Source organism: Anabrus simplex, chromosome 1 (genome assembly GCF_040414725.1).
Source record: "Anabrus simplex isolate iqAnaSimp1 chromosome 1, ASM4041472v1, whole genome shotgun sequence".
Classification (NCBI taxonomy): Eukaryota; Metazoa; Arthropoda; class Insecta; order Orthoptera; family Tettigoniidae; genus Anabrus; species Anabrus simplex.
Genome location: NC_090265.1, coordinates 559662570 through 560239285, shown reverse-complemented (window position 1 = coordinate 560239285; position 576716 = coordinate 559662570). Strand labels below are relative to the sequence as shown.

The window sequence follows — 576716 nt, the reverse complement described above, 5'->3', positions numbered from 1 at the left end:
GGTCTGCAACGGAACGGCCTGTCTATCAGCTGATACCTGGTTCGTGCGTATGCACGTACAATTTACGTGAAATAAATCATATCTCCATTTATACTTACAAGCCACCATTTGGACGGGTACAACCTCTTATTTTTAAATCGTTAGAAACTGAGTCTAATCATCATCGTCTTGGTCTCCCTCTACTTCTCTTACCCTCCATAACAGAGTCCATTATTCTCCTAGGTAACCTATCCTCCTCCATTCGCCTCACACGACCCCACCAACGAAGCGGGTTTATGCGTACAGTTTCACACATCGAGTTCATTCCTAACATTAGCCTTTCTCTCCTGATTTCGAGTACCCTCCTGCCATTGTTCCTACCTGTTTGTACCAGCAATCATTCTCGCGACTTAATAATAATAATAATAATAATAATAATAATAATAATAATAATCGTATTGCGTCAAATTAATATGCCTGCAGACAGAAGGCAGTGTCAGAGTGGATGGAAGGGATGGACATCCTGATATGAAATTGTTTTCTTGTTATTGTATTGTATTCAATTGTATATATGTATATACTGTATGTTCTACGTCTTTCCTACGCCGATACTTTCATTTTTCGAAATGTTGGACCCTTTCTAGTTTCTCCCTGTGATTAGTGTTAGTAGAAGATATTTGCCCGTTGTACTTCCTCCTAAAACAATAATTACAATAATTCCCGTATTGCTGAATTTTAATTAATTTTGTCGAGTAAACACTAAATATGAAATGATAACATTTATGTCTTATCATTGGAATCGTGAACTGCTGAGATGTGGTTCATGTCATAATGCTAACCATCATATACAGCAACTAGTTCGAACGCTGGAAAGTTACATTAGGTTTAATGATTGCGTAATAAGAGAACGTGCGATAAAACCTTCACCCTAAAATGTGAAGTTACTACCACCTAAGAGCTCTTAAACACGGGTGTTTTTCTGTCGTCGTTGTCGCCCGCATTATTATATATTTATTTAGCGTATGGCATAAAATGTACATGTATACAATTGAATATATTACAATAACAAGAAAACTATTTCATAAGCAGGATGTCCAGCACTTCCATCCACTCTGGCACTACCCGCTGTGTGCAGACATATTAATTTGACGCAATTTAGGCTAACCGCGTGTCAGTTTCACCTCCCGCAGTACTGCACCATATAACGGAGTAAAAGGAACTCTGATGGGAGACCTTTAGCCGAATCCCTCTGTGGGTGTAGTCGATAGAATAACATCCGAAGCACCTCCTGCTTTCTTAAGAGGCGACAGAAAGGGACCACTTGGGAGCGTCGATTGATTTTCACGCTCTTCGTGGTCCTTGTCTTTCTTACGCCGATACCTTCATTTTTCGAAATGTTGGACCCTTTCTAGTTTCTCCTTATGATTACACTGATTAGTGTTAGTAGAAGATGTTTGCCCGTTGTACTTCCTCCTAAAACAATAATTGCGGCCAGTATCCAGTATTCGGGAGATAGTAGGTTCGAACCCCACTGTCGACATCCCTGAAAATGTTTTTCCGTGGTTTCCTATTTTCACACCAGGCAAATGCTGGGGCTGTACCTTAATTAAGGCCACGGCCGCTTCCTTCCCACTCCTAACCCTTCCCTGTCCCATCGTCGCCATAAGACATATCTGTGTCGGTGCGACGTAAAACAACTAGCAAAAAAAAACAAAAAACAATAATTCCCATATGGCTGAATTGTAATTAATTTTGTCGAGTAAACATTAAATATGAGCCCCATATTTTTTTAATATTCCAACAGCGTGAAGTTTTAGAAATAAAAATAAAATAAAAATCATATAACAGACACTAGGTACTGAGTTGAGTGGCCGCTGGTGATAACGTGCTGCGGCTATGGTGCCAAGTTCTGCATTCGGGAGATGAGTGGGTTCGAACACCACTGTCGCTGTCCTGGCAATGGTTTTCTGTGCTTTCCCATTTTACTTCCAGACAAATGCCGGGACAGTTCCTATTCATAGGCCACAGCTGATTTCATCCTGCTCTTTACCCGGTTTTATTAACCATGTTTAATTTCATTGTCCGCCTCCGTAGTGTTATTAGCTGCTGTCCTCGGGGGCTTGGATTCGATTCCCGGTACTGTTAGAGGTTTAAGAATGGCAGGAGGGCTGGTATGTGGTTAAAATGGTAGATGCAGCTCACCTTCATTGGGGATGTGCCGGAAAAGAGCTGCACCACCTCGAGATGGCCAATGGCGGTAGCCGTGTTGAAACACCGGATCCCGTGAGATCTCCAACGTTAAGCGACATTGGGCGTGGTCAAGATTTGGATGGGTTGCCGCGCGCTGTTGGTGGGGGTAAGGGAATGGAGGAGCGGAAAGGAACTGCCCACCCTACCGTACGTAAACTCCGGCTCAGGCACACCTCTCTGGAGGTTCGGACCTGCCTTCGGGCAGAATACACCCTTACCTTACCTTACCTTACCTTACCTTACCTTACCTTACCTTACCTCGAGATGAGGACAGGAGTTTATCCGACTCCATAGCTAAATGGTTAGCATGCTGACCTTTGGTCCAGAGGGCCCCTGGTTCGATTACCGGCCGGACCGGGAATTTTATCCTTCATTGGTTAATTCCGATGGCTCGGGGTCTAGGTGTGTAGGTTGCGCCTCGTCCTCATAGACGCGCAGGTCGCCTATACGGCGTCAACTCGAAAGGCTTGCACCAGGCCTCTTCGGACGCCACACGCCATTAGTATTCTTATTCTTATTCTTATTCTTATTCTTATTCTTATTCTTATTCTTATTCTTATTCTTATTCTTATTCTTATTCTTATTCTTTTCATCTTAATTAGCTCGTCAAATGAAGATGGTGATAGAAAGTGCATCCGGCCATAAAACATATATAATTTCATCTCACCTCATCCACGACGCCGTATCAGAAACGGGACTGAAGGATAGACGTACATAAAAGACGCTGAGACTGTATGGTTCCAGTCCTTTTCAAACCGGTCTGCACGCACTACGCACTCGAATGATACGAGAACGCACTACCCCACATTTAGCAGGTGGTCTGAAGTGAATATTATTTCCTCAAGCTTTTCTCTGATAACGAAAACTTATAATGTCCTTGATCAGCCGACACACCATATGCCATCTCTGGATATTGATAGGAGACCAATTTGCCCGGTATGGCTGACATTGGCCGATAATGCATACAGAAACAGATGATAACAATTAGGTCTTATCATTGGAATCGTGAACTGCTGAGATATGGTTCATGTCATAACGCTAACAATCATATACAGCAACTAGTTCGAACGCTGGAAAGTTACATTAGGTTTATGATTGACTAGTAAGAAAGCGTGTGATGAAACTTTCACCCTAAAATGTCAAGTTACTACCACCGAAGAGCTCTTACACACGAGCGTTCTTCTGTCGCCGTTGCCTCCCTCATACAATTGAATATATTGCAATAACAAGAAAATAATTTCATATCAGGATGTCCAGCCCTTCCATCCACTCTGCCACTGCCTCTGATGGTAAAAAGAAATCAGCCCAGCTACCCGAGTAAGCACGAAGCTTGCAGCGGCCGACGATGTGAGCGATGGTTTGCCGTGGGGTACCACAGTCACATTCCAGTGACGTTATGCAGTTCCATTTGTAGAGTGAGTCCCTGCATCTTCCATGGCCTGTCCAAACTCAGATAAGAGTGACCTACTGAATTCCTCTAATAATTTACGCATCAGAAAACACGTTGTGAAGGGATAAGTCTGTTGAAGATTCCCAGCGGTCTTTTTCAATCTTTCACAGCATTAACGTTGTTGCGGGTCGTGTAAGCAGCATCACGCAAAGGTGGATGGCACACACATTCGCGCATGTGTTGTGTCAGTGCGAGGCTCTTGCAAGCACTAGACACACTTTGTGAACCTGGAAGACATCAGAGTGGCAACATCCAGACACTGGTATCCTTTATAGGAGCACTAGGGCTGAACTAGGCAAACCCGCTTAAGGGAAGCAAAGGGTCTTCATAGACCTACGTGTGGAGCCCTACGAAGGCAGGGCTCACCCATTCCTTATCTATCTATCTATCTATCTATCTATCTATCTATCTATCTATCTATCTATCTATCTATCTATCTATCTATCTATCTAAGGTGGATGGCGTGACTTCAACCTTTGAAGATTGAGCGCAGGCATATCTTCTTGTACCGGCAGTTGGGTTTTTTGCAGATGTTACGGTACTCTCTTAAGAGGGCGTTGGATCTGCGCAGATCAGGTGGCATTATTCCCGTGAGCAAAAAGTGGTTCATGTGTGGTCGGTTGTCGCCACTTTACCGTTACCAAATAATGCAATGCAGAGAATACTTCCCCTTCACAGACGAACGCTTTCTCCTCTACATGTGAACCACTGTCGCCAGTTGCAGTCGATGCTATCCGCTGACCACAGCCTGACTGCAGCGCTTACCTTTTCACACGGATGACATGTCAGCCACATCGTGACGACAAGTTCCCGCTTTCAGTTATCATGATGTTGACATGACGTTCCTCACCAAAGTATCTGTCCTTGAAATAATTGGTCCAGTTTCCTGTAGTAGCTCATTAAAACTTATCAGAGTGATTGCGAAGTTCGTGAAATAAATAATGAAACTGTCCAAACTGTAGCCGCACTTCTGCAATTGCATGTAACCACGTTCTCCGCGTTTTTGCCCTGTTTCTGCGTCGTCGCATGAACAGAAGTTATACAGCCTCCTCCTCAGAATTGATACCGTCAATGACCGAAGTTCCACTCGCGGAGCCAGATTATTCCATACTCAGTACAACTGGCCGGACCACATTTTGACACTGGTCTAGCGTATTTTTGTAGTCGACAATGACGTCAGGAAAACGCTCGTGTGTAAGGGCCCTAATATTTCCCCATTTATCGAGTTCCAGCAATCGCAGACATAGGCATTAAAGAACACGAGGACAGCACAAGTTTTTATTGAAAGGAATACTGACATTCCTTAAGTCAACCGGAAAAAAGTGCCAAATCGCCTAGATCAATGGTTTTCAAAGTGTGGCACGCGTACCACTGGGGGTACGCGGGGTCGTCTCAAGGGGTACCAAAATCTATCGTAGCTTCTGTTTCTGGCTGTCTGCTCGTCAATTTCGACGTTCCGTTTTACTCTAGGCCCACTAGATGGCAGACCGAGCAAACCGAATCTCTCTTGGGCGTCCATGGCTGAGATTTAATGAATTCTGTCGGGTAAACACCAAATGTGTCACCAGAGATCTTTTACATGCCGACATCGTACGACATGGAGTGTCGAATGGAGTTTTTTCCGCCCTTCAAAAATCCGACTACCTCTGCCTTGTTCGAACCCGCTATCTTGAGATCCGGGGCCGACACTCTACCACTGATCCACAGAGACAGCTTTTTTTTTACTGTTTCCAGTTTAATAAAATATTGTTTTGATTTAGTGTTTTTGTCTACAACTACACAGAGTCCCCTTTCCGAAGTACGAGCTTTGGAACTTAAATAGTGGCAACACTGCTGTGGAGACGCTATGCAACGGAATCTAATATTGTCGCTGATAGCACACGTTGGTGACATACCTACCTTACCTCAGAGCAAATGGACTCGCCCTTCCCACATCACCTGCGTGCGCACAAGCGAGAGAAACTCAGTCACTTGTGAGCTAGCGGTCTAACGTAACGTTGTCACTATGTTTTCCGAACAGGAACAACGGAGTTGGAACAAGATTGAATGTGCCAGAGGTCGTACAGCACGACAGTGTCATCAAGGTCTTCAAGAGGCTTGCGGGGAACCTGCATTGCCTTACAGAACAGTGGCACGTTGGGTAAACGCCTTCAACGATGCTCGGCAAACTGTGGCGTACATTCATCTTGCAGGTCGTGCTACGAGTGAAGAAGAAGTGCATGCTCTTGCCGCGTTACTGGATAGTGATCGAAACCAGACGATTCGTGAGCATTCGCTTCAGAACTGTTGCAGAGATTCGACAGGGAGTAGACTGCTCCCTTCGCACAATCAACAGAACAGGCTCTGCTAAAGGTATACTACGACTTCCACATCGCTGGCAACGGGTAATACATAACGCTGGTGACTACATTGAAGGACAGTAAAGGTGGCTAACATGTAACTCTTGTATCTGTTGTAAATAAGTAGTTGCCACTATTTAAATTCCATCCTTCGTATTCATTCTAAAATATGTGTCACTTTGTACCTCCCATTGGCTAGGTATGTAAATATCCTTACGTACACTGCATTGCTCTTTTTAAATTTTTTGTTCGGAAATCCACTCACTCATTTCCTTTTTTTTTCAGTAGCAGTGTACTGTATATGGTACAAGGGTAATTGTGGCATTAATAATTATACTCGTATTTATATCGTTGCTAGGCAATGAAAACCTCGTAATTCCACTCACGAGAAAAACACTTTTCTATATCTCTGTCTTCTGAGGGCTTGTCGCGTTGTCTGAGAAGGGAACATAAGACTCCAATGGTCGAATTATTGGGCTGTCATTTCTTTCTTTCTTACTGTTTACCCTCCAGGGTTGGTTTTCCCTCGGACTCACCGAGGGATTCTACCTCTACGGCCTCAAGGGTAGTGTCCTGGTGCGTGAGACATTGCGTCGGGGATACAACTGGGGAGAATGACTAGCATCTCGCCCAGGCGGCCTCACCTGCAACGCTGAACAGCGGCCTTGGTGGGGGATGGGAAGATTGGAAGGGGTAGGCAAGGAAGAAGGAAGGAAGTGGCCGTGGCCTAAAGTTAGGTACCGTCCCGGCATTTGCCTGGAGGAGAAGTGGGGAAACCACGAAAAACCACTTCCAGGATGGCTGAGGTGGGAATCGAACCCATCTCTACTCAGTTGACCTCCCGAGGCTGAGTGAACCTGTTCCAGCCCTCGTACCACTTTTCAATTTCCTGGCACAGCCGGGAACCGAACCCGAGCCTCCGGGGGTGGCAGCTAATCACACTAGCCACTGCACCACAGAGGCAGACTGGGCTGTCATTAAACAATGAAAATGCCAGGAATATTTCTCCGGCCTTTGCTCACCGTTCAGTTCTGGGATTCTTCTATATACTAAACTTTGCTCCGAAGCAGTTTTGATGTTTCCTTCGCCCAGCGACGATTATATACAATACATTATTGTTATCATTGGGGGACAAGGTGATGTAGCGGCTTAGCTGCTTGTCTCTTACCCCGGCGACCGGGTTTGATTCCTGGTGTTGCTGGTGTAGGATTTTCAGTTGAAAATCCCCATGGTGTCAGGAAGGGCATGCGACATAAAATCCCCGGCCACAACTCTTTCACGCTTCGGTATGTGCAGGGACCCTGAGCAAGCGGGATAAGCTGCCGAAGATGTTGATAGTTGATATTATTTGGCATCCAGCAACAATCATGTGTTACTTCTGGTATAATCGTAATATACTCGTACTTCGGGACTACGAAGGTAAAACAATTGGATTTTGGGGTACGCCAACCAAAACGTTTGAATACCACTGGTATAGATGATACGTCTCGTTCTGATTTTTTTCAACGAAACAACACGAAATGATAGTAACCTGTTATTAATCACTTCTAGACTCTAATTTACTGAAAATTGACACAAGATTTGATCAAGGAACTGAGGAGGTTATTAATTAGAGTAATGGGAAATCTATTCAGTTTGAATGGAACGAACGAACAATAGTCTTCAGAGTTTCATCGGATAAATTGACAGCTTAGGTACGGCTGCTAAGAGGTAAGCCCACAACGTCCTCGAAAACTCTACAGTGAATGGATGCAGTGGCTGATGCTGAAAATGCAAGCTACGTTCCATGGAGTTGTTAAAGGGTTGGCAACAATTCCAATGGTCAGCTACACATGTAAGAGAATATTCTCTAAACTCGCAGAGGTAAAGAAAAATTCTAGAACATCACAAACACAACACCGGCTGGAAGTTTTACTATTGTTAAATTTTGAGCAGGGAATTGTTTCTTTTTTGATTCAAATGATGTTATATACTGTTTCAAGGACATTATTCTCTTTGAGAGATGCTTGTTTTTGAAACACTAATAATTAAATTTCAACGGTACTTTAAAAAGATTTGTTAACATGGTTTGATTTTTTTTTTTTTTGCTAGGGGGCTTTACGTCGCACCGACACAGATAGGTCTTATGGCGACGATGGGATAGGAAAGGCCTAGGAGTTGGAAGGAAGCGGCCGTGGCCTTAATTAAGGTACAGCCCCAGCATTTGCCTGGTGTGAAAATGGGAAACCACGGAAAACCATACTCAGGACTGCCGACAGTGGGATTCGAACCTACTATCTCCCGGATGCAAGCTCACAGCCGTGCGCCTCTACGCGCACGGCCAACTCGCCCGGTAACATGGTTTGATTCCTCCTTCTTTTTTTCTTTTTTTCAATTGACATACATTCTACAAATTTGTTGTATGTAAATTCTAAGGTTGTAAAAATAGAATAACAAAATCGTTTAACTAACACTTTTCTGATGTTCATTATACAAGGGTACATGTCTGCGAAGACCACAATAAAGTAGTAGAAAATCACTCATTTTGCCATTTTAATTTGGTCATAAATACTTATTCCAGGTGGACTAAAATTGTCATGTGCAATATATTAATATTGTAGATTCTTATTAGCTTATTGGGGAGCAAGGGCTGATGATGCGCAATACACAGCCTCTCTCAGCCAAATGCCAAACCCAACCTTCTCGCGGTGCTCCCTGTTATCACAGATTGGGTCAATGGCGACCGAGTGCCGGCGGTATAACCGAAGTATACACTGTTAAGAAGAAGAGAGGAAATGCTCTTTCTTCAGTATATACACCAACATCTGTAGAAGGGCCAGTGCCTTGGCCTTAAGGTGACAGCCCCACCAAGTTTATGGGCCAATAACTCGTAAGCTCTTACATAAACCTATTAAAGAAACAGAGATGGGAAATAGCCGGAAGGACAAAATGCTGACGACCTTTGGCACGAAACAGGTAACACGATTTGAATGTTGGAATGTTCGTACAATGAGAGAACCTGGGAAACTGAAACAGATCATCAGAGAAATGGAGAATTACCGAATGGATTTTCATGGTTTAAGTGATGTAAGGTGGGATGACTTTGGAGAAGAGATCCGTATTGGAGGAGGCAAGTGAGGCAGGAAAGACCTGGGGAGAACTACGTCGGATGGCCCACAGCAGAGTCCGCTGGCGAAAATTCATCGAAGCCCTATGCTCATGAAGGAGCCACAGGAAATGAGTCAAGTAAGTATTAGCTTATTAGATACTGGTTATACTTCATTGTTATTTGTATGACAGTTTATTGCTTGGCGTATTTTTAAAGGCTGCAAATTCGCTCCAAGTTGTGGGAAGAGTAAAATTGGAAACTACTGATGTGACACGAATGATATTTATACAGCTACTACCCACCGCATGTAGGTACAAAGTAGACCACATTCATGACATTTGGTAAAATAGTTTTTTGTCAAGAAAAGTTCAAATATTGATATTCAAATTTTCATAAAGTTTGTTGTAAATGTTGTTCCCCTTATTTTCATAAATAAAGATTGTAGTTCATTAAGATACTTGCACACTAGAATAGTGTACCGAATTTCATTTGTCTGTGATTAATGTTCCAGAGATAGTAAGATTGATATTCTAAAAATATTTTTACAGGAGAGCAATACAAAGTAAAAAATGTATGCCCAATATCTCAATAACTATTAATGACAGACGGATGTAATTTGGCAAACTGTTTTAGTGTGTAATTGACTATATTGCGAACTATAATCATGAATGTAGCTCACTATTTATAAAAAATACCATACAATATTCGAAAAAAATTGAGTAAATTTGAATAGCAATACTTGAAAATTTCCTATAAAAAACTAGTTTACTAAATATCATGTTTGTAATATACTTTGTTCCCACATGCTGTAGGTAGTAAGCTTGGAGTGAATGTACAGCCTTAAAAACATCGCAAGGAATAAACTCTCATAAAAAATGAACCAGGAAGTATAACCGGAAACTAATAAGCTTATAACAATCTACGATGTTCATTCTTCGCACATCATAATTTTTGTCCACTTAAAATAAGTATCTCTGTCCAAATTATGATGGCAAAGGTAGTGATTTCCCACTACTTTACTGTGATCTTGACAGATATGTGCCCTTAACACACAATAAAATAAGGATTTGGGAATATTAGAGTAATATTGGGGTTGGGGAGAGGTAGATGGTAGAATTACCCTTTTGCACTCCCATATGAAAAGTCCTGGCTATGCCTATGCATGTAGATTAATTTCAAAAACCATGGCAGAGTTAGTATTTCTTATTACCCGTAATCCACTCCCAAGGGAACTGTTTGGGTTGGACCAGACAGATTTCAATGAAACTTGAGTAAATCATCAATGAACACATCCCAGATTTAACGGTGAATATCATCTTGGTGAAAAATCAACGGTAGTGTTATAATTAATTGCTAAAAACATAGCTAGGGGGCTCGGAACAGTTATATGACCTTCCGTATGATTTTTAGAACCTATGGTTCTATATCAAATTCACATAAAACTAATTATATAAAAATATGCGTGTTTTAATCTTTCTGTAAGTTTTATACTGGAAAGCAAATATAATATGAAGTATGAAATCTTCGTGTTCTATACGGGGTGTCTCAAACCTTTTGGGTCAAATTGAAACAGGTGATAGTGGGTCCACAACTGATTTTATTGAGCGTACACCGCATAACAACAATGTAGTTCCTAGTAATTGTTCAAAGTGATGACCGCCAGGCACAATTCCTTTTTTACTTGCTAGTGGCTTTACTTCGCACCGACACAGATAGGTTTATGGTGACGATGGGATAGGAAAGGCCTAGGAATTGGAAGTGGCTTAAGGTACAGCCCCAGAATTTGCCTGGTGTGAAAATGGGAAACCACGGAAAACCATTTTCAGGGCTCCCGACAGTGGGATTCGAACCCACTGTCTCCCGGATGCAAGCTCTCAGCCACGCGCCCCTAACCCCACGACAAACTCGCCCGGTGCACAATTCCTGTATGGATTATTTCTAATAGGGTATACTTTCCTCTTTATTCTGTTGAAAAGAAATTATCTCCCATACTTCAAGAGATATGTTTGTAAACGTCCAAGCATTACAAATACTACGTCTCACTGTCTAAAGTCTCCCTCTTATTTTCCGTATCTTTCATTTATACACACGGTTTTCATCATAATCTAAAAAATATTGAAAATAATTAAAAGCTGATTATTTCATGGCATTGTATATTATCTGTACAAACTTCAAGCATTAGGCTCTTCTGTTTTCCACAAGCTATTTAACATTTACAAATAATTCGTAGTGCAGACATTCTAAATAATCATATGGAAGGTAACGGTTAGAAAAAATATTTCTGAAGGACTATCTTAAAGATTATAGAGTATGTTGTTGATAACAAAAATAAACATCATGGCACTACAGTCATGATGGGCCTTGATCTACCATTGGAGCGCTGCCCAGCCCGAGTGCCTGCAGATTACGAGGTGACGCATGATAAGTATAAAGAACCAACATTCTCGGCTGTTATCCTTGGCTTCCTAGACCAAGGCCCGTCAGATAGCTCCTCAATTGTTCCTTTGTACACTGAGTGGAACTCGAACCAGCCCTCAGATCGAGATAACAATCTTTGACCTGGCCGTGAATCGAAATCGGGGCCTCTGGATAAGAGAGAGTCTCGCTAACGCTAGATTGTGGGCTTGGCGTTTGTTATTTATATATCGGGAGCTTGGAGGAGGAAGAGCAAATCTGTTTCGGGAAAACGCGTTTGAATTTGTGGAAGCCTCCCAGGATAGTAAGGGCGAATGAGTATACGAATGAAATAAAACTAATTGTATTTGTAGTATCCAGTATTCGGGAGATAGTAGGTTCCAACCCCACTGTCGACAGCCCTGAAAATGGTTTTCCGTGGTTTCCCATTTACACACCAGGCAAATGCTGGGGCTGTACCTTAATTAAGGCCACGGCCGCCTCCTTCCCACTCCTAGCCCTTCCCTGTCCCATCGTCGCCATAAGACCTATCTGTGTCGGTGCGACGTAAAGCAAGTAGCAACTAGCAAAAATTGTGTTTGCAATGCTCGAAATGAGATAAAGGCTGTTAGGAATGAACTCGACGGTTGAAACCGTACAATTGAACCGGCTTCGATGGTGCGGTCTTGAGAGACGAATGGAAAACAGGTTACTGAGAAGAAGAATAACTTTGGACATGGCGGGTAAGAGAAGTGGATGGAGACCAATACTACGATCGTTAGACTGAATTTTTAATTATTTAAAGACAGGGGTCTCTTAAACCACAGTTTCTTTTCCAGATAGTAAGCCATACTTGTATCAAATTTGGACAATTTCATTTCTAACCTTTCTCAACCCCTATGCTAAATGGGGCTGAACTTGGACTTTTAAAATATCCGGAGTGTCACTATTCATCTCAGCGGAATTTCAAATTCTCACTCATAAAGGGTGTGTTCCTACAAACAGTCGATCATTTAATAAAAATGTCCGCCAAATCAGGTGCGCAATTTTTTAATCTCCTCAAGGCGGAAAAGGAACGTTATGATGTATATACATTTAAAGATGGAAACAGTTAAAGCAAACGTAACTGCCTCTGGAATGAAATACCCTTTATGAAGTTATGAATGAATCAGATTTAATTAATAAAATATCCATATAACTCACTTGTAATTGATAATGAATTAAACAAAAGTTTCTTAGTGGGCTTCTCACCTCCTCCACCCCACCCCCACCTTCGCCCTCCGTTGGTAATGTAGGGACAAAAGTACCGTAGTATTGCCAGGGTTAAGAACTATTCTTCCGTTTATTATCACCTTTTAAAATCTTTCTTCTCCCTGTTTGTGGGGTTGCTGGGCTCCCCACATTTCTTTCTTGGAGGGGGGAAGGGAATTGCTCGAGCACTGTAGCACCTCCGAAATCAGCACCCCTGTATGTGTGGATGCCATTTTTCTTCTTCCTTCCTCAAATTTCCCGTCTTCATTCAGCCTCTGGACTAGATATGTGAAACAGTGGTCACACAGGTCGCTTGCAGCCCTCTGTGTGGTTTTTTACGGCCTATGACTTATCTTTGGCAAGATAGCCACAACTCGGTTTTGTATCTTGCCCCCCATACTTCAGTCGAACCGTTGAAGTCGTTGTTATGTCACCACTTTTACTGTTTATCGCTTCCATACACCTGCCACCTATTGGAAGACACTACTACTATAAGACAGCGTTCCGCCGTGTGAACCATCTATTTCATGCCACGTGAATTACATCAAGTTTCTGCATCACTCCAATAATATACTTTATTTTTTCAATTTGCTTGACGTGGCTCCGACACAGATAGGTCCTGTGGAGACGATGGGATTGGAAATGCCTAGGAATGGGAAGTAGTGATGGGACATTCGATTCATTTTACTGAATCGATTCATTTTTTTCCGTTCACGTTACTGAATTGATACAGTGATCCGATTCACGGCGCATTAGTCACCGCTCCTACTGCTTCTGTGTAGTGTGAACTGGTAAGACAGCAGCAACAGCATTCAGTGCTCGCAGCTGCCATCTGGTCTTCATACTATGAACTCCTTTCTTAGAAAAAAATGCTAGTCACTCTAATACATCGAAGGTTTCCGGCGACGCAGGATGGGAAAGGTCTAGGATTAGGAACGTAGCAGCCATGGCATTAATTATGGTACAGTCCCTGCATTTAATAGTGTGAAAATGGGGAAACTACGGAAAACCATCTTAACGGCTGCCGACGGTTGGATTCGAACCCACCATCCCCCCGAATGCAAGAGCATAGCTACGCGATACTAACGGCACGTCCAACTCGCTCAGTCATTTTTGAAAATATGTATTTTTCTATCAGCTGAGGATTATTTTTAAATCGTCATATTTTGTATAGGCTACCTGAGATGTACAGTAGCCCGCTGGTTTTCTGATTCAACATTCTGCTGGTTAAGTTATTGCGTCAGTCGGCTCACTTACTGCCCACATATGATTGAAGTTTTGTGCAACGATGTGGCATATGAACTGAGATAATACTGAGCCGTTCTTCCCAATATAAAACAGGTACTTTTGAGTGGTCATGAGCATGACTCATAGTCATAGGGCAGGCTGGAGTCGAGTTTAATTGTCAAATGTCAAAGAAGTTAAATACTAAGATTCATAAAACTAATAAATAGTATAACCTAATAGCCTACCTACTTACTAGCTACTTCAGAATTATATTTTGACTACCTTTTTAACACTGGAAATAAATCCATCTATTATTTAAACCTCCCTGTAAGAAGAGGACAGTGAATGCAAGTGGGTATTATTTTCAAATGAGCTGAGCTCGAGAGTCCATTATAGCATACGATTCTTTCAGTGCACCATGGCTCACTGTATGTCTCGCTGCATCGGAAGCTCGGCTCTCCGCCAGTGTCCAGTGTGCCGATAAGGAGCCGTGTGCATCTTGTGTCTCACTGAGCCGTGCTCGTTCACGATTCTTTCGGTGTGCCATGGCTCACTGTATGTCTCGCTGCAGCGGAAGCTCGGCTCTCCGCCAGTGTCCAGTGTGCCGATAAGGAGCCGTGTGCATCTTGTGTCTCACTGAGCCGTGCTCGTTCACGATTCTTTCGGTGTGCTATGGCTCACTGCATGTCTCGCTGCAGCGGAAGCTCGGCTCCCCGTCAACGTCCAGTGAGTGCGCCACTCAGCACTGCCCGCTGGGAGTAAGCTGAATCGTGTGCCGTGAGCTCGCCGTTCTTGAGAATCGATTCACTCGGACACTTGAATGAATCGATACACTGCTTCGAATCATGCATTCAGTAGCCAACACTAGTGGGAAGGAAGCGCCCGTGGCCTTAATTAAGGTACAACCCCAGCATTTGCCTGGTATGAAAACCACGGAAAACCATATTCAGGGCTGCCGACAATGGGGCTCAAACCCACTATCTCCCGGATGCAATCTCACAGCTGCGCGCCCCTAACCGCACGGCCAACTCGCCAGGTATGTGAATGATCAATACATTTTTCCTTCGTTGCAGGCCTACGTACATTTTGAATTATCACATATTTGTAGAAACAAATAATAACCAGTATCCTAATTTTGTATATATTTGTTTATTAATGGTTGCGGAACACGTCCCATAAAACTGAAAAAAAAAAGTAATTTGTCAAGTCATAGCAATTTAAAATTATACAAGAAGAATGCCGAATGCACTTATTTATACTAGCTTTTGACGCAAAATACGTCTTTCGTTTTGTCCGTGCGCTGTGCCACGCGCAGAATTTCAAGCGTCACGAGGGAGTGGAGAGTATTGCTCTACTTCACGACTTCACTACTACAAATGTTATTTAAATGATTAATATACGGGTAGAAAGATGAAGGATGGAAATATTCATTGAATATTCATGGCGAATGCTGATGGTGTCCCCCATTATGTGCTGAAATTGAGATTGTCGCGACGCAGTAAAGTTAGTAGGCTATAGCTCGCGACTCCGGTGTACTAGAGTTTTGCAAGTGAGATTGTTAAATTTGTCTCACAGAACTCTGCCATACTAGTTACTTTTGATCAGCATAACTTTCGCCGGCTCAAGGGCTATATGGTTAGCGTGCTAGCCTTTGGTCAGAGGGGTCCCGGGTTCGATTCCCGGTAGGGTCGGGAATTTTAACCATCATTGGTTAATTTCGCCGGCTCGAGGGCTGGGTGTATGTGTCGTCTTCATCATCAATTCTTCCTCATCACGACGCGCAGGTCGCCTACGGGATCAAATCAAAAGACCTGCATCTGGTGAGCCGAACATGTCCTCAGACACTCCTGGCACTAAAAGCCATATGCCAATTCCTTTTACCATAACTTCCACCAGTTTAAAAGTTAAAAATTGTGATTAATTGGCAAAATGTCTGAATGTCTTCAGTCAGAATGAATAGGAATTGCCGTAAACACATTCAGGAGTATAGAGGAAAATTTGAGGAAACGAGTAACCCTAAGAATTCTGCAGTAGAACGTGTCAAAGAGTATCGGCAGTACAAGAAATTGGGCGTGACAGATAATAATAATAATAATAATAATAATAATAATAATAATAATAATAATAATAATAATAATAATAATAATAATAATAATAATAATAATAATAATGTTGCTTTCGAGAGATAGTATAGTGGTTTCGAACCCCATTGTCGGCAGCCCTTAAGATGGTTTTCCATGGTTTCCCATTTCCACACCAGGCAAATGCTGGGGCTGTACCTTAATTAAGTCAACCCAAGGCGACTTCCTTCCCACTTCTAGGCTTTTCTTATCTCATCGCCGTCACAAGACCTATCTGTGTCGGTGCGACGTAAAGCAAATTTTAAAAAAAATTAATGTTATTGGTTTTACGTCCCACTAACTACTTCTACGGTTTTCGAAGACGCCGAGGTGTCGGAAGTTTTGCTCCACAGGAGTTCTTTTACGTGCTGATTAAATCTACCGACACGGTGATGACGTATTTGAGCACCTTCAGACACCACGGGATTCCGCCAGGCTCCAGCCTGCCAACTTAGGCTCAGAAAGCCAGAGCCGTAACCGTCTGAGCCACTCAGTCCGGTACTCGACGGGCGAAACGGATAATCTTTCTCTCCGGAAATCAACCCTCGTGCGAATTTGCAGCAAGTATTACTAAAAACGTTGAGGGTTACACCGTCTCTCAGGCCAGGGATATGTGAAGCCGTGGTTTGAGATGCGGAGAAAGTGAGGGGTGGGGGTCGTGGTGTATAAGTGAATCTGTCCCGGCATTCGCCTTAGTGCACGAGATTGGAAAACCACAGAAAACCACTCCCAGGACAGTCGACGGTGGTGATCAGCCCCTCCGCCTCCCGAATAGAGAGCTGCCAGGATAGTACAACTAGCCACTGTTGAGCCCAAGCCATAACCCTTTGTGCCCCAAGGTCAGACCTCTCACTACGCCAGTTATAAGACGGCAGTGATTGGAGGTTCACACTGCTGTTATTATTATTGTTATTATTTCCTTTTGCTATTTGCTTTATGTCGCACCGACGCAGACAAGTCTTATGGCGACGATGGGATAGAGAAGGCCTGGGAAAGGGAAGGAAGCGGCCGTGGCCTTAAGTAAGGCACAGTACCTGCATCTACCTGGTGTGAAAATGGGAAACCACGGAAAACCAGTTTCAGGGCTGCCAATAGTACGGTTAGAATCCACTATCTCCCGATGCAAGCCCACAGCTGCGCGCCCCTAACCGCACGCCCAACTCGCCCGGTATTATTATTATTATTATTATTATTATTATTATTATTATTATTATTATTATTATTATTATTATTATTATTATTATTATTATTATTATTATTATTAGGGCTCGGATGTTTAAGACCTAAAAATAGCCCAAATAAGCAAGCAAATATGACCTCAAAAGTGACGAAATATGATGTAAAAAAACAAAATATGACCCAAAATATGATCAATCTAAATATGGTCATTATAAAATAAGTTATAAATCGAAACGGCAATTACTTTGATACGTTTTTGTTAACTAAATTCTTTATTCTTACTTTCATATTAATTTTCTGAATATACATGTTTAGCAGTTATTCACAGTCGATTGTCCTCGATTCCCTTATCAAACATTTGCGAATACATACCTATAAAGTAGGCCCTACAAATTTCCCTAAGATTATCAGTTTACACAACATTTTAAAAGTCAAAACATGTTTGCACCCTTCACTGGTGATTTGAAATACGAGAAAACTAGAAATCAATCTATTTTTTAAAAATATTTTGAACCGTTTAAGTTCAGATTACATTAATATTATGCAAATGCCTTAAAGTTCAAACTGAGCACCACGAAACAAATTAAGTAGATGTCTTTCCATAGATTATGGTAGGGCGGCAGGGCAAATAGTGCCAACTCACATAACTTTATCATTCTTCTCCGCGGGTGGTATTGAAGTGTATGACAAGATTCATCTTCAAAGCATCAGGCGCGAAAACCTCCAATTATCATTTAACATATTCTTGTAAGAAGAGAAGCTCCTTTCTACGTCACAAGACGTATTTGGTGCATATTTAAATAATATTAAATCACTGCTATCGAGTATGCACTCATATTGAAATGCACTAGTACCTAATCCACTAAGAATAACAGTTCTTTAGCACACACAGCGAAAACCGTCACTTCGATTAAGCACGTTTTGAAGTTTCCTTTTTACACTGACGCCAACTATTCCATGTGATTGTTGTGCTGAAAGTTCAACACTTCTCATAATTTCAATACTTGCATTAATTTCTAAGCTAGCAGCTTCTAAACGATATAATTCCAAAGTTCGACTTAATATAGACCTATGCCAGACTTTCTGACAAACTGTTGGAAAACAATTCCTGCACAATTTTGATAGAGGAAGGAGAGTATTCCACTTGTATTAACTACAGATATGATACAGAAAAGCAGTTTTGTGAATACTAGTTCTCAATCGGAAAGTTGACGATGATTTTACACAGCTACAGCTGTCACCAAACCGCCGAAATATGACGTTTCTACGAAAATAGCTCAAAATATGACCTTATGACAAATAATAGCCAAAATATGCTTTTATATGACAAGTAAAAATCACTGAATTGTGACGATAATCACCTGATTTGCACCAAAATCCAATCAGGCAAGAAAATTGAGACAAGGGAGAAATATGACTTTTCCTAAAATTCCGAGCCCTAATTATTATTATTATTATTATTATTATTATTATTATTATTATTATTATTATTATTATTATTATTATTATTATATTTCAGTACAGCATACGTTTATACGTTTAAATATATCAAATAATAGCTTTTGTTCTTTATCCCGTTATCCTGTATGTTAAGTGGTGATGGTGATTATTGTTTTAAGGGGAAGTACTACTAGGCAACCATCCTCTATTGTTAAGACTCCAGCCAAGAAGTTGGTTGGATCTTCATAACCAGGGGTTATGCAGCGAAACCACAAAAATCGTTCACGGTTCTATAGAAGGCATGCTGAAGAGTGAGGTAGTTTGCCATTGCTTTCCTTTCGTTATCCTATGATTGCACATATTCAGTAAGAACATATGGACATAGTCGTATGGTCGTCAACATAAACCGTACCTGCTGCACTGCTTTGCTTTATCTCTACTAACTGAACCTGTTGATGTTGCGTCATCTACTCTGAACTTTCACGTTTGCACAGTATTCGTTCTAGGGGCGTTTGTGCTTGTCATAACTGGGTAAAAATACAACTTTTCCTGCTAATAGCAAGAGTCATCTACTCCAAACTACGGTTGTGTAATGAGATTTACGTAACTAGTAGAAGTACGACCTAATAAACCCTCTACAATTCATGCAGCTCTACACGACACTTGCTATTCGCCAACTAAGTTTACATCCTAACCCACTACTGCATAAAATCCACATTCCACCCCAAAACGTTTTGACTACTACTATTAAATGTTTTCATTCCTCCTCTGAGGGGGGAGGCGGGCCTCTTAAACGGTGACACCATCTCTCAGGCCAAGAGGATTGTGGCAAACGACTACAAGAGTGTTATTCCTATGCATGATGTGCCTGAGAGATAAGCGTCAACAGTGACTACTATTATCGATTTCTGGAGCGATATCAGCGTCCGTCCATGCGGCGCAAACGTCCACGTTTATTTCGAGACGATCGTCCTATCTTGTTGCATGACAACGCACATTGTCATGTTGCAAACAATGAAACAATGTCACACTCTTAATGCAACGGTGGCGTTGGGAGGTCTTGGAACACCCTCCATACTCACCGGACATGAGTCCTTGTGACTTCGACCTCTTTCCGAAGTTGAAGGAACCCCTCCGAGACCGCTGATTGCCTGATGTGGAATCTGTACACCACGCAATGAGACGCCTTTTTAACGGTCCCCAACGGCTTCCCGACATTAATGGACTTTGCGGTTGGCTGCATTGAAGGAATGGAATGCAATTGTACTTGTTAGTTAATTAAATATTGCGTTCTATCAATATTGCCAAGACTTTATTTACATCCCCCATAGGGTGGGGGCGGTAGAATAACACCCACGGTATTCCCTGCCTGTCGTAAGAGACGACTAAATGGGATCCCAGGGGCTCTCAACATGGGAGCGTGGTTTGGCGACCACGGGGTTCTTAGCTGAGTGCTCGCATTGCTTCCACTTACTTGTGGCAGGCTCTTCGCTTTCATCTATCCTATTCGACCTCCCTTGGTCAAACACTTGCTTTTTCCAACCCGGACGGTATTAGGTTTGCGAATCCTGGAGAGCATTCCATTTTCATGCCCTTCGTGGTCTTTGTCTCTCTCTGGCCGACACCTTCATTTTCCGTCGGTATATGGAGGATGGTTGCCTAATTGTCCGACTCGTTGGCTGAATGGCCAGCGTACTAGCGTTCGGTTCAGAGGGTCCCGGATTCGATTCCCGGCCGGGTCGGGGATTTTAATCGCTTCTGATTAATTCTTCTGACTCGGGGACTGGGTATATATGTCCGTCCCAACACTCTCCTCATCATATTCAGACAACATACCACACTACCAACCACCACAGAAACGCGCAATTGTGGTTACATCCCTCCATATACGGTTGGCGTCAGGAAGGGCATCCGGCCGTAACAGGGCGAAATCCACATGTGCGACCCCACAGGTGTGGGGAAAAAGCGGTAGCAAAAGAAGAAGAAGAAGAAGAAGAAGAAGATGGTTGCCTAGTTGTACTTTCTCTTAAAGCAATAATCACCGCCACCACCACTACAGCCCCGTAGTTACCGTAGAAAATGTGAAATTATAGCACAGATAAATATATTAAGTGCAATCCGAAGATCACTGTACAGTTACTCTAATGCATGAAGACTGAAGATCTGTCAATGTGGTCGCTCAATGCCTGTTGAAGCTCGCCCTCCTTATAATGCTTGGAAGCAGAAACGAGGTCGTCGGGCCTGTGAAGAAATGGATGTAGAAGAACTGGGACATATATTTGAGGACGTTAGTGTATGAAGATATGGAAATTGTCGTTATCCTTTTGTACGTTCGTTATTTGTCCTTGTTTCCTCTCTTTGTTGCTCCCTCTTTCCACACTGACTTATCATGCTATTTACCTTTCTGTGTGTCTCTATTCATTTTCCCGTCTTTTTATACCGTGTGGCCCCGAATCACCATTCGCTTCTTGAAGTTACGTATATGTAGTAGTTATGCATGGCATTGCCGGTAATGTTGGTTGCATGGTACAGGGGTTCTGGTGGTGGTAAAAATGATATTCAGTTACGAGTTGATGTGTGGTCTGTGTTCGTCAAAATAAGCTGCGATGATCCTGATTACCATTAATGAAAATGCGATAAATTTCGTAGAATTCAATGAATGAGCTGTATAGTTCAGGCAGTGCAAATGGTTTGTTAGTACAAGAACATTCATTGCAATTACTAGTGTCACATGTATAACGTTTATTTTTTTACTCTAATTCTGAATATCCGAAATATACAATCCACGTACTAGAATAAGCTCGTTCCTGCTAATGATATCATAGATTTTTCTTCTACACAGATAATTTAATTCAGATAAATGAAGTTCAACAACAATTTTAAAAACTGAATTTAGCATAAAAGGAAACTTACAGAATATTTATATTTATAAATTACTTCTCCCTCTCTTCTTGTCATCATATTTGTCTTATTTCCCTCCACACTATTGCTAACTCTCCAACCTTTGTTTTACTGCATCAGGATATTCCTGGAATTATCCAGTATCTTTTCCACAAATCATAATTTCATCAATAAACAATATTGTTAAAAAATCACAGCAACAGACAAAGGAGCTTTTGGGTTATTAGGTTGTGTGTGTGTTAAATTTGTACCTTCTTAAATTTCTTGTGTTCCCATTCATTTTATCGTACATACCAATTATAAACAATAAACGTGAAACGTAATAGCTTCAAAATAATTCCATAAACTGTAGACCATAGCTTTCAGCATTGATGTAGAGTAAGAAACCAATTTGTTTACATATTCATGCAACATTCTGTTATTTTAGTATATCTTTTACAACTGCACGCTATCTAACGACCGTATTTTTCTATTCTATTCACAAACACAGTCAATCATTTCACCTATTCCGAAAATAATATATGATGTATGTTATAGAAATTCATCTCTTCTATAACAAAGAATATTTTTATTGTTATAAACATGTGATCTTAATAATACTCGGCACAGCCTAATAAAAACTGGAAGTTTATTTCAATTCATATACATTTTATTGCATTCTTGAGATACTTTTACAACAATGTTAAGGGAAGCGGGAGGTGTTCCAAATAGAGAAATATGCATGTTGGTACTAACATTAATATTTTTCAAGTTTCTAATGGATGTTTCAATTACTTTCCAGTAACTAATTGAAGCCCGATCTTCCTTTTTCCACAGTTTGATTACACTAATTCGAAATATTAAGTAAAAATTACTTAGTAAAATACAAAAAGGTCACATTTTAAAGTCCAATTTCTGAGAAAGTGTATAAAATTATAAGCTTTATATTCTATTTATTTTTTGCTAGTGGTTTAACGTCGCACTTAACACGTCGGCTTTCGGCGGCGTAAGGATGAGAAGGGCCTAGGATTGGGAAAGTAGCGGCCGTGGCCTTCACAGAGGTACAGCCCCAGCATACGCCTAGTATGAAAATAAGAAACCACCAAAGGCCATTCTCAGCGCTGTCGTCTGCGTTATTTGAACCCACCATCTCCCGAATGCAAGTTCACAGCTACGCGACCTTAACAGCGCGCCAAGTCACCCGGTCTTGCTGCGGGAAGAAGTCCGTGACCGTCTGCTGCACATCGTCATCCGACAGGAAGCGTAAACCCTTCAAGGTCTTCCTGAGGGGACCGAAGGCTTGATGGTCGCATAGGGAGAGATCAGGAATGTAGGACGGGTGCTCATTGGCTTCTTGTTGTCCGTGATGGATGAGGATGGCCTCCCAGGTCTACCGGCATCTTGTGTCGATACGCGACCCGCACGGAACTTGGTGCTCCATTCCACAACGGTGGTTTCCGACAGAAATGCTGCTTCATCCACAGTCCTCATTCTCCGGTGGATGTCCACCGGTGTTTGTCCTGCGGCAGCCAAGAGCAGAATAACAGTACGTTGGTCCTGTTTGGACGCACCTCGGCGCGACATGACTGCCACACTAGTCCTTTGTCTACATGTCCGTGTTTATATACCCGCATTGCAGTCGCGCTACGTTGTATGTCCGCTGCAGCAACGCCCTCAAACGGAAACTTTTTTGATCATGCCTTATTGTGACCGTTCATCACCATGCCATAGGCATGTTAGGAGGTTTAGTCAATCATATATGCCGTTTTCCGCAACATTCTGCGACATATAATGTAGTAATTAGCAGTCTACATGCCGAACCGGGATGTGATTTGCGATATCCCAGCCCGAAGGGAGCTGTTTTCTGCGCTGTAACGAGAAAAGGATAGCACATTACCGCTGAACCTTGAAATCGCGCTCTCTTTCCATGCAAGTGAGGAGGAGAGATGACGCTACGCGTGGAAATGTAGGTTGCTGGAGACTGGGCTGAATTAAGGTGTGTTAACTCCTGAGAAATAAATGTCCTTTACTAATTCAACACCGCATTCATTGGTGCCACTTCACCATAATTTACTAAAAAGAGGAAGAAGAAGAAGAACAACACCTTCACCTGAAATAATTTTTGGAAATTCATGAGTCCATCTCATTCGAACCGATGCATTTAATAATGCTAATTGTTGATGCATATAAATGCAATACTTTAATAGTGGATCGGTAATGACGCCTGTCATACAGTGGTACGCAGATTAAAGATGACTGCTGAAATCTGACAATGTGTGGAAAAAAGTGGGAGGTCTTGCGTGATGAACCATGACGCGTGAATTTCTAAAAGAGCGCTTTTGAGATTGTGAATGACCCACTGATCGCTTTGGCTTTATACAGTATGTGATCAGTAGAAAGTAGGAGTCACGAGCTATAATTTGATTGTTTTCACGTCGCTGAAAGATTCCGATTACCGGACCTTCATTTTGAGCAGGAGCGTGATTTACCTCCTCCCTGACCATTTTGTCCGGATGCTGTAAGTAGAACCGGGACCTAGATACAGGATCCCATTGTCATTTGTGTAGCCGCAGTACTCACACTTTAGGAGTGAACTTGGATATCAGTGCATGAAGTGTTGTGTCATAGAAGAAAAACACATCAGTGCGATGTAAAATATCGCGAAATAAGCCGTGTGGTACAAGATAATGTACAGTATTGATGAATAGAAGTCTTAACATTTAATATTTTAAAATATCAACGACAGACAGTGCCAGCTCATGATGCAATCATTGGTGAAAGGGCAAACGCATCAGGTTATTTATGGGTAGTGAGATAGCTAATTACGTTCAGTAATTATTAGTGACCGATCTAAAGCATTTTAAGAGTGAGTGACGTTCAGTAAAATTCAAGAACCATTCCTGATAAAATTAGCGTTTGTATACTCCATAGACACTCGTGGTGATAGACTGTGTGATTAATGGGGAAATGAACAGTGATTTCTACAAACTTGCCACTATTTGCATTAATCTATTTAAAGTTATTAGTGGATCTTATCACCAGTATATTCCTTTGAAAGTACATAAACAGTGTTTACTAACTGGTTTCCCATTTTGCCTGTATGTTCATGAGTGGTCGTCGAACCCCGAGATCTGGAGCCTACAAGAATCGCGCCTAAGTGCCTGCAGTTATTTCTACAAGGGACGTCCAGAGACTCAGCTAAGAAGACCACACTTCGAGACATCGATCGTCATAGGATGAAGAGGAACTCAGGACTATCAGAGAGAAGAACACTCATCATGACGGAGTAAAATGTTAAGGTGTACCTCGAGATGACGACAAACCATACCCAGTATTTGATATGTACATATAATTTGAATACATTAAACCACGATATTTGCATGCCAGTAGCAATTTTTATTTTGTAAATATTAGAATGTTATAATTAATCATATTAAATGTAGGGAACACTATACGCGTGTGACTGGGAAAAGATTATTTATTATTTTAATTAGGGTTTTCAAGTGATTTAAGAATAATCATTGATATTTAGCAGGCTTATTTGCATGAATTATTATATAGATCCCATAAATTCTTAGTGTATATGAAGCACATATTTTGAGAAGAATAGCGATTTAGCTAAATTTATAACTTCTTCGTAATGTTACTATCTGGTAAAGATTTTCGTAGTAGTTTGAATATAAACTATATGTTTGCTTCAAGGTGATTCAGGTATTTATAAATCCCGTATGATAATAGATGATCATTGAAGATGTCCCAACCGAGGTATTATGTGAATTATTATAGATATGCGAGAAGAATTAAATAACCTGTAAGAATGGAGTCTTCTCTGTAAATTAATAGAACGGATTTGAGATGCTGTGGTATGATATGGGAAGGTGTTATAATAATTATGGCTGTTGTGATATATTGAATTAGGCTGAATATATAGCCAAATAAAGAATAATAAGAAGTAATGGCTCTGAAATGAATGCGTACTTGAGAACAAGCCGAGATGATATATAAAAGAAAGAAAGAAAGAAAGAAAGAAAGAAAGAAAGAAAGAAAGAAATGACGAGTTCAATGTGTTTTTGTAGCCAAAGAGCTGGACACACAGCCATTGTCATAATTGACAGATTTACGACGTGAGGACTTGTAGGGTCTGAGGAAGATTGTGTTGTTCCAACGAGCCTAGAGTTTCACTGCGAGATCCCTTTCATTTTGCCAATGCATTCTCAATTCCATTCTAATGATACGTTATGAATAACGCGGATAATTTCCTGATTTTGCGAAGGATAAACCCCTTCCCATTTTACGCTTAAATTAGCTCGTGATAGGAGTTTTAAATTTTTTACCTCGGAATCTGGAGTACCTGAGTTCGACTCATGTTGGAACGAAGAATTTAACCTGATACTATGGCTTGATTAAGCCATATCTTCAAGATGTATTGTGTGATATATGTTTGATATTTTTTCTATGTAATGTGTTTACGTGTTTATTATCCCCAAAGTGTTCTATGGTGATGGGTTCGATTCCAGCGTTGGCTGATTTTTCTTTGAATATAATGTGTTAGGTAAACCCAGGATACACGTATGTGTTCAGTGCAATATATAATTGTCATGCTCAAAGAGACCATAAGTTTGATATGCGGCGATGTAATCTCGTGTGTAAAGTAGATGTACTTATGATACCAATCCATTCCAAATCATGACTAATGATGATTAATGATAATTAACTAATCAACAAGATATATGCCATTTAGTATCACTGTTATAGATAAATAAATCCACGTATCAGTGTGTATTAATCAAATGATTTGAGTTATGCCAAGGACCAACTACAACTGTGAATAAACTAAAAGAACGTTAAGGCATACTATATATATAATTTTTGCATCAGTCGTGATTGTTTCTTTGTTGTAGTATGGCACCATCTCGTGTGATTTTATCAGTATAATAAACTGTTTAGCAAATAATATTTCAACGAAGATTATTCTCATTTAATAATATTAGTGTATTCCTCTCACATTATAGAGAATCCTACTTTCGTCATATTTTATGTAGTGCCTATTTTCTCTTTCGAACATTGCCCGTATGCTTTATGAGTTCAGCCGGTGACGCAATGAAAGTAGGGAGGACGAGACTTCAAGCCTGGTAAGTGACTTCTGGAGGTTCTCATCCAACAATTCCATCTATACATCTGTTTGTGAAACCGAATTATGTAATAATTGCCCTAAATTACCCAGGATGGGTACACTAGTCCGTAATGGATGAGGATGGCCTCCCAGGTCTACCGGCATCTTGAGTCGATACGCGACCCGCACAGAACTTGGTGCTCCATTCCACAACGGTGGTTTCCGACAGAAAATGCTGCCTCATCCACAGTCCTCATTCTCCGATGGATGTCCGGTGTTTCTCCTGCGGCAGCCAAGAGCAGAATAACAGTACGTTGGTCCTGTTTGGACGCACCTCGGCGCGACATGACTGCCACACTAGTCCTTTGTCTACATGTCCGTGTTCATATACCCGCATCACAGTCGCGCTACGTTGTATGTCCGCTGCAGCAACGCCCTCGAACAGAAACTTTTTTTTGATCATGCCTTATATTACTTCAGCCTGAAAGACAAAGTAAATGTGAAGTATGATTCAAATTGAGCCGCCCCCTAGTGCCGTCATCAGATGTTATTTGGTGTTTTGTCCTTGATTGTGTGCAGCCATACTTGTACTGTTCAATTCGCGCCAGTCACTTGACCTGTTCAGATGGATTCCATTGTGTTAATCGTGTTCTTCTTGGGAGTTCAATAAAACTGCACTTTAGATTAACGGATTTCGTGTTTCACTTCACAATCCACAGCCTTATTAATAGTAAACGTCTTAACTATAGCAACATTCCATAGAATCAAAGAATCCATTTCTGCGATAATTCCTGGAAAAATACTGCCTAAATCAAAAGATAGCATATTACATACCTCTTAGAATAAAATGACATGATTTTGAGTATATGTTTCTTTAATTTCGTGCCCTTTTTGAACATTTTAGTGCATATTCTCCACATTTAAATGCACATTTGCATGCCTATCTGAAAGCATTCTCACAGCATAACACAATAATTTCAGGATAATTATCTTAGAACTGAAGAATTTTAGTTTAGTGAATGACATCCTCTTAAATTTCAAACAACACTCACCTTATATTTAAAATTATTTGATGGACTGTGTAGCTCAGACGGTAGAGCTCGAGCCGGCATGTTAAATCCCTTCTCAATCCAGTGTTTTCGAAGGTGCTCAAGTACGCCAAACTCGTATCTGTTGGTTCACTGACGTGCAATGAACTCCTGAGGGACAAAATCCGGCGTCTTGACGTCTCCGATAACCGAAAAGATAGTTAGCAGCACATAAAACTATTAGTATTATTATTATTATTTAAAATGATCGTTCTACGAGTAGGTAAGTTTAATGTATGAAATATTTTCAACATAATCGGTCTTGTTAAACCTGATTAGCAGAGTTCGGATAAAAGGTATTCTAGTGTATATTTATTAATATTAATTACCGGGCTCCCTGTTTGGTAGCTTAAGATGATAAATGACAACGGAATTAGCCTTATAGAGCAGAAACCCGTTTGTATGATAAAAGTAATATTAAGCTCATGCGTATGTTGTCATTTTATCAGTTCTAACTACTGAGGAAACACTTAACAACATCCTCCGTGCGACGCCCCCGCCCAAGTTAGCGGTGCCTCTGGAAGCCACAGCGTTCACTTTGGGGACAATTGCCTCAAGCGTAATTTACACGCTGCCAGTGACTGGCATGCCAGTTGGATATATTAAGGCGCTAATTGATGCGGTCCGAGGTAATTATTTCCGACTGTTCGAGGTCTGTTCTGCGGTGTTTCAAGAGCTGCGTGGATTTGCATACCTCATTGAAATTGGTCAGCATTTTACAGAAAGTGATGAGTGAACCCTTCTCAGTATTGCAGCTGAGTATACCCGAGAAGATGACGCATTTTCATGTACATTGATCTTCAGAAATGTTATGAACAATGTATGGCTCGTGGTGTTACACATTTTGAATACATACTGTGTCGTTTGCTTTACCGCGTACGATAAAATTCTGATTTCATTGTGTTCATTTAAAATGTGGTATTGTTCACTGTTGCGGGGTTTGGTTTTCTCAACAACCGTCTGTTGAGTACCATTTCACATTGAAATGTTCTTATTAATACTCGCCTTACATACGTGATAAGTGAGCCTAATCATCTATATTTCTGTATCCCTACATCCCTCCTTGATTCGAAGAGCTCTCATCATGGCGACTTCTACCTGTGTCTAGACGCCCCGTTTCGTTCCGACCGCCACGGTATTAGGTTTGCAAGGCCTACATTTTCAGGCCGTCTTTTTCGGGTTCCATCAACATCACTGAGAGAAAATGCAATGTACTCTCAACATCCGCCCCCTCCCCCGCTGAGAGTAATGAAAGATCGAATTCTATGTTGTTCTAAGGATAGAATTCTAAGAAACGTCGTGTTTGAAAAATGAACAGTAGTCGTAAGGCTCACGGAGTCTGAACGGTCTCTGTGTACCTCTGTTTTCACATGACCTCGATAATGTTGTGAGATGGACAGTAGGCAATGGTATGATGATAAACGGGGTTAAAAGTCAGGTTGTGAGTTTCACAAATAGAAAAAGTCCTCCCAGTTATAATTACTGCGTTGATGGGGTGAACGTTCCTTACGGGGATCATTGTAAGTACCTAGATATTAATATAAAGAAAGATCTGCATTGGGATAATCACATAAGTATGATTGTAAATAAAGGGTGCAGATCTCTGCACATGGTTATGAGGGTGTTTAGGGGTTGTAGTAATGATGTAAAGGAGAGGTAAAACCCCAAATAGAGAATCGTTCCAGGATTACTAGATTCATGAAATGGAAAAAAAAAATCCAAAGAAAAGCAGCTCGATTTGTTCTGGGTGATTTCCGACAAAAGCGTAGCGCTACAAAAATGTTGCAAAGTTTGGGCTGGGAAGGCTTGGGAGAAAGTAGACGAGCTGCTCGACTGAGTGGTATGTTCCGAGCTGTCAGTGGAGAGATGGTGTGGAATGACATTAGTAGACGAATATGTTTGAGTGGCGTCTTTAAAAGTAGGAAAGATCACAAAATGAAGATAAAGTTGGAATTCAAGAGAACAAATTGGGGCAAATATTCAATTATAGGAAGGGGAGTTAGAGATCGGAATAACTTACCAAGGGAGATGTTCAATAAATTTCCTATTTCTTCGAAATCATTCAAGAAAAGTCTAGGAAAGCAACAGATAGGGAATCTGCCACCTGAGCGACTGCCCTAAATGCAGATCAGGATTGATTGATTGATTGATTGATTGATTGATTGATTGATTGATTGATTGATTGATTGATTGATTGATTGATTGATTGATTGATTGATTGATTGATTGATTGATTGATTGATTGATTGATTGATTGATTGATTGATTGATTGATTGATTGATTGATTGATTGATTGATTGATTGATTGATTGATTGATTGATTGATTGATTGATTGATTGATTGATTGATTGATTGATTGATTGATTGATTGATTGATTGATTGATTGATTGATTGATTGATTGATTGATTGATTGATTGATTGATTGATTGATTGATTGATTGATTGATTGATTGATTGATTGATTGATTGATTGATTGATTGATTGATTGACCGAGAGATTCGGTTTCCCAGTCACACAGACACTCGGTTCCCAGAGCCCAGTGTGAAAGGGGTTTTCGATTTCATCGGCCTGGACAGCTGCTGGCACTCTGGATTCGTACGTCACCAAATATTGGCGTCCAGCGACTGGCAATTTCTACTGGCACTCCAAGTAAAATCGTATAATAAAGCTTTAAAACAATAATCGCCACTACTGCCATTCATGACGGTAATTCCTCGTGTATCACACAGTAAGCTAGCATATTGTTGTACGTTATTGTTCTCATATTTACATGTTGTAACACACCATCACTTACAAGGGATTTAATAAAGTTGTGGGTGTTTTCTTATATATTTGCTCAGCAATATGTATCTAATTATTCCTGGTTTAATGCCTCATGTGATGATAATCCTCTGCCAACGTGCTGATCGGCTTCAGGTGTTCCTTCATTTAGGAATTACAACTTCTATGTTTGCTTGGAGTTTGTTTTAATCTACTTTTAAACTTCTTGAAGCAGACCAACGTTTCTGCACCACGCCTCTGGATAGGATCATGTGTTCCTCCAAATAACGACACCGGTTGGTTTCGAAAACATTCCCGCAAAGGTGCAGTTTGATGGGGAAACGAAAATCTTGTTCATATACAGGATACCTCCTCTTGGCATCTCTTCTTTTTATTCTAATTAAGGAACTTCTTTATCTGTAAGAACTTCTTTGAAGGTAACATGCTTTCTGTTATCTTTCGTAAGGTCTAGATTCTTCCGCGTACAGTCACGGAGTTTGCGCAAGTAGAGAGAACACGGCTGCCAAAAACAACACAGCTGAACAGTCAGAAGAACCTGAAACAGAAATTAACAATAAATTGTAATACATTGACAGTGGAAGGAGAAAGAAGATAATGTTGGAGTATTTAGAATATAGTATGCATGGGTATAAAAGTAGTTCTTGATCTCGCGCAAAGTAGAAGTGATGGCACTGCACGAGGTCAGTGTACATTTTTTTTTAATTCTTCCGTCACTCTTTCGTATCGTGGTGAAATAATTGCAGATGTAAAAGAAATGTAGTGAAATGTAAAAGCTTGTAATTTATTGTTTGTTTACTGCAGTCGAAAGTTCGTGTAAACCTTAATCGGCATTTGTGTAAGAATCAACAACTGTTCGTGCCTCATCTACTAGTTCAGGGATGGCGAACCTAGGTGACACGCGAACACTATTTCGGTGCCACACCTCATGCACATATTAACGGTTTTATTCATGTCTTGTACTGTAGACTATGCATATCTCGTGCATTGTATAGTCATAGTGTTTTAGGTGTAACTAATAAATACCGAAAATCTAATTTCTAGTTCCATTCGGACGTGCTTTATGGCAACACTGCAACATTGATAGGTCCGGCAGACGAGCCATTTGCTCACCTACATCAGTCAATTAGTGAAGTTTGGCTTGTGTCTGTGGCCAGCAGCGCGTAATTATTCTTAATGTGTAACTGTTTATTGAATTTTGTAAGACAAATAGTTGCCAAAAGACTATCCCAATTTCCAGATCTGAAGAAACTATCGTACTTTATTTCAAAACCTCATATTGCACAAATGAGTGATATTAAGGTCAATTATTTGAGTGGTTAGACATTGACAGTTTAGAAATGGAGTTGACTGAATTTCAAGAAAGCGGTACATGGGTGAACAAATTCGTACAACTTGGTGAAGCATTGGTGAAAATCGAATGTGCTGTTGATGATAAATACTCTCTCCGCAAGCCGGAGGACTTAATACTTGAACAGTGGAACAGCCTCCCACAAATGTTTTCGGCCATGAAGAACCTTACTATAGCGCTTCCCGGTAGTTACTTTGTTTGGGTCATCATACGCCTGCGAGTGGCTGTTTTTTACAATGAACGTCGTGAAGTCGACAGTTAGAAACCGTCTTGGTTCATATCTACCGGGCGAGTTGGCCGTGCGGGTAGGGGCGCGCAGCTATGAGCTCGCATCCGGGCGATAGTGGGTTCGAACTCCTCTATCGGCAACCCTGAAGATGGCTTTCTGTGGTTTCACATTTTTACACCAGACAAATGCTGGGGCTGTGCCAAGTAAGGCCACGGCAACTTCCTTCTCACTCCTAGGCCTTCCCTATCTGTGTCGGTTTGACGTAATCCAACTGTTTAAAAAACAAAAAAGGTTCAGATCTAAGTGTTTCTCGTGTGTTATTGAAGAAAACAAGTTATGAACCAACCATAAATGACATGGCTAGGTATTTTCTCGGTATTGGCAAAATAAGACCACGAAACATGCAATAAAATGTATTATTATTACAATGTAAAAACATATTATGAAGCATAATTTTGAATTAGGGATGAAAGTCGGTGGTGGTGTTGGTGGTGGTGGTGGTGGTGGTGGTGGTGGTGGTGGTGATGGTGATGGTGGTGGTGGTGGTGGTGGAGGAGGAGCAGGGGCGGGGGCATTGTAGCCATTACAAACGAAAGTAACGAGTGGCACAGTAGACAGTTGGGAATAATAATGCAGACTTAAAATGGCACACTAGTTGGAAAAGGTTCGCCATCCCTGCACTAGTTCGTTCCGAAATACGTGGTGCTTGCTGGTTCTTTGGGTTGCTTATGAAATAGTTTGCTATTTTCCCAAACGTAGACAATGCCTGGTACACGAAATAGGGTAAAGGGAGGTACATTCGTTATACAGGTAACCCCCCATGGCACTACAGCCCTTGAAGGGCCTTGGCCTACCAAGCAACCGCTGCTCAGCTCAAAGGCCTGCAGATTACGAGGTGTCGTGTGATCAGCACGACGAATCCTCTCGGCCGTAATTCTTGGCTTTCTAGACCGGGGCCGCTATCTCACCGTCAGACAGCTCCTCGATTCTAATCACGTAGGCTGAGTGGACCTCGAACCAGCCCTCAGGTTCAGGTAAAAATCCCTGTCCTGGCCGGGAACTGAACCCCGGTCCTCCGGATAAGAAGCAGACATGCTACCACTACACCGTGGGGTCGGCAGATAGTCAAATCAACATAATTATATTTACAAACATAGGAGAGGTGGTGGTATTCAATTTTTAATCACTAGATTGTGTGCCAGAAAACTTCATTTAGTTCCAAGCCTCTCCGCAGTGTTCATATGGAGTGACACTGTTGATTGTGATACGTTTGTCGGATGGAGACGTTAAGCCTTGAGCAGAACCCCATCAGAAGTGCCAACACCGAGTTTCACCCTCTCCCTTCCTATTATCATGTATCACGTCATTCATTTTATCTCATTAAATCCTCAGGAAAGGCATCCAGTCGCAAAAACTCACTTCGTATCCGACCCCGTAGAGAAACTTCCGATACACCTTGTATTTATACAGGGTGTCTCAAACCTTTTTTTCTTGCTGTTTGCTTTAGGTCTCACCGACACAGATAGGTCTTATGGCGACGATGCGACAGGAAAAGCCTAGGAATGGGAAGGAAGTGGCCGTGGCCTTAATTAAGGTACAGCCCCAGCATTTGCCTGGTGTGAAAAATGGGAAACGACCGAAAACCATCTTCAGGGCTACCGACTGTGGGGTTCGAACCCACTATCTCCCGGACGTGAGCTCACAGCTGCGCGCCCCTAAGCGCCCGGCCAAGTCACTCGGTCTCAAACCTTTTGGGTCTAATTGAAACATGTGATAGTGGGTCCACAACCGACTATGCTGAGATAGGGAGCCAGTGGTCGGAAATGCATATTTATTGTGTTGTGGACATACACAGCGTACACCGCGCCACAACAACGTAGCTCATAGTAATTGTGCAAAGTTACGACCGCTAGTCTCAATGCATGTATTGCAACGGCACAAGCAGTTCTCCCGCACTCTCGCAAAGTTCCCGGGTGCCTGTTGTACACTGGAACAGGCAGCGAGTGATAAACAGCGTACACCCCTGACCACCAAACGGATGTACTGCACACAACTTAGCTCATAGCACGTGTGTCATGTGACCACCGCACGCATCGCAACGGCGCATTTTAACCTGTGCCACACCACACCACTACCCCTGGTGTCGTTGTCCATTGCATCAGACTGCTTGTGATGTGTCCATGGTGAGGTGTAATACTGTGTACAGTGTATAACGCGTAGTCAAAGATGGAACGTTACTCGTCACGGTAGTTGGCAGACATGCATTAAATGTACTGGTGTGGCAGGATGCAGTGCCCGTAAAGCAGCACGTATGTACAGAGAACGCTTACCCATCGGGCGTCATCCTAATGTTTATGTCCGTGGATACCAAGTTACGGGAGACGGGGTCCTTCACGCCATAGAGAGCCGGCTAAGGGTTCAGCCATAGACACGTCCGAACACCAGACTTTGACGAGATGGTGATGGATCGTGTGGCAGACCACCCAGCAATAAGCACCCATCAACTAGCCCATGAAACGCACACTTCAAAGGATACAGTGTGGAGAGTACTGGTGGATCAAGTATTACACCCCTATCATACAAAAGGTGTGCAAGCCCTGGGCCCAAGGGATTTTGAGTCCCGCATTCACGTCTGTCAATCCACCGCCGAACTTTGCACAATTTTTATTGTTCACGGATGAGGCCTCATTCACCCGTGATGGTGTTTACAACAGCCGCAATAGCCATGCCTGGATGTGTCGACAATCCCCACGCCACCCACATCGGTGGCCGCCAGCAGCGATACGCTGTCAACGTATGGGCGGGCAATTTCCAAGATCACGTAATAGGACCTTATTTCCTGCCCCCCGTTTGACTGGTCCACGTTACCTGATATTCCTGCGAGCTGTGCTATCACAGTTCCTGGAGACTGTACCCCTTGTTGTCCACGAAAGGACGTGGTTTCAACATGACGGTGCACCATCCCACTTCGATATTAATGTCCGTGAGCACTTGAAAAACATGTACCCTCATCGTTGAATTGCAAGGGGAGGTCCTGCCCATGATCAGCGCGATCACCGGATCTCATACCTCTGGGCTTTTTCCTCGGGAGTTACGTCAAGTCGTTGGTGTATGAAACCCCCGTAGAAACGGATCTGCTTGCTAGGGTCCAAGCTGTCTGTCTCCTGACAACAAACAACGCGAATCTTTGAGAGAGTGCTGCAGAACTTCATGTGCCGGTGCCATGTATGCATTGAGACTGGCCGTCGTCACTTTGAACAATTACTATGAGCTACGTTGTTGTGGTGCGGTATACGCTGTGTATGTCCATAACACAATAAATATGCATTTCCGTCCATTGGTTCCCTATCTCAATATAATCGGTTGTGGACACACTATAACATGTTTCAGTTCGACCCAAAGGGTTTAAGACATCCTTTATCTTATTGAATGTATTTTGAACCTAAAATTTGAAAACGTTATGAACCTGATTCACCTGTTATTAATATAATTACCTATGTAGCATGTTCCATTCCGTTAATAATATGCATTCATCATTGAACTTGTTTCTTTAAAACTCACTGTTATTTGTATCAGCCAGTCATCACTGATTTGAACTTAGGGCTGTCACCAACGTGGCAGATTCCCCATCAGTTAGTTACCTACTCTTTTCTTAAATGATACCAAATAATTTCGAAATTTATCAAACATCTCACTTAGTAAATTATTCCAATCCCTATTTCATCTTCCTTTAAACGAGTATTTACTACAAACTATTCTTTTGAATTCTAACTTCGTCTTCATATTATATCTTTCCTAGTTTTGAAAACTCCACTCGAGCTTATACGTCTACTATGTAATTCCAAGCCATCTCTCAACTGACGGCTAGGAACAATTCCCTTAGTCGAGTTGCCCCTCTCCCTACTCTCAAGACTTGCAACTTTTTGTAACACTACTCTTTTGTCGGAAATCACCCAGAACATATCCTGCTGCTTTCTTTTGGATCTTTTCCTATTCTCGAATCAAGTAATCCTGGTGAGGACTCCATATACTGGAACTATACTGTAATCGGTTCTTATCAGTGAATTATACGCCCTCCCTTTACATCCTTACTATAACTCTAAATGCGGTCATAACCATGTGAAGAGGTCTGTAACCTGTATTTACAATCCCGTTTTTGTGATTTCCTCAATGAAGATATATCCTTATATTACCACTTAAGTACTTAACGTTGATGCCCGTGAGTTACTTTCACCTCATCAACACAGTAATTAAAATTGAGAGTACTTCTCCTATTGGTAAAACTTACAACCCGACTTTTCACCCTGTTGCTGTGCGACGAAAAGCGCGGATACCGCTAATATAACCTAAACACAGCATATATAATTTCTAACAGGAACATTATCACTACAGGAAGGTACAGAATGGGATATAAAATTCATCCAAACAGTTTTTTGAGGAAGCAGGATAAAGTGCCAGGATATTTTAAACCAATATAGCCCTATGTAATGTTAATGCAGTACTATTTATATTTTCGTACTTTATACATGTGACCATCCTCCTCGGATCGTCTCCGGGTCTTGCCTTTGGTGTTTATTGCAGAATGCTGACCTTGAATCAGCTATGTTTCAATGATTAAAACATGCCTAAAGCGGACACCAGTCATTCTTCCGAAATAATTGTCGTTAGAACAGGTCGCCGCTAAATTATGTTATACGAAATTTTTAAGTCGGGGAAGAGCTCTATTCACCACTTGATTAGTTACAGTAGGTCTACATTACATGAAAAGTAACATGCATATGCACTGGTTAGTTAACTCCTTATTTTTAATATATATAAATTACAGTAAAACAATAGTACGGTTATAATGAACAATGACACCACGTACTACATATACTGTAGTACATTTTCATAACACTTCTCTTTTGTCAGAAATGACACGGAACAAGTCGTGTTGCATTTCTTTGGATTTTTACCAGTTCTCGTATCAAGTAATCCTGGTGAGGGTCCTTTCACATCTCCTTTTAGAGGCGTATATTTCAATAGATTCTAAAAATGTATCCAGATGTGAGGCTATATTATCACAGTACGTCTAGTTCCAATAAGTGCAATCGTAGTACACTCTATTTAAATATCATTCCAACGAAAAATATTTAAAAATTAGTTCGTGAATAGCCGAAATGGTCAACCACGTCGTCCCATTCATTGCCGCGGATAATTTACAACTTTGTTCGCTGATATATTACGGAGAAGAGAGAATGGGGAAGATTTATGACTTTTATTGTACCGCAGAAAACAGGAAGTACAGTACTATTTTGATGGCCAGGTGTGAAAAAGGTCAACTTTCGACTTTACTACCGTTTGACTGTCTGAAGGATGAGCAAAGTATTCGGAGTTGTTATGACCGGTCGTTTCACTCAGCTCAGTTTGTGAAATGTGTCTGGCTGCTGACCACGATGTGAGGTGACCTCTTAAAGGAGGAGATATTAATACAGTCTTTATGGGAAAATTAATATGTTCCTGAGAAAAATTATCATTTATTGGGGTGACCGCTAAATGAAGGTGGCCGTTTAGCCAGGTTTGATTCAGTTGAATCAAACACAGTTTAGAGGAGGCCCAGCAATGAAAATGAAAGACTTTCTGGAGTCACGGTGAGATTCACCTGAGAAGATACACTTTCACACTTACTGGAAGAAAGCTACTGTATTCTGAGTGCGCTGAATCTTAGATATTTCCTTTGTTATTTCTGCTATGAATTTCAGATGGTCTCTGAGTGCTCCATTGGTTTCACTTTCAATGAACTGAAATCATCTTGCCTGCACGCATATTTCACCTTTCCAAAGGGCACGTAGACCGATGCAGACGCCAAGTGGAAAAATGATCTGTTTCGATTCTCACTATGTCACTATTGATAAATACAGATCAATGGTGACTTACTGAGAATCGAAACAACAAAGTCGGTATGCGATATGTCGGACGATTAAATACTTCCTACCACTTTTACTAATTTCAAAACAAACGGAAAGAAAGATACTTCAGCGCAGAAATCGCAGATATTTTTTTCATTTTATCAACTAAGAAATTACTTTTATAAATATATAATTGTTTGCCTTTCATTTCAACATAATGGTACCGAAACGCCGTTCAGGAAAATAAGCCACGCATTCAAATATTCTCCAAATTTATTATGAAGTTTACTTTCATCTCTGTTGTGAAATAATGGGATCGAATCCCACCGTCGGCAGACCTGAAGATGATTTGCCATGGTTTCCCATTTTCACACCAGGCAAATTCATTGCAGACTTGTGTGCCTTATTCTACACTTCTTATCGTTAAACCATTAAAAACTGAGTTTTGCCATCGTCGTCCGACTGATTCTCTTACCCTCCATCGCCGAGTCCTTTATTCTCCTAGATAGCCTATCCTCCTCCATTCTTCTCACATATCCCCACCACTGCAGTCAGTTTTAGCTACACCCATCGACTTCATTCCTAACTTAGCCTTTGTCTCCTAATTCTGACTACCTCCAGTCATTGTTCCCACCTGTTTGTAGCAACAATCAATCTTGCAACTTTCATAACCGTTAATTCCAACTTATGAATAATATACCCTGAATACACCCAGCTTTCACTCCCGTACAGCAAAGTCGGTTTGAAAACGAACAGATGTAAAAACTGCTTCATCCGCAAGTTCACTTCTTTCTTACAGAATACCGCTTCTGTGAGCTCACGGTGTTAGCTTTGCTACACCTTGATTTAGTTTCACTTAGCACACCGCGATCTTGAGAATACACATCCTCAATACTAGAAATTATCTCACCGAGCTCGATAGCTGCAGTCGCTTAAGAGCGGCCAGTATCCAGTATTCGGCAGATAGTGGTTTCGAACCCCACTGTCGGCAGCCCTGAAGGTGGTTTTCCGTGGTTTACCATTTTCACACCAGGCAAATGCTGGGGCTGTACCTTCATTAACGCCACGGACACTTCCTTCCGACTCATAGCTCTTTCCTATCCCATCGTCGCCATAAGACATATCTGTGTCGGTGCGACGTAAAGCAGCTTGCAAAAAAAAAAAAAAAATTATCTCGCTGTTCCCATTTTGTGTTCCCAACCTGATATCTTCAGTTCCTTCCCAACTGTTATAATGTTGTTAATAGTGTTGTAATTATCATCACGTACCAGTGATATCATTATTAAACCGGCGATGGAGGCTGTGATGCCGTGCAATTCAAGGAAGACCAAGGTGTTACTCGAGGTGTTACAGTGGCCATCAGCGCAGTCCGTCTCTTCCTGCACGTCGTTCGACACGCGAGACTGACCTAGGACAAAGCAAAACGTGAATTAATACATTTCCATGTGGCAAGGTGCAAGCATATATGCCCTAAAACCTAGCTAAATATGACCTAAAAAAGATAAATCATGCATTTTAGGGATAGGTAGCAAATAACATCAAACGTGTCAAAGGGTAATAAGCGATGATATAACAGACACATTTAATCATGCAAATTGTCAGATATACAGTAGGTAAATTAAAACTTTAGATGAAAATGAAAACCTACAACCTGTTTTCCAGTCATTGACTGGATCAGGGATGTAATGAATGAAGCGGACATAGGCTATTAGTACAATGGGGTCGCCACTCCCAAAGTGATTTATTAATGACTGATAGATGCTATGAAATGTGAATGGAGAGTGTTGCTGGATTGAAAGATGATAGGGAAAATCGGATTACCCGGAGAAAAACCGGTCCCGCCTCCGCTTTGCCCAGCACAAATTTCTCATGGAGTGACCGGGATTTGAACCACGGTATCCAGCGATGAGACGCTGACGCGCTGCCCTCTGAGCCACGGAGGCTCATAAAACTTTTGATATTCATTCAGTATCACAGGACTGAAGCACAGTTCTCATTCTGTTTTCCTAAAAAAACGAAGTATTAGCATGTTTTTTTTATATCTGTCGGCGTACGTCCATACAGCATCACGTTCTCGGAATCAAGTCTTCTAAACCTGTCATTTCCTATCAGTTCTTTACCTAGCCTTTTCTTAAATAATTTCAAGGAAATAAGGCATTTATTGAACATCTCTATTTCAAAGCAGTTGGAAATTTATCGAACATTTCTCTTGGTAAAGTATTCCAATCTCTAACTCCTTTTCCTATAAAGGAATATTTGCCCCAATTTGTCCTCTTGAATTCCAACTTTATTTTCATATTATTATCTTTCCTACTTTTAAAAACACCACCCAGCCATATTCCTCTACTAGTGACATTCCACGCCATTTCTAGACTGACAGTTCGGAACATGCTGCTTAGTCGAGCAGCTCGTCTCCTTACTCCCAAGTTCTCCCAGCCCAAAGTTTGCAACATTGTCATAATATTTTGTCGGAAATTACACGGAACAAGTCGAGCTGCAGTTTTCCCAGGTCTCGTATCAAGTATTCCTGGTGAGGGTCCCACATATATCTTTCACATCTCCTTTTAGCGGAACACATTTCAATAGATTTTAAAAACGTATACAGTTCTATCACTTTCGGGTTTTTTTTCAGCACTTCGGGGATACATCACAACGTTTTTACCATTACGAGGAGGAACAATACAGGATCCCTTCACTTTTTTGTCTGACTGGGTGCCGCATCATCTCTAACTTGCACCTCGCCAGCGCCACCAAGAACATCGGTCTGACACCACGAAGGAAGTCGGCCTTTCCCATCATGTACACCTGCATCGCCCGTGATATTCCCCCTACTGTCTCCGAATATGATATCGAAAGGGAACTCCGTCTACTGGGTGGCCATAGTGTTTCAAGACTTCTCGCTGGCCTTGAACTTTCCTCGGATGTACTGTTTATTCCTAATGCAGATGAATTCCGTTACATCATTGACAACGGAGTAGTTATCCATCGCAACTACCATCGCACCGACTCTACGCCTCCGAATGTTCTGGCCCAGCTCCCCGACAACACACAAGTTCCACCTTCAGCAGCCACGCCACCACGGGAAGCATCGCCACAACAGACTTCGTCCTCTTTTCACACCGCACCAGTGACTACTACCACAACCTCCACCTTCACCTCCACCACCCTCACTTCATCTGTTCCCATCTCTTCTTCCGTTCCCATCAGCACAACATCCATGTCTCATCCTTCCCCACTTTTGATTTCTTCCCTCCTCGTCTGTTCCATCACTGAACAACCTAGCTCCCAGCCCGCACCCCTTCTCGCTCCTGAAGTGGAAACTGCCACAGCTCCACTTGATACAGCACGTCCACCTTCGTCCCCACCGCCGTCCGACAGCACCACCATCTTCAGCTGCGTGGCCCTCTGAGTGGACCCGAGTGTTCCACCGGAAGACATCGCCCACGAACTTGGCCGGGCAGGACTACCGATCCGCAGGTCGTCCAGGATCTTCAATGCCGATGTCCCTACCTTTTTGGTTCGTCTTAATCTTCCGACCTCCGCCGACACCTAGCGCCTCATTGAACATGGACTGCATCTATATGGCCACCATCATCGTGTAGAACATTCCCTCTCAATCCCTCAATCTCCGAACCGACCTCCCACATCTCGACGACGTACCCGGCCAGCACCTCCTCCCCCGCCTCGCCCACATACCAGTTTTTCTCCACCCACTCCTGATTACTTTTCATTCCTATCGCCTAACATTGACCTCCTCCATCTCCTCCTCACATCGCTCGTGAATATTTCCTTATTCCACCTCCTAGCACTACATATTTCCCCTCCCACCCTCGTGTAAGTAACCATTTTTTCTTTCACATCCTGACACTCCACATTGCCCATCATGCCCTAGTTTAAATCTTCTCTCTTATACAAGACTGTAACTTAACCTATGAAATAAATAACGCAATTGCCCCATACTTAGGCATAGACACACATCCTCTCCCATCTCCTACTTCACATCCTCTACCCACCTCCTTCTTCCATCACCTCTACCGGACCCGCCCGCATCTCTTGGCCAGAGAGAGGGCGTAACCCTCTAGGTGGCCCGCCCCACCCCTTCAGGGTGGAGAATGAAAACATTTGAGCAGCAGCAGTATCACTTTCGGGTCGGTAGATGCAGAGTGGGTTTCGGCCCTTAAGAGGCCACGGCTTGCCCGTGGTCCAACAGCTCTGTACTCTGACCGGCCAACCGAGCAGAGGAAAGTTGGCCACGGCTCTACCGTGGCTCTACGCCTCTGCATTCGGGAGACGGGCCTGGGGTACAGTGCCGGACTACACGCCTGGCCCCACCTGTCGGCTGTCCTGAGAATGGTTTTCCGTGGTTTTCCATTCTCCTGCACTAAGGTGAATGCCGGGACAGTTCGTAGTATATGCCACGGCCGCCCACCCCCTCACCTTCTCCGCACATCTCCTTCACCGTAACAAATCTTCTGGCCTGAGAGACGGCGTCACCGTCTAAGAGGCCCGCCTCCCCCTTCAGAGGAGGAATGAAAACGTTAGTAGTAGTAGTATCACTTTCGAGAAACGAAATAAAAATACATCTACTACAGTATTTTGAAATACAAGATTCTGAAAGCGTATTTGGAAATCGGCGCACATAACAGGTAGCCTACCTTGAAAAACGACGACTCAATTTGAACAAAATATAACCAAATATGACCTTATATCACTAAAATGATCAATATATGACCAAAACAATAAAATTTGCCGAAACATAACATTGCTTTAAACGGGATCAGGGACCCATTACTCACAGTTATTAATCATATTTCCGGTAAAATGACCTCAGGAGTGAAATATGACTTTTCCTTAACATTCGAAACTTACTGATGAGTAGAGTCAGGAACTTTAGGTGCTGCACCTTAATTCCTTTTCATTATAAAAATACCCAAATTAGCTTGCCTTACAAAGAAAACACAAGATGAACACCTCTAACTGTTTGTTGCACTTTTTTGCACATTTTGTCAATGTAAGTACCTTTTTGCACCTTTCTAATCTCAGCACCTTTTTCTACTTACTTTTTATTTATTTATTCTGACACTAATAGTGTTTGCCAAAGGACACAGAATAGCTCACAAATGCTTTGAAAAAATTGAATTGTTGGTTTCATTTAAGAAGTGTAAATGTACTAAAAAATATGAACACTTATTTAAACGCTTTCGGGAGGAAATTAAATATTATATTTTCCATACAGATGGTTCCGCATTGTTTCCACCGATAATTTTACAATCGAGGTAAAAATTTTATCTTGAATATTTATATCCAGTCTGTACGATTACCGCCATTCGACAAAATTTCTGGGGATGGCCTCTCTCCAGCACCCAGAAGCAGTCCTCTTACTTGTATGTTCCTCTCTGGAAGATGGTATTGTTGGTGCATATATATATCCTGTTTCTCTTTATCTACGCACAGAGCTCGATAGCTGCAGTCGCTTAATTGCGGCCAGTATCCAGTATTCGGCAGATAGTAGGTTCGAACCCCACTGTCGGCAGCCCTGAAAATGGTTTTCCGTGGTTTCCCATTTTCACACCAGGCAAATGCTGGGGCTGTACCTTAATTAAGGCCACGGCCGCTTCCTTCCTACTCCTAGCCCTTCCCTGTCCCATCGTCGCCATAAGACCTATCTGTGTCGGTGCGACGTAAAGCAACTAGCAAAAAAAAAAAAAAAAAAAGCTTTATCTACGTCAAGTGGCTGGGAAAGAGTTTGCAAAGGAGTTAGCCAAAAATACCACTTGTGTCTGTTCACGTTGAACATTCCTTTTCTATGTATAAGTATTTACTTAGTGACTGGAGACGAAACCTCACTGAAAATAACATAGAAATGTTAAATTTTATCTGTTTTGACAGTTTTCTGGACGTGTGATTTTAATAACATTGTTTTCTGGGACTTGTTTTAGGCAGATTTTGAATACATTATAACATGAGTGAATTTTGTGTCCTTATATATGATGTAAAATTGGTGATGTTTGTATGAATATTTACATTTTAAATTTGCTCCTTTCTAGCACCTTTTGACTAAATTAAAGCACCTTTTTAACCAAAATTTTGCTCCTAAAATTCCTAGCTCTAGTGATAAGCCAAGATCAAGCAGAGCTGACGAAGATGATGGTAGTTATGATATAAGAGGTTGCAAAAGTGGGCCTACAGTTCAACGAAAATAGGACTGAAACAGTGCATGCTAATGAGAAGATTTAAGCAAGACAGCCCCGGCATCCGACAGGCGAAAATCAGCTTCCAATCAGTGGATAAATCGATATACCTAGGAGCATGATTCACCAAATGTGACGAAATTCTTTTGTAATGTCGCTAGCGGAAATAATACAGGCAATTGTCCTCGTGAGTTTAACAAACTGCCTAGATTAGGTAAATCAGTTTTATTTGTTCCCTGTAACTACCCAAGAATCAGGATCATCCATTGACAACCTGGGAAATTCTTCCTTAACTGGGTGGGATGGAATCTCTTCAAAATGTTTGAAGCAGTGTAAGAATGAGTTAATTATCCCATTTACGTGCATTGTAAACCAGGCGCTAATGAATGAAATCTTCCCAGAATGTCTGAAAACTAGCAAATTAAACCTGTCAATAAGAAAGGAGCAGTTGGTAATATAAACAACTACAGGCTAATAACTATGGATTCTGATTTAGGTAAACTCATGGAGAAAATTATTTTAAATCGCCTACTAGCATTTTTTGAGAAACAGTTTCTTCTTAGAGATGTTCAACATGGATTCAGGAAAATTTGTGTCAACTATTACTGCTCTAGTGTAGGATGTCTTGATTATAAGCATGAAAGTACGGGACACTTCCAGTGCCGTTGATTATCAGGCACTATTTCAGACTAGAATTTCTCAACATTAGCCACAGACCTCACAAACAGTACCATAATTTACAGAAAACAAGTACTGATTATTATTATTATTATTATTATTATTATTATTATTATTATTATTATTATTATTATTATTATTATTATTATTATTATTATTATTATTATTATTATTATTATTATTAAAATGGAATCGGCCCAATTCCAGTATATAAAGTGTTGCAAAAAACATTGTTCACTATGCAGGATTAAAGGTTGCCATGTTTACATTTTATATACGTCTGTCTCACTGGTTTGTTACATTTATTGCCAACCGAACAAACTGTAATTACTCTACACAATGAGAAATATACATCAGAGATTTGTGATAAATAAAGGTAAAAAGGTATTTTAAAATATACGGGTCGGTTCACGAGAAATGGGACAATATGCGTCCCATATATTTTGCCGGGACAACAGGACACTTTAGAGAAATAAGGGACAATCCCGTAAAATAAGGGACGTCTGGTCACCCTACTCTAGCAGCTTTTATTCAGAATGTTTTAAATAATCTTGATTATAATAATGTTGTTTCTTCAGTAATTTGAGACTTACCTAAAGCCTCTGATAGTATAGTCAACGACCTATTGCTAAATAAACTAGGAACTGTAGCATTTATGGAGTGATTTCACGTCTATTAACTTCTTACTTTCATAAGCGTAAGCAGTGCGTTAAATTATGAAATAGATTACGAGGTAAACAAAGTTGCATCTTCCTTTGAAATCTCATACTGTGTTATTCAACATGGTACTATTTTGAAACCTTTTCTCTATCTTGCATATGTCAGTGAAATGCCGGAACTTGTGAACTCCACCATTGTATCCTATGCAGATGGCACATCTGTTATTTACTCGGGGAAGAGAGAGGGAATCAATGGTACAAAATGTTAACGAATCCTTAAAATATATCCACAGATATTTCATTTCCAGTTTCATTGTGGTGAATCTTCACCGAAAAAGCAGATCTGATTAACTTCATAGCCGGTGATCGCAAAATGATGATGGTGATGCCAATATTGTATAAAATTCAGAAAATTTAAAGAGGTCCCTCGTGTCTTTTGCGCTTCTATCTAATTCTGCTTTGTTGATCAGGCACTTGAGAAATTTCTTCTTCCTTTTCGTAGTTCTTTGTTGACATTCCGGTATCTTTGGTAGTAATCTTCTGATTGGTTTGCCAGGAGAATTTGTTTAGTTTCCCTCCTAGATTTGATAAGAGCTTTACGTTTATCGTTAAACCATTATTTCTTTGGTCTGCACAAGTGGAAAATTTCTTGAGACACTTCGGAAACAGCAGTTTTGATAGTATCCCATTCACTTTGGACGTTAACATATGCGTTGTCTTGCAATACACTGAATCTATTGCTTGGTTTCACTTGAAGTCTTTCACATTTGTGCTGTCAATTAAGTTGCCTAACATCAAGGCGTAGGTTATTTTTGTGAGTGATTGTACTTCGGAAGCTTTTATTTTTATTTTTGTGTTATTGTTTTGTCACGACCAAATGGTCTGGGCCTCATTCTGCACCTGGATAACTCCTGGCATCATACGTATTTCTAAAGTGTATCTTTTTAATAATAATGCGGTCAGTTTGATGTTTATCTTCTTCCATCTGGGGATGCCCTTGTTACTTTGTGAATATATTTGTGTGGGAACACTGTGCCTCCAGCTTCCAGATTTTTTAATGTAGCGAAGTTCAGAAGATTATTTCCATTGTTAGATACACCGTGTAAAGTTCCGTGTCCAACAACGGATTTCCAGATGTTTTCACTGCGTACTTTGACATTAGCATCACCAAAAATAAATCACCGAGCTCGATAGCTGCAGTCGCTTAACTGCGGCCAGTATCCAGTATTCTGGAGATAGTAGTTTCGAACCCCACTGCCGGCAGCCCTGAAAATGGTTTTCCGTAATTTCCCATTTTCACACCAGGCAAATGCTCGGGCTGTACCTTAATTAAGGCCACGGTCGCTTCCTTCCTACTCCTAGCCCTTCCCTGTCCCATCGTCGCCATAAGACCTATCTGTGTCGGTGCGACGTAAAGCAACTTGCAAAAAAAAAATCTGATATCGTAACTGGGACGTTATGTCGAACGTTTGCCTTGGTAGATCATAAAAATGATCCTTTCCACCTTTCCTCAGTGGGAGCATGGAAACGTATATTCTGACATTTCCCCTTACGCCTAATAAGCTCAGAAGCTTGTTACTGACTTCAAAGCCAGTTTCAGTCATGTGCAGTTGTTTGCTGAAACACTGTAAAATATGTAACAGTTCCTAAGTCTAGGAGAACATGCGTTTGGCCATCTAATTTCTTGCAGTGCTACAATATCGGATTATACTTATACACCTCATCATTCAGAACATTTTCTGCTCCAAGCTTGAAAGGTAGGTATTATATTCCAGATTCCAAAAATCAAGTTTCTGTGGCGTAACTTGGAGTTATGACATGCCCGACTACCATCCTGTAGGCTTTTCAATAATAATTTTATTTCCCTTTAAAGCGATCCCGTGATGTTAGAAGTTCAAACATAATATACAGTATCTTTCGACCGCGATTAATACTGTGATGTTCAGTTGAATGTTACTTTGAAAGTGATTTAAAGACCATCTGTTTCGAATAGTACGACCGAAAATCAAACGTTCAATCATACGCAAGTATAATATGCACATAATTTCCATAAAAACGGAATATTAAGGAGTTTATCTCTTATAGATGCGCGTATGTTTAATTACATGTCAGAACTCAAAGAAATATATCCTTTTAATAAGTCCTGAGAGTCGAGTAACCAGTTACTATGGAATAGGACATAATTCTGGATCGAACCCAGACAGCTCAGCGTACCAAATCCACCAAAGATGCTCATAGGATTCGAGTTAAAATAGAATTGGGTCTATGTAAAAATAAGCCTAACTCCTTACTTCTCGGATATTTACTTACCACAGCCTTTTTATTGCTCCCCGCACTTCTGTGAGTAAACTCCCATCTCATTGTGACAAGTCAGAGATTACTCTGATATAACTCGACAAACGAATTAGAATTCGAAGAGAATTAATGATTTCAAGCTAAACAGTGAAGACGGAAGTGCACGTAGCGGACAAGGGGTTATAATAGAGTTTAGTTCATACACAACGGCTTGCAGACTGAACGCTAAAAGTCGTAACTACATAACAAGACACTGTACTGTGTACAGGGTGAAGCCGAATTCCACCGACAAACACTCGGAACTTGTTCAGGGATACCTTCTGAGTATATTGGTATAAGGGACCCGTGGTCTCCAGTGGCTCGTTACAGAGTAATACTGTAATTGTGCTTTATTCGGTCTGTTACCCCAATCATCCTTGTTTCTGTAAAACTCTCTTCATGTGAGTGAGAAAGCGTGTAATATGAAATAACCAAAACGTGCAACACGAAACATAGAGTAATGCGACAACCCTCAGACAAAGCACGTACACTTTTATCACACTGTGTTGAATCTGTTTTGTCACTGTAACACATGCAGAACTGTTCCCCCTTACGCGTACTGTTCAAAAGGTCGACCACCATGATCACGCCATCATTGGCTTCCGGCTCTTTAAAAAAACTCCTGTGGGACAAAATTCTGCCAACCCGGCGTTTGTCAAGAACTAGCATTTATTATTTTAAATGCAATACAGGTACAAAGCTAACTGGGGCAACAAACCAAACGAAATGCAATTACTCTCTAACGACCACCGAAGACTACGAGTCCTTTATGCCAGTGTACTCAAAAGGTATCACTGAACAACCTCCGAACGTTTTTCGGCGGAGTTCTGCTTCACTTTGTACATGTCTGTAGGTGCGCATGTTGAGTCCTCAGATATAAGGTTGTCTCGATCACCAACAGTTCCATTACCAGGTCGAACAAAAGTCTCACTAAAGAGGAGTACTAGTGATATGAAACGTCAAGCACAATGAAATGTACACACCAACTGAATGCACTAACCATACTTTCATAGCATTCCCCGTGGGTTCTTCCTGCATACAGAATGGTGTTACAAGAATCACTCATACCTCTATTACTTTCATATTGTCAACGTCGACGACCTGACTGAAACATGTAGATGAATGTAACAAACTTATTATATCCCATATCATAAGATAATGTAAATACTATATACTGCCAGAAAAGGATCTGGACTTAACATCTATGTATCAAGTTACACTCTTCAACTTTATATCACATACAGTATGATATATTTTATATAACTTCGAAATCTCAGAGAACTAGATTCTTGAAGTTCTTTAACGCTGCCACGCTATGAGCAATTGTAATTAAGTTTATTAAAAGCACATCGTTCTCAAGAATTCTTAACATGCAGGCAGGTTCAAGGAGCAGAATATGGGCTCCGACGGAAGATACAGCCTAGCAGCTGCTTGCACGACCTGCAGTTACAATTACTGAAGGAGCACAGTATCCAAACAGATTTAAAATTTTAACAGTTTCATTGTGCCTAAAATCTCGTTCTATTCATTAGACGCATTAGATTATGATGAGAAAACAAAATAAAGTATTTTGTACACAAATGCCATGTGCTAAGTAAATACGTTTAATTATATCCATTTCATTAGTTTTGCGTGGGAAACAAAACTAATTATTTTAACATGTAATAACTAAATATTCCCTTGACTGTTACCTGTACTCATATAGAAATACTGTAGGTAATACAGCATAAACAATGAACGACAAACGAACTGTACAATAGCATTGCGTAAACATAACATACTCAACCAGGTACATTGCTGTGGCTTTGCTTGCGCCTTCACTCCGCATATTCGCCATTTAGTCAAGTCTTTAGAACACAAACTATTAAAATTCAGCTGCTCTCGGCTTTACTCGCGCTCATGCCGTTAGCTCAAGGAGCGGGACTCAATCATTGCCCACCTAGACCTTAAATTTATTTGAATTAATGTCTTTTGCTATGTCGAAAACTTTTAATTTATCTAATTTACTAATTTTCAAAGTACGCTATTTTCCCATATATTAAACAATTCAAATGAAAGTCATTTTTTCTTGGAAAACCAGATAAATTCACTTATTACACTTATTGAACGTATATACTTACTCTAAGTACAACTTACTCATAATGAAGACGCATTTCTTAGTTGTTCTGTTGAAGGAGAACTCGCGCTGGCAGCCACACCTTCCATCCAGACATCGAGCGCCGTCACCAAACACGTGGGTACACTGATAATGGCCCTCACAGCGTGCTCCAAGTTCACGAGAGGCTGAAACAGACAACAGCCCAGATTTATAACGGGGTCCGTTTAGGTTGGACTAACCGATGCCAGTTAAGCTTGGTGGGATCATCAATTAAGAAGTCATTACGGCACGATAAAGAGGAATGTCACATAACAGAGTCGTGTCTACAGCGAAATAGTCACTGTAGGTACGGGGCTATATTTCTCTAGTAATAATGGTAGTTATTAATTTACCGCTAATTTTACTGTTGATTTGCCGTGAAAGCAATTATTATCCTCCATTTAGGACAAAAATTACAATGAAATTTCATGGATACGATTCGTTCACGTAACCCATAAACTTAATCGTAAACGTCATTCTGTCGTAAAATAATATTTACGTACTTACGTACTGAAAGCCTCCCATAAGTCCAACCCCTCGTCCACGTCGTGGGAGGTGGGCAACGGCATGAAGTAAGGGATTGCCTGCAGGGGTGATGTACAGCGGGGACTGTGTGTGCCCTAAAAGTGACGGCTAACGGGGCTCTGGTGAAGTCCTCAATGGCAGATGCGGCGAAAAAAGATACTTTTGGAATGTCAAAGCTGGCAGACGAGGCAACCCTCTTCCCGTGGGGTTTAAAGGGGAATCACTGTCTTGTGGTGAAGAGGGATCTTCAAAGGCTAAAGGAGACAATCCCTACAGAAAACAGCAGGCTTGGAGGCTTAGGTGGCAGTCCCACCACCACGCTCGGGTTGCTGTGGGCTAATAACTCGCACAGCCTTAAATATAAACTATTAAAGAAACCGAAGTGAAACACAACCGGATGGATAATAAGTTGACGACTTTTGGCATGCAACGGAAAACGAGAATAGGGTTTGGAATGTCAGAACCCTGAGAGAGAGCAGTAAATTGAAGCAAGCGGCTAAAGTGATGGAGGAACACAGGCTGGATATCCTTGGACTAAGTGAAGTAAGGTGGCCAAACTTCGGAGAAATACAGGCTCTTAATAGATGCACATTCCTGTATTCTGGGCAAATGGGGGAGGATGCAGAACATAGAGAAGGTGTAGGATTGCTATTGAAAGAAACTTCAAAGAGGAGCCTCCTTGATTGGAAATCCATCTCAGAAAGACTGATGACAGCTTGATTCAAGACCCGGGTTCGCATTGTGACCGTAATCCACAGAAATGTCAGAGATTGAAAAGAAGAATTCTACTACCAGCTAAATTAGACTATTAAGAGAGTGGGAAAGAGGGATATTGTTATTGTGATGGGGGATTTAAATGCAAAGGTTGGTTCTAACAATGAGGGGCTGGAACAAATTATGGGAGTGCATGGAGTTGGCGACTGTAACGAAAATGGGGAGCTTTTCATTGATTTCTGTGCTAGCCATGATTTGGTAGTGAGTGGCACTTTATTCCCTCATAAACGATGCCATAAGATTACATGGGTGTTGTCCGATCAGGTTAAAGAAAACCAGATTGACCACATCGCCATAAGTAGAAAGTTTAGAAGATCAATGACTGATGTTAGAAATAAAAGAGGGGATATTATTGGAAGTGATCATCACCTGGTAGTTGCAAAGTTTAGAATGAAAATTGTGGCAAATGGAAGGAAATTTGAAAGGCGAAACAAGAAATTTGATTTAGGTAAATTGCAAGATGAAAGTAAAAGGAAAGAATTCCAGATAGAATTAAGAAACCGCTTCGAAGCCCTTGCTGTGGAACCAGAACTTATGATGGGTGTTGAATTATAACGGAAGAAAGTCAAAGACACATATTTAGATATTAGTGAGAAGGTGCTTGGATTTCACAATTATCTCAAGAAGGAATGGATATCTGATGATACTTGGAAAAAATAGAGGCTAGCAAGCTAGTTAAGGCAAAGATTAATATGTCTAAAATGAGACAACAGAAAGCCGCAGCACAAAAGGAATATGTGGAAGCTGATAAGAGTGTGAAGAAAAGCGTAAGAAAAGATCATATACAGTGGGGAGATGAACAAGCACGACTGGCAGAAGAGGCATCAGCAAGAGGAGATGCTAAGGAATTGTATAGTATCACAAAGAAACTGTCAAGGAGAGGATCAGAAATAAACCCGTTAAAGGCAACAGAGGTGAACTACTGACCACATTTCTCAGAGTTGCTCAATAGAGATAGCCTATAGAACAGAATGGTAACCAACAAACGGCTCCAGTAGATAGTGATCCAAGAATAAATTTACATCCTCCAACCTGTTCAGAAATAGAGCAGACCTTAAAACAGATAAGAACTGGAAAAGCACTAGGTATGGATAATATCGCGCAAGAAATACTTAAAGCAGATATTGAGACCTCGGCAAAATTATTGCACCCCCTGTTGGAAAGGATTTGGAATGAAGAAAAGCTGCCAGCTGAATGGAAGAAAGGCCTGATTGTTACAATACCAAAGAAAGGGGATATTACTAAGTATGATAATTGGAAGGGAAATACATTGTTGTCGGTATCAAGTGAGGTGGTTTCAAGGATCATTTTAGAGCGGGTGAAAGATGTTGTGGAATTGCGCCTTAAAACGGAACAGGCTGGTTTTCGTAAACACCGTAGCTGTGTCGATCTCATAAACACTCCGAGAATCATCTTGGAACAAAGTGCAGAATGGCAGAACACCCTTTACTTGACTTTCATTGATTTTGAGAAGGCCTTCGACTCTGTAAATAGAAGAGTTATGTGACAAACACTTGAAGAATATGGTATACCACAAAAGATTCTGAATATTATAAAGGATATATACGAGGGTTATAAATGTCAGGTTCTGCATATGGGAGATCTGACTGAACCAATAGATGTGACCTCGGGAGTTCGACAGGGCTGTATTCTTTCTCCGACGCTTTTCCTACTTGTGTTGGATAGTGTGCTGAGGAGAGTGTATCGAGGTCGGAAAAGGGGGGTCCAGTGGAGCTTACAAGATAGGTTAGAAGACCTTGTTTTTGCAGATGACATCTGCCTACTGGCTCAACGGTTCAGAGATATGGAAGAGAAGATTAAGCGGTTGAAGGAAGAGGCAGAGGATGCTAGACTTATAATAAATATTAATAAGACCAAGGAGATGAGGTCTATAGACGATAAAGAGATAGAACAAGTAGACTCCTTCATATACCATGGGAGTATGGTTACTACGACTGGAGGAGCAGAAGAAGACATTAAGCGTCGCATCAGGAAAGCAAATGGTGCTTTTGTTCAATTGTATTCTATATGGAGAATCAAGAACATTTCTATAAAAACTAACTACGACATTTTAACACAAATGTTAAGTACGTTCTGCTTTACAGCTGTGAAACGTTAACCAGAAGACGACTAAACAACTGTAAGTCTTCGTGAATCGCTGTCTAAGACGTATCAACAACAGAAAATGGACGGATGTTATTTCAAATGAAGATCTATGGGAAGAAACTAATCAGCAGCCAATTGAAATGCAGATAAAGGAGAGAAAATGGCATTGGATAGGATATACTTTAAGGAAGCCCGCTGGAGCCATTGAAAAGACAGCGCTCGACTGGAACCCCCAAGGCGCTAGAAAGCGCGGACGTCCAAAGAAGACCTGAAAAGAGACGATCGAAGAGGAATGTCTAGGAGTGGGAGAAACTTGGAACGAAGTGAAGAGGTTAGCCAAGAATAGGAACAGATTGAAGTGTTTCACGGAAGCCCTATGCTCCAGGAGGAGCAACAGGAAATAAGTCAAGCATGTCAAGTACGTACTGAAACGTAGTATTTTTGCTGCAGTTTTAAATGAAACATGATATATCGAATGCCATGATACTTAGCAGAATGATCAATTAAGACATCAGAACATCGCTGCACGCTTGTCATTATTACATAGGCTGCCCACACATGACAAAATGAGTGGTTCTGAACAGGAAACCGGCAGTGTCCTCGTTTGCACTAATAAAAGCTTACCGTATGTTAATATCATGCACGTTTATATATAGACGATCAAGATTTCACATTATATAATATTTTAGCTACCATTATAAATAATACAGAAGTACCAAAACCCTACTATTTCGATACATTTATTTAGAGAACTGTACCTGTTAGTAGAAGAGGCCGACAGACCTTGAAATTCCGTTCGTGTTCTCTAAAATCTCATTTTCGTTATGCAGTATTTTATGTAATTTTAAAATAGAATATCGTTATATTTCTACATTGGGTCTTCAAGTAATCATCAGCTAACTGCTCCGAGACATTTTACAGGAATTAATTTAAACACTAAGTTGACTTTACAGAAAAATGATTATGTCCATTAAATTTAGGATTATCAAAAATCTACATTTAATGCACTCAGATAATCACAACATACAACAGCGTTACACATTCGAATGGTGAACTGCACCAGTACTGTGTCATTATATTCCATTTTAGTTAAAAACAGTTCTAAAAACAAATTATTGTCGGCGCACATGAATTATAATATGGTAATGTGTCAGAAATAAATTAAATTTACAAATAGTACTATTTCGTAAAAGTAACGCTTTTCCAGTAGTTCCATTACCATTTTTCTAATTGCATTAACTGGCATTACGCATTTAAAGTGTTCGGGTTTTCTCTTTGAGCTTTGAAGTACATTTAGGGACTGTACTGATTTAATCTAAGTGCAACTTACTCGTGATGAAGAAACATTTGTTAGTTGTTCGGCTGAAGGAGAACTCCCGCTGGCAGCCACATGTTCCATTCACACAGTGAGCTCCGTCCCCAAACACGTGGGTACACTGACGATGACTTTCACACTCTGCTCCAAATTCCTGAGAGGCTGAAACACACAAAAGTCCAGTTTATTTATTTATTTATTTATTTATTCATTCATTCATTCATTCATTTATTTATTTATTTATTTATTTATTTATTTATTTATTTATTTATTTATTTATTTATTTATTTATTTTGAAGACCATGGACTTCTTATGCTCAGTTCGAAGCCTTCGCGTAGAGAAACGTGTATTGAATATGAATGTATTGATCGCAGTTCACCACTGAGACTAAATTAACTCCTTTGTGTAGCATCTACATTGAAAACAATATACAGTACAGAGCAAAAATAGCCATATGATTACCAGTAGGTCCTGAACCTACGGTTTTTGGATTTCGCACTCGATGCCCTACTGATTGAACTACGATGGGCTTGTCTTTCTTGCTTTGTAGGCGCGAGTCTTGGCTATCAGCAAAACGATAGAGTGCGCTAATCGTCCGCTGTGGAATAATTCTTATATTGATTCACGAAATGTTCACGTCATAGTACTGCTATTGCAGTGCATGGCAATACCGTCTCCGCAGTGAACTCAGAGGCGTGGTGGGTGCACTTTACTTGGCAACATGGAGGCAACGGAGCATTGACATTGTACCTCGAGCTGGTACTGGACAGCATTCCAGCTTAGTATGAAAGTTGTATTTTTGAAGACGCTGTGTTAACGATCAAAATGAGAGGAATGGAGTACGTCTCCCGTGAAGGTCATAAGTATTCTGGAAATAAAACTTAAGTTTCAACAACGTTTTTCAAATTTTGTATAAGCAGAGAGATGTAATTAACGAATTTCGTGAAACTGGACTGGATGGCATGCCTAAAATGTTAACCAAGGCAAAACTGGACAATATGTATAATGTAAGATTGAGGAGCCCTACTAAATCAGTGTGAAAATTAGCACAGGGTGCCCTAAAATCCCCAGGATACAAGAATAACTCCAAAACAATTGATGAACTTATGGGAGAAATCATCAATAACATAAACTCAGTCACACGGGGAACCCTAAACAAGGTATTCGAAAACAAGTGCGAAAATGTCGAACTCTGCCTTCAGCTGTGAGGTCGACATTATATCCTGGAATAGTGATAAATAATTCCTCTCATTTTTTTACAATTGTTTTTACGTCAAACCAACACAGATAGGTTTTATGCTGCCAATGGGACAGGAAAAGGCTAGGGGTGAGAAGGAAGCGGTCGTGGCATTTGTTAAGGTACAGCCCTAGCATTTGCCTGGTGTGAAAATAGGAAACCACGGAAAACCATATTCAGGGCTGCCGACAGTGGGTTCGAACCCACATCTGCCAAATACTGGATACTGGCCGTAAGCGACTGCCGCTATCGAGCTCGGTCCAGTTTAATGTAGTACATCTTCATTCCCAATAATGTAAGTCTCTAAGTTTAGCGGGATCCGTTGTCAACGCACCTCGGTGTGACTGAGTTCGATAGCCTGTCACCTCGCTGCGGAAACAGTTTTGACATGCACAGTACTACTGCTACTACTGTTACTACTACTACTACTACTACTACTAATAATAATAATAATAATAATAATAATAATAATAATAATAATAATAATAATAATAATAACAATAATGCCTTGATGAAACACCAGTGCACAGTTGGCAGCCAGGTGCCAGCAGATCTCACCAACAAATGACATCGGTATTGTATATATCTATGTGTTTACATTCCTTTAGAGTTTCCTTTGTTTCGGTATTCTTGAGCTGTTCCTGGATATAACATTGAGGGTGTAACTTTCATTGTAAAATTCATACTTACTGTTGAGACACCTTGTGTGATCGAAGTTGATGATCATGTTAGGAGGACAGACACAGCGGTGATTCTCACAAAAGGCGTCGATGATGCGTCGGCAATAGTTCTCGAGCTGGATTCTGCAACCTTCAACGAAATGAACGAAACAGAAGTATTCGTCAGTAGTTTATACTAAGAGGAAATGGAGAGGTAGGAAAAGTAAGATTATTCATTCAGTCTGGAAAAGTGTAAGATAAACGTTTTTCTTATACTTCATCAGGTCGTAATCGAATGTGTAATTTCAGGTACACTTAAATAAAATAATAATAATAATAATAATAATAATAATAATAATAATAATAATAATAATAATAATAATAATAATAATAATAATAATAATAATAATAATTTAAATGAAAAAATGAAATTGCGTATGGCTTTTAGTGCCGGGAGTGTCCGAAGACAAGTTCGGCTCACCAGGTGCAGGTCTTTTGATTTGACTCCCATAGGCGACCTGCGCGTCATGATGAGGATGAAATGATGATGAAGATGACACATACACCCAGCCCCCATGCCAGCGAAATTAACCAATAATGGTTAAAATTCCCGACTCTGCCGGGAATCGAACCCGTGACCGTTGTGACCAAAGGCCAGCACTCTAACCATTTAGCTATGGAGCCGGGAAATAATTTAAATTACCTATAATTACTAATGTAATGCACAAATGAACATAATATTTCGGAATTTTGCCATAAAAAGGGGGTTCTGTAATGTTCCAGTAACTCCAGTTGCTCGGGTTTCTCACATTTAACAACGCTTATTTTTCAACTGATTGCATCAAGGTGGTAAGGTTCTAACTAAACACGCTATGAAGATTATTATTATTATTATTATTATTATTATTATTATTATTATTATTATTATTATTATTATTATTATTATTATTACCGAAAAAGTGGCTGCGCTGTTTGAGTCGCATAGCTATCAGCTTGCATTGGGGTGATAGTGGGTTCGAACCCCACTGTCGGCAGCCCTGGAGACGGTTTTCCGTGGTTTCCCATTTTCACATCTGGTAAATGCTGGGGCTGTAACTCTCCTAAGGCCACGCTCGCTTTCTTCCCAGACCTAACCCTTTCCTATCGCATCGTTGCCGTAAGATCTATCTGTGTCGGTGCGACGTAAAGCAAATTGTAAGAAAAGTATTACTATCATCATCGTAATATGTATGATGTTTCACGTGGAATAATTCCAAGCTGGACGAGATATTGAAGAACTGATTTCACAGGCTTATTTCCACGTAAGGCTCACAAATTGAGAGGATAAATATACTCCGGTGAACGAAACCAATACCTCATTCAACACAAAGTATTTCTCTTAAAGGAATGTATATATTTTTCTTTACGGATTACAAACTAGGTGCACAATTATGGATAGTGGAATTTGGTTAAGTTCCGTATACCAAATGTCTGTAGAGATATTACCGATTGAAGTACCGGTAGTCTGTTTCACTAGTGAGACGCACATGAACGCTGAACACCTGTCAAATAAACTGAAGACGACTTTGTATTAGATGAAAATAAGTGACGTAACAGATGTTTTATTTTATACGATTAGATGTAAAAAAAAATTAAATGCTGTGTGGAAAACTTAAGTACTACAAAAATAAGTACCTAATTCTCGCAAATTGAATCGAACGTATTGTAAAGTAAATTAACTGAAAAATTATCACTAAATAACAAAATAAAAGCCTCATCGCAATGTTCATTAAACATTACCACATCTGTTGGAACTATTAACCGTATTGTAGTAGCACAGATAACACAGACTACCACAGAAGAAACCTACAACTTTGAGCACTGCACTGCACTATGTGTTTGATAGACACGTACTGTATCTACGCTGCCTGTAGACATGTCGCAGACTGTGTCCCCACTGCCAGCATTAATATTTCCGTAAGTACTGAAACAATTTCTGCTATCCATTAACTTTGCATCAAGTTTGTGGTGAAAGGGGTATTTTCTTGCTTTACTGGAGTAAGTTTATCCTTTCCTGGTCAATGAAACTTGCTCTCGATAAAATTAAGCATCCCTATCCATCCAGGCGAGTTGGCCATGCAGTTAGGTGCGCGCAGCTGTGAGCTTGCATCCGGGAGATAGTGGTTTCGAACCCCACTGTCGGCAGCCCTGAAGAGAGTTTTCCGTGGTTTCCCATGTTCACACCAGGCAAATGCTGGGGCTGTACCTTGATTAAGGCCACGGCCGCTTTCTTCCCACTCCTAGCCCTTTTCTATCCCATTGTCGCTATAAGGCCTATCTGTGTCGGTGCGACGTGAGGCAAATAATGTATAACAGGCTTACGCCCATATTTACAGCACATTGAATAATATCCGGTATATAGGTACATCACGCCTTTTGACGGTGAGCTATAAGGAAGTAATCTATTATGTGAACCTCTTAAGCAGGCAATACGCTGTCAGTACTGTGAAAATGGTTGCACCGTTGCCACGAATTTTACTGGTTATTTTCTTCCGCAAAGCGGACAGATATTCTGACTCCTTCAGCGTGTGTAAACATAAAGTACAGAATGGGGGTAAAAAATGAAACCGATACATCGAATTGAAATGAAGTTGATATTTGGTGTCGATTTTTCACAATAAATTAATTCCTTACACGCTTACGTGTTTAGTGTTTCATGTTTGTATCGGCGGATCGACATGCAGTACACAGTAGCAAAATGGGTTTGGAGGGTGGAGTATTTATTATTTCAGAAGTTACGGTACTGGACGAAATGGTGGACAGTCCTTGGCAGCGATAAGTCGGGGGTTTGTGGAGCGTATTTAAGAAACCAGCACCTCCGAAGAAAACCATGCTGAAGTGTGTCGAAATGTTCAGGAGAACATGGTCCGTGAATAACCACAATGCAAGACGATGCTTCAGTTTCTTTTAGATTATTTCATTTCTCTGTAACTCACGATTTGAAAACCACTATTAATGACAAAACTATTTACTTAATGATTTATTATTTTTTTCTTATGTATGATTATTTTTCTTCCTTCGAATGGGTGTACTTAGGACCACGCTTGTTCAACTGTTGAGCTTTGATCTTTGCCCACTATTGGGCTTTCTTTCCTCCCGGTGTTGCTCCTCTCTTTCCTCTGACCAGGGGATGCCTTTCTCCTTCAGATGTTTTTCCTGCAAACCACAGACTTTCTTCAGGATCTGTCTCACAGTCTGACTGTTTTGTAAATATGTCAACCCCAGTTATGTCCTTCTTAGGCTCCGTAGTCAGTAGGCACGGAGTTCCCTGTTTCGCCAGAAAGTGAACAGATGGATGGTCAATCTGCTGGGGGACAATCTTGCCGCATACCCATAGAAAGATGTCCTCCTTTTCCTGACATTGTCAGAGATCCTGTCTATCTAGGAGTAGTGCTCTGAACTGTGACGTCTCTGGTATTCCCGATCTTCTAGTAACGAGCCTGGGATATTTAATATAACCCTTCTCTATCTGACTTCCAGTTTTTCAATGAAGCCTTTTCCCCTTTATTGACAGATACTCCATTGCATACACGGCTTCCAGGTGAATTATCGTTTCCGCTTCAGATTGCACTACAGGTACCCTTGTTATAGGGGTTTTGGGACAGTCGATACTCCAGTTTCAACTTGTTAAGAGCTGCTTTCTCTGATAAGTTGGGTACAATCCAATTGCCCGGGTACTGAGACAATCGACCTGGATAGCCGCTATTTCCAGAGACTCAGCGATCAGTTCAATGTCTTCTGTATAGGCCGGACAATCTACTGTCACCTCTTTTCTCTTGTAACTCAAATAGCCCCCTATCTAGATAACCATACTGACCACTTCCTTTTCACAATTGGCTTTACGTCGCACTGACACAGATAGGTCTTATGGCGATGATGGGACGGGAAAGGGCTAGGATTGGAAGGAAGCAGCCGTGGCTTGAATAAAGGTACAGCCCCAGCATTTGCCTGGTGTGAAAATGGGAAACCACGGGAAACCATCTTCAGGGCTGCCGACGGTAGGGCTCGAACCCACTAGCTCCCGAATACTGGATACTGGCCGGACTTAAGCGACTGCAACTATCGAGCTCGGTTTACTTATGCGTCTGAAGGTCCTTCTGATTCCCCAGATTATCTTGGCCGTGAGCTTCCTCTGTCCCAAAAATTTCTTCCAATTTCCCCTGGTCCTCTGGCAGTTCCATTCCAGGTTTGCTGTTTGTCTTTGGGCTTCTATGTAGTAACAGTCTTCAGACAACCACATATGCTTCCTCATTCTTGTGAGGCATGCGAATTCATTGGCATTCTTGATTAATCAGTTGGTCGCAGTTGTTCAGATCTGCGTTGTTCAAACTTTGACTTATTTCTTGGTTTCTCTTAAGTCGTTCTGTGTAAAATATGAGTCTCCTAGGGGATTTGTGCTGTCTAGGTGTCTGTCGACTTCATGACGAAGCGAATCTCGACCAATCGTTCTCGTCTGCGGTTCATTCGCTTTTGTGCCGAATAGTTACCCACTACGTTTCTGAATTTTCTCTCTCCTCCCAGCTGGGCAGTGAAGTCACTTAGCATTATGATGGTATGTATCTCGGAGATTTTTAAAAGAAATATCCTCCAGATCGTCCCAGAACTTGTCCGGTTTTCTTTTTCGGATTCCACCTGTTGTCCTGGTTGATTGGGGAGTGCACATCGACTGAAGTGTAGCCTTGTTGGTGCACTTGAGAGGGAGGATGGATACTCGACTGCTGAGGGATGAAAAGTCAATGGCAGAGTCCAATATCTTGTGGCTGACTATAAATGCCTCGCCTAAATGGGGCACGTTCTGCATTGCCCGCTGGCCACTTTTCTTTTAAGGATTCTGTAACCTTTTGTCTCGAAGACGTGATCGTCGATGAACCTGGTTTCCTGCAATGCTGTTGGTAAAGTACCATGCCTTGTTAATGTGTCGATCAGATGTTTCAGCATACTAGCGTGTGCCATGATGAAAAGAAATGGCATGTGTCGTATCTCTCTTCTCTTAAACAATTATGAAAATGAATTGTTCGTGGTGTGGGTTTCTGATGTTATATCCTGATCCATTAAACAATGAATAACAGAGCAAGCAGTGCTGTAAGTGGTCCTGAGAGGTAGGATATTTAGATACTATGGAACAGGACGTCTTCCGAGGCGCGGCTCTCTCAGTGACTTGCATTATGTTAACGAGTGATATCGATCCAAATATTGGAAATAGAGCTGAAACATATAAGATGGTAATAATATAATATAAAAGGAAGTGTTTGTATGTCTGTGTGTCTGTCAGCGCGCGATGCGCAGCAAAATCTACAGCACGCAGATATCTGAAATTTTGAACATAGGTAGATGGAAAGGGGTCCGATGCACCTCGAAGCCGGAATTTTCATTTTCACTTACGTTGGTGAGTTATGAACGAAAAACCATCGGAAAACGTGCATTGGGATATTACAATCCAACGTGCTGTCACCAAGTCGCTGTCGCTAGGCAACGTACATAAGATAGGTAGAGAACACAATATTCAAGGAGCCATTTTACATCCAGAGCGTAGGAAACCGTTTTTGGTCTTATATGGTGTGAGGGCATATGTCGCTGTTGATGCTCTGCGATGAACACGGCTCTGAAACTGATGACGAATATTATTGAAGCCACCATCATTACTGAGCATGCTGCGGGCGAAGTAGTATTCCTCGAACTGTAAGTCCATTGAGTAGGAAGCCATTTTCGGTCCGCGACACGAGGAGCCATCAGCCCATAATATTCGGAAGTGTTTGGATGTATGTGTGCGAAGCCCAGTCAAATCTACGGCACGCAGAGATCTGAAATTTTGACATAGGACAATCGCTTAAAGTGGTAGGACTCCATCTTCGAAAACGGTGCTTTTGCCATTGTCAACTGTACGTGGATTGTTCAAGAGTTCGAAAGGCAAACACAATAGAGTATAAATCTTACCTCCAAATGGAAGGACATTGATATAGTTTATTCCGAACCTCTATAAGGAAACAATATATTTTGTATTATATGACATGGTCTTTTACAAGGTTTTAATATTATTTGTACCATCCATCAACCCGGTATCTTAAGCATTGAAAGTAACAATATAATAAAAATAAAATAATGTATTTCATGCAAATTACGTCAAAACGATGTGAATTTATAAACATAATGTTTTAATTTGCTTTCAAATAGTTTAGAAACATCTAACGATTCAATTAATAAACGCGGGCAAAGCCGCGGGCACGTACTAGTGGTAAATATGGGAAAACCACAGTGCCGGAATTTTGTTCTGAATAGAGATTCGTTAATGTTCTGGTAACATACAGTCGTGGATCTCTCGCTTTTAAGCACTCTTATCGGCTGAACCAGTATTGGATCCTACAACCTAGAGCATGGAAAGTCCGACTCCTTGGCTGAATGATTAGCGTACTGATCGTCGGTTCAGAGGGTCCCGAATTCGATTCCGCACCGGGTCGAGTATTTTAGCAGCGTCCGCTTTATTAAGCTTTCTTTTTTTTTGCTAGTTGCTTCACGTCGCACCGACACAGATAGGTCTTATGGCGACGATGGGACAGGAAAGGTCTAGGAATAGGAAGGAAGCGGCCGTGGCCTTAATTAAGGTACAGCCCCAGCATTTGCCTGGTGTGAAAATGGGAAACCACGGAAAACCATCTTCAGGACTGCCGACAGTGGGGTTCGAACCGACTATCTCCCGGATGCGAGCTCACATCTGCGCGCTTCTAACCGCACGGTCAACTCGCCCGGTCTTTATAATAATAATAATAATAATAATAATAATAATAATAATAATAATAATAATAATGTTATTTGTTTTACGTCCCACTAACTACTCTTTTACGGTTTTCGGAGACGCCGAGGTGCCGGAATTTTATCCCGCAGGAGTTCTTTTACGTGCCAGTAAATCTACCGACACGAGGCTGACATATTTGAGCACCTTCAAATACCACCGGACTGAGCCAGGATCGAACCTGCCAAGTTGGGGTCAGAAGGCCAGCGCCTCAACCGTCTGAGCCACTTAGCCCGGCCTTTATTATTCTGACATATAGTCTGGGTGTTCGCGTTTGTCCTAACACACATTTACGTGCACCACATCCGACCGTAAAACTAAGCTTAATCTACAGTATATACATATAGTGCCGACCCTCAAAAAACTGGGTAAGCGCCAGGAAGACGAACCTCGAACATTGTAAGCAAACGCCTAACCGATGTTCTATTTATTATTATTATTATTATTATTATTATTATTATTATTATTATTATTATTATTATTATTATTATTATTATTATTATTATTATTATTATTTCTAGACCTTTCAAAATTATTTTATGTCGGAAATATATATATATATATATATGTGTGTGTGTGTGTGGCCCAGCTGTATGGCCCGATGTCCTTCATGACGTCAACCCTATGTGGAGGAATGTATTCACTATTTCACTACTTCTTAGAGTAATGTGCTGTGTGTTAATAAAGAAATGAATACCAATATCCAGTCCTCGAGCCGGAGAAATTAATCAGACGCAGCTAAAAATCCCCGGCTCGAACAGGAATTTACCTCGAGACCCTCTAAACCGAAGACTGCAACGCTGACACCATATGAATGTTGACGCCCATTACGAAGCGAAATAACAATTATAATGAATTATATCTATTTACTACTATTTTTCCACAGAGAGCATTTCAAGGTCCTTTGGAGGACATTCATAACGCAACTGAGGAGGCCTTAAAATGGATCAATGGACTTGATTTGGAACTATTTTTTTTTGCTAGGGGCTTTACGTCGCACCGACACAGATAGGTCTTATGGCGACGATGGGATAGGAGAGGCCTAGGAGTTGGAAGGAAGCGGCCGTGGCCTTAATTAAGGTACAGCCCCAGCATTTGCCTGGTGTGAAAATGGGAAACCACGGAAAACCATTTTCAGGGCTGCCGATAGTGGGATTCGAACCTACTATCTCCCGGATGCAAGCTTACAGCCGCGCGCCTCTACGCGCACGGCCAACTCGCCCGGTGATTTGGAACTATAGGCTTCTGTTTGTATATATTGTGTATATATTGCATACTTATTTATATAATCTTTCTGTGTACATCATACGATAAATAATAAATAACTACTATTTTGACGGTAAATGAATGGTTGTTATCATCATCTGGCTGAAGACGACCTACCCACGTCGGGTGAAAGCACTTCATTGTCAATGTCAGATTCAGTTTCATTTTGTCTCTTTGTGAAAGTGTCGCATCAAATCCACTGCACTGATTGACAAGAAAGTTGTTCTTTGAGTAGAAGGCGAAAAAGTAAAGAAAATTAAGCTACCAGTTATTAAAATATTCCTGGGTAGACTGAAGTGACGTTAGAAAACATGGAGAAAATCACTTGGTATATTTTATATTATTTTCCAGACAACAACTTATCGATAGGAATATTTCTGCAGTGTAATGCCTTTGGACACATTAGTACACCAACAATACCGAGCAGCTGGTAGGTTATATTGACAAAACATCCACGGAAAAATGTTTAATATTTGTATCATATTCAAAAGACAAAGGGAAACCGTGACTAAAATATTTTCCCTTGACAATCTCATACCGCCTCTGTGATGGAGTGGTTAGCGTGATTAGCTGCCACCCCCGGAGGTCCGGGTTCGATTCCCGGCTCTGCCACGAAATTTGAAAAGTGGTACGAGGGCTGGAACCGGGTCCACTCAGCCTTGGGAGGTCAACTGAGTAGAGGTGGGTTCGATTCCCACCTCAGCCATCCTGGAAGTGGTTTTCCGTGGTTTCCCACTTCTCCTCTAGGCAAATGCCGGGATGGTAACTAACTTAAGGCCACGGCCGCTTCCTTCTCTCTTCCTTGCCTGTCCCATCCACTCTTCCCATCCCTCCACAAGGCCCCTGTTCAGCATAGCAGGTGAGGCCGGCCGCATGGGCGAGGTACTGGTCATTCTCCCCAGTTGTATACCCCGACCCAGAGTCTGAAGCTCCAGGACACTGCCCTTGAGGCGGTAGAGGTGGGATCCCCCGCTGAGTCCGAGGGAAGAACCGACCCTAGAGGGTAAACAGATTAAACAAGAAAGAAAGACTATCCCATTATGGTTTTTCTCAATTTAAGGTGTTCCGGAATTTTGTTTTATATCCCCCGTTCGACTCTATATGGGGTGGGGGAACTGAGAGAAGTGCCTGTAACAATTATAAAATTATCCTTGCACGTCATTAGAAACATGTCAATATGGAATTTTCGTGGTCTTTTGTGATCCGATAAGTAAAGAATATTGTCGAAAAAGAAATGAATGTAGGGCCTGCATGAATTGGATCTTCTTGGACTCAGTGAGTCACATTGGAAGGAATTTGGCCATTTTATGACCCACAAGAAGATCATACTGTAGTGTTCCGGGCTGAGTAGCTCAAACGGCAGAGTGCTGGCTTTCTGACTTCAGCTTGGTAGGTTCAATACTGACTCAGTCCGGTGGTATTTGAAGGAGCGCGAATATGACAGTCCCCTGTCGGTAGATTTACTGGCACGTAAAAATAACTCCTTTGGGTCAAAATACTGGCACCTCTGCGTCTCCGAAAAAAGCAGCTACTGAAATGTAAAAATTGTATTATTATTATTATTATTATTATTATTATTATTATTATTATTATTATTATTATTATTATTATTATTATTATTATTATTATTATTATTATTATTAAGAACGCAGTGTTAATTTCAGGGTGCAAGAATCAGCAGGAATGATGTTTCTGTAGTGATCCCCAAAAGTTTAAACAATACAGGTGATTTAAAAAATCGAAAATTTCTATGAACAGCAGGAAGGTATCATCAAAATTCCAAACTGGGAGATACTAATAATTTAGAGGGATATGCAATGCTAGGACCGGGATACTACTAAGGCTACTGATTTGAGATTTTTGGTTGGATCATATGGCTTAGATGTGGGGAAATGAACCAGGAGAGCACTTACTGCAATTCTATGCTCAAATTGATATGGCTATCTACAACACCCTCTTCAAGCATCATGCAAGGCGACGCCATAGGTGGATTTCGTCTGGGGAGAGATTCAGACGCCGGATTGATTCCTTACTTGTCAGACGACATTGGAGATATTCTGTTCTAGAGTCCAAGACTTTTCCTACATCATATTGTGAAAGTGACCATAATATGTTAGTCATGAAACTGCAAACCGAACTTCAAACTATCAAAAGAATGAGTGAGAGTAAAGTAAGACTTAGTGATCAGAAATCCTTTCAAGAGTTTGAATAATGTATAAGATCAAAACTCCAGAAATTCCTTTGATTAAATCAGTATCCCACACTTGGAGTAGAATATCTTTCCCCTCATCCGCCGTAGAGTCTACAAAGTGCTAACTGTAAAACAGTCTTGGCTATCGCATACCACACTGCAGTTGATTGAAGAGAGAACCCTGAATTAAAATGGTATCCAAACCACTATGGAAGAACAAAAGCACAGACTCCTATGTTGAGAGAGACAGCGAAATTGAAGGACAGACAGGTCACTATTTCTTTTAAAAAGGTGGATCAGATGGAACAACATTAAAACTCCAACCAAACAAGTGAACTATTCAAGAAAGTTTCCAGCACACTCGTAGTTTAAACCCTATATCTAGGTGGTAAATGATGAATATGTTATCCTCCTTGGATGAAATAAAGCAGCCATTGACATCTGGAAATAATATTGTTAGAAAGTACCTATATTCAGAATGTAATAACGCCACTGTTTGAAGAGCTGTAGAGCACCTTGAAATGGAAGCTGCAATTCTGTGCAGTGAAACTGAGAATCCCATTAAACAACTAAGGAACAATAAAAGCTCCGTGCTTTGATGATATAGCAGGAGAGATGTTTACAGAGATGAAAGAGGAAGGCTTAGCCTCTGAAATCCTGGGAGCAAGTTGGTTTATCCGAGACAGATTCTCAGTTCTCAGTATGAGACAAATAGAAAAATCTCGTTCGTTTTGTGTCCCTCTCTTTGTTTGCTTCGTTGATAAAAGTTCTGGATTTGATTTTGATATCCGACTTCATCTGATATCGCTTGTGAGAGGTCTATATGACTGCAACATTGTCGCTATAAAGATAGATGGTAAGATCTCAGAATACTTCAGTGTGTCTCGTGGCGTCAGACTAGGCTGCATCTTGCTCTCTCAAGTTCACAATGTCTACAACGAGTATATCACAAGGAAGGTACTTGATGATTGGGTTGGAGGCACCTCAGTTGGTGGGATGAAAATTGGCAACTTGTTCTTTGCTAATGGCACTGTTCTACTTGCCAGCAGTGAGTAAGAACTTCCAGAAATTCTAGTAAGAGTGAAGAAAGTGAATCTTGAGTGTGGACTGGAAATCAAACCCAGTAAATTCGAACTTATGGTGAACATCGAGCTCATAGGCATTTGAAAAACCTGGAGGAAGTGCACGACTTTGGATACTTTGGTTCAACAACCAGGTATACGCGATGTTCGAGGAAAGGAGATAAGGAGACGGATTTTGCTAGGACGAGTTATTATGAAGATAATCTGGCAAAGCAGGGGAATAACCAATAATAAAATGATCTGTCTCATTGAAAACATTGTATTCTCTGTTTTCTCATTATGGCTGTGAGACTTGAACCGTAAAGGCTTATGACAAAAAATGCACCGATGCCTTTCAAATACGTCTTCATCAACATGTCGTCCTCATCATGACGTGCAGGTCGCCTAAGGGAGTCAAATCGAAAGACCTGCAACTGGCGAGCCGAACATGTCTTCGGACACTCCCGGCACTAAAAGCCATACGCCATTTCATTTCACGGTGCTGGTGTAGAATGCTACTTGTGCCTTGGACCGCAAGAACCCATGTGACCATACTTTCAGGAGTTGAAGATTTCAAAACGCCTTTCTTATCACATAAATGAATACTCCAAATCTTTGTACACATTGTGAGACTGGAGAAAACTTAGAAAAGTTCATCACGAAAGAGAAAATTAAGGACGAAGGAGGACTACAACCAGATGGAGGGGACAAGTGAAATAGCACACCTAATATACCTAAACAGCGAAATGTTCAGAGGGGGGTTCCTTTATATTTTCCACAACAGTTACATTTTTTGGAAAAAGCTACTGGAAAGAAAATTAAATGGAAAGTCCCTACGTGGTTGTTGCACATTTCCCACAACAGTTATTTTTTCAAGAAAAATACGACTGGAAAGATAGGCTAAAAATTATTACAATATTCTAAACAGAGAGAGGCTTAAAAGAGGGTTGCTGATAATTTTCTAGAACGATTAATTTTTCGAAGAAAGAACATTATAAAAACGTGGAGAGAGAGAGAGAGAGAGAGAGTGAGTGAGTGTGTGTGTGTGTGTTTTTTTTTTTTTTTGTTTTTCTGAACACTTGTTACCAAGTGGATTGTCCGGGCGTGTTAACGTGCTACGGCCATGGAGGCAAGTGAGGCAAGTTCTGTACTCGGAAGACAAGTGAGGTCGAACCCCACCGTCGGTTGTCCTGAGAATGGTTTTCTGTGGTTTCCCATTTTCACTTCCAGGCAAATCTCGGGACAGTTCCTATTCATACTCCACAGCCTATTCCTTCCACCTTCTTAACCAATTTAATTCACCATCATCCATTTCATCTTCATTAGCTCCTAAATGATGTTATTCATTTTACGTACCAAGAACTATTTTTACGGTTTTCAGAGACGCCGAGGTGCCGGGATTGTGTCCCGCAGGAGTTCTTGCACGTGCCAGTAAATCTACCAACACAGGCTGACACATTTCAGCACCTTTAAATACCACCGGACAGAGCCAGGATCGAACCAGCCCAGTTGGACCCAGAAAGCCAGCACCTTAACTATCTGTGCCGCTCAGCCTGGCATTAGCTCCTCAATTGAGGTTGGCTGCAGGAAGATTTAGCTCTTAAATGTACAACACTGCATATTTGAAAAGGAAAATGTACTTGTTTGTTATACTGAACCTGCTTTACGAATTTACAAGTATGCAGTTACTTCTACCTTGCAAACGAACTCGCTAGGGTCGCTAGTGTACAGAAAATTAACAATCTTTTATTTTATGAATTTTCTTGCTAATCAGCTGGAGTGGTGTAAAAATTAAAATAGTTTCTACCTCAGAGAATTCATGAGCAAGGACTTCTCTAAGACTGAAATGTGCCAGTAGTTACAGTAATCGTACAGCTTTGCATATACCGGTACGTAAAATATTCAAATCTCTTAACATTTTGACTGATCCAAATAAATAAATAAATAAATAAATAAATAAATAAATAAATAAATAAATAAATAAATAAATAAATAAATAAATAAATAAATAAATAAATAAAATTTATTTTGAAAAAAATATTTAAAGTATATTTCTGATAACAATATATTAGTATTGAAATGAAAAAACATAATATTTGAAAGAAATAATAAATTGCCATATAATTTTATCTCACCCCTTTCTCGACGCCGAATCAGGAAAGAACTAAGGAATAGACATGCATTTTTAACACTTGTTCTTAAATTTATTTTCTGATAGAATGAACATTGATGTATCTACGGAGCATCGTTTCTGATATTTTTTTACACTGAAGAAGAGCTAATAATTGTCCTCTCTAAAGAACCAGAGAAACAAGGAAATGCCATTTGGTCCTTGTTTCAATAACGGTGAAATCCTGACATTCACCTCCCCGCGGTAGAAAGTTATAGAGGGGGCAAGGACTGCATATAAAAATAATATTTTATATGCAGGCGACTAACGAATGAAGGGACCGATTATCTCCCGGTATAAGGAGATCCCCTATACCAAGTTCCAACAGCTTCTTTGAGAGTGGATGAGCGGGTATGGGTAAGGGCACTCTATTGTCCTGGGGATAAGAAATTGTTCCCAAAAGCGGAGGAACCAGTTTGGTCAACGGCATTAGGATGCAGAAGGCAACGGGAAACCACTGCATTAAGATCACGAAAGATATTCCAATAAATTCACATGGCACGGCTGCAACGTCAAGATCGGAGCTGGTCGTGTGGATCGTCTCCCTCCGTTTGGAGACGACGTAATGATGTGGCTATACTGAGGTTTCTTATGTGATATTCTACTCCTCTAGGAAAATTGCTATGTTAGTAACTTATTTCAAGTCAAGAGACATATCACTTACAATTAGAGACACAGTAAGCGCACTACTATAGCCATCACAATAAAATCAGTCATCCGACAAGTTCTGACACGCCGAAGTTATTATTACGTCAATAAAAAACTACACTTTATAAATAAAACCGAAACCACATGGCGCAACAGCCCCGAAGGGCTATGGCCTATCAAGCGACCGCTGCTCAGCCCGAAGGCCTGCAGATTACGAGGTAACGTGTGGTCAGCACAACGAATCCTCACGGCCGCTATTCTTGGCTTTCTAGCCCGAGGCCGCCGTCTCACCGTAAGGTAGTCCCTCAATTGCAATCACATACGCTGAGTGGACCTTGAACCACCCCTCAGATCCAGGTAAAGATTCATGACCTGGCCAGGAATCGAACCCTGTGGCCTCCGGGTAAGAGGCAGGTACGCTACCCCTACACCTGAACACTTTATAAATGCTTATTGACCTTTGGTTCGGAGAGACCCGGGTTCATTTCCCAGCCATGTAGGAAAATTAACTGCGTCTGGTTAATTTCTCTAGCTCGAGGATGTGTGTTTGTGTTCGTCGAAATACGCATCTTCATTTAAAACAATACACCACATTACGCCGAAGTGAACACATCCTTTCACATAGGTTAGGAGTCAGGAAAGGCATCCGACCGTAAAAACTGGACTAAATTAATACAAAGTCCGGACCCTGGATAATTGGAATAAGGCAAGAAAAAAGAACACAAATAATAAATATTTTCTTCTGAAGAACAGTACACTTGTTGTGTCATACCAGGAGGTCAATTTTCCAACAAGCTAAATTTTCTACATTTCGAAAATAATTCGGGTCTGATCCTAATGTTGAAAAAATAATTTTGCTTCTTATATATATACTAGCAGTTTCCCGCTGGCTCCGCCCGCAATGTACAAAGTATGGTGTTGTTCGTTACTATCCTCACGGATGTATTTGCAAAGTTTCGAGTTAATGAAATAAAGCACATGATCGTCTGTGGTAATAGAATGTAATATTATGTCAACGAAACATTTGAAAATACATCACACGAAGAAATTGAATGAAACGTTCCTTGGTTTTTTTTTTTTTTTTTTTTTTTTTTTTTACAATTGGCTTTACGTCGCACCGACACAGATAGGTCTTACGGCGACGATGGGACAGGAAAGAGCTAGGAGTGGGTAGGAAGCGGTCGTGGCCTAAAGTAAGGTACAGCCCCAGCATTTGCCTGGTGTGAAAATAGGAAACCACGCAAAACCATCTTCAGGGATGCCGACTGTGGGGTTCGAAACTGCTATCTCCCGAATACTGGATACTGGCCGCAATTAAGCGACTACAGCTATCGAGCTCGGTTTCCTTGGAACAACACTACGCGCCGAACTGTTAAAAAGTCCTTCAATGATCTTCGTCATGGAGACAAATGTACTCATAACTTTTCTCCGAATCTACAAATTTAAGTAGTTATTACCTCAAAAGAAAGCGCTTGATCCACTGAGTGTTTATAGACCAAAAGGAACTGTGTACCTCAATTAGAACGAAAGATATGATTGCTTCAATGAGAAAAAATGTTGAAGAAATGAGACGTCAAATTGAATGTGCATTCCTAACTTTTCTCAGAATCAACCAATTTGAATAGTTAACAGCTGAAATGAAAGAGCTTGATCCACTGAGTGTTCTTAGCCCAAAACGAACTCCGTACCTCAATTAGAACCAAATATATGATTGCTTCAAAGAGACAAAAAATTGAAGGAAAAAAAACAATAATTTGAGGAAGGCGGAAGTTAAGTGATTTATAGAACCTGATGACAAATCTGTGCATGAATACCTTTCAGTTAAAAAATAGAATGAAGGAAATCGACCGGATAGAATGGCTGGACTGACTGACTTTAGTTTTCATAATTTTTTTTAATATATAGGTATGTATGTTGGGTATTCAGCCCGAAGGCTGGTTGGATCCTCAACAGGTTCACCATTAGCTGTCATAGATGCCTAGATGTCACTGAAGTGGCCAATAAAATAATGTCGTGTCAGGCTGTACATTGTGCAAGTCAACTGAGGACGAAACATTTCTGCTAACATAAAACACACTCACCTCTATGTTGAGTGTTGACTGACGAATTCGTTCTGTTGTTACGACCTTCATATGTAGCGTGACAAACGGACAGAAATATAACAAAGACTGCCCACACACCCAGACCACCTCTCATCCTGCAGCCTCATTCACAAACTGCTGTATTTGATATGATAATCTCATTATCGTACTCGCTGATGACACGTATGTGGGCGAGTTCAGATTAAGACCAATGTTGTTGTGCCGCCACTCTGCGCTATGGACATGTTATTGCAAACTGAGCCACATGATCCTTAAGTACATGAAGTAATATAGCTCCAGTATAGATTAAAAACTGATATGCACTCCTCTGCAGGAAACTTCATGAACAAATGCATGTATGTTGTACAATAGGTGTTTTTGAAACTTTTCGTTATGTGTTCCACTAAATATTCGTCTAGCTCCATGACTAAATCATTAGCATGCGGGGATCCCGGATTCGATTCCCGGCCTGGTCGGGGATTTTAACTTTTCATTGGTTAATTCCTCTGACTGGAGGGGCTGGGTGTTTGTGCCATCTTCATCATTTGAAATCATAGCCTGTTAGGCAAGGCCCCAATCCTCACTGACGCACAGGTCGCCTACAGGGCGTTACTCGAAAGATCTGCACCAGGCCTCTCCGAAAGCCACTCGCCGTTATTATTGTTATTATTATTATTATTATTATTATTATTATTATTATTATTATTATTATTAGTTTACAATATGCTTCACGTCACACCGACACAGATAGGTCTTATGGCGACTGTGGGATAGGAAAGGGCTAGGAGTGGGAAGGAAGCGGTCGTGGCCTTACGAAGTAATCAAGGTACAGTCCCAGCATTTTCCTGGTGTGAAAATGGGAAACCACGGAAAACCGTCTTCAAGGCTGCCGACAGTAAGGTTCGAACCCACTATATCCCGAATGCAAGCTCACAGCTGCGCGCTGCCTGACCGCACGGCCAACTCCCTCCGTATTATTATTATTATTATTATTATTATTATTATTATTATTATTATTATTATTATTATTATTATTATTTGTCGTTTGGACCTGCTGAGGACCACGGGGCTCGTATCTTCTCGTTACGTGGGCCTTCTGTTTTCTCCCCTTCCAGTACTCCTTCACTTTCTGGCTGTGAGCCAGCCAGCTTTCTTTCCTCCGTCCACATAAGTCTGCTGGTCCCTGTATTCTTCCTCCTAGTAAGTGACATCGGAAAAATTCCCCACTGGATGGCTTGCCAAAACTGTGGGTGGTCATGTATGGACTCGTGCGGGATCCCTGTTGTTCCAGATCCGACTTACCGGAGAGATCCACTTGTTCCTGGATGCCTTTCCTCTACCTGCGACAGCGAAAGTCTTGCTGTAAGTCTGCAAGGGTTATTATTATTATTATTATTATTATTATTATTATTATTATTATTATTATTATTATTATTACGGGAATTCCGTGGATCACAGAGGTGTAAGAAGCTGCTGGGGTGAATGGGTGGATAAGGAATTAACTAGAGCATAAGTTAACACACTAAATTTTAAAATTTTATTTCTTTCCTTTTTTATTTTAAAATTTGATAAATAGAAGATCTGAATAAATAACAACAATCTTATAATGAGCTCGTCAGCCCCAATAACAATGACTTAAAGTCCAAAAATTAGGTACAAAATTTGAAAGATATACAAATAATAATTTTCTCAGAAAAGAGCTGAATTGCTCTTGGTAGGTACAAAATTTATAAGAGCTAGAAAGCTCCAGGAAAATACACTTTGTAGGAGTCTGCGCTCCAACTATATCATCGTCCAGCCTCTCAGAGGCATCAGTTTATACTCGTAATGTGCACTTCCAAGCAATCGGTTGTTCTTAATTTTTTTAAAAAAATTACACAGGGTAGCCCCAAGGTAGGCTTGTCTATTGCTCAACAGTTTATAACTTCCTATCCCTCAAGGGACTTCACACGAGGCTCAATCCTACACACCTCAATAGATTTAAAGGGCCATTTTTGCCCATACTAAATGGCCTTAATTACAAAAGGAAAGGTCATAGACAGCCCATAGACAAAATGCAAGGGAGGCGAAACACCTGCACTCCTTCTAGAAATATGTAAAACCCTAAGTGGGCTTACGGCCCAATGATACGGAGGCTAAGCCTATTCTATACCGGGCTGAGTAAATGAGAAACATTAAATACCAAAAGACTGTTAAGAATTTTAGACGTTTATACACTTTAGTCACCCCATACGTTGAATGGGAATCAACAGAGGGTAATCATTGTTCCCTTAAATTACAGATTTCTCAACAGGGAATAGAACAGAGTCCTCACACTGGCTGAAAATACTACATTTAAACCACCAGATTTAGAATTTTACATGAAATAAAAGAGGTTCAAACCTTCCCCTCAAGCTATTTGCAGGATCTATCACATCTTTATGGAAATTCTGCCATTACCTTAAGTTGCTGGGCCTTCCGAACGCCGCCCGCGGCACCTGTCCCCGTAGAAACGCCGCATTCGATTAACTGGAACAAGAAGAAAGACGATACGGCCCTTAGGCGCCCAGCTTTTATAGCATTTTTGAGGGGAAGATTCCAGAACTCTTTACTGATAGGCTGGAATCCTGTACACACTCCCGATTATAATTGGCTAGAGAAAATATTCACCAAATTCTGATCGTTTGATAGATATTGGAGAAGGAACCAGCAGAAGTGTTGACAACTTTGATACATGAACGTTTAGAAACTTTAGTCACCCCATACCAAGTTGAATGGGAATCAACAGAGGGTAATCATTCTTTGTTCCCTTAAATTACAGATTTCCCAACAGGAAACGTAAGGTTTTCCACCTGTGAAAAGTGCACATTTCTTAATAAATTAGTTAGAGTTCGACCCGCTGAGGGGAGCGATTAAACCGATGATGGAGACCTCTAACGGTAGAAAACCAAACTACCTTGTATAACATCAGTTCAAGTTTGATTACATAGATGGCCTTATAGAAGGCACGCAGTTTAACTGGCCGGAGAAGGTGTACCCCCGGTACAATATTATTATTATTATTATTATTATTATTATTATTATTATTATTATTATTATTATTAAATATTTTTCGTAACATCAAGTAATCTTACGAGATTTGCAATGTTATCATATTAAATTGCCTAATACTAAGAAACAATAACAATTTAAAAAACACAACAATTCATATCTGAGATTCACACAGTCAGCATACCATCCTCAGCCATATTGCTTAACTTTCTGACCACATACGCTGCCTCTTATATCAGACAGATCCTCATTTGTTTCCCCGAGGCTAAGTGAACCCCATTCCACCTCTCAGTCCTTATTAAAATACAGTACTTGAACTGGCCAGAAATGGAATTCGGGCCTCCGGGTAAGAGGCATGCATGCTTCCCCTACACCACAGGGGTGGTACAATTACTAAAACTGTACTTAGAAGTTTTATAACATTAAACTTGAAATAGTTGACGTACTGGATCAGAGGTATAAGTTTCCAAGTTCGCGGGTGTGATCCCGTCCAAGAAGACAAGTATTGAAGGGCGGGAGAAGATCTTGGAATCCATGCCATAACTGTTGTCATTTGAAAAATCTCTCGTACCATTTCCTGCATCCGCCTGGCAAAAGGAACTCAGCTGCACAAATTTTGTAGTGGATAATTTGATTGCTGGATGGAAACACAGTCCTTTTATCAATCATTGGTTGAGTGTCGACCTGTATATCTCAAAATCACGCGTTCAAACTCAGAAGATCAGAAAAAAGTTCATTCGGCATCTCATATTGTACGATATCGGCGTAGGCCTATAAGAAATCTCGGGTGACACTCGATGTTCCATACTTAACCCATGGCGCTACAATCTTGCTGAGCCTTGGGCTACTAAGCGACCGCTGCTCATCCCCAAGGTCTGCAGATTGCGAGATGACGTGTGGCCAGTACGACGAATCCTCTCGGCTGTTTTACTTGCCTTTCTAGATCGCGGCTGCAATCACCGTTAGCTCCTCGATTGTTCGCAAGTAGCTTGAGTGGACCTCGAACGATCCAGGTAAAAATCATTTTCAGGCCAGGAATCGACCGTAGAGCCTCCAGGTACAAGGCAGACTCGCTGCCCCTAGACCACGGGTACAGCACATTCGATGTTCATCTAGCAAAAAATTGCAAACTCAGCAATATGACACCCAAGCGAGCTCTGGTGGAGCAAAACGGAACGCTCCAGAGCAGAATCATCATTATTAAACTTTTATTACAACAGTTTCACTGGATGTAAATGATGTGCCAGTCCAACCTGCGAGTAGCACAAATCATTGTAAAGTTATTTGTTCGACCCCCACTTACTACTTGTAAAGTTTACGGAGACGTTAAAAGTTTCGAAATGTTGTCCCGCAAGAGTTATTTTTCGTACCAGTATATCTAGCGACACAAGGGTGATGTATCTGAGCACCTTCAAATACCACCGGGCTAAGCTGGGCTCGAACCTGCCAACTTGAGCTCAGAAGGCCAGCGCTCTACCGTCTGAGCTACTCAATCCGATGAGTAACAGAGTTTACAGAATGAACGATCCAGGTTTGTAAATTGAATCTCTAAGTATGAATCAATACTTGATTCAGTCCTGTATTGTCTTATTCAGTCCACAAATCAAGAAAATGTATTGCCATGCCGATAGGTTGAGAGAGCCTAAATTCAAGCAAAAATTATCGAGCCTTCACAAATCAGAGGCCATTCAATTTGAGAATCCCTATGTGGAGGAATGTCCTCGCTATTGCGTGTCTCGATGGTGCAGTGTGGTGTGTGGCGTGTTGTGTTTGTATAAAGAGAAGTGTATCGGAGAAAACACCAAAAAAAACCTACCGAGCGGTTTGGTTATGTGATTTGGGTCACGTAATTGTTAGCTTACATTCGCTAACCCTACCTCTGACAACCCAGAAAATGGTTTTCCTTGGTTTCCCACATTCACAACAGAAAAATGCTCGGGCTGTACCTTAATTAAGTAGTCGGCCGCTTCCTTCCCCAGCCCTTCGTCGCCAAAACCCTAACGGCATTGGTGCGACGCTAAAATAGCTGCAAATAAAGCACTCAGTCGCTGAGTCAGAGGAATTAACCAGGCGTGGTTACAATTCCCGACCCGGCCGACAATCGAACCCAGGACCCTCTAAACCGAAGGTGGTTTTATAAATGAATACTAAATAACCTTGCATTTAGTTTTTACCAAGTTCACGTGCGAATGAATGTCCGGCTTCTTGACTGACTGATAAGCATCAAGGCCTTCGGTTCAGAAGGTCCTAGGTTCAATTCTCGACTGGAAATGGGTGTTTGTGTTCGTCTTTAATGCACACCTCTTTATTCACACACATCATACCACATTACTAACCATCACAGAAACATGCAATAGAGAATACATCGCTCCATATACATTTGGTATCAGAAAGGGCATCTGGCCATAAAACTGAATCAGATCCATATGCGTAACACAGTTCGCACCGGCGACCTTACCAAGACGTGAGAAAGTCAGCAACAGCAGCATAAGGAGGAGAAGAAGAATAAGAAGAAGTTTCGGTGTCAGTACACCACAAGTACCATAATTTGAGAAACACCCACTGTGCTACAAAATCTTCGATTACCTTTCGATAAGATGGTGGCGATTTGAGGAGAAATTTAACATAATAGAAGACTTTTGAGCCTTCGCAGGATGAAGATACGACTGATGACTAAAGACATGATTGACTCATAAAAGGTGTGATAACAAAACTTTCTATGCCTCGCAAATCTAATTATACCGTCGAGATCGCAAGAAAACGAGAGCTGAACAATGAAAGTATATGGAAAATAGGAAAATGCCAGACTTAGTTTCAGGACCCTGTTGTTCGAACATAAGCTCCCAGGTTGAGAGTCTCTGGGAGATCACCCCGTTAACGCCTCTTATGACAGGCAGGGAATGTATTCTATCTCGCTCTACTTTCATTATTTATTTATCCATCATATACTGTGTGGAGTTGGTTGTCCTCGAAGTACTCAGTGTTTTGAATTGATATTATTGATAAATATTCTACACGGTAAGTTAAGATAAACGTGATCAATCTGGGCATTTACTGTAGGTACGTAATAGCTGTGTATTATACACGATTACCGGTACTGGTGAACATTATAAATGTGTTTGAATTAATATTTCATCACTTTTACATGATATTACAAATAATAATAATAATAATAATAATAATAATAATAATAATAATAATAATAATAATAATAATAATAATAACCATTTTTTGACTGTAAGAAATAATAAATTATCCCCAGATGACGACAACTAGCGACCATACTTCACAAAGATTTTTTCTATTTTGTTTTTCCTGTATCAGAGTAGTATCGTGGATGTCGAATCACTGTCGGGAGGTTCCACGTCCAGGATAATCTTCTTCGCCCACGTCCATGTTTAGTTTATTTATTTATTTATTTATTTATTTATTTATTTATTTATTTATTTATTTATTTATTTATTTATTTATTTATTTATTTATTTCGCTTTGCTTTGCTTTGTTTCATTACCCGTATGTTATATTTAATTTTCAAGTTTTATTTTGTTTCTTGTTTGTTTCGATATAATTCTTGTAATATTCTGTTTTCATAGATTGTTCTGTCTTTCTTATTGTTGTTGTTATGTAATTTATTTTTTTATTTTTACTTCATTGTCATACTACCGTAAGTAAGCATTGTCTCGGGGCATCTCCCAATTGCAATATATTTGTTAATAAGAATAAGAATAATGTACCGGTATTTATTTATTTATTTATTTATTTATTTATTTATTTATTTATTTATTTATTTATTTATTTATTTATTTATTTATTTATTTATTTATTTAATTGTACTAAAGAGGTACTTCACCTAGTTACAGTGTGTCACTCTTAATTATCTAAATGTAAACACATCTTCATTATAGACTGTTCCGTCTTTCAACGTTCCGTTTTCAAACCTCTGTGAATGATCTACCGTAAGTGCCTCAACTTCGCAAAAAGTGCTTTGGCCTTTTGTAGTTCCAAACCTCTTACCTAGAAATCATTAAAAACTTAGTCAAAACATCGTCGCCTTCATCCCCCTTTGCTTGTCTTACCCTCCCTGGCATAGTTCTCTCTTCCTCAAGCTAATCTATCCTCCTCCATTCATCTCACATGTTCCCACCATCGAACCCGGTACAGCTTCATCCTTCGTGTTTATTCCCAATTTAGATCCTATCTCCTCACTGCGAGCATCCTCCTCTCATTTTACCCACCTGTGTATACCAGAATCATTCTCGTTACTTTCATGTAAGAGCATACTTCTTTCTTATAGAATACCGTTGATTGCAACTGCGAGGTCACAGCAGGCTGTAAGACATTTTGACGATAATGGCGATGATGCCAGTTGTTTCACGAGGCCTAACATCGAGTTCACCATCCCAATTATACTACAATCAGAGACGTGGCGAATATGATACGGGCCCACCTGCAGGAAGCAATTTTTTTTTTTTTTTTTTTTTTTTGCTAGGGGCTTTACGTCGCACCGACACAGATAGGTCTTATGGCGACAATGGGATAGGAAAGGCCTAGGAGTTGGAAGGAAGCGGCCGTGGCCTTAATTAAGGAACAGCCCCAGCATTTGCCTGGTGTGAAAATGGGAAACCACGGAAAACCATCTTCAGGGCTGCCGATAGTGGGGCTCGAACCTACTATCTCCCGGATGCAAGCTCACAGCCGCGCGCCTCTACGCGCACGGCCAACTCGCCCGGAAGCAAAATTGGGCCCTTCAAAGAAATTGCATAAAACCTATCAATATCATATATAAATCTAACTACTCAGGATACTTTAATGTAATATATAGGCCTATCCATTTAACATATACAAACAACTTATTATAAGATTACAGAACTAATTCATTTATTAATAAATTTGATTTTGAAAGTTATATATTTTGTAGAGACAACGTAAATATATGTCTCTATATTTTATCTTTACATTTTTTAAAACTTTACTGTACTCACATTTGATTCTAAAGAATACGTTCTGGGATGCAAAGGCATTGGCGATTTCAATGATATCCATGGATGACACATTCGATGCTGAGGAAGCTGAATTCACAGAGTTTGTCTAGCGTCATAGCATTTCGTAGACAGCTCGTGATAAGTTTCGGTTTTTAAAATGATCGTTTTGCGGAAGAAAAAGCAGCAGGAACCATTATATCTAAAACTTGATATTCTGGAACCAATTTGAACTGTTTCTTTAATAAATACTTGGCGCATATTTGTGAGAAAGCGTGCCGCTCGTATTACGAGAGTGAGCTGTCTTCAACACAATAACAATGATTTGCAGAGACAGATGCAACCCCCCTTCCCCACACTCAAACCCCATGGCACTACTGCCCTTGAAGGGCCTTGGCCTACCAAGCGACCGCTGCTCAGCCCGAAGGCCTGCAGATTACGTGTGGTCAGCACGACGAATCCTCTCGGCCGTTATTCTTGGCTTTCTAGACCGGGGCCGCTATCTCACATCAGATAGCTCCTCAATTCTAATCACGTAGGCTGAGTGGACCTCGAGCCAGCCCTCAAGTCCAGGTAAAAATCCCTGACCTGGCCGGGAATCGAATCCGGGGCCTCCGGGTAAGAGGCAGGTACGCTACTCCTACACCATGGGGCCGGCTAAGAGACAGATGCAACCATCCGATAATTACTCTACATATGCACAATAAAAACACACTTTTTCGCCCCATTCTACAAACATATCATGATGACATTGCTATAAAGTTATTTATTCATTTGTTTACGTTTGAGGGGAAGTCTACGGGTCCGTTGAGACTCGGACGCGCCTGCACTGCATATCTTGCAGGCCCTGACGTTACGCCACTGACTACAATCCTGGGAGAATACACATCCTTTAATATTTGAAATGATCCACCTGTTCCAGTTTTATAATCCCTGTCTGGTATGCAGCCCTCTTTGGTTGCTTCCTCACTGACATTACCTTAGTTAAGGAACTGCTAATTTTCATACCATACTGGTTGCTTTTCTGTTATTTTAGCAGGATTTCAGCACTGCCTGCTATTACCACCACGTCGTTGGCATGGGCCAAGAGTGTTTAGTATGTTTCTACTGTCGTGTACCGACCTCCCACGGACTCGAACCGGCAGACTGCCAGGTGGAAGGCAGCCGGGGTTCGCAGCCGAGTCTTGAGCTCAAGGTGTCAGAGGAGATTAATTAGTGTTAGAATGATGATCAAAGACAGGAGACACCTTGTAGCATTAAGGTAATTGAATAATAATTATAGTCAGATTTAGTTACTGTAAGAAAAGGGAAATATTTCAAGAAGTTACATGTAGTAGAGAGAGTTTGCGAAGTGCGCTTACACAAGTGTTGACTAAGAGCGGGGACTTGTTGATCACAACAAGGTATTTACTGTGTATCGACAAACAGAGCTAGTATGCCAGCGGGCCAGGCGGCCCGCCCGATAACCGACAAAGGAACAAAGCCGAGTGCAAGGCCAGTCCGGGTCAGTACAGATGCACTTAGGAAACAAGGAAAGATGAGGACAAAGTAAGACAGAAGACAGTAGTGCCTAGGTAGCAGCACTTACTGTGACAACTTTTGAGTATAGCTGCTTGAAGGCGCCACGGACTGGATGAACAGTTTGGTAATGCCTGTAAGACCCAACCCCTTGGTAGGAGGTAGGGATAGAACTTTCAGTTCAGAAGCGGAGATATAATCCCTGGCCAAGATGGCGCGGGGCCTTCTTCCAGCCAGTAGTTCCTACTTGTCAGAACGAGATTCTTTTCGAGCCTAGCCCAAGTGCCGTAGGGCAAGATTCAGAGATACGCGTAGTAGAAAAGTAGGCGCGTGGAACAAGCTCGCTCTCTCTATAGATCATCACATTCAGACTTGTAAATATACTGTACATAGTAGTTGTAGTTGTCCTCAGTAATAAAGGACAGGGAAATAACATCATCTTTTATTTCGTGAGTTGCGGGACGAGTCATACCTACAAATTACCTCCCTACATTCCGCTCGGCAGGTCAGGTAATACTTCAACATCCTACAGCCTGGTGCCCAACCTACGAGATCGTCTCACTGGACAGGTAGGTCACGACAGGCACGTATAAAAATTTGGTGTCAGGTAGTGCAGGGTCCCGAGTTCGATCCTGGAACAGTGTCAACTCACCGAAATAACGTGAGAGAACCGCGACTTCGCAGAAGATTTCCGTGTGAGAAAATCGCGACTTCGCAGAAGATTGTCCGAACCGCGCTACCGCGTAGTTTCGTTCGTGTGCCGCGCATCGCAGAAGAGGAGCATCACTACCGCAGCCTACTAAGCCAGCCCAGCAGAGGGGTAGCAGTCCAGTAGCAGACAACGCCATCCGGTGGAGACGCAGCACTACAGCCGACTACTCATCCAGCCCAGCAGTGAAGCAGCATTGCAGATTAAGGTAAGCTGAATATTTATTTCAAATGGCACGACAGAATAGTTCAGTACCAGCAGACCAAGGCACTGAGATGCTTGACGAGGTGGAATCAGTAAGTATGAGTGGGCCTTTTGTTACATTAGTAGAAGGACATCGTCTCATTGGACGAGAGTTTGATGGCAGTCAACCAGATAGATTGCATGAGTTCATAGCTAACGTAGATGCTGCTGTTCGTATGATTAAGGATGAGGATCAAGAGTTGTTTTTCAAGTACATTTTAATTAAGGTTACGGGCAGAGCCCGAGATAAGTTGTTGTATAGACGTGATATACATAATTGGGAGAAAGCTAAGCGGGCATTAACAGAATATTATGGCCAGCAAGGCACATTAGATTTGTACATTTGTCAAATGTTCCAAACAGCGCAGGACCCGCGAGAATCAGTCGCACTTTGGGCACACAAAATAGAGACATTGTCAGCTTCTTTTAGAGAGGCAATACTTGAAGGCGAATTAGAGGAAGATCGCGATGCACAATTGCAAATAACAAGAAAAATATGTGTTGCTAGTTTCATACAAGGGTTAGCCAACCCTCGAATACAAGCTAGGGTACAGTCAGAAAAGGGCATTACTTTTGAGAGGGCAGTTGCACTTGCTCAACAGGAAGAAACCGTAATAATGTCAAAGAAGGCACAAGAGGGCCTACAACACAAACATAGTTCAGGGTTTAGCAAGCGCAGACCAGAACAGGAGCGCAGTGCAGTACCAAAGTGGCATACTAAGCCAACACATGCTAGGGAGCGCAGTGCAGCACCACAGTGGCATACTAAGCCAACACATGCTAGTGTTAGGGTGGTCTGCTACAATTGTAGCAAGGAAGGCCACATAGCAAGGAACTGTAAGAACACAGGAACGCAAGGGGCTCACACCACACAGACCGCTAGTTCCAATACAGCTACAGGGGGCACCTTCAGTAAATTAAAATGCCGCTATTGTGGGAAGACAGGGCACATTGAACGTGACTGTAGAAAGAAACAGAGGGACAAGGAAACAGAGGTACGAGAAACAGTGCGCATAGTACGCACACAACCAAACACAGTGACAGGTGAAAACAGAACTTGTTATCGTTGTGACCGAAAAGGTCACATACAGGTGAATTGTCGACAAGGTGCATGCACACAAAGTGCACACACTCAAGGTGCACACACTCAAGGTGCACGCACACAAGGGGCACGCACTCAAGGTGCACACACTCCGGTGATGCGTACGGATAACCGTAGGTGCTATTCGTGTGGCCAACAGGGCCACATTCAGAGGAATTGTCGAAAAGCCCAAGGCAAGTCCACGGGCAACAGGGCCATGAAAGGCCAAACTCAGGGTGATCGGATAGGGGGCAAGGCCGTAAGATACCGAGCCCAATGCGAACATTGTGATAGATGGTCACACCGAACCCAAGACTGTTGGTTCAAAAAGAAGGGCGGCAGTACGCACGCCACGAAAGCCTCCGTGGCTCAGGCGGCAAACTAGAACGGGCCCGTAGCAAGGGGACAGTTACGGAGGCCCGCACACCAGAAGGTCCCAAGAATTCTGACGTAGAAGGCACGGTGCTGATTCAGGTCGCAAACCAAGGAAGACCGTTGAGATTTTTGATAGATACTGGGTCCGATATCAGCCTAGTAAAGAGGCAATCGGTACCCAAGGAATGCATGATTGACGGGAGCAAATCAATTGAATTAGCGGGTGTAAGTAAGGGAATAATTTACACCCAGGGTACTGTACGTTTTGCCATTGGAAACACAAATCACACATTTCATGTGGTAGGGAGTGATTTTCAATTAACAAAGGATGGTATAATTGGACGAGACATCCTGACAGATAGTGTGATTGACTATAAGGAGGGTCATGTCACCATAAGAGGGCGACAATACCCTATGGGGGCACGAGAGACGAAGGTGATCCGTCTCGAACCAAGGACCCAGAAGGTCGTTGTTATAGAAGTAGATCGAAATCTACCTTTAGGAATTATTGAGAAGGAAGAGGTGATACCAGGGGTGTACCTCGCAGGGTGCCTAACCAAATCAGAGCGCCACGAAGCAGTGGTTAGCATGATGAATACCACTGAAAAGGCAGTGACTTTACACAGTCCACGAGTGCACGTACAGGAGGTAGATAAGACCTGCCTAGCACAAGTGCGAAAGGTAGAGCAGAACAGAAGAGTGGCAAACGGAGAACCGGCCACCCAGAAGCCCCGATCACAGCGGGTGATAGATTGTTTGCGAGTTGATCACCTCACGCAGGTAGATAAGGAAGGAATATACGCCATCTGTGCTGAGTACAATGATATCTTCCATCTTGAGGGAGACAAACTAACTCACACTGATGTACTACAGCATGAGATCCCTACACCCCAAGATCAACCTCCAATTAATGTACGACCATATAGACTTCCCGAAGCACAGAAGGGGGAGATACAAGCTCAGATAGATAAGATGCTGAATGATGAAATTATCACACCTAGCACATCAGCCTGGAATGCGCCATTACTTTTAATTCCGAAGAAATTAGACGCCTCAGGGAAACAAAAATGGAGGGTCGTGATCGATTTTAGAAAATTGAACGAGATAACGATAGGAACCAGTTATCCCCTGCCATTAATTTCAGAACTGTTAGACGCCATTGGCCAGGCGAGATACTTTTCAACTTTAGATCTCGCGAGTGGCTATCACCAGGTGTTGAAGCCTGAAGACAGGCCAAAGACAGTATTCTCTGCGCTAGGACTTAAGTACGAATTCAGGAAAATGCCCATGGGTTTGATGGCCGCGCCAGCCACGTTTACGAGGCTGATGAACAATGTGCTCACAGGGCTAACGGATATAAAATGTCTGTGTTACCTGGATGACGTCATTGTGTACGGGAGTTCAATCCAGGAGCACAACGCGAAGCTAAGAGACGTATTTCAAAGGCTGAGAGAGAACACGCTGAAATTCCAGCCAGATAAGTGTGAATACCTGGATGACGTCATTGTGTACGGGAGTTCAATCCAGGAGCACAACGCGAAGCTAAGAGACGTATTTCAAAGGCTGAGAGAGAACACGCTGAAATTCCAGCCAGATAAGTATGAATTCCTAAGAACTGAAGTAGCATTCCTAGGACATGTAATCACTGACGAAGGTGTCTTACCAGACCCACGTAAAGTACAGGCCGTTAAGGACTTTCCGAGGCCGACCACTAGCCGCCAGATCAAGCAGTTCTGCGGACTGAGTGGGTACTATAGGAAGATCATACCTAACTACAGCAAAATCGCGAAACCGCTGTATCAGTTAGTGAAGAAGGACGTTCCCTTTGTATGGGGAGACGATCAGGAACAAGCGTTCCAGACACTAAAGCAAAAGCTAATTGAGGAACCTATATTGCAGTATCCGGATTTTGAAAAACCATTCGTTGTTACCACTGATGCGAGCAACGAAGCGGTTGGGGCTGTATTGTCACAAGGACCTATCGGGAAAGACCTTCCAATAGCCTATGCAAGTAGAACGCTTAACAAAGCAGAAATGAATTACAGCGTAACTGAGAAAGAATTGTTGGCAATAGTGTGGGCAGTAAAGTATTTCAGACCATATTTGTTTGGTAGAAAATTCACTGTTGTGACAGACCATAAGCCGTTGAAGTGGGTCTTCAACGTGCAAGATCCGTCTTCACGCCTGCTAAAGTTCAGACTGAAGCTGGCGGAATACGACTTCGACGTCGTATATAAGCAGGGCAAACAGAACAGCAATGCAGATGCCCTGAGTAGGAATCCCACTGAACCCAAGTGCCAAGCGCGAGTGGTTAACTCGGCTCAGCACAGGTCTCACTCAGAGACAACAGTAGAAACTCAGGCCTCAGACGAGAATAGAGAGGAGGTACTGTCTTCAAAACCCGAGGACGCTACGGCAGAGGGAATTGAAGCGGACGGTAGCGAGGTTTCCCAGGACGCTAACGCAGAGGAGATCTCGCCCGAAGGTAGCTCATCTGAGGAAGAGGACGAATTTGGCGAAGCTGAAAAGCTAGCCATTTTGAAAGAATGTCATGATTCTTTGGTGGGAGGCCACCAAGGAATAGCGCGCACGTACGCCAGGGTACGTGAACTAATTCAGTGGAAGGGCATGAAAGGGGACATTGAGCGCTATGTACGCATATGTCCCTCCTGCCAAAAGAATAAAGGGACCAGACCAGACGTCAGGGCTCCCATGAGAATCACGGATACCCCGAACACAGTCTTTGAGAAGATATCCCTAGACGTTGTTGGACCTCTTCCGTTGACAGAGGCAGGAAACAGGTACATACTGACATGCCAAGATCAGCTGTCAAAGTACCTAGTAGCGAGTGCCATGCCTAATCAGGAGGCAGAAACCGTGGCACGGACGCTAATCAATAACGTAATAAGTATCTACGGGATACCAGAGCAGATTCTCACTGACCAGGGTAGTAATTTCATGAGTGATGTGTTTAAGACGCTGTGTAAAACGCTGCGCATTCGGAAAACACACACTACGGCCTTCAGGCCACAATCGAACGGTAGCATAGAAAGATCCCATAAGGTGCTCACGGAGTACCTAAGGCATTATGTCTGCTCAGGGGAGCAGAATGACTGGGACAAGTATTTGCCTACAGCTAGCTTTGTGTATAATACCACAAAGAGCACAAGTACAGGGTTCACACCATACGAATTAATTTTTGGAAGGAAGGCAAATATCCCAGGTGTGCTGCAAAAGCCACCTGAAATGAATTACAATGAACACCAGAACGTGGTGGAGGAACTGACGGCACAGCTTAGGCGAAATCACGAGGCCGCCAGAAAGACCTTAATAGAGCGAAAGGAATTAGAGAAAGAACACTACGACAAAAAGCAAAATGAGGTCACCTTTCAGGTAGGTGATACGGTTCTCTTGCGCAATGACGCATTGCGAAGAGGAAAATCCAGAAAGCTAAGCCCACCATTCGAAGGTCCTTACGAGATAGTAGATGTTTCAGGGGTGAATTGCACCCTACAGATGAACAAGAAAGGAAAAAGGGTTAAGGTACATAAGAATCGTTTGAAATTGTACTTGTAGATGAGTGAAGCGAGAACTGGGAAGCGAATGTATTCACAGATAAAAGGGTAACATCCGTCCTTACCTTGCAGGTAGACAGCAGATATGGCGCGAATGCTAGGATTGTTGTCCATCGTAGTAGCAATGATAGTCGTGACGTCACATCGCTACAGAATGGCCGGAGAAGTACTGGATATCAAGGTGACACCATATGAGAGTACTCCAGGGGCATACAGAATAGCCGGAGAAGTACTGGATGTCAAGATGACACCATATGAGAGTACTCCAGGGGCATACTTCGACAATCAGGGTGAGATACAGTTATACCATACGGAATGGACACTAGTTACCTATGTAAACCTGAATAAATTAAGTGATGTATTTTCATATGTCAAGAGACACATACACTGGGCTCAATTAATATGTACACAGTTAGAAAGAAGTACTAACCTAACATGTCAACAGGATGTTAAAATGCTAAGTGCACAATTAGATAGAATTAAGGAATCGAAGGAATTAATTACGAGGATTACTAAACCAATAGAGGAAACGGATAACATTAGGCGAAAACGAGGCCTAATTAACGCAATAGGTTCCATTGCAAAGGCGTTATTTGGAACATTAAGTCAAGATGATGCCGATAAATATGAGTCAAAAATTAGAGAGTTAGAGCAGGAACTGCTTTCTAGTATGAAAATTGCAAAAGACCAGATGATAGTAGTAAAATCAACATTGCAATCTATGAACAGCACCATTTACGATGTCACAGCCAATGAGCAGAGATTAACTCAAAACATTGCAGAAATTAGATCTTATCTTGCCAATAGCACGCTTCAGATTACAGAAGCACTTAAGCAAGTAGAATTAGAAAACTCAGTGAATAGGCATTTAATTGAGATTGAAGGCCTTCTCATACAACTGTATGAGCATTACAGTGTTGTATTATCAGGTATAATGAATGCTCAGGTAGGAGTCATTCAGGTGCAAATAATTTCACCAGATGATATTATTAAAGGTTATAAGAAAGCTCAGGGAGATTTCCCTAAAGGATTGTCCTTGCCATTTGATTTAAAATCAGCTTACGGCTACTTGATTTACAAAGTAGCCACAATGGAAGTGTTCGCTAACAAAAATTATCTAGTGTACGTCATCAAGACACCCCTTACAGATAGGGTAACTTATACATTGTATTACATGATTCCATTCCCCACATATATGAAGAGTAATCCACACCATTTTGTTTATATTCAAGAGACCAAGGACTATATCCTTATGGACAAGGAGAAACAAACTTATGTTCGATTAGACAAAGATCAGGTAAATCAATGTAAGGTAGTAACACCCAGTTGGAGACTATGTCATGTTAAATTCCCTATTAATACAGTGTACACTCAAAAGAGTTGCGCGATCCAGTTAATTATTGGAGTTAGTCAAATCCCAGATAATTGTGATAAAAGAGTGCTTCCCGTTCAACAGCTCACGTGGATACCTATCAGAGCTAACAGATATATATACGTATCCACAGAAGAAGTTAAAGTAACATGTATGTGTAAGGATACCACCAATGATAACAGGTTAACAGGCACTGGTATTCTTGTTTTAAGTGCAGGTTGCACAGTATATGGGCCACATAGTAAAATACAAGGTGCAGGTGAAGTGAACACTACACAAAGTAAAGACTTTGTACCAGAAGTCACACTTGATTATGACTGTTGTGAACAGATAGGTAGTGAAATCAAGTTAGAACAGATACCCGAAATGAATAAGTTGTCATTAAATAATTTGCTAAATCACATTAACGATTTACAATGGGCTACCCATAAGACACAAGAAGTGGAAGATATGGTGAGACAATAAGAAGAAGAACTACAAAGACAAATGGTCTATCAGCATATTAATGTGTACAGATATATTGTGTGGATAGTTGTTGGTATCACAAGTTTAATTTTAATTTGTTATTGTTGTAATTGTTGCTGTCCGAAACTAGGGTTTCCAGCAAAGAGATGGTTTGATGATGCACGGGCTCATTGCCCTAATATATGTATAAAACAAACGGTAATCACGAAGGGAGATAAGGTTAAGACTTCAGATGAGGATTTAACTATATTCCAACGTCCCAGGCGGATCCGGGGACGCTCGGAGATGTCTGAGGAGATCATGGAATTACACTCCAGGCCTGCTGGGGGACGCCCTAGTACGCCTGTGAGATCTATAGAAGCAATAGAAATGGATACAAGTGTTAATCAGAGTAGAGAACAACCTTCCCCTTCACCACAGGGTCGCCGATCCTTACATACCGGCAACATCAGAGTATAAATAGTGTAGGACAGAAATGGACGCAACGTATAGTTGCATCCATTTCTTCCCTAAGGGGGGAGATGTCGTGTACCGACCTCCCACGGACTCGAACCGGCGGACTGCCAGGTGGAAGGCAGCCGGGGTTCGGAGCCGAGTCTTGAGCTCAAGGTGTCAGAGGAGATTAATTAGTGTTAGAATGAAAAATGAAATGGCGTATGGCTTTTAGTGCCGGGAGTGTCCGAGGACATGTTCGGCTCGCCAGATGCAGGTCTTTTGATTTGACACCCGTAGGTGACCTGCGCGTCGTGATGAGGATGAAATGATGATGAAGACGACATATACACCCAGCCCCCGTGCCAGCGAAATTAACCAATTAAGGTTAAAATTCCCGACACTGCCGGGAATCGAACCCGGTACCCCTGTGACCAAAGGCCAGCACGCTAACCATTTAGCTATGGAGCCGGACAGTGTTAGAATGATGATCAAAGACAGGAGACACCTTGTAGCATTAAGGTAATTGAATAATAATTATAGTCAGATTTAGTTACTGTAAGAAAAGGGAAATATTTCAAGAAGTTACATGTAGTAGAGAGAGTTTGCGAAGTGCGCTTACACAAGTGTTGACTAAGAGCGGGGACTTGTTGATCACAACAAGGTATTTACTGTGTATCGACAAACAGAGCTAGTATGCCAGCGGGCCAGGCGGCCCGCCCGATAACCGACAAAGGAACAAAGCCGAGTGCAAGGCCAGTCCGGGTCAGTACAGATGCACTTAGGAAACAAGGAAAGATGAGGACAAAGTAAGACAGAAGACAGTAGTGCCTAGGTAGCAGCACTTACTGTGACAACGTTTGAGTATAGCTGCTTGAAGGCGCCACGGACTGGATGAACAGTTTGGTAATGCCTGTAAGACCCAACCCCTTGGTAGGAGGTAGGGATAGAACTTTCAGTTCAGAAGCGGAGATATAATCCCTGGCCAAGATGGCGCGGGGCCTTCTTCCAGCCAGTAGTTCCTACTTGTCAGAACGAGATTCTTTTCGAGCCTAGCCCAAGTGCCGTAGGGCAAGATTCAGAGATACGCGTAGTAGAAAAGTAGGCGCGTGGAACAAGCTCGCTCTCTCTATAGATCATCACATTCAGACTTGTAAATATACTGTACATAGTAGTTGTAGTTGTCCTCAGTAATAAAGGACAGGGAAATAACATCATCTTTTATTTCGTGAGTTGCGGGACGAGTCATACCTACAAATTACCTCCCTACATTCCGCTCGGCAGATCAGGTAATACTTCAACATCCTACAGCCTGGTGACCAACCTACGAGATCGTCTCACTGGACAGGTAGGTCACGACACTACCCAGCTGAATCCCTCCTTGGCATTTTATACCAAGTGATTCTTATAAATTATGAACAATATAGTTGAAAGATTGCAGTCTTGTTCCAGCATCTGTAACTACCCTGAACCGTGGTTTTCTGATTACAACGTAAACTTGTCATTATAAGTTAATTACTGTGTGATTTTATTTTGATTTCTAAATACTGATATTATATTTACGTACTAACTAAGTTTATGTCCGGCCCCACATTATAGGGAGCAACGCATCGGCCTGTCACCCGGCGCCCCCGGGTTCGATTCCCGGCCGGGTCAGGGGCTTTTAATTGTAAATGATTAATATCCCTGGCCTGGGACTGGGTGTTTGTGTCGTCCTTAACGTTCCTTTCCTCACATTCAACATTCTACACTTCCGCAATTCCAATTACACGCAGGTGTATATCATTAGGTGCAAGTAGGGGCAAAAGATCTCTATAGGTCGACGCCCCGAACGAATAGCATTTTTTTTAGTTTATATGAACCACATGACCTAACATCTGAAAGCACGAATATGATAATTTCGTCCTGAAATATCAGTAGCCTGTATTAGGGCTTACGGAATCAACTGCTGTGTCTACGTCCCAATAAGTACATTAGGCAAAAGGACAATAAAACGTGTTACGGCAGCTGCATTTTAGAGCGATTCCTCAGAAAGGCAGAATATCCTGGTTCGGTTCCCAGTTAGTTGTGTCATTGCCCCGTCGAAAGGTACGTCCCTGAGACGTTGTAAAGGTCGCTGAAGATAGTCTTGTTTTGAAGCAGATGAACAGAAAGTCAGAAACACGTGTATTATTTGTACCTGATAGACGTGTGTACTCTTATTCTGTCTAATACAGAGCTATCAATTCCTGAAACTCTGGCCAGTGACGAACATTTATATTTTTATTTTCTAATGGTTTAACTCCGTATCAACTCAGGAAGATTTTGGCGAAAAAAGGGATAGGAAAGACGCGACCATTGCTGAAATAGATCCAGCTTCAGCATTTACGTAGTATGAAAATGGGAAACTATCTTAAGGGATGCCGGTAGGAATTCAAACCCACTTTCTCCCTAATGCAAGCTAACAGCTCCATGGTCAAAATCACGCAGCCAAGTCACTCGCTGGTTCCAGGCTGTTTCGCACCATGTACCTGTGTACTAAGTATCTAGTGTCGTGCAAAACACTCTCTGTGCTCGGTTCATATTATTTTGTCGAATTTGCTTCTCAAGGGCGAGGCGTGCCATGTTCGCTCGAGCTTGCCCCTTGATACTCGCTCCTTCCAGGGCTATCGCATGTAGCAGTGCTCGCCTCCCGCCGTCCTTGTTTAGCCGTACTCTGTCCTTAAGTTTGTCTCGCGTTCCTTTATCTCTCGAAAAATTACGCCTTTGCGTTAATGGTGGACTCATAAATGGGCACGAAACTGTCAATAATTAAACTCATATTTTTCTACTGTGTTTCTACACTGGAAGAAATGGTTAATGGATTTCACGTGCTGCTACGTGTAATTCCTCTTGTCTAGCGTAGGGTGATAGACATAAAGACATAAAGCTGAAAATTACAGGCCAGTAAGTTTGACATGCATTGTATGTAAGCGTTGGGAAGGCATTCTTTCTGATTATATTAGACATGTTTGTGAAATTAATAACTGGTTCGATAGAAGGCAATTCGGTTTTAGGAAAGGTTATTCCACTGAAGCTCAACTTGTAGGATACTAGCATGATATAGCAGATATCTTGGATTCTGGAGGTCAAATGGACTGTATCGCGATTGACCTGTCTAAAGCATTTGATAGGGTTGGATCATGGGAGACTACTGGCAAAAATGAGTGCAATTGGACTAGACAAAAGAGTGACTGAATGGGTTGCTATATTTCTAGAAAATAGATCTCAGAGAGTTAAGAGTAGGTGAAGCTTTGTCTGACCCTGTAATATTTGAGAGGGGAGTTCCTCAGGGCAGTGTTATCGGACCTTTATGTTTTCTTATATATATAAATGATATGAGTAAAGGAGTGGAATCGGAGGTAAGGCTTTTTGCGGATGATGTTATTCTCTATAGAGTGATAAATAAGTTACAAGATTGTGAGCAACTGCAACGTGACCTCGAAAATATTGTGAGATGGACAGCAGGCAATGGTATGTTGATAAACGGGGCTAAAAGTCAGGTTGTGAGTTTCACAAATAGGAAAAGTCCTCTCAGTTTTAATTACTGCGTTGATGGGGTGAAAGTTCCTTTTGGGGATCATTGTAAGTATCTAGGTGTTAATATAAGGAAAGATCTTCACTGGGGTAATCACATAAATGGGATTGTAAATAAAGGGTACCGATCTCTGCACATGGTTATGAGGGTGTTTAGGGGTTGTAGTAAGGATGTAAAGGAGAGTGCATATAAGTCTCTGGTAAGACCCCAACTAGAGTATGGTTCCAGTGTATGGGACCTTCATCAGGATTACCTGATTCAAGAACTGGAAAAAATCCAAAGAAAAGCAGCTCGATTTGTTCTGGGTGACTTCCGACAAAAGAGTAGCGTTACAAAAATGTTGCAATGTTTGGGTTGGGAAGAATTGAGAGAAAGAAGAAGAGCTGCTCGACTAAGTGGTATGTTCCGAGCTGTCAGCGGAGAGATGGCGTGGAATGACATTAGTAGACGAATAGGTTTGAATGGCGTCTATAAAAGTAGAAAAGATCACAATATGAAGATAAAGTTGGAATTCAAGAGGACAAACTGGGGTAAATATTCATTTATAGGAAGGGGAGTTAGGGATTGGAATAACTTACCAAGGGAGATGTTCAATAAATTTCCAATTTCTTTGAAATCATTTCGGAAAAGGCTAGGAAAGCAACAGATAGGGAATCTGCCACCTGGGCGACTGCCCTAAATGCAGATCAGTATTGATTGATTGTATTGATTGATTGATTGATAGGCTACTTTACTGCTCTATAAACAGAAACAAAATACACATTATTAATGCATAAGTCATATATTTCACTACTAGCCATACCAAAGATATTGTGTATAAATTGGGCAAATTAATGCCATTATAAGATATAAAGTTAAATCTAAACCTCAATATCAATGGCAGAAGTCCTCTTCGCTCAAGGTTTTCTATCCAAGGATATATGGCTAGTGCGGAAACTCAAGCTCAAAATTGGGAATGAATTGCAAACTAATTATTTATTGTTACGATTATTATGAATTAATAACAAGTCATTTACTTGGTCTGAGTCTAGCGGACACCTACGGCTCGTAAAAAGCATTACAGCTGTACTAAAGTTTCTTTCGCTGCTTGCTGGAATGCACAACGTACGTCTAGCAATTACCGACAGAGTGAGCAGACTGATTTCAAGCTCCTTCCACCAGCGCAGTAGGTCGTCGTCATCTTCAGTATTCATATCGCAGTGCATCCCTACTTCGTCTCCAACAGCTCAGTTGTTCCTTATTCACGCACCTAATTTGTCATTTTCTTTCGGGGGCTCTTGTAGACTGCTCGATGCATGCACAGTGCTACATCAAAGATCTTCAGAGAAACCAAACACCTTGTTTAGTTACTTTGTTTCTCATTGTAACTAAACAAGGTGTTAGCAAATTATATTTTTTCTTTCCTTTTTCTTTCTTTCTTATCCCGTTTACCCTCCAGGATTGGCTTTTCCCTCGGAATCAGCGAGGGTTCACCACCTCTACCGCCTCAAGGGCAGTGTCCTGGAGCATGAGACTTTTGGGTCGAGGGTATACGACTGGAGAGAAGGACCAGTACCTCGCCCAAGCGACCTCACCTGACTATGCTCAACAGGGGCCTTGTAGGGGGATGGGAAGATTGGAAGGGATAGAAAAGGAAGAGGGAAGGAAGCGGTCGTGACCTTAAGTTAGGTACCATCCCGGCATTTGCCTAGAGGGGAAGTGGGAAACCACGAACAACCACTTCGAGGATGGCTGAGGTGGGAATCGAAGCCCCGCTACTCAGTTGACCTCCCGAAGCTGAGTAGACCCGTTCCCATCCCTCGTACCACTGCTCAAATTTCGTGGCAGAGCCGGGAATCGAACCCGGGCCTCCGGGGGTGGCAACTAATCACACTAACCACTACACCACATAGGCGGACCCTTTTTAAACCTATCGACTGAATTTCATCGAATTCGAATGGGAGGGTGATCGATATATGTTCAGCGTAGACACAATTATTGATAACTTTCAGTAACATTCTAACTTATATCATTAGATTGAAAGATTTGCTTGATTGGTGTACAAATACGTTATCTCTGTGATAGGGTTTATTAGAGCATATGCTATCACGACAGATCGTTATAATCAGTCTGATACCACACGACAATAGCCTAATCTTTCCCCTTCCTGTTCATCAAGGTGAGTGACGACATTATATTGTGCTTACTGCTCCTCCCGTGGATCAGTAGTAGAGTGCCCGCCTACAGATCTAAGATCGCGGGTTCAAACTCAGCAGAGATAGACGGAATTTTGAAGGGCATCCTATCATTACTATAAGACCTATCTCTGTCGGTGCGACGTAAAACCAAATGTAAAACATTATTATTATCATTAGTATTATTATTATTTTGAAGGGTGTGATTATTTAGTATTATTTGCTTTACGTCGCACCGACACAATTGATCTTATGGCGACGATGGGAAAGGCCTAGGAGTGGGAAGAAAACGGCCGTGGCCTTAATTAAGGTACAGCCCCAGCATTTTCGTGGTGTGAAAATGACAAACCACGGAAAACCCTCTGGAGAGGTTGTGATTAGTGTAATGACTTAGCTGCTGGCTTTCCAACCAGATGGCTGAGATTCGAATGCCGGTCGATCCCAGCTTGAAATTTTCAGCTGAAAATTCTCGAGGCATCAGGGAGGCTCCCGTCTTAAACCCCTCCACATCTCACAAGCACGAACCTATCTCTCGAAAGCAAGCGTACAGTTAACTCCTCTAGCTAGGGACCTGGGTGTTTGTGACTGTCTTAATACACATCTTAATTTTCATACAGCACATGACAATATCAACCAGTAGGGAAGCACGCAATTGTGGATACATCCCTCCACATAGGGTTGGCTTCAGAGAGGGCGTTCTACCCTAAAAGCAGACTCAATTCACGTCAGTGGTGACCACATATAACTGAGAAAAGGGCGAATTATTATTATTACTATTATCATAGCGTATCGAATATGCTATGATTATTATTATTATTATTATTATTATTATTATTATTATTATTATTATTATTATTATTATTATTATTATTATTATTATTATTTACTTGTTTAACACAATCACCGTAGTCCTGTTGTTTTTGTTTTGCTAAGTCGTATTCAACAGAGTGGTATAAATTTATTTCTCGTACTAGTGTAAACCTGTGTTACGGTGGTGTCTGTATTTGTTGCTCACAAGGCATGATTGGCATATAAGAATCCAAAACCTTTCTCGGAAGAGAATTGTTTGGCTTGGATCAGACTGATTGCAATGAAATTTAGCACGATGATCATTTAAGACTTAGGCTTAATTACTTATTAAATATCATGACAGTTTGAACCCTATTGTACAGGAGTATATTAGGATTATAGTTATGATCAGGAATTTTTAAATTATTGGTCCTTGACTCAAAATTGTCCGCTCTGCCACGAAATTTGGAAAGTGGTACGAGGGCTGGAATGGGATCCACTCAGCCTCGGGAGGTCAAATGAGTAGAGGTGGGTTCGATACGTCAGCCATCCTGGAAGTGGTTTTCCGTGGTTTCCCACTTCTCCTCCAGGCAAATCCCGGGATGGTACCTAACTTAAGGCCACGACCGTTTCCTTCCCTCTTCCTTGGCTATCCCTTCCAATCTTCCCATCCCCCCGCAAGGCCCCTGTTCAGCACAGCAGGTGAGGCCGCCAGGGTGAGGTACTGGTCATCCTCCCCAGTTGTATCCCCCGACCCAGAATCTGAAGCTCCAGGACACTGCCCTTGAGGTGGTAGAGGTGGGATCCCTCGCTGAGTCCGAGGGAAAAACCGACCCTGGAGGGTAACCAGATAAAGAAGAAGAAGAAGTACACAGCGTGGAGAAATGAGAATTCTGAACAGGAATCCGGCAGTTTGTGCTAAGAAAATGTACTAATAGCATGAATTATTGCAGGAGCTATGCAGACGCAAAATGTACCGCACAGGATCGACCCAGTTGGAGAAGACTCGTCGCAGGGGTAAACCAGTCATTAGACTGACTTACTCTAAGAAGAACGGCACGTCTGCCCGGCTCTTCGGCTGAATGGTCAGCGTTGAAGCCTTCGATTCCGGGAGTCCCAGTTCGATCCCCGGCCGGGTCGGGGATTTAAATCGCGTAAATTCCTCTGACTCGAGATCTACGTGTTTGTGTTTGTAAGCTTCCGTAAACGATACAGAGTCAGTGCGATGAAAACCAGTAGAGTAACTTTTTCCGGACAGCATAGTTGCTTTTCCTTTTCAGGTCATTTTCTTTAACCCGCGAGGAGTCGCGTCACGGTCTTTTAGATCGGGCGCATACATTTTTTTATTCTTTCGAAATAGTTTCACGATATAAATCTTCCTAGTTCCTTGTACCTTTCAATGGACTCGTCCACTACACGTGTTTACGTTCGCTGTTCGCCCTTCCATCACCAGTCAGTGAGTCGAAAGCATTTTCTATAAGTCTGGTCGTTTCCACCGTACGCGACTCCTGGCGTTGTCTTTTACACGGTCCTTTACACAGCGCGCGACTTCTGACGGTCGCCGTTCGCGGTCTTTGTTGTCGATAAAGAAGTGTTTTGTGAGCTAAATGGATATATTTTTCTTCAATAATACGATGTGTTTTCCTACAAAAAGTGGTATTTATTTTCATGGATATGCTTTTCTTTAATAATAAATGTTATGCTACAAAACTGGTATTTTGTTTCATGAATATATTTTTCTCTAATGATATGATATGTTTTGCAAGAACATTGGTATTCTCTTTCATGGATATATGTTTCTCTAATAATGTGATGTGTTTTGCAAGAAAACTGGTATTTTGTTTCAGAGATATATGTTTCATTATTAATAGACCTACAACGTGTTTTTTGTTTGTTTGTTTGTTTTTTTGCTGTAAAACCTAGTATTTTGTTTCATAGACATGTTTTTCCTTAATAATACAATGAATTTTGCTACAAAAACTAGTATTTTATACATCCCGGTTAAATCGACCGTGCGCGACCCATTACGCATCTCCTTTGACGTGACCCCTTACGGATTAATATTAGGCCTTGAAGCTGTTATCCTCCAAGAAATTGGTGCCTTCCAACTAGGTGTTCTTATTTATTCCATGACTTAATTATTTAGCCTTACGGCTATTTTTCTCATATTCCTAGGCACAATTAATTACAAATAATTTGGTAATGCACCAACTCGCGCTCCAGTTCTCGCTTCCAGATGTCGTCACTATACATGTGCCGACATTAGGTGTCGGCTGGAGACACCTGCACTAGGAGGACATTTTGAGCATGTTCTTTGAGTTGCTATGAGTTTAACACTTCCTAATGAAGTGCCAATGCCAAACAGGTTATGTGTCATTATGAAATGTTCTCTTCTAAACGAAGCATTTCCTATGGTTTGTTCAAGTATTTCAGATACAGCCTGTATAACACTTGATATAAAAACTAAATAGAAGTTAATCCCATTATATAGTCCAGTGACGTAGAGATACAAGGAGGATAGGTATGGTCGAGAACATAATGGCTCAGTTAGTTCATCTTTGGAAGGATCAATAAATATTTCTGCAAAACCGAAGGTGAGATTCATCCAGACTTTAGTATTCTCTGTCTTCCTCTACAAAGCTGTGACTTGGACCTTGAGAGCTGCAGATATGAAAAAGATCAACAAAATGAGGTGTGACGCCGAATGCATCTCATTCCTTGAACTTAAAAATCATTTCGTACCAATGACTTCACTTTCAAGAACCTGCGGCTGCTGGCAATTCCGTAGAAAGGAATCTCGGAATAAACGATGGATGTTCTCCTTGAGGTGCTGCGAAAATCATCTGCTTGTAAATACAAGTTGCTTTAGGTCCCACCGACACAGATAGGTCTTATGGCGACGATGGGATAGGAAAGGGCTAGCGATCGGAAGGAAGCGACCGTGAAAATGGAAAACCACAGAAAACCAGTTTCGTGGCTGCCGACAGTGGGGATCGAACCCGCTATCTCCCGGATGCAAGCTCACACCTGTGCGCCCCGAACCTCACGGCCAATTCGCTCGGTGTTATGAATGTAATACACTCATGTTCATAAAAAACAGAACACCTTGAAAGACTAGAGATATGAAATTCATATTCACAGAACATGTTCATTAGAATGTTCTGCAGAAACGATTAGCATTTCAGTCACCTAGGTTCAGCATGTGTCCTGGTGCCTAGTAGGCACTGGGTCCTCCATGGGCACTGATAACTTGTTCATGCGTGATGGCATCGACGCGTATAAGGCGCAAATGGCGTCCTGGCGTATAGCCATCCATGCTGCATTCACCTGGTTCCACAGTTCATCTTTGGTGCTTGGCATTGTGTCACAGCGCCGCACCCGTCGTTTCACCATATCCCACACATTTGCGATTGACGAGAAGTCCAATGATCGGGCAGGCCGGGGCAACAGTCTCCTGTGACAGCAAGAAGGCACGTGTTCGTGCAGCAACATGTGGTAGCGCATTATCCTGCTGAAATATGGCCTCTGGGGTGTCGTGCAGAAAGGGTATGGCTACGGGTCGCAGACTGCCAGACTGACGAATGCGTGGGGCAAGCGGGTGTATCATACCTCAGTGTCCATGACCTTGGCAAAAATATATATACCCCTGCTACCCTTCCTCACAGCACATGCAAAGTCTCCGAGGCTTGAACAGATTGCTTTTTTTTTTTTTTAAATTATTCTTCCGCCGGCTAAAATGGAACAAACATGTAATGTTTTCTTCACGAAGTGGTGAGGTGGAGACTGCCCCCCCCCCCCTCGCCCCTCCCCACCTAATCACCGCTACTGAGAAGAGTAGATTATGCAACAGGAGTAAGCGGATCCTGTTTCTGTATGAAAAACATTCTTCTCCTTATGTTCCCTAAATTCTGAAAAATGTGATCTCTAATGAGATTGTTCTGCAAAGTTTCCATCCTTAACCGTCTTCGTCCAGACAACCTGCTTGTGTGAAAGATGTCCTGTTTGCATATTGTATGCTTCTTATTTGAATGGTAGTGCAAACTTCCGGCACCTCGGCGTCTCCATTAACCGTGAAAGTATTTGTGGGAACTTAAAACCAATAACATTATAATTATTCATAATTGAGGCTAAGAGTTCTTAATACCTGGAAGAAAGTATCTAACCGAGCGAGTGGCTATGCGATTTGGGTTCGAACCCCAGCTGTCGGAAGCCCTAAAGCTGGTGTTTCGTAATTTCGCATTTTCACAACAGGCAAATGCAGGGGCTATACCTTAATAATACCTTTCCAGTCCTAGCCCTTTCCTATTCCATCGTCGTCATAGTAAAAAAAATAGTGTCTGTGATGTATTTATTAACCCATATGATCTCGGACAGGTAGCCCAATTCTGTGGTAGGTACTACGGCAGAACCCGGTGTCAAAAGAATCAAACTTTCGATTTTAATGCCAACTAGCTTCATTAGCAGTCGTTGAGGGGACAATCATATAGAATGTGCAAAGTTAGTTAACTCCCTAGCTACAGTATTTTCCACCAATATTCAGACAGTTGTTTTACTCGGGACGCGGCAGTAATACCATCTATCGGAGATGGGTGGCAGCAGAAGAGACAAGTCACATCACAAGAATGGTCAATATAATGTTATTATTGATCAGTTTTATAAGCTTTCCTTCCTTGTTTCATGACTCCGTCTTGTCTTATTCTTCAAGGGATCGTTCCTTTATGGCTTTTTTCTCATTTTTTATAATCGTCTTCACATTTTTCCTTGTCGATAAGAACCGATAACCACGCGGTTTTTCACTTTAAGACAATCATGACAAAAACAATCGCCAGTTAACACGATTAAACATATTTCCATGTTAACAATGCTTGGTGTTGATATGGACTAACCGAGCTCGATAGCTGCAGTCGCTTAAGTGCGGCCAGTATCCAGTATTCGGGAGATAGTAGGTTCGAACCCCACTGTCGGCAGCCCTGAAAATGGTTTTCCGTGGTTTCCCATTTTCACACCAGGCAAATGCTGGGGCTGTACCTTAATTAAGGCCACGGCCGCTTCCTTCCTACTCCTAGCCCTTCCCTGTCCCATAAGACCTATCTGTGTCGGTGCGACGTAAAACAACAAAATATGGACTAAGCAACAGGTCTAAATTAATTATTATGTTATCATAGTTGATACGGTAAAACTGTATAAACCGGGCGAGTTGGCCGTGCGCGTAGAGGCGCGTGGCTCTGAGCTTGCATCCGGGAAATAGTAGCTTCGAATCCCACTATCGGCAGCCCTGAAGATGGTTTTCCGTGGTTTCCCATTTTCACAACAGGCAAATGCTGGGGCTGTACCTTAATTAAGGCCACGGCCGCTTCCTTCCAACTCCTAGGCCTTTCCTATCCCATCGTCTGTATAAACTGTATAAATCGTCGCCATAAGATCTATCTGTGTCGGTGCGACGTAAAGCAACTAGCAAAAAAAAAAAAAAAAGTATAAGACATAAATGAATGGAACTCGTATTCTCTATAACATTTATTACGGTATGTAATACTTTTCGATAGGACCAGTGACATAGCTATTTAAAAAATAAATTTTAAGACACCTTCTCCTAAATTACCATTTCATCCAGCGTGAATAAAAATTATTTATAACCTAGACTATAGTACCTTATTCCCAGACTTTACATACCGATTTTCATTTTAAAAAATTTCACCGATTTTCTCGTGGTTCGGCGTTGATATGGACTTAGCAACAAAAATCGAAATTCACGAATATCTCTGTTATCATGGGCGGTACGATATAAATGTATAAGACATAAATGATCCGAAATTTAATTCTATGTAACTTAAGTTATGCATTATTTATCGATAGAACTATTAATAACATAAATATTTGAGAATTAAATTGTAGGCCTTCCCCTAAATTAAACTACCATTTCACTCAGCGTGAATAAGATTGTAGTACTTCATTTCCCGACTTTACATACCAATTGTCATTAAATTCTCTTTAGCCATTTTCTCGTGATTCCCATACATACATACATACATACATACATAACGGAAAATTGAAAAGTGCATTCCCTTGTTACTGTGAACATGACCGATACAGAAATACCATTATTTTTAGAATTCTGAGCAATGTACAGACACAACCCTTATTTTATATACTGTATATAGATATGGTAGATTTTGCGACGAAGAGTATGATGGCAATGCCCGGTATGACTCTGGTGGTCGTCGAATACGCTGTTCCCAAAATAAAGATTCCGATATGTTCAGTACATAGATTTCTTCCCTGAAGTTTCTGAATAAATAAGAATAGAACTTGATATTTCTTTTTATGACATTCACAAATGTATGCCACTTCAATTTAGAGGTCATTGAAATATGCAGCGATCTCGCCTGAAACATCAAGTTCTTTGATATAATGCGTTCTGCCTTAGTACCAAAGAATTATTATACGATCTGTTTAAAAGGTCGTGACAGACGTCAACATGCAAACGTGTTTTTCAGCTTCCCTCTACTTTCAGAAAAAAAAAAATTAAAAATATTATCCCATAATTCAAGCTGTCCAAAGTACAGTATAGCGATTCAAGTGTTTCAGGGAGGTTTTACACCAATAGCGTTGAAAGAAAGAATCAATATTCCTGTGTTTACGCATCGCCTGTTTGTCGACCACTTTAATAACTCCTGCGTTGATAAAAAAGACATACCGTTGACTTGATAAGGCTAATGAAATGTGTTTTTTAAGAAAAAAATGGAGTTCCCTACGGTTAAGTATCATATAACGATACTGAATCTCTTTGATTTCAAAACAACAAAAAAATGAAATTTTTCGACGCCGCTATGATCAAATAATGTCAGGAAAGGAAGTCAAAACCGGAACAGGTAGATCATTTCTAGTATTTAGAACTGAATTTTTCCAGATGGCAGTGTAGGAATAAGTGAGATTGAATCAAGGTGTAGCAAAACTAATGCAGTGAGCTCGCACTTGCGTACAACTGTACGCAGTAGCGACGATTAGGGGGGGGGGGGGGGCACTTTGTGGAGAAAAGTTGCGTTTTAATTCGATTTTAACCGTCTGAAACTAGGAATTATACTTTTAAAATGTGCAAACCATGCTGTCTTTTCAGCTAATCCTTTTCTTTAATTTATCTAATAATTATAAAAAATACTTATCGGAAATACGCGCAAAATGTCGTCCATCGTGGCTAACAGAATTGTACAGCGCCATAGCTAATAGTGGAGACCCGCGGAGCAATGTGTAGCATGTTCTGCCACGAAGGGTAGCAGGGGTATATTTCTGTCAAGGTTACTCACTTGCCGCGCGCATTGGTTAGTCTGGCAGTCTCACCCAGTCAATATGTCTGTTCAGTTCTATCTATTATCTGTTACTTTGTTACTGTGTAGTCAAACACTAAAAGACTTTGTAATTGTATAATCATGCCGTACTTCTGTTTAATTGTAATACATCTGTAATTATTGTTCCTTTGGTGAAAGTTTTATTGTATAGTACAATTATTACCGCACATATGTTGGTAGACTGTAAATCTTTGTCTCTATCGAAATTCGCTCAGAGGATCAAAAATATGTCTACCTACCTCCCCCTGCTATATGCCCCAGACCCGGGTATTTTTTGTTTGACCCCCACTTCTTATTCCCAATCGCCGCTACTGACGGTACGGTATTCTGTAAGAAAGAAGTCAGCTCCTGGATGAAACTATCTTACACCAGTCTGTTTTCAGACCGACTTTGCTTAACATGAGTGGAAGCTGGGTGGACTACGGATATATTATTCTTAAGTTAGAAGTGACAGACATAAAGTAGAGAGAAAGATCGCTGGTACAAAGAGCAAGGGCGGCGCGTGGTATTGTTGCAGTGTTGCACAACTCCCAATAATTTTGCACTTCATTTGTCGTCTTTTCTTCTAATATTGTAGTTTAATGAATCTAACCTATATTCAAAAACTTGTTAAAATCAACTATCTGTGGTTGTTCGTTGTACTAATGCTTTGTAACGGACCAATAAATGCTGCCGGCTTTGAATCAAATTCACGGGGTTTGCTTCCCTACGGCAACTCCCTAGCGGACAGCGCGGCGCAATGTACCTCAGTAGGGATGAGTCTAAGCCTGCACAGCATCAGGTAAGCATGCTCGCTATAGTATTGGTCTCAGGGAGTTGCACGAGACTAGCAAGTCCCCTGCCGAGAAACAGTTCCAAACGTCCTGGTTAGATTGCGCCAGTCTGCGGAGATTAATTCATTCCTAATTTCTCTCCTCTCTCTCTGCCCTGCTACATTTATTTTTAATTTACAATTTTTGCTTTACGTTACACCGACACAGATAGGTCTTATGATTACAATGGGATAGGAAAGGGCTAGGAGTTGGAAGGAAGTGACCGTGGCTTTAATTAAGGAACAGCCTCAGCATTTTCCTGGTGTGAAAATGGGAAACGGCGGAAAACCCTCTTCAGGGCTTTCGACAGTGGTGCTCGAACCCACTATACCCCAAATGCAAGCTCACAGCTACGCGACCCTAACCTCAAGGCCAGTTGTTGGGTCATTTCTTTTCCACGCCATACCAGACCACTCACAATATCACTAACATCTTGCTTCAGTGAAAAACAGGAGGGAAAATTTTCAATTCAATTGAGGCAAAAGTAACTGTGCCAGGCTGAATGGCTCAGGCGGTTGAGGTGCTGGCCTTCTGGCTCCAACGTGGCAGGTTCGATCCTGGCTCAGTCCGGTGGGATTTGAAGGTGATTAAATACGCCAGCCTCGTGTCAGTAGATTTACTGGCATGTAAAAGAACTGCTGCGGGACTAAATTCCGGCACCTCGGCGTATCCGAAAACTGTAAAAAAAAACGTTAGTGGCACGTAAAACCAATAACATTATTATTAAGAGTTACTGTAGTTACAGTGTATAATTAGCCTTTTATTTTCTGGGTTGTAATTACCAGATATTTTTCAGTTTTAGTAGAAATGTAGTTCATTACTTAACTATAATACAGTTTCTTGTTATTTCTGTAAGCTACAAAAAACACCCAGCTTCAGATACCACCAGCCGCCACTGACAAATAGGTGGAAACAATAGCAGGAGGGTACTCGGAGTGAGGAGATAAAGGCTAATTGAGGAATGAACTCGATGAATGAAGTGATACACATAAATGAGCTTCGGTGGTGGTGTTATATGAGGTGAACGGACTCAGTCCTAGAAGGTAAGATATTTTTTATTTTTTTAGAATTTGCTTTATGAAGCACTGACACACATAGATCTTATGGCGACGAAGGCATAGGAAAGGCCCAGGAGTGGGAAGGAAGTGGCAGTGGCCTTAATTAAGGTACAGCCCCAGCATTTGCCTGGTATGAAAATGGGAAACCATGGAAAACCATCTTCAGGGCTGCCGACAGTGGAATTCAAACCCACTATCTCCCGGATGCAACCTCACAGCTGCGCACCCCTAACCGCATGGCCAACTTGCCCGGTGATAAGAGAATTAGAGGGAGATGAAGGTGATAATGGTTAGACTCTTTTTTTAATTATTTAAATTTGCAAGGACAAAAAAAGAGGATTGTGGAGGCATTTAGTTAATTCACAGAAGCTTGCAGATTTAATGATGAAAGGCATAACCATCTTAACCAGAATACAGTATGTATGATTTTTATTATTATTCCCAAAAATATCTGGCTAAATGGTCAGCACAGAGGTCTTCAGGTCAGAGGCCCCTGGGTTCGATTCCTGGCCAGATCGGAAATTTTAATCTTCAATGGTTAATTCCCTTGGTTCAAGGACAGAGTATTTTGTATCGTCCCCAACATCCCTGTAACTCATACGCCACACACAACACTACCCTTCATCACAATAACATGCAGTTTCCCATCCACATTAGATGCTGCCCACCCTCATCAGGGGGTCTGCCTTACAAGATGTGCACCAGGCTAACAAAATATCACAGCTGCTATGAACAAATTTTAGCACTATCTTTCACAGAATCAGATTTCTGGAGGGGGCTAAAAACATCTGTAGCTTTTATTGACCTAAGTACTGCCTATGATACTGTATGGTTAGATGGATTAATGCTGAAGTTAAAATGAGCATTACCCAGTAAAAGAATCAGTGCCCTGCTATCCACCATGCTGAGAAATCAATATTTTAGAGTCTGTATGGGTGACAAATTGAGCAAGTTTTATACCATCAAGAACAGACTCCCACAAGGACCTGTCCTGGCTCCATTATTGTTCAATTTGTATATAAGTGACATTCCAGAAACTGTGTACCTGCTACTGTGCAGATGACACAGTCATAACTGTTCAAACAAAACCCCTTAAAAATGAAGAACAAACCTTGATACAGTATCCAAACAAACTTTATTATTATTTTAGACTGTGGAGGCTCTGTCCAAACCCATTAAAAACAGAGGTAACTTCTTTCCACCTTAGTAACCAGTAAGCAAGACACAAGTTAAATGTTATATTTTATGGCGAAAGATGAAAACATTATAATCCACCTCTCAAATATCCGGGAGTAACTCTTGATCACTCTCTGACATACAAAAGGCACCTGGAAAACACTGGTGGAAAACTTAAGACAAGGAACAACATGTTCCAAAAACTGGCAGGTACAACTTGGGGTGCCCAAGCCGACACCCTCCACACAGCAGGAATGGTGTAAGTGTACTCTGCTGTCAATTACTGTTTGCCAGTATGATACAGAAGTAACCATGAAAGAAAAGTCAAAGTTGCCTTCAGGAGTTTTGGCATGTCTAACATATAAAAAGATACACATGTAAATTCCTTTAGATTATACTGAACCATTAAGAGGATTTTCACAAATTCTACTTTGAAACAGTTCCTATATCATCAGTCCATTATGCTGAAATCAATGAAAATAGTCTTTTTCTACATTTGCATTGTGCTTTGGTATATCGAAAAAAGTATTCTGCAAGTTTGAATAACTTTGAACTACAATCAACTGACTTATGTGAACTGAAATACTTTGCTCATTTCTCACTACAAGGTACTGGTAATTTGTTTAATTCAGGGTCGTTACTACTCTTATTCAGGAATTTTTTGAAACTGCAGAACTGATCAAAAATATTTCACACCATCAATTTGAAAGTTTAGAAGTAGCTTGCAACATACAGAACACACTTTTTAACATCACAATAATCAATACCTATCACTTTTCAGCACTATCCATTTACAACAGGCTTCCTTCAAATCTCGGTTATCTCCTGTTGTTTGTCACGTTGTTAGCTGTCGCACATTAATATAACAGTGTTCTGACGGGGTATTCAGAGAGAGAAGGATGCAGTATACAGAGTGGTAAATAGCATCTATTATCACAATACAAAGATACATGGAATAATCACATGTACTGTTTATCTATAATCACATTTCTGTATATCGATAAGATATCAATGACGCCGTTGCATAACGAAGAACACTTGTAAAAATGTAGCAAAATAGATTACCCCAAAATAAGCAGATTCACTAAAAAGGAGGACATTTCGGGTTTTTTAAATACTCCACCTCAACCCCGGACAATGGTCTGGATAAAAGAGGATGTCTCCTCACCCTAACCATAACATCAACACCTGTGACCTGGCTGTATGTGCTGGCCATCTACCTCCACCATAGCTCAGAAAATTGCAAGCAGCTGCCGGTGAATGGAGGAAGTACAACACCATCGGCTTCAGGCACCTGCCAATTTATTCAATATTGAGTAACCCACCCAACTCGCATCTAAAATCCAGGAAGCCATTTAGGACTGATGCAGTAATAAAACAGTCAGAGCCATTTCCAATCAAGAAAATGTGAAAGGAGATGTGGAAGGCTGATTCCAGATCCTGCCATGTCCAACTAGAAGGCACCACTCAACCTCTTCCAGGAACTCAATTGCCAAGAGTTGCATGGTGCCAACTGAACAGTCCACGAACAGGCCATAGAAGTTGTAATGCATCACTCCATAAGTGAGGCATACTCGATTCTCCAAAGTGTGATTGTTGAGCCCAAGAGAATATCATTCAAGAATGCCAAAGTCAACAGTTTGAGGATAATTGGAGTGACGTAGTGAGGGCTTCTTCTCTAACTTTGTCCTGACCGAATGCCCTAGATGTTCAACTGTAACATTTTTTAAATATGTATTTTACTTGTACCATAATTGTAGACTGTGGTTTGGGTCATGTAGCTATCAGCCTGCATTTGAGAGATAATGGGTTCAAACCCCACTATCCGCAGCTCTGAAGATGGCTTTCCATGGTTTCCCATTTTCACACCAAGCAAATGTTGGGGCTGTACCTTAATTAAGGCCACAATCACTTCCCTCCCACTCCTAGCCCTTTCCTATCCCATTGTTGCCATAAGACCCATCTGTGTTGGTGCAACATAAAGCAAACTGTATAATAATTGTAGATTACAAACACCATACGATATATAAACTATTATTATTATTATTATTATTATTATTATTATTATTATTATTATTATTATTATTATTATTATTATTATTATTATTATTTTGGTGTCTGCCATTTTATTATAAGGTCTTGGGAGGAGGAAGTTAGCCTGGCCCCAGCCATGCGTAACGTCACCAATTTAGGGCCCCGCTGCTTGCCACACAACGAACCAATTAGGAATGAGCCAGGCATGCAAGTCCAGCCCTATCTGCCACCACTACTTTATCTCACTAGAGGCCTCTCAACAGTAGGAGAAAGACCTGGAAAGCGAACCCAGATCATTCGGATTCGAGAGGACTCTAGGGGCTTCTCCTTTTGCGTAGTATCTGGAAGGGCAAGCCTCATTATTTAAGACGGGCTGGACCTGCTTGAGTGGTTCACTTGGGGTTCCATTCAAGTTGAGCTTCAGTGCTGTTGATTGTGAAGTGAGTTTTTGTTCTGTTCTGTCTGTTATCGAGGAGTAGTCTCTCGTGTCCAGTCACTGTGAGTGAATGTGTGTGTCTCTAGAGCAGTGTGAGAGAAGTCAGCAAGAGACAATGAACAAAGACTGTAGTGAATGTACGGACAGTGTATGACGTATAGGGTTGTGAGAGACTATTGTGTGCGAACTGTGAACTAAGTGGATGTGATAGTGTACTGCAAGAATAACCGTGTAACTAGTAGAAGTGATAGTAGTGGAAGAGTGTGTAATGTGATTTAGTTTGTAAGCGACAGAGTAAACAACTAGTGTGACTTAGTTGTGAGAGCAGAAAGAAAGTGCTAACTGGTGTAATTGTGCATACTATGTATTGTAAGTTGAGGTCCTCATGTGCCTGTGTAATGTGTAAGCAACTAGTAGTAATTAATAAATCTAGTCATAAAATTCAATGCTGCCAGTGTTGTTTGTCTATTATCTACATGCCTTTACATCATTATTATTATTATTATTCCTTAATACGCTTATCCTCCAAGATTGGAATTTCCTTTGGACTCAGCGAGGGATCCCACCTCTACCACCTTAAGGGCAGTGTTCTGGCGTGTGAGGCTTTGGATCAGGGATACAACTAGGGGAAGGACCAGTACCTTGCCCAGCAGGCCTTAATTGCTATGCTGAACAGGGACCTTGTAGGGGATGGGAAGATTGGAGGGGATAGGCAAGGAAGAGGGAAGGAAGTGGCCGTGGCCTTAAGTTATGTAACATCCTGGCATTTGCCTGGAGGAGAAGTGGGAAACCACAGAAAACCACTTCAAGGTTGGCTGAGGTGGTAATCAAACCCTCCTCTACTTAGTTGACCTCCCAAGGCTGAGTAGACCCCGTTTCAGCCTCGTACCACTTTTCAAATTTCGTGGCAGAGCTGGGAATCGAACCTGGGCCTCAAGGGCTGGTAGCTAACTCACATTAACCATTACACCACAGAAGCAGATATTATTATTATTATTATTATTATTATTATTATTATTATTATTATTATTATTATTATTATTATTATTATTATTATTATTATCTTCAACATGTGAATAATGATAATGACAATTAGCAGTAGCAACCTAACAGCACCTAATACCACATTATGTCAGGTATCATATCCAAGAATGCTACCCTTCCATGTCATCTCAACTGACATTACAAGACTGAATGAACGGCATTCTGTGACAAAATGCCTAGGAAAAATTCACTCTGTCAGAATCAAATTCAAAATCTCTAAATATAAATGAAAGCTGATATGGTCTACTAGATTATAGTCATGATCAAACATAGCAAGTACATTTCTTCTAGTATGATTAAATAGCCGAATCATCCCTCGGACTACACAAGTCAATACACTTTCCTGCATGCATAACTCACCTATTGTTTATACACTAAATCAATTCTCTTGGCCTAGACAGCAGCAAAACTTTTTTTTTTTTTTTTTTCAGTGTCAATTTCAAATAGCATCCGTATTGACTTAAAATATAATAAGAATTTCTGTAAATAAGAAATTATATTATCATTTAGACTTTCACGGTCCGTGTAACTATTCATGAGTTCTGTTTTTGGGCTTATGCCGTGTAAATAATTATAAAACACACTCAACGTTTCAAAAGGAACCTTGCCTTTCTTCATCAGGAGACAAAAGAGAAGAGAAACGACGTATTGATGGTTGCTTGGAGAAAGCAACAAGGAAGCTACAAATGGTGCCCAAAGATGTAAAGGGGACGCCATTTTAGCCCAATGCTAGAGACAATGAATAGTGGCAGCAAAGCATTACTCTCTAATGGTTCTGATTATAGGTAGCCATGATTCACTGAGGTTGTAACCTGTATCGCGGTTGAAATTATCTGGATGTTTACGTATTTCAACCGCCTCCCTGATAATTCTTGGGCGATATTGCTTTATACGGGCAAGCACATCCACTTCTTGGAACAAGACATCATGACCAGGTGTTAGGGCATGGTCAGCAACAGCTGATTTATCAGGTTGGTTGAGTCTGATACATCTGGTATGTTCTTTGATGCGAGTACACACCGTTCTCGAAGTCTGCCCAATATAAACCTTGCCACAAGTACAGGGAACTCTGTAGATACCAGGTTGTTGTAATTTAGGCAAACTATCCTTAGTTGGTCGCAGGAGTTGCCTAATCTTAACTGATGTTCCAAAAACAGTTCGTACATGGTACCTACGTAAGATTTTAGCAATACGATCCGTCGTGTTATGTATGTAAGGTAGGTAAGCAGTTCCTTTTACATCTTTTTTCTTAACAGACGTCCGATTATGTGCCGACTTCAGAACCCTTGAGATCAAAGCTCTGCTGTAATCGTTGCTCTTAAAGGTGGTTCTCAAGGTGTTAATTTCCTCTTGTAGATCTGACGCTTCACAAATCCTCCTGGCCCTGGTAGTCAGAGTTGTAAGGATACCATGTTTTTGGGCAGGGTGATGGTGAGAATCTGCGTGGAGATATCTATTGGTGTGTGTGGGCTTACGATACACGCTGTGTCCTAGAGATCCATCCTCTTTCTTGGTGACGAGAACATCCAAAAAAGGTATCTTGCCGTCAGATTCCATTTCCAGGGTGAAACAAATGGAAGGGTGCTGGCGATTAAGGTGATCCAGAAAGTGACCAAGATTGTCTTCACCTTCCGTCCATACGATGAACGTATCATCCATAAATCGCCACCAGATCTTCGGTTTGCAAGGTGCCGACGACAAAGCTTTCTCTTCGAAGTTTTCCATGAAGAAATTGGCCACAACAGGAGAGAGAGGACTTCCCATGGCCACACCATCTGTCTGTTCATAATATTTCCCATCCCATAGAAAGTAGGAGGAGGTCATGCAGTGATAGAAAAGCCTTGCGATCTCTTCAGTAAAAATATCATTAATGAGAGACATAACACCATCAACAGGTACTCTCGTAAACAGAGACACCACGTCGAGACTCACCAAGATATCGCCTGGCTGAAGTGATATAGTCTCCTTCCAGGGGATGCTATTCCTCCGAGACTGTATGGCCTTCCCAAAATACATAAGGAGGGTGTTCCTCTTAGGCCTATTGTCAGTACGATTGGTTCCCCGACATATGCCCTTTCGAAATATTTAGGTAGTCTTCTTCAACCACACCTGGGTAACACCCCTTCATATATTAAGGATTCCACACACTTCATTGAGAAGTTAAAAACTATATCACTTCAGCCAGGCGATATCTTGGTGAGTCTCGACGTGGTGTCTCTGTTTACGAGAGTACCTGTTGATGGTGTTATGTCTCTCATTAATGATATTTTTACTGAAGAGATCGCAAGGCTTTTCTATCACTGCATGACCTCCTCCTACTTTCTATGGGATGGGAAATATTATGAACAGACAGATGGTGTGGCCATGGGAAGTCCTCTCTCTCCTGTTGTGGCCAATTTCTTCATGGAAAACTTCGAAGAGAAAGCTTTGTCGTCGGCACCTTGCAAACCGAAGATCTGGTGGCGATTTATGGATGATACGTTCATCGTATGGACGGAAGGTGAAGACAATCTTGGTCACTTTCTGGATCACCTTAATCGCCAGCACCCTTCCATTTGTTTCACCCTGGAAATGGAATCTGACGGCAAGATACCTTTTTTGGATGTTCTCGTCACCAAGAAAGAGGATGGATCTCTAGGACACAGCGTGTATCGTAAGCCCACACACACCAATAGATATCTCCACGCAGATTCTCACCATCACCCTGCCCAAAAACATGGTATCCTTACAACTCTGACTACCAGGGCCAGGAGGATTTGTGAAGCGTCAGATCTACAAGAGGAAATTAACACCTTGAGAACCACCTTTAAGAGCAACGATTACAGCAGAGCTTTGATCTCAAGGGTTCTGAAGTCGGCACATAATCGGACGTCTGTTAAGAAAAAAGATGTAAAAGGAACTGCTTACCTACCTTACATACATAACACGACGGATCGTATTGCTAAAATCTTACGTAGGTACCATGTACGAACTGTTTTTGGAACATCAGTTAAGATTAGGCAACTCCTGCGACCAACTAAGGATAGTTTGCCTAAATTACAACAACCTGGTATCTACAGAGTTCCCTGTACTTGTGGCAAGGTTTATATTGGGCAGACTTCGAGAACGGTGTGTACTCGCATCAAAGAACATACCAGATGTATCAGACTCAACCAACCTGATAAATCAGCTGTTGCTGACCATGCCCTAACACCTGGTCATGATGTCTTGTTCCAAGAAGTGGATGTGCTTGCCCGTATAAAGCAATATCGCCCAAGAATTATCAGGGAGGCGGTTGAAATACGTAAACATCCAGATAATTTCAACCGCGATACAGGTTACAACCTCAGTGAATCATGGCTACCTATAATCAGAACCATTAGAGAGTAATGCTTTGCTGCCACTATTCATTGTCTCTAGCATTGGGCTAAAATGGCGTCCCCTTTACATCTTTGGGCACCATTTGTAGCTTCCTTGTTGCTTTCTCCTAGCAACCATCAATACGTCGTTTCTCTTCTCTTTTGTCTCCTGATGAAGAAAGGCAAGGTTCCTTTTTGAAACGTTGAGTGTGTTTTATAATTATTTACACGGCATAAGCCCAAAAACAGAACTCATGAATAAGAAATTATATTGGTAAAATCCACTTTTCTATACTTTACACAATCATCCAATAGTATATTATCCTATACAAACCCATCCATAGAAACCCAAACCACATTGCACAACAGCCCCGAAGGACCATGGCCTGCAAAGTGACCACTGTTCAACCTGAAGGCCTGAAGATTACGAGGTGTTGTGTGGTCAGCATGACGAATCCTCTCAGCAGTATTCTTGACTTTCTAGACCGGGGTTGCTATCTCCTGTCAAATAGCTCCTCAATTGTAATCACAGAGGCTGAGTGGACCTTGAACCAACCCTCAGATACAGGTAAAAATCACTGACCTGGCTGGGAATTGAACCTAGGACTTCCAGGTAAGAGGCAGGCATACTACCCCTACACCACAGGGCTGGCAAACCCATCTGTTAAGTCCTGATAAAATGGATGTTGACAGAGAAGTTCTATATAGATGGTGATATTAGCAAACGCTGTGAGCCCTTCTTGCTGTATTATGTTTTATATGTACAAAACATTCACTATGCCATTAACTGAATTCATAATATTCTGTCATCGTTGCCATAAGACCTATCGGTGTCAGTGTGACGTAAAGCCCCTAGCAAAAAAAAAAAATTCTATCACATAACCACTTACGAATTATGTGCAGCATGTTTCAGTTTCTGAAGATCTCCACATTACACAGAATGTTCAATGAAACTGGCCAGTAATTGAGCCAAGAATGAAATGGAAATGCTGTGGAAGGGCGGGGTTCACCTATATCCAAGAAGGGAATGATGCAAGAAGTGGTCTCTTCAGTTGTTTGGCTTTTCAAGGAAAACATGCTTGAGGAAATATGACATCATCTTAAGGGAGAGACACTCATGGAAACCAGGCTGTTACTTTCCATCCGCAATCCAAGCAAGTCCAGGTATAATGTGAGAGAGAAAGAGGATAAGGAATCAAATAGCTCTGTTTCTTTCCACCCAAAAAGTTAGATATCTGTCTAGCTGTGACTTGAAAGGTATTGTGATCATGTATCAAAAAAAAAATGAGGATGAGTTTGCAAACTGAAATATATCATCATTCATTTTTATACTTTAGGGGAAGGCAAAGAGGTCCACTACTCCCTTCATCTGATGAACAACCCCTGTCATTTTATCATTGTATTCTGAATATCTTTACAGATGTGTGGTGACAACAGGTTTATGATGATGGTACATTGGCATGTAGTGAATACCGTCCACAGATCTACACTACCGTGCGCAGTAATGGATTTCACACTGCCCCCCTCTTGATGCAATTAAGAGATAGTCATTAGCCAGGGTCAGGAGACATAACCATAGCTTTCTTGGGAGATTAACCATCTGGGTTCCCATTGCAATCCTGATTCCTATGCCACTGATTAAAAAGCAATAATTTTTCCTCCTTCGAGGTAATTTCTCATTCTCCCTTGACTGGACAGGAGACTATCCAGTCCTTGGCAAGCAAAGTTCTTCACTTATGCCGGCAAACATTTGGCTTCACTTGTATAGCTGCCCCTACTATAGAGTATATAGGAGCTATGGTACCATGAATTTTAGTAACATTTTGTCCACTGCGAATCCACTGTCCCACTCAGGAGGAGCTCCACCTGAAGCCTTTGGCTGTTTGGCTCTTCCAAGAAGTCAAGTTATTCTCCGCGTCCCATCACGTGGCAATGGGTCATTAGCTGTATGATTTACTCCAGTTACTGTAGAAGGATTACTCCTGATCACACCACTGCCATTTTATATCTTGCAGTAAATTATTCACGTAAACTATGAACAATAAGTGTGAGACATTATTGCCTGACCTCCGTAACTACTTTGTAACTAAAGTTGGGAAGTAATAGAGTAATATTAATAAAATTACTTGTAAGGAATACTCTTTAAGTAATTTTTATTTGTAGTTGTTACATTTAACAAAATGCAACTTTTGCTCATAATTTACTTCTTCTTGAAATAAAACTGTAATTGTTACATTCTAGTAATCATTACATTCTAGTAGATGATGATGATGATGATAATAGCAAACACTTGTGATCGAATAGGTTTGTCTTCCAGACAGGATGCCTCTTTATCTATGCGTTTGGAGGTGACTATACAGTCCAATGCGGGAGTTACACAATTTTCCACAGTCCCAGGTTGAGCAGTCATGTTGTTTCTATTTCTCCTCAGCACTTCTTTCCCTTTCCTACATTCCCTCTTGTCATTTGCTGCGGTTTTCTTCAAAAGATAGTGTGCCATGATGGACTAGTGATCTCCAGGACAAATAGTCAAGGACTAAGTTCTCCCAGTTACCAACATCAATGTTACATCTCTTCAAGTTAGCCTTGATCACATCTTTAAATCGCTTCCTCTGACCGTCTACACAGCATTCACCTACTGATAGCTAAGAGTAAAATACTTGTTTGGGAATGCGATTATTGGGCATGCAAACTACGTGCCCTGTCCATCGTAGCTGGTGTCTTAAAACCATCAATTCTATACTGGTGGTGTGTGCCTCTTGAAGAATGCTGATATTTGTGGTCTGTTTTGCCAAGTTATTTGCAGTATTCTCCTTAAGCAATGCTGATGATATTGTTCCAGCTTCTTAAGGTGTCGACTGTAGCATGTCCAGGATTCAGATCTATAGAGTAAGGTTGGAACCACAACAGAATTGTACACAAGAATCTTTGTTGTGATATTGACATAATGATTGTCAAAAACTTAAGATCTTAACTTAGTAAAGGATGCTCCTGCATGGTTAATTGTTTTGGATTTCTGAATCTATATTTGCGCTTGATGAGAGAGTACTGCCAAGGTATGGGAAGGTGTTTACAACTTGAAGGCTCACTCCATCGATTGTGACATTGATATCTTTTTGACCTTCCCAGGGGCTGGTTGGTATAGGATCTGTGGTTTGCTGGTATTCAGTTTATGTCCGATCGTGTTGTACACAGTGGAAAAAGCATTCAGAATCATCACAAACTCTTCTTGTGTCTGAACTATGACAGCATTATCATCAGCACACTGTAACTCAACTAATGCTGCAGAGAATGTCTGAGTTCCAGCTTTTAAACGGCTCAAATTAAAAAGTTTACCATCCGCCCTGTAAGTTATATGGAGGGAGGTCATCTTTGACAAGTTCCATGACAGCGGCAACATACAAGGAAAGCAAATTGGGGGCTATCACACAGCCTTGCTTATCACCAGTATTGATATGGAATGGCTCTCCAATAGAGCCGTTGTCAATGAAAGCTGCCATCATATCGGCGTAGAGCAATTTGAAGATGGCAATCAATTTCTGCAAAAGACCATTCAGAGCTAAAATTTTCCACAAAGCTTCTCAGTTCACAGAGTCAAATGCCTTAGTAAGATCAATAAAGGCAATATAAAGAGGTTTGTTTTGTTCCCTACATTTTTCCTGAAGTTGACGAGCTGTGAATATCATATCTGTGGTTCCTCTAGAAGGCCTGAAGCCACACTGACTGTCTGGAAGAATTTTCTCCACCAAGAGTACAATATGATTTGCCCAGATTTGAGCAATAAGCTCTCCAAGGCATGACAGTAAGGATATTCTCCAATAGTTATTGAAGTTTGTTCGATCACCTTTCTTAAATATGGGAACTACCAGACTAATAATACCAATATAATGGTCCGTTATTGGACATTGCACTATGAGAGACTTTGTGTCATTACCAAAAATTGATGCCTGCTTGGCCATCAGATGTTACAGATGTTGATTCCCATAGGGAATCTGAATTATTTGTCCCGAATGAGTAAATTTATAATACCAATATAATGGTCCGTTATTGCACATTATAAATTTTCCAGCTAACTCATTCCTGGTGCCAGCGTTTGCGCCCGTGTGCTAGGTTGGGCTCATCAGTTGGTACCTAGCACACCTACCAAGATGCTGGCTAGTGCATACCATGGAGGCGTGCGTGTGAAAAGTTTTCAATGCCCACCCGGAAGGGGTGGGGTGGGCCACCTGAAGGGTTACACCCTTCCTCTGGCCAGGAGCTTGGGTGGGGTGGAGCAGATTTGTGTAAAGTGGGAGGTGGGAAAAGGTAATGTGAAAAAATAAGGGAGGTAGGGGCCTCATGGCTAAGTGAGGTGTAACATGTGCCTTTATTAGTAGATTATGAATGAAGTACAATACAAGTGAATCATACAGATATACAGAGAAACTAGATTTAAAGTGTTGTGCTAGGGAAAATGTGGAGGGCGAAGAGGTGATAAAAGGAGGAGAATTGTGAAAGTGACTAAGGAGAAAGCGAAGATTTTCAGAGGGCAGCAGACGTGGGAAAAAGGAACTGGATGGAGGTGGGGGAAAATGGTGATTGGAAGTAGAAGATCAGGGAGGAGGGGTAGGCCGGGGACGTCGATGAGGTGAGGGAGGTCGGTTCAAGGGTTGGGGAGGAGAGCGGGAATGTTCAACGCGGTGCTGACGGCCATAGAGATATAAGCCATGATGGACGAGGCGGTGAACGTCGTCGGGCATCGATAAATGGAGCCGCAGCAGGTATTTAGGTCCATCGGCGTTGAAGATTCAGGAGGCAGATTGTACCGGGAGTCCTGATTGGAGAAGGGTATGGGCGATGAGGTCAGAAGGGAGACCAAGGTCTACCCCGTGGATGATGCAGCTGGAAGTTGGCTGTTGTTCTGTCGGTGGTGGTGGCGATGATAGGTGACGTGCTTTAGTTTCCTCGGCCGGCGGCTGGTGCTGAGCAGGATGTTGAGCAGGGGAAGGAGAAGCAAGGGGAGGAAACATCATAAGGGGGGGAAAGATGGGACATTACGGGAGTTGTGAGGGGAAAGTTAGGGGAGGTGTGGGCAGAAGTGGTGGTGGTGGTGGTAGTAGTAGTGATGGTAATGACAGGGGAGGTGTAGTGAGAAGGTGAAGGTAGAGGTGGTGAGCGGTATGAAGGAGGTGTTGTTGCTGGAGAAGAAGTGGCTGATGCAGGCGTTTCTTGGTCGCTGTCGGGGAGCTGTGCCATGATGTTTGGGGGCGCAACTATCACACGATGAAGACGATTGTTGATCAGTGCGCCATGATGAATGATGTGGTCCAGGTTGGCTGAAGAGGCCAAATAGAGCAGTACTACGTCTGAAGGTCCTGGGCCGGCGAGGAGCCAGGAAGCACAGTGGACACCAGATGGTCAAAGGGCAGTGAGAATATCCTCTTCCAGAATGTCGAGGTGGACATCACAAACGAGGCAAGTGTAGGTTTAGGGAAGGCAGACCTCCATCTTGGTGCCAGCCTATTTGCTTTATTACAGTCAGCGAGGTGCGAAATTATTGGTGAGCTGTCACCCGGCTGACGAAAAAGAGAATTGTGAGAGACCTCCTCCTGTGGAGGCCACTGCATGGGCTACTTCAAGCCACTGGCAGTGCCAATGCATTATGAGAGACTTTGTCACATTACCAAAATTAGATGCCTGCTTGGCCATCAGATATTATAGATGCTGATTCCCATAGGGAATCTGAATTATTTGTCCCGAATGAGTAAATTTATAATACCAATATAATGGTCTGTTATTGGACGTTATAAATTTTCCAGCTAAGTCATTCCTGGTGCCAGCGTTTCGCCCCCGTGTGCTAGGTTGGGGTCATCAGTTGGTACCTAGCACACCTACCAAGACGCTGGCTAGTGCATACCATGGAGGCCACTGCATAGGCTACTTGAAGCCACCAGCAGTGCCAATGCACTATGAGAGACTTTGTCTCATTACCAAAAATTGATGCCTGCTCGGCCATCAGATGTTACAGATGTTGATTCCCATAGGGAATCTGAATTATTTGTCCCGAATGAGTAAATTTATAATACCAATATAATGGTCTGTTATTGGACGTTATAAATTTTCCAGCTAAGTCATTCCTAGTGCCAGTGTTTTGCCCCCGTGTTCTAGGTTGGGCTCATCAGTTGGTACCTAGCACACCTACCAAGATGCTGGCTAGTGCATACCGTGGAGGCATGCGTGTGTGAAAAGTTTTCATTCTCCACCCTGAAGGGGTGGGGCGGGCCACCTAAAGGGTTACGCCCTCTCTCTGGCCAAGAGTTTGGACGGGGTTAAGAAGATATAATGGATGAGGGAGATGGGTAAGGAGGTGTGTAAAGAAAAATGGGAGGACTGAGGGCCTCTTGACTAAGGGAGGTGCAGTGTGAGCTGTATTGAAATAAAGATACAGAGAGTTATATACAGTACATGGTCATGCATACAATACGTGGTACAATACGTAGAAAGGGAGGGTTAGAGAAATGTGTGAGGGGAAAGATGAGAGGCGAGGAGGTGAAAAACGGAGATGTTTACAAGGGAGGTGAGTAGGAGTTGGAGGTCAGATGGAGGCGGTGGTGGGGAAAAGTACCTAGGTAGGAGAGGATAAGAACGGGTATGTTGGTTAGATGGAGGGAGGGGAGGATCAGGGTCAGGCCGGGGACTGTGATGAGGTGTGTTAGGGTGAGTGTAAGATTGCCAATGCACTATGAGAGACTTAGTCTCAGTACCAAAAATTGATGCCTGCTTGGCCATCAGGTGTTGTAGATGTTGATTCCCATAGGGAATCTGAATTATTTGTCCCGAATAATTAAATTTATAATACCAATAAAATGGTCCATTATTGGACATTATAAATTTTCAGCTAACTCATTCCTGGTGGTGCCAGCGTTTTGCCCCCCGTGTGCTAGGTTGGGCTCATCAGTTGGTACGTAGCACATCTACTCATTCAGGACAAATAATTCAGGTTCCCTATGGGAATCAACATCTATAACATCTGATGGTCAAGCAGGCATCAATTTTTGGTAATGAGACAAAGTCTCTCATAGTACATTGGCACTGCCGGTGGCTTCAAGTAGCCTACGCAATGGCCACCACGGGGGAAGAACGCTCATCTTTCATCGACATCTCTATATAAGAGGACTTAACCCACAATATCCCCTATTTTTGATCGGCCGGGGTGACACTACAATTATAACTAGTGGTGGGCAAAACTCTCGTTCAAGATACTCGAGACTGACATCATCACTCTCGATGCATCTTCGAGGACTACGTAGGGATGGGCATAACTCTCGTATGAGATACTCGAGCCTGACGTCATTATGTCGAGGCATCTAGAGGCACGCTCCAACTGGACCTCAGCCAGGACGAATATGGTAGAAACAGAAGTGATTAGCAAACATTGAACCCGAGCTGTTAGTATGGCTCAGTTGGCTAAATAGCATCGTTGGGTATTGTCCTCTGCTACGTTTTGTGCTGGTTCGAATCTTCACTTCAAATATTTTTGTTTGTTTTTGTTTTGCAATAGGAGTTTCGGCTACCAAACACACGCCTGTTCATGCAGAAACAACCAAATCGCTAATAGAAGTAATTGTAACGTTACTGAACATACAAAATAACCAATATATAATAAAATCTCTTCCACTTGAACACATGCAATATACACCAATCATAATGTAAACAAACTTGATTACTGGTACCTCGTGGCCATGTCATCAGATCAGTTAGCTTTGTATCTGTATTGCACTGAAAATAGTACTCATAATAATGTTATTTGTTTTACGTCCATCCTAAATGCTAGTTCTTGACAGACGCCTGGGTGTGGGAATTATGTCCCGCAGGAGTTCTTTAACGTGCTGGAAACCAACGACATGGAATTGTTACCTTTAAAACAGTACACTGACAGAAAATATTGAACACACTGTGACAAAGTGTACGTGTTTCTACAGAGGGTTATCGCATTACTGTGTTTTGTGTTGTGCGTTTTGGTTATTACATATTACAGGCTTTGTTACTCTGGGTTTTGTGTTGTACCTTTTGGTTATTGAATATTGCAGGCCTTTTCTCTGTAGTGAAGATATTTCCACAGAAATAAGGTTGTTTGCGGTAATAAAACCGAATAAATCATAATTTAATTACCGGTTCTACTCTATGACGAGCCACCGGAGACCACGGATACCTTCTACCAATATACACAGAAGGTTTCCCTCAACAGTTTCCGAAAGATTGTCGACGGAGTTCGGCTTCATCCTGTGTATGTGCCTTCAGGTCGGACAATATTGTGGCTGGTCTTGAATGATCCTTTTCATGGAAACGATCAATTTGTTACCATACTTAAATAAAAGTATCGATAGTCCAGAATGAGAATTAATCCGAGAACGAGTCCCCTTGTCCGCCTCTGTGGTGTAGTGATTAGCGTGATTAGCTGCCACCCCTGGAGGCCCGGGTTCGATTCCCGGCTCTGCCACAAAATTTGAAAAGTGGTACGAGGGCTGGAACGGGGTCCACTCAGCCTCGGGAGGTCAACTGAGTAGAGGTGGGTTCGATTCCTACCTCAGCCATCCTGGAAGTGGTTTTCCGTGGTTTCCCACTTCACCTCCAGGCGAATGCCGGGATGGTACCTAACTTAAGGCCACGGCCGCTTCCTTCCCTCTTCCTTGCCTATCCCTTCCAATCTTCCCATCCCTCCACAAGGCCCCTGTTCAGCATAGCAGGTGAGGCCGCTGGGCGAGGTACTGGTCATACTCCCCAGTTGTATCCCCCGACCAAGAGTCTGAAGCTCCAGGACACTGCCCTTGAGGCAGTAGAGGTGGGATCCCTCGCTAAGTCCGAGGGAAAAACCGAACCTGGAGGGTAAACAGATGATGATGATGATGGCGAGTCCCTTTTCAGATACATGCACACATACACCAGTATCTTTATGCCATTACCGATATATTTCCCATTCTGTTCAAATTATTACACAACTCGATGCGTCGTAAAAGAAATTGTTTCAATAAAATGTTAAAAATATGTCACACTCGTCATTACTATTTATGTCACATACCCAGTCCCCGAACCATAGGAACTAATCAATGAAGAATAAAATGTTTTACCTAGCCGAGAATTGAACCCGGAAGCCCTTGGACCAAACGCGAGCACGCTATCCATTTCGCCGTGAAAGCGGACATTGCATAAATAAAATGCAGGAAGTACAGGTAGTAAGTTGACTGCGAGTAGATTAAAAAGAAGTGGGCGTATCGTCATTAATTGTTATAATGATGTTATTTGCTTTACGTCCCACTAACTACTTATTAAGATTTTCGGAGACGTCATTAGTTGATCAGCAGGCGTAGTATAGTCGAGGAATAACATGCGCATGATGTCCCGATTCAAACTTCGAGATAGGATTACCGGTACGAGTCATTGACTGCATCACTTGCTCGAAATGCATCGAGAGCTCTCGATACGTTCCCCAGCACTGCCTCGAGACAAAGGACTCATGTGCCTGACGTCACTATACGACACTGAGATAGCATCATGAGGCACGTACTGCATTGCTTGCTCAGAATGCTCTGGAGCTTTGCATCACGCGACCCATTACTAATTATAACTCCACACCTCGCCGAGCCAATTCAGCATATCAGCTGGCACCAAGTTGGAATCTGGCCTCCCAAACAACAGTGTATACCTGCCTTATTCCCGATGTGGATCCCACCCTTTCTGAAGAAGACATTCTCACCGATCTTTGCACAGCGGGCCTCCTAATACATGATGTTTTCAAGCTCTTGGATGGCTCCACTTCCTTACCATCAACACAGATTCTGGTCTATCTATGCAGCGAGGACGAAATGCTAAGCCTCCAAGCCGTCGGCGCGACTCTTAACCACAGATTCTACGAAGTGGTGCATACTCCTTCGTACATCTTCGATCAGCTTTCCGCACACCCATCTTCTCTTCCAACCGTCAGTGAATCTCAACTCTGCACACCGCTGCAACCGCCATCGCCTTCCCTCTCCACTTAACCCACAACTACTACCACCACGACTATTACCACGTCCGCCTACACCTCATCCCGTATTCCTGTCACTACTACCACAACTTGCCACCCATCATGTCATCATCTCTCATAATTTCCTCGACTTCCGCACAACTTAGTCCCCAGCAACTCCCTGCCACCTCCTTGGATTCGACCGCCGCAGCACCGCCATCGCCAACACCATCTTCACAAGAAGACACCTTCATCACCCCAGCAGCCTCCACTATCATTCCATGCCATGTCTAGCTGTGTTCTCCATGGCATCAAACCTGCCATCACCGAAAGGGACATCATACGTGAACTCCAAGCAGCAGGCATCCCCGCCCGTCGCGCGTTTCAAATTCACAACACCAACGGACCTACATATATGGTGCGGCTACACCTTCCTACTGAAGATGATGTCCAACACCTGATCAGCACCGGCACCCGTCTCTACAGTCATCACTACAGAGTGGAGCCTTCTCGTTCTCCACCCCCAACTGTTCGCTCCCAACGCAACAATTCCTACCGTCGCCCCCGGCCAACCCCTCCACCTGTTCCACCCCCTCAACCCATTCGTCCACCCCCTCCCCAAACTAGCTTCTTCCTCCCACCCCTTCTGACATTAGACCTCCTTCGCTTTCTTGCCACTTCCCTCTCTAATATAACAGCTACCCTTCATCTCCTCACATTGTGTCTCTACCCTGAAACTTTCTTCTAACGTACACCCCTAGTACACATCATCCCTTTAACCCCATCTACGTAGCCACGAGGCCCCATCCGTTTTCATTCCACACTCCTTCGTTTTCCCATCTTTCGCCTTCATCATACCTCACTCTCTCTACACACCTCCCGGCCCAAGAGAGAGCGTAACTCTCTAGGGGGCCCGCCCCGCCCTATGGACGGGGAATGAAAATTTTCTCAGACAGACAGGCCTCTACGGGGTGTGCTTTTCACATTCCTCATCCTCACTTATTTTTGCTTCGGCCGGGTGTCAGCTCAACTATATCTTTGCACCCAGCCGACCCAACAAACCACATAGGCCAGACACCACGTTGGAAGTCGGCCTCCCAACATGTACACCTGTGTTGTCCTAGAAGTCCAACAATCCATCACTGAAGAAACCATCCTCTCCGAACTCCGCAAGTCTGGAGTATATCGCGCAACAAGGCTGTATGAAGGTTCCGTACCATCAGATGACGTCCTGCTTTTCTTCAATACATCCACCGAACGTGACCATCTTCTCACCATTGGTGCACAAATCTGCCAATGTCTCCATCAAATGGAAGACACTCCCAGCAATATTTTAGAGCAACTGCCGGACTATTCTCCTGATCCACCTACTTACATACCCCCACCACAGCCCTTGTCCTTTCCTTACACCACTACAACCACCACCACTACTACCAGCCTCACAACCTCCCCAGTTCACACCTCCCTCACAAATTCGCTCACGGCTATGGTAACAACCCACCCTATCCCTATCATGACCACTACTATCACCACGAATCCCACCCCTACCTCATCAAGTCAAGAACCAGCGCCTGCAACTGACACTACCAACGACACAATGCCGCCACCATCGACCGATTGCACCTGCGTCATCCGAGGAATGGACCCGCTCTTATCCAGCGATGCCATACTTCAAGACCTCCGCCAGACAGGAACACCAGTTCGCCGAGCAACTTGGATTTTCAACGCTACAGGACCTACCCACCTCGTTCGCCTTCATCTGCCGACTCCGGACATCGCCCACCATTTCATCAACAACGGAATCCATCTTCAAGACCGCCATCATCACACTGAACCATCTCGCTCTCCTCCCCAACCTGCTAACCGATCTCATACACCCCATCGCCGTCCCCAGCCGGCTCCTCCTTTTCTTCCACCGAGTCCACAAATCCGTCTTTACCCTCCTCCACCTGGTTTTTCTCCTCCAATACCACCCCCAACAAACTGCCTCCACAACTTCACTTCCCTGCATAACTTCTCCTGTATCTTTCACATCTTAGCCCTTTCCCTTACCTCTGGCACTAACCCCTCCTTCGTCCAACAGCCATTATATCATCCTACTACATACTTCTAAATCTGTGTAATATCTTTTGTACTATTTTGTCACCACCTATGCTAATAAACTCACTCAACGAAATTCAATACTTAGATATAGGCACAATTCCTATCCCATCTCCTATATATTCACATCATTTACCCACCTCCTTCTTCCGTCACATCTTTCCAACCCGCCCGCATCTCTTGGCCAGGGAGAGGGCGTCACCCTCTACGTGGCCCACCCCACCCTTTCAGGGTGGGGAATGAAAACATTTGATAGATAGATAGCCTCCACGGTATGCACTAGCCAGCATCTTGGTAGGTGTGCTAGGTACCAACTGATGAACCCAATCTAGCACACAGGGACGAAACGCTGGCACCAAGAATGAGTTATCTGGAAAATTTCTAATGTCCAATAATGGACCCTTATATTGGTATTATAAATTTACTCATTCAGGACAAATAATTCAGATTCCCTATGGGAATCAGCATCTATAACAACTACCAGATTGTCTCTGAAATCAGGAGGCATTTCTTCAGTGCTCCAAATTTTCACAATCAGTTCATGTATGTGTCTTGTGAGTTCCTCACCTCCTTCTTTGAGAGCTTCCACTGGTATAACATTAGGACCAGAGGCTTTGTGACGCTTTGCTTGATTGACAGCATGGTTAACTTCATCTAGTGTTGGCAGGGAGCCAACTTCATTGATGGCTTGTTTTAGTATATCATACACCTGTTCATCAATAATAGATTCCTGGTTTAAGCGGTCTTCAAAATGCTCTTTCCACCTATTCATGATGGAGTATTGATCTTTTAAAAGTGTACTCTTATTGCTGGATCAAAGCGGATTCTTCCCAAAGGTGGTGGGACTATAAACTGCTTTTGTTGCTTGGAAGAACTGTCGTGAATCTTGATCTGCTAGATATTGTAACTCTTTTGCCTTTGCTGTCCACCATGCATTCTTGAGCTCATGGGTTTTTCTTTGGACATTTGCTTTGGCAATACTTACAGCTTGTTTCTTAGAGTGGGAGTTCATGTCCCTTTGCCATGCTTGCAAGGCTTTTCTCTTCTCTGAGATCAATGCTCAATTTCTTCATCATTTTCATCAAACCAGTCCTGATGTTTTCTGGTCTTATATCCTACTGTTTCTTTGCAAGCATCTTGAATAGTGGTCTTCAAACTCTCCCAGTATTGCATTACATCAAGCTGATATTCCTTCGGCAAAGTCCAATGTAGGATCTCTCTGTATTTTGAAGTAATTCCTGTATTGGCAAACTTCTCGGTGTCAAAAGTATGTCTGCTGCTCTCCTGTCATTTCCTCCCATGGACAGTGACAAAAGCATCACTGATCTAATAAGTCAGTGATCTGTCCAACAGTCATCAGCTCCCGTCATTGCTTTGGTGATGAGAACATGGCCTAGATCTTGCTTGCGGACGATTACACAGTCAATGAGGTGCCAGTGTTTCAATCTAGGACACTGCCATGATGTTTTGAAGCGATCCCTTTGGTTGAAAGATGGTGTTGGTGATTATCAATCCATGTTCAGCACATTTTGAGAGGAGTCTAATACCACTGGAGTTTTCACTGCCAACTCCTTCCTTGCCAGTGACACCATTTCATACATTGTGGTCCTTTGCTACTCTGGCATTAAAATCACCAAGCAAGATGACTTTGTCTAGACAATTGATGTTTGATAGGATGTCATCCAGATCTGAATAGAATGTTTCTTTCATGTCATCATCAGAGTCTAATTTGAGGGCATATGTGGCATGCTGGTCGCCATTTAATCAAAGTCTTAATGTTATGATGTGTTCATTATGTCCAGTTGGAAGCTCCAGCAGGTCTCTGAGAAGCTTATTCTTGATGGAAAAGCCTACTCCATGTATTCGGTGTTCATTGGTAGGTTTAACCTTCCAGAGGAAAGTGTATCCTGCACCATTTTCATTCAACTGACCTTCTTCAGCAAGACAGATCTCCTGGAGTGCTGCTATGTCGATATTATATTTCCGTAACTCTCTACCCGCAAGGGTTGTTCTCCTTTTGGGTCTCTCATTTGAAGAGTCATCATTAAGTGTTCCATGATATACTTACCTTGGTGTTAGGTTCCAAGGCCTAGGGTGTCTTTCATTTTCACACCCTTCATGGCCTTTGTCTTTCTTTGGCCGATATCTTCATTTCTGAAATGTCGGATCCCTTTCATTTTTTCTCTCTGATTAGTGTTATATAGAGGATGGTTGCCCAGTTGTACTTCATCTTAAAACAATAATCATCACCACCACCACCGAAAGCAGAAACAGGAACAAATTAAATTATGATGAAGATAACTTTTTCAGTTCTACTGTAGTACAACCAGTAGCTTCATCAGTCCTGGATGAAGTCATTTCTTATCTCTTCAGTGTCCGGCTCCGTGGCTAAATGTCTGACCTTTTTCAGCAAGACCGGTCTCCTGGAGTGCTGCTATGTCAAAATGATATCTTCGTAACTCTCTACCCACAAGGGCTGTTCTCCTTTCGGGTCTCTCATTTGAAGGGTCATCATTAAGTGTTCCATGATATACCTACCTTGGTCAACTCTTGTTCCAATGGTATTAGGTTCCCAGGCCTAGGGTGTCTTTCATTTTCACACCCTTCATGGCCTTTGTCTTTCTTTGCTAGCCTTTGGTCCAGGGAATCCCAGGTTCGATTCCCAGCCGGGTCAAAGATTTTAACCTTCATTGGTTAAGTATGATGGTTCAGGACCTGGGAGTGTGTGTGTCGTCTTCAGCATTAGAATTCATCATAGGCAGGGACCCATCCTCACAGACGCACAGATCACCTAAACAGCATCAAAACGAAAGACCTACACCAGGCTCTCCGGAGGCCACATGCCATTAACTATTATCTCTCCAGTCCTTCCAATTAAATCAAACTTATCCTACAATATCCATTACTGCCAAGGATGTTCTTAAAAAGAAGCACGAGTATTATTTCAAGTGGTTCTGTAGAGCACCTTTTCAACAAATACAATGATGTACTTGCCTTCAAGATGTCAAGGCTTAGCGGCAGGACTGTAGTCGAGGGTACACGTGGGTATAGGCCTACGCCTTATGCTCTCTCGTTAAATCCACTCATTAGGGTACGGTATGCCTTCAGATTTCTTGGGTATACCTTCTACTTTGGCTTCTTTTCTTTTTAATTTCCCCATTCTGTCATTCTTCAGCTATGGTTATAATCGTGAACATTGAATGCTCAGCTTGATGAATAACATTATCAGCCACCACTTCGCTGGTTACGTCTCCAACCTTATGTTCATAACTCAAATGCCTCACCAGTTGACTGATTAAAGCCTGAGAAATATAGGATGACATGGCTGCAAATCCACTCTACTGCAACATACACTAAGAATCTGTTCCAATGAAAAGCTTGATTAAAAATGAAAAGAGGCACCTTGAATTTTTTTTAATAAATAGCTGGAAGTAGATCCAGTAGAAAACTACTGTGTAAGCAAATGAATATTTTCAAACTAGTGCATTCAAATATGGATTTCTTTGTTGTCATCATAAAATGTCCTTTATATGTCTGATTTATGCCAAATTGAGGAAATTTGATGTATCCAGCTGTAACCCACTAATTTTAAATGTCACGGTATTGCATCCCTGTGAGAATTTGGGACTTCAGTACTGTTTAATGGTGAGAATTTTAAGAACTAATTATTTTGGTAAGTAAATGACAAATTATTTAAAATGCTAAAAATCATATTTGAAAGTACCAAGGTATCATAAGATTGCACCGCGAAGTAATTTCAACTGTAATTATAATTTTAGTGATTACTTGTTGAAAAAGTAATTTGTAATTGTAACTGAGTTACTTTCTTTCCCTTGTACTTTTTCCATCATTGTTTGTAACTACTAGAAGAACTCATTCTACTGTAGCTCTCACTCACGATTAATGCTGACATAAGTTTCTTTGATTGCCTCTAATAACCAACTTTTTATAGGTACTGTAATCCCTTGGTCTGTTGAATTTCATTTTTCTGGATGCTATACTATATACTTGACTACCAAATAAGTGTTTATAGGCACTCAGAAGGCGAACAAGGAGATAGTGTCAACTGAAATGGTGCTCTGTTTACTCAAAAGAATTACTGAGAATTTTTGAAGTAAATAAATTTTTGCATATTACATTCCAGCCGGGTCCTGGGAATTGACCTGGACAGAGTCTTTTTGACTCTGACAAATGGGAGCGAGATGCATCGTTGCAATCCATCTAGCAACACTAACGTAAGGACTCGGCAAGTTTGAGTTCTCTAGCCTCTCTCACTTCAACTCCAAGCACATAACCTACAAGAGGTGCCCCTGTTAAGCCGAGCAACCCAGTGGAAGGTTTGGGTACCCAACCCCAGCGGGAAACTGGGTCAGCGAGCCGATCAGTGTGGGAGGATCACCAATCCATCATTGAAGCAGGTGTGGTGATTAACCTTCACACCCTTTAAGTCAAATGATGAATGACATTAAGGTTAATAAATTCTCTGGAGGTAAAATATTCCCACAATCGGATCTCCAGGTGGGAGCAGCTTTGATGTCTCAAAGATCTATTACAAAGAAACCTCAAATATTCGATGTCTGTACCTGTAACTGTCGCTCATTGCTAGGTAGTGACAGACTAGAAGAGATTGAAGAAGAACTTGGGAAGATCAACTGGAGTGTTGTTGGTCTAAGTGAAATACGTCGGAAAGAAGAAGACTGTCTCAAAATCTGGAAATTTGTTTTATTTCTGTGACGATCCAGAAGGAAAACTGAATGGAGTTGGGTTTCTAGTAAACAGGAACATCACTGACAAGATATCGGTACAAGAAGGAGTATCCAGCAGAATTGCTCGACTGGTTCTGCATGTGTCAAAAAGGTACAAAGTGCAGATGGTACAAGTTTATGCTCCCACTTCAAGCCATTCAGATGAAGAAGTTGAGTCCTTTTATGACAACCTTGAAAAAAAACTGTGAAAAAGGAAGAGATTGTCATTTCCAACTGATCATTGGTGATCTTAATGCAAAAGTCAGCACCTATAAACTTGGCGACTCAGTGGTGTGCAACTACAGGATTGATGACAGGAATGACCGAGGGAAGAGACTAGTCCAATTTGTTGAATATACCAACATGCCAATAATGAACACGTTCTTCAAAAAGCATCCTAACTGAAAATGGACATGGAGAAGCCCCAACTTCAGTGTTAAAAACAAGATAGACTTTATTCTGTCAAATACGCCTCATACTGTGAAAGACGTCTCGGTTTTAAACAAACTCAATACTGGCAGTGATCACCGACTTGTAAGAGCAAGAATTGAAATCAATGTAAGAGATGAAAGAAAAAAACCTCTTAAAAAGGAAGAACATAATCAATCTCAAAAATTTAGAAGAAAACAAAGAAGAATTCCAAAAAGTCATCCAAAGAAAGTTTCAGGTAACAAACGAAGAAGACCTAGCACAAATGTTAGTTTTAAGTGCACAATAAGTAGGTGGCTTATGTAAGAATAACGACCAACCAAATAAATTCAGTGACAAAACCAAAGACCTGCTACAGAGGAGAAGAGAAGTGAAAATTCAAACTGATCGGAACACAATAGAATACTTTGAGCTATGAAATGAAATGGTGTATGGCTTTTAGTGCCGGGAGTGTCCGAGGACATGTTCGGCTCGCCAGGTGCAGGTCTTTCGATTTGACACCCGTAGGTGACCTTCGCGTCATGATGAGGATGAAATGATGATGAAGACGACACATGCACCCAGCCCCAGTGCCAGTGAAATTAACCAATGATGGTTAAAATTCCCGACCCTGCCGGGAATCGAACCCGGGACCCCTGTGACCAAAGGCCAGCACGCTAACCATTTAACTATGGAGCCGGACATTTTGAGCTATGTAAGACCTTAAGAAGAGAAATGAAAGCTGATATACAGAAGTTCAATGAAGAAACCTTAAGAACAAGTGTAGAGAACAAGACAAGTTTAAAGGCAGCTAAACATAAGCTCACAATTGGTAAAAAACAGATCATAGCAATTGATGGAGACAATGGTCAAATTACTGAAAAGGAGGAGATTTTGAATTATATTAGAGACTTTTATAGCAGTCTGTATAGTAAAACAAAGGAAATTTCTATAGCACCTGACCTAAAAGGTGTAAGTAAAGTTCCAGCTACACTTCCTTCAGAAGTCAGATATGCTATAGACAACATGAAGAAAGAAATTGTTGCCAGTGATGATGATCTTTCTGTTGATATTCTGAAGCTTACAGGTGATGAAAGAGTAAACCACTTGGCTAAAATCTTCACTTCTTGTTTACACAATGCTTCAATCCCAGCATCATGGAATAAAGCAAAGATAGTATTATTGCATAAAAAAGGAAGTATTCACAATATCCAAAACTATTGCCCTATAAGCTTGCTCTCTATTTTATACAAAATTTTTATGAAGATCTTGTTACACAGAATCAGCTATACCCTTAACTCAGCCCAGCCAGTTGAACAAGCAGAATTCCGCAGCAGCGTTGGCACAATGGACCACATTCTGGCTCTGCGTGAAGTGATTAGCAGAGCAAATGAATACCAGATACCTCTGTGCATAGCCTTTGTTGATTTTGAAAAGGCATTTGATTCAATCAGCCATTCAGCTATCTTACAAGCCTTAGATGAGCAGGGAGTTGGGGTGGCTTATATCAGAGTTCTCAACAACATCTACAAGTCCTCTTCAGCCTTTGTTAATGTCGGTGAAGCAACTCCAGAATTCCCTATCGGAAGAGGTGTTAAACAAGGTGATCCAATCTCTCCAAAACTATTCTCAGCTGTTTTGGAGATGCCAATGTCGAAGTTAAATTGGGAAGGAAAGGGTATAAGGATCAATGGCAGAAAGATTAACAACTTGAGATTTGCTGATGACATTGCATTATTGACAAACAACAATGATGAACTCCAGACATTAGTTACTGATCTTGCTATGGAATGTGAGTCAGTCAGCTTGAAGATGAACCTTTCCAAAACAAAAGTCATGTCCAACAAGTGGGTCACAGCAGGAAGTGTGAACATCAACAACATGCCGTTAGAGAAGGTCAGTGAATATATCTATCTGCGTCAGTTGATGAATATGAAAGGTGATATAAGACCAGAAATTTTTCAATACATTAAGCTAGGATGGCAGGTGTATGGAAGAAACTCAACTGTCTTCAGATCAAATATGCCAGTAAATCTGAAGAAAATAGTTTATTATCAGTGCTTTCTACCTGTGCTGACTTATGGCTGTGAGACCTGGACACTGAACAAATTTACAAAAGGGAAACTTAGGACAGCGCAGAGAGGCATGGAAAGGTCAATGCTGGGTTTTACAAGGAAAGATAAGAAGAGAGCAGATGACATCAGATCAATCACTAAAGTTAATGACATTCTTGAGAGAATAGCCACCTTAAAATGGCAATGGGCTGGACATATTGCTCGAAGGGAAGATGACAGATGGACGAAGCTAGTGTTAGAATGGAGTCCAAGAGATCATCAAAGGCCTAGAGGAAGACCGCCAGACAGATGGGACAAAGACATCAAGAGAATAGCTGGTGCTACCTGGCTGAGAACTGCTCAAGACCATTCTACCTGGAGAGTTCTACTAAAGATCTACCTGAGTTCATGACTTAAAGAGGCCACATCATGTAATAATAGAATTGGCTGATGATGATGATGATGATGATGATGATGATGATGACATTCCAGCCTTTTGAAACAAATAGCTGCATGAGGCGAGAAACAACATTATCTCCAAGAGTAGGCACGGCTTCATAATACAATCTGCAGAGCTGCAGAACCACCAGAATGAAAGATATAATACACAGCAATTAGCGATCTCATCCTTCACACTGAGTGTTGCTATCAAGCCAGAGGTCGATATCCATTCAGATACTAGTGATCTGGCAACCTTGTTAGGATCTGTGAACGACAGACCATCAGGTTGAAATTACAAGTGAGCGCACTTAACTACAGTTTTCTCCAATAGCTGGCTAAGAGTCGCCCATAAGATTCTGTATGAACTGCACGCCTTGCAGCATGGCTGGCCTATTCGCGTGTATTGAGGGAAATCATAGAGTTACTAAATAACACACTTAAGCTAGCACCGGTATCACCGTCTGTGAGAGAAACACTGCAGCAAGTAGAGCATGTTGAAATCTCAGCTGTACACAGTGTAAATAAAGAACTTTTAAAACTGTGTGGATATTGATATGGTTTAAAATTCTCAGATACTACAGTATAGTTGTGATGCTTCTGTTCAGTAGAAAGGAAGCCCAAGTAGCTTAAATACAGAGGAATACATGATAAAAGGGGACAGTGTTCAGTTGTGATTAAGTAACACAAAATCAATTTACTGTTCATGTTAAGTCTTCAAACGACATACTCTAAGATTGGGGGTACATATATTTCTCTATCATTTGTGTAAGTGGCCAGGAATTTAGCATAATTCTATCTAACGACTGAAAACATTCTCTCTCATACAAAGTGAATGAGTGAGTTCTTAGGCCTACAAGTAAACATGAATATGCTTCTCCATAATGGTAGTGAAATCTTCCGACTTAGTCATGAAAATGAAAGCAGGCACATAAGTACCATCAGATGATGTTCCCCCTCCATTAAGAAAGCCGGTTCCCAAAGATGTATGCAGGTCTCGGAACCTCTGTAAATATGAGTGTGTCGATACTAGATAAACATTTTTTCAATAACCAGAAGAAAGGCTTTTTTGAAACTTTTAATCAGTTTTTTTGTATAAGTCAGTTATTTATATCGTCGATGTACCTCGAAATTGGGGTCTTTGTTTACCAGTATTTTTTTCTGTAAATTTTTGGGAACTTCAAAGCTGATAGGACATGGAATTGGAGGACAGATGCACACGAGCTCAGTTGGCACTTCCTGTATGCAATACGAATTTAGATTAAGCTATTGCACTTATTGCAATGGACTGGACATCACAGTGCAGAACCACCAACATAATTCAGCACAAGCTGCCACAGTCCAAGAGTTATATTCAGAGGTCATAACTCATCCTTTCCCAAATATTAATATCCATTTGCAATGTATTTCTTTTTTCTTTTTTATCAGGAACAAGCCAAAATTTAATTATAAATTTACCTGGCTAATGTACCATGTGAAAGGACAAAAAGCTTCTTCTTCTTCTTCTTCTTCTTCTTCTTCTTCTTCTTCTTCTTCTTCTTCTTCTTCTTCTGCCCTTTCCCTCGGGTCGACACAGCCAGACTGACTCCCGTCCAGGGGGCGCACCCCTATTTATAGAAGATCGGGATGCGCGTATAGAGAAGCAAGCACTTCACTGGACGGGACGTCAGCCGAGTTGGCCGCCGAGGCAAAGGGTTGCCACGAGAGGGTGACACCCCTCTCCATTGCTTTATTTAGTAACATTAAATACAGAGTGAATACATAACCATGGGCATGGAGGACAGGCCCTCGCCCTGTTCGTAAGGACCATAAGGCAACTGAACTGTCTGTGTAAATATATAGAGTACGAATATGTGTTGGAATATCCGTCAAATACCATAATGCGCCAGTGATTGCGGCTGATATTTCTGCAGCATGGATGGGTGCAGATCTCTGGAATGCTTGAGCTCAGCCTTGGTGCTGGAGGGGGGCTATAGCAGCTATGGAAGCCGGTGTGGCATCCGTATACACTGGGTCAGATGGTCTCAGATGAGTCGTTCTTCTGGGGGTGGCTACATATGCTGGTGTCAAGATTTTGCAGATCCAGAATGACTCGCCTGACAGGGCGTGTTTGGAAATAAAGTATGGCCACCCCATGACGTAGCAGCACCAGGCCAGGTATCCCGCGATCTGTTGGCGTTCCTGGTCATCTGCCGTGGGGATTAGAGCAACTAGCTGTGCTACCTTCTCCTGGGTGGAATGATGGAGGGTGACCTCACCTAGGGGAATGTCCACTGTTACACCAAGGTAAGTTGTCCACCGGGATCAATTGAGATTTGCGCTTGTTCACTGTGACACCCAATATAACCTCGAGATAGAGGATGATGTCCCTGGCGGTGTCCTCCTGTAGGTCCTCACCGTGTACCAGCCAGTTGTCTAAGTATGCGATCATGCGTACGGGGAATTCCTGTTCCAGAAGCTCGGCGATGGCGAGCGCCCATCTCTGCATAATGGAGGGGGCCAGTGAGTGGCCCATCGGGAGCAGGGTCCATACAATAGCTGCGTCCCCGATAGCGAAGGCCCCAGTTGTGCCGGGTACTGGGTTGTATGCCGATCTGGAAGAAGCCACTGACCAGATCTATCTTGGTGGCTCGATGCAATGACGGTATGGATGCCAGAGCCTCTGCCGGGCCCTGTAAGGAGAAGGATGGTCTGTTGATATATGGAGTCCACTGAGACAGGTCGTATATAATCCGTGCTGAGCCATTCTCCTTCAGGACCAGGAAGACGGGGAAAGCCGCTGAAGGAGTGTCCTCTTCTATGATGCCATTGCGGTGGAGGTCCTGGATGGCCTCATCCATAAGGGCCGATGGGTGTGTGGCACGGAACACGGGAGGGGCGTCCCGTGGCCGTGGTAGGTATACCCCTTGCTGGGTGATGCACTGGGCATACTGCCCCAGGGGGGTATCCAAATATGGTACCGGATGAGCGAGCTGTACAGCTACTGACTCATACCGGTTTGGTTTTGGCCGAGGTGGCAGAACTGAGGGATGAAGAGGATCTGGATTCGGGACACGGCGGGGAAGGGTACGTATGAAGGAGCCATCCAGGGTATACTCGGAGACGCTGCTGGCATCTGGGTCAGTGTGTCCCTCATCTTCAACTGACTCCGAGGGCGTTGGGGAGCCAACGCCGGATCCTGGACCGTCCCCGTCTCCCGAAAGAATGTCCCATGGCGCTGATCGTAGCCACAGGTCCTGTGTCGATTCAGGGTAGAGATCGGGTGCTCACTGGATGGCGTCCTGGAGGTCTTGTTCGTCGTCCGGCTGGAACGTAGACCAGTATTCCTGTAAGGTCTGTGGAGGATCTGTGGCTGGGGGGAGGGCGGTCCAGGATCCATCACTGGGCGACATGTACCGCTCTGCAGTGTTGGCGCACATGAACTCCGACCTTTTTACTGCATGTCTGCTTTTGGTTAAAACATTTTTCAGATGCTTTTTCAGTTTCTTTAAATTTTCTGGTTTTTTGTTTTTTGTTTTGCAAATCATCCAGAGTTATTTGTAGCTCTTCCATACCCCTTCTAACTTCCTCATTCCATACTACTTATTGCTTCAGATTCCAGAGTTTCTCAATAATTTTTCTTGGTTATCTGGTTTCTGGTGTCCTCTACTATAATGCTTTCTGTGGATTTATAACAAAAAAATGCAGCTCTTAATAAAAGGTTTCCAGATCAGTAATGCTGCTACAAAGCAGTCTGTTTAGAGAGTTGCAAGCATGTGACATTATCATCAAAATGAATTAAGTACCGGTATTTTATTTCTATAAATTTCTTCCTGGCAAAAAATAATGGTCCCCAAGATTTTGACTACATATTCAACAAGGATCCTTCTCCTCAACCTCGACCCTTACATCAACTTCTTTCTCGACAACACAGAGGTCTAGATGTAGCAGCCACTTTTTGTGTTGTTGATGAACCTATGATAAGAACAAAATATATGTTACATCCATATTTTATCCTTGGTTGAAACAAGTCCAGGCGAAAAGATTGTTGTTGCCTATTTAGTTAAGTCATATAACCAAGCAAGGTGGCTGTGCAGTTAGAGTCACCCAGCTATGAACTTGCATTTGGGCAGTGGATTCAAACCCCACTACCGGCAGCCCTGAAGATTGTTTTCCGTGGTTTCCCATTTTCACACCAGGGAAATGCTAGGGCTGCACCTTATTTAAGGCCACGACCGCTTCCTTCCCACTCTTAGCCCTTTTCTATCCCATCGTTGCCGTAAGACCTATCTGTGTTAGTGCAACGTAAAGCAAATTCTAAATATATATATATATATATATATATATATATATATATGGAAACTGACTACTTCAAAATAAAGTTATATAGATTTATCTGCCGTAGCAACTGTGGAGACTTGCTGTTCCATCCAATTTTCTTATTCAAAAAGCTCTCGCTGTTAGATTAACTACCAACATTTATTGGAGTTATATACTTGTCATCATCTTCTCCATCATTCAAGAACTCATTTATCTCACAAAGATTTTCAGCACCTTCTCTGTCAGATTTACCTTCAGGCATACAGTATCTCATAAGTATTCCAGAAACTCTTCGTCTTTTAGAAAGTGTTGTTGTGCATAGTATATGAAATAACATAATCTGTATTTCCACTTACTGAATTCAATAATGTAGTCATCAGGAATAATCAAATTACACAATTTGTTATGCACAGCATGGCTAAATGCTTTCTTTAAAACAGTTGGCTGTAATGGATATCATTATTCATTGTCGTTACAGTTGTTATAATGAAATTTCATGTTTGATCCTACCAAGATTATCCCTTTTATTTAAGAATAGCAAGGAAATGGTATTTAAGAAGGATTAACAAATTATTTCAATACTGGTCATTTTGACAGGCCCTTCTATGTAAAGAGTTACTACCTCCACAAAAGCAATACAAATTTAAAACTTTATGGCAACTAATATTATTGAGAATGATTAAAAGTCATAAAAGTTTGACTGGATATGACATAATATGTAGGATTTATTGCAGGAAGAAGAAAGCTCACCCATCAAAATGACGGGTTTGGTCCTTCCAGTGTTAAGGCAGAAATTTAGTCAGATCCAACGACTGTGAGTTACCTAAATTTATTGCATTTATCAGAGAGGCTAAATGTTGGTTTCATATATATAGGCAGGATATTTTGAACTTGGGAGAAATTGTGTGCTAAATTTTGGAGTGAAGCTATTAAGGGAAGGGAATGAGATTGCATGTTGTTTGGTAAATATAGACCTCACAAGGATTTCTCAATGACGGAATATTTCTTGGCTCATGTGTTGATCAGTCAGAATACTGAAGCGCTAGCATCCAAGAAAGATACCTGCTATAGGAATGCAACAAGAGAGGATACTACGAGAAAGATGTTAAGGCATTTTCCTGAGAGAGTTGATTTAATTGCATACATGCAGAAAGTAGGTACTACCCAGGTATTAGAATTGTTAGAAAGGTTTGATGCTTTGGAAAGGCAGGGTGAACGTATGAATTCTGAGGAGATAGGGTAATCATATAGACAGAAACAGGAATAATCATAACTTTTATCTGTCTACACAGGGGAATTGTGGTGGTAATAACAAAAGGGAGAACAGACAGTTTAATCAGGAAGGTAAATAGTGGGAGTTTCGAGATAGAAGACTGGGTCAAAGGGAATCAGAAAATAGGGGACATACAGAACAAAGACCTCAGGACAAAATGGACAGAAATAGTCCTTCTAATAATTGAAACATGAATTGGACTTCTTAGGTAGATTAGTTAAGCAGTCTGCTAATGGGATTCCTATTCACACTATGAAGCAGGTAAGATAGATGTAAATGTGAAGGAGGACTTATAGAGTGACCAAGTATTTTGTGATCAGGAGGAGCCTGAGGTTATTTTTATTACAGCTATGATTGAAGTGGAGATTTGGGATGAGAAGATAAAGGCTTTATGAGATTTTAGTAGTGAGAAGTCTTGTGTTAATCTTAAGTATGACACTAAGAGGAGAGGGTATGTCATGGAAGAAATCTCTGTGACTAATAAACGATTATTTTGTCAGCTATGGGTAGTAATTCATTTACAAAAACTTCCCTCAGTTGAAGGTTGCCACAATGGACAAAGCATAACAAGACAATGAAATTTATAATTTTGGCTTGTAATAATAATTTTGTCCATTACATTATTCTTATAAAGTTGTTAAATTGTTTTATATGTGTGTTTTTATGCACCAAACTTGGTGTGTCCTGTAATATGTGGGGCTGATTGGTTGGGTAGTCAAGGGGTAAAGTTAAATTACAATAGTGCAACAGATTCTTTTGGGGTACCCGGTAGTTCTCATGATTTGATGAAATTAGTGTTTTAAGATTGATCATCCCTCCGTATAGGGTTGGCGTCAGGAAGGGCATCCAGCCATAAAACAAGGCAAAATCAACATACAGTATGCAGTTCACATCCATGACCCCACAGGTGTGTGAAAAAGCAGTACGAGAAGAAGATTGATGAGAGAAATTTTATTCATGAGTTGAATTGTACCCAGATTGCTTATGATGTAGAAGTTAATGCACATTGTGATGTGAGTCATGAATAAATCTACGTCACACATCTGTGGAGTCTAGTCAGTAGGACCATTTCATGGAAGCTGTGAATAGAACAATTTTAGAGGAGGAGCAGAAGGATTGTTTGTTTTTATTATTGGTAGAGAAAGGAGAAATTTTTAGTGGTAAATCTGGAAAAACTCATCTTTTTATGAACACAAGTTTGACATCATTGATCATTCTAGTTTTGTGGGACCATGGTACATGATCACACGTGTTCACACTAGAGTAGTAGATAAGGTTATTTGGAAAATGTTGGATGACAGAGTTATTGAACCTTCTTGTAGTCAATATGTGAAGCTTTTAGTTGCAGAAGCTAAGAGGAAGGTCCATGATGAGCAGTGGCGAAGCTATTAGTTAATAAATGGGCAGGCAGGAAATCTTACCTTAAAGTTTCTTGTAGAGTACTGTATTCCAAACATCAAGTTTTCTGTAGGGTATACTAAGACTGCTGAGGCTTTCATTGTTAATTGTAATACACAAGTATGTTTTTATCCTCTTCAGAGTGCTCATACTCCTTTCAGAGAAAGCCATAGTCATATGAAATGTCTATATTAAACTAATCAATTTTGACACTTCCACATACACTGGTTCGAGGTCATTGAGGACAATAAAATGTAAACGTTTTTGAGGGGACAAATGTTTTTCTATATCAGAATAAATGTGCATCAGTTCATTTTCCAATGTTGGGATAAATGTTCATCAATTCATTTTCCAATATTTCTCTATTAAAAAAGGGGATAAATGTTCATAAGACTGTTCAGTTTAATAGAAAGGGAAGCTCTCTCTTTGTAAACTATGAAGTGAGTTGGAACCAACAATTCAACAAACTGGATTCATTCAATATCACCATTCCATTTGCATAATTAAAGTGTCAAGAACTTCACATGTTAACATTTTGAGCATTTGGAATGCCCTGTCATCTACATTTATCTCACTATTTCTTTTGTGACATTTTTCAATCCAAGAGGTTACCATGTTTTCTGATTGCACGTCCTCGAATATAGCAGTGGTTTTTCTAATTTCAGTATAGCACAGAATTACACCAGATGTAGTTTTAGTTGCAGTAGAGCAAGGAGATGGTCTGTATAAAAAAAATGGCTCTATAGAGACAGAGCAAATAAATGAATTGGACCTTCTTGAGTATGTTAAGCAACCCAACAACTGAATTGTACGACTCACTGTTCCAACCCCCATCATTCTCTGCAATGTCTTCAAAAAAGTGTCTTAGACCATCATAGTGTGAAAATATTGTGTGGACTGCTCTGGAATGAAAGTTCCAATGGGTAGTGCACGCTTGTGGAAGTCTGAATCCTTTGGATTCCAGAAGATGAGCTCTTTTTGAGGATCTACTATAAACTGAATGAAACCCTGTCAGATTATGAATGAACAGCCTGACTGATTTTATTGTTTTGGAGCAATGGAGGATAACAAGGCTTAACTTGTTGGCATAACACTGTAGAAATATTGCTCTTGGACAAACTTGTTTAACGTAATGCTGCACACCCACATGCTTTCCTGCCATTGTGGAGAATATGTTTGACATAGGACTTTATCAATTACTCCCCACTTTCGTAGAATATCGACAGTTAATTCTGATAGGTCTCATGCAGTCTTATGAATTGAAACATCATAAAAGCCTATGAATCTTTCTAGAAAGCCTGTTTTGAGCAGAACCGGACTTGCGATCTATTTGATACATCTAAGGTCTCATCTGTCTAAATACCAATGAAATCACAAGAATGTGACTCTGCTTCGATTGTCTCTTGAATTGTAGCAGATACAGACTCAGACTCAATTAACTCATTCTGTATTTCACTTGATGTGCCTTTAAAGCCCAATGTGGACTGGAGATAACTCGAATATACTGTTCCTGTTTTGAAAGAAGATCTAACAACTCTAGGTAATTTCCCCCTGTTGATCAAGTCTTCCTCTTCAAAATGACCTCGAAATCCAAGCTGCCAGGCTGAGTGGCTCAGACAGTTGAGGCACTAGCCTTCTGACCCCAACTTGGCAGGTTCAATCCTAGCTCAGTCCAGTGGTATTTGAAGGTGCTCAAATACGTCAGCCTCGTGTTGCTAGATTTACTGGCACGTAAAAGAACTCCTGCGGGACTAAATTCCAGCACCTTGGCATCTCCAAAAGCCATAAAAGTAGTTAATGGGACTTAAAGCCAGTAAGATTATTATTAATTAAATCCAAGCTCTTGTTTCCCAAGAAAACACACAATGTCGACAAGTCTCTCAACAACAAGCCGATTTTGTTTCATGTCATGTTTAATGGCTTGAATTATTGCACCTTCAAATAAAGAATGTTCTATCTCCCATGCCCCAGTAAATGGAATTTATCTTAATCCAGAAAATGTTTATTTTAATTTTGATGCTTCTTTGCTTTCTGCTTTTCTAAGATTCTTTTTCTGTAACAATTACCCCATTTAAAGTCCATTCCTTTCCACCGCCAAACAAAAAACACGCAACTTGACCGTCAAAAGAGAATATCTAAATTAGGTATACATGTTTTGTTTTTGACTTCACACTTCCCTTCCGAGAATGGTTTAATTTTAAAGAGTTTAAAAGACTCGTTAAGTTTCCGAAGGGGCTTCCTTCACTCATTATTTCAGAGCGAGTTTCAATCAGATGATGTCAGCCTTGTTTTACACAACTAACAGAAATTCAGAATTTTAATTGGTTGTTTCCATGTCTGAATTGTCACAAATAATGCCAATAATGCACTGATTGCTTATAATTCAAAAAAATAGCTCACAATTAACAATATGGTACTTCATTGTTCCTGCGCGCTGGAAGCTTCTACACACTCAAAATAGCAGAGGAGGCATGCCTCACTGGGGCCTAGACCATGCTGAGAGAGGAGTGCGGGCGGTAACCTAACTTCCCTCTGCCACCCTGCTCAAAGTCCCAAATTGACAGAACGAAAATAAAACAAACAGTCCTGGATGAGTCAAGTTACGTTCTGCCTCCCTGTTAGAACAAGTAGTCTGCTGTCATCATCTAGCGGACGATCAGTGAAGGTCATCATCCGCTGTTATCATGTAGCACATATCAAATAGATATTATTGTAGTTTTAGTACAATAACAATAGCAGATAAATTTGTTACGATATATATTTAATCGTATTTCTTAGGGTAGGCATTGCCTCAAATGACTGCAAGTAGTTTTGCCACTGATGATGGCTCTTAGGTAGGGGATGAAGTGCTTCTCTGAGCGCCGCATTTGTCATGTGCAGACCAGAAAGCTATGCACAAATTCTTTCAGTTATATCAGGGTCCATATACTGGGGATGGTAGTGTACATATTGACTCCTAACCTCTGATGATAAATTGAGCTAGGATTTTTTGACCAATAAATTATGCAAAAATGCCCTGGAACCAATGCATTTATGACCTAAAAATCTTCAAAAATGACCTTAAAAATGACCTAAAAATATTTTTTCTCCATCGATCACATGACCTAAAATAATGCACTGGGCTATATGAAGCCTATGAATTAAAGGAATTTCCCTAATCAGGTTGCAGGTTAATATGCACAAAAAGCAAAAACCAGCCTGCATAAACCATACTTGGCTTTGATCTCGATTCTTATAGATAGGTCTAATGGCCCCAATAGAATAGGAAAGAGCTAGGAGTGAGAAGGAAGCGGCCATGGCCTTAATTAAGGTACAGCCCCAGCATTTGTCTGGTGTGAAAATGGGAAACTACGGAAAACCATTTTCAGGGCTGCCGACTGTGGGGCTTGAACCCACTATCTCCCGAATGCAAGCTCACAGCTGCGTGCCCCTAACCGCATGACCAACTTACTCAGTGATTCCTTTATTAGCCCTTGAAATATGATCAGTTGCAACTAAGCATATCCTCTTAGTTCATTGTTTAATTCAGAGCTGCAGTATGCAAAAAATATTTTCTGCAATTATTAAAATTATTTGAAATCAGCCAGATATTTCCACAGACCACATATACACAAAAACATATTTTATTAAATAGAATCCATGTTAGCTTGACAATTTTAAGTATTTTATCCGTAAACAAATACCCAGGATCCTGGCTATTTTGATCTTAGAGTGAAGAACAGCTGCTGATGATGCCCAAACATGTGGGCAAAACATGTACTTTTAAGACATAATAATGTAATTTTTTTTATGTAAATCAATAAAAACATATTGTATTGAAAAGGTGGATTCTCAAAAATCTTTATTTAGAAAATAATATTGATCCATCCATACTAAACACATTTGCACCATAATGACACAAGAACTCTTTTAATTTGCATATTTTATTTTGTTTAACTTGAGGCATAATGTTAACTGAAATCACTCAAAATTACAAACATTTTGCAGGTTGTTTGTGTGAAGTAAAATGAACTAACCTGCAGTCTTCTGTATACTGTATATTTAGGAAAGTCCAGATGGTCATCTGGGATCAGAAATATCTACATTCCATCTCTCACTATTTCCTAGGTAAACAAATATTTTTGACCATTTGAAGCCAGCACGATATTTTCACCATGGAGTTCTAAAAAGGTTAAGACATCCAGGGCTTGTTGGGAAACCCTCATCCACAAGGGTTAAGTTACTACTATATTATTATGCTCTGTATAACTTTAAATTTTCTAGTCTTCGCAGGTATGAATGATAAGATTCTGCACCTAAGATGTAAATAGTATTATCAATTGTGATCTAGTAACTTTAAGGGTTAAATGCTGATAAAAGTCTTCAAGCTCTTTCCAGTTCTTGTAAACAAAATAATTTTCTGGGAAATGATACTCTTTAATGAGGATAATTAATCCAATACAAGTGAGTGATAATAAACAAATCATCAGTAAGGCACAATGAACAGTGGATGTTCATTGACAGGAAAGGTTGGCCCAGTGGGCTAAATAAAGACATTTAAAAAATAAATTGTTAAATATAGTATTTAAGCTTCTGAAGTAACCAAATAATCATAAGATGACCTAAAATGCCAAAAATGCCTTACTTGTCCAGAAATAAAAAACTGCCCTATAATACCCCCCTACCACCACAAATTCATCTTAAACCACTTAAGTTGTCACAAAACATGCAAATATTAAAGCAGCAATGTATGTAACTTGTGTGTGTGTGTGTGTGTGTGTGTGTGTGTGTGTGTGTGTGTGTGTGTGTGTGTGTGTGTGTGTGTGAGAAAGAGAGAGAAAAGGGGGGGGGGGTGCTTCAGGAGACTTGGTGCAGGTTTTTCTACTTGATACCCATGCATTTTTGTCATTGCGTTGAATCCCGGATATATTGATGTATATGAACATTAAAACATCTGCTGCGGACGCGTGGAAGAGTGCCGAGGGCACAGCCAGGCCACAGGGTGAACCACTCCGACACAGACGCCGAGGGATGCCGCCAGAATCCAGCGACTCTACCGTGTGGATCGGAGGAAGGCCTTGTTTTAATGTTCATATCTGATGTCCAATACGGTCTACAATGAGATTTATTACTTGTAATGCATTGATGTATCCCTTGATGCATGTATCATTGCTAACAGAGGGCATTTTGAACATCTGATGTAAGAAAGAGTTTCATGTGATATGCTGGTACGTTCTGTTCCTGTGATTAATGTAGGCTACTATGTAGAGATGTTAAAACCGAGTTCTAACATGGAAATAAAGCATTTTAAAACCCACGTCCATATAACATATTTTCTTCTTCTACATGAGAGGAATGTGTGCTGAAAGTTTGGCTGTACCTTATTCTTACTGTTATACCCTGTACAACATTTCTAGTCTCTGCAGGTATGAACAATAGGTTTCTGCACCTAAGATGTAAATAGTATTATCAATTGTGAACTATTAACTTTATTATGATGTCAGTAGGGATTGTATTCTTGTGTGGAAGAAACAACCAGTGTAGAATGTATATTATCTATTGTTATGGATGAAATGTATTTCACCCTTGCAAATACAATGAGGTACAGTAGATTCCCTCTAGTTTGGCTTTGGTTAGTTTGGCCGCCAGGAAGTCCAGCTGGCACCTGTCCTTGAATCACTCTTCCTTTGCTTACCAGATGCCCTGCTCAGACAGACATAAGTCACCACCTGTCTTTCTAGTTTCCAGTTACATCAGTTGGTTGATAGTTACATTTTGTTTATGACAGTCTGTGATGTTTATACAAAGCGTTAATGTACCTTTACATATTACATTCTGAGTTTTTTGTAATATGTTTTTCTCATTTAATTTTCCACCACGAGTGTTTATCTCTCATCGGGAGTGAAACTTCAATGTATGGAGTCATCATAAGAAAAACATCAACTCATTTCGGGTAAGTACACTTGGTAAAGACACATTCATACCATGGGTGCCCATACGACAGTTTGTAGGGGAGGGGGCCTAGACCTGAGGGTATGTAGTATTTTTAACATTTTGGAAGATGAATGGTGACTTGTGTTCCGCGGTAGAATAACACACACGGTATTCCCTGCCTGTTGGTGGGGGCGGAACTACCATTTCTACTTTTAAATCATTTTCTTGAAAGGAAAACACCTGACTACATTAGATTTTTACCTTTCCTTGAAAGCTAGGGGGTGAGCCGCGGCCCCTCCTTGCCCCCGGGCATGGGCGCCTTTGATTCATACTACTTGCTTACAATTGGTTCTTTATTTATGAACTGTATTTCACTTAAGCTAAATATTGGTATTTATAGCATATTGTTGGTTAGTCCAGCCTTTCGTTATCTAGCTAGGGTCCAGTTCCGAGGTGGCTGAACTAGAGGGAGTCTACTATAGATACAATGTAAATATCTTTATTATATAGTCAGTTAAGCAATAAATTTGTTTCATGTTAGGATTTATTTTAGTAGAGTTCGTTGTTTGTGTTTCATCATGATACAGTCAAACCTCTCTTCTGAAGACACCATTGGTTCTGAGGAAAAATGTATTATATGAGAGGTGCCCAGTAAAACAAGGTTGTAAAAATGATCAATCATTTTAACACAAAAAGAGCATCCACCCTAAATGTAAGCATATCTTTATTTTGACTTTTCTTAATAATTTCTAATTAACATTCACATGGAAGATTATTAGAAGTCATTTTAGAGACTTTACAAACATTACAGCTTCGGGAAGTAATACTTCAGTTTTGTCTGTGTAAATTTAGCACGTTTTGTCTTTTCTGCAATATTCTTGAAAAGGGAATAAAGTATGTTAAATGGTTCCATTGTTATTAATCCTGTACTTGCTATCCAGCATGAGACACAAATTCTTCATCTGTTTAAGAATCTTTAGTCCCTTCTTCACTGACAGAACTTCCCGTAATTCTTCCGCCTCACTATCATCATCACTTTTTATTCTGTAAAACGAAAATAGTTACGGTACTCAAAATGCTTCTTTTGTTCGACTAGTGGCTGATACGTACGGTATAGTTAGAAATATTTATGAATTGCTATGAAATTGGAGTTGAAGATTTAGGTTAAAAAATTAAAAATTGTCAGTTATTGTATGTGAAGAAAACAAATGATAAGTCAAGATGCAAACAAACATACCTTATGATGCATGCAACACACGATTAATTTGATAACACAGAAACCTTATTGTAACATTCATCCTGAAGTTGTGACTGCCAGTCACCCTCTACATCATCGCAGCAAGGAATATTCTCTCCTTTGGCATCAGTATCATACATTAATCACTGTCATATCTGAAGTCTGAAGTTTATCAGATTAATTTCAAACCTCTATGTCTGTTTGTGCTTTGGCTGTAGAAATGGTGATGTAGCATTTTACAATGTATTTCCTGATTATGTTTCCACTTACTTCATTCAAAGCTATCTTTGTCTGCAGAACTGTGTCACCAAAATGATCTTCTTCATTAAATTGAAAGTTGAGTTTGTTATAGCTATGTGTGCTACTAATGTCCATAAAACCCTCTTGCGATAGCCTAATTTGAATGCTTGATTGATTTCTTGATCCAGTGCCTGAAGATGAAAGGTGGTATTGGGTGAAAGGAACAATAGTTTTACATTTGAAAGCCATATTTCTTGATGACACACAGCATTATCTAGTATCAAGATCACATTATGCTTCCTGACCTTCATTTTGGAACCGAAACCTAGGAGTCGATTATCGAAAACTGGTGATGACATCCATGCCTTTTTATATGCATGCCATTCACACCAAGAACATTTAAGTCCATGTTTTTTAAGACACCTGTTTCAAGAATTTACCAATTATTAGCGGATTCTCCTTTACGCGGAGTCTGTTACAACAAAACACGATTGTCATTCTTTCTTTTGACATTTTCCCACCATTGCAACTTTCATTTGGTAACGTTAGAGTCATCTTTGTGACCTACCTCAAGAATAGACCAGTCTCTTTCAGTTCATAACTCTTCAAGATACCTGTTAACCTATCTTTTCAGTCCACTACTTCACTCACCGACACATCACTACCTTCTCCACAGACTGTTTTGAAAGTGTCACTGTGATGTTTCCAAAAATAATCTAGCCACCCATTGCTAGCTATAAAATTCTCAACTTTCAGATCATTTGTGGTTTCTTTTGCTTTTTCTTGTAACATTGGCACTCACACACAGTTTCTTCGCTTGGGCACACTTAATCCACTCATACACCACAATGTTCACTTATGCACAAACTGACTCCCACTTTTTTCACTCCTCAATTCTTAATTTCCTCCCACTCACTTAAAATTTAGTTTTTATTCTTCACAATCATTGTGTATATTTGAATTTTCCTGCATTTTAATATTTCAGCAAGCTTTTCCCCTGAAAGTCATTTTGAAATTTCTGTAGTTACATTTCTTCTTGTCTCGAGATCTAAACACACTTGGCCCTTGTTACTCATGTTTACTGGGTGATTGAAATGCTTCAGCAGTGTTAAAATCAGTGAACAACAGAAAGTTATAGTTTTGGAGGGATTATATGGATCAGAATACATATGTAAAAGTTTCAAACCAATTTATTAAAAAACCACCATTCCAATACTTTACAATCTTTAAGTTTAAGATACAAATATTACATACGGTATATGTTAAAATGGGACATGTTCACTTAGGCTTTGTAAGAATCTTCAGCCATACATAATCTAAAGCTAAGTCAGGGCCCTGAACTGGGTTCCTCATTAAAGTATAATACATACTTTAATACAAGATAAAACAGTAATAAAAATCTAGTCGTCTAAAAAAGTACACGTTGGTTATTTGTAGAATGAGACATAGTCATAATAATCTGACATACACTTGAATTGTACAGATTATTTGCTATTAATGAAATGTGGATTAATTAAAATATCAAAAAATAAATCGAACGTTATTGATTGAGGATCAGGTAGGTAGAATTACAGCAGAGTTGCTAACTCCAAGCGGTTGCGTGATAAGGTCAAAAGGCACTTGAAGCATCAGTATAGAAGTGTTGTGTCTCCTTCTAGAATAATCTTTGTAATAGATTGTAGTCATGAGCTGCCTAGCGTAGATTCAACAAATAGGGTCTTCAATAAAGCCTTAGATGTGGGAGAATTCGCAATGTGACGCGTGTTGAAAACCCTAGTGTTGAAAGAGAGGTGACTAGCCTTGTTGGTTGTCATATGCCCTCACTCTATACAAACACTGTGGATAAGTCTGGAATTTAATCCAGACTTTTGGCATGCAATCTAGCCAGTGTTTTCCTCAGAAATTTTCATCAGCCGAGTGGCAGGAATGAATAGCTGGGCGGGGAATACTACGTAAAATATGAATATGATAAAATATTATCAGACAGGTAAACATCAACTGAAAAATTGAACCATTTTAGTGTTATTCTCACGAACAAGACATAACAGAGTATTTTGAACTTTTAGCATTCTACTGCTTGTACACAGTCATGTAACACCGGTGTTTACCACTCGTTTGCTGTAGAGTGCCATATGGGTTTGTGACGTCATGGGGAATCAAGTTCACTTGCGATTCCACCCTACTTCAGATAGTCAAGCTAAATGCATAAACTCCAATGTAATTGATACAATTATGCTGACAATAATGAAGATTTATCATTTTAATAAACAGTTCTACAGTATTTAAATATTAATTTGAAACACCCAATGACTTAAATATGTATTAATATTTTGTAACTATCATATATCCAGGTTCTGTTAACCAGGCAGTCTGTTAAAACGGCAGGGTGGTGCACCCATTAAAAAGGTCCTAGGGAGAACACTGCCAGTGATTAGAGATTATATACCAACACCGCTCCTTCCCTGTCGGCCAACATTGATGGTGAAAATATTTTCCACCAGTGAGACTCGAACTGGCTAACCACGATGTCAGACCATGGAGACTTGACACCTTAATGATCCTTGCCACCAGCCAGGCTGCATTGAGGTGTCTTACATGGGTAATTATGATGCAGTGGTGGACAGGTTATTTAGAGGTATAAGTTTTGGAGATTTGTTTACTATTAAAGACACAACAAGAACAATTCATTTTAAACAATGTAGAATAAATTACAAACCTGTGTCCTTTAATGTTTTAAAACTTTTAAGGACTCAACCACTCAAACAAAAGGAATTAACTACCATTAAATTCGTATTTCCTTTCCGAGGCTCGTTTTAGTTTTGAAAGCAATCCAAATTACTCTTCAGCTGGCTTGCTAAGCCTAACACCGGAGAGGAGTTTCTGTTAGGGTTTTCTCCTTTAGCCTTATTGACTTATGGGCTGGAAACATGCATAACTACCAAAAAAGATGACAGCAGACCTCAGGCTTCAGAAATGAAGTTTCTAAGAAGCATGCTTCAAAAGACTACGAGAGACAAAGTAAGAAATGAGAAGATTAGAGAACAAGCAGGAATAAATCAGTCCCTGAAGGAGACCATAAGTAGGGCACATTTGTGATGATTTGGTCACACCAAATGTATGACAGAAAGAAGAATTGCAAAACAATGTTTGCATACTGAGATTACTGGAAAAAGACCTGTTGGAAGATCTAGGAGGAGATGGCTGGACCAAGTGAAGGAAGATATCACATCCAAAGGAATCAACTGGGATGAAGTCTTGAAGGAGCGGTAGTACATGAGTAGACTAAAATGGAGAGTGCTCGTAAACCACACCCAGCAAACTGGAGTGGAAAGTTGATGTTGATGATGATGATGATGATGATGATGATGATGATGATGATGATGATGATGATGATGATAAATTTGTATTTTACCCAAGGAATATCACAGCTTACATAAAGTTGAGAAAATAGAATCTGAAATGTGCATACAACTTTCAAATTATTTTTTATTTATTTAAACCACCATAAAGGAAATAAGACAGTGCATTATTCAAAATATTATACATTTCAGTAAATGTTTCTAATATTGTGGCATTAGCCATGTTATATGGTAGAGACAGTTTTGGTAGACAGCACTGCACAAGTTACAATTGCTTGTTTGCAATTCAGCAGATGTTGCAGTCTGTGTTCAGCCTGGAGTTAACTATGCCATTTCAAATGAATACTCGTAGTAGTGAATACAATGCAGTAGCCTACAAGCTTCAGCTAGTGTTTACATTTCATGTACAATACATATTTCCTGGTTTGAGCCAGAACTGTGACAATGATTCAGGGTGGAGATACACAAGCAACAGAATTGTAGGGTTTTCCTAAATTGCAGTGTCAAAACATGGAAAAGAGGTACTGTGAGAACTGACAGACCGAAGGAAGGTCATCCAAGGGTGACCCTACCATGTCAAGATCAGTATATATGCATAACAGTGTAAGGGAGACTAACTTTCACTGCTTGACAATTATGAGATGCCCTCTTGAGGGCAACTGGGGTCCGTGTATCTGCACAAACTGAACACAATCAGCTGCATAGTGCCTAATTAAGGTAATTTCAACTGATTCAGCATGTTCCATGAGCAGGGGCTATTTCTCCGAGCATGCTATGCTTGCTGCGCAAGCGCAATATTTTTCTAAAGCAGCTGAGTTAAAAAAATTACAATATGTACCGTATCTGTAATAGATCTGCATTATACAAATCGCATGTTGCATATATCTTGGCGAGTCCAGCAAGGCTTGCTCGTGTCTTAGGAGCTTCAGCGGAGCTGTAGACATAGTGAGAAATGTATGCGCGCACAGGTTTCTTCTCTCCAAGGCCGGTTGCAAGCTGTCACGTTTGTAATGTGTAGTTGGAAGCTCTGGTCTGAGAGCTACAGATCTAGTGTGTTGTGTCAGTGAGTAGTGTACTGTAAGTTCCTGATCATCTATTCTGAATGATTCGACATGCTGCAATGGGTTCCGAACCGTGCATTATTGACAGCTTGTTATCAAATCCATTTTCTTGGAGGACTATCCAAGAGAAAACAGACATTATTTATTAAGAATGGCAGGCCCTGTCCGGCGCTGCCAGATTTAAAGACACAGCACAGAGAGAAAAATAGAGAATATGTACGTTCATTCTCTGTATCTCAATATAATAATACGCACTGGTTGACAGGGTCCAAGAAACTGAATAGACTGTTTTGCTGGCCATGTTTACTATTTTCTGCTGATGACGGTGTACGGTGTAAAAGTGGCTTTCACAATTTGAACACTTTGACACTGTCCATTACAAGACATGAGAAATCTGCAAACCATATGAAGTGTTTCTTGCAGTTAAATAGCTTTGGGCGTACAAGGATTGATCACCAGCTGGATGAACAGAAACACATCAGTGACCAACTTCATAATGAAAAGGTAAAGAAAAATTGTGACATACTTAAACGACTGATCGATGCAGTGTGTTTTTTAGCAAAACAGGAACTACAATTTTGCGGACATGACGAGTCTGCAACTTCCATAAACAGAGGAAATTACATCGAACTTCTACAAATTATAAGTGAATATGATCCTCTTCTGGCAGCTCATCTGAAAGACTCCACCATTTTTAGAGGGACGTTGTCTGCAATCCAAAATGATTTAATAACAGAAATAAGTTCAGTAATTGTGAGAAGAATAAAGGTGGAGCTTAAACAAGCAACTTTTGTGGCAATAATGTTGGACGAAACGTCCGATATTATTAATAAGTCACAACTCTCTACTTTACTCCGTTTTGTAGATGAAAGTGGTGAAATTCAAGAGAGGTTTCTTGGTTTTGCTGGCGTTAGTAAAGATCGCACTGCTGGAGCCCTCTTAACTCATGTTCATGCTATTTTAAAAGAGTTCAGTTGTGAGGAAAAGATTGTGGCTCAAACACATGACGGTGCTGCTGTCTTAGTCGGTCATGTGAATGGGCTTAATAAACTACTTCTAGACCAGTATCCATATGCAACATTTGTGCATTGTTATAGCCACTTATTGAATTTAACACTACAGCAGTCTGCTTCAAAAATCAAAGAATGTACAATTTTCTTCCAAACAATGTCAGGACTTGCTGCTTTTTTTTTTCCAAAGTCTACAAAGAGAACAGCTGCTCTTTGAGATTTTGTTCAGAAGAAGTTGCCAACAGTAGCACCAACGAGATGTAATTTTGCTTCACGTCTTATTAATACTGTGAAGGAATATTATGATTTTCATTCTCTGATACTGTGTTCAATATTTTACAAACAAAAAGTCTGGATATTCAGTACTGTGGCAAGAAGGTTGAGGAGCTCTTTTTAAATATTCAGTCTATGAGAGATGAAGATTTTGATAGTTTGTATGGACATGTTGATACTAAAATTGATGTTTATGGAGGAGAGCCGTGCTCTAAAAATTGAAGAATCAGTGATGAACCAGAAAAACCAAAATACAAATGTCTAGTCAGTGAAATTATTGACAATGTACTTGTCCAAATAGGAGAGCATTTTAAATGCATAAAGAAATTTGTCTTCTTCTCGCTGTTGGATTGTGATTTGTTTGAGAAGCACAGAAATAGGTTTCTCAACAATGATGTTACTGCCCTAGAAAAGACCTATGGGTCATTGTTTGACATTGTTCTTTTAAAAACCGAATTAAGTGTGATGTATTCATCTTCTGATTTTAAAGAGAAAAGGGTTTCAGACTTAATGCAGTTTATGCATACTAATAAATTATACATGGGTATGCAATAAATTTTCAAGCTCATCAAACTTGTAGCAACAATTCCTGCTGCTACATCCTCTGAAGAACGTTCTTTTTCAACACTGAGATGCATTAATACATATTGTAGATCAACTCAAGGTCAGGAGAGGCTATCATCATTAGCTATGTTGTCGATTGAAAAAGGATTGCTTGCAAAAATTAGATTACAGTCCTCTTTCTATGATGAAGTTATTGATGGTTTTGTACAGAGAAGCCGCAGAGTAGAGTTTGTTTTCAAGTAGGAAGATCTAATAAATAGTTGCAATTTTTCTGTGTACATAGTTTGACGTTTACTTGTTTAAATTATATAATCACTGGCTTGTCATGATTTGTTAATAATTATAAAAAGTGTCTGATTGTTATTCTTTTGGCCATTCTTGAAGGTGTGATGTAACCAGTTTGAATGCATGTTCATGTAACCGATGATTAAAATGTTCATGTGATTTAGCGATTATTGGGTTTATAAATTTTATTAATTCAGAACTATGCATGTCCCACCCCACCAATTTTCACGAATGGAAGAGCAAGCTTGACTTTCATGACCAGCATTCGCTCCTGTCCATGAGAGAATTATCACTGTGTTGAGAGGAGAAGATTGGCCATCCAACATGTTAATTGGGTAGTGGTGGTGATGTTTATTGTTTTAATAATAATAATAATAATAATAATAATAATAATAATAATAATAATAATAATAATAATAATAATAATAATAATAATAATAATAATAATGTTACTTTGCTTTATGCCCCACTAACTACTTCTATGGTTTTCGGAGATGCTGAGGTGCTGGAATTTTGTCCTACAGCAGTTCTTTTACGTGCCAGTAAATCTACCAACATGAGGTTGACGTATATGAGCAGCTTCAAATACCACCGGACTGAGCCGGGATAGTACCTGCCAAGTTAGGGTCAGAAGGCCAGCGCCTCAACCGTATGAGCCATTCAGCCTGGCAATTATTGTTTTAAGAGGAAGTACAACTGGACAACCATCCTCTATTAATGCTAATCAGAGAGAAAAAAATGAAGGGACCTGACACTTCGAAAATTGAAGGTACTGGCCAAAGAAAGACAAGGGCCACAAAGGGTGTGAAAATGGAAGATTCCCTAACTCCCTAGGCCTCGAATGCTCTAATTCTGTCGGGGTCAGAAAAGAACTAGAGTTGACCAAGGGAGGTCGGATAGGATAGATGTAAGTAAGAAGCCTGGCACAAGTAAGTGGAAGCAATGGCAGAACTCAGCTGAGGTCCCCTGGTCGTCAACCCACGCTCCCAAGTTGAGGGCCTCTGGAGCCCCTTTCAGTCACCTCTTACGACAGGCAGGGGATACTGTGGGTGTTATTCTACCACCCCCACCCACAGGGGGATCTTAACTGGGGATTGGATGAATGGCATATTTTCATATTTGCAGATGAAACATGGCTATCACTTAGGCCAGATACACAATGCACCAGTATGTTCAAGAGGTGCATGTATTTGGAGGTGATGGTGTAGTGTATTGGTCTGGGATTATACCTGGCTGTTGTACACCTCTGAGACCAATTCAATGGATCGTTACTGCCCAACGGCATACCGATGAAATTCTTCGATCATTTGTACAACCCTTTAGGGATGAATATGGTGCTGAATTAATTTTGTCAACGAAAATGCTCACCATCATTGAGATGCAACAGTGAGGAGTTTCATGAGGGAGGCAGGTTTTAACCATATGAATTGGCCAACTAATTGACCACAGATGAACTGCATTGAGCATGTATGGGACAGGTTAAAAACAGCTATTTTTGATTGTCCACAACCTCTATAGACATTCCTAGACGTCTTGCCTAGATGAAATGAGACCTTCTTCCTCAAGATGACATCAATGTACTGATCCTAACCATGCCACAGCATATTGAAGACCTGAGCAATGCCAGATGAGGCCATACTTGATACTGAGGCAGAGCGAAGAAAGGACAACCTTCACTTTTAAAAAATACTAAGTGTAACCTTTTTTCATTATTACTTTTTATTTGCATAAGATATTTGAACAAAAACATTTGAGTTTGTACAAATTTACATTTCCAGGTTGTGTGTGTCTGTGATACAATAAATAACATTCTGTAACTTCTGTCAGGTCAGGTACATCCTGCTACCGTATGCCACAGTAGATGGTAGTACCTGTGACTGTCTGGCAGAGGGCCATTACCAAACCTGACAAACTAAAGGAGAAACAATTACTATGTGCAGAGGAGTTTGCCCTTAGGGGCTTGTTGAAGCCTTAGTGTAGGAAAAGACACATAAATTCAACAGGAAGCTGCTGCCTTGCAGATGTGGCAGGGGACTGCTAAAGGCTAAGGGAGATAACCTGACAGAAAATCTTCTCTAACATCAGGCCTAGCAAGTCGGTTGGAGAGTAAGTGCAATTGCTTTCAACACTTATACGACCCTCGGATGTAAACAAAGAACTCGGAGTAGACAAAGCACCCACAGACCCACAACAGGTATGATGGCTTACAGCCTGATGATAGGCCAGGCCTTGCGATTGTGCAACAACCCCAGAGAAGGCAAACACTTGAATAGGAACAATCAATGTACTGAGTTTGACTGAGAAATATGAAGAGTTAGTGGACATCATGGAGAAAAGGAAAACATCAATCCTAAGATTGAGTGAAACTAAACGGAAAGGTAAATGGAAGAAAGAGCTGAGGAAGAACTATACCCTCTACTAGAATAGTAACAACAGAGAAATGAGAAATGAAGTAGGACTAATATTGTCAAAAGAGTTAGATGGTATTACAGAGATCCAGTACTTAAATGAGAGAATTATAAAGGCAACAATTCACGTAGGGAAAGAGAAGCTGACACTGGTGCAAGTGTATACCTCTCAGACGGGTAGCAATCAAGATGAAAAGAACAAGTTTCTTGAAGACCTAGAAGAGACAATCAGTGAAGAGAGGGCAATCATCATTGGAGACCTCAACGCACAGCTTGGGACAAACAGGAATGGCTATGAGAAGGTGCTGGGACCACATGGTCATGGGAGAAGGAATTCAGAAGGGGAACATCTCCTAGACTTCTGCATAAAAAATTGTTTGGTAGTAAAACACAGCTGGTTCAACAAAAGAGTCAGTCACAAGATTACCCATTACAGCTGGGATGGACAGATCAAGATGGTCATTGACTATCTCATTGGTCCGGCTCCATGGCTAAATGGTTAGTATGCTGGCCATTGGCCCATAGAGTTCCGGGTTCGATTCCCGGCCAGGTTGGAGATTTTAACCTTCATTGGTTAATTCTGATGGCTTGGGGGCTGGGTGTGTGTGTGCCGTCTTCATCATTAGAATTCATCAAAGGTAGAGCCCCATCCTCATAGACATGCAGGTCGCCTATGCGGCGTCAGCTCGAAAGACCTACACCAGGCCTCTCCCGAGGCCACATGCCATTATTACTATGTCATTACAGATAAAGAAAGAAGTAGACTTGTGACTGATGTCAAGATGATTCCAAGTGAGAACCTCAATAACAACTGGTTATTAGTAGCAGATCTGAAAGATATTAATATACCAAAGATAACACCCAGAAAATTACCTAAGATTAAGGTGTGGGAACTACAACAGATTAGAAAGAGGACCGACTGTCAAGACCATATAAGAGGACAACTGCCTACAGAAGAAGTAGAGAGTGGTGAAGTAGAGTGGACAAGATTTAAAAACTCCTTGATGAAAGAAGCAATAGAGGTTTGCGGGAAGACAAATGTGAGAGAAAGAAAAAAGGGACACCCTGGTGGAATGAAAGAGTAAGATCCTTAATAAAGGAAAGGAACATAGCACAAAAAGAATGAGATAAAGAGAAATCCAAGCCAGAACATGTAAGGGATGAGGGGAAGATCAGAGACCTCAAGCAAGTTTACCAGGACAAGAAACTCAGAATTAAAAGAATAGTACAAGAGAAGAAGATAAAGTGCTGGGAGAAATTTACGCAAAAACTGGAGGAAGACAGCAGAGGCCATATGAAACTATTGTTCAGAGTGATTAAAAACAAAAGGAATTTAGTTGAAACTATCAAAGCAATTGAGGATTCCAATGGAAACCTGGCCAGGAAAGAAGAGGACATAAGAAAGGCTCTGAGGAATCAATTTGATCACCTATTGAACAGGACAGAAGCAGACCAGAGAACAAAAGAACCAGCTATTGAAACCTACACAGAGAAACCTCCCATTACATGGGCTGAAACAACAGCAGTCCTTAAGAAGATCCCACAAGGGAAATTCCCAGGAATCAATGAAGTCAGCACAGACATGATTAAAGCAGCAGGAGACCAGGGTTTACAGAGGCTACATAAGGTGCTCAATGTACATAAGGTGCTCAATGCAGTTTGGAAAGATGACAAGACCCCCTACTGATTGGAACAAGGGTGTCATTATCCCCCTGTTTAAGAAAGGAAATCACCAAAAAATCTCCAACTACCGGAGAATAACACTCCTATCTCATGGGCTGAAGATTATTGAGAAAATCTTAGAGAGCAGATTGCGAGTCATCTTAGAGCCACAGTTAGAAGAGGAACAGTATGGTTTCAGGCCTAACACATCCACAACAGACCTAATCTTCAGTGTCCATATGTTAATGGAGAAATATTGGGAAAAAGGCAAAGATCTCTTTATGGTTTTCCTTGATAATGAGAAGGCATATGACAGCATTGCAAGAGAGAAGATATGGGAATGCCTGAGGAAAAGGAGTGTATTGGAGGACTGGTGAGGAAAGTTCAGATGCTGTATGAGCGCTGTACCAGCTGTGTGTGATTGCGTGATGGACATTTATCCTTCCAGGCCAAAAGTAGAGTCCAGAAAGGCAGTGCACTAACCCCATTATTATTTATCACCATCATGGATGACATAATGAAGACAATCAAGAAAACTTCTGGTGTACTAAATGCAATGGCTTTTGCTGATGATGTTATGATCTGGGAATAAACTGCGGAACAAGTACAGTTGAGACTCAATTAATGGAAGGTTAAGTTCCAGGAATTCAATCTCAAGATAAGCGAACCTAAAACAGTAGAGATGGCAATAAACAGAGAAGGACGACCAGCGAACATCATGCTGGGAAACCATCCTCTAGAAAGTGTGGAAAACTTTACATACCTTGGCAGTGTAATATCTTGAGTTACACTAGCCACAAAGGAGGTGGCAAATAGAGTGCAGAAGAGCTCTCACTTTTAACAACAAGTACGAACACTCCTCTGGGATCCCAAAGTACCAACAAAATTAAAGCTGGCAATGTTCAATCAGTACTTCAAATCACTCTTAACCTATGGTATCAAAACCTGCACCCTCACTAAGAAGGTCTCATGAAGGTTGCAGGCATCTGAGATGAAGTTCATTAGGTCCACAATTCAAAAACCAAAACTGGACAAGTTAAGGAATCACATGCTTAAAAAGGAAGCCGTGATTCAGACATCATTGTTTGAGCAAGTCAGCATGTCCATTTTGAGGTGGTTTGGGCATGTAATTAGGATGGAGCCAACAAGGACAGCTTATATTAACTTGGAGAGACAGGTGGCAAGAAAACACATGGTGAGAAGACCAAGAAGCCATTTGATAGACATCGTAAAGATGGAAATTGCAGATCGGAGAGCAATACTGGAGGACGTCATTAACAACAGAACTTATCACAATAAGACAGTTTGGAAGAGGATCGCCAACAGTACCCAGGAAATTGGAACTATAAAATCATCATGATGAACTGGATTATTGCATTGCATCCTTGACATCCCAAACATTAAGTTTTGTAAACATAAACAATATTTTCAGGATAAGAAAGTCCAAATTCCTCAGTCATGCTACTGACCGAATGGAAAAAAATTAATCAATCAAAATGGTTATTTCATTCCCACTCCGAGGAGCTATACGAGTAGCTCTTTGGCCGTATTTAAGGGAAAAAAGATCATAGAAGAAATCTAATAAGTGGTGGTATGTGTTGTACATACCGGGGGAGGAAAAAAGATATGGAACTGGCGCAAGGACACCGCGACAACAGGCCGGGACCCAGGGAAGACCCGCGAAGCGCCGCGCTCAAGCCGACCCCCACAAACATCAGAGGGAGAGGGACGAGAATTTTATTTACGTATCTCGGGTGCGCAAATCGGAAAAAAGATCAATTGTTACAGAGATTGCCAAGAGTATTTACATATATTGAGCTGGGACAATGGGTGGGTGCGGTGTGAAGTTGGAGTAAGGAGTAGGGTAGTGTTGTGACAGGAGGTAATAGAGGGTTGTGGTAATATTAGTGATGGAAGTGGCAAGTAGGCGTAGAAGGTCCAATATCAGAAGGGACGGTAGGAAGAAGTTGGGTTGTGGAGCGGGTTGGTAAATAGCTTGCAGTAGGGGGTGGGTGGCGGGGCAGGTGGAGGGCTATGAGAAGAGGTATTTGATGAGGAGCGGACAATACGGGGGGGGGGGGGGGGGGAGCGAGAGTGCTCCACTCAGTAAGTTCTTTTGTGGAGACGGACGCCAGTGGTGATCAGATGGTCTACGTCGGCGTCAGATGAGAGTTGGAGGCGGATCATGAATGTTGGGCCTTGATTGTTGAATATAAGGACCGCACGACGAGCTGGGACGCCTGCCAGTTGGAGTTCCTTTAGTATGTCCAGTTCGGTAATTGCTGGGTCAATGCCACGGATGACACAGCTCGGAGGAGGATGTTGTTGTTGGGCCAGTTCAGCGGCTGCTTGTCCTTGGTTAGCTGGCTGAGCTGCGAAGGTGGCATCCGTGGAGTTGGCAGAGAGTTGCTGGGGACTGGGTAGAGTGGCAGGTAAGGAGATGGTGGAGGTGGGACATGATAGGAGAAGGATGGCTAGTCATGGGAGTAAAGGTAGAAGTATATGAGGAAGTCTGGGTAGAAGTGGTGAAGGTGGTAAGAGTGGTAGTGGTGATTGTGGACGTAGTGGTGGTGGGGGGCGGTGGAGACTGTTGGGGTGTGTAAGGTGGATGGACGTTAACAGTGCAAAGGGGGTTAGTATTACGGAGCATTTGCTGGATGAGAGACTCGGGAGTAGGGACCACCTCGTGAAGTCTTTCGTTGATGGTCACGCCGCTGGTAATGAGGGCTGTCGTTGAATCGGGATCTTGGATGTAGGCCAGGGCCCCCGTTGATTTTGAGCAGCAGCAGTGGGTCCATCCTGGAGCCGGAGAATGTCGGAGAGTGGGACGCCGGACAGGCAAAATTCATGGTGAATGAAGGAATCTGAGAGAGCGGTGTCCACGTCCTTAATGAGGCATGTGTACATGGTAAAAACGGGGAGGCGACAGCCAACTAGGGGTCTGCCTATTGATTGTGCTTAGGCCGGCTGAGTTGCTGATGAGATGAGAGCCACCCAGCCGAAAAAATCGTGGGAAGTGGACGAGATGTTGTAGGATGCGTATGGAAAGGATTTTCCTTAACTGCATAAACAACAATGTTGTCTTGTTCAAGGGTGGTCTATTTTCTACCTTCCTTTATTTGCCTTTATATTGTCTCTTATTAACTGATTCAGATCTAGTTAGGTGGAGAAAAATATTACAAACATTGAAAATTACACAAGAAAATCAGGGGGGATATATATACACACCATGAAATAAAACCTGAAGCACCCAGAAGAAATGGTTGGATGTCAACTGCAATTCTCTGTGACTGGTAGAACGGCCACCAGAGTACATTAGTGTTGTTCGTGTTTAGTGTTGTTACTAGGCCTAGGAGCATGAACAGCCTCAGATGTTGAGCGATCACTGTGAAGGATTATAAGCTATAAATTTCATTGTTGTTCCGTATTGAAGTGCAGTTATAAGAAATAAATTCACGAGAGGGTCCACCTTTTCAATACAATATATCAAGTAGTGATATTACATCAGTCTTGGGACTAGTTTCAGCCACTTAGTAGCCATCTTGTTTACATTGCCTGCTTCCTCCAACAAGTCAGTGCTTGTTCCCTACCCACTCCTTTGTTACATGGCCTGCCTGCTTCCTCCAGCAAGACAGTGCTTGTTCTACATCAGACATTAGACATTTACTTCTTTGCCTCAAATCTTAAGTGAACATCATATCATGACAAGAAGACCATATCATAACCATAAATGTTGTTATTATATGTAATTTAATGTTATAAATATTCTTGCAATACTGTCTTTGTTATACATATGTTTTAGTTTTCACATAGTCTGTTTAATTTTTATTTGGCTGAACATGGCCACTAAGTGGCTGAAACTAGTCCCAAGACTGATGTAATATCACTTACTTGATATATTGTATTGAAAAGATGGATTCTCTTGTCAGTTTATTTATTACGCTGTGAAGGACATGGAGATGCCACGTTCTTGTGTGAAACAGCGTTATCAGCACCTGACAGAGTTTGAAAGGGGCCTCATTGTCGATCTTCATTTGTCTGGCTGCTTGAATGGTGCAATATCCAGATTTGTGGGGCATTTGGATGTGACAGTAGCTCAGTATTGGACTGCATGGGAACATGAGGGCATGCATACTCATCGTCAAGGTTCCAGTCGATTACCACAAGGGAGGATCGCCATATTGTGCACCAAGGACATCATAATCCCTTCACATTTGTGCCTACCATCTGAGAACTAGCAGCAGCCAGGGAATTACCGTCCCATGCGTAGGCTGCCATTAATACCACAACACAAACTGCCGCATTTGGAATGGTGCCATGAACAGGAAGCATGGACTGCTGACGAATAACATCACATTGTGTTCAGCAATGAATCGTGGTTCTCCATTACCCCGGATGACAATTGTCTGCGAGTATGGCGGCGACCTGGGGAGAGGTCCCATTCTTCCAATGTTTTGGTGAGAAGCACAGTGGTGTTACTCCAGGCATCATGATATGGGGAGCCATTGGCTATGACTTCAGGTCACGGCTCGTAGTGATTGAGGGAACTCTGATGGTATAATTGTACATCACGGACATCCTACGACTTCATGTTTTGCCTCTCATGAGACAGTATCACAGTAACTTACCATATTTCAACAGGACAATGCTTGTCCACACATAACACATTTCTCTTTGAACTGTCTGCATGATGTTCAGGTATTCCTGTGGTCAGCAAGATTCTCAGATCCATCCCTGACAGAACATGTGCGGGACCAGCTCGGATGCCAATTCCGTCCCAGTGACAGTATCCAGGATCTCAAGGACCAGTTATAACAGCTGTGGGCCAGCTTGTCTCCGAAGAGATACAATGGCTTTATGGCACCCTTCCCAACCAAAGCAGTGCATGCATCCAGGCCAGAGGAGGTGCAATGTCATACTGATAAGTGGGCTCGTACTACCAAGTTCTTTGTAAATTTGACTCAATTTTATAATCTCTGAAATAACATCATATACCCTCTAAACATGTGAAGTTTCATGTTGTTTCTTCCTCTACTTTTGGGTGCTTCAATTCTTTTAACAGGCAGTGATTTTGTTCTTATTTTTTTTATCGACAAGGCCATGTGTTATAATGATACATCACTCTCACTAATTGCATAGGTAAATTGCTCTGCAATAATAATATTTGTAACATTTAAAATACAGACATTTCTCATAAATACAATGGAAACTTGATCTTCAGTAAAACAGTAATTTTGATTTTACAAAATAATCACCTAAAACCCTCTTAATTTGTAGTCTACTTTTTCGCAGCAGTCTGGCAAATGAGAGACTCAGAGTCAATGCCTTTAACAATATCATGCTCCATGAATAACACCAGCTTAGATGGTCCACTGCTGAATTTCTGATGACAGTTTTTTTTCTCTCTCTAGAACAATGAATGACTGCTCTCCACTGGCTTTTAATGAGAGAATACTCATAAAATTTCTCAGAGCAATTTCAAAATTTGGGAAAAGAATTGTTAAATATTTATCATGAATAAATTTTAAATAATCACTAGCAGAATTTACTTCATAATAATAATAATAATAATAATAATAATAATAATAATAATAATAATAATAATAATAATAATAATAATAATAATAATAATAATAATAATCATAATAATAATCATAATAATAATAATAATAATAATAATAATAATAATAATAATAATAATAATAATAATAATAATAATACATGGAAACGGGAAATCACCGGGTTGGCTCTGGATTCATGAGCCCAAATACTGTAAGTTGACTTTGTTGTAAATGGGAGAATGCAAACCATTTCTTTCACAAAATCTGTCATTCCCAACTGAAAATCTTCACTTATTTACAAACAAAAGCTTAATTAACAATTTACCCATGAAATTTTTGTAATTAAGCTATATAAATGTTGTGTCTAAATTATACCGACAAAAATATCAGGGATGCTCTTTATGTTATATAAAGAACCATGACGCAAACGGATTGGTGGAGAAAATTGTTCTTTTCGATAAAATGAGGTTACTTTGATACTTCCGGGAGCGCGATTTAAATTCACGAATTCGCCGTATTTGCTGTGTCAGAGCGCAATCGCCGCTCGCTGCTGTGCTTCAGGGAAGGGTGAAGAAGTGGCATGTATAATAGACGTAAACAGAGATAGCCTAATCCTCTGCGCGAATGCACAAGTTTCTTTGTTCGATTCGCGTCCTTGTCTCTTACAGGCAATATCCACAGTTCCGTAATTGCACACTCTGCCTGCTGTCATCTCTTGATGGATACAGTACTTTTGCATCCATCTCTTAGCACAGGCCAGAGTAAATTCTAGCTTCCACCAAAGTCCCAGTCAATATCCATGGCTGTGACAATATGGAAGTTGCTGGGGTATGGGTAGTGCTGAGTAATGACATTCAGAGCATGACTAGTGCATCTGAGTGTTATGAAAGGTTCTGCTCATAGGGTCAGTCGTGCTGCAATAGTACTTTCTGATCCAGTGAGGAAAGCAATGGCAAACTACCTCACTCCTCATCTTGCCTAGTACGCCTCATTTTGGTGCTGCCATTGGTTTTTGGGGTTTCCTTATAACCGCATAACCTTAGGTAATGCTATTTGAGGATCCAACCAGCCTCTGGGCTGATGACCTAATGGATAGAATTGCACACATAATACAAGAACACGCAGTAACTTGTCAGTCACAAAATGCATCCGATTTTTCCTCCCTCGTCTGTTGGTCTCAATAACGTTTACTCGAAGATGCATCGCTGCCGCCGCACAATCGTGCATTCTTTTACTCACAACATTGTAAAAGGAATGACGAACTGAACGAAAGAAACAATACCCCCAATAGTTTGTTTACAGTAAATGTTCAATATCCCCCCTTCTACTTCGATTTTCACTAATAAAATAAAAAGAAAGTCCATGGGAGTTATGGCCAAGCTCGGAGGCAATTTGGCCCACCACAGCCTACCCATCTCCCTGGATAATGATCGTTTAAGTGCTGCGTGACAAGGCGAGTGAAATACGGTGGAGGGTCATTAAGACACAGTCACATTCGCTGCCGAATACCCAGAGGAACGTCTTCCAGTAATCTAGGCAGTGATTCTACAGAGAAACGGTAGCATTCCTCGCCTGAACGGTGAGGAGAAAGGGCATAAGGCCCAAGTAAATAGTCACCAACAATGCCGTTCAAATGCGGTATTGACAGTAAACCTACCATATGCTGAAATGTACGCACCCCTGTCACATGAGAGGTTTCTTCCGCCTTCCTTGCTTTACGCAGTCAACTGCCAATGATGAGGTTGGCGGCGATTACGGCCCCGGACGCCATACAACAGTGCGGCTTCCCTCCCGTTGCCATTTGCTGCGCCATAAGCTTTATTACCAATTTATTCCGAAATGTTAGTAGCTAGTATGGACAAAAAAAAAGTGTTTACTTCCTACTGGGGATGGGAAGTGACTGCGCTAAACGCATGAGAAACTTGAGCATTCGCACCGAGCATGATCTCTTTCTCCGTATATCATGTACCCCATTTGCCCTCCCTTCCCTCCTCTGAAGCACAGTAGAGGGCAGCGATTTGTGCTCTGGCAGAGCAAATATGGCAAGTTCGACAATTTGAATCGCACGCCCGGAAGTAACAAAGTACCGGTAACCCAATTTTTTCGAAAAGAAAAATTATCTCCGCCAATCTGAATACACCATCGTTCTTTATGTAACACGGAGAGCATTCCTGATTTGTTGTCGGCATAATTAAGATACACACTATATGTGCCAGGCCTAGCAAAACAATATAAAGTTAGAAGAAAACGAGAGTTGACTGAGGGAGGTCTATCAAAAAAAGATGTAAAAGGACCTAGCAGAATCGAATACAACGGATTTTTAGTTCTAAATTTAGTTGTTGCCAGTCCTGTTTTACTAGTCGAGAACCCAATTAATCCCTGTTTGGGGTAGAACTTACAGAAAGTTTGGAAATAGGCACTGATTTGCACAACACCATAAGAAAACAACAATAAAGTAACGGCACTTTAAATTCGATAGGAAGGATGATATAGGATGTAATAGATCGATTACATTGAGCGAGTTTACTAGCTACTATCCGGCGAATTCACTCGCTGCTAGTAAACACGCCCAGTGAAATCATGTTCACTAGCTAATTAGCTGTTGTAAGAAAATATATTGAAAGCCGGGCTACTTTACTCGCCACTCGTTGGCGTGTGGGCTTGTTAGCTAGTAAACTAGCAATGTGTCGTCATAGTTGCTAGTGAACTAGCTGCGAATATCCTGGTGGTTTCTAGTTTCAGTGTCCATAAAAAGTCGACAGAATGAGTTCGCGTGGGAGTCGTTATTTTAGCTCATGCTATCAAAAAGGAGTTAAAAGGAAAAGAAAAACAGGAAACTGAGGCATAGAAAAGTGTGGGTAAAACCAAGGATAGAAAGATGTGAGAAATATGGTGCAATAAGCAGGTTACTAAAAGAGTTGAAGGACGAAAATCCTTTGGCTTATCGAAATACTTCGAGATTAGACTGTACCCATTTTGATGTATTACAGCAGATGATAGATGGAATGCTAAAAAAAAAAAAAAATTAAAAAAAAAAAAAAGATACGAATATGAGAATGGAAATCCCAGTAGCCACAAAACTGAAAGTATACTACGCAGTAGCGTATACTGAGGGCTACCAAGGCTATCGGTGAACCCAAACCTCAAATGAGAACGATGGAAATCTAAAGCACATGATAATGTTAGCATCTGCCAGGTTGTTCCATTTACAAAACTTCAAAGCAATTTTTAAAAAAACGTCGACGTATTTCTGAGATCAAGGCATCGGAGACATAATTATCTCGCAGCCCAGGCTATGCGTCCCTCACCCCTCGACCCACCTTGCGCGGCTTGCTGATGTAAGCCCAATAGGCTGTAGGGACCAGGGAGATATGTGTGCTAGGCTTCGGTCCATCAGATCGCCACGGCTAGCTATCAACCATGCGTTCCTCATCGTATATACTTCCTCACCTAGTAGATAACAGAGTGCTGATATTTCACTCCCATTACTTCTACATCTTTGTAGGAAGACACTGCAGGGCTGCTGTTATAGGAGTAATATAGTTTTCTTTTTATAGGTAGGTAGATCTGCTAAAATGAAATGCTATATTTCAGGTTTAGTGTTCTCTTTTGTTGGTTGGAATCGAACCCGTGATCATGGGTAGGACACTGCCACCGATCTCCCGAGGAAGGTAAGAAACCAGTGAATGATGCGTATGACCTCTGGTAACGCTGTAAAATTCAACATTTGTATTTCATAATAATAATAATAATAATAATAATAATAATAATAATAATAATAATAATAATAATAATAATAATACCGGTAATAATAATAATAATAATAATAATAATAATAATAATAATAATAATAATAATAATAATAATAATAATAATAATAATAATGGTACATAGTATCTGTATAGGATTGGTGGTGAACTAATGTGGATGAAATTAATGGCAAAGACGTCATAAATACCCAGTCCCCAAGCCAGGGGAATTAACAGTACGAGGGTTTTGATTCTGAGAACTGAACCGGGGCCATCGGACCAATGGCAAGCATTCTGTCCATTTAACCATAAAGCCGGACTTTAATTTGCTAAACCTTAGGCTACCATTTCCACTGATCAGGTGTTGAGTATTGGCAGTAGCAGCGGCAGTAGCTTGGGAAGCAGCCTAGACAACACAGCAGGCTACTCCGTTGGCTATTGGCTGCAGCTCAAAACTCTTAAAAGGCTTGACATTCCACTAAACCAACCATTGAAAAGGGCCACGTCTTGGACTCAGCATACGCCACTGATACTACGTTATCTAGCAACTGGTGATATCGAAGTTTTTGCCTGAAGGGTTCTCGGCGATTTCTTGCGCCCTTCAACCATTCATTGAGGTGAGTGAAAACTAATTTACTTTAAATTAATAAGAGCCTTTTTGTAAGAATGCATTTCGTGAAAGTATTGTTCCAGTAGGCCTATACTTGGTCCAAACGTACCTACTAATCATACGCCTAACCTGTTTTAAAAAGTCATCTTCGTCGTTTGAAGAGACAGAATGCGAAGCAAGTGAATAATCAGAAGATGTTGAAAATGCAACATCGACAACTTGTTGTGGATTTGAATAAACCACATGCTCCAACGAGGGCAGCTTGGAGCGAATGATACAGTTTTCAATTTCCTGCTGTAGCAAGACGGCTTGTCGCTGTGGAAGCTAACGAAGCTCAGCTACAACAAACTTTCCGAACTGGTCATACGGTTTCTCCTCAGCTTTATTCTGTGCATTTTGCCCAATTAGTGAATCGTGGCTGATACTTCAGAAGGTTTTGTTTTTCGGATGCTCCTCGTTTTTTTAAACCCTTTTCAAAGGCGTCGCTGATGGTCTCAATTTTGCGGGCGACTTGTTCTTGTTCCTCATCTGGCTCTGTCTCTTGACTGTTTTGTGACAAATTCTAGAAATAATCCAAAAACTGTTATTTAAATATTACCGTTCGTAATCTGTTTATCCTCCAGGGTCGGTTTTTCCCTCTGACTCAGCGAGGGATCCCACCTCTACCGCCTCAAGGGGAGGATGACCAGTACCTCGCCCAGGCGGCCTCACCTGCTATGCTGAACAGGGGCCTTGTGGGGAATGGGAAGTTTGGAAGACAAGGAAGAGGGAAGGAAGCGGCCGTGGCCTTAAGTTAGGTACTTCTCAGAAGTGGGAAACCACGGAAAACCACTTCCAGGATGGCTGAGGTGGGAATCGAACCTACCTCTACTCAGTTGACCTCCCGAGGCTGAGTGGACCCCGTTCCAGCCCTCGTACCATTTTTCAAATTTCGTGGCAGAGCCGGGAATCGAACCCGGGCCTTTGGGGGTGGCAGCTAATCACACTAACCACTACACCACAGAGTCGGACATATTACTGTTTACTAAATTTCATTTGAATGTTACTGATTTAATTTATTACTCTTATTGTTTGGAGGTGCCAGTACCTAAAACAGTTGATGAATGGAGATAAATCGAAAAGAAATTCATCCAGCGTTGGAATTTTCCAATACTGTACGTTTAGGGGCCATTGACGGGAAACACGCCATCATTAAAAGACCTCCGTGTCCCAGTTCACTCTACTTCAGTTACAAAAAAGCTATAGTATAATTATTTGCTATGGTTGATGCCGATTACTGTTATACTTACATACATTCAAGAGTACAAATTGGGGCAAATAATCGTTTATAGGAAGAGGAGTTAGGGATTGGAATAAATTACCAAGGGAGATGTTCAATAAATTTCCAATTTCTTTGCAATCATTTAAGAAAAGGCTAGAACTGCCCTAAATGCAGATCAGTATTTTTTTATTGATTGATTGATTGATTGATTGATTGATTGCAAGCGAAGTAATCTCCGTACAGGCCATGAAGGCCCTTGGAGGGGTGGAAGGTAAAGGCTTCCACTAGCTCTACGCCCGGCCACCTTTGCCCCAAGGAATTAACCTGGTACTCATTTTTGGTAAAGGCTGGATGAACCTAAGAGCCATATGCACCTCCGGCCCTCCTGTTGGGATTTTCCGAAAACAAAAAATACCTCCGGAAGTGGAAATCTCGTTTCTTAAATTTTACGACTTCCTGACGTGGAATCGAACCCACGTCCTTCCGGGCGAACCAAGTACGCCTTTACCGCCTCGGCCAGACAGCCCCTGATTGATCGATTGATGTAGGTGGAAATGGCCGAGCAAGTGACAGTGCAGCGCAGTATTTAGAGATAATTTAGTACGGTACTCTGAACATTGCAATGGAAAGCAATACTTCTGGGATGCGTGAATACACCGTTATTGGGTATTGGAGATGATGCTTTTCCTTTAAGAATAGGTCTTCTGAAACCTTACAAAACTGCTCTCAGTGATGTGGAAAAACTAATTACCGTATCGTCTTTCCCGTGCCAGAAGAGTTATCGAGCATGGTTTTGGCATACTTGTATGGCGATTCAGAGTAATTTAAAGACAGCTGAATTGAAACCCGAAATTACCGATAAAGTAATTTGAGCCGCTTGCAGTACCGTATTCATATCAGACTACGAAAGAACGTTCCAGGCAACTACTTACCCAGTGGCGTATACTGAGGACTACCAAGGCTATCGGTGAAGCCCAAACCTCAATTGAGAACGATGGAGGTCTAAAGTACATTATAATGTAAGCATCTGACACAACGTTCCATTTTCAAAACTTGAAAGCAGTGAGAAAAAACGTCGCACTTATTTCTGAGAGCTAAGCATCGAAGACTGATATCGCAGCCCAGACTCCCGTCCCTCTCCCCTCTGCTCACTCAATAGCGGCTTGCTGCTATATCGGATAGGAGCGGGGACCGGGGGAGATTGGTGTGCTAGTCTTCAGTCTGTCAGATCGCCACTACTATCAACAATGCGTTACTCATCCTATATTACTTCCTCATCTCATACTTCTGACTTAATGTCCGGCTACATGGCTAAATGGTTAGCGTGCTGGCCTTTGGCCACAGGGGTCCCGGGTTCGATTCCCGGTAGGGTCGGGAATTTTAACCATAATTGGTTAATTTCGCTGGCACAAGGGCTGGGTGTCGTCTTCATCATCATTTCACCTTCATCACGACGCGCAGGTCGCCACGGGAGTCAAATAAAAAAAGACCTGCATCTGGCGAGCCGAACATGTCCTCGGACACTCCCGGCACTAAAAGCCATACGCCATTTCATTTCTGACTTAATCATATAGATAACAGAGTGCTGGTATTTCACTCCCGTTTCCTTCTACATCCTTGTAGGAAGACATTGCAGGGCTGCTGTTATAGGAGCAATAGAGTTTTATTTTTATAGATACAACTGCTAAAATGAAATGCAATCTTTTAAGCTCTCTTTGTTGGTTGGAATCGAACCCGTGATCATGGGTCAGACACTACCACTGATCTCCCGAGGAAGCTAATAAACCAGTGAACGATAGGTACGACCGCTGTAAAAATCAGCATTTGTATTTAATAATAATACTAATAATAATAATAATAATAATAATAATAATAATAATAATAATAATAATAATAATGGTGCATGGCATCTGTGTAGGATTGGTGGGGTCCTAATGAGGATAAAATGAATGGCGAAGACGTCATAAACACCCAGTCCCCAAACCAGGGGATTTAACAGTATGAGGGGGTTGATTCTGAAAATTGATCCGGGGCCATCGGACCAAAGGCAAGCATTCTATCCATTTAGCCACAAAGCCGGACTTTATTTTCTTCAACCTTCGGCTACCATCTCAACTGATCAGGGGTTGAGTATTGGCAGCAGCAGAGGCCAGAGCAGTAGCTTGTGAAGCAGATTTCACAACACAACAGGCTTGGCTATTGGCTGCAGCTCAAAACGCTGAAGGCTCGAAGTTCAGTAAACCTACCAACGAAAAGGGGGTAACCCAAGTCTGCTGGTAGCCCACGTATTGATCCCAGCATAAGCCACTGATCAATCAATCAATCAATCAATCAATCAATCAATCAATCAATCAATCAATCAATCAATCAATCAATCAATCAATCAATCAATCAATCAATCACCACTGATCTGCATTTAGGGTAGTCGTCCAGGAGGCATATTCCTTTGTCTTTTCTTCAATAATTGCAAAGAATTTGGAAATATATTGAACTTCTCCCCTGGTAAATTATTCCAATCCCTAACTCCTCTTCCTATATACAAATATTTGTCCCAATTTCCCCTTGAATTCCAACTTTATCTTCATACTTCTTTCCTACTTTCAAAACACCACTCAAGCTTATTCGTCTACTTATATCATTCCACGTGAACTCACCACTGACAGCTCGAAACATACCATGTAGTCGAGCATCTCGTCTCCTTACTCCCAAGTCTTCCCTGCCCAAAGTTTGTACATTTTCGTAACATTACACCTTTGTCGGAAAACACCCAGAACAAATCGTGCTGCTTTCCTTTGAATAATTTCCAGTTCGTATCAAGTAGGGGCTGCCTGGCCGAGGCGGTAAAGGCGTGCTCGGTTCGCCCGGAAGGACGTGGGTTCGAATCCCCGTCAAGAAGTCGTAAAATTTAAGAAACGAGATTTCCACTTCCGGAGGGGTCCATACACTGGGGTCTTACCAGAGACTTACCAGAGACTTATACGTCCTCTCCTTTTCATCCTTACTACACCCCCTAAATACCCTCAAAACCGTGTGAAGCAATCTGTAACCTTTCTTGACAACCACCTTAATATGATTTCGGCAATATACCTTGCCTTGTACTATTCCTCAGCCTACACCAAAAATGAGTACCAGGTTAATTCCTGGGGGCAAAGGCGGCCGGGCGTAGAGCTAACCACTCTATCCCATCACGTGCGGAGGTTAACAATGGTGGAAGCCTTTACCTTCCACTCCTCCAAGGGCCTTCATGGCCTGTATGGAGGTGACTTTGCTTTTTCTCGTATCAAGTAGTCCTGGGGAGGATCCCATACACTGGGACCCATACACTGGGGTCTTACCAGAGACTTATACGTCCTCTTTTTTTCATCCTTACTACACCCCCTAAATACCCTCAAAACCGTGTGAAGAAATCTGTAACCTTTCTTGACAACCTCCTTAATATGATTTCCGCAATATACCTTGCCTTGTACTATTCCTTAGTATCTAGTCAAACAATCAACTGTAACAACGTTAATAATACGGGAATTACCTCTAGAAGACCAGAGATGAATGCTAGTCGAGATGTGATGCTCGTCATGTCAGTTATTTCTCCTCTACCAGACGTAAATTTTGTGGGAGAGCTTTAATATACTTTAAATTGCCTTGTGGGTGGGGATAGTACAACAACACCCACGATATCTTCTGCCTGTCGTAAGAGGCGACTGAAAAGGGCTCCAGGGACTCTTAACTTGGGAGCGTGGGTTGGCAACCACGGTGTCTTTAGCTGAGCCCTGGTATTGCTTGTGCCAGGCTCCTCACTTTTATCCGTCCTACCCGACCTCAGTTGATCAACTCTTGTTCATTTCAGACCCCGACGGTAGTAGGCCACGAGGCCTAGGGAGTCTTTCATTTTCATGCCCGTAGTGGCTTTGTCTTTTTTGGCCGATATCTTCATTTTTCTAATTGTCGGATCCCCTCTACTCCACCCCCACCCCCCTCCTCTGATTAATGATATCGAAGGATGATTGCCCATTTGTACGTCCTCTTAAAACAATATTCAGCACCACTACCAGCGCTGTGACAACAATGGTGCGGCATCTCATTCACTATGCGGTGGTCATCCTTAATGTTATAAATGGTGGCTGCAATAATATCCTAATTTGAAGGGGGTATGCGAAGTAGCTCCTTTGGGAAGAGCTTTCTCATTACTGGCCATCCGCATGGTCGTTTGCAAGACTACTTTTTATTTATTTCTTTATTTATTCTCTCTTGACCGCGCGTCAAAATGTCTTTTTTATTTTATATTCTCCGTTTTCTACCTTGAAAGCCTTGCAGGCGGCCATGGATCGGGGGTGACAGTTGCTCTTGAGCGGCATTGGTCTAGCGCCGGGGATGTCTTGGTATGACCGCGACAGGGTAACCAGTGCCGAAAGGAGATATGGGATTGCCTGGTGGGTTCAGGGAGGTTTCTCATAACTTCTCCTTTACGGAGGGGTGGAAGTAGCTGGCAGACGACTAGCCTTTGCACCTCAAGTTATTCTGTACTCTTGTACTAGGCTATGTTCTTGCGTTAGTTCTCGCTTGTCGGTCATTTGTCCAAACAGGTAGGTCACCACGGGCTGTGAGGCGGGGCGGGGCGGAGCCTCACGCCCCACCCCGCTGAAAAAAGACACATATTAACACAGCTCTATTCTCTTTATCTCACCTAGAAAAAGGCAAATTGTCGAGCTGGACTGAGCGATGACCGTCCGACCACGCCTCCAGTGATTTCTATCTCTTCGGATCGTTGATGAAGCACGAGGATGAATGTCATAACGTGGCTTCAGAAACTGGAAGCAGCAGTGGCGTATCCTGGAATCTCCACCGAGGCATGCAACTAGTAACCATGCAGTAACACAATGTATTAAGTACATTTCAATTCTACTCAGCCTAATTACATGTAGGTGAACTCGAGTCAAACAGTTTAACTGTAAGTTTCTGGATTGAACGTGCGTACACAATTCTTGTTTTCTGTTTTTAAATTTGCGAGGGAAGAGAGAGGTCTCCCGGCTTTAACTATTTGAAACTTTTCATCAAACGAACGGCCAGTAAATGGCTTTTCAAACTGATTTACAATTGTATCCGTTTTAGACTCATCCATCGTTAATACCACATATGCGCAAAATATAATAAAACACCGAAAACGACGAATAGCACAGGAACAGCACACACTGAATGAACTCACTAAGCAGTAAAGAATGAACTCACTAGTTAGCCACAACTCAAGCACTGGAGGTAAGTCACCCCAGTGGCACTGGTCAGTTTCGTCACATTGAGTTCTCGCTGGGGGCAAATCTGTGGGTCCCGTTCGCTGTAAACCTGGACATACCGACTTTCTCCAAGTTGCTAACAGATGGCAGATGGTAGCACGTATATGGGGTGACAAAGTCTGACCAAGTATCAATTGCATTGACATCATTCGGAGGGTTTCAGAACTTTGTCTGCCACCGAATGCAACTTTAAGATTGAATGCCTTACATCCTTAACTCCTTCATTTGCTATCTCTTTCTATCTTGAGTGGAATAGATGGCGAGACTACATCAGCACCACACGTAGTCAAGCAACGGAACTAGTACAGCTGCGCGGAACTTTTGAACTTCTGAGAGATGAAATCGTTAATATTTGACTTGAAAAAACCTAAAATCGTACTTCAGACAGTTCTTTGTTATCATAAAGCATGCAGTGAATGCCTTGCATTCAAGGAGAATACGCCCCTGGGAAGCAGATTTCTGTCTTAACCAACATTAATGTCTTGATGTAAAGGAACAAAAGCTTGGATAGGAATGGTGAGTATGCTGAATAGCAATGTGTACTACTATGTATTCTTTTATCTGCCTGTAAAATATTATCCGTGGAAGATCTTGTTTCCTTATTTTTTTAAAGGTGCATTGTACTTATAACACATGGTGCCCGTCATCGTTGAAGGGTCTGCCTTACAAAGGCTGCATCACTCTTAGAAATAAGCCATACAAAATACACCCTGGGGTCTACAAAATTCTCTGTACTTGCGGCAAGGTATACATTGGCCAAACATTGCGGATCCATTGGTACTCGTATCAAGGAACACCAATGTAATATCCGTCTCAACCAGCCAGACAAATCAGCAATAGCTGAGCACGCCCTATCTATGTCGCGTTGCAAGATGTTCGACTACTACTAACATGTTTTCATTCCTTCCTTGAAGGGGGGGGGGGTTGAGCCTCTTAGACGATGACGCCGTCTCTCAGACCAGGAGATGCTTGGAGAAAGTGAGGGGGTAGGCGTCCATTGCCTATACTAGGAACTGTATCGGTATTCACCTTAATGCAGGAGAATGGAAAACCACGGAAAACAATTTTCAAGACAGACGAAGGAGGGGACCAGCCCCTTTCCGTCTCCCGAATTCATAGGCGTAGAGTCGTGGCCATCCCTCCTCTGCTCGGTTGGCCGGTCAGAGTGCAGAACTGTTGGACCACGGACCAGCCGTGACCACTTGTGGGCCCAGACTCACCCTGCATCCGCCGACCTGATATTCGAGCTCTTACCCACACTAAACATTACAGGTCTGGGATTATACGGGAAGCTGTGGAAATACGTATTTCAACAGGGACACCCTTTGTCACTTAAGTAATATGTGGTTGCCAGCCATTAAGAACTTATATAGGTGCCCTTTCACTATTATTATTTCTTTCCGATTTTTTCCAAATTCGTATTCTCTCCATCACGAGATGGTTCGCACTGCGCACAGGGAGCCATATAGTGGCGAACGAGAGTACCACTTACTATAGACAACGGTAAAGCATTCTTAAGTTCATGTCATTCAAACCTTCATTCATTTTTAGAGGTCTTACTCGTGAACAGACGAGATTATCTTTTGAAGACACAGAGCAAAGTTCTCTGTAAAAAAAAAGCCCAAAAGCTGATTATCGTATCTACATACAACCTATTATTATCTATGTAATGTCATCAACTCATCATCATTCATTATGCAATTTGAATCACCAGTATACCTTATTTCAAGGAAAGTGTCACACATCATCGACGTCTCACAAGCGGACTTCACAAATCGTCGCAGAAGACTCTCCTGCTATTTTTGATCGGCCGGGTGGCTACACATCTTTACTATCAGCTCCCGCTTATCCCAACAAAACATATAGGCCGACTCCTCGTTGGACGTTAACCTCCCTAATACCTTCTTCCACCATCACCACCGCCACAGCGTCGTCTTATCACCCCTACACCTCCCATTCTATCACCACTACTACATCGTCCCATCCATCGCTTATAATGTCAGCTTTCCTTTCCACGTCACTCCTTCCCGACCCACCTCGCATCTAGCACTTGTCTACGCCAACCCCATCTGTATCGTCATCAACTACGTTGCCAACATATTCAACCGCACCAGCAGCAGCCAGTCAACCTTCGTTGCCGCCATCCACAGTGTCACCACCATTTCCAACCGCACCAGCAGCAGCCCGTCAACCTCCGTTACCGCCATCAACAGTGTTACCACCATCTTCAACCGCATCAGCAGCAGCCGCCGACCGCCCAACGCCATCGACATCAACTACACCCGCACTGTTCAGTTGCGTCGTTCGCGGCGTCGATCCCCTCATCTCGACAGCGGAAGTTCACAATCAACTTCGCCGTCATGCCATACCCATCTGGAGGGCATTTCTCATCTTTAACACCCACGGCCCAACATAATCCGTCTCCAGCTCACCAACAGTTGAGCACCTTATCTCCCATGGTATCATCCTCTACGGCCGTCGTCATACTGTCGAACCTTCTCGTTCCCTTCCCCACGCTAGAAATCCTCATTGCACATCTCGTCGTCACACCCGGCTCGATCATCCTTCTTTTCGGCGTGCACACCACGTCCGCCCATCTTCTCCCCATCTTAATATCTCTTTCCTCCCTCCGCTGACGCTTGAACATCTGCGATACTTCATAACTGGCCTCTACCACATCGTCTCAACCCTTCACCACCACACCCTTCCCAGCAACTTCCATACCGCCACTCTTGTGTAAACCTTCACTTTTCCCATCTCCCTTAAAAACTTCACGCCTATGCACATCCTCTTTCATTAACAGCACCGTAGCCTCCTCATTCAATCTGTCAAATCGCTTACCCACCTTTTCATTTCTCGCATCTCTCAGTTATCCTCGCCTCTCTTGGCCCGAGAGATCGCATTACCGTCTAGGGGGCCCGCCCCGCCCTTCGGGTGGGGAATGAAAACTTCAAAAGAAGAAGAAGAAGGAAAGTGTGTGTTTGGTGGTTACTTAAACTAATGCCTGTATTTCATATACATCATCCTTTAATTGGTCAGTTTTAATTGTAAATGGTCTGAAGGAATGCAGTTTATCAAGTTTCTATTGAATCAAGGGGAAGTATAACTGGACGACAATCCTAAGCAAAATTTGAAAAGTTCCAACAATGCTTATAATGAATGTATTGTTCAAAGAAGTACTAGCACCATAAAGGGCTTGAAAGTGAAAGACTCCACAGGCCTCAGAAACCTAGCACCGTCGGAACAGAAAAAGAACAACAGTTGACCAAGGGAGGTCGGATAAGAAATATGAAATCGAGTAGCCTGACACAAATAACTGGAAGCAATGTCAGACTAAAAAATGCTACAAAAATGAAAGCCTCTGTGACGATAGACTAGAGATACCGTGAGTGTATTCTACCGGCCCCACCCACAGGGGGAAGTAACATTATTATTGCTATTATTATTTCTGTCCTATCACTAAATTCGTTAGTCAGCCCGTACCGTAGTTACGTCTAGTTTTACGGCTGAATATGCTTCTTTACGCCAACGCTGTGTGGTGGGACGTCATCAGTATTACGTGTTTCTGTGGTGGATGGTAGTGTAATGTAATAATAATAATTTCGTGTGGTGATACGTTTAGTGTGTATGAAGTGTATTAAGATAATAATAATACCAGTGGTTCCCAGGCTATTTAAACTGCGCGCCTTCTTTACGGCCATTTATGCCAACGGACTTGAACTTGTAAACTTTCAAAGAATTTCGTCTTCTACAGTTAGATGGCTCTAACATCGATTTGCTAGCTCACTCTCCCGCACCATAAACAAACCTCAAACTTAGGAAATTTCATTTCTATTATTGGTAACCCTTTTCTGAAAACTGTGTTTTTTAATGTACCGAAGTTGTCAACACTTCAGCTGGTTCCTCCTCTACTGTAATCTAAATATCAGATGCTTGTAAATATGTTCTCTAGCCAATCAAAACCGGGGTTGTGTACAGGAATCCAGCCTATCAGCAAAGTGTGGTTCAATTTAATCGGGAAGCTTCCCCTTACAGAACTACATAAGCAGGCAGTTTAGTGCCGTCTTGGTTTGAATTGCTCCATTGCCTGAGATTGTGACTTGACGGAGGCCAAGGAGGCAGGAACGCGGTCTGCTTGAAGAATATCCAGCGATACAAGGTAATGGCAGAAATTTCCTAAACATGTGATAGCGCCTGCGGGTAGTTTGAGGGGAAGGTTTTAGCCGTTTTCTTTTATTGTAATTTTGTAAACTGGTGGTTTAAATGTAGGATTTTCGGCGATGTCTGAGGACCCTGTTTCTATTCCCTGCTGGGGAATATGTAATGTAAGGGAAAGAAGAATAGTGACCCTCTGCCGTTTCCCATTCAACCTTGCAATTGGGTGACTAAAGTTTTGAAACTCTAAATTCTGTAAATCTCGTCTTGGCTTTAAAGGTTCCTCCTTTAGTCACCCTCTTGTAGTATTTGATTAACCTCTGTATCTTTGGGCTGTAAGCCCACTTAGCTTTTTAGTAATTTCTATAAGGAGTGTTGGAGTTTCGCCTCCTTGCCTTTTGTTAATGGCCGGTTATGTGCAACCTTTTCTCTTTTACTCTTAAGGCCATGTAGTATGGGTAATTATGCCCTTGTTTATCCTGTATTATCCATAAGGCAACTGTTCTTTGTTACAGCTCAAAACGATTAAAAGGCATGTCATTCACTAAACCAACCATCGCAAAGGGGTAATCTAAGTCTAGTGGTAGCCCACGTCTTGGACTCAGCATACGCCACTGCACTTACAATACCCCAACAAGCAGTGGATAGAGGATTAAACGCTCGGATTATAACACCTGCGCTCTGGAGGTAAAACGCCAACGTAGCACCTATTAATAATTTAGACAGCAATAATTACAAACGTGCTGCTAAGGAAGTCAGACGAGCATATGCTACATACCTACCTATTTTACAGAAGAACATCCCCCACCATAGCGGTACCTTGGCATTGGGAGAGAGTTGCAATAATGGTCAGATCAATAATGAATTTATAATAATCTGTAAATAAAAGACATTAAAATTAATATATTTTACTTATCGGTACCAAATTTGATTCGCTGCTTCTTGCATCCAAAACCTCTGCCAAATAATTTGCTCTGGCGAATAAACTTACTTTTCTTGCTTCTTTCAATTTTATGCAGTTCTTGTCTGTAGACATCTTTAATTGATTTAATTTTAGTCTTCAATTGCTTCACATCCATTCCCCCTGTTAACGGTTAATTAATTAATTAAATTAATTATAAATACGTTGGAAAATTTCACCTTTTCATTTTGTGCTGTAATAGTCTTTGTCTTTTATATTCGGTAACACATGGTAAAGCTGGTAGACGTTAAGTAATTCCACATTCTTATTTACATTCCACTTCATTTGTTTACGCTAGAATATCCAGAAAAGTTCATCAAATGAAAGGACAAAAAATCCCATCGTATTCACAACACGCTAGCTAGTTGGCTATAGAGCCTGTGGAAAGTTTTGTGTAATCGTAGATTTTCATTCACTATCGCACTAGCTGACTCGTCCGCTTCTAAACTTGTCGACCAAGTACCTAGTAAACTCGCACTGTAATTGAGCCTTAAGAAACAATGTCATGAAGCCATTTTAATGATTGGTAACTTACCGGTAGTCGCCATGATCATTTCGCTATTCACCCAAAGATAATGCTATTCACAGAACACCAATGCTATTCACCTATCCTTATCTGCAATGGAAGTAACAGTACTGTAGATACATGGGAGTTAACAGAATAAGTGAAGAAAACAAAACAAAAACAAGTGATGCCAATTATGTTTAATAGACTGATCATCAAATTTGTGCAAAGCATCACTGTTATTTGGAGCGATATAACCTCGCTCCTAAAATATTTGGTTCTTATTTAGAGAGATTAGAGGGTACGGTATAATAGAATTATCAAAATTCAGAACACGTGAGGTGAAATGCACTGCCTCACAATAGTAAAGGCGACGAACAACTTTACAGAGGATCACTAGTAATGATAATACATTCTGCAGGTACAGGCCTATTTACTAAAACTCTTCATCTCAAAAACAAATGTTGGTAAATGTTGTTAAAAATGTGGCAATATTTCCTTCTCAGTTTCCTATGGCACATGCTGCTCTGTCCTTCTGTTCTATACTGCCGTTATTTGTTTTACAGTCGTGGTAGTGGTATTACGCAGTGAATAAACACGTGGAGAACTGTGGCGTCATCTCGTTGAGGGATGTTTGATATTTATGTTTCTGTTGTGTAATATTTAGTGCATGAATAGTCAAAAATCAAAACCAGAGGATAACTCCACTGTATTCAGATTTCTTTGTAGAAGATCTAATCAATGAAGAAGTAATTGCTAAACGAAGATGATTCCTATTACAAATCTCAGCATTTTGATTCCTCCGCTCTTTTTATGTTGATGTTTTCAGATGGCACCACCAGTGTGCCAAATGCTGAGCACTGAAAATGGCGGATGAGCAGGTGAGTTGTGATAGAAAATCATAAACTTCCAAAATTTGAGACAACACTGACTTATTGGACAATTGATAGCTTTTATATTTGGTGTTCGAACAATTTTATAAGTACTCCGGTCTCAACTTCACTATACTTTGGTTACCTTCATTGAAACATGCTGAGGAACGCGAAGACGTCTCTCCTCCGCACTCCGCCGGAACATATCGCCAAAGTCAAAATCACGAATCAAAACATTGCGCTTATTACTGTTACAATGATTGACAAATGGTGTTCGTATGTTTTTTATGCTAGGATCTTTTAATTTATCTTTTTGCTGTACTTCTGTTAATATTAGTCGCTGCCCTTAGCTTAAAAACGGTTATGTTTGTAAGAACGTAATATAACATAACATCAAATGGCGCGTGACCAGTGGTTATGTAGCGGTGTTGTGCTTCTTGAATCATAACAAAGTCCCTCATATGGTGGTGTTATAAAATGTGAAGTACACAGTAGTATTAATTATAAGTGTACTGAAAATGGTGTGCATAAACTTGTAATATTTGAAGTGGTAGAAGTTGAATTTTTCCTCTTCCTCAATAATTAACCTTTCTTTTTTTCAGGAGGTGCGGCAGTTGGAGTTGCTATGTAAACAGTTGTATGAATCTCAAGATTCAGCTTCTCGTGCAGAGGCAGAAAAGGCATTAGTGGGCTTTCAAAATGCTCCAGATACCTTGTCAAAATGTCAACTCCTTTTGGATCGGGGTGATTCTTGTTATGCCCAGCTCCTGGCTGCAAGTACATTGACGAAACTTGTATCTCGAAGTGCTCAAGGCCTGAGCTTGCAGCAAAGGGTAGATATACGTAAGTGGAAATCGATTCATGTTGAGATGCATGCAAATGTTTCCATTTTGGCTCTATTAAGACAGTGGCTATTGTTGTAAAACATGCTAAACAGAAACTAAAAATTATTATATATGTCTTATTTTAACTGCACCCAAACTACCTATTTAAGTGACATCTGTAATATTGTGCTGATAAGTAGGCAATGCTCGTTAGCAGTTTGTGAGAAAATAGCTTTTTTTCCTGTTTTAGGTTCTGTAATTTGTGATTCTGATGTACAGTTTAATATCTAGTGCGTAGCATATTCTTTTAGACTGGTTTTGGATGTTTCGTTGAAACTTTGGCTTGTCTCAGACTCCAGTATCTGCTCCGCATCGTAAATTACATTACAGAGAAAAGGTAGTTGATGCAAGTGTTATCTCGTATTACTTGTAGGAGAATTATTGTGTTTATTATGAAAGCCGGTGACCCAATCTACCACTAGAAATACATTTACTTTTATAACCTTAATGTGTAAATTGCACAATATTTTTCTTACTTTCTGCACCTACTGCCATTGGCTAAAATTCCTGAAATAAGGCATCACTTCCAGAATTCAACACATTCACTTCATTACCAGCTAACACATAATAAAAATGGTAAATCTTTGGTTGCCGAGTCATGAAATGTAGATAAGAGATCCAATATGGCAGCAGCTCCGACATTGCACAATGCACTCAAGAGACTCGTTAGCGTTGGAGCATTAAACACAGCTACAAAATGACGAAATATACTGAATGACAAACGTGAAAGACAGGTAACAACTACTAAATGATAGTTTTCTTTCCATGCAGACAGTATGTGCTGTGGCCATAGAAAAGAGCTTCTTGAAGGGGTCACTGTTTCCATGACAGAGATTGATTAATGCTCAATAAAGTAAAGTAAACTTGTGTTCTCATCCCGAGGTGGTGCAGCTCTTTTCAGACACACCCCCAATGAAGGTGAGCTGCATGTACCATTTTAACCCCATACCGGTCGTCCTGTCATTATTAAATTTCTGGCAGTACTGGGTATCGAACCCGGGCTTCTGAGGATGGCAGCTAATAACACTAGCCGCTATGCTATGGAGAGCGGGCATTGATGATAAATGACTTACCTTTGTTAGCTCAGGGGATTTAATTGAATGTGGTAACCCTATGGCCACGCAACACACAAGCTCTATTTGAGACAATATGACCTTCACCTTCACACAGCTGGCCAATATCAACCAAAAAAATAGTCACATTTTGTAGTTTCAGGCTATTTCTGTTTTAAGACTAATATATAAGTAAGAACACGATTTGGTGTCGGCTCATGGCTTCCTGGCAAGCATTAAGAAAGGATATCTCCTCTCTGCTGCTTCAGGTATCGTAAAACATTACTGTTCTTTGAATCCAAATGTTCCAAACTCTCAATCCACACATCAAAGCGCTACCATAAGAACCCCTGAAGTCTATGCTGTGCTGTTAGGCCAATGGTCTGACATGAAAAATATGGTTGACAACAGTTCATAGGAAGTAAACTAAATAATTTGGAACAAAAGGCAATTGTGATGCAGTGACCTGCCACGTACTGCAGTGGAGCAGCTAGCCTGCAGAGCAGATACCCAAGTTCTAAAATGGTCTTTTTGATCTTTGTTTTGTGACATGTATATCAGTTGTGAGGAGTGCAGTGTCTCCAATGTTAAGTGAGTAACTTGCATTGTAATATTAATTTAAGCTCTGCAGAAGACTGGATAGTATTAAACCTATGCCATTATGTCATTACATATTTCATCGTCAAGAAAGGAGAGGATTTTCAGTCTCATGAATTGGATATGTCTTGTTCACTTCGTGGAGTAGAAAAAATCAACTTGCACAGGAAATGTTCTGTTATTGACCAAGATGGTTCAGTACAGTAAGAAGTCTAGCTGATGTGACACACACTTGGAGACTGAGAGGACAGCCAACCATCTGAAAATGATTCATGTAGTTCTACAACTATGACTTGGGGCAAACCTACTGAATGTTAATAAGTTACCATGTGTTCAGTGTCCATGTAACCACTGTCAGTCTGCTGGGAATTCGGAGTGCTGGAATCAAAGCCTAAAAAGGGCATTTTAGTCATTTCTGGGTCTATGCTTTTAATTTATCTTTACAACCTTGAACTTGAGGAGTTACCCATCTAACCCTTAATGAAAGACAGTCAATCCTTTCCCATCTCTGAATTCAAAAAGTGAATTGTACCCCATAGCACTACAGCCCTGATGGGCCTTTGCCTACCAAGCAACCACTACTCTGCCCGAATACTGGCAGGTTATGAGCAGTTGCGGCTGGTGCAGAAAATCAGTTGTGTGCTGTAACCCATCCCCACTCCAAAAAATAAAAATATTTAGAAACATACCGGTGTGTGGTTTTCAAGAGGCTCTCCACTGAGTTTTCCACACTGAACAAACATGCAAACAACCCCAACACATATACACATTCCTCATAAAAAACTATAAAACTATATAATTAAACACACAATAACACATGCAATGGCAAAATATTCACAATCTCAAACACTTGGTGTGAGCGCACAAAAACAGAACTTCCCAATTTTACCAACATCATTGAAATAAAATCAGCAACGTCGTAATGCAAAATTATATGTTATGTTTTTGTAGTGTCATTAATATTAATTAAAGAAAATCACAATATCATGTCCTTATTTTGACAACATAAAAAGTACAATTTTTATAGTTCATCGATTTACAAATTTGACTATGGAATAGGCAAGTTGGTAGTATTCTATCCTCTTTGGTATTAAAAGACCTGGCATGAACAGCTCTATAGTATTTCGTTTTCCCGTTTGCTTTGAGTGATCCCCTCTTAAATACTAGCGCTGAGTCAAGAGGGTGCCAGCTGCCACGTTCTCATATCGTTCGTAATGCAAGTGTGCCTAGTGCAAGTGCTGCCTGTCTGTGGTCGAACGAAGAATTGCTGTGAAGTGATGTCTTGGCTGTTGTATCCACAGCCTGTCGGAACCGATCGGAACACATTCTCTTTGTATCGGAAAAGTTCGGCACGCATGCGCAAAAGGCAGAGTTCCTGGTTTCTGTGAGCTGTGATCGCACAGCACCCGGTGTGGAGCGCACAAGTAGTTACCTTGTTGTGAGGGGAGTTGAATAATGTCCTATTCTTTGGCTGACGTCTTTTTCAATGCACTGTAGAGTACAGTACTTGATTGTAGATAGTATTTTTTAACTAATTTAATTTTCCCAATAGGCAATGCGCTGCAGCACTTCAGCACATAAGGTACGGCCGTCCCTGGTTATGAGGTAATGCATGGTCAGCACGACAAGTCCTCTCGGTAGTTGGTTGGATTCTACATAAAATTTGAGGTCCTGTGCTTTTATCATGATAAATCACATTAAACTGCCAGCTTGTTGTTGTTCAAGTACTTCAGAGCAATCTAATTTGTTAATTTTAATGATTTTCCTGTTTTCAAGACATTAAGTGCTATTACCCAAGCAAAGGCAAGTAGCATTTTCATTCATTGTTAGACAGTGATTCAATTAATGGTTATCAGTCCTGTATTCTAAAGAAACAAAGTTGCACTTGTGGTGGCTTGTTGCAGTTCGAGTGACATCCAATACAATTTAGTATAAAACACTTTTAAATGTGGATACTTTATAGCTGTATGTTTCATATTTTATCTTGGTAAGTCTTGAATAAGGGACCTTTAACATAAATTACATTTTTGCAAAAAGCAAGTGGTACAAATCTTACTTTGTATTACTTGTAGAAGAATGAAGTGTTCTAGGGAAATTCATTTACTTTTATAACCTAATATAAATTGAGCCCTATTTTTCATACCTCTTGTGGCACCTAGCACTGCCATTGAATGAGATTTATGGAATAAGGCATCACTCCCAGAATTCAACACACACAGATATCATTACCAACTACCGCACAATAAAAACTCCTAAACAAAGTCTGACCCTCTTGTGCCTCGCTTCAGTTGGATATATGCTGTAACCAGGGAATGGAAATAAATAGCTGCTTGTGCTTGTTGTTGAAAGGGGCCCAACATCGAAAGTCATCGGCCCCTGGGGATAAATTGGTAGGCCTATAGTGTGTACACGTTTTCACACACACTCTCTCTCTCTCTCTCTCTCTCTCTCCTTATTCTGAAAGTAAACAAATGTGTTAAATTAATACACACTTGCACCTTGCTTTGCTCATTGTAGGTATATGCCAAAAATAAATCGATAGTGATAAATTGATACACAACACACTACCCCACAACAAAAGATATGAAAGAAGTTTTTACAATGCTTAGTAAAGCTAAAGGTTCCACCTATTCAATACGTTATCGTAATGGTCTATTTAGAACATCACATATTTATTTAACTTATCATAAAATACATAAAGTTAAATAAATATGTGATGTTCTAAATAGACCATTACGATAACGTATTGAATAGGTGGAACCTTTAGCTTTACTAAGCATTGTAAAATCTTGAGTCAATACGGACAAAAAATGAAGTTTTTAATACTAAATATGAAAGAAGAGTAAAATTTGTTGAAAATGTCCCCCCCTCGGTGCTGAAATGTACAGTTGGCAACAGTTAATTGGAAGTAACTAAGCCATTTGCAATGAAAGACAAATCATGCTGCGATAATCTTCAGTGTAGCATCTTGCAACTAGCTTGCGGGTCCCATATGAAAATTCTTCTTTATATCTCGGTGTGAAGTTGTGTTGCTTAAACTTTCTTTGTCATTTTTTTTTTTTTAAGAGGGTTTGAATAAATGGTATTATGTATAATTTTTTCTTGTTAAGAGTATTTTTCTTGAAGTATGTTGTTAAATAAAAAAGATATGAGCAATTGCATTAAAATTTGAGAAAAGGGTAGCTATATAAAGAACATGCTATTCAGTTGAAAAAGAAAGACTTATCAAGTCTGCTGTTTATTTGACTCATTGGTACTATGATACTGTCGTCTTGCTGATTTTCCCTTTAAAAGAAGTAAAACTAAATTCAGGTTTGTTAACTTCCTGGTGCACAAAGGATTGATTTTTTCAATAAAGGAACTTCTGTTGATGTTTTATTCCTGTTTGTCACAACATGAACCTGGACTGTACAGTTGATTTTTCATGTATCCTCTGGAAAGAATACCTCCAGCTGGTCTTCTTTTTCAATTCCCATATGCTTTCAGGCATTAAGGTAACCTTATTCTCTCTATTTCTATCACTCTTGTATTATCTTGCTGAATCTCTTCCTTTCGTATTCTCTCAATCCTGGCCATGAGATGCGAGGTGGGAAATAGTAGGTTCGAACCCCACTGTCGGCAGCCCTGAAAATGGTTTTCCGTGGTTTCCCATTTTCACACTAGGCAAATGCTGGGGCTGTACTTTAATTAAGGCCACGGCCGCTTCCTTCCCACTCCTAGCCCTTCCCTGTCCCATCGTCGCCATAAGACCTATCTGTGTCGGTGCGACGTAAAGCAGCTAGCAAAAAAAGAGATGCGAGGTCTTCCTCATCTAGTACTTCCTCCTGTATTTCAAAAAATACCTTCTATACTTTTCTTTCCTCTTCCGTTCTCTGAACAAATCTGTACTGCTTCAGTTGACATTCCTCAGCCATCACCCTCATTACTTTTGTCTGTCCATCCTTTTCTCGGACTCTTTTTGCTCACCTTAAAAACTACATTTCCATGGCATTGGTCTAACTGAGGTGTAGGCCTTTGCCTTGTAGTACTAGACTCTCTGTCCCATGCTCTATAGTTACGGTCATGATTGCATTTTTGTTTTGATGCTTGTCTCTACTGTAGTACTATTCATTTATCCAGACCACCTTTTAAATTCTGTTTAGTATCTTTTGTTCAATCAGTTTTTTCCTTGCTATTTTGCTTTACGTCGCACCGACACAGATAGGTCTTTTGGCGACGATGGGATAAGAAAGGCTTAGGAATGGGAAGGAAGCAGCCGTGGCCTTAATTAAGGTGTAGCCCCAGCATTTGCCTGGTGTGAAGATGGGAAACCACGGAAAACCATCTTGAAGGCTGCTGACAGTGGGGTTCGAACCCACTATCTCCTGCATGCAAGCTCACAGCTGTACGCCCCTAACCGCACTTTTTTTTTTCCCATAGCTACTTAGTATTATTAACGTTATTTTTTTACATCCCACTAACTACATTTAGAGCTTTCGGAGGTGTTGAAATTTTGTCCTGCAGGAGTTCTTTTACAAGCCGGTAAATTTACTGACACGAGGCTGACATATTTGAGCGCTTTCAAATACCACCGAACTTAGCCGGGATCGAATCTGCCAACCTGAGCTGACGGGATTGAACCTGCCAACTTAAGCTGAGAAGGCCAAGTCTCTACCGCCTGAGCTGCTCATCCCAGCTAGCTACTTAGTATATAGTAGTACCTAGATATATTTTTTAAGCCGGGCTGAGTGGCTCAGGCGGTTGAGGCGCTGGCCTTCTGACCCCAACTTGGCAGTTGATCCTGGCTCAGTCCGGTGGTATTTGAAGGTGCTCAAATACGTCAGCCTCACGTCGATAGATTTACTGGCACGTAAAAGAACTCCTGCGGGACTAAATTCCGGCACCTCTGCGTCTCCGAAAACCGTAAAAGTAGATAGTGGGACGTAAAGCAAATAAAATTATTATATTATTATTACAAATTTTTAAAGAAACTTTTCTCCACAGGTCTTCCATGACTGACTATATGAAGTTGTTCTTCTTGTCTGTCTTGTTTTGACACCCACATTACATCGCTTTTACTTGTATTCTCTACCATGCCCTTCCTCTTCGGTTCTCCATACCATTCCACCACTGCCTGCTGAAATCTTTGTGGTGTATCAGCCGTCAGGATATCACCTGCATAAAGGAGTGCTTGTAGATAGGGCGGTCTCCAGATGACTTACTTCATAGTGAAGCAGAGGCTATTGCTTTGTTTGATTCCATTCTCCGTAGGGAATTCTCCTGACATTTCATTATCCATGTGAATTGTTGCCTCCAGTTGCTTGTATAAACTCTTTTCACAGACTCAGTCGTATCATCTTCACTGCTGGAGTTTCCCATAGGTACTGTCTTTGTATGGAGTCAAATGCAACTTTCAGATGAAGAAGATAGAGGTCCCAGTACCTTGCAGTGCTTTTCTCAATCATTGTTCTTTTTGTGTAGATGTGGTCTTGCATCTGCCTCCCTGGTTGAAAAGCCACCTGTTGCTCCTCTATATCCTTTTCTACCACCTTTCAGCAAGTGGTGAAGATCTCTGAAGGTATACCCCCAATTGAGTTGAGCTGCTTGTACCACTTTAACCATATACCAGCCCTCCTACCATTCTTAAGTTTTTGGCAGTACTGGGAATTGAACCCAGGCCTCTATTAGTGCTAACCGGTGCACTATGAAGGCATACTTGTTCATCTTTGGTCAAATTACAGTTAATTGGTTAAACATGTTAGAGGGTGCAGAATCGAAGTTGGTTTTATTAATGTTTTAGATTGTATTCTGGTCAAATCTGGATGTAGATTTTAATGGATACATTATGGATGGAAGCAAATATCAGTGAACCCCAATATATAGCTAAGATCCTACTTTCCATTCTCCAAAACTTAAATACCAAATTTCGTGAAAATCCCTCTGTGCATTTTATTTTAGACCAACACAATTCGTAATGTGCTGAATGGTCACGTTGTTGGTGCTTGAATATCTCAGTTGCTTCATGCAAATTGATGACCAGCTATTGAAACAATAGGACTGTGGTTCAGCAGGCATTGATACGGAAATATATAGAAATGAACTTGTTATTCTTGGGTATACTGTATGTTCAAAACATGGGTATGTGTGTGTTAAATGACGCAAATTTTGGAACTCGCTGGCTGCACAGTGTATTTTCATCATAGTTGCCTTTGTTGTACAGTCTCACTGTGGACTATCATTCAGTTTCATTGAAATTGTTTTGAAGTACTGACAGAATTAAGTGTAACATCAAAAGTAATTGTTTCATTATTGGTTGTCAGACGACGACTTGAACTGAAACGACAGAGAAAGATACACTGAATATTTGGCGATTGACCCGGGCGCTTATACCAAGACTATCTGCAATATTGAAGTTGGTCTTGCTCGAATACTACGTTACTGAATGTGCATGTAGCGCTGGCATCTTTTATTGGAAAATAAAGATTGGGCCATCTATCTGTGTACTGGCCTTGAGGACTGCTTTGTACTTGGATGTTATATTGCCGAAAATAATATGCATATTTCTTGCATTATTCAATGGATGGACCTTACATTAAAAATGCCTTTCTAACCGTAGCCTTAATATTTTCATGTCTGCACATTTCACGAAGAAATAAGAAATTTTCCTCCAATTTTGCATTTCAGAATTAAGGTTGCAAAATTAACAGGAGAGGGAAAATTACATGGGTAAATATCTATGTAAAGGTTTCGTACACCAACTGTACCGTAACTCTTAGCTGATGGAAAAATTGAGGAATTGGATAAAGTGGCTATATTACACACTTCAGTGATTCATCATCTTAAAGGACCTCTTTAGAAACAACATTATGGGCGCTGTTACTTTTAAGCAGGATTTGTACTTCCAAGTTTTCCATTGGTCAGAGATGTTTTTCTAAATGAGAACCTGACCAGTCATACCATCATGGAGTGCTTGAACAAGGTCAACAAAGTGTTCAGGGCAGCCAGTGTGTCATTATTTCCCACATAGCAGGCCTTGGGACAGAGTCAAAGGCCTTTGCCAGATCATAAAATACTAAGTAGAGAGGTTGCTGTTGTTCTCTGTATTTTTCTTAGAGTTGCCTTGTACAGAAGATCATGTCAGTTGTGCCTCTTGAGGCATGGAAACCACACTGAGACTTGGGGTAGAATCTTGAGGGACAACTTCGAGACAGCTAAGTAGAATCCTTGAAAGAAGTTTGCCAGCTGTGGACAGCAGGGATATTACAAGTATACAAGTAACTAATCTCATTTTGTTCCGTATTGAAGATACAATAAGTAAACTCTTTCAAGATTAAAATTACTTTGTCCACCTTTTCAATACAAATATATATTTTTAGTGGTTAAATTCTACATGAATGAAACACACCAGTTAGGGACATGTTTCACCCTAGTTATGGGCATTATCAGCCTATATTAATCCTAAGGTCAAGAATTAAAACTATAAACATTGGATCTTATAGTAAACTAACTTAATACTAAATACAATTGTCTTATGCTATTTACACAGTTTACAATAAGTGCATTAACCTTGCCAGAATTTATGAACAATGAATTACATTTTTTACAATGACCAGACCTCCAGTTGCAGATTGGATTGATCACAGCTTGAATTGGGGCTTCTCAATAGTATTGACTAGAATTTATCACTGCGTGAGTTGGGGTTTCTTCAGCTGTTATAGTCGCCTGAGTCATAGGAATTTTTACAACACCGGAATCTTGGATAAAATCGTTAATATTCAATTTATAGTCCACATGTAGTTGGAAATGAAATCCATTCAAACGAAGACAACATTTGGGCCAAAAATAAATGAAATTTATGTAATTATATAAAGTCGTTCATGTTTAATAATAATAGTGCTATTTGCTTTACGTCCCACTAACTACTTTTTAAGGTCTTCGGAGACGCCGAGGTGCCGGAATTTAGTCCCGCAGGAGTTCTTTTACGTGCCAGTAAATCTACCGACACGGGGCTGTCGTATTTGAGCACCTTCAAATACCACCGGACTGAGCCAGGATCGAACCTGCCAAGTTGGGGTTAGAAGGCCAGTGCCTTAACCATCTGAGCCACTCAGCCCGGCCGTTCATGTTTAACCAAGGTTCCGGTATTGTTAAAATTTCTTACGACTCAGGCGACCATATCAGCTGATGAAACCCCAACTCTCGCAGTGATAAATTCTATTCAATACATTCTGAGAAACCCCATTCACGCCTGACCAATCCAATCCACAATTGGAGTTCTAGTCATTGTAAAATAAGTTAATTCAAATTTCATTGTTCATAATACGAATAGAATTCAGACTAGGATCAACGAGATTTGGATAAGGAATGTAATTAAAGCAACGTACAAAAGAAAGCCCTCTTAAATTTACAATTAAATAAATTTAATTTATTTTTGGCCCAAATGTCTTCGTTTGAATGGATTTCATTTCCAACTACATGTGGACTATAAATTGAATATTAACGATTTTATGCAAGATTCCGGTGTTGTAAAAATTCCTATGACTCAGGCGACTATAACAGCTGAAGAAACCCCAACTCGTGCAATGATAAATTCTAGTCAATACTATTGAGAAGCCCCAATTCAAGCTGTGATCAATCCAATCTGCAATTGGAGGTCTGGTCATTGTAAAAAATGTAATTCATTTTTCATAAATTCTGGCAAGGTTAATGCACTTATTGTACATACTATACATATTGTAAACTGTGTAAATAGCATAAGACAATTGTATTTAGTATTAAGTTAGTTTACTATAAGTTCCAATGTTTATAGTTTTAATTCTTGACCTTAGGATTAATACAGGCTGAAGATGCCCATAACTAGGGTGAAACATGTCCCTAACTGGTGTGTTTCATTCATGTAGAATTTAACCACTAAAAATATATATTTGTATTCAGTGGCGGCTTGTGAAAAAATCGTCCTACGTGCTACAAAAAACAAGCTAAATACGCTGTTTTAAATCTGCATATTGCCATGATGAACAACGCATACTTCAAACTTGGTACTACTACTACTACTACTACTACTAATAATAATAATAATAATACAACTTTTCTCACAATTTATAACTCAGAACAAACAAAAACAACATTAATTTGGAAGCAGATGAATTCTTCGACAACTGTCTACGAGATAAATAATTCATTGGAGAAATATTGTTTTTACTAACCTAATGGCGCAACTTACATCAGTGCAAATAGAATCGTGGGAATATAGATCCCCACTAAGAACACTAATTTAATTTCACTTTATATACACTGCAGTGGATAAATAATTTGATAAATCTTCGTATAAACTTTAGCACTAACACAATGACAGAAAAAACACGCACCAGTAATATAACCGCGAGATTAAAAACCGCACAAAGCAACTGAAAGAGCTGCCAACTGATTCATTGAGACCTCCCCTATTACCAGAGTAAATGTCCGGCTCCATGGCTAAATGGTTAGCGCGCTGGCCTTTGGTCACAGGGATCCCGGGTTCGATTCCCGGCAGGGTCTGGAATTTTAACCATCATTGGGTGTACGTGTTGTCGTCATCATCATTTCATCCTCATCACGACTCGCAGGTTGCCTATGGGCGTCAAATCAAAAGATCTGCATCTAGCGAGTCGAACATGTCCTCGGATACTTCCGGCACTAAAAGCCATACGCTATTTCATTTCACCAGAGTTAATTACATTGTAATGCAGGATAACATTTAGGGTCAGTCAAAGATTCTTTGACTCACCTACGAATTCCTTATTTTTGACACAAAAGGAAGATGGATATTTTAATAAGCATGCGTGAGATAGATTGTCTCCACTTACTCTTTACTTTCGAACCCAGACGATGCTACTCTCTAGTGGCAGATTCGCTTACCACGTTCAACATAAGCACGGCCGACTGGATCCCTTGCTGCGCTCCGGGTAGCAGGAGACATCGAGTAGTTCTACCCCCTTGCGGGAGAGGAAGTAACTATAAACGGGATCAGTGAAAGTTGATCCCGGTTTACGGTATACTCCGCCGGCTAGGGGGAGTGTTGCAAACTTGGCTGCGCCTGCGTATTGCTTCCTTCAGGCTACAGGCAAGGGCTCACTTCACATGAGCACGAGCCTTGTTCCCCGGGAGATCTGCGCTAGGTGTTCGACAGATCTCGTCCTGATTTGCACAAAACACAAATTCATATCGTACTCAAAACAACGAAAAGGCACCAGGATAATTGTACTGTACATAAATAATATTCCTTACAGTTCCAAGCTACGTGCTGGAGCCCGGTAGCACGTACTGACCGGCCGCCACTGTTTGTATTGAAAAGGTGGACACAATAATTTTAATCTTGAAAGAGTTTACTTACAGCAGGGATATACCGTGAAAGTTGCCAGATATACTGCGATCAACTTTCTTGAATATGGGGATGATAGTAGCATTCTTCAGGTCATCGGGTATTTGCTGAGTTTCCCAGATAAAAAGGATTACTTAGTGTGAGTCTTGTCTTCAAGCTACAAGACTGTAAGTCTACAGAAAGGCAGTATACACGGATATGTATTTGCACAAGTCAATAAGATGACCGAGCGAGTTGGATGTGCGGTTAGGGGTGCGCAGCTGAGAACCTGCATTTAGGAGATAGTGGGTTCGAACCTCACTTTTGGCAGCCCTGAAGTTAGTTTTCTGAGGTTTCCCATTTTTACACCAGGCAAATGCTGGGGCTGTACCTTAATTAAGGCCACGGCTGCTTCTTTCCCACTCCTAGTCCTTTCCTATCCCATTGTCGCCATAAGATCTGTGATGGTGTGATGTCGTAAAGCCAATTCTAAAAATAAAATCAATATGTCTTGATCATTGTTATGAACAGGACCATTCCTGATAGTAAATACTGTGAAGAAGAAGAAGAGGAGGAGGAGGAACATTTCACCAGAACTCTTTGCACGAATGGATAATCTACTGAGCTTGCAGTGTAGTTTCAAGAGCTTAAGAACTGCTGTCTTGAAAATTGGGTTGAAGTGGTTCTGCAACACAAAGGAAGAAAACCTGACTTGTCTGAAGCTAGCGATACTGCCCTAGATCAATAACAATACATGCGATTTGGAAAATATTAGTTAAACTTGACATCAAGACCATTTTAAAAGGATACTGAAGGATAGTAGGTTATTTATAGCCAGTCAGTGATAATAAAAAGGTATATGTGGAATATATAGGATATAATGTACAGGGTTGGCGAGAAATCACCATGCCCCTACAAAAAAATATATTGTTCCGTTACCGTATACATCTAGGCCCAGTTTCTTCAACTCTATGTTAAATTTTGCTTAACAAATGTTAACTAACAATTGTAATTAATTTAACACTTCATTTAAACGTACCCTGTTTCACAAACATATTTCCAACATTTGTTACGAAACAATTGTTAAAGACAAATTAACACATTTCCGTAAGATTTCTGAATGCGTTTGGCAGTGAACGTCTTTTGTTTCTTTACAAATAGCGCTCCTTGTGGCGTGTTGAAATAGTATTTTGTCGTACAGACACATGGTTGACATTATTATAGGTTATGGTTAGCGGAGACCGCTAAGAAGTAAACGTATCAAGTAAGAGACAACAACAGCGTTATTATGATGAATGCGAGACAAATCTATATATATAAAATAAGAGTTTTGTCTGTACATTGCTCAGAATTTGAAAATAATGGTATTTCTGTATCGGTCATGTCCATATTAACAAGAAAATGCACTTTTTACTTTTCCGTAATTTCTGTCTGTCTGTCTGTCTGTCTGTATGTATGTATGTATGTATGTACACGCATCACGAGAAAACGGTTGAAGAGAATTTAATGAAAATCGGTATGTGAAGTCGGGGGATGAGCCTCTACAATCTAGGCTACAAATCATTGTACTCACGCTGAGTGAAATGGTAGTTGAGGGGAAGGCCTAAAATTGAATTCTCAACTATTTATGTTATTAGTGATCGTATTTTAAAGAAAATGGATATGCAAAGTTGGGGAATAAATTTCTACAATCTAGGCTGCCAATAATTGTATTCACGCTGAGAAAATGGTAGTTTAGGGGAAGGCCTAAAATTTAATTCTCAAATATTGTTGTTATTAGTAGTCCTATCTTGATGAAAATTGGTATGCAAAGTCAGGAAATAAGTCGCTATAGTACAAGCTATAAATTATTTTATTCATGCTGAGTGAAATGGTAGTTTAGGGGAAGGCCTAAAATGTAATTCTCAAATATTTCTTATTAGAAGTGTAATCGATGAATGCTACATAACTAAGGTTATATAGTATTAAATTTCCTATTATTCATGTCTTATACATTGTTACCGTACTGGCTATGATAACAAAGATATTCATGAATTTGGATTTTTATTACCAAGTCCATATCAGCGCCGAGTAACGAGAAAATGGGTAAACAGTATTTAATGAAAATTGGTATGTAAAGTCGGAGAATAAGATTCTACAGTTTACAGTATAGAATATTTTACAAATCACAGAGTCGAAAGAAAACTAAATCTGTAGGCCTACAATATAGAAAGCTCATAACATTGATCAACAATAACATAACATTGACCATTGTTTGTAGTGATGTGCTTTGTGTCTTCTGTTGCCCCTCATCTCCGGTAGATAGGATTACTGCTGCGTACAGAGTATTTTTTATTTGATTTACGTCACACCGACATAGATAGGTTTTATGGCGATGATGGGATAGGAAAGGGCTAGGAGTGCCTTAGGCCTTAAGGTACAGACCCAGCATTTGACTGGTATGAAAGTGGGAAACCACGGAATACCATCTTCAGCGCTGCCGACAACGGGGTTCGAATCCACTATCTCTCGGATGCGAGCTCTCAGCTGCGCACCGCTAACCACACGGTCAACTCGCCCAGTCGTACAGAGTGTAACAGCCTGCCTGAATATTGATGGGAAGTAGCTGGGGAGTTAGATAACTTTCTTCTTTAGCATGCCATTCCTCTGGTTTATCAATTTTCTGATACTACTGGTACGTAACACACTGGATCATCATAGCATTCGGGCTATTCAATCCCTACTCTGAGGCACTGATTGGAATGAACAGCGTGCATATTTAGCGGAATAATGGCAGATGAGTGTTCATGGCAATCTGCGGCCTGGTCATCCCAGCTCTGGAAGTTGGGACTATTAGATTGGCACCGCAATCTAACTGCAGCACTGTTCGTTAAAAGTGTTAAAATGTGCGGCTTTCCATTTGATCGAGTATTTTATATGATAGCATTGCTTTCAATCGCTACATTCATACTTACGTTTTTGTAATGACCTATGTTAATTTCAGTTAGGAAAACCACAAGGTCAGTCTTTCTGAGAATCCCGTAGCGAAGCACGGGTACATCAACTAGTGTTGTTATATTTATATCATTCTTGTATGAGTTCAATCTAAGGTTCCTACATCACCGGGAAAATGTGATAATTGATATGTTTTGAATAATTTTCGGGCACTCTTTTATTGCAGGAAAAATAATGTAGTGCCTTGTTAATGCTGCAATGGCAGCAGGAATTCTTTGTAGAATTCTACACACTCTTTTCTTGCCTTCGTGAACATAGTCGCCTACAATTAGGCCTTTTTTTTCTTAAAAAAAAAAAAAAAAACTATTTGTTTGGGACGTCGACCTATTAAGATCTTTTGCCCCTAAAATTAGGCCTACATGGAAAGTGTCTCGAGGTCAGATGTCATTACAAACCTCCGCTTCGGACGAAGTGGAGGTGATATAACACTAAAGGCGAACAAATTTTACTTAAACATGTCAGGTCCGCAACCTAATAACTTCTGAAAAATTGATGAATCCCCGATTCCAATGCAAGGCGTATATACTTAGGAGTTGTGGCATAGTGGTCATCGTACTTGTCTGCGAGCGTCATAGACGTGAGTTCGAGTCTCGTTTCAGGGAACGTTATTTAAAAATTGGAACAAAAATATTATGCAAATTATAGTACCGGTACACTTTGTTTTCTACCTGAAATTAATATAGGTGTAAACGTTCTCACAGTTACTGCTGGATCTCTTTCTCTGTATATATATTCATTTCTTCTTAATCTGTTTATCCTCCAGGGTCGGTTTTTCCCTCGGACCCACCTCTACCACCTCAAGGGCAGTATCCTGGAGCTTCAGGCTTTGGGTCGGCGGATACAATTGGGGAGAATGATCAGTACACCCCCCCCAGACGGCCTCACCTGCTATGTTGAGCAGGGGCCTTGTGTAGGGATGGGAAGATTGGATGGGACAGGGAAGGAAGCGGCCGTGTTCTTAAGTTAGGTACCATCCCGGCATTTTCCTGGAGGAGAACTGGGAAACCGCGGAAAACCACTTCGAGAATGGCTGAGGTGGGATTCGAACCCTCCTCTACTCAGTTGACCTCCCGAGGCTGAGTGGCCCCGTTCCAGCCCTCATACCACTTTTCAAATTTTGTGGCAGAGCCAAGAATCGAACCTGGAGGTGGCAGCTAATCACGCTGACCACTACACCATAGAGGCGGATATATTAATTTGAGGTAGGAAATAAAGTTCCACTGCAATTTGATCATTACTTTTATTCGCATTTTTACCTTCACATTTCCTGAAATAATAATTACATTTGTATTTTTAAAAAAGTAGGCTAAGGCGGGACTCGAACACTCGTCGTCACGGTTCGTAGAGAAGTACGATGACCACTCGGCCACTGCTACACTTGACTGTTTTGCAACTTTTCAAGTATATACACGGTGCTTTACAATCGGGAATTCATAATTTTTTCGGAAATTATTAGGTTGCGGACCTAACAAGTTCAAGTTAAATGTGTTCGCATTTTAGTGTTCTATCCCCTCCACGTGGTCCGAAGCGGATCCTGCCTCATGACATTTGTCCTCATTTTTTTCGAAAACGAAACTGTATGGTATTGACCCAAACCCTTCTACACGAATTACTGTTGAGTTTCCCCCAACAGGTACATTAAGCTAGTTGAAATCGATTGGACGCAGGGTCTGACGCATCCTTGTGAAATCTATAAGCAACTGCTGCACTGGAGAGATTGGTAAGTTGCAATCTGTTGGAAACTCTAACCTATTTTGTATATCGTCTAGTACCTTGTTCATTATGGCTTTGGTAATTAGAAATCTTTCAGCTGACAACTCTAAAAGGACGTTATTTCTTAGTATGGGTCGTCCTTTGCCTTCTTCAGTTTATAAATAGTCCTCATACAGCAGTAAAGCTTCAAACGTACGTCTTCTACATGCCTCCATTTTGAAATTTTAGCAACTGTTACGAGGTTTAACACAGGGGTGCTGCTAGGTTAATTTAACACAAGTATTAACAATTGTTAGAGCTAACAGTTCTTGATGAGACGATCATTTTGTTAAATTGTGTGTTAAGTCTCCTTAACAACAGTGTTAACACTTAACATTTGTTGAAGAAACTGGGCCCTAGTGTATCTGTACGATTCCTTGATGCTCAAACCACAGATTAGTGAGTCTCCATGTCCTACAAGACATTTTTACAGCTTTTATGGGGGTATGGTGGCAAAGGCCTTTTCTGCAGCCTGTAACAGGTAGTAGTTGTTGTTGCAGCATGATGGCACATTACTTTATTATACTCCACAACTGGTTGTTCGGGGTAGTAAGATCTGGACTACATGGTAGCTACGTTATTGTTGCTGGTGATGTTGGCGAATTGCAGCCAGTCGAGCAGCTTGGAAAATGTTTTATTCAAAATTTTGCATGTGGACAAGGTGAAGTGTGCTGGTGCCCTTTTATGTGTGGTATTAGTGACGTCTCCAATATTCTTCAATTAGTTGCAACATTAACAAGCCTATCAAAAACGTTAGGACCAATCAGAGTAGTTGCTATCAATATCTCCCACCCCAATAAAAAGCCACCCACCCAAGCCACCTCTGGTGGGTGGAAAAGTATCCCAACAATTTATGTCATGCTGTAGAATTTTGTAGAATGTAACCAAACCAAACTGTCACACAAACATTTTCAGAGACTCCTCAGAAGACAAGTTGATGTATTCTGTAGTAGTGAGCTGCAACAGAGCGAGCGCAACAATATTGTACTCCCTCCAGGAATGCACGGAGAAGGCAGATCACGATTATCATGAGTGTTACCGAATGTTTCCGATGAATCGCAAGTAAGGTAGCTAACAAGCGTTCGGGACAGAGCAGAGCACTCGTGTCATAGGAGAGTGATCGCTGTTCGTGAATGTTCCTCTCGTACTAGTAGGTAAACTGTGGCTCTGACCAGTAAGTCTGTGATGATTTTAAGCGACAAGATGAATGTGATGATGGTACAACACTGTCGACCTCTAGTAAAAGCTTGCACACCGTTTCTGCTGATGCAAGACAAAATGTTAAAATTATGTACAGAAAATAAAATTAAATCAGGAGATTTTGTAGTAGTAGGGAAAAAGGAAAAACAAAATTAGATTCAAACTCTGCTACGACTAAATTCAGAGAGGTAAGGGGTAAATATATTTTAAAATACACGGGATTTGTCTAGTGCTTCTCATGGAAAACAGTTAAAATATTTTTAAGAAGACAGATTGGCCCTTGGTTCCTGCAAGATGTGTGTGTTTAATCGTGTCCTAGTACGAATAAGCATACCTACCAACTTTCTCGATTTAGGCTGGAGACTCCTGATTTTCGACAGTTTTTCCTGCCTCCCGATTATTCTATTATTTCTCGCGATTTCAGGTTATTTTTTTGGTGAACTTCAAACATTTGTTTTCAAGTCCTGCCATTTCAGCCTTTTTTACGCCAGTGGCCGAAAGTCCTTCGCTCATTGGCTGCTTTCAAATGAAATATCGACGTTTATAAATGCAAGACCAGTGGTCTTGATTAATGCGAGAAATGTGTGTGAATGTGTGATGATTATTGAAACCTGTATATCGCGACGCGTATATCAATTGTCAATCTCTCGTTCTCGCGTGCTATGTTCGTGTTCATTCACATCAGTCTAGTCGATTCTAGAGACTAGTCGCTAGATATGGATTCTTTTTTTAGTAATTTAGTGACTTTTGTAGATATTTTAGGAGCCATTTGGAGACAATTCTGACTGATTTTAATTTATTTCAATGTAAATAAAATAAGTGTGTGTGTACATCGCTCAGAATTGAAAAAGAATGGTATTTAGTTCCGGCCGTGACCTCAGTAACAAGGATAAATGCACGTTTTAATTTTCCGTAATTTCTGTATGTATGTATGCCCATCACGAGAAAACGGCTGAGAAGAATTTAATGAAAATCTGTATATAAAGTCGGGGAATAAGTCGCTACAATCTAGGCCATAAATTATTGTAATACCAATATAAATGGTCCGTTATTGGACATTATAAATTTTCCAGCTAACTCATTCCTGGTTGCCAGTGTTTCGCCCCCGTGTGCTAAGTTAGGCTCATCAGTTGGTACCTAGCACACCCACCAAGACGCAGGCTAGTGCATACCGTGGTAATGAGACAAAGTCTCTCATAGTGCATTGGCACTGTCGGTGGCTCCAAGTAGCCTACGCAGTGGCCGCCACGGTATGCACTAGACATGCATTTATTTGGAGAGACAAAATGATACCAGATTTGAGGTAAAAAAAGAAATTACGAAAATTAGCGGAAGAAATAAACGCAAATTTTAATTTCAACCACAAAAAATTAATCCAGAACGTGAAAAAGAAAATAGATGACAATATTATTGTCATAAAAGCGGACAAAGGAGGATCCACAGTTCTCCTAAATCAACACATACACATTCAAAAAACAGAATTTTTTTTTAAAGGACAAAATTTATGCATTAGTCAACAAAGATCCAACCACAAGAATTCAGCAAAATCTGAGGACTCTAATAAGAAGTTCTAACTTTCTTTTCAATGAACAGGAATAACAAAAACTTTTTAATATGAACCCTAGTATTCCAACAGCCAGAGCCTTACCCAAGATTCATAAGAAAGGCAATCCAATACGTCCTATCATAAATTGCAAAACAGCCCCAGATATAAAGTACCAAATTCATTCACGGCTTCCTAAAAAAAATACGTTTTCAATAATAAACGCCCTTTAAAAAATTCAGTTAATTTTTGCAAATTTCTAAACAAGTTTAACCTGCGGCCCAATCACACAATGTGCAATGTCATAAATATGTACCCAAATATCCCTACCAAAGAAACTGTAAGAATCACCAATGATAATATCAATAAACACAGTGGCGTTATTAAGATAGAAATTGAAGAATTCATGAAGATTTTAAATTTTGTCTTAAACAATAACTATTTCTCTTTCAGTGGAAAGTTTTACCAGCAAAAAGGCTTAGCGATGGGCTTTCTGTCATCGTAGCAGACATTTGTATGGATACAATAGAACACACAAATAAAATGTGTATGTTTATGGCTCAGATTTGTAGATAATACTTTCGTAATTTTTGACAAAGATGTCTCTAATAGTGACGAGATTTTGTAATCCGTAAACAAAATTGTTCCCAAAGTTAAGTTTGCTAAAGAGGACGAAGTCAAGAATGCCTTAAACATTTTAGATTTAACAATTACACGTGGACATAATACCTTCGATTTTTGAATATACAGGAAACCTACACACTCTCCCTTACTATTAAGAATTCATCCCTACACCCCAAGTCCCAAAAACAAGCCTCTTTCTATAATTTAATTTATAGAGCTTTTAAAATTCCTCTTTCTCCCAGCAATTTAAAAACTGAACTGAAATACATAAGGAATCTTGCACGACTGAACGGGTTTAAAATTGATATAGTTAACTGCTTAATTAATAAAATCAAAATTAATTTGGCCACTAATCTCGTCCTGGACAAACCTAAAAAAACTAGTTTTGCCACATTTGCATATAATAACCCAGCCGTCCATCAGATTGCAAATACTTTAAAGAAGGACGATATTAATATAGACTTCAGGACAGTTAACACCAATCAAAACATATATTTTAACCATAACAAGGTCAATTACAATAACAATTATTATTCAAGGTCTGGCATATATAAACTAACATGTACACAGTGTGATTTTTCTTACATAGGTCAAACTGGATGGAGCTTTCACACAAGTTATTTGGAACATTATAACGCTCAAAAACACAAGTACTCAGCGATGAGCCAACATACGAGAGAAACGGGTCATCACTCTACATTCACAGAGCAAGATCTTACCATCTTTAGAAGCATAAGTAAAGGGAAATTAATGAACGAACTGGAAAATCCACACATTTTTTTTGGACCAGACCTATAATAAACATAAAAATCTTAACGATGTCAGTGAAATTAAAAATCCTTTGTATGAATTAACACCTAAATTAATTAATATCGTGAATTCAAATCAGAACAACGTCCCTCATTTATTTAAATCTCTACACTCAAATGCTTCATCCACCATGCCAAACGTTAAGCCCGCCCATACTGCTTCTAGAAACTCCCCTCCAGCAATAGCACATACGCTCATAGACCAGCCTACCCCCACTCTCCCTCCATGCACCGCCCCTCCATTACTGCACCGATATAACACCAGGAGTAGAAATGTTAGTAAGACAGGTACTGCCGGAACAGACAGGTCCACCTACTGTAGTATGAATTGAACAAGTCAGTCATTTTACAGTTATGAGGTGTTAGTTTAATATGTTTTGTCACAATGCGTGCTCTAAATTGTCAATTAAAATTTCTTCTTTACTTCATTACAGACAATCTTAAGATCCCTTTGAAAATTTGTCGGCAATGCCTATTCCATGCGGCTCTACAATACGATGATCCATCAGGAAATAATTCTTGCTGTGTATAAAACCGTTACTTTTACTCAGCATCAGATATAACCGGCTACCGCTACGTGTACGTCTCGCTTGCCGCCTAGCGATGTATATGCCTAATCGCGGACGTTAAAAATTTGCATGTAAATAGCCTTTCCGAAATTTAACTAGATGCGAGAAGATATGAACTATCCTCTGAAATCGTGATGTACCGGTACTCTGCCATATCTTGAGGTGTATCACATTCTTACTTAATTTCTGTATGTAACATTAAAATTAAGAGATCGTTTACTTCAGTCTTTATTTTTAACTAGTTAACAACTACGATCGGCCACGTAATTTACGCATTTATTACGAAAACGTGTTATCCTCTTCATTTCGAAATATTTTTGAAATAGCAGTCGACGGGTATTACTGATCGACTCCAACATCGCCTTCGAATGTCGACGAGAGCTACTTTCTTCCTTTGTCGTTTGGGAGTACTGAGGACTATGGGGCTCATATCTTTTCGTCACTTGGGCCTTTTGTTTTCTCTTCTTCCAGTGCTCCTTCATTTTCTGGCTTTGAGCTAGTTTTCTTTCCTCCGTCCACATAAGCCTGCTGGTTCCTGCATTCTTCCTACTTGCAAGTGACGTTGGAAAACTTCCCTGCTGGATGGCTTGCTGAACCTGCCCCCTTCTCTTATGGGTCTCAGTATTCTTCTTGGGATTTTCCCTTTCCTTGAGTTCTGGTTTCCTGAGAAGGCCTTTCTTGGTCATCACAAGACATTGGAGGCGTAGAGAATAGATGGTTTTACTACTTTATTATAGTGGCTGAGTTTGAGGTTCTTGGAGAGGTACTTTAATGCGTAGGAGTGGTAGGTCCTCCAAACTTACTCACTATTACATACTGTACTTAAATAATTTAATACCACCCCTCTCCCAAGGATCTATGGTTGTGGGAAAACGTAGAAGTCTACCATTAGACACTTTTTCCGGGAGTTTTCAATTATCACTATAGGGGTTTTCCCCCCACAAAAACTACTAATTCCACTCATTTTATCAATTACTTCTTAACTAGCTCTTAACTAAGGATAAAGAAATTTAACCCTGTTTTCATTTCTGAAACAATAATAATTGCAAAGAATATTTTCTAGGAAATAGTTTTCAATGACAACAGTGCTTTTCTAACACGGGTTAATTTAATTTCATGTACTACATAAATTTTCTGAGGTTATATATTTCCCAAAATTGTGTTTATTTTACTGAGCAAGTTGGCGATGCAGTTAGGGGTGTGCTGCTCTGAGCTTGCATTCGGTAGATAGTGGGTTTGAACCTCACTGTCGGCAGCCCTGAAGATGATTTTCCATGGTTTCCCATTTTCACACCAGGCAAATGCTTAATTAAGGCCACAGGCGCTTCCTCCCCACTCGTAGCCCCTTCCTATCCCATCGTTGCCATAAGACCTATCTTGTCGGTGCGACGTAAAGCATATTGTAAAAAAAAATTTTTTTTCAACATTACTTTCAAATTGCGTTTCAATTTGTTTTCAAAGTAAATGTATTTCGTTAAGATGAATATTACACCGATTAGAACTTGAATACAGTATTTGTACACTAAATTATCTTAGACTGTTTCAGTCCGATCAAAGTATGTAAATAATTTTCTGATGAGAAGTATATTTTCTGCTGTATCCATGAGATGGCATTAATAAAAATACATGGAAAGCGCTAGTGGTTGAATGAAATATAACTGTCGTTAATCATCTGAGAAGTGAGAAAACGCTTCACAGAGAATAACCGATATTGATATTGTAACATACATACTGATGATATAACACACATAATGGCAATTAAAACTGAAGATAATTATTTGAATGAATAAAACTATATATTTTATACTCAGATGCTGCTATTCGCTTGTACTGCATGAGTCACACCACTGTTTCAGACAAGACTGTTTTTTGTGGTACAGCTATACATATCAGAGTTTGAAAGCGAGTGTTTCCTTTGGTTAGGGAGCATTTGGCCGGGCGATGCCGAGTGAGCGAAGGTCAAATCCGATGCGAGTGATTACACATGAATAGAGTTTGGGAAAACCGATCTTGATGCATCGCTCCCTTGTAGCTCTGTTCTATAGTATTCGATGTATTCAAGAGTGATATTCAATGTGATTTTACTTTTAAGTTATTTTTAATAAGATGCCTATGGCTGAAGAAGTCTCCCAGTATGTCGAAACATGTACCGTATTATGCTCGGACATTGAAATTGCATGTATTTTCACTTGTGAAGTGATGGGTATTGATTAGGTGGGTACTTTCAATAAAATAAAGTTCTTAAGTTATATCAGTGTGGACCATTACAATGAAATTTGTCAATTGTAAGTGGTATATTCTGAGCTGTCAGTGGAGAGATGGCGTGGAATGACATTAGTAGATGAATAAGTTTGAGTGATGTTTTTAAAAGAAAAGATCACAATATGAAGATAAAGTTGGAATTCATGAGGACGAATTGGGGCAAATATTTGTTTATAGGAAGAGAAGTTGGGGATCAGAATAATTTACTAAGGGAGATGTTCAATAAATTTCCAGATTCTTTTCAATTATTTAACAAAAGACTAGGTAAAAAACAGATAGAGAATCTGCCACCTGAGTGACTGCCCTAAGTGCAGATCAGTGGTGATTGATTGAATGAATTAATGAAGAAATATGGAATCAAATTGGTGAGAGGAGATCGATTGGGTAAATTTTACAGAAAAGGGTATAGAATGATAGGACATACCTTAAGACACCCGGGACCTGTTCAGTTGATTTTTTGAGGGAAGCGCAGGCAGTAAGAACAGTAGGGGCAGACCAAGGTATGAATACGACGAGCAGATTAGGGCAGATGTAGGATTTAGTACCGTAGAAATGAAAAGGTTAGCACAGGATAGGGTAGCATAGAGAATTGAATCAAACCAGTTTATGGACTGATGACCCTAACAACAATAGCAGCATTATAAATACAGGTTCTTTTAAATGCTTCATAGATGGAAGGGCACATTACTGTGTGACCTAAGGATGAAACCGTGTCTGTAAAAAAAAAACCCCATCAAACATCAAAATCCTACACAGCAACAGACATGCCTGGAACGAGTATCCTGACATTATTCTACTGTGCTAAGAGAACATCAGAAATCTTGCACAGCTACTTACTCATGCGAGGGTCAAGTCATAAGTCATGGCAACTATTTTTTTTCTTGCGAACAGGAGACAACATGGAATATCTAAGATATGCATTTGGAAATATAGGACATGCACTTATATGCATAGTGCCTGAAGACAAATTCTGAATTCGGGAGATTCTCGCAGGATAGTGGCAGAACACAGGCCAATGGTAAACATTGTTTTATTATGGTATAGACAGCAAATACACAAGACTAGATACACAGGCAGATCTCCACTAATTATAGACCTCATGTAAACACTGATAGATCACCATTATCCGTACATCTTTGTCCATGGACACTGGACGGCCTGGGCGAGGCAAATCGGCAGTTGATTCTCTACCCTGTTTGAACGTCTCCACCCACCTCGCCACTGTGCTATAGGGCATGGCATGCACACCTAATGCTTCTTGCAGCTCTGCGTGGCATTGGTGTGCATTTCTGCCGTGGAGAACTGCTATTTTAATATACACTTTCTTGTTGACTTCCATTTTGTGACGCTCTCACTCACATACCGAACTTGGGGACATGCTTAGACCCACACTGTTGTTTTCGTACACCATCTAGTGGCATCATATGCAAGTACGTACTGTACGTTTCCAAATGCATATCTCAGGTTTTCCGTATTGTCTCCTGTTTGCGAGAAAAAAAAGTTGCCATGACTTATGACTCGACCTATGTATCAGTGTAGACTCTGTATAATTTCCATTTATTTTGGAAAGACCTCCTGTATTTACAAGCTGCTGCTAAGAACAAGGTAAAACATATCAATTTTCTGTACATATCTATTAATTATAGACATTTCAAAATTAGCTGTAGAGGTGGTGTCTAAGGATCTTGATGGAGCCTCGAAGGACGAGGGTCGCGATTTCGGGGATGAGCTTCATTGGGAAGCGCTTCCATGTGGCGACGAAGTGACAAGGTATGGTACCGTGAGCTCCGACCGTTATCCCTGTTATTTCAATTTCCTGAAGGTGGAATTTAGATACAGCAGGTCAGTCGACTTTGTGGACTTCAAAGCAACAAAAGACATATATTGAAGGTACACTAAAACTTCAGTATGACTGATAACTTGATTCACAACACTTCAAATGACCTAACAAAATGTGTCATATTGCACTGTCAGCAATGCACCCATCTCTATCGCAACATATATAAAACTCAGCATCTTTTCGCTGTTGCCTGTAGGGGATCGCTTGCGTATTGTATCCATGTATTAAATATTGAATTGTGATGAAATCGATGCCGAGCAGTAATGTAATGGTTTTTGTGAGACAACTCAGGAAAGTGATATTTTGCAAACTCCTTCTCAGCTTTCTCAGATCCACAAACTGTGTAAATATGATATGCAGGAAAAAAATAAATATGTATTCACAGAGCCACATACTTATCTTTAAAGTGTCACTCACAGTAGCAGTTTTTACTGTATATTTGTCAACAGTAGAAAGCTTGCCTAGGTGACATGGGATGAGCATTTCTGAGACTTGGCTTACTGCTTCCTAAACTGCTAAAGGTATACCCAAACTATGTGTAGTTTATTTCACTGCAAGAGCTAAAACAGGTATATCTCTGTGTTCAAGTTAGTGATTTTTTTTTTTTTTTTTTACGAAACTCCAAGAACACTTTCTTGGATTTGTAAAACCTGGTTGATATAGCAGGTGCCATGAGTAAAAGCTAGTTGAAGATAAAAGTGAAGAAATAACAGTAAGGCACCACATAGTTGTAAATGGTTCCTACAATGCACTCGTTGATGGTCTTGATGGAAACGTTGACCATATTTTGTCTAAAACTACTAAATGAAGCCATGACCCTATCCCTTCCCATTTATTATTGCACCGTACGGGGTACATTATTCGTATTGTGCCTTTTCCCTCACTGCCTCAAATACTCCGGCTAATAATCTGATATAAAATGTTGGATGGACAAATAAATATAATCATCTCCTAAAAATTCAGGACGACACGCAGGTAAGAATAAAATAATTACACCAACTTAGGTCTGCGACCAAATCATATTACAATCATCTGTATCTGCAAAAAAAAAAAAAAAAAATCATTTGTATATTCCATCCCATCCAACATGTGCATTCACTTATCTACACCGATATTGGCTTATTTCGGTGAATAACACATGAGAACCATATTTTGATATCAAATCATATATTCGTTCGCTGCACAATACCTTTCAGGGATACTCATTTCAATTAACCTTTTTTTATCGTGGACTCAACTGAGAAATGCACAGCCTTTTCCCCAAATCCGTCCGCAAAACCAATTCCAATTAATTGTAGCCAACAATAAAATAAATCTTTGACTTTATCTATTGATTATTTATAAGTACTCCATCTAATATCTTTTCCGATAATGAATTTAATAAATAACAAGAATTCCGGTTAAAATCCTTATCTCCTATTTTATTGAAAGTTCATTGTACTTGGAATGAAGTATAATTACAATTACATATTCAGTTACACTCTTAGGAATTCCAATTCCAAATTGAAATACAATTCAATATTTTCTTATCATATAAAAAAAATCGTCGACATTAACATTACAATCTCGTTTCAATATTTTTGAAATATTAATAATTCACCGAAATATTATTGAAACCTTATAAAAATATCCCCTAAACATTGTCGAGGTGTCGTTGGAATGGTTGAAATACCTTGGAATATCGGTGAAATAATGTTTAGATATTCCTTAAAAAATGTTGAAAAGTCATTGAAATACTTGAAGCACCTTGGAATATCGGCGAAATAATGTTTAAATATTCCTTAAATATTGTTGAAAAGTCATTGAAATGACTGAAGCACCTTGGAATATCGGCGAAATAATGTTTAGATATTCCTTAAAAATTGTTAAAAAGTCATTGAAATGACTGAAGCACCTTGGAATATCGGCGAAATAATGTTTAAATATTCCTTAAAAATTGTTGAAAAGTCATTGAAATGACTGAAGCACCTTGGAATATCGGCGAAATAATGTTTAAATATTCCTTAAAAATTGTTGAAAAGTCGTTGAAATGACTGAAGCACCTTGGAATATCGGCGAAATAATGTTTAAATATTCCTTAAAAATTGTTGAGAAGTCATTGAAATGACTGAAGCACCTTGGAATATCGGCGAAATAATGTTTAGATATTCCTTAAAAATTGTTGAAAAGTCATTGAAATGACTGAAGCACCTTGGAATATCGGCGAAATAATGTTTAAATATTCCTTAAAAATTGTTGAAAAGTCATTGAAATGACTGAAGCACATTGGAATATCGGCGAAATAATGTTTAAATATTCCTTAAAAATTGTTGAAAAGTCATTGAAATGACTGAAGCACCTTGTAATATTGGCGAAATAATGTTAAGATATTCCTTAAAAATTATTGAAAAGTCATTGAAATGACTGAAGCACCTTGGAATATCGGCAAAATAATGTTTAAATATTCCTTAAAAATTATTGACAAGTCACTGAAATGACTGAAGTACCTTGAAATATAGGTGACATAATGTCGAAATATCAAGAATATTAACTAAGTACCATTCAAATATCAACTAGACATCATTAAAATATCATTTGAATTTCATTGAATATCCCTACAAAATTCATATGTATGATCTTTGCTTTCTTTGTTTTCTCAAGTCTTCATTGTGTAATAACAAAAACAACATAAGTAAGTTCCATAAATATGGTTCAAAAATTACCATACAGCTATATATCGACTCAAATAAAACCGAAAATAAAATATTCTTTATACTAGGTAAACTAATTTGGTCATAAAACCATCTGAAAATAAATAGGAATAGCCTATCATAACATACATGTGCAAACAAGCTAATCAAACATCTAGGAATGCAATACTTCCATTCGTAAATAAACATCTTTCTGCGAAATTAAAACAGGAAATGGTATCGGAAATTTACCTGTCCACAAGCAGTAGTCATTTCAGTCATGAAGACGTTTCCTCCCTCCAAACATGCGTTTGACAGAAATTCAACTTAGGCTTAGCTTATTATGTGAGATTCTTCAAAAAAAAAACTTTCAATCGCGAATACCTTATTTTAGGATATAATTTTTGATGACCGTATACCATAAGTAGCCTGTAAGTTCATTACCCTCTTACAATTGTATGCATGTGCCACATAACCCGACTTCGTATACTGCTACGTAATTCACATGACGAAAACATCAACTATAACGTAACATTAGCGTTATGTTGCTTAAATATTACCAACTGCTCAAATCTAGTCGTATTTCACTGAATACGCATTCTGTCAATAACAATTCCTCATTACTTATACACTTCCCTATCTCCATTATTTTAGCCTATAATCTCTTAAGATTATCGATCATAACGATTCCACCTAACAAAATCATTCGTTGCTTTAACTATAGTGCAGTATACGTATAATCCATTTACATAATCTCATCACCTATTATGGGTTTACGGTATTCCGTAACACAAGCAATCACATATTCTCAGCAAAATAACGCGAGTGTTAATATTTCAGGTTCTACTTACTTACTTTTGGTGTCAAGTTATCGTCAAATTAAGTTCTATTAATCTAGAAGACGGTCTAATATCATTCTGCATTGCACTGGAGTTGAATTACCCAATGAAAGGCATGAATCTTCAGAATCACATTGATAATGTCGGTTTTCCAAAGCTTCACATAAAATAAATAAGCACTCCTACTCATTGATTATAGATTTGAAACGTCAAAGACTACCTAACTCCATATCTTAAATAAGCTATAAGGATTCCTTTTTCATGACCCTACTCATAGAACTTTTATCTTGAAGAATTAAACATTAACCATACTACCATCATATATTAAATTAAATATTTACTATCGTTCATCCAAATATAAGTAATTTTAACTACGAAAATTTAAATATAAGGAACTTGACTTATCTTGCTTTCGTTATTCGACTGGGATGGTCTTCATTCTGGATCTCCTTTGGCTCCCGACTCGAGTTGCGGTTCACGTCATCGTTGGTTACTGGTGACTGGCCTTGGGTGTGGGTGATGACGGCTGGCAAGGGCTCCCACCGGATTGTGATCCCATTCTTCTGGTTTACTCAGCCATCGTATCTCCGTCGATTACGTGCGGTAGAAACATAATGAAGGATAGCATTAGGTGCATTCTCCAAACAGGGAATAAATAATTTTGAATATATATTTTAGCTATCTAGTAAGTTATTCGTCAAGATGCAATACTTTAGGTATTTCTTGTTTGTCGCTAGCTTAAAGAATAAGCTGCCGATCTCTAAATCTTCTTTAAGATTTCGGCTACGAGTTCGTATTGGCAAATCTTATGGGCGATATCTTCCTCTTTCCTTTCACTTCTTTCACGCCCGATGCTTTTAATTCGTATTTTATGGTTTATATACTGCCGTAATTATACTATTAGCAGTTTTCTTCTCTGAATTCAACCTCTTCTTTTCTTGAATACCAATTCTTGCTCACAATTTCGTTCCGATGATCAATACGATTTTTTTTAAAAGTGTCGTCTTTTTTTTTACTCGGGACAACAATCTGATTCTTTTATCACGGCCATTTGGATTGCTAAGGTCTGATTGTCGCAATATCAACTCATGGCCTACTTGACTGGTTATATCTGCATTTTCTCTCTAGAATATACTCTTTCATTATGTAACCTCCGTTATTTTTATCCCGATGCATGGCAAGTATTAGGGATGTAACTCCCGATCATGACGCAAATCGGGCAATGAAATGGTACATTATATATACTGTAATATAGACAAATTGTGTGCAGATATGCTTAGAGTAGTGGAAATTCCATCAATCCATTGGTTGTACTGACTGCTCAGCAAGATATGGGAGGAAAACACTATCTCGGATGATTGGAAGATGGGCATCATTGTACCTCTGTTCAAGAAAGGAAGCAGACGGAAATGGACTATCGTGGTATTTCACTACTGTCTCTTATTCTTAAAATATTGGAAAAAATAATAGAGAACAAAATCAGAGATATTGTTGAAGATATTGTTCTTGAGGAAGAACAGTGTGTGTTTAGATCAGGAAGGTCAACTACAGACCTAATCTTTGCAATTAGGATGCACCAGCTCTTATTTCTAATATTTTTGGATCTTGAGAAATCTTATGACAGTGTACCAAGGGAAGGAATTTGGTAATACATGAAAGAACTACACGTGCAAGACAGCCTCATAGACAAAGTGAAAATGTTGCACATTAGGAACAGGAGTTGTGTTCAAGCAGGATGTGGTTTGTCAGACTGGTTTGAAACCAAGAGAGGAGTGCAGCAGGACAGCTCATTGTCACCACTTATATTTATCATTGTAATGGTTATGATAAAGATATATCAATTAAAAGAAAAGAAAAGAGCATGGAGATATTAAAATCTTCACATTTGCAGATGATGTTGAGATATGGAGTGAATCAGAAGCGGAATAATTGGGAGAGAGACTGAAAAGACGGAATGAGGAGTTTAAGACTATGGTTTGAACATCAGCAAGACTAAAACAGTGGTGATGCCAATGCATAAGGAGGGAGCAGAACCATTAGTCGTGCTAAATGAAACCAAGCTGAATAATGTTCCACATTTCAAGTACTTGGAGCAGCATTCTATCAAACGACAACCTAGCAAAAGATGAGGTAAACAACTGCATTAATAAGGGAACGCAATTTTACCACCAAGTAAGACTTTGCTGTGGGATGAGCAAATACCCATGAAAACAAAAATGACATTGTACAAGTCCTATTATACACTGGTTCTTAGATACGGTTTCGAAACCCTAGCATTAACCAATAGAGATAATTCCAAACTCCATGCAGCTGAAATGAAGTTCCTCCATACTATGATTCAGAAAACCATGAAAGACAAAATCAGGAATGAGAAGATTAGAGAAGTAGGAATAGATGATTCACTCATCAATAAGATCCAAGTATGTGGTTAGATCTAATCAAGAATGACGTACTGCAGAGAGGTCATGATTGGGACAAGTTAGTGGAAGTTAGCACACGCAACCCCACAGGTGTGGGGAAAGCGGTAGCAGAAGAAAAGTAATACAAGAACAGGGTAGGAAGGGGCTCCTTTACCACACCCAGGCAACTGGAAATGGTTCAGGATGATGATGATTATTGTATCATCCTTGAAAGCAGTGTTGCATTTTCTAACAATTGTTAACTGATATTTGTGTTTTTTAAATTAGTCCATTTAATATCTTTTGTGTTACAGAAATATGCCTTTATGGGGATTTTTATGTTTGAATTGACCAATTTCTTGTTATTTCAGGTAATTATGTCTTGAACTACCTTGCAACGCGACCCAAACTTCCTAATTTTGTGATTCAGGCATTAGTTGGTTTGTTTGCCCGAATCAGCAAGCTTGGCTGGTTTGACAATGACAAAGATGAATTTGTGTTTAGGAATGTTGTCACTGACATTACAAAGTTCTTGCAGGTAAGTGTGAAATTTTATTTTACATTAGAAAAAAGAAATCTTATAATAGGCCTACTGACTAGTATAGTGTTCAGATATATTTTTAAATGCACGTACTTTAATCTGGGATATAATTGGTGTGTGAGAAATGTTTTGGTTCACCCCTAATGCTAAAAAAAACAGGAGTAAGGGAATGTTGGATGTTGATTGGTCTACTGTACAAAGTCTCCAGACTATATAAATCAGTATTATACTGTGTGCTGTTTTTTAGTGAGGTACGATGTTGAACACTTCTGTTGAAATAGTTGCCTACTCTTAAGCATTATTATGATTGGTTTTTATATTGAATTTCTATTGGAGAATTTCAGTTTAGTACTATGACCAAGGATATTGTCTTGCATGAATACATTCCATCGTGTGGTAAAAATTTATCAGATGTGGAGAGAAGGGTAAAGATTTTATCATAATCATCGTACTTTGTTATTCTATTTTACCCATAAGTTATGAGGCCCATTCAAAAAGAAATGAGCTTAAGGCTATAAAATGAAAACCTGTACCTTTATTTCATAAGTATTGCCCAGCACTGCTGAGGCACTTGTCCCGCTGTGACACAAGGCAGTGAATGGCCATCTCATAAAGTTCCTGGGGCTGCGTTGTGAACCAGTTCTGAACGTCCTGCTTGACGTCGCCCGAGGTGAATTGTTTGGCTCACAGATCCTTCTTTAGCTCAGGGAGACAGGTCTGGATTGTATGGAGGGTGACAGAGGACCTAATGTTTGAATGTCTGCAAGAGCTCCTTGACTGTGTTCGCTGTATCTGGCTTTGCATTGTGTGGAGCATAATGATCCTTCGGGTGTGCTGTCATGGTTTCTATTTGATCGCTTTGCGAAGAGGGGTCAGGGTTTGCGAGTATCGCTGTGCATTCGCGGTTGTCGGATACTGCAGAAAGTCCATAAGAAGGAGGCCCTTTTGGTCAGATAAGAAGCTGAGCACTTGTGCGTACGGCCTTGGAGTTCCAGGTGACGACGAACCTGCATGCTTCCACTGGAGACTTCATCATTTTGACTTGGGTTCGAAGTGATGACACAATGTCCACTCTCCAGCGACCACTCATGATGGGAACTCATTCCCTTCCTTGGCATAGCGCAGCAGATGTTCAAGAGAGAGTCCCATTTGACATGCTTTCGCTTACTGTGCTGGTTGAAAACAAGGCATCCATTGGGCACACTTTTCGCAAAGTTTGTATGTCCTTAATGATGGCGTGAACACTTCCGACACTCACTCCGACCTCTGTGGCAGTGGCTGCTACCATAACTCGCTGATCTTACACAATGAGGGCACCCACATGCTGGACAATGGCATCGGTAATGCAGTGTGGTGTTCCAGACCGTGCGTGATTGGCCAACGGCATCCTTTCTTGAATCGCTTGTGCCATGCCTTCACCCTTGCAACAAACATGCAGTTTTCTCCATACACTAGTGCCATTCTTTGATTAATTTCTGTTCCTCGCACTCCTTCCGCTGTCAGGAAATGCACTACCACCTTTGGCTCTTCTTTTGAAGACTCCATTTCACTGTTTTTAGTGCGACTGAGTGCAGTGGATGTTCAGTGCGTGTACGTGCTCGCTCTGTCATTGTGGGTGTACGCCCAGGTCCCTCTAATGGTCATTTTGGGACCTCGGCGCTCTTATAGGGACCGCACCTTTCTCCGCAGGCAATGACATTGCAATCCTTTCAGCAGTTTTCATTTTATAGCATCCAGCTCATTTCTTTTTGAACCAATGTCATAGTTTTGTTTGGCCTGCTGAACAAAGGAAACAACAGTGGTCAAGGTACCAACTACTCTTGTCCATTTAAGTTTAAGAATGAGGAGAGCTGTGGACAACTCAGATCTTTGACTGGGCTTTAACCACTAAGCAAATTCTACCAATTAAAAAGAAAGAAAAAGATCTTAGTGACATTGACTTTTGGAAGACAACTGTTTTGTCATATTTTTATCTTTGAGGACTGCATTTACTGACTTAATACCGTATAATTGTGTATATGATCAGATAAAATAGTATAGATTGAAAAAAAAATGTTACCTGTTTTCAGTGGAACACTGGAATGTTATTTTGTTATATATTTTGAAGTCTTGTGTGTGTGAGATTGGTACATATTGAATGTTATATTAATAATAATAATAATAATAATAATAATAATAATAATAATAATAGTAACAGTTATCAGGAAATCTTCTCTAACATTAGGTCTAGCAAGTTAGATGGAGAGTAATTGCAATCGCTTTCAAGACAAATACGAGCCTTGATGATGATGAGGGATCCAGTTGCAGTAGTGACATAAAATTCCATGTGTATGCTCCAGTTTATCTTGAAAATGATTTCTTGATTAGATGATGTGACATGTTACTGGAATGGCTTAATTTCAAAAGTCTTACTTAATAGTTATATGAATGTATGTGTAGAAGTAAAAATAACTATTTTTGTAATCTCTCACAGTAGAGAATTTGCTTGGATTTGGCTGACCTGTGTATGCACTATTCCAAATAATCGCCATGTACAATGTAAATTAATGGACATTGTTTGGTTCACTTGCATTTGAACAGTAGATAGACAGCTCAAAACAATTATCATTGTGGTTTCTATTTCCCATCATTATATCCCCCCTTCCTCAACCAACATCGGTTTTATTACAATATCTGAATCTGACACTATTGGCAGACTCCACACGATATTAGATTTCAGATAAATTGCTTGCTTTAGAAATTAAAATAGTTTCTTTTTAAATATTTATAGTACACGGTGATCCTCTTTGCAACGAAGATTTTTGTGCGAATAGGTCCAAATTTGGATTATCTGTCTGTAGTAGTTATAGGTCCGTATAGGTAGATTTTTGGTTTTATTTATTCTCGGATACCTCTTGCTTTTTATACTGTTAAAATTCATTTGTATTGATGGAACCAAAACAAGTGGCTTTATCTTAAAATTAGAAAGTAAAGAATATGTATTAACATTTGTATACAAACAGAATTACAGCAGAACTTGTTTATAGTGACATCCAAGGGACCTGATAAATTGTGTCATTATAACAAGTGCTGTTTTAAATAAGATTTAGGCTTTCAGTCAAGGGAGGTGAAAGGTGGTATAGAACAAAACGTGGGTTTATTTTAGATTGTACACATTTACTGTTAAGCCCGGCGTTAAAATGCAAAATTGAAGTACAGTACGTACTGTACTACACGAAGTAAGTATTAAATTTCAGAAAAGAGTGGGAGGAGCTTGTTTACAGCAATTTCTCATGGTCATTGACAGCAGGGGAGACTATGGTGTCTGTATAGACTCCAACCCCAGCTTGTGGATGTTCTCGTGTCGAGATCTTAAAATATCTTGATTCTTAGAAAAACCTAAACCAAACAGGATTAAAATTACTTCTTGAGGTCCCATGGAATACCTGATGCTGGTATACGAAGTGTCGTTGAAACCAATGTTGCTATAACTGAAGTCTGCTGTATCTCTGAAAATATCTAAAATCTAATTTCAGTTCATATATACTGCAGGTAGTCATAAGCTGTCTACTGGAAGTTATTTCAAGTACAATTCTATGGTCAGAGAAGGATTAAATTTAAAAAAGAGTTATTCTCAATGTTGACATATTCTGCACTAATTTTTGTATTCATGATGAACTAGTTTGTCATAAATGTCAAAGAGGTATGCAATACGCACATGTGTAAAAAGGAGTAGACATGAGAGTACAAATATTTGTTTCTGAATGTCTCTTTCCTAGAATTTTTCCCATTGTACTAGGTCCAAAGTTCTACTATACCATCTGCATGCATCTCTGTTGCTGGTGTATTCAGAATTTAGGGTATACAAATGTATACAGTATCTAGGTAATATTTTATGTTTAGTTTAATGCAAACCATTTTTTTCCTACATATTGTTTTGATGGTTCAGATAATGAAAAACAAATGGGCAGGAACTCATGGTTTTCAATTCTTAAGAATGTTATACATAACTATCATTTCAACGGTAATGAAGAAAAAATGGTCAACATTTTTACAGTGTGTTTCCTGAGTATGTTTGATGAAACCTGGGAATGTGTGGAGAACGTATTAGAAAATTATAAAAATACATTCTGTGGCATCGTGGCAGTCAGGAACAGAGGAAATCTTTCTCAAATAAGCTCTCACAATATAATTTTGATAGGACCAACAAACACATTTTATCTCTTTGGACACATGGGATTCATCATATTAGAAGATACTCGCAGATAAATTTTTTTTTCGCCCATAATTTACACTTTGTTAAATGAGCTAAATGTAGCCCTTTCTGAATTTAAAAATATAATCACTGAGAAAATGTTTCATGAATTAATACTGAATTTAAACAATTAACATCCGACTCCTGCTTGGCATAAAACTGAATGAACATCATTGAATGTCTGAGACAGTATATACCTACTATTCAGAATCATATAACTGACTTGAGTCACATTTTATAAAGAAACATTGGGTGTATAAAAACCCTCACCAGTGAAAAGAATAAGCAGTGTATTGGCTGGTACCTACTATGTCATATCTTGTTCCAATTCCCATCTACAGAAAAGAAAAGAGATTCTCCAGTTGGTGATTATCTTGCAAGTTTCTCATGTTTTCTTCCTAAAGTTGACAATTCATATAGATTCATGTAGGAATTGAAGACCAAAGGGAAAGGGATAGGTATTCATTGTTGTATTCTCCTTGTAACTCTATTATGGTATATTTATTTTCATTGAATAAATGTGTAATTTTGTCATTTTCACCCCTCCGTTGTGAATACTATCAGTAGAGTATGTTATGAAATACATTAAGTATTGGCATTTAAAAGTTTAATTGTTTTGTGATTCTTTGTGTTAATATTATATACTACATTTGTATTCTAGCAAAGCATGTGTATTAAAGGGAATGTGTAAGAAAATTATGTAGTTCAAAGGGAAATATGTAAATCTAATGTTTTAAAAGTTAAAAACATTGTATGATTCATTATCTAGAAATCAAACATAAGTTACATCATGACCCATTTCATCACAATGTTATAATAATTTATTTCCATTCGTGGAGAGAACAACCACAGAATCAAAAAGATAAACATTTACTGTAAATGTAAATTCAGTCAAAAAGAAGTTCATCTGAACACTGCCTCCTGTGATATTTTCTTGCCCACAACTTTCCTTTCTTTTTTGCTTAAATTCTAGGTTTTAAGTGAAAGAAAATTTGTAATGACTGCTAGAGATAATTACATCATGGTTCTCGATCAGGAGTATTGTCTTAATGTATGGCTATTATACGTGGGTGTTACTTTTTCTGAGCAATATTTTCTTTTATAATCAAGTTAATTAGCCCCTTTGAAATAGTACCTCAAATCCTCTAGGGATCCTCCTCTCCTTGATGTGGTACTTCAACACTGGAGGTTCCATTTCCCATTTTTTCAGGAATATTGAATTAGAATTCTGTTTTATTGTGGTGATGAATCCCATATGCAAATTAAGGTTTGCTTACTGTTTGTGAACATTTCCATTTTTTATTATTAAACCACAACTTATACAGTTTTGGCTTTGCTTATAACATAGCTTTTATTATTATTATTATTATTATTATTATTATAAATAATCTCATTGTTGTATTAATCATATTCTTTTTGTATTCTCATGAAAGTATAACCTAGTACTGAGGAGATCTCTACAGGAAGAAAAATGCATGGATTTTGATGTTGAGGAACATTTTATAAAGTTAGAGTGGTAGTATTGACCACTGCCTTTGTGATGCACAGTCTTACTGCAGAAAGTGTGCTGAGCCCTTCAGCTGATTGATTGAGGTGGTCCATGTGAATGTTTCGAGTTGGACTTGTAAATGTAATGCATAGTGATCGGGAGCATTCTTTGGATAATTGTCACTACTGAAAGCAGACCTTTATGTATAAGTATATTGCATGCTTATTCTCTAAATTTATCACATCAGGATTTACGTAAACAGCTTGTATTGAGATAATGGGACCTCATGGGGTAGAGTAGGTATGTTATCTTCACATGGTGAGTAATGTAAATTCAAGGTGCATAATGCTCCTCATGGAATTGATTAATTGAATTGTTATTGTATAGAACTTTTTTGGTGGAAATATAATGCATTGCGAGTTTAATACAGTGTGTGAAAGTTCTTAGTCCCCATAATGGTAAGGTTGTGTGTATGTTGCAATGAAAATCCAACTATACAAGTGACTATACACCAATATTTTAATTTCCTTCGAATGAGACCAAGATACATTCATGGAAGGGAAAAATTACTGGAACTATGTGTAAGTAGGATAGCATCCTGCTTCACAGAATTTTCACTGAACACGCTCAGAACATTTAAAGCAAGCCTCGGACCTATGGAGGTGACAGGCGAGGGAACTCTTTGGAAATAACTTGGTGAACAAACTGGAATTTGTTAGGGAGCTATCAATATTAATGGGGCTTATGGAAGAATGAAAATAGAACTGGCTGAGTCAGCAAAGAGGATGCATCTGGATGTGTTACGAGTTAAGGATATTCAGGTAAGGGGAGATAATGAGGAAGAGGAGATTATAAAGTGTTCTTGACATGTTTAAAAAAGGGAAGGGCAGAGTGTGGCATAGGACTGTTCTTCAGGAATAATATTGCATGTAACATCATTTCTGCTGGGCACATAAATGAGCAAATGATGTGGATAGATTTGTTAGTTGTATTTGGAGGAATTAGGACGAGAATTGTCACAGTGTATTCACCATGTGAGGGTGCAGACGAGGCAGAAGTTGACAAGTCCTTTGAAGCACTTAGTGACATCATAGTCAGCATCACGGCATGGTTAGTATAGTGCCAATGGGTGATTTCAATGCAAGAATTGGAAATAGAATTGAATGTTATGGGAAGATGATGGATAAATGTGAGGAAGATGTGGAAGGTAATAGGAATGGGGACACTTTACTGGAATTCTGTGCTAGTATATGATTAGCAGTTATGAATACATTCTTCAAGTTTAAGGCTTTTCACTGCCACACAAGGGAGGGTAAGGGCACCAGAGCCATAATAGACTATATTATAATCGACTTTTAATTCAGGAAATCTGTTAGTAATGTGCAGGTTTTCAGGGGATTTTTCAATGATATGGACCACTATCTGATCTGTAGTGGAATTATCTCTAGGCCTATGATAGAGAAAGTGAAATCTTTCTGCAGACGAATAAGCGTAGGAAATCTCCAGGATGAGGAAATTAGAAGTACTGTACATGGATATGATTAATGAAAAGTTCCTAACAACAGCATGAAGGTTCAGGATATAGAAAGAGAATGGGTGGCATACAGGGTGCTGTAGTAGAAACAATAAGGGAATGCTTAGGAACAACTATGTGTAAGATGGGAAAAAGCAAACATGTTGGTTGAATGATGAAGTGAGAGCAGCTTGTTAGCGTAGAAAAAAAGGCGCATCAGAAATGGCTCCAAACAAGGACTGATGCAGACAGGGAATTGTATGTAGATGGAAGAAACAGAGCGAAACAAACAGTTGTTGAATCGAATAAGTCGTTGTGTTAAGATTTCAGTAATAACTTGGAAAGGCTAGGTCAAGCAGCAGGGAAATCTGTTTGGACAGTAATAAATAAAGAAAGGGGAAAAAGGAAATGAATCGTGTTTTGGGTAAATCAGGTGAACTCATAGTACATAGGTGAAAGGAATATTTTGAAAATCTTCTCAACGTAAAAGGTAATCTTCCTGTTGACGTTGTGAAGAACCAAGCTCATAGGGAGGAGGTCAATGATGACTGTGAAATTACGCTTGAGGAAGTGGAAAGGATGGTAAATAAACTCCATTGTCATAAAGCAGCAGGAAGAGCTGAAATTAGACCTGAAATGGTGAAATACAATGGGAAGGCAGGGATGAAATGGATTCATAGAGTAATAAGATTAGCATGGAATGTTAGTAAGGTACCTTCTGATTAGACAAAAGCAATAATTGGGGCCGATGACCTTCAGTGTTAGGCCCCTTAAAACAACAAGCATCATCATCAAAGCAATAATTGCACCTATCTATGAGCAAGGGAAAAGGAAGGATTGCGACAACTATCAAGGTATTCCATTAATCAATATACCAGGCAAGGTGTTCACTGGCATATTGGAAATGGAGGTGCGATCATCGATTGAAAGTAAGTTGTATGAAAACCAGTGTGGTTTCATACCACAGAGGTACTGCCAGGGTCAGATTTTCAGTATGTGCCAGATAATTGAAAATGGTACGAGAGGAATAGACAGTTATATTTATGTTTCATAGATCTAGAGAAGGCATGTGACACACTACCGATAGAAAAGATGTTCACCATACTGGGGGTATATTATAAAAAATCGGTCAAAGTCATGTTTGTTGATGATTGGGCTGCAGTGAGAATTGATTGTAGAATGAGTTTTTGGTTCAAGAGTTTCAGGAGGCTGTAATCTTTCACCTTTTATGTTCATAGTTTACATGGTATTGTGGCAGGGAGTGATTCAGTAGTATTTTGGCCTATGCTGATGACTTGAAGGCTGTCGTGAACAAGAGTGTGTTTCACATATTTTCCTGAGCCGATGAGTTTTTCTTCTGATTCCCTTTTTGTTATATAGATTTACAGCATTGCGTTTTATTGTTATACAGAACAAGCCTAAAAGTAACATGGATGGTTACCGTATTTACTCGTGTATTAGACCCCCTCTCGTAATAAATCCTCACCTTGGCTTTTAGAGACAAAGAAAATGAAAAAAATAAATCTCGTATACAAGACCCCACAACGTAATTCGTCAGAGAAGAACGATTCCGTTTCGAAGCCCCTACAGGCTTTATGCAGCTCTGATGACCATCACACAAATTTGTGAATAGTTTAGTCTGTTCGACCCATGCAATGAAATCACCCGTCGAAGTCATGCAGTACATCTGTGTTTCGTAAGTAAGAAATGTCCGCCTCCATAGCGTAGGCCTACTGCAGCTCTGATGGCATCGCACAAATAGGTGAATAGTTTCGTGTCCGACTCACGTATTGCAAGCACACATCCGTCATGTATATATGCCTGTGTTTTGTAGTTAAGAATGTCTGCCAGCGTAATGTTTAGCACAGTTACTGTAGCTGCCGTTCTTAGGAGCCTGAGTTCGATTCCAGTAACAAATGATAATAATAATAATAATAATAATAATGATGATTTTTAGTGTCCCCACTTTAAACGATTTTCAGAGACGCCAAGTAAAACATACTACGGTGTGCGTTGATAAAAAAAAAAATGGGAGATAACATATGTACAAAATTAAACATTCTGGTAATGAAACACATTAGTGCCACGTCTGTAGATATCCATAAATAAGGCAAACTTTCCTGTTATTTATTTTTATACTTTCTGCCGTGGAACTTTTGGCACTATCCGGTCGATACCATACCTAGCCTAAACAATGTGGTTTCTCTTATCTCATTTACAGCTGTTTAGGTAAATCCTGATGTGATAAATGTAGAGATCAAGCATGAGCTAAACTTCAAAATAAGGGTCTGGCTTTCAACAGCTGCAGTTATTAAAAGAATGCTTCCAGTCACTATGTATTACATTTGGAGATACAACTCGTAACACATACTAATTATCAGCTGGTGATTTGGCACGCTTTCAGCAACACGGCTTTGTTCAGAAGGAGTGGCTTCTGCTACACATACAGCAGCTGGGAATATTAGAGACCATCTCCAGAAACCATTTGGGAATAGTTTCACACAGTTTGGACTCTATAGTCGGGAACAAAACTATTTTTAAAAGGTTCAAAAAGACGGTACCTTGAATGCTCTCGGTCTCGATTGCAGTGCATGGCTGACGGGATGGCAGTGAAGATGACATAATTTGGAATGATGACACACTGGTAGCAGGGAAGTTAGCGGCGCAAGACATTTAAAATGAAAGCAGTGATCAGGTTTACTGTGTGTTAGGCCTACTGCTCAACTGACAGAGACAAATGACGGGCCATTGAGTTACTTCGTATGAATATTGGATAATATGATAGTACGATACCCTTATCCTTTTCCTCTACGGGGTCGAGTATGAAGTGAGACGGATCTTCGTAGCAAGTTTTTACGACCGTATGCCCTTACTGACGTCAACCTCATCAGAAGAATTAATGAGATGAAACGAATGACATGATATGAGTAACTAAAATGGATAATAATATTTACTTTATATGTAGACCTAAAAGTTATATTCTTCATTTATTGACTTCTTACAATTAGAAATACTGCCTTCCAACGAAAATAGCCAGTATAACTCAAATACATTCATAGGTTTGTTAAAGAACAGTGTAGATAGTTTACATGTACAATTTATAGCCTAGAAGTCGTGTTCACTGCACAAAATTTGAGGTTATTGAATATTGGACATGCCTTTACTATTTTTGGTTGTAAAAGTGGGGATAAAAGGGGTCTAATACGCAAGTAAATACAGTAGTAATCAAGTGAATCTACATTTGTGTTATTTCTTGGGTTAGGTAATATTGATAATGCGGTGCTAGTCTAAACATGTTTAACAAAATTAAGTTTATAAAACCTAACCTTATATTAAATGATTTTGACATTATTATAATTACATTTAAAAATTAAACTATAAACTGAAGATGGTTTTCCGTAGTTCCCTATTTTCACACCAGGCAAATGTTGGCTTCGGCTGTACCATAGTTAAGACCACGGCTACTTCCTTCTGATGGCATAACTTTACAGAGAGGGCCGCAAGGATTAGCAACACGAGCCATTCACTAGGTGGCGCACACAAGGTGACTGTCCCACTAGTAGCGCTGAGAGGGAGTGCTGAGAGGAACGACAATGCTAAAACTGTTGCTTGGGAGCGCCGAGCGCTTTATTGTTGGTGTTGATCATTGTTTTTCTTTGCATAGCTGTGTCTTGTTGGTTTGCAGTGGCTGTGTGTGGAGGTTGTGACATTAAGGTGAACAAGTTTTCAAGCGATTTTAAGGAGAACCAGGCTAATATAATTCTGTTCCTTGAACGACGTAATTTAATTACTATGACCAGGAATTGCGGCAAGTCGGTCGCAGTGTCAAATTGTGTACCGACAGAAAACAAATTGTTTTTAGATGCCATCGTCGTGTTCAAGGCAGGAAAGAGTGCAGGTGGAAAGAGAGTGTGAGTAGGAACATATTCTTTGCTAACTCCAAACTTGCCATATTTGACATCTTACTATTTTCTGTCCTTTGATGAAATCTGCCCAAGCCTATTACTCCTTTCATCAAGCAAGAATTAGGTTTTCCTTCCAAGACTATAGTCGATTGTTGTAGTTTTTGTCAGGAGGTGTGCATTCATTGGGTACACACCAACAAGCAGAAAATTGGTCGTCACGGCATTTTTGTCGAAATCAACGAAAGTAAGTTCGGGAAATTCAAATACAACAGAGGACGACATACTGAGGGACAGTGGGTGTTTGGTGGTGTTGAACAGGGCAACTGTACAACCTTTTTTGTTGTGCCTGTTGAAAGTCGCAACAAGGATGCGTTGCTTGCTGTAATCAGAGATTGGGTTTTGCCAGGAAGTGTCATAATAAGTGACTGTTGGAAGGCATACTATTGCTTGGAGGATGAAGGTTACGTACATTTGCATGTTAATCACTCAATTCAGTTCATAGACAGGTGGTGCAGTGGGCGTGTGAACAAAGGCAGTAGGAGGGTTCATGCCTGATGATAGGCCACCTGTTCACACGCAGAACATTGAAAACAGGTGGTGCCACATGAAGCAGTGGTGGTGGTGATTATGGTTTTAAGAGGAAGTACAACAAGGCAATCATCCTCTTAATAACACTAATCAGAGGGGAAAAAATGGAAGGGATCCGACACTTCGAAAATTGAAGACATCGGCCAAAGGAAGACAAGGGCCATGAAGGGCGTGAAAATGAAAGACTCCCTAGCCCTCGCAAACCTAATAGCGTTGGGGTCAGAAAAGAAAAAGAGTTGATGAAGAGAGGTCGGTTAGGATAGATGAAGTGAGGAGCCTGGCAGAAGTAAGTGGAAGCAATGCAAGGACTCAGCTAAGGGCCTCGTGGTCGCCAGCCCATGCTCCAAAGATTGGAGCCCCTGGGGCCTCTTTTAGTCGTCTCTTACGGCAGGCAGGGGATACCATGGGTGTTATTCTACTGCCCCCACCCACAGGGGGTCCACATGAAGCATGGAAGTTTCTTTATTCCAGGATTTGGAAGGAAGAAGGCGCACTTTGTTGTGGGTATCTCGCAGATTTTCTGTTTAAATCATCCTTTTCTTAGACACTTGTGTGCTTGGGTTCTTTAAGGCCGCTGGTGAACTGTACCCTCCTCTCCATTAATATATCTTTAATGCCGCCAGTGAACTGTATGTTTCTATTTACCCTCTTCTCCACTAATGTGTCTTTAGGCTGCTGATGAACTGTATGTTTCAATGATTAATAAATTTTGAAGTATTTCTTGGATTCTATATATTATTTCAGTAAAGCAAAGGCCTAAGCCCCCAGGTAGGAGGATTTGAGGAAAACAGTAACACTCCACACTGTTCTCATGACAGAGATTGGCGTGGATGTGCAAAAAATACGTTAAACCTAATAAATTACCTTTATTTCTCGCCGTAAGGCTGGAGATCATAGAAGGATTTCAGGAAAAGAGGGGTTATCGTCTGCTCCGTGACCCTTTTAAACTTTGCTGGCCACTTCATAATTTTTTCTTCTGCAGTGGTTGCTAACAAAATCTCTGCCTCATCCTAGGTGTCAGTGACGTCATCCTCTTCCATACGTGAACCAGTCACCGTCATAAGCAATGGACTATGGCGTCTAAAACAGTATTTTTGGTTATAAAAGTAAATGTACTTCTAGGGGCGGGAGGGTCGGTCCCTGGCAAGCGTATTGAACACACCTCTCTCCCACAATCATTTTTGGTTGAGAATAGCAGCATTTAAAGTAACATGTCATGTAATAATCCTTGCGGCCCTCCTTGTAAATTTCTACCCCTTCGAACAGTTGGAGAGTTTCTACTCATCACCAAGCCAACTGTCTTTGTTTTGCTGATTTTGAGACCTAAGGTTGTAAAAGCTTCACGCCAGAGATCTAGTCTAGTTTGTGCTTCCGCTTCTGTCTCACCCCATACCATTACATCATCAGCAAAACCAGGGCATTAGTTGTTGGATCCTTTCTTTTAATCGCTTTTAAAACTTCTTCCATTATGATTATGAAGAGAAGTAGTGAAAGACAACTTCCTTGCTGGACTCCACTCTTTGTTTTGAACCAACATGACCTTCCATCCTGGACCTGGACATAACACTTGGTTTCATCATATAATCGTTGTACTCGTGCTATGATGTCATCAGGCACTTTCTTATGTCGCAAACATTCCGATATATGCCTGCATGGTATTTGATCATATGCTTTTTCAATGTCCAGAAAAACAGTTATAAGTGTTTTACCTTTCTCCCAATACTTCTCATAGAGCATTCTGGTGACAATTACTAATAAAGATAATAAATATCATAAATCAGGAATTTATTGTATAACATGCCAAGAATGTAATAAACAATATAGAGGACAGTCTGGACGAAGTTTATATGTTACGTATAAAGAACATGTAAATGCCATCAGACACAGAAGATTTTCAGCAATAGGAGAAGATATGAGTTGCCAAGATGCAAAGAGCCTTAATTCCACAAAAATTGAAAATAGAGATAAGACCACCATTTTCTTCTTCACATCATTTAGCATTGATTAACACTAGCGTATAGCTTAAAAATACCTTCTACGTTGCTTATTTTGTAGGTTAAAAATCATGGACTGCTGCAGAGACCCGCATGTCCACTGCCAAGCTTGCTGCATAGACCCTTATATCCAATCACTAAAGAGAGGTGTAAGTACCATGTCCACATCCATAAGCCTCTATATACTAGTGGAAATGCAGCAAACACCATTATATCCACAAAAGTTATTTTTGCTCCTGTTCTTGAAATTAATGACCAAATAAATACAAAGCAAATGCATACACACATATATACATAATTATAGACCGTTATGCCTTTCAGCGTTCAGTTTGCGAGCCTCTGTGAATTTACTAAACGTTGCTTCAATCCTCTGTTTGCAACTAGTGCTGTGGCCTCATTTAGTTCTATACCCCTTATCGTTAAATCATTAGAAACTGGGTCTAACCATCGTCTACTTCACTTACCCTCCATAACACAGTCAATATTATTCTCCTAGGTAACCTATCCTCCTCCATTCATCTCACATGACCCCACCACCGAAGCTGGTTTATGCGTACAGCTTCATCCGTAGAGTTCATTCCTAACTTAGCCGTTATCTCCTCATTCCGAGTACCCTCCTGTCATTGTTCCCACCTATTCGTACCAGCAGTCATTCTTGCTAATTTCATGTCTGTTACTTCTAACTGAAGAATAAGATGAGTCCACCAAGCGTTCGCTCCCGTAAAGCAAAGTTGGTCTGAAAAGAGACCGATATAAAGATAGTTTCATCCGAGAGCTGACTTCCTTCTTACAGAATACTGTAGATCGCAACTGTGAGCTTACTGCATTAGCTTTATTGCACCTTGATTCAGTCTCGCTTACTATATTACCATCCTAGGAGAACACACGTCCTAAATACTTGAAATTATCTACCTGTTCCAGCTTTGGATCACCAATCTGCCATTCAGTTCTCTTGGATTTCTTATCTGTTGACATCAATTTAGTCTCCGAAAGGCTAATTTTCATACCATACTCATTGCACCTATTTTCAAGTTCCAAGATACCTAACAATCCCTCCCTGACACTTTATACCTTTCAGCAGATGATCCATATAAACTACGAACAACAAAGGTGAAAGATTACAGCCTTATCTAACCCCTGTAAGTACCCTGAACAAACAACTCATTCTACCAACAACTCTCACTGCAGCTCAATTGCCATATTAATGCCTCTGATTGATTTTAATAATCTACCCTTAATCAGTCCCATAGTCCCCAGTATGGTGAACGTCTTTTCCCTCAGTACCCTGTCATATACTTTTATACAGCCTGAAGAATGACAACTAGATCAGCTGAAACTTGACAGTTTAAATTAATGTAAAGTACCTGCTGCCCTTTAAGTTAATATTTTGTGAAATATTGTTTTGTTTTTCTGTCACAAAATAACAGAAATATAAGCAGAAAACAAATGGAAATAATATATAGTAATTAAATGTTTTTTCAGTTTTGCTTCCTCCGTCCACCTAAGTTTATGTTCCCAGTACACTAGCATATGCCATTAATTTCATTAAGCTGTTTACTGTTGCAAATACCCTTATGTACAATGTAATGCAGCAAAATGCCTTATGTCCAAACTAAACATTTAAATATCTAGAGAATCATAGAAATTTCATTTCTCTCGCGCATGAATTTAAAATCAAATATTTTTTCTCATTTTATGCTGAAAGAATTGTTTGAATGACACGTTTTTCTTTGTTTGTGAAAAAAAAATTATAATGGACAGGCTCTTTGCATCTTGGCAACTCATATGAAAAATCTTAGTTGTAATTTCACTGACATCGACAAAGACATGAACATATTACACATGACAAGTAAAGGAAAATTTATGGATATTATATATTATATATGCATTTCAGAATAGTTTTACACTTCCTACTGACATGACCATTCTTAAGACAAGCAAAACAACAGTTCTTTCTATTTAAAATGTTCCTCTTTTCATCAAACTCCATTTTCTGTGCTTGAAAACAAGCATCGCCTAAGTGATTCCCTTTACAAAATACACACGATTTTTTGCTAGCCTTAAAATTACAAGACCAGCTACTGTAGGAATAGTGTTGTTATGACTGCTTGTTTCTGCTCTTAATGCTTTGGTACTGCCTTTGGAACTACTTCCTATCCTAAATCCTTGGACTGCCATAGTGATTCACTCCAAATTTTTTACTTCGCATTTCAGAAAATTTATAGCCTATCAAGTCTGGTTTTACCATTAGGTTGAGCTGAGTTGGTGTTGCCATGCTTGTAAGACTTCTTCAGTGAGGCACGATTCAACTAGTGGAAAGAGCATTGCAGCATATTTCTCTGTGGTTACTCCTAGGGTTTGTAGAGCCCTTAATCGAGTCTCAATTTTGTCATAGAGAGAGGAAAGACTGACCTGTTTGTGTTTAGAATTCATAGCTAAAATCAATTTAAGTAGTTCCCTGACATAGAACTCTTCTTACACATCATCCCGACCAATCCTAGATTTCAAACACTCAATAGCTTTGCTATAGTTACAGCCTATATGGGGAAAACTTTCCACCACTTCCCTAGCTCTAGAGTTTGGCTCCATGGATTGTAACAAAATAATATTGAAATTTATCAGAATCACCTATGTCAGGATCATCATTTATTTTCTTAAATTGTCACCAAAAGGTTAGCCAGTCCTTAACCTCACCAACAAATTTCTTTAACTCAAGAGCAGGCAATTTAAATTTTCTCTTGGTTACGTTTGAGTCAGAGATGGAATCATCAATACCATTTAGAGATTTTTGCAAGTAAAGGCTTATTCTCTTGTACTTACATGAGTATTCATCCGCGGCCTGCACCTCCGTATCCAATTCCTGTGTTTTGGTAGCTGGATTTTGTAGCAGCAATTCCAAAATTTCTGCATCCAAGTGCACCAGCTCCTCAAACTTCTCACTAGCAGTTCCAGATCAGCCATAATCTCCACATCATCTTGAGTTTTGCCATTTACTCTGGAATTCCGTCTTTCTTCCAAGATACTATATAAACAAGCAAATACCGCCCGTACTACCGCTCGTATCTTCTTCAATGTATCCATCTCTCTGTACCGTTACACAAGAACTAGATGGATATGTTCACAATTTAGGTATGGTATGTTGCGTTAACATGCAAACCCCAATTTAATAGAACCCTATGTATTAAATCGAAAGTCTACCCAGCGTTCTCAGGTTTATTTTTTTATACTGTACTTTACAACCTTTCTTTAAAGGAAAGACTTTATATATTTTCATGTCTGAGATTGCAAAGAATATTACTCTTCCAAAATGAGGACACAAAACAATGAAGAATTAGCTAAATAGGAGATTTGACACATCAAGGAATCTGTATACTTAGATGGCAGAGCCCTCTTCAGTAATCCTATAAGCACTAGAAACATTAACAAAGGAACATGGAGTAGGTAATTGATATAAAACGGGTGGCTTCCTTTTAATATACTTGGTTTGACTGCTGCATGAAATATAAATTTGTTATTGATTTGTATTTCTTTTTCAAGTATATAAGTATTCGTCAAACCATGTAGCAATTCTTCTAATGAATTGGTGTGGTCATATTTAATTTAATATTTGTAGCAAAACATCTGATGGATTATGGATCAAACTTTTTTTTTTTGATAGTTCTTCTCGAAAATGACCGTATTAACCAAAAATAATGCCATCATATTCATCAAGAAATAAAATTATAGTTTGACTAGGAATTGAATAATTAGTGAAGGCCCTGATAGCTCAGTGACATGGTCACTGCCGATGCATGTGGAATTTTTAAAATGAAGAGCCGCGTCTCTGTTTCAGATTCCACACAAGATCAGGAATTGCTTGGCTAGTATCAAGGTATCTGCAGGCATGTAAAACTGCAAGCTTGGTTGGTTTCTTTGAATCTTCAGAAGTCAGCTAAGTAATTGAGTTACAAAGTTTTGAGAATCGTAAATTTACGAATTGTATAGAACTTTTGGCTGCTTGCTGTGTACCATTTCCAAAGAATATATAATTTCTTCAGATATTTTTTATGTGGAGTCTAAGTAAAATTTGGTTCTATGACTGATTTTCTTAAATCCTGCGAGATGTGTATTTTCTTACTTTGTCATAATATCCTGCTCGATTTCCTATACTTGTGGAGTGTTATTGTTGGCCCCGCGATGTAGGGGTAGCGTGCTTGCCTCTTACCTGAAGGCTCCGGGTTTGATTCCTGGCCAGATCAGGGATTTTTACATAGATCTAAAGGCTGATTCGTGGTCCACTCAGCCTACGTGATTACAATTGAGGTGTTATCTTACGGTGAGGTAGCAGTTCCGGTCTAGATAGCCAAGAAGACTGGCCAAGAAGATTCCTCATGCCAACCACATGGCACTTTGTAATCTGCAGGTAATCTGCAGGTCTCCGGGCTGAGCAGTGGTCATTTGGTAGGCCATGGCCCTTCAGGGCTGTTGCGCTATAGGGTTTGGTTTGGTTGGTTTGGTTGAGTGTTATTAGAATCTGATGAATGTTTGTGGTGATTAGTGTTTTAAGAAGTGCATCTAGGTAACCATCCTCTGATGAATTGTGCAGGTATGAGGTAGAAAGGCAATAAAGTTCAATAATGACACACAGGGTTGCCATGCCTTAGAATAAAAATTCAGGACATTCTGTATCAACAGAAGTACACGTGGCTCCCATTGCAGAAAATAATAATTGAAGAAAATATATGTGCATTAATAGCACGACGGATAATACAAGGTGTTTGGGTTAAAGGTATAATAACATGAAATTTAATAATTTGGGAAGTAGTGGAGATATTTACGTGCAGTTTGTTTCTACAAGTAGGGTAACTCAAAATGTTTGTTTACATACCTAATAAACCTTGATATGCGCACCATTAGTGGCGCGACAGACATCTAATCGGTATTCCACTTCTCTCCAAGTGTTTTGCAGCATTGTAGGTGTAACATTTGTGATAGCTGCATGAATGTGATGACGCAGATCTGGTAGATCATGAATTGGTGTCTGGTACACTTCATTCTTGACAGACCCCCACAGGAAAAAAAATCAAGTGGTGTAATGTTGGGGCTTTTAGGGGGCCAAGCAGTTGAAGCAATTGATGGACTACCTCTCCCAATCCAGTGATCTGACAACTCACGATTCAAGAAATCTGTCACAACTTCCGCATGATGGCATGGTGCACCATCTTGCTGAAAGATCACGTCACGAGGAAGTTGTTGCACAACATACTGCTCCAACATGTCTAGGTAACGTGTTCCATTAACTGTAGGCTCCGCGAAGAAGAATGGGCCAATAACCCTGTCCTTCAACAATCCACACCAACCATTCACTTTCGGAGAGTCCCGGTCCAACTCTGTCATACGTGGGGGGGGGCGGGTTCAGATCCCCATATGCGGCAATTCTGCTTGTTTACCGTGCCGGAAATAGACTGAATTGGGGAATGCCTCTTTTCCATTAATTTTTGCCAGAATTGTCTCTGCGAATGCTTTGCATAGCAGCCTGTCCTGAGGTTTGATTTTCTGATGAAGCTGCAGGTTGTACACCCATAGGCGCAACCTTTTGTGGACGACATTGTGTACTGTCAAATGAGGTAACTGTAACTGCCTACTTGCTTGTCGAATTGACTTAAGAGGGCTTCGCTTGAAGGACTCGCGGATTAAATCAACAGTAGCCTCTGAAACTGCGTGCTTGGTGTGGCGGCCCGACATCGACAGCAAGATCCTAGATTCTCGAAGGCGCCTGTCCCATTTCATGATTGTTACGTAAGTGGTAACATTATCAGTTGGTAACAGTCCATACTCACGCCGAAATCTACGTTGTACTAGTGTAACAGATTTTAGCTCCGCGAGTGAAAGTGCACAGAATACTTTCTGCTGTGGAGGCCTCATGGTTACTGGAGCGCTTCTCGTGAACTATGCAGTTATGCGCATGTGGTGCCACCACAAGCGAACACAGAAAACATTTTGCGTTACACTAGTTGTAGAAACAAACTGCCAATAAATATGTCCAATATTCTCAAGTTATTAAATTTTATATTATTATACCTTTAACCCGGACACCTTGTGTTAAACTGGACTTATTTGGTACACTGAGCAAACTGGCTTCGTTGTTTAGCACATGTAGCTGTTAGCATACTTTCAGGAGATGGTGGGTTCAAACCCCACTGTGGTTTTCTTTGGTTTTGTCATGTTCACACCAGGATGTACCTTAAGGCCATGGTTGCTTCCTTCCCAGTCCTAACCCTGTCCTATCCTATCTCATCATTGCTGTAAGACTTGTCTGAGTTGGTGCAATGTAAAACCTGTAGCAATTATTTTGTACAGTTGCACATTGTTTATATTTACAGTACTATTTTGAGAATTAGATGGAAATTCATTTGTTCAATTAGTTCAATTTGATTGCATTTTTCACACCATCTTCATTTTTTAATTAAGGAACGTCTAAAGTGAAGGTTATTGTCCATCCAGATCAGCAAATATCCACATTTATTTATTGAACAAATTAACAAGCACAAAAAGAGAGAATACAGGTTTCAACAACACAGACAAAATGAAAAATGGTGAAGCATAAAGGAACTGGTAGTGCCTGTCGATATCTGTTGACAAGCAGATGGAAAGGAGAAATCAAACTTCTAGCATCTTTGGAAGCAGATCACAAACTCTGTGTTCTCTGTGATAAGATCATTCTCCATTGTTCTTTAATAAGAGTTAATGAACAACATTCTGATTAAGTTAAACTAAAAAAAAAAAGAAAGAGGCCATCAAATTATGTGCACAGAGGGGGGGCTTTAATTTTTTTCTCAGTAATAGTAAAGATTCTGGACATTTTTAAGACAGTATAAATTCAGGTGTGATGTCTTTTTCAAAGTTAAAATTGAGGGCAATCTTCCTTTATCAGGACATGTGGCATCCTTAATAGCACATCACTTTGATAAAAATGCTTCAAGTATTTTGTTTATTCCTTGAGGAGAATTTTTTTCCTCTTAGTTGTAATTCTGTATTTTTAAGCAAAGTAAAGAATAGTACTGAGCTGTGATGTTTCAGTATATGCTACTCTAGTGACATGACATAAGCCTCTTCTGTTTGCTATTGTGATACCAATTGGCATTTACATTGATTGATTATACATGTATTGTGTATTGAGGTGGTAGATCTATTGCTTATTGAGTACAGTTGATGTGTATATCTTGTGTTATAAAATAAACTATTTTGAATGTATCCGTTTTGATTGCTTATTCCCTCCCATCCCACCATTTTAAATGATTAATTTTGCTTTATGTACCTTATAATTAAAGTTAAGTCATAAGATGGTTTTCAAAACATATAATAGTGTTTCAAGCTAGTTTAATAATTTTGCAAAGGAAAACAAATTTCTGCTAAGGACAGTTACCGCTTCATGAAGGTGCAGTAGAAAATAGTGTACATTTCCTATTTATTTGCCCTTGACACTTGAAAACATGTCAGACATTAACAGAATACATTAAACTGATCATTGATAACTTCTTATTGGTATAGTACTTACATTCTCCAGCAGTCATATATAGAATTTTCTTGCCTGACATGTTACTAAATCTTTAGTCTCTGAAATTACTGCGAACATATCCATATAATTCCGCTGTAGGAAAAATTCCCGTAGCTGATTTAAACTTTTGACAATATCTTGATAAGTCTTCGATCTACATTGTCACTTCTCTTCTTTTTTTTCTGTAGTGAAAACTTTTGCACCACAGATGGTAAATTCTAAAGATGATAATAGAGCTGCCGGGCTGAGTATCTCAGATGGTCAAGGCGCTGGCCTTCTGACCCCAACTTGGCAGGTTCGATCCAGGTGGCTCAGTCCAGTGGTATTTGAAGGTGCTCAAATATGGCAGCCTCGTGTTGGTAGATTTACCGGTACGTAAAAAACTCATGCGGGACAAAATTCCGGCACCTTGGCGTTTCCAAAAACTGCCAAAAGTCGTTAGGACATAAAAAAATAACATTATTATTGATAATAGAGCTATTTGTCAAATAGAGGAGTAGTCCGCAAACTTTTTATGCCCAACTCAAACGTAAAATTTCTTGCACTCCCTTTATTCCTCCTTCCTATGTTATAATATGCACAAAGAAATAGCTCATGAGATCTTCTATTTGGGCCTGTCTATCTAAATAATGATAGTAACAATAATTTAAGAAATGCGTATTTTTGTAGGATTACGAAACAAAATGATGTTCGACTAAGAGCAAATTCAGAACTTTTACTTACACTAAAACTCAATTCTCTACCGGGCGAGTTGGCCATGCGGTTAGGGATGCGCAGCTGTGAGCTCACATCCAGGAGATAGTGGGTTCGAGCCGCACTGTCGGCAGCCCTGAAGTTAGTTTTCTGTAGTTTCCCATTTTCACACCAGGCAAATGCTGGGACTGTACCTTAATTAAGGCCATCGCCGCTTCCTTCCCATTCCTAGGCCTTTCCTGTCCCATTGTCGCCAGAAGACCTACCTGTGTCAGTGCGACGTAAAGCAAATAGCAACAAAACTCAATTTCCTTAAAGAGCACCAAATTTTGACAGTTTTTTTCCTTTTCAAAATCCCATATTTGTATTACTCAAAGGTACTGAAGATTTAATATTACAACTATCTAGGAAGTATTAATGGTTGTGTCTGCAGTACACTGCTCAGACGTTTCATGGGCTTCAACCTGTTGTTGGCTGAAATATCCAACCACTATGATCATTTCTAGTTATTCACAAAAATGTTGGTAAAGCCTAGTTTCAGATAATTGTCTTGATATTCACGCACTTTGGATTTGTTTACTGGTGAGAGCAAAAGCAGTTTAGTCGGTACATAAATAGACTGCATCGTGTGTAAATGTGGAAAGTCAGTAGTGGATGGATGATCATCACAGCTTAGTGATCGAAGGATACTGAAATGGCGTTCTAGGGGATCTTGATTACATTTTCCTATCAAAAGGTAGCTATAATTGTGTTCTCACAAATATTCAGGCACTTTTAAGGTACTTTCCACGGTAACTCTTAAAGACTCCAGTGTCCTTTGTGAAGCGAATGAATTTTGAGTATCACTGAGAACATTTTGCCATTTAAAGTTGCATGTGCCTGTGATCCTTTATGCAGTGCTTGAGTGGTAATATCCGTATTTAATGCGTCAATCAGACAGCAAGAATAATTAAAGAACCACCTAATCGATACTTTATTTTTTGCGTTGGGCAAAATTAAATAAACATTATCACTCACAGAACATGTTTCGACCACTTAGTGGTCATCATCAGCTGTATAAGGAAACTTAGATGAAAAATATTGGACAATACGCTCAATCGTTGATCTTTAGGTTATGGAAAAAATTATTTGCGGTGTTGTTTATTTGTCTGGAAAAAGTTCTTTGGTATCTTCTTGGTTAAAAATGGCGGTCATCTGGTTAGGGCAGCTTTCCTCATGTTATATATCATATATTGGAAAGATGTTTAATCTGCGCTGCCTTGGGATCTGTCTTTGTGCACAACCTAGTGTAGTAGCGATGTGTCACGGTTTGATTGTTTGTGCAATCCATAGGAGAAAAGGGAAGTGGAGTTGTGTTGTCATCTACTATCGATTAGGTGGTTCTTTAATTATTCTTGTTGATTATACACATCGATACGGTCATGAAGTGGACTACTTGCAAATCAATCAGACAGTGTAAACCGCATTTGGAAATTTCCGTTTGTTTACTGTCTTCTAAACCCTGTGTTTTATTACCCCGATAGAATGCTACACCATTAGCGACTGATTTACTGAATAGTTGAAATGCCAGTCTTACATTCATTCGCTGAAACGAATTAAGATTCAAATGGGCAGAGGTCAGTTTGTAGCAAATTTTCAATCCGGAAAGTTCAAGAGACAAGTCACATTCGTAAACTTTCCTGTAGAATGAATAATCAACAATATTGCCATTATAATTAACCTGTCCTTTGTCATGAAAATGGTTTCTTACACATTTAAATATATGTGGCACGTCTGAAAATGCCCATCATTTTCTGTTGGAGTCAGCTGGATTGGAAATATAACACTTCGGATTCCTTATGTTACCAAATATTCCTAAGCATTTCCACAACTTTTTATTAAACTGGCTACCATCCGATGTGAAACCAATGATTCAGAATGTTTGGAATTATATCACCAGGTGCGGTGTTCCGGCTAGCATATATCGCTATGGATTGTGTCCAGTTATATAGAAAAGGAACGAACATAAAAACTGGAGCATGATTTTCCAACTGACCCTTGCTTTTATCTTCAGTAAATTTCCCCAAATCAACACAACCATCCACTTGCAACGATTCCAAGTTAAAGCGAATTTCTTCTCATAACTTTACCTCTTCAAATATCAACATCCCTAAGTGTTCATGTTACTCCTTTCCATTAAAAAAATCTGCTATGGAAGCGGTAGCATGCTCATTTATGCTGTACGAACATTTTTGGCCCTTCACCAAATTTCTCAAGTGGGATTCAGAAGGCAAAGACAGCAAGTCATAATTTAAACAGTGTCGATAACCCTTGGGAGACTTTATTTTTAAAAGAAGTGCATCAAGAAGAAATTCATCACTATATCTCATTCCTTTTTTACTTTTCGCTTATATCGACTATAATTTTCTGTTTTTTGCTGAGAGAACCAAATTGTTTTGACGGAGTGAAATTTCTCTTTGATTTTATATCAGAAATGTCGTTTTCAAGCAAATGTATGCTAGCTTTAGCGACATTGAGTTGATTCTGCATTCTAATGAAATTACGTTTCTGATTTTTTAATCTCCTCTTTAATAGCGCAATTATTTTCCTAGCATCTGCGACATTAGAGCTATCTTCAACTGCTGAGAATACAGGTTGATCATTATCACTGATATTTACGATCTGTTCAGGGCTTTTATTAGAGAAATCTCTTCGTGTGGATTGCTTATTCGTGGGGGAGTTGCGTTTCTTAACTGCTTTAGAAATATACTTAGGTAGATTATTAAATATGTGAGGAAATGTTTCTGGTTTTAATTTCCAGCGCTGTCTTGGTATCTCTACTCTTTTACCATTCACTGTAAACGAGTCTACTTTTAGTAGAAAGTCATCGCAAAAATGAATGTCGCACACGAAACAGTTATGATTTAATTTTTGGTCTTTTCTGTGGATAGCCCTCTTCCATTTCAGTAAAACACCACTCTCTTTAGGGGGCCTAAAGAAATGCCTACCTGAAGATGATCGGTCATATCCAGATCTGCAGCCGGGTACAAAACACAAGATCATGATGTGGTAGTTTCCTCCCGCACTGATATACGTTGCCTTAATAGCACAATAGCGGCAAAGCCCGAGGTATTTAAAACATAACACTTCTCACACCACTCAGTCGTGAATATACTAACAATGCAAACTGTCTAAACATCTCTGACAGCGACGATAATGAGCAATAAAAATTACTACAACTGAAGGCAAATATAACACGGGCTAATGGCCAAGGTCTCTGATGACATCACAATCGCCGGTGCTGCCACCAGGCGGGTGTCCCACCAACCTCTTGAGCTCTCTTACGGGCGAACAGAGATGATGTCGCACTTCCTCTTCGATACACTATGGTATTACTTTATATTCCTATAAAGTTACATTTTATAACAGTACAGTAATATATGAATGCTAACAAAGTATCATTGCAGGGCATCTGTGTCCAAGTTGGCAAGTTCAACAGTTCTTCCTGGAATTCTGTTTCCTTCTCCATAATCCAGCAAATGTTAGCAATATGATTTCCGATTTCTTTGCCTTTACAGAAACCAGCTCACTCCTCAGGTAGTTCTTGGTCTATATACTGCTGAAGCCTATTTTGTGGGATCTTGAATATAACTTTGCTAGCGTGCGAGATAAATGCGACTGTTTGGTACTTCGAACATTATTTAGCACTGTCCTTGGAATTGGGATGAACACTGAGTTTTTCCAATATTTTTTCCACAGCAGGCTATAAATGGGATCATGAAAGAAATTTAGATATGCTTATGGAATTGAATGTGAAACCAATTATCGATTACGTCTGTGATTACCAAGAAAACTGGAAATGTCATGTTCAAAGGATGGAATCCTGAAGATTACCAAAGGTGATCCTACACTACTAACCAAAGGGAAGCAGATCAATAGAATGTCCGATGAAGAGAAAATACAAGACCGTAATGGGACACTTGGCCCAATACTTCAAGAGAATATTTTTATCATTCCAATATTTGCTTGGAATCTTCCTCTAATATTTCCCTCATCGTACTCAGTCATTTATTTTTCTCTTCTTCTTTGCACCATTCATTCAAGAAGGCATTTTTGTCTCTTCTAGCTAGTTTTTGAACCTGCATTTAATTTAGATATCATTGCTCCCCTCTTTGATTTTCACTTTCTTCTACTTACAGTGCTTCACCCGATAACCATCTGGCTTCTTCTCGTTCTTTTTCTTGGGAATATACTTTTCTTCTGTCTCCTTAACAACACAGCACACTTCTGATCACAGCTTTTCTTACACTGTATCCCTTAAATCTAGTCGGTTAAATCTGTTTCCAATCTCTACTGTATAGTCAAGTGATACAATATTTCAGTTGTATCTGCATGATGGTATGGCTTATTCTATCCTTTTCAGTTTAAGCCACAATTTGGAAATTAAAAGCATGTGATCTGATCCACAATCAGCTCCAGGTTTTGTTTTGGTTGATTCTATAGCACTCTTCCACCTCCAACTTCAAAGTATCTAGTCAGTCTGATACTGGTATTGACCATCTGGTGAGGTTCATGTGTATAGGCGTTGTCTGGGCAGGTGGAACAGTGTGTTGGTAATGACCAGTGAGTTGTCTTGACAGAATTGTAGGAATCTCTGCCCGTCTTAATTTGTTGTACTGAGGCCAAATTTTCCCATTACTCCATCTACAATTTGATATCCTACTGTAGCATTCCAGTCACCAGTAATGAAGATGACATCCCTCTTCGGTGTCAACTATTGTTGTTCCCGTTAATCTTCGTAGAACTGGTCAATATCTTCAGCTTCGGTTGTTGGAGTATAAACATGTATGAATTTGATTTTAAAAGGTTGGTCATAAAAATTTACAGATCTCATTCTACCAGTTTTAAAGTTGCACCCCATTAATGTGTTACACACTTTGTTAACTAAGTATGAGGGCAACTTCATTTTTCTTTGGTTTTTATATCTAGAATAGTAGACCTTATAGTTGTCTGTAGCAAATTCACCCACACCAGTTCATCTCACTTTACTTATTGCCAATATACCAGTGCCTATTCTCTCCATTTCTTGTGTGACTATGTCCAATTTTCCTTGATGCATGGATTTTACATTCTAAGTTACTAAACAGTACTGCTCCTTGCAGCATCGTACATTTCTTGAGGCTTCTCTCAACCTAATTACCCCTGGAGATCTGACCAAGGAACTTCATACCCCAAGACATTTTGAATTGAGCAAAACCCTGGAGTTTTCTTCGGAAAATTACAGTGTTTGTTTCCTGCTGCTGTAATACTGTAAAAATTAATGTTATGGCTAGTGTTTTCCTGTGAATTGAAATAATTCTTAATGTTGTTAATTATATTAATGACGGGTTTTACTGTGTTACTTTTGTTCTAGAACAAATTTTTGTACTGGGCTATATAAAAAAAGGGGATCCAGAATTAAACTGTCATTTAAGATCAGAAACAATAATATAATGCTCTTAAGAAAACACGTGTGATTTGAGCTTTTAGAGATTGGTAATGAAGTTGATCGTGGAGGTTAATACAGGAAGCTGGAATATCTTGGCCACGTTATGAGGAATGAGCAAAAGTATTGGCTCCTGCAAGTCATACTACAAGGAAAACTAGATGGTAAAAGACATCCTAGCAGAAGAACTTTCTGGTTGATCAGTCTGAAAAAATGGTTAAATCTAAATTTGTCTAACTTTTCAGGACAGCAATGTACAAGCAAGTAGTAGCCATGAAGACAGCCAGCATCTGGATTGGATAGGGTAATTTAATAATAATAATAATAATAATAATAATAATAATAATAATAATAATAGAGTATTACTTGGTTTATAAAAGTTCTTGTTGCTCATCTGTTACCTTAATTAGATTGTTTCCAAAAGTATTAATAAACTTCATACAAATTCTCTTCAGGTTAGATAGTACAGTTGGGAAGGTATCTTTTGTTAACTTACATGAAAGAGTTCAATTCTGTTTTAAGGACCATTATTCCTTATTAGTCTCTCTCTCTCTCTGTTTGTTTGTTTGTTTGCTTTTGTTTTTGTTTGCAAATGGATTAGGCAAAAAAAGTTGTGTCAAATTCCTTGTGCAATCTCCTGACCTCATGCCAGTGGATTTCTTTTTACTTATTGGGATACCTCAAAGAAAGTTTACTTTGACAAACTAGCAGCAAAACTTTTAGCATCCTACATAAACTAGCAGCATTTGAGAAGTTCGAAGAGGCAGTTAAAAGACAGTATCTTACAATTCTATGTGAAATGGTTTTTAAGATTATCGAATTCTTTGATCCGGTTTGAAAAATACGATTGTTCGTTAGAATGTGTATGCACGCAGCAGGCACTTGACTTTTTACCTACCGGGCGAGTTGGCCGTGCGCGTAGAGGCGCGCGGCTGTGAGCTTGCATCCGGGAGATAGTAGGTTCGAATCCCACTATCGGCAGCCCTGAAGATGGTTTTCCGTGGTTTCCCATTTTCACACCAGGCAAATGCTGGGGCTGTACCTTAATTAAGGCCACGGCCGCTTCCTTCCAACTCCTAGGCTTTTCCTATCCCATCGTCGCCATAAGACCTATCTGTGTCGGTGCGACGTAAAGCCCCTAGCAAAAAAAAAAACTTTTTACCTTTCGTGGACTTTTCTTAGTTTAAAGGACTTAATGTAATTGTATTTTCTTAGTATCTTTCATTTTCACCATTAAACTTGTATCTTTGTTTCCAAACAACATTCATTGTCATTCAGAGTGAGCACATTTTTGGAACATCCTGTATGTAGGTAGGTTGGTTGGTAGGTATAGTGATATTTGTTAAAGTTAGTTCATCATTTGTTAGTTCATCATTTTTCATCAAAGTACCTTCCGTTTTCTCCTGAGTTTAACCTTTCAGAAGTTTTAAAATTCCATCTAAGTGTACCCCTTTTGGGACTTTTCATAGTATTTGCTAATTCCCAAGTCGTTAATTTTGAGATTACCTCAATGTGTAACTACCAGGTCCTTGTCCACTGCTGATAATCTTTTATAGGGATTCATATCTTTTAAGCTTAAATCTCAAGCTTTGAATTTTGAAAAGTACCTCTAAACCAGTGATTCATGCATTTTATGTATACTTTGGATCTGTGGAGCATTTTTGTCATTTTTGTAGATTAGTATTGTGACATGCCAAAAAAAAAAAAAAAAAAAGAGCAATGTACATAAAACTATGCAGTGATGGATAGCTACTTCTGATACTGTTAAACTTTACTGAGAGGTGCAGCTAGTTATCACTTGAAAGTGGTTATGGTTTATGCAATTACAAATAGTATGAGAACATAGGAAACGCCAACCTGTACACTTGTTAAAAATACTAAGTGCATTTGTGGCAGCCAGGTACAACTGTCCCTTCTCAGTCTCTTGTTTCCTCTTGACCCCTCCCTGTGATCTCTTCCGCAGTATATGGTACATTGCAAATAAGTTCAAGATTTATGCATGTGCATAGTAACAAGTCCTGCATGTACTGTATTTGTAGGTTGTTCTGTGCTCAACATACATACACAGGTTACCTTGCCAACCTCAGTGTAGTAATTTACAATAATTTTATGATCCACTTATTTGTAATTTCATGGTTTTTACTGGTAGATATGTATCATAACCACCTTTTCCCTCTAGGCATGTATTTGGATGTAGAGAGTAAACATAACCACTTTCAAGTGATACCTGAAATATATATTGCATACCTCTTTTTGTTTGTTTGTAATTTTACATCAGTGAGCAAGTATTTTTTCCATTAATTTATATAATTTGATATCTTTGTGAATTTATTGTTAATGATAATAGTTACTCTGAGCTAGAACATAGTTTTTTATGTTTCTCCATGTTTTGATCACTCTATAAATTTATGCCGTACAGAATTATCCTTAATGTATTTTAATTGTGCTAATTTGACCAAATTCATTGGAAAATAAATTATGTCCTGTTTTATTTTCAAGGGTTCTGTGGAGCATTGCATGATTGGTGTTCAGCTCTTGTCACAACTGACATGTGAGATGAACCAGATCTCGGAAGCTGATGCCAATCGCTCCCTTACCAAACACCGCAAGATTGCATCATCATTCCGTGATACACAGCTATTTGAAATATTCCGCCTCTCATGCTCCCTGCTTGGCACTGCTAGGGAGAACTGCAAGAGTCTGAATTTCAACGATGAAGGGCAGGTATGGATTATAACTATTTATCTGTAGTCTTTTGTGGAAATTGCCTTAGAAACATTCTTATTGAAATACATTTTGTTATTTCGTAACAGCTCACAGTACAATTGATAAGCAGGATAAGCATGACAATTGACAAAACTAAAATTTTCACGGTGATTAATTTTAAACTTTCAAGACTTTGTAATATTATAACAAGGGATTACAATAAATAAAGCCCCTATTCAGCATTTTTGCAGGTATCTGAACTTTCTAACCTTTAAAGGGGGCTTACCTTAAATCAAGGTTTCATCAGAAAGCATGTCTGTTATAAATATCTTTGTATTAACACAAATGTCACCATCGTACATAATTTACTCACTAACAGCAATGAAACAGGAAATCCATTCTGCATATTATTGTGCATCTGTTTCACTCATCTCTTCATTTAGAGTTCATAATAGAGAAAACTTCTGAAGTCCCATTGAAAATCGGAGCATTTAGTGTATGGCTTACAATTTGCACAATTTTTGACTTTCAGTGAACAGTGTTTTTTGTATATAGTGTACATTCGTGTGTTTTTATTCACTTGTCTGGCTCCATGTCTAAATGGTTAGCATCCTGGCCTTTGGTTCAAGGAGCCGTGGGTTCGATTCCCGGTCCGGTCAAGGATTTTAATTTTCATTAGTTCCTCTGGCTCGGGGGTTGGGTATATGTGCCGTCTTCAGCATTGTAATTCATTTCAGGTAGGGCCCCATTCTCACAAATGCGCAGGTCACATGTGGTGTCAACTCGAAGGAGCTGCACTAGGACTCTTCAGAGGCCCCATGCCATTATTATTATTATTATTATTATTATTATTATTATTATTATTATTATTATTATTATTATTATTATTATTATTATTATTATTATTATTATTATTATTATTATTATTATTATTATTTACTTTTTTTGAATGCATATCTTGAAATAATTTTTGGAAAGTGTACCTAGTCTTCATATAGCTGAAGATGTCCTTATCAGGACAAAACATGTACTATTGGGGATGTAATTGTATTTGCTTTTGACAATATATTGATATGTATTGAAAAGGTGGACTCCTTTCAAAGTTTTACTTAATATAAGAATTGATTGTTAGGATGGGCTCTAAACATGACATTTATTTCATGCAATGACTAATTTCTCCTTGCATATTAGCTGTATCAAAAAACTGTACTTAATTTTTGTAAATTTTAGTTTCAATCTTGTATGCTTCATGCACTGTTAAAATGTGAGGTATAATAATAGTGATATTGGTGATAATAACCCTATTTTCATGAACTTCTTAATATCTCCAGAAATATTAGTTCTGTCTAAAATGTGTGCATAACAAAATTTATAAGATCTAATTTTCAAACATTTATAGCTGGTACATTTTTACTGTATGAGATACAGTAAAAGCTATTCATGAATTTACGTTTTTGTTACAAAGTCCTTCAGTGATGACCATCACTGACTTGAATATAATGTTCAGTTGTCACAATACTGTGATATGTAACAATAGTATTGGTATCAATATATACGGGAGTGATATAGATTTCAATTCCCATGGGGAAATTGAAATATTTGTCATGAATGAGTAAATTCATAATTCCAATATGATTGGCCCTTATTGGAAATTATGCTGGCAGTCACAGAATGAGTTAGCTGGAAAATGTATAATTTCCAGTAACAGACCAGTTATATTGGAATTATGTTCTGGAGTATCGGTACTTTTTGGTACTTGACTATCAATTCTAGCATATATCGAATGTGATATTGCAACATTCCTAAGCGAAGCGGAGTGTTTGTTTCATTGCCTACAAGGTGCACAAGGCTGAGAAACATGGGCATCAAAACGGGGTCTGGAGTAATTATGCTATTCTCCACTAAATTCCTCTTTTATGTGATGTTGGAAGTGCAGAGATAGCAGGTCGTGTAAAGAATACTGATTTAGTATTGTAATTCGAAAGGAGAACTGGTTTAAAAGTGGACTCTTTGTGGGAAAATGTACTTCTATAATAGTAATGACTTGACTAGGTGACATTAATTCGATGTCGACTCCTGGTGATTGCATGGATCAAGTGACTCCAGATGCTTCTGTTTTCTACAAGGCTTTTCAGATCTTGCAAGTACATATTCATTGCAAGTTTGATGATATCTATCCATCTCAGTGCCAGTTGTCCTACTCTTCTGAGTCCCTTCCACTGATCCAAGCATGATTAACTTTCCAATAATTCAGACTACTTCATAGCATGCCCAAAACAAGACAGCTATAACCTTGTAATGAATGCCTCAAGAGATACACCTGGATTGATGTTTGGAATGACCCACTGGTTTGTCTTCTTGGGTTTCCAGGGTATACTCAAAATTCTTCTCCAGCATCACATCTCAAATACATCGATGAACTTTCTGTCCCACTTTTTTATGACCCAGTTTTCACCTTCATATGTTACAATGGGAAAAACTGATAATGCATTAACCATTCTGACTGTAGTATCCACAGATAGATCTGATGACCTGGAGGTCTTATATAGGCCTTGAAATGCTGCCCTGCCAAGTGCTAGAGCCACTATTACTAGTGGTTGAACCCAGCAAACAAAAATTATCTACCACTTTGATGACTTTGTCACATATCTTGATATCCAAGGGTGTACCTGTTGTAAGAATCTTCGTCTTACTAATATTTAGATGGAGTCCCATCTTCTCACTTTGCTCTTTCACTTTCAATATAAAAGCCTCCAGGTCATCTTATTTCTAGCTATCAAAGTGGTGTCGTCTGCGTAATGTAGGTTGTTTATATTCATACCAACAATCCTAAATCCATGAAAGGTCTCATGTTCGAACTTCTCTCATGATGTACTCGGCATATAAGTTGAACAGATAAGAAGAGAATATACGCCCCTGCTTTATCCCCTTACCAACTGAATATCAGTCTGTATCACCATGCTCAATTCTAATTGTGGCCTCTTGTTGCAGGTAGAGGAGATGCATCAAGAAAATGAGATGTTCAGGTATACCCATCCTTCTAAGGACATCCCACATCATCCTCTGGTTTACACTATCAAAGACTTTCTTATAATCAATAAAGTACATGTAGAGCTCTTTCTGGTAATCCTTTGCTTTCTCTACCATCCAACACATATCACTGATGATATCTCTGGTACTTCTGCCTCTCCTAAAACCATCTTGAGTTTCGGACAGTTTATGCTCCATATAAGGTTCTAATCTTTGTTGTATGATCTTTAATAACGTCCTACCAACATGTGATATCAGTGTGATTGTACGGTAGTTTATGCAGTCCAACAAATCTCTCTCTTTTTTTTTGTATAGGAATGTATATGGATCGTTTCCAATCAATGGGCCATGTTGCAGTTGTTCAAATCTGCTGACATAATGCTGTTAAAACATTGACCGAATCATCTTCTCTAACTTACCATATTGAGCTGAAATTCCCAGAGGCTTTTTGGTTTGCTAATGATTTGAGAACAGATCTTATTTCATCTTCCAACATTAGACGTTCCAGATCAAATTTTACCTCTTCCACTGAACTATCATCATGTACATCTTGTTTATACAAGTCCTGAATATCTCTTTCTGTCTGTTTAATTCCTGATTTATCACTTATAAACTGACTGTTGATATCCTTGACTATTTCTACCTTGGTTGAAACTTTTTTCTCAAACTGGAAGTATACTGGTGTATCTTTTCATATTGCCTTTTTAATTCTCCAGTTCTAAATCAGTACAGGTGTTATAATACAAGTGTTCTTTATCTTGTCAAACACTTCTCTGAAACACTCTATTCAGCATTGACATGAGTTCTCTGTTCTTTTGAATTTTTAGCTTCCATTCTCCCGTTAGCTACTGTATTTATATTGTTAATATTATTAGCTATGAGGAAATAATATTAAATACAAATGATCAAAATAACATACAGTGCATCTTCCATCATTCTTAATTTATGTACTTCCCAGCTTAAAAATTTGGGACCGAGTGAGTTGGCCTTGCGGTTAGGGGCACGCAGCTGTGAGCTTGCATCTGGGAGATAGTGGGCTCGAACCCCACTGTCGGCAGCCCTGAAGATGGTTTTCCGTGGTTTCCCATTTTCACACCAGGCAAATGCTGGCGCTGTACCTTAATTAACACTTTAGCGTCGACGTGTACATTTGCTTTTTCTGCGGTAAACTGCTGAAATGCCGTATACATTTTTCAGGTTGTTGTGGGTTACGGATGTTCGTAATTTCATTCGTAGATGATAATCAAAGACATATTTTATGTTCAAAGTTACTATTTTTGTGTCCCCCCATTGGGGTGACATATGGTTATTAGGTTGACTATGCAACAGAGAAAGCGCATGTCACCCCTACAGGGGTGACGTAGGGGTGACGGCCTTATTACCTTTGTTGTTGTGGAACACTCTGCTCTGTACTGTGAGCTGTGGATTTACGCGCCTTTCAACAAGTTCCTTGTAATTTACATTTTTGTGACAAGAAATTAATTCATGTTATGTGTTTCTGTGTTGAGTAAGCCATGATTACCGATAGAGAGATAGAAGAACAACCTGAAAAGGGCTCGAGTGTTGAATCAAGAGATGTTGACATTTAGGATTTGCAATGTGATGCCACCTTTTCCGAGTCAGAATTCAACAATAGTTTGTGTAGTGAGGACACTAGCAAATATTCCGGTGCTGCATCGGGCAATGATTCAACCAAATCATCAGCCAGTGACAATTACTGGGGAACATTCCCAGGTTTGCAGAAACATTTTTTTTATTCACACGTAGCCCCAGTTTACAATTTCATCTGAGTGCTAAATCTCAACCAGTATGTAAGAAAAAAGCAATAATAGACTCCAATCCACATTATTTTCCTTACCATTAATAATTGAATTCTGATGGTTGCGTATGTCACCCCATATGGGGTGACAAATGTCAGAGAAATTCCACTGTTTGTTGCGCAATGCCCAGCATGCTGAGAAAGGAATGGGCACTGCGCTGCACTCTATGAACACCTTACGTGAACAAGCAATGCAATACAACTGCGAATGGTAGCGCTAGTTTCGTGCGACAGCCTAAAGTTGAAAGGCCTGGACACGCTGCCGTGTCACCCCATGAGGGGTGACATACTATATTTTGTATGAGGGTCCGTCACCCCACATGGGGTGACATCGTCTTCAAAGTGTTAAGGCCACAGCCGCTTCCTTTCCATTCCTAGGCCTTTCCTGTCGCATCGTCGCCATAAGACCGATCTGTGTCGATGCGACATAAAGCAAATAGCAAAAAAGTTTGGGAACATGGATCCTGTCCATATCGATGCTTTCTGTGACACATTCCTTGGTTGATTTTCAAGTTCAGTAAACCCTCGATGCATCGTTTATCAAGGGGAAGTTGGAAAATGATGGTAGATGCATGAAAAAGATACATGCGGGTAACATAAAAAAATAGGGGGAAAAGCAAAATAAGAAAATATGGGTACTGTATTCGGACATTTTTCTTTATGTAAATTTCATTAATAATAATGATAATGGCCTGTGGCCTCTGGAGAGGCCTGGTGCAGGTCTTTCGAGTTGCCACCTGATAGGTGACCTGCGTGTCTATGAAAATGCGGCCCTACCTGTGATGAATTCTAATGCTGAAGATGGCACACACATCAGCCCCCAAACCGTCAGGCTTAACAAAGGAAGGTTATAGTCCCCGACCCTATAGCGACCCCTTGCCCGAAGGCAGCTTGCTAACCATTTAGCCATGGAGCCGGACATGCTCATACTATATATAACGGCATCAAAAGTTTGCAATTACGATATACGTGATGAAAATAAAAAGCATGAATTTTATGCTGTTTCTTTTACACTTTTCTTTACATATCGTAGTTACTGAAAACCTTTATGGCCAGTTTTCTTTGCAAATTAATGCTATTCGTGGATATTATGATGATAACCTGCATTTTGATAAAGATTCTGTAGACCCGTTGTGGACGATAGGTTAGAGATCCACCGCGATGCGACTCGGACGATGTCACACAGATTATGAATTCAACATTGTGTATCTCAGATGAGCGGGCTATGTGAGGGTATCAACTTAACAATTGGGAAGGGGCAACAAAGTGATCAACAGGCCTCTAGCATCCTACACACTCCAAGGTACGACACAATCACCCTGTGACTAATTAAAAAGTACCCGGCGCATGCCGCGACAATTTTGAACTGCATGATTTTCTTATTTTCAATGAAAGTGGCAGCCCTAGCTGGCCAATAGCAACATAGAAAATGATGGCAAATGTGTGTTTTACCATGCCTCTGTTTTAATTATTCTAAATAAGTAAGAATACTTCTAGGGGCCGGTTAGCGGACTGAGGAGAAGCATTGGTGCCAGGATTCTCGTAGGCATGGTTATATAGTGTGGTTGCGCGTGAATAACCTGTGTACTGCACTCCAGTGTACAAGATCCTTATTCAAGACCAATAACTCGGAATCATTTGTACATTTTCGTGTAACAGGTTGCTGCTATTCTGTGCTAGAGTATTGAGCTGTCGCTTTAAATTCAAAAACGTTTGCAATTTTTCTTCCAAAAGATTAATCAATGCAGGAATATTTTGGCCGAGGACAAATACTTTTTTGACAATCAATGCGATAAAACAATAGTTTGAGATGTAGGGTAATTTAACATTGGCTTATATGGAACATTCTTGAGACCGAACAAATTGAATGATGAATACGGGAAAATGACTGTTCCGGAAATGTTGCATCAAGGTTGTACAGGAGCGGAAATTCATAGAAGACTTTCAACACAATACGGGGACAATGTTTTGCCACAGCGAAGTGTTTACCAGTAGATAGAACAGTTCAAAAGGGGTTGCACTAGCGTGAAGGAGGAGGAAAGATCTGGGCGTCCATTTGCAGCCGAACTGATGCCAATATTGAACAAGTGCATGATATGATCTCTAATAACAGGCAAGTGACTGTTCTATGAATTTCCGCTCCTGGTACACCTTCAGACCACAAAAAAATGGATTGCAGAACGCTGTTCATCCTTGGTGCAAACAGAGAGTGGCACAGCCATCTGATAACGCTGAAACCTACCACAGATGTAGACAACGGTGCCATCTAGCGTCTGGTGAGCACACAACGCCATAGAGCCAACCTAAAGACAATTAGAGCAAAATTGCAGATACTTATTGATTTGCCCTTGTATTAATGCATGTTTCACAAAGGAAAGAGGTTTCCTTGACGGGTAACGCAAGGCTCCTCGATCCTCGCTTTTATTAGGCACTTCAGAGTGCTATCGCTAATAACTGATGAAGGCTGTTCAATGCGTAAAACTGTATATTTTCTGGTTGGATGACACTGTTGCACATTTCTTTCTTCTTCTTTTATGACCACATAGGATCACTTTAGTCAGTCCGTTGTTCAGGTCTCTTTGAAGGGATTGTTCGAGCTTTGTGGTCCTCGCAGTACTTCTTCAGACGCTCCGATCTTTGTGCCCTTTCCTCAGTTGAAAATATGTGTGTTGTCGGTTTGTTTTGTGTAAGGGTAAAGTGGAGGTTTGTATTCTTGAGTTTTGTATTCATTTTTATCTTATTTGTGGTGTCTTCTGTTGTAAGGCCTATTTCCTTCAGATCCTCTCTTACTTCTCTGATCCATTTACATCCTGTTGTGGTATTTTTTGAGACGAGATTGTGTTGTACTAGTTGTTTCAGAAGTCTCGAATCCTGCATCCTCATGATATGTCCAAAGAATCCCAGCCTCCTCTTACGCATAGTGTCTGTAATGGGTTCTAGCTCTTTGTACACGACTTTGTTAGGTATTAACTGCCACTGTCCATCTTTCTGGTGTTTTTTTTTTTTTTTTTGATGCAGATTCTTCCAATCCTCCTTTCAATTTTCTGAAATCTGTCAGTCTTTGATTGTTTATTCAGGTAAAAAAGTGTTTCTGCTGCATAAGTAGCTTCCAGTTTTATAACTGTGTTGTAGTGTTTAATTTTTGTATTTATTGATAGACATTTCCTTTTTGTAGATATCCCATGTTAATTTTTGTGCTTTAGCTAATCTATTTGTTCCCCCTGCGGGTGGAGGACGCACATGTAGAATACACCCGTGGTATCCCCTGCCTGTTGTAAAAGGCAACTAACAGGGGCCCAAGGGGCTTCAACTTGGGAGTGTGGGTTGGTGAGCACGGGGCCGTTAGCTGAGTCTTGGCATTGCTTCCACTTACTTGTGCCAGGCTCCTCACTTTCGTCTATCCTGTCCGACCTCCATTGGTCAACTCTTGTTCTTTTCCGACCCCGACGGTATTAGAGCATTCGAGGGCCTCGGGAGTCTTTCATTTCACGCCCTTCGTGGCCCTTGCCTTTCTTCGTCCGTTACTTCATCTTTCGAAGTGATGGATCCCTTCTTTCTTCTTCTCTCTCTCTCTCTCTCTCTCTCTCTTTACCCCCTGTGGGTGGGGGACGCAGACGAATAATACACCCACGGTATCCCCTGCTTGTCGTGAGAGGCGACTAAAAGGGGTGACCAAGGGATGATTGAATTAGAACCATGAAATTCCTTTTGATTCATACCATCATGCGGGGAACACCATGGATTGCTTGTACTTGCAAGTTGTACCACTATATTCGGTGCGAAATTGGTTTGTGATTAGTAGCAGTCATGAGCTTGGCCTGGGGGTTTCCAGTACCCGGCGTCGTACCCATGTGAGCAACACAGCGGGTCTGGGCGTTGCCTGTGAGTTGTACCACTATATGAGCGACACCGTGGGTCTGCGTTGCCTGTGATTAGTACCCACTATGTGAGGAACACCACGGGATGGTGTAGTTAGTACACTTAGGTGAGGAACCTCATCGGTTTGCGTTGGCTATGAGTGGCGTCATTGTGTGAGAAACATCATAGGTTTGCGTTACCTGTACGAAGTAAAATACTTGTGAGTAGAACCATCTTGTGTGGAACACTGTGAGTCTTCGTTACTTTTGATTAGTACCCCAACATGACAAATACCATGGTTCTACTTTACTTGCGACATGTACCATTCTGAGGGGCCTTAGACCTGGATTTTGGACCCCTTTAGACATCAAGCATCCTCGATTCAGGATTGTGCTTCATGAGTGGTCCCTTGGTCAGTAATAAATTATCTATGACCTTTTTTTGAGTTGGATCCACTCCTTTTTTGTTTGCTCGTTTTTTTTTTTTGGTTCATATCCATCCATTCCTTCTTCATGACGATTTTTTAAATTTTTTATTTTGGTCAGTGGATGATATTGAATTTTTTGTTGTCATTTCATTTCGTACCATTAGGGGCCGATGACCTCGATGTTAGGCCCCTTTAAACAAGAAGCATCATCATCATCAATCTATTTGTTCTTGTTTGGATTGAGAATTTTTCATTTAGGTTATGTGTTATTACTAGACCTGGGATTTTAGGCTCTAAAAAATTAGTTTTAGGTACTTAAAATAGGCTTTTAAAACAAGTAAATAGGCTTTAAAAAGAGAAAATTGGCACTTAAATTATGTTTTAAAAATGTGTGGATAGGCAGGAAATAGACTTTAAAATATGACAATATACACCTAAACTTTAACGTGATACTTTTTTACTTTAACAAACGAGGTATCCCTGTTCTTAACCAAAATAACTGCAAAATTAAGACAGAATAAAACAGACATTTATCAAAACAATATAAAAAAAGTCATATGTCAAAAAAAGTTATTGATTATATGATATATCATAATCAATACTGATCTAAAACCTTAATACTAAAATCACTGTACACAATTACAGCACTGCAGGCATCCAATAACGGTGTAAATGCGAATGGAGTATGTGTTTATTATTTGTGAGGAACATTCGTACAGTACTTTCATTCGTAGTTTGCTTTACAGTACATAACAATAATCCTCTCTGAATTTTCCACAGTCAGGCTGTGTTTTTTGTCTGTTAAAATAATTTTGAAAGCAGAAAAAGAGCGCTCCACACTCACAGATGTTAGAGGGGCATAGGAAAATTTACATACATTTTTCAATTCAATTTCACTTGGTAAGTCTACCTTTTCCCCATCCATTACCTGATGTATCCTTTTCAGCACTGAATAACCTGGGTTCTTCTGCAGTACACTAGACCACTTGTCTCTTATTTTATCCCCTACCTTGCCCCTAGCACTTTGTATGTTATTCTCAGCTTCCTCAATTACAGAAAATTGCTGTTTGAGACTGTTTCTTTTTTCCTCCATTTTTGTAATGGTGACTGGAAGAAATAAAAAATTTGCCTGAATATACGCAATGTCTCTTTGAACACTGGAACAATCATTTAACAGCTCTTTGACAGACGATACACATGCAGAGTTGTCCGTTAAAGGCAAATTGTCTGTCACAGTCATGATTTCCTCAAGATGTTCTCCATAATAAAGGGCATCTTCCATCCAGGAACCCCAACGGGTGATGATTGGCTGTGGTGGAAGGGGAATAGAGGGGTGTTTCTCTTGAAAGATGGCTATTCTTGATGGAGCCTTACAGAACACTGTCTTCATTGTTGAGAGGATATACTGCAGAAAATTCTGCTCTAACTGTTTCTGCGAGTCTATGCAAGGCATGGGCCATGCAAGTAACATGAATTAAAGAAGGATAGAAAGTTTTGAGGAGAGGTGCGGTGGCAATCGTGTAGGAAGCAGCATCGGAGACTAGGAGAAGGACTTCAGAATCATCAACACTCCCAGGATACAACAATTGCAACTCCTTGTTGATAAAGTATGCAATGCTTTGACTATTGACTTTCTCAAGCTGTTTAGAGCAAAGAAGGGTGAGCGGTAGATGCCTGATTGGGTTCCAGTTTTCCTACTATAAGGTTAGCAATGTACCTGCTCACAGAGTCGGTGGTTTCGTTCACACACAACCATATGCAAGATTCCCCAATATCCTCCCTGATTGACAAAATAACCTCATTGTAACGAATATCTAAGTAGTTTTTCTTTAATGTAGATGCTGATGGAATGTGCTGCTTGGTATATTTCTGTAAAAAATCTCTGAAAACCAGATTATGCACAGCATTCCAGGGGATATTTGCTGCAACTAGGGCTCTACACATATCAGCATAGAAACCATTATGGGTTGTAGGAGATATAGTTCGTGTGAGCAGAGTCTGTCTAATGTTACTTTTCATGGCTGCTTTCGCTTTGTTACTGGCAGTATCTGCATGCTGCTGAGGGTGGCTTTTTTTCTCATGTGAAATCTAAAACACAATAAAGTGATGTCAATTAGAGACTAAGATGAGAAATAGAAAAGGTGAGCTATTGAATAAAATTTGTAATTTTGAACTGTTTAAATTAAGCCATTATTACTCTAAAGTTAATAAAGAACAAGAACACTACAGTCTCCGAAGGGCCTTGGCTTTCAATAAACGTTGCTGCCCAATTCATGGCCAGCAGATATTGGGTGGCGTGTGGTCAGCACGATACATCCCTCAGCCGTATTGCCTTGCTACCGTGACCCCTGTCCGCTGTAGCTTCTCAATTGTCCTCACGATGCTGGGTCAACACCGTTACAGACCTCATAGATTTCTAAATTACTGCTGGTACTGGAAATTGAACCCAGGTCACCTGGACTAGGTCTCTACAATTAATTAGAGGAGCCAATATCAAAACCTTAGTTTTAGATTAATATGAAATTTAAGTTATATGCACATCCCTGTTTATTTCAGTACTGGCAGAAAATAATCCTGCCATCAAAAGTCATCCCTGGAAATTTTACAAGCCATTGTTGTAGAAGCGCACTCTTAGATGATTTCGTTTTAGGCATGATGAACTATATTCACTTAAACAGATGTTCTTTCACTGGCGACTTGACACAGTATGTCCCTTCTTACTACCTGCTCCTTGTTCTTCCTAGATAATCCTCCCTCTCACCCCGTCGCTCGACACAGTATGGCCTTTACTAGCTGATCGTTGTTCTTCTGAGCTAATCCCCCACCTCCACCCTTCACTCAGCATTCCTTTGGTGACAGTTGTCTGGGAAGAGCACATTTCTGTGAAAAACCCACCCTCTGCTGTTCTGTTCGTTCCAGGGATATCCATTGTGTGATTGTAAAAATTACAGAAGTTGAATTTTATTTTAAATGTAGAAAATAGGCAATTTTAGGCACTAAAATAGTAAAATAGGCTCTAAAGGTCCAAATAGGCATTTTAGGGCACTATAAAACTCTATTAATGTAAGGGATTTATCATTAAACGTCAACATATTTTTAAAAAAAATCGTGTTATTTCCTAAGGAACGAAATAGGCATTTGCCTTAAAATCCCAGGTCTAGTCATTACTTCTCCAAGATATTTAAATTGAGTTACTATTTTGATTTTATTACCATTTATGGTAACTTCTTTTAGTTGTGTTGGTTTTTGGGGCATAATTTCTGTTTTTTCAAATGATATTTTGGGACCAATTTTATTTGCAATGTTTTGAATTTCTGATATCTGGGTTTTTGCTTCTTTTATGTCCACTGCTAGTAATGCTAAATCGTCAGCGAAACCCAGGCAATTTGTTTTGATTTTTCGGCCAATCTTTATTTTAGGGGGACATTTCCTAAACCATTCCCTCATTACCATTTGTAGAGCACAATTAAATAATAGTGGTGAGAGCCCATCTCCCTGCCGTAGTCCAGTTTTAATTTCAAATGTCTCTATGTTTCACCCCTAAAGTTCACTTTTGATTTGGTGTTGGTGAAAGTCAATTTTATCATGTTTATTAATTTGGGGTGTAGTCCAAGGTGTTTTAAAATTTTAAACAGAGATTTTCTATGGATGCAGTCATAAGCTTTCTTGAAATCTACAAATGTTATCATATCTCTGTTTCTTCTGTTATACTGTAGTCCATTATCAACTTAGGGCTCATGATCTGATCAGGACAACTCCTCCAGGGTCTGAAACCTCCTTGATATTCTCCTAGTTCTTTCTGAAGTTGTAAACTTATCCTATTAAGGATGATTATTGAAAATATTTTGTATGTTATGTCTAGGAGCGAGATTCCCCTGTAGTTATTAGGGTCGGTTTTGTCTCCTTTTTTGTGCAGTGGGTGAATGAAGGCTGTTGTCCAGTGTTCTGGTAGTTCTTCTTTATTCCAGATAGAGACAAGTTGCTCATGGAGGGCAACTTTCGCTGATGTTCCTGCATATTTCCAGATTTCTGCTAAGGTCTGATCTTCTCCTGGCGCTTTGTAGATTTTGAATTTATTCAGAGCTTGGTAGACTTCCTTTATTGTGGGGGGAGTGATGTTCTCTGGTGGTGTTTTTATCGGGGTGTTGGTGTCCAAATGAAGGAGTTCTATAAGTTCCTCACAATTTAAAAGCTTGCTGAGATATTTAGCCAGAATTTCTGCATTGTCTTTATTGTTATGAGCCAGCTTACCATTTTCATCCTTCATCAGTAGGGTCCGGGGTTCATATTTTTGGAGCTGCTTTCTGAAGGTTTTGTAGTAGTCCCTTGACTGAGTTTTATTGAATTGTTCTTCAATTAACTGCAGTGTGTCCTTATGATGTTGTCTTTTTATTCTTCGTAAGACTTGGGTAGTTTCTTTTCTCTGTTTTACTAGATTTTGATAGGATATTTCTGTTTTTTGGGACTGATGTAATAGCCATGCCGGGTGTCTTTTCTCCACTGTTTCATCACATTCACTGTTCCACCATTGGTGTTTTTTACGTGGTTTAATTGGAGCCAGGTCTTCTGCAATTTGTTTAGTGTATTAAGTCTTCAAGTTTGTCTGTGATTTTTATTTTTTCAGTTGCTTTCTGGTAATTTTTGTTGTTGATTAGCTGGGTAGGATCTATTTTTCTTTTAGTTTTAAGGGCTTGCTTTTGTTGTCTCCTCTGAGGAGTGAGTTTTAACTACGTTGTGATCTGAACCTTTGTCTATTCCTTGGAGGACTTTGACGTTATAGATGTCTTCGTGGTGGTATTTGTCCATGCAGATGTGATCCAGTTGCCATTCTCCTTTAGTGTAGTCAGGGTGTTTCCATGTTTTGAGTTTTTGAGGTTGCCTCTTAAAACATGTAGATTTTGAGATTAAATTATGGCTTCTACACAGGTCAACTAGTCTCTCTCCATTTTTATTTGTTTTCTTGTGTGCTAGCCATTTTACAATGATGTCACAGTATCTTCTTTCTCTGCCTAGTTGAGTGTTGAAGTCGCCTATTAATAATTTTACATGGTGTTTGGGGATGTTATCTATGGTGTGGACAATAGGTCCCAAAATTCTTCTGTTTCCTCATGGTCTTTTGAGTTGTTGTTTTTGTCATTAGTGGGAGCATGGGCATTTATTATAGTATAGATTTTATTAGATGCCTTTACGGTGAGCCTTGAGACTCGTGGAGACTGTGATTTGAATTCTTGAACTGAGTTTATTATTTTAAGGCTGACCAAGAATCCTGTTCCAAATTGTGGGACATTCTTCATCACTCTCTTCCCTGGTATACCTTTATAAAGTCTGTACCCTTGAGATGCCAAGGCATCCTGGTCAGTGGTTCTAATTTCCTGTAATCCCATGATAAGAATTTTGTGCTGGTCCATTATGTCGGTGATCACTTTTAGTTTACCGGTTTGCATGAGAGAGTTTATATTGTATGTAGAGAAGTAGGTTATCTGCTTTGGTTTGATTCTTGATTTTGTCTCGTTCGTGTATGTGGTACTCGGGTATTTCCATGCCTCAGACTTCACAGTATCTTTCAGGTGGCAGCCCACCGTATCGGAATGCTGCCTTCTCTGAACTCTTGATTCAGCTGGTGGAGTATTCCTTAAAAGACCTTCCATGGTTGACTGTCAAGGTGTCACCTGTGTGGGACTCGGTCCCGAATTACAACTCTGGATGTGATCCAGTGAGGTGATAATGAGGCCGCTCCTCTGGAGTACAGATGCCTTGTGCAGCCGCCCCTAACTTGGAGAACAGACGCTGCATAATGGATTCCAGTGGCATTTCCTCCACTGTGGGGAACCATCACCCCACCCAAAGGGGCTCATTCGCCCGAAGCCGTTGGCTCCCTTAGATAGTCAGGTTATTTCCCGCCACCCAACACTCGGCGTTGGCAGTTTTACAGCTGGGTGCCAGACCAGCAAACCCTCCTCCTTTCTCATTCTGGACTTGGGACTGGACAATGATGGAGTTGCACATTTCTTTCATTATACTGACATTAACTGAACAATGATAAGTCGAATAGCACAAGGGGTCTGCTCAAGGCGTAACATCCCCATCCGACGGACGAATCACCATCAACAGCGTCATATGCCCTCACTCCATATGAGCACTGTGGAGAGGTTTAGAATTTAATTCAGGCTTGTGGCACGCAACCTAGTGATTGTAAATTGTGTACCACCACCTCCCCTACCCTGCAGGCCAACATTCTGATGGTAAACATTTTTTCGACCAATGGGACTCGAACCGGCTAACCTCAGTGTCAGACTGTGTAGACTTCAGCGCCTTAACGATCATGGCCACCAGGCGGGCTGCTGTTGAACTTTTCAATACGGGCTTCAATATAAATGTTCATTGGGAAGAAAAAAATGGATCCGACATGCACCAATGCACCACCAGACTTATAACTGTTTTAAATACCCAAATTAAACCAGCGGGTTTTGATCTGCCTCGACGTACGTGGAAAATTGCCAACAGGATTCGTACAAGCCATGGAGTATATTATGACTTCCTCTACAAATGGAACAACATTTCTGATCCATCTTGTGTTTGCGTAGCGACTCCCCAGACCACCCAACACATTGTGAAGCAGTGTAGTATTACGTCATACTCGGGAGATCTGAAGGACTTTTTGACGCTGACTCCAGATGCTGTTAACTAGATAGACAATTTAACTCTCACTGTATAAGTGCATACATTTTCATTGTATACTCTGTTTTATGTCTAATAGTAATAATGCCCTAATTATTTTAGTATATCATTTGTATATTGTTATATATTCCAAATGGTTCATGTTTGTGGGTTACTGTAGTCACATCCTAGTTCGTTAACCATGGGCAACGGCTGAGTGGCCTAGTAAGTGGTCCTGAGAGTCGGGATACCAGTTGCTATGGAATGGGAGTGGGCATCTCGGACGTATTCTGAGTCATGGCTCTCCTTATGCTCAGGCGGCTAGGACTATACAATTCACCGGTGGTCCACAACACGTTAGAGAAGAGATCCTCACTTGGACTATGTGCAAGTAGGGTAGCATCCTGCTTCATGAATTTACCAAGCTCAGAACATTTTAAGCAAGCCTCGGACCTATGGGAGTAACGGAGTCCCACTCCCATTTGACAGGTGAGGGACTCCTTGGAAACAACATGGCGAACAAAATGGAATTTGATGGGGAGCTATCAATATTAATTTTTTTTTTTTTTTTTTTGCTAGGGGCTTTACGTCGCACCGACACAGATAGGTCTTATGGCGACGATGGGATAGGAAAGGCCTAGGAGTTGGAAGGAAGCGGCCGTGGCCTTAATTAAGGTACAGCCCCAGCATTTGCCTGGTGTGAAAATGGGAAACCACGGAAAACCATCTTCAGGGCTGCCGATAGTGGGATTCGAACCTACTATCTCCCGGATGCAAGCTCACAACCGCGCGCCTCTGCGCGCACGGCCAACTCGCCCGGTATCAATATTAATGGGGCTTATGGAAGAGAGAATGTAGAACTGGCTGAGTCAGCAAAGAGGATGCATCTGGATGTACTAGGAGTAAGTGATATTTGGGTAAGGGGAGATAATGAGGAAGAGATAGGAGATGAAGTGTACTTGACGGGTGTTAGAAAGGGAAGGGGGGCTCTTTATCAGGAATACCATTGCACGCAACATAGTTTCTGTTAGGCACGTAAATGAGCGAATGATGTGGGTAGATTTGTCAGTTGGAGGAATTAGTACTAGAATTGTGTCCGTGTATTCACCATGTGAGGGTGCAGATGAGGATGAAATTGACAAGTTTTATGAAGCATTGAGTGACATCGTGGTCAGGGTCAACAGCAAGGATAGAATAGTGCTAATGGATGATTTCAATGCGAGAGTTGGGAATAGAACTGAAGGATACGAAAGGATGATTGGTAAATGTGGGGAAGATATGGAAGCTAATGAGAATGGGAAGTGTTTGCTGGACTTCTGTGCTAGTATGGGTTTAGCTGTTATGAATACATTCTTCAAGCATAAGGCTATTCACCGCTATACATGAGAGGCTAGGGGATCCAGATCCATAATAGACTATATCTTAACAGACTTTCGTAGATCTAGAGAAAGCATATGACAGGGTACCGAGGGAAAAGATGTTCGCCATACTGGGGGACTATGGAATTAAAGGTAGATTATTAAAACAAATCAAAGGCATTTATGTTGACAATTGGGCTTCAGTGAGAATCGATGCTAGAATGAGTTCTTGGTTCAGGGTACTTATAGGGGTTAGACAAGGCTGTAATCTTTCACCTTGGCTGTTCGTAGTTTACATGGATCATCTGCTGAAAGGTACAGGGTTATTCTAAATGATTGTCGGGGTTTCATGAATTGTTTTTTGAAAACGTGGAAAACATACTATTTTTATTGTTGCAGTAACGGTTAGACAAACTCTCAAAGTTTTGTTTTGCATCAACTGTAGTACACAAGTTACCACCAGATGGCAGTAATAGCAGTGTTTAACAAAATGACGGTTAAAATTGAAATAATAAGTAAACGAGGTTCAACCTATTCAATACGAAAGAATAAGAAATGCAGCGATTACATTCTTATTTAATAATAAGTAGAAGTGGTACTGGTTTCGATCCTAGTCCAGGTCATCATCAGCCGATTAAAACATGAAAAACAATGCATAGGAAAAAGAAAAAAGATCAAGTTCACTCTGGATCAGTAGAAGAGGCGATATAAAAATGACGGGTTTAGACGCTGTAAAATTCAGAAGTAAAATGTAAGTCACTTAAAAGAAACAGTATGTAATTTTCTGAACGGCAGTATGGCACACGCAGTGTTAGGCAAAGTCTTATAATGTTTATGAAAAGCGGAGAACAGTTAAATGAGCTAGCTTGTATATATGTTTTAATCGGCTGTTGATGACCTGGACTAGGGTCGAAACCGGTACCACTTCTACTTATTATTAAATAAGAATATAATCACTGCATTTCTTATTCTTTTGTATTGAATAGGTTGAACCTCTTTATTTATTATTTCAATTTTAACTGTGATACTTTTCAATACAGAACAATGAAATTTTTATCTTAAAAATGACTGTTAGCGATAAGGAGAAAGCTTTTTGTACTCTTGAATTTCATCAACACCGATCCGTTACCAGAGTCCAGCGCTATTTTCGGACAAAATACGGGAAGGAGCCTCCTTCCGACAACTCTATTCGTAGATGGTACGCACAATTTGTGGATACAGGTTGTTTGTGCAAAGGGAAAAGCAGTGGGCATCCTGCTGTGTCAGAAGCGGATGTGAATCGGATTAGGAGTGTTTATCTCCGTGGTCCTAAGAAATCAACTACAAGATGTAGCAGGGAACTGCAAGTTCCTCAAACCACAGTATGGTGTGTGTTACGAAAGCGCCTAAAGGTGTTGATGAAATTCAAGAGTACAAAAAGCCTTCTTATTGCTAACCGCCATTTTGTTAAACACTGCTATTACTGCCATCTATTGGTAATTTATGTACTACAGTTAATGCAAAACAAAACTTTGGGAGTTTGTCTAACCGTTACTGCAACAATAAAAATGGTACGTTTTCCACGTTTTCAAAAAAAAAAAGTTCACGAAACCCCGACAATCATTTAAAATAACCCTGTATAAAATGACAGGGAGGTATTCAGTTAGGTGGAAATGTAGTAAGCAGTCTGGCCTATGCTGACGACTTGGTCTTAATGGCAGATTGTGCCGAAAGCCTGCAGTCTAATATCTTGGAACTTGAAAATAGGTGCAATGAGTATGGTATGAAAATTAGTCTCTCGAAGACTAAGTTGATGCCAGTAGGTGAGAAATTCAACAGAATTGAATGTCAGATTGGTGATACAAAGCTAGAACAGGTAGATAATTTCAAGTATTTAGGTTGTGTGTTCTCCTAGGATGGTAATATTGTAAGTGAGATTGAATCAAGGTGTCGTAAAGCTAATGCAGTGAGCTCGCAGTTGCGATCAACAGTATTCTGTAAGAAGGAAGTCAGTTCCCAGATGGAACTATCTTTACATCGGTCTGTTTTTAGACCAACTTTGCTTTACGGGAGCGAAAACTGGGTGGACTCGGGATATGTTATTCATAAATTAGAAGTAACAGATATGAAAGTAGCAAGAATGATTGCTGGTACAAACAGGTGGGAACAGTGGCAGGAGGGTACTCGGAATGAGGTGATAAAGGCTAATTTAGGAATGAACTCGATGGACGAAGCTGTACGCATAAACCAGCTTCGGTGGTGGGGTCACGTGACGCAAATGGAGGAGGATAGGTTACCTAGGAGAACAATGGACTCTGCTATGGAAGGTAAGAGAAGTAGAGGTAGACCAAGACGACGATGGTTAGACTCGGTTTCTAACGATTTAAAGATAAGAGGTATAGAACTAAATGAGGCCACAACACTAGTTGCAAATCGAGGATTGTGGCGACGTTTAGTAAATTCTCAGAGGCTTGCAGACTGAACGCTGAAAGGCATAACAGTCTATAATGATTATGTATGTATGTATGTGTGTATGTTCCATTGCGTTGTCATTAGCTAAATAATAAAATACTAATCTCAAATCACCTCGGGAAATACATTTTATTTCGAGATATAGAGAATATCATTTTTGAGTATGTATAGCACATAATTGAAACACATTATGTACCTACGGGCTTTTACTGAATAAATTATTTTTAACTGTACTTAAGAATAGAAACTCTGTTTTACGGCATCACTTTAATTATAACTCTTATTATAGTAACTTTTTAGAAGACAGGATACAGTACATACGTAGTGAAACAAGAAACCTAGCTCCGTTAATGCCTTTGGAAAAAATCCATTAGTCTTTTCTGTTTGTTGCGGTCAACCTTTCCTCCCTTTACGTTGAAACTTCTCATCAGTACCACGCAGCTGAGTTTTGTAAATAGAGCTTGTCATCCGTGACTTCTGGACTTGCTTTTTGTACGCGACTGGTAATTGACACCCGAGAAACAGTGAGGCTTTACCGATTTTCCGATCGCTAGAAGTTCAAGTTTTTCAGTTCCCATCATAATAGTTCCAAGCTTCACTGTAACTCTTTCTGTACTTGTTAACAGCTCCTCACAAACCATAAATGCCTTATTGGTCAGTTAATGTTGCACAAAATTTGAGTTACAGAGTATTTTTTGCTTCAAGGGAGGAAATGTTTGCTTCGAGAAATTGATTAATTTGTGTAACCAAATCTTGTATAATAGGAAAAGAAACACACGTAATAGGACAAACGGCCGGAAAATTTACATTAGTGTCGGGAAATTTAGACTCGCCATGAATTTTCACTTACCATGATATATAGCGGCTATTTGTTGAAAATCAACATAGAAATACGTATGTTTTTAGAACTATCTAGTTTTATTACATATTTCACTAGATTTTCCTTTTCACCGGTCATTCTCAGGGAGCTAGAAACACAATCACAACATCTTAAGCCATCGCACTGCCTGTTCATCAATGTGTCCACCCTTTACAGATGCGTGGCATTCCAGCTGTTAATTTTTCCAAAGTCTTGGTATGTACATCCCCACGTTTCTATCAGACATTGCCACAACCCATCCACACTGCCTGGGTCCTTTTCTTTCACTTTCCTGTCAAGTTCTTCCCACAAAAGTTCAATAGGTGACAAATTGGGTGATTGAGGAGGCCAGGCCATTAATTCCAATTTTCCTTCAGCTTGTTTCATTTCCAGATACTGCTTGCACAAATGAGAGGTGTGTTTAGGATCATTGTCCTGATGTAGAACAAATCCTTCACCTATCAGCTTCATTCCAGATGGTACGGTATTGCGCGAGAGGATACGGTGATATTGTTTCTTTTCCAGTATTCCCTCTACTTTCACCAACTCGCCAACCCATACCTGCCAACCCTTCTGATTTACCCGGAAACTTTCCGGTTTTTAACTCATCTTCCGTTTTTCCGATTTATTTTTACTTCTTCCGATTTTTTACTAATATAACCTCTAGTACGGCCAATACTCTTCCCCTAGGATAAAGGATAAATTCTTATGTGCTTGTGCAATTTACGAAACCTCATTTTCAAGCGTATTTATTTGATACTTTATTTCGTGAGTGTTTCGTCCGTCGCCTTCATGTATCGTGTTTCCCGCTCACCACAGCAGCGTGTGCACTTGATACAGCTGGGGATTCGGGGCGGCGATCGTCCTGCAAGCATGAGGCTAGCGCGCGCTAACGACTCAGTTAATCAGGACGAAAGAATCAGTTTGTTATTGTGTTGTTCGCGCGCTGTTAACATTGTTTCTGAGCGTAGTTTCGTCAGAGTTGTAGGCCACGTGTTTTACTTGCATTTCTTGGCTTTCCCTCTCTGTCAAAGTCGTATGTTAATAATGTATGGGACGTATTGAATTGTTTTGTATGTGGCAGTTTCGCATATTTAAGCGCATAATTTTAATTAGTAGAATGTTTTTAAGGGGGTTGTATCAGTGACAGTTTCTGGCATTTTCTCTCTTTGTTATGGCCAAAAAATATTACAAACGTTATCTCAAAGTGTTCAGAGATACCTATAAATTTCCGTTCATTTTACCGTCTGATAAGGAAACTACCGTATTTTCTCGCGTAATTAACGCCCTTGCATAATTTACGTACCCCAATATTTTTGGGTCCAAAGTGGAGAAAAAGAAACGTTCACGTATTTGATGCACCCACCACTTCGAACATCCATTACTCAGCTCCGGTTATGTTTTGAAATAGAGATGTCAACTACTCAAGTAGCAGGCTTCCTATTGCGAAAGCGGGCATTCCACGCACAGGGCAACGTGCTGTTATTAGCCGTCAGGAAATCCCACTGCACTCGTTTTACGAGTGTTTCGGGTACCGGACATTCTGTGATCTCAAAATTGTTTGTCAGTCCACAGTATTGGAGTAATACCGTATCATACAAACTCGCGGTGATCAGTTATGCCGAAACATACGGGAATAGAGCAGCGGGCAGCAAGTATTCAGTGTCCAAATGAACGTGCGCTACCGTGGTAACAGAAGTGCACTTCACCGGGCGAGTTGGCCGTGCTGTTGGGAGCGCGCAGCTGTGAGCTCGCATCCTGGAGATAGTGGGTTCGAACCCCACTGTCGGCAGCCCTGAAGATGGTTTTTCGTGGTTTCCAATTTTCACACCAGGCAAATGCTGGAGCTGTACCTTGATGAAGGCCACGGCCGCTTCCTTCCCATTACTAGGCCTTTCCTCTCCCATCGTATAAGACCTCTCTGTGTCGGTGCGACATAAAGATCTCTTGCAGGTCAGACGCCAGTCAGTTTCCATATGCCACAAAGTCGAACAGTCGATAAGAAAGGAACATACATTGTTATCGTACGCGCTACCGGAAGCAAAAAAACAATGATGTACCGGTACTGCATTGCTTGCTGTAATCAGCTGATGGCAGAAAGCTTGCGCCTTACATTGTTCTAAAACGAAGAACAATGCCTAAAGCATCCACGTTCGTACTCAAAAAAAGGGTGGATGGACACGTCACTCGTACAAGATTGGATACGAACGGTTTGGGGTAATGTAGCAGGGTCCCTCCTTCAATGCCCGGTCCTTCTCTTGTTGGACAGTTTTCTTTTTTTGCCGGTATGTCATTCAGGTCCTATTGTCAGCTCGTAATGAGAAGAATATTTTCTAGTGTCGATACTTCAAACCCACGTGTCTAACTTACCTGATGTATCCTATTTCACTTTTCAGAAAAAAAATCTCACGCCGGAATTTTCCGCCAAATGACGATAACCACAAATGAGTTGAACCAATTGCGTTTATATTATATTTGATGTATCTTTTAAATGTAAATGAACTCTAAATAATTTGTAAAGATCTGAATTCCTTGAATAATTTCCGCATCCGAAGTTTTCGCCTGTATTCTTTGTCAAAAAAGTGCATTAATTACGCGAGAAAATACGGTATTGTGCATTTTGTTGTGTGTGTCGGTGTGACATAAATAATATTATTCGCATGATTGCAAGTGTCATAAAAGCATCAAAAAGTCTTCAATTTCTGTATCATAAAAATGGTGCATGTAATATGTCTTGCACATTCCATACATAGAGTGGCTGAAGACGTTCAAGGGAACTACCCTGTAACCATTTTTGTTTTATTACTTTAAGATTTTAAATTTAATGGTCAGTTCGCATTGTAACTGTAGATATGTATGACTTTTATCCTGACCTTTTTTCACGTAGACTGTGGTGAAATCCAAGAATTAAAAATCTTCCTATTTTTGGTTTCTAAAAGTTGGCAGGTATGCCAACCTGATTGTTTCCAAAACATCGCCACACCATCACATTTCCTCCTCCATGCTTCACAGATGGAATTATGTAGGATTCCATAACCCTTTCGCCAGGGCGTTGACGAACGTATTGGCGATGATTGGAACCTAATTTTTAAAATTTAGATTCATCCGTCCAAAGCACCCTTTTCCATTGTTCAGTGGCCTGGCTAGCATGCGTTTTGGCCCATTGTAGCCTTTTCTGCTTGTGTAGAGTTTTCAACAATTGTTTCAATGCTGCTACGCGACCAAACAATCCCACCTCAAGCAGACGATTTTTCACTGTTGTCACGTCACAGACACAGGTTGTTCTCTTGTTGTATTTATCTCTGAGCAAATATCTATCGCTGTACGCCTTCTGTCATGCTTGCTGAGGATTAAAATACGGTTATCTTCAATTTTAGAAGTCTTCCTTAGATGTCCACTGCGTGGTTGATCCTCATGACTACCCATCTCCTCTCTGCGTTTCACTGCTCTGCGAACGGTACACTCTGAAATTTTCAATTTTTCCGCAATTTTTTTGTTCGACCACCCAATTTCTTTATAAGCACAAGGCTTGGCTCTGTTTTCTTGGGTTATATTAGCCTTCTTCCCCATATTCGATTGTTTGATGTGTGTTGTTACCATAGTTATGCCCAGAAAACAACAATGTAGAAAATAAACAGTCTGGTAGAGAGATTAACATACAACTGCTCAAGATAACTTCTGTAGGCTAACTGTCAACTTCCAAGACAGCGAGGAAACAAAAAGGACAAGCAATCACATGAGAGAGGCATGTTTATTGTCTGGGAAAGGGCCGGAAGTTATCCAAGTAATCACGTGAGCGAGGCATGTATATTACGTTGGAAAGGGCCGGAAGTTATCCAAGTAGGAGCAGGCAGTAAGAGCTGGGGACCATAAATCTGTCAACCTCTTTGAAAAGATAAAATAATATCTCACAATATGAACTGAAATAGCTTTATGAACGTGCTGAAAGCATCACTACATAAGTAACAAAACTAAAGTACCACTTATCACACAGAAAGCAATTATTTAAGAAAATTATTGATTTTCGTAGGTGAGTCTAAACTTTCTGACGCTAGTGTAAGTTTCTATGAGGTACTAAAAATTTGAGTAATGGAGGTTCGAGATATCGAGGTTCGACTTTTTTATTATTCGTATGTATCATAAATGGGAGCAATTAGGTACATTTTCTTGTAAACATTTTTATGGTTTTTTTTTTTTAGTTTAAGATTTTAATCTTAATGGTCAGTTCACATTGTAACTCTAGATATGTATGCCATTTATCCTGTCCTTTTTGAACTTAGACTGTGGTTCAATGTATGTGATGAAATCCAAGAATTAAAATATCTTCCTATTTTTTGATTTCTAAAACTTGGCTGCTATGCTGTCATTTCTATTAACAGAAGCCAACCAATATGCGGAGCAATTTTTGAGCACAGTAGCAAGACCATTTACTAAATACTGTAGGTATGATAATAGGAAGCATGTTACTTTGGATGAGATGAAAATTTTTAGGACTCTGGATGATGACCGGTATCTCATAAAAAGTCTAAGTTAGAAATGTATTGGAAAACAAGCATATTTGCTACTCTCATATTCAATGAGGTTATGCCTAGAAATAACTTTCAGCTCATTTTAAACATTGCTGAAGGTAACTTGAAATGTTCATGCTATTATGTATGCTACTTTTATTTGTAACTAAGTCAGATCAGTTCACCTCCCTTGGAAATGTCTGGCACAGCATTTAAATTGCCTCAGAATGCTTGGCAGTGAATGTGTTAAGTTGGCCACCTGATGTGCCATCAGTGGGTGTGGAAGCTCCTGTGAATCAACAGCTGGGCTGATACAGGGTTCATCAAGCAGATGTTTTCATTTCCCAGTCCCACACCATTTAGGAACTTAGGAATGTTTGCCATCTAAAACAACTAATGTTGCTTTTTAGACTTACTGTAGTCCAGTTGTGACACACTCCTAAAAGTTATTCCTGGCAACTTCTTGGAAATTTTTCTAAATTCAACTATCTTCACTCTGAACATGTATAAGTCCCAATTCTAATGTCAAGTGTCGCAGATTAAGTTAATGAAAGCTATAAGAAAGTGTGTCGGTTATCAAAATGTGGTCTAATTCATTGCTGACCATGGGATGCTAAGTGTGGGGATATCTGTTATTTTCAAGGCTGGTCCTTCATGCCAGAAGTAGTATAGTTTTATTGAAATTGCTAAGTATAGTTGACTGCACTTATATTTTGTCCTGCCATAGAAAATATGCCATGTAAACTTATTTTGTTACTCAGGATGATCAGGCAATTTTCCACACGAAATTTCCGTAGGACAATAGTTTCCGTGGTACCTCTTTCCTCTACTGTAGTAAAATGAGGTGCACCCTGGCAGACTGCGAAACGAATCAGCCTTATAATTTTAATGACCCGTGTTCATCTCATGTTAAGGATATGAATGAATTAATTAAAACTCAGCCATAGATGCCCGAGAGAGATTTGGTTTACTCTGTTATTGAGTTGGCCTAGAGTAAACCAAAACGTCAAAATTGAGAAGCAAACAGCTAGGTAGATGGCATGAAATTAAAATGTCTACACACGGTAGCTGAGGCCATATGATTATTGTTTTTTTTTTTTTTTTACATTGCACCGACACAGATAGGTCTTATGGCGACGATGGGACAGGAAAGGCCTAGGAGTGGGAAGGAATCAGTCGTGGCCTTAATTAAGGTACAGCTCCAGCATTTGCCTGGTGTGAAGATGGAAAACCACAGAAAACCATCTTCAGGGCTGCTGACAGTGGGGTTTGAACCCACTATCTCCCAAATGCAAACTCACAGCTGCGCGCCCCTAACCGCACAGCCAACTTGCCTGGTACGATTATTATTATTGCTAAAGGATGTGGTATTTTGTGGAAGTAATAACATTTGTTAATCTGAGAGTAGGACCTGTAATGACATTCATAGTTAGGTGCCTGCTTGTTGTCCTGGTACTGCTGTCTGGTGGATAAATTAGACACTAGTTCTGGTCTTAGGGACTGTAAGGAGGGAGAGCAAGTAGTCTGCCACCTGAGGCAATTAAAATGTTCCATGACTGGCTATACCAAGGGCACGGTACATAGATTGTCGTGCGAATGCTCAACAAATCATTACATGGGGAGGCCCATAAACCACCAGTGTGTGTATGTGGACAACCTACCTGGGAATCTATCAGTGAAAATGTCATCAGAGAAGTGATCTGTTCTGTTGTAACTGTGATTGGAGAACAAACAAATATGCTGATACCTTTAATATGCAGTCATACACAATTTCATCATTTGGATGAGTTCACAAAAGGTTTCATCATAGGCTTTGTAAGGTCAATTGTTCCTTGCTTCATATTGAAGGAAAAAATCAACGAAATACAATACTAGAACCATTGGTTGCATTTTATATGAGTTGTTGCAGGAAAGAAATGTTTGATATTTTGGGGAGACCAGAGCATGAGGATGGATGTTGGAGTGTATAGATCATGGCGTCCAATGTTACAGTTCTGCAGTGCTTATTGGTGATCAGTAGAAGAATAACTGTGTGCACTTCCTCATGCTTAACACTGTAGTAATGGCATGGCAGGAGGCTGGACTGCAGAGAATGGAGCTGTGATTGCCAGGCTTCAGTTTAGTTGTTTATATGGTGTACGTGTGTTCTTACTGATGTTATAGCAAAAGGAAAGGAGTGTAAAAAAATTGCTTGTGTTCAGGGGTGTGGCAAATACTCCTAAATCCAGTGTCAGTGAAAACATTGATGTGTTTTTTGCCAGAATGTCAGTCTGGATTTAAATCAATTTGAGGTCAGCACTGCTTTACACTTCCTATGGATTAGAAGCTTTTCTCTATGTGAGCTAGGGCTGTTGCAATAAAAGACACTCCTTTAAAGTATAAATCTGCTGTTTACAAGTGTCCTTACATCAAGGATCTTTTAATTTAAGTAGACTCATTCATTATTGGCAGGAAAATTTTTGAAATTCCCAGGGTTAAATGTAGATTAAAACTGGGAGCAGTTCTACATATTTTTCCAAACTTGACCTATCTGAGTTAACCTTTAGAGGTTCAGAGGTCCCCTGTTAAACAGGAATTACATAAAGAATCCTTTCACAATGGAAAATCTCTAGCTGCAGTAGTTTAGAAATATATGAGCCTAATCATAATTAGCCCTCTACATCAAAAAAAAAAAAAAAAAAAAATCCTGATGTGATTTAATTAAAAACTTAAACAGGAATCTATGAAGAACACAAAATAAATAAATTAGCTGTTTACAAAACTGGAATAAAATTTGTTGAAAAGTGAAAGGTATATCAAGGCAGATCACTTGAAGCTGATGATTGCTTGATTTGCTGTAGTAAGAAACAAAAAAATAATTGTATTTACAATGCTGAAGAAATGTAACACTAGTCCCAAAGGTATATGGTATCCAAATTAATTTATATTGATTACTTTACCTTTAAAAATAAAATCTCCTGGGGATTACAGACATTGTCTGAGGAATGAACTCCTGGCCTTGCATATAGAATGTCACCTAGAATCTCGGCTTGGAAGGTTGCGTAAATGTTTTAATTGTATGGTGTGAATGGGAATGTCATAAACACAATCGAAGAAGCTTATGCGAATGATACTTTGCTACATAATGAATAAGGTGATTCTTTTCAGTTTCTGTAGTTCTTGTAGTGGCATTCAGCCCATGCAGCTGAACTTCCTGAAATATCCCATGTAGAAGAGAGAAAATCAGGAAGGCATTGAAAGGCTCACCTCAGTATTTGACACTTTTTCGTGGTCAACTGGAGTCAGTGAAGTAGCATCTGTAGTTCAACACTCCAAGAAACAAATTTGTCCCTTGGATGATGATGATGATGATGATGATGATGATGATGATGAACATGTACAGAATATTCTGAATGAGTAGTATAAATTAAAAGTATTGGAAAGGGGAAGAAACTTGTTGAGCGTCTTGTCTGAGTACTGACAAATGAAGAAAACTTCCTCATATTAGGAAAATTACTGTCCATAATTTCTGTCCTTCCAATGTCAATTCTGTGTTGTGAAAGAGGCTACAGTGAAATTAAGCTAGTGAAAAATAATTTCAGGTTATCACAAAGTTGAAAATATAAATAATTGAATGATGTCCAAAATGAATGGCCCATCAATGAAGGAATTTGACCCTAGGAAGGCTGTGGACAAATGGTATTTTAGGCATGTGCATGGACACAAAAGGCACAATATGGATGGCTTGTAAGTTTAGGTTGCTTCTTATGTCTTTTTTTTTTAGGTGGGTAGATAGATAATGTTCACACTCGTACCTTTAAAGAGTCAGACTGATATATACAAAGGAATGATACAATTTGGTGGTGCTGATGACAATATTTACTTTGCTATTTAAATTTTATAATTTGCAAGTTTCTTCGAAAGTATCAAAATATAATTATGTAACAATTGGCCCATTTCATAAAATTGTATACACAGTATCTTATTAAGTTTGATGATCTCAGAGTATAGTTCTTAGAATCTCCTCTATCATGTTTTCCTATAGGCATTCCATCAAAATTGTTTTAATTTCCGTTCAATGATGGTAGACTGGGTGCAATCTTAACATTTTGTGGTAATCTGCTGTAGTCTATAAAACTATAAAAGCACATTACTTAAGCTGTTACTACCATTTTTTTTTATTTTTCAGAAGGCTAGACCATGCGAGTACTAAAGAATTAACCTGGCTCCTAGGTTCTTAAAAAAAAAATGTTATGGCATGGTTTTAAGAGATTGTGTATCCTGTTGTTAAATTTATGTAATATACTTTAAAAAATCATATAGCTTTACCATTAAGCCTGCAGGTAAAGATAAAGTATATGTTAGTGTGGATGAAACGAAACAGTTGTGTTAATTCGTTACAATGTTCTATCATGCTTCACAGCTGTTTAGTAGACCTGTAGCGACAAGAACACGATTTGCTGCCAGAGCCTAGTAATTATGGGAGTGTACACACTTTTCCTTCTATTTACTGTGATATTAAAAATAGGACATGGAATATTTTTCAGTATTACTTCTTCTCATACATGGTAAAATTAATATTGATACTCCTGGTCGCAGGTACTGTATAAACATATTTTTGATTGACTCTAGTCACCTGTATTCAAATATTATATGATGTGTAATTTTCTTGACTTTTGATTGCAGCATGGGTTGATGACACAACTTCTACGGTTGGCGCATAACTGCCTCACCTTCGATTTTATTGGTACGTCAACTGATGAGTCTTCAGACGATTTGTGTACTGTTCAGATTCCAACCAGCTGGAGGCCTGCATTCCTAGACTTCACTACACTGAAGTTGTTCTTCGATCTTTATCATTCCTTACCAAATTCACTTTCACCCTTGGTGAGTATTTCATATAGTAGAATATTTTTTTTCATTGATTAACTTTATCTTGGGAATTATAGTGGCAGTAATGTGATTCAAATGTAGCAATAAAATATAAATTCCTGTGATTTTTACTTGTATGATTGTTACTACACAAGAACCTCTTTTATCCGGATTAAGTGGGACCGGAACTGATCTGGATTATCGAAAATTTGGATAATCCGTTAAACAAAAAACAAATACAGTTCATGTTATATAATCTATTAACATAAGTTGTACAGTAATACCTCTTTCCAATTGTACAAACAAATATAAGAACACTTTTCTTACATTTACGACTCTGTTTTATGCACTAAAATAATGTGAGATTTTTTTCTATTTTACATTTGTATAGCATTTGCGCACAGCACGATCACTATGTTTCACTAACATTAGTTCTGCCGGTGTGGTTTCGATCTGGGATTCTAAATAGGCCATCAGTTTGTACAGCTGCATTGTTGTCTCCCCATGAGTCATTGTTTCTTCTGATGGAGCACTGGTTTCATTTTCGAATTCACCATCACTCTTGTCATTACTTGCCGAGGAACAAGAGGCAATAATTTCTTCATCTGTCCTTATGCTGTAGCCTGAATTATAGTTAGTTATCAGCCAGTCACTTACATCGTTCTTATCTACATCCGAGCATCCGGGAATGCGCGCAAATGTGTCAAGTAACTCAGAAGAGTCCACAACTTCACAAACCTCGGTGGTAGATGCACAGACAGAAGGCCTTAGATGTTTCCAAGACTTTTAAATTGTCATTTCACTCACTTGATCTCGTGCAGATGCGATCATATAAATAATGTATTTCAAATTTATTGATTTCAATACCAAAATTACAACATATTCCCCCTCTTCTTCAGTCAGTTTGCTGAGCACCTGCCTCCTGTATAACAGCTTGATGTTTTCCAATACACCCTGGTCCATTGGTTGCAACAGAGCTATTACATTAGGTGGCAGAAATTTCACTTGGATATCACCATTGACCAACTCGTCCACTCCTGGATATGATGGCGCGTTGTCAATGAACAAAATGTCCTTCAGTGGCAAACCTTGTTTCGTTATAAACTTTTTTACGTTCTTCACGAAGTCTTGGAACTAGTTTTTGAAAGTTCCACAGTCCATCCATGCATTCTTTTGGGATGTGTAAGAAACCGGTAAGGCAGAGCGATTCACATTTTTAAGAGCACGTGAATTTTTTTGTTTTCCCTATTAACAGGAGAGGAAATTTATGTCCTCCAGATGCAATGGCGCATACCATAATTGCAATGCGATCTTTACTTCTTTTATAACCCCTTGCCGATTCACCTAATTTAGACACTAGTGTCTTATTTGGTAGCTTGTGATAAAACAGCGCAGTTTCATTGGCGTTACATGTCTGATCTGGCATTAAGTTATTGGAGCAAATAATGTCCTGAAATTCCTTTACGAAACTGTCAGCAGTGACTTTATCCCCTGAAAACTTTCACCAGTCCCTGAAAGCTGTCGTATGCCATGACGAGCTTTCCACCTTTCCAACCAACCCTGACTGGCTGTGAAGTTAGGACCTCCATTTGCTAGCTTGCTGTTTAAACTAAGCGCCTTTTCTTGTAAAATCGGCCCTGAAATTGGAACACTATGCTCTTAATGCGTCATCTAGAGATTCATTTCAAGCTTTCTTTATTGTGGCACAATTCTCTAAACTATCTTTTGTCATCATTTTAAAGCAAAAGTTTTCAATTTATTTTTGTATTTTCTTCCAATCAGACACAGTTGAAGTCCCTTTGTGATAGTCTACAGCAATATTTTTCAAAAGTTCTCCTTTGTCCAGCCTGTTGAATGCCTCTAACTTTTCATCCATGGAAACAACCACTTTCTTCTGTTTTGAAGCCATATAACGCTCACTCAAACGATACAATACTGCACAGGAAAATACTGTAACTGTACAATGTGGTGTTAACCTTCAGCTATTGATGTTATCTTGTACAGGCTACTGGATATGATGACTCATTCCCTTCCTCTTTCATCATCTTAAGCAATCACACAATGGATCATTGTTGAGCAACGGTGTGAACCCGAGATAACGTCTGCAGTAGCGGATGAGTTTCATAGACTCCATGTCAGCAGGACCATCATTTAAAAAGTGATTGATAAAGTGGTTAAACAATGTTTACCGAGCCGGGTAGATCTGCGTGCTGAGGCACGTTGGTAGTGCTTTGCATTCAAAAGAGCATGGGTTCGAATGCCACCTCGGCCGTCCTGGGAGTGGTTTTCCACGGTTTCCCATTCTCATTTCCAGGTGAATGCCGGCACAACCTTTGATAGACTGTGGGCGAATTACTTCCAGTTCCTGTCCTTAACTATCCTTGGTAGAAAAGACATTCAAGAAGAGTCGACCCCGCGAATGAAATATTGTACAAGTAAAAATAAATTTTATTATTTTCGATCCGGACAAATCGGACATCCGGATTAATAAGGACCAGATAAAGCAGGTTCTTGTGTACTTCAAACTTCCTGAAAATGTTTTGTTTAAAGTTTTGCATCAAAACTGAAACTTCAGGAAATAAAACATAATAGATTACTCCATCTATGTAAATTCATATATTTCTTTAAAAGTTTTGGATAATTAGCCATTGCCCCCAAAATACAGTTCTAACAGGCAAGCAGTTTCTTTAACATGTTGCTATTCATTCACCTCTTACAAATGCTTAAGTCGGAGATACCATCCCACATGGTATTTGTCTTTCTGTTTTTTCATCCTGTAATATGTTTGTTTATAGTCCTGTTTCTAAGGCCACGGCCACTTCCTTCCACTTCCTAGGCCTTTCCTATCCCATCGTCGCCATAAGACATATCTGTGTCGGTGCGACGTAGAGCAAAAAAAAAGTCCTGTTTCACTTACATTTAAGTCGACTATTAACTGCAAACTTCAGTTTCACAAAGTGTAATACGCATTGCCATCTACGGAGGTGAGGATGCAGCTATGTAGATGCACTCACTTTGTTCTTTTGTGACTGAGTGAGTTGGTTATGTGGTTAGGGGTGTGCAGCTGTGAGTTTGCAGTTAGCAGATAGTGGGTTCGAACCCCACTGTTGGTGGTCCTGAAGATGATTTTCCGTGGTTTTCCATTTTCACACTAGGCAAGTGCTGAGGTTGTACTGTGATTAAGGCCAGGGCCGCTTCCTTTCCATTCCTGTCCCTGTGTTGTTGCAACGTAAAGCCCCCCCCCACATGGCACTACAGCCCTTGAAGGGCCTTGGTCTACCAAGCGACCGCTGCTCAGCCCGAAGGCCTGCAGATTACGAGGTGTCGTGTGGTCGGCATGACATATCCTCTTGGCTGTTATTCTTAGCTTTCTAGACCGGGGCCGCTATCTCACTGTCAGATAGCTCCTCAATTCTAATCACGTAGGCTGACTGGACCTCGAACCAGCCCTCAGGTCCAGGTAAAAATCCCTGACCTTGCCGGGAATCGAACCCGGGGCCTCCGGGTAAGAGGCAAGCATGTTACCCCTACACCACGGGGCCGGCACAACGTAAAGCCAGTCGATAAAAAGAAAGTTCTCTTGTAAAAGCTCAGCATTGAATTTGGTCAGCTTCATGGTGTAGGAGTAGTGTGCCTGCCTCTTACCCACAGGCCCCAGATTCGATTTCTGGCCAGGTCAGGGATTTTTACCTGGATCTGAGGGCTGGCTCGAGGTCCACGCAGCCTACGTGATTACAATTCAGGAGCTGTCTGATGGAGAGTTGGTGGCCCCTGTCTTCAAAGCCAAGAATAAAGGCAGAGAGGATTTGTCATGCTGACCACATGCCACCTCTTAATCTGCAGGCCTTCAGGCTGAGCGCCGGTTGCTTGGTAGGTCATGGCCCTTCGGGGCTGTTGCACCATGGGGTTTGGTTGGTCTTTAGCATTGAAGTTTACTTTAGCATTGAAGTTGACTGTGAGATTATTTTATTTTGACCAGGTTTGTTTGACAGACAAATATATAAGTATTGTAAGTTTCACTCCACAGACCAGTGGTTAAATTACTTGATCATTAAGAAAGCTGCCAAATTTCACCTTTGCTTAACTGCTGTGTTTTGATCAAGAACAGATTACAAATTTTGGAAAATTCTGCTCCTCTCATCTATTGATTGTTTTATAAAAGTTTGCTTTCTTGAATGAAAATGCCATGGGAATATGAATATCAAATGATACTGCAATAGCTCAGTATGAACACTTTCGATATATATTCCTCTATGTGAACATCGTGCTTGAGAGAATGAATCAGTTACATATAATGGTGAACAATGTATAAAGACTTGACTTACTTGACTTAATTCCTCTCGTTCGCACTGGAACATGGGCGTCCGTGAAACGTCTTCATTGTGGTCGTTGACTTGCCAATGCTTTAACTTCCTTAATGTATAGAGAGTTTACCCAAAATATTATCACATGGTAGAATTTATATATATGTAGTTTCCAAATCAGTATATTCACCACTGATGAGTTGGCTATGTTGTATGGGCTGTGTAGCTGTAAGCTTGCATTCGAGATATACCGTACTTGCCTGTGTAATTTTCGTGCTCACATAATTTTTGCACCCTGAATTTTGATGAGTAATTATTAGGATTTTTTATTTTGCCCACATAATGTTCGCTGTCTCAAACCACAGGCTACTCCGCATCTTAACTCGAGTACTGAAGGTAATGTAGTTACACTCTGACGTCACCGCCAGCTTTAGTCTAGTCAGACTTTGAACGAAACTGCATTCCAATCCCCATGTCTGGAGTTATACCTTGGCCTGCGCTTTGTGATAAGTAGTTCTGCTTTTACAGTACATTAAGCTTGTGGGTAGCTACCGCAGATACATGCTGTAATTTGTTCTGTGTAGTAGTGTGTTAAGAAACAGCATTGCAAGTTTCTGTAAGTAGTTAGCATGCAGTAAAGTGTCTTTTAGTGTACTAAGTGCTGCTAAGTGCTGGTGTTACAGTTCATCAGTTAGCATGGGGAAGTATAACAACCATTCAGCTGAATATAAACTAAAGGTAATAAAATACTCCCAGGAGAATAGCAACTACACTGCAGAGCAAAAATTTTCCATCTCAGGGACACACGTTCGCTACTGAAGAAAACAGGAGGAGGCTGTACGTAATACAAAAAAAAAGTACGCGATCCTTGAGAGGTCCAAAGCCTGGAAAATACCCTCAGATAGATAATGAGCTCTTAATGAACTTCAAAGAATTAAGAAATAATGGAATGGGGTATCACATGAAATGCTTCAATTTCGTGCGTGTGAAATTGCAGCACGGAGAAATATACCCAGAGCAGATTTCAAAGCAAGCTGTGTCTGGATACACAGATGGATGAGGCGAAATAATATTGAACTATGAAGAGGAACACCTGTGTGTCAGAAGCTGCTTAGTGATCACACAAAAAGTGTTAATGAATTTTATTGGTACTTAATTAGACTGCGGGAACACAATTTGTATTTATTGTCACAAAGTGGCAATGCAGACCAAACACTAGTGTTTTTTGTAATTTATTTATTTATTTGTTTATTTATTTATTTATTTATTTATTTATTTATTTATTTATTTATTTATTTATTTATTTATGACAGATGTCTGTAACAGAGTTGCACTCCAATTACAACAGACACTACAAAATATAGTACAATAATACACATTGCAAAACAGAGAAATATCACGAAAAATTAACAACAAATTTTGAAAAATTATAATAAACAAATTTAGAGGGGAAAATGACAAAAACAACGATAGGTTATATACAGATCAGGATTAGATAGTGCTGCAATTGCTGACTCCTGATTACATAAGTAGGAAGAGCTAAAACTTTATGTACAAGCACACACATATATGAACAGGTTTTTGGGTTATTGACAAAGAGACAGTGTAATGAATTCTATTTTCATTTTATAAGATACTGTTTGTTAAGATTGTTTAAGTATATTCACTAAAGAAAATCAGTAGACATTTTTTGAAGTCTGTTAGGGACATTGAAAGATCTATGTTATGGTTTCTGAATAAGTCATTAAACGTATTACATATCCTTACTAATGGCGAATTTTTATGAATTAATATGTTGGATAAGGGATTGTAAAAGTACGTCCGGTTACGCAAGTTAGATTTGTTTACATTAAAATTTATTCTGGCTAGTAGATCACCACTATCTATAACGCCATTTATACTTTTGTGTAGAAACAGTTGTTGGTATAATTCTTGGCGAGCGCTTAATGAATTGTATCTAAATTCTTCTAATAAGTGACGATATGATATTCTCAACCTATATGCTGACTGATGCCAAGGAATACAACATTGCAAGAGAAAGGAACTTCAAGTGTGTTAATAAAGACATCAGAAGCAGAAAAACAATGATTCACTGTCATGCTTGGAATTACTGCAGATGGAAGAAAACTTCCACTGTATGTTATCTTCAAGAGGAAGACGATGCCAAAAGGTCATTTTCGACATGGGATACATGTATGCGTGCAAGAAAAGGGCAGGATGGACAGCGATCTAATGAAAGACTGGATAAAAACTGTCTGGAAAAGCCGCTCTAGTCCTCTGCTTTGCCTACCATCCATGTTAGTAGTTGACAGCTTTAGGGGACTTCTCAGGCAAGAAGTCGAGTACTCTCTTCTTGAAGGTAAAACAGACATAGTAGTACAGTAGAAGTCCGCTATAGCGAATACGACATATGACGAGAACCCCGTTATAACGACAATTTTTGTCTGTCCCTTCTCAATTCCTATATTAAACTGTGTATTATCCTTCGGTTACAGCGAGAGCCCTATCTCTGACACATCCGTTATTACGAGCGATATTTTCCGTTACTGGCATTTGTGCACCCTAGCGATTATGTTGCATGTATTCGATCACCTTCGGTATTGTTTCCTCACTATGTCCACTAGCGAGTTCTCTTGTCGACATTCGAAGGCGAATGCAAGAAATCAGCTTCCATTTCCCATATCAAATCTTATTTACATTGAATCAATAATAGTAAATTTGCACCCTTTTGATACTTATATTTGCTTTAAGCTAATTAATTAATGAATTATTTACAGTACATGTTTCGTTCCATTTGGAACATCTTCAGCTATATTACAACACTTAGGTGAAATTGCAAAGTATATTTATTTTCTTAAAAAACATTTTAATAAGTGAATTTAAAAAGTTAAAATAATTAAAATCAATGTGGATGGTTGAATGGGGAAAAATGGGAAGGGAATGGATTTACTTCATTTTAACCTATTTTAAAACTGTATACATTTGAACAGATGTTTAAAAATGTTTTTGTTCCCAGCACTTTCTCACTATGATGTGTAATTTTCTAGCCTCAGTGACCGATTGTACAGTGCCTATGTGTAACGTCACTGGATCTCGGGAAATAGTGAAGAGAGAATGACATTCTATTAGCCTCTGCACAATCGTTTCTCAAATCTGCAGAATGGCATAAAAAAAAAATGCGAGCCTTCGAATTCTTAGAAATGCCACGCCTACTCAGTAGCAGAGTTATAACGCGTCTACTGTACCTGACGCTTAGTAAAATTAAGTTTTATAGATGGCAGGAATATTTTTGTGATGGATCGTCGTATTGTAAAGACATGTGGAGCAGGATTTGCCGGCAATTTTTCATTGGGTTCTCTTCGATATTATGATGCCAATTTTAAGTTAACCTGCTGAAATAAAGAATAATTGTGCAGCCAAAAAGAATACTCCATAACTAAAGCCAGTGTTCGGCATCTAAAAATAGTCTAATATGCATACGTCTTTATAAGAATGGCATTCATATTTTACAAAGCACTTCTTAACACATTGCGGACCGGGTGATCATCACACTGCTCAACCCCTGTGCTCGGCCATTTTCTGTGTAACGAATTGCCACAGCGCATGCTCATAAACAAATGAGTCGAACTTCACTAACCTTGTACTGATTATGGTGAAATTTACAGGAGACCTTTGGTAAGAGTTCTAATAATGTTTCCTGGTGTGGTATCTGCTCAAATATATTTCTACTCACTGTATAAGGTGGTTTAAATGAGGGGATCAGTTGACTATTAGTCTTTCCAATACGACTTTTTTACCTGTCCCATCAATATAAACAAAGCAAAAAATCATGTCGTACCGTAACATCAAGCCACTTCAAGCTGTTAGATATTTTGTGTGATGAAGCAGTTTGCTCGTGATACAATTTTGTATGCTCAGCAACAAGTTCAAAGAAATCATCACAAAAAGTAAGCCCTACTGCTCAATATTTTGAGGTTCATCAAGTCTTACCGTTTTGCCAGAAACTCCTGGGAAATCCTCTAAAGTCAGTGAACTATTATTTTCAACCCACTCATCAGAATAAATAGACATATCGTCCCCACTCTGGCAAACTAGCGAAAGTGACAAACTAGGGAATCTGTACTTCTGAAGTTTTGGTCTAGATTTTATTGTTTATATATTGTCTACCCTCTGACAAAGTTTCACATTTGCAGCTCGTTCTGTATGCCTAACACATACAACCAATCATTAAATACAAAAATTGATTTGACATGAGTAATCACAACCTCTTTCAGCTCCTCTAACCTTTTCACAATTTGCAGATTCGCTAGTTTGCCAGAGTAGGGACGATATACTTCCATTTAACACTCACACTATCACTTTCAGCCTCGTTCTCGACCACCTCTACATCACGTTGTTTTGGAGGGCGTACATCATTATTATCAACCAAAAAACTTTTGTTAGAATAACTTTCAACATAGCTTTCAGTGATATTGCGGTCGTCAGTATCACTGGGGCAATCTGGTTACTTATCCGGATATATTTCATTACAAATCTGTTTGCATCTAAGCTCGTGTTCAGTCTGGGAAGCGCCATCTTCACATGGTTCCTTGAACGGTGTAAACTTAGGTCGGAAAACTTAGCAAATAAATCATGAAACAGAAGAAGAACGTAACGCAAAGCTATCCTGGAATAACACTAAAGCTTCAACACCGAGATTCTAGTAACCTTGACCGCCAGCTAGTTTCATAAGTTTCGACAGATGTCACCAAACATACGAGTCTTGTGAAGACGAGTTAACTCATCACCCGTCCCCAACGCTTGGCCAGCCAAACACAAGTTAACTCGTCTCCCGTCCGCAATGTGTTGAGACTGATTTAAATTGTTTGAAGGAAAAAGTGGGGGTCGTCTTGGATTTGGAGAAATACAGTACTATAATTTTTTCAAAATGAAATTAAACAGACACTTTCATGTAGTATCAAATTTCGAAAAATAACAAAACAAGTAAGCCATAGTGTGGACATCATCTGCGAAATTGCAAGTTTTGAACAAACTGATTGCCGTTTCATACTGATTTTAATGTGTATGGGGGTTTTTCCAACTTTTACAAAAAATCAGATATAATGACAATCCGTTATAGCGAGTAAATTGTTCGCTGTTATTAATTCTCGGTATAACGGACTTCTACTGCAATTCCGGGTGGACTGACATCTGTTCTACAACTTCTAGGTGTGTCAATTAACAAACCTTTTAAGGATCATATCAGGCGTTTTTATATGGAATGGATGGCAGCACGCAAGCACACATTTGCTCCAGGTGGCAGGATTCGGCGTCCTTTAGAATTAATGTGCCAGTGGAAATAGGAAGCTGGAATTCAATTCCATGTGAAATGGTTATGAAGAGCGTCAGGAAGACACAAATATCCATCTCGCTGTATGGTCTGGAAGATGACGACTTATGTAGTGACAGAGAATCACACTCCTCTGAATATGACGACTCTTCATTGGCTGAGAGCAACGATGAAATTAGGCATAGATATCAAAGATAATTTAATAAAAAACCACCTATTCAATACTTTCCACGTTTAATGTGGTTATTATCTACATGATTTTATGTAGACTTATTTAGGTCAGGTACATGTTTCACCCATTGTTTTGGGCATCTTCAGCCTGTATACAACCTTTAGGTCAAGGTTTGGGACCTTTTTAACCAATATAAACATACCAATATGTACACTATATACAATATATACATTATATACAATATATACAAACATTAATGAACTCTTAAGATGGTTAACATAAGTTAATACAGTTAAGTTTTTTGGTCCTAATCTATCTAATATGAAAAATGTCCAAAACTAAAATGGATCTTCTTTTTGGTAAAGAGGATTACATATCGGGGTTTATGTGACCCCTATATCATATCATGTTCTTGACATACCGTGTCTGTTGACAGGATGTGTCGTCAACAATAAGTGGAGATTTGAACTGATTGTTGATTGTAGGTTGGTCAAGATTGAAAGTATAAATTTAAATTGTGTTTTAACTTGGCAGTTCTATTCTGGTTAACTTAAAATGTTCAAAAATAAAATGAAATGGATCTTCTTTTTTTATCATAAGTCTGGAAAAAGGGTGATATTAAAACTGGGGCTTATTTGACCCACGATTTTCATTTTCGTGTTCTGACGTAACTAATATTTAAATGTGTTGTCATGCACAAGTTGAGATTTAAAAAACCGATTGTAGTAGGTAGACTGGTCAAGAACGTTGTGAATGAAACTGTTAGCGTCTTGACTTTGGGTCTCATGTAACGTCAAGGAATTGACAAGAGTGCAATATTAAGCTGTTTCATAGTTTTAGGCTGCTGCTTAATTGAGAAGGAACATCCTAGACACTTGATACAGTCTTGTATGAATATTGTTCCCGTTGATGTGTTGCTTGGTCTTTGGGAGGGATCTTAAGAATATCTGTAATGAAGTAGAAAAGTAATATTGAATTAAAAATTTAGAGCACACGTTGTGATAAAATGTATTAAATTAACACCTCTTAACTGTAAAATGACTTACTTGTTCAATTAATACTAGATGGACTAAATACGTCTACATAAAATCATGTAGATAATAACCACATTAAACGTGGAAAGTATTGAATAGGTGGTTTTTTATTAAATTATCCTTGATATCTATGCCTAACGTCATCTTCAATACGGAACAATAATGAGAGTTGTTACTTGTAACAACGATGAAATGTCGAAGTGTTCCAGTAAGTTTGATCAGCGCTCTTTTTACTATGGACAGCCTACTGTAAATATGTACAAACGACACACGGTGTTGTGATAAAAATGATTTTATTAATCTTCGTCTAATCTGTAAATAAACGTTCAGTGTTCATACAAAATGGTATTTTCACAGAAATCTTGGTGTTTTCATTTATTTTATTTGAAATTTCACTGTAACTCCATCCCTTCGAGAAAATGTCACCGTAATTTACACAGCTTGATTTTAGAACAAAATATTTGGTCAAAAAAGTACGAAAATTACGCAGGTAAATATGGTTGTGGGTTCGAACCCCACCATCGGCAGCCACGAAGTTGGTTTCCCATTTTTACTCCACGTAATTGTTAGGGCTTGTGCCTCAATTATGGCCACGGCTGCTTACTTTCCACTCCTAGCTCTTTCCTATCCCATCGCTGCCATGAGACCTATCTATGCCGGTGCGAAATAAAGCCAATAGAAAAAAAAATGGCTTGAGTAAACAAGTGTGCTAAGACTTATGATTCAAAATGCTGAGCAAAAGTTGTATAAGTCAAGTTTCTGAGCATTGCTAGAGTTTTGGTATATTATCAGTTGTTTCAGCGGTGCCAGTGTCTACAGCTGTGTGTGGAAGTGGTTTCAGTTATATGAATCGAATAAAATTTATCTACAGAAGCACACTACTATTTGTAAAAATAAATAATTCAGTGGCTATTAGTATGAATGAACCGTATGTCACTGCCTTTGATCCATCAGAATCCCTTCAAAACTTGTTTCTCAAGAAATCGAGCGAGCCTTGCTTTAAGCAGTACATAAATTAGGTTAGAGAATTGAGCTTGGTGCTTATTTGCATTCCCTTATTGTAGTAGTAGCTCTTATTTGATTAAATGGCTCTCATTCTTCACTGTTATTTGTTGTTCTTGCAGTGTAGCAGGAGCAAAAGGAATTGCATACCTGCTAACTTTCCTGATTTAGGCAGGAGATTCCCGATTTTTGACAGTTCTTCCCGCCTCCCGATTATTCTATTATTTCTCCTGATTTTTAGCATATTTTTCGGTGAACTTCAGACATTTGTTTTCAAATCCCGCTGTTTCAGTTTTTTTTTACGCCAGTGGCTGGAAGTCCTGGAAGTTCATTGGCCGCTTTCAAACGAAATATCAATGTTTATTATTGCGAGAAATCTGCGTGAATGTGCAATGTTTATTGAAACCTGTATATCGTGATGCGTATATCGATTGCCAATCTCGTTCTCACGTACTGTGTATGTGTTCGTTCACATCAGTCTATCGATTCCATTCTCTTTGATTGATTCTAGAGACTAGTCACTAGATATGGAGTCTCTCTTAGTAATTTAGTGACAGAATTTCAATGATAACGACTAGTGACTTTTCTAAAGATTTTAGGAGCCATTTGGAGACAATTCTGACTAATTTTAATTTATCTCAATATAAATACAATAAGAGTATTGTCTGTACAATGCTCAAAATTTAAAAAGAATGATATTTCTGTACCGGTCGTGACCACAGTAACAAGGGGAAATGCACGTTTTAATTTTCCATAATTTACAGTATGTGTATCTGTCCTTATGTACGCACGCTCATCACGAGAAAATGGCTGAAGGGAATTTAATGAAAATCCGTATATAACGTCGGGGAGTAAGTCGCTACAATCTAGGCCATAAGTAATTTTCTTCACGCTGAGTGAAATGGTAGTTTAGGGGAAGGCCTAAATTCAATTCTCAGATATTTGTTATTATTGTCCCTATCGATAAATACTACATAAATAAAGTTATATATTATTAAATTTCCTATCATTTATGTCTTATACATTTTTACCGTACTGGGTATGATAACATTCTCATGAATTTGGATTTTTGTTCCTAAGTCCATATCAGTGCCGAGGTACGAGAAAATGGGTGAACAGAATTTTATGTGAAGTCGGGGAATAAGGAACTACAGTCTACGCTATAAAAAAATTTATTCACCCTTTTTGAAATGGTAGTTTAGGGAAAGGTGCCAAAAATGTAATTTTTAATTACCTATCGTACTTGTTATATCGAAAAGTACTACATAACAAAAGTTATAGAGAATACAGTTTCCGATTATTTATGTCTTATTCAGTTTTACTGTACCGACTATAATACAGTAATATTGGTGGTGATGGTGATTAAATTTCGAAGATGATTATAAGAATGAGAGAAGTCATGAAGGAACGATCGCTTGTATAATAACACAAGAGGGAGTCATGAAAGAAAGTACGACTCACTTTACATTAGATGCTGTACTATCGCAGAGTCGGAAGAAAACTAAATGTGAAGGTCTCCAATATAGAAAGCTCATAAAATTGATCAACAATAACATTACATTAACCATTGTTTGTTGTGATGTGTTTTGTGTATTCTGCTGCCATTTATTTCTGATATAACCGAGCTCGATAGCTGCAGTCGCTTAATTGCGGCCAGTATCCAGTATTCGGGAGATAGTAGGTTCGAACCCCACTGTCGGCAGCCCTGACTGGATCATCATAGTATTCCAGCTAATCAATCCCTACTCTGAGGCAGTGATTGGAATGAGCAGTGTGCACACTTAAACGGAATAATTACCCAGGAGTGTTTGCGGCTGTCTGCAGCCTGGTCATTCTAGCTTGAAACTTTGAACTGTTAGATCAACAGCGTAGTACTTTTCACTAAAAGTGAGGAAATGTTATTCATTTTATCGATTATTTTATATGACAGCATTGCTTTTAATCGCGACATTCATACTGACGTCATTGTAATGACCTATGTTGACTTGAGTTGGGAAAACTATAAGGACAGTCTTTCTGAGAATTACGTAGCGAATCACGGGTACATCAGCTAGTTATTTGATCTCGATAGCATTGCAGTTTGCATAATCATGCAGGTGCTTGATGCAATCTATTAATCTATGCATTTGCTAAGTAGTGGCATCTGAGTGCACGCTTGATTCACACATGTGGAGCAAGAGTTAATACTATTTTCGGTAGACTTATCAGAGACCAATCATCTCGCTCACATACTTCCTGTGAGGGAATAGAGATGTGTAATTTTTAGCCATGTAGCCTCATATAGCAACAGGCTTTGAGACAGTAAGTGTTATAAATATATCATAGTACTGTATTGCGCAAGACATGTAGAATAAGCACTTTTTACCAATTGTATCTTCTGATTTTTCATGATTTTCATATCAAAATATCTTGATGTTTGGTTTTGTAAAGTTGGCAGGTATGGAATGTTGTTAATTCAATGAAGTTTTTAGGTTTGTTAATGTATAGCTGATGTGATGGGAGGTACAGTGAGTTCTCTTTTGAAGGAAAGAATTTTATTTCCAAACCAATGATTAACTTCAAGTTCATTTCTTAAAGAAAATGAGTACCTCTGTGTACTTGCTGATGTTATTACTTCTTAGCTATACAGATTTTAAGATTGATCTACCATGAAGTGTCTGTTTACTCTGTTTCCAGGCACTGTCATGCCTTGTACAAATTGCCTCGGTGCGCCGGTCCTTGTTTAGCAATACTGAGCGGGCAAAATTTCTTACCCATCTGGTCAATGGGGTTAAACATATTCTGCAGAATCCACAGGTAAGTAATATGCATGTTTCCATGTATGAAATGGGTGTTGATCATTGTGTGTCATTGTAACTTGTGTCTTATAATGAAATTTTCAGTTTCCTCTTCCGTTTGATCCATATTGAAGCTATTCAACTTCACTCAATGCTACAGGTAATTTTATTTATTGAGTGCTTTTTAAAAATTCTTAACATAAATTATATCCTGTTTTCTAACTGTTTATTTCCTACCTTTTGTCTAAAATTACATGAACATTTTGCTTCCAGTTGTTTAGAAATGAACCTTCATTGGAGTACTTCTCTCTAATATAAAGGGATTAGAACCAATATTGGTTAATGCATATTTATTTGGATTAATTTGCTACGAAACTTTGTATCTTCATTTCTGTAATAAGATTGGAAACCTGTCTGTTGTGGCATAACATATTATGGGAAGTCTGTTTACAGAGTAATTATGATTAATTCATTTCAAGTGATGGCTTGTTAGATTTTAACACTTAACAAATTTGTAAACAACTGTATTTTTTATTTATGGCCTTTTATAATTGAGTAGGTCTAGTATATGTTATTATCCATTGGTTACTGGCATGAATGTTGAGTTTGATCTTGCTGAATTATTTTTTAAGCAACTTTTTAACTTAATAGTACCAGAACCAATGTTTTACCATGTACATTTCAGGTCCTAATCAGTGGGTGATGTCGTCATACTGCTGAGCTACCACGATAAAATCCCTCTGTACCACTCCGTACATATACGAGGATCACTTCAAAACTAAAGTGCCACATTCTTTTACAAACAGATTTTATTCTGCACCTATTACACTAAGTTACAAAATGAAATATTTTTTCAAGGCTTTTAGTTTTGATGGGTGATTGTAATGTAGTTTTGCCTGCTGTTTATGAATCTGAAATCAAATTTTATGAATCACGTAAGGATTTTACGGAATTTCAAATTAAGTATCTACTTAATCTATATCACTTACAGCGAAGTTTGGGAATTAAACACCAGTAAAGTAACTATAACTAACTTAAATCCAGAAAACAATTTATTATTTACCTTGTTTGTGAACCTATAAAATTAAATTCTACAAATGGCAAGTCCAGGATACAATTTTCACGACTTAAACTCTCTTCCTTTTGCTGCGGAAATGTGATCTTCGTGATCGTCTGACTTGTTGCAACTCCGGATTGTCCCTCTTCATAGACCAGCAATAGTCAGCTAACATCACAGCATTCCACCTGCCCTGATAATGTCCTGGTGGAACTGCTCCCCATGTTCTTCACTAAAATCTCTAAGTTTTCGGGAAAAAAGTCGAGGTGACTATGAAGGAAATGTAGCTTGTTACTCATATTATAACCTAAATTTTTCATAGCCATCAACATATCTTCTACGATTTTCTTGTAATCCGGGTGCTTCCTGTTCCCCAAAAAACCATTTATCATATTCTTGAAACCTATCCAAGCCAATCTTTCCTCAAAGGTCATCAACGCCTCAAATTGTTCATCTGTCATAAGGCTCTATATCTGGGGTGCCACAGAGATTCCTTCTTTTAGTTTTGCATCAGACAGGAAGGAGAATTTCTGACAGATGTACTTAAAACAGTCACCTTTATTCAATCCCTTTACGAACTGTTTCATGATCCCTAGTTTAATATGGAGAGGTGGCAGAATGATTTTTCTCGTTTCACCAAACATGATCTTATTATATTCTTGTCTCCTGGATCCATTGTTGTTCTAGATGGCCATTCCTTTCTAACCCAGTGTGCATCACATCTACGGCTGTCCCACAGGCTGAGGAAACATCGATACTTTGTGTAACCTGACTGTTGTCCAAGAAGCATTCCTATAACTTTTAGATCACCACATACAATCCATTCGTGCTCTGAATACTTAATTGCCGTTAATAACATTGCAAGGGTTTCATAGTTTTCCTTCAAGACATAAGAATACCCCACAGGTATCGAACCATACTTATTGGTGTTGTGTAAGAGTAGAGCTTTGATATTGTTTACGGTTCCATCGATAAATAACCTCCATTCATTCGTGTTGTATGTAATTCCGTATTTTGATACTACTCCCTCAATGTTCTTACAGTAAACAAGAGGACCCTTTTCAGTGAAGTACTCACAAAATTATTCTTCTCTTGTTCAGTACCAGGAAAATGTTGTACCTGGAGCTAGCAGTCTTTTCTCTTTTGTGACAACTCCTTTGAGAGACCCAGATCTCTTACCAAGTCGTTTAGCTCACATTAAGTAAACAACTCTGGTTGTAGCTCTTCTGTGGTTATCCAGATTTCATCGCTGTCACTAGAACCAGACAATGATGATGACGATGATGATTGCAGGGTTGCTGGTGGGTTACGCACAGGAATGTCAGGTCCATGTGGTACAGGTCTGATTGCTGATTTCAGATTTGGATATGCAATGCTTTTAATACGTTTCTTGTTATGGCCTTCAACTTTTACCATACAAAAAAAACAATCATCGGTTTGATTTGTTTGCTCTCTCCACACCATCAGAATTCCAAAAGGTAACGACTTCTGCTTCCCCAGAGTCCATTTTCTTAATCCCGCAACAAACGTATGACACGCCGTGCGGCGCAAACCTTATATCTTGGTCGCCTAACTTGACACCGAAATATGCCAGGTAAGCTTTCTTTACGAATGAGGTTATGTTCTCTTTTCTCGATTTCAAAGTCAATGAGCCGCAAATGAAACAAAAGGAGTTGGGATTGTTTACACACTGTTGTCTTGAGGAACTTGCCATTTGTAGACTGATTTTCACTTGTAATATGTATTAAATAGCTATTTGGAGCACGTTTCCAAACGAAACTAAACCAGTTGCAGTGTTCCTCTGTAAACATAGACATCAGACTATCAATTTTACTGCAGTTGATCATTTTCGATTACTCGAATGTACATATTTTATCGATCAGTGCACATTGTTACGCACAAAGTTAAAAAAGGAAAATTTCGTAATTACATAAAAACTGTGGGTGTTACAGGAAATCTGATACCATATTTGTAAACAGCTCTAAAAAGTGATCTACAGTAAATACACCCATTTTCATGTAAAGCCTGAAAATGATGTTACCCAGTGTTATTTATTTAATCGTATTGTGATTATAACTACAAATTCATAAGTCCTGGTCCAAGGCTTTCAGCCACTCTACAGCACTTTCTGAATGGTGAAACAGATCACTGGGGCTTCCAGAGTAGACATGAAGAGGGCAGCGCATGATGACATGGTCCATGGTCTGCTCCTCTTCACTGCATTCACACATTGGAGAATACATCCAACCCCACTTATGGCATAAGAAATTGCAGTGTCCATGCCCAGTTCTCAGTCTGTTGAGGCGACACCATAGTTTTCTTGGGAGGTAGAATCCCTTCATTTTCTAGGTTGGATTTAGTTCATGAGCATTTGTTCCAGATGTTGAAATTGACCACTCATTCCGCCAGCTCTGGTTTAGATTAAAATTATCCCTCAACAGTCGGCCGGTCAGTACACTTGCTGGTCTCCTAGATCGAAGTCGTCGTGGAATATAACAGGAATATAACAGATGGCTTGTAGTTTGCGAGTCGGTTGCTGAGATGGAAACATGAAACCTCGGTCTTAGAAGCACTTGGGATCAAATGCTAAGACTTGAAGAATGTTGCCATTTTGACCAAGTCTACTGAAGGAATGCCTTCTCCATCCTCAAACTTTCTGCTTTGAGCTACCAATGCAATGTCGTCTGCATAGGTGAACTTAGTAGCTGTGGTTGATGGTAAGTCATGGATGTAGAGGTTGAAGAGAACTGGGGCCAATACTGATCCCTGTGGCAGACCGTTATTTAATTTTGTTTTGCGACTTTTAGAATTACCTAGGAATACTACAAACTCTCTCTCACAGAGAATGTTGGAAATTAGGTTTGCAATTTCCAAGCAGGGAATTACTTCCAGTGCTTTAAGAATTAGTGCAGGTCGCCAGACAGTGTCATATGCACTTGCCAAGTCAATAAAGACAGCTGTTGATTTTAATTTCTTTTGGAAGCCTGCATCGATGTGGGTGGTAAGAGACAAAACTTGATCAGTGCAGCTACGGTTTCTTCTGAAACCAGCTTGTTCTGGAGGAATTACAGCTTCAATGATTGGTGCTATCCTATTGAGGAGGACTCGTTCCAAGAGTTTATAAATGCATCTTAGTTATTTTTACAGTATAATCCTACCTCATTTAGGCAGGCAATGTCACTTATGTACATAATCTCTGTCCCTTTCGACTGTTTTGCGCCACTTCAGAACAAGTGGTTGTGTGCCTGCATACTTAAGTCTGCTCTGGCACATGTATACCACTATTTAGTAGCTATCGCGAGGGAGTTCTCTTCAATCCTCTTGCTGAGTAGTGGGTCCGTTAGATTACCAAAGGGATGGTAATTGGTGAGTGCCAAATACAGGCTGTAAGTTGGATGTGGCAATTTTATCAATCTCAGTTTTTTGATAGCATCTGTGGTTTTATTTTGCCATAATCTGGATGTCTGGTTGAGGAAAAAGAGTAATTGTGGTCTGATCTAGAGGCACATACTTGTTCCATTGGTGCTAGTGAGAGCTAGCTCATTCGGGATGACTCAACTGTCATGTTGGTAGTTCACATGAAGATTTTGGTCAGGCCCATGGTGGTTTTGGACTCTGCACACAAAATGAAGCATTGCATGCCTTGTATTGCTCTGAATCATATAACCTGGTGATGGCAAATACATTCTTTTAAACACCTATCACACCTCATCTCATACAGCAGTGGCGGCCTTGACACCAAAATTGACTACTGGATGGTGCACAGAAAGAATATGTGGCTAGTGATTTCCTCCAAAGTCATTCCTTCAGACAGTATTGCTCCCTGACTTAAACACTTGGTCCCTGATTTATAACTATGCCTCTAGGCAGCCACTCGTATCATTACCGCTACTGAACGCAAGTGGTAGAAACTTTCCAGGCAAGCAGAACCACTGGTGAGTAATATTGGACTCCTCCCTCTAGACAACAACCAGAATGGAACCAAGTTACTGAGAAGATTCTGGTGAGTGCGATGTTTGTACTGGACGTATCAATACTAGGAAGGTGTTTTGTTGATAAACAGATCTGGTGGTGCAGCGAGGAGGTACAGCTTTCGAGAAATTAAGATCGCCTTCAAGAGTTGGCTCAAGTGTAGGATTGATGATGACCTAGCCTGTTATAGAGAACTCAAATCATCCATCCCCAAGTCTTCATGTGCTGTATGAATGGCTAGACAGGTCTGAAGGGATCAATGATGGGTATAGACTAGCCAGGACTTGTCATCGGGTTACACAGAACATAGCTTATGCGGTATACATCAAAGTTGAACATTGAAGGCTCCTGCGGAGACCAGATGACATTTTGAAACATTCGAGGGGTTGTTTTGATGTCATTTACACCGCTGACCTAGTCCAGGATCCAGTGCCTCTGATCGTACCTGCTGAGGCCACGACTGCCATCCGTACTATGGAAGATGGCAAGGTCAATGGACCTGTTCACATTCCTGTTGACGTCTGGAAAAGGACGGAATTTCTAGCCGATGTATTCAAGAATTACGCTGAGAACGAGATTTCACCTACCTGGCAAACAAGCATTATGTTGCGCATGTGGAAATGCAAAGGTGATGTCACGTACTGAGCAACTTACCACCCTATATGCCTATTCTGCCACACACCAAAGAAAATATTAGAGCATGTCATTGACACTGGCCTGCTACAACACTCCTCTTTCTCTTTGCTTTTTACCTATTTACTGTGGACTGATCGAAACTGGCTAGAAACTACCAGGAGCTGAATCTGGGCCTCATAGACTAGAAATATAGTATAAAAGGCATGTACCTAAAACAAAGATCAATTAAAAATGAATGAGCTTTATTAACATAAGATTGGTAAAAGAATTAAAATTTGTGCACAAAACAAGCAAAACGAGGAGATACAGGAAAGTGGATACTCGCATGCATAGTTCGTGAGGGTATCTTAATCACAGTAGAGTCTTTTGACTCGTTAAACTCAATCTCATGAAATTATGCACTGTCGCAATAGAGGTATCATGATAAGTAACACAGTTACACATTCAGTTACTACCACACAGTGGTAATTAAAATTCGATGGAAAGCGTTTCTTTCTCAAGGGCAAGACCTCTATAAGAGGTGAAAGTGGCAGGTTTCACACAAAAATAATAGTCACAGCTCCCCAGATAATACAAGGCTTAAATCAATTTTTTTTAAAAGGAACATGACTCCCAACAATCTCCAAATAGACTGTATCCCTCAGAAATCAGAATGCCAGAGAAACAAAGCTGGAAGAAAAAGGAACAATTATGGAATACAAGGAGGTTAAAAGGAGTTGCCATAGTTACGGAAGCAAATAAACATGAATCAAATGAAACAAGTAGAATTGAGTGCAAGGTCCCAAAATAAATTGGCCGAGCAAGCTGCGAACAATAGTAAGGTAAAATAATAATGATAAAGGCACTGAAAAATAACACAGATCTGACATTCACATAACGCTTAGGCTGGCCGCAAAATGAGACGCAGGTCTGTGAGGGGACGCAGGGTGACACGGTGAGTTTCTGCGAACCACAGAACTGACTGGACCCACGCATGTTACGGCGCAGTGCGTAGTGACGCAGTTGCTGCCCGTGGTGATGCTGCGGACCGTAGTCTCTCTTCCGCAGTTTCCTGCAAGACCACGGTGATTGTTCATATTGTGTTTTGTAGTTCGAAATGGAAGAAAAACTAATTAAAGCCGTGCGTGTTCGCGAAGTTCTGTATGATACAAGCAACGAAGCCATTGTTGCAGGTGCTGAAGCGAAGGCGATGTGGGAGAATCAGAGACATTCACTGAGAGATGTTCTCAGAAGACAGCAAAAATACATGAGAAGTGGAGCACCGGCTGAATCTGTAACATACCGTTTTGAACATAATCTCGGTATCGGAATTAGATTCTGAAGTCAAATCTATTAACATAGCAGCAGTATTCAACATCTCTGGCAGAGCTGAAGTTCCATGGTAAACTGCGTACTGAAACTGCGATCCAACTTGCGACGATTGTCGCCGTGACTCACCCTGCCTGAAGAATTCGACCTGAGTCACCCCGCGTCACCTCACGGATCTGCGTCTCATTTTGCGGCCGGCCTTACACCCAGCCACACACACACACACACACACACACACACACACACACACACACACATACAGAGATCAAATATGCAAAGTAGAATAAATAATATAGTATCAAGACATGTCACGATGAAAACCGCAACAGCATGACGAGTCATTCGGCTTATGAGGTTGATCTGAGAGCACAGATCAGATATCTGGGTCACCACAATATAGGCCAGGCTCACCCAGTCAACACCATAACCAAGTAACAACATACATACTACTTGACCAATTTTCATTACGATAGGAACACTAATAACATAAATATTTGAAAATTAAAATTTAGGCCTTCCCTTAAACTACCATTTCTGTCAGCGTAAATAAAATTGTTTATGGCCTAGATTGTAGCGACTTATTCCCCGACTTTGCATACCGATTTTCATTAAATTCTCTTTAGCCGTTTTCTAGTGATGTGTGTACAGACAGACAGACAGACAGACAGAAATTACGGAAAAGTAAAAAGTGCATTTCCTTGTTACTGTGGACATGACCGGTACAGAAATACCATTCTTTTCAAATTCTGAGCAATGTACAGACAAAACTCTTATTTTATATGTATAGATATCGCATTTCCTATGATGTGATAGATCAGTCGGTAGTGACTGGTTAATGTTCTTTGACTTGACATGTAGTTCATCCCGATTAGACGGATGGCACCTCATGTAATGATGGATTGCCGAAGCATTTATTTCTAACTTATCTTTGATTCTTTTACTCTCTGCGGGAGAGAAAATAATGGCTTGGGTTAAAAAGATGGAGGCGCTGGGCTACAAGATGATTCTGATCTCTTTTAACACGTTGAGTGCCAGACCGATTTTCATAGGCTTACCGTATAGTGCCGTGAGCTAATAACATCGAGTTACTCCCTGGTGCCAAAACGTTCACAGGCTTAACTAAGCAAATGATCACTGATATGAGGATGTATTTATGATATATTAGGTTAACTTATTATGTATATTAGGTAAAATATTGCGACCCCATATGGGGTCGTATTGGTCATTACGAACTGTACACGTACACGCGCCCCCACATGGGTTCGTACTTATACAGTAGTTACTGTCCCGACGCTCGGTCATACTTACATTTTCCTTTGCGGGGACGCGTTATATGCTGTTGATTATGATAGATATGTTATCTTGTTCATACTGAAGCTGTTAAAAAGTTACGATCTCCGATTTAAGGTCAGGAAATGTTTGTAAATGACGATCTTCTGATTTTAGGTTAGGAAATTTTCGTATAGAATATAGTTATATAAAGTAGTGAAAATCATGTGAATTTGGTAAATTAGGATGTAACAGAATAATATTGTAAGAAGAGTTAGTAGTTACAGAATATTGAATAAGTATACAATTTTTTTTGTATAACTTTCAATTTGAGTAAGAGAAACTGGAAGCGCTGGTTGTGCACATGGGAAACCAGTGACTATATCGTTGAAGACAGTCATAATTGTTGCAACAGCTGGCTTGGAAACCTGGAGTACAGTGGGGAAGTGTGTGCTGAAGACTGTAATTCATGAATGTGGTTGAACGTGCAAGATCGATATTTGCTGTATACTGGGTTCAAAATCACCGTAACTGTATACTTCGTCTACATCATCATTGTCCGACTTGTTCGATATATCGTCCAGACAGTCTGCACTAAGTCTTTTACTGCTCGATTTACTCGTAACGACTTAAAAAAGAAAAGGAAACTCACAGCACTGCACACTTACATAAACAACCCGTGCGTGAGATAGACAATGACTTTGTCACCCTACAGAGCACTCTTGACGTCCGCATATGGGGTCGCGCCAAAACAGGAATTGAGAAATGGAAGGTGGACTATGCACGTACTTGAAATAGACGACCAGCAGATGGCAGGAAGAGACTTTATACATCTTCGAAACACATACTTACTGCGCACCCAAATGGGTTCGCACAGTTCTCGATTTAGAACGAACGTACGACCCCATATGGGGACGTGAAGTTCAAAAACTTGGCTACTCTCATGTACCCATATGGGGTCGTATGGCACTCAACGTGTTAACTGGTATTTTAAAAAGATTCATATTTTACCCACTATGATTCTCTGTTTTGAGTCAATGTATATGATTACTTAGAATGTATGGATTCTATTCCTTCATGCTTCAGGTATTTATCTTATTTTCCGTGCCTTGGCATGCCATAGTTATGCTGGTTTAGTGTACTGAGAGATCCCTGTTTTGTATATTATTCTTTTATTTATTTGCTGCAGACTTATTTCAGTGTCTTTCCTTTACTCCAAGCCTGTTTGTTATGTATTCATTCCTCCGTAGGAGTGGAAGGTAACACTGATCCATTTGATCCATGTGTGTGATGAGTTTGTTTGTGGTTTTGAATTGGAGACTTTTTATATTCTCTTCAGTTTCGATGTCTGGCTTGAGCTTATGTTCTGTAATATGATTTAACACTGATGCTCTACGATTCATGTTCGCCTTTATGTGTGATATGTACGTCATATAACAAGAACTCCGCTATAACGGCAACATTTTGCTGTTCCTTCAAAATACCTATATTAAACTCTGTATTAACCTTCGGTTACAGCGAGAGTCCTATCACTGACGCATCCGCTATTACGAGTGATTAAGCGCGCACGACTTTTTCCATTACCGGTATTTATGCACCGCAGTGATTATGTTGCATGCGATCGATTACCTTCGGTATCATTTCGTCGCTATTTCCACTATTTCCCTCATTGACATGTCGGAGTCTTACAAGTTGTCCATTTCATGGCCGTATCGATGAATATAATCAAGAAGTTAGTAAAATAACCACCTAATCGATACTTTATTATTGCCTCAGGCAGAATTAAATATAAAATTAGCACTTACAGGACATATTTCGACCACTTAGTGGTCCTCTTCAGCTGTATAAAGAAAGAATTGAGAAGAAAAAACAGGACAATAAGCACAAATAAAAAAAGTTCTTTGGAGATTCTTATGTTTAAAAATGGAGGTCATCAGAACAGGACATCTTGCCTCTCGTTCGTGTTTGGAAAAGATGTTTATTCTGCTAGATGGACCTGTCTGTTCCGGCAGTGCCTGTCTTATCAACATTTCTACTCCTGTTGTATTAATTGAACAAGTAAGTCATTTTACAGTTAAGAGGTGTTAATTTAATACATTTTATCACAACGTGTGCTCTAAATTTTTAATTCAATATTACTTTTCTACTTCATTACAGATATTCTTAAGATCCCTCCCAAAGACCAAGCAACACATCAACGGGAACAATATTCATACAAGACTGTATCAAGTGTCTAGGATGTTCCTTCTCAATTAAGCAGCAGCCTAAAACTATGAAACAGCTTAATATTGCACTCTTGTCAATTCCTTGACGTTACATGAGACCCAAAGTCAAGACGCTAACAGTTTCATTCACAACGTTCTTGACCAGTCTACCTACAACAACCGGTTTTTTAAATCTCAACTTGTGCATGACAACACATTTAAATATTAGTTACGTCAAGAACATGAAAATGAAAATCATGGGTCAAATAAGCCCCAGTTTTAATATCACCATTTCTCAAGACTTATGATAAAAAAAGAAGATCCATTTCATTTTATTTTTGAACATTTTAAGTTAACCAGAATAGAACTGCCAAGTTAAAACACATTTAATTTAAATTTATATTTTCAGTCTTGACCAACCTACAAGCAACAATTAGTTCAAATCTCCACTTATTGTTGACGACACATCCTGTCAACAGACACGGTACGTCAAGAACATATGATATAGGGGTCACATAAACCCCGATATGTAATCCTCTTTACCAAAAAGAAATTCCATTTTAGTTTTGGACATTTTTCATATTAGATAGATTAGGACCAAAAAACTTAACTGTATTAACTTATGTTACCCATCTTAAGAGTTCACTAATGTTTGTATATATTGTATATAATGTATATATTGTATATAGTGTATATATTGGTATGTTTATATTGGTTAAAAAGGTCCCAAACCTTGACCTAAAGGTTGTATACAGACTGAAGATGCCCAAAATAATGGATGAAACATGTACCAGACCTAAATAAGTTTACATAAAATCATGTAGATAATAACCACATTAAACTTGGAAAGTATTGAATAGGTGGTTTTTTATTAAATTATCCTTGATATCTATGCCTAACAGTTGTTAACTCGTTAAAATTAAAGGCCGACTAAACGATCGCTTAATTTTAATGCAAAATACTGCAATTAAGTAAGAAAGGGATAGGCCTACACCTCGAGATATTGCGGAGTGCATAATTGATTTCAGAGATTAGTTTATATTTTCACTCTGCTGGTTAAATTACGGAAAGGCTATTATCATGTAAATTTATAGCGAGAAGATTATAATTTCTCTACTGGCGCTTGAAGCGTGTTTTCATCATATGTATAATACGGTTAAGTTAGGATAGGTAACGCTATTTGAATAAGAAAACTGAAACGTTCACCACAAAATGTGATCGATGATCTTCGGAATGGTATACAGTAGTTTTCTCACTATGTGCATTTGCGAGCTCTCTCGTAGACATTCAAAGGCGATGTTGGAGTCGGTTAGTAATACCCGTCGACTGTTCTTCTCTAATGAAAATTCGAAATAAATGCGTAAATAACGTGGCCGATAGCAGTTATCAACTTGTTAAAAAAGGCTGAAGTAACCGATCGCTTAATTTTAATGTTAAATACTGAAATTAAGTAAGAATATGATACACCTCAAGATATGTCAGAGTACATTGCTGATTTCAGAGGATAGTTCATATTTTCTCAGGTCTAGTTAAATTTTGGAAAGGCTATTCACATGTAAATTTCTCTACATGCGTTTCAAATATGTTTTCATGATACATGTGCGGTTAGGTTAGGTGACGCCGTTTTAAGAAGAAAACTGACATGTTTGCCACATAAGCCTCTGGAGTGATACCGTATTTCTCCGAATCCAAAACGACGTTTTTAGTCAGAATCTAATGTGAAAAATCAAGGGTTGTCTTGCATTCGTGGCCTGACAGTAATGAATACCACTGGCAACTACCGCGGTAACCACGCTGCTTCTTTTCACCCCGGCAGCTGCACGCACACAAAAAACTCGTCGAAAATAAACGACCGCCTCTTTATTATACATCGCTAGCCGCGACAACTGGTTATACAGTGCCTGTGTGTAACGTCACTGGATCTTGGGAAATACCTAGTGAAGAGAGAATTAAGTTCTATTAGCCAGTACAAAAACGTTTCTCAAATCTGCAGAATGGCATCAAAACGTGCGAGCCTTCAAATTCTTACAAAGGCCACGGCTACTCAGTGGCAGAGTTATAACACATCTACTGTACCTGATGCTTAGTAAACTTAAGTTTTAGAGACAGCAGGATAATTTTTGAGATGGATAGTTGTATTGTAAAGATACGTGCAACAGGTATTGCCGGCAAATTATCAACGAGTTCCCGTCGATATTATGATGCCAATTTTAAGTCAATGGTTATTAAATACTTCGAAATTGTGCAGCCGCAAGAAAATGCGGTATAGGACTGACTAAAGCCAATATTTGTCGTTAGCATGAAGACAAAGATACATAGCTTAAAAAAATGCGTACTATACAAAAAATTCATTTAGTGGTCCGCAACAAGGACGCTTTAAAGAAGTCGAAGATGGAATTGTGAGGTATATGCATGAAAAGCTCAAGGGCAGAATGGTCATATTGTGGTGCAATAAACTCGTTCGTTGACCTTCAACGTCTGCGATTAGGACTGTACATCACCAGCCCCTGAAGTAGGCCAGGCAGGCATCAAATTTTGGAAATGAGACATAGCTCTCATAGTGCATTGGCACTGCTAGTGGCTTCAAGTAGCCTATGCAGTGGCCTCCACGGTATGCACTAGCCTTGCGTCTTGGGTGGTGTGCTAAGTCCCAACTGATGAGCCTAACTTAGCACAGGAGGGCGAAACGCAGGCAACCAAGAATGAGTTAGCTGGAAAATTTATGATGTCCAATAACGGACCATTATACCGGCAAGCGAGACGTGCATGTAACGGTAGCCGGTTATATCTGATGCTGAGTAAAAGTAAGTTTTATAGACAGCAAGAATATTTTCCTTATGGATCGTCGTATTGTAGAGATGCATGAAATAGGTATTGCCAGCAAATTTTCAACGGGTTATCTTCGGTATTATGATGCCAATTTTAAATTAGTGGTCATTAAACCCGCGGAAATAAAGAATAATTGTACAGTCGCAAAAAACCGGCATAACAAGAGCCAGTGTTCGGCATCTAAAAGAGCGTACTGTACAACAAAAGCATTCATATGATTTTACAAAGCATTTTTGAGCTTGATTTAAATTTTTGAAGGAAAAAGTGGGGTTTGTCTTGGATTCAGAGAAATATGGTACTATAATTTTTTCAGAATGAAATAAATAATAATAATAATCGTATGGCCTCAGCTACCATGTGCAGACATTTCAATTTGATGCCATCTGGCTGTCTGCTCGTCAATTTCGACGTTCCATTTTACTCTAGGCCCACCAGATGGCAGACAGAGTAAACCGAAACTCTCTTGGGCGTCTATGGCTGAGATTTAATTAATTTTGTCGGGTAAACACCAAATGTGTTACCAGAGATCTTTTACATGCCGACATCATACGGCATGGAGTGTCGAATGGACTTTTTCCGCCCTTAAAAAATCCGACTACCTCTGCCGGATTTGAACCCGCTATCATGGGATACGGAGGCCGACAGTCTACCACTGATCCACAGAGGCAGCTTCAGAATGAAATTAAATACACACTTCCACTAAAAATAACAAACAAGTAATCCATAGTGTGGATATCATCCGCGGAAATGCAAGTTTTGAACAAACTGATAGCCGTTTCATACCGATTTTAATGTGTATGGATTTTTTCCAAATTTCATACAAAAATCAGGTATAACGACAATCCGCTATAGCGAGTAAATTTTTCGCTGTTATGAATTCTCGCTGTAACGGACTTCTACTGTAATTGCTTTTTCATTTTCTTTTCAAAAGGGTTCATCCATATTTCATCTCCCATTACACTTCAAAAGAGGAAGTCACGCTCTGTGTTCTCATACAGCACCAACTTTTTGCACTCAGACTTATTTCTTTATGGGCAGCTGTCATAATCTTTAGAACCCTCACCATTATCATCCTCATCAATGTCCCACTCCAGTCGCCCGGGTGTGGTTAACACATTAATGGCGGGCTACGTTAATTAACATAGTTTCGTATTGGTGCGCGGGCAACCGGCTATGTAATTTAACGTTTTCTCACATTGCTTATTTCTTGAGTGATTTTATCCTCTTCGCCGTTTATTAATCGAAATATTTCGTGTTGTTTACAAACTAAAGTATTTTTTGGTTAGAATTTAGATAGATATATTCTTTCCTTGACAATGCTTTCGGCACAGGAAGTGTGGTTTCATCACACTTGGTACCGCGTGACCGAGCGTATTGTCAGGTGTCAGCATGGCGCGCCGTTGCAAAGACAGCTTGAACGATGTTGAAATATTTAGAGAATTCCATGCTGATAATTTATCTGGTGTCCCTAGTGTTTGCGAAAGTGTAAGTATTAGTGATTGTGAAGACGTGTGTCCGTCAACATCAAAATATACGCACAGAAGTGAAAGTGTGACACTCATTTCAGACGGGTCTGTTGACGGCGACAATAATACGAGTGAGAATGCCAGTGATAGTAGTGACAGTGAGGTTGATGGATGTACAAATAAGGATGAAAACAGAGTCCTAGAACTATTTACAGGTCATTTTGATGTCATTTAAAAGTTACATGTATTTATATTCCATCCTACTTCTCATGCTAGGTGTGCTTCGGTTGCTGGTTCACAGGAAAGAATGGAGTAGCTCGGACAACAATGTGTTAACAAGCCTCCTCCACTCCTTTCTGTCCTTCCACTTTTCCTGCTCTATTACTTTCGCCACTTCCAATCTAGCTTCTCTAATGTCCTTCGAAATCTGATCCATCCACCTTCTTTGTCTTCCAACTGGTCTCTTTCCCTTAACTTCTCTTTCCAATTCCCTTCTTGATACCCGTTCCTTTCCCATTCAGTTTACGTGTCCGAACCATCTAAATCTTGCTTTCTGTATCTTCTGTACTTGTGGTTCTGTATTTAGCTCTTCTCTGATTTTAATATTTTGGATTCTATCTCTTCTTGTCTTTTTAACTGATGTTCTTAAACATTTCATTTCTACTGCTTGGATCTTACTATCTTGTCTCTTACTAGTTACCAGCGTTTCTAGCCTGTATCTTACAATGGATATGAAATACTGTTTATATAATGTTAATTTTGTTCTCTTGGGTACTTTGTCATCCCATAAAAGCTCTCTGACTTGATGATAAAATGTTGTACCTTTACTTATGGCTGTTGCTCACGGTAAAATTTTCTGTCAAATTTATTGTACAATAATTTAATTTTATAAAATTTCTGTTGCTCATGGTCAAATTAAAGTTCTATAAAATATTTGATAAAACTTTTCATAAAATAGGACATGTTCTATTCCGTAAAATTAATTTTACGAAACAAACCAATCAGCCAAGCTGACATCACGATGATGCTGGCGCTACGTCGTGAGAAGATTGTAAAGCTCGACTGTAAACAAACACTTCTTTCTAAAATGGCAGGATCCAGGTGGACTAAGTAAGCTGTTAGTGTTTTACTGGACGAATACCAGAAATATCCTTGTTTGTACGAAGTTAAAACGCCACTTTACCACAACAGGAATGCAAGAAAAGAGGCTGAAAACACAATTGCCAAATTCCTATATGAATGAAGGTATTCTAACCTCAACTAATTTTCGACCAAGGACAGCAATCCTCTACCTTCTTCTCTTTTTTTGATCCAATCCCGAGTCCAGCATTTCCTGGCATTTCTTTTCTTCCTTTTTACCACTGTACAACATATAATTGCAGCTAAAGCTCGAGGTTTGCTTTGTTTGTTGGAGCCATACTCTCAAACACACAAGTTGAACAGCTGATTCTTGGTTTAAAAGTTTATCAATAGATGGCAGCATAAACACATTTAAGTTCAGAAGTGAGTTCATAGATGGCCATCCTGATGCTTCCACGGATTTTATAAAATAATTTTACCGTGAGCAACACAACTTGTTTTCACCAAATTTTTATAAAATTAATTGTACAACAAATTTAATGAAACATTTTACCGTGAGGAGCAATAGGCATTAGTCTGTTATTAATTTCAGTATTGATTAGAACCCTCCCAGAGCAAATTTTTTCAGCTCCATGAGTTCCAGTATTTTGCACTCACTTGCTTCCCCAAATTGAAGTTGGTGTGAAATTTCACTTACATTTATCATTTAGCATAAAGCATTAACATGACATTTGATGCAGATGACAAAACTCAAAACCTAATATTTAAATATAACCCACTTGTGTGAATGAATGAACGAAGGAATGGGGGTGGTTAGGATTTTCAATGATTTACTTATATTTTCTGAAGTTTATATTCATTGTTATGTGGTTAAGTGTAAGAGAGGGATGAAATAAATAATTATTCTTGAGAAACATGCACTAAAAGGACTAAAGATATGCTTGCAAATATGCTCTTAAAATCCTCAAAATATGCACACTTCCAAGTGTGATGTTCACTGGCTTTTCTTTTTGTAACCTAATATTGCATCAATACTACATATACTCATAAAAGATTGAAACTGTAATGGTTTATACAAGAATGATTTACAAAGCCAATTTTAGAAATGAGTTTATTTTGATTTCATCAATCAAAACTGGAATCAAATTACACTTTTGTTTCTGAGTGACCACCTTCTAGCACCCTACTTACTGAAGAAAGTGTTCGGCTCCATGTCTAAAGGGTTAGCGTGCTGGCCTTTGGTCAGAGGGGCCCCGGGTTTGATTCCCAGCAGGGTGGGAAATTGTAACCATCATTGGTTAATTCTGCTGGCGTGGAGGCTGGGTGTGTGTATTGTCTTCATCATCATTTCATCCTCATCATGACGTGCAGGTCGCCTACGGGCATCAAATCAAAAGACCTGTACCTGGCGAACCAAACTTGTCCTTGTGCACTCCCGGCACTAGAAGCTATACGCCATTTCACTTCACTGAAGAAAGCTTATATCTGCAACCGGAAAACACAAAGGAAAGACTGTCAAAGTACAGTGAAATCTCTTTAGTGCGTTCCCCATTAACCCATTTTCTTGCTTAGCACATCGTAAATTCAAAGTCCCAATTGTCATCGTATTAAATCTATGTAAAAATAACTCACTTTATACGCCACGAATTTTCGCTATTACCGCTTAGTACGATCACATTTCTTAACCCTGAAAATGTTATTTGTCATCCCTTGTGAAAGAAATATGATTTCCAACTTGTGTAATAGCCGTTGCCACAGTTGCGTGAGAAGGGTAAAGGTCTTGAATTCGTGAACGTTACAGGATAAGTTGCGCCTTTGGGGAGCAAGCTGTTAGCCTCAGCAATGTTCAGTTTTGCTTGTCGCTTAGCAGCAAGATTTCTGAATAACAGTAAGCTTATTTGTGTTTGTATTTTGCATTCCATTCAGAAGTTATAAATTTATTTTGTCTTGAGTGGTACAGTGAACGTACTGGGCTTCGGTTCAGAGGGTCCCGGGTTTGGTTCCCGGCCGGGTCGGGGATTTTAATTGCTTATGATTAATTCTTCTGGCTTGGGGACTGGGTGTATGTGTCCGTCCCAACACTCTCCACATCATATTCAGACTGCATACCACACTACCAACCACCTCAGAAACACGCAATAGTGCTTACATCCCTCCATATTGGGTTGGCGTCACGAAGGGCATCCGGCCGTAAAACAGGGCCAAATCCACATGTGCGATGCAGTTCATGCCCGCGACCCCACAGGTGTGGGAAAAAGCGGTAGGAAAAGAAGATGATTTTGTCTGGATTAGGAACATAATCATGTGAAACTGATTAGCATGGTACATATTTGTCTTGTGATAGCCTAGTTATGGATACGGAGAAAGTCGTGAAATTCCTTACTAATAAACACAAAATGAAAATCCACCAGAAAGTGGACTGGATTCCGCATCTTTAAGCGCGCAGAGGTCGCGGATGTTGAACTCGCACTTTTGAGTTTTGTCTCGATCACTCAAGTTGGTCAAAGTTTTGTCGATCTCACAATGGCGGCCAAAGTCATTTCTCTCAGTTGCACATGGTTGAGTGTAACCTCAATTGATTGTGTAAGAGTATGACCAGAAAATAATGCTTAATAATGCACTGTTCCGAAATAAAAGGCTTATACTAACATGATTTTTAGAAAGAGTGTGATCTGCAATAATACTTCTGATGTTTTTATTGGCCCCACTGCACATGTTTTCATGTGTGTTATCTGATGTTTTTTTATACCTTTCAGTACACTTATTTAAAAGTGCCAGCAGAAAAGGTTGTCATATTTGTTCCCTCTTTTTTTTTTCACATCTTTTAATGCTTGCGTCTCATCTTTAGAAATTATAGATATAATTTTTACTGTACCCGCAGATACACGACGTAAAATGCCATGCTGAAAAAAATCATGTCTAGTGTTTATTCCTATATACAGTATTAATAAAAAATAGGTTGTCTTGCATATCCATACCTGCTAACTTTCCCAATTTAGTCGGGAGACTCCTGATTACAAGTAACTAATTTAATTTTTTTCCGTATTGAAGTTAACAATAAGTAAAATCCTTTCAAGAATAAAATTTACTGTGTCCACCTATTCAATACAGTTATATTCTGTAGTGATTAAATCCTACATGAATTACAAACACTAATTAGGAACATGTTTCGCCCTAGTTTTGGGCATCGTCAGCCTAATAATAATCTTAAGGTCAAGTCTTTAAACCTATTGAACATTAGAACTTAAAATTAAATACAATGGTCTTATGATATATTTTTTTTTTACAAAAAGTTGTGCTTTAGGTGATATTTACATAGTTTACAGTGTGTACATGAAAGCAATTGAAATTATCTTACAATGACTAGAAATTGTCTGAAGCGTAAATTGGAACTTCTCCTACTGTATGGATGAAAGTTTATGCAAATGTGTTCACATTGACTAGAAATTGACCACAGCATAAATTGGAACTTCTCCAACTGTATGGATGAAACATTAGGTTGAAGGTTTATACAGTTGTGTTCGTTCAAATGTGGTTATGGTCACCTATGTCGTAAGTATATTGTTACAAAACCGGAACCGTGGTATAATGCCGATCTTGTTGGGTTTGAATATTCCTTTAGAAAGAAGCATGGTTGGATGGTAATATTTTATAGGTTAAAACATGTGTGTTGGAAAATATTGTTAAATCATTCATTAGTCTGGTGTTCATCTGATAAAATGTCCTGGAATTTTGTGCCATTCTTGTCGGATTAATGTTCCCGTTGGTGCATTGTTCAACCTTTGGGAGGATGTAGCCTCGTATAGCAAACAGTCGGGGTTTTGAGACAAGTGTTATAATATATACCATAGTACTCCTGTATTGTGCAAGACATGTAGAATAAGTAGTTTTGACCAATTGTGTCTCCCGATTTCTCCTCATTTTTCCTGATTTTCATATCAAAATCTCCTGATTTTTTGTTCTGTAAAGTTGGCAGGTATGCAAATCTGTTTCATAGTTGACATTAAAACACCACCTCTATCATTTGTAAGCGAGGTGTATCTGGAAATCCATCATGACATGAGCCTTTTGTTAGCACTTATATATTTCAGCTTAATGTTGTGAATTTGTTGAATAATGTAAGTAGGGGGATTTGGGGGAGGGGTGTCACTTGACGAAAAAGGCGCTAAAGCTATGTGTTAATCTCAGCCTGTTGGTATAACTCTTCTAGAATCCTTACAAATACCTTTGGCCTTTACCCCTTTGGTTAACTTGCAGGATTGGCCAAAGTTGGCTTGCATTATGTAGGGAATGAAAAGAATACGTACAGATCTGCACTAAAGACCTATGTGCACTAATGTCCCAAACATTCATTATAAGCTTTATGCCTTTAATTTCATGAGATTCATCAAATCCCAATAGCTCATTGGCCATTTTCAAATGAAGAATAGATATCTATTAATGTGGGAAATACGCGCGAATGTGGCATTTGCATATAATCCTCAGATCTAGTAATAATAAACAAACATAAAAAATGAGGATAGCACAACCATGCAAAAAATGTTCACAGCTGAATATCTAGTTCACAGATCCATTTGATTGACTCAGGAGGCATGAACCCTGTTAAAATTCAGTAGTATCTGAGGCTTAAAACTTCTAAATGTGCGTATCAAATTAGTTGAGAATTTTCAACATATCGTATTAATTTGATGCTTGCTGCAATAATTTATTGATTGTGAACGGCTAGGTACAACTTGTTGGTTGTTTCATCAAACTAGTCTTGAATTGACGAGTTGACATATAGCTGGGAAGCTGTTCGTTTTTTAATAGGAGCTTGGTCAAAAGCTTACTAAGAATTGAGTTAGGAAAAACAAAGAAATTTATGTGAATTTTAGCCAAATCTTATTGTTGTTGGGATATTACCGTGTTCTGGACATCATTGTTAATAGAACCAATGTCTATTCCAATTTGTAACCGGTACTTCAGCAGCTACACAAAACACAGTTAAAGGGTGGAAAGTAAATGTAATTACACGGTACCTAAGACACTACACACATAAAAAACATCTGATGAACTACGCAGAACTCCGCCGAGAACAACACTGGTAAATATCAGTGAGGGCAACTTGATAATAATAAACCAGGAACGTGGAAAGGAGACTGGGAAACCTTACCAAGGGCCATGGAGGTGCGAAGGTCATGGTTTTCCGAAAAGCCAACAGTGATCTCTTGTTTTCAAAATATTATTTACAAAATCGGCAATACAAATTAACTTCCAAAACAAATTCAGCTGTACACCAAATCTAGATACACACTACACCCGACTTAGATATTCTTTGACAAATATAGTTTAGATGTTCCTAGACAAGAGCTTTGCCTTAAGTTCAAAGAGTTAAGCAAATACATCTCAGTACAAATCAAATTCCACAAATACAATATTGAAGGTAAGAGAAAGCACAAAATACTAGGCCCTATTACATTTTAGAGTGAAATCAAAACTTTCTTTTCACAACATCTGATCAAAAGAGTGGCGATTAGGGCAAACTCCTGTGATACACCAACGAAAACTAAATGGAACTTAAAACCGGACAGAAAACAACAGCACTTACCTTAAGGCAGCCCATTCTGGTACCGAGGAGACGTTCACGACGTCAAAAACTTCGGCAGGCCAAGACCAAGACGGCTCAGAGACTTAAGACCTCTCACGAAATGCTGCCTAGCCCCATCTATAGGGAAATCTGGCCTTGGAGTAGCCAATCAGAACACAGGAGCTTGCCCGGATTGACCAATCGCAACTCTTTCAGCAGTCGCGATCTTTGAACCATTTTCTCAAACACAAATAATCGCGATCCTTCCATTTCCAAAATAGTAAGAACATATTTCTCAAATACATAACCAACAAAGGCCAGCACACCCTGTTCAAAAATTCGTGTCACAAACTTTCTGGACTGTTCCAGTTAATATAGAAATGTAATCTACTAGTTACAAATACAATATGTTATAAAAATATTTACACCGTACAGGTTAGGTAGTTACATGGAATACAAATAAAATATTATTATTTTTTTTTTTTTGCTAGGGGCTTTACGTCGCACCGACACAGATAGGTCTTATGGCGACGATGGGATAGGAAAGGCCTAGGAGTTGGAAGGAAGCGGCCGTGGCCTTAATTAAGGTACAGCCCCAGCATTTGCCTGGTGTGAAAATGGGAAACCACGGAAAACCATCTTCAGGGCTGCCGATAGTGGGATTCGAACCTACTATCTCCCGGATAATAAAATATTCTATCACCACACTCCAGATCATACAGAATATAATACTAAAACAGAAGATTTACAAATAAAATCTCCTACAAACACTTTCCACTACCAGTATATTGTTTTACACCTGTGTCACAATTTTAGCACTGTCATTTTAATTGTTAATCTTTTTATTGTGTATATAAATGTCACTCTGTTAATGTACTTTATTATTTAGTATCAAGATCATAATTAAGTACAAATTAAATATAAGTAAGGTTAATAATGATATGACTTAATCTGAAACAAGTTATAAAGGCTGAGGATGCTTGGTAGACGAGCGAAACATGTCCTTGATATTGTAGTATTGTAGTAGAAAGAATTTCTAGTGACAAAAAACAATTATGTATTGAATAGTTGGAAAACAAAAATAAAAATTTTATGCAATTTGCTTTGCTTTGCCAAGAAATTGCAAATACTGCATACGGGAAGAAAATATATATTTTTTTTTCTGTACTAATTCATGTTAATGATTTCAAGAAAGCTTACGACTCCTTCCACAGACCATTATTAAAAATTTTAAAGACATTTCTGACTTCACCGAAAGCTAATCAAATTGATTGAAGTTACTGTAAAACAGTTTCTAAAATAAAGTTCAGAGGAGAACTTTCTGAACCATTCTTGGTAACAACTGGTTTAAGACAGGGAGACAGATTTTCACCTCTTCTTCTTAACTGTGCACTAGAGTATGTTATGAGGGAATGGTACAAGAACAACTTGAAAAATATAAAAATTGGAACCCAGAAGGATAACATACATTTGAACTGTCTAGGATTTGCTAATGATCTAGCTCTTCTGGCCAATGATATTCAGGAAAACAAACAGCAAATAAAATCTTTACAGGAAATAGCTCAAAATATTGGTTTGAAAATTTCATTTGATAAAACAGAAATTATGTTAACTGAACTTCCACTTGCAAACAAAATTAAGCTTGGGAAAAAAAAAAAAGTAGAAAAATTTAAATATTTAAGTGAAATAATCACACATAACCTGAACGAGAAACCAGCATGGTTACAGCACAGCATGTTATCAAGAATACATATAATAGAAAGTGTCTCTCAATAGCAACCAAATTGAAACACTACAAAGCAGTCACCCAGCCACAAATTACATATGCAAGTGAAACATAATTCAAAACAACAAACACAGTTGCAATAGATAGAGTACTCAAGTTAGAAAGGAGAATAGTGAGAACCTGTTTAAATAAAAATTATCAAGTAAACAGAGTCTGGAAGCTAAAAGAAATAGAACCTGTGACTAGCACAATGAAAAAGAAATGAATATCATTCTTAGGCCATCTAGTACAGTCACCAGAAAATAGATTCAGTAGAAAAATAATAGAAAAATTATGGAAGAGTAAGAATAATATTAGATGGATCACAGAACTTAAAGAAGACATGAGAGAGTTGCGTATTACAACAGAAGATTTAAATTTAAAACAAATACACTCAACATATTGAAAGATAAACACACTAAACAACAGACAAAAGTCAACTAGCAGAGAATAGGAAGAGTGATTCCAGAAGCAGAAAGAAAATTATGTTCAGAAAGGATAAAATAGTATTGGGCTGAAAAAAAGAAGAAAAACCTCCATAAACCTTACTAAGTAGTCCTATGTTGCCTAAATAAATTAAAATAATAAATAATTCATATTAATATGAAATTCTGTAAATGTTTTGTTGTCGAAGAACTAATACCGATAATCAAGTAGCGCTGGAACATTCTGTACAATGTAATTAACTGGACTGATATGGATGATTGACTTCTCCTAAATCAGGGATGGCGAACCTATGCCACGCGTGTCACTAGGTGACACGCGAATACGATTTCGGTGGCACACCACATCCACATATTAACGTTTTCCTGTACGTCTTGTACTATAGTCTATACATATCTCATGCATGGTATAGTTATAGTGTTTGAGGTTTCAGAAATAAATACCGAAAATCTAAGTTCTAGTTCCATTCAGACGTGCAATATGGCAACACTTCATCACTGATAGGTCCGGAAGTCAACTAAGATAAATATCAGATGCGTCCGACGAACCATTCGCTCAACCACATCAGTCAATTAGCGAAGTTGGACTTGTGTGTGGTTGCCAGCATCGCGTAATTATTCATAGTGTGTAACTGTTTATTGTTTCGAATTTTGTAAGAAATAGTTGCCAAGAGATTATCCCAACTTCGAGATTTGGGGAAACTATCGCCCTTTATTTCAAAACCTCATATTGCACAAATGAGTGATATTAAGGTCAATTTTTGAGTGGTTAGGTATTGACAGTTTAGAAATGGAGTTGAGTGAATTTCAAGAAAATAGTACATCGGTGAACATATTCCTACAACTTGGTGAAGAATTGGTGAAAATCCAGTGTGCCGTTGATGGTGAATGTTCTTTCCAGAAGCTAGGGAACTTAATATTTGAACAGCGGAACAGCCTCCCACAAATATAATCGTCCAGATAAGTTGTCCGTGTTCAGCACTTTCCTAAAATGTTCTTCCCAGTCTTCTATGGCAATATCATGAGGGAAGTGCGGCTTTCTTGGTTTTAGAGCTATAAACGGATTTACTTTTGCCTCTTCGACGAGTTTCTCTCCTTCTTCATCTATATGTTTTCCTCTTTTTTTCTTTTAATAAAGCCTTATATATTCTTCTCTTCATCGCGTAGATATGTAATTCGCTTTCTTCGTGTGAGCACCTTGCTTTGTGGAGAGCTATACCAGACACATGGAGGATAGAGTGGCTGCGGCCGTAATAGCAATGAATGACATCTTGATCTTACGCAAACTTTCGGTTGAAGTCGCTATGAAATTGTTCCATGCAAAAATATCTCCGATTATGACGTATGGACTAGAATTGATATGGGAACATCTCACTAAAGGAAATATTCGAGACATTGAAAGTGTAAAAGCAATCTACATGAAAAAGGTATTATGTTTGTCCAAATTCACTCCTTCAAGACTATGTTACGAGCTGACAAGAGAACTCTTCTATACAGAAGAACTACGTCACAAACTAATATTGCCGTCTACAGATGCATTCAACCAGTTACAAACAGAGCTGCGAACCAAGAAGGGAGATATATGGGAAACATTTTACACCACAGAGGCTATGACCAGTACGGATTGGATGAAGGGAAACTATGAACTCAGGCACATAGTGACTAGATTAGCAACACACGGTTTTCATCATCGTGTGTGTGCTAACAAAACTTTCCACACCCCGAGAAAAGAATGTATATGTGTTCTGTGCGAGAAAACTTGCTACTTATATCATGTGATGACGTGTACTAAAAGACAGATGGGACTAACCAAATTCTGTTTGATGTAATTAGTCATGTAAACATATTTTAATGGCCATTGGCTGCAGTAAAATCTTTATTTAAATATAATCGTCCATGAAGAAACTTGCTACAGCTTTAGTTACTTTGTTTTTGTCATCATACGCCTGCGAACAGCTATTTTATGTAACGAACCGTCTTATTTCGGACCTAAGTGCTTCTTGTGCTTTATGGAAGACAGGAAATTAAGAACCTAACATAAATGACATGGCTACTAAGATTCAGCAACAAATTTCACACTAAAGTTGAGAACGAAATTTCACTTAGTCATTCGGCGATACTGGTATTTTTGATTTTGTACTCAATAATACTCAATGACGAAGTGTGTTACAATAGGCGCTTATTATATTTTTAAAAACATTAAGATATTCTTAAAATTTACATATTAAAAATGTATTTTTGCGGTATTGGCAAAATACGACCACGGGACATGCAATGAAATGTATTATTTTACGGTGTGTTTGTAATAACATATTATGAAAAATAATTTTGAATTAGTCCAAAGAAAAATAACAATTGGCACAGTATAGAGTTGAGAAAAATAAAGTAGACTTAAAACGGCACACTAGTTGGAAAAGGTTCGCCATCCCTGTCCTAAATTGTCTGTAGTGGTAACTAATGTTAACTAAATAGGCACACTTATTCCTGATTACAATTTGCATGAGGAAAAGCACAGGAGAAGGCTAAAATTCTGAATAAAGTGACAGGATATTTATAATCCACTTACTAGAGCATCTCTCAAAACAAGCAAGAACACTAGTGAAATCATATAGCATGTTTTTCCAAAACTCGACCCATACTTGCACAATACTTCATGAATTTGTGTAAAATATTATCACTTACTATGACTGTTGTATTCAGTTGGCAGGATGGGATGACGATGATGTAGTTGAGGACTTTACGGGGCTACGTATAGTTCAAAGAAAGGGGATACTGTAATGCTAAAGTAGATCTCTTAATTCTACAGACTTTTCTGGATATTTACTTATGATATGATTTACCTCTATCTCTAAACAATCGAGGAAATCTTTTAACCAAATGAGTTGGCTAACCAGTACAGATTGTGTAGTTTCAAGCTTACATTTGGGAAATGATGTGTTCAAACTCCACTGTTGGCATCCTAAGCCGGATTTTTTTTTTTTTTTTTTTTAATATTCATGCCTGGTAAGTCCTAGTCTTAATTTAGGTTAGAGCTGCTACCTTCCCAGCTCTAGCCCTTTCCTGTCCAAGCATCACCAAGAACATGTCTGTGTTCATTTGATGTTAATCAGCTAGGACCTCTTAGATCCTTCTGTATTTTTAAAATTTATTATTCTTGATTTAAATATATGTCATATGCATCATACATCATCGTACATCACCAACCTGGACCCAATGTTTGGGAAGCCAGGCTCTGCCTGTGACAAATCAGGACAAAGTGCGAGTGATAAGAGGTTTAACACCTCTTTAAAAAATCCTGTTCCAGTCGACCTGGCTGGTAGTCCCATGTAAGGTCCCTTGCCAGGGTTACGGTGAAGTCCTTAATGGCTGCTTTGGCGGAGAAGGTGACATTTGGAACGGCGCAGCAGGCAGATGAGGCAATAGTTAAAGAGAACTAACGACCTAGATGGCAGAGGAAGGTTAATACCACAATAGCAGATAGGCCGGATGAGTTGCCTTCAGGCAATGTGTGTACTCCATGTTAGGAGCGGCTGCAGGGGCATCTGTTCTCCATGTTAGGAGTGGCCTAATTGATATGAGGAAGGAAACGAGAACCCACCTCATTACTTTTCCCAAGACAACTGAATGGCTTCGCTCAATTCTAAATGTTTGTGTATACTATTAAATATATTTCTGGAATTGCAAGTCCCCCAATCGTATCTCCAGGAGAGACAGTGTTGAGAGAAGCCTCGAATCAAAGAAATTTGCTTCTCAGGGAGATATTTTGTGGTACCTGGAATGTGAGGGATTTACTACAGACTAGCAAACTATCAGTTGTTGAGAGAGAAATGACACTACATGGTGTGAAGATCTTGGGACTGTGTGAGACACACTGGGCATTTCACCACTACCAATGGTAACGCAGTATATTTCTCCGGACATAATCATAAAAGTTTGAATGGTGTAGCGGTCGTCGTTCCACAAGTTATGTAGAGCAGTCATTGGATACTATCCAGTTAATGATAGAATTATTTCCATCATGATGAATTCAACATCTTGTAAATTAAATATTGTACAGGTGTATGCACCAACATCTGTTGCTCCTGAAGATGAGATAGGTGAATTCTACACTCAGTTAGAATGCTTTATTGATAACATTCCTCAAAGAGAAGTTCTCATCATTCAAGGCGATTTCAATGCTAAGATTGGCGACACCTCATTCGATAACCACCCTAGTTTACATGTTGGTCCGTATAGGCTCAGGACTAGAAATGATAGAAGATAGCGGCTTCTGCAATTCTGTATAGATAAATAAATGGTTGTTACCAATACACTCTTTCAACATCACCCTCACCGCTGATATACGTGGATATCCCCTGGAGACAGGGTACAAAATCAGATTGATTTTATCCTGATCAGAAGTTGTTGGAAGTCATCTGTTATAAACAGCAGAAGTTACCCTGGTGCTGAATGTGGTTCAGACCATATCCTTGTCATCATGAGAATGCGACTGAAACTCAAAACCACGACAAAGGTACGGGAAATTAAGTTTGATGATAAAGCTCAGTTTCGACGAGGCTATTCGTCCCAAACTACAGTCGTTAGGAATAAATCCCACTGGCACAGCAGATTCGGAATGGAACAACCTGGTGACTTCTGTGAGTAGTGCAAGCAAGGAAATACATGGGCACAATGGTTAAGCGCTGAAATGTTGAGGCTAATAGAGCAAAGGAAACAGCTAAAAAAGAAATGTTATGAAACTGATGAATATTTACAAACGCACACACTATCTCGGAAGATTCAAAAGCAGTGCAGACTTGATAAGGTAAACTAGATTCATAAAGTCTGTGAAGAGATTGAACTGCATAAGCAGCACTGTCAACGCTGTGATCTCTTCATGAAGGTAAAGAAAATTACCTGCTACTTCAAGCCCTGTTCATGGGTTGTGGAAGATGAAGATGGTACCCCCATGGAGAAAAACAACTGGCCATTGAAAGATGGAAAAGATACTGTGAAAATCTATATGCAGATGTGACTACCAAAATGTTTGCAATAAGTACATCCCTAATCGATCTAACTCAGAACCAGAGTCTTCAAGACTGAGGAGAGAAGTAACAGATGCAATTAAACACCTGAAGAATCATAAAGCATCAGGAAGTGATGGCATCACTGGGGAAATGATTAAGGAAATGGGAGAAGGAGTACATTTAATGCACTTCATCTGTAACAAGATATGGGACAGTGGTGTATGGCCACAAGACTGGCTCATTCCTATCTTCATTCCACTTCACAAAAAAGGGATCAACAAGGAACTGCAGGAATTATCGAACTATCTCACTAATATCGCATGCAAGTAAAATAATATTGCATATTATCAATGAACGTTTAAAGCCTTACATTAGATATCAGCTCTCATCAGAACAGGCTGGCTTTGTCAAGGGAAGAGGAATTAGAGAACAGATTCTAAATATTAGTCAGTTGGTTGAAAAAGCAAATGAATTCAACATTCCTTTGTTTCTGTGCTTCATTGACTACCGAAAGGCCTTTGATTGTGTTTTGTGGACAACGTTGTGGTGTGTTCTAGAAGATGTGGGAATTCCATCTCATCTCATTTCACTTATGAAAGGCTTATATGATAATAACTTGGACAAAGTCAGAGTTGATGGTGATCTATCATCAAGTTTCAAAGTCTCCAAAGGTGTGAAAAAAGGATGCATCTTATCCCCTTAATTGTTTAACATCTATGGTGAATATATCATGAGGCATGCCTTCGACAGTTGGGAAGGAGGATTTTCGATTGGCGGGAAGAGAATTAATAACCTCCGTTTTGCAGATGACACCACACTTTTAGCCAGCAGTGTACAGGAGCTTGTTGAGATAATGGATCGTGTACAACAGGAAAGTCACAATCTTGGCATGGAAATTAATTGGAGCAAGACAAAACTAATGATTGTCAACAAAGGTGCAGAGATTCAGCTGCCACAGCACCTGAACAATCTCGAAAGAGTCTGTCAGTTTCCTTATCTTTGTTCAATAGCCGAGGATAGCTGCAAAAAAGAAATCAAACGTCGTATCATTCTAGGATGTACAGCTATGGCAAAATTAAAAATAGTCTGGCAAGATAGAGCAATATCTATGAATAAGGAGGAAAGATTAGTCCATTCACTTGTGTTCTTGATCTTCTTGTATGGTTGCAAAACTTGGACCATAAAAGCTAAAGACAGGGACCAAATCAACGCCTTCGAAATGTGGTGTTGGAGAAGGATGTTGCGAATCCCTTGGACAGCTATGTGAACAAATTATTTTGTCATCTGGGAAATTGGAATACGAGAAAGTCTATGCCAGGTTGTGCAATTCTTTGGTTACATTCATGTCCTAGGAAAAGTTTCTGGCACAAGGTCACGAGGACGGGTTGCAGAAAGGTGGCTTGATCAAGTAAGAGAGATCATGGACATACCATGGAAAATTACTGGCAAGGTTATGGGCAGTGAGGAGTGGTTGCTTCTGAGAAATGCTTAAGATCTGCATGGTCAGTTGCACCATGCTTTCATATGGCCAGGTGAGAAATGGGCTTCCTTCTACAAAATTATTGTAGAAGATGAAGAAACGGCTTGTTCATGGTTTGGCAAGACCACTACAGTGAATGTTCTGGCTTGGTGGGGGCAGTAGAATACATCCACCGTGTCTCTTGTCTGTCATAAGAGGTGACCAGGGGATGGGCCCCAAGGACTCAAGGCTTGGAAGCATGGGTTGGCGACAAGGGGGGGGGGGGGTGTCTAGCTGTGCCTGACATTGCTTCCACTCACTTGTGTGAGGCTCTCCACTTTTATATTTCCTATCCAACCTCCCTTGGTCAGCTCTTGATCTCTTCCAACTGCGATAGTATCATCTCTGCAAGGCCTAGGAAGTCTTAATTTAATGCCCTTCAAGGTCCACCTCGTTTGCCGATAACTTCATTCTTCGGAGGTTAGACCTCTCTTGGTTTTTAATTCATAAAGAATTTGAGTTTACGGGTCCATCTTTCAATACTTAACCAAAGTCATTCATACCTAATTTCATCAGAGTAAATTGCAGGTGTCCATTTATTTTTGAATAAATAAATACTGAACTGCATGTTTTTGTGCAACAGTGGCACAAGGCACACCACACAGTACAGTAGTTTTGACTCTTGTCACAAAACACTATATTTATTTTACATACACAAAACTTGGTTGTAATTTACTTTCTTGCCTGCTTCTTAATTCATGATCACTAATACTACAGTATAATTATTGAAATTGAGAAATTAATAAAAATATATGCCAAGAACAGTACATGTGTCAAAATGGGAAGCAAATCAAAACTTTTATTTATGTTGTAAATTAGAATTGTTTGTGGTCCTGGATCCTGATTTGTGACCTCATACCATTCCATGCTTTCCTTATCACTATAATTGACTTTCTGTCAAATTCTGATAATTCATCGGCGGCGGTGGCAGTTACTTGTTTCCGAGTTAACACATTTCCTGCCTAATAGCTCACTTCAATTCACAGCAGTTTGTGTTTAAACTTTGACGTACATGCCAATTCTTGCGTAGAACATACATCCACACACTGCGCACCTGAGGGATGGGGGAGATCTTGGCTGGGTTTGGCGAAGTTCATGTTCCTGTTGCTTAATATCTTTATGCCAGCGGTGTTCTTGTTTGAAGTGTTGAACAGAAGCACAGATGCTTTGCCGCCAAAGTAAACGGTCCTTGGCAAGTGCTTCCCAGGTTTGTGGGTTTATTTCTGCCATCTTTAAGGTTTGTTTCACTTGGTCTTTGAAATGTCTTTGGGGGGCACCCTATGGTCTTGAACCGGAGCTAAGTTCACCAGAGAGGATCTGGCCCTTTAGTCTGGTGTCATTCAAACGGCGCACCTATCCTGCCCATCTGAGGCGATGGCCAACGACCAATGCTTCTACACTCTTAGCACATGCTTTCTCGAGAACAACATTAGAGACGTAGTTTTCCCACTTGATGTTCATGATGGAGTGTAGTTTTTGCTGGTGGAAGCGCTCCAGCTTTTTGATGTCGCAGCGGTATAAGGTCCACGTTTCGCAGCCATAGAGAAGTGTTGAGATGACTACAGCCTGGTACACCATTAGTTTTATACGAAATGTAAGGTTTTTATTCCTGAAGACTCTGTGTGATAGTCGGCCAAAGGCCACATGGGCAGGACGAAGCCTGTTTTCCACATCCAGTTCTGAAGTACAGCTCTTTGACAAGGTAAGTGAAGTGGTCTACATGTTCTAGTTTGTTGTTTGAGATGGTAATGTTAAGTTCTGGAATGTTAGTCCCTGCTGCAGGCTGAGCAAGCATCTTGGTTTTTTTTTGGCGTTGATGGTGAGGCCAAAAAGATCATATGCATCCTTGAAACTGTTGATTGACTGTTGCAGTTCCTCAGGTGTAAGAGCCTTAAAGCGGTATTTAATCTCTACGCCGGGGGTAAAGCATGGCCGCCAGGTGCAAGGCAAACAGAGTTGGAGCAAGTACGCAACCCTGTTTCAATCCATGTGTGATTGGGAATGGTTGTTGTGATGGAGAATCTGTCCAGTCATACCATCATGAAGTGCTTGCACGTAGTGTTTGCTACTGAGTGTATGGTTCGAAGCAGTGCATCGATTTATTCAAGTGTCTGAATGAATAGATTCACAGGAATGGCAAGCTCACGGCACATGATTCAGTTGACTCGTGGCAGACAGTGCTGAGTGGCTCACTCATGGCTCAGTGAGACAAAAAACACACACACGGTTCATTACCGGCACACTGAACACTGGCAGGGAGCCGCACTTCCACTGCGGACAAGACATACAGAGCCATGGCACAGTGAAAGAATCGCACGCAATCACGGCTCAGTGAGACACAACACACACACGGTTTATTACATAAAATCAGCTTCATGGTCCGCATCGCACTTCAATAGATTCACAATTAAGTATTTATTTATTTTCCACCTAGTCGATACAGTGATTGCTTAAGGCAATTTTTAAGTCAAAAGAGGTACATGTTTCGTATATTATCAACATCTTCAGCCACATAACACTATTTAGATGAAAAATGAAACAAAAATTTTTGTTTGTTTTAATGTTGTCAATCTTATGTTAATTTTAAGGACACTTCCTCTGAAGCATTACTTTGTCAATTTATATATTTTTCATCTAAACAGTGTTATGTGGCTGAAGATGTTGATAATATACGAAACATGTACCACTTTTGACCATTAAAAATTGCCTTAAGCAATCATTGTATCGACTAGGTGGAAAATAAATAAATACTTAATTGTGAATCACACGGTTTATATCGGCAAGTGGACATTGGCGGTGAGCTGAACTTCTGCTGAGGGCAAGACATACTGAGCCATAGCACACTGAAAGAATCGTACGCCATGATGGGGTCTCGCTGTCAGCTCACTTGTAAATAATACCCATTTGCATCCTCTGTCCTCTTCTTACAGGGAGGTTTAAATAATATATGGATTTATTTGCAGTGCTAAAAAGGTTGTCAAAACATAATTATGAAGTAACTAGCTAGTAAATAGGTAGGGTATTAGGTTCTTCTATTTGTTAGTTTAATGAATTAGTATTATAACTTAGTTGACATTTGACAATTAATTCAACAACTCTCTAGCCTACCTTATGACTATAAATCATGCTCATGACCACTCAAAATTGTCTTTTTTATATTGGGAAGAACCGCTCAGTATTTTCTCAGTTCGTATGTCGCATCATTGCACAAGATTTCAATAATCGAATCACGAGATCACCGGTGTACGTGGACAGTGGGTAAGTGAGCTGACTGGTGCAGTGGCTTAAATAAAAAGATGTTGAATCAGAAAACCACAGGGCTACTCTGCATCTCGGGTAGCCTATACAAAATATGACGATTTAAAAAATCCTGTACTGATAGAAAGAGTCATATTTTCAAAGATGACCGAGCAAGTTGGCTATGTAGTTAGGGTCGCATAGCTATGAGCTTGCATTCGGGGGTTGGTGGGTTCGAATCCTACCGCCGGCAGCCGTTAAGTTGGTTTTCCGTGGTTTCCTATTTTCACACCAGGCAAATGCTGGAGTTGTACGTTAATTAAGGCCATGACCGCTTCCTTTCCACTCCAAGCCCATCGTCGCAATAAGGCCTGTCTGTGCCGGTGTGAATAAAGCAACTTATTTTATTTATATTGAATATGTAGGCTACTTATTGCGAACACAGGCATTTTTACATCTAATTCTGTATATATAATAGAGTTGTGACTTTCAGAGAACTGAGGGAAAACCATAAGTTGAGTTATGCCAGTTAGCTTTCTTATTATTAACTACATATACCGGGCGAGTTGGCCGTGCGCGTAGAGGCGCGCGGCTGTGAGCTTGCATCCGGGAGATAGTAGGTTCGAATCCCACTATCGGCAGCCCTGAAAATGGTTTTCCGTGGTTTCCCATTTTCACACCAGGCAAATGCTGGGGCTGTACCTTAATTAAGGCCACGGCCGCTTCCTTCCAACTCCTAGGCCTTTCCTATCCCATCGTCGCCATAAGACCTATCTGTGTCGGTGCGACGTAAAGCCCCTAGCAAAAAAAAAAGGAAAAAAAAATTAACTACATAAGTTTTGTACCGTAAGCATGTATAGTACCGCACAAGTGCCTATTTTTTCATGCAATTCATTTTTAACTTATTTGTTTTGTATTGTGTATTTACCACGAATACAATGAAATTTCCATATTCTTTAAAATCATTTAAGGAAAGACTAAGCAAACAATTGATAGGGAATCACCCACCTGGGCGACAGCTCTAAATGCAGATCACTGATGATTGTACGTACATATATTTTTCCATCTAATTCTATATACTTATTTAATGGAGTTGTCACTGTCCGACTCATTGGCTGAATGGTCAGCATTGAGGCCTTCGGTTGAGAGGGTCCCAGATTCGATTCCCGGCTGGGTCGGGGATTTTAATCGCGTCTGATTAATTCTTCTGACCCAGAGACTGGGTGTTTGTGTTTTTTCCAACATATTCTGACAACACACTACACTACTAACCACCACAGAAACACGCAATAGTGATTACATCCCTCCATATAGGTTTGGCATCAGGAAGGGCATTCGGCCGTAAAACAGGGCCATATCCACATGTGCGACACAGTTTGCACCCACGACCCCATAGATATGGGAAATACAGTAGAAAAAGAAGTAGAATGGAGTTGTCACTGTGGGGGGAAAGGCTTTGTAACATCAAAATTTGATGTGAAGAGGTGGCTGCCAGGAGAAACCTGAATCTGAAAGCTAGATGATGCGTAGGAAAGCAGTTCATAGAATGGAGACCAGATGGCAGCAGCAAGCTTTGAATGTTGTTGCTGCTACCTTTTCAGCAGACACTACATAGATGTAACAGGAACGGTGACTCTAATGTTCTGTGAATCAGATCACTGTATCGATTCAGTAACATGAATGGAATCGAATGAATCGAATATCCCATCACTACTTGCACCAGGCCCACAAAATGCTCAGGACAGCTAAAGCGTCTCAGAACTGCCCACATAGCGAGTCCCTGAACACTATTGAAGGCCTTTTCCAGGTCATAAAACACAATATAGAGAGGCTTCTGTTGTTCTATGCATTTCTCTTGCAAGTGCCGTGCCTAAAAGATTGTGTCGACAGTACCTGTCGAGGCTCAGAAACCACATTGAGACTCTGGTAGAGTCCTCTCGGAGATGACTTGCAGGCGGCTACCTACAGTGGACAGCAGAGAAATGCCACGATAATTGTGACATACTACGGTCATCTTTCTGGAAAATAGTAATGATATTGGCATTTTTGAGATCGCAGGGTACTTTTTCGGTTTCCCAAATTGAGAGGATGAGGGTAAAGAGCTTTGTTTTCAGGGGTAAGCCTCCACCCTGAATTAGTTCCAGAGGGATGTTGTCTGGTCCAGGTGCTTTCCTAGGTTTCATCCTATCAAGTGCCACATAGAATTCCTAATAATTTGGTGACATCGCCATCCATGATTAAGGGTGGGGGGAGTTGTGGCACGTCCCATAGAAAGTCATCGGAAGCAGTGGAGGCTCGGTTTAAAAGAATGAAATGATGTTCCTTCCAGTGCTCCAGGATGTCTCTCTACCATCAGTAAGAGTGTTAACACCATCATCAATTGTTTTCAGAGTTCCAATTGAAGAGCAAGATGGACCTAGATCTCTTTTATTCCTGCGTAGAAGTTCCGCATGTCTCTGGCATCAGATAGTCTTTGGAGTTCTAAAGCATTCTCCTGCCACCAATTGTTTGTTCTTCATTTCTCTTATTTGAGTCTGACATTTCTGTTTCAGATCTTGAAACACAGCTTTCTTCACACTGGATGATGGATCTTGAAGAAGGGATAGGTGGGCTTCCCGTTTGGCGTTAAGGCTCAGAATTTCTTCATTGTTTTCCTCGAACCAGTCTTACCTCTTTTCTTTTTTCATAGCCGATTATTTCCTCGGCTGACTCATTGATAGCCCTTTGGAATGTTGACCATTCTCGCTCCACATTATTTGTGCGTACTGGATTGCTTGCCAATCGGTTCATGATCACATTTTGGAAGCCTGGCGATGTGGATTTATCCGAGAGTTTGAAAGTGGCAAACTTGCGTCGGGGCTTACTTGGGTGATGCACAGTTGGTTTCCAATGGAAGTTGGTAATCTGTCCAACAATCATCAATACTCATCGCAGTTACACTGTCGGGTAATGACGTAGTCGAGGATGTGCCAGTGCTGAGATCGTGGGTGCATTCATATGGTCTTGTAACGGTTAGGGAGTGTTGGTGATGAACAGTTGTTCTGCACACAGGCCGAGAAGTAGCAGACCATTGGCATTGCAATTACCAATACCATGTTTGCCCTTTACACTTTCCAATCGATTATCCCTTCCCACTCTGGCATTGAAGTCTCCAAGTAGTAGCAGTTTTTCTGATGGTGCTATCTTGGTGATGATGGAGTTCAGCTGGTGGTAGAAATGGTTCTTACTCTCTTCGTCGGCTTTCAGATTGGGAGCATATGCAGGGATGAGTGTGATGAACCTATCTCCGGAGAGTGGTATACGGAGTGACATGAGCTTTTCACTGAATGCAATGGGTGTGAGCTGATGGTCATTTACCAATTTCGTCTTAACTGTGAATCCAACTCCATGAATACGGTTCTCTCCATCCTCCTTCCCTTTCTGAAAGGGGGTATAGCCCGGATCTGGACTCAACGATTTTCCCTTCATCTGATAGTCTAGTTTCGCTCAGTGCAGCGACGTCTTATGTTTAGTCTAGCAAGCTCATGGGTGGTAAGAGCTGTTCTTCTCTCCTGTCTGTCACTGTTGTCGTTATCAAGCTTTGTTCTGACATTCCAGATCCAATTATAATTTTACATTCATCTGCCAGATTTCGACCGTATGTGGGTACCCACTGGGAGCAGCTGTCCAGCCAGGCGACAGGGTGACTTCCAATGTTTAGCCCATGTTTTCTAGGGCCTTCCCCATTTAGGGTGGGCAGCAGTGGTCCTAAATAGCGCTGCCCAGACAGACGCTGGACCGAATTCTTGTGTAGTCACAGGGTCTCATGAAGACGACCATCACACATCTGCCGCCAATGTGCAGGTCCGGCCTAGAGGCTCCTGGTTTACCCTAAACCTGGCTCCACCATCCTTGCCCCTTCGCCGTTGGACTTGTCCGAAGTGAAGAAAGTAGCAGGAAAAGTGCCACTGGTATGGATTTGTTTAAGGATGATCCCAACTTGTCAGGAAGTGACCCCCACACTATGGTCTGGAAGCCATATCCTGCGGCACATACGAGATGAGACTTGCAGGTTTAGGCACCGAGATTGCAACGGACTGCCGCAGACTCCAGTTATGAATTAGTAGCACCTTCACAGCCAGTCCGTCTGGCATGACCTCATCCGCCTCCACAACCGTTGGGAACCGAAGTGTGACGATCCTCCTCCGCTTGTTTGTCGTTGGGTGTTCAAGTGATGGATTCCAGTGTAATTTCCTCCACTGAGGGGACCATCACCCCACCTAAGGGAGCTCATCCGCCCGAAGCTGTTGATCCGTTTAGGGAGTCAGGTTATTTTCTGCCGCCCTATACTCGGTGTTAGCAGTTTTACTGCTGGGTACCAGACTAGCCAACCCTCCTCCTTTCTCATTCCGGACTTGGGACGGGACATTGGCAGAGTTTCTGATAATTAATCCCATCAATGAAACCTAGGTACTCGTTGTTTAAATCTGCCTGGTCACTTACATTATTCTCACTCGTAAAAATTTCACTTTTTCACCCATTATCAGTTATTCTTTAGTACTGTATTCATCAACACTATTTAGTAATTATGACTCTATTTTACACTCATTTAAATTTTTTTGGGGAAGTAATGTCTATAATAGCTAAAACATGAACATTCACAATGTCAACAAATTTCTGAAAAGGACTTCACTGTGGAAATTGTGCTTAGCAGCAACAGCTTTCTTCTTTTTCTTTTCAAATCTCGGTGTTAAGCCTAACTAAGAGCCTTGTATATACACATCGGCTAATATTACAAACACAATCTAAAATATGGTCGCAAAAGCATATAATTTAAAATTCCAGATAAAGACTTCTTTCACTCTCCTGGGAGCAGACGAGTTCCAGATAAACACGTTTAAGGCTTGGCTAAGATTTCTTTGGTACATATTTTGACCTTTTTTGGTCATAGTACTGGGCAGATCACAAGAACCAGACATTACAACCTTCTAAGCAAAAGTGAACATGGAATGACTCCTGTGGTCCAGTTTGGCCATAAATTTAATAATAATAATAATAATAATAATAATAATAATAATAATAATAATAATAATACATATTAGTGTAATTTATTGAAAATGACCCCCTGTGGGTCGGGGATAACAGACGAAGAATACACCCACGGTATTCCCTGCCTGTCGTAAGGGTTGACTAAAATGGGCGACCAAGGGATGATGATATTAGAACCATGAAATTACTTGTGATTAATACCATTACATGCGGAACACCAGGAGTTCACGTTGCCTGCAACTAGTACCATCTTGCGAGGAAAAGAATGGGTCTACGTTATATAGGAGCAGTACCATTATGTAAGGATTGGTATGGGTCTGAGTGTTGCTTGTGATAGAGGTCATCATGTGTATTCCACTCGTCAGTTCCACTGTGTTCAGAATGGGTCTGTGTTACCCATGAGCAGTACCACTTTATCAGAAACACCATGGGTCTACGTTGCCAAGTTAATACTAATATATGAGAAACACCGTGGGTTTGGCTGACGCCTGTGATTGGGATCACTAGGCGAGGAAAACCATTGTTCTGCATTGCCTGAGAGTACTATTATTATGTGAGGAACACCATGGGTTTGTGTTGCTTGTGGGCGTTACCATAATGTGTGTTACACCGAGGGTCTGCGTTGCCTATGATTAGTACCAGTATGTGAGCGACGCCATGAGTGTAGGTGGCGTGTGATTAGTTCCACCAAGTGAAGAACATCACGGGAATACTGGCGCCCATGGTTAGTCCTACTATGTGACGAGCAGCATGGGTCTATGTTGCTTGTGAGGGGTTTTTGTTGCCTGCGAGTGGTGTCATTGTGTGTGACATATCACGGGTCTGTATTACCTGTGATCAGTACCACCGTGCGAGAAACACCATGAGTCTGTGTTACTTGTGATTAGTACCACTATAGGAGGAACACCATGGTTCTGCTTTACTAGTAATTAGTACCATTGTGAGGGGCTGGTGACCTAGATTTTGGACCCCTTTAGATAATAAGCATCATCCCAGTAAAAAAGACATTGTGAATTGGATCCACTGATTATATTTGTTTCACGATCATTTTGTCATCATTCGTTTTAGATTCTAGTCAGTGGATACATTTTGAAGTTTTAATTTACATTTCATTACACCTCATACCATAAGGGTCAATAACCTAACTGTTAGGCCCCTTTAAACATCATCATCATCATTATTGAAAAATGGAAATTACTTTTAATATACATTTTGTCTTTTTTGTATACTTTGTCCTCAGGAGCAATCTCCAGTTTGGGAAAGTTGAAATAAAGAAATAAGTAAATAAAACAAAGTTTGCATTTGGCCTGTAATACCCACTGTATTTGTGAAATTACGGTACAATATGCCTACTTGTTTTGGAAAAAATCGTTCATATATGTTTGTTTCATGACTTCGAAGATTTAAACATCCTCGTTTCAGTGCATTTTTATAATCCAAACAGTCCTTTTGCAGCATTTGCACCGAGCTCGATAGCTGCAGTCGCTTAAGTGCGGCCAGTATCCAGTATTCGGGAGATAGTGGGTTACATGTTATAAATCTCATTTTTGGTCCGTATTGAAAATTTACAGTTCAACAACAATAAAGGTGTATTAATTTAATCCACCTATTCAATACTTTTATTTCCACTTATAGTGGTTACATAAATAGACTCACAGTTAAATGGGACATGTTTCGCCCTCAATTAAGGGCATCTTCAGCCTAAAAACAATCATCAAGAGTACAACTAATATTAAAAGTGGAACATGTCCCATTTAACTGTGAGTCTATTTATGTAACCACTATAAGTGGAAATAAAAGTATTGAATAGGTGGATTAAATTAAAACACCTTTATTGTTGTTGAACAGATAGTGGGTTCGAACCCCATTGTCAGCAGCCCTGAAGATGGTTTTCTGCGGTTTCCCATTTTCATGCCAGGCAAATGCTGGGGCTGTATATTAATTAAGGCCACGACCGCTTCCTTCCTAGTCCTAGCCCTTCCTGTCCCATCGTTGCCATAAGACCTATCTGTGTCGGTGCGACGTAAAGTCAATTGTAGCAGCATTTGTATAGTTCACATTGTATGTATGTATGTATGTTAGGTATTCAGCCCGAAGGCTGGTTTGATCCTCTACAGCTCCACCAACAGCTGTCATAGATAGCCTAGGTGTCACTGAAGAGGCATACTAGGGAAGTGAGGAGTGAGGTAGTTTCCCGTTGCTTTCCTCACTGAGCCAGAAGTTGCTATTGCATATCAGTCTGCCAAGCCCACTGAAATGCATGCACCAACCGACCCTATGAGCGATATTTTCACACCATTCATAACAGGGACTGGCTGCATAAGGAATGGCATTACTGGCATCGCTCATACCTCGGTCACTTTCATATTGTCAAAGCCAAGGATGAGACTGAGACAAGTCAATGAAAGTAACAAATTTATTCTAGCCAATACCAGAAGACATAGTGCACCGTAAACACTACATCCTGCCAGCAAAGGCATAGTTCACATTAATATTTCATTTATTGGTCGACATATTTCAGGGCCTCACTGTGTGTTGAAACTGTATAATCTACTTCTTTCTCTGCTGCAGAGATTTCATTGCCGTCATCGCTGTGGGTTCTCCCCCCCCCATCACTTTCACCCAACCTTATTTGCAGCACAACTTCCAGGGTGATGGCCACTTCTTCATACAATATAAAATGTCATCTAAAGACACAATTTCTGTTGTAGATGCTAAATCTTACGTAAAACTATCAGGAAGATAAACTATAATTTCACAGACATAGACATTATCATCAGTTTGTACAGGATTCTTAATGCCACTTTCAAAGTCGTGCACGATGAAAACATTTGACATATTTCTTATTACTTGTTGTATTATCTACAAATAATAGGTTGTTTCAATTTTGTTTCTTCATTGACAGGTTTAATTCAATAAACCACTCCTCAAATAAGTTTCAAGTCAGCCGCAATTTCTTATTAGGTTTCCATTCGACTGGCAAATGCTTCAAGTCAGTATTTTTTAACAGGCAGGGTTGAGCAGCGTTGCATATTACAACAGGCTTTCATTTCTTGCATGTTATGCTCCAGCACAGCAAAGCACTCTTTAATTTGCTAACTCCATCCTCCCATTCTCACTTTTAAATAACAAGCTTTTATACGGGACATGTCAACAAAAATGTCCCATCTCAAGTGCGTTAAAAGTGCCCTCTTGTGAATAACTGTTACACAATAAATAACAAGCTTTTGTGTTTGCATGTCTACAAAAATGTCCCATCACAACTATGTTACAAATGTCCTCTTGTGAATAACTTTCACAAATCAGGCAGCTTCACCCTTCCAGTTTTCTGCCACTGCTAGGTTGGCACCTGCTGCTTCTCCACTAAATATCCAAATCTGATGTTATGATGTGAACAAAAAGATTCCAGCCACCTGTTGCTTGCCTGGAATTTGTTGATGTGAAGATGTTGAGTAGCCTCCTTGGCTTTCATTTGAAGCATGGTTCCTGTTATTGAAATGTCCACAGCACTGCATTTTTCAAAGAATCTGTATGTTTTCTTATTTATTTCTTCATTGTCCGACTCGTTGGCTGAACGGTCAGCCTACTGGCCTTCGGTTCAGAGGGTCCCGGTTCGATTCCCGGCTGGGTCGGGGATTTTAACCTTAATTGGTTAATTCCAATGGCACGGGGGCTGGGTGTATGTGTTGTCTTCATCATCATTTCATCCTTATCACGTCGCGCAGGTCACCTATGGGTGTCAAATAGAAAGACCTGCACCTGGCAAGCCGAACCCGTCATGGGATATCCCGGCACTAAAAGCCATACGATATTTCATTCATTTCTTCATTTTCAGTCTTCCTCATTTTCTTTTTCTTTCATGGCTGCAATTTTCTTACCAGGCTTTTAAGATTTATTGCCTCTTGTTATGTTAACAACAGAAGTTTCTGCAATACAAAATTCTGTAACTTTGCTTCTTAGGCTCATATCTAACAAGTTTAGAATTTCCTATAGTCAGTCCATTCAACACTTTGCACTCCTGTTTCAAAAGTTAAAACTACTGAATACCTTAGTTTGTTAAATCATGGTGCACTCTTGGAATGTTTGCAGTAAACTTAAAACCAAGCATTTTAGTAAATGAAGTTCAATACAGTGCAATTAATACAGAACAATAGCTACATTTAGACACAAGGGTGGTTGTGAAAGTGCTTAGACAGACTTGGAAGTTAACCTTGGTGCAATTATTAGGGATTTCTGTATAGGACTGCACAAGATTTTTAACAACTAGTGTTATAGTAGTCAAGTTACACAGGAGAAAAATTATATAAAATATCAGATTGTGGTCAAGGGTTAAGTTAGACAAGTGGTCAACTTAGAGTAAATTCTGCATATAACCAAAAGCAAATTTGCCATTTCCATTAAAATGTGGTCAGTTAAAACAAGTGTTCATGTTACAGAGGTGGCCAACTTCACCGATTTTACTGTATTGAGTTTTTCACACTTTTCTTTTCTGTATTTCTTTCACGATTCTTTGTAGTGTTTAATAGCATTCTTCTTTTTAAAGTTTATGTTTTAGTAATAATGGATAGGAGTATGATAAAATAGTACCTGTAATAATATGATTTAAAAAATTATTTCCTCCAAATGGTTAAGTTTCATGTAATTTTACTTTATATCCTTCCTTTTATCACCTTGCTTCAAAATACTAAATCATTAAAGCTTAAGTGCTATTAAATTCTAATTTTATAATCCTGCTGTTAAATTTTGAATTTCAGGACACTGTAAACCATGAACTGTACATATCACCGATTAAATTACAGTTGATTTTATCTTATAATCTAGCTCTTTGGTGAACACGGATCTTAGTTTTATACTCAACAAACTTTACCTCCATATTCAGTTTGTTCTTTATCAAAGAATGTTTCTGAAAGCATTCCCTTCAATTCATGTTTTCTTGGTTTGTAGCTTTTAAAGTTTCCTTGGCTTGTAAGTACTATCTCAAGTGATTATATATTTGCAAAAGGTTAACATGCTTCTAATATGAAACTGTGTTTTGAGTGCTGAATTAACATTAATGAAGGAGTAACTTATTGTACATTTTTAAGAAATTTGAAATATTGTTTAGGATAATGATCGATTACCCCTATGTTTGTAGGGGTTAAGTGACCCTGGGAATTACCATGAGTTTTGCCGTCTCTTGGCTCGACTGAAGTCAAACTACCAGCTGGGTGAACTAGTCATGGTTGAAAATTACCCAGAAGCAATTCAGCTCATCGCTAAATTCACTGTGCAGAGTCTACAGGTAATATTTTTTCACTTTTTAGTCTATGTATACTGATATTTATTGTGTTTTTTATTTTTTATTTTAATTTTTACTAATGAACCATGGTAGAGATATTCATAAGACAGCAAACCATCACATAAAAGCAAAGCTGTCAGTTTTTACTCTTGATTGAGAAAAGATTGCTACTTAAGTATAGAAGTAGTTTTTATGTAAGTTAGTTTTCACGGGCACTTTTATAACTTCATTTGAGGCAGGCACCTCTTCTGAATCAAATTAAGTGCAGAACTTTCTTCAAAGTCAAAAGTTTGACAATAATACTCTGCCTGCAACCACATTCCTCATCTTGAAAGAAGAGGTTTAGATAGCAGTGTCATTCTTTTGGTTGCTTTAAGGATAGCCTTCTTCAGTCAAGAAATCAACAAAATTACCTTTGGATGACTTGCTTTCACCACTTCTGCCACACAAAGGAAGCCACAAGATATGCTGGCAGTATGAATCATTCTGCAGAAGTCACAGCTGCAACTTCTCATGTGGCTATCACGGCCAAGCACTTGCGTTTTGAGCCCAAGTTTGCAGGTTTGATTCTGCTCATGTCAGTCGAGTGGTATTTGAAGGTGTTCAGACATGCTAGCTTCATGTCAGTAGATGCACCAGCTTGTAAAAGAACTCCTGGGTGACATCTTTAAAATAACACACATTGTGATCTTGGGTGTTAACGTCAATATGAATTATGTACACATTGTTAACTGCTGTAAAAATTATTGGTAGAATGTACAGGCTTGATGTAAATCTTAGTTACGTTATGAGTGAAGTGATGAGTAGGTGGAATCTCTGACAACCCTTCAACCAACTTGTGCAATTCGAATCTGAGATTCCACCTACTAGTCACTTCACTCATGATGTAACTAAGATTTACATCGAGCCTGTTCATTCTACCAATAGTTTTACAGCAGTTAACAATGGGTGCATAACTGTTTCATCATAATGACAGTCACACTAAAGATCACAAATTGTGTTATTTTAAAAATGCTCATATTTTTAATATTTTTAAACATGACGTCAAATACGTTGCATTTTAATTGGATGCATGTGATTTTGAATTTTCAGTCAACATTTAAAGTGTTCAATGTCCTTGCTATGTTTAAAAGTGTCTTGTATGTTTTCGACTGAGGATGTCCTAAAAGAGGACGGAACATGTCTCGAATTTTAATAATGTTGTCTTTAAATAAAATAAAATAGAATTGTATTGTAAAGGTGGAGTGTTTGATTAAGGATTTCACAAGTATATACTTATGGTAATACATGCTTTATGATGACGTTTATTTCATGTAACATTAATGAGTTGTAAAATTATGGACTTTTCAGGGCTAGGGGACTTCCAATGCTCTGAATTCATCTTTTTCTCAATGACCTTTCATATGTTAACAATTTTATACAAAAGCAATGAACTGGACCAGAAGAAAAGAGAGAATCCATTGGTGTATCTAGATTATACAGGCTTGTGATTTCTTCACAGTGTGAAGTATTGGAAGAACAGTAGATTGAATAGCTTAGCCATAGTATTGGAGACTAAACTCTGACTATGGATAAGATGCAACATCATTTATATATTAGAGTAGTGTTTGTTTTAATTTAAAAAAAATTGTAATAGTTCTGAACTTTTGTTTAAAACATGTATAATATATGTATTAACCCCTCAAGCGGGGAACTGTTATCCTCTGAATCTTTGCCAAGCTGAGTGGCTCAGACGGTTGTGGTGCTGGCCTTCTAACCCCAACTTGGCAGGTTCGATCCTGGCTGAGTCTGGTAGTATTAGAAGGTGCTCAGCCTCATGTCGGTAGATTTACTGGCGCATAAAATACTTCCTGTGGGACAAAATTTTGGCACCTCGGCTACGAAAACCGTCAAAAATATTTCACCCAAGTAGGGAGCAGTATTTTTACTCCAAGTAAAATATTTTTAAGTCTGTGGTCTGTCTCTCTTATTTAGGTTCATACGGATCATAAAAATGTTTTATGATGTGTGACAAGTAGTGCAGTTTTAATTTTCTGATATGTGAGGAAAAAAATGGCATATATTCCACTATTCAAATAACTTTTTTCTTTTTTTTTTCACTTGATAATGCATCTCAGGAAAAAGTGGTCAAGAATGATGTGTCCTATCAACGAAGGGTGTAAACATGGAAACTCTAAATTTATCAGCTGCAATGACAAAACCTACTGATGATTATACCCACGTTATTGAAGTAGCATTAGTGGAGAAAAACAAGAGGAATAAGGGATCTAAAAATGACCCTGTGTTCATAGAACATTATTGGATATCCCAATCACGAACACACAAGGATTGCCACATTTCTTATTGCGCTCAAAGCAGGATCACAAAACAAATGTAGCTGTCCTACAGAACACATCATTCGACGTATTGTGGTCTATATCGTAGTAGAATAAATGCTAATAATGAAAATAATGAAAACTGATACACTGACAAAGCATTCAAATGAGAATTTTGTTTTTCAAAGCTTCACTCACCGAAACATAGGCTCCTCCAGCTTAAATATCCCAGGGTTACAGTGCCTTAGTTTATTCTTGTAATAGCCTATGTTCACTTCACACTATTTACACTATTTGCACTTCAGTCTTTACTGCTTAGTCCTCAACGGTATGGTAGATTCTAAAACATGGGCCTGGGCACAGTGCAACATCACAGACGTTGCAGCTATACTGAGTGTCTTGTCTCTCTTTCTTCGAAACGCAGACCACACACCTCTTGCTGGCGTGTTTCCTGGTATTTGTTGGAGGATTTAGGTCGGCAAAATTCCTTCCCGACATCATTGTATTTGATGCATACTACCGGCTTTTCCTTTGTTTCGCCTTTCATGTCCTGTACTGTTCGCATTTCTGCATCATGAATGCTGCTAACATGCACATATCCTTCGTGTCTCTCCATTTTAAAGCCATAAGTTTGTTCCTGAAAGAAAATACCACCTCACCTTTCTTCACTTTCTTCCCCATGACATCCTTAGAAAGTCCATTCCTGTTAGGATAATTGTTCCAACAGCATCAGTGTTCAGATCATTCAATACATTAAAGTGTTCTGGGTTACTGTAATAATTGTCCAGAGCAATAAGGTATCCCTTATTAAAAACGTCTTCAATAAATGTAAACAAAATTTTAGATGACTTAGTTGAACTGAGATATGTCCTTCCCACAAACGTCATCTGACAGCTCGGTCTCCTTACCAGTATAACAAAGCATGTTCCACACATACCCTGTGCTTGCCTCACATAGCTTGCAAGACTCCATCCTAAAGCGGGATATGTTTTACAAAACGAATACTTTCCAACCTAAGCAAACCTTCCACAGCAGTAGACTTCTGTAGGTATACGACCGTCCAGAATATAAGAGTTTTTTAAATTTAGATAATAGTTTGTCAAAAACTGGTTTTTCACTTCATAAATTTTTGGTGCACCTCCTTATTACAGTATATGTCTTACCAGAAAAATTAGTTTATAGGTTGTCATTATTCATCATACGCCAAATAAATAAATAAATAAACCAGAAAAATGTAGAAACTTCGGAAGGAGAAAGAACCAATTTTTTCCGATATCATTTTTGAAAAAAACAAAAACAAACAAACCTTGGTGTAGCCAACAAACGATTCCTTGAAAAATAATTACTTACAGTAGATTAGGTTTATGAAATATACTCTGTAAATAAAAGCAGAATTGCTAAGAATAGCTGTATTTCATTTTTATTTGCAGGTACCCATTCTTTGTCTTTACTTCTTCTTTTCATTTTTCCAGCCTGTAACTTTGAGTTGATTCTTTTGTTGAGCATTCAAATTAATTTGCTCAGCTATTAGGTCACACAGTGAAATATCTGTAAATTTTTTCGGGCTCTGTAATGTTCTGCAGTTCAACTCTAATTCCAGAAGTTTCAGATCTGACCCTCCTGCATCCTTGAACGTCCCATTCACTGTGTGAGAAACTATCATGGTTGCTTGCACTATTCTTAGCACTTTGGTCACTCACACTCGAGTTGTGATTGGCCAACCCTGCTTCAGCACGTGTTGAAGAACATGGGTCCATGGTATTCTCTACACACATTGATTCATTATCCATACCTGCCAAATTTACCGATTTAGGCGGAAGACTCCCGATTTTCAACATTTTTTCCTGTCTCTCGATTATTCTACTATTTCTCCCGATTTTAGGTTATTTTTTGGTGAACTTCAAACATTTGTTTCCAAATCCCGCCATTTTAGCTTAGTAAGCAAGTGGCCGGAACTCCTTTGGTCATTGGCCACTTTCAAATGGAAGATCAACGTGTATTAACGAGAAATGTGCGCGAATGTGCAATGTTTATTGAAACGTATATCGGGACGTGTATATCAATTGTTGTCAATTTCTTGTTCTCGCGTACTGTGTGTTTGTTCACAACAGTCTATTTAAAGTTAAGAACTTCATTTTGGTCCGTATTGAATCTAGATTTACACTATAAATTGAGGATAATTATGTCCACCTTTTCAATACAAAAACAATGTGACGTCATTAACACATCACATATTTATTACCTTTCAAACATTGGGACCGGTTTCGGCATTATTTGTATGCCATCATCAGCCATAGGAAACTTTGTGACAAGGCCTAAGTACAATATTAACATAACTTACAACATGTATGTATATATATATATATATATATATATATATATATATATATATATATATAAATTGAACATATTCTTACATGACTATTAAAATTTGGTGTACACCATAAAACCTTAGATTAAAATTGGTAGCATATTTTATGCGACATATTATGACTTATTTCCTTTATACAATTATTTGACTAAAGTTAAAGCTTTTTGTCAGTTTTTATAAATGTTACAAAATGTTAATTGAGCATCCAGATAACAATTTTCAATCTTTAAAAACTTTTATAACTACTAGGCGTTAAAGATAATAGTGCATTTGTTTGATCAGAAATACTAAATGACATGCATTAAAATGAAATCGCCTACTGTCAGATTGGAAAACAGTGACCTATTTGTACTAAGTATGGGGATAAGTTACATTACAAGTCTTTAGTAATTCTGTATCTTGCGTTAATATAGTTTGGTTATTTAATAACAAGTCGAATAAAATGATAAATTCGGCTGATATTTTAAACTTTAAAACATTAATTGTCCATTATAGAGGTTCCTTTTTCAGTGAAGATATATAGTGAGCAAAACAGTTCCTCTTAGAATTGATTATAGGTTCACTCTGTTTTAGGTGGATTTTGGATTGAATAAATTTCTTATTTCGTAATATAATGTCGTTGAGCAATGTTCGTATATGTAATATTCCGTCTTTTATGGTAATGTTCTTAAAATGTATATCGACTTGATAGAAGTGGACTGGTGACCCAGAATTTTTTGGACCATTACATTCGAGGTCTTTGAGGTTCTAGAAATATCTCGATCCAAGACAGTCCTAAGAAGAGAGATATATATACTATGTATTAGCGTAAGAATAACTAAGTTTATTTAATGGGCATTATTTTCGTTTAAGTAGAAACTCACCTTAAGCACTATGTTGTCGATAATGAAGCTGGTGAGGAACTGACTACCAGAAAGGCAGAAAGCAGACTACGAGTATTAGAAGAGGGGCGGAGCATGTTATGTAGGGGAAGGGGGATCGCGGTAATGCAAGGTTATTGGTCGGGAGGGCGTGGATTGCGGAGGGGATGGTAGATGAGCATATTGCGCACCATTTTTGTGTACTGGTTGATTTATTGGTCTTTTTAGATTGTTGATACTGAAATGAACGTATCAAACAATATCGTGGGTTTTTCGGATACCTCATTCAGATTATAATTTGGGTTAAAATACTGATCTAATGATATGAAACATTGTTCCGTTATGTCAAGTAAGGGCCCTTTTTCCATTATTTCTACGACGTCAATATCATGGTTGATGTCATGAAAACTATGTTTATAGTCATTTATGTGTTGTCCTATAGCTGAAAATCTCCTGTATTTAATGGCGTTGACGTGCTCATTATACCTAACCTTAAAGGATCTCCCTGTTTGTCCAATGTATGTACTATTACAGATGTTACAGTGAAATCTGTATACGCCCGATTTATCATATGGGTTTGGTGCGTTGACTAGTTTAGCGTTATGAAATATGTCAAGATTTCTGTTGTTGGTTTTAAAAGAGATGTTGATCTTTTTCTTGAAAATTTTTGTGATTCTATAGACATTAGGATTAAATGTGAATGTTGAGTAGACTTTTGGTCTAGTTATTTCTTTTTGTAGGTTTGATTTCGGTCTGTGCTTGAACTTATAAATTATTCGTTCTATGAAACTACGATTATAGCCATTATGGGCTGCAATGCTACATATTGTTTTTAGTTCTCTATTTAAGTCTGATTTTGACATGGGAATGCTAAAAGCCCGGTGTATCATACTATTATAGGTTGCTCGCTGTTGGCTGGGTGGGTGTATGGAGTCCTTATGAATGGTTGTAGCGGTGTGTGTTTGTTTTCTATAGATCTTATATTTAAAGGAATGCGGAAGCCGAGTGATTGTTAAATCTAAGAAGTTAAGGGCCCTGTTGTCCTTGAATTCTATTGTAAACTTAATATCTGGATCAATATTATTAAGGTGTGCCAGGGTGGTAGGTGCGTCTGAAATGTGCTGGTCCATAACTATAAACGTATCATCAACAAATCTGGCCCACAAGAGAATGTTATTAAATTTCTTATCATCTTCTATTCTAGTATGTTCCAGGAAATCTAGATATATATCAGCCAAAATGCCAGACGCTGGTGACCCCATGGCCAGTCCATCTTGTTTGTATATCACTTTGTCGAATGTAAAGTAATTGTTATTAACTAACAGTTGAAGGATGGTCATAAAATCTGCTATTTCTAATTGACTGAGTTTGCTGTGAGTACGTAAGTTTTTTGAAATTATTGGTAGTACTTTTTCTGGTTTTATGTTTGCATACATGTTGATGATATCAAATGAATGCTTTGTATAATGGGGTTGCATTTTAAAGTTGTCTAGTTTTTTAACTAATTCTAGAGTGTTCGTCACGGATTTGTTTGCTTGAAAAGTATAGTGTTTTCTTAGGAACTGTTGTATAAATTGCGCTGTCTTGTAATGAGGGCTTGGTCTAAAATTTACTATGGGACGTATAGGTACTCCTTCCTTCTGGAATTTTGGTTGGGCTTTGACCATGGGGAGATCAGGGTTCATGTTGATCAGCTTGTTTTTTCTGCTATCAGTCAACAGGAAGGTTATGTTTTTTAGTGTCTGTTTTAACTGTTTTTGAATAGATTTGGTTGGATCTTTTTCTATTATTGTAAGAGAACTGTCAGTAAAAAAGTTTTTTGCTTTGGTTATATAATCAGTTTTTTCCATTATAACAGTGGTGTTTCCTTTGTCTGCTTTGGTGATGATGGTTTTTGTGTCTGTAATCTTATTCTTAAGCTGTAGGATCTTTTTCCGGTCCTCGTGTTGCGTTGAATTAGTAGTGTAAATTGGTGCATTTAGAATACATTTAATTGTTTCTTTGGTTCATATCTAACCTCATTCTGAGTATCAATAGGTATTTTGTTGATAGCCGCTTCTGTTTCTATTACTAGTTGTTTAGTCATGTTCGCTAAGTTATAGTTTGGCCAATTATACTTGGGACCTTTGGAGAGAATAGCAATTTCTTCTTCGTCAAATCAGACTTAAATAGAGAACTAAAAACAATACGTAGCATTGCAGCCCATAACGGCTATAATCGTAGTTTCATAGAACGAATAATTTATAAGTTCAAGCACAGACCGAAATCAAACCTACAAAAAGAAATAACTAGACCAAAAGTCTACTCAACATTCACATTTAATCCTAATGTCTATAGAATCACAAAAATTTTCAAGAAAAAGATCAACATCTCTTTTAAAACCAACAACAGAAATCTTGACATATTTCATAACGCTAAACTAGTCAACGCACCAAACCCATATGATAAATCGGGTGTATACAGATTTCACTGTAACATCTGTAATAGTACATACATTGGACAAACAGGGAGATCCTTTAAGGTTAGGTATAATGAGCATGTCAACGCCATTAAATACAGGAGATTTTCAATTATAGGACAACACATAAATGACTATAAACATAGTTTTCTTGACATCAACCATGATATTGACGTCGTAGAAATAATGGAAAAAGGGCCCTTACTTGACATAACGGAACAATGTTTCATATCATTAGATCAGTATTTTAACCCGAATTATAATCTGAATGAGGTATCCGAAAAACCCACGATATTGTTTGATACGTTCATTTCAGTGATCAACAATCTAAAAAGACCAATAAATCAACCAGTACACAAAATGGTGCGCAATATGCTCATCTACCATCCCCTCCGCAATCCACGCCCTCCCGACCAATAACCTCGCATTACTGCGATCCCCCTTCCCCTACATAACATGCTCCGCCCCTCTTCTAATACTCGTAGTCTGCTTTCTGCCTTTCTGGTAGACAGTTCCTCACCAGCTTCATTCTCGACAACATAGTGCTTAAGGCGAGTTTCAACTTAAACGAAAATAATGCCTATTAAATAAACTTAGTTATTCTTACGCTAATACATAGTATATATATCTCTCTTCTTAGGACTGTCTTGGATCGAGATATTTCTAGAACCTCAAAGACCTCGAATGTAATGGTCCAAGAAATTCCGGGTCACCAGTCCACTTCTATCAAGTCGATCTACATTTTAAGAACATTAGCATAAAAGACGGAATATTACATATACGAACATTGCTCAACGACATTATATTACGAAATAAGAAATTTATTCAATCCAAAATCCACCTAAAACAGAGTGAACCTATAATCAATTCTAAGAGGAACTGTTTTGCTCACTATATATCTTCACTGAAAAAGGGACCTCTATAATGGACAATTAATGTTTTAAAGTTTAAAATATCTGCCGAATTTATCATTTTATTCGACTTGTTATTAAATAACCAAACTATATAAACGCAAGATATAGAATTACTAAAGACTTGTAATGTAACTTATCCCCATACCTAGTACAAATAGGTCACTGTTTTCCAATCTGACAGTAGGCGATTTCATTTTAATGCATGTCATTTAGTATTTTTGACCAAACAAATGCACTATTATCTTTAACGCCTAGTAGTTATAAAAGTTTTTAAAGATTGAAAATTGTTATCTGGATGCTCAATTAACATTTTGTAACATTTATAAAAACTGACAAAAAGCTTTAACTTTAGTCAAATAATTGTATAAAGGAAATAAGTCATAATATGTCGCATAAAATATGCTACCAATTTTAATCTAAGGTTTTATGGTGTACACCAAATTTTAATAGTCATGTAAGAATATGTTCAATTTTTATATATATTATATATATATATGTATGTTGTAAGTTATGTTAATATTGTACTTAGGCCTTGTCACAAAGTTTCCTATGGCTGATGATGGCATACAAATAATGCCGAAACCGGTCCCAATGTTTGAAAGGTAATAAATATGTGATGTGTTAATGACGTCACATTGTTTTTGTATTGAAAAGATGGACATAATTATCCTCAATTTATAGTGTCACAACAGTCTAGTCGATTCTAGAGACTAGACGCCAGTTTTGGGGTCTTTGTTTAGTAATTTAGTAACATGTCAAAGATAGGGATTAGTGACTTTTCTAGGGTTTTTAGGAGCCATTTGGAGACAATTCTGGGGAATTTTAATTTATTACATGATAAAAATACCAATGGGCTTCGTGTAATCGCGCGGGCACGTGATGCAATATATTAATCTATGCATTTGCTAAGTAATGGCACCTAAGTGCATGACTGATTCACACGTATGGAGTAGGAGTTCGTGCTATTTTCAGAATACTTATCAGATACTTCCTATGAGGGAATAGAGTGTGTAATTTTTAGCCTTGTAGCCTCGTATAGCATCAGTCGGGTTTTGAGACTATAAGTAGGGGTAGACCAAGGTATGAATATGACAAGCAGATTAGAGCAGATGTAGGATGCAATAGTTACGTAGAAATGAAAAGGTTAGCACAGGATAGGGTGGCATGTATAGCTGCATCAAACGAGTCTATGGCCTGATGACTCAAACAACAACAACAAGTGTTATATATCATAGAATTCCTGTGTTGCGCAAGACATGTAAAATAGGCAGTTTTTACCAATTGTATCTCCTGATTCCTTCTGATTTTTCCTGATTTTCATATCTAAATCTCCCAATTTGTGGTTTTGTGAAGTTGGCAGGTATGGTTATCACTATTACATGTTATAAACCTCATTTTAGGTCCGTATTGAAAATTTTACAGTTTAACAATATTAAAGGTGTTTTAATTTGTTCCACCTATTCAATACTTATATTTTCACTTATAGTGGTTACATAAATAGATTCTTAGTTACATGGGACATGTTTCACTCTCAGTTAAGGGCATCTGCAGCCTAAACACAATCATCAACAATACAACTAAATTAAAAGTGGAAGTTAAAAGTTAAGTCAGTTATTAAAATTCGGAACATAAAAATGTGAAAAGTGATACAATATATAAAGATGTTAATGGAAAACTGTCTTATGATTAAACTATAATCTTGTCGGAGACTAAAACTTCTTCTATTAAAATTCTAATTAAAAACAGTTCATATAAAATATTAGTGGAAAACGAAAGTGGTAATAATATAAAGCCAACGACATGAGGGCGTGAACACAAGCATAAACTTGATTGTCATAAATACAATCTTTCCGAGGCCGCTGATGAAATTCGTCAGCAAGTGAGACAGAAGCATCTGTTGAAAAATTGTAAGTGGTAGGTAATAAAAATGGCTGAACCCTTGCCAGAAAATGTCAGTAGATGCAGAAATAATGTTTTCTGTAAGAGATGGAAAAGAAGAAATAAGAAATTGAACATAAGGAGAGAATTTGGTTTACATAAAATTGAAACAGAGGAGGACTTACATGTAAGTGGAAGTTGTTATTTGTTATCTACTGTTGTGTTGATTGCTGCCCGTCTGTTGGCTCTGAGTCTGGTGTTTTAACTGTGCTGCAGAGGCGGCAGTGAACTCGGAGGGGAAGGAATAGGGGAGTCCCGATTGTGACTTCCTTTTGCTACCCATAAGCGTTGTAAAATTCATTGTGAATGAAGGCACTCAGATACTGCTTTTCTCCACTATAAATCCTTCAGTAATTTTGTATTTGCTGTGTTAAGTGTACCTGACAGTTGACAGAAAGATTGAGAAAGAAGTGAGGCCTACATTAAGCATATGTGCACTGGAATCGCTTATGGTTCAGAAGACGAAAGTGTCATCACAGTGGGAAGGATGCTTCAAGAAAAGCTACACTGAAAAGCAGCTGTTGCGTGAGAAACAAGCTACAAGGAATGTTTTATCACAGAACTAACAGGTTGTGTGCAACTGTTACTGTGTAATATTATATACTTTCAAATAGATTGCTAGGGGGAAGGACAAGAGAGGTGTCATTATCGAGAAGGGAGGTGCATGCTTTGGACTCGAAATTTTTCTTAGGGGCAGAGGGTGATTACTGATAATCCACTTCAAAGGTTGGCACCTCTGCATACAAGCTATATAAATAATAAAACTGACTAAATATCATTTTTGAAATAACCTGGAATGAACTAAAGTAACACATCCGACCAAGAAATTTAATTCATGCATCCAAACATTCACGAACACTCGGCTGGCTTGACTGTATGATAAGTGCGGACAACTGACATAGATCCTTCTTGCACAAAGCAACTACCGCTTCAAAAAGTCCGGAATTTCCCCTGGCAGATATAGCTTTGATCACGGTGTTCAGTCTATGTGTATGAGATGGCAGCAAATGCAGAGCTTGTCTACAAAATTTCTGCTTGATCTAGCAGATATAATGTGAATTAAAGAATAATAAACATTGCATGGCGTATGCCACGTCACCCACCAGGGAAGCAACAGTTGCGTGCGGCATATGCCATATTCTCTACTCTGTGGGTTAAGACCTAAAATATGGAATGCCAACATTTGAATTACGTTACATTAAGCATCCTGTTTTGCAAAAATAATATAAAATTTAGATGAGTATTCATTTTTGTAAAAAAAAAAAAAAAAAATAATAATATCTGGCATACATCCTTTCTCTGTTCACTGGTTACATTAAATTTCAGTTTTCATATTGATATTACATATTTTAGCTGTAACTATAGGTCTTGTGAATACTCCAGTTGTAATCACATCATGCTTTTTTTGTTCAGATGTGGCAGTTTGCTCCGAATAGTGTCCATTACTTGCTAAGTTTATGGCAGCGTATGGTAGCATCGGTACCATACGTAAAGGCAACAGAGCCACATCTTCTTGAAACGTACACACCAGAGGTATCCAATGCCTACATCACATCTCGATTGGAATCTGTTGCTGTAGTTGTAAGGTAAGATATTAAAATAAATCGTACAATATGGCATTAAAAACCATATTTGTACTTTTCTGTTAGTTACAAGAGATTATAACAAGCACTAGCCTTTCATGGATCTTGTGTATGATTATTATTGTTGCCCTGATATTCCTATAAAATTCCTCGTACCGGGCGAGTTGGCCGTGCGGTTAGGAGCGCGCAGCTGTGCACTCGCATCCGGGGGATAGTGGGTTCGAACCCCACTGTTGACAGCCCTGAAGATGGTTTTCATGGTTTCCCATTTTCACACCAGAAACATGCTGGGGCTGTACCTTAATTAAGGCCACGGCCGCTTCCTTTCTATTTCTAGGCCTTTCCTGTTCCATCGTCGCCATAAGACGTATCTGTGTCGGTGCGACATAAATCAAATAGCAAAAAATTCTTCCAGAACTACATATGGTTTGAAATTAACTCATTTTACTTTATCCTCATGTTTGTAATTGATATTTTGTTTCTAGCAAAATAGCGATCACGTGGTACTTCAGTTGAATTTAATAAGTCATGGTATGCTTTTTCTCTGTCCAGTTTTAGCCTGAGATTCCCTTACATTTAAATAATAGAAGAACGCTTAGCATAACTTTTCTTTTGTTGTTTGAGTCATCAGTCCATAGACTGGTTTGATGCAGCCTTCCATGCCACCCTATCCTGTGCTAACTTTTCCTTTCTATGTAACTGCTGCATCCTACATCTGCTCTGATCTGCTTGTCATAATCATACCTTGGTGTACCCCTACCGTTCTTACCGCATACACTTCCTTCAAAAACCAACTGCACAAGTCCTGGGTGTTTTAAGATGTGTCCTATCATTCTATCTCTTCTGGTCAAATTTAGCCAAATTAATCTCCTCTCATCAAGCCAATTAACTATTTCTTCATTTGTGATTCGATCTATCCATCTCACCTTCAGTATTTTTCTGTAACACCACATTTTGAAAGCTTCTATTCTCTTTCTTTTTGAGCTAGTTATCGTCCATGTTTCACTTCCATACAATGCCACACTCCAGATGAAATCCTTCAAAAAAGTCTAATTCCTATATCAATATTCTAAGTGAGCAAATTTATTTTCTTAAGAAAGGCCATCTTTGCTTGCGGTAGTCTGCATTTTATGTCCTCCTTACTTCTGCCAACGTTAGTTATTTTACTATCCAAGTAACAGTATTCATCTACAGTAAAACCTCGTTAATTCGAAGTCGTTGGGACTCAAAAATCGGACTTCGAATTACGTGATTTCGAATTAACCGCCAATTCGTACTTCAGAAGTATCAACCCTTGCCGCGTTACAAAATATTCTAAGGCCCGTTACTGCATGCATTTAACCTTGATTCACAGTTTATACCTTTGAAATGCCATGAAAAAAGAACTATTTCCAAAATGTATCCAAGAAGGTGCATTTACAGTGTACAAAAAAATGCACTCGGATATCTCACTGGTAAAAATAACCTCACCCAACGAAAGAAAGAAAGAAAAGCACGATTCAAAGACGAGGAGAACTCTATGCTCGCTCCCATGTGCTAGTGCTTTATTAATTGGATTACTATACTGTATGCATTTTAGATGCCTTGTATTTACATAGAAAGTACCCGATGCCCTTAAAATCGAACTTTCCTATGACCCTATCCTTGTACGATTTCCCGTCATGGCACTTGTCTCGTACTTCAGAAAAGTAAACACTTGCCGCGTCACGAAGTACAGTATTCTAAGACCCATTAATACATGCAATCACCTCGATTCGCAGTTTAAACCTTTCAAATGCCATGGGAAAAACTATATCCGAAATGTATCCAACAAGGTGCATATACAATGTTCAAATAATTCACTTGGATAAATCACTGACAAACATAACCTCACGCAACAAAAGAGAAAAAATTGCACACTTCAAAGATGAGGATAAATTATGGCGGTTCCCCTGTGCAAATGCATTATTTTTTTTGGATTTCTTTACTGTTTGCATTTTTATTATAGATGATTTGTACTGGCATGGAAAGTGCCCGACGCTCTTAAAACATTGTGGCTTAGCGAAGTTTCCTATGACGAGGGGATAAAGTATCTTCCATGTGCATTGCAACACACTACTATGACCCCCATCCCTCACACTGTACGATTTCCCGTCTGGCAATTTCTCCTTTAAAACCATAAGACCGTTTGGGCTCGCATTAAAATAAAGCAATGCAGTTTCACCGGCAATGTCAATATTGTTCGGTGCCTACGAATTTATTATATTTGCCACGTTTTTTCGTCAACTGTCGACATCGCCAGTGTTCGCAGATTCTGTTTTCCCGCACACTGCATGTTGCGTGATATTACGGCGTTCCTTAAAAGGTTGAATTCCGATTTCATTCAACGTAGCAATCATGAAGCGCACTGTAGACCCACCGAAGTGAGTGTAAATGCGGAAAGCTACCCCTCCACGTTCCGGAACGCGCGTTCTATGGCGCGGAGTGGATACATGTCTAGTTGAAATTACTCTGTAACATACTATTGTTTTAAAATGTAAAGGCAGTTTCGAATTAAGTCTGAATTTCGGTAATGGGGCCGACATTGTACTTCGAATTACGAATTATCCGTATTTCGAATTAAACAATTGAAATAACATGCAAAACTGTATCTCATGTTTCCGGGAACGAGAGCTTCTTCAAATTAGGCGGGATTTGGAAATAGCCGATTTCGAATTATCGAGGTTCTACTGTACTTCCTTTAAGACTTCATTACCTAATCTAATAGTACCTGCATCACCTTCCTTCGTTTGACGGCACTCCATTACTTTGGTTTTGGACTCCTCTTTTCCCTAGTTTGCTGTGCATGGATTTCATCATCGCATATGTAAAATAAAGTCCTTTCACTCACCGGATGAACACTGCTTTTGCGAACTTTGTGGTAAACAATGTGGGAGATATCACCTACAGGACTGCTTGAAACGAACAAAATCTATAGTGAGATATAGTGAAGAAAATTAATTTGTACAGTAGAAGTCCGCTATAGCGAGTACGGCACATAACGAGAACTCTGTTATAGCGACGACTATTTTCTGTCCCTTCAAAATTCCTATATTAAACTGTGTATCGTCCTTCGGTTACAGCGAGACCCTATCACTGGCTCATCCGTTATTACGAGCGATTAAGCGTGTGCGATTTTTCCATTACCAATATTTATGCACCCCAGCGATGATATTGCATGCAATCGATTACCTACGGCATCGTATCCTCGCTATGTGCGCAAGCGATTTCTCTCGTCGACATTCGAAGGGTCACAGTAGAATTGGAGTCTAACATAGCGAGAAATTGAAACGAAGCTCCCTTCACAAATATTGTTAAGCAATCAGCTTCAAAGTTTCACATTAGACTCAATCAAAGGCACCATAAGCAAACTCATAATATATAACAACTTACCTGGAAGGAACAGAAGATAAAAAATTCAATAATTTGAACAGTGTTACGAAGTCAAACATTTTTTAAAACTTTTAACCGCAAACAGACTTTTTATTGTAACAAAATGAAATTTTTAAGTACTATTCAAATGAATAGACATAGTTTTTAAGCTGGCCAACTATGTAATCATCCGCTCTCACATCATTAACACACTAACCCCTACATTGTTTTTAATATCATTTAATTTAATTGATATTTTTAGTAGTTTTTAAATTGATCAATGTACCGTACCTGCAAATTAACGTGTTCTAAATCTTAGCAATTCACCTAAGCTACAATAACAGCTGAGGATGTTCCTAAATAAGGAACGAAACATGTACTGTTGACAAATAAAAATTTTTGCCAAAAGGCAAAAAAAAGTATCAAAACGGTGGAAAAATTTTAAATATTGTAAAACTTAGTGATTAAATTTTGATACGGAAAATGAAGTGATTACTTGCAATTCGAAGGCGATGTCGGAGTCGATTAGTAATACCTGTCCACAGCTGTTCCATAAAGAAAATTCTAAATGAAAGAGAACATATTTTCGTAATAAATGCGTAAATAACGTGTCCGATGACGCTTGTTAACTCGTTAAAAATTAAGGCTGACTAAACGACCGCTTAATTCTGAGGCTAAATACTGCAATTAAGAATGGGATACACCTCGAGATATGACAGAGTGCTTAATTGATTTCAGAGGTTAATTTATATTTTGTCTGGTTAAATTACGGAAAGGCTATTATGAAAATTTATAGCGAGAAAGTTATAATTTCTCTACTGGCGCTTGAAGTGTGTTTTCATCATATGTATAGTATGGTTAAGTTAGGATACGTGACACTGTTTGAATAAGAAAACTGAAACGTTTACAAAATGCAATCGATCATCTTCGGTACGGTATAGTTTCTTCACTTTGTGCATTTGCGAGCTCTCTCATTGACATTCAAAGGTGATGTCAGAGTTGATTAGTAAAACCCATCGACTACGGTTCTCTAAAGAAAATTCGAAATGAAAGAGGATAACAGGTTTTCATAATAAACGCGTAAATAACGTGGCCGATAGCAGTTGTTAACTCTTTAAAAATAAAGACTGAATAAACTATATCTTAATTTTAATGTTATATACGGAAATTAAGTAAGAATGTGATACACCTCAAGATATGGCAGAGTACATCACTGATTTCAGAGGATATTTCATATCTTTTCGCGTCTAGTTACGGCTATTTACATGTAAATTTTTCGCGAGGAGGTTATTTCTCAACATGCGTTTCAAATCTATTTTCATGATAGGCTACATATGCGGTTAGGTTAGGTGACGCTGTATGAAGAAGAAAGCTGAGGTGTTTACCACAGAAATCTCTGGAGTGATAGCGTATTTTACCGAATACAAGACTTTTTTCTCTCACAATCTCATGCGAAAACTCAACGGTTGTTGCATTCGCGGCCTAACAGTAAGTTAATGGATACCACTGGCAACTACCGCAGTAACCACGCTGCTTCTTTTCACACGCGCACAGAACTCCTCGACAATAAACGACCGCCTCTTCACTACACATCGCTAGCCGCGACAACCGGTTGTGCAGTGCCTGTGTTTTTCTCAAGTCTGCAGAATGGCATCAAAACATGCGACCCTTCGAATTCTTAGAAAAGCCATGGCTACTCAATGGCAGAGTCATAACGCGTCTATTGTACTTGACGCTTAGTAAAATTAAGGTTTATAGGCAGCAGGAATATTTTCGTGATGGATAGTCGTATTGTAAAGATGCATGGAAAAGCTATTGCCGGCAAATTTTCAACGGGTTCTAGTCGATAGTATGATGCCAATTTTAAGTTCATGTTTATTAAACACTCGGAAATGTAGAATAATTGAGCAGCCGCAAGAAAATATGGCATAGGCCTAACTAAAGCCAATATTTGACGTTAGCATGAAGACAGAGCTAAAAAAATGCGTACAGTACAAAAAATGCATTCAGTGGTCCGCAACAAGGACGCTTTAAAGAAGTTGAAGATGAAATTGTAAGGTATGTGCACGAAAAACGCAACGGCGGAATGGCCATACCGTGGTGCACAATTAGGCCTATTAGGCCTATATATCGCTAGCCGGTTATATCTGATGCTGCGTAAAAGTAACAGTTTTATAGACAGCAAGAATAATTTCCTGTAAGTTAATGGTCCTTAAACCCGCGGAAATAAAGAATAATTGTGCAGCCGTAAAAAAAAAAAAAAAAGGAAACGGCGTGACGAAAGTCAAAGTTTGGCGTCTAAGAACAGTCTGAAAATGCGGAGGCCTATTGTACAACAAGGCATTCATATGATTTTTACAAACTTCTTTTTGAACCTGATTTAAATTTTTTGATGGGAAAAGGGTCCATTTTGGATTCGGAGAAATGCGGTATTTTTTTTTTTTTTTTTTTTTTTTTCAGAATTTAACATAACATACACTTTTACGTAGTATCGGATTACGAAAAATAATAAACAAGTAAGCCGTAGTGTGGATATCATTTGCGGAAACACAAGTTTTGAACAAACATTGCCGTTTCATACAAATTTTAACGTGCATGAAGGGTTTTCCGACTTTTATACAAAAATCGGATATAACGACAATCCGTTATAGCGAGTAAATTTTTCGCTTTTGTGAATTCTCGCTATAACGGACTTCTACTGTATATGTATTTATTGGCCATTGGCTGCAATAAATCTGTTATTATTTTCCCTAGTGTACCTCTTCAGTGACGTGTAAGCTATCTATGACAGCTGTTGGCGGAACTGTGGAGGGTCAAACCAGCCTCCGGGCTGAATACCCAACATATTCCTTACCCAAGTCTCTGTCCATACCATTCAGCAGTTTTTTCAGATCTTTTGCAGTCTCAGATAAAATAACAAGGTCATTGGCAAATCTCAGGGTTTTGATTTCCTCTCTATGGATTGTGTTTCCCTTCCCAAATTCCTGTTTGATTTCCTTTACTGCTTGTTCTATAAAAACAATGAAAAATAGCAGGGACGAACTGCAACCTTGTCTCACTCCTTTCTGGATTGCTGCTTCTTTTTCAAAGCCCTCGATTCTTATCACTGCAGACTGATTTTTATAGAGATTGTAGATAATTTTTTTTGTTCTCGGTATCTGATCCCGATCACTTTTAGAATCACAAATAGCTTGGTCCAGTCAACATTATAGAATGCCTTTCAAGATCTACTGTGGGCCGATGACCTAGATGTTAGGCCCCTTTAAACAGCAAGCATCAATCAGTCATCAAGATCTACAAACGCCATCCATGTATGTGGGCTTGTCCTTCTTAATTCGATACTCTAAAGATCAGACGTAAATTCAGGATTGCTTCACATGTTCTTACATTTCTTCTGAAGCCAAATCGATATTCTCAAAACTGAGTTTCAACTTGTCTTCCACTCTTCTGTAAATAATGTTAAAATTTTGCGAGAGTTACTAAACTAATGGTGCGGTAGTTTCCACACTTGTTAGCGCTGGCTTTCTTGGGAATAGGTATAATAACATTTTGCCGAAAATCAGTTGTCACTTCTCCTGTCTTACACACTAAATGGAATAACGTCGCCATACTGGTTTCTCCTAAGACAGTCGGTAATTCTTTTCCTTTAACTTAGTTTCTAGTTTCAAGAGGAAGGAAAGATATAAATATATCTTGTGGCTGGGGGTCATCCGAAAATTTATGTAAAGCAACAAAATATGTGATGGAAGTGACATCACATTAGTCATTAATGTAGGCCTAGGTCACCAAAGAGGCTGTGGCTACAAATGTTTATTTGTATATTGGTCACCTTTAAAATAAGTAAGTAATCGGGTATGAAATGCAAGTATTATTAAGCTCACACCCTATCGAAAAATAAATAAATCAGTGATCAAAGACGAGTACTATGGAGCTTACTTATTGAAAAATAAATAAACCAGTTATCAAAGACATGTGTTATTGAGCTGACCCTGACCTCATATCGAAAAATAAACCGTATTTACCCGAATATAAGAGGTTTCTCCCCAGATGTGGCTAACTTAAAACTCGGATCATCTTATTTTTGCAAGCTAGGAATACATATTTTTTTCCCTGTTCTGATCAATGTTTTTTTTATATAGCTAACTAGCAATGCTTCGCTCGCATGTATTTCGTAATTTGATCCAAGTAATCATTCCTGGGCATTGTACTAAGACATTATCTGAAAATTCCTTAAGTATAAAAACTCGCCCAAAAATTGAGTTTCATTTACCCCAGAAATTGTTTGTAAACCATGTTTGTGGTATTACCTCTAAGACGACTATGCGACATAGAACTGTATATGTGCGAACTGTATATGTGAGAAACAGTCTTCTCTCAAGTTGAAAAAATAAATATGTGTTTCTTTATTTTTAAAGGAGATTCCAAATACCTATTCCCACATCTGTAACATCTTCAGATTTTGAGATATACATAAGTATCCCCATAAAGAGAATTCAACCCCTTGATCAGTCCTTTCCCCACCCCCACCCCCATCTAAGTGTATTTTCCAAAAACAAAAATACATGTTCCCTTATTTTTAAAGGAGATTCCAAATACCAATTTTCACGTCTGTAACATCTTCAGTTTTTACAAGTATCCTCATAAAAAATAATTCAACTAGTTTTCACTTCTTTTCACCCCGTTAAGTGCCTTCTCTGTAAACAAAAAAGGTACATGTTCCTGTATTTTTAAAGGCTTTCCAAATACCGAGTTTCTTGTCTCTAACATGTTATGTTTTGACATATAATGTATTATATACTGGTACTCATTTTAAAAATTCACGCACTTTTCCACTTCTTTTCAGCCCCTTAACTGGATTATCCGAAAACAAAAAAAATATGTGTTTCATAATTTTCAAAGGAGATTCCAAATACCAGTCCATTTCTCATGTCTGTACGTCTGTAACACCTTTAGTTTTTGAGATAAATGTATATTCATAAGAATAATTCAACTTCTTCTTCTTCACTTCTTTCCACCCCTCTCCCGCCTTAAGTGGACTTAATACCAATTTACATGGTCTGTTATTGGACATTATAAATTTTCCAGCTAACTCATTCCTGGTTGCCAGCGTTTTGCCCCCATGTGCTAAGTTGGGCTCATCATTTGGTACTTAGCACACCCACCAAGATGCATGGCTAGTGTATACCATGGAGGCCACTGCGTAGGCTACTTCGAGCCACCGGCAGTGCCAATGCACTATGAGAGACTTTGTCTCATTACCAAAAATTGATGCCTGCTTGGCCATCAGATGATATAGATGTTGATTCCTATAGGGAACCTGAAATATTTGTCCCGTATAAGTAAATTTATAATACCAATATAAATGGTCTGTTATTGGACATTATAAATTTTCCAGCTAACTCATTCCTGGTTGCTCATCGGTTGGTACTGCGTAGGTTCTTTATAAGCATCCATGTTTCAGTCAGTCATAGGGTTTTTGCCTCTTATAGGGCCCTGAGTGTGATGAGGCATACAGCCAGACATTGTCCTCCCACAACTCAAGCTCTCGATAGCAGAAACCACACCCCTCAGTCGTCCATCCAGCTTTCCGCCCCTGGCCCGGACCTAGCCAGGTTTGTGCGCCCTTCAGTAGGCCTACTCACGTGGTTTCAACTTGGCATTCCCATGACTGAGTTCACAGCCATGGGTTTCCCCCTGATGTATCCACAAGCCTGGGCAGGCTTGTAGAAAGATACATTACAAAAAATACAAAAAGTACATTCGTCTCGTCTACCCAGTACAATTCTCGATGTTTCAGTGTGTTTCACAACTCTGTAGTGGATTACAAATCGTTAATACAGGTAAAAATAAATTATTACGGGCCTTATTTTTCTTGAAATAAAACTGTTGATTTCGGGTGTTAAAACTGACACTATTTCGGTAGGTATTTCGTGAAATAAATATTATACTTGGATCGATGTTTCCTGGAAAATCTTCCTTGTAGTAGCGTATGGGGTAAATGTAACTAACTTTGTGATAAGGGGTTTTAAAGTAAACTCTTGTAATGTATCATTGTTATTAAATCTTAGGAAAACCAAATATGCAAATTGTTATAGAAAAAAATATATACATCACTGATACTTCGAAATGAAGTTAGGTGATCTGCCCTGTGATATATATTTATACTTAACCTACATTTTTAGACGTTGAATTACTTGTCTCCAAAGTACAAACTAAGCATGGTTTCAACATTATCAGGATGCAGAGTTGTGCGACAGTCAGAAAATGTCTTTGTGTAAGCAGGGAAGCTCCTCTTGCTGACCACATTAGACATCGGAAACCACAATGCTTGCGAACACTTGGATGCAAATTCACTGTGGTCTTTTATAAAACTTTGCTAACACCGTGTTTTTTCACTTCCTCAACCAGATGTGCTTTCATTGCATTTTGCAAAGTCATATAGCTCTGGAAGATGTTCATGGATATGCTCTTTTTCACCAGTCAGGGATGAGTAGCTCAGATGGTTAAAGCGCTGGCTTTCTGACCCCAATTTGGCAGGTTCGATCCTGGCTCAGTCCGGTGGTATTTGAAGGAGTTCAAATACATCAGCCTCGTGTCACTAGTTTACTCGTACATAAAAGAACTCCTTCGGGACAACATTCCGGTATCTCAGAGTCTCCGGAAAACGTAAAAGTGGTTAGTGGGACATAAAAACAATAACATTATTACTACTCAAACAGGCGATTTATTTACACTAGTCCTACCAATACCGTCATATTTTACAGTAAAGACAGTATTATTTACCTTTCCTTTTATATTCATTCTCTTCCTCATGCCAGGCTTATCCTATTTTTCTAGAGGAATGTTGGCTTGCATGAATGCTTTTTTGGTGTCTATTACAAATTGCTCTCTATAATTTTTCAACACCTTTACGATCTATAAAGTATCGCCGATTGTTATTTGCCGCTTAGAATTATATTCATTTGCTTCATTCTGATTCTCTGCAGTGTATATCGCACGTTTCAACTTTACGAATATTACCGGTACACTATTCATACATTAGATTCTTGCAGCATCAAATACATAGAACCCCTCACTGTTGTATTCTTCGGCCTTCGAAAAACCTGTTGTGACTTCAGTTTTCGGCATTTTTATACTTAAATGTTGGACATTTGCTGATAAATGTTCGTAAGTAACAAACTCTCATTGCGCACTGCTGTATCTACGACCGGTCTTGTATCTTGTTACGACCACAACGCTATTTGCTGTAATCGATAACAGATATTGATTTTTATCGACTGCCTTAGAGATCGCGGAACTGAATACACATACTTTCGATACACAGTGTGTACCTTTTTGTGTGCATTTGTGTGGAGAATATACAACGCTATCAAGCAACTGAGAAGGAAACTACAATAGTCAAGTTCTCAGAAGCATTTAAATGTTTATTGGAGAGCTCTTCCGGTGTCATTTCGCATTTTTCGCACCAAGCGGTGTATATTTCATGATTATTTGTGCAATTCGCGCATTAAATCAAATTTCGTGATATTTCGCGAGTTCATTTTGCTAAAATACGGTATTTTTAGTACCTGGGAATTCATATATAGACAAGGAAGAAGATATGAAAAAACTTGTGCATATCGTTATTACCAAAAAATACGGCCCCCATAAATTATATACAGGTACCTAATTGAATTCATATGTCTATATACAGTACATGTTTCATGATATAACCTCACTAAAACTGCGACTATTCAACTATGTAAATATTAATACTAAATGGATGTAAACACTTCATAGCCCATACATTACCAGTCATAATAATAATAATAATAATAATAATAATAAACAATAATTCGAGCTCGATACATGCATTATGAATAATTTATTAAGGTGCGCTTGAAAGAGCATTACTTAACCTAGTAAAAACATTTACGAATTAGCAATTTTTTTATATTCTCAGTTCATAAGTTATGATACATGCATTATTTACCCATGGGTGAGAGAATATCGTTTTCAAGTTATATCCATTTATCACACTTGTGTCACCCTAGGTTGGGATCGCCCCTTTCCCAACCCGCGGCTCGTCCAGGCTATGTAGAGCAAAGTGATGAGTTGGTTCCAGCACCCCGCAGTGAGTCCAGCTCCACTTCACTTGAACCACCATATCACCCATGTGGAGGAACCATGGATGCCTCTCTAGCATGTGTGGGCGAGGTTTCCACTTCCAAGCCTTGGCTTGTGCTAGTAACAATCATAATGCCTCAAGACGTTTTCTGGCAATACCTGTTTTTGGTTCGCGAGAGGGTATTTAATTTGCCTCAGACCCTCCAGACAAGTCTGGTGAGCACCCCTACCCCGGCACGTGGGACGCGCCCAATAGGGGAACAGGTAAGAAAACCCCCATGGGATGGCTTATGATAGTGAGATTGTCAGTCGCGTAAAACTACAAGCTTACCAAACTCGATAGCTGCAGTCGCTTAAGTGTGGCCAGGATTCATTATTCGGGAGATAATGGGTTGGAACCCCACTGTCGGCATCCTGAAGGTGGTTTTCCGTGGTCACCCATTTTCACACCAGGCAAGTGCTGGGGCTCTACCTTAGTCAAGTCACGGTCGCTTCCTTCCCACTCCTAGTTCTTTCCTGTCCCATCGTCACCACAAGACCTATCTAAGTCGGTGCGACGTAAAAAAAAAAAAAGTTATTTCTGATTCTGGTATAGACTCATCAAAATACCATTTCCCATGAGCAAAACGAGCCACTGGTAATCTTCTTTTCGATCTCACTTACATTTAAAAAGCACTCGTCTTTTGTCAGTGGTTCACAAAACAGTTCAGCTTCATCGTTGCACTTGTGAAAATTGGTTACAAAATAAACTTCACCATCACTTTCAGTTATGGTACAATCATAATAATATTTTGAATGTTTCTTTTCGCTGTATTTTCCAAGTATGAAGTCGCCCACTTCAAAGACTGTATCACGGGGTCTATGTTTGTCATCTGCTTCGATCTTGTAGTCTGTGTGTGGTAGTAGTTTCAGAATAATAATATTTTCTTGCCTGAACTGTGTATTTTTTTGAATGGTTCCACATAATGAATATCATGTTTTCCTGGTAGTGCACAAAAATGTACTTTGGTCGAAGTCCACAAAACGAAGACCGACCGAATGCATGATGTGGGTGTTCTTGTTTAAAAGTTTATTTGCGTCTCGCATTGTGACACACATGAATCATTTCTGCTTTTTGAAACTTTTGTCGAGAACTGTCATTTACAGAGATAAAATCTCTTGCTTGAGAAGATGGCCAACTGATATCCCGATTGAGAAATTCAAGATGTTCTTGATTTGGAAGTGAAGACTTCCTGCGCTTGCCGGTGGTAGATGAACTTCCACCAAATTTTGCACTCAGCACAGAAAGAACTCCTGTTTCTTCCGTGGACTCACTGGTAAAGCCTGCTCCGAACGCTTTAAGGCTTTGTCCAATGTTTGTTTGCATTTTTTAGCAGACATTGGCATACTCAGCTCTGCAATCGACGTTGGTGGTTGTGTTGTTGGACTTGTAGAACAGGAAGTAACTGTTGATAAGTCCTGAAGTTTCTTCTGAGCTACCAATTCTCGTACCTGTTGGCGGTGTATGCTTAACTGGGCTGGTGTCATCTTCCTTCTTCTGTTTGCATGCCTTTCCAGTCTTTTAAAATCCTCACCATTCTTTCTCTTCTCGCGATACCATTTACAACGTTCCTTATGAGTAAGCGGTATTATTAAAAATCACCTCTGTGTGAACACCGATTGTTATTATAAAATACATCCTTTACAGTGAGTGTGACGCAGAAACTGAATCTTGTGGGCAGCGGGGAACTTCCTGGTCGACTGCTCGCGAGAACTTCGTAAACACACGACATATTTTACTATCAGCTTTGTAGGAATCCATTTGAAATTTTAAACGAATGATGTAGCAGCTTGAAAGGGTGTACAGTATTGGCTTTGCATACAAAATTTTATTCGAATTGAGCAATGCACTTTTCGTCTACAGAAACTTTTATACCTTGTTGTTGCGTGTTTACATGGCCTGCAGCAATAAATTTGTTGCTGTATTACACCTTATATAAACTTTTTTTTGCTAGGGGCTTTACGTCGCACCGACACAGATAGGTCTTACGGCGACGATGGGATGGGAAAGGCCTAGGAGTTGGAAGGAAGCGGCCGTGGCCTTAATTAAGGTACAGCCCCAGCATTTGCCTGGTGTGAAAATGGGAAACCACGGAAAACCATCTTCAGGGCTGCCGATAGTGGGATTCGAACCTACTATCTCCCGGATGCAAGCTCACAGCCGCACGCCTCTACGCGCACGGCCAATTCGCCCGGTATATAAACTTTTAATAACCTAAATAAGCACTTTACTGCGAAGAGAAAGAGCATTAGAATTAATATTTTCTATAATTATTTTTGTACCTATTCATCATAATAAACATTAATTCCTAAAACCATTGAGAAATATCAAACGAATTTAGCCTGTACATAAAGTTTCAATTGACCACACATCGATAAATGAATACATAATACCAATATAAATAGTCCGTTATTGGACTTTATAAATTTTCCAGCTAACTCATTCCTGGTTGCCAGCGTTTTGCCCCCGTGTGCTAGGCTGGGCTCATCAGTTGGTACCTAGCACATCCACCAAGACGCATGGCCAGTGCATACCGTGGAGGCCACTGCGTAGGCTAATTGTAGCCACTGGCAGTGCCAGTTCACTACGAGAGACTTTGTCTCACTACCAAAAATTGATGCCTGCTTGGCCATCAGATAATACAGATGTTGATTCCCATAGGGGATGTTGATCCCCATAGCCGATCAAACAGGCTGCTCAAGGTTCCAAAAACACCATATTGAAGTGAGAATTAATTCTTTGGGTCTAACCAAGTTCATCACATGCACGTTTATTTTCGGAACCAAACCACAGATCAAAAAAAGTGTTAATATATGACTTTAAACTCTGCAGCGTAATTTCAACAAGATCAAAGAACAAAAGATGTGCACAAGCTGGAGAAACCAACATTATGTACAAAACAATGGTGTCATCATCATTTTAAAAGAATTTTGTACTGAAGTGCAACTTATCATGTACCAAATTTTATTTAAAATTAATCCATGTAGGTGTTACAGTGTGTTTTAAGGTTGTTTCTGGTTATATTGTTTGTTTGATTTGACTCGGTAGCTGATGATGGCACAAGTTTGGTGCCGAAACTAGTACCTTATGTGAACGACATGTGATTGATTCACATTAATAAATGTTTCTGTATTGAATAGGCGGACCCCTATTAATTCATTTCAATTATTGTAATCCCACTTCAATACGGATCATGAAATTTCTAAATATCAATGTTTTATCTATCATAAAAACAAATTGAGTTTTATTTTAAACTTTCCTTTTACCCTACTTGGGTGGACTATTCTCTGAAATCAGCCATTTGTGTTCATTTTTGCCTACAATCAAAGCAATTACGGCTAAACTGCACAAGCCCGAGTACGTATTCGGGTCGACGCCGTACAGTGGTAATGGGGAGCCTGAGTACGTACTCGGGCAGACAGTGAAGGAGTTAAACAACGTTCAGTAATTTTTTCTTGGAATGCCATTGTGGCTGGAATGTTAAAATTTTACAGACATATAGTTTAAATTCGTGCTAGAGACATCATCTGTTCAATTAGATATAGGCATGAACTAGTTAGCAAAGATGGCTTACATGTTATTGCCGTCAGCTTGTGAAGTGCAATGAGGTATAGTTTGTTTTTTTGTGGGCGAAACAACTAAACCTTAATGAAATTTACAGGTAAATGTATGAGGAAGACTGTATGGACTGTACCAGCATCTCCAGATGGCTAAAAGGGGGATAAGGAGCTCTGAACTTTTGAGCATGGTTTGGCAACCACGGTTCCCCTAGCTGAGCCTGGCACTGCTTCCGCTAGTGTCAGGCTCCTTGCTTTCATCTTTCTTATCTGCCCTTGGTTTACTCAGTTCTTTTCAGACCCCAACGGTGTTAGGTATGTGAGGTCTATAAGTCTTTGATTTCACGCCCTTCATGGCCCTTGCCTTTCTTTTGCCAATACCTTTATTTTTCAAAGTGTCAGACCAATTTTCCGTCCGATCAGTGTTACTACACGATGGTTGCCGAGTTGTACTTCGTCTTAAAATGACAACTATCACTGCCAATACTACCACCAGATGGTGCATGTTCTTTGAAGGAGGCTGATTTGCCGCGTTCTAGGCAGCTAGCAACAGCTTTAACACAATGGAGTGTCACAGGCATTGAGCAGTCAATTGGTAACAAATGACTGATCCATCTAAAAACCTTATCTAAGCGGTTTAATGTTTCTTGCTGTATGGTGTATGTCGTGCATGACAAACTGAGTTTTCATGAATTTTGTGCCCGTCGGGTGCCAGAGAACCTGACAAATGACCACAAAGATGAGCGAATGAGAACATGCTTGTATCACTTAGTGTGTTATGGAGTAGAGTCCTGGGCATACCAATACACATCCAAAACAAAGCCAGTCTCTATGGAGTGGAGACATCCCTATTCCCCAGCAAAGAAGAAATTCAGAGTGATGCAATCCACAAAATTTTTCTAGCAACAGTGATTTTGGATAGTCATGATGTTCTGCTGGTGGAATTTCTTACACAAGGGACCTCTGTAAGTGCTGCAAGTTACAGAGGAACATGGGTCAAGTCGCATCATGCCCTTTGTGACAAACACAATTCTGAAAATGACAGATTGTTCCATGACAGTATTCACCCCCATGTTGTGGCTTATGTTAGTGACAAAATGAAGAAATTTGGGTGGGAGGTGCTCTAGTACCCACCGTACAGTCCAGACCTTGCACCGTCCAACTTTCATCTGTTCGGCTCAGTAAAGAAAATCCTGGGCGGTCAGTGCTTCATTTCTGATAAAGAAGGGTGATTGGTAGTGCACAGGTGGGTATACTTCCAAAAGACATAGTTCTATGAACAGGGTATTTTGAAACTAGTGCCACAAAGGAATAAGTATGCTGAGAGACTTGGTTTCTATGTTGAAAAATCGCTAAAATATTTGGCTTCATTGTGTATAGTTTACTTTGTTTTACATATTAACCTTTAAAAAAAAAAAAATTAAAAAAAAAAGCATTACTTAACCATCCGCCTAAGTATGTTGGGCTAGTGGAACATTTCCCAAACTTCAAATCTTACAGGAATACCATTTTCTTTCAGTAGGGTAAACCAAAATATATGAATGATATAATGCAGTTCCCTTAGTTTTATATTTTCAAGTCTTCTTACTTCATACGGTATGTATATATACACATATATGCATACACCATATTTTCTCACATAATTAACACCGTTTGTGACAAAAAATACAGGCAAAAACTAAGGATGCGTAAGTTATTCAAGAAATTCCGATATTTAAAAATTATTTACAACTCGTTTACATTTAAAAGATATATCAAATATAATATAAACACAATTGGTTCAACTCATTTGCAGTTATTGACATTTGGCATAAAATTCAGGCGTGAGAATTTTTCTGAAAAGTCAAATAGGGTTCATCAGGTGAGTTGGAGATGTGGGTTTGATGTACCGACACTGGAGAACATTCTTCCCGTTACGAGGTGATAATACGACCTGAAGCGAAATAAACATGAACTAAGAGAAGTACAATTCATGTAAGTACATAATAATACCGTATTTACGCAAATAATACCCTCATAATTAAAAAAAAAAATTGGGGCACGAAATTGGGGTGCGGGTTTTATTTGCGTCAATGTTGGCATTTTTTTTCAAAATCAGCCTTCCTAAATTTGGGGTGCGGAATTATTCGGTGGCGGGTATTATTCACGTAAATATGGGTATTTACGCAAATAATACCTGCACATTTAAAAAAAATTTGAGCCACGAAATTGGGATGCGTTTTTTTTGCGTCGAAGTTGGCATTTCTTTTTTTCAAAATAAGCCTACCTAATGTTAGGGTGCGGGGATTATTCGTGTAAATGCAGTACCCTGTATAGACAAGAAATGTGTTCCACCGATCAATACTTATTTATTGTAAATGGATTTACATTAGTACCGGTTTCGGCCTTTCATGGCCATCATCAGCTAGTACATAATTATATTACAGCCATTAGACAAAATCACAAAGATGTTGGTATGTGAGATCATCAGGATGTCTAATGGGGATGGAAATAAAATATATTGCAGTAGTGTGAGGTTAAAATATCTGTGATAAAAGGTGGTGGTGAAGGTTACAATAAACTAAAACCTATTGAGTGTACATTGGACATGAGTACATTAAACATATTAAAAAGTTAAACACATTGAAATATGGTATATATATGTGTGAAAGCGCTTATTAAAATTTGAGTTCATGTTGCGTGGATTTTATCCTTCAATCTTCTTTGTGGTTCTTGTGCTTCTGTATTGTTGATTTGGTTGTATGAGGTGATCTTCGAGATTGTTCTATAGCTGAGATGTTATATTGATATGTGGTTAGAACCCTTGTCATGAAATTTTTTTTGAGTACTGTGTAATTCAACTGTTAATGTACTTCAGTAAGTTTTATATGATGAACTGCAAGACTTGAGTTTAAATTTTCATTATGAGCTGTTTGTGGCGACACCTCTCTCGTCTATGTTTATGTTGTGGTTGTTATCTGTAAAGGTAAGCTAATATAAGTATAGTGTGCGTATGAAGGAATGCCCGGTGTATGTATGGAAATGAAAAGAGTACTTATTATTGTTGTTGTGAAGGTCGTGTACCGATATGTTTGGAGGCTTGCTGTGTTCTACTACGAGTGCATCTGGGGCTCACGTTAGCTGTGGAGAGGGATGTATGTGGAGGGAAAGGAGGAGCGACTATTGTAGAGGTAAGGGCGGGGTCAGGCGTGTGATTCGTCGGTTTATTAGGGCGTGCGTTTACTATTTTGAGATAGTCATTCTTTAATGCGAGAATGGCTTTATCAAAGATGATGCTGGTTTTCTCTGTAACGTCGTTAATGTTATGATTAGGATTAGCGTATTGGTCCAGAGAAATAAAGAAATTTTCGGTTATGTTGAGCAGGGGGCCCTTAGAGTTTATGTTTAATATCGTCATATTGTTATTGATGTCTGTGAAACTATGCTTAGATTCTTGTATACGTTGGCCTATTGATGAGAAATGGTTGTGTTTTACTGCATTTATATGTTCACTAGCTGATGTACCTGTGCTTCGTTACGGAATTCTACATTGTATACAGAATTTTATGTTAAGTAGTGTACACCTTGTGAGCAAGATTGTATTATATTGCATAGCAATGTTACCGTAGAAACGCGACGGGAAAGTCACCACACGTCTTTTCTCATATGAAGACTGGGTTAGGGAATTTTCATTTTGGTGGTAGGTCTGCTTGCCTACTTCTTTTGCTATTTGTTTTACATCACACTGACACAGATATAGTCCGTTTTGGTTGAAAGCGTCCTGCGCGAGAAATAGTTGCGCATGCAGTGGTGGGAGCTATCGTCCCCCCACTCCTACAGCAGGTCCAGTCGCCAGGCTAGCGCTGAAGTGAAAACGTCTCTCAAGCGGCGCGTGTTGTTACGTGCGGGCTAAGTTGAAATTACTGAAGTGACGAGCATGGCTTCTAGGTCCTCTTCTAAATCTGGGAGACCACTGCGAGGCTAGGCACGTGAAAGTGTTTATACCATGAGTGAACATATGAAACATATCATCCAGATCTCAATCACACTGAGTCGGTTTGGGGAGATATCAAAGGAGAGGTCCGTGATAAGAATATATCTCACCGGGCGAGTTGGCCGTGCGCGTAGAGGCCCGTGGCTGTGAGCTTGCATCCGGGAGATAGTAGGTTCGAATCCCACTATCGGCAGCCCTGAAGATGGTTTTCCGTGGTTTCCCATTTTCACACCAGGCAAATGCTGGGGCTGTACCTTAATTAATGCCACGGCCGCTTCCTTCCAACTCCTAGGCCTTTCCTATCCCATCGTCGCCATAAGACCTATCTGTGTCGGTGCGACGTAAAGCCCCTAGCAAAAAAAAAGAATATATCTCAATTAATAGTAATACAGCATAATTAGTTTTTTAGCATAAAAATGTGTGCCATAGCATCTCTAATGCCTTCACTGTTCATAAATGAGGCGCTCCTATTCCCAGTATAAATAAAAATGCTTATTCTGTACGAAATATTTCTCTGTCTTATAGATCACTCGTGACTTGACAGCAGACACACTCGACAAAAAGGAAGCTCTTTGCGGATATTGCTTGCACAGTATTCGCATGACAAACGGAAAAAAATGTTGCGACCACGTAAAAGACACTGAGCAGGAATACTGGGAGCGTGACAACACCATGCATAAGGAATTAGAATTAGACCAGTCCGACATCAACCTCGGTGAAACTTCAGATGACACTGATTCAGACGAGAGTGAAGATTATTCTGAATAATTTGTAAATACGATCCCTGAACTCCGAATATTAAACAAATGTGATCATAGAACACGTAAGAAGTCCGATAATATTTTTGCTCTGATTTTATGAGACAGATTTATATTGTCTATTGTTCCGGAGCATTTTGTTGCTGTTTTCGTTGTTTTTGTTGCTGCTGTTGCTGTAGGAGACCTGTTCTCTCAGTCATAACAATAGCAGGTTATTCAAGAGTATTATATATTATTATATTTCTTCTGATGGACAAGAAAAGTAGACATTGTTAATGTTATTATGAAAGTAGCTGAAGTATTTCTGCTAATGCTTCTTCTCTTCATTTTCGCGACAAATTTGCATTTATTAATCTCTTTTATACGTATTTCACTAGAAATCACGTTAAGTAGATTATATCTCCAGGCTGTCAGTGGAAACAACTTCCTCCTATTCGTTAGGCGATTGATGAACTGATAGCGCGTACCGATGCGCCTTTCCTTGGTATACAGTACAGTAGAGTTTCAAACGAACTTCCTTTATTCGCAGTATTACCAGTTGCAAGTTACTGTCTTATGTTCAATTGATTTTCTATCAAATGGTTCAGACCTTTCAATTTTATATAACAGATTTCATATTCGTAAGAATGTATAAGAATAAATTAAAGGCTACAGAGTGCCAAAATATTCACCTCCACTTTTACTATACACTGAGATTTATTTCAAGTTGTGTCGAAAGCATCATCCGATATGAATTCTTTTAGGCATGACCCTCTGATTTCTTGACGTCACCAACATTTACGACGAAAGTTACGAAGTATTTCCGTACTGGAATAGAACTGAAATTTTAGAATGTTATGCTCAAAGGCCTGTGTAGTTAATTGACAAGGTTTTAAGGCAGACAATCGAAAGATAAGACTCGATTTGTACAATGTACGGTACTATTTTATTTTCACTAGTTTATCATATTAAGTAATTCCTACACCTTTGAGTTAGTGTGATGTATGTACACCGATGAGCCATTGCATAATGACCACCCCGACCCGGGAACGTATCGCGCCTAAGCTTTCCACACTATTTCAGTCAGTTCCCAGGGCTACGTCCGCTGCCTGAACTCGACTGTGTCAGCTGGAGGAAAGGTTCAAGTTCTTCCCCCACCACCAGCGCGAACGCTCCCATAGTTCCTCGCACACGAGGCCAGGCCACACCTCCGGTCGTCCAGAAAGACGCTTACTACGAAGATGGACTATAGGTCTTATGGCGACGATGGGATAGGAAAGGCTTAGGAAATGGAAGGAAGCGACTGCGGCCTTAATGAAGGTACAGCCCCCGGCATTTGCCTGGTGTGAAAATGGGAAACCACAGAAAACCATCTTCAGGGCTGCTGACGGTGGGGCTCGAACCCACTATCTCCCGATTACTGGATACTGGCCTCACTTAAGCGACTGCAGCTATCGAGCTCAGTTGCTTGCCTACTATCAGTCACAATCAGAATGGGGAGTTTTCAATATAATGGCAAACACTCACTCTCCACCTGCTTTTTTACATTCTCAGAAAGACTGCCTTAGTGGTTTTCCCAAGTGAAATGAACATGGGTCATTACAATGACGTCAGTAGGAATGGCGCAATTAAAAGCAATATGAAATACTCGATCAAATGAAAAACCATGCATTTTCTCACTTTTAACGAACAGTACTACACTGCCGATCTAACAGTCCGAACCGCACAGCCTTGATCCGTGAACACTCTTCGTTTTTTTCGTGGGGGGTGTGTGTGTGTGTGTGTGTGTGTGTGTGTGTGTGTGTGTGTGTCGAATAGCGGGGAGTCCCAGGAGGACAAATCTATTCCCTTTCACTAATCTCTTTCCTACGAGTACCTGTTGAGTCGGAAAATCTCATTTCACTACAATGGTGGCGGAAAAATCTAACTGACTTGGAGGCAAATTTTTCCTCCAAACCAGAGGAGAAAACCCCTCTTCACTGCTAATTTGGAACAAAATGAATGTAGAATTTAATAAAAGTGAAGAGAAAGACGCTTTTCTTAAGTAACATCTCTTTTCAGGGTTGAATTTTGAATTATTTAGTGAATTGTAGTGCTATAATTTGGAACAGGCCTAAATTGTAATTCTAGACCAGGTCATACTACTATTACTAAGTGAGCCTCTGCCAAATCTGCACACTGCTCATTCAAAACAGTGCGTCAGGGTAGGGAACGAATAGCTGGAATACTGATGAACCCGTGTGTTACGTATCAGCAGTATCAGACAATGTATGAACCAGAGGAATGGCATGCTAAAGAAAAAAGTTTTCTAACTCCCCAGCTCTTTCCCGCCAATATTGGGTCAGGCTGTTATACTCGGTACGAAACAGTAATCCCATCTATCGGAGTTGAGGGCACGATAAGAGGCAAAGAACATCACAACAAACAATGGTCAATGTAATGTTATTGTTGATTAATGTTATGCGCTTTCGATATTGTAGGCCTTTGCATTTAGTTTTCTTCCGACTTTGAAATACTACTCTTATCACAGTCGGTACGGTAAAACTGAATAAAACATAAATGATCGGAAATTGTATTTTCTATAACTTTTGTTATGTAGTACTTTTCTATAGGAGCCATAACGAAGGTATTTAAAAATGAAATTTTGGGCGCCTACCCCTAAACTACCATTTCACCCAGGTTCATTGAATTGTTTATAGATTAGACTACAGTTTTTTCTTCCCCGACTCTGTATACCGATTTTCATTAAATTCTGTTCACCCATTTTCTCGTGGCTCGGCGTTGATGTGGACTTAGCAACAAAAATTGAAATTCATGAATATCAGTGTTATCATAGCCGGTACAGTAAAATTGTATAAGACATAAATGATCAGAAATTTAATTCTATGTAACTTTAGTTACGTAGTATTTATCGACAGGACCACTTAAAGTATAAATATTTGAGAATTAAATTTTAGGCCTTCCCCTAAACTACCATTTCACTTAGTGTGAATAAAATGATTTATAGCCTAGATTGTAGTGGTTCATCCCCCGACTTTACATACCGATTTTCATTAAATTCTCTTCAGCCGTTTTCAAGTGATGCATGTACATACATACAGACAGACAGACAGAAATTACGGAAAAGAAAAAAGTGCATTTCCTTGTTACTGTGGACATGAACGATACAGAAATACCATTTTTTCAAAATTCTGAGCAATGTACAGACAAAACTCTCGTCACCACAAGATAAGATCACTGATTGCAGAAGAACTCCGTAGCAAAAACTTCTGTGTATATGAAGAAGTCCACGGTTTGTCTACGACAGGGAGCACAAGACGAATTGACATAATTGCCTTTAAAAATAACGACACGAAAGGCTTCATTATCGATCCGACTATCCGATTCGAGCACCATGTCGGCCAGTCTACTGAAGTTCATCTTGAAAAACAGAACATCTACGCGCCCACCATTCCGTTCTACAAAAATAAATACCAGCTGAATGAAGTAGAGATTATCGGCCTAATGATTGGTGCTCGTGGCACAATACCTGCCTTGTTCGTAGAATTCTGGAAAAAGTTCGACCTGCCAATCAACAGCATTGAAAGAATAGTTACCACCACCATACGTGGATCAGTACAAATCCTGAAATCTCACCTGTTCGGACCTCCATAATCTAAGAAATCCTTATTATCACTATATTTCTATATGATAAAAACTTTCTCTATCCTGATATGCTTTACTTTGTCCATTGTGGCAACCCGTAATTGCGGGAAGTCGTTGATTCGTTCAATAAATATATAAGTGGTTATCATGTCTGGTTATTGTCAAGTCTAAATAATTTAAGGTACGGTTATTTTTGGTTTCTTTAGTGAATTTAATTTGGGGGTCTAAAGTGTTAAGTTTGTCTAGTATAGTATCTGCGTCAGTGGAACTATTATCTATAATTACGAAGATGTCATCATCAAATCTGCACCAAATCTATATATATATTATCTACAATGAACATACAAATGCAGTAAAACACAACCATTTCTCATCAATAGGCCAACATATAGAAGAATCTGAGCATAGTTTCACAGACATCAATAACTATATGGCAATATTAAACATGAACTCTAAGGGCCCCCTGCTCAGCATAACCGAAGATATCTTTATTTCTCTGGACCAATACGCTCATCACAATCCTAACATTAACGACATTACAGAGAAAACCAGCATCGTCTTATAAAGCCATTCCTGCATTAAAGAATGATTATCTCAAAATAGTAAACACGCCCTAATAAACCGACGAATCACAAGCCTGACCCCGCCCCTACCTCCACAATAGTCACTCCTCCTTCCCGTCCACCTACATCCCTCTCCACAGCTAACGTGAGCCCCAGATGCACTCGTAGTAGAACACAGCAAGCCTCCAAACATATCGGTACACGACCTTCACAACAACAATAATAACTACTCTTTTCATTTCCATACATACACCGAGCATTCCTTCATACACACACTATACTTATATTAGGTTATCTTTACAGATAACAACCATAACATGAACATAGACGAGAGAGGTGTCGCCACCAACAGCTCCTAATCAAAATTTAAACTCAAGTCTTGCAGTTCATCATATAAAACTTACTGAAGTACATCAACAGTTGGATTACCTAGTCCTCAAAAAATTTTTCATGACAAGGGTTCTTACCGCGTATTAATATGACATATATCAGCCATAGAACAATCTCGAAGATCACCTCATACAACCAAATCAACATGATACAGAAGCACAAAAACCACAAAGAAGATTGAAATAAAATCCACACAACACAAACTCAAATTTTAAGAAGCGTTTTCACATACACACACACACACACACACATACCATATTTTAATGTGTTTAACGTTTTAAGTGTTTTATACTGTCCAATGTACACTCAATAGGTTTTAGTTTATTGTAACCTTCACCACCACCTTTGATCACAGATATTTTAACCTCACACTACTGCAATATATTTTATTTCCATCCCCGTTAGACATCCAGATGATCTAACATAACAACATCTTTGTAATTTTGTCTGATGGCTGTAATAATTATGTACTAGTTGATGATGGCCGTGAAAGGCCGAAACCGGTACTAATGTAAATCCATTTACAATAAATAAGTATTGATCGGTGGAACACATTTCTTGTCTATACATTGAATCCAATCAATACGGAAAATGAAACTTATAAATAATAATAATAATAATAATAATAATAATAATAATAACATACCGGCAAATAAAGAAAACTGTCCTGTCCAATATGAGGGGGGCTGGGCATCGAAGGATGGACCCTGCTAGATTTCTCCAAACCGTTCGTATCCAATCTTGTACGAGTGACTTATCCATCACCCTTTTTCTTGGATACGAACGTGGATCCCTCGCGGAAATTTTACTTTGGGTATTGTTTTTCGTTTTAGAACAACAAAAGGGGCAAGCTTTCTGTCATCAGCTGTTACAGCAAACATTGCATTACATCATTGTCTTTCGCTTCCGGTAATGTGTACTGTAACACACTATGTCCCTTTCTTATCGATTGTTCGACTTTGTGGCACATGGAAACTGATTGGCGCTTGACCCACAGTTCCTGTTTGGGATATAAAATATTTCTTCATTTTACGCTTCTCATTCACAAAGCTATGAAAATCAATGACTTTTTGGTTGAAATCATTCAGCATTTTTTTGGGGCATAATGTTGTTCTTCGTTGAAGAGAAATTCCATTTGTCTTCATAAAATTAATCATCCAGCCGCGGCTGACCTTCAAGTCTGAGACACTGATTCCATGTACAGCTCTATTTCTTGCCCTTTAAAACACAGCAATTCTTGAGAAACGGTATATCCAACATTGCGCAATGAAATCGTATATTTAAGCAGATCCTCCTCTAGTTTCGGAAACTTGCCACTTTTTTTCTTCTGCGAAATGCTTTGCGAAACTTGTTGGTCTCTTGAAGTGCACTTCTCTGTTACCCTGGTAGCACACGTTACATGCGGACACTGAGTACTTGTGGCCCACTGCCCTCCTGTATGTTCCGGTGTAACTGGTCACCGCGAGTTTATACGAAGCAGTATTGCTGGAATACTTCTTGACTGTGGACTAACAAACAATTTTGAGATCACAGGAAACGCATGTCCGTTACCCGAAACACTCGTCAAATATGTTTGTACCAGACTGGAATAGAGCGTCGCTAGTCACTTCTGCGCAGATTATCCCACTGAACTAGTGCAGTGGTATTTCCTACCGGCTGATAACAGGAAGTTTTCCAGTATTTGCAATGCCCGGTTTTGCAATAGGAAGGCTGGTACTTGAGTAGTTGACATCTTTATTTTGAAACGCATCCAGAGCTGCGTGATGGACGTTCGAACATTTATGTGAACATTTCCTTTTTCTCCACTTTGGACCCAAAAAATATTGGGATGCATGAATTGTGCAGGGTTGTTAATTATGTGAGAAAATACGGTACATCCTTCCCTACACAGGGTGGGATGTTAGTAGCTTTCCCTCAACGTTCGTTTTTGGGTTAGTATTTGTCAGTTGAAAAAAATCAATAAAGATCATAATTTATATTCTGCCATCTGTAAATTGAGGCTAAACGATGTGAATTATGTGTCATAAAACAGTGTCTTCATTTTGAACAGTATATAGAAATGAGCAGTCCTTGATATACAAGTTTATCGTCGCCATAAGACCTATCAGTGTCAGTGCGACGTAAAGCAACTAGCAACGATATGCAAGTTTGGGAGAAAGAGACTGCTATCCCATGCTGTGTACATATATTCTTTGTGTATGTCTTATTCTACATATGTGAATTTTGTTATTTATAGGGAAGGGTTAGAAGATCCCTTAGATGACCTGGGCATGGTTCAGCAACAGTTGGAACAACTCTCTGTGATTGGTCGTTGTGAATATCAAAAGACTTGCACACTCCTTGTACAATTATTTGATCAAGCAGCACGAGCTTATCAAGAATTGATGGCAAGTCCTAATGCACAGCAGATAGACATTACAATACAAGAAGGTAATATTTGCATCCAATCTCCATACAACAGTTTACTGTAGATTGTGTTGTGTTTCTTTATTCTTGACCAGTTTTAAATATATAATCATGTCCTTTATATTGTCACTTTAATACTAATGATTATATGAGTTATACCATATTTCTCTAAATCTAAGACGACTTTGAATTTCAGATGATCCCCCCTTTTTCCACCAAAAAAATGAAAATCAGGCTTCAAAAGTGCTATGAAATCAAAATTTTATTTATAACAAATTTCAAATTTAATTTGAGAAAAAATAAACACACATAAGTACCTAAAATCCTACCTATTTCCCTTATTTTCATTAGAGGTATCTGGTACTGCCTTAGCAAATTATCAGGGAATTAATCTCGCGAGCCCACATTCGTATTGCATTTCGTGTTATGGCCACTCCGACCTCACGGTTTTTGTGCACGTACCTCACAGTTAAATGTTTGACTTCTTTAAAGCATCATAATATCCATGAACCCATTGAAAACTTGCCAGCAATACCTGTTCCACGTGTCTACAACACGACGCTCCATCACGTAAATATTCCTGTTGTCCATAAAACTGTTACTTTTACTAAGTGTCAGCTACAACCAGCATGCATATCTCACTTGTCGGCTTTGGTAGGTGGGATAGGGACATTAAAGGTCAACAAATTTTGTGCGCTGTCGTAATACCATTCCAACCTTGCATTTTTTGAGCATGTACCTTACAATTTCTTCTTTGATTTCTGTAAAACGTCCTTGTTGCGGGCAACTGAATTAATTTATTTTACAGTACAGTATGCATTTTTAAGCTATCTTTGTCTTCATGCTAACGCCGAACATTGGCTTTAGTTATGCTGTATTTTCTTGTGGCTGCACAATTATTCTTCACATCCGCATGTTTAATAACCATTAACTTATAATTGTCATCATGTTATTGGAGATAACCCATTGAAAATTTGCTGGCAATACCTGTTCCACATATCTACAATATGAAGATCCATCACAAAATTTGTTTTGTAAATTTTTCAGATATTTATCCGTTTTAGGTCAACTCAAGACTGATGGTGGTGGTGGTGATTATTGTTTTAAGAGGAAGTACAACTAGGCAACCATCCTCTATATAACACTAATCAGAGGGAAAATATAGAAGGGGTCCGACACTTCGAAAAAATGAAGATATCGGCCAAAGGAAGACAAGGGCCACGAAGGGCGTGAAAATGAAAGACTCCCTAGCCCTCACAAACCTAATAGCGTCGGGGTCGGAAAAGAACAAGAGTTGACCAAGGGAGGTTGGATAGGATAGATGAAAGTGAGGAGCCTGGCACAAGTAAGTGGAAGCAATGCCAGGACTCAGCTGAGGGCCCCGTGGTCGCCAACCCACGCTCCAAAGTTCGGAGCCTCTGGGGCCCCTTTTAGTTGCCTCTTACGACAGGCAGGGGATACCGTGGGTGTTATTCTACCGCCCCCACCCACAGGGGGGACTCAAGACTGAATCGGTGGTTTTTATTTTTCGTGTCTGTTTGTCTGTTCCACCATCACGGCGAAATGGCTGGATAGATCTCAACCAAACTTCATATTTAGATTATACTCATCCCGAGGAAGGTTTCGATAAGGATAGATTGGGGGTTTATAGGAAAACCAGAATGGTTTAACTGGTTTTCCTCCATTTTCTCTTATACTATTGATTTTATGTAAACTCCATGGATCACATGTGAAACGCATCTTCATTATAAACAACTTTCATTATCTTAGAAGTGAAGCTTCCATGGTGTGAAGAATTATTTAATTTACCTTACTCTTCAAATAACGGAGAAATTTACTATTTTCTGTGGGTATCATGCTCTGCATTGAGTGACCGACAGACAGACAACGAACTTACAGGTTGCCATGACAACGTCTCTGACTGCATGCCAGCAGGGAAGTAACATATTGCCATTTTCCTCATCATGCCTTTAAATTTGTGGTTATTTCTTGGGTAGAAGGCAAGAGTGTATGTTTCGTCTTCATCATCATTTCATCCTCATCATGACGCGCAGGTTGCCTAAGGGTGTCAAATCGAAAGACCTGCACCTGGCGAGCCGAACATGTCCTCGGACACTCCCGGCACTAAAAGCCATACGCCATTTCATTTCAGGGAAAATATTGTTTCTAAATCCCTGAATTGACTGGGGGTTTATACTAAACCAAAACCGTGATTTTGCACTCCCACAAAATATACACATCCAAACTTAATGGAAATTTATTTCTAAACCTTTTTTCTCATTTGCATCATTTCGATACGAGGACTAATAAGGGAGATATCATTAACGGACCGCTTTTCGGTACAAGTTCCACCGGACTTAACTCAAGAGCGGGTGCGTGTTAAGCGTATTTCTTACAACTTGAAAACTACTGAAGATATTTGAATCAAACTTTATATTTAGCAGCCACCTGTCCAAAGGTAGGTTTTAAAGGTCAGTAACATTTCATATTTCCGGAATGAACTGACAGTTTATAGGGAACCGAAATGGTGATTTTACTTTCCACAATATATACAGTACAAGACCAAGCTGATTAGAAATCGACCCAACTTGATGGAAATCCATTTCTAAAACTTTTTATTTTCAAGTGCATTTTTTCAACAGGAGGATTAATAAGGGAGATATCATGAATGGTCGGTTTTGCAGGTTAAATGCATCGGACATAGCCCAAAATGTGTTGCACGTGGAGCAGATTCCTTACCTATCTATATAAACAAAATCGTAACGATTGTGTTCCTGTACATTGACTATTTTGGCGAAATTTTCGTACAGCTACCCGTTTAAGGGGTAGTAATGACCATCTGTATATTTTTTTGGTTTAGTTTCTTGAAAGTTCTCGCCCAAAATCCAGATTGCGACATAATCTGCCACACGAACAAGAAAATTGAAATTTGACAAAATTATACATTTTAGCTTGTGAATGGTCGGAAAACTTCCAAGATCTTTAAATTTTTCACTTTTTATCCCCGAAGAATATCGAAATATGGAGGCAATTTTAATGATGGTGCAGACCTTTGGGAAGTCCTATCACATAATGGATGGCACAGTCTCCATTCAATTTGGAGTGATCTACAATCTTGGTCTTATGAATTTTTGTCGTATCTGTATCCCTTTTACGTGTGATTTTTCTCTCTTTCTCGACGTTAAGTAAATTTGGACTTTCCACATGCATAATTCATACTTTCAATCACTTATGGGAAAGATAGAATCATCAAACTCTACACTAAAATTGGCCCACCCAGTAGCCATATGTGAGCCAAATGCTATGTATGTAGCTGTCGCATAATTATCCGAAATGTAATGCAATGTGAGATAATCTTACAAAAACGTTTCAAACTCGATCTGACCCATGAATAGATGATATATCGTCGGACCAGCAATTTAGGCCACTAAATTCGGCGTCTTATGATACAATCCTTATGTCAATATGACGTACCGTTTAGCAGCAGTTAATCTGTAAATGAAGGTCTGCAATAATGTAAACATGCATATAATTTCGTATGTCGATCTATATATATTCACCTATGTCGATTTGTAGCGATCGAGGAAAGGTGTGTCTGCTATTGTAATCAGTACTCCCCAAGCGGACTTTGACTGGCAGTAGGAATGGGGTCCTTCTCCAACTCCTTTGGAAAGCGACATTAGTAACGAAAGCCTACCTTTGTAATGAATAATTTACTTCTCGATTTGACTTGCAGAAGGCAAGGGAGCATGCAGTTATGTTTAAAACTCCTGTACCCGATTGTGTTCAGCTGTAGGCAAGGGTGCCCGCCATTATAAACAAATGTACTCATATTAAATCTGACTGGCATTAGGCATAGTGGCCTGCTATTTTGATGGAAACTCACCAATCTGGTGTGACTGGCAGTAAGCTGGCTGGCAGTAGGAAAGGGGTCCTGTCATTATAATAATAGCTGCACAACACAAGTTGCCTGCCATTATAATAAAAAAATCCTCAACTCTAATCTGTCTGGAAGTCGATTGGACCGCACAATAGGCAGTGTTCCTGCAATCATAATGTAAACTTCCCAACTCGATTGTGAATGGCAGTACGGAAGTGAGCCTGCCGTTATCATCACAAATCCGTAACAAACGCTTTACATTGGAAACAACATATGGGGACCTCTCCATGCTGTTTCTCGGATAACGCTAAGAGACACGCAATTTTAAAACGGTCTTATTTACTGCACGTACAGTATTTACTTCCGTATTCGAATACAATGTAGAATACTGTAGCGAAGCACGGGTACATCTGCTAGTTGTATATAAAACTGTTCCTTTTACTAAGCATCAGGTACAGTAGATGTGTTAAAACTAAGCCAGTGAGTAACCGTGGCTTTTCTTAGAATTCTAAGGGTCACATCCCTGCTATTCCAGTTCGAATGACATTTCCTGTGCAACTGAGGCTTGGAAGTCAACCGTAACGTCGACCTTACAATTAGCTCAAGAGAGTAATGTTCTGATACCATTCCGCAGATTTGAGAAATATTTTTGTAGAAGCTAGTAGAATGTCATTCTCTCTCCACTATTTTTCATGAACCAGTGACGTTACACAGAGGCACTGTACAACCTGCTGCAGCGGCTAGCGATATTTAACAAAGATGCTGACGTTAAAAGTCGGTGAGTATTCGCACGCGTGCTGAGGGTGAAGGGAAGCAGCGTGGTTACTGTGGTAGCTGCCGGTGTTGTTCATTACAGTCAGGTCACGAATGCAAGACGACTCTTGATTTTCACATGAAATTCTGAAGGAAAAAAGTGTCTTGGATTCGGAGATAAACTGTAAATTACACTGAATTTCAGGTTTGGATAGAGTTCATCTTGAGGAAAGATATTATGTACCAACACACAAATTTAAAATTTGAGCTTGAATGAAATTACACAAACATTATTACGGCTGTGAACCATTTACACTATTTTCAGCTTTGGAAGTAATACTTGTTATTCCATATCCGTGTACGACACCATGGTGGAATCCTAACCTTGCCAATCTAATTGTCTCGGGGGGGGGGATTGTGCAGGTAAGAATAACTTTACATAACAACCTAAGTGGGTGAGTGAGTACGCTATGAATAGTTCCCCATGGGAGTAAAGAGATAGACATAAACATAAATAAACCTACAATCAAATGCACACATAATGAAACATCACAAGAATTATAAATGTAATGTTATTAGATCACAGAGCGAATTGGCCGCGTGGTTAAGGTTGCGCAGCTGTGAGCTTCAATTCAGGAGATAGTAGGCTTGAACTCCACTGTCGGCAGCCCTGAAAATGGTTTTCCATGGTATGCCATTTTCACACCAGGCAAATGCTGGGGCTGTACCTTAATTAAGGCCATGGCCACTTCCTTCTCGCTCCTATCCCATCGCCACCATAAAACCTATGTCTGTCAGTGCACCATAAAGTAAAATTGTAAAAAATGTAAAATATTTCCCAACTAATAAAACACGCCGTCACAGTTTCAACAATGTTGCCTGATATAAATGGTCCGGTATAATAGACTGCTGCAAAATATAAACTACCCAAGGCAAGTCTAACAAAATTACATGTTCATTACACAGGCCTTTAATCGAAGAACAACTTCCACTCGGTCACAGAATCAAATAATCCACATGTCCTAAATTTAATTAACATGGTAATAATTTGATGACAAATCATGGTATCTAACTCTCCCAATATTAATTTTGAACGTGTTATGAAGGTCATATCCGCATGTACAAGAAATATTCAATCTCGTCCCAAAACGATTTACTTGAATTAAAATTAACCTATTGAAGTCGCAATAAATGGCCATGTTGTTGACTGTGGGAATCGGATGTAATTTCTCCGCCAGTAGTTTGAGCACGTTCAAACCCCACAGTTTGCAGCTCTGAAGATGGTTTTCCGTGGTTTCCCATTTTCACACCAGGCAAATGCTTAGGCTGCACCTTAATTAAGGCCACAGCTGCTTTCTTCCCTCTCTGAGCTCGTTACTACCCCCCAAAATAGTTTGAGCGTACAAAAGTATACATAAAACACTAACTAATGAATATAGTTCACTCAAATTTCGCATTCATGGCATTGAAAGTTATGACTAGGGCCCGAATTCTTATGTAATTACATAGTCCATTCCTTTACTTGTAGACAGGTGACAATAAAAAATGTCTGTGAATTGTGGTTCTGATATGTTTTTACCTGTGTTTCATTTTACATACTTTTACCTACCTACTCTTAGTAACATTACATATTTGTACAAATTTTGTGTAACATACAGTAGGTCCGAGTGCCTCAACTACGTACAGCAGTATTAATCTTTTCTCTGAATCTGGGATGGTTTTCACTGGTCAGAGTTTTAACAAAGCTTTCTATCTGTTTGCAAGATCATAAGTGGCAAACAAGAAGAGCCCCCGAAAGATATTTCATCCAGCTAGTTTTATCTTTTAACATATGCACCGGTGACTTCATGCAATGTTGAATGGTCCTTCTCAGCCTACAAGAGAATTTTATTGGATCAGCACCAAAACATCACAGTGGTAAACATGGAGAAGTACTTGGTGACACACTGAGCATCACGATAAAAATAGTTACCGTACTATTTGTGTTGGCTAATAGGGGTGTAAAGACAGATTCTATATTCATTTCATACATACATACATACATACATACATACATACATACATACATACATACATACATTATCATTATAGACTGTTATGCCTTTCAGAGTTTAGTCTGCAAGCCTCTGAATTTACTAAACATTGCCACAATCCTCTATTTGCAACTAGTGCTGTGGCCTCACTTAGTTCTATACCTCTTCTTAAATCGTTAGAAACTAAGTCTAACTATCGTCGTCTTGGTCTCCCTGTACTTCTCTTACCCTCCATAACAGAGTCCATTATTCTCCTAGGTAACCTATCCTCCATTCACCTCACATGACCCTACCACCGAAGCCGGTTTATGCGTACAGCTTCATCCATCGAGCTCATTCCTAAATTAGCCTTTATCTCCTCATTCCGAGTACCCTCCTGCCATTGTTTCCACTTGTTTGTACTAGCAATCATTCTCGCTACTTTTGTGTCTGTTACTTCTAACTTATGAATAAGATATCCTGAGTCCACCCAGCTTTCGCTCCTGTAAAGCAAAGTTGGTCTGAAAACAGACCGATGTAAAGATAGTTCCGTCTGGGAGCTGACTTCCTACTTACAGAATACTGTTGATCGCAACTGTGAGTTCACTGCATTAGCTTTACTACACCTTGATTCAATCTCACTTACTATATCACCATCCTGGGAGAACACACAACCTAAATACTTGAAATTATCGACCTGTTCTAGCTTTGTATCACCAATCTGACATTCAGTTCTGTTGAATTTCTTATGTACTGACCTCAATTTAGTCTTCAAAACGCTAATTTTCATACCATACTCATCGCACTTCTTTTCAAGTTCCAAGATATTTGATTGCAGGTTTTCAGCACAATCTGCTATTAAGACCAAATCGTCGGCATAGGCTAGACTGCTTACTAAAATTCCTCCTAATTTAATCCCTCCCTGCCATTTTATACCTTTCTGCAGATGATCCATATAAACTACGAACAGCAAAAGTGAAGGATTACAGCTTTGTCTAACCCCTGGAAGTACCTTGAACCAATAACTATTCTACCATCAATTCTCACTGAAGCCCAATTGTGAACATAAATGCCTTTGATTTTAATAATCTACCTCTTAATTCCATTGTACTCCAATATGGCGAACATCTTTTCCCTCGGTACCCTCTCATATTCTTTCTCTAGATCTACGAAACATAAATACAACTGCCTATTCCTCTCGTATTTCTCAGTTATCTGGCGCATACTGAAAATCTGATCCTGACAGACCCTCTGTGGTCTGAAGCCACACTGGTTTTCATCCAACTTCCTCTCAACTACTGATTGCACCCTCCCTTTCAAGATGCCAGTGAATACTTTGCCTGGTATACTAGCCAATGAGATACCTCAATAGTTGTTGCAATCCTTCCTTTTATTTAATAAACAATTATTTCTTTCATTATCAGGGCATGAGGGTAACAGGAAATTAGCTACAACAGTACATTGTGTAATATACTCTGCGATTTACAGTGCATATTACTATTTTCAAATATTTGAAGTATTAGTTTATGCCTGTAATTTATTTAATACTGTCAATATTAGAAAGCAGTAGGCTATATAAATTATCTAAAGCAACAGCGATGACTGTCATAAAATATGGAGGTATTTAAAACAATTTCATTGTTATATTATAATCATGTCATAATATAAGGAATATACAAACTTTTTTGAAAATTTAGTGCATTAACCCAATGAGCAGTACTGCTGTTTATTTACGGCAGTGTTGGGCGTGGCCTAGGGAGTACTGCTGTCTATTTGCGTTCTCGAAATTTGCACCTGAACAATACCACTGTCTATTCGCGTTTCATGTTGAATGTTTGAAATTGTTTCCTGACAGTATTGGAAGGATTTTGTATAGTATAGTATAGTATAGTAAACCTTTATTTTTCTCCCGATCTTACAGTTTACACAACCTAATCGATCTTAACGGAGAAAAATAACAATCCTCAATTGGGGAAAAAAGAAAGAAAAAAAACATGCAAAACTACGACAATTACAGCAAGGACAAAAAACCAGGAAACCTAGATGTCATATACAATACTTTATAAAGATACAATGATACCCCACACTGGTGGGCATAACAGCACAAAATACAGAACACAAGGGAAAGTTAGTCTACTGGCCTCTCTGCCAACTGAATAAAAAAAAAAAAAGGGCAATTAAAAATAAAATTAGGAGGGCAATTAAAAATAAATTTAAAAGGGCAAAGTACGGCAACCCCAGGCTAAAACCACCTCACTTCCTAGATACATGATGGCGTGTGTCACCTGGCTGATCTAGCATCTATTGCATATGCTAGTACGTCTCTCTGTGGTGACACACGGCAGCACCTCCCCTCCCCCTTCTCCGCTTCTAGTCAGCAGCTAGGAAGGTCGACAACTCCACTGTGCTGATTCAGTACATTGCTTGTGTCATGACAAACTGCTACACTAACTCCCTTCTCATGGCACAGCTGAGACTTTGCCTTTAAGGCTACTGAGCATCTGTTTCTGATTCTTGTAAAAAACTTACACAAATTTCCAGCACTTTTCCGTAACACCACTAACCACCTCAAAAGCTTGTCTTCATTGCACGGATGAGAAATCCACTCCAACTGTTGTTTATTAAACAGCCGTCTCTCTTCAAGCGTTTCTTTACACTCTGTCAGCAAATGAAAGTCTTTCCTTTCTTCACCACATAATACACACAACGTATTTACTTTTAACTTAGCCCAACCCTTCTTAACATATACACCTAACAACCACCAGATTAGCACTCTTCTCCCCCCCCCATTTACATTTTCCACTCTCGGATTTAGCATCTGATTAACTTTCAGAAACATTTTTAGGGTAGCCTTATCCTGGCATTCGGCCTTCAATTCTTGTTCAACAATATATCTCGCCCTCTTAATCACGTGTTTCCAATGCGCTCCCTTGCTCCCGCCCCATTTAACGTTAAAAAATTCGCCCAACCCCAGTCTATCTAAGGTGTTTTTCACCTTGTCCACCCAGTACTCACCATAGTTATCCTCCATTTGACTTTGGTAGGCCGACTGTAGGATCTGGCCCCCTGCCCCTTCTCTTAATCTACACCAGTAACCAAGCACTCTTTTTAAAATATCTACCTTAATATACTCTTTACATAACATCTTCGCACCTGCACTCGCGGGGCACAAGGGTAGGCCTGTAACAATCTTGCAGAACCTACTCTCTACCTGTTCTAATATCACACACTCTTTTTCTCCTCCCCAAGCCTCCGAAGCATATAGCATTTTACCCTTCACCACCGTGTTAAATACCATGCTTTGAATAGCATAGCTTGCTCCCCTAAATTTATTTTCCAATATCCTATTTACTGAGAGTGCTGCTTGGCCTCTCCATTTGATATGCTTAATCTGCTCCATCCAAGTACAGTAGAACCTCGATAATTCAAAATTGGTTAATTTAAAATCCCGCCTAATTCGAAGAAGCTCTCATTCCCGGAAACATGAGATACAGTTTTGCATGTTATTTAAATTGTTTAATTCGAAATACGGATAATCCGTAATTCGAAGTACAATGCCGGCCCCATTACCGAAATTCAGACTTTTAATTCGAAACTGCCTTTACATTTTAAAACAATAGTATGTTACAGAGTAATATCAACTCAAAATTTATCCGCTCCACGTCATAATAGAACGCGCGTTCCGGAACGTGGAAGGGTAGCTTTCCGCACTTACTCACTTCAGTGGGTCTACAGTGCGCTTCATGATTGCTAAGTTGAATGAAATCGGAATTCTTTTGTATTAAACCTTTTAAGGAACGCCGCAATATCATGCAACAGGCAGTGTGCAGAAAAACATATTGTAAATGCACTATGTTGGATACATTTCGGAAATAGTTTTTTTCCATGGCATTTGAAAGGTTTAAACTGTAAATAGAGGTGATTGCATGTATTAATGGGTCTTAGAATACTTTTTGACGCGGCAGGTGTTTACATTTCTGGAGTACCGGTACGAGAGAAGTGCCATGGCAGGAAATCGTACAAGGATAGAGTCATAGGAAAGTTCGATTTTAAGGGCATCGGGTACTTTCTGTGTAAATACAAGGCATCTAAAATGCATACAGTATAGTAATCCAATTAATAAAGCACTTGCACATGGGAGCCAGCATAGATTTCTCTTCGTCTTTGAATCGTGCTTTTTTTTTTTTTTTTCCTTTCTTTCTTTCGTTGCGTGAGGTTATGTTTGCCAGTGAGATATCCGAGTGCATTTCTTGAATACCTACTGTAAATGCATATTCTTGGATACATTTTGGAAATAGTTCTTTTTCATGGCATTTGAAAGGTATAAACTGTGAATCAAGGTTAACTGCATGCAGTAACGGGCCTTAGAATATTTTGTAACGCGGCAAGGATTGGTACTTCTGAATTGCGAATTGGCGGGTAATTCGAAATCACGTAATTTGAAGTCCGATTTTTGAGTCCCAACGACTTTGAATTAACGAGGTTTTACTGTACCATTTCTACTCAGCATCACCCCCAGGTACTCCATCATTTCCACCACCTCAGTCTCTTCCCCGTTTATTACCCACTTTACTCCCGGTTTCTTTTTATTCCCTTTTCTGCATACCATCACCTTAGACTTCTTACCATTAATCTTCAATGACCATTTCTCTGCAAAACTCCCTACTTTATTAAAACGTTTTTGCAAACCTCCAGCTGTCAACGACAGAACAACGCATCATCCGCAAAGATTAATCCTGGAATTTCTTGTTTTCCTAGCACCAGGTAAGCCCATTTTCTCTCTACATGGCAACCTAGTAGGTCGTTTATAAACAATAGGAAAAGGATTGGCGACATCCCTGTTTCAACCCAACCTTCGACTCAATCACTCCACTCACCACCCCATCTTCCACCCTGATGCTACAATAAACTTTTTCATATATACTTCTGATCGCTGTTCTCATCTTCTCTCCCACTCCAATCTTTTGAACAGGGCCTCCCCACTCACTGTATCAAACGCCTTCTGGAAGTCAATTGTGGCGATAAATACTTTGGCACCTGCTTTTCTCACATATTTATCAATTATGGTTCTCACAATCATTAAATTATCAGCTATCATCCTCCCCTTCCTAAATCCATTTTGAAAGCATGATAGAATTGAGTAATCCTCTGCCCACTTCCTCAATCTATTTGCTAGAATACCTGTGTACACCTTGCTCAGGGAGTCCAGCAGGGTTATACCTCTATAATTGCTGGAATTAGTCCTGTCCCCTTTATTTTTATAAATAGTACATATGATCCCCTTCTGCCATTCTTTAGGGAATTTTGCCCCTTCAAATATCTTGTTTAAGAGTGTTGCCAGACACACTTATCATCTGCTTATTTTCTGCTACTTCCTTCCAATACACATTAGTTATCCCACTTTCCGCACCCGCAGTCTTGGTCTTCAATTTCTTTATCACTCCCATCACTTCTTCACCTGTTATTCTCTTTTCCAGTTCTTGGCAGCCCCTCTCTAGCCCCCTATCTACTTTATCACCTCCGCCGACCCTTATCCACCCTTCCTGTTGTAATAGTTCCCAGATATACTCTACCCATGTTCCATATCTGATTTTCGGTTTCATCACACTAGTCGTCCCCGTATTAATTTTTTTAACCCTCGCCCACACCTTATCTCCTTCCCTGTTCTTGCACTCCCTATTTAGAGCTTCCGTTTCAGCCTCCTGCCAAACCTTCTTCTTCTTCTCTCTTATTATTTTTTTGAATTCTTTCCCCACCCTGCAAAATTTTTCCCTTAACCCCCTCTCACCATGTTTCCTGAACTCAGCCAATGCTCTCAACTCTGCCTTCCTTTTTGCCTTACATTCCTTATCAAACCAACCCTCTCCCACCTCTCTATTCTTATTCCTGTATGATTTCTCCTCCGCTATTTTCCTCCCCGGATACTCCAAAAGCTCTACCGCTCTGTCTATTTTATTACCTTTAAATGCTACTTCACTCCCCACCCTGATCTGAAATTCTTCCTCTTCCAGGTATTGCTGAACATTGCTCTCCCCTCCTTTGGCCAGATATATTTAGGAACTCTGCAACCTCTCACACTCCGCTCTCTTCCTGAACCCTTCTCCTTTGCACCCTCATCCCTATTTACGATCATATATACCGGGGAGTGGTGGGATTCCACCCAATCGACCACTTCCATCCTATTAATTCTGTCCAACATATCATCCGAACTTATAATCAGATCAATAACACTGCCTTCTTCATATGTAATATGTCATTTTCCCTTCCCTGTTGCCCTGCCACCATCCATTTAGAATATACAAGTCACACGCCCCACATACTTCTAACAACTTCTGACCGTAAACATTTCTCACTTTATCTTCACTTTTCCTATCTTCCATCTTTACTCTCCTTTCCTCTTTACCATACTCTGGACAAGAGCAACCTATTCTTGCATTTAAGTCCCCTAACAAAATCAGTCCATCCTCTTCGTACTTTCCACTAATAATATTTATTTCCTCTATCAGGCCATCAAAGAAGTAATCATTTGCATATATTGACCCCCTTGGAGGGTTGTATATAAAACCCAAACACACATTCTTTCTTTCTGCCCCGCCCCCCTATTTTGAATCTAACCGATAAAACCTCTTCTAGCTCATTTTCTATATCTATTACTTGATCACATAGTTTCTCCTTAACTAATAATGACATTCCGCCCGAAGTTCTCTCTTTCCTTCCTTGCCTTTTCATTTTATTCCTAATCACAAACCCCTTCCAGGTTAGATTCGTCCCTTCTTTTAGCCATGTCTCTAGGAGGGCCACTATTTCAAAACTCTCCACCATCTTACAAACCTCTTCATTCCCAACTTACTACCCATCCCTTCAATATTTATCACACCTATCTTACACCCTAGCTACCTACTACCCTCCCCTACCCCCTCCTTATCGCCCTTATTTTTATTTACCTCAGCAACGTTATTTAACTTGCTTCTAGTTCTACGAAGCCCTTCTGTTTCCTCTCTGGTCTCTCCCTTCTTAACCGCCTTTACAGACTCCTTGTTCCCCCTCTCCTCCTGTCCTTTGTTTCTCTTCCCCCATGATTTTTCAGACGTACACTTCTAGTCCTGGTAGTTAACGTCTCTCCGGGTACTTGCCGCCTCTTCCACTCCAGCACTTTCCGGTGGTGCACGACTGTTTACGTCTTGCTCCACTCTCTGATCGTCCTCTTCTTCTTCCCAGCCATCTTCACTCTTACCTCCTCTTCTTTCTTCATGCTGGTCCTCACTCTCCCTCTCGCCAACCACCGTTTCTCCCTCATCCACCACCGAACTCTCCTCTCCTCTTGTCACGCTTATCGCTCTCTTTTCTGTAATCGTCTGTAAATAATTTTGGTCCATATGTTGCACCCTTTCCATTGACCATTCTCTTATCCAGCAGCCATTTCCCACCACTAACTTGCTTCCCTTAATGAAAGCTCTCAATCCTTGTTTCCTTGCACGCTACATGTGTCTTCTTAGCACTTTCAACTCTCTGCTCGCTTCACTACCTATCTCCTGTCTCAACCATACCTTCTCTTACCGAGCTCGATAGCTACAGTCGCTTAAGTGCGGCCAGTATCCAGTATTCGGGAGATCGTGGGTTCGAGCCCCACTGTCGGCAGCCCTGAAGATGGTTTTCCGTGGTTTCCCATTTTCACACTAGGCAAATGCTGGGGCTGTACCTTAATTAAGGCCACGGCCGCTTCCTTCCCATTCCTAGGCCTCTCCTATTCCATCGTCGCCATAAGACTTATCTGTGTCGGTGCGACGTTAAGCAAAATGGCAAAAAAAAAAATAAAACCCGTCTCTTCCTTTAAATTCTCTGCATTCCTTAGGATAATGCCCGCCGTTAAGGGTAGACATCAGCGCGAGCTTAATTGGTCTCACACCTCCACCTTTTACTCTTCCCACTCTCTGAGCCTCATCAATATCTACTTCACTAATATTTATCTTCATTCTGTCCCGTATCAAGTTCACTATCTTATAAACTAAAGCCACCTTATATTCTTTCGCTGTTTCTTCAACTCTGTATATAAAAATGCTTTTCTTCATTCGTGCCTGGATCCCATCTTCCATTTCTCTCTTTAAGTTTCGCCACCTCCCCCTCCAGCACCTGGACTTTCACTCGCATTTTCTCCATCTCAGCCTCATTCCTCCCTACCTTCTCCTTCAGCTTGTCCACCTCACTTTTAACACACTGCCGCAAGTTCTTTGGCTTCTTGGAATGGTCACGTATCATCTCCTTCAGTTGGTCTATCTGACACGCCTCCTTCACCACTTCTTTTAGCGCCTCTATCTCCTCCCACCCTAGGGCACCAATTGGGCCTGGCCCTGGGTTTAACTCCACTCCACCTATTATGAACAATCTGATAGCACCACACGCACCAGCAGCCCTGCCAACACCCCTACTTCCTCACCCTTCATCCTCTTGCACAATACCGTTTTCTTCCTCCTGCATTGCCAACTCCCAATCCTCACTCGACAGAGCTCTAGCGCTATCCCCATACTTCAGCACACACTCAGCACATCCGTTCTCACTGCTTACTTGATTGAGACTGTGGAAGGCTTTTGGAACAAAGTTGGGATATATTTGACATTCAGCAAACTTTATTCCGCGCTTTATTACATCTCGTATGTTCTGTGATGAAGTTCTGTCCCAGTATCCGTATTACATAACCCAACTTATTACGCGATTGTACTACAAATTACAGCACCCGGGAACTGTTTTCTATTGTTGCTTATGAGAGCATTGTATGACTATTCCTTGACAACACACATTATTTTTATTTTCCCTCATCTCTGGTTTCCGTAGAAACAAACACTCTCTGATAGTAAACAAATACACGTGGTAATGGCGGGATCGAATCGAGGATGCGAGCTTGCTCCGGAAGATATAAGTAATATTTTGACTAACGAGACGATATTTGATTATTTGATATTTATGATAGTGATTGTATTGTGTCCGATGAGAGTCGAATTGGTTATTCCTCGAAAGACGACAACATGGAAATTGAGAACGAAGTGCAGAGCTCCACTGTCGCAAAGAACGCTAAGCAGTCAGCTATTCAAATCGAAAGAAGAAAGTGGAGTTCTGTAGGCAGGTTTCTTCCTACGCTTTCTGCTCATTTTGATCCATCAAATTCAAGGGTTAGTGATAATCTTCATTTGAATGACAATGACGACATTTCAAGACTTAGTGTCGATTTTCAAAGAAGTTGTTGATCGTAATATTATGAACTTGATAGTGTCAGAAATGAGCAAGTACTACTTCTTTTTTACAGAAAATACGGATGTAAAGGAAAAATCGAAATTACGTAAGTGGCAAAGCATAACCGTAGACTCTTTATCTGTTCCTGGCAACTGTTTTGTTGATGGGCCACGTGAAGAAAAAAAATGAAAAAACTATTGATATTATTGTTTGTACTGGAAAGAATACGGACATTGTACATGATGCAAAACTCGAGTGTCTGGGCAGTACCATACCCTCAAGATATGTTGATAGGTGACACTGTTGTAAAATCAAGTCAGTGTGTTGTAAAGGTTACAAATTTGATCACATATAGACAGTAGGCTTAATTATATTTGTGTCAATTTTATTATTCCTTTCATTATTTTGAGAAAAATATTTTCTATGCCACTGATTTCAATTAAATTCAAGGTATCAGTTGTGTACCTAAGTGTAAATTATGTAAATTTATTAGTAGAGGAAAGTTAGAATCGAAGAACGTAAAATTAAGAATACAAAATTTTCAAGAAAAAACTCACTCGTGGTGGCCTGGGAGTGTCACCTAAACTCATTGATCAAAAGGTTAACACTGTTACTTTGTGTTTGTGGATCACAGAGAGGTGAAAGAAGGTGCGGTGTGAATGGGTCTATCATTTATATCAAAGATTAACTTTAAACTTTAAAATGAAGGTTATACACTAGAGTCCTGTTAATCCGAAAGTTTGGTTAATCCAAACTGAAATATGTATTCAATTATTTTTAAAAATCTCCTTATTGAAATGAAAGAACATATTATACAATGAGGATTTACTTGCATTATATTAGTCATATTTTACTAGAATAACTTAATGTGAACATAATTCCACATCATTAACCATCAATCACTGGTCGTTTATCTTTACAAAGTCTGTTAGTTTCTTTTGCCGCAGTGATTGGAACCTACTCGAAGATGTAGTGTTAAACCAGCGTCTCATAAACATCACATCAGTGGGTGTAGCAGCGGAGTGTTGCTCGTCGTAGAGTACGGCAAGTTCTAAGGCGGCCGCGGCAATCGAATGTGACATTAGTTGTTCATTGTGGCCTTCTTCATCGTCACTCTGTTCCTCACCAACTCCAGATTCTTTCCCACCATAGCTACAATTTCTTGGTCTGTTTGTAATTGAAGACAGTCAGCTTCCATCCATTCGCTAATGTCATTTTTCATTATCATATTCCCCTGTACGGGTTCGTAACTACCGTTCCTGTTGTTGTATACAGTATTTTATTAATGTAACTGCAAAAAAATGGACATTTCAAATTACAGTATGTGCTGTACTGTATTGTAGAAGAACATCAGAGACATTGGAAATTAAAACTGGACTACGGCAGGGAGATGGGCTCTCACCACTATTATTTAACTGTGATCTAGAAATGGTAATTAGGGAATGGTTTAGGAAATGTCCCCCCAAAATAAAGATTGGCGGAAAATCAAAACAAATTGCCTGGGTTTTGCTGACGATTTAGCATTACTAGCAGTGGACATAAAAGCAAAAACCCACATATCAGAACTTCAAAACATTGCAAATAAAATTGGCCTCAAAATATAATTTGAAAAAACAGAAATTATGCCCCAAAAACCAACGCAGCTAAAAGAAGTCACCATAAATGGTAATAAAATCAAAATAGTAACTCAATTTAAATATCTTGGAGAAGTAATAACTAGGGAGTGGATTTTTATGTAATTACATATTTTTTTTGCGTAAGTTTTAACGCAAGTTACGAAGTTTATTATTCCTATTGTGCATCCCCAAGTGTAAAAACTGAATCCTATTTCACATAAAAACAAATATTTTCACATTTTTAAAATGTAAATACATATTTTTAAAAAATCTATAATAAGCACATAAATCGGCAATATTTGTTGATCAATAAAATGTGTTATAAAACAATGCTCATATTTTCATTTTACAATTACAGTATTGTTTTTAACAGAGTGTTTAACATAATGTATCTGAATGTTTCGGCTATTTATGGACTTCCCTCCATAAGTTCTAAAACTTGCTGGTCACCGGCTACGTCACATTTAGATAGCGATTTGATTTGCTGCATATGATGTTTCCTTGCATGATGTCATTCCAACTCTTTATGAGTCAGCCTTCTCGGGTTTTGTTTATAGAATATCAGCGAAAGGTAATCACGGAGAGATAAGGTGACGTAATTCCATTACGACATGGGAGACTCGGAAGAATATTACCCCACCATTAGGTAGTAGAATTTCATCACTCCTAAGAGTAAGGTTAGCTGTTCGGGTCCATATATCATTCCTGTGGTCGTGTGATTTTGTATGGGTTCATAAGAAATATTTCCTTCAGTGTCCGCTGCTATTCTTTTTATTAAAACAGTGATTCACCGTAAATGCGTGTGTCGTAACCTGCAAAATAATGCCAAAAGAGAAGTCGAGTACAAGATCGCATCTTCAACAATATGTAGTGGAATTTAAAAGCATTTTCACTACCGATGGAAAAGTATTATTTTGCCAACCGTGTGATAAAACAGTACGTGCAGATCAACGTTCTCAAGTAATCCAGCATTTGTCTGGAAATAAGCATACTGCGGCTGCTTCGCGTGTGCATTCGCGACAATTACTAATAGCTGAACCAGCTACTTCAAATGCAGGCCCATCTAAATATTCCCAGTATTATTTAGATGTGTGCAGAGCATTTGTTTGCGCCGACATTCCTCGTGGTAAAATAAATAATCCAGGACTGAGAAATTTCCTAACAAAGTACATTAATTTTGAGCCTCCAGACGAATCCACATTAAGGAAAAACTATCTCCCAAAATGTTACGAAGAAACTTTACAGAGAATTCGGGCAGTATGTGATAGCGAAAAACTGTGGGTGAGCATTGACGAAACCACTTATTCAAGTGGCAGAAAAGTAGGAAATGTTGTAGTTGGTGTGTTGAAGAATGACAAAACTACTTGCGAACATTCTTATTTGCTAGCGTGTAAAGAAATGCTTGCTGCAAACCATGTCACTGTAGCTAGATTGTGCAATGAAGCCATGCATTTACTTTGGCCAAAAGGTATAAAATACGACCATGTATTGCTTTTCCTTACTGACAGTGCAGCTTACATGAAAAAGGTAGCTGAAGGCCTTCCTGTGAGCTTTCCGAAAATGATACACGTAACTTGCGTTGTTCATGCTCTACACAGGTTATGTGAAACTGTGCGGGCTCAGTATCCTCAAGTGGATAAATTAGTGTCTAATGGCAAAAAGTCTTCGTAAAAGCACCCTCAAGAATCGATCTCTTTAAAGAGAAAAACCCGGATGTTGCGCTTCCTCCTTTGCCTATTGTTACGCGGTGGGGTACCTGGCTCAGCGCTGTGGTATACTACGCAGACAATTTCGAAAGTTTTGCATCCGTTGTGAACGTGTTAGATAAAAACGACGCGTCGTTAATTGAGATTCTTCAAGAGATACTAAAAGACAGCTCTTTGAAAAATGATTTGGCATTTATATCTGCCAATCTAAGCTTCTTGTGTAAAACTATAGACATACTTGAAAACTCCACTAACCTGTTGTCCGAAACAGTGAAGGAAGTGCACGCTGTTGAAAATAAATTAGATTCACTCCCGGCTTCGCAGGTACAGGGACTGTTAAAGGTCAAATATCAAAAATTTTTCAGGAAAAACAGAGGATTTCAAACAATGTGCCAAATTTCTAATATATTAGAGGGTGCTCATGTTGGCGAAATTGATGGCGTTATTGTTGGTGACATTCCTCTCTTTAACTATGCTCATCTGACATCCTGTGATGTGGAGCGATCATTTTCGCAGTATAAGGCGTTCTTTAGAGATAATCGGCATGCATTTGTGATGGACAATTTGGAGATGACCTTTATTGTTCACTGCAATTCTGAGACTACTTCTAGCAACTAATATTCCAGCGTGTGATGGGTGAGTACGAACTGGTACTATTTTTTCAAAGATGATAGGTTGCTTTTGCCATATTTAAACAAAACATTACCTTTAAAAAAATAACCATTCATAATATCTACTCTGGCATATCATAAATTAATATACCATACAGCACGTTTCCATACACAGACACCATTTTGCCTTAAGGAGCACGTTTGGTGGCACCATATTCTAATACAAAACATTATACTTATTTACTTCTTGAGTGCGAGTAGTTATGTGATATTTAAAGGAAAATAATTTCAATTTTTTATCACATATTTTAAAGTTTTTCAGCACATAAAAAATAAATATTTTTCACATTTTTAGCACATAAAAATCCGCTCCCTAGTAATAACACATAACCTAAATGAAAAAATCTCAATCCAAATAAGAACAAATAGATTAGCTAAAGCACAAAAATTAACATGGAATATCTACAAAAAGAAATGTCTATCAATAAATACAAAAATAAAACACTACAACACAGTTATAAGACCGGAAGCTACATATGCAGCAGAAACTCTCTTTTACCTGAATAAACAATCAAAGACTGACAGATTTCAGAAAATTGAAAGGAGAATTGGAAGAACCTGCATCAAAAAAAAAAATACCAGAAAGATGGACAGTGGCGGTTAATACCTAACAAAGTCGTGTACAAAGAGCTAGAACCCGTTACAGATACTATGCGTAAGAGGAGACTGGGATTCTTTGGACATGTCATGAGGATGCAGGATTCGAGACTTCTGAAACAACTAGTACAACACAATCTCGTCTCAAAAAATACCACAACAGGATGTAAATGGATCAGAGAAGTAAGAGAGGATCTGAAGGAAATGGGCCTTACAACAGAAGTGAGCACAAATAAGATAAAAATGAATACAAAACTCAAGAATACAAACCTCCGCTTTACCCTTACACAAAACAAACCAACAACACGCACATTTTTGACTGAGGAAAGGGCACGAAGATTGGAGCGTCTGAAGAAGTACTGGGAGGACCGCAAAGCCCGAACAATCCCTTCAAAGAGACCTGAACGACGGACTGACTAAAGTGATCCTATGGGGTCATAAAAGAAGAAGAAGAAGTAATTTTCCTCAAACGGTTGAGGTGCTGGCCTTCTGACCCCAACCTGGCAGGTTCGATCCTGGCTCAGTCCGGTGGTTTATGAAGCTGTTCAAATACGTCAGCCTCGTGTACGTAGATTTACTGCCAGGTAAAAGAACTCCCGCGGGAGAAAATCCCGGGACCTAGCCGTTTCCGGAAACCGTAAACTTAGTTAGAGGGACGTAAAAACAATAACATTATTATTAGAAAATATTTTCCGGTTAATCCGAAAATTTCGTAATCCGAACAGACTCTGGTCCCAATTAGTTTGGATTAACGAGACTCTACTGTATTTCTTTTCAAGTCACAAACTTAACAAACTTTTCACTGAGTGAAATAACAAGGTTACAGTTACAAATAGCAGTTTGGAAATAACAAGTGCTGAGCTTCCAGGTCCAAATTTACAAGTTTACTACATCGCAAATGTTGCGTTTAGTTAGTCATGGAGAGAAATCTCCCAATTCAAGAGCACTTTGCTCCAAAGGTTACAAATACAGCCTTCCAAGGCCCCATTCAGTTTTACACAAGACCGGCAAGAGTTTACACTCTCTCCGAATTCCAGAAAGTAGACTGGCTCCCAATGTCTTACGCAAAAATCTTACGATTTCCGGCCTCTCTAGGCCCAACCTACCAGTTACAATTATTACTCAGGAGTATCTATTACCCAAACTACTGGGCCTTCATGGAAAGAAGAACAGGTGAAATTACTGGCCCAAACACAAAATGAATGGAGGCATACACACGTGCTCCTAGAAAATTAAGTGTAAAACCCTAATTGGGCTCTTGGCCCGATGATGCAGAGGCTAATCCCAAGCTATTTAGGTGACTAGAATGAAGGTTAATTTAATGCTTTACAGAAAAGAGAAACAGTTACAAAATAGTAGTCACCTCAAGATAAATTGACGGGGAACTTCAGAGGGTAACGCACTCTCTATCCCCGATCTACAATTTAAGTCGTTATGAAATTTTGCATTAGCCGAAAGAAGGTTTACATTTTAGAAAACAGGAAGTTTCATAGTTAGAAATTAGAACCTTCCCCTCGTGTAAGTCTGCGGAGTTAGCTACAGAAAAATAAGACTGTTGGCCATTACTTTGGCTGTTGAACTGCCAGGCAAAGAATGAGGCGCCTCCTGTCTTAGCGCACACACACTCAGTAAGACGACGATCAATAAGACAAGGTAGCCAGAAAAAGCCGCAGCTTGTTTACCCGAGGGGACGGTTTGAGTGGGTTCTGGACTAATTCCGGACATACCCTCTCATTTTTATTGGCCAAATTCAGAAGGTACAAGAAACCTATTATTGGCTGAAAAATAATTGATGATTGGCCAGATTCAAAAACTGGCAGAATGAGAAAGAAGTGTTGCAAACCTTGAAATAACAAAATAAATGAACATTAAATTAGTTGAGGAAACATAAGAACAGAAAACTTCTTTAAATCGCTAATTCTTTTACCTTGCACCAGAGTGCATTACCTCAGTTTTTTTGTAATGACATCTATGGAGAGAAGTTAAAACTTCTTGAAGTAAACAAACACAAAACAAATCCAGTCAGTTTAGGCAACTTCAAAATAACACATTACTCAATAATTCAATGGTGACATTTTTGGATCAATGACCGAACTTCATGCAGTAGCTGTTTCACGTTTAGTAGGAGAGATAGCGTTCCCTAAAGCGCTTCTTTTAAATGTGTGGAGTTGAGGTGTACCACCCAGTACAAACGCTATTACATATTTTATGAATATTACATATTTAATTACAAATTTTGCACTTTGATATTATGTAAAAATCCAGGCCCTAGTAATGACATATGCATACTTCATTGTTTGAATGACTTCTGGCTGTGGAACAAATGTTTAATTTGAAATCATTTCAAAAGAGCAGATTGCAAGTTTGGATGGTGGGCGGAATCTAAAGTTTTCGTATTTCTGAAACGCTGCTATAGCGAGTATAGCATATAACGAGAACCCCGTTATAACGACAGGTTTTGCCTGTCCCTTCAAAAGACCTATATTAAACTGTGTATTATTCTTCGGTTACGTCGAGACCCCTATCACTGACGCATCCGTTATTACGAGCGATTTTTTTCCGTTACCGATATTTATGCACGCCAGCGATTATGTTGCGTACGATTCGATATTGTTTTCTTGCTACGTCTACCAGCGAGTTCTCTCGTCAACATTCGAAGGTGATGTGATGATTCTAAGGTAATACCCGTCGACTGCTGTTCCATAAAGAAAATTTGAAATGAAAGAGAACATGTTTTTGTAATAAGCGCGTAAATAATGTGTCCGATAACAGGTGTTAACTTGTTAAAAATAAAGGCTGAATAAACAATCTCTTAATTTTAATGCTTATTACTGCAATTAAGTAAGAATGGGATACACCTCAAGATATGGCAGAGTGCATCATTGATATCAGAGGTTAGTTTGTTTTCTCGCATGTGGTTAAATTATGGAAAGGCTATTATCATGTAAACTTATGGCAGGAAGGTTATCATTTCTCTACTAGCGCTAGAAGTATGTTTTCATCATACGTATAGTACAGTTAAGTTAGCATTGGTGACTCTGTTTGAATAAGAAAACTGAAACGTTTGCCACAAAATGCGATCGATCATCTTCGGTATTGTATAGTTTTCTTACCGTGTGCATTTGTGAGCTCTCTCGTTGACATTCGTATGTGATGTTGGAGTTGATTAGTAATACCCGTTGACTGCTATTCTCTGAAGAAAATTTGAAATGAAAGAGGATAACACGTTTTCGTAATAAAGGCGTAAATAACGTGGCTGATAGCAGTTGTTAACTCGTTAAAAATAAAGGCTGAAGTAAACGATCTCTTAATCTCTTAATTTTAATGTTATATACTAAAATTAAGTAACAATGTGATATACCTCAAGATATGGCAGGGTACTTCACTGATTTCAGAGGATAGTTTATATTTTCTCGCATCTAGTTTAATTTCGGAAAGGCTATTCCCATGTAAATTTTTAGCGAGGTGAGGAGGTTATCATTTCTCTACATGTGTTTGAAATGTTTTCGTGATACGTATATGCTTAGGTTAGCTGACGCCGTTTGAAGAAGAAATCTGAAATGTTTGTCATAGAAGCCTCTGGAGTGATGATAATGTATTTCTCCGAATCGAACTCGATGTTTTTATTCTCAGAATCTCGTGTGAGAAATCAAGGATCGTCTTGCATTCGCAGCCTAACAGTAATGAACACCACTGGCAACTACAGCGGTAACCACGTTGCATCTTTTCACCCGCTCGCACACACACAAAACTTGCTGAAAATAAACGACTGCCTCTTTATTATACATCGCTAGCCACGACAATCAGCTGTACAGTGCCTCTGTGTAACATCACTGGATCTCGGGAAATATTGAAAAGAGAATGATGTTCTGTTAGCCTCTACAAAAACGTTTCTCAAAGCTGCAGAATTTCATCAAACATGCGAGCCTTCAAATTCTTAGAAAGGCAACGACTCATTGGCAGAGTTATATACTTAATACATCTTCTGTACCAGACGCTTCATAGTTTCATAGACAGTGATATTTTCGTGATGGATCGTCGTATTGTAAAGACACGTGGAACCGGTTTTGCCGGCAAATTTCCAACTGCTTCTCGTCGATATTATGATGCCAATTTTAAGCTAATGTTTATTCAACACTCTGAAATGTAGAATATTTGTGCAGCCACAAGGAAATACGGCATAGGCCTAACTAAAGCCAATATTCGGCGTTAGCGTGAAGACAAAGATAGCTATAAAATGCATACTATACAAAAAATGCATTCAGTGGTCCACATCAAGGACGCTTTAAAGAAGTCGAAGATGAAATTTTGAGGTGTGTGCTCGAAAAACGCAAGGGCGGAATGGCCGTACCACGGTGCAGTAAACTCATTCGTTGACCTTCAACGTCCTTGATTATGCCTATACATTGCTAGCCACTGAAGTTGGCCAAACCCAGCAAGCGAGACGTGCGTGTAGTGGCAGGTTGTAGCTGACACTGAGTAAAACTAACGTTTTATAGACAGCAAGAATATTTTCCTGATGGATCGTCATATTGTAGAGATGTGTGGAATAGATATTGCCAGCAAATTTTTAATAATATGATGCCAATTTTAAGTTAGTTATTAAACCTGCAGAAATAAAGATTAATTATGCAGCCGAAAAAGTTACGGCATAACTAAAGCCAGACTTCAGCGTTGGTGTGAAGACAAAGATGGTCTAAAAATGCGTACTGTACAAGAAAGGCGTTCATATGATTTTACTAAGCACTTTCTAAGCCTGAGTTAAATTTTTGAAGGGAAAAGGTGGGGTCGTATTGCATTCACGGCCGTCTTGGATGAAATGAAACATAATTATAAATTAATAAAAAAATAAATCAAATAATATTAATATTAATATAAAATTATAATAGATATTATTATAATTATATTTAGTTATGATTAATTATAATATAATATTAATATTAATTAATATTAAAACAATAAATTAAACATCGGACTTTGAAATATAACAAACAAGTAAGGTGTAATATAATCCGCGGAAACGCAAGTTTTGAACAAACTGATTGCCGCTTCATACTGATTTTAATGTGTATAGGGGTTTTCCCAATGTTTACAAAAAGTCGGATTTAATAACAGTCCGCTATAGGAAGTAATTTTTTCGCTGTTATGATTTCTTGCTATAGAGGACTTCTACTGTATATCAGGATTATTGTCTTTATTCTCCAATTTCCAACCACTACGGTTCTTTTATGTCACTGCCCGTGCGCATGAAGGAACTTGCGTGGCACTTTCTTCAATGCTCTTCGCACTCGAGTAACGTTCACTGTATGGCAGTTGAGGCTTTCAGGGCCAGCGTTACAAATCCTGTCAGTGTTTTCCAGGCTTGTAGACCGTGGTCCAGGAGCATATGATGGTCCCGACTTTTCACCGTCCCTGATTGGCTGTTCTTCGCCAATGATTGAAGCATTATGGAGCCTGATGAACGTCGACCTGCCTCCGCGGAGACAGGCAACTGATCACCCATTGCTTTTTCTGGTCTGCCGTGGCCATTGTGTCCTCCAGGATTTAAGGTTTGGTTTTATTTACCCGTTCAGATTCTTCCTTATTGTTGAAACTGTTGGCATGCTTCAGGATTTCAATGGCTTCCCTTTGTAGCCAGGTGTGATACGATACAGTAGTTGACAGTACTTGGGTGTCGCTGTATTGTATGTCATGGCCTGCTAGCAGCGAGTGCTCAGCAACTGATGATCTTTCTGCTTGTGCCAGCCAACCATGTCAGTTATGCTTCTTCACTCATGTGACAGTGCTGCCTTTGGTGGTGCCTCTGTATACTTGGCCGCAGTTGCACGAGATCTTGTAGACACCTGCTGTGGAGAGAGGATGATGGTTGTCTTTAGCAGACCTTAGAAGTTCCTGGATTTTCTTCTTTGGCTGTATATGGTTTAAAAACGATAGCCAGTGTTGTACAATAAGGGATAAAGATGTTAAAGCAAAGGTTCGGTTTCTTTCTGAACACCTCTTGTATGTGAGGCCATTTTATATTCAGGCTTATACGTTGTTTACATTTTTGTAGTATCCTTACTCTAATTCTTTGAATGGTGGTGTTAATAGAGGGTTTGTGAAACATGAAACCTCTTTGAAATATTTTCAGATGGTCCAGTGAGGAGAGAAAAAAATTTAAAATGGTGGACTGCAGTGTTAACTGTCACCTGTCTGTTTAAATTTATATGATGTGAAATGATGCAATGTGATGTGATGTTTCAGGTCGTCTGACTTGGCTGGTGTATATTATTGGGTCGGCCATTGGTGGAAGAGTTTCCTTCAATAGTAATGATGAACACGATGCCATGGATGGAGAGTTAGTCTGCAGGTAACTATGTTGCTGTGATATGTTTTAAATGTACAAGTGGTAATGAATGCTGATGTGAAATCAGTGAAATATTTATTAGATGTACTTCGTAAGGTTTACGTACATTTAGCAAATTTTTCTTACCGGTAGTTCTTTTCCTATCAGTCACTTCTTTGAGGATTCATTGGCTCTTACAAGGTTATTTACTAAAACACAGTTTTGAATTGGCATTATTTTTCTCTTTTTGTAAATATTGTGTTATGATAATTCATTTCATTAATATATTGCAGATTTTGATTTCTCTCTCTCGTATTCAGATATTTCCAACAGATTTTATGTATGAATTAAGTACTTTTGTTCTTTTTACAAGAATTGTTTATGAAATGGTGTTTTGTATTCCAGTCTGAGATAGTCAGGGAGGTCAACACTCCCAGTAATCCGTTCTAGGTGGATTCTAAATTCATTTAAGTGTTTCTTTCTTTGTAATGATTAATATAAATGTAACAACATTCATCAGATAAAATAATTTGTTCTTATATCCTTCAGCATACCTAAATATTACAGGAAAAGATGACAACTGCTGTTCTTGGTTATTTACAGGCTTCGTGCATTTATTATAACTTATTATTACCTTTGACTTAGAGATTAGTATGTTGTATTTAATGGTAATTCAACAGGAGATGGATTAAAATGGTGTCACATTAAAAAGCTACATAATCATGTACTTTTATGGGTTGGGACATGTATTTGCCTGTCCTTAGGCTTGGTGATCATAGGCTTGTGGTTGATGATGTATATTGGACTAATTTTAAAGAAACACCTGATAAATTTACTAATCTTAATAAGCATGCCACTACGTTCTCATTCTTGTAAGCTGAATTTTTAATTCTGCAGCAATATAATACACTCATCTGTAACCTAAATGGTAGAAGTATGTAACTTGGACAGCATAGTTATTCATACTGTGTCCCATTTTCACACCAGGCAAACGTCAGGGCTGTGTCTTGATTAAGGCAGCAGCGTCTTCCTTCCCAGTCCTAGTTCTTCCCCATCTCACTGTCTCCAAAAGCTCACATCTGATAGTGCGATAGTAAACCAGTATCAAAGAATAAAAATTACATCCATCTTATAGAAATAATTAGTTTGAAGTTGAAATGTAATTCACACTCACATGAATTACATCGGCCTGCGAAAAAAAGAAAAAAAAAAAAAAGAAAAAAAAAATCTCTCCGGCAAAATGTTGAATAGGTGATTTACCCTAATTTAGGTGTGCTAATTTCAAATATGTGAACAGTTTTTGCCTATCAGGTACGTGTTTTTTGGTATTTGAAATCCAAATTTGACATATTGTTGTGATTTTGATGTAAAATACCATAATAGAGACTATGTGTAACTTTAATGGGTGTCGTGATCCTAAGGATTGGACAGGCTGAGGACTGGGTTGAATATTCGGGAGCTTACTCTTAGAAATAACAAGACCAACTTTCTAACACACACAATTCCCTTCACGTGTATTACCTTAGAAATATAGCACACACTATAAATACAATATCTGCCCGTTTAAGCCACGACTAACACATTAGAGACACAAGACACCCTCCAGGGTGCTCAGTAAGGGATTGACATGTTCCATAAAAAAAGATGGTGTGGATCAAGGAAATGGGCAGATATCAGTAAATAATGAACCATCGAAATACACATTAATAGTGGATGATTTATTACAAAATAATTCCGTCCTTCTAAGAATTATGATTGTGTTAGATGATCACTAAAAATTTTAATTTTACGTTAACTCTTGCTGTACATCCAAAAATTAAAGCAAATGGGATGGTACATGTTAATGAATTCTTATTAATTCTGACAAAATTTGTTTTCATAAAGTCATATTTATCGAATATTTTTTTGAATGTTAAATTTGATTTTGTTTAGAGAATGATGCTTGTACGCATTTCAAATCATGCCGGAATATCTGGAACAAGATTTTAAATGCTTAAGTTACATGACTGGTTAAAAAAAAAAAAAAAAAAAAAAAAAAAAAACTTATTTTCAATTGCTAATTATTTCTCCAATTTAACCCGACCTTTCAGTGATTATCTTTTCAGCGTAACCTCAGAATACACGTGACTTTACATGATAAAAGTAAGCAAGAAAGAAAAAAAAATTAAATTGAATCTTTAATCATGTGTCATGACCTTAATACAACGCCAAAACTCAGAACAACGATGGTAACACACATCAATAATTCACAATAAAAATAAAATCACTCAACCTGTGGAAATAAAATAAAAATGCACATAATAGGTCTCCCGTTACCATCATCCACCAAGGAAAGAATTGGAACCAACTACAACTAAGGGTACTATTTTACAAATACACACACATGTCCACACGTTATCCATCCATTTCATGGAAATGGAAGACTCCGATAAATAATGGTTTGCACTTATATTGTGTATTGTATTTATTAATGAACATAACAGGCGTTCAGCCCCGAGTACATGTTCATAATAATAATAAATAAATAAATACTAAATACTGCTACTGTACACCTTGGCCGTGCCATGAAGCCTGTCAGATACTCCGGAAGCGTGACCTCAAAAGTTAGGTCACCACGGTAGTCATCCTCCATCTCTTCATGCCACGTCCAGCTACTCCCCTGTCTAATTCTAAATTCACACTTAAAACATCAATAACTAATAAAATTAATAAACGTAGTCCAACCTAAGCCCACATTTCAACCCTATAACATATCATAATTTATTCTATTTACCATACACTCATACTCATCCTATTACCCATCATAAATACTAAGCCTTCAATACTTCCAACACCACACTTCAGCATACCAGCTCTACTCCTTCCACAAATACACTCACCTTCTGCCATCCACCATCTTATACCACCACTTCTCCAACACCACATTTCAACCCTATAACATATCGTAACTTACTCAATTTACCATACACTCATACTCATCCTATTACCCGTCATAATTACCTACTGAAAACTCCATCTTCTACCAAACCAAAATTTACAAATAGCCAAGTTACATTACTACATCTCCATACCTTTCCAACACCACATTTCAACATATACCACCTCTACTTCCAACACCACATTTCAGCCCTAACACACACTCGTCTGCCATCACTCAGCATTTATACCAGACACCAATACAATACAAAATGATAATAAACTCACCTCTTTCCAGCTCCAAAAATTAAATAGCCATACCAAACACCAATACAATAATACCACCTCCCAACTCCCACGAAATCAGCCGCAAATAAACCATCTCAATACCACCACCTCTACTTCTTCTACAAATACACTCACCTTCTGCCATCCACCATCTTATACCACCACTTCTCCAACACCACATTTTAACCCTATAACATATCATAACTTATATACCACTTCTCCATCACAACATTTCAGCCTCCACGCCCTTAATTACTTACTTACTCGCTATATTATTGTTTTTTACTTCTTGTAACATAACCCTCATTACTTTTCATAGCTCTCATCATGTCCGTATATCTTCTATCTCTCCCTGCGCTCCTACTCATATTCTGTACGAGGTACTCACGGGTTAACTCTGGCCTTACTTTTATACCCTGATCTTGTCTAACTACACCACTACACTCAGCTCTCTCAGCTTCTTGTTGCTCACTCTCCTTTCCCCCATCACCCCTTTGTTCTTCAGCCTCTCTCCTGCATTGTCCGTCCACTGCTCTTTCCTTACCGTTGTTCATACTTCCACTTAGCACCTCGCTCTGTCTCTCTTGACACTTTTCAGTACTACTTCCTATAATTACACTTCTACCTTCGTTATCTTTCACTTGCCTACTATCTTCCACTCGTTTGTCATCCCCGTTATTCACTACACTTCTCTTAGCCTCCTCATCTTGTTTCATCCTCCGTTCTAGGTCCATCAGTCTATTCACCGACCATATTCTCCTCCATCTGTTGCCTGTCACCACTAATTCCTGTCCTCTGATGACTGCATTCAACCCTTGCTGCCTAGCTCGTATCATGTGTTTTTTAAGGGTTTTTTCATTCCTCCACGCTTCAGCTCCCATGTCCCTCCTTATCCATATTTTTTCTCCTTGCACGTTACCTGCATTACGCACCACTGTATCAGCCATCAATGTAGAAAATAATTGCACTTTGATAGGCCTATTACCTCTAAATCTTCCCACTCTTGTCACATCATCAATGTCCACTTCACTGAAATTTATTTTCATTTTACCCTGAATTATGTCCACTACTTTATAAATTATACTCGTCTTATCTTCCTTCTTACCCTCTTGCACTCCATATATAAATAAGCATTTATTTCTGCGACTTCGGGTGTTAACAACTACGTCGGCTTTCAGTTTCGATATCTCCTCTTCCAATCTCCCTATCTCCTCTCTTAATGCTGAAACTTCTTCACCATTTCTTCTCACCTGTGAAGCTGTGTCTTCTATCTTTTCCTGGAACCACCCCTTCATTTTTTCAAACTCCCTCGTTTGTTCCTTGATCATGTTCTTGATTTGTTCGAAGGGACATGTCTCTGCTACCACCTCTTTTACGATTTTTCTGATTGTTTCCATGTCCTCCCAGCTCATATTTCCTCTGGAAGTCGGACCTGGGTTCAGTTCTACTCCCCCGATCCAAAGCAATATCAAAATCACCGCTGCAGAAAGTATAAAGTATCCTATTTTATCCAGTTCTATTCCACATCTTCTTGTCTTCACTTCTTCTTTCTTCTTCCTTCCCTCCCAACCACCTATGCTCGCCCTGTACTGCTCTGTACCAATCATTGCCTGTAAGCACCTCGCTGACTTCCAACACTCCGCACTTACACTACCTTCTCCCACTCCAGGGACCCTCCACTCCGTACGTCTGCACTCGCCGGTGGCTCTAGGTGAACTGGGTTTGCACTTATAAGTAATCCATTCGGTACAAATAGTCTGGGTAATGGTGACTAATAATATCGTCGATATCTGCGTAGAACTTAGGATGTTACCAAAATTTATCAAATATCGAGGAGTTAAGTAATATTATACAATTACGATTTTGATATTATTACGATGACGCTCATCCAGTATGACAAAAAGGCTCTAACAATCTCATACACTCAATTTTATTTTGTAAGAAGACATGTGGTTTACCTCGTGGTTCAATAATATTTTATGAAGACGCTATCTCCTATGGTTCTCTCACGGAAACAACAACTCGCGAATACATCAAAATGACGATAAATTATTCCTAAATATCCATTCATCATTCCACACAACATCGCAGAAAATAGATTACATGTGCTTCTGATCATAGAGACGCAAAGATTCGCCCCCAAATAGCACATAAAATCATCATAATCGATACAACATTTCTCCACATGGCACAACATGAGAGGTACAATATCGAAAATAATTCGCCACATCCGTCCAAAATATCACGGAAAAATCCTCATAAATGACTGGAACCACACGTAAATATAATAATCAGACAATGGCCTCCCTTAAAAGTATGAAATTGAATCCAATAGCATAGCATTAATATGTCAGATGAGCCTGCTCTTCATGAAAAATGTAGCAAGCACTTTCAGTAAAATATAGGAGAAATACATTCCGAAGAATAAAAATATCACGCGCACACAATCCTTGCATTATAGTAATCGAATGGAAACGCAATATTCCTTAAAGGTTAGCCGATGGCTGATATTTAAACCAGATACTTGTCTGATGTCATGACTTATTGAAACCCGCATGGTCGATGATGTTGACATACCGTCATCACGCACTTGAAGATCGTATAGTAGGATAAAATACAAATTCAATGTCGTATAACACAAGAAAATGACATGGTAAAGATACCAGAAATGTACCCAAACTACAGTACTGTTCAATCAATAATCCCTTCAAGAAGAAAGTTAACTACTTATTACAGCTACATAGAACAGATAATAGTATAAATGAAATGTCGACTTAACTTGGATGTCTTGATGACCCTGGTCTCCTTCTAGGCTGGATTCATGGCATTAGGATGCTGTCAGCATTGGTCCTATCTTTTAGTACTACATCCTGATGTGGGCAGCGATGTCTCCGGGGCACATGAATTTCTTACAGTAGGTCTTCATTGCCTTGGCCGGTATCGAACTGGTACGGCTTGATGTGCACTGAAACTTTCACAAAAATGTTAGTACAAATTCCCCACTCGTGGTTTCACAATTGACATGTAATGATACATACTTTCTTCCTAGACACTATTGACGTCTGTTATGACTGTAGATGGTCTGTAAAACTGCCAAGAAATAACACTGTTCTCCTCGTGGTGCAAGTAACAGCTGTCCAAGACTATAAAAGACCTCCCTGCGTAGTGAGCTTCCGAGCAACACGCGTAGCCAGCAGATAAGCAAGAGTAAGAAATTTTAGTTCGGTTCGCCACCTATATTCTGAGCTCTGACGTCATACCTCGTGATTCGATTGACGTCCTGAATTCCTCGACGTTGTAATTAACATGTCCCCTAATTTCTTGTTAATTCATTCCACAATTAATTTAATTTCCAAATATTATTATTTATACCTTCCTGAACTGTGGTATGAAAGCTTTTATGCACACTTGTTTGAGAATATTTATTAAGACGTCGAATCTGAAGTTGTGATATTACGAAAGATTTTGAATGTAATACTTCTCGTGGATGGAGAGTTCAGCAGTATTAAAATTTTTCTCGTCTTCTCTTGCGGTGATAATGTTATCTTTCACCCCTCAGCAGGTTATACTAAGAAAAATAAGAAAGTCATCCCTTCAGTTTCCGCCACCGACACACTGCGCGGAACACATGGCGTACAGTCCGGTCACATAAAATTCACTGCCAATTACAATAGACCTAAAATGTCACAATATACACCATTAAAACTTGTACCTTTCTTATAAATACATTTATAGTTCTTGGTTAGAAATAGTCTCTTTCAAGTCCTTGACTATCTAGTTTCTTTACACTCTTCCATACAGTACTGTTAAACTGTTAAGCGTGTAAATCCATACCAGCCCACCCTTATAGGAAAAAACTGTTTATAATTATAAGCATTCAAATGCCACCGTGTGAAGATTGTCATGATCTCGAACATTATACGAACGACCATTCATAGTAACTCACTGCAACATTTCCATTTCACTCACCTCATATATATCTCAGCAATTTTATAGTTACCACTTGTCTTATTGACCAGTTTTAAATTGTTAAAATTAGTTTTTATCAATGTAATATTAGACCTTATGGAACAGTTTATTTAATGTGAACTGGGTATAGGGCCGTGACCTATCTTTGGTTTTTCTAGCTGATGATGCTTACTAAGTATAAGTGAAACATGTCCTAGTTCTAACATCTGTATAATGGTTATACCCTAAATATAAGGATTGTTATGTTTTGGAAAGGTGGTTTAATTAATGTTGTAACTCCTATATTCTGAAATCCAATATGGTTTATAATGAGATTCGTAACATGCACGGTTAAACTCTATGAAACTTGATTTTTACTTAGCTGGTGTTCGAAGGCGCCTTCCGACACAATCCTTCTTCTTGATCTCCTCTCTCCGTGGCGCCATAGTGGCCTTGTGCGATGCAATTTTAGTTGAAGGGAGGTGGAAACCCAGAACTCAAACCCAGCACCTCTAAACTCCATCGCTATTCAGTCTAGCCAAATTCCCTTTGCTACTGATCGCTTACCTGCATTGACAGTCGAGTCTTCCTGCTTCACTCATCCTTCGCAATATCGGACTGATTTTGCCCGGCCACGTACAACTATTTTGCGGCTTATTACACTGCTATGGCTCACAGCCCCACACACCCTGCTTGCACAGTAGCTGGCTAGATTCTCTCCCCAGTCTCTCGAAGGACTGCTCCCTATATTCCCAATTTGAGGTTTCTAGAACATTTACCCCTCTTCTTCCAGAGATCTGTTGTGTAAGGTCTGATTGGCTCACGTGGTCCCCCCACTAACTGATGGAGGAGTGTCATAGAATCTACTCGAACAAGTGGCTTTCTACTGCGTCAAAATCTATGCGATATTTTCTTCCACTAGCTTCTAGAAATACCCTCAGAGCTTCCTACTGCGCTTCTGTTTTTTACACTGATGCCGTGTTGTCAGCTATTTCACAATATTACACATTCACTGGCTTTGCGTTGCATCAACTTGCTTCAAGTTAAACTGGTATGAAATCTTACGCCTTGAATACTACAAACTTTTCACTTAATAAATTTATCACCCAACATTCGAAGCACTGTAATTTCTGGCCATTGTTATACGATCACATACGTGCCAACTTTCCCGATTTAGGCAGGAGACTCCCGATTTTCAACATTTTTTCCCACCTCCCGATTATTGTATTATTTCTCCCGATTTTAGCTTATTTTTTGGTGAACTTCAAAGATTTGTTTCCAAATCCCGTCATTTCAGCTTTTTTTACACCAGTAGCCGGAAGTCCTTTGCTCATTGGCCGCTTTCAAATGAAATATTGTTGTTTATTAATACGAGAAATGTGCACGAATGTGCGATGTTTATTGAAACCTGTATATCGTGACGTGTGTTTCGATTGCCAATCTATTGTTTTCGCGTACTATGTTCCTGTTCATTCACATCAGTCTAGTCGATTCCATTCTCTTTGGTCACTAGTCACTAGATATTGAATCTTTCTTAGTAATTAAGTGACAGAATTTCAATGATAACGACTAGTGACTTCTCTAGAGATTTTAGGAGCCATTTGGAGACAATTCTGACTAATTGTAATTTATCTCAATATAAATAAAATAAGTTTTTTTCCTGTACATTGCTCAGAATTTAAAAAGAGTGCTCTTTCCATACCGGTTGTGACCATAGTAGCAAGGGAAAATACATGTTTTAATTTTCCGTATTTTCTGTCTGTGTGTCTGTCTGTCTGTCTGTCTGTATGTATGTATGTATGTACGTACGTACGTACGTACGTACGCTCATCACGAGAAAACGGCTGAAGAGAATTTAATAAAAATCGGTATATACTGTCGGGGAATATGTCACCACAATCTAGGCCATACATAATTTTATTCACACTGAGTGAAATGGTAGTTTAAAGGAAGGCCTAAAATATAATTTCTGAAATATTTATGTTATTATTGCCCTATCGATAAATACTACATGACTAAAGTTATATATTATTAAATTTCCTATCATTTATGTCTTAACACATTTTTACCATACTGGCTATGATAACAGAGATATTCATGAAAATGGATTGTTTTTGCTAAAACGTATCAGTGCTGATATATGAGAAAATGGGTGAACAGAATTTTACGTAAAGTCGGGGAATAAGCAACTACAGTCTATGCTATAAATAATTTTATTCACTCTGTTCGAAATGGTAGTTTAGGGGAAAGTGGCAAAAAGTTTAATTTTTAATTACCTACCTTACCGGTCATATTGAAAAGTACTACATAACAAAAGTTATAGAGAATACAATTTCGATTATTTATGTCTTATTCAGTTTTGCCAGAGACAATTCTCATTATTGATCAGTATTGAAACTGACTTAAGTAAGTTACCACAAAAGTAATTTATTCTATTATCACCACCTATTCAATACAAGCCACGTGCTACGTGGATGAAATCTACTTAATACTATACACTTCTCAGGGACATGTATCGCCCCTTGTTATGGACATCATCAGCCTGTAGATAAGATCAATGTCCGAAACATTATCTATACATACATGGGTTAATGTGTAAAATACTTTTCATTGTAATCCATGTATGTTTCAGACATTTGACCTTAAGGTTACCTACAGGCTGATGATGCCCTTAACAAGGGGCGAAACATGTCCCTGAGAAGTGTATATAGTATTATGTAGATTTCATCCACGTAGCACATGGCTTGTATTGAATAGGTGGTGATAATAGAATAAATTATTTTTGTGATAATTTGCTTATTCAGTTTTACTGCACCGACTATAATAATATTGGTGGTGATGGTGATTAAATTTTGAGATGATTACAAAAATGAGAAAAAAGTCATGAAGGAACGATCGCTTGAACAATAACACGAGGGAGTCATGAAAGAAACAACGACTTGCTTTACATTAGATGCTCTAATATCACAGATTTGGAAGAAAACTAAATGTGTAGGCCTCCGATATCGAATGCTCATAAAAGTGATCAACAATAACATTACATTGACCATTGTTTGTTGTGACGTGCTTTGTGTATTCTGCTGCCATTTTTCTCTGATAGATGGGATTAATGCTGCATATCGGGTATAACAGCCTGCCTGAATGTTGGTGGGAAGTAGCTGAGGAGTTAGATCTCTCTCGTCTTTAGCATGCTATTCCTTTGATTCATAAATTTTCTGATACTGCTGGTACGTAGCACACTGGATCATCACAGTATTCCAGCTATTCGATCTGTACTCTGAGGCAGTGATTTGAATGAGCAGTGTGCACACTTAACATGGATTAATTACACAGGAGTGTTCGTGGCTGTCAGCAGTCTGGTCATTCTAGCTCTAAAACTTTGAACTGTTAGATCGACACTGTAGTACTTGTGATACAATTCCTTTAGTTTTGCCAATTGCCACCTTTTCAATACAATAAAAGTATATTACAAACTTACATATTTATTATGATGTTTACATGGTACATGTTTCGCTCCTTTTCGTGAGCATCATCAGCCAAACTATCATTAATCTAAGATTGTATAAGATGATAAAACAATTCTTTTGGTTCAAGATTACTCCTATAAAACTAATTGACAATCTTATAACATTTTAAAAGTCACACAACAATAAAATTATGCCTTAAGCTAACACTTTTTGTCTAAAATCTTCTTCAGTCCAACATTTTATCGCCGAAACTCATCCGGTGAACATCTTTTAAAATTGTTTAAAAATAAGAATAAAATAAAAAAATAAAATACTTTTGAAATCTGGCTAGTTGTGTTGATTCCCGTTGCTTAACTTGTATAATTGTCATTAAAACTTCATAACAGTATTGAATATTTTCTGCAGTTGATAATTGTCATTCAATACTGTTATGAAGTTTTAATGTTAAATTTAGACAAGAAGAAATATTTATTCTTTCAGATGTAAATAAGGACATAAATTAACATATAGAGATTAATGTAATAGATTTCATTATTTAAGAAAATTCCAGTAAAATCTGCAACAAATGACATAGTAAATAGGAAAGGTGAAACTAAGAGAAATTGTTGTAACAATTTTCAAAATTCATATAATACTTGTTATATTATACCATTGTACCATAGTCCAAGGATCAATTCATGTTTGGCACCGCTGAAGAAGAAGAAAGCGGTGGCTCTCGAAACATGTACACGTACGGTAATTAAACAAAATAAAATGTATAAAATATTGACAAGGCGGTGAAAATATTTTTTACAGAAATTTGAAACTTGACAGTGATTTCCTTCAAGGAATTGTATCTTCGTGGAAAGACAACGTGGCATTTGTAGAAGCTAAAAAGGTGGTTTCTACCTTAAAAGCAGTTGATGACACAGCTGAAAGAGCTGTTAAACTAATGACAGACTTTCATGGTTTGATTACCGCAGATGAAGAAGAGAAGCATTTCTTATTACATTGTGTGCAAGAACATAAAAAAATTTACCCAGACTGTTAAAAAAGAGACTTTGAAGAGGTAATATCCAAATGAATAACTATAAAATTTATATCTTTTTTGTTACTTACAAGAAGAGCATTATGTAAATTTCTGTTTTCATTTATATTTCTCTAAAATAATTGTTGTGAGTGATCATCTACAACTACATTTAAGAGACCCTTTAAGCAGCTATTTTCTGAAATTTTTAAGCCCCGTCGGCACGGGTTAAAATTAATGTAGGAAGTTGAAATTCTGTACTTGGGTAACTAATAGACTAATAAACACAAGAACGGGGTATGCGTTTGAATAAATGAAAAAAAAATTTTTTTGCCCTTTTAAGGGACAGCCTACTCTCCACGTGCGGTACCCACTGGTCCAAAAGTTATGTACCGCACGAGTTTTACTACAATGTTACAATTTTGACATGCAGAATTAAAAGAATAATTTTCAAATAATTCTTCAAGAAATTCTTCAAGTTAAAACGTCCCAAATGTCTATTCTTCACGCTTGGTGACATCAATTTAAATGATCAATTACATAAAATTTAAATATAAAAAAATCACTTCAAAAATAATTCTCGCATCTTGCAATGTTCATTTACAATTCCGTATATCTTGATTTTTCCCTAAATTACCTTTAAAAAAAATTATTACAAATACTGTATATTCAAATTCAGATTTTCTTCCAGTTACATAAAAAAATATTCCAGCTGAGTCCAGAGTTCTTATTTCTTCATTTTTCACAATACAAATATTACAAACAAAAATGAAATCCTGCTGTCCTTTCTTGTTGACAAAATGCAATTCTGCTGTTCTTTCTTAATGACACACCTGTCACATCCAATGGATCTTCAGAAAATCAAAATTGCGATAAGATGTTTTAACTACTTTTAAGGAAGGTGAGCATAGCTTTGACAATGAAATTCACAAGGGTCATTTAACAGGGAATATGAACATAATTACAACCATCTTACAAGGGTTAGTTCTGATTCGTGTATTCAATAGTACGTTTTCTTGCTTAACACATTCTCATTCCTTGTCCACTGCAGAAACGTCCTAACGAGCTTTAACTGAACAACTTAACCTCTGGAATCACTCGTGCACTTTGGCCCGTATTTTGAGGCGTATCACATTCTTAATTAATTTTGGTACGTAGCATTTAAATTAAGCGATTGTTTATTTCAGCCTTTATTTCTAACAAGTACTGTTATTGCCCATTCTATTCCCGTATTTCCGTATTTAAAATACGGGAACATGTTCTCTTTCATTTGCAAATTGTGTTTACAGAATTCCAGTTGACGAGTATTACTAATAGACTCCGACGAGGGAGCTTGCTAGTTGACATAGCGTGAAAACTATACTAAGATAATTGAATGCTTCAATATAATTGCTGGAGTACATAAATCGCTCGTAATAACAAATGCATCAGGGATAGGGACAGATAAAAGTTGTTGTTACAACAGAGTTCTCGCTATAGTGGACTTCTGCTGTATATAACATTGTTAATTATGTGCCATGCTCTCTAATAATGCTTATTTTCTTCTGCAGGGTGCTTCAGTTGATGAACTTGACTGATTCGAGACTAGCTCAAGGAGGTTGTGAGAAGTTAGAACTTGCAATGCTTAGTTTCTTTGAGCAGTTCAGGAAAATTTATGTGGGAGATCAAGTAAGTAACATTTTAAAATATTTCCTGGGTTTGAATTGGTTTATGTTGGTAACCTTTTCTATAGTCGGTATTAATGTTTATTAATGTACTGATTATTGTGTTGTTCCAGGTTCAAAAAAATTCCAAAGTGTACAGACGGCTGTCGGAAGTATTGGGCCTAAGCGATGAATCGATGGTTCTTAGTGTTTTTATTAGGAAAATGTAAGTTTGATCAAGTTAATTGATTATATTGTTATTAGTATCATATTTACATGCCTATTTAACACATACACCCATTTTGCCACCCCCCCCCCCCCTCTCCCAAGTTTCAGCTTAAAAAAAAAAGGGAGGGTATAATAGGTGAACATTTTACTAATGTAGTTTAGGTTACTGTGGTTTTAAAGCAGAAAAGAAACATCAAACGTCTTTAAATATACACACAAATATGTACAGTGGAACCTCGATTCTCCGTTTTTGGAGAGACCCTGAACAAGAAACGTACAACACAAGAAAATGGAAAATCTAGGAATGAATGAACCATCAACAATGTGGCTAAACATCACAAAAATGAAATACGTATAATTATAATCTTACAAACGCTCCTACACCAAACCAAACTACAGCCGCAATGGGCCTTCGCCTACCAAGCAACCGCTGTTCAGTCACGGTCGCCATCTCACATTTCGATAGCTCCTTAATCTTCATTAAAGGTAATCGTAGGCTGAGTGGACCTGCAACCAGCCCTCATATCCAAGGTAAAATGCCTGACCAAGCCAGGAATCGAACCCGGGCTCTTCGGATGACAGGCAGACAAGTTAGACTGCAGAGCCGGCTTCAGATATTAATTACCGGTACGCGGCTTATCGAAACTTTACATTCAGTTTTACCGGGGAAACTTTGTCAGTTTCCCGTGAAAACTTCTTTCAATACAGCAACTTTGATCAGGCCAAACTTTTCGAAAAATCTAATAACGCCAAACCAAACAACAATCGATCACAAGTAGTTTTTAATTCTCTAATAAAATAAAGCACATTAGATACAAAAGCACACAACATGATGCCGAAAGCCCTTTTTTTAAATATTCCATTGTAATTTGGTCACCGGTATACTGTTCATAGTCAGTTTCTGGAAATCTTGTACCGCAGGCCTACGTCGCCTTTTAAAGCTTATGTTGAACACGAGAATATGGTTTTGAATGTAAGTACCGATTCTTAAAAGTTCTTGAATGCATTATATTCAATTCTGCCCGTCATTATTCACAACCAGATTGAAAAGAGAAAAGGTATCATAATCACTTCCAAAATTATGGTTATTCAGACGTTGGGCTCATTTGGAAAGCGCGCTCGCTGTACAAGTCGGTATGAGTGGGAAATGATACAAAGTTTTTAATGTAACGCACGCAAATAGGACGACTGCGTTTTTTATAACATTTTAACACAAAAACTTGAAATTCCCAGTCTTATATTAGGACCAAAACGGTAATAGGCAATCCAAAAATCTCCTGTGGCTTCATGTATGTAGGGTGCAACATCTTTTTCTGGTTTCGGTAACATAATCGTGGGCGATAATATTAAAATACTAAATTTGTGTTACTTACGAAGGAGCAGTTTCGGCTCCTGTCTGAAAGCCCAGTGACGATACAGTGCCTTGAGGGAAGTGTCGAAAACCTTTCCGACGAGACAATGTAAGAAAGTACAAAAATAGTTGCAAAATGATGGCTTTAGTATCTTGCACGAGATGTTACATTTCAAAGTGCGCAAACTAGCGATTAAAGGAGGAATCGGCTGTATAGATCTGAAAGTGAGCCAGGGTTTGATCCGTAGATTCATGACACGAAAGGGATTGTGTCTGTGAAGGTGAACATTGCTCTGACAGAATGCCAAGCGATTTAAGCAACAAAATCATAGATTTTCATTGCCACATGGTAGCAATGCGGAAGTAAAACAATTACCTCTTACCTTAAATTGGCATTGCAGATCAAACCTCTATAAACTTCGACATGCTATGCAACACCACCATGAACAAGAAGGGATAATTTAGCTTGCTTGTATGAACAACTGGGTGTGAAAACAGCGCTTCACTGTCATGCTAGCAATAACCACAGACAGAAGAAAATTGCTACCGTAAGTTATTTTCAAAAGAAAAACAGTGCGTAAAGTGAAATTTCCCAAAGGCATTCTTGTACGGGTTCAAGAGAAAGTATGGATGGACACAGCTCTTGTCCAGGACTGGGTCCGTACGTGGGGAGCACGGCGAGGGGCACTGCTTCGACGCCCAGCAATGCTAGTGTGGGATATTTTCCGCGGGCACGTGGTGGAAGACACGAAGAAACATGCCTGGTGGACTCACACATTGTCTGCAGCCCTTAAATGTTTCCGTCAACAAGCCCTTCAAGGACAACATACGTAAATTGTACGCTGAATGGATGGCAGGAGGGGAGCATGAGGTGATGCCAGCAGGCAAAATAAAGAGGCCGTCTGTTGAACTCGTGTGATTCGGTTATGCGGGCAGGGGTTATGGTGTTGACAGACATTATTGTGAGGAGTTTCTTGAAGACGGGCATTGCAAATGCGTTGGAAGTCAGGATGATGCAGTATGGGATGGTGACCAGAATGATGCATGCGAGAATAACTCAGATTGAAGGCAGAGACAATGAATAGACGAGTGCTATCCCAAGCATCAAAGTACTCTCTTTTCAGAACATTGAACATACTATATGTGTGTGACCAACCCTTGTCCCGTTTCTGTACGGGGTCGGGTGTTTAGTTAAATGAGAGATGATGTTAGCTGCGCAAGGCATTACCGACAATTTAGAATTGCTCTTCTCATCCGTACGTAATAGGGGAGGAAACGGAAATAATTCTGATGCAGAGCAATTCGGATCAGTATACAGGAAGTGTTTACTGGGACATATTGACTCATCGACAAGAATGATGCTTCTCTCATCTATGTACTGTGGTTCCTTTTGATCACAGCACCTCTACTGATCATTATTGCTGTGCTACAAATTATGAGTCATTCTTCAAGTACTCTGAAAATGTTGTTGAGTACATAGCAAGAAATGTCATCCGTGAGGGGTGGGAAAGAAAATTTAATGCCACGAATGTCTGAAGGTTATGTTTGCTCAGTATTCGGAAAAGAAGAAAGAACTTATTGCTTAGAAAGATGGTAAAGTTTTAGGCCATGCCTAGCCAATAGGTATAGTAAAATGTGCTATTAACGCTTAAAACCTCATAACAGTGACATGATTTATGAACAGCAAAATGGAGGAGAATTGCTCGTTGTGCGTATATCTTTAATACATGCCCCGTGCACATCTGTTCTGTAGCCGAGTGGGATAAGTATCTGAGTGCTGGTCAGTGGGTCATGTCCCACACTGTATTCATATTTTTCTTGCATGTGGAGTTTCAGTTTTCAGACACAGGCCTCTTCTTGCCACATTTAACGGTTAGACACCGGCATGTTGCCTAATTTCCTATAGGGTATAGGAAACCTCTGCTTAGGTAGACTTCCACTGCACTTGGCAAACAACAGCCTACCACTATGTCAGCTATTAGCTTCATGAAACTAAACGTGGGTCATTGCTATGGTCACTACTTGTTTATTAATACCAAGGGTATGTCATGTGTTGTTAGATCTGAGGACAAATTAATACAAATTAGAGACATTGCTATGTCCTTAAGAGAGTTTTTCTGTGGGTTTATTGTGTGCTTTTTTGTGTAACTACAGTGACTGATGTTTTCAGATTGTCTATAAGCAGTTTTTTAGCCCAGAACATTATTATAAGGAGCAGGTGATTCACCTGGTATATATTTTTATCTAATGTTACAAATTTGACAATTTTTGTTTTCATTCTTTCAGTATAACAAATCTTAAATACTGGGGTCGTAGTGAGCAGATTATTTCCAAAACATTGCAACTTCTGAATGACCTATCTGTTGGCTACAGTTGTGTGCGAAAGCTGGTGAAATTGGAAGAAGTTCAATTCATGCTCAACAACCATACGGTAAGAATTTGTGATCGAGTGGTAGAAGTGTGTAACCTTTCCTGTTTACAAAATAGTAAATCTGTCATCTCTTTTTGTGTCATAGCATATGAAATTCCAGATTTATGGACTGGAGATTCATTTCTTCATTTTCCTTTATTTCTGACCAGTTCTTGATAGCAGCGGGCTTATCGGTTGGAATGCCACACCTCTCCAAGACACTGATTAGTGGAGATACGTATATCCCTGAGTACAATGTCATTGCATTGTGCTTCAGAGGAGGCTAGCAGTGGTGCCTCAACAGAGTACTAGTCAGCACAGTCTGGGAGAGGTGTGGCATTCCCATTGATGAGCCTGCTGCCACTCTGAGGCTAAATGTTAGTTCTTTATGAAATAATATAAACTGTTACCAGGCAGAAATGTTGTTATATAAACTGCCTGGGTAAGTTCGTACCACACTCAGTCAATATACTAGATACATTCTAACAGTGGTGTTAGTAAAATCACCTGAAAAAAATCTGTGAATGTGTTTACAGAAGGGGATTTGATATCAGATATCAAGAACACCTGACAGTACTTTGGCTACATAAGTACAGAAAATCAGTAGTTGCTGCACATCTACATGAGACAGGACATGAAGTATCAAACAAAATTATCTCACCATTTTAGATACACATCCAAAAGAGATAAAATTGAACACTTGAGAAAATCTAGATATTTATAGATATTAATCCTCTCAGCACATGCTCAGTGATGAAATTGAAAGGGAATGTTTAAAAACTTGATTAAGTTTTAGCATCAACTGTACATTTCTGAGACGACACACACACCCGTAATTGACCATGCACAGATGTTATAAATTCGAAATGCACATAGCTCCTATTTTAAAATGCAACAATTAATATTCTTTGAAAATGATTGTGTATCAAGTAAAGCAACAATTATATGTCACCATTTTCACCATCTGAAGATAGAAAAAAGTCTTTGAAATGCATTGTGAAATAAATCATGTAATAAAACTTGTGACAGTTTATATTATTCCATAAAGAACTAATTCATAGTCATGGACAAGGCCTTCCTTGAAAAACATGGTTATGTTTAAGAAATGCCAGTTATTTTACAATTGAAAAAGCATAAATACTTCCAACTTAATGCTAATTTAATGTCCTTAATCGGTGAAATTAAATTATTGTTCCCAACTGGGAACTTAATTTTTGCTTCAATATGTTTGGTCCAGATTTTTATTGTGTTCTTTTCCTTTTGTTCTCCTTTCTATCACTGTTACCTGGCCTTTTGCATCATTGAATTTCATTCCCCATTTTTCAGTTTCTTCATTTACTACATTAAGCTGCACCTGATCTGTAGATACTGGTTTTTGGAGTTTGTTTGATATTTGTAGTTACAAACAGTGTAGGAGACAGTTTGCTTACTTATGATTCTGTGGTTTCCCATTTTCACACCAGGCAAATGTATCTGAATTAAGGCCATGGTCACTCCTTCCCACTCCTAATCCTAGCCCTTTCCTACCCTACTGTCGCCGTAAGACCTATCTGTGTTGGTGAAACATAAAGCAAATTTGTAATTTAAAAAAAAAAAGTTAATATTGTGACACCCTTTCAAGGGTGTTTCTGTACAGTGCTATAACAGCATTATTGATTTTCTCCTTGCTAATTACCATTAATTTTGATTTTTGGATGTTTAATGTCAAACTCTTTGCTTATTTTGTTGGCATTCAAAAAGAACGAAGGTCTTCTAAATTTTCAACAAAATGCTCACAGCGTCAACTCGACAGTGGATAGTGTTCATTCATTTCCCACTGATCTTGGTTCCTTAATCAACTTAATCAAGGGCAATTTGAAAACTAGTATAAAAAGGATTGGAGAGATGATCCAGCCTTGTCTCACCTTTTTTGTATCTTGATCTCTTCACTAACATGGATTCCAGTCCTCTTGTGAGCTATCTGGATCCAATAAAGCTTCTAGATGATGTTAACATCTTTACTATCAAACCCAATATGTTTCAGCTGATATATATGTATAAATGTAAGCGTTTAACACTATCTGAAGCTTTTTCATAATCTGTAAAGCAAGTAAAGACAGTTTGTCGTTGGTAACAGTTGATAGTTTGTTGAAGGCCTGGTGTTCTTTTAAAAGGACACTGTTAAAAAATGAATATCCTACAAAAAAATTAAAAAATAACATAAATAAAAATTTACTATGTTACTGTTCCTTTTTTAAAAAGTCATGTACTTTGATGTGGTGTGCTTCTCACTTCACTGTCTTCTTCTCCCACCAAAATACTGTTAGAGAAGTACACAGTTTTGTGAGATTTGACCAAATGAGAAGTGTTTAAGCCCCAGGAGGATAAAACTGTTGTCATATGACCAAACAAATTTATCATCACTTTTCTTGGTTTTTATTGTCAAACTAGTATGTAAGCCTGTCTAGGACAGTAAAAATTAGTATGTAAAATATAATTGGAAATGTGAAATGAACAATAGTTACACTTCCCATATTACGTACATGTCAGTTGTATAGAATCGTTACAGGAATTATGAAACTTCCTCATGAACCCTATTGAGTGTAGCTGTAGGTGGGAGTTAAACTTTGACGTTTATGGATCTGCGAACTCTTGAGTCACTCCATAGGCCTATAGCATATCTGCCAACCCGTCTGATTCACCCGAAAACTTTTTTTTTTATTTTTATTCATCTTCCGATATTCCGATTTAATTCATCCTATTTTTGACGAATATAACCTCCAGTACAGTCAATAATCTTCCCCTAGGATAAAGGATAAATTCTTATGTGCTTGTGTAATTTACCCAACCTTGTTTTCAAGCGTTTTTATTTGATGCTTTATTTCGCGAGTGTATTGTCTATCGCCTTCGTGTATTGTGTTTCCTGCTCGCTACAACAGCATGTGTGCTTTATGGCTGGGGATTCGGGACGGCAATCTTCCTACAAGCAAGAGAGGCTAGCGCGTGCTAGTAACTCAGTTAATCGGGATGAAAGAATGATTTTCCTATTGTGTGGTTCATGCACTAATAACATCGTTTCTGTGCGTAATTTCGTTGGAGTTGTTGTAGGCCACGTGTTTTTTCCAGCTGTTCTGTACTTTTCCCCTGTTAATAATGTATGAGACGCACCGATCTGTTTAGTATGTGGTAGTTTCGCGTATTTTAGTGCATTTTTGTTTCTTCATAATTTTAATGAGTTAAAATGTATTTCAGGGAGTTGTGTCGGTGACAGTTTCTGGTATTGTCTTCATGTTATGGCCAAAAAGTATAACAAACGTTATCTACAAGTGTTCAGAGAAATCTATAAAATTAAATTTCCATTCAGTTTATTTCGAGTTATCGAAATTTCGAGATATAGAGAATACAGTTTTGGAGCATGTATAGCACATAATTTAATCATATGTATCTGCGGGCTTTTACTGAATACATTATGTTTAACGGTACTTAAAATTATACAAAGAAACTCTATTTTACGGCATCACTTTAATTATAACACTTACTATAGTAACTTTTACAGTATATACAGTACTGAAACAAGAAACATAGCTCCATTAACACCTTTGGAAAAGTCTCCATTAGCCTCTTCTGTTTGTTTCCTCCCTTCACGTTGAAACTTCTCGTCAGTACCACGCATCCGAGTTTCATAAGTGGAGCTTGTCATTTGGGACTCCTGGGCTTGCTTTCGTATGTGACCGGTAATTGATCGACACCCGAGAAACGCTGAGGATTTGTCAATCACTAGACGTTTGAGTTTTTCGGTTCCCGTAATATTCGTTTCCAGCTTTACCGTAACCCTTTCTTTACTTGTTAACTGTTTCTCACAAATCACAAATGCCATATTGCACAGTTAATGTTGCACAAAATTCGAGTTACAGAGTATTTTTTGCTTCAAGGGAGGAAATGTTTGCTTCGAGAAATTCGTATAACCGAATTTTGAGAACAGAGAAATAAATATAAGTGAAGAATGGGACAAACGGCTGGAAAATGTGAGTTAAAATTAAGAAACAATGTTAGGTTTTGGTCCACCAAATCTATACACATCACTTTACAAGTGAAAAACTATTTAATTAAATAACTTAGACACATGTTTCGTCTCTATTTGAGAATTCATCAGCCATAAAATCACATGGTAGCTTACAAGACTCATTATTCAGAAACTGAAATAAATGGAAGAACCCAATGCCTTTTTAAGGATTATTTGAGACACCCAAATGATATATTATTTACACAAAATGACCTCACTTCTTGCAAAAACTTATGATGTCTTCAATGTTAAAATTGAAATATAACTTGAAATGTAACATGCCTGCCGTAACGTCTCGTACGGAACAATGTCCATTGTTGCTGTCCGTACTTAAAATGGAAGTTCCTTTATGAACTGTTGAGAAAACACTGGAGAACAAATATACACATATTTAATGAGATAGTTTAACTTCTAGCAAACAATCTTTCTGCAGTGTTAAATATGAACGACCTTACTTGAAAATGTTGCAAGCATTGTTGGAATCTGGTAGTTTCAGTGTGTTGACTGGGGAGATCGAAATTCTGGCCTCAGAAATAGGATTGGTACAAATCCACATCTTGTAAAAGCTTACCATCAAATTGGATGAAACTCCCTATAGCTGGTTTACGACTGAACCTCGCTCTTACTTGCTTCTCACAACGCTACTGCGCGTGTTATAGTTGTGTTTTCTTTAGCTCGGCGGAACTTGGCTAGTGGCGGTAGGGGGGCGAACAATGCTATTGGTGGGCCTATAGTGGGAGCGGGAGGAGGGCAGGAAGTTTGAATTAGACGAGGTGACTTCAAATTATTAATCTTTGGGGATGATAGAAGTGATGGTATCTGTTCATATAAGAGATTTTTGTTATCTTGTATGTCATTTAGATTTTTGTTTGCCCTCCCGCTCTCCCTATGGGTTCTTTCATTTATGTCAGTTTCTGAATAATGATTCTTGTAAGATACCACGTGTTTTTAGGGCTGTTGAAGTCTCAAATAGAGACGAAATATTCCCTAATATTTAATATGTATTTTAATTAGTTTGTCATTTGTAAAAGTGATGTGTATTGATTGGGTGGACCAAAACCTAACATTGTTTCTTAGTTTTAACTGTATCAATACGGATCTACACAATGAAGTTCGTAAATTGTACTAAATCTAAGTTACTTCGAGATACTGAAAATTTGAGTAACGGAGGTTCGCGATATCGATGTTAGACAGTATTATTATTCGTATGTATGTATGTGTCATAAGTGAGAGTATTTAGGTACATTTTCTTGTAACCATTTTTATGTTTTTAGTTTAAGATTTTAAATGTTATGGTCAATTCACATTGTAACTGTAGATAATGTATGCCTTTTATCCTGTTTTTTCTTTTTACTTAGACCATGGTGCAATATATGTGATGAAATCCAAGTATTAAAAAATCTTCCTATTTTTGACTTCTAAAAGTTTGCAGCTATGCTATAGTTATTCATGGGCAAACATTGAAGTGGAGATATTCATACCAAATCTTTGTAAAGTTTTGTAACGTTTGTCCCTGTGCCTTGCTGCCTGTGACAGAGAAGGCTAAATTTAGAGGAAATTACCTCCGCTTAATGGTATGTCAGAATTCCCAAATCTATTCTTGGCATAAAACGTGTTCTTCTTGAAGCTGCACCCATCAAAATTTTTCTATGAACAATTTTTTTGTCTAGCTTTACCACAGTCAAATTGTCCCGCCATTTATATGTAGATTTTTTATTTCTTCCCTAAATCCGTACCTTCATTTTTGTTGCAACTCCTTTCAACATTTTAATAAACTCAAATAATAATAATAATAATAATAATAATAATAATAATAATAATAATAATAATAATAATAATAATAATAATAATAATAATAATAATACTGAATCCAGAAGAAGAAAGGAAAAATAGTGCTGGAAGGTACACAACTGGAAACAGTAGACCAATATAAACATCTTGGGTGCATCATTTCAAGTGATAACAGAATACAGCATGAGATTAACAACCGCATTCAAAAATCAGCTCAGTTTCACCATCAAGTTCGGAACCTCCTCTGGAACGAACAAGTTCCCTTAAGATCAAAGCAGATTCTATTCCAATCATACTTCACCCCCATAATAACATATGGCCTAGAAACCTGCACAACAACCCAACAAGTGGACAGCAAACTACAAGCCGCAGAAATGAAGTTCCTACGAACTATGGTACAGAAGACAAAAAGGGACAGGGTAAGGAATGAAAGAATAAGGGAGCAAGCTGGTGTGTACCCATCCCTGAATGAAAAAGTGACAAGGGCCCGTTTGAAATGGTTTGGCCATGTCAAACGAATGGACAATGGAAGGACAGCAAAACAATGGCTACACGCTGTCGTGGCCGGAAAACGACCGGTAGGAAGACCTAGGAAGAGGTGGCTGGACCAAGTGAAAGAGGACATAGGAACAAGAGGAATCAGCTGGGATGTCGTCTTGAGAGAAGAGTGGTACATGGACAGACAGAAGTGGAGAGTGCTCGTAAACCACACCCGGGCAACTGGAGTAGAAAACTGATGATGATGATGATGAATCCTTGTGTTTACTCTAAGAATAGTAACTTGATCAATGACAGACAGCGACCAGTCTATAATGTTGTAGCCCAAAGAATATGGTGGTCACGCGTGTCTGTCAAGTCATGGTATTGTCCCAAACGTCTGAGGGCTCATTGAGAATACAGACGTGACTAAGGGAGCTCCTATTCTGCCTAGGGTGATTGCAACACAATCTTTAACACTTTGGAGCTGGGTTTGTGTGGTGTCATGGACTGTTTTAACCATGATGTGGGTGTAATACGATGTGGCAATTAGTGTCTATAAAAAGACCAGTCTCCTATAGCAGCCAGTCAGTTGGAGGTAGAGCCTTACCACAGTCAGATGGAGAAGAAGCAGCGACATGGATACGTAGTCTTCATTGACCAAATGGATTAAATGTTCGGAGTGTGTTCCGTGTATCTGTTCAGTCGAGTTCTTGTGTCAGAAGATGTACAATACGGAACAATCATGAAGTTTTTAACTTTAAATTCTTGTGTCAGTTCGGTGACAGCCGAATATTGAGTCTTTGTAATGCAAATCAACAGTTATCAGTGAATTAAGTGTAAAGTTGATTGTGCAGTGTGGATATATTTTCAAGCTATGCTATATCTCGTTTGTGAAACTAAAAGGATACGTCACCAAATTAGGTGTGATATGCCTACACCTGATACCAATTCTAAGGAATATGTCATAACACTCAAAGTGTTCAAGGTACTGTTAAGTGAAACAGTGAGGGATAAATTTCTTGTACAGATTTGAAGTGTCCGGTCAAGAGGATTTCAAATTTAATGCCTAGATTTTCTTTCCATTGTAATTTCAGAGTTTTATATTGTCATTCAAATTATCACAGCAAGTCTCACCATTTAAATTCAAAATTTAAAGAATATATTTTGTTTGGTATCAAATGCAATTAATTGTTTCATTTCAATGCTAGATTAGATAACCTCAAATCTTGGTTGGGAAACCAAACGTCAATATCCTTTTCCCTTATGCTGTCAAAGTAAGCTTATTACCGCACACCCTAGAGTTATTCAAGATTCTCATTCTACTACTGTTAAATTTATTTGTTGCTGATACCCATCATAAATTAAATTGTTAGTATTTCTGGTTACTATATGTGGAAACCTGAACGTAAGTACAAAGTGAGACCACATAGTGTGACAATTGAGTATTGTATTTTATACATACCGGTATTTAATGTGATTAGAGTAGTTACAATCACAGGTTCTGTGGCTGATAGTTAGCATGTTGGCTTTTGGACCAAGGGGTATCAGCTTGATTCCCAGATGGGTCTTTTGTTAATTCCTCTGGCTCGGTTGGGCGTTTGTGCCATATGGCTCCATCCTTGCAATGCACACATCGCTTATGTATATTCAGTCCTCAGCGTTAACGCTGGTGGGATCCTCAACAGCTCTGCCATCAGCTGTCATAGATGGCCTAGGCATCACTGAAGAGGCGTACTAGGGAAATGAGGAGTGAGGTAGTTTCCCATTGCTTTTCTCACCGAGCCAGAGTTGCTGTTACATATCAGTCTACCAAGCCCACTGAAATGCATACACCAACCGACCCTATGAGGAACATTTTCACACCATTCATAGCAGGGACTGGCTGCATAAGGATTGGCATTACTAGCATCACTCATACCTCAGTCACTTTCATATTGTCAAAGCCAAGGATAAGACAGAGACAGATCTCTGAAAGTAACAAAATTGCTGTAGCCTATACCAGAAGACATAGTGCACAGTAAACATTAGGTCCTGCCAGCAAAGGCGGACACATCGCTTACAGAACATCAACTCAAAAGTCCTGCACCAGGTCTCTGCAGACCAGACGCCATTGTTATAACTGAATAATTAAGGGTAAAATCCATTCCTGATAACATCCTTCCCATCATTTCACTGTAGATGCCCCAGGATTTCCGACACTACTCTTGGCACACAAGGAGTTATTTAGTGAGAGAGAAATTTCAAATTGGAAGAACACTTGTTGAAGAGAACAGTTTCATAGCAGTGTCTCAAATTTCTATGAATCTCATATGAATACCACTGTTGGTTTTAGTCCTTTCATTATGAATAGATTTGTTGTTATTTTGATAAGTTTATAATTTTAACATTATTTTCCTTCTTGTAGAGTGAACACTTCCCATTCCTGGGAAATAGTGTCGCTGTAAGTGAGATGCGATGCCGTTCCATGTTTTATACCTCACTGGGCAGGCTACTTATGGTGGATTTAGGTGAAGATGAGGACAGGTTTGATAGCTTCATGCTGCCTCTCACAGGTAAGGTCCCTAAAATTTATTGAACGCTCTGTTGCTGGATGTGTCATGGACCATTTCAGAATTTACATACTGTTGATTAACTTTTTTTTTCTCCAATTACCTGTACCATAAGTAGTAGATTTTTTTATTTCACTAGAGTTTATCTTCAAATGTTAGCTGGATCTTGCTATTGAATGGCTGAAACAGCAAATGGATTGGAGCATGTGTGTGGCAATTTTTGGAGTCCCAGGAGATAGTTGTTTGAACTTATAAGTGTATCATTTTTATTTCGGTCCAGTACTTTAAGGGAACTTCATTAGTAAATGGTTGTAGTTTGTAAAGTAATGTCTTTTATCTTTAAATCCATGATACAATTTTTCCATTGAGGATGAAAACTGTTTTGGGGTTTTTAAATTCTCGAGTTCGTTTATAATTCTTTAAACATATGGTTTGTAGATCGTTTACTGTGAATATTCCATCAGATATGCATTCATTAGCAGTAATTATGGTGCCAGGAGTCAAAGATGTGTACCCTCCTCTCACTAGAGAGAGAGTGAGTGAGTGAGTGAGGACATGTATTGGTGGGATCATTTAACTAGTAAACTTGAAGCATATAGGCAGAGTGAGGCTCAGAACCAGGGAGATTCACGCTGAGCTGGAGGAAGGTGAGTTACTGCAATGCAGAAGGTCATGGAAAACCACTCCATTATTAAGTTCCCAGGATAATCATTATGACAGTAAAAGTAAATGAGGTCCCGAGTGCGGGCACTCCTTAAATGGGCAGGGGTGCGAAGAATCTCCTGTTTCGCACATATTAGATTGAGGAAAGATAACCCCATTAAAATGGCAACATGGAATGCCTGTAGTTTGTTTGAAGCTGGCAAACTAAACACCATCATCCAACAGATGAACAGGCTCGACATTGAAATACTCGGTATCAGTGAAATGAGGTGGCCAGTTTTTGGAAAGTGCCTGGTGCATGAGCACTCCATGTACTATTGTGGAAAGGATAACAGACAGCACCACATTGGAGTTGCACTCATCACAACCAAAGAAATGGACCAGGCCATCAAGACTATAGTGCCCTACAATGACTGCATCATCACGGTCCCTGTTGGAGCCATGCTAGTGGATGTCTGTCTCACAGATCTATGCACCTACAGCTGACAGCGATGAGGACTTGATTGAGTTCTTCTACAATGACATAGAAGAACTTAATCAGTTCAATCAAGAACAACAAGCATGGTCATACTAATGAGGCAACGTAACGTAAAAGTCGGGAAAGGAAAAAAATGGAGAAATTGTTGGACATTTCAGGTTTGTGTGAGCACGATCTGGCATTCACAAACACCACCTATCATTTGCCAAAGAGACGCCTTACCATTTGTAAGTCTCCTGCGGACAACCCACAAAGAGTGGTTGGGAATCAAAATAGATTATTTCATGATAGGGAAAAGGTTCTGTAAAGAATTGAAAGCCATTAAGACCACGCCAGGAACAGACATTCCATCCATTCACAACCTGCTTTGTGCCACTATGTGCCTCCGACTGAAGAGAGTACAGAAGATAAAAGTACCTAACAGACTGGACTTCGAGACGAGAAGAAACTAGAGGTCATTAAAAATCTAGAACAACAATATAAAATCCAGGGAGAGACAGATACTGTGGAGGATGTGTGGACTCGGTTCAGAAATTGCAATATGGATATTGCACCCAGCACACTCTAACGTCAGAGTAATTTAGAAAGAATCTGTGACTGATGAATGGCATTTTGGCCCTTATGGAGACAAGACGTCAGTTTAAAAACCAAGATCCGAGTAGATACAGAGAATTCAGTGTAAGGACCAGGCAAGGCATCAAGAAGGCCAAAGCCACATGGCTTGTAAACCAATGTGCTGAAATTGAGGACCTAGGTAGGCACCATGATATAGTCCATATGATGACTGGTTACTCTCATCGTTCGTGAGCTTGTCAAAGAGACATAACACAAGAGAATGCAAATACCACCATATAATCAGTCTGATGAGCACCACACTGAAATCTTCGTACCGATAATACCGATAATGCACCAACGTATCTACAGGAAAATAGATGAGCACATTGGTACACAGTTTGAATTTCGTAAATGTCTTTGAACTCGAGAAGCCCTGTTTGGCATTCAGGTCCTTGTTCAGAGATGCAGACAGGTCAGTTGCCTGGTATTCATGTGCTTCAGTAACTTGGCTTTCGACAGAGTTCACCTTGAGAAAATTACATCCATACTGAAGGAGACAGGTACAAATGATATACAGTAATTCAAAACCTAGGTTGGAAATAGAAGGCCCATTGTTCAAATGGGACACAGACTCAAGAAGGAAGTCACAGTCAAACAAGGTGTGAGACAAGGCTGTATTCTGTCCCTGCTTCTGCTCAACCTGTACTCAGAGGCTTGCTTCGGGGAGGCTCTGCATGATGTCCCCTTCTCCGGGGTCGCTCAGTCGGCGGAGCGAGAGTCCCAAAAGGGTGGACTGTTCGCAGGGCCAACTTGCTATTACGGGACCGACCTTTAGAAGATTTATATTTGCAGGGCCATTGGTGACTGGATAGGAGACATAATGTGGAATAAGAATCAGAACAAAATAAACTGGTTTATTAAAATGAAAATAAAATTCAGTCTGGACAATGCTAGGAAAGAAATTACATTATAACATTTCCTCAACTTAAGTCAACTGATTATTCGTCTCGTTAACAAAATGACTATGAGTCCTTGGCATGCTTAGCGAATTCATTGGATTCAATTACACCTTCAATGAACTTCCAACCGAAGCCATTCTCTGTAACATTTGATCAATCACGTAATTAGTGATACTGTCGTTATAATTGCAACAAAACAATGTCACACTGAACATGGGATAACCATATTTCATTACTTCCTTAATCTTTACGGATTACCCATTAATTAATTCTTACTTTAGCACATCTTTGACCAAATTTTCTGTCTAATTTATATTGGCATATTTTGAGAAAATTTCTTGAGAAACAACTTTGTCATACTTATGAGAAATCCTTCCTAAATCATTTTTTCACACCTTTGAGAAATTCTTTACAACTTGTTCTTGAGAAATTCTATACACCTTATTTTCGAGAAATGCTTTACAATTTTGAGAAATTCCTTGAGAAATTCTTTGGCGTATTTCCCCTCTCTCACAGATTTCGCTCGACTGTATTCCTTTATAAATCATAACAACGATTTCTAACTGACTAGAATTCTATGGATGGATAGAGCATCACGTAACACCACGTAATCAACAACAACAACAACATCATTGACTAATAAATCACATAAAAACACGAAAAGAATAAGCATTCCTGGAAAGACATGGATAACTGTCGCGTAACATCATCATCGCACCAACAGTTTATAGGCAGATTTATCACACAGTTGAAACTATCATACTTTATTATTATTATTCATTTATTATTATATTCTCCTCTTAAATTTTATTGAAGATCCTTATAGCATGAACCGATCATAATAAGAATTCATCAAGACTATTGTTACAAGACGAAATAGGATGACTAAATTAATCTCGAAGAAATAATCATCACCACCATCATCGGAAAGATGCGTCTGTGAGCCCCAGGAAAAGCTAATAATAAGCAAGTCATACATTATTCAATATCGGTTGTTGAGCGAAGGAAAGAACTATTATTAGTCCCTAAATATAATCAAATCACCATAAATCACTATCATCACTATAATTCACCATAATCACTATGACTGACATGCACCCTAGTGGTCCCATATAGTCAATTTCATCGTAAAATTCACCATCACAATACAGTTCACTTTTATTCTCAACAACCAGTCAAATACCCGACTTTCATTATTATTATAATAATTATTTTTATTTCTCCTACTATGGCTCCTAGAAAACGTCTTCTCGATGAGCTGCTTCTAGTACACTTCAATTACCATCCCTTCTGATATCAGTCATATCACAAAACTAATGGTTCATTAAGTCTTCGGTTTATTAGTATTTTACTCCTATATTTAATTTCATCCTCCTCGTCATGATTATTATGACCACATTTTATTCTTATTCTTCTTATTATTATTATTAGGCTTATTTTTAGGTCTTAATCCCCAAAATTCCTTTTGAAGATCTTAATTAATCATGACCTCGTAAAACTCACTGGCAACTGGGATTACTTATCACGGAATCAAACACACAAACATTGTTCTAAGAAAATGCAAAGATAGAAAATGTAGAAACCATAAATCAAAGAATGCATGAATACTCTACCATCACCATTTAAGTACAACATTTCAAAAGAAACTACACTCCTCTAAGCATGAATACAATCTACTAGTCATCTACTGAAAGAGAAGAAATTTTACAATGGTACTTCTGGTTCCGATGGAAATCGTGGGCGTCGGGATGCAGCTATGGGCGTCGGCGTCCTCTTCTTCTGCTATGGAGGCTTATAGACGGACAAGTTCATCGCGCTGGCGTGCACTCTTTGGCTTAACCCATCATGACTACGGCTACGTACAGCAGCGTTGAATCACTCCAACAATGTTCCAGAAAATTCCAGGATTTTCCTCTCGTTCGTTGCATGCTGTCGGCTAATCTTCACAGAGGTAGCTGAAACTGAAATTTTGTATCAGAAAATACGATCCAGGCTAGTTGTATGCCACTAAATTATCTACGACACTTAACTGGCACAATGATGTACACTCAGGTTCAGTTTTACCCCAAGCTTCGAATTCTGAACACATCCACAAGATTACAGTAAGTCTTGAAGCTGACGGAACATTATTACTGGTACTACGATGTTTTATAGGCCAGGTTTCCTCTCGAATATTCACTTCAGATAGTTCTCTTCCCTTATAATTTCCAATGAGACATTCCATAGATTTCTACTGCAACACTCGGCGTAAATGAGCGCACGAACTGTCTGTGGTTTCGCAAGTTCCACACGGTGAAATGTGCGGCTGTAACAACCTCGCTCTATATTGAATTAGGCTGACGAAAAGTTGAACTAGCACTCAAATAAAACAGTGGTGGTGCCATACAAGAAATAGACAGTTAATAACACTGTCCGCGAACATTCATCTTCTCCCTAGAAGTTAAAATTATACGACGTTCTTCCAGAAGACTGTATTACTTGACTTCTCCTTAGAGACTCTTCTGTTCGATTCTCCCTTAAAAACTGTAATGTTCTCTTCAACTTTTTCTTAGAGACTCTGCTTCGATTTCTTTCTAGAAAGATCTTAAGACCTTCCAGCACCTTCCTCGTTTTTCATTGGCTGTTGACCTCCTTGTGACGTGATTTGTCCTTTTCACCGGCAAGTAGATTTCTCCAGAATATCGTTCCCCTCTCGGCTGTAGGCGCGCTAGGTGACGTAACTGCGTGACGTGGCGACCTTCACCGGCCTGTTGACCTAGTTCACACTCACCCGCAGCAGCACGGCACGGTAACAGCTGATGCATGCTCACTTGTAAACCAATGTTCCGTTACAAAAATTACTCCAGCTTCCCCAAATTCAATCAGGCACCATTTAAACGGGTACAATATATAGTAGCATCAAAGCGAATGGAGTGACGATTAACATCAGATATGCTGACAACACTGTCCTAATGGCCAACAGTGTGGAGAACCTGTAGCAGATATTGTCAAAAGTGGTGAAGACAAACACAAGTACTCTGTAGCAGGGACTTTAATTTTAACTTTGGGTTAGGATACCACAGTGCTATATGCTCTTCTTCATGGTGTACAGAGTCAAGTCCTGGACTATGACAAAAGCCACCATGAGAGGATTAAAAGCATTTGAAATCTGGGTCTCCATCGCATGCATCATACCGATTGGGTAGACATTATATGGAATGAGGAGGTTTTGACCATGATATGTCAAGAAAAAGAACTATGAAGGGCTGTTAAGATCACAAAGCTCTCCTAATTTGGTCATATCATTCGGCACTCAGAAACTTACACCCTCCTCCAAATAATTATACAAGGGAAGATCAAGAGGAAGAGAAGTCCTGAGAGACCCTACACATCTTGGCCGGAGAACTGCGACAGTGATTAGAGCAAACAGCCCTTTTGCTATTCCGCGCAGTCACCAGTGAAACTACTTCTTCTTAGGATGCCATGTCCCTATTGCACCGCTCCCGCGTCCAGGTGGGGATACATGAGTTCCAGACTAGCTCTTAATAACGATTCCCTCTATCTAATATTGCTGGGTTGTGAGTTCCGCGTGAGAAAATACACCGATGGCCTATGGTAAATCTCAACCTACGCAGAAGGACGTCTCCAACACGCTATCAGTCGGATACCATACTTGCATGTTGCCGAAATTTATCGCAAAATCCAGGTTGTTACGGCATTTCAAGAAATTCGTGCATGTTGTTATCGAAATCGCAATCAGAAATAGAATCATTATAACCTTATATCTAGCTCTTATTCTAAGTAGGCATTAAAAGAATTTTTATATTTTCACTACTCAGCTTTTATTGGCAAAACAGTCTAAGTATGATTAAATAAAAAAATTACGTAGAGAATCGTGAGAAATTGTCTTATACAATGTAGATGGTTTCATAACGCAATCAGCATCTCTATGTGCCGTAATTATGTTGCATTGAAAGAAAACAGGTTTGAAAAACCTATAACAAATAAAATGGAAATCAGGCCTCATTCATCGATACGCTAATTCTGGCCTGTTGAAATATTATGTTGTAATTAAGTAATATCCGTAAAAATCAAATGAAAAGGAAAAATTAAATTATATATAATCAAGTGAAAAATTATTCAATATAGTTGTAATAATTAGATGCATCCAATTGGTTTAAGTGAAAACAAAATCATACTCCCTACTATATACAATATTTCAAATTGTGGTTTCAATTAAGAATGTAAAAATGCAGTGAAAATAGCCAATAATTAATTAATTAATTAATTAAGGTCTGGAATCTTTCCTTATTGAGCTGGATTGCTCCTCAAAATTACCAAAAATTCTATCATTTGAACTTAAATTCACATGTGACTAGAGAAATGAATATCACTTTGCTGAAAACTTCACATCCATGTCCATGCACAGTAGGAAAATCGTGTGAGAAAATAATGTTTGTTCTTTAAGGATTTCCACTAGTTTAAGTTTGCAAATTTTCATAATCTTTCATATTTCATGTTGACTGATCACCATATAAGCAAATTCAAGTCCACTTTAAGTCGTAAGTAATCTCAAATTAATTCTATCATAAGGCTTATGTGGCTAAATCACTCAATTATTATTTTAATTCATGGTTGAAATTCAATTAAAGTGCGTACCTGGCTGAATGTAGCATTGCCAAGTGTATTTAACTAACTTTCCAACAAATAATACCATAAGTGGAAAAATTGACACATTAGAAGACTCTGCCTTCGTCTAAAAGTCCATATATGAAAGACTAAGTTACCAGTGATGTGTCAAACTGCTCCCATAAAACCATAAATTAAGTTGCCATATGTGAGAATACATGAAATCGATCGTAGATAAGTCATTGAAGGCCTAAATATTAACATTATTGGCCTCTCGGCTCCTCTGATGATCCTACATACTCAATTAACTCTATATTGATGGCATTGAGATCATATCCTAATCTATTTTATATATTAGGGAATAAAAACAGCAGTTGAAAACAGTACGTTTCAATATATACCTTAGCATGTGCAATTTACACATACTATCATCTCTCGAAGAATACTATGACCAACTTTCCAAATAACAATAACTATCACCATCATAATCTACTATCAACTCATATTATTATTTCATTCACCATTTATCACTTCAGTTATCACGTAGTATTCATATTAGTGCGTCTCAAGGCACTCATTTCATCAAATACGCAGCATATGTGCCATAACCTACACATATAAAACATTATCATTACTGTCATAGTATCAAAGAACAGCACATCACAACATTAAACTGTGCTACTATATTTTGTCATAAACATTCCCTAAATACGATCTCCACGCTTGTTATTTTGTTAAAGCCATCACGCATGTATATTAACCTCCACTTAATACTCTAACACTTCACTGACAACGATTTAAAAAATATCAATCACTTCTCTAACATCATATTGATAAACTTGCGAACGGCATTCACTGGTATTTTACACCTATGTATGGGATTAACGGTAACTTCAGATGAATACCTACTTCCTTGTAACTACACTTGAATATTAACTACGCACACACAATGTCATAAAGCATATCACATATAGCCAAAAGAATAAAGGTTTCTACTTACGAAACGACTCATAGGGGACTTCACACTGCTTATTGGGTAGTGACTCCCATCTCGCTGTTGTTCATCGGGAATGGTAGGTCTCGCTCCATGGTTCGGCTTAGGTAATCGGGCCCATCTCGTCCTCTCAGCTGATTACCACCCTCCTGGGTCATCAATCTCGTGAAGCGCCACCATAGTCGGAGTAGTCTCTGCCTCAGCCTCTTAGAACATCATAGTGGTCTTCATTATGTCAGGGACAGAATAACACAAGGCATTAGTTGATTTATACATGCTGTAATCTGTTTCGTAGTGCTAATGATAAAAGAATATATGTGTTCTGGGCCGTCTAATTTAATTATAACAGCTCTAAATGTCCTCTTATTTGTCAACTCCCTTGCTTGCCGAACAGATGTAAATTTTATGTGCTTTTAGAATTGCACTTTATAGCCAGTTGAATTCCGCTCTCTCTACGTTGTGCAGTATCGGGCAAAATATAATGCTTCCGAGCCCAACCGTGACGTAGTACTGAACCAACTTGACGTTTCCTTATAGCTGGTCTATAATTTCACGTATATATGTCAACCTACAGCTGACGTTGAGCGGGCTGTCGCGGATTTAATTCTTTCTTCAATAATTGATTATAGAATCTGATATGTAACTCGTTTCTTTACACGATTCCGTCCTTTCTTCGCTGCAATGCTGGATTGAGTTTTTGTTCTAATGGAAGTCTTTTTTTCAATAATCAGTTTAAATAATACGCTCCTGTCATTCTTTCTCACCGCCTTCTAAGAATGGTTCTTTCCGTGATTGCCGGTTGAAATTATTATCTTTTCGGCTCGTACCGCTGTTAATTGCTTTTTTATTGATCCATTAATGGCTGGAACGCCATTTTTGTTCCTAATACTGCAACTATAGAACGGTGAAATGGCACACTATGAAGGTTGGCAATCCAGTTGATTATGTTTACTTGCAAAACAGAGGCTCGACATATTTTAATAGAAGTTCGTCCATAGCATGTCTTCAAGCCAGGAATTTCTCTACCTCCCCACACATTGTTTTCCTTCAATTTTCCCTTGAATGATAGAGTTCATGTCATTCACCTCTCATGATATGCCCGATGTACCCGAGCTTTCACTCCTTGATGATAGTTAGATGTTCTTTTTCACCTTAACAAATAGAAGACATTCTCATTTGTCTTCCTTTCTACCCAGAATATTCAAAGCATTCTTCTGCACAAGTACATTTCAGAAGTTTCATCCACCTCTCCGGCAAAGGGCTGAATGTCCAGCCTTTGAAATCATACAGACGGGCAGGGAAAACATAGCATCACAACATCCAAACTCAAAGCTGAACGTTGAGATCTCTGCTGGTGAATAGGGCCCTCGTAGAGGGTAACAGATTTTTGGCTTGCCCAATCGTGGAAACTATTTCATTCTTGATTGCAATGCTCATTCAGTATAGTCCCAAGATAAACGAAGGATGCAGTTGCTGAGCAATTGTGTTGTTAATGTGCAGGGAGGCCTGCTTAGTAGGTGTTTTCGAAAACATAATCAGCTTGGTCTTGCTAATGTTCGTGACCAGACCAAATGCTGCACTGATCCTTACAATTATATTAATAATAATTTGACAATCAGTAAGGCTACTGGCTAACACAACCATATCCTCAGCAAAGTGGTTGGTATTAATGACATTTCCATTTTTAACATCCTCAACAACTTCTCTGAAAACAGCCTCAGAGAAGATATTAAAAAGGAGAAGGAACAGGGCACAGCCGTCCTTGTTGCATGCCTTTACATATATCTATGTCTTCAGTTATGTCTCACTCTATTTGGACCTCTTCTGTCTGGTTCCAGCAGAGCCGAGTGATGATACATAGATCACCAGTATTAACACCAGTAGTTTTCACTTCTACTTAGAATAACGAAATAGTGTATAAATCTAGTAATTATCAAAGAAGTCGTTTCATAGTTTGTACAATATCTATAGCGGCAGACCAAACGTAGTAGGTTCAGGAACATTCCACTGAGGATATAGTCGACAAAACTAAGATAGCCAAAATGATCGCCAAAGTCCGATGTCGGATACGGCATGAGAAGAAGAAAAAGATGATGATACAGGTAAAAATAACATGTTGGAAGAACATTGCTGTTGTACATCAGTATCACAGATCTAACTCCACAACAGTGAAATCAGGAGGTTGCATAATGAAATCAGAGCAAAGTAAAACCCCTTAACTACATGTTTTTGTTAAAGGCACTTGTTGGCAAAAATAAACCTGGTGGTATGTAATGATGTACAGTAGAACCTCGATAATTCGAAATCGGTTAATTCAAAATCCCGCCTAATTCGAAGAAGCTCTCGTTCCCTGAAATGTGAGATACAGTTTTGCATGTTATTTCAATTGTTTAATTCGAAATACGGATAATTCGTAATTCGAAGTACAGTGTCGGCCCCGTTACCGAAATTCAGACTTTTAATTCGAAACTGCCTTTACATTTTAAAACAATAGTATGTGTACCGGGCGGTACACCTCCACGCCGCTTATTTAAAATTTGCGCCAGTTGAAACTCCTCTGCTGGAGGAAGTCTGAACTTTATCTACGGTATTAATTTTCTACTTTCTCAGAAGATGTCACTACCTGGAAATTTTGGAGTTTTTGAACTGTGTCATTTTCGACGTATTTTTGTTTTGCTTGTAGTAAGAAGTGTGAACTTTCTCTTCTAGAGGACACTACTGAAGATCAACAATAGTGCACCCTAGTGCGGAGTGAAAGAAATGTTTTTTTTTTTTTTTTTGAGAAAATTTAATTTCAAAAGTTTGTTCCTTGCTAAATTTCTTTCAGTCATCGTTTAAGTTGGCAATATTAACCCTTTCTTTCCCCTTGTTTTGAAGTTAGCCAATCCCGAATTTCTTAAATTAATTTTCCACCAATGATGTGTTTCTTCTTCATCTTGTGTAGGGGTTTTCTTTAACCACCAATAAAAGATTGTGGGCGGGTGTTTTCCTTTCTAAAACGCCTCGAACTTTCCGCGAGAGTATATAAACTGCTGATTTTAGGGTCTCTGCGCCACTTCTGTTCCATCTTTTCATGTGTAAAGTACATAGCAGGGGGCGGGAAGCGCCTCTTTCTTCGGCGGCAGTTAACAACCAGGTAATGGCCGATTAATTACTTCTTTTCTTGCTTGCTCAGCAGTTTAACTCTGGGGGCGGGTCCGAAGTTTTTCCATTATGTAACCTTCCTTAAAATGTAAAGAAACTTGCATCTATTCTATCTTTTAAACTACATATTGGGATAGAGAGTGCTTAACCCTCTCGAGCTCCCACTCATATTGTTTTGAGGTGAACTTATTTTCTCAACCTATTCTTCCTTAACATTATGTAAATTTGTTTCTTTCTAAAGTCACCTGTTTAGTATGGGATTAGCCCTTGCATCAGTGGCCTAGAGCCAAATTAGGTTTTGAAACAAATACATTAGGAGTGCAGATCGCCTCCTCTCAAATTATTTTAGAGGTCATGTAATTATCCTTTTATCGCTTAATAGACCTCAGTAGGTTGGGTATTTTACCCCTGTGCTTACGTCCTTAGAGGACAGCTTGAAAGTAGAGTTAGGTGTGGCCTTGTGATAGGCTCAAAACTTTGAGAGCGGTTCGCTCTTTTGCAGTTTGTTTCTGCGTGCCTCTAGGAGGTATTACTGTGTAATTCGGAGCAAGTGCTCCTGGGTATGATTGGGGTTTTCTGCCCCTTTGCTAAACCTTATGTACATGTAAATTCGGGCTAATTGCTCGAGAATTGGAAGTTCGGGGCCCGAAGCCCAAAACTTGTAAATACTATTGTTGCTCTTTGTCGCCTTGCTACTCTGTACCTGATATTCTTGTTATTTCTGAGTTTGAAAAGAAAATATAACCTTGTTAAATTTTAAATTAATTTTACTTTCGTAGCTTGAGACCTGTTCACCACCCCGCACCTTCTTTCACCTCTAACTACCACAAAAACACGGTAACAAGTGGTAGCAGAGCGTGGTTGAATGGGTCTCAATTTAGCCCCTTTTGACGGCTAAACATTGTTTTGTTCCGAACTTTAACCATTTTCTCAGTTGCTGGAATTTTTTGAGTTTTTCAAAATTGTTCTGTCATCATGCCCGGCCCTCGCGATGTTCTCCATCTTAACTATTTGCGCAAAGAGTAGTTGATCTATGAGTTAACTATCAGAAATGTGCAATCTGGAGGCACGGTTGCAGTAGACACAAATAAGCTTAGAGAGTCCCTTGATTTGCCTATTTCCATCCCCACCTTGGGAGAGAAAGAAATTGACGACTCTCTTTCCACGATCGTCGAGAATATTACTGGGCTAGCATCTGTAGTTAGTTTTTTTGATGAAAATGATCCTTCTCCTAATCAAATTAAGCGTGTACAAGCCAGGCTGTTTCATTTTTCTAATAGAGTTAACGATCTGTTGTCTCTAAAGTTGAATGACGTTCAGAAGAAGGAAGCTAGTACGCTGCTTGAAAATATTTCTGAATTATCTAGCAAGGTCACTCAATTGTTAACTGGGGAGGTTCCTCCCAAAAGCGATCTACCCACCACAGTGAATGTAGGTAGCGAGGAAGAGCCTTCTAAGGGAGAAGTAAATAGGAAAACCATCGCTGCTCAAACAACCTCTGCCCCATTGGACGAGTCTGAACGCCGTAACTCATTAAATAATGTACGTTCTGAATTAACTTCCTTGCCACTGAAACCTTTACCTACTATGTCACCCGGGTTCAGCAGTTTGCCTCATCCATTGGCAATGTTGCTCAGAGGTATCTCTAAGTTTTCCGTTAATACCACCAGTGAAGTAATTTCCTTTTTAAGATTTTTAGTTGAATTTCAGGATCATGCCCTTGTGTTTTCTCTTTCTCCATGTCAAATTTTGCAAATTATCTATCCCTATGCAATTGGCATTCTCTCTGACAAAATAGTAAGAGCCATTGCCGAGCATTCATCTATTGAGGATTTCCACGCCCACTTGCTAGCTAACTTCATCCCGGCTAGGGCCAGGTCCTCCCTTATTCAGAAGTACTATTATCGTGTACAGCGTTTGGATGAAAACTTGGCAGACTTTATCCAAGATATTAAATTCTATACTAGGGTGTTTGCTCTTCATTTTCCTGAAGACCAGATTGTACAGGCTATTGTGGAAGGAATTTCACCATCCTATAGGTCATATTTGTGTTTCGCGGCGTGCCCGCAAACCTTCTCGGAACTTGAAGCATTGGCCGTTTCAGCGGAAGGGGTTAGATACGCCGATTCCTTGCGTGTCGCGAAAGAACCCCCACCTTCCTTTAGTAATACTCGGCCTCCACCTCGCCGATCAGTCACTCCTCGTAAATGTTACGCTTGCGGGTCGCCTGACCATCTGCGGAACAAGTGTCCATTGGTCAAATCTAGTAGGGCAAATAATGGAGCTGGTTCATCACAAGGCTGTTTTACATGTGGGGCTTTCTCACATATCGCCAAGAATTGCCCAAATTCAAATAGCACCCCCTCCTGCTCAACTTCCGGTGTAAATTCCACCAATGCCAATAATAAAAAATGACTAGTGGCTTCGGCTGAGTCGACTAGTCCTTCTTCCCGAGGCTCAGCCCCTGGTAAACAGGTCGAAAATTCAGGGAACGATCAGTCTTCAAATTCATCTTTTGAATGCCCTAAAGAGTGTCTTAGGATTGCGGCGGATACCCCGCACCGGTCCCCTTTCTCAAAATTGAGGTAAATAACGAACCTATAACAGCTCTATTAGATTCAGGCAGTGTTTGTTCTATTATTTCGGCCGAATGGTATGCAAAATTGAAATCTGTTTGTAAACTACCTGACTATGACTCATCTCCTGTTCAATATGTTTCGGCTAATTCATCCCCATTAGAAATTCTAGGTTCTTTACAGGTCAAAATTCGTATTTTTAAATTTACATGGAAAATCAAATTGTTTGTGGCCAAGCACTTGTCTTGCCCCATTATATTGGGAGCTGACTTCATTTCCTACACTGGTCTTGTGCTCGATCTCCAGAGTAGGTCGTGCTCTTTTAAATTTGCGTTTAATTGTAAAATCCCATTATTGAAATGTAATTCTGTATCATGTTCATCTATTTCGCCTACCCAGGATGAGATGTTGTTAGACCTTAGACATCTACCTGAGGAGCAGGCTGATAGTATTCGTAAGTTGTGTCAGTCGTTTCCAGAGGTGTTCTCTGATACTCTTGGTGTTACTGACCTTATCGAATACAAAATTGAGGTCACGGATTCGATTCCTGTCAGTTTTCCACCTTATAGGCTATCTCCACCTAAAATGAAGGCTCTGAAAGAAATCATCGATCAGATGTTGAAGGATGGTATTATTAGGCCCTCTAAGTCGGCGTATTCGTCGCCTATTTTTCTAGTCCCGAAACCCCAGGGGGGCTTCAGGCCTGTCATTGATTATAGGGCTCTCAATCGGAAGGTGGTGTTACAATCTGTGCCCCTTCCCGACCTTCATTCTTGTTTTTCATGGTTCCGTAAGGCCAAGTTCTTCACCATCTTGGACTTGAATCAGGCCTACAATCAAATTCCTCTAGCGGAAGAGTCTAAACATCTTACAGCGTTTGCCACGGACTGGAATTCATACGAATACAACCGCGTGCCTTTCGGCCTCCCCACGGGAGCAGCTGTACTCACTAGGCTGCTAGATAGGGTCTTCTCCTACATCAAATTTGAGTACTTGTACCACTACTTGGATGATGTCGTCGTATTTTCAGAGACTTTTGAAGAACATCTAGATCATCTGCGAGAAGTTCTCGATCGCCTTCGTAAGGCTGGGTTAACTGTCAAGTTGTCCAAGGTTGCCTTTGCTAAGCCCTCTATGTCATTCCTAGGGCATATTGTGTCACCTGATGGTGTTGCAGTCGATCATTCGAGAACACAGGCCATCCGTGATTTTAAACCCCCTAAGGACATCAAAGGTATCGCCAGGTTCATTGGAATGGTGAATTTCTTCAGGAAGTTCATTCCTAACTTTGCTAATAGAGCGGCGCCCTTGAACCTTCTTCGTAGGAAAGGCATCAAATTCGAGTGGGGACCTTCTCAACAAGCCGCTTTTGAAGATCTTAAATTAGCTCTCTGTAATGCCCCTGTCCTTGCTATGCCTGATTTCTCAAAGAAATTCATTGTCCAAACCGACGCGTCGTCGTCAGCAGTAGCTGCAGTCCTTCTTCAAGAGACTGAACTAGGGAGGCGACCCATCGCCTATGCATCTAGGACCTTGTCGGCTCAAGAAGCCAAGTATTCTATCTATGAGCTCGAAGGTTTGGCAGTCTTATTTGCCTTAGAAAAGTTCCGTCTCTATCTTGAACATGTCAAATTCGACCTGGAGACAGATAATCAAGCCTTAAGCTGGGTCTTAGGTAAGCCGCGTCGTACTGGCCGTATAGCCCGTTGGGCCATCCGTATTTCTGCCTTCCAATTCGATGTCAGGCATATCCGAGGCACCGAAAATGTTGTTGCTGATGGACTCAGCCGTATGTTTTCCAACGACGTCGAGACCCATGAACCGGTCGACAGTTCATCACCTTCCGAGTCCATACTATCTGATGTTAATGCCATCTTAACAGACGCTCCCATGCTCTTTAGGGATATCGAGAAATACGAATGTGAAGATCCGACGCTGGCTCCGATATGGAAACCCTTTCTTCTGGGGAACATGTGGTCCCTTATGTTCTGAGGAATGGTGTTTTATGTTGCCCATCGAGGCATGATAAGATGATGAAAGTTGTCGTTCCAGCTGTTCTTGAACCTATGATCTTCAAGTATTATCATGAGACCCCATTAGGAGGGCATCTTGGAATCTTTAAAACTCTTGAAAAGATTCGTGAAAGGTTCATCTGGAAGGCTATGGACGGTGAAATCCGTGAACTTGTAAAAGCTTGTAAATCCTGTTTGCTTAGTAAACCAACCATGTCCACCAAGGTAGGCCTTTTGTCTTCTCATCATGCGTCGCGCCCCATGGAACGCCTGTATATTGATTATGTAGGACCCTTCCCCCAGTCTAAGGGAAATGCTAACAAGTTTATCTTTGTATGCGTAGATGGCTTTACTAGATTTTCCTGGTTATTTCCGACTAAGCTGGCTACCGCTCAGTCCACCATTACTTGCCTAAATTCTATTTTTGCTTCTTTCGGTCCGTGCCAATATATTGTGTCTGATAATGCTAAGGCGTTCACATCAAATCTTTTTCGTAAATTCTGTTTTGACTTGTCCATCTCTCATGTAACTACTTCTGCTTATTACCCTCAACCATCTCTGGCTGAACGGGTTAATCGTAATCTCAGGTCCGCGCTTATTGCCTATCATCATGAAGATCATTCCAGGTGGGACACGTCCCTGCATTGGTTAGCTTTTGCTTTGAATTCGGCGGTTCATGAATCTCACAAGTTTACTCCAGCTTCTTTGATGTTCAAGTTCGTTCCCAACACGCCGCTCTCTAACCTCTGGTCTCTGAGTGACATTCTACCCGAGACAATAGATCCGGATAATATTAAAGATCTTTGGAAGAAGGCTAAAGCCAATCTTAAAGTCTCTCATGAAAAGGTTAGGGAAAGATATGATCGTGGACGGAGACCCACCCATTTGAAGGTAGGTGACCAGGTGATGGTCAAGAATTTTGTTCCCGCGGGCAAGCTTGCCCCCAGATTTCATGGGCCGTGTATCATTCTAGATTTCCTTACGCCGGTCACATTATTATTATTAAGCAATCCAGCCACCGAGAGGATATTTAGGGTTCACCTGTCACAGGTGAAACCGGTGTAATTTCTGGGTTAACTTGCTTCATATAATCGTGAAAGGAATATGAAGGTTATATTTTTTTGAGTTTTCTCTTTTAAGGCATTCTGCCCCTTCTATAATATTTTGTTTCATATGTAAGTTTTTTGTAAACCTTCCCCGCACGGTTAAACTGCCATCCTATCCTTGCCACGGCCATTACCACGCTCCCGTCTTCTGCTCCACTACACACAGTGGTTCGCATCCGAAATGAATTTCTGCACGCCGCTGGCCCCTCAACCTCTCCACAAAGCCTGTGCCCTCAAAAAATGATGATGGTCCAACAATTCTGCCGCCTAGCTTTAATGTTTCAGTGCCCCCGCAGCCGCACGGCGCCGTGCTGCGACTGGGATAGAGGAAGGGCCCCCTCTTCCCCAGCGAGGACCACATGTACACGGCGAGCCGGAGCCCTCCTCCCGGCCAAGGCTGATGTGCGGCGCACGACCTGCTACTGGCCCGCAGCCTGTATATGTTCACCGCGGGCGCGGCGTGCTTCAACACCTCTACTCCTCTCATAGTGCGGGCGAGCGGTATCTCAGGGTACTTGAGGGGTCCGAGCGGCCTCCTCTGGACACAAGCTGCAGCGGCCGGTCTGGCCATCCAATTTAATTAACTACATGGACAATTACTATCAGCAATTACTATACCTGAGAATTCAACAACAATATCTGGTGGACTTAGAAAATTTTTCCTCAACTTTAAAACTAAAGTTTTCCTTCTCAATTCAACCTTCTACAAACATTTGACAGTACTTCCGCTGTTACTACAAGAATTTTTGAAACTGAATCAAACTAAATTTCAACCATTTCGATAAATGCTTCTGCAATCAATCTTCATATCCACATCATAACTTGGACCTTGTTTTCAAACAAATTTCATGTGTCACCCCTGGAGGTACCTTTGGGGGGGGAGGTCTGTACCGGGCGGTACACCTCCACGCCGCTTATTTAAAATTTGCGCCAGTTGAAACTCCTCTGCTGGAGGAAGTCTGAACTTTATCTACGGTATTAATTTTCTACTTTCTCAGAAGATGTCACTACCTGGAAATTTTGGAGTTTTTGAACTGTGTCATTTTCGACGTATTTTTGTTTTGCTTGTAGTAAGAAGTGTGAACTTTCTCTTCTAGAGGACACTACTGAAGATCAACAATAGTGCACCCTAGTGCGGAGTGAAAGAACTGTTTTTTTTTTTTTTTTGTTTTTTTTGAGAAAATTTAATTTCAAAAGTTTGTTCCTTGCTAAATTTCTTTCAGTCATCGTTTAAGTTGGCAATATTAACCCTTTCTTTCCCCTTGTTTTGAAGTTAGCCAATCCCGAATTTCTTAAATTAATTTTCCACCAATGATGTGTTTCTTCTTCATCTTGTGTAGGGGTTTTCTTTAACCACCAATAAAAGATTGTGGGCGGGTGTTTTCCTTTCTAAAACGCCTCGAACTTTCCGCGAGAGTATATAAACTGCTGATTTTAGAGTCTCTGCGCCACTTCTGTTCCATCTTTTCGTGTGTAAAGTACATAGCAGGGGGCGGGAAGTGCCTCTTTCTTCGGCGGCAGTCAACAACCAGGTAATGGCCGATTAATTACTTCTTTTCTTGCTTGCTCAGCAGTTTAACTCTCGGGGCGGGTCCGAAGTTTTTCCATTATGTAACCTTCCTTAAAATGTAAAGAAACTTGTATCTATTCTATCTTTTAAACTACATATTGGGATAGAGAGTGCTTAACCCTCTCGAGCTCCCACTCATATTGTTTTTAGGTGAACTTATTTTCTCAACCTATTCTTCCTTAACATTATGTAAATTTGTTTCTTTCTAAAGTCACCTCTTTAGTATGGGATTAGCCCTTGCATCAGTGGCCTAGAGCCAAATTAGGTTTTGAAACAAATACATTAGGAGTGCAGATCGCCTCCTCTCAAATTGTTATTTTAGAGGTCATGTAATTATCCTTTTATCGCTTAATAGACCTCAGTAGGTTGGGTATTTTACCCCTGTGCTTACGTCCTTAGAGGACAGCTTGAAAGTAGAGTTAGGTGTGGCCTTGTGATAGGCTCAAAACTTTGAGAGCGGTTCGCTCTTTTGCAGTTTGTTTCTGCGTGCCTCTAGGAGGTATTACTGTGTAATTCGGAGCAAGTGCTCCTGGGCATGATTGGGGTTTTCTGCCCCTTTGCTAAACCTTATGTACATGTAAATTCGGGCTAATTGCTCGAGAATTGGAAGTTCGGGGCCCGAAGCCCAAAACTTGTAAATACTATTGTTGCTCTTTGTCGCCTTGCTACTCTGTACCTGCCATTCTTGTTATTTCTGAGTTTGAAAAGAAAATATAACCTTGTTAAATTTTAAATTAATTTTACTTTCGTAGCTTGAGACCTGTTCACCACCCCGCACCTTCTTTCACCTCTAACTACCTCAAAAACACGGTAACAGTATGTTACAGAGTAATTTCAACTCGAAATTTATCCGCTCCGCTTCATAATAGAACACGCGTTCCGGAACGTGGAGGGGTAACTTTCGGCACTTACACTCACTTCGGTGGGTCTACAGTGCGCTTCATGATTGCTAAGTTGAATGAAATTGTAATTCTTTTGCATTCAACCTTTTAAGGAACGCCGTAATATCACGCAACAGGCAGTGTGCGGGAAAACAGAATCCGCAAACACTGGCGATGCCGATAGTTGACGAAAAAACGTGGCTCATATAATAAATTCGTAAGCACCGAACAATATTGTCATTACCGGTAAAACTGCATTGCTTTATTTTAATGCGAGCCTAAACGGTCTTATTGTTTTAAAGGAGAAATTGCCAGCTGGTAAATCGTACAAGGGTGAAGGATGGGGGTCATAGTAGTGCGTTGCAATGCACATGGGCGCGAGATACTTTATCGCCTCATCATAGGAAAGTTCGATAAGCTACAATGTTTTAAGGGCGTCGGGCACATTCCATGCCAGTACAAAGCATCTAAAAATGCAGACAGTACAGAAATCCAAAAAGATAATGCATTTGTACAGGGGAACCGGCATAATTTATTCTCGTCTTTGAATTGTGCGATTTTTTTTTTCTTTCGTTGCATGAGGTTATGTTTGTCAGTGATTTATCCAAGTGCATTATTTGAACATTGTAAATGCACGTTGTTGGATACATTTCGGAAATAGTTTTTTCCATGGCATTTGAAAGGTTTAAACTGTGAATCGAGGTGATTGCATGTATTAATGGGTCTTAGAATACCTTGTGAAGCGGCAAGTGTTTACATTTCTGAAGTACGAGAGAAGTGCCATGGCGGGAAATCGTACAAGGATAGAGTCATAGGAAAGTTTGATTTTAAGGGCATCGGGTACTTTCTGTGTAAATACAAGACATCTAAAATTCATACAGTATAGTAATCCAATTAATAAAGCACTTGCATATGGGAGCCAGCATAGATTTCTCCTCGTCCTTGAATCGTGTTTTTTTTCTTTCTTTCGTTGCGTGAGGTTATGTTTACCATTGAGAAATCTGAGTGCATTATTTGAATACTGTAAATGCACCTTTTTAGATACATTTTGGAAATAGATCTTTTTTCATGGCCTTTGAAAGGTATAAACTGTGAATCAAGGCTAACTGCATGTAGTAACGGGCCTTGAGAATATTTAGTAACGCGGCAAGGGTTGGTACTTCTGAATTGCGAATTGGCGGTTAATTCGAAATCACGTAATTCGAAGTCCGATTTTTTAGTCCCAACGACTTCGAATTAACGAGGTTTTACTGTAGTTTTAAAACAAGAAATTCTATTACTCAAAGGTCTGTAGGTTTATATAAAAATGTATTTTCACTATGTGACTCTACATTAAGGGCTGCTTAGCTGAGGCGTAAAGGCAGGCGTGGTTCACCCAGAAGGATGTGTGTTCTTTTCCCCATCAGCAGGTTGAAAAATTTAGAAACGAGAATTTGTGCTTGAGGGGCATATAACCGGGAAGTTTGTTCAGCCTGCACCAACAGTGGGTAGTAGGTTAGTTCCTGGGTTAGAAAAACGACTAGGCATAGGGGTAACCACTCTATCCCAGCTAGTGCCAAGGTTACAAATACAGTGGAACGTCGATAATTCGAAATCGGTTCATTCAAAATCTCGCCTCATTTGAAGAAGCTCTCTTTCCAGAAAACATGAGGTACGGTTTTGCATGTTATTTAAATTGCTCGATTTGAAATACAGATAATTCGTAATTCGAAGAACAGTGTCGGTCCAGTACCAAAATTCAGACTTTAAAATCAAAACTGCCTTTACGTTGAAAAAAAGAAAGTGTTTTAGGGAGCAATTTAAATTCAAAATGTCTCCGCTTCATGAAAGAACGCGTCTTCCGAAATGTGCAGAGGTAGCTTTCCACAAATTCACTCACTTTGGTGTATCTACAGTGTGCTTCATATTTGTTAAGTTTGAGTGAAATCATAATTCTTTTGCATTCAGCATTTTAAGTAATGCCAGAGAGAAGTGCCAGCCGGGAAATCGTATACAAGGTTGGGGATCACTGTACTGTGTTTTAATTTGCAATGCACATGGAAGCAAGAGACTTCCTTCCCTCGTCGTATGGAAGTTCGATAAGCTATGATGTTGTAAGGGCGTCGGGCACTTTCCGTGTAAGTACAAGGTATCTAAAATTGCAAACAGTACAGTAATCCAAGCGATATAGCATTCCACAGGGGAGCCAGCATAATTTGTCCTCGTCTTTGAATCGTGTGCTTTTGTCTTTCGTTACGTGAGGTTATGTCTACCACTGTTTTATGCATTTGAACAATGTAAAACAATGCATCTTGCTGTTGAATACATTTCAGAAATGGTGTTTTCCATGGCATTTGAAAGGTTTAAATTGAGAAACAAGGTGACTGCATACATTAATGGGTCTTAGACTATTTTGTGAAGCAGCATGGGTTGTCATTCCTGAATTATGAGTGAATAGAGAAGTGCTGTGACGAGAAATCGCACAACGATAGTTACTGTACTGTGTTGTAATGCAGACGGAAGCGAGACTTTCTCCCCTCGTCATACAAAAGTTTGATAAGCCACAATGTTTTAAGGGCATCGGGTACTTTCTGTGCAAGTACAAGGCATCTAATATGCATACAATACAGTAATCCAATGAATAAAACACTTGTACAGGGGAACCAGTATAGATTTCTCCTCATCTTTGAATCGTTTTCTTTTTTTTTTTTTTATTGTGTGAGGTTATGTTTGCCAGTGAGTTATCCAAGTGCATTATTTGAATACTGTAAATGCACTTTGTTGGATGGATACATTTTGGAAATAGATGTTTTTCCGTGGCATTTGAAAGGTTTAAACTGTGAATTGAGGTTAATTGCATGCAGTAATGGGTCTTATAATACTTTGTGACGCCGCAGGGGTTGGCATTTCTGAATTACGAGTTGGCGGTTAATTCAAAATCACGTAATTCGAAGTCTGATTTTTGTGTCCCAACGACTTTGAATTAAAGAGGTTTTACTGTAGTGGCAAACTTGCCTTCCACTTATCGAAGGGCCATTCTGTGTATATGGGGTTGGCTATAGTCTTCGCTTTGTATGAACTTGCATGTTTAAATGTTTAGGTCCTTTGTATATGCCATGATAGATATTAAGTTTTAAAACTACATTTCCTTTTTCTGAAAATTGACTTCTGAAAAGTTTATGTATTACTGGTACATGAATCTTTTTATCATTTATCATTGAGCTTTAAAATGATTAATGTTAGTAGAAGCAGCTGAATGTAAGTCACTGAGATGATTAAACATTCCATTTGAGAAAGAACATTCTCTTCTAAATTACCACATAAACGATTAATACATTCTGGTGCTTCTTGATGTAATTTCAGTGAACCTTTTCTGCTTCTTCACTTTTTTTTTTCTGTCACTGTAATGTTTCTTCACTAAGTTGACCATGTCCTCAGTGGAAAGTTCCTGAAACACTACTTTTGGGCTGCTGCTGTAGGTATTTTACAAACCATGAGATGACTCTGATAATTACTGGATTCATACACTATTTCGTTACTGTAAAGTAAACACTACACCTGTGGCCCAGTAGGAATGACCTAAATGTACCAAGTCATTTGAATGCATATTAATTCTCAAGAAACTTCCAAAGGTATAAGTTATGTCAGTATGTTTTTTTAATGGCCTTTATTGGACTACTTAAGTAATTTTTTATTTAAAAACTTTCTATTTTCTTTTTTTGTCAGAAGTCACCTTTCCCATTGGCCATCTGTTGATCTTTGTTTATAGTTAATTTGTGAATTTTTTTATTTTTTAAAAATCTTCTACTGTAATTTGTAGTTCCCTGATATCTTCCTTGACTTCTGTAATCCATCTAATGTTGCTTTACTGTTCAGTAATTTTTCTATAATTCTCCTCATCCTGTTTTCTGTTGTCCTGAGTATATGCCAAAGAATGAGATTTATTTCTTCCTGATTGTGCTAGTTACTGGTTCCATTTCCTTGTAGACTGTTTCATTAAAAACTAGTCGCCAGTGTCCATTTCCTTGGTAGTATTTGTTTATGCATATTCTGATTCTTCTTTCAATCTTGAGTATTCTGTCTATTTTGCAGTGTTTGTTATTGTTAATAATAATAATAATAATAATAATAATAATAATAATAATAATAATAATAATAGTAATAATAATACCAACATTCATTCAGTAGCTCATTATTCCCTTGTATCCCCCTCCTCTCTCTCTCTCTCTCTCTCTCTCTCTCTCTCTCTCTCTCTTTAGAGAGGGGAGAGATTTCAAGTCTTCTTTTCTATCTTATGGACAATTTCAGCTTCAAAAGTTTGTTTGAAAATGTTATGTCTCTCATCTAAAATAGATATTTTGCAGATAAATTTGTCACTAATTTTATTTTTCGTGATAGTTTGAGATTGCATGTCAAAAGAAACCTGGTGAGGGGGGTATGAGTTCAGTGGCTTACCTGCTAACTTCCCACACTGAAGGCTGAGGTTTAAATCCTGGTTGATCCTGGGTGACAAAAATCACATGGTGACAGAGAGGGCATCTAACCTTAAACCCACAACCAAAACCAAAATGAGCCGGGGTGGCTCCAGTGACCCCAGAAATAATTGGGATAAGCTGAAGAGAGTTTGTTTCATGTGATAAGTAAGCTAAAGAAATGTAGAATGATTTATACTGACTGAGTGAGTTGCCTACATGGTTTGAGTCGTGTAACTGTCAGCTCGCATTCTGGGTTCAAACTCCACTGTCTACAACCCTGGGTCCTGTTTCATAAAACTAAATAATAATATTACCTAATAATATTAGAACTCATAAAAATAATTATTAGTTAACCAAATTCTGTTTCATAAAGATGTACAAAAACTAAAAAATATCTTCACTAATGATATTAGTTCATTAGTCAGCTGATACAAATGAAGGTTAGAATCGGTCTGTTGAATATGTTCTTGGTTTGGGTTTGTTCCCAACAGTAGGCTAATGCTTGACTACAACCGACTATTAATCCACATGTTCGAGAGGCTCACTTGATATTTTTGTTGTTGTGACTTTGATACATATGCAAATGGATAAAAGAAGTGAAAATAATGTGAGAGAAGAAAGTTCCTTTGCGGAAAGTGATTGAGTTAAAGCCGCCTTGTTCCTTTTACTTTTTTATTTCATGTGCTCTTAAAAATCTCTGCTGAGAACGACTAGCAAAATCTTTGTTTACTACCCCCTTTTGGTGGGGGCGATAGAATAACAGCCATGGTATCCCCTGCCTGTTGTAAGAGGCGACTAAAAGGGGCCCCAGTGCGCTCAACTTGGGCGTGAGGGTTGGCGAACACGTGGCACTGAGATGAGTCCTGCCGTTGCTTCAACTGACTTCTGCCAGGCTCATTTTCATCTACCTTTCCGACCTCCCATGTTCAACTCTTGTTCTTTTCCAACCCTGACAGTATTGGGTTGTGAGGCCGAGAGAGTCTTTCATTTTCACGCCCTTCGTGGCCCTTCTCTTTCTTCAGCCGATACCTTCATTTTTGAAAATGTCGGATCGTTTCCATTTTTCTATCTGATTAGTGTTATTATAGATGATGGTTGCATAGTTGTAGCCTACTTCCTCTTAAAACAATAATCATCACCACCATCATCTTGGTTTACTGATCATATTAGCCAAGATTTTAAAGGATACATATCAGTCAACCAAGCCCATTGAAATTGGTATGCTAAATAAACTCCACAATCTTGGAACTGGCTTCTTTGATAACTGTGTTAGACTTATCTGAGTCACTGGAGTGTCCGAGCAGAACTGCACTAGAGAAACACAGTGATACTGTGTATCACTACCAACCGGTGGAGTGCAATGCGAAGCTGCTATTTTAAGGTTATGCTTCATTCCTTGCAGTAGAACGTTCTATTACCAATTCTATCAAGCAAATACTCCAAAAGTTCTGTAATCTAACCGAAATCTCCCATTGTATTCATATGTTTGTTTCATGCCAGTACAGGCTGCTTTTGACGTAACATTTATTGAACAGTTCGTTATCACTATTTGAATCAGAGTCGACCATTTCAGTGTTCTCCATGATTTTATGCCAAAATATTAAAATACCACTCACTTTGGTTTCACTAATAATATGAATTATGAGTCGAAATACACTCATGGAAATAATCCTAATAATATGAGTAACTTTTATTAGTCATCTTGTCTATGAAACAATTTACTAATATTATGAGGAATATCTACTAATGATTTTGACTCATAAACTAATTACTAATATTAGCTAATAACTCTATGAAACATAATACTAATATTATTAGTTAATATTATTGGTTTCTTACTAATAATATTAGTGAAAGATGTTTTATGAAACAGGGCCCTGAAGATAATTTTCTGTTGTTTCCCATTTTCACATCAGGCATTTATTGGGCTGTAGCATAATTGAGGCCACTGTCGCTTCCTTCCCAGTCCTAGCCCTTTCCTATACCATTGTTACTGTAAGACCTGTCTATGAGTCTGTGCAACATTAGAACAGAGACCAAAAGAAAAAAATGGTTAACCGAATACTTGAGTATATGGTGACTTATCTCTTATAACACTTTTGTTGTACAGGTAAATGCAGAACTAGTTTTTGATCAGTGATTCACTAAATTATGTTAGTTGTATTTTTCCTAGTTGCTCCATACCTTTTAACATTTTTAATTTTATAGCGGCATTCGAGTCGATTGGAACGATGCTGGCCTCTGCCGAGACTCCCGTGTTTGCAGCCGAAGAAGCAAAGAAAGCCCTCATTGGCTTGGCGAGGGATCTTCGGGGACTAGCGTTCGCCTTCAATACAAAGACTTCATACATGATGCTTTTCGATTGGATGTATCCTTAAAATTACTGTGTAATTTGCATGTGATAGAGCTGTTATAGATGAGATGCACTGTAATATGCTACTAGAATTGCTTTGGGATATAAGGTTTTATAGGCTGGTAAGATAAAGTAGCAATATAGAGTATTGAGGATTAATGTGGGGATGTAGGTGAATCACCATCACATCAGATAAAGCCATTACCATATTTCTCCGAATTCAAAATGACCCTGAATGCAAGAAGACCCCCACTTTTTCCTTCAAACAAATTAAATCAGGTTTATAAAGTATATTGTGATATCATTATTTTATTTATAACAAATTTCATATTTATGGTGGACCTTTGATTATCCGTTCCCGGAAACTACGTTTTCCCGGATTATTCATTCAAATTACGTGGTCCCGTGAGCATCCTAATTAAATCACGTTGTAAAAATCCTGCATTATCCGTTTCTCTAAGAAGACAGAAGAGACAAATAAGGCTGTAGTAGAAAATACACAAAATGAAATAAGCACTAGACTTCACTGAGAACACTGACCTCTTACCAGACTGGGAGAACAATTCAGGTCTAATTAACAGTGATAGCCGCAGTCTTGCAAAGGAGTGTTTGATTTATTATCTAGGAGGATATATAGTACACAATGTATCCAAGGTCACAAAATGTCATAAATGTGTCAGCCTGCTTCACGGAAAGCCTACATAAGAAATACTTGCTGCAGCCCTCATATTTATTAGGGACTATAGCAATAAATACAGCACTGACAGCACTATCCTCAACCATCCTTCAAGAGCAGTTTATAATGTGTTTGTGCAAGTTGAAAATGTATTGGAACAAAAACTCTCCTGTGAACATAGTTTATGGGGCGATATATTTTACAAGTGTTTGGACAGTTTGCACAGTATCACCATTAATTCTAAAGAATTAGGATGCTGCGATGACCATGTTGTGGACATTATCCCTAAACTTGTGTTACATTATATGAAATGTCGATTTTATATTGTAACAAGACAGATGAGAAAGGAACTGAAATTTTCTAAGACCACAAAGTCTACCTGGAAACTATCTGACAACTGACTTCTGGAATTGTAAGCAAAAGTATAATATTTTGCATGCAATAATTGTCTTTTATTCGTATGCTGATTTGTAAGCTCAAGCTCACTTACTGCTGGGAGAGCGGCCTAGCGGAGGAGCCGATGAACTAGGGGAGTGATCACACTTCTTCCTTCTACTCGCTATGCCTTTACTTTGAATCATCTAAGGAACCAGTAGAATACTTCACCAAAAATATGTTAACACTTCACCAAAAATATATTTACATGTTTTATTATAGCTCAGAAAATTAACTCGGCTATATGAGTAGATACTGTACTCCCTCTTTTCTTCCTATCTAAGAGAATAATGTGAAATTGGCAAATTAATTAAACATTCTGTGGGGCTGGGTAAACGTTTTCATTCCGTACCTGGACAGGGTTTTTTTGGGCCTCCTAGACTGTTACGCCGTCTCTCAGGCCAAGGAGATTTGTGTTGGGAATGTGATATGTGGAGAAGGTGAGGTGGCTGCAGCCATGGCCATTAAAGAAACTGTCCCGGTATTCACTTTAGTGCAGGATATTGGAAAGCCACAGAAAACCATTCTCAGGACAGCCGACAGTTGGGACCAGCTCCTCTGCCTTCCGAATACAGAGCCATAAGGCTAGCCAAAACTATTTTGCAGGTTACATGTAAGTTTGTACTATGTTTTTATTGTATTGAATAGGTGGTAATTAACAAAATTATAAGAATTTGTATCACTAGCCAAAACTAGCCGCTGTGCTGAAGCGTATTCCACTCAGTCCTGTGTATTTCATGTACCCAATTATACATATATTATGGCAATGTTGTTCACATGTGTGTTGTTAAATGGGACGTTATTCTTGTCACTGTAATATTTTCCTTAGCGATGCTCTTTCAGATATCCAAATTATACTCCAATACTCCTCCATGCGGTGGAGCTTTGGTACCATGATCCTCAGGTTACAACTCCTGTCTTAAAGTTGTTTGCAGAACTTGTTCAAAATCGTTCGCAAAGGTTACAGTTCGATGTTTCATCACCGAATGGTATTTTACTCTTCAGGGAAGCCAGTAAAGTTATATGCAGCTATGGTAAGTTAGTAAGTTCTATTGTATATTGAATAAAATGTACATGCTTCATGTTCTGTTATGTGTGTCATTCTCTGCTGTATGAATGGGTGCGAGTTTCCTGACATAATATTTTTCAAGGTGCTTGGACTTGCCTAGTATTAGACCATCTTGGTTTTTCATATGACAAGAATTCTACACATTTTGAGTATAGTCATCAAGGAGATTGTTATGCAGTTAAATAATTTACTTCAAGGATCTCTCTACTGTCCAGATTACCATTTTATGTGACAAATGGCCTTGGTAAACTTAAATTATTGAGAGTTCAATCTAATGATGATGTAAATTTTCCAAGTCAAATGAAAAAAATTTACAAAATAGCAGGAGTTTGATTTTAATATAATCTATTCTATTAAAATGATGTACTGTTTGTTATATTTGTAGAATTTATCTCAAATTGTTTATTATTTGCTGTTTGAGTGGGTAGAGGATAGGTAATATAAAATTTTACAGTCAGTCAGTTGTCATGACAGTGCTTTATTTCGGACTTTAGTTAGTGTGTATTATAGTATGTTCTAAGCAGTAATCTATATAAAATTGTCTTGGTGCTTTTACTTTTTTAATATTGACCTGATACTTGGTTTTTACACTGGACAGGAGAAATAATAGCTTACGTTAGGTTCAGTTTTTATTTGTTCATTAATCTGTACATGTTTCATGTTCATATCACAGTAGAATGAATTGATGAATTTTCTTGAAATTTAGTATTTAAGTTTAGGATATGGGCCAGCAGGATCTTTACTATACAGTGGAACCTCGATTATCCGTTTCCGGAAAATACGTTTTCCCGGAATATGCGTTCAAATTACGAGGTCCCGCGAGCATCGTAATTAAATCGCGTTGTAAAAGTCCCGCATTATCCGTTCCTCGAAGAAACGATTTCCCGGATCAACCGTCCAGAAATTCCAGTCCCATCAACGCTAAATCCTCGATCAATCGTTTTTTAATAAACTGTGTGTCTCGAAAGGACGGCTATGGCATATTTATGGATCTTGGCGTTAACGCCCCGTGTTTGCAATAATTAAAGCAAGTACTGTACCGGTACTGGAAAAGCGATCGGCTGTGAACTTGCATAAGGGACCATCTTAGCATCGCATTCGGGTGGTAAGTTATTGTTTAGAGAATGTCGGGAAATCATAAAGCAGAGAGTGGCCACAACAATTGCAAGGAGGCGCGGCGCATTGAAGTCGGAACGAGTTTCGTCAAATGTTCGCACTTATAAAACGTCCATATGTTTACATTTTTTCGATCGTACTGCCGAACACGTTTTCGGCACTTTGCTCAGGGCACTGTAGAGTAACTGGGTTTTCAGACAGGAATCGAAACTGCTCCTTCTTAACATAAATTTAGTATTTTTGATATTATCGTACATGATTATGTTAGCGAGACCAGAACAGATGTTGCACCTTACATTAAAAGAAAGAAAGCCATGGGAGGTCTTGGGATTGCCTATTACTGTCTAGGTCCTAATGTAAGACTGGGAATTTTACGTTTTCGTGTTAAAATACCAAAAACCGCAGTCGTTTTATTTGCGCGCGTTACATTTTAAATGGTTGGTATCATTTTCAACTCGTACTGACACGTGCAGCGAGCGCGCTTTCCAGATGACCTCAAGGTCACGAAACCGTAATTTCTAAAGTTTTGATGATATTTCTTTTATCTTTCCAATTTTACTGGATTTGTGACGCGCAGAACTGAATATAATGCATTCTAGAATTTTTAAGAATCGATACTTACATTCGAAATCATGTTTTCGAGTTCAACATAACCTTTAACAGTCTATGTAGGCCAAATTTGCGCGATACGAGATTTCCAGAAACTGACTACGAACTGTATACCAGAGACCAAATTACAATGAAAGATTAAGAAATGAAGGGATTTCGCCATCATTTTGGGTGCTTTTGTATCTGATGTGCTTTATTTTATTAGATGAGAGAATTAAAAAGCTACTTGTGGTCGATTGTCGTTTGGCTTGGCGTTATTACTGTCTCCAGTATCCCATCAAGGCGACGAAAAGAAAGAGCAGGCGGCATGTAGTTGCTCAGTTCTTCCCTAAAGGTTCTGTAGAAATTCTGTGTGTTGTTTCTTTTGAAGTCATCATCAATTTCTTCGAATCTTTTGAGGTGGTATATAGGCTACGTTTAATTCGTCTGAGTATTTTGGATGTTCGCTTCTGGGTTTCTGAAAATATCTTCCAATTCTCTGGTGTATGGTGGCTGTGCCAATTCTTCCAGGCTCAAATACGTGATTCCAGAGTTCTGTCACAGAGATCCACCACCTGTTTTTCCATTTCCATGGGGGTTTGCCGAGTTTTCTTGACGATTCTTTGAAGGTCTCAAGAAGTGTGTCCCATGTTTGTACATTTGTTTGTAATGGCGTTATTAGATTTTTCGAAGAGTTTGGCTAGCCTAATCAAAGTTGCTGAACTAAAAGAAGTTTTCATGGGAAACTGACGAAGATTCCCCTGTAAAATTGAATATAAAGTATCGAGATTTTGAACTCTCGTACCGGTAATTAATGCGGTTTCATCCAGAGGGCCCGGGTTCGATTGCGACCAGGTCAGGCAATTTTACCTGGATATAAGTCTGGTTCCAGGTCCACTCAGCCTACGTGATTACCTTTAGTTGTGGAGCTATCTAATGGTGAGATGGCGACCCCGATCTACAGAGCCAGGAATATCGGCCGAGAGGATTCGTCGCACTGACCATGCGCTCTCGTAATCTGCAGGCCTTCGGGTTGAGCAGCGGTCGCTTGGCAGGCAAAGTCCCAATGGGGCTGTAGTTTGGTTTGGTTTGGGAGTTTTTGTAAGATTATAATTATACATATTTCATTTTTGTGATGTTTAGCCAAATTGTTGATGGTTTTCATTCAATCCCGGATTTTCCGTTTTCCCGTGTTGTACGTTTTATTTTCATGGTCCCTCGAAAAACGGAGAATCGAGGTTTCACTGTAATTTGTTTAAAAACATCTGCAGGATGTGGTTTCAGAGGGTGCATTAAACATAAAACATAATATGTCTCTTTTACTGGAGACCAACACAAAGGCCAACTGTTACATCCTGAAGCAGCACTTTGCGAAGTTACACAACTGTGAACCACCTACAGAGAAGCTGCCATTCCACATACCTGTTCCAAACCCAGATTCAGTTCCACCTACACATGATGAGGTAAGAAGTATCATATTAAATCTCAAAAACAATAAAGCCCTAGGAGAAGATACTGTAATTGCCGAGATGCTCAAGATTGGAGGTTAGCTCCTGATTGACCGACTACAAGCCATCGTTGCAAATATATGGGAGAGCGGAGTCATATCTGGAGACTGGAAAACTGCTTTGATCCACCCACTGCACAAAAAGGGCAACAAGATGGATCCAAATAATTACGGAGGCATCTCACTTCTGCCAATTGCATACAAAGTGCTTTCACACGCCCTCCTTACTAGATTCGAACACCAGACAGAACATAAGATCTTTGAATACCAGGCGGGCTTCTAACCGCATCGATCGTGCGTGGAACAGATCTGGAACCTGAAGATGATTTTCCAATATCGCCAGTCAAACCGTACAGTAATCATTTTCATAGATTTTTAAAAAGCATCCGACTCTGTTGATCGTTACACCCTGTTTAATGTACTCCGCAAATGTGGCGTTGACAACAAATCCGTCCCACATGACTTCCGAAAAAAAAATGTTTAAATTAAATTATTAATTATCGATGAGGACAATGATTTTTAAATCACACTAGACTATTAAATGGGACAGCTAGGATAATTGTAGAAGGCACACACACGTTCTAGCTATTCTAATAGAGACCAATAATCACTGGCACACACATGACAATACTACCATATCCCATGTGAAAGAAGGATGAAAATATTCAAGACTAGTGCAAGACTAGAAGAAATATTACCACTAATGAATCAGTAAGCATTATTTCTACAAACATGAACAGATAAACATTAGAAAAATGGTACTTAAATGAATGATGAAACTGGATCTCTGCCCGTGATCTGAAATCTCTGGATTACATGTAGTGGATTATCTGCTTCCGTCGCTATCTCCCCATGTCAGAAGTCGCCTACATTTTAACACACAATTGTAGCCGTGATATTCAATGCAGAGTCGTGGTAGGGCTTCTCTTCAAAGTGTAGAAACATTTTGACGCACTCGAACAAACACGTGGCGATCTTCTTTCTTCTAACACGGTAGAAGCTGAAACTAACAAGCAATTTTAGAAGATATTCTGCACACACACACAATGAGTTTTAAAGATGACACGTAAGTTTGCCTGTGAAAATCTGCCAGACTCGTTGACTAAGGTGTTAATGAAGGTAGTTAATTTGCACTGCCGGATAGAAATATTTTAAGTCCAATGACGGAATATCTGCGTCGTAAATCAGAGCTTGGCGAAAGCAGCAGCAAGTGAAGTTCGTAAGTAAGAGCGTGAGAGGAGCGTATGATAAATTCGTAAGTAAGAGTACGAGAATAAGAGAGTGTTCCTTCTGAAACTGGGGTATTTAAGCACTTCAGAATGAGGGCGTCACCACAGTGGTTCATAATTGGCCGTCGTCTTGCACCTGATAGACCATTGGAATTCTCGAAAGTACCTTTCATTTGAAGACTTGGACATGCGTAATTCAGATCGGGGCGACCTTGACTACTCTCAGTGGGTCACGTGGGACAGCTGACAGCTCGATAAAAAATCAGTACTCTGCTCCCTCGCTGGTAGGAATGGTTCTGTACAAATGAGAACATCTCTACAACACAGGATTGGAAAAATATCACCCGTGCTAATGAAATAATAGCCTTGCACTTGCACACAATAAATACTTATTGTAGGCCAAATTTGAAGGGGACAATATACAGCCTGTGACAATAAAGTTCGGTGAATAGTCCTGTACTATCAACATAGATGAACAATGCACGCCAGTGACCTTACTCCCCTTCGAAATAGTCCCCTCCCGTAACTATGCACTGCTGAGATCAGCGATTAATATCCTGGAAACTTTGCAAGAAGGCTTCCTTTGGGATGGTGTTCAAAAGCCTAGTCACGTTTCGTTGGGTGTCAGGAATATCGTCAAATCTCTTTCCTTTCAAAGCGAGTTTGAGTCATGGGAATAGGAAGAAGTCTGGAGGATTGAGATCTGGCGAGTATGGGGGTTATTGAAGTTGCACACCCCCTTTTTTTGCCATGAATGGTTTGACGATATTGGCTGTGTGTGGGCGAGCGTTGTCATGGACAAAAAACCATGAACCTTGTTGTGCGTACTGGGGTCGTACCCTGCATAGACGTTTCATGAAACAGGTCAAAATTTTTCAATGTATCGTGCAGCATTCAATGTCGTTCCCTCTGGTAGAAATTCCTTGTGGATAATGCCTTGACTATCGAAAAAGGTGATGAGCATCGTTTTGATGCGTGACTTTTCTGCTCTGACCTTTCTCCGACGAGGAGATCCTGGAGAATGCAATTCCATGCTTTGCCATTTCATTTCAGGGTCGTACCTGAAACACCCGGTTTCATCCTCAGTGACAAAACAGTTCAAGCAATTTGGTGTCGCATCCGCCCTTTCGACAAAATCCTGTGAAGCCTCTAAACTTGCTTCTTCTGATCATCAGTGAAGTGATGTGGCACAAGACGAGAACACGTTTTCCTCTCCCCTAACTTCTGGGTAACGATTTGTCGCACGGATTCACGGTTAAACTGCAATTCATCTGCTATCGTGCACACAGTTAATCGCTGATCGTTCTTGATTAATGACCTCACCTTTTCAGTGTTTTCGTCACTGACGGCGGTTGCCAGTCTTCCGCTACGGGGGTTGTCAGAAACACTTTCCCGGCCTCCTTGAAAACTGGCGAACCACTCGTACACACACTTGTAGGATAGTGCTTGATCTTCATAAACACATACCAGCATCGCATGCGTTTCTTTCGATGTTTTGCCAAGCTTAAAACAAAACTGTCCATTGATCTTTTGGTCTTTCATGTTCCTGCTCGCAGTTCAGAACCAATGCACTAAACACGCACTGTGTCAAACAGGTCTTACACGGCACACACACGATGCTCAACTGAACAGCGTTGGGAGCAGGTGGTCAAAACCTGCTGCTATGCAGGTGCAGCATTGCGTGTTGCCAGTGTTGCCGGATCAACCGTTCTGACTTCATTCACTGAACTTTATTGTCGTAGATTGTATATATTAGGGTAAGCTGTATCCTCTACATGGCAATGGGTGTTCTGGGCAAAACGTCTGTCCACAATGAAAGAAATGATCATTTAACTCATTGCCATACTTTGGCGGAACCTTCCGTCCTGCGATCGTAAGGTGGTAACATACTTTGACGGACACTTCCATCCTGGTGCAAGGAACATTTATAAGTTCATTATCGCGGTTAGCTGGTCAGAGAGATTTATTCTTCTGTTTGTTTTGCAGCCTACCGAATAGATGTAAGATGATAGCTGAAGTTATTTTCTCTGTGTAAATTGTAACTCTGAGCTGAAATATGGAAAATAAAAAGCACCTCAGTTTGCCACTAGTTGTAAACAATCTTGGCTGCATCCAAGCGCGGCATGGATAAGGCTATTCGTAACTGGCTTGAAAATGATGATGAAAAGGAAATGATTCACTGGAGAGTGAAAATTCTTCTTCTTCAACTGACAGTGATGAAAGTGATTCCAATTTCAGTTCCAAGGTAATAGTGCCAATCGAAACTACGGGATAAAGCCAGAATGCAACAAGAGCCGGTGAGAACTGTAATAATGATACTTGGAATTAGGATCTTGTTGACAATAAGCCTGTTTCTGTAACATGCAGAATCTGACAGTGCAACTGTTGGTTTGACATGTTTGTAAATGATATCTGTGTGAAAACATGGTTTACTTTGTTATGTATGGTTGCAACTACGCAAGCACTTCGAAAACATCAAAGGAAGATGGTGCAGATTTTCACAGATTCCCCAATTGAGAGAAATCTCCAGAGAGATACAGAGCTTGGCTATCAAAAATGAGTCTCACTAATTTCTCACCAACTCGACATAGTTTCATATGCTCTACACATCTCAGAGAACAGGACTATGAACTGTCGGGTAAATATAAAGCCGAACTCGTGAAGCAAATAGTAAAGTGTGGATTGCAGGCAATAGCCAATATGATAGTCCAGGTTTATGTGCAAAATATGTAACATATTCTGTGATGGACATCAGCTCAGAGCAAATTATTGACATAATTGTTCTGCAACGAGGCCAGGTTTTTGGAGAGTTGGAAAAGCCTGCGTTTGACGAAGTGTTATCAAAACTGTTGTCAGAAATTGTTTCGTCACCTCTTCAAAAACGTCTGCCATAAAATATTCTAAATAAATTTTTAAATTTGTTATTAATCTAAGTATTCTGGTTTTTGTCCCTCAGCAGCCTGGAATCCTGGAATCTTGGGGATATTGTTCTCAGATTTTCTTCACTACACAAGATGGTATAACTTTTCCCTTCTTCCTAAAGGAGTCCATGAGTTGACGCAGTACACAAACTGTCAGTAGGCTACAGATTGCCAGGTAGCATTAGTTTTCATAGCCAGTCTTTCCTTCACATACAGGACATTCGTTTTATCCATATGAAGACAACGTGCAGTATTTAACAACAAACATTACACGGTCACATTTCCGCACATTTAATTTATTGTTTCACTGTATTTTTAGCAGAAACTTTCAGCAGCAGCAGTGGGCATCGCTTCACAATGTTCGCACTTACACCAGTCGGTGTTTCCCAGTTTTTCCAAAATAACAGATCCTGGTGGTTCGTTTTCTATTCCAGATGTTGTGCGCTTTGGTTCAAATTAATAGGGATTCACTTTTCTGGACATGATTGTTCATTCCAAACAACGTGCTGACACTGAGAAACACTCATAGATAGACTGAATGGCATGCGATATCCCGTCATACGGCAACAGTGACATGATACTTTCCCCTACAAAAATTTAGGATCATCATATCTCGCAAGCTTTTAAGTTCCGATTTTGGCATTCCATTCTTCTGCTCAAAATCTAACTGAATTAATTGAAACAAAAAGTCAATTTTCACATGTTGACTGGGCTTTTAAGTAGTGAGGGGGAGGGAAAAGAGAAAAGTAAGGAGAAGGGTTTAGATCAATACGCTTCCGTTTTCGGAAAAAGTTTGTCGAATGTTATGGTGCAGGATCTGCTTTTGCCCAAAAGGAGGTGATAGAACACTAAAAGGCAAACAAATTTTATTTAAACATGTCAGGTCTGTACCCTAATAATTTCTGAAAAATTGATGAATCCCTGATTCCAATGCAACGCGTATATACCTGGAGAGTTATACAGCATTCAATCGGAACGGTGGCCGCATGGTCACTGTACTTGTCTGCGAACTTCGACGACGTGAGTTCGAGTCTTGCTGCAGCTATAGTTTTTGTACAAAATAAATTATTGTTTGAGGGAACGTGGACATAAAAATGGAACAAAAATATTACACAAAATGCAACATCTCTGTGGTGAAGTGGTTAGTGTTATTAGCTGCCACCTCCGAAGTCCATGGCTCTGCCATGAAATTTGAAAAGTAGTACTAGGACTGGAACAGGTCAACTGAGTAGAGGGGTGTTCAAATCCCACCTCAGCCATCCTTGAAGTGATTTTCCATGGCTTTCTAGTTCTCCAGGCAAATGCTGGGATGGTACCTAACTTAAGGCCACTGCCGCATTCTTCCCCTTTCCTTGCCTATCCTTTCCAATGTTCCCATTCCCCCACAAGTCCCCTGTTCAACATAGCAGGCGAGGCACCTGGGCGAGGTACTGGTCATCCTCCCCAGTTGGTTCTCTCCGACCCAAAGTGTCACACTCCAGGACACTGTCCTTGAGGCGGTAGAGGTGGGATCCCTCACTGAGTCCGAGGGAAGAACCAACCCTGAACGATAAACACATTAAGAAAGAAATTGCAATACACTTTATTTTTTGCCTGAAATTAACATATGCCTATATATTTTTGCTATTTGCTTTACGTCACACCGACACAGATAGGTCTTATGGCGACAATGGGATAGGAAAGGCCTATGAATGGGAAAGAAGCAGCCATGGCCTTAATTAAGGTACAGCCCCAGCATTTGCCTGGTGTGAAAATGGGAAACCACGGAAAACCATCTTCAGGGCTGCCGACGGTGGGGTTCGAACCCACTATCTCCCGATTGCTGGATACTGGCCGCACTTAGGCGACTGCACCTATTGAGCTCGGTAATATAGGCCTAAAGGTTCTCACAAGACCTTAAGCCCTATCTGTGTCGGTGCATGCAAAGTAAAGCAAGTTGGAAAAATATATACACCCTACATACATGTTTTACAAAAATTTTGCTGCGACGAGACTCGAACTCACATTGTCGAAGTTCGCAGGCGAGTACGGTGATCGATCGCCCACCGTCCTGGTTGATTGCAGTGTAACTCTTCCAAGTATATATGTGTTGCATGGAATCAGGGATTCATTAATTTTTCGGAAATTATTAGGTTGCGGACCTGACATGTTTACGTAAAATTTGTTCGCCTTTTAGTGTTGTATGACCTCGACTGGTTTCATAGTGAATCCTGCATCATGACATTTGACCTTAATTTTTTCGAAATTGAAAGTGTATGTTCATTTCAGGCAAAAAATAAAGTGTATTGCAATTTTGTGCCTAACGTAAAAAGGTTTTTAACAAAACAAGGCTTGCCACTGAAGGCCATTTTCTTCATTGACAGTGCGCAGTCACAACCGTTAGTAGAAGAGTTGGTCAGTGGTGATATCTGAGTGAAATTTGTGCCACCTAATGTAACAGCTCTGTTAAAACCAATGGACCAGGGTGTACTGGAAAACATCACGTGGTTATACAGGAGGCAGCTGCTCAGCAAACTGATTGAAGAAGAGGGAGAATATGGTGTAATTTCGGTATTGACATCAATAAATATGAAAGACATTATTTACCGTATAATCCCGAATACCACCCGCCACCGAATAAGACCCGCATCCTGTATTTGAGACGGAAAGGTACGGAAAAAAAATCAAATAACATGCATACCTATTTAATTTTCTTCAAATATACCACAAATGTAAATTCAAACAGTTTACAGTTTATAAAATCATCACAAAAATTGTAAATATAATCAGTCCAATACTCAGATCATTCACAGTTGACCGTCGTTATCTGGAGTTTCATCATAGGAACATTCGTCGCTGGCATCTTTCCACAAATAGTCGTCCTCACTATCTTCCACTGAATTTGAAATTCCACATTTCTGAAATTTTTGGACACTAGATCGTCGTTACTGCGCGCCCATGCGGTTTTCATCCAGCTGCATATTAGTCGCACTTCAGACCTCTACACACGACCGGTTGGTGTTAACGCGTGATCACAGACATCCAATTGGTGTACAACTGTTTCATTACAGTTTTGAAAGTTTGGTTCACGCACACATCCAATGGCTGTAGAATAGAAATGAGTCCTCCGGGAATTATCGCAAGATCGGTTTTTCCTTTCTTCATCATATCTTTCACGGCGTCAGTTGTATGTCCTCGGTAACTGTCCAGCACAAGCATGTTTCATTTTTGTAACAAAGCTCCCGCGTGACGTTGCCAAATGCACTTCACCCAGTCCTCCAGCCAGACTCGTGTTCTAACAATAACACCGGACGGCAAGTTTCCTTTTGGAAGTGTTTTCCTTTTCAGAACCACATATGAAGGTAGTTTGGTTCCATCCGCTAATACGCACGACATTACCGTGAATCATTGCTTTTCGTTACCACCTGTTCTGATGGTTACACTTTTAGAACCCTTCGTATCCACTGTATTTTCCAACGGCATTTCAAAATAGACAAGTCAGGTCAGCATTCCCAATTTGCAACAGCAAATAATAATTTTGCTTCCTCAAATGAATAATGTGACGCTGAAAGCCCGTTAATTTTTCTTCATACGCCCCAGGGAGACGTAGTGAAATAGTTGTACGTCTCCAAATGCACAATCCCTTTCTTCAATAAAAGTTTCGGATCCATCCGCGGCTTGCAGTAAAACCCTGTGTTTTGAGTTATTTTGAGATCTCTAGTGCTTTCAATTGACACATTTCACTAGAAAAGCCATATCCTAACTCAGGTTTTTCTATCACAAATTTGTGGAGTCTTTTTAATTTCCGGAAGCACTTGACTCCGCCCTCGGAATGCTTTGTGATCACCGTTACTTTTTAGAAGTTTTTCCTTCTTCTTTCGCCAATCATGAATACACGATTCATCAATATCATACTTTCTGCCAACGGCACGGTTTCTGTATATTTCACCGTCGCTTACAACTTTAAATTTCTCACGCACAGTAAATGACCTCAGACGCCGTTTTGAATCCATCGCTTACTATCGAGAGCACTTTCATGGGACAGATACAGAATCTATTACAGAACTATTTACAATAGTTTTACTTGAGTCTGCCTTGTCAATACACCTTATAATGAAAGATATTTATTTTACCATACATGTTTCGGGAAGTCATCCATTCCCTTCATCAGTGGTCAGTTCAAAGAATAAATAGTTTTCTTTCATTATAAGGTGTATTGACAAGGCGGACTCAAGTAAAATTATTTTGAATAGTTCTGTAATAGATTCAGACAAATCAGTACGGATCAAACAACTATATTTATCTATCATGGTTAAGTTTATCAACAGATACAGAACTCGAATGTGAATGAGGTAGACCTCCATAACCAACAGTCTCGACCCTCGCAAAGTACGATCCCGCAAGATCAGCTATTCGTGCACCCAGCATGCCAGTAACACTTGTGAAACAAATGACGATCAAGCATTCGCTGCAGCGGCTTTCATTTGAGAAAAAATCGATCTTGTTTTCTAGAACACAACTAAAACACAATAAGACCTGAATGCCTGTTTACATGTGGTATATTGGGTACAGTAACCGTATTCAAATCCATTTCAATACTCCATGTAAACGTAGTAAATATTTACAAGAATGAGCGGCTTGAATACATCCCGCACCCAAGATTTAGAACCAATATTTTGGGGGGAAAGGTGCGGGTGGTATTCGGGATTATACGGTATATGATCGCATCTGCATGGGATAAAGGTAGTGAAATGGCAATTAAAAAGTATTGGAAACATGTATGGCCTTCTATCTGTTCATCTACCTCTGAGGTTTGTGAAGTTGTGGACTCTTCTGAGCTCCTTGACACATTTGCACACATTACTGGATGCTCAACATAGATGATGACGTAAATGACTGGTCGAAAAATGACTGTAATTGAGGCTACGGCATAATGACAGATGAAGAAATTGCTGCCCTTGTTCCTCGGCAGATAATGACGTGAGTGATGGTGAATTTGAAAATGAAACTGGCACTCCATCAGAAGAAACAATAACTCATGGGGAGGCAACAATGCAGCTGGACAAACTGATGGCCTATTTAGAATCCCAGACTGAAACCACACCTGCTGAACTGATGTTAGTAAAACGTCTTCGTGATCGTGCTGCGAACAAACGCTATACAAATGTAAAACAAAATAGTCGCACATTATTTCAGTGCATAAAACAGTGTCATAAATGTAAGGAAAGTGTTCTTATATTTATTTGTTCAATTGATAAATGGTATTATTGTACAACTTATATTAATAGCTCAGAACGCTAAATTGAAGTATGCCACCGAACAATGCTGTATGGCACATTTTCCATTTTTTACATTAGAGGTAAAAATGTAAAATAATAAAAATAAATAATAATTTAGTCCTTATATCAAGGAAACAGGCATGTTACATCAGCACAATACATGTTAACTCTTAATCAGCTGTCTATAATCGAACATTTCAACATCGTAGTAGTTTTAAAACGAATATCAGTCGAACAATTATGTATGTTACTTAGTGAAACAATGTTGTTTGTTATTTATGACAAACTTACTAACAAGACATGGATTTCTAATCTTATAGACATAAAAAGCAAAGAAAGGCCTCTAAAATAACATAATAGATATCATATTTTTAGGTTATGTAGCATGTAAGTGGTAATTACTTGTGTTAGCACACACTCCTTAATCAAAACCAAATTTTACAAAGCATATCACTTCAAGGGTAAATTACCAGTTTTAATAAATTCCAAAGAGTGCATATTTTTCCTTTCAATGTCACAAATTGGTAAATCAGTTGGCAGGTAAGGGCTAGTTCATATTACATGTGCAGAGCAGTGCTGAGCAGCTGTTATCCAGTCTTGGTGAAGATCGTCCCTGGGTATTTTAAATGGAAGTGTTTCTCGCTAGACGTTCGTTATCATGGAAATCAAGGTCTGTTGACCATCGCGCTGCCTTCAGCCCTTGAATATTAACATTTTGCCTCATTTATGGTTAATTATCAGTATGTATGTACAATAAAACAGGAAATAAGAAGCAGCCCTGTTTTGTTTAAAAGTTGTCAGATGTAGTGTGGCCACTAACACGTTAAAATTATAATCCATCTTTCACAATGGTGCCTACATTCGATATTAGTCGTAACATTTGAAAATTACATAAAAATAGCACACGCATTAACGTACTTTGTATAGGAACATGAATCCGGAAATTTTGTGTATTGCAGTAGGAATAACGCCTACCGGGCGAGTAGGACGTGTGGTTAGGGGTGCACAGCTGTGAGCTTGCATGCAGGAGATGTGGGTTTGAACCCCACTGTCGGCAGCCCTGAAGATGGTTTTCCGTGGTTTCCCATTTTCACACCAGGCAAATGCTAGGGCTGTGCCTTAGTTAAGGCCACGGCCGCTTCCTTCCCATTCCTAGGCCTTTCCTATCCCATCGTCAGCGTAAGACCTATCTGTGTAAGTGCGACATGAAGTAAATTGAAATTGTAAATTGGAATAAGGCATACAGTGTTGTTTGACTCATCTTATATGGAGGTGTCTTTCCAACCACCTCTTTGCCTCTTCGGCTTTTGTATGGAATTCCGGAGTTCTTAACTTCTTTCATTTCACACCATTTCACTGAGACATGTTAATTTTTCATTTCCTTGACCTATTAAGTCGTTTTATACTGCTTGACGAAACATGTATACTTCCTGCGACTCCCATCTTGTTTGCTATACAGCATTATTCCACTGAAGTGCTTCAGATATCAGACTTATACTGCCACCTAGAGATGGATATTTGACCTTGCAGTGATTTTTCCATGTGTAAGCCATGCTGTACGGCAATGTTCCATTAAAAACTCAACTTCACCAAAAATGTGCCATACAGCGTTGTTCAGCGGCGTACTTCAATTGTAGCATTTTGCTTAGGACATGAATTACCTAGCGGTATCAGAACATCTAATATCACTTATAGTTTGCCAGACTGTAAAAAACAGGTTGACATGCATGCAGGCCTTCAGAGTGAGACACATCATGTCAAAACTTTTGTTCTTAGATTTCCTTTGGGTTTATGAAATTATCTTAGTCATAGGAGAGCCTGAATATAGGTACGTTGTAATTACATTCATCATTTAATTTTTCTTGTAAATACCTTCCATTAGTCCAGGGTTGTCTTATATGGAACACCATTTTATATTCTGGTCAATATGGGAATTATTTTTCGGGGTAAGCACCAAATGTGTCACAAGATATCTTTTATATGCTGACATAATACAATGTGGAGTGCTGAATGGACTTTTTTCTACCCTTCATTGCCATGTGTTCCTGCTAGATCTGTTTTATATCCTCAGATGTGCGGTGCCAGCCACTAGGGAGTAATTGATAATGGTTAGACTCATTAATGATTAAAAGGAGACAAGAAAGCTTTCAGTTCTTGCTGTGTGAATAGAGAATTGTGGAATCGCTTATTTTCCCCAGAGATTTGCAGACAGAACATAAAAGTGTTAGCAATCCATAAGAAAAATACATCTGAACAAAACATATTATTATTATTATTATTATTATTATTATTATTATTATTATTATTATTATTATTGTTGTATTTTTTAGGGACTCATATTCTAAATGTGGAAGTGCCCAAAGACCAGATCTACGCAATGAAATTGAAGGGGATCTCGATATGTTTCTCGATGTTGAAAGCTGCTTTGTGTGGAAGTTACGTGAATTTTGGCGTGTTCCGGCTATATGGTGACGAAGCCCTCGACAATGCCCTCAATACATTCGTCAAGTTGCTGCTTTCAATACCACAGTCTGATTTGCTGGTATGGTTACAAAATGTATTAATAACTGGTTTCCTTCCTATTATGTTTATTTTGATGAGCATACATAATTATTGTAAAATGAGTTGCTGTGAGAATTATTTATTAAGCACATTAAGAGAAGCCACTTTCTTAACCAGTAATTTTCTTTATTTTTCTGCTTTTTAGTTACATTACACCATGTAATAATATGTTCTTAATAGGAAGAAACTTGTCCTTGTTAAAAACTTTTTTATAACAGAAGAATTGAGTGCTTCTATTTAATAAGAAGTAACTGCGTATGCTAAATTTTCCATATATTGATCATGTATACTCATGAGCACAAGGTTTGTGTCCTGTACAATACAACATTGATATGAAGTCATGCTACTACAGCAGCCCTTACTGCCCATATCCAGACAAATTAATAAATTCTAATGTTGTCCAGTCATAACATAAGATAATGATAACAACTGTATTATGTTTCTTCCCTTGTCTTGTATTTGCTCAGCTTTTTTATTACCTTACATTTTCCACATCAAGACTGAAGATCTGTTAAGATGTTGCTCCCAATGAGTGTTGATGCCCACTGCCCTGATGAAGCTGGGAATAAAAAACAATCTCATCAGGGGCTGAAAAGAAATGGCTGTAGAAGAACTGCGATTGATGAGGAGAGAGCCTGTTCATAAATGGCAGTGTGTGAAGGCGTGGATATTGTCCTTTTGTGTATTCTTGTTTGTCCATGTGTCCTCTGTTTCTCCCTCTTCCCACACTGACCTGCTATTATGTTCGTCTTATTGTGTGTTCCTTTTCTTGTTCCTATCTCTATATATGACTTGAAAATCGATAACCATAAATTTCTCCCTCAAATTTTGTATGTATAATAGAAAAAACATTAACTTGCCAGTTATGTTGCCTCTATGATTCCAGTAGGTACTCAGTTATCCAAACTAATTGGTACTAGGGGCTGTCCGGATAAGCAAAAATCCATATAATCAAATTCAAAATATAAATGTAATAAAATGAACCTACAATAGGTGCAGTGCAGTGTATGAAACATTTATGAACAATTACAAATTTAATTTTTTTTAGATAGGTGCACATCATGAATAATAAAATAAGTATACAGTACACTATATTAAACATCTACGAACAATTATGATTCCTCGAAGTTTACGTAACTCACCAATGTCATAAAGAGAGAAACTCTTCACGTCCAGGAAATTGAGGATCTGGATAACTAAGGACTGAATAACCAAGTTTGTACTGTACTCCAAATGGTAGACCTCAAAACATTCTTCTAAGTGAAGAACAATAGCACACTTTTTATACTGCTGAGAACCTTCACTTATTTTACCTCTACTGTAGCTAACAATTCGCTTTGGTGACATCTTTTCCTTTTCTGTTGGGGGAATATGCATGTGTTTCAACTTCTTTCTGTTAGGATTACTCAGTTGTTTTATTGCTTATGTACTGGGTTAATCAGAAATTTTATCAAACAAAGGTTCCATATATTTCAGAAAAATTGAATGTTTGGATAGTTTTTGTATCTCTGACTTGAGTAGCAAGTCTTTACCAACCCTACTGTATTTGGTAAATATATAAATAATGTGGTCTTTTTCAGCATTTGTCTAGTTCTAGCCACTCTGTTTCCTTTAAGTTGTCGTGCGAGTGCGATTTAAGGGCCTTCCCTTCAATATTATCATCACCAGAAGGTTCCACCTGTGTTCGGAGTTTCAGCCTCCGAATCACAAGATCACTGAAGTAGACAGATCTTGGATGGGACAGAAAAAAGTCTATTCAGCACTTACGTCATACGAAGTTGTCAAGTAAAAGATTTCTGGTGACACATTTTATATTTATCTGACAAAGTAACATCTTCATCCACATGTCGATAACTTTTCAATGCCATGATTGCAACTGAGACCGTGAAAAAAGACACCACAAATAAACTATTGTTTTTCAACCAAGACGTGGGTGTGAGGGTTAGTTGGAAGAATTTCCAATTCGAAGTCTACAGTTCATTTCGGAATGCCTACAAGAGACATCTGTGTGTTGGAATTGAACTGTATGTGTCCATTTATACTATGCAGTGTAGCATTCAAGCAATTCATGCACTGTAACAACTTGGCGCGACCACAGCTCATCGAATGACACGATTGGGTTAACCTAAGTTCATATTATGTTTTTAACTTTCATCTAGAATGGTGGTGTTGAACTGTTGTGAGAGTCAATTTTATGAAGTAAATTAATTCTCTTCCAAACCAAGCAGTGCAAAAATAGAATTTCACATCATCTGTCAGTAAGCATCATGTTTGGGCAAGATCGTTATTGAGAAGGCAAGTCTTCAGGATTATTTACCTTACTACTGCTTCCTGAAAATCCTAACATGTAGAGCCAAATAAAGGGCTTATTAAGTAAAGAATTGAACTAATTTCTGCCTCAGTACTTGACCATCCGGATACTAGTTTATTGTAACTGTTCGTATTTTACTTCTGTATTGTAGAATAAGAAGTATCATTACTGTTTCTTTAAATTTTAAACATGTAAATCTTGCATTTTGTGCTTAGGTGTAAGAGAGGGCCTAATGGCTTTTATCTGGCCAGACAAAATAAATTATTTTATTCTGTTCCTATAATTCTTATTGCAGTAGAATTTTATATAGAGTAAAACGTTGTTAAGATGTTTCTGCAGGGGCCAAGGAAAAAGAACATGTTAAGCAAAAATACGCACTACTGAATACTCAAATATTATACAACAGATATGGAATTACTAGATGCGATTTTTTTCTGATATGAAGGCATTTAATGTTGTGTATCCACAGGTACAGAGAAAACTATATCTACCATTTCTAAAGATGAAAGTATTACCTCTTTTTTTTTTCCAGTTTGCTTTACGTCACACCGACACAGGTTTTATGGCGACGAAGGAATAGGAAAGGCCTAAGAGTAGGAAGGAAGCGGCCGTGGCATTAATTAAGGAACAGCCCCAGTATTTTCCTGGTGTGAAAATGGGAAACCACAGAAAACCATCTTCAGTGCTGCCGTTAGTAAGATGCGAACCCACTATCTCCTGGATGCAACCTCACAGCTGCACGCTCTTAACCACACATCCAACTCGCCTGATTGAAAGTATTAAAAGGCTTGAAAAAACACGAGAACAAATATGAAAACCTTTTCCACTGGGGTTCATAAAATAATAATAGTGCACCAATAGGTGTGAAAAACACCAGTCAACAAATATGAAAACATTTGCATTGGGGGCCCATAAAAATACTAATTGTATTATTGGAGATCACACTCTTTCTAAAACAAATGTTAGGAAAAGCCTTTAATTTTGAACAAGTGGGTTATTAAACATTCTTTTCTGGTCACACTTTTAGACAATTAATTGGAGGTTACACTTGGCCATGTACGACTGCGAGACTTTGGCCACCATTTTGAATCCGACTAAACTGCGACCAACTCGAGTGATCGAGGTGAAACTTGAGGAACTGCAACCAACTGGAGTGATCGAGGTGAAACTTGAGGGTGCGAGTTTCAACGTTCGCACCATCTCTTCACGCTTAAAGATGCGGACGCCAGTCTACTTTCTGACAGATTTTAATTTTGTCTTCATTAGTAAGGAATTTCACGACTTTTTCAATGTTTGTAACTAGGCTATCCTAAGACATATGCACCATGCTAGTCAACTTCACTCTTTAGGTTCCTTACCAGTTATAGGTTATCACAGGATAAATATTTGCTACCCTTCACTCTACCACTCAACACAAAGTAAATTTCTAACTTCTGAATGGAATGTGAAATACAAGCACAAACAGGCTCACGTGGTTGTTCGGCAATCTTGCTGCTAACCAGCAAGCAAAACTGAACATTCCTGATGCTAACGGCTTGCTCCTGAAGGTGCAACTTATCCTGTGAAGTTCGGGAATTCAAGGCCTTTTCCCATTATCACGCAGTTGTGGAGAAGACTCTTACCCAAGTTGGAAATCGCATTCCTTTCACAAGGGATAACAAATAACATTTTTGGAGCTAGGAAAAATGTAATCATACTAAGCAGTAATAGCGAAAATTCGTGATGTGATTTAATACGATGGGAATCGGGACTTCGAATCTAAAACATGTTAAGCGGGAAAACGTGTTAATGAGGAACGCATTAACACAAGGTTTCACTGTATTTATAGTTATACATAAGTAAGACTCAGACCTACAGTATGTCGACAATCAAACCACAGTGAGAATTGATATCAAAATGAGTTCTTGTTTCAAAAGTAATTACAGGGGTTAGGCAAGTCTGTATTCTTTAATTCTTGTTCATAATTTTACATGGATCATTTGCTGTAAGGTATAAAATGACAGGGAATGAATCAGCTGGATGGAAATGGAAATGTAGTAAGCAGATTGGCCCGTGCTGAGGGCTTTGCCCTAATATCAGACTGTGCTGATGGCTGGCTTGGAGCTTGAAAAAGATACAGTACTGCGAGTATTATGTAGTTTAAGAAAAAATGAGTTCTTGGAGAGAGAGAGAGTGGTTAAAAAAAAAATAGCTTAGCTGCATGAGAGCATTTTTCATGTTTAAACCACTTAATAATTTGGCCATTATTTCTCTGTAATAGTTTTCAACTTCCTTTCATCTTAGGTTAGTGAATGCTGACGTTTGTTGAAGCTTTATATGTAAGTAATGAAAATGCATATTCTAGAACATTAGCCAGGTTCTTGACTGCTCTCTCAAAGAAACATGTTTACTACCTCGCACAGAAAGCTCAAGGTAATGCGCTCGCTTCAGCTGGTCACCAGGGTTGTCCCTATCTAGCTATATTCCAACACGTGCAATCTTATTTTACATTTTTGTATCAATTTCAGGACCTAATAGCTTGAAATGGCAGCTAAATGTTTGTTCATTGCTTTCTAATGGTTCCTTCATCCTCTCTGCAAAATTTTATTTTCGGTTTCAATATGACCGTATCAATAGTTCCCTTGTAAGTGCATTAAAATTAATATGTCAGTGGGTTATACACAATCATGGTGGTTGAATACCATTTAATTGAAATTGAAATTCATCAATCGCGTGATGAACACACTTCTTTCACTTTCTTCAGAATTCATTGTTCATGTTCTCCACTTGGAATACCTCTTCAAAATGGCGTTTCATTCTTTGAACATTAAATGTGCCTATGCCATTTGTTCATCTGCCTTGATGGTCACAAGATGGTGTAGTGACAGCAGCCCTCTTTAGAGATGACATAATACTAAATCTCTCTGCTGTAATTCAGTTTAGATCTTTAAAACGTGTATAAATAACTGTTACAGAAATTTTTTGGATCCGTCTGTATTTATACAAGCAGTGATTAAGTGAAGATCGTAAGTTCACATTCGTGCTTAATCAGTAGAGGCATGAAGATGTCGCAACCATGGTAAACCTGATGAAAACAGAAGGCATGATTTTGTGCCTTTCTGCACTTTTCTGTGCATCACATAATTGCTCCCCTTCAAGGCCAGGTCCACTATTTCAAATTAATACTATAGGCATATATTATGGTAATAAACTGTACCTTCAGTGAAATATGAGCAGCTTTGAAGAATGCATTATATTTTGACATAGAATACTTCTATAGTTTCGGACGCACCTTTCTCTCATCATTTTAACTTTTGTATGAGCTGTCATATGTTTTAACTTGTCATAATTTAACATTTATCTTTGTAGTTGCTATCATGTGTTTTATATTGTTTTTTGATAAGTTGTGTTTTGCTCAGTTGATTCTTTGGCTGATGATGATGCGCAATGATGGTCAAAACTAGTGCCAATATTCTTTAAACAACATGTGATCTAAACTCACATCAATAAATATTCATTGTATTGGAAAGGCGGACCCTTGACATTTTTATTTTACTATGCGTTAATAAATAAATGGAGACGATCGTACGAAATTAAACATTATGATGATAAAATGCATAAAATCCATAAATACGGCAAATTTTCCTGTTATTTATTTTTAATCATCTTGTCATGGAACTTCTGGCACTGTGTGGGCACTTGATAACGAACCTAACCTAACCAATGCATTCTCCCTTATCTCACTTACAGCCGTTTAGATAAATCTGATGTGATAAATGTGGAGAACTAGCATGAAATATACTTAAAAATAAGGGTTTGGCTTTCAACAGCCACAGTTTTCCAAAGAACACTTCCAGTCACTCTGTATTACATTCAGAAGTACAACTCGTAACATACGTGAGTTATCAGCTGGTTGTTTGGCACGCTTTCTAGTTTCTACAGCACGGCTTTATTCGGAAGGAGTGGCTTCTGCTACACATACACCAACTGGGAATATCGGAAACCATTTGGAAATAGATTCTCACTGTTTGGACTCTAATGTCAGTTGATGTATAAAACAAGTATCATAATGAATTTCAAAATAAAAAATTAAATCAACCTGATACTAACCACTCGAACCGGTTCATTGTATATTGTGTGTCTGGCACTGGCTCAGTACACAGGGGCTTCAGTATATAATGTACATATGGTGCAGTGAGATATTTGAACCTTCATATTTTGTTAACCAATTGTCCTGTAGTCTGTGCCAAATGGGAAGCTTTTTGGCCTTGAGAGGCTACTCAGAAGTATCCAATCAACTGGCTGCTATGTTGTTCCATTATCCCACCTGCTCAATGTGTTGCATTCTGCAAAGAGTATCACTGTGTTTAATATCACTTGCACCCAACCAAAATATTTTTACTTCATAAAAATGAACACAACGGCAAGAAGGCGGAAAATTTGATGACATGTCCATACCTCATGATTTTAGTGTCAGTAGTTCTCAGTATATGATTTTTGATATGTAATTGCCCTTCTACAGTATATTTCTCTGTTTTCATTATCACATGAAAACTTCAGACCTTCACTTATTCTGAGATCATACCTAACAACTTTCCCAATTTAGGCAGGAGACTCCCGATTTTCGACAGTTTTTCCCGCCTCCCGATTATTCTATTATTTCTCCTGATTTTTGCTTATTTTTTTGTGAACTTCAAACATTTGTTTTCAAATCCCACCATTTCAGTTTTTTTTATGCCAGTGACCTGAATTCGTTCACTCATTGGCCGCTTTCAAACGAAATATCAACGTTTATTAATGCGAGAAACGGCTGTCTGCGACCTGGTCTTTCTAGCTCGGGAACTTTCAACTGTTAAATCAACACCATAGTACTTTACGTTAAAATTGAGAAAATATGCTGTTTTCCATTATATCGAATATTTCATATGACAGCATTACGTTTAATTGTGACATTTGTACTGACGTCATTGTAATGACTTATGTTGACTTCAGTTGGGAAAACTATAAGGACAGTCTGAGAATTCCGTAGTGAAGCACGGGTACAGCTGCTAGTTATTTGATACAAATAGTATTGAGCTTCAATAATCGTGCGGGCGCTTGATGCAATATATTAATCTATGCATTTGCTATGTAATGGCATATAAGTGCATGACCGATTCAAACGTGTGGAACATGTTCATACTATTTTCAGAAGGCTTATCAGAGACCAATCATCTTGCCCACATACTTTCTGTGAGGTAATAGAGATGTGTAATTTTTAGCCTTGTAGCCTCGTATAGCAGTAGTCCGGCTTTGAGACAGTAAGTGTTATAAATATATTGTAGTACTGTATTGCACAAGACATGTAGAATAAGCGGCTTTGACCAATTATATATCCTGATTTTCATATAAAAATCTCTTGATTTTTAGTTTTGTAACGTTGGCAGGTATGTGAGATGGTTCATCAAACCAGGGTCACCAGGGCAGCTCTAACCATTAAACCATGATGAACATCATGTAGGCTTAATATAAAATACAGGTACTTGTGAAATTGGTTGTATCCGTTGCTTTATCTCAAACACAATAATACCAGGTGTCCACAATTAAACTGACCGTGTTCCGTGCAGGACAGCACAGACTTTAATGATCTTAAGAGTCTGATATTTCGTAGATGTGCTAACTAAGCAATGCGCTTGCAAAGTACGACACAAAAATTATTAGTTTGCATTTTTGCCACCAGGTGAAAATATGGTGCTGTAAGCAGTTCTAGGGTTGCAGAAAAGAGACAGGAAAGATCAAACACAGGGGGGCTCACTCCCGACTCCCGCACTTTTCTTCCCGCGTGCCCGCCTGAAGCTGACATCACGTGGAGGGCTCCTGTTGGCAGCTGTTGCGGTGAATGATAAGGAACTCTCAGTATAGGTCTATACGCAGAATCTTATAACAGTTTCCTTATTTTGTTGATTGTTGTGTTAAACATGAATAAGGATTCTAAATATTGATTGTGAGAATGGCTACGCAGTTATTTTCCGGGTGCACAGTTCTGGCAGAGCAGTATACTTTAAGGGGATGGGTACAGTAAACAACCTTCAAAATTTGGACATTTTAAATAATTTATATATCAGCTTCTACTGTATGTATGACAATGAAACTTTCTAAATGAAGCATACTACATGTTTACTATGCAAGCACATATCTCAGAATTGATTTTGGCATTATCAAATTCGTCAGTTAATTATTCAAAATGGTGACTGCTTGTTTGTCTGTATTCACCGTTTCCTTCATAGCTGGGCCATTTATCAATATATTAGTGTTCTGCTTTTTTAAGTGTACTGATTGAAGTGACAGCTACAAAACTGACCACTTCCAGAACTATATTTGCCAAATTAGTATTTTTAATTTTGTGTTACTTAAATATTGCATATTTTGGTCATTTTTTGCATGTAGATAATTTTTTCTACAAACAATTATCAACCCTGGGCATATGAGTTAGGTCAGTTTTGTAGACACTGTCACTAAGATCATGTGAGAAAAGTGGCATTGCAATACACCATATAATTTAGGAGTTACAAGGGAAATTGTTTTGAAAAATTACAGTTTTGAGAAAATGAGCTCCAAAGTTATATGACGCCTGTAAAGACACAGTAGCCTTCCAGTGTGTGCAAAAATTCTGTTGGGGCATAGAATGTTCCCTCTAAAACCATTTTCTCAGCTTCATACTCCAGTATTAATTTTCTTCTGCTTTGTCTGGCCCCTTTTGTGGCTTCTCATACTCTTTTTTCAGCAGACTTCATATGCATCACGTGCACTTGTAGCATTGCACGTTCACAAAAGACACCAGGATTCAAGCCCATTTCTTGCAGCACAGCCAACCTACTCTTCACTCCATCACTAAATGTCATAACTGCATCATTTGTGGCAATCTTCACAGTTGTCTTTCCACAGAATCCAGTTTTTGGGTACATTTTCCAAATCCTAGCATTGTGAGACTCATTAGCATTCTGTGTATAACCTCCTAAATACCTTTTTAACAGTTTAGTAGCAACTAAATCCTTGAAAACAGGCTTAATCACATCCATAACGGCTGATTGTAATGTGTTTTTGTGTTAGTATTCTTGAACTCTGCCTGCATTGGCAGCGCGCTGGTACGGGCACCAGGAATTATCTCCTTCTGGGCAGAAGTAACGAAGTGGATTTTCATCAGATGATATTTTATAGTACCAAAGAGCCCAGATAGCAGTTCTCATATCATTTACTGATGTTGAGTTACTTCTTATAGCATTTCCACTGTAAGTCGTCAGAGTTTTTATTGCAGAATCTGTCAGTATCTTCTTTCCAGACAGTAATTTGCCATCTGAATGTTTTTCCCCTTGAATTCTTTCTTCAGATTTCTCAGTCATGTGCCCATACGTTTCTGAACATGTTCAACACATTCAGCTTTGGTGATTGATACACTAGGACCATACTGTTGCATATCTTACACAGCTTTGAATTACTTTGTGTCACCTTCACCAACGTATGTTATGTACCGTACGCCATACCTTATCTCCAGAACGTTCAGAATTCTCTAAATATCCTATGCAATGTCTAGCATTTAAAATCATAACTCCTATACTAGTGCAGATATTTAAATAATTCTTTTACCAAACTGAACTAGAAGAGAGTAGTTAAACATTAAAAAATACTTTGAAAAATCAAATTTTTGAAGGTTGTTTACTGTACCGATCCCCTTAAATCAGGACTTTGGAAGCAACTTCGTCGAAAATACTTTTTTTATTGCTCCTTTGTTCCACTGACATCTTCGAAATACAAAACTGTCTGTGCTAGCTACCCGATAAGTGAAAACTACGTGACAATAACAATGAGAGCGCGCCACTCTTGTGACGCAACTTGTATGGACATGTTTGCGCAAGAGTCGGCACGGGTTGCACTGTTCCAAATAAGGAAAAAAATTGTTTTTGGGTGTTTTAGGCCCAAATGAATAAAACAATAACCTATGCATTGCAAAATTAAAACTTTGAAAAATAAGGGACACGCTAATGAGCATCTTTGTGTAACTCTTCGGCTAGTAAAGCCGTGAAATTCAAACAGAACATACATATATGTTTTCGCCCTGTGGGAGGAAAAAGTAGAGCATATATATAATTATGTGTTTCCGCTCATGAATAGTTAATAGCTACAGGGGTAATTTCCTGTGTTACCAACAAAAAAACTGTAAGAAAGAGGACAGTTTAGTGGTGTCATTATTGCAAAGTTAGACTTTGAATGAAGTCATGTTTTAAGGATTTCTGCACAAAGCTGGATCTGTAATGTGTAGACTAGGAATGTATGGGAGCTTTTATAAAATGACTGTGAAAGAAGTTTATGCGCTTTTGGTAGGTGTACCCAAACATTTATATTTATGCCAGTCACAGAGAATTGATTGATCAGACCATTTATTATACTGTATCTTGTATTTCAGTTCTTGAGTTACAAGATTTTTAGGGTGATACAGAATGCTGAGTAAAAGAAATAATTAGCACCAGTTGACTGATTGGCATGGCATTCAAACACCAGCTCAAAAGTTTATCATTGTTTAACTATATTTTCCCCAATTTAAAATGTAATTTTATAAATGTTATAAACAGAAGCAGGATCAAAACTCGAGGTATGCCATAACTTAAAATTTGAAGATCTCTAGCGAATACCCAAGTCATTAGTCAAGTTCAAACTCATACCTCATTAGATCATAAAAATCACATTGTTATCTGATTATTGAGTTAACTATATAAGAACACCTCATGAAAGATGGAAGTCTGCCGTTGATCTTGAAAAAGGCAGGCAATCTGTTCCTTTAAAAATGAGATAATTTAAACAAATATACTGTGCATCTGTCAGTAAAATGTGGCCCCTTTTCAACTTGATTTTTGTTCACTAAGAATATTGTACTTTCACATATTTTAATACTCACTCCAATGAATTCAGAAGAACCTCCTGCTCAGTTTCATGAGAAATGGTATTGATGATATCATGCATGTTTTGCTAGGCACTAGAGCTGACTAATCCTTTGATTTCCTTGTACTTTCGGCATATTTATTCAGTTGCATTGTCTTTAATTTGCCATAAAGGTATACATTATTCTGTTGTCAGTGATTATCACTTTGGTGTGTTTTTTAAAATTTTATGGTTACATAAATGTTTTGAATTTTGTGTTGATTTATTTTAAATTCCTCTTACCTAATAGAAACACTGTTTGTTTGTTTTAGGACTATCCGAAATTGTCACAAACATACTATGTGTTACTGGAGTGTCTAGCTCAGGACCATATGAGCTTTCTCTCCACATTGGAGCCTCGTGTTTTCCTGTACATTCTCTCCTCCATCTCGGAGGGGCTCACGGCTTTAGGTGCGACCCTGAATTACTTCACAGGTACAGTCACAGACATGTACACCTAGACCCTGTGCTGTTTGACTTCATCCATTCCCAACACAAAACTGGGCCACCCAAACTTCAGTAAGCTAATAATTGGCATTAGCTGATCAAAAGCATGATGAGAACACAATTGCAATTTTTCTATGTGATATTTGTGGAAACATTTGATTTTAATGTATATTGTTGAAATCCATGCACTGGGTAGGGACTTATTTTATGACATGTCTGTGACTGTACCTTATTACACACTTTGCCATAGTTAATTTTAGGATAAAGAGCACTGTTCTCTTAGTCCTGGATGTAGAAAATAGGTAAGATTTAGTTTCTGTAGATTTGATATTACGTGCACCCCTACACGACAGCTGCCTTTTTCTCTTAAAATGAGTCACATGGATTTATATTGCAGTTTTTGTTTAAATTATAGGTTATCTGTAAATCTCAACCTTTGTTGAACTAGGTTACTTTATTCTCTTTTGTTAATTTATTATGTTGCTTTAAGATGAAAATATTGTTCCGTGAAATTCTTAATTATTCTGTGTGCCTTGCTCTCTGCTAATATTAAAGTTCCACATATTTCCCTGTTTCCTTAAACCTTTCTTGTCAGAAAATGTTTAAATTAATTGAAATGTTGTCTTAAGCTTGCTGCTAATTGTCGCTCATGTAACTTAAGGGCTTTGGCATCTGTTCCAATCACACTGAACTTAGTTTCCTTTTGCACAATTGATTTTGTCTGTTTTCATCTGTGTTTGTGCATTTCTTGAAGGCATGCTAGATGAATCAAATTATTTTGGCTATTTTGTGTTTTAGTGTTCTTTATTTATTTATTTATTTTTTTTTTTTTTTTGAGTTAATTTGAAGAAACTTCTACATATATGATATTCCTTTACAGATACTATGGTGTGTACGGGCTGCTGTGCAACCTTGGATCACATCGTTACTTTCCTTTTTAAACAACTAACCCAGAAAGGTAAGTTAATTCCCTAATCATTGGGATTTGTTTTTCTTTTCACCAAATATACCAATTTTTATTGCATTATCTTGTTAGCTATGGACTGTGTGGTACACGGTTATATATGTACACTAGTTCATGATATTTTATCTCGTGATAAAATCAGGGGAAGGTTCTACTGGTATGGCTTAACACCTTATCCATGTGAATGCTCGCCTATGAGGTGACCCTCCATACAAATGAAAGGGGTGTCTGTACTGTAGACGGAGATCATAATGGATGCTTGGAAATAGGTAGCATTTCCTATCATATTTTTTTCTTTCACTTTGTATATTGACAAGTTTCCTGTTTAACAGAATTGAGTGGCAACCATAAAGCACATTGGAAAAGTGTCCTTGCGCTGGGGAACAAAGTGCTGTTTCCCTTGATATCAGTGTTATGATATGTAATCTACTAATTATGACCACTGGCAGTTAGGTAAATGTATTCCATACTGTTGACCACAGTCTTTCATTCTTACTCCTCCGAGTGTCTTCCATAAAGTTTTCTGTAGTTGGCCCTATGTTTGACAATTTGGTGTGGGAGAAGGCGGTGTATACGACCCTTTCAAACACACTACAGGCCAAGATGATTACCATTACAGTGAAACTCTGTTAAGAAGTTTTTCAAGGGACTGCAAAAAAAAAAACTTCTTAAGCAGGAAACTTCTTAAAAGGGGTAATGCTCAAAAACTTATTCTGTACTTTGAAATACATGTGAAACACACAGCCAACAGATTTCCTTGTTTGTGAACAATACCAAAATAGGCTGATATATAAGAGCTGCTTACAGAAAGCCACAATATAAAAATTTGATTATCATGACAATATTTTTAGAGATAAAGTAAAATAATTGAACATACCATATTATAAATATATTTGATAAGAGAAGGGAACATATTAAGTTATATAAAAACGTTGCAAGGTTTGATTATTTTAGCAGGCAGAACCATGCCCTTCCACACTTCCCTTCCGTGCGAACTTACACTCTCTGCTTCGCAACAAATTGTTTTGTAAGCGAAAACCAAAAACCCCATGGCACTACAGCCCTTGAAGGGCCTTGGCCTACCAAGCAACCGCTGCTCAGCCCGAAGGCCTGCAGATTACGAGGTGCCGTGTGGTCAGCACGACGAATCCTCTCGGCCGTTATTCTTGGCTTTCTAGACCGGGGCCGATATCTCACCGTCAGATAGTTTCTCAATTCTAATCACGTAGGCTGAGTGGACCTCGAACCAGGTCCAGGTTAAAATCCCAGTCCTGGCCGGGAATCGAACCCGGGGCCTCCGTGTAAGAGGCAGGCACGCTACCCCTACACCACGGGGCCGGCTTTGTAAACGATGCCGGCTCGATTTTTAAAGCGTTCCAGCCACCCGCTCGACGCGGTAAAAGGTACCCTTAATTTGCATGAGGCTTTCTCCTGCACAATAGTCCCACTGAAAGGTACGGTATGTTTAAACTTCGCTGCTGTTTAAACCATATTAGCAGAACTTGTTCTATTTCATCGTACTTTTCAGATTTAACTTCCTTACAATTTGCTGAAGTATTCCCTGCAGAAGCAGAGATCTCTTCTTTCTTCGCTATAATATCGTTCAAAGTAGACGGCGGCATCCCCAGCTCCTTTGCCAAAGCAACACGAGAAAGTGTAGATGACGCCACTTTCCTTATAATCTCCACTTTGTCTTTTATTGTTAGTGCCTTTCGCTTGATCTCTTTCCTCTGAGTTGCGCTCATTTTCACTTTTTAAAAAAAGCTTGTACGTTGATATTACAAGTACAAGTAACTTCACCTACTCCTATTCACACTAATTACGACGCTACACTATGCTTGGCAATCCGTAGCTTAGGCTTACAAGAAGCAAAGACAAGACGTGTACTAGTTTGTTAGCATGTGCTTTCTATCTTCCTCACACCCCTGACACCTGCTTCAAGGATAACGGCAGCAAATGGGAAATCTAGCAACTTACTCTTAAGAGATTCTTAGAACCTAGGCCTAAATCGCCCCTGCATTCCTACTGGTTGTCACGGCAACGGGCGTAGTTTCTAGCTGTTTCACAAGTACCGCATGGCCAAGCCAGTATTGAGTTTATTTTCCCGCTTCAATCCTCTTCATGCTATAGGTAATGAAGAAAAGAAACACAGGTTCGAAGTTGGTAGAAATTAGTGCATGGAAATGTATCCAGGGTATTACATGGGAGAGATAAAGGTGCAGTAGCAACGCTAGCACATCTAAACGTAAACAGTTTCTTTCCCCGCGAGAATTTTATTTGATGTCTCCTCATCCTTGTGCTACGTTCTAATAATGCGATGTAATAATTACGAGTGACACGATAATACAATGTTTAGCTCGTATAAAGGTAAAATTAAAAATAACTTTCAATTTTATGCCAACACGTGGTATTGCAATGCCTATGTGTGCCTCCCTCAACACCCAGTTGTCTATCAACATTCGTTCAACTTCGTAAACGATCGGGATCTTTCGGTCGGCTGTTTGGCGGCATGTGTATCAGCTGGTTGCTGGCAAATCGGCTGTTTCCTGCATAGAGTCGCGAAGTTGTTTTTATTCACCTCACTAGTAATAGACACGGAAAATCTTATCAGTTTAGTTCAAAAACGTAATTTATTCTACGGCAAGGCCCACAAGTATTATTGCAACAACGTAAAACAGAATGCCTGGAAGGAAATAAGCAAGGGAATGAAAAATCAGACAGGTTAGAATATTCAGTTTTGTGGTAGGTTAACAGTAATGTTGTGGGCAAATGCACTTTACGGTTTTTAATTAATGTTTAGGCCACCTCGATTAATGACTTCACCCCTGTCGCGGCCCGCAAATTACTGCATTAAAGTTTTATCAAATCATTCATTGCGTACTTTGTTTCTTACGTAGAATCCCGTTCGATTTTATTCCGCTAGATGGAACGGTGGAGTGGAAATTTTGACTGTTGGTTCGATTCGATTCCACAAGTCGAGAGTGATCATCTGCTGTCCGTGTTGTCATAGCGTGACGTCATATGGCCGTGGCAGGCCCGCACATGTAACGTGACACCAGACACACACCGCGAGCGCGCACACGGTCTAACACAGGGTGCAACTTGCGCGGAGACTGGAGGGTTCTAACCACGGGCTGCTTTGAGCGGACGTTTTCTATCTCAAGGGGCTCTTAAAATCTGAACTGTTTAAGCGGGAAATATATTTACAACAGAACACTTTAAACGGGAAAAATATACATATGTCTTAATGCAACCGATCAAGGGACCAAGAATATCACACTTCTTAGGCGGGAAAACTTCTTATGCGGGAACTTCTTAACCGAGTTTCACTGTATATCCTCATGTATTAGATCCCCTGGCCTTTGTCAAAAAAAAAAAAAAAAAAGCTAACATTTACAAAGTGGAGAGGAATCATATTTACTCCCACCCGGTGTCAAGTGGAAATGGGAAAACGAGGAGGAGGAGGAGGAGGATGATGATGATGATGATTTAAGATCCCCAGCACAATTTGTCAGAGAGAAAAAAAAAAACAATTCCGCTTCATAGCTAGTACAGTCGTACTGCAGCTCCGATGACATCACACGAATAAGTGAATAGTTTCATCTGTTCGACCCGTGCGAGGCAGGCATGCATAAAAGTCATGCAGTACGTCTGTATTTCGTAGTCAAGAAATGTCCGCCTCCATAGCGTACTGCAACTCTCATGACTTCACACAAATATGTGAACAATTTTGTATGTCCGACCTGCGGATTGTAAGCACACATCAGTCGTTTGATGTGTCTGTGTTTTGTAGTTAAGAATGTCCGCCTTTGCAGTGTAACGGTTAACACAGTTAGTTGTCTCATGCCCAAGTTCAATTCCTGGTACTGACAGAGATTTAAAAATGGCAAAAGGGTTGTATGTGGAAATATGGTACATGCAGCTCACCTCCACTAGGGGCATGCCTGAAAAGGGATGCACCACCTTGAGATAAGGACACGAGTTTACTTTTAGTTAAGAATTCACGGATGTTGTTATTAATATAGCAGGCAAGATCATTAACACTGTAATCGTTTAATATCTCATAAATCAGGCTAATATGGGTAGAAGTAGGTTCATGATAAAAGCAATCCAATCGTAACGATTGTTTTACTCGTCAGCGTACCTAATAAATCATACTCTGCGTTAATTAAAAAATGGAGACACCGAACATGCAAAATTAAACATTGTGTTAATAAAATGAATTAACTCCATACCTTTAGATATCCATAAATACGGCAAGCTTTTCTGTTATTTTTTCGTTTTGGAACTTCTGGTATTATCTGGGCACTTAGAGATAACATACCTAACCTAAACAATGATGTGTCTGTATTATTACAGCTGTTTAGGTAAATCCTGATGTGATAAGTGTAGAGGACAAGCATGAAATATATTTAGGTCTGGCTTTTAACTGCTGCCATTATCCAAGGAATGCTTCCAGTCACTCTGTATTACATTCAGACGTACAACTTTTAAATTTGCTCAGACCGTCCCAAGCGATCAGGTGGTGGGTTGGCACGCTTTCTACTGAACAGCTTTATTCCACATACACCAATTGAGAAAATACAGAGACCATCTCTAGAAACCATTTGTGAATAGATTCTCACTGCTTGGACTCTAATCGGGAACAAAACTATTGGAAATGTTTCAAGAAAAGACTGGAATCTCAATGGCAGTGAAGATGACATCCTTTGGAATTATGACAACAAATGGAAGTTTGCTATGTGATAGGCCTACTGCTCTACTGACAGGGACATTTGATTGTCATTAAGTTTTTATCGTTCCTTTGTATTAATGTTTGCTTAATACACTAAGGCCCGGTTTCATCAACACATGTTAAATATATACTAACAAGTAGTTAGTTAATACGGAGTTAGAAATTTAACATCTTGTTAGGTTTCTTGCGTTTCATCAAACTTTTCTTGTGAAATGTTAACTAATCGACTGTTAACTCTCCCAATATTGCGAACTGGTGCGAATCAAGGAGGCAGTGGTACGAACATGCTGTTTTACAGCGCGCTCCGATGCGCTTTTGTTTGAGCACAGCTGTAAAATATGGCGCGTGAAGTGAAACGGAATCGTAGTTCTAATTTTTCCTCCTTCGAAGAAGAGTTGTTAATTGAATTAGTTAGTAAATATATATATAAGTTATTGAGTGCAAGCGCACAGATGGCTTGACGATAAAAGAAAAGGACGAGGCGCGGGAAAAGTCCGCGAGGTTTTCAATGGGGTAAACAGATACTTTTTTTTTTAGCGGGTGTCCGCTGTCACCTAACAAAATCAATTCGTTAATTGTCCCACTTCAAACTGTGCTCCAATATGGGAGTTATTAAATATTGTATTGTCGTGTGCAGAACCAGACTACCTAGCAAGTATATCCCTGATTTGGAGGTTAGGCTCACTAATCACCTGAACATTAACATTAACAGAGAAATATCCCTTTTGATTACGATATATTTCGGCCCAATTGCCTCCAGGCGATTGGATTCTTACATGTGTGCAATCTATTGCACGTAGAACAAACACCAGGAAAACGGCTTATTTCGTAGAAGTCGCGGATAATTTACTGACGCTCTTCTACTGAAGGGGATGTTATATACCTCCTTCTCATGGATGCTATGGCTGCAGACACACGACAAACAACTCTATTAACAGTGGCTTTAGAAATTCCAGCATTGTCTCCGGCCATTATGTGAAAATAACCAGTAGCAAAAACTCGTAATATTATCAGTACCTGCAACATTGGAGAAAGAGGTAAGTTTCTCTTCGTAGGATATTCTAACCTCACTTGAATTTCGTCAACAACCTTAGCAACGACTGTTTTCGATAACCTGTATCTATGAAGAAATTTCGGATCCGTCAAATTTTCAAAGTCATTACGTCGCTGAACTCTTCTTCGATCAGGACTGTTTTGTAAAAGATCTAAATAGAGCAATTCCGCCTCGAAAGCGAGATTCACAGCAGCCATTTTGGAACAGGTTGCTAAATGCTAATGTTAGCCATTTAACATTGGAAATGGCTGATGTTAACTTTAATACGCAGTTTAACATTTGTTAATGTTAACATTTGTTGATGAAACGCAAATTTTCTTAAATCATATGTTAAATGATTTAACACCTTGTTAAGTACTAACATGTGTTGATGAAACCGGGCCTAAGTAAATCTGTATGTCCAACCCTTATCTCTTATCCTGTTTCCGTACGGGTTCAGATATGAAGTGAGATGAATCTTCCTGTCGTTAACCTCATCAGAGGAGTTAATGAGATTAAATGAATGACGTGATATAAAAATAAATAAACCTGATTGATAATATTTACAGTATATGTAGGCCTGAAAGTCCTGTGTTCACTATAGCCATTAAGACTCGGAATACAGTCATAAGTTTGTTAAAGAAATAGCCAGACATCGTGTTCACTGTACGAAATGGAAGGCTACCGCATAGTCCCCTCCCCCCACCTTTTTGCTGCTATAAAAGTTAATGAAAAGGGGGTCTAACACACAAGGAAATACAGTATAGAGTATGTTTGGCAAACCTGGGTACCATACAGTGTATACATGAGCACGTATCAGTACACAGATCTGCATGACAACAATTTCTTTTATGAACACTACAAAAAAATTTATTCACTTAATGTTTATTTTGTTCCATGTTAGCAGTATCTTCTCTACATTTTGACTGTGGACTTCAGATTTTTGAAGTTCTTCTGGTGAACCTTTAACAGAAAAGCAGAGCGAAATAATGTCCATCCCAATGAATCATAACAGTTTTAGTGGACACTGTAACTAACGTATTCTCTTAAAGTTCATTCATCTAATCATTTATTTTATTTGGTGCCAACTCTCCCGATTTTGCATTGTTCCTCCCAATCGCCGGGACCGATCTCCCGATTTTGAGAGCATTTTCAGTAATTTTCATATTATTCAGAACTCCTGCACGTTTCCTCATTGTATCGATATATGGCCGATTATGGCTGGACAATAGTAGTTCTAATAACCACAATCAGAGGGCAGTATGGGGCAGGGTGGCTAGCCACACTGGCCAGCCATGTGCTCCATATTGGTGTACAGTGTTCTCCCCAGAATCTTTTTAATGGGCAGACCGCCCTGCCAGTTTTACAGACTCGTCCGGCTTACATAACCTAGATATGTGCCAGTTTCATAATATATATTAGAGTCGTTGCGTGTCTGACTCATTGGCTGAATGGTCAGCCTTGAGGCCTTCGGTTCAGAGGGTCCCAGGTTCGATTCCTGGCTGATTCGGAGATTTTAATTGCCTCTGATGAATTCTTCTGGCCTGGGGACTGGGTGTTTGTGTTTGTCCCAACACTTTCTTCTTCATATTCAGACAACAAATTACACTAGAAACCACCACAGAAACACACAGTAGTGATTACATCCCTCCATATAGGGTTGGCGTCAGGAATGGCATCCGGACGTAAAACAGGGCCAAATCCACATGTGCGACACAGTTCGCTCCCACGACCCCACAGATGTGGGAAAAGCGGCTGAAAGAGAAGATGATGATTTGAGTCGTGTTCCAAATAAATTTTAATACTGTAAAACTGTTTACTTACTGTATATGACAAATCTTCATTATTGTAAAAATAATTGTATCAATTACATCAGAGTTCAAATTTTTAAATTGACTACCACGTAGTGTCATGCATGAGTGGTGCCTGGATTAGCATGTAATAGGGAACATGCATGATCCGGGGTTTTAATTAAAAATATGCTAATCTGATTCAAAATTTCATGCAGAATTCAAAAATGTGATCAGAATGTACAAATAATAACTCCAAACATGATAAAAATCTACGAAAATGTTACGTCACGCAACTACGCGATCTCATTGGTCTGACGTCATCGTACAGGTTGACTGAATTAGCAGACGAAATAACACATAGTGTGCTGTGAGAAGCAGGATACACTTCGCGTATTTCTACTTTATGTTAGTGTCTGGTATGGTTAAATTCGAGGTCTATACATTGGATAATAATCTGAGTGGTATATTTTAGACTTAAAATGAATCCTGCACAGACAGTGAGGCTGAAAACTTATAAATGGTGTATAGTTCCGATGTGCAATAGCACATCGCATACCATCCCAAACAAATTGTTTATAAATGTTCCAAAGAAGCTAAAACTAGGGAGAAATGGATTTTGGCGAGCCGGAGAAATGCTGGTGATATATCGGAAAAGTCTATAGTTTATTTTTTTGAAGATTTTAACGTAAGATGAATTTGTTTGAATTTTCAAATCACTTTTCCATGTCAGCTGTTCTAGTGGTAAAACTTTAAATTTTAATGTATGATGCTTTATTTAAATGCTTCAATTACATCTTGGATTATATGAAAGTAATAAACAGTGCATTAAATAATGCTGATTATTAAAGTATTCTCCAAACCTAACTTATGTTTTGGGTGATCCATGTCAAGATAATAAATCAAAGGGGTTATGAAGCATTATGACAGCTCTAATTCTACCAATATATCTTGGCATGGGACAGTTATGTATGTCTTTATTGAAGAGCTTAATTGGTAAAGAAATTTAGGCTATATCTAAATACTGTATAATCTAACAAAGAATAGGTGTGTACATCATGAAAGGAAACAACGTGAATTTAACAAATGTATAACTCTACACAAAACCAATGCTTGTCTGTTGGGTTCTTATAAGTTAACAATGCTCAATTATAATAATTATCATAATATTAATGAAATAAATAACATAATTGCACACAGGTGAAAATAGTGATGTAGGTGTTTAAAATATTATCCAACTTAGCCTAAGTTTTAGGTTATACAAGCCAAGTCAATAAACCGAAAGGTAAAAATACCGCGCGAGTTGGCCGTGCGGTTAGGAGCGCGCAGGTGTGAGCTCGCATCCGGGAGATAGTGGGTTTTGAACCCCACTGCCGGCAGCCCTGAAGATGGTTTTCCGTGGTTTCCCATTTTCACACCAGGCAAATGCTGAGGCTGTACCTAAGGCCACGGCCGCTTTGTTCCCATTCCTAGGCCTTTCCTGTCCCATTGTCGCCATAAGACCTATATGTGACGGTGTGACGTAAAGCAAAAAAAAAAAAAAAAGTGAAAGTCACAGCACCCAAAGACATTCCTGTACTGAGCGACTAAAATGTCACCAGGACACTTTTCTTTCCTGATATGCTCAGCTTGTTAAAAGCCAAATGTAATTAATGTTATTGGCTTCACGCCCCGCTAACTACTTCTACGATTTTTGGGAGACGCCGATGTGCAGGAATTTAGTCCTGCAGGAGTTCTTTTACGTGACAGTAAATCTACCGACACGAGGCTGACGTATTTGAGCACCTTCAACTACCACCGGACTGAACCAGGATCGAACCTGCCAAGTTGGGGTCAGAAGGCCAGCACCTCAACCGTCTGAACCACTCGGCCCGACTTGTGAAAACTAGATGAAGTCATATTTATCTTTATCCTTTATCATGTTTAATTTTTTCCCTCCACAAAGGTATTTAATTCTCTTTCATGGGCCCCGAAAGTGGGTAGGCCAGTTGTCCCAACCATAAATATATATATATATATATATATTTTTTGGAATGATAGATTATAGCCCTATAGCACTATGATCTTTCTTTCTTTCCTTCTTTCTTTCTTTCTTTCTTTCTTAATCAGTTTATCCTTCAGGGTTGGTTTTCTCTCGGACTCAGCGAGGGATTTCACCTCTACCACTTCAAGGGCAGTGTCCTGGAACGTGAGACTTTGAGTATGGTGATGAAACTGGTGAGGAGGGCCATTACCTCGCCCAGGGGGCCTCACCTGTTATGCTCAACAGGGGCCTTGTTGGAGGATGGGAGGATCGGAAGGGATAGACAAGGAAGAGGGAAGGAAACGGCCGTGGCCTTAGGTGCCTGGAGGAGAAGTAGGAAAATACGAAAAACCACTTCAAGGATGGCTGAGGTGGGATTCGAAACCGTTCTACTCAGTTGACCTCCCGAGGCTGAGTAGAGCCCGTTCCAGCCCTCGTACTATTTGTTTTCAACTTTCATGGCAGAGCCGGGAATCAAAACCGGGCCTCCGGGTGTGGCACACATTAACCACTACACCACAGAAGCGGACTAGTACTATAATGCTACCTATATATTTATGTTAGTGCTGAAATCCGATTTCTTACTTTACTAATGCTGAAAGCCCGAAAATGTAATGTTATTCTTTAATAGGGGAATCAGTCTAGAAGGAAATGTTGAAAGTGATGTGATATCTATCCAGGTTCGTTGTTATCCTAATACTATGGGTTACAGTACATTGCACGTATATAAAAGACGCCACTTACAAACTTGCTTGTTATCTGCGAATTTCTGCGGCCACAAAAGTCACATTTTTCAAGAATGATGACATCTACACATGGTAGATTGTCTGACTGTGCTGTTTTGAACGTTTCTTCTGTCATTTCGAAGTTATTCGCGATCATGAATAATAAACAATCGGCTTTTAGCAACGGCTGATGCACAACGGCTGGTAGAGCTCCATGCGGTACTGGATCGTGACGTCACAGCGCGCCGCTTACGTCAGAGGCCGTTTCACTCGCCTTGCGGAAAGGCACTATTAAATATTTTTTTAATGGTAGAAAACAAGGCAACATACCACAATGTAATACGTTTACGTACTATTTCATTGGTGTACTTTTCAAAAAAAATATTTTTGAAAATGATGCATGTTCCCAATTGCATACGATTCCGCACGACATCATAAACCCGTATAACACTCCACTGCAACGAAATGGTGAGCCCCCGTGTTACATGATTATGAACAAACAGTAGAACACTAAAGTTCAAAATACTCTGTTATGTGATTGTTTGTGATAACACTAAAATAGTTCAGTTTTGCAGTTAATGTTTACCTATCCGATATTATTGATGCCCTGGGAGGAATACATTGAAATTTTATATATCCATTTTTTACGCCCTATTTCCCGCTCGGCTACTCATTTCTGACACCTGGCTGACAAACATTTCTGGGGAGAACACCGGTGTATAATACATTTAAATAGCTTAATAATAGGAAGTAGAAGTCGCACACCATAGATGTCTACCCGGGGCAGGACCGGTGTCAGTGCTCATGTTACGTCACATAGTAGTGCTTCTTGGTTGTATATCTTAATTATTTTTGGACCAAAATATCAAAAAAGAAATACAGTAGAAGTCCACTATAGCAAGTACGGCATATCACGAGAACCCTGTTATAACGACAGTGTTCGTCTATCCCTTCAAAATTCCTATATTAAACTCTGTATTATCCTTCGGTTACAGCGAGAGCCCTATCACTGTTGATAAACTTAACCATAATAGGTATTAAGTTTGATCCTGTATTGACTTGTCTGAATCTATTACAGAACTATTTCAAATAGTTTTACTAGAGTCCGCCTTGTCAATACACCTTATAATGATAGAAAACTACAGTAGAACCTCGATTATACGTTCCCGGAAACTACGTTTTCCCGCATTATCCGTTCCTCGAAGAAACGATTTCCCATATCAACCATTCAGAAATTCAGTCCCATCAACGCTAAATCCTCGATCACGCGTATGTCAAGAAACTGTATCTCACGAAAGGATGGCTACGGCATACTTCCGGATCTTGGTGTTAACATCCAGTCATTGCCATAATTTGAGGAAGCGGAAAAGCGATCGGCGATGAACTTCCATAAGGGACCATCTTAGCATCGCATTCGCGTGGTATTGTTTAGAGAATTGAAAACATAAAGCAAAGAGTGTCCACAACAATTGGAAGGAGACAGAGCGCATTTCGACAGCTCTACTTGAAGATGGAACGAATTTCATCAGATGTTCGTACTTGCAAAGTGTCTATATTATGTCCAGGGTTTGATGTTTACACTTTTTTTGCTCTTTCCGAGTGTATCTGTTCGGCACTTCACTCAGGGCACTGTATAATCACTGAGCTTTCAGGCAGGAATCTAAACTGCTTCTCTTTAAGTAACATAAATTTAGTATTTTAATATTATCGTATACGATTACGTTATCGAGACCAGAACAGATGTTGCACTTTACATACATAAAGCCATGGGAGGTTTTGGGATTGCCTATTACTGTTTTGGTCCTAATGTAAGACTAGTAATTTCACATTATTGTGTTAAAATTTTAAAACCGCAGTCGTTTTATTTGCGCACGTTTCATGTAAAAACCTTTGCATAATTTCGCACTTGTACTGACTTGGACAGCGGAGCGCGTTTTCCAGCTGAGCTCAAGGTCACGAATAACCGTAAATTTGGAAGTTTTGATGATACTTTTTCTTCTTCCAATTTAATTGTGATTAGTGACTGTCATAATTGAATATAATGCATTCGAAAACTTGAGAATCAATACTTACTTACGAAACAATATTCTCGAGTTCAACATAACCTTTAAAAGTTGTTCTAGGCCGTAGGCCTCATTTGCGCAGTACAAGATTTCCACAAACTGACTACAAACAGTATACCGGTGATCAAATTACAATGGAAGATTTAAAGAAAAGGGGATTTCGCCATCATGTTGGCCGCTTTTGTATCCAATGTGCTTTATTTTATTAGATTAGAGAATTAAAAAAATACTTGTGGTCGATTGTTTGGCTTGATGTTATTAGGTTTTTTTGAACAGTTTGACTGATCAAAGTTGCTGAACTGAAAGAAGTTTTCAGAGGAAACCGACAAAGTTTCCCCGGTAAAACTGAATGTAAAGTTGCGAGACTTTTAAGTCGCGTACCAGTAATTAATGTTTGAAACCGGCCCAGCGGTCGAAATGCCTGCCTCTCACACGGAGGACCCAAGTTCGATTCCCGGCCAGGTCAGGCATTTTTACCTGGATATGAGGGCAGGTTCCAGGTTCACTCATTCTACGATTACCTTTAATTGAGGCGCTATTTAATGGTGAGATGGCGACCCTGGTCTAGAGAGCCAGGAATAACGACCGAGAGGATTCGTCACACTGACCATGCGTCACCTCGTAATCTACAGGTGTTCGGACCGAGCGGCGGTCGCTTGGTAGGCAGAAGACCCATTGGGGGTGTAGTTTAGTTTGGTTTAGGGTGTTTGTAAGATTTTACGTATACATATATATATATATATATACACTTTTTTTGGTGATATTTAGCCAAATTGTTCATGGTTCATTCATTCCCGGATTTTCCGTTTTCCCGTGTTGTACGTTTTTTTACGGTGGTCCCTCAAAAAAACGGAGAATCGAGGTTCCACTGTATTTATTTTACCATACATGTTTCGGGAAAATCATCCATTCCTTTCATCAGTACAAGGCGGACTCAAGTAAAATTATTTTAAATAGTTCTGTAGTAGCCCTATCACTGATGCATCCGTTATTGCGAGTGATTAAGCGTGCACGATTTATCACGATACTGATATTTATGCACCCAGTGATTATATTGCATGCGATCGATTATCTTCAGTATTGTTTCCTCACTATATCCACTAGCGAGCTCTCTCGTCAACATTTGAAGGTACGTCGGAGTAGATTAGTAATACCCGTTGACTGCTGTCCCGTAAAGAAAAAGAAAAATGAAAGAGGTGACATGTTTTTGTAATAAATGCGTAAATAACATGTCCGACAGCAGTTGTTAATTTGTTAAAAATTAAGGCTAAAGTAATCGATTGCTTAATTTTAATGCTAAATACCATAATTAAGTAGGAAGGGGATTCACCTCAAGATATGGCAGAGTGCATCATTGATTTCAAAGGTTAGTTTATATTTTGTGCGTCTGCGTTTCAGTATGGCTATTCCCATATAAATTTATAGCGAGAAGATTACCCCTTTCCTGCTGGTGCTTGATATATGTTTTCATGGTACATACACGGTTAAGTTAGGTTAGGACTCTATTTGAATAAGGAAATTGAAGCATATGCCAGTGTCACAAAATGCGACCTTCGATATTGCTATCCCGCTATGTGTACTTGCGAGCTCTCTCGTCGATATTCGAGGGTGATGTCGGAGTTGATTAGTAATACCCGTAGATACGGTTCTCTAAACGAAAATCAAAAATGAGAGAGGATAACACGTTTCCATAATAAATACGTAAATAACGTGGTCGATAGCATAGCTAACCTACCAGTTGATGAACAAATTCCTCTTAGATACGAAGTTAGTAGAACATTATCCAATATGATAGAACATACGGTAGAGAACCATGAGGAGTTGAATAAGAATATCAAATTATTGAAGAATAAGATAGATAATAATAATATTGTTGTGACAAAAGCTGATAAAGGTAATACCATTGTACTGATAGGAAGACAGGATTATATTGAAAAAACTAAGAATTTTCTAACTAGCAATAATTTTGAATTGATAAAAAAAGATCCCACGTCTTCTATGCAGAAAAAACTTAAACAAATTCTCAATAACATAACTTTTTTATTAGACTCCAAAGATACTAACTGTTTAATTAACATGAACCCAGAAATACCTACTTTAAAGGCACTACCGAAAATTCATAAACAAGAAATTCCTATTAGACCAATAGTTAATTTCAGAAATAGTCCAGTATATAAGACGGCCAAATTCATACAAATATTTTTAAAAGAACACTATAAGTTTTATAGCCAGACACACCTAATTAATACTATTGACTTTTGTAACAGAATTAAAAACATTGAGCTAACAGACTACTACACGATACATAGTTTGGATATCAAAGATATGTACTCCATCATTCCTATTGTAGATACTATACAAATAGTAAGAAAGAATTTAATGCAACACAGCAAATTAAGCAAGGTGGAAATTGAAGAATTTTTAACATTACTAGAATTTACTTTGGAAAATAACTATTTTGTTTTTGACAACAAAATTTACAAACAGTCTAAAGGCCTAGCAATGGGTTCGCCAGCTTCAGGTATTTTAGTTAACATATTCATGGATTACATGGAATATAATAAAATAGTGGATAAAATAGATGGATTGATTACATGGTTGAGATACGTCGATGATATATTTGTTATTATCGATGAACGAAAGGTTAAACCTGATGGTATATTACAGTATTTAAATACTTTGAATAGACAAGTGCATTTTACGATGGAATCTGAAAATGATAGGACTTTAAATTTTTTAGATTTGACAGTTACTAGAAATTCTGGTCATTTTGATTTCCAAATTTTCAGAAAAGCTACTCAAACAGATACTATTATCAGAAATGACTCCAATCATCCAGGTCAACATAAAAAGGCAACATTTTACAGTTTAATTAATAGAGCTATGAACATACCTATGTCTAAGAAGAATTATAATAGAGAGATAAATATAATCCATCAAATCGCTCGTAGCAACGGATATTCCAACAGATTTATTAATAGAATGATAAATAAAGTGAAAAATGAACCTAAAACAACTTTAATTAAAGAGAGAAAAGAGAAAAAGAAATTCATAGTTCTAACTTTTCGAAATAAGCACTCTTATCAACTGGCTAAAATTTTCAGAAAAAAGAACATCAATGTCACATACAAAACGAATAATAATACTAATAAGATAATTTTCAATTCAGATAAAATAGAGAATAAATGTATATTTAATAAATCAGGAATTTACAAATTAACATGCCAAACATGTAAACAACGATACATAGGACAGTCCGGAAGAAGTTTGGCTATAAGGTACAAAGAACACGTTAATGCGGTCAAACATAAAAGATATTCGGCAATGGGAGAACATATGGTTGAAATGAATCATAAATTTACAGACATTTCCAATGACATGAAATTATTACATTCGACCAAAAAGGGAAAACTAATGAATGTTTTGGAAAATTTAGAAATTTACCTTACACAAAAATGTAATTCTGAATCAAGTTTAAATGAGAAAAGTACAGAAGATAACCCACTGTTTAGGCTAGCATATAATCATTTAAGGAACAAAAAGAAGAAAAGAAGAAAAACTTGAAGATCATAAATTTGTATAGTGTTTCTCATTCAGTTCAACCAAAATTGTATGTATTGATCATTTTTATAATATTTCATAAGTTCTCTTTACTCTTTGACATGATGTATTGGGACACAATACTCCTTCAAATTGTAAAACAAAAGATTGTGTCATATTATGTTATTCTTTGATCTAACCACTGATAAAGGGAATGGTTGAGATTTCCCGAAACATGTATGGTTTAATAAATAATGTTTCTTTCATTTAATGAGTGTATTGATCAAGGCGGATTTAAATAAACTATTATAAATAGTTATATTGTACAAGCAGTTTTCAACTCGTTAGAAATAAAGGCTTAAGTAAACGATCGCTTAATTTTGTTATAATTATACTGAACTTAAGTAAGAATGTGATGTACCTCTAAATATGTCAGTGTACATCACTGATTTCAGATGATAATTTGTATTTTCTCGTGTCTAGTTAAATTTTGGAAAGGCTATTCCCATGTAAATTTGTAGTGAGGAGGTTATCATTTCTCTTCGTGTGCTTAAAATATGTTTTCGTGATACATATACGGTTAGGTTAGGTGCCACTGTTTGAAGAAAACAGAAACATTTGCTACAGAAGCCTGTGGAGTGATACTATAATTTTTTCAGAATGAAATTAAAAATATTCTTTCAAGTATTATCGGATTTCAAAAAATAAATGAGTAAGCCATTGTTTGGATATCATCCATGGAAATGCAAGTTTTGAACAAACTTATTGCCGTTTAATACTGATTTTAATGTGTATGGAGTTTTTCCCACCTTTTTCGAAAATCGGATTCAACGACAGTCCGCTGTAGCGAGTAAATTTTTTGCCGTTCCGAATTCTCGCTATAATGGACTTCTACTGGAAAAGTCTCCATGTTTGAGTGAGTCCAGGAAGGGACCAGCATTCACATTTAGTTGTAGTTGTAATTTTTCAGTTGCGCATAGCGGGAAGTGAGATATACTCAAATGTGCAAACAAAGAAACATAAAGAGAGTGTCCATTGTGTGGAAAGAAACCAGAAACCAAACTTTTCATGTAAAAACTAAAATGTAAATCCTGTGACGAATGCCGAGGCTTTTGTTTACGTCATTCGTCGCAGAACACAACCTGCCTGTAAATTGTGCTGACCACGTGGTGGCTTTGTTTCATGAAGGTGGACCTCTTTATCTTCAATTTTCAATTATGAAAGTTTTATTGAAGGCTCTTAGTAGGATTCAGATCCTGAGACACAACTGCCTTGATGTGCCACTGCCACTCAAACCAATCATAACTCCATGGGAAACGTGGTTAAGAGGCAATAGCATACTATGCAGTTAACATTGAAGCCATTGAGAGTTAAGTGTTAGATTCAGACAGCACTGCTTCAATTGAATATGCGCAAGTCAGTTGTTGGTGACAAGACAGTGAAAAATGACATAGCTTGCATCCGAGCATACGTCTCATCCTTTACAACAGCATTTAATGCTCTCCGAAAGCAAGAAACCACTCTATCCCCAAAAGCTTTGCAATTGGAAGGGAAGTGATTGAACGTCTCGACTGCTGGAGGGGAGAAGTTGGAGAAGTTGCAAAGTAAAGTTAATCACAGTGCTAGGCAGGAATCCAGGGTATAGTGATACTTGTGAAATTAGTACAGTTTTAAGTGGTGAATCAAGTGTGGAAGTAGATCTGGATTTATGTTGCAAGATTTAGAATGGTCCGTTGTGATGTTGAGCAGAGTTTCAGTGGGTACTAAGCAATTTTAAGAGTCAATAGACGCAGTTACATATTTGAAAAATAAAAAATGTTTTGCAACCCACTGCTTCTCAAATAGGCAATTCTCATTAAAAGATTAATATGTGCCCTCCCTCCAGAAAAATTGTACCAATAGTTCAAAATAAAATCCCAATTATATATGTAAGAAGATTGAACTTTTGTTCTGTGAGTTTCCTTCTAAATTGTTCTGAGGCGTGCATGTAATCCATATTTTACTCCATATTTTGAGAATGTTTAGCCCATATATATGTACATATTTAGCCATTTTTACTATTATATGTAAATACTAGCCCTGATCATCAGATATTCAGTCTTATAACTGGTTTGTCCCTACTATGAGTCTTCCCCAAATGAATCTATTTTGGGCAGTTCATTTAGCTTCTTCATAATTTATTAGACCAGTACACCTGAAGAACATCTTTATAAATGTATTTCTTGGCCTCCAGCAGGGGCGTTTTCCAGGTATTTTGCCCTTGAGTATTTCTATGATTAACCTGCCATGTCTTAATCTGTGCAGAACACCTTCATAAATGTATTTCTTGGCCTCCAGCGGGGGCTTTTTCCAGGTACTTTGCCCTTGAGTATTTCTATGATTAATCTGCCATGTCTTAATCTGTGCGCCAGCCATATTGATCTTCTTTTGTTGATTTTATTGATTAGTTGTTGCTTCATTATGACCACAAAAGGAAATGATTCTGGTTCTACCTTATTATGAAACCATGATACGAAAGGCTTAATATGACTTGCACCCAAATTTAAGGAGCAGTATTTCTTTAAGAAAAATGTGGGTGGTATTCAGTATTGTTCGCAAGGATCACACTGACTTTCAACCAAATATGAGTACAAGGACTCTCAGAGCTCTCTTGGTGGAAAAAACCAAAATGTTATCATGCTCTAAGATCTGCTATCAAAAGCAGTTTTCTGAGAAGGATCTGTGTGTGGCAAAGGAAGCAATTGTGAAGATGATGCAAGAAAAGTAACTTAGTCATGTTTGTATGTGTAATTCTTTGTTATTTTAACTTGTAGGAAAAGTAAAACATTTTAATATTGTTTGAAATTGTATATTATAATTTGCTGAGATGTCCCGTTCCCCACCGTCTCTTCTTAGATTCACACTACTGATGAACTCCTTTGAAGGTTAGCATCTCTGTATTCATATAACTGAAGCTTTCATGGTGTCTGAAATTATATTATTTTTGGGTTACACCATATGGAAGAAATTATTCAAAATATGAAAATTGACATAGATCAGTCGAAACTTCTGTTAGACGTGCTGTGAGAACGCGCAGTAAATTTTGTTTCGTTTAGAGTAGAGCAAGTGTATGATACTCCAGTTTAATCCAAGGAAGAGCTCGTTGCTCGGGTGCTTGCTGCTGCGTGCTCTCTTCACCACATGCCTGGTGTCTTCAAACGTGTATAGCCAGCAAGGGCACATCATTGCAGAACGTCTATTGAAAGAAACCGACGCACTTTTGAATATGTGTGTGTGGTGCTTTTTTTAAAAATTCTTTTAATTTTAAGATTTATTGTCTGGCCAGGTTATCCTGCTACGGTATGGAGTAGACTGTACAGCCAGCGACTCAACGCCAAGTATTGGGCGGCGGGAAATAACCTGACACCCTAAAGGAGCCAACGGCTTATGGCGGAGGAGCTCCCTTAGGAGGGTGATGGTCCCGTAGTGGAGGAAATACCACTAGAATCCATCAGGTAGCATCTGTACTTCATGTTAGGAGCGGCTACCAACAACGTCTGTTCTGCATGTTAGGGGCGGCTGAGTCTACACCAGTGAAGGCAAGGGGAAACCACACTGGTATAAATTCCCAGGAAATCACTATGGCGAGAAATCAGAAAGAAATGGCCCCTAGTCCCGGGCAGCCCTTAAATGGGTGAGGGGTGCTAAGAATCTCCCGGCTCAAATTAGTGAATTCCGCAATAAGAATGAGGCTTGGAGCGGCAGAAGTCTCTATGCAGCTGGCAAGCTGGACAATCTTATCAAGGAAATGGTTAGATTAAGTACACCATTAATGGGAATTAGTGAAGTTCAGTGGCCGGGTGCAGGTAAATGTCATCGTGATGATGGTACATTCTATTACTCTGGTAGCAAAGATAGCGATAAAGATCGTAGAAATGGAGTCGGAATCTTTATAAATTCTGAACTTACGAAGTAATGTCAGCAACTTTGTACCAATTTCTGATCGAATCATGTTATTACAACTTTCATGCTCACCTTTTAACGTAAACATGTTGCAGATATATGAACCAACAGTGGATAAAAAGTATGATGATGAAGTAGAAACATTCTCTTAACAACTTCGAACTGTTCTTAGAGACCTTAAGAAGGATGAAATAACTGTCATAATGGACGATTTCAACGCAAAAAGTGGTCAAGGACGTCATTCCGACTTGGTAGGCGAATTTGGGCTTGGTAAATGCAATGACCAGGGATAAAAGCTGTACGAAGAACATCAAATGATTCTCACCAATACATGGTTCAAACTTCCAAAATGTTATTTATACACATGAAAAGCTCCTAAAGATGAACCTCAGAATCCTGACTCAACAAGGAACCACAATGATTACATTCTGATAAATAAGCGTTTCAGAAATTCCATCAAAAGAGTCGCAGCATATCCAGGTGCAGATATTTCCTTGGATCATAATCCGTTGATAGCTAATGTAAGAGTTAGTCTGAAATTCATGAAGAATAAGCCTAGAAGAAAGGTACTAAATACTGCTAATCTACAAAATTGTGAAAATGATGCAGAGGAATACAAAAAATTACGCCACATAAGGAAAGAAATACGTGCTGTGAAAGAGAACTGGATGAAAGAACAGTGTGTGGAAATGGAAATCTTTCAGTCTAAACATGATCTGTTCAATATACATAAAAAAATTAAAGGAAATAGCATGTACAGAAAACAACCTTTCTGTACTAGTTGATGCCATAGACAGGCCTATTATTACTGAACAAGAAGTTTTAAATACTTGGGAAAATTGTCTGATGGAACTTTTCTGTGATCAGGGAGGTGAGGAAACTAACCAAAGAGCTAATTGTGAAGGCTCTGACATTTTAAAATCAGAAGTGCTATATTCTGTGAAAGTTTCAAAAAGCAAGAAATCACCAGGTCCAGATAACATTGTAAAACTTCTTAAAATGATTGACGAAGACAATATCCAATTTTTTATTAAGTTGTTCAATACTATATATAATACTGGAGATATCCCATCTGACTGGCTGTTATCTACATTCATTATGTTGCCAGAGAAGCAAAAGGCATGTAAGTGTAATGATTACAGGCTAATAAGCCTCATGAGCCACACACTTAAAGTATTCCTTCGTGTAATACATAACAGAATCAAGACTAATTTTGAACAAGACCTCGACGAAACACAGTTTGGGTTCAGAAATTCTTTTGGTAAAGGGAAGCATTGTTTGCGATAAATATCCTAATTCAGAACAGTCTAGGTCAACAGCACGAAGTGTTTGCTTGTTTCATTGATTTTGAAAAGGCATTTGACAGAGTACAGCATCCAAAACTTGTAGAAGTCCTAAAGGATATAGGACTTGACAGCAAAGATATCCACATTATTGAAAATCTTTACTGGAGACAAAAGGCCCTTGTCCGAATCAGAAATCAAACTACAAACGAGATAGCCACCAAAGAGGAGTTAGACAAGGTTGTGTTTTATCTCCATTGTTATTCAACCTTTACTCGGATAAAATTTTCAAAACAGCTTTAGAAAATCACCAATAAGGAATAAAACTAAACGGTGGCATAATTAACAACATAAGATATGCAGATGATACAGTCATCTTGTGTGACAATTTAGAAGGACTCCAACTCCAGCTCAATAATATTAACACAGTAAGTGAGGACAAAATAGACCAAGTTCATGATCTTCAGCAGACGTGCCTGTGCTGAGACAATCTTACAACTAAACAACCGACAGATTGAGAGAGTAACCACTTTTCAATATCTGGGTGCTGTTACTGAACAACTTGATCCTGAGAAAGAAGTGAAACAGAGGATAGCAATAGCACAAATTTTTCTTTTGCAATGACTACTTAAATTTTAAAACTTAGAAAGAGGATGGTCAGGTGTTATATATGGTCAGCCTTGTTATATGGTGTGGAAACATGGACTCTCAAGAACATATCAGTGAAACACTTGGAAGCCATTGAAATGTGGATCCACCATAGGATGCTGAGGATTTCATGGGTTGCACGACTAACGAACCAAGAAGTATTCAGAAGGGCAAGAGCAAGTCGGGAACTCGTTCAAACATTAAAACCTTGGAAGATCTCTTACCTTGGCCACATCCTTAGAAATGACAGTTACCTCATTTTACACCGGATTGTACAAGGCAAAATACAGCGTCAAAGAGGTGTCGGGAGGAGGCGAACATCATGGCTTGAAACATCAAAGAATGGACCGGAATTCACAGTGTTGAAAGACTTTTCCACCTACCAAGAGATCGTACTGCATTCGCCACAGTGATTGCCAATGTCGGGGGGACCTTATGTGGTACTTGGAAGAAGGAGAAGAAGAAGATGAATTTTAAGATTACAATTAAATTGACATGTAATAGTTCATTCTCAACCACCTCAAAATGTACTTTGCTATTAATTTCTAACTCAATGGGAATTTGATAGAAGATATCTGTTCTTGTATTTTCTACCATAGATGTTCAGTGAAGTTCTGCTAATATGATTTTAGCCCATGTTAATATTGATTTACAGCCTCAACTTTCCTGATAACGGTTGTATTTTCTGGTATGTTTTGTTTTCTTAATGCAGAGAATATGCCCTGAGTAACGATTTTATTTTTTAAAGTTGATTATGCTTGTAATTAACTTGAGGATATTGTCTGGTTGCTTATGTGCGTTATATTTGTTACAGGCAAGAAGACACGACGAGGGGTTCCAACACCTAGTGATATGTTCCTACAAGTGCTCGAGCTTCATCCAGAAATCCTACAACAGATCTTGAGTACCGTTTTAAATGTGATTATGTTTGAGGATTGTCGGAATCAGTGGTCCATGTCCCGACCTTTATTAGGCCTCATTTTGCTCAATGAAGAGGTAAGTTGTCTGTATTTTAAGTACTGTTGTAGAGGTGTGTGTGTTTTATTTTCTACCTTCTCACTTCAGTTTTTTAGAATTTTTAAAATTTATAATAATAATAATAATAATAATAATAATAATAACAAATTAATGTACGAGAAGATTATGGCTGACATTTCTTAGGAATTTCATTATTTTCAGCAGTGAATAGCTTGAAACTTTCATAATTATTTCATATCTTTCTATTGTCAATTTCATTCCATACTTACCTGACGTGTGTGTGTCTCTCTCTCTCTCTCTCCCTCCCTCCCTCCCTCCCTCCTTGCTTACTTGTGTCGCATCTTGCAGAAAATTTTGTTGATTATGAGGTAATTTATAACAAACTTTCCTGTGAAACAGACTACAATACTGCAAAAAGATATGAGAATTGAGCAAAGCGGTGCAGCTTGTTTTAACTTTGCCCCACAGCAGTGCAACACAGGAGAGAGTACTGTATGTCACCACATAACCGTCGCCAACGCATAAATTTCACATCTTTTATTTTCAATGCAAAAGTAGAATTTTAAAATTTCATTGCATAATCGTCGCATGTTCAAATTTTGTCCCTCAAGACATTGAAAAGGTAAACAGAGTGGCAGTGTAAATTCAATATGGAAGCTTAGTTTAAAAATGTATATGGCTTATTGGGAGTTCAGCAATACAGTTACGTTTGCGAGATGTCGGTGCAACTTTCACTGAATATCTTGGCATCGACAATGTGGAGACTACTACAGAGGACCGGCATGCTGCCATGTTGATCAGCTGTGTTCACGTGACATCAGACAAAGATGCTGCTCAAGCTGACATACACACGTCTAGAATAGTTTGTGTTTTCTAGCTTCTCTTTTAATTTCTGCCAGTCACGTACCAACTTTTCACTCACTGAAAATTTACTTCCCTCAGCTCAGTTTCCATGCTGTTCAGCGAAGACAATCACTGTATTTACTCATGTATGAGACCCCCTTGGGTATTTGACCTCCCCGCCCCCCCCCCCCCCCCCCGGTTTTTCGTGATGAAGGCGATTCCACTTCGAAGCGGGTACAAGCCTTACTGCAGCTTTCATGACATCACACAAATTTGTGAATAGTTTTGTCCGTACAACCCACACAATGAAAACACACATCGAAGTCATGCAGTACATCTGTGTTTTGTAGTTAAGAATTGTCCGCCTCCGTAGCGTAGGCCTATTGCAGTTCTGATAACGCCGCACAAATAGGAGAATAGTTTCGTGTCCGACCCGCGCATTGCAAACACGTATCAGTCATGCGATATGTCTGTTTTTTGTGATTAAGAATGTTTGCCAGCGTAATGGTGAGCACAATTAGCTGCCGTTCTCGGGGGCCTGAGTTCGATTTCCAGTACCGTACTTCCAGATTTGTGAATGGCAGGAAGATTGGTATGCTGTAAAAATGGTACATGCAACTCCCCTCGACTGGGAACCAAAGGCCAGCGGTTGTCCCGGGCTCACTTCCCGGCAGTGTCAGGAATTTTAATCATCCTTGGTTAATTCTGCTGGCACGGGGGCTGGGCGTATGTGTCGTCTTCATCATCATGGCTGATGATGGCATACAAATAATGCCGAAACCAGTCCCAATGTTTGAAAGGTAATAAATATGTGATGTGTTAATGACGTCACATTGTTTTTGTATTGAAAAGGTGGACATAATTATCCTCAGTTTATCGGCTACGGGTGTCAAATCAAAAAAACTGCACCTGGCGAGCTACATGTGCTTGGACACTCCCGGCACTAAAAGCAATACGCCATTTCAGTATGATAATACGATACCTTTATCCCCTTCCTCTACTGCGTCGAGTAGCGAATCTTCATAGCAAGTTTTTATGATGATATGCCCTTCCTGACGTCAGTCTCATCAGAGGAATTAATGGGATGAAATGGAATGACGTGATACGAGTAACTAAAACAGACTATTTTTACTTTATATGTAGGCCTAAATGTTGTGTTCACCATATATTGTCTTTTTACATTTAGGAATACTGCCTTCCAATGAAAATAGCCAGTATAACTCAAATACATTCATAAGTTTATTAAAGAATAGTGTAGAATGTTTAGATATACAATTTATAGCTTTTTATAGCTTAGAAGTCATGTGTTCACTGCACAAAATTTGAGGTTATCGCATATTGGACACCCCCCTACTTTTTTCTGCTGTAAAAGTGGGGGGGGGGGGGGGGGGGCAAGGGGGTCTGACACGCGAGTAAATACAATTTAGCTTGAAGCCCTCAGAATAGTTTCTGTAGTTACCCGTTCACATATAAATATTTCACATGTTAAATGTGTTGCTATGTATACCGTATTTACTCGTGTATTAGAACCCTTCGCGTATTAGTCCTCCCCGGCTTTTCGAGGCGAAGAAAATGAAAAAAAAATTCTTGCCTATAAGACCCCCCAGCGTTTTAATCTTGTCAATCTTATGTTAATTTTAAGGACACTTCCTCTAAAGCATTACTTTGTCATTTTTATATATTTTTCATTTAAACAGTGTTACGTGGCTGAAGATGTTGATAATATACGAAACATGTACCACTTTTGACCATTAAAAATTGCCTTAAGCAATCATTGTATCGACTAGGTGGAAAATAAATAAATACTTAATTGTGAATTCGTCAGAATGACGACGATTCCGCTTCAGAGTGGGTACAAGTCTTATTGCAGCTCTGATGACGTCGTGCAAATTTGTGAATAGTTTCGTCCGTACGACCTACGCAATGAATTTACGTCGAATTCATGTGGTACATCTGTGTTTCGTAGTTAAGAAATGTCCGCCTCTGTGGCTCTGACGTCGCACAAATAGATGAATAGGCCTAGCTTCGTGTCCAACCCGCGCATTGCAAGCATGCATCAGTCATGCTATTTGTCTGTGTTTTGTAGTTAATAATGTCCGCCAGCGTAATGGTTAGCACAATTAGTTGCTGTTTTCGGGGGTCTGACTTTGATTCCCGGTACTGAACTGCCAGTTTTACGAATGGCAGGAAGGTTGATATGCGGTAAAAGCGGTACATGTACCTCCCCTCCACTGGAGGTGTGTCTAAAAAGAACTGTACTACCTCGGGATGAGGAAACGAGTTTACTTTGCGGTTGTTGCTATTTACACAGAAGGCAATATCATTAACAAAGTGGTCATTTCATATCTCGTAACTCAGGCCAATATAGGTATACACTTGAACCTGTTTTATACGTAACTCTATTCTGCGTAATTCGTTAATTTCCTTTAGGTCCCGGCAAAATGTAATTTAAAGGCGTGTTAATTAAACCTTATTTATACGTAATCAGTTCATACGTAATTCGCTGTTATACGTATTAAGTGTCAGTGAAATATAACTGAGTTTTGCGTAATTGTAATGAACACGTTTTTTTTTTTAAAAGAAACTACTGTATTTACGAGGTTGCCACTTTGTCTTCGTAGGCGGAAGTAGAGCGGTCTGGTTTCGGTGTTGAAACAGAACACAAAGAGTTTCGCCGAGTGACATGATTGACACTTACGTATTGGCGGCTTAACAAAGGCCAACCGATCGAGTCCCCTTCGCTCCCTATCTCGCTCCTCCTCTACCTTCGTCGTTTTTGACATTCACAATGCTGCCAAAGATTATGTTACATTACAAGCAAAGTGGGCGGTTTCAGTGTGGAAACAAAAGAAAATAGAGTAGATTTGTTTGAATATGAGAATTTCTTTCGTGGGAACAACGGAGAAGTAAAATGTTCACGGTGCCGATATGTGGTGTTTACTGTTGAACAGTAGTTTTGTCATTCAGTTGCTTTTGATTAGCCATGGAGAACAGAAAAAGGAAAAGTTATACCCTAGATGAAAAAGTAAAATGTATACGAGAAGTGGACGCTAATCCACACAAAACAAAAAGTGAAATTGCTTCAGACTTAGGGATTGTTTTATACAACGCTATGTACAGTCGTCAGTAAAAGAAACGCTATTTTGGATGAGTTCTTAAAACTGGGTTCAAAATCAGCAAAGCTCAGCCGTCAGCAAGAGGGAAAGTACATAGATTTGAAGAAAGCACTTTTCACATGGTTCCAGCAAAAGCGGGCTGCAGCTCTACCAATTAGTGGCAACATGCTGAAGGCAAAGGCTATAGATTTAGCTAAAAAGATGAGTTTCACTGCTGATTTCAAGGCTTCATCACGATGGTTGCAAGAATTTAAAGATCGTCATGGAATCACAGGGAGAACAATTTGCGGTGACTCAAAAGCTGTTGACGATGTTGCGGTGCAACACTGGAAAGAAGAGGTTCTGCCGGGTATTGTAAGCGATTATCAGCCTCCAAACATCTACAGTTGTGATGAGACCGGCCTATTCTACAATCTCCTTCCCAGTAAAACATTAGCTGAAAAAGGTGACTCATGCCATGGAGAGAAGAAAAGTAAAATTCGTGTAACAGTACTTCTTCCCACCAATGCAGGTGTATCTGACAAACTTCCTCCACTTGTGATAGGAAAATCGAAGAATCCGAGGTGTTTTAAGGGTGCGAAAACAAAACCTATGGAATATGAATCCAACAGAAATTCTTGGATGATTATGCTTCTAATGGAACAGTGGTTGAAAAAACTGGACATTAAAATGAAAAAGAATCAGAAGATCCTTCTTCTTATGGATCGATGTGCAGCACATCCACCTCAAATCGTTCTGGATAATGTCCGAGTGAAATTTTCCCTCCTAACTGTACCAGTGTTCTACAACCACTTGATTTGGGCATCATTGCAAATTTTAGAGTGCATTATAGAAAAATGCTGGTTCAACATTTGATAACACTGAGTGATGCAGGAAATGAGCCTCTCTCCATTAATTTGCTACAAGCTATGGACTTTATTTCAACTGCCTGGAAGCAGGTGTCATCCTCCACAATCAGCAACTGTTTCCGCAAAGCTGGTGTCTTACTAGAAGAGGCTGCCTCCAATGATAATTATGGGGACGAAGTTTTGTCTGGCAATGAGCTAATGCTACCGGAGGGTGTAGAATTCAATACTTTTGTGCATTTCGATGATAATCTGGCTGTATGTGGAGAACAACTGGATGAAGAAATTATTGCTGATTTATGTCAACAACGCAGTGGTGATCGACCAGCTACAAGCAATAGTGACAGTGATGGAGATGAAGATAACGACTTGAATTTTGAAACGCCTCAACTGAGTGAAGTGTTAAATGCAATCGATGTGTGTAGGCGTTACATCAGTGCAAAAATTTGTAGTGAAAATGCTTTGAATTCATTACTAAGTTTGCAAAAGGAGGTTTATACTCTTAATGCAAGAAAAGTGAAACAGGCCAAACTATCTGATTTCTTTAAGGCTGGACCAAGTTCAAAATGATATTTTCTTAATGTATTTATTATTTGCAAGGATTTACACATGCAGGTCTATTCCATTGGTTTTTCAGGAAATGTTTTTGTTATTTGCAAGGATTTACACATGTAGGTCTATTCCATTGGTTTTTCAGTAAGTATGTGATGTATTGTGTAAGTCTGATTTCTAAGTAATTCTCAGTTACAAGTAGATGTTTCCGTTCCCTTTGATATACGTATAAGTCAGGTTCAACTGATATTTGGAGAAGTTTAAAACGTGATAGAAGCTATCCAATTAAAACGATTGTTTTACTCGCCAACGTACCTAACAAATAATAATAATAATTTTATGTCCCCACGTACGCCAAACAAAAGCTACTAGGGCATGCGTTAATAAAAAAAGAGGCAACAAACGTATGAAATTAAACATTATGATAATAAAACGCCTTACTGCCACACCTTTAGATAACAATAAATGCTGTATATTTTCCTAACCTAAACAATGTGGTCTGTCTTATCTCATGGACAACTGTTTACGCAAATCCTGATGTGATAAATGTAGAGAACAAGCATGAAATGTACTTAAAAATAAGGGTCTGTGTTTCAACACCTGCAGTTTTTCCAGTTACTATGTATTACATTCGGAAGTACAACTCGTAACATACACTATTGTTCAGCTGATGGTTTGGCATGCCTTCTATAGCACGGCTTTATTCAGAAGGAGTGGCTTCTGCTACATGTACACCAACTGGGAATATCAGCGACCATCTGCGAATAGATTTACATTGTTTAGACTCTATAGTCGGGAACGAAAATATTTTTAAAAGGTTCAAAAAGACGGGACCTCGTATGCTCTTGATTGCAGTGCATGGCTCAAAGAGAATGAAGCATGGCTGACACAACTGACGAGAGATAGCAGTGAAGATGACGTCACTTAGAATGCCGACACGCTGGTAGCAAGGCAGGGAAGTTGGCAGCGCAAGGCGATAATTCAAATGAAAGCAGTGATCATTTTTACTGTGTGGTAGGCCTACTGCTGAACTGACCATATTTGATATTTAGTTATATGATAACACGATACCCTTATCCCTTTCTTCTACAGGATCGAGTATGAAGTGAGACGAATCTTCGTAGTGAGCTTTTACGGCCGTATGCCCTTCCTGACGATCAACCTCACCAGAGGAATTAAAGAGATGTAACGAATGACGTGATATGAGTAACTAAAATGGACTTTTATATGTACCGTAGGCCTAAATGTCGTGTTCACCATTTATTGTCTTTCTACATTTAGAAATACTGCCTTCCGACGAAAATATTCAGTATAACTTAAATACATTCTAAGTTTGTTAAATAATAGTATAGAATGTTTACTCATACAATTTATAGCTCTTTGTAACCTAGAAGTCATGTGTTCGCTGCACAAAATGTGTAGGTTATCGCATATTGGTCCCCTCTTTACTATTTTTGGCTGTAAAAGTGGGGAAAAAAAGGGGTTTAATACGCAAGTAAATACAGTATTACTGTCGGTGACTGTTCAGTATTATTACATTAACCTCTTCAGTGGCACGTCCGAGAAATTCTCGAGTGGCTCACGCCTGCCCATAAAGTCACCGCCCAAGAAATTCTCGTTTAGCTGCAGTGTTCATTTCGCGATTGCCCAATAATTTCTCGGGTACTGTAAACTCTTTGGAAAATGTTTTCCAGCATTCTCAACAAATAGCGGAAGGATTTCCAGCTGTATTCATGAAACCTCTGGCCTAAAATATGCCTTATCTTCTCTACTTTACTTATACAATCTCTGGTCATCTGACGAGGTAAACAGAAATGGAGAGCGCAAAACGGAAGAGAAGTTTGTCTGAAGACAAAATAAGGAACTACATCAAAGATGAATCTCTAAATGACATTAGTGTTTCTGAGAGTAGTGATAATGATCCTATTGATTCTTCACATGATGACCTTCTTAGTAATTCTAGGGAAAGTGAAGAAGATATTACATCAGAAATTAAGATGATGGTAGATATTGAATATACATTTGTGTGGAAAAAGTATAAGCCTGGCGATAGTGTGCGACCTAATATAATTTGATTTACGGCAAATCCTGGTGTGAGGGTTGGATTATTACCGGAGGTGAGTGCGATTGGCTGTAAAATTGTAAATTTGACAGTGACCGAAAAATATTTGTTGGCCCTATGTTAAAAGTGCATTGAAAAGCTTGTAAATAAATCTTCGCATGCAAGGGCACAGTTTTTAAAAGAAAAGAAAAACTCTTATGAAATTTGGACATTTATTGTGTTAGCATTGTCAATGGGAATAATACAAAAGCCTGAAATAAAAATGTGTTGCTCACAGGACAGTATTATCAAAACACCAATATTTTATGAAACCATATCACAGGTCTGCTATAAAAAAGTGTAAATAGAGTGTAAAGTAAGATTTTATTAACCTTGAATTGAATAATATATGAATGTGTTCTCTTAATAATTGTTACTAATTCTTTGCTTCCTAAAAATAAATAATTGCCTCCAAAGAAAACTCACTTTTCTGGCATGGGAGGTCTGCCAGAACCCGCCACTTAAGGGGTTTAATATAAAATATTTTTTCAAACACGCCAAAAAAAATAAAACCTAAATTCTCACGCACACATGTCTACGGTACAGTAATCGCATCAATCCCAAACACACACATGCATCTGTACACTCCAGAGCTGTTGATACTTCCTCGTGAATACCTAATAAACACAAAATGGGAAAAATACCCCCATGACATGAGGAGGCCCACTTATGGTGACGTACAAGGATTTCCCAATCTGGGAATGTTCGATTATATATTATAGCAGAGCACGAGAATATGGTCCATAGTGGTTGATTACATGCCAGTGTAACGATAAAAGGATATATTCATTTTCATGTTTAGCAGTGATAAGAACAAATATTAACTTCCTTTTCCTGAATCAGATTCTCAGTGACTCATTTTGTCACAGTTTACCTAACCGAGCTCGATAGCTGCTGTCGCTTAAGTGCAGCCAGTATCTGGTATTCGGGAGATAGTGGGTTCGAGCCCCACTGTCGGCAGCTCTGAGGATGGTTTTCCGCAGTTTCCCATTTTTCACACCAGGCAAATGCTGGGGCTGTACCTTAAATAAGATCACAGCCGCTTCCTTCCCACTTCTAGCCCTTTCCTGTCCCATCGTTGCCATAAGATCTAACTGTGTCGGTGCGACGTAAAGCAACTTGCAAAAAAAAAAAGTTTACCTACGTGTTCTAATACCAGTGTATCCCTGGTTGTCATAAAAGTTCAAAGCACTAAATCATGCATATGTATGTTGAATTCTCATGTTATTGATAGTGATCATCTGATTGATTTATTAAAATGAAGCTTATTGTGACAGTTGTGGGAATTAAGTTAACAATAAAAACATACATGCCCATTGGAACAATACATCTAAAAATGATAAGACTCATTAAAAACTTGAATACAGTAAAGCTTTGTTAGTGCATTCCTCATTAATGTGTTTTCCCTCTTAACACGTCGTAAATTCGAAGTCCCGATTCTCATCGTATTAAATCTGTATAAAAATATCTCGCTTATCACGTCATGAATTTTCGCTATTACCGCTTTGTACGATCACATTTTTCCTAGCCCTGAAAAGTCATTTGTCATCCCTTGTGGAAGGAACGTGATTTTGAACTCTGGTAAGAGCCCTCACCACAGTTGCGTGATAATGGGAAAAGGCCTTAAATTATTGAACTTCACAGGATTAATTGCACCTTTGGGGAGCAAGCTATTGGCCTCACAAATGCTCAGTTTTGCTTGCTAGTTAGCAGGGCAGAATAATGCAATGATCCTGTTTGTGCTTGTATTTCGCATTCCATTCAGAAGTTAGAAATTTATTAGTTGTACAGTGAAGGATAGCGAATATTTGTTACACGATAGCCTACGTCTGGAACATAATCGTGTGAAGTTGAGCAGCGTGGTGCCTATTTGTCTTGTGATAGCCTAATTGTGGATACAGGAAAAGTCGTGAAATTCGTTACTAATGAAGACAAAATTAATCAGCAAGTCGAATGGCATCCACCTTCAAGCGCACAGAATTGGCGTGAATGTTGAAACTCGCACCTTCCAGTTTTGACTCGATCACTCGAATCGGTCAGAGGACGGCCAGGAGGAGACGGAAGATGGCCAAAATAAGATGGAGGATGGTCAGGAGAAGATGGAAGACGACCAGAAAAGGACAGATGACGGCCAGATGATGCTGGAAGACGACCGAAAGAAGATTGAAGATGGCCAGAAGAAGATGGAAGACGATCAGAAGATGACAGGGAACGGCCAGAACAAGATGGGTGACAGACAGAGAAATGTCGACGAGGGTCCACATGAGATAAAGCATATTCCGCAGGTCGACGCTCTCCCGTACACCTTGTCCAGAAGACTGCGAGTTCTGTTTCAGGAGGGGGCCGAGCACGAAGTTGCCTGCCGAGTGATCACCGTGGGGTTCGAAGGAAACTGGAGCCGTGATGCCTGGATAAAAATGCAGAGGGACTGTCACCTTCCCCTGGTCCCCGTGGCATACCAGTCCATAGTGCACGAGGCCATGGGATCTTCTCCAGCGAGGACGCCGTCTGAAAGAGAGCTGCGACTTACGGTGGATTTGGGGTCGGGTCTATCTGAGGACCATCCTGCTCCGACCGATAGATACTGCATTGATCTGACAAGGAGACCAGAGGATGTACACACTTCCGTCCAGGTGAGTACACTCACAGAGAGCGACCGGGTGGAGGCATGGTACGACCAACTATGGGACACCATCAGAAATTATGAGAACAGCCTGGGTTGGTTACATAACCTCTTAAGGAAGAAAGGCTCGTCTTTCAATCTCCAAAGGAATGGAAACGCCCTTGCCACATTCTGAGAGGAATAAACGACGTCAGCTACTGAGTACGACAGAGGCCAATGTGCAAGATGAAGGTGGTACATTAGACCGACAGGCGCCATACCGAAGAACAGGCGAGAAGGTTACTGATCGGGATGATCAGCTCTCGAAGGGGAGCAATGTTACCTGTCAGCCCCGTGGTAGCGCCTTTAGGTATTTCCAGGAAGGGGCTGGTGACTCAAGACGACCTGGAATCTCCCAGCCGGCCTTCCCATATATTGTTCTCAGCGGCCGGCGTACCTGTGAGTTTCTTTGACATTGAATGAGAATGTTCTGCCTCCAGTGACATCATGAAATTTCTCGATCAAATTACGCGAGCTATAAAAGGAAGACAAGCCCCAGAGAGTCAGTCAGAGCTGGACTCTGTGTGGGAGTCAGTGTTAGAGTGAGCGATAGTTGGGCTCCGAGGTGGAGCCAGTGTGACACTCAGTTAGTTGGTGTTCGGTGGCTGGGCTGAGGGCGACAGAGGTGTTGGCTGTCACTAGTGTCCTACCGATGTCTGAACCAGGAGCTGCTGTTGTAGTGTCGGAGTGTCCAGTCAGTAGCTGCGTGGGAGACGGCGTACAGGACAGAAGACTGTGTACTGCCTTAGAGTGCTGCATATGTGTACTTCTGTGGATTGAGGACTGCCGTGAATCAGTGATTGAAGCGGTTATCATGAGTGTGAGGATTAATTGGACGTGGGTTTAATATTCGCTGTCGTGAGTATCGCCCTGCTGTTGGGAACTGTTGAGCTGTTGCCGATTGTTGTTCACTTCATGTGATTGTGTGAAGTACCGGACTATCATTGGAGTTCGAACCAACGAACAGTCGTTGTGTGTTGTATAGCCAGTGACACTGTGTTCAAATTCAGCTATCTACGCACAGCCACTGTATGAGTCGATTGACTGGACTTGGGGAAGTGAAAGTGAGGCTTAGGTGTCCGCAGGTAGACGAGTGGGCTAGACCTCCTACTGTGTGTACAGAAGAGACATTTGTAGACAGACTGTTATTAGTGTGGCCATTCATAACTAGTTAAAATTGCTTGTGTTTAAATATGTGTGTGTGCATTTATTAGGCCATCCTGAAATAAATTAGAGTAATGAACAGATGGAGTTTAATATTGGTAACAATATTAAGGTATATGATTATGTTATCGAGACCAGAACTGATGTTGCACCTTACATACATAAAGCCATGGGAGGTTTCGCGATTGCCTATTACTGTTTTGGTCCTTAAAACTTCATATCATTTCACACTTGTACCGACTAGTACAGCGAGTGCGCTTGCCAGCTGAGCTGAAGGTCGGGAATAACCGTAATTTTGGAAGTGTTAATGATAAGAAAAGCCTACAACCTGTTTTCCAGTCAATGACCGGGTCAGGGATGGAATGAATGAAGCCCCCGTTTTGCGGCGAGGATAGGAATTGTGCCGGCTGCCGAAGTCTGTCGTACTCCACTGGGGCTATGATTAATGACTGGCAGATGAAATGAAGTGATAGTGCAGAGTGTTACTGGAATGAAAGATGACAGGAAAAACTGGAGTACCCGGATCAAAACCTGTCCCGCCTCCAATTTGTCCAGCAAAAATCTCACGTGGAGTGACCGGGATTTGAACCAGTGATAAGTGACGGGCAGAATTGAATATAATGCATTCGAGAACTTGAGAATCTATACTTACATTCCAAACCATATTCTCGAGTTCAACATAACCTTTAAAAGTCGATGTAGGCCTAATTTACATAGTACAACATTTCCATAAACTGACTACGAACAGTATACCAGTGACCAAATTACAATGGAAGAATGTCCGACTCGTTGGCTGAATGGTCAGCGTACTGGCCTTCGGTTCAGAGGGTCCCGGGTTCGATTTCCGGCCGGGTCGGCGATTTTAACCTTAATTGGTTAATTCGTACGGCACGGGGGCTGGGTGTATGTGTTGTTTTCATCATCATTTCATCCTCATCACGACACGCAGGTCGCCTACGGGAGTCAAATAGAAAGACCTGCACCTGGCGAGCTAAACCCGTCCTGCGATATCCCGGCACTAAAAGCCATACGACTATATATAATGGAAGAATTAAAAAAAGGGATTTCGCTATCATGTAGGGTGCTTTTGTATCTCTTGTACTTTATTATATTAGATAAGAGTTAAAAACTACTTGTGGTCGATTGATGTTTGGCTTGGCATTATGGTTATTAGATATTTCGAAGAGTTTGGCTGATCAAATTTGCTGAACTGAAAGAAGTTTTCAAAGGAGACTGAGGAAGTTTCCCCGGTAAAACTGAATGTAAGTTTCGAGATTTTTAAGTCCCATACCGGTAATTAATGTTTGAAGCCAGTCCCGTGGTCTAACTTGTCTGCCTCTCACCTGGAGGGCCCGGGTTCGACTCCTGGCCAGGTCAGGCATTTTTACCTGGATATGACGGCTGGTTCTAAGTTCGCTCATTCTACAATATCCTTTAATTGAGGAGGTATTTAATGGTGAGATGGCGACCCCGCTCTAGAGAGCAAAGAATAACAGCTGAGAGGATTCGTCACACTGACCATGCATCACCTTGAAATCTGCAGGCCTTCGGACCGAGCAGCGGTCGCTTGGTAGGCGGAAGGCTCATTGAGGCTGTTGTTTGATTTGGATTAGGGGAGTTTGTAAGATTATAAGTGTACATATTTCATTTTTGTGATGTTTAGCCAAATTGTTGATGGTTCATTTGTTCCCAGATTTTCCGTTTTTCCGTGTTGTAGTTTTTTTTCCATGGTACCTCCAAAAACAGAGAATCGGGGTTCCACTGTATATGAGGTTGAAATGAGTCCCATTAATGAAAAAAATATAATTACATAATTTAAATATTTAAAATGAATAGGTGGACCCTTTCTCACTTTAAATATGGCTGTGAAATTATTTGGCATGTTTTTACGGCTGGATTCCTTTCCTGTCACCAACCTCAATTGAGGAGCTAATGATGATGAAATGACTGATGGGAATGAAATTGAGTTAGAAGGTGGAAGGAATCGCCTGTGGCATATGAAGGTGCAAGTTTCAACATTTGCACTACGTCTGCTCGCTTAAAGATGTGGCTGCCAGTCCACTTTCTGATAGATTTTAATTATTGTCCTCATTAGTAAGGAATTTCACGACTTCTTCCGAATTTACAAATAGGCCGTACCAAGAAAATATGCTCCACGCTAGTCAATTTCACATGATTATATTGCTAATCCAGATGTAGGCTATCAGGGGCTACCCTTCACTGTACCACCCAACACAAAATTAATTTCTGAATGGAATGCAAAATACAAGCACAAAGAGGCTCGCTGTGTTATTCAGTAATCCGCTGCTAACCGGCAAGCAAAACTAAACCTTTCTGAGTATAACGGCTTGCTCCCCGAAGATTTAACTTATCCTATGAAGTTCAGAAATTTAAGGCCTTTTCCTGTTATCATGCAGCTGTAGTGAAGGATCTTTCTTACCTGAGTTGGAAATCACGTTCCTTTCACAGGGGATGACAAATAACATTTTCAGGGCTACGGAAAATGTGGTCATACTAAAAGGTAATAGCGAATATTCGTGACTTGATAAGCTATTTTATATAGATTTAATAGGATGAGAATTGGAACTTTGAATTGACGACGTGCTAAACGGGAAAACATGTTAATGAAGAATGCACTAATGAGGTTTCACTGTGTGTGTGTATATATATATATATATATATATATATATATATATGGGTCTGTGTGGTTTATTTAGAAGTTATATGCATTAAAAGTGTACCGTTAATTATCACCCCATAGGATCTGGACTACACGAGGATAGGAAACAACTCAGAGGGCGAAAACATTTCATACCTGTAGGAAATCAGCTTAACAAGTTTATTTAACAAGATAAATGAACACCGAAAGGAGTAAGGAAGATTAAATATCAACATCACTAAGGTTACGTTGACACGTGCCCTATACTAATTCACAGGGGACCAGCCCTGTTCACAATTTAACACCAGAGAACTAAAATGCAATTGATAATTTTAGATACAGCTTAGCGATAATACGCCACTTCAAATTACTGAAGGGGGAGTGCAAAATACCCCTAACATAACATACAATGGTTTCAAGTACCGTATAACTTTCATTAAAAGACGCCTCTAGGCGCCTAAGGCTTCTAAGCGAGTTGAATACATTGCTCAACATCTATATTTACATCTACCAAGGGCACAATCTCCCAGTAACTTCTTTTAAGCTGCAGTAAACAGACCCAAGGGTTCACACATAACTTTACAAAATCTGATTCAAACATGTTAGGTTTCAAGCAGCTTGACACTTATATGCCGTAAAACAACATTTAGCGCCCAACAAGTGGCAAGTGGCTTACAAGCGAAGGAATGTCCTCCCATCATCCGTGAGTTCAATCAAGACTTAGATGCTCACCTCCCATGCCCCTAGTGGTCCTAGGTTCGAAGACGGAGCTGTGAAGTGCTCAGGTGACAGAGCAAGGAAAGAATGCCTACTCCCAGTGAGCCCACATGGCCTCGCCAAGAGTAGCAATGACGCAAGGCCACGTGACGCAAAGCGACACACATAGGCTGCGTTATAGAGGCATAATTATAGATTACGATTATAGAGGCATGGCGCATCCGCAGGGGTAAGGGAGGGGAAGCCAAGGGAGACAAGTACAGGTCAGGCCACTCCCAGGGTGCAAAAACTCCTTTACCCTGGGGCCATATTTGGGAATGCTTTATTACAATTTGCTTGCGGGCATAACTCAAAGGGGCAAAATAACACAGTAGTGCATAAAAATGAGTTGAAAACCATTAAAATACACATAGCAAGTTGTATAAGGGGGAGGGGAAATCAAATACATGGCTCAAAAAGTACTGACAACTTACGGCAGTACTGTATACAGTGGAACCTCAATTCTCCGTTTTTTGAGGGACCAGGAAAATGAAATGTACTAACGGGAAAACAGAAAATCCGGGAATTAATGAAAACCAACGACAGTTTGGCTAAACATCACAAAATGAAATATGTGTAATTATAATCTTACAAAAACTCCTAAACCAAACCAAACTACAGCCCTAATGGGACTTTGCCTGCCAAACGACTGCTGCTCAGCCCAAAGGCCTGCAGATTACGAGGTAACGCATGGTCAGTGTGACGAATCCTCTTGGCCAATATTCTGGCTCTCTAAATCAGGGTCGCCATCTCACCATTAGATAGCTCCTGAATTAAAGGTAATCACGTAGGCTGAGTGGACCTGGAACCAGACTTATATCCAGGTAAAACTGCTTGACCTGGTCGGAATCGAACCCGGGCCCTCTGGGTGAGAGGCAGGCACGTTAGACCGCGAAACCGCATTAATTACTGGTACGCGAGTTCAAAATCTCGATACTTTCTATTCAATTTTACAGGGGAATCTTCGTCAGTTTCCCGTGAAAACTTCTTTCAGCTCAGCAACTTTGATTAGCCTAACTCTTCGAAAAATCTAATAACGCCAAACCGAACGACAACCGACCACAAATAGTTTTTAATTCTCTCATCTAATAAAATAAAGCACATTAGATTTATAAGCGCCCAACGTGATGGCAAAATCCCTTCTTTTCGTAATGTTTCATTGTAATTTGGTCTCCCGTATACAGTGGAACCTCTATTCTCCGTTTTTGGAGGGACCACGGGAAAAAAACGTACAACACAGGAAAACGGAAAATCTGTGAACAAATGAACCATCCACACACAATTTGGCCTCCCGGATACCGAAACTATTCGTGTTCAGTTGTTTAACTGGAACTCCTCCAGTAACTTGTTACAATACAGTGACCCCACAGTTGTACGATTTCCTGCCATGGCACTTCTCTCCTTTAAAACTATAAGTCTTCCAATGGTATCACCACCTTGACGAAGGCAAAATACATTTGCCGGGTGTTTTGGAGGCTTGGGTGTTCAAATGATCCTTAGAGCTATGCTGGCGGGAGCATATGCTCCTGGTAGGGCCACCCAAGCCGGACAGGTCTAAGGTGATGATCCAGACTAAGAGAGATACCCTGGTCCTCCAGGTTGGGGGTTGGTATGTGGGGCTAACAACTCCACTACCACAAAACTACATATTGCTCAGAAACCAAATCAAGATAACCGGACGGTCCCAAACTTACGACGACTAAAGCGCGCTAAATGGCAACGATACGGATATATTGGAACATGGAATGTGAGAAGTATCTATCAGGCCGGGGCTAGTAGAAAATTGGAGGAGGAATTACTTAAATATCAGATAGATGTGGCAGCATTACAGGAGATAAGATGGAAGACAATCGAGGTGACAGATCTGCAGCATTATATTTTCTTCAATAGTGGGGAGGAAGAAAATAGAATAGGAACAGGGTTTATGGTCAAGAAATTGGTCAGTCATAATGTGATTGAATATGAAGCAATAAGCCCCAGACTATGCCGGTTAAGATTGAGAGGGAGATTTGCCAACATATCACTAATTAGTGTCCATGCCCCAACAGAGGATGCCGAAGAGGAAGAGAAAGAACAGTTCTATGAAAAAATGGAGCAAGTATATGACAAGTTGCTCAAGTATGATGTTAAAGTTGTCCTAGGGGATTATAATGCCAAAGTAGGCAAAGAGAAAGAAAACCACCCAGCAGCAAGATATCACAGTAAACACCAAGAATCCAATGAAAACGGGTGGAAATTGGTTGACTTTGCCTTTAGCAAGGAGCTGGTGATTAAGAGCACATGTTTTCCCCATAAGGACATACATAAAGAGACATGGATATCACCGGATGGTCTGACAAAGAACCAAATAGACCATGTGCTGATAGATACGCGACATGCCTCCAATATAATGGATGTGAGAAGCATGCATGGTGCAGACAGTGATTCAGATCACATACTGGTCAGGATCAAGTTCTGAGAAAGACTGGCAATTAAACCCAGGGACAGAGCTGAGCAGAGCAAGATCTATAATGTAGAACTGTAAAGGGATGAGAAGAAGGAGGAAGAGTATAGAGACCGGCTGCAAAGAAAGCTACTGAACCCTTGAACTTACCATTCCATCGTTGGTCGGCCACGGCTGCTATAGTAGAACAATATAGAACTCTTAAATCATGGGTCGTTGCGGGAATAAATTCGGTCATGATCTTAACCAAACGATGGGGTTCAGAAGAGAGCCTAACTACTTGAAATGAGGAGCAAATATGTGCTTACTAACTTCTATTAAATTCGAAATGGCACGACAACATTATTATTTTAATATAAATCCTTGAAATAAAAAAAAATTTATAAATCATTTATTATTGAATGTTTCAAACACAATCACATTGCATAGCGTTGATTTATTTCTCACAATATCGAAGAGTTGCTTCGGAGAAAGTAATAAATTAGTGGACAGCGAAACTGAAAAACTGAAAAAGGAAAGACCTGAAAACCGGGCACCTATTATTCCAAACGAGAACTGAGAATTAATCCACACAATCCGTGGAAAATCTGACTTTCAACAAGTAGAACGCCTGATTTCCTCTCAATTAAGGTTATCCACCAGTCGAATACCCTTACGGATACGGAACACCCGCCGAATGGACCCTTAATCGAACCAAATTGACTTATCAGTTGCTTTGGATAGGTTGCAAAATATTATGGGAAAGCATGGTGTTCGCTACGAGTTAACAGCATCATTCACCATTGATATAAAATTCCACCATGTATTTGTCATTCATGACACCCTTAAGTGATAAGGTAATCCCGATGCTATTTGGAAGGAACCAACAACAACATGATCCGCGAGGATCTTGCGTTACGTCGTTCTGAAGGAACAAAACTGCGAAATGCAGGAAACACTTATTCATCACGCATTTAGAAGAAATTCCAAACACTGAAGTTAATTAAAAAGTGGTAAATCACTTGAAAAGTATTATTATTGAACCGATTTTCAGGTTAGAAATGGTTATGTTACGCTTAATAAAATTACCAGTCCACATTGAAAAACACAACAACTTTAAGGAATTCTTTCCTTTGAAAACAATGACTACCATTACAGATCCATCTACTTATTGTTTGTTCCAACACACTACCTATAAAGTGATCACTAAATCGAACTCAACTACGCATATAAATGAAAGAACGACAAAGATTGAAAAATAAAATATATTACCGGCTGACGAATCAAAACCACATTCGCAGCTCAAGTCTCACACTAATACATTGAGTGTCAATATGCACACTATCAAACGAACGGATGTCAGAACGACAAAACAATTAAGTCCGTAAAATAAAATAACATATCGAAGTCATTTAAACTCAACACGCATGGAGAATTACAGTAAAATATTTAATCACCATCAGGTCGATGTCCAATGTTTGGGCAACCCTCATTCGCCGATAACGGTCCCGTATCTTAGGGATCACATTCCAGCTGTTGGAGCTGCGCACATGTTGGCCTCATTATTACCGATCTAACCCTCTTCATATTTCATGTTTTACTGTAAAAGCTACCTTCGTCCTAGTCACTTAGCAAAAACAAAAAAAAACCATCTAATATGAGACTTGAGTATGTACAGCTGACATCCCAGACCTATCGTCGGGCTCCCTTAAAATCTGTACATCCTAACACTAATCTCTATGTACACGATACCTTCCAAATTCTATCGTCGGGCGTGAACTAGGACGTCTCATCATCAATATACTCCGAGGATAACATGTGACGTCCTAAATCTATGGTCGGGCGTAAAAATGGGTCGTGCTACGCATCCCCTAGCATATCAGGCGAACTTAGCAATTTCAAACCAACTCTGACATTTCAATTGTAAACCTGGTCAGACTTATAACACACAATGGAACAACATCTCTTACTATTAAACAAACGCAAGTCGGAAAATGCAGTAAGTCTCTATCTCGTTACAAACATGAGCTTGGAAATAAATATACGTGCCGAACAATTCTCCAACTCAAACACAATCTCAGCCTGTGCAATGAAGTTTTTAGAGAAGAAATGATAATTCCCAACACACGTCTACCATTTAGTGGATGTATTCAAAAATAATAATCATCACTACTGCATTGGAAACCCTCAAATCGCCTACCGTTAATTTCCAAATATTTATGTCTATGACTATCCAGTGAAACGAAATTCAATAAATTTACATGGTCAAAGAACACCGACCGTGTATTCTAAATGCTCTTTTATCCTTGAGGTCACATTATCATAATATTCATACGGACTTTACGTAACTAGTCACTTGACTTTTACTACCAAAATTTTTAATCTTTACTAGAATCGTTTTCACTTGGGATCTTACTAGAAATCTACGGTGCCTCACACAGTAGTCGTCTCAATTTTCGGATTGTTAGCGGAAAACACTACAGCCTGCCACAATACAGCCTGTATCACAACTCCTTCCTCGGCAAACATAGCCTGTCTCAAAATTCATTCTCCTCGCCTTATCCCAGCGGTATTAAAATAAAATCCAGGCTCCCTTTTCATCTTCAGTATTCCTATCCCTCTCATCTCCACATATATAAATTCTTCGCTCTCAATCCATTTTTCTTATATTTCCAAGACCCTTTTCATATTTCAATCCTCTTGTGAAAACAACAACCATTATAAAATACACCTCTTTACTTTACTGTTACTACAGCTTTCGGACCTCGAGAATACAAGAACACACCGCGATTTTCCGTATCGTCGACATACACGATGTCACAAAATTTTACTTCCCATGAATAAACATAACTCTATCGAATTTCACTGGAATTATTTAAATGCCTGCTATCCTTGTAAAATATACTGGTTAAATGCACTTTTAACATAGGAAAAATTTTATCCTGCGGTAGACATTATTATTATTATTATTATTATTATTATTATTATTATTATTATTATTATTATTATTATTATTATTGTTATTATTATTATTATTATTATTATTATTATTATTATTATTATTATTAACAAACACTTCTGTATTCAAACAATATTTGAAATTAAGACATTCGCCACGACTACTTTATCATCATCGCTTTCCTGATTTTTTTCACTTTGGACAATATCTCATAGAACATTAACACCAGATTTAAACGTCGCATTTTACAGTTTCTTGATGTGAAATTTTACAAACTAAAATTTTCACATGCTGACCAAAATTATAACACTTTTCACCTTATAATTAAAATATCAACCCGACAATCATCTTGAAAAATTGGTTGGGACAAACAATAAAATCTAACTACAACATAATACAAATATAGACAGACCTGCAAGTGACGTCATCTCCAGTATTCTGGCTACATCGTCGCCAGCTGACCTCGTGCTTTTAGCCGCACATTGGTACAAATAACATCATCTTCTCCAACATATTAATCTTACAAACACTGCCTTTTCACACGTTATTAAATTACAACACAAATCACGCACTTTCCTCGTTATAATTTGTACAACGAACCTCCCTCGTTCTGCAGTCAACTGCGACTGTCTACCTTCTTCCTAGAGTCGTCTCTCTGTGTCCCCAACACAACAGGTGTTCAACAGATAACGAAATCAGAACTACTCTGACTAGCTTCCCAACTCTCTTAACATTTTCAAACACACATGAGGTGATACAATAAAATCTGCTATGTACTTTAACAGACACCTATGCTTTTACAGTTTGTCGGCAAAAGTTCAGAAAAATTTCTATCACCTTCCCTTTCTAACAGAAGATGTGGACCTCAGCCACGAACATGTGTCTTACGAGTGACGCCACACACACCACTAAGCTTGATTGCTCGTCGCCATAAGACCTATCTGTGTCGCGTGACGTAAAGCCCCTATCAAAAAAAAAAAGCTTGATTGCATAATCTGCTAATTTCGCGTCCAATAGACTGATTTTCATGAGACTTGTTCCAGAATTCCGGACAGACTTGTGATTTATTTGGATGTTAATCTCATAATTTTACCACACTCGCAACAGGTGAAATGAATTAGTTCTGCCCAGGCGTTTCACGCGTTTTCTTGATCCATTGACCTTGGCACGTGGAGCTAGTCCTCGGATCTGATGCTGATTTGTACTTAGGCTTAACTGCATTTATGTTTTACCCTGGGGGTTTTGTCTTCACGTAGGGTTTAAGAATAATTTAAATTATTTATTTCTTTATTTACTGTGTTGCCAAAATCTCTCGTTACACAGAATTCCGTGAATTTGAAGAATTATTATGTGCTCGAAGTCCGCCGAGGTGTCACGGTATTTCACAAGCTTACCGCGGGTGAGATCGTTCCCACGCGACAGCGAGGCTTTTGGAAGCGCAACATGGCTGCTTTCAAAAATAAAAGTAGCTTGTTATTTTAAATAATTATTGAGAAAAATAAAAAATATTTTTCTCATCGTAGAATTATGGGTTCACTACAGATGGGCAGAAACGGAGATGTGGACATCAACACAATGTGAGAGGAAACCAAGCTAGCAATAAATACAATGGTGCAGGAAGTACTTGGAGAGAGAAGGAAACAGAGTATAAATAAATGGTATGGCGAAGAAGTGGATAAGGTTCTGGAAGAGAGAAATCTTGCCCGACAAAGAATGCTACAGAGACCCACTCGAAATAATATGGCAGTCTTTAAAGAGAAACGGAGAATAGCAAAGACATTGATAAGGAACAAGAAAAGAATAGAAGAAAGGGAGAGAGTAGATGAAATGCAGAAGAATTTTGAAAACAAACAAGGTAGAAAATTCTTCCATAGGGTTGGACGGACAAGTAAAGAAGGGATATCAAACTAGAGTGAATATGCTTAAGGATGAGACTGATAGACTTATTGTTGGGAAAGAACGAATTCTGGAAAAATGGGCAAAACATTTTGAAACATTACTTTCTGTCAGACCAATAAATGAAGAAAGAGAAGGATCAGACCGTATGGAAACTTCAGAGAGGTGAGTAGGCTGAATATGGTGATGTGTGTGAGGGGGAAGAGAGGAATGAGGAGAATGGAGATGAGGATGAAGACGATATAGGATCACCATCGATTGAAGAAATAAGAGAAATTATAAAACAATTGAAGAGCAGTAAAGCCCCAGGGAATGACCTCATAACGGCAGAAATGGTAAAACATGGAGGAAAAGTGTTGGTGAAGAAAATACATGAGATAATTAAAAAGGTATGGGAAACGGGTACAATGCCGGAGGACTGGACACTAGCAAATATATGCCCTATACATAAGAAGGGGTCACGCATGCAATGCAAGAATTATCGAGGTATATCCTTACTGAGTACAGTATACAAAATCCTCTCTACAGCCATAACAAAGAGAGTTAGTAGTAGAGCAGAGAGAATTATAGGGGAGTACCAAGCTGGTTTCAGACCTGGAAGATCGACGATGGACCATATTTTCACCATGAGAAAGACTCTGGAAAAGACATATGAATACAACGTTTGAGTAGGACATCTTTTTATAGATTTTAAACAAGCCTATGACAAAGTTAAGAGATCGACATTGTGGGCAACAATGAAGGAGTTTAAATTCCCACAGAAGTTAATAAAATTGATTAAGGTGACCATGGAGAACAGCAGAAGTCAGGTAAAAGTGCAGGGAAGTCTGTCAAGATCTTTCAGAACCGAAGAAGGGCTAAGGCAGGGGGACCCCTTATCACCAGTGTTATTTAATCTAGTGATGGAGAAAGCTGTAAGATCAGTAACTACCAATCTGGGTGGTAATATTTACAATAGACTGATCCAAATTTTGGCTTATGCAGATGATGTGGTGATATCTGCTAGAAGTAACGAGGCACTTACAACTGCCTTGAGGGAGCTGAAAGATGTGGCTGGGTCCTTGGGCTTGGAGATAAGTGAGGCTAAATCTATGGTAACGGAGAGAAATGGAAGGAACACTGAAAAACTCCAAGTGGATGGTTACACCTTTGAAGCAGTAGATAGCTTCATATCTTGGCTCAGTAATAACATCAGAAAATAAAGTTGAGACAGATATTGTAAATCGAGTTAAGGCTGCCAACAGATCCTACAGGGCACTGTATCCCCTTCTGAAAAGTAAAAACTTAAGCAGGAAATTAAAACTGACTTTCTACAAAATAATAATTAAACCAGTGCTTATGTATGGGAGTGAGGCATGGGTATTGACCGAGGCCACAGAGAGGAGATTAAATGTGTGGGAAAGGAAAGTACTGAGGAAGATATTCGGACCGGTGAAGGAGGGAGATTTATGGAGAATCAGAACAAATGAAGAAATAAGATTATTGTATAAGGAGCCGGACTTGGTGACACCAATCAAAATGGGACGAATTGGATGGCTGGTGCATGTACAACGGATGGAGAAGGGAAGACTTCCAAGGAAAGCACTGACAGGACACCCTGGGGGCAAGAGAAGGAGAGGTCGGCCCCGGATGAGATGGCTGGAGGATGTGGAGACTGATCTGAGGACCTTTGGAGTTAGGAGGTGGCGTAGGCGTGCTGAAGACCGGGACAACTGGAGAGCTGTGGTCAAGGAGGCCCAGGTCCTTAAAGGACGTAGAGCCATGGAGTGAGTGAGTGAGTGAGTGAGTGAGTGAGTGAGTGAGTGAGTGAGTGAGTGTCTTGGTGGAAGACAATAAACATCCCTTGTGTCTTTCCACTTGAGTGCCAGTAAATGTTGTTTATGTCTGAATAACACTTCACCCTTTCTCAATTTAGTTGCTTTGAAAATTGTCGGTAGGTTATTCGTATTTTTTTTTAACAGTGCCAACTGCCAATGTTTTTTTTGCTCCACAAATGATGAAACAATGGGACATTGGTAAAGAATCTATCCATATAAATAAATGTGACCCTTGTTGAAATAAGGACCACATAACCGATTTATTAGTTCCTGAACCGTGCTATTTGTTCCCCCGCCGACCCTGTATAAATTTTGCAGTTGCAAACGTAACCAGATTCTGCATCATTGACAATGTGAAACTTTATTCCATATTTGTTTGGCTTATTCCTTATGTAAGCACAGAAACCTGGACTCGGAAAGGACATATGCCTTCATCAACTGTCAAATTTTTAGTGGGATAGAAATGTTCTTTACATTTTCTAATAAAATGGTCATATATCGGTCTAATCTTATGCAGGGGATCATGGTTGGGTTGACCTTTTGGAACGTAGGTTCAATTGTCATTCAAGTATAAAAATGACAAAATCGCTCGAAATCTATCCCTAGATAGGAGTGACCTCGGGAAGGGAGCTTGAAGAATCGGCGATTTTGCCCAATAATCTGTCAACTTTGGCTTCACAACCAAACACATGTGAATGATTATTGCAAAGAAGTGATAAATCTCCCTCAATGTAACTGTAGTCCAGGAGCCAAGGAGAGATCTTTGCTTTATCTGTTCACTACGATTTCTTTTCCTTTTCATTGCATCACTTGCATAACGATTTGTTTCTGATTTTTATGTCCCTAAAAATATCTACGTTCAGATAATTACTAAAACATTCCCATGCATGACTGTTATTATCCACTGGAATTTTGACTCCACTTTTTCCTTGGAATACCAGTAATTGAGGAAGACTATCGGTAGACGACCGTCCGTCTCCAAACTGCATGCTTCCTCCCTTTGTTTTGATGTTTTTCTCGCAGTTCGTAACTTGATGACGGGCTTGCATTGGGTTGCTGCAGGTTGTCATCTGTACACAGGAAACAACCCAAATCATTAGGGACCTGGAATAAAACTATATTATAGAACCCACTTTGTACCTATTTGAAATTAGCTAAATAATACCAAACACACTCTCTTCCTGTCCGTAGGCACATACTTTCCATCTCGTTTCACAGCTGAGAGTGAGCGATGACGCAGCCACAGGATATGTTGGAAGGCAGCTGTGTTATCAGTGCTTTGAACGAAGAGCTCTTGACTTCAGCTCAAAACTGGTAAACTGTATGCTCACTAGAAGCATCAGACAGTGTCCTGGTGAAGTAAGAGCTCGGTGGAACAATGGCTTCTCTTCCTAGCTTCAGTGAAAACATACGCTCGTAGATTCTCTGAGCGCCGTCAGTAATGAAATGTGTTAAAAGTCGATGTAGGCCTAATTTACACGGTACAAGATTTCCAGAAACTGACTACGAGCAGTATACCAGTGACCAAATTACAATGGAAGATTAAAAAAGAAGAAATCATGCCATCATGTTGTGCGCTTTTGTGTCTAATGTGCTTTATTTTATTAAATTAGATTAGAGAAGAGAATTAAAAACTACTTGTGATCTATTGTTTTTTGGCTTGGCATTATTAGATTTTTCAAAGAATTTGGCTGATCAAAGTTGCTGAACTGAAATAAGTGTTCGTGGGAAACTGACAAAGTTTCCCCAGTAAAACTGAATGTAAAGTATTGAGTTTTTTAATTTGCATGCCGGTAATTAATGCCTGAAGCCGGACCCGAGTTTGATTCCCGGCTAGGTCAGGCATTTTAACCTGGATATAAGGGCTGGTTCCAGGTCCACTCAGCCTACGAGATTACTTTTAATGGCAATGGTGAGATGGTGACACCAGTCTAGAGAGCCATGAATAACGACCAAGAGGATTCGTCACACTGACCCTGCGTTACCTCGTAATCTGCAGGCCTTCGAACTGCGCCGCGGTCACTTGGTAGGCGAAAGCACGTTGGGGCTGTATTTTGGTTTGATTTAGGAGTGTTTGTAAGATTATAATTACACATATTTCATTTTTGTGATGTTTAGCCACATTGTTGATGGTTTTCATTTGTTCCCGGATTTCCCGTTTTCCTGTGTTATACGTTTTTCTTCCATGGTCCCTCCAAAGACGGAAAATCGAGGTTCCACTGTAGTCGGTATATTGGAGTAAATGTCACTGTTATCATTTGAAAGTGTTGCTTCCCTTAACTTTATTTTTATTCATGCTTGCCATATTGCACAATCCTGGAACCCTTTAATTTCTTTGGGCCTATGATTTTGATATTCCACTGCGCATGGCTATGTAAATTCTTTCTAACTTAAAATTCCATGTTGTTATCATATCAGCCCCACAGAAAGTGTGTGTGAGGCACATTTTCCACTCGGTGTATTTTTGAAGTAATAACCCCTATCTTGGAACATAGCTTCATACCGCTGCTCTATTGAACAAGTCACACACTGTAACATCTAACTGCTCATACAATCCCGTTAGTTTTAGAACTGCTCTTTCACATTAGGTTCCAGACCATTCCTACACCTTCTACTCCTTTTGTTATTGTGTGCCTACCTTGTTGAGGGGTCGATAGCAGTATTGTATGCCTGTACATGGTATCATTATTATATCATTGTATTTCTGCCTTTGTTACCAAAATATGCCATCCTTAGGTAGTCACTGCTAATTAAATCCCTCAATTTCCATATTAAATAGGCCACTCGTGACATTTAAAAAAAAAAAAAAACTGGATGTAACAACAATCCGCTATAACAAGTAACTTATTCACTGTTAAGCATTCTCGCTATAACGGACTTCTACTGTATATTGGTGCCATTCATAATTCAAGACACTCAAATAACAGTATGTATTACTCTATTGCAAAATAAAAAAGGTAAAAGTATGATTACTTTTTTGATTTAAAGTCAGATCCCTCACCCTCTGGGTTTATTATTAAGTTTCCTTGGGACTACCAATACCTCATGAGGAAGGGACAGTCAGCTCTTTGATGATAGTTGCTGTAGTGAGGTTTCTCTTCTATGTGTTGGCTGTCCTAGCATAAGCATTTAATTCATCCGTCTGGGGAGCAGTCACATTTTCAACTCTTTATTTCTTAAAGTCATAACTGCTTTAGGCGAAGCAATTCTCCCAAACCATTTGATGTACAATAAGTCTGCTTTTTCGCTCATTCTCCGTTATTCAGGAATATGTAAGTAGATTGTGTATATCACTGTATATGTAACCCCTACACATCTCTTTAAAAAAAATTATATCCTAAAGTTAGGGTTGCAGGTTTTTATGCATAAGGTGTTTTTTTTTTCCATATGACATAGTGCCTTTACTCATGCCGCATACAACTGGCAACACTGAATAGTAGCCCATGCAACAGAAAGTTATGCAATTTTTGTCCTGAACAATTAAATAGCAGCATTGGTCTGTTAAAAGCCGTGATGGAATTGTGTACTGTTTGTTTGTTTGTTTGTTTGTTTGTTTATTTATTTATTTTTTATTTATTTATTTATTTATTTATTTATTTATTTATTTAAACCAGCCAAATAAAATAAACTTGACTATAAAAGGCAATCATTCCCCATATGCCCTGCCATTTGGCAATGATCAATCCTTATTAGTGACCCATAGACCTTGGCATGCAATGGGCATAAACTTTATTTTAAAAAAAGAGTAAATAAACAAAACAAAATAATAATAATAATAATAATAATAATAATAATAATAATCAAAGAAAAGGAAACCGATTCACCTTGGATATGCCATGAGGTCCTTCGGATACTCCAGAAACGTGGCCCCCAAGGGGAGGGTCACCACAGTAATCATCTTCCATCCCTGCATGGCATGTCCAGTGTCAATGACCTTCTCGTCCCTCCTGTCTAGTCACGCACACCTTAGCACATTTCATTCCTCGTACCATACTACAACGACCCACTCTTGCTAGCTGAGTCAAGTCTTACATCACCAGCTGCTTATGTGCACCTTAATCTCATTTAAATATCCAGCCATTCTCCACATTAAATTTTGCCACTTCAATTCATTAAAATAAATACAAACACACTTCCTATAAACAAGCACCACTTATCCATTCTCCTCCCTCTCAGTGTTTAAATTGTGCCATTCCGTATTCCACCACTTCTCCATCTCCACACTTAAACATTTGAACGCCTTTCCAGAACACATTTCACCAACAATTTCATCATATCCACTAAAACCACTCCTCCAAAACATATTCCCTCCATCAAGCCCGTCTCCACATTAAATTTGCCATAAACACACCTCCAGATCACATTTCACCAACAATTTCATCACTCTTCCAAAACAAATTTCACCCATACTTTCACCCTAAACCACCGATCGCTTACCAAATACAGCTTACTCAAAATACTAACACCTACCTCCATAAATCATGAGCTCCACCTCATTCTCATCCTCTCTCTAACCATAAACACATCTCCAGAACACATTTCACCAACAGTTTCATCATAACCACTATAATCACTCCTCGCAAACATTCCCTCCATGGCGATAACAATATATCACTAACATAATCTTCTACATACATTGACCGACTAATTAATATATACCTCCAGCTCCACCTCATCCTCATCCTCTCTTTCACCATGAACACACTTCCAAAACACATTTCACCCATATTTTCACCATAAACCACTGATCACTTACATACTAAATACAGCTTACACAAAATACAAACACCTTACCTCCATCACCATACATACCAAATACAGCTTACTCAAAATACAAACACCTACCTCCATAAACCATCAGCTCCACCTCATTTTCATCCTCTCTTTAACCATAAACACACCTCCAGAACCCATTTCACCAACAATTTCATCATATCCACTATAATCACACCATCATATCCACTATAATCTCTCCTCCAAAACATATTAACTACAACAAACCACCAGCTCCACCTCATTCTCATCCTCTCTCTAACCATAAACACACCTCCAGAACACATTTCACCAACAATTTCATCATACTTCCAAAACACATTAACCATAAACACATACTCAAAATACGAACACCTACCTCCATAAACCATCAGCTCCACCTCATTCTCATCCTCTCTCTAACCATAAATACACCTCCAGAAACCATTTCACTAACAATTTCATCATATCCACTATAATCACACCATCATATCCACTATAAACTCTCCAAAACATATTAACTACAACTACTTACTAACATCATTAGAGTTTTTTGATTCTTGTTACAATACCATCATCTTTTCTTTTAATTCCCCCCCAGTTCCCTTAAGCTCTTGTTCCTTCCTAAGCCTGACTTGCTTCCTCTGCTCAAACACAGTTCAGTTCTCTGCCTGGGTACCTCTGCGTTGTCCTTTTCACTCTGCACATCCCTTACTTCAATGCATTCACTTCTCTGACTTTCCTCTTCTTCACTTGCTGTGTCTGTAGCTGTATCCCTAAACCTTCCTATTCTCACCACATTGTCCACCGCTCTTCCTTTTTCACTATTCACGATCACATGTTCACTAAGCTCCACTCTTTTGTCTTCATTCAGCTGCCTGCTTTCCTTGGTATTTTCCTTATTCCCTTGTCCATCTTCAACATTGCTGTGTATAACTTGCCTTTCTTCCACTCTCTTCTCCATACTCATCTCCTTATCTTCCTCCTGTGTCATCTTTTCCTCTAGGTCCAGAATTGTGTACTAGGTTCTTGGAATGTAGCACTGCGGCTGACTCAACTCCAGACAAGGGGTCAACATGTGTGTTTAAATTACATTTTGCACATGGCGTTTTGCATTTGTTAAAATACTCCGAACTGAAATGAATACCAGTAAAGAAAAATAGCTACAGTCATTTACAGTGAAGGAAAAATTTATAGTTATTGCTGAAGTAGAAATAATAAGTAGGAAATCATGCTGCGGGTGGAAAGTATAACATGAACAAAAGCTGCATCCAAGCAAGAATTAGAATGATTTTTCCGAAGGTAACACCAACAGACGGGCATTTTACAGCAAGAAAAGTTTGCTAGAGTATTTCATGAGCAAATGAGTTTTGGTTACACCTATCCATGGAGATGAAACTACGAAAGGCAACTCAGTTTTCCAGGGAAAGCAACATTAAAAACTTCAAAACAAGTTGCTCATGGGAAGAAAAATTCTTATACAGGGTGCGCACAAATGATTGGAGCAGTTTAAAAAAATCCTGTATGTTTATTATTTGTTGTAACATTACAACATTATATAGACAGACAGAAAAACTCACAAAGTTTTTTTATGAGCCTACAAGTGCTCGATGTGTGCTTCATGTGTGACTTTACACACATCAACTCTATAGTCAAAGTTTGTCCCACACCCGACTAGCATGTCGCTATCAATTTGACCAAAGGCGTTGATGATGCGGGCCCGCAGTTCTGTTAGATCAGCCGGTAATGATGGCGTAAAAACTGCGTCATTCACATAAACCCATACAAATAAGTTGCAAGGGGTGAGGTCAGGAGAACGTGGAGACCATGGCGTGATTCTTCATTCCCGATATGACCGATCCATTTTTCTGGGCGTCTGCTATTCAGAAAGTCACGAACATCAACATGGAAATGAGGTGGAGCACCATCCTGTTGGTAGATGAAGTTCTTGCTATCGGTCTCCAACTGTGGTATGAGCCAATTCTCCAGCATATTCAGGTAGATGTGCCCTGTAATGAATTTTTCAGCGAAGAAGAAGATTAGTCACTTGCGAAGAAGGGACCGTAAACTTTAAATTTCGAGATGGCACAGAAAACATTGAGCTTGGGAGAGTCACGAACGTGCTGCACACAGGTACAGGGATTTTCAGTCCCCCAAATTCGTACATAGTGCCTGTTAACTTTACCACTCAGAAAAAATGCTGTCTCATTACTGAAGACAAGGTTGTCACAAAATTCATCATCTTCCATGCGCTCCTGAAAACTTGTACAAAACTCAAAACGGTTCACTTCGTCAGCCGGCACCTATGCTTGTTGCAGATGCAAATGGTAAGGGTGCATCTGCCATCTTTTCTTTGCGACTTTCCAAACGGTCAAACGAGGCATGTTCATTTCCCTGCTCGCTCGCTGAGTTGACGTTTGCGGGCTACGTTCAAAACTGCTTCGCACACGCTCAACCGTTTCTTCAAGCACAGTAGGCCGGCTTGTTGATTTTCCTTTGCACAGACATCCCGTGGTTTTGAACTGTTGATACCATCGGCGAATGGAGTTGGCACTTGGTGGATCTTTCCAATACTTTATTCTAAAGATTCGTCACATGGTTGTCACAGATTGGCTGGAATGAAATTCCAGAACAGCATACGCTTTTTCACTGTTAGTCCCCATCTTTGCAAGGACGCATCATGTCTGTCGGATGTTGCAACTGTTGCGCTCTCGCGGGTGTTGGGAGAAGCACAAAACAAAACAAAACTTTGAGGGATATTTGCCTTACAACATCAAATACCATCACCATATCTCTAATAATATGGCTAGAAATAATTAGCAAAACTGCTCAAATCATTTGTGCGCACCCTGTATAATGTCACAGATTGGAAATTCAGATCAGACTTTCAAAATGCCTTGAGACCCCACAGTAAACAAGATATGGGAAAGAAGTATCAGCATTAGTACTAGAGGGAATGAGAAACAGATTAGTACCATAATGCTAGGCAAACTTCTACCGTATTTCCTTATGTATTAGACCCCCACCACAGACACACACACACACACACACACACACACACACACACACACACACACGTACTAGACCCCCTGACTTTTCGACACAAATAAAATTTAAAAAGTTTGCACTAAGATCCCCCTAATGTAATTCATCAGAGAACAGCAAGATTGCTTCCTAGCTGGTGCAGGCCATACTGCAGTTTCGATGACATCACACAAATAGGTGAATAGTTTCATCCATCTGACCCGTGCAGTGCAAGCAAGCATCAAAATCAGCTAAATGTGTGTTTCATAGTTAAGAAATGTCTGCTCCTGTAGTGTACTGTAGCTCTGTTGACGTCACACAAATGGGTAAGCAGTTTTGTATGTGTCCAACCTGTGCATTGCTAGCTCACATCAGTCATGCAATATGTCTATGTTGTAGTTAAGAATGTCTGCCTCTGCAGTGTAACAGCACAATTAACTGCCATTCTCGGGGGCCCGAGTTCAATTCTCGGTACTGATGGAGATTTAAGAATGGCTGGAAGCTTGGTATGCGATAAAATGGTGCATGCAGTGCACATGCATTGGGGGTATACCTGAAGAGAGATGCACCACCTCGATGTTACGACACTAGTTTACTTTAGTTAAGAAATATTTGCGGATATTGATATAGTAGGCAAGATCGTTAACACTGCAATCGTTTAATATATCATAAATCAGGTCAATACAGGTGGGTGAAGTAGATTTAAAACATGATGAAAGCAATCCAACCATAACTATTGTTTTACCGTCAACCTACTTAACACATTGTAGGCTCACTGTTCGTTAATAAAAACATGGGGACAACAAATGTACGAAATTAAACATTGTGATAATAAAACGCATTACCTCCACTTATTTAGATATCCATAAATATGGTAGACTTACCAGTTATTTATTTTTATATCGTTGTAAAACTTCTGGCACTATCCGGGCACTTAGAGATGGTATACCTAACCTAAACAATGTGGTCTCTCCATCTCAGTACCAGATGTTTAGGTAAATCTTGATGTGATAAATGTAAAGAACAAGCATGGAATATACATTAAAATAAAGGTCTAGCTTTCAGTTGCTGCAGTTATCCAAAGAATGCTTCTAGTGTCTATGTATTACATTCAGAAGTACAACTCCTCAAATTTGCTCAGACCATTGCAAGTGATCAGCTGATGGGTTGGTACGCTTTGTACAGCATGGCTTTATTACGAAGGAGTGGCTTCTGCTACACCTACACCAACTGGGAGAATACAGAGCCCATCTCTAGAAACCATCACTGCTTAGCCTCTAATCGAGAATGAAAGTATTGTAAAAAAGTTTCAAAATGACTGGGATCTCAGTGGCAGTAAAGATGATGGAGACTAAAATGAGAAAATCAGCCCTGAGAAGAAGCCCATCAAGAAAACAACAAAAAGAATTGTCAGCTATGCCTGAGAGTACCATGAAGCCAGAATGAAAAACATGAAGGAAGAACATAACATGAAGATGGGGGTAGTGGCTGAATAACTAGCTTACTGAAAGGAGATGTGGTCAAGACAACAAGCACTAACAATGCAACAAGTTTATGGAATCTCGAATGGTGTATTTGTAAATTTATCGTGTCAGTCAACAATGGACAATTCAGATAACACAGAGGAGATCATATAGATAGACTGTCTCCTCATCAATCCCAGTTCTTTTACATCCATCACTTCTTAGCATTGACACTTGTTTTGTTCCTTTCCTACACTTATGTTATTGTCCCATTGGGATCCTTTTCTCCTTTTGTGTTTTTTCTTGTGTTCCTTTTCTTTTACCACCTGTATTTATCTTTTTCTTATGTTTCTTTTCTTTTCCTGTACTTACCCTACACTTATCCCGCATGAAGACAAGATCTGTCAAGATGGTCCATTAACAAGTGTTGATGCCCACCCTCCTGATGAAGCTGGGAAGCAGAAAAGAGCTCATCAGAGACTGAGAAGAGATGGACGTAAAAGAACTGGGATTGATGAGGAAAGAGCCTGTTTACTTGAAGCCAGCTGTGTTTGAAGACATGGAGAATGTCCTTGTCCTTTTGTGTTTCCTTGTTTGTCTTTGTTAAATATTTCTGTTGCTCCCTCTTCCCACACTGATCTGCCATTGTGCTCATCCTATTATGTGTGTTCCTTTCTTATTCCCCTGCCACCAGTGGGGCTTCAGGGACTCTCCAGCGTGTGATTGTGGTGCATTGGTCCAGACGATGCATCATATAATGGACGAATGCCCTCTGCGTGCTTATGGTGGAGATCGGAAAGACTTTGCTGATGTCTCAGTATCGCTAGTGCAGTGGATAATTTAGATATCCATGTGTAATTGTTCCCTTCTTAGTACCATGTATTCTTTGCAGGTTTTTCTTCTTTTTTCTTTTGTACAACATTGTATATACTTGTTATTATGTAAATTCCATATACTTAATAATAAGAGGAAGAAGAATTCCCCTCCCTCTTTCTCTCTAACGTGATTTGACACTTGTTTGTTCCTTTCCTTTACTTATATAAATTACATTAAAGTTATGCTTGTATCTGCTGCAGTTAAATCTATGTGTTTTATTGGTGGGTTTTTACAGTTTCTTTGAGGGAGGGGGGGGGGGGGGGGTCCTGTTTTGTTTTCTGCAGACAGGCCATACCATATCATATACATTACACCTCTGCATTGTTTACAGTTATGTGGTTCAGTTGTTTGCAGATACCAAATGATTAACTATTGCAGCAAACCTGTGCATCATTGTAACCATAGCTCTACAACAAAAGTACCGAGCTCGATTGCTGCAGTCGCTTAAGTGCAGCCAGTATCCGGTATTCGGGCGATAGTGGGTTCGAACCCCACTGTTGGCAGCCCTGAAAATGGTTTTCCGTGGTTTCCCATTTTCACACCAGGCAAATGCTGGGGCTGTACCTTAAAAAGGCCACGGCTGCTTCCTTTCCACTCCTAGCCCTTCCCTGTCCCATCGTCGCCATAAGACCTATCTGTGTCGGTGCAACGTAAAGCAACTACCAAAAAAAAAAAAAAGTAATTACAACCAGAACTTGATTTCCGGTTAGGTGCTGCTGCTGTTATTTATTAGCTTATTGAACTCTAGAAGTAAGTATAAATAACCACCTAATCGTTCTTGTTTGGAAAAGATGTTTATTCTGCGCTGTCTAGAGGGTCTGTCTTTGAGCGCGACCTGGTGAAGTAACAATGTGATACAGTTTGACAATTCATGGAAAGCTCTGTATCACATCGTTACTTCACCAGGTCGCGCTCAAAGACAGACCCTCTAGACAGCGCAGAATAAACATCTTTTCCAAACAAGAACGAGAGGCAAGATGACCTATTCTGATGACCTCCATTTTTATCAAAGGAGTCTCCAAAGAACGTTTATTTGTGCTTATTGTCAATGTTTTTCTTTTCAGTTCTTTATTTATACAGCTGAAGAGGACCACTAAGTGGTCGAAACATGTCCTGTAAGTTTTAATTTTATTCAATTTTGCCTGAGGCATTAATAAAGTATCGATTAGGTGGTTATTTATACTTACTTCTTGATTAAACATCGATACGGTCATGAAATGGACAACTTGTAATTATTGAACTCTATCAAAACTGAAAATTGATTTATCTGCTCTTGTAATTACAGAGCGCTAGTCTCACGTTAGACCTGCAGTCAGGACATGGGTTTTACCAAGCAAGTGTCCACCTCCGTAGCGTAATGGTTAGTGTTATTAGCTGCCATCCCCGGAGGCCCGGATTCGATATCCGGTACTGCCAGAAATTTAAGAATGGCAGGAGGGCTGGTATGTGGTTGAAATGGTACATGCAGCTCACCTCCATTGGGGGTGTGCCTGAGAAGAGCTGCACCACCTCGGGATGAGGACACTAATTTACTTTTTTAACTAAGCAAGTTGGCTTCATGGCTTTGGTCATGTAGCTGTGAGCTTGAATTTGGACAATAGTTGGTTTGAACACCCTAAAGATGGTTTCCTCTGGTGTCCCATTTCCACGCCGTGGTATACCTTAATGAAGGTCATGGTTGTGTCCTTCCTAGCTCTGCCCTATCCCATCATCACCATAAGACCTGTCTGCGTCAGTGCAACGTAAAAGCAAAATGTTTACTTTTACTTATATGAGTTGTTTCAAATTGATGTACATTCTTTTATTTACAGTACTTCAATCAGCTACGAGAGAACATTATTCGTAGCCAACCACCGGATAAACAAGCTGCTATGTTGCAGTGGTTTGAAAACTTGATGGAAGGCATTGAAAGAAACTTACTCACAAAGAATCGTGACAGGTAAATTATGATGATATTTAGAGAAGAAGAGAGTGCATTTTTAAAATGGTTTATTTAGGTGCACAATTTTATGAGTGGATAGTGTCATTCTTATGTTCTAGTGCATTTGTTTCATTGATCACTTGAATATTGAATGTAATGTTTGTAAAATTGTTGCTTAAGACAAATACACTATAATCTTTTTACATACTGCTGCCAAGACATATACACTATAATCTTGTTATGTACCTATGCCTTAGCTACTCAGAATTGTATGTGTTGGTAATAGGTAAAAGTGACTGTTATCCATCGACCAAGTTGGCTATGCGGTTCAAATCCTGTAGCTATAAGCTTGCTTTCAAGTGATGGTGGATTCAAACCTTATTGTCAGCAGCCCTGAAGACTATTTCCATGGTTTCCCATTTTCATACCAGACAAATTCTGGAGCTGTACCTTAATTAAAGCCATGGCTGCTTCCTTCCTAGCCCTAGTCCTTTCCCATCCTATCATCGCCAAAATACTTGTGTCGGTGCAAAGTTAAAACTCTTGCTTGATTGTTATCCAGATCAGTGGTGTAAGGATGCCTAGTATTACTTCCTTTGGTATATTCAATTATTTTTATGTGTGTTGTGTACTTCAAAGACAGGAAACCAGGAAAGATGATAGGAGCATACACAAAGGATAAACCATGACAAATCAGTCTGGATAGAGTCGACAGTAGAGGAGATAGGCAAGGATAGACACAAAACTGCAAGGACAAGAGCAAATTCCACATCTTCACACACTGCCCTGTTGATAGATTGACTCTTTTCTCATGCTCTTCCAGGCCCATTTCTGTTTTCCCATTTTTATCAGGGGGATTTGAGATGACTGTTGCGATAAATAATAATAATAATAATAATAATAATAATAATAATAATAATCGTATGGCCTCAGCTACCATGTGCAGGCATTTTAATTTGACGGCATCTGGCTGCCTGCTCGTAAATTTTAACACTCCATTTTACTCTAGGCCTACATAGTAAACCAAATCTCTTGGGTGTCTGTTGCTGAGTTTTTTATTGAATTTTGTTGACAACAAATATGTCTCCAGAGATCTTTTACTTGCTGACATCGTATGACCTGGAGTTTCAAATGGACTTTTTTCTGCCCTTAAAAAATCTGACTTCCTCTGCCGGGTTCGATCTTGGGACCCGGGAGCCGACGTTCGACAACTGATTCACATAGGTTGCTTACTGTTGTAATGAGAGCCAAACTGTGGAGAAGACGGTGTGTATGAAGATGCGGAGTTTGCTCTTATGTTTTATTTCTGTTCTTGTCTCTGTTCTCTCTGTTGTTTGTTTTATTTCCACAGACTTTCATTGTATTTATCTTTCATTTATGTTATTATCTCCTTCCTATAATATGGATATTAATTTATAAATTATTATTGGGTGTATCTGTCTCCATACTTGAGATCATTTTTAATTAAATTATATGAGAATATCGAATTTTAAATCACTGGACTTCTTTTTAAAAGAGTTCTGCTGTATTTATGTTCCATTTTTGTGTACAAATTTTATGTTTACAGTTTTCTTTTCTGTGCAGGTTCACGCAAAACCTCTCCATGTTCCGACGAGACATAAATGACTCATTGAAGGGTCCAAATATGACTGCAGCAACAATGAGTGACATGATGACGTCGTAGTGACAGATGAACAATCCTCTCCATGGAGGAACATGTACAAACCCTGTAGAGATGCCAAGAAATACCCCATGCACTGTGCTACTCTGGTTTCCCCAACAAGTTTACCGTTAAAGAAGCAGTATTTCTTAAATATTGTTTTTCTTCCAAATTTAAGCATTTATAATTATTTTTATAGTTTTTTTTAAATTTATGAATATATTATATTTGAATTGGTATTGTAAATATTTCTGACATATATATATAAATGAACACATCCAGACAAGTCTTACAGAGAGCAATTTCAAGATGAACTAATGTGTGATCTTGATAGAAGTTGTGTTGACTGGCATCTCTATTTCGCATGTGTCGTTGTCGTGTGGAATAGGACGGGATGGACCGCTGCAGCCAGCGCCAAGTGCTGCAAGTGTGGTGTGATGTGACATATGTAGCGTGAGATAGCGAGAGATGATGCTGTGAGGAATGCCTACATTCTTCTCTTCAGCGTGTTTGTTTCATCGGTCTGAATGTTGAGTCAGTCTTGCCAAATGTGTGCGAGTGCGTGCGCGTGTGGAGAAACATGCATGCATGTGTGCATTATAAAAAAAGAAACTGTATCCTGTGATTCATTACTACAAGACAAAGCAATGTGGAAGAATCTTCTTAAATTTTATCAAGAGGAAAAAGATATATGGTTGAACTGGAACAATAGATCATCGTTTGCTAAACATTCTTACTGTATTGTATGTACGCAGCCATCAGGAAAGTATCGTATCATCATGTCAAGTTTGTTATTATTTCTATAGCTTGTTCCAAAAATAAAGAACTTGCAAACAAACTGTTTGTGTTCCTATTCATATATGGACTAAACTATGGTTTCTTGCTAACCAGTCACTGAAAATAGAGCAATATACCTTCACTTCATGGTTGCTGTTTGATAGTGCTGTATTTAGATGCATCCTATTTGTGTGAATAGTCATCCACTGGACCTATGCTGCATTCTTCTCATCTGTGATGCTTCATGATCATGATTTAACTGTTACTAGTGATATTTTTTTGCACTTATTTTTGGCAGAAAATATACTGAGATAATGAAGTAGAAATGATTTTGTAGTTTTCATGTAACAAATGTGTGTGTGTGTTTTGGAGGGTTAATCTTTCACCAACCATTCCTGTGTGTGTGTGGTTTATTTCTATTGTTAAGTTCCTTTTACCAAAATTCACTGTATTTTTCAAGATTTTCTTGCCTGTTTAAGAGTATTTCATGCATGTTAGAGGGCTGTTAGAAATACTTTTTGCTGGGAAATTAGGATTGTAAAATGTTTTCATTTCATTTTGCCTACTAAAGTGTCTTACTTTTGTAAGTGGACCTCCCACACACACTTAAGTGACTCACTTATGTTGCAGCAAGATGGAGGATAATGATTTTGCTGAATACGTTGCATTTCATTCACAAAATGCTTTCCGTGCACACAGTAGAGATGAAAAATCCTGTTGAAATGTAATGTGACCAACAGTTCAAAGAAGGCTTTGTTTTAGTAATGTGACAGTTATGAATATTCTTGTTCCTTTGATTGAGAGAGTAAACATAACCTCTAGAGGACTCACTATCTCACCATTAATGAAGATATTGAGATTTTATGTCACCTCTTAATTTCAGGTTATTATTATTATTATTATTGGTATCACAATCATTATTTTGCTTAATTAATGGGAAACGTGTTACAAGTTATCAAGACTGTAGGCCTATAGAATAGTAAAGAACGATACTGAGTTACAAGAAAAATGAACATGTTGCACTATCTCCATTTATCTTAAGGTTGATTTGTGCTAATTATATCAGGTTAGTCAACCAATCATTTGCCGGATTATATCAGAAGTTTCTGAAATTATGGCAATGCACATCAAAACATACTATTTAAATTTTATTGGGGAAGTAATTAGGTCTACTACAACGTAAGGGCTATGGATATATTTGTCAAATCATTAAAAGCGTTGTAAGGCTAGATATTCTACATTTGGATGAATATTTGTATAGATTCGAGTACCTGCGTAACTATAAACATATTATATTAAGAAGAAAATTAGACTCGGGGCATTTTCATAGTTTGCATTGTCCACTACAAGTTTTTCCCACGTCATTCATATTCTGATGAGAAACTGCGCTGGTTTGCTTGTTCTATATTATGTGTATGTACCTCGACACAAGCTCTTGTAGATGCTGTCTCAGCTCGCTGTTTTGTTATCCATTCTGATAACCAAATACAATATAGACGATCTTTTACCCCCGAAAATGTCACGCGATGTCCTTCGATAAACAAAACAACAATAGATCATTCCCCTGTTCGTCGCCCGAATTACACGGTCCAGGAAGCATGGGTATAATATACAGCATTGCCATATCTCCAGTGAATACTTACTGTATCAATGAGCATGCTCTTTAACTGCTGTATATGAAAAGTAAACCCATAGAAGTGAATACTTACTATAAGTGGTCCCTTATTACTTAAGGGTTCCGCTTATGTATAAGTGGTGACTATCAATTCGGCCCTAAGTCTTCTAACTAGTTGGGTATTAACATGATAATCACTGGTCAAGTCAGACATTTTAGGTCAGAAAACAATAAATGTATTTTGATATGCTAACAAGTAAAGGGTGAGCCAGGTATGATTTACATATTCCCCTAGTAGGGTTTTCAGCTGATATATTATTGAAACACATAGAGTAATGTTTTATTAAACCGGTTGTTTAAACATTTTGTAGTTTATGAATATTACAATTATCTCAAGTACACTAACGATTTTTATCACATTCTTGTTTGAAAAGAGATAGTTCTACCAATTTCGGCGTGAAGAAATTTTCATGGAAATAAATTTCAACCTTCTACTACGTAATATATCCAAATGCTTTGATTGTTGTCAGATCCTTCATGGTTACTTAATGGTAATTGACAAGTCTTTCTTGTGTGTACTTTTCCAAATACTTTGCTTCACTTATGTATCCTACAACTAGTCCAGCATTGCTGTTGTAAAATGCATTTATACCCATCAAGTATGATCAGTTTCATGTTTCTTAATACTGTCTTGTTTACTTAGTTCTTTATTTTGTTGGTTATGTATGCATTAATCTCTATGTTTCTTTCCCCTGCCCTTTACGCACCAAGTTACCAAGATGCCTTGCTATCCATGTACAACAATAATTAAATTATTGGGCTATCCATCACTAGTTCAGTATTGTGACAGTTTACTGCATATTTCTGTTTGTGTGAACCTAAACTGTTTAATTGTTGAGGAAGTCAGTTCGAAAAGTAGTTTCATATGTACTTGAAGTTATATATCCAAACTACATGGTATAAGACAGAAAAAGAAATTCCATATGCCACATTTACTTGTGCATCAAAAGTAAGTAAGTAAGTGTGTGTCTGTCTGTCTCTCTCTCTCTCTCTCTCTCTCTCTCTCTCTCTCTCCCTAAATGAAATGCAATCAGCAATTGGTTCTGTATTTTGTAAAGAAATTAATATTTGTTTGTGATGTTTCTTAATGCAAATGCTGCCAAATGATATTTCAACATCTGTAAATTTCTGATTGGTTGGAGGCCATCCTTTTCAAGGTTGAATTGTTAATATTGTGAATGTGAAAAAACATTCCAGTCAGTCGAACATGATTTATAATATAATAAACATGGAGATAAGATATGAAAGCTAGAGACATTGTTAAACACTGAATAGTGTCTGTGTTCTTACTGATGGATGGATGGCTAGGCGTCCACCATTCAGCACTGTCTGCGTGACTACTTCTTCTGTCACCCTTATCCAGGAAGCTCCTTGGTTGGGCTATGGATCATCGACCTTCATCCGCTTCTTGCGCTTTGCATAGATCAGAAGTTAATGTAAATTAAATTTTAAACAGTTTTGTTTTTTAACATTTCTTTATAAATCCAGTAATAAGGTAGATGCCAGTACTTAAGAATATTTTTCATGTTTCCTCATTTGTTAGTGATCAAGATGTACCCTGGCTGGCTTAGGCTAAATTCTGGGTTTCATAAAAGTTTTGTCAGTAATTTTTGCATATCAGTTATTCAGTCGCCAATGATCTGCATTTAGGGCTGTCACCCAGATATCAGATTCCCTCTCAGTTGTTTACCTAACTCTTTTCTTAAACGTTTTCAAAGAACTTGGAAATTTATCGAACATTTCTCGCAATAATGTATTCCACTTCCTTACTTCTTGTCCTATAAATTAATATTTGCCCCAATTTGTCATCTTGAATTCCAAAGACAGATACATTCTGAGTGATACTTTGCTAAAAGTAAATACATCTGAAATTTATAGAAAGAATCAAATGGACAGGCAGACAGTACTGTTTTATATTGGATGAAACATGTTAGTCTATATTTAATAATGTTTTATTTCAGCTCTTATTTTAACATGTTGCTTACTGTATATTAGTAATTGTGTTGAATTGACTGGAAAGTTCTTCACATTCACATCTGTAAATCTGGGAAATATTTTATACAATGGAAGCCAGCATGCTTCAGTTGTAATCTTTAATTGCTACCCTTGCAGGTGCAACAAGCATAGCACTAGCTAAAAATGGATACAGTAGAACCTCGATAATTCAAAATTGGTTCATTCAAAATCCCACCTAATATGAAGCAGCTCTTGTTCACGGAAACATGAGGTACGGTTTTGCATGTTATTTAAATTGTTTAATTCGAAATACGGATAATTAGTCATTCGAAGAACAATGTCGGTCCCATATACGAAATTCAGACTTTTAATTCAAAACTGCCTTTACATTTTTTAAAAATAGTATTTTACGGAGTAATTTAAATTCAACATTTCTCTGCATCATGATAGAACTCATCTTCCAGAACGTGCAGGGGTAACTTTCTGCACTTTCACTCCGGTGTGTCTACAGTGTGTTTCATATTGGCTAAGTTCCAGTGAAATTGTAATTATTTTTTATTCAGCATTTTAAGTAATGCCACAGTATTATGTAACATGCAGTGTGCGGAGAAACAGAATCTGCGAACACTGGCTATGCCGACAGTTGGCGAAAAAGCTTGGCTCATATAATAAGTTTGTACGCTCCAAACAATATTGTCAGTGCCGTTGTACTGCTTTTTTTTTTTAATGCCGCTCCCAAACGGCAGAGAAGTGCCAGGCTGGAAAATCGCACAAGGGTGCAGTCACTGTACTGTGTTGCAATGCAGACGAAAATGAGAGACTTCCTCCCCTCATCATAGGAAAGTTCAAAAAGCCATGATGTTTAAGGGCGTCGGGCAATTTCCATGCAAGTTCAAGGCATCTAAAAATGCAAACAGTACAGTAATCCAATAAATAAAGCACTTGCACATGGGACCCAGCATAGATTTCTCCTCATCTTTGAATCATGCTTTTTTTATCTGTTGCATGAGGTTATGTTTGCCAGTAATTTATCCAAGTGCATTTTAATAATGTAAATGCACCTTGTTGGATACATTTTGGAAATAGTTTTTTCCCATAACATTTGAAAGGTTTAAACTGTGAATCAAGGTGACTGCATACGTTAATGGCTCTTAGAATACTTTTTTAACATGGCAAGTTTGGCCATTTCTGAATATTACGAGAGTAATGCCATGGCGGGAAATCATACTACAAGGATAGCGTGAGACCCCTCGTCATAGGAAAGTATGATAAGCCACGATATTTTAAGGGCGTCGGGTACTTTCCGTGCAAGTACAAGGCATCTAAAATGTATACCGTACAGTTATCCAATAAAGCATTTGCACAAGGGACCCAGCATAGATTTCTCCTTGTCTTTGAATCATGCTTTTTTTCTTTAATTACCTGAGGTTATGTTTGCCAGCGAGTTATCGAAGTTGGATATGTTTTGGAAATAGTTTTATTTCCATGGCATTTTAAAGGTTTAGACTGTGAATCAAGGTTAATTGCGTGCAGTAACGGGTCTTATAATATTTTGTGACACGGCGAGGGTTGGCATTTCTGAATTACGAGTTGGCAGTTAATTCAAAGTCCAATTTTTGTGTCCCAATGACTTTGAATTATCGAGATTTTACTGTACTAGGATAATACAACCATTATTCACTGTGGTGTTCACTAACTAAATGTTATGAATTTGGAAAGAAATATCAAAATCAAGCTGCTTCTTTTTTTGTAAATTTTTTAAATGAACATGTGTTTTTGTAAACGAAAATGTAAAGCTAAGTCACTACACGATTGCCATATTTCTACAAATACTGAACTATGTAAGAAAGGAATGTATTTATCAGTGGCAGCTCCAGCGGCAGTGCCACTGTGCTGTGGCCCTAAGCCTTGTAAATATCATCAACCTCTTCAAACGAGCATTTAAAATTCAAATATCCCATTAATGTTATCTGTGGTTTCAGCCTTACTTCAACAGAAACTACAATTATTCTTCGGAGTTCTATGATTGAACTGTGCCAAGTATTGTTTTGAACGGCTGGATCCTGCCTTAACATATTTGAGACGGCCATATTTGAGTGTGCTACCCTCCAGATACCACAGGATCTTGAATGGTTTTTGAAACTTTTTAAATGCTAGGGAAAGCAATGATAGTAATAACTTTTGGAATACGGTATATAGAAAGATCATACTTTCCTCTACAGCAGGGGTTCTCAAACATTTTCTGTCGCACCCCCTTCTGAAACATGAAAATGTAGCACCGCAACCCACCACCACCACAATTGTTCTTTCCTTTCTAGCACTTCTCATAGGCTCCTTCACATAGAAACGAATCATGAGATCTACAATATTTGCTTCTGTCTAATTACTGCAACTACCGATTACAATAATAATAATAATAATAACAACAACAGCAGCACACAATTTACTATTCTTTGGGCACATCAGAGTTCAGCAGCTTTTTGTAAGAAAATTCATGCATTTGTCCAAATGTGCATGTGCAGTTATTGGATTTGAATATTCTTTTATTTCACTAATTAGCTCTTTAGCTGTGGCACCTGTGTTTTTTTAGTTAATTTACAATGTTTTTCATGTTTGAAAGCTTGTGACTTATAAATGACAGCAGAAATAATATATACAGTTTTCAACATTAAATTGTGAATTTGAAAAATGTTATGTCTAAACTTTTCACCCAAAGAAAGAGTAAAGCAGAAGAATAAAAAGGTACTTAGTTCAGAATTCAGTAATTCTCTGACACTTACTGAGGTGGTTTGATGGGTGAGTTTGAATTTGTTACCAAAGTAGATCCAGTCTTGGTTGTTGGTTATTTGAAACAGCAACCCGCAGATCCCTTTCCAGCTGCAGTCGAGACTGATTCTTTGTCTTGATGGATGCCATTGCAGAAAATGTTGACTCACAAAGTAAGTTGAATCGAAGGGTAATAACACATCCATTGCTTTTCTTGGTAAATTGGGATATTCATTTCGGATCTGCACCCAAAAATTTCCAAGAGACTTCGACTTAAATTCATTTTGATGTGTTTTGTCACTTGAGAGTTCTATTAGCTCCTCCTATTCTACCGTTGACAAGTGGGATGTTACGTTTGTATCGAGCGGACTGCGAATCCAGTTATAGTCTGCTGAAGGTTCTGGAAATTTATCCTCGAATTGTTGACGAAGATTGTCGAGTTGTACTACGGCAGTTCCACTTATTTACCAAAATCTAACTCGGTTTTCCTCCAGAAATTCATTCAGACAAGAAAACATCTCACAGTTACCTTTGTCTATCTGGGTTTTCCAAAGATCAAGTCTTCTCTTAAACGCAAGCACTTTCTCCCTTAGCAAGAGAATATTACTATTTCGTCTTTGAAGTGACACGCTAAGATCATTCAGTTTCTCAAATACGTCAGCCAGGTAGCAGGGTATTAGAAGCCATTTTTCATCCAGAAACAGAGCTGCGAGTGTGGGACTGTTGTCCAGTAGGAAAAGACGAAGTTTTTTTTCAGCTCCACAACGTGATGAAGGACTCGACTACAAGACAACCAGCGTACTTTCGGGTGCAATAGAAGCGAATCGTGTAAATACCATATCTTCGCAAAAAAATAATGGAAAATAGCCTACTGTTTAAAGACCTTGCTTTCACAAAATTTCCAACACTGGCTGCATTGTTCAGCACTTTATTGACTTCTGGTTGTAACACCCTTGAAGCCAATGCCTCCCTGTGAATCATGCAGTGTATGAATTTTACAGAATTGGTAACAGCAGTTACTTGCTCCGAACCCCTTTTTAATTCCAGTAAATGCGACCATCCCATTGGTACATATGCCAACCCAATTTGTCCATGACAGATGATTGGCAATGAAAAAGGAATTCATAAGAGAGAAAATATCTTCGCCTGTACTCCTCCCTTCCAGAGCTTTACAAAATTGAAAAATGCTTGTGCATTTCATTTTCATGACAGTAGCATACAAGAACAAGAAGCTGGGCACTATTTACAATATTTATACTGTCATCAAGTTGCAGGGCAAATTTTGGGCTATCATGATGTGGTAGCAATTGATGTTTTATGTCGGAGGCTATTATATCAATCCGACGAGGCACTGTATCTTCTGAGAGCAGTAGAGACTTCAGACACTTGCCAAACTTTTCTCCATGCGTGATCACATATTTTCACAGCTGCGTGAAAAAAGTGGCTGTAGGAAAAAGTAATTTGTCACCAATGATATGTGGTGATTTAGATTGCTTTCAACTACAAAAGGAGCCTCGGAACGCAAAAATACCGGACAGACACATCTTCTCAAACATCTGCAACGTATGATGACCATAAGGCTGATGTTCAAGTATGATGTTCTGAGAAGCAGCCCAAAAGAAAGAGTCCTAAACACAGAGTTGGAACATTAAATATCCTGACCCTGACTGGCAGAAGCGAGGAGCTGATAGATATGATGGAAAGGAGGAACCTCTGTATTCTTGGCCTGAGTGAGGCAAAGTGGAAGGGAAGAGGAACAAGAAAGCTAAGAAAAGGATACAAAATACATTGGAATGGAAACAAAACAGAAGCCAAAAATGGTGTGTTTTATATGTTAATGAAAGAATTATTAAGTTCAACATCTCTCTTAACAAGAGTGTGCTGACAGTAGTCCAGGTGTATGCCCCACAGACTGGCTGTAACAAAGAGGAAAAAGAAAAATTCCAAACTGATTTAGAAGAAGCTATAGAAAGAGAGGAAAATATCATAGTAATTGGAGAAGGAGAAAGTCTTCTAGATCTATGTGTAAGGAATGGCTTGAGAATAAACGACAGTTGGTTTCAGAAGCAGGTAAGTCATAAACTAACAAGATACAGTTGGAATGGAGATACTAAAACTCTGATAGATTATTGTATATCAGACAATGAAACAGGAAAGACCATATGTGATGTCAGAGTTATACCAAGTGAAAGCCTGGACAGTGACCACAGACTTCTCCTCGCAACAATAAAGTACATTGAAATTTATAGACCTCAGAAATACAGGAAACCAAAAATCAAGACATGGGAGCTAAAGAAGGCAGAGAAACAAGTTGAATAAACAAAAAACATGACCAATAAATCACCATCAGATGCATTACAAGAAGGCAACATCGAGTGGACTAGATTCAAAGAAAGCCTTGTCGGAGCTGCAGTGGAAGTTTGTGGTAAAACTAATATCAAAATGAAGGCAAAAGAAACTCCTTGGTGGAACGATCGGGTGAAGATTGCTGTGAAAGCGAAAAATGAAACCAGGAAAGCCAGAGACAAAGAAATGCAAAAAGGAAGTCAAAGGAATGAATCTAGAGTAAATGAACTGCAGCAGAAATACAGAGGTCAGAAGCTACGAGTAAAGAAAATTGTGGCTGAAGAAAAATAGAAAGCTTGGACTGATTTCACAGATAAACTAGTGCAAGACAGCAAAGCTAATTCTAAACTACTGTACCAAACAATACAAAATATAAGAAGAGACAATGAATACATAACAGCAATAGAGCAACCAGATGGTAACATAGTTACGGAAGAGACAGAAATAAGGAAGATCATGAAATCCTATTTTGATAATTTATACAACAGTACTGGAAAAGACTCCAATGATGTGACCACGCAGGTCAGTTTAAGCTGCAATGATGAGCCCGCCAACATGGAAGGAAGTACAGACTGCCCTTAATAGTATGCCCAAAGAAAGATCAACAGGATTTGATGAAGTCAGTGCAGATATGATCAAAGCAACTGATGCAATAGGAATACAGTGGCTTCACAGAATAATTAATGCAGTATGGAAGGATAGGAAAGTCCCAGATGATTGGAAAAAGGGAATAATGATACCTCTCTTCAAAAGAGGAAGCCGGAAGAAATGTAGCAATTATAGAGGGATCACTTTATTGTCTCATGGTTTGAAAATATTTGAGAAAATACTTGAAGAAAGGCTAAAGAAAATAATAGTACCACAACTACAGGAAGAACAATATGGATTCAGAGAACACCGATCAACTACCGATCTCATATTTGCATTTAGAATACTGTTAGAAAAGCATTGGGATCTCGACAAAGCATTTGATAGTGTTCCAAGGAAAACTATATGGGAATGCTTAAGAAAGAAAAATGTACCCAAAGGGCTTATCCAGAAAGTTAAAATGCTTTATGAAGACTGCTGCAGTTGCGTATAGATAGGAAACGGTAATTCTGATTGGTTCCAAACCACTAAAGGAGTGCAACAAGTCAGCACCCTTTCACCCTTACTTTTTATCACTGTCATGGATGAAGTCATGAAAGAAATTAAGCAGAAGAACAATATGGACATCAATGCATTTGCAGATGATGTAGTAATTTGGGGAAATACAGAGAAGGAAGTCCAAGAGAGGCCGTGGAATGAACATTTGAAATAACACGGATTAACAATAAATAAATCGAACACTGTTACTATGTCTGTCAACAGGCAGAAGAAGAAAGGAAAAAATAATGCTGGAAGGTACACAGCTGGAAACAGTAGACCAATATAAATATCTGGGTTGCATCATTTCAAGTGATAACAGAATACAGCATGAGATTAACAACCGCATTCAAAAATCAGCTCAGTTTTACCATCAATTCGGAACCCCCTCTGGAACGAACAAATTCCCTTAAGATCAAAGCAGATTCTATTCCAATCATACTTCACCCCCATAATAACATAACCCAGAAACCTGCACAACAACCCACCAAGTGGATAGCAAAGCCGCAGAAATGAAGTTCCTATGAACTATGGTACAGAAGACAAAAAGGGACGGTAAGGAATGAAAGAATAAGAGAGGAAGCTGGTGTGAACCCATCCCTGAATGAAAAAGTGACAAGGGCTCGTTTGAAATGGTTTGGCCATGTCAAGCAAATGGACGATGGAAGGACAGCAAAACAATAGCTACACACAGTCGTGGCTGGAAAACGACCGGTAGGAAGATCTAGGAAGAGATGGCTGGTCCAAGTGAAAGAGGACATAGGAACAAGAGGAGTCAGCTGGGATGTCGTCTTGAGAGAAGAGTGGTACATAGACAGACAGAAGTGGAGAGAGCTCGTAAACCACACCCGGGCAACTGGAGTGGAAAACTGATTATGATGATGATGAATTAAATGGGGATGTCTCGAAGGATGCTCTTAGCGCTTTTTTAGGAACTGTTATTTGCAAGGAATCTCACATTTCCTTTTAGTTGTCGCTCATGATGCTTAAAAAATTCTATAGGTTTACCGGTACCTACTCTGGATATTTTGTCTACAAGTGTGTCTTAAGTTTCACAGGCTTCAAACTATCGTTAGCTAAAATCTCCAAACAAAGAACACATTGAGGTTGTTCCTCATAATTCAAAAGAATGCTGATAAATCCTATTGTCCGATAATCGCCTTGATATTTACGCATTTTGCTTTTTGGTGTAGAATTAATGTTGCTGGTGGGAGCAGAAGTAGAAGCAAAAGAACAATGTACTTTGATTGAATTTGAATCTTGTTCTGCATTAGGACAGAATATTTTTGAAGAAGGGCAAACATTCGATAAATCACTCCCATGGGGTCTCTTTTTACCACTGCTAATAAGCCACTTATCCATAGGTATGGTGATACTCGTATCAGTTTATTGCAGATCAGGCTAACCATTTCCACTAATCGCACTAGAATTCGACTGTTCACTCACTGTCTTTGAACTGACTGCAAAGGCCTGGCTGAAATCGAGTGGAAAATGGCAGAAATAGAAGAATCTATTCTTGTAAGAAAGTGGCGGTCACATTGTTGAGCGGCTTATTGTCATTAGTGGTTGTTAAGTGTTCAGTAAGGTAATTCCATTGCGGGTGGCGGGTGAAAAGGTGCTGTGTGGGAAATGTTACTCGCACCTTTTCTCAGATTACGTGCTGGCAGGATCTATTGGTCACTTCTTGTGAAATAGGACAGCAAAAGTACGAGTTCATTAGTCTTGAATGGTGGAGAAAGAGCTTCCTACCTAGGTTCATAAATGTGAGAATCTGAGGATAGCGATATTTGGCACAGAATATAAAATATAAATTCAATCAGAGCCGGCATCCCCCTTTATAACACTCTGTGGCCCCCCCTCCTCTTTGAAGACCCCTGCTCTACACGAAAATGAGTTTTAATTATTGTAATAGTGGATCAGTTTTTAAATGTAAATTAATGAAGGTAAGTTCTACAAATGAAAATAAGTTCCGATGGAGCTGTGGATCCCAGTTAGGTTAATATTTTGAAATTTGACAAATATTGGAGACATATCTATTAAAATATACTAATACAGTTTCTATTGTAATTGGTCAGTTGATATGGGTATCCTGTTTATAACCAGTAATTTGCTTTCCCACCGTTCGTCGCTTGCGTCGAGTTGCTGCAGGTCTGTACATGGAAAACAGTCCCAATTTTTAGGGAGCGGTATAAAACTATAATACAGAACCCACTTCAGACCAATTTAAATAGGCTCGTTATTTAAGTGTACTTGCCTAAAGAATCAGAATCATCATGTTTGCTTGATATACAACTGTTATCCTCGTACTCGGTTTCAGAACCTGAGTCTTCTATAAGAATATCCAGGATGGATTCATTGTCTAAATTTCATACACTTGAATTAGACTTGCCATATTCACAAGAATGACACAAACAAGCCTGCCTTTTGAACACACGCTTTTCCTGTTTGAATGCACGTACTTCCCCACTCATTTAATACTTGAGAGTGAACAATGACAAAGCCTCAGGTTATGTAGGAACGCGGCTATGCTATTGATGTCTCGAAATAAGATTCCTTGACTTGTGCATATAACTAGTACATTTTTTGCTTATAGAAGTATTCAACAGTATTTTGGTGAAATCGCAGCTCGCTTAAAAAATGGCTACTATTTTTAGCTACAGTAAAAACATGCACCCGTAGATTTTCCGAACTCTGTCAGCAGCTATGAAATAACATACTTGTAGTTTTTACGGATCAAAACGAAATGGCAGAGGAACAGGGGGCTCAGAATTTGCGATGAAAACATCAAGGAAATTATCAAAGACAAACAGAAGGCCTACAGGAAGTACTAATGTATCAAGAAAGATGAGGATAAAATAGAATATCACAGAAAGCGAGCAATTGCAACGAGTTAACTGTGCAAATACCATAGGACGAACTGGGAAGAATTTATATCCCATTTAGAAAATGACATAACTAGACCTCAACCACACTCTTACAAAATTTTGAAAAATTTAAATAGAGAAACTAAGACACAATCTCCTGCAACACTTGTCAAATCACTTTAAAAATTTATGTTCACAGAATGTCTCACCTATTCAGACACTTCACCCAGACATTCCACATATCGAACTCATTACAATGGCAGAACTAGTTGCAGCCCTGAAAACACTAAAGTGCAATAAAACACGTGGGGAAGACGGCTTAAATTTGGAGTTATTCAAATATTCATGCGAATCTTTCCAAGAAAGATTCACCCAGTTCCTAAATAGAATTTGGAAAGGAGAAGACCTACCTGAAAACTGGAATAAAACAATAGTTATACCCATTTTTAAGAAAGGAAAAAAATGACTGTGAAAACTACAGAGGCATATGTTTATTAAATTTTGGTTATAAAATATATGCCAATATCATGATATATATATATATATATATATATATATATATATATCGTATGGTTGTACAAGTACACAAAAGTTTACAAATAATCAAATGGAAATATCCAAATTTGACAACCATTCCAGAGCACATGATGTCGCTTGGTGTAAAGTTTACAGACCACCGTCAAATGCACGAAGTAGGCACTCTTGAACAATGTGTTGTATGGTTTGGTCCTCCACTCCACAGTCACAGGCAACAGATGTATGGAAACCCCATTTCTTTAAGGTGTGACCACACCACCCTTGACCCGTTCTAATGTGGTTCAGCTTCGACCAGGTTTGGCGTGGTAGTTGAAATCCCTCTACCTTCTTTGTAGGATCTTCAACCAGGTGAGCATTGTTGGGTGGATGTTCGTTCCAACGTTGTTGCCACTTGTAGGTCATGCCAATATCATTAAAAATAAACTATACAAACACAATGAGAACATTCTGGGAGAGGAACAATTCGGCTTCAGAAAGGGAAGATCTTGCTGCGATCGCTATTTCACAATGAAAATCCTTCTAGGAAAAAAACAAAAAAAAAGCACTAATTACCTTTATGGACTTAAGAAAAGCTTTTGACAAACTAAACTGCAATACCTTACCTAATATTTTAATATTTGATCACACCCCACAACAGATGGTACAGAACATAAGTAACAAACATAACCTCATGTCCATAAAGGTTAATGATAAATTATCAGAGTGAAAAAAATAAACACAGGAGTAAGACAGGGTTGCGGTCTTACCCCTCTCCTGTTCATAATCTATATGAATGCTCTCATACGAGAATTTAGAGAAACAAAATATAGTTCTATCCGCATTAACAGAAATCTACAGCTGGACACAATATTATTTGCAGATGACTTATGCTGGTCGCCACCTCAGAAGATGATTTACAGCGTTCAGTGTATAACCTAGTCTCAGATAGTGATGGGCAACGCTCTCGCTCGAGACTGACGTCACCGGGCGAGTTGGCCGTGCGCGTAGAGGCGCGCGGCTGTGAGCTTGCATCCGGGAGATAGTAGGTTCGAATCCCACTATCGGCAGCCCTGAAGATGGTTTCCCGTGGTTTCCTATTTTCACACCAGGCAAATGCTGGGGCTGTACCTTAATTAAGGCCACGGCCGCTTCCTTCCAACTCCTAGGCCTTTCCTATCCCATCGTCGCCATAAGACCTATCTGTGTCGGTACGACGTAAAGCCCTTAGCAAAAACGAGACTGACGTCACAGATCTCGAGACTCTCGCGAGAATCTCGAGACCGATCGTCCTGTAGTGCAAGCTGTGCGACGTACCAGTAACTACGATTGTAAACTTGATAGTATATTATTGGCAGTTATTGCGTGAAATAACGTTCCCATATGAAAACGTGTGAGCCAATACATTTTGTCAAGAACCTGGAAAATTACTGGATGTTCAACTATGAACCCCTTAATACCATCAACGAAAGTGAAAACAGAATGTCACTATCTTAAACTGCTCACGACTTATTTGGGGTGGACATCTTAGCTGAATAACCATGCATAATTTGTGAATAACTAGATAGGATGTACACTTGCTTGGATACTAGAGGCGTGCATTATTCGAACCTGAGACGGTGAAGATCTGCTTTGCTACATATGCAACCCCCATTACATATGAGTGGAACGTGTAATCTAAAATGTCCAACTTTGCTCCAATTCTTTCAGCAGGGGTGATGAGCAACGCTCTCGAGACCGATTCTCGTGTGCTTCGAGTTGTGCGACGTCCCAGTAACTACGAGTGTAAGGTTGATAGTTGTCATCAGCAGTTCTCATATGGAAACGTGTGTGACGATAAATTTTGTCAAAAGCCTAGGAAAGCACTGCATGTTGAACTATCATCATCATCATCATCGATTTGCCCTTCCAGCGAGCCGGGAAAGGTGTTTGAAAACGAGCGTCTTCCAAAGTTGCTTATTCAAAAATATTTTGTTGTCCATGACAGATTCCCTAACAGAGCTCCTTTACACCATTAACGAAAGTGAAGACAGAATGTCAGTATCTTAAACCGTTCACGAGTTATGTCAGTTGGACTTCTTTGCTGAATAACTCGTATAATTTGTTAATAACTGTCATAAGAATGTAAAACTACCTGAATGCCGTACAATCGTCTGCAGGGTAGCTTCTTGTGATTCAGACCGGGCCGGAGGTGTTCTGTGACTATTTCTCTTCATTTACATTATGCGTTTTTAAGTGTCGCATCATCCCAGAAGTATTTCTGCCGACGTATTTTACTTCTTTTGAATAAGCAACACAGCGAGCTGTGCTATGTGACATCTCTTCAAAATAACTGACATCCACGACTTACGTTGCATTTCGGACATCGTCTTCAAGCTGTCGCGTACAACGACACAATTTCACATTTACCGTCATATATCCAAATGCTGGTACCTAATTATGACGCGAATACTCTATAACATTGTAAGGAATCATTTCCTTCGTCACCAAATTATCGGTAAATACAAGCAATGGTCATGTTATTGAATGTGGGGTCTGATAACGATGTACACCTACCTGTCAAAAGAATTGGAGCAAACTGAAGCATTTTAGAACACATTCCACTTATGCGTAGTGGTGGTTGCATATGCAGTAAGGCGCATCTTGCCTCATCTCGAGTTCGAATAATGCACGCCTCTAGTATGCAGGTACATGTACCTACAGTAGTCGTCAGGTTCTGCACTTAAACCACTCATTCGTATGCCTTCCATTGCATACAATGCCAGAATGCGCATCCTTTATAATTATGTTATACTGCGTCAAAATAGACCTCGGTAAAAATGAACGCCCTAGTCACTTGTCACGTATTTACGAAATGGAGAAGGCCCGTGGTTGGCTATTTGCATACTCTGCACAAACAACATTCAGCTCCGACTACCTGTAGGCCTTCGACATGCTGCTCGCCGTACAATGCGGGGACAACGCTCTCGAGATCTCTCGAAATTTCTCGCGAGAAATAATACCTGCGGTAGTCTCGAGAAATCTCGAGACCTCGTCTCAGACTGCCCATCACTAGTCTCAGAAAAGTACCTGAGGAAACTAAGATAATGGCTTTCTGTGGCAAGGAACCAGTAAGGAGCAAGATCTGCTTAAACAACAACATTTTGCGAAGAGTAAATAATTTTAAATACCTCGGCTACAAACTGTCTTTCTTTGAACTGGACATACCTGAGAAAATCTCCTAATTCAACAGATGTTTGGGAATCATCAATAAAGTTTTTAGACCATCATTAGTTCAAAAATACACCCGTACAAGAATCTACAAAACTTTGGCAAGACCTGTACCGGTACTTTGCTATGGAAGTGAAGTGTGGACTCTGAAGAAATGTGATGAGAGAAGAACTACAGCTGAAATGAAACATGCGACGAACAGCAGGAATCACTAAATGGGAACACAAAAGAAATACAGAAGTGCTGAATGATCATAAAAGCAGACTTATATTGGAATACATCTATGAATACCAGAGAGTGGCTAGAACGCCCAAACAGGATGGACAGAAGCAGAATCCCCAAAGCAGTCGCACATTTACCAACTTTCCCGATTTAGGCGGGAAACTCCCGATTTTCGACAGTTTTTCCCGCCTCCTGATTATTGTATTATTTCTCCCGATTTTAGCCTTTTCTTTTTCTTTTTTTTTAAACGTTAAAGATTCAAATGTCGCCATTTCAGCTTTGTACGCCAATGGCCGGAAGTCCTTCACTCTTTGGCCGCTTTCAAATGAAATATCGATGTTTATTATTACGAAAAACGCGCGTGAATGAGCTATGTTTATTGAAACCTGTATATCGCGACGCGTACATCGGTTGTCAGTCTCTCGTTCTCGCGTGCTATGTTCGTGTTCATTCGCATCAGTCTAGTCGATTCTAGAGACTAGTCGCTGGATTTAAAGTCTTTTTTTTTTAATAATTTAGTGACAGAATTTCAAAGATAGGAACTAGTGAATTTTCTAGACATTTTAGGAGCTATTTGGAGGCAAATCTGGCAAATTTTAATTTATTACTTGACTAGCTGTTACCCGCGGCTTCGCTCGCGTGAATTTCGTAATTTGATAACAGTAGGCCTAATCGTTCGTCGGTACTGCACTAAGACATTGTCTGAAAATCCCTAAAGTAGGAATCGAATATCTTCAGTTTTCGAGATATATGTATCAGAATTCAACTCATCCTTCACTTCTTTTCTCCTCCCTTTAAATGGATTTTCCGAAAACAAAAATATGTTTCTTTATTTTTAAAGGAGATCCCAATTACCAATTTTCGGTACATGTTACGTTTTTTAGATATAATACTGTAAATACACTCATTTTAATAATGTACCCAATTTTTCAATTCTTTCCACCCCATTAAGTGGATTTGACGAAAACAAAAGAAATGTGTTTATTTTAAAGGAGATTTTAAATACCAATATTTATGTCTGTAACATGTTACGTTTCTGAGATACTCTTTTTAAAAATTCACCCCGTTTTCACTTCTTTTAATCCCTCTTTAGTGGATTTTCTGAAAAATGCGTTTTTCTTTATTTTTAAAGGAGATTCCAAATGCCAGTTTTCACGTTTGTAACATTTCAAGTTTTTGAGATATATGTAACCTATCCTTATAAAAATAATTCAACCCATTTTCAGTCCTTTTCACACCCTTAAAATAGATTTTCCAGAAACAATAAAAATGGTGTTACTTTACTTTTAAAGAAGGTACCAAATACCAATTTTTACGTCTGTAACTTATTCTGTTTTTAAGATGTAAGTATCCCCCATTAAAAGATTCAACCACTTTTTCAGTCCTTTTCACCCCCGCCCCCTTAAGTGGATTTTCCAAAAAGAAACACGTTTCATTATAAAGATTATTTCAAATAGCAGTTTTTACGTCTATAACATGTTAAGTTTTTGAGATGTGCTAATTTCAAAAGTTCACCCAATTTTCACTTTTTTTAACTGCCTTAAGTGGATTCTTTGAAAAAAATGTCTGTTTATTTTTAAAGGAGATTCCAAATACCCATTTTTACATCTCGAGTTTTTAGATATACTCATTTTAAAAATTCACCCCCATTTCTACTTCTTTTCACCCCCCTTCCCCTTTTGTGTGGATTTTCAGAAAACAAAAACATACGTGTTTCTTTATTTTTAAAGGAGATTCCACCTACCAAATTTCACATCGGTAACATTTTCAGTTTTTGAGATATAAGTATCCTCATAAAAATGATTCAACCCGGTTTTCACTAGTATTATCCCCCTTAAGTTGATTTTCTGAAAACAAAAAAATGTATTTCTTTGTTTTTAATGGAGATTCCAAATACCAATTTTGACGTCTTTAAACTGTTAAGTTTTTGAGATATGCTGATTTTAAAAAATTCACCTCCCCCCCCCCTCTTTTCACCTTAATGGTGGAATATCCAAAAGTCCTTCCTTTTGAGCACCTACAATGTAATAAAAATGTATCCTCAAAATTTCATTTGTTTATGTTCAGTAGTTTTGGCTCGGCAATGATGAATCAGTCAGTCGGGGCATGTTATTTTATATATATAGATAAATAGCATTGCACTTCGCATAATAGAGCGGGTGCATGATGCAATATATTAATCTATGTATTTACTAAGTGGAGCATGAGTTTATACTATTTTCGGAAGGCTTATTAGAGACCGATCGTCTCACTTACATACTTCTTCCGGTGAGGGAAGAGAGATGTGTAATTTTTAGTCTTGTAGCAATAGTCAGGTTTTGAGACATTAAGTCTTATAATATATACCATAGTACTCCTGTATAGTTTGAAATTGTAGTGGCAGTGTTTTTAATTGTTATTAGAAGTGTTATTGAATTTAATGTGTGATTATGGGGAAGCCATCATATATACAAAGCTAAGGAATCGGACCGAGTGAGTTAGTGTCGTGCGGTTAGGGGTGTGCTGCTGTTAGCTTGCATTTCGGAGATAGTGGTTTGAACCCCACAGGCGGCAGCCCTGAAGATGATTTTCCGTGGTTTCCCATTTTCTCACCAGACAAATGTTGCGGCTCTACCTTAATTAAGGCTACGGCTACTTCCTTCCCACTCCCAGCCCTTTCCTATCCCATTGTCGCTATAAGACGTATTTGTGTCTGTGCAAGGTAAAGCTAATTGTACAATGTTGAGACAAGGAAAATTTTAAAGCATGTGTGCACCCGGTGGCTTTCTGTGGGCAAATATTTATCCAGGTTGTTGGAACATTGGCAGCCTTTGAAGTGAATTCTGGTAAGACAAGTCAGCTTAGAAGTCTTGAAACTTACCATATTCCAAAGATGAAACAATCATCAGTAGAGGGTGCTGCCTCTTCAAGGAAAAGAACCAATGAATCACCCATCCCATGTACTTCTTCACCCAAAACAACTGAACAGGATTCCTTCATAAAGTACGATCTGTCTCGTGAAGAAAGGATTTTTATGTTCCTGTCATCAAATTTAAATAAGCCTTTATGTCTGTTTTTATCAAATGTTATACCTACATTTGATAAATCAAATTTAATTTTGCATTCGAGTGTGCCTTGCATCCATTTACTGCAAGATCTGATGCTGGACATATTAAGGAATTTGATATCAAAATTTGTACAACTTTCAGTGGTTAAATCATCCTCTCTTTTGGAAGTCGATTACCACAGCAGGGGAAACCAGGAAAATGATTGTGAATTCATCATTGGTAGTTGCACCTCCCAATTTGTAAAGCATCTGAAGCATGGCGAGAAGGAGGAATTTTTCTCATCAGTTCGAACGTACTTCACTAATAGATTAGTTTGTGTTATTCTTGGTATTTTAACAACCCCTCACAGTAATGCCGAATGTGAGAGGATATTTAGTCAGGTGACTAAAACACAAACACAGTTCCAGTCATCTATTGGTGATGAAAACTTGGAGAGGTTGTTGACAGTAAAATCAAGGCTACAGGGCATTTGCTTTCAACAAACCTTTGACAGAGGTTTTCTCAGACAGGCAAAATATGGCACTGCCACTTCTTTTAATCAACGGAAATTTTCTACAGATGGAGAAGTTTCTGTAAATCAGTAAGCTGGAAGGAAGGTAGGCCTACTATACCATACATGTTCTTATAAATTTTCCATTGTTGTATACGAGTATTTAGGTATCGCTGAATATGAATACATTTGAGAGTAAAATATTTGTGGATTTTGATTCCACTCAGTTTCCTTGGAAATATATATTCATTTAAATGTGCACTTGACGACATGATGCATTGAGCTTGCTAGGATAATATATGTATTATGCAAGACGTAGAATAAGAAGTTTTGACCAATTGTATCTCCTGATTTTCATATCAAAATCTCCTGATTTTTGGTTTTGTGAAGTTGGCATGTATGCAGTTATAAACTACTGCGCCGGTGGGAAGAGATCTCTGGGACACCCCAGGAAGAGATGGCATGAAAATGCAATTATTTTGTATAGACTGTAACAGTTCTTCTATAGGACTAATACATGAAAAGATGATGATGATGTCGTTTCTGTGGGTGGCGACTCCAGTGTGTTAAGCTGATAGAATACCAGTAGAAGAATACCCTATGTGACATGCAGCCATAAGATGGTTATTGGTGCCATTCTTTGGCCGGCACAGGTTGTCGAGTTAGGTAATCAGGTATACCACCCACCGGCTTTCAACTTTTGCAGAGCAATTCATAAAAGTTGCAGCAATTGCCTGTAGATTCATACATTTCCATAACCAAATCAGATAATATTTTGCCAGTGAGTAGCAACAGTTGTGCCTTTGGTATTTGCAGCTGTAAAGTCTTGTTGTGAACATTTGTCCTTCATCAAGGGTCATACCCCCTAGTGGTCTGGCTCGTGTTAGATACCACAGTAGTAGAGGTCAGCATTTTTGTAGAGCATGTTCCACTTCTTCAGGTTGGTCTTGCCTGGAGATGGCAGATACTTCCTGTTAATCCTACTTGTACAAAATTAGCTGTCAGGGCACCCATTTTCTGGAAAAACAGGGAGATAAAAATGTAGAAAATATACAGGGAAAACACAGTGAAATGACTTGCCACTATAAAAATTAAGCTTTTGATCTAATAATGGAACCAAATGCAATGATTGAACGAGACATTTATAGACGCTACACGAATCATAAGCAGCAAGTAGTACTTTGAGGAAAAAATACAGACAGATAGAGTGAGTGCTTGTGGTAGTGAAGGAGATAGAATGAAAAAATAGACATACTTGCACTAACCGCTTAAAGGTAGGCGTCCAACACATCTAGTATTGCATTAGTGTAGCTTACACTTCATTGTTAATGATAATTCCAGTCTCTACTTTGATGGTAAAATTAAATGTTTATAGATAGTAGTTTTCCTCCATTCATTTGTAAATTGCTTTGTTCTCATTAAACCAAAACTTAAACTATAATAATACATACCTCAAAAAACCTTTTGCATCACCTGCAGTTCTGGGTTTCTAGGTTGCTGATGACCTTAGGGAATGTACAGGATGCAAATACACTCCTTGTTAAGCATAACATGATTGGTGTAAAGAAAAAGCAACGACAGGCGCAACACAAATACTATTCTTCGGCAACGTGCATCCGCCTATTGAACATGGGAATCTGATTCTGCCTCTCAGTAAGGTATTACCCTACCCCATGCAGTGAAACATGATTGGACCCTTCATTTCATGCTCTCCACAAGGCGGTTGAAGCTTTCTTGGTCGATCCTGTCCCACTGTTTGACAGCAGCCCTCTGGCCAGGTGAGAGGTGGATTCGTTCGTCGTTGCACTATCCCAGGCACATTTAATGGGAATTATATCTGGAGACACTGAAGGTCACTCCATCCAATGGATGTGGGCCTCCCTGAGGAAGACGTTCACAAGATTGGAGTGGTGCTGGTGCACATGGTCATCTAGCAGAACGATTCTGTCTGCAGAATGTTATCAGTATGGTTGAACAATGGGCCTGAGGATTCTATTCCAGTATTTTGTACCAATCATATTGCCCTCTATGACGATGAGTGGTGTCTGACATCCATACATAATGCCGTTCCATAACATGATAGATCCGCCTCCGTGATGGACATGTTGGATGGCGTACAGGACTTGTCTGGCATTAGCTCACTCTCTCCAAACCCTCCTCCAATGATGATCCAGCATCAGACACATTCGTCACTCATCCGTGAAGAGGTCCCATCGCCATTCTTCCAGAATCCAGTTTAAGTACTCCCTTGCCCATCTGTACCTGGTGCCATGATGTTGGGATATACATGCAGGTGTTCGCCAAGGAACTGTTTGAGTATAGGCAGTTCCCATGGAGACCATTTTTTATTGTCTGCATAGAGTCAGCCCTACCAGTTGCCTGCCGTAAGGCATAATACAGTTCTGTTGCGGTGTCTGCCAGGTTCCTGCAAGCCATTCAGACATAATGGTCGTTAGCACCTGTTGTTGACTGCAGACGACCACTGTGGGAACGATTTTCAAAATTTTGTGTCACGATAACGGCTGAATGTCCTCACAACATTGTTATGGTGTATGGTCAAAGGCAGTAATGACTTGTTGAGGCATGTCTATATACTGCACAGGACACAAATGTGCTCTTGTCAGGTTGTGTCCACCGGTGACAGTAACGACGCACTCTTCTGGACTGTTCTGACACTGTGTGCATTACATCCTCATCCACTAACAGGTAGCATTACAAGTCATTGGAATGTCTGTTTGTCATGCAACAATTTTTAGAGGGAACATATTTCACAAACACAAAATATATAGATGGTGCAAAACTTTTTTTGAGGTGTGTATTATAAATTAAAAAGATAATAACTGATCTTCTTAATGTTCCTTATAAAATGCCCAGTGTTTTAAAAGATACCCATGTAATCTGCATAACATATAGGCCCTAACTCTTATGGATTGCCAGTAATTATTATGGATTTCACCTCGGTGTTAAGGAGAAATTATTATGGAAAAGCAAAATTATCACGGAAAATAATTCAACAAAGAATGGAATGATGCTTTTTTCTATGCAAGCTAGTTGACCAGCATACGTATTTGAACGATGCTTCCATTTGCTAAAGAAACTGGGAACTTATTCCAGATTTTTTAAACACTAACCCATGCATTTCTGTAACGAGTGTGTTTAGAAACTGGCAAGCTCACTCAGGCCAATTTCAAGAATAAGGTCTCTGATGAACACAGGTGTTAGTTTGAAGAATGATTGACTGATGGTTTGCTGTGAGCAATGTGGTTCATTTTTGTTGGTTGTAGTGTTTCTTTTAGTGATTGTGTACTATGGGATTACTGATAATGATAACCCACTTCACAGATTGGCACTTAATTGTATCTCCTGATTTTCATATCAAAATCTCCTGATTTTTGGTTTTGTGAAGTATGCAGTTATAAACTACTGCACCGGTGGGAAGAGATCTCTATCTTGTTCGATTTACGGTACATTTATTTCAAGTTGTTTCTGCCATTGTAAGTGTTTGTGCAAAATATGTTTCAAGATGATAATTCCAGAGTATGATAAACATGCTCGAGCATCACTCTTATGTACAATGTCCCACTAAATATAATGCAGGGAAAACAGAGATATCCCAGGGAAAATACAGGGAAAACAGGTTTAGGTTACTAATGGGAACGCTGACTGTAAATACACTCACTAACAAAAACAGTTAAGCACGTGGAAGGAAAGGTCCGATGTTGACGTAATTTCGTACACGTGCATATCATCGGCGGGTAAGTGTTGCAATGATCTGTAATAGCTACAATGGCCACCAGAATGCATTAGTGTTGTCATCGCATGACCATGTTATTAGGCCTGATGGGGTATATAAAGGGTCAGATGGTTAGCGAGCACTGTGAATTACCATGCTCATGGGAGACGTTACCAGCACTTAACAGATTTTGAAAGGGGGCTCTTTGTGGGAGTGCATGTAGTCAGCTGGAAAAATTGTGCAATATCTAGGCATGTAAGGCATTCAGATGTGACAGTAGCCTGATGTTGGACTGAATGGGAATGTGATGGAAACCACACACATTGTCAAGGTTCCGATTGATCCAGTCTGACCACACCAAGGGAGGATTGCCGTATTGTGCGCCAAGCACATCGTAAACCCTTTCAATCTTCACCTGACATTTGGGTGCTGGTAACGGACTTGATACAATGCCCTGTGTCAACTCGCAACTGCCAGGCTACTGATTCGCCATCCCATGCGTAGGCTGCCATTATCACCACAACACATACAGCTGCATTTGGAGTGGTGCCATACCCAAAAAATATGGGCTACCGATGAGTGTTGATGCAGCATTTTCAGCGATGAATCTCGGTCCTGCACTACCTCAAGATGGCCATCATTGTGAGTATAGCAGTGCCAGTGTTTTGGAGAGAGACACTGGTGTCACTCCTGGCATCATGGTGTGAGGAGCCACTGGGTATGACTTCAAGTTGCCTCTGGTAGTGATTCTGGGAACTCTGACGGCTCAATAGTATATCATGGACATCCTACATCCTTGTGTGTTTCCTTTTGTGAGATAGTCTCCCGGTACCATCTTTCAACAGGACAACGGTCATCCACACACAGCACGTGTGTATGAACTGAGAGCATGATATTGAGGAATTCCGTTGGCCACCAAGATCGCCCCAATCTGTCCATGATAAAACATATGTGGGACCACTTTAGACATCTACTCTGCCTCAGTTCCAGTATCCAGGATATTGAAGGCCAGTTGCAACAGTTGTTGGGCCAGCTTGCCTCAGGAGAGGATACAATATCTGTATGACACCCTTTCTAACTGAATCACTGCATGTATCCAGGCCCAAAAGGGTGCAACATCCTATTGACAAATGACCAGCTGTGTGCTCGTACTGCTAACTTCTTGGTATGTTCCACTTGATTTTGTAATCACTGAAATAAAATGGCATAACCTCTCAACATGTGAAATTTTGTTTAGTTTCTTTCTCTCCTTCTAGGTGCTTAACTCTTTTTGTCAGAAAGTGTAGCTTTGTGAAATGAATACAGATTCTTTCTTCATAGCACCCTTCACTAGTTTACAGGTTGAATGTATGTAGTGATTTCTTTAGGATGCAGTGAATTCCCATGAATATTGTTAGTGCATGAATTCGATCGAGCGTGAAAGAAATAGTAGGAGTGATGAAACCAGGAAAGTGTTTCATGGACAAACTGGTCTTATGCGAAACTAGAATAATAAAGTGAAAGCACACAAAAAAAACTTGTCATGCAAGCTCATGAATCAGTAATACTATTGAATGAAATCATAGAATGTACCTCAATATTTTTTTCTGTCATTCATGTTCTGTCACTTACAATTAAATTGTATTTGCTGAAATATTTTTCAGTATCTGCACTGTTTGTAGGAGCCCAAATACATTGCAGAGCTACTTGGGCAAACTCTGGGTATTTGAACTTAACTGTCGAGGAAGGAATGCTGAAGGTGAGAATGTCCTAGATTTCAGTGCCAGAAATAACATGATAAAAAACACCTTCTTCAAGAAAAAAGACAGCTATAAAATAACCAGATACAGCTGGAATGGAAGAACTAAAACAGTCATTGATTATGTAATAACAGATATAAAAAGTGGAGAAGGCATGAGAGATGTAAAAGTTATTCCCAGTGAATGTTTAGACAGTGATCAAAGGCCATGAATAGCTGACTTGAACTATAAGGTTGAGCGAACACCAAGTACACAGAAAGTACCAAGAATAAAAGATTGAAAATTGAAAGATGAGGCAAATAAAAAAGCTTTTCAAGAGTTAATAATGGAAAAGGTATCAAAGAATGAAACATAAAGTGCACAGGAGGAATGGAACATGTTTAAAACAACATTAGTGAGTTGTGCAGCAGAAGTATGTGGCAAAACAAGATGAGGAAGAAAGAGACCAATTGGTGGAGTGAAAAAGTAAGAGAAGTTATTAAAGACCGAAATATGGCAAAGAAACATAAAGATGTTGAGAAGCAAAAACAAATGCAAGGTGTCTTACCACAAGATAACCAAAAAATAGACAACCTCAAAAAAAAATATATATATAGACAAGAAATTATTAGTGAAGGAAGAGAAGGATAAGAGTTACGAGATGTTCACTCAAAAACTAGAGGAGGACTCAAAAGGGAATCAAAAGATGTTATATGGAATATTGAAGAGAGGGGGATCAGGCAAAGAGGATATTAAAGCAATTGAAACAGAGGATGGAATCCTAACCTGGAATATAGAAAACATCAGAGAAAAAATGGGAAACTATTTTGACAAGTTGTTAAATGGCAGTGAAGAAGAGAAGCACGAAAACAATGAACCTATCAAACATGGAGGAGAAGAAGAAAGACCAATTACTGGTCAGAAACAGAAAATGCCCTGAAGCTTACAAAAGGAAAATCATCAAGAGTAGATGGATTATCTTCAGATATAATCAAAGTGGCAGGCATACAACGTCTCCAGTGGCTACATCGAACACTAGGAGTAATCTGGAGAGAAGATAAGATACCAGATGAATGGAAAAAAGGATTGATCATACCAGTATTCAAGAAAGGAAGCAGAAGAAAGTGTACAAACTACAGAGGAATTATTACCCTACTACCACACTGCCTCAAGATATTGGTAATCATAGCGAAGAGATTAAGAACATCAGTTTGAAGAAGAATAACACGGCTTCAGAGGCAACAGAAGAAAAATAGACTTAATTTTTACCATTAGACAACTGATGGAAAAGTACTGGGAAAAGGGGAAAGATCTGATAGTAGTGTTCCTAGATATATAAAAAGCCTATGACAGTGTTCCAAGGAGCAAAATATGGGAATGTCTGCATAAACTAGGGGCTCCGAGTTCTCTAATTTGTAAGATTCAATTGCTATAGGAAAACTGTGAAAGTAGTGTACAAATAGGGAATGGTAGATCTGAATGGTTCCAAACAAAGAGAGGTGAACAAGGCAGTGCACTATCTCCACTACTTAACCTTGCACTCATGGATGTAATCATTAAAGAAATTTAAAATGCAGAACCTGGGGATTTGAATGCATTGGTGTTTGCAGATGATGTTGCCATTTGGAGAGAAACAGAGCAAGTCCAAAGGAAATTAGATTTGCTGGATCAACAAATTTAAGGAATATAATAAGTTAACTGTGAGTAAGAAAAAAATAGTAGCAATGAAATTGAGTAGAACACCCAGCGAATGCGACCTCAAACTTAATGGAGAGAGAATTGAATGTGCAGAAAGCTTCAGCTATCTTGGAAGTATTGTATTGAAGCAGGGGAGTGCTGAATTGGAAACCCAGAACAGAGTGACAAAAGGTTCCACATTTTTCTATCAGGTACGAATTTTAGTGTGGGACAAAGCAGTTCCCATTAAAGCCAAACAAACAATGTTCAAATCCTACCTCCTGCCAATCATGACATACGGGTTGGAGACCTGTATGTTATTGAAAAGAGACATTAGCAAACTGCAAGCATGTACGAAATTAAATTTTTACGATCAGCTATGCAAAAAACAAGAAGATATAGAATCAGAAATGAGTGCATTAGAAACGACATGCAAGTGACCTGTATGATGGAAGAAAGCCTACGCATTGCACGATTGAAATGGTTTGGGCATGTGCAAAGGATGGAAGAGACTAGAACCCCCGGACAATACTTGGAAATGGCAGTACCTGGAAGGAGACCTGTTGGACGTCCCAGAAGAAGGTGGCTGGACCAAATAAATGCAGACCTTATTGAGAAAGGAACAACACTGCAGGATGTGAAAGGAGTGGAACTCTATAATGACAGAAACTGATGGAGGCAGGTTGTCCACATAAGTCCTACCTGGCCTGCTGGAAGGATACCCAGATGATGATGTCAACAGCATTTGCAGGCAGTCTACACCTTCATTTTTCTGCATAATTTGTACCATTGCAGAGTAAAAATATTATTATTCCTTAACAAAACTATACATATTAACATAAAAAAAAAAAAATCAAATCTGTTGACAATACTTGGCCAGCAATGACAGGGTTAAAAAGCTTGCCACCCTCTTGGAAAAAACAATTTGTCGCATTTTCTACCATGCGACTGCTCAACTTTTTGCTGCACTTAAGCATACACTCCATAAGCATGTTTTTCATTTCACTTATTACACTTCCTTTTGAGAAAGAGTCCATATTGCAACATACCTGTGGGTAACTAACCATCTTCCGCCACAATTTTTCAGCACTATAAATTTAACAACTCATCCCATAACTTACGTAAAAAAGGGTCACAAATTTAGCCTGACACTGCACTTCAGTATAATGACATCCATCATTAAACACATTTAGGAGGGATGAAGAACTGCTGTTTAACATATTTTCAGCCAGAGATTGAAAACATCTTTTAAAGCATCTAAGTAGTTGTTAGCATATTCCACAGATTGAAACCATGAATTCCAGTGTGTTAGCACAGGATAAGTAAATATTACTGCTGGAAGATTTGGATAAGTTTCCTCAAGAAAATGAATATAAGCACTTTTCATTTTTCTTGAATGTAAGAAAGCTACTTCTGATTTGGAAACAAAATGGTTTACTTGTGATATTTCTTTTAAAATAACATCTCCAGTTAAACCATAATAAACATTCCAAAGATGTACAAACTCCTCAGTTGAAGTTTCCAAAATAAAAGAAAGAAAAATTTTCATTTTGTGTCAATTTCGCATTTTGTAGCTTTTTCAAAATACATTAAAAGGTGGTTTAATGGTTGTGAAAAATGAAAATGTTAGAGTACAAACCTTTGTGTGCATTTTGCACTATATGTTTTCCCCTTTAATGTTGCAATAATAATGGTATTTGCATTATGTCCCATTACGTACTTTTATAGTTTTCAGAGACGCAGAGGTGCCAGAATTTAATCCCACAGGAGTTCTTTTACATGCCATTAAATCTACCCACATGAGGTTGATGTATTTGAGCACCTTCAAATACCACCGGACTGAACCAGGATCGAACCTGCCAAGTTGAGGTATGCGCCACGCAGCCCGGCACCATTCATGATCTTTATAGGGATGGATTGCATCGTAAAGGCGGCAGGCAAAGATTATAGAGGGGAAGGAATGAATGTAATGATGTTCGCAGATGATGATGTGATCTAGAGTGAGGAGGAGGAGGAACAACAATACCCGAGTGTAATGAATAGGAGGTTTGATGTGGGAAAAGTGGTAGAAGTAAAAAGAAGGAGAAGCAGCTATCAAAACTGAAGACAAGGAATTGGAAATAGTAGAACACTTCAAATACTTGGGGAAGTGAACAGGTACGGAGATGAATATGGAATAAAGAAAGATGTACCGATGAAGGCTAAAGAAGTAATGTACAAGGGATAGTACTTACCTACAATGACATATGCAGCGGAAACCTGGACAATGTCTAAGAGAGATGAGAGTGAAGTACAAACAGCTGAAATGAAATTCCTAAGGAGTATGGTACAGAAGACGGAAGAGGGATAGATTGAGAAATGAAGACATACGAAAAGAGCTAAATGTGCAAAAACTAAACTACAAAATGGAACAGAACAGATAGAGGTGGTTTGGACAGGTCAAGTGGATGAAAAACACTGCCAAGACAAGTACTGGAAAGACATGGTAGGGAAAAGAGAGGACGAGGAAGACCAAGTTTACAGTGCATGGACTCTGTGAAGAATAGCATAGTATCGTCGCCACAAGACCTATCTGCACCAGTGCGACGTAAAGCAAATAGCAAAATTAAAAAAATGTTTAGAACAAAAGAACCTGGACTGGAACACACATATTTTTTTCAATTTTGCTTTATGTCGCACCGACACAGATGGGTCTCATGGCAACAATAGGATAGGAAAGAGCTAGTAGTGGGAAGGAAGCGTCCGTGGCCTCACTTAAGGTACAGCCCCAGCATTTGTGAAAATGAAAACCTACAACATGTTTTCAAGTCATTGACCGGGTGAGGGATGGAGGATAGGAATTGTGCCGGCTGCCGAGGCCTGTCGCACTCCTCTGGGGCAATGAGTAATGACTGACAGATGAAATGATAGTGGAGAGTTGCTGGAATGAAAGATGACAGGGATAACCGGAGTACCCGGAGAAAAACCTGTCCCACCTCTGCTTTGTCCAGCACAAATCTCACATGGAGTGACCGGGATTTGAACCACGGAACCCAGCGGTGAGAGGCCGGTGCACTGCCGCCTGACCCATGGAGGCTCCACAGCCCCAGTATTTGTCTGGTGTGAAAATGGAAAAGCATTTTCAGGACTGCCAACTGTGCGGTTCGAACCCACTATTTCTCGAATGCAAGGTGATAGCTACGTGACCCAAACCGCACAGCCACTTGCTCGGTGTCAGACTTTATCCTTCCTAGAGAGGTACAGTCATTAACAATCTGTAATCTGTGCCCACCCAGGTTCACAGCAGCCTCTGTCTCGTGCCTGCTCACCACGGAGGTCTTGGTCTTGTCCTTGTTTATGGTCTGTTGTATCTAATACTGAGCTTGGATTCCAAGTCATTCAGCATGAATGTTAATTGCTCCTCATTCTCGGCGAGGACTGCTACGTCCTCTGCAAAGCACAACTTACACGGTATTACTAGCAGACAATGCAGGTAAGTAACGGAGATTATTCAGATACAGCCTTGTCGAACGCCGCGGTGGATATGTATTACTTATGACAGGTTTTACTCAGTCTTGACTGCTGCTTTGTGACCCCAATACAAGTTAGCAACGATCCGCATGTCCCTGGTGTCAAGTTCGATATTCTGCAGAATCTCCATCGTCTTCTTGGGCTGGACTTTTTCGAACAGCTTTTTGCACTCTATGTAACGTGCACATAGATAAGACATGCTAAGATAGTAGCTGTCATCTTAACGATGTAGGCGCACAAAATTAAAAATCTACGTGATTTTTGACAAGTTCTAACCACACTGGCGTTATGAATTTCGGGTGCTGGCGAAGCATACTACGTGACCGTCACGTCACGACCACGTGCTCTTCTTTATAAACAAAGCCACGTGCGTTTGTAACAGCTATCATCTTGACGGACCCTAACCTCACTTTTAAGGACAGTAGAGCATCGCTCACCTCACTGCTGCCATTTTTACGGTGCTAAACCTCATTGCTGCCAACTTATGCACGTCGTGGCGCGGAATTTAAAATCCACGTGTTTTTGACACCTGTCAAGATAACAGCTGACATCATTAACCACGTGGGCGCGGAATTTTAAACAACAGAACATCGCTAACCTCAGTGCTGCCATCTTGACGGGGCTAAACCTCACTGTTACCACCTTGGTTATACACTTTTGTGTTAGTTTACTGTTAATCGTTAAGCTGTTCGCATCATTGAAGTAGAGAGTAGCAAGTGTCTAGTAGATTTAACTTGTATCTTTTAAAGAAGAATATGTTAGCAGAAGATAGAGTCCATAATGGAAAAACCTATTTCTAGCTATATTTGCAAAGAGTGAGGGAAAACATTTTCCCGAGGCTATCAGAAGGAACGTCATGAGATATGTAGGATAATTTTTCAATGCAAACATTGTAGAAGAGAGTTCAAGAACGCCTACAACGCTTAACGTCACAAAACCGCGTATAATGTAGCTTCATCGAGAAGAAAAAACAAAGAGCTCAACCGTAGTCAAGCAAACACTGATTTATTTTTAAAAGTACACCTCTGCGAGAGATTTTTTAAATCTCCGCTGTTGTCTAGGCCTGCTACAAGTTCTGTTACTAAGCACACATTTCGAGATAAAGAGAGGCAAGATCATGATTATGATAATAATGATAACGATGCTGATAATAATAGTGATAATTAAGGAAAAGGAGAAGAAGAAGGAAAAGATCTCAATATTTCATTGCCATTAGAGCTTTATGATTTTACTTCATTTTCTAAGTCTGCTACAAGTTCTGTCGCCGTCCAAACATCTCAAGAAGAGATGCAAGATAAAGTAGAAGAAAATTTCAACGCTTCAACGCTATCGAAACAAGTTAAGTTTGTACCTGGAAACGCTACTGCTGAAGCACGTATTACATTAAAACAAGTCCCTACACATCAACTGTCTGCATATAGGCTCAAAGCTCACAACCAGCCTCTGTTACCCCATGTAGTCGTAAGATACTGTAAAGACCCCAACCTACTCGTAAAACGTTTGCAACTTCTAAGAGCCTATCAAGATGCTGGTTACACCGAGTATAAAAAATATATTTTCGAAATAGAGCCTGAATTACGTTGTGCAGATATTATTCAGTAATAGCTCTTCAAAGTAAAGACCTTACCTGTAAGCTCTCTCTCTCTCGGCAGCACAACAGCCTAAACACCTTCTTACATTCCCAACCCTCACCTTCATTCTCACCTAAGTCATCCTTCTGTAGCATATAGTAGATCGATTACCTATATTGGTACAGACTCTTTTGCAACATTCTCCCTTCCTTAGGGTGTTAACTCCGCCTCTAGCTGTAAAGCCGGCCTCAAGCCCGGATAAAGAGAAGAGAGGCACCCTAAATACTACAAAAATATAAGCCCATTTGCCCTTTATCCCTTTAGGCCATTAGCCCTTTATCCCTAAGAGAAGGAGGAGGAGGAGTCATTTAACCTTTTGTCCTTCTAATAAGATGTGACCCCTGAGTTCCATTCCCCATCATGTGTGTAGCCCGAATTTTTAGGCTCAAGGCACTAGGCGTTCTGTTTAATTTCACATTCCGCATGAGCTACATGCTTATAACCCATGCCAACAGATTCAAATAACTTAATATCTTTCCGAACCGAAATTTCAAGTTACATGTTTATCCGATAATTTGTTCAACTGCTAGGGGCTTAAATGTAACCAATGTATTTCTTATGGCACTAGGCGTTCTGTTTAATTTCACTTTCCGCATGAGATACGTGCTTATAACCCATGCCAACAGATTCAAATAGTAATTATATTTCCGAACCAAAATTTCAAGTTACATGTTTATCCGACAAGTTGTTCGACTGCTAGGGGCTTAAATGTAACCTATGTATTTCTTATGGCACTAGGCATTCTATTTGATTTCACTTTCCGCATAAGCTACATGCTTATAACCCATGCCAACAGATTCAAATAGTATATTTCCGAACCGAAATTTCAAGTTACATGTTCATCCGATAATTTGTTCGACTGCTAGGGGCTTAAATGTAACCAATATATTTCTTACGGCACTAGGCGTTCTGATAAGAGCCTATGTATAGCCGCCATCTTGCGCAATTGCCCATAGCTGGGATCTTTCTCCATAAGAGCTCTTGTATAGCCGCCATCTTGTACAATCGCCCATAGCCGGCATATTTCTCCATAAGAAGCCGTGTATATCCGCCATCTTGCGCAATCGCCCATGGCAGGCGTATTTCTCCATAAGAGGTCGTGTATAGCCGCCATCTCGCGCAATCGCTCATGGCAGTCTCCTTACGTATTGATCTACTACTTAAAATAGCGTCGGGAAGGGCATCTAGTCGTAAAACTATGTTCTGTAAAGTTAAGCCCCTCCAAGATAGCGACTGAGAGGTTAGGCTTGCTCTCTTAGGCGTCGTGAAGGGGAACAAGCTGTTAAATTAAGGTTAGGCCCCTCAAAATAGCGACTGTAAGGTTAGGCTCGCTCTCTTATGCAAAATCCGCAAATCGACATTGCACACGTACTATACTAGGTGTTAATGACCTTGTATTGGAACCTGCATTGCTACACTACTAGACTTCGGGTGCTGACGCAGGAAAAAGGTGCTAACGCTA

At 39.4% G+C, this 576716-nt stretch overlaps 2 protein-coding genes across 6 annotated transcripts; one reads left to right on the top strand and one right to left on the bottom strand.

Annotated features, from left to right (window-relative positions):
* Nucleotides 1–30202: 30202 nt before the first annotated feature.
* LOC136869674 (scavenger receptor class F member 2) lies at nt 30203–73119 on the bottom strand. Its single transcript, XM_067144866.2, has 6 exons — nt 72909–73119; nt 56697–56816; nt 54784–54930; nt 50048–50194; nt 39318–39457; nt 30203–31119 (listed from the first exon to the last, which is right to left on the bottom strand). Exons 1-6 carry the CDS (start codon nt 73021–73023, stop codon nt 30964–30966), a joined length of 825 nt encoding a protein of 274 aa, XP_067000967.2. The 5' UTR covers nt 73024–73119; the 3' UTR covers nt 30203–30963.
* A 108869-nt stretch (nt 73120–181988) lies between these two features.
* Nucleotides 181989–542832, top strand: Ranbp16 (Ran-binding protein 16). Of its 5 annotated transcripts, none has more exons than XM_068225077.1 (22): nt 181989–182124; nt 182718–182958; nt 214838–215004; nt 244924–245148; nt 274763–274963; nt 289466–289585; nt 333086–333232; nt 345499–345671; nt 372306–372499; nt 399179–399284; nt 412436–412553; nt 412663–412754; nt 416394–416538; nt 425235–425382; nt 451588–451747; nt 453687–453877; nt 468862–469073; nt 480608–480746; nt 481663–481740; nt 504343–504524; nt 540225–540352; nt 541919–542832. In XM_068225077.1, the coding sequence occupies exons 1-22, from the start codon at nt 182110–182112 to the stop codon at nt 542016–542018; spliced, it is 3282 nt and encodes a 1093-aa protein (XP_068081178.1). In that variant the 5' UTR covers nt 181989–182109; the 3' UTR covers nt 542019–542832. The 5 variants fall into 5 exon arrangements, with proteins under 5 accessions (XP_068081178.1, XP_068081176.1, XP_068081180.1 ...); XM_068225075.1 differs by having other exon boundaries at nt 480608–480770; XM_068225076.1 differs by lacking the exon at nt 181989–182124 and adding an exon at nt 182302–182636 and having other exon boundaries at nt 480608–480770.
* The last annotated feature ends 33884 nt before the right edge of the window (nt 542833–576716 follow it).

Bases quoted from the DNA above. Each gene is read 5' to 3' on its own strand.
- Ranbp16 (XM_068225075.1), top strand. The intron at 451,748-453,686 runs GTATCCTTAAAA...ATGCTCTTTCAG, and splicing joins ATGATGCTTTTCGATTGGAT to ATATCCAAATTATACTCCAA. The intron at 480,771-481,662 runs GTACAGTCACAG...ATTCCTTTACAG, and splicing joins GACCCTGAATTACTTCACAG to ATACTATGGTGTGTACGGGC.
- LOC136869674 (XM_067144866.2), bottom strand. From the start codon at position 73,023: ATGAGAGGTGGTCTGGGTGTGTGGGCAGTCTTTGTTATATTTCTGTCC. The intron at 56,817-72,908 runs GTGAGTGTGTTT...ATTTCGTTGAAG, and splicing joins AGTCAACACTCAACATAGAG to GTTGCAGAATCCAGCTCGAG. The intron at 31,120-39,317 runs GTACGTGATGAT...TTTCTGTTTCAG, and splicing joins GTTTAATAATGATATCACTG to GTTCTTCTGACTGTTCAGCT.